Source organism: Bemisia tabaci, chromosome 10, assembly GCF_918797505.1.
Source record: "Bemisia tabaci chromosome 10, PGI_BMITA_v3".
NCBI classification, from domain to species: domain Eukaryota; kingdom Metazoa; phylum Arthropoda; class Insecta; order Hemiptera; family Aleyrodidae; genus Bemisia; species Bemisia tabaci.
Window position 1 is genome coordinate 18,123,675 of NC_092802.1, and position 576,716 is coordinate 18,700,390.

Sequence of the window (576,716 nt, forward strand, 5' to 3'; positions counted from 1 at the left end):
TTTACCAGAATAATTAAAAATTCAGAAGCAGGAATATTTTAACTAAATAATAAAAGGAACTCAAATCTACAATATTATGCAAAAAAAATTGAAAAATCTCGTCATGTAAATACAGAAGATTCGAGTACGCCTTCCATTGAGGCGTGATACCTCACGCGTTCCGAGGAGTTCAAATAGTTGTATCCCTGCGCCTTAGCAAGGCGATGGAAGCTTAATATTGAAGTAGCGTCCCCGCTTGGTTTTTTGGCTTTCCTGTGCCGCTACTGCAGTTTCGATCGTTACGGCCGTAGTTTAAGGGCGCCAAAAGCATTTGTGATGAAGGGACCCTCGATGAATCCTGAGAATGGGTTATTTTGAAGTTCAAGTACGGTAGAATCCAACTCCAATAATGCCTACGGGTTTAAAAAAAGTGAAATTTACCGGGGGAGGGCCCCCGGACCTTTTTAGAGGGCCCCCGAACGACAGGAGGGGCCCTTACATTTAGGTCTCCTCCTAACTTTTCGACTACCAGTCCGCCCCTGGAAAGAACCGAATGTATTTTGAGATTTATATTTGAGACATGTGCTCATTAAGGTGTGTCGGAAAAACAATTTCCATCGGAATTGTTTGCGGGTAGAGGGGATAGTATTCTTTTAAGATAAAACATTCGATTTTGACAGTTAGTCCGTGAACCTTCTTTCGATTTTTTTCTATCAAACGGGATTTTTCTCGATGTTTCCGTCCAAACGGGGAGAAAAATTTCTAGATTAGTGTCAAATCCTCCGTAGTTTAATGCGTGGATTCGATTGAGCCCAGTCTCGAGACTCGCCGCACGGTGGATCGGGTCAACGGGAGAGGTCGGACAAAATTTGGAGACTTTAAACGCTTATAACTCCGACCATACAAAACTTCGGGGCTCTGAGGGTGGTTCCATTGGTTTCCTCGAAGAATTTTCTTCCAGTAGCACCCCTAGAATGTTGTGAAATAAACATCAAAATTTGCAGTTTTAGTCAAAAATTTTATATCCGACCTCTTTGATTGACTCGATCCACTGTGCGCCGGCCACTCTGAGCCGAGAAACCAGTGCTCCTGACAGTGTTTCACCGCTTCCGAGGATTCACTCGATTGTGACATTGCAAATCGCCCTTTTATTTTTTACTTTTTACTTTTTTCGCTCTTTTACTTTTTTTTTAAAGTATATTTCTTTAATTTTCTGCTTTTTTGAAAGTCGATAGTACCACACAACGTTTTTTCTTGAAATGTTCTTTGAATGTTTTTCAGTCATTCAAATAAATTGACAAAAAGTTGGAGGTATATTTAAGATAGCTTATTCCCAAAAAATAGACCATAATCGGAGATTTTAAAACTTAGGCAGGCCTTTTTTTTGCTTGTTTTAGCCAATATCTCGAGTGGGGTGAATTGATTTTAGAAAAACAAGTCAACTTCATGGTCTGAAAGTTTTACAAAATATTTGTCAAGCAGAGGAGAATGTCATGGATATTGTCAGCAAATTACGTTGATTACTTTTCTACGTGAAAGTTAAGTCTGAGAAGAAATCTGTGACGTCGCAAATTCGAAATACATGATTCCCGAGTTTATCCATCGAGTGCTCAGCGCGTCAATCTACAGGACGACGCGACGGATGTGATGAAACGTTCAGCGTAACTTTTTGATACAACTATTAATGCTCGACGGATGTCGGTGTTGCATATAAAAAAAAATGAAGGCGTTGTTCCTTTCTTAACATTTGTCACGATGAATGCTTACTTGACGTAAATCTGAGCTCATTCGTTGTTCTATCCTCCTCAAGGAGCAATCTACAATTCAGGTCTTGTCTATGATGTCGTACTAAGGAACGCCGTATAAACTTTCAGGCGTTGCCAAATTTCCTTCGATAAAACACAAATTTCCTGGTATAAACTTACGAATATATTTCCTCTAATTTTTCAGATAAATTTTTTCGCAATTTTACCTAAAGCTCCTGTAACTTTCAAAGCAAAATGTTCATAACTTTCCCACAAAATGAACATTTCATCGAAGGAAATTCGGCAATTCTCAAATGCTCATACGGCATTCTTCCTTAGCACGGCAGTGCTATAATGCTAATGTGCTATAATGAGCTATTCCAAAATTCTGATTAAGGTTTTGACTCGTGGTTTAAATTAGAATGAGCCGAATAAAGGGGCTTATTGAAATAAATTTGCTGAAATTTTGTGAGAACCTCTACTGAAAATACAAATAAATCGTAAAATTTGATGAGTGAACTTCCAATACCTAGCCACGAAGCCATGGCACACACTTTTTTGGACTGTTCCTATCAGTGGCGAGGCCTGAATGATCGACTACCGATATTTTCCCATTTGAAGCTATGGTAAATAATCGATTATCAAGGTCTTCGCTGCGAACATACCTGTCTATCGATCATTTACCATATGTTTAAATGGCAGATCAATCGATGTATCGCAAAGCACGCCATGCCACTGGTTCCTATGATACACGACGAATTGGACAATATGACACCACGAGGGAATGTGAACTGAACATTGATGAAAAAGAAAAGACAGTGCATTACAAATTAAATAGTTTATTTAGAATTTATTTGTATAAATTTTTAAAAACACAACCAATTTTCATATTTAATTTAAACGTATCAAGTAAAATTTCCTAAAGTTCTAACGGTTTGTGATTCCTTCTCCCTTATCGATAGCACGAGAAAATGACTACGTTCGGGCCCTCAATTCACTCCCAATATTGCCAATTTGTGGAAAATAAGTTCACAGAAATGAATTTACATTGGCGAATTTTCACGTGTATATTAGCTTAGTGTCACCATGAGCCGATGAAGCCAGAACCGTGCTGTTTCGCAAAAATTGTCGAGAAGAGTATAACCTCATTTCCTGGTGCTAATTAATGAAAAGTTGAAGAGTCGATTAAAAACACGAGAGAGCAAAATAGAAGGGTTTTAAAAATTCGATTGGACCACATTTTGCAATCAGGAACTGAAATTTCAGGCTCATTTTGGAGACAAAATATGTGCCATTAGTTTCCCTACGCAGATGGGTGTTTTCATCTATAAGCCAGAAATCGTAGTTCCTTAGGGCAAAATGCTGTTTAATTATAGTAGCAGGAGCTCATGAGCAGACTCCTTGGCGGATCATATCCTGTATTGCTTAAATTTGGCGCACAAATCGCTTCATTTCAATTGGAGGTGATATTATGGTGCAAAAATAGGCTTGCAAATTTCCAAAGAGTCAAAACACTTAGAGACATCACATTGATCCGTCCTGAGATCTAATTGTGGTCGAGCTGCCGTTCGAGCATTCAAATCGTTCAGGTCAAAGATCGAGGGAATAATTCTGTATTAAGCTTAAAAAAAGACGACAGCATTTATATCAGACATGCGTCTGAAAACTCGTTTGCATCAAAATAGTTGGAGAACAACTAGAAATAATACTAGAACTAAATACTATAGAACTTGTCAAAAATAGAAAGATCGAATCAGATACAATTTTTCAGTACCGTGGCAAACGCGATACCTTTTGAACACACAAAAATCTGCAGAATTTTAATTATTACATGTTTTTATTTTAATCATTTGAATTCAGCGATTTTTTGTCGCAAACGTCATGTTAGATTCGTCAACATCGTCTTCTCACGGTTTATTACTCAAATTTTGCTCCAGTTTTAACTTAATCGATACGATATATCGAGGGCAAAATACATCGAAACTAGACTCAGGACGAATCACCTTCGGATACTCTTTGGTGCAGGGGAATTTTTTACTTAAAAAAAAAAACTACTTTTGGAATGAAAATTGTATAATGTACTAAGTAGTAAACAAGGTACGGATCTATGGAGTCTGCTTCATGTCTATGAACCAAAATTTTACGCAGAACACGATTCGCGCGATAAAACCAATCACTGATATAAACTCCGAATCGAAATTTTTAATGTTTTGTGACGCGTAAATTTAAATTTCCCGCTCGTGAAAAAAGAAGTTAACGTGGATGACTTCGCGCCAGTGGCGTGGCGTGCTTTGCGATTAATCTATATTTCCTCATTTGAAGCCATGGTGAAGAATCGATTATTAAGGTGTTCGCTGCGAACACACTGTTTATCGATACTTTTCCATAGGTTTACTTAAATGGCATAACAATCGATTTATCGCAAAGCACGCCACGCCACTGCTTCGGGCACCAATCGAAACAGTTTCTATGGTATATGAAAATATGGCAAACTCAATCTAGGTGCTATAGCTCGGCTGTAGGATGTTGTTAACACTTCGATCAACAGAAGGCAGTAAGAGAAGATTGCTCGATTAAGACGCCTGCCAAGACCGTTGTAGTGCGCGATTTGATTCAATAAACTATTGATTTTCTTGTGAGCTGGAAATCAAATTTCTCGTAACCAATGTAAACTAAAAATGTTCTCAGCTAGTGCCTAGTTGATTTGAGTAATTTTCTTGGTACGAATCGTGCTCTAAGTGAAATTTTGGTTACGAATAATGTATCAGAATTTTTAAATCCGTGCCTTGTCTACTGACCCATTACTTCTGCACCCATACTCTAATGGTATAAGCACGAAGGAGCAAGAAAGCCCATTTTTTCCTTCGTGCAACACAAACTAGTGGCGAACTTCTCGAGTTGGCAACACTATAGTTTTCCGTCATTTAAATGCACTATAAATAATCGATTTTAGGCGAGGCAGTCTGCCTTAAAATTATCGATTCTACTCGATACATTTGAATGGACGAAATCCAATGTTGCCAAATCGCCCTGTCGGAAGCGTGAAAATTGCCTGAAATTAACACCAGTGAGAGAAATTAAAACTATCTGCTATTTGGTACATATCGATTTTTCATCTAATCCCAACCAATTTACAAACTTACAGTTTAGTTTTTGCGTTACGGTTTTAGGATTGATCGATTTTAATTTGAAAACAGCACTTCATACGGCAATTTTTTACTTTCATCAGCTAGGTTTTTTCCTCGGACTATCACTGTATGCAAATTCTATTTACGTTCCGGTCAACACTTTTAACCGTGATTTTACTTTAATACGTGACGATCATATGTTAAACGAGTTGAGATATTTTTTGCCGTGCAGTTGAAAAACTGGGACGTTAGGCGTTTATTTAAAAGAAATCGCCGTTCTAAATGAACCGATTTCTAAAAGGAGGAAAAAACGGCTCAAAACTCCTGCGATGCAGTGGCGTGGCGTGCTTTGCGATATATCGATTGTTATGCCATTTAAACATACGGAAAAAGATCGACAAACAGGGTGTTCGCAGCGAACACCTTAATAATCGATTCTTTACTATAGGTTTAAATGGCATAACAATCGATACATCGCAAATCACGCCACGCTACTGCTGCGATGCGACAAGAAAATAAAAATGTTCAAGTGTATAAACATTTAGGAACTTTGCAATGTTCGTGGACTATTTACAGAGTGAGGGGGCGAGTTATTTCTCAAATATTCTTGGTTAAAAATTGAACAATTTTTCTGGAAGAAAGGAAAATCACAGAGACTGCAAGGGAACCTTCGTATAGCCGACACTTCGAGGAAATCAAATATTTTGAGAGTTCGTCTCAGGAAGGGATTTTTGCCGTGGACTGATCCACAGCATTTTTCGGTCAAGACAGAATCCACATGTGTTTAACGAAGATCAGACAAATCGTTTGTATATTTTCGTTCCACGAAAAATATTATTGGGGGGGGGGGGGTTGTTAAATATTTTCCCTCGCTGGAGTTTTACTTGCTCTAACAAAGAGAAACTACGGACAGCACCTGTAACTTGTGCAATTCCATGCACATTATCAGAAAACTCAACATTTAACGTCTACCTAATTTAGAATAAGGAAGAACATAATAATAACTATTAATAAAATCTTTCCAGCTGGATGGCTGAGAAGTGGGTTACCACAGAAAAAAATACTGAGTCCATTCGATTCCATTGCAAGAGAGTCCGATCTTTAGATGTATAGAGGTTGCACTGTACGGTTAGATATTACATTCACACATTCTTCGCACGAAGCGCGTTTTATTTGCTATTTACTATATTCGACCGGTCAAAATTAAAATATTCTGTCTAAGACCAAGTGTTTCAAATTACCCAGACTTGCCGGACCAACCAAATAGCTAAGCTCTGATTTAATATTTCTTTGATTTAATGAAATGGAGACATACAAAGAGTGGATCACGTTAAGCTGATCCATTAATTTCATAGTTAAAATCCAGATTTCAGTCCATCTTGGATTTCAAATCTAGTTTCCAAGTGTTACATAAACCTAGCTCATGAATACTTACTCCTATCTTACCTAGCTGTTGGCGGATCCAGCAAATTGACAACATTGTCTTTTCTCCATTTAGACCTATGGAAATGTATCGATTCTTCGAGGGGCCAGGTGCTCCGACAAGAATCGATTATTTTGCATAGGTTTAAAAGGAGGGAATCCGGTGTTGCCAGATTGCTGGGTCCGCCTCTCTTACCTCTGTCAGACTCTCTGGCAACAGATCCTTTAAGGACTCAAAATAAAAACAGGAAATTTTTCCTTCAAATAACAATCAAACCTTTTTCAGGTTTCACAACGTATGAAACGATCATCTAAATTGCAACAGAGTTAACAGAACAAATAAACGTAAACTTAAATAAAGACAAAACAAAACAACGGAACAGTAAAAAAAAATACCTTTGACACCTCGGGCATGAAACTAGTCGCGAGGGCTCTATAGGAATTTAAACTCTGTTGTTTCCAGCTACAATATGCTTAACAACTACACACGTGCACCTACCAAATGAAATCCTTCTTGCGTTCCAGCTTTCCGATCAGGAGTCTCGCAGAAAATAGGCAACACAAGGTTTTATCATTATAAATGATTGTGGAACAATCGCAATTTATCGAGGCAGACAATCTCACGCATGATCGATTATCGATAATTCCCCATTTGAAGCTATGGTAAAGAATCGATTATTAAGGTGTTCGTTCCGAGCACTCTGTTTATCGATCCTTTTCCATGGGTTTGAATGGGAGATTAATCGATATATCGTAAAAAACGTCGCGAACCCTCGGATAATCGAGACTCCATTGTTTTTACGATGGATAAAAATGGAGAAACCCCAGTTTCGCCAACTCCTAAGAATTCTCGCTGCTCGGAAACGGATTACAATTTTTTGTTCAGCCTTTGAAACATAAAAGTCTTAGTACTGGGACATTCATTTGCCAAAACAGCACTGAGAAAAAGAGAGTGATTAGCAGAGCCAAAAATTCTGGTCCTATGCTGGAGCTAGCTTTTTCTTGTGACTAAAATAAAGTTACGATTGACATAACTAGAATCATGATCGACTTATTCAGAGTTTTGATCGACTAAGCCAATAAAATGATTATTACGACCAGATAAGGACTTGACTTGACTCGTATCACAGCTGAGTCCAGTGGGGTGGCGTGCTTTGCGATATATCGATTGATCTGCCTAAATCATTGGGAAAGTATCGATTAAGAGGGTGTTCGCAACGAACACTTTAATAATCGATTCTTTGCGACAGCTTCAAATGGGAAAATATCGATAATCGATTATTCACGCCTCGCAACTGGACTCAATTAGATAACATTGGCAGATCTAGCAAATTGGCAACATTGTTTTTCTCCATCTAAACCTTTGGAAATGTATCGATTCTTAGAGGGGCCAATTGCTCCGACGGGAATCGATTATTTAACATAGATTTAAATGGAGAAAATCCGGTGTTGCCAAATTTCTGGATCCGTCTCTGCTAGATAACGACAAATCTCGAATCTAGTTCCGAAATGAAACCAAAATGTTGGGCTCTGGTTTTTCTCAGCGAGTGCAATGATATATTTAAGGAACAAGAGCTTTTTTCACGTTTATTGATAATAAAATCATCGGCCGGAGATAGTGAAAAAAATGATTTTTCGTGTGCATGATTCACTCACAATCTGTAAAACACAAAGAACTAAAGGAGGAGGTAGACAGCGGGAGGCCACACAGAAGAGAACTGGAGATACAGAGAAACAAAAAGATGGAAAGAGATAGGAGACAAAACTGGTTCGCCTCTCACATCAATTTTGTGCCATCATACCACCAATGGAAGAAAACAATTATGGTAAAAGCATCTTTCAAAGACATAGTCCCTATTCATTACTGAACATTTAGTGACCTCCGTAACACATCCATCCTGTATTAAAGAGGAGGTGTAAAGAATCTAAGAGGAGTGACAAGTCCTTAGAACATTTTAATTGGATAACCTATCCAATTTAGTGACATAGTTCCTCTCCTTCATTCTGTACATTTCATCTGTTGGTCTCATTTAAAAAATAATTCTCAAATACCTACTAGGGGTGTTTTCATTTTTGTGCAAGCAATGCGGAGGAGTTTTCATTGAGCAGGCATAGTATCATCCAGACATTTCCATTAAGTAATTTAGAACGCCTTTATGTTTAGAGGAAATGCAATAGGTCAATCCTTGCATGGGCTATTTTTGATTGCAGGGAAAATCATGTTTATATTTAAGACAAAAAGAAAATCGATACAATTAGGGTGCATTCTATTAGTTAGGGGCATTCCTACCTATAATAATTTCAAACCTGACAAATTAACAAAACCTTCCGAACTACATTAGGATCGTTTAAAATTTACTCAGTTTTAGGTTGTGGTTTTTAATGTAAGAAGTGGAAACAATATGATGAGTTTATTTACAATACATACATGGTATTTATACTCGTGTAAAAATGTATATACAAAATTAAAAAAATTTATTCTCCGTTACAATTAAGAGGCAAATATTTATACTCCTATCGTAAATTTTCTGTCTGTTATAATGGATTAAAAAACAAAACAAAAAAAGAAATGAAAAAAAAGAGGGAGGGGATCGAAAAGATAAGGTTTCTAAGCTAACAGTAATACTTATCTAACACATGATGCCTGTCCTTTGTGATACATGATTTTTTTTTTGTTTTTTTAAAATTTTAGTACAAAAATTTGAAAGGTTTCGAGAATTTTATTTGTGCCAGAGCACGTTTGAGCAATGCAAATTCTTACAGAAAGCGTGACGCACAAACTTACTTCTTGCCAAAAACAGGGTGTCAAATATTACTTCAACCTCTGTCGGTTGCGCGCATATGAAGGATGCCTGAAAATTCGATCACCCTGTCATTGAATTTCTCTCAATACCTCGTTAAAATTATTTCCACTCTACATATCCACCAAGAATGTGTTTGAATAGACCAGAACCGCCCCATCACGAAACAGATATTTTACCCCTATCATTGGGTGTAACGTAAGATATATTACCGAGGATACTCGTCACAGTAAAATACTGCGATGGTGCGAGTAATTTTTTTTTTTTATTTTTATTTTAAACGATCACAAGTAGGGACTTTTCTCTTTCCAAAGTTGTGCCTGATAATGTTTTGCGGCACTGATAACGTTTTGCAGCATTGATTATGTTCCTCATTTGGAAAGGATTTTGCTAAGCAGAAATAAGAATGACTTGTATTCGCGCGTTCAAGTCACTGTCTGCAGACAAAATCATATGTATTAGGAAAACTCGACACACTTTGGATGCAAGTTGCTGCTTTCGTGATGGAACTCGTCGTTGATGTCAAACTTGAAATTCGAAAAATTGTTCAAGTCTATTCAAATTTCTTGAAATTGTGGTGTTCTTCAAGTTGGCTCTTCCGTTTCATATTAACCAATAACGCACTAAAAACTCATTTCTTATGTTATCTTTCTCAACAAACCTTTTTGTCCATATAATCTGATTCCTCAGTTCTATCTCTTCATTGAATTCCGCCAACAAACAGAGACTATTTGAATTACATCGATGTTACTATCGGTTACCATATAATATCATACTCATAGGTTGTACAGTAACATTCAACCATAAGAAAAAGGTACCTATATTACACAGTTAATTGGACCTAAATCAAACATCGTTTAAACTAAGTACTTTTTACGTTTACTCCTTACGAACATTTTTTTTAGTTATAAAAAAATTTATATTCATAATAAAAGATTTTGTGCAATGTCATGACGTAAAACTTAGTGAATCAGTTTAGTTATATAAATACATTAATATAATCTACTTATTTATAGGTACTAAAACATATTTGAATGCTATCACTTTTTTAAAATAATTGAACATTTAGCCTTGTGTAAAATCAGCACAACGCTTTTTGCTTTGAATATAAAAAGAAACAAAAATATATTTACACATTTCACTTTGTCTTATAAATAATGTTTGAATTTATAAACGTTCAAGTAAGAAAAAAAGAAAGTTTTGATTCTCCGTGCAGAGCGCAGCCTCTTAGTGCATGCGTAATTGTTGCGTGTCTAAATTCCCATGAATGATGGCTTGAGTCTTGAACAAGTATATATTCTTGCAGATATATTGTGGAGCATATTCGTTAGCTCTAATTTGCAGGGAGCGTGTTTATATTTACTTCAGAAAATGTGCGGTAGGCTATTTTTCCAGCACTTAAATAATCCACAACGTGATCAATCATTAAAACAAGAGAAATTTCCCGGTTAGTCGTGCTTCGTTGTTTTCAATTCATTTTTCATTCCTTTTTTTGTATACAAAATTAGAGTGGGCAGGTGTTTTCAACGATCGAAATCTCCAAAAAGTCTGCCGTGGAACCGAGTGGTAGGAAAAGTAATATGTAAAATACTTTTGTTGAGCCATTAAGCCAGGGAATCAAATGTCAAGAGAAATTTTGAATTTATTTTCTCTCTGACTTCACGGCTGAGGATGGTCGCTTTCGACAAAAAGTATCAGATTACGGGAAACTTTCAATCTCTTTCTTATCATTTTCGAATCATTAAAACAAGAGAAATTTCCCGGTTAGTCGTGCTTCGTTGTTTTCAATTCATTTTTCATTCCTTTTTTTGTATACAAAATTAGAGTGGGCAGGTGTTTTCAACGATCGAAATCTCCAAAAAGTCTGCCGTGGAACCGAGTGGTAGGAAAAGTAATATGTAAAATACTTTTGTTGAGCCATTAAGCCAGGGAATCAAATGTCAAGAGAAATTTTGAATTTATTTTCTCTCTGACTTCACGGCTGAGGATGGTCGCTTTCGACAAAAAGTATCAGATTACGGGAAACTTTCAATCTCTTTCTTATCATTTTCGATGCCTATAAATGTTAGGCGTCAGGAGTTCTCATTTCAGACCGTGGCCCTTTTTGCTGATTAGCTGGCGATCAAAAGAGAAATAAAAGTACTACGGTGTATACTTTCTTATCAAAATGTTAAGCATAGCTGATGATTAGTCCCTTGGGACTGGTGCTCTCGAAAACCATATATTAATTTGACGTAAAATGTGAGAGAAATTAATCACATTAGACAACATGCATTTAAGAATTAATTTTTATCAATTCATCAGTGCTTTTACTTACGTAATTAATTAGGTAACTGATGAAAAATTCGATTTCATCGAAAGTCAAAACTCCAAGACTCGTTCGAAGAAAATCTAAATTTTTTTCAACTAGCATAAAGCAACGAATGAAAAGCCCTCTTAACGATGCAGTTCTGCAGCTGTCTCGAAAACAGAAATTACTGAGTTTCATGTTTTGAGACTTTTGTCGTCTAAAAATAAATTCAGTGCTCCACAGAGCACCTTCTCTAAACTATTGACGTTATCATCATTTAATTCACGTATAATTCTGATGCGTAGTGCCAAATTTGCAGCTGCAATTCTTTAACTTGGAAGGGAGAACGTGTGGATTGTGGTGCGATTGAGTTTTCGTAAAGTTTTAGAATTCCAAAATTCAGGAAACCGCAAATCATTTGATTGTATATTAAAATTGAGGTAGGTATTAGGACCAAAGTCTGCTAAGAGTGAAGATAATTCCTAATGAAAACTCACCAAATTGGAGACGTCGACTACGAGAGCCGCGCTCGTGCAGGAAAATCAAAGCGAAAAAACTAACCTCAAAAGAAAAGAAATTATCAGTTAAGTATAAAAAATGAGACACTTGCAAAAGAAAAAATATATTCAGGTCTTTTGTGGGTTTGAATATATTTTTTGTGTTGTCGGAATGTCGGAAGAGACGAACGGGTGCAGGGATCATGGGAATGCTCGCGGATCGAAAGTTGGCAGCATTGAGTTTCGCCCATTTAAATGTATATCAGACAATCGATATCCATCAAAGTACGTTACCTCGCTTAGAATCGATTATTAACGATGGATATTGATAACAGTGGCGTGGCGTGAAGTGCGATGTATTGATTGTGATGCCATTTAAACCTACGGTAAAGAATCGATTATTAAGGTGTTCGCTGCGAACACCCTGTTTATCGATCTTTTTCCATATGTTTAAATGGCATAACAATCGATGTATCGCAAAGCAATGAAAATGAAACAGTGTTGCCAACTTCCAAGAACCGCCACTGCGCTGTATTAAAAGGGACGCGTGCTAATAATTAGAGGGCACCTTTTATTACTAAAAACGAAATTTAGAATAAGATCGCTCCCTGGCAGAAAAGAGCCTTTCTCTCGTTGTATTATCTGCTTTCAAACATCGAATTCTGTCTTTAACTTACTAGCAAACTATTAAGATAGTTCCGTTGAAAGAGGTCTGTGCAAAAACGGCAAAATCCGCCCACCCTCAGATTTCAACCAAACTTCGGATTTTGATAGGCCTATATGCCAATAGTAATCCCTGAAAATTTCAGCCCCCAAAAATAATTACAAGAGGGGGGGCGGGGGGTCAAAGTTGGAAAATCGTGCAAAATTCAAACTGCTATATCTCGGCAACGGTTACAGCTTTTTGAATGCGGTTTGGACCAAAAAACGCAGAATTGTATGTAGTTTCTATTTCATGTATCGTTTGTTACAAAATTTCAACGCAACGTTGCCATTTTTGCAATTTTTTCAATTCTTATCAAATTTTGACCCCTTAAATTTGGCAACATTGTAAATAGCAAAAAACGTCATCTCGCGATTTTGACCAAAATAAGATATGTTGTTCTCAATGCAATTCCCTACAAAACAGCACAAGTCGCATACTGGGGAAACGATTGGTTCGCAAGTTACAGCTTCTCAAAGTTGCGCACCTCGAGGTTGTTGCGCGCTGCGCATGGTATTAGCGCGCCTTGCCTCGAACTACAGCGACTTATTCACGGTTTAAAAACGCTTAGACGCTTTCATATGTTCTATTCTACTGTATTTTTCATTAGAAAACGAGAAAAGGTCCACGGGTACCAAAAGAAGGGGGGGGGGAGCCGTAAATGATAGCCTTTTTTTACGCTTTTCGCAATATTTTTAACTCAAACGAGCGGAATTAGGGCTCCTTGCACCCCCCCCCCCCTTTTTAACTCACGCGTTCTCTTTTCTCAGTTTTCTAAGGCAAAAATGATGTATAATTAAATGCAACATCTGAAAATAGAAAGGTGTACCCGCTTGGCGACCGAACCCAGCACCAAAAATAACAAATACACAACCAAAAATTGATGGTAATTGTTCCATGACGAAACGAAATAACATAACTATGTTTATAGTTTGGCTTACCTAAACATCTTACTCGTCATCTTCTTCCTCATCAGTTTCTACAGATGATGGTTTTCCTAGAGGGAAACATCTATTCAGAAAATCCGATGGGCCTTTAAAATTCTGTTGATATCTGCCGTATCCAAGATACCAAATGATAGCGATGATATGAGCGCATGTACCAATAGTGCGAGCACCGTTTTTGCACGTACAGTAGTTACCGATAATCGATTCTGACGAACGTTTTTTTAAATCAATTAAAATAAATATAGAATAAACTTTATTCGATTTATGGCGAGACAGCAGTTTACACTTCAAAAATTGTGATTTTTTCACTGTAAATCCGTAATTAGAAAAACTAGGCATGTAAGAGTCTTTGCACACTTGAAATTCATATTTTCCCGAGTATAAATGATCCCCGATGTAAGAGCGTGCTAATGAAAGCTGATAAGTTCCACAGAATGGTTTAAAGTCACTGCTTTCCCAGATCGGAAAATCTTGAAGATGGGCCTCTGATAATTTCTCGAAGTTCTTGTACTTCCTCACCAATGATTCACATTCGACGACCTTTTGGAGAATATTTTCTTTTTCCAAATTCGCTAACATGCAAGTGGCTACTTGCATGCACAGAAGAATCATCTTCGTCGCTGTAAAGCCTTTGGAAAAAATTATTGTGGATAGCTGCTGCGATTCGAACATCCGTGTATAGATATGGATATGATTGAGAGGGAATCACCGAACGCAAGTACTTAAACCGCTTTAAACTACTATTTACAACCTCTACAACCCACCGCTGCTTTGTACAAACTCGACTCTGGTTAGCTTCTAAAGTAGTGAGCTGAGAATTATCCCTTTTTAGGCAAGGGATCGTTACTTTGAATCCTAGTGCTTCAAGGTCATCTTTTACTCGCTCAAAACCACGATCTAAAATAAAGATATCACCTGGCTTGAAGAGTTTCTTAAAAAAGTCAGTCTTTATAATGTTTTTCAAAATATCTGCATCGGAGACATTTCCTGCATACAATTCATCAGGACCTAGTACTTCAAGAATCAACCCATTTGTTGTTGTCACTATCATGGGTTTTACATAATTTCTCTTTTTTTGGCCCCCGAAAGTCTGACGCTGAAACCTAAAGTTTAAACTTTTATGTAAAAACAAATAAGTACCGTCCCAAATAGTGATTAAAGTGTCATCTCCTTCCTTCACACAATTTAAAACACGAGATATATTAGATTGTTCGGCTCGAATTTGTTCGCGCAAAAAATTCCCTAAGTACACCGGTACAAAACTATCGTTTAAATGTTGCCTGCATTCAGTAATTTTACGGCTAACTGTGCTTCGTGATATGTTTAAAATTGTTGCTATTTGCTCTTGAGTAATTCCAGCGTACAAGTACATCAAATAAGCACCCAAAACACAGTCATCTTTTTCAGGTATATACTCGAGTAGAGTCTCGAACTGCAATTTATTTAGGCCGGTCCATACCTGAATGTCATGGTCGGAAAGTTTTAAAAAAAACCCTGTCGCACTATCACTTGACTTTCCGGAGGATGAATTGTGGTATTTGCACGTTATTGACAATAACTCCTCAATTTCACCTGCACTAAAAGAAGAAGACTCAGAGCATTTATCAATGAAACCGGATAGAAATAAAGGATCCAAAACACCGTTTGTGAAATGATGAGCACAACACCGACTGCCCTCTCGTATAATGAACTTATACTCAAAAAAAATTGCACTTCTCAGCTGTTTGTTCAAAAAAATTAAATTACCTGAATCTAATGAATCTGAGCAATCAAAAATACATTTACGGTGAGTTTTAACGGAGGGAGACTTAAAGCCAATTGTCACTTTTTCAGGGGGTTTTTCCGCGACTTCCGACGATTTCCTGAGAAATTCCGCACTACATTTTAAACAAAACCACTGTCCACTTCGGCAAACTTTGTCTTTACGACTTTTTTTCTCTAACGAGACTTTACACTCAACGCATGTTTGTACATTACCACTCATCGTAAAAGAAAAATGACAGGATTTAAGAAAATAACCCGGCTCGATCGAAAGATAGAGGTCAACTAATTGATCAGTTTAAACAGGTGTTATTACAATTTGCAATGTGCATGTTATCATCGGTGTTGTGCTAATCTATCTTCACGATTGATTAAAATAATACCCATAGATCAGATAAGGATTCGCAATCTCCTAACTCCGCGGTCCATCAATGATCGCGCGCCCTATGCAGTGTAAGGTAGCCAATCCTACCAAATCGTTCAGTGTTCACAGAAAAATACAATACTGCGATATTGTCGAAAATCGATGAATCGATATAGTTTAAAAATTTTAAAAATACTTCAGAAATAGCTCCTGAAGAAAATAAGAATTTCAAGTGTGTCCATTCATGCAAATTCTACTGTTTGTGCAGGGTTCGGTCGCCAAGCGGGTACACCTTTCTATTTTCAGATGTTGCATTTAATTATACATCATTTTTGCCTTAGAAAACTGAGAAAAGAGAACGCGTGAGTTAAAAAGGGGGGGGGTGCAAGGAGCCCTAATTCCGCTCGTTTGAGTTAAAAATATTGCGAAAAGCGTAAAAAAAGGCTATCATTTACGGCTCCCTCCCCCCTTCTTTTGGTACCCGTGGACCTTTTCTCGTTTTCTAATGAAAAATACAGTAGAATAGAACATATGAAAGCGTCTAAGCGTTTTTAAACCGTGAATAAGTCGCTGTAGTTCGAGGCAAGGCGCGCTAATACCATGCGCAGCGCGCAACAACCTCGAGGTGCGCAACTTTGAGAAGCTGTAACTTGCGAACCAATCGTTTCCCCAGTATGCGACTTGTGCTGTTTTGTAGGGAATTGCATTGAGAACAACATATCTAATTTTGGTCAAAATCGCGAGATGACGTTTTTTGCTATTTACAATGTTGCCAAATTTAAGGGGTCAAAATTTAATAAGAATTGAAAAAATTGCAAAAATGGCAACGTTGCGTTGAAATTTTGTAACAAACGATACATGAAATAGAAACTACATACAATTCTGCGTTTTTTGGTCCAAACCGCATTCAAAAAGCTGTAACCGTTGCCGAAATATAGCAGTTTGAATTTTGCACGATTTTCCAACTTTGACCCCCCGCCCCCCCTCTTGTAATTATTTTTGGGGGCTGAAATTTTCAGGGATTACTATTGGCATATAGGCCTATCAAAATCCGAAGTTTGGTTGAAATCTGAGGGTGGGCGGATTTTGCCGTTTTTGCACAGACCTCTTTGCCAGCTAAGAATGCTTGAAGCAACTTTGATTGGTCTCGTTACATATGACATATAAATATTTGACTTACGATTCATGCCAGTTAACTTCAATTTTACTCCTAAAAACGGTTGACCTACAGTATTTTACTCACTTTGTCCTTGGCCCTAAATAGTTTTTTTCCTTTTAGGCCATTTGATCTTATCTGAATATTTTACGGGAAGAAATTAGTAAGGATGGAAAAAACTTTCCTATAAAGTTCGCTCTGTCCATTTCTGACTTTACATTAACCTTAAAAATCCAATTGTTGAAAGCGAAAAAAGCAAATTGTTTTCCACGACCCAAAATTTTTAGATAGTATGTAAATGTCTTTCAAGAGTTTTCTACTTTTTCGCTTTTAGACTAATAATTCAATAAATTTTGTATCTTATGGGCGTATGTATAAGTCCTCACTTTATTTTCGGGACTTTAACAGCTTCTAAATGTATATAGTTCAAAGATATCAAGCAAAAGGTAAAAATGAAATTTCAACAAATTTCTTGAGATTTTCGGTTTTTTTCCGTTTGTTTTTGTTTCTGGAAAAACAGTTTTTTTTTTTCAACTTTTACCAGCTATCCCAGTTTTTCAGCCTTGAAGACATCCTGCGTATTTTCAAGAAATTACTTAGATACGTTTTGAGAGGCTATGACATGCAGAAACATTTGTCCTGGCTAAACTTTAAAATGTTTTAATTTTTTTCATAGTTCATTGATTGGTGCGGACTTGAACGACCCAAGCCTTTGCACTGTAACGATACAAGAGACTCCCTTCTGCCTGGGAAAGAAAAACACCGCATTTCACACCGCCGTCAACTGTTGAATGATAATAGTCTGAATTGCCACTATGAAATCGATTGATTTCAGCCGGTTGGTTCATCGATTTGATTTAGAATGGTCGAAATACGTCAACGCTTCGCAATCGATCGATAACTCGTTGAATAACTTACTCGATCTTGCGATTTAAAATCAATCGATGGGTTTAAGCGATCAATAGACTTAAACGATCGAGCAACCGGTCATAAGATATTTTGAGGCGGAAGAAAAGGTGGTTCGACAAAGTGATGAAAATGTTGTACTTTGATAAATTTGACAGCATATAAAAAAGGGGCGGGCTCTGGAAATTGGGGCAGTGGCGCCTTTCGAAAAGCGTATTTTCACTCCTTACCTTACAGTCGTAATGAGTAACAATAAATGATGATCAATCAATTCACCATTACTAATTGCAGGGCGCTCTCTGTAATGGGCCTGTTACATACGATTGATACGGTGCAGCCAATTCGATAAAATTGCGCAAAAATCACGCTTGTGTATCAGAAATACACTTCAAAACCCTTAATTTGCTCAGTCCTTATGACACATTTACAGATTCATCGTCAAAGCGTGCAATTTTTTTAAGTCGCCTAGAATCATATTTTTCGATAATACTTCCGATATAGAAAATCATACTTGAGGTTCATACGACCAAACTTTTTTTCTCAGTGTAGATTTGAAAGCGTGTGAAAAGGAATTAGCAAATGCGTTCATGAGTGCATTACAGATATTTCTGATGAGCTTACAGCGTGATTTCTGCGAGTTTTACAGAGCGGTAGTCCGCCGGGCTGCGGTGAAACGCCGTATGAGCCTTCAGGCGTTGAATTCGCTTCAATGAAATATGAATTGTCAGGGAAACTACTGTACATTTTTCTCCCAAATTGTCAAAGAATTCCATTCAAAATTTAATCTATAGCTTATGAAAATTTAAGGAGAAAATTCATACATACGTATACATTTCCTGTTAAATGAATGTGTCATAGGGGGAAATGAGGCAATATCCGGAGCAGTAGGAAGGTGTTAATGATCGATTATCGATATCTCTCCATTTGAAAGTGTAGTAAAGAATCGATTACTAAAGTGTTCGTTGCGAACACCTGTTTTGTCTATCGATCTTTTTCCATTAGTTTAAATGGCAGATCAATCGAAATATCGCAAAGCACGCCTCGCCACTGCTCTGGAAGTTCGCACAGCGTTTTCCTTCGGCACGGCAGTAGAATTGGACGTATTTCTGTCAAACGGAACTATGTGCATTAAGACATGAGCCCTGAGACCCATAAGAATACGTGCATAACAGGGCTCACGTCATAATGCACATAGTTCCGTTTCATAGAAATACGTCCAATTCTCTCTCAGTTACCATACATGAATGCAACAGGCGCCGTTACGTTGAGCACAGCGTTGAGAACCCGGTAGAGAATCAAAAACGAATTTCGGTTCGCGCTGGACTAAACTGAGATGGAGGAATAGAAAGTACGGAACGTTCAAAGAGGGAGTGAGAATGGGTATCAGAATGAGTGTATGAGCGTGAGTTAAACAGTCGCGAACTCTCACCTGCGGGGCGATTGTTGAATCGTCAGCGAATGAACTCTATCGGTAAAACCCTATCTTGGCAATGTTCTTTATCGATCAAGGTAATTCGATAAAGATTCGATATCTCTATCGGTAAAACCCTATCTTGGCAATGCTTTATATCGATCAAGGTCATTCGATAACGATTCAACGATCGACCCGCTGAGTATCCTCAGATTTCACGCGGCCTTCACGAGGCGGTAAAAAATATTGTGGTCGAATCGCCCGCAAGTATACATAGCAATTCAAGTTTTCATTTTTCCCGTCGACAGTGGTCAAATTTTCACAAAAAAAGTGTTCGCTCCCGCAAAATTAGCTTGACCTGGCGCACACATTAATTCACTGCAGAGACTACCATTGCCCGTAACACCAATATAATCTTAGCTTAGCAATATAATCTTAGCTCTAGAGCTTCTTTGGGCTACGGGGCCACTTCAGCGTAAATGCTTTTTCGCCGAATGTATCTCTCACCGAGCTTAGAGAGGCTCTGAAGTTAAATGAACGATTAAGGATGTGACCCGATAAGCCCGAACGACTCCGAATCGTACTAAATTTTGCAATTAAGACCTACAATTTCTGGCTCAGTTTAGAAACAACATATGTGCCATTAGTTCCCCTATACACATAAGTGTTTTTTCGGATGAGCCAGAGATTGCAGTTCCTAAAAATTGCAAAATGTAGTCAAATTATAAAGCTGCTAAGCCAGAAAGGTGTCAAAGATCAATGTTCGATATTTCCCCATTTGAAGCTGTGGCAAAGAATCGATTATTAAGGTGTTCGTTGCGAGCACCCTGTTGATCGATCCTTTCCCATAGGTTTAAATGGCAGATCAATCGATACATCGCGATATATCGATACATCGTAAAAATATCGATAAGACAAAACACCCCCTACAAAGGTAATGCAGGAATGGCCATCACTTATGAGCACTGCCGCGGGACGATCCGGACGACGATCTGCGGGGCTTCAGGCGGGGCCGAGGCGGAGGCCGGCGAGGAGGCTGAGGAGGAGGCGGGCGAAGAAGGCGGCGGAGGCGGGGGGCGAGGCCTATTTGTCCTCCTCGAGGAGGACAAGGTCGTCGGCGACGACGTCGGAGATGTGCAGGTAGATGATCCAGTACATGAGGTTGAAGCAGACGAAGCAGACGGGGAAGACGATGCGCGAGTACTTGTCGATGTCGCTCGGCGTGATCCCGTAGAGCTTGTTGATGTCCTTGTTCGGGTGGATGAGGTGCTGCGGGGCCGGGGTCGCCGCCTCCTCGTCCGCCCGCCCGTTGATCGTGTTCTCCAGCGTCCCGCCCTTGAAGTGCGCCTTCGGGTCGTGCACCTTGTACCGCACCTCCTGCAACACACGCCCAAGTTACCATCAACACAATGTGTGTGTGAGCAAGCGCGACCAAGAATGCCTATTGGGGAGAGCACGGACAGCGGGTTGTGTTGAAATCGATAGACAAAGCGATAGACAGTGAAGACATAGTTGTATCATCAGAAGAATACTGCCGTGCTAAGGAAGAACGCCGTATGAGCATTCGATAATTACCAAATTTCCTTCGATAAAATGTTTATTTTTGAGGAAAATTATACAGTTTTTCCTTTGAAAATTGCAGACACTTTAGATCAAATTACAAACAAAATTATCTGAGAAATTGGTAGAAAAATATTCAAAAATGTTCCTATAAATTAGTGATTTGCCTGAGGAAATTTAACAACGCCTGAGGGCTCATACGGCGTTTTTCCTTAGTACGGCAGAATAGGTTCTGTTTCGGTCGAAATGGACGTATTTCTGCCAAACGAAACTATGAGCATTAAGGCATGAGCCCTGAAACCCTTAAGAATATGAGCATAACAAGGCTCACGCCATGATGCACATAGTTCTGTTTGATAGAAATACGTCCAAATATCGTTTGGTTAGGTTAGGCACGGTTAGGTTCGGTTAGGTTAGATTAGGTTAGGTAAGGCTAGGCTAGGTTTATAACAACACACAAATCCGGCGGCCCCACAACTATTGTCATACAGGACGGTGTGAGGGTGTGTGTACGAGTGTGCGTGACCTAGAATGCCTATATGGGGAAGAGTACGGGCAGCCGGTTGATTGTTGAAATTGGTAGACAAAGCTATAGACAGACAAAAAGGATATGGAGGGATCCTATTGGTTGAAGCGGGTGGTTGCGATGGACAAAAAATCATTTGATCAATTTGAATTCATAGGGTGGCTGCTCTTTTGGGACCTAAAAACAGCATGTCGTCTATGACCTACTCTCAAAATTACCGACATGTCCGTACTCTCCCTATTTAGGTACTCTAGGTTGGGCCGACGATATTTGAAAGGCAACAGCCGACACAATCACTCCAATGAGTCTCTTTAAGGTGAATCTTCAGCTGTAGTTCCGAAAAAATCCACCACGTCGCGCTGCTAAAATCCGACTCCGAAATCAGTGAATATTTAAATATCATGATAGATTTTTTAAATTCTAAGACTCATAAGTTCTAGCAGCATACGTCTGGAATCCTTTGAAACAAACGCAAACTTTGAAAGTTTAATAATAAAAGCTATAACTTGATCCCAGTTTCTCTAGGGGGATTTCTGTAAGGGCGAGAGAGACAGCTCACGGTGGGAGAGAGATATCTACAACTGCTGAGAGCAATCAATCACGATTGGTTGTATCAAGGTCATCATGCTTAACACTAATTTTTTCTGAGATCAAGTTTCAGAGTTTCAGAAATGACTTTTCACGTCGTTTTTAGTGTCAATAGGAGGAAGAATGGGTTTCAGGACATTCCGTCAACGATTTTTTGTCTGCGCACCTGTCTTGTCCAGTAGTTTACGTCCACGCGTGAAATAAGCAGCAGTGACTTCGACATCTTTTCAAATTGTCATTGGTGAATATTTGGTTTTATTTCTATCGTTAAAATTTTCAATATAAAACATATCTGGTATATGCCTTTTTTCTTTCTATTTTTAACAAAAATATTACTTCATTTTAAAAATATTTACATTTTTAAAACGTGGCAAACATTTGTAAAACCTTTTGCAAGCGATTTTCAACCCATCTCAATGAGCCGTAGTTTTGTTGAAGGAAACTATACAAAAATGAATAAAAGAAGGGAAAAAACCAAGAAGCACACAATCTTTGGTTTTAACCTATTCGTACATCGATATTTTAGAATAAAATACGTCCAATGTTAAGCGTTTGGTTTCGCGTACACCACCTTACACCACAGAAGAAGCACAAAATATAAAGAAAAAAATTAAAAGTGCTTTGGAAACCATTAAATTTGACATAAAATCACCTTAATAATTACGAAAAACACAAAAAATTTATTTTACATTAATACATATGTTTCCCCCTTCAATTTAAAGAGAATAAGCCGCGCAGAGTGAGCAAACATTTCAAAATCATGAGTTGAAAAACGCTGACTCCACGAGCTGCCAGTGCGACACGCGCATTTGCGCCTACAAACCTAACCGGGATACCTCAAGCATTGCGCAATGCGTGAAGTATCCCTGTTAGGTTTGTAGGCGCCAATGCGTGTGTCACGCTGGTCGCCCTCGCCCGCCGCGGCGCGGCGCTTCAAGCAACTATTTTACAACAGAGGTGTTGCACAGTATCATACATATTGAAGGCGCTCCAACGTATGAAGAATGACAGGCATCCTTCAAGAGTTCGGAGCTTTCCTCGAAAAATAAATCAAGATACTTCAGCACAAAAAGAGAGCAGTAGTCTAAAAACTCACCTAGTCCTAGCATCCGTATTTAATAACGTTTAGCATAATTTTTGTGATTCATTAGAGAAAGAAGTGACTCAATTTAACCAGAAACATTCTTGAGTATGCCGTCAAGAAGATTTTATTTTGAATCACGAATAAAATAGCTGAATGAAAGCGGGTTCCTACTGGATGTAAGTGATTTTTCTTTTAATGTAAGCAGCTTTTCTTTTAAACAAGCATTATTTTCTTTGTTGATTCATAAGAAAATCTTCTCGGCGGTAAATTTGAGCATATGTCTGCTTGAATCAAGTCACTTTTTCCTCCGATGAAGTTCAAAAATCACGCTGAACATTATGAAATACAGACACTAGGACTTAGTAAGTTTTTCAACTATGGCTCTCTTTTTGAGACCGTCGTCACTCGATTTAATTTGCGGGGGAATTACATGCTTTTGGAAGATACCATCAATAATGATACAATGGGATGCCTTCAATCTCTTGGACATTGTGCAGCACCTCCGTGGCGAAATAGTATACTCGAAGCAGTCAAAGCGCCACCGAGGCACGCCGGCGCCGTCGCAAAGTTATCATAGTTATCGTACACAGGAAATCTAAGAGCCTTTAGCTGAGGTGAATCAAAAGGTTTATCCGATTCAGGTATAACAAGATGAGACTTTCTTGAAATATATTTAAGTCCTGTTATACCAGAGAGGTGTAGAGAGCTTTAGTGAATTTTCCCTCGTGGGATTGACGCTCCCCCATTTTTACCAAAAATCTTAAGAATATATTTTTCTCTGTTGGACCAAATAAACAAACAAACAAAACTAGCAAATCCTCATTCTCCTAAAAGACATTTTACATTTTCATCGAAAATATTGTAAGCAATTGTCATTTATATTTACATGTGAACCAATTAACTTTGGGTCTCAATTGGTGGGTGGCCCAAAGCTCCCCTGCCGAAAAAACGCGAGGACGTAAACTACTAGAAAAAATAAGTGCGCGGAAAAGAAATCGTTGACGAAATGTCCTATAACCAGAAGAATGTTATGACTAGAACTCATGACTCTTCGATTTAAACAGAAATTCCTTCAACTTTCATAAAAGCTCAAGGACTCACGTGGAGCTGTACGGACTCTAATAGCGTGGACCAAAAAATCAAAACACAGCGGTGGCGCCCCCTGCGCGGAGAAATTTCTTACTTCACGGAGCTGTAGATAAACCTTAAAGCCTCCAGTTTTAATGTGGAGAGGAGTAATTAGATTATTAGTGTAGGGCATTGAAAATATATTCTTTCTGGTGGCCATTCATGGGAAAAGGCACTCAAGGTGTTCATGGCTGCTTCTTGACCGGAGAAATTATATTTTAGAAACCCCGCACTGCTATCTTCGGGGTGGAGTCAAAGTTACTTTCGGGGGTCAACACTCAGATTTGCCTGATGATCATAATCAATGATGACTTGAGAGTTGAGCAATTTGTTGAACAATCCTAACCTACATTTCAAAAACTCAGTGGTGCTTAAAATATCTACAATTTGGTGATTTCTAAGAGAAAATGATTTTTGAGAGGGAAGAAAAGCAGAGTAAAGTTTGTAATGAGGCTGAAAATCCAAAGAAATATGAGGTTGCGTCGGAAACACGAAACGCGCTAGGTCGAGACGCATTTCCAAAAATCTCCTGCGTCCCACATTATAGGGACCGTTCAAGTATAACGTAACGCACTTAAGGGGAAAGGGGGAGGGGGGGCCAAGCCCATTGTTACGTAACAAATATGAGCCGGAGGGGAATAAAACGTGCAAAAAATTGAAAATCTCGCCCTTCCCGAATGAATTTTTTGAAAATGGGGGAGGGGCTCAGGCCAGCGTTACGTAATTCAAAAGGGAGGGGGGAAAAGGGATAAAAAAAATCGGAAAAAGTGCGTTACGTAACATTTGAATCTCCCCTTATTTGCCGACTCAGGGCGAAGGCCAAAAGACCCAAGAGGAGGCAGAGACGCATTAAAGATCATGACAGATCATGACAGAAACTAATTTGCAGGCATGCAAAATGTAAAAGAGACAAGCTAACCCTGACTATCAGCATGCATTTTGTTAAATAGTAAATCTCCGACCAGATCGTTCTTTCCTTACTATAGGTCACGAATGTTGTGCTGAGGAAAACCCAAGTAAAAATCCATGCGTTTCTCGGAAAATTGACAATGTCGCGATGAAAGTTGGTAAAAGTGTACTCCATCGGTACGATAGGCAATGCTGGCATTAAGTCAGTGGCGTGGCGTGAATTGCGATGTATCGATTGTTACGCCATTTAAACCTATGGTAAACAATCGATTAGTAAGGTGTTCGCTGCGAACACCCTGTTTATCGATCCTTATCCATAGGTTCAAATGGCCAATCAATCGATATATCGCAAAGCACGCCACGCCACTGCATTAAGTTAGGGTGCAAATGAAACAAGCAAAGCAACGTCAGTTAGTGTCAAATGCGGCGAGCATTGAACGAATATTATTATAACGCCTGGGTGCAACTATTCGGGCTGTATGGATGTCCGTGTTGCATAAGCACGGGAGTGAAGGCGTTTGATTCTTCAGGCACTCGCAATGCGGAGACGGTCTCTACTGTGAGGACACATTTGACAGAGCTCCTTCAGTGGCGTGGCGTGAATTGCGATGTATCGATTGTTATGCCGTTTAAACCTAAGGAGAAGGGTCGATAAAGAGGGTATTCGGAGCGATCGCCTTAATAATCGATTTTTTACCATATGTTTAAATGGCATAACAATCGATACATCACAATTCACGCCACGCCACTGAGCTCCTTCAATTCTCCGTTTAAGCTACAAAGACATCTCCTAGGCATGAATAGTTGCTCTACACATTTACAACTAAATATGTCGCAGGCTGATGTGATTTAGTTCCTTCCTGCTTAACTTGGATGTGGTAACACTGCAGTCATTAGGTGTTCCCTATCATGCTTTCGCAACAGTCCATGAATTACATACGAGGTTTTACCCGATTTCGTTTATTATCTTTTCCCCTTTACTTAGCGACTGTAGCCATTCCCTAAGATTTGGCTAAAACGACACCCTGAAAGATACCTCCAGACTCTCCCTCCTCCTTCCCAAATTTCTTGATTTTATACCTAATAGCACAATGACGCTTTAAAGATGTTTTTAAAATATCTCTAAAAACAGACTTAACTTGCTTCACAGCTGTTTTTCTTTAAACAGAGGAAATTTAAATATTTTAAAAACGACTTTGAAAACTTTTAAGGATATAAAGTGGGGTGACATGTTTACGTTTCCAATATGTTTTAATCATTTCAAAAACAGCAACTAGAGTGCTACGCTCCCTAACCGCTTCGCGGCCCAACCCGCGTATATTATCGAGTAAGATTTTAAAATGTTTAAAGGTCACTAAAATGCATTGCTAGTTTTACAAATTTTTTTTAAAAGAATTTTGGAAACATTCCTGAAAAGTTGTAAGAAAATACTCAGGAATTTAATAAAGACATAATATTTAAATACGTTTTTTAAACTTCAAAAATGGATTTTTCTCTTCTTTTATTTTTTTTCAAAAAAAAATCATGTTTGAAATATTATTATTCATCATTTTGAGAGCGAAACAGAACAAATTTACCAAAGCCAAAGTTGTTTTCTAAAATTGCTTGAAATTTACTTTTAAATTATTTCCTACAAATCGACAGTGAAAATACCAGATCACAGGTCTCGGTTTGCGACGCTGCAGACTTCCTTTCATACTTTATTTTTTAGATGGAAAACTACTCAAAGACAATCCTTGAAAACTTCGGAGATTTTTCTTCTCTCTGCGAATACAACCCTGTGAAAGTTCCATGAAATTATATTGATTAATTCTCTTTCAAAAAAATAAAATGGGAGCGGAGATTTTAAAACATCGCAAACGAGATCCGTGGTAGGGGCGGATCTAGCAATATCAAAAATTCTTACAAATTCATACGAAGCAGTGTGTTGGGGACTTAATTCAAAATACGCAAATTTTAATTACGCCGATCAGAAGAAATTTGGCAACACTAAATTATCCATAAGCTGATTATTTTGCCAGCATGACAGCATATAGTGTACTCATAGAGAGCCTAGAAAGTTCTTTGATCGAAGTTGTAGAAACAGTGTGTACAACCTCATCAGGATTGGAGCGCCTTCAATTCGAGTGATACTTCTAGCTTTGCCGGAGAGTTAGTTTAGTTGCGTGACCTAACTTAACCCAACCTGACTCTGTTGCGATCGGTTTCCGAGCTTCAGAGGCGGATCCAGCCATTTGGCAACTCAGGATTTCCTCCATTTAAACCTCCGTTAAATAATCGATCTTGTCGGATCACCTGGCCCCTTCAAGAATCGATACATTTCCATAGGTTTAGATTGAGAAGAAACTATGTTGCCAAATTGCTGGATTCGCCGATGACGGTCTGGTAGTTTCATCGTCGATATGTGTTTCTTACGGACTGAATGAGACTTTATTAACGAAATAATTTTTTTTGTGTGCTATCAGGGATGAAAAGCTCCTCTCTAAATGAGAACGGCAGAGTGGAAAACCTGAGGAAAGAAAAATAGGAAAGATGCGACACGGGTAAACAGAGCTCACGTAAAATAAAACTTAAACGAAACAGAAACTGAAACCAATGGAAAGAAAATCGAAACTGTAAAAAATGAAAATACGAAGCTGAAATAGATGATAATGAAAAACGAGACGACACAAAAAGAAACGACAACATGGAAAAATAATGAGATGCTTGCATTATCTGAGTTTCGCGGCCTCGTGTACTGTTGCATATGGCTGCTACATTGACTGCTAACTTTTTCCTTCGGTTGGTATATCAAAAAATTTTTGAGCCCCTGCACCTGCAATAAAAACAAGAAACCAACGTTGTCATCAGTGGCGTGGCGTGCTTTGCGATATATCGATTGATCTGCCATTTAAACCTATGTAAAAAGGTCGATAAACAGGGTGTTCGCAGCGAACACCTTAATAATCGATTCTTTACCGTATCTATAAATAGGGCATATCGATAAATCAATCATTCACGCCACGCCTCTGGTTGTCATGCACGTTTACCATTTTGGGCTTTCTAGCGTGCTGCTGTAGAGACACTAAAAAGAGGAGAACCTGTTGAATCCTATTTTAAACTGTGTGATTTTGTAACTGTGTGATTTTGCAATCGTGTGTATTTTGTCTGAAAAAGTGAAATTTTTCAGTCCTCCCTTAAATTAGATACACCCAAAAAGAGGTATACTATTGTTAAGTACTAAAATTGAATTTTATTGATCTTTAAATTTCAAAACACTGTCTTTAGATTAGAGACGAATCACCACATGTGCGAATTGGAGAATTTCTTATAGTGTTACTTTTATGCTTCAGATCAATAAAGTCCTTTGCTGTCAAGAATTTCAATTTAGTTTGCAATAAGATTGCCAACATTTAAAGCCTGACACGATGTATTTGTACAGAGAACAAGAACAACCAATCCACAGAATTTACATTGCGTTGAATAAAATCAGAGGCGGATCCAGCAATTTGGCAACACCGGATTTTCTCCATTTAAAGCTATTTTAAATAATCGATTCTTGTCGGAGCACTTGCCCCCTCTAAGAATCGATACATTTCCAGAGGTTTAAATGGAGAAAAGCAACGTTGCCAATTTTCTAGATCCGCCAATGAATAAAATGCAGCCCAAATACTACCTCTGGCGCTGTGGATACTGATTGATATCGAAAATCTCGAGAAACCGCTATTAATGATCGAGCAAACTTTGCTGCGGGAATATGGATGCGTTAGACTAAAAGAAACTACGGTGCGCTCAAGATGACAAAATAGTGCATCTAATGATGAGAAATCAGAGATGAATGAGGCAGTGGCGTGGCGTGTTTTGCGATATATCGATTGATCTGCCATTTAAACCTACAGAAAATGATCGATCAACAGGGTATTCGCAACGAACTCCTTAATATTCGATTCTTTGCCGTAGCTTCAAATGGAGAAAAATCGATAATCGATCATTTACGTCTAGCCACCGGAATGAAGGGAACTAATGAGTTCATGCCGAGCTATAAATTCTGAGCAAGCACTCATTCTAATTTTTAGATGACTCGATGGATGGTGAAAGTCACTGATTCTAACAAATTGTCGCCCCTATGACGTAAAGGCGTCTCTCAGGTTTTACATGATCCACGAAAAGCACAGAGTTATACAGCCAGCAGGGCTCATGATGGATTTGAGATGCGTCCTTGCGTCAGAGAGACGACAAAATAAGTCAGTGAAGCACTGTCGCTGTCGCTGGTTGCATGACAAACCCATTTTCTTTTCAGAGCCATTTTGGGTTAATTTGAGTGCGGGTAAGTACTATTCAAACTTCAATACGAGCACGGTTTTACTTCCCGATTTCGTTTAATCGAAAGTTATGATAAAAAACTCATTGACCAGCATTTTCAGGCGTAGAAGCCAAAACTCCTGGTCTCATGAACCGAATTTGTGCCGAGGTCACTTCGTTAGGGCAAAAAAGTCGCGCTTTATGAATCATAAGCTCCTTTCTTCGTCGCTTGCTTGTATTTCATCTTTAGCGGATCAAGCAAATTGGAAACATCGTTTTCCTCCATTTAAAGCTATGGAAATGTATCGAATCTTGGAGGAGCCAAATGCTCTGACAGAATCGATTATTTAATGTAGGTTTAAACGGAGGGAATCCGGTGTTGCCAAATTGCTGGATCCGCCTCTGTACTTTATTTGCCTCTAAGTGAACCCTTTCTTGACTTTCTTCATAGTTACTAATAAATTAGGCCAGTATTCATATTTATCTACAAAACTGCTCCTTCCCTAAATGAGAATCATAAGTTTTTAAATTGTGATTTTACTCCTCAGGAGGATTTCATAACATCATAAGAAAAATGACAACTTTTACGAGCCTCTGGCAAAATTCCACAGAATTATTTTGAAAACGGTTCATTTGAAGATTTTGGACTCGGAAATTTTAAGATTTCTCATCAGATACTGTTGGATTTGTTAAAATCATAGAATTTTCACAAAATCAATCCAAAGCCCTGTAAAGGTTAGCGAATAAAATTGATATAAACCACCACGTAATCTACTCACCTGGTACTTTCAGAAAGCTTTTCTGGTACTCTCCAGAATGTCAAATAAAAAACACATGCTTTAGTGACCCAAAGTGTGACGCGTCATTCTGCTGTACTAAGGAAAAACGCCGTATGAGGCTTCAGGCGTTGTCATATTGCCTTCAATAAAAAAATTTACGATAAAAAGGTTCAATAATATTCCTCCAATTTTTCAGACATTTTCGTTCGCAATAATATCGTAAACATCAGGAAATTCCAAGGGAAAATATGCATAACTTTCCGCAAAAATAAACATTTAACGGAAGGAAATTTGGCAACTCTGAATGTTCATACGGCGTTTTTCCTTAACACGATTGATACGATGCCAATTAAGTCTCTCTGTGGATTGGAGCAGTTTAGGCGACAGCTACGAAACCGACCTTAAATGTAATTTGTTGGTAGACTTACTTGTATGTGTCTTTGATTAAGGCTGGCGACACTTGTGTGTTTGGTTGCCTGGTGGTCGTCTCCACCAACCCCTGAGACATGAGCCTCGACTCCTTTCTTCTGATCCGCTTGTAACTTCTGGATCGCCATAAATCTATTCTTTCGCATTTGTATCCTCTTTGCCATATAACCTACCGTCGCATACTCTGCAACACAAAACCGAAGTCTCGATTATCAGCTCCAAAAATACTGGAACCAGTGGCGTGGCATGCTTTGCGATGTATCGATTGATCTGTCATATAAACTCATGGAAAAGGATCGATAAACAGGGTGTCCGCAACGAACACCTGAATAATCGATTCTTTACCATAGCTTCAAATGGGTAAATATCGATAATCGATTATTCACGCCTCTCCACTGACTGAAACACTAGCGACACGAGAGGAAATCGATGGGAGAACAGCGGAATACCACGTAGGGTGATTCGATGGACGCTATATTGTGTGTCAGAACGATATGCAATATATCGCATCGATTAGTTTCATTTTTTCACCTTTTCGCCATATCGTTCTCTAATTTTGAGGTCCCAATTCTATTGTCAGGAGACTAAAGAATTCACTTACCAATTTTGACCAAAAAATTTAACATAATAAAGGCGTCGTTTTTTAGAGGAAAAATATAGCATTCGATAATGATATCGAAATTGCATTCGAATGCCATATCTTTCCGCTTAAAAAACCACGCCTTTATTACGTTGAATTTATGTGTCAAAATTGGTGAGTGAATTCTTTAGTCTCCTGACAACAGAATTGCGATCTCCAAATTCGAGAAAATGACGAGTAGCTCAAAAAATGGAGCCGATCGATGCGATATATCGCACGTCGTTCTGACGTAAAATATAGCATCCATCGAATCAAGTTAACTTCACTCCAAGGTTGCAACACTGACTCAAACAATTTGATTTTTTTCCAGGCAACCTAGGCAACTTTCGTCCGAATTTTTTGTTGATTTTTGCATGGGATCAGGAAAAATTGGGAAAAATTGGTGACATTTTCAGTGGGATACGCCCGAGACTTTCCTCGTAAGAATTTAATATGTGGGGTAGAGTTTGGCAACACTGAAATAAAGTTACGTTCTTTCGTTAGAGGAACGACGAATTTTGTAAAACCGCGTATGAGCCAGGTGCGCTGGTTACAGAAAAGGTCGTCAATTTCCCCAGCAGTAATTTTACAGTCAGCCCTGTTCTTCCACCGAAATCCTAATGAAGTCAAGATTTCTTCAATTGCAATAAATCAATGATAGACGTTAGTGAAGATTTTTAATGAATTTTCTCCACTTTACGAGCTGCACAATTCAAAATTATCACGCATCAAAATTTCAAATTTTTCTTGAGCAATTTCATTCTCTCGCCCTCCTGTGCGTTTCAGTCTTCAATTTACATTAAAAAAATCAAGGAAAGTCGTTTTAAGAAAAGAATAGTCTATTTCAGAAGAATCAAGATTTTCTCAAATAATTACTTTTTAAAAACCTGCTTATCAATTACCGACTTATCTCAATTTTAAATCAAAAAGAAAAATGGAAAAACCTTGTTTTTTCCTTGTTAAGCATTATCTGATTTGAAATACATGTAATATTACAATGTTTCCTGAAAGAAAGAATACAATATGGTGACACTAAATTTTATCTGGAAAAAGAGTGGGGCTACGAGGAGTTAAAAGATGGAAATTTGGGAAATACGGGGGAAATTCAATGGAAGAGGCGTCGAATGGGTATTGAGCGATCCAGCAGGAACATGCATGAATATTAAGATGTCAATAAAGGAAGGGAATCACGTATGACATAATTCGAGGTAAAAGCAGTGGCTTGGCGCGCATTGCAATATATCGATTGTTATGCCATTTAAACCTATGGAAAACGATCGATTAAGAGGGTGTTCGCAGCGAACACCTTAATAATCGATTCTTTAGCATAGGTTTAAATGGCATAGCAATCGATATATCGCAATTCACGGCACGCCACTGGGTAAAAGCACTCATTGCCGACTGTGCATTTTGTTGGTTGCGCACTAAATTTTCAAGCTAGCGGTAAAACTACAGGCGTGACAAAGCAATGCATAAGTAACGTTAGTTTTTTTTTTTTTTTTTTTTTTTTCGACACTGGCACTTGCTCTCTCTTGATTGCCATTTAATCTGAGTCTGATGAGAAGACCAAAGTTAGTGGTAAATAATACATTTAATATGTGGCGGCGAAAGATGAGCGGCACCGATGCGCACACTTTACTTTTGAATTAGCTTAAACATCGAAAATACTTTCCCGAATTAAAAGAGGCCACGATTAGTTTCAAGCGAAAGTGTAATTAAAAATTATAGTCTGAAAAAAGGCTGGGTTTTGTTCGTTCGTGAAATAAACAGTTCCTGGGACCTTGGTATAATTACAATGCATTTATGTCTTTACTTTAATCACATTCCATCTAATCAGGGACTGACTCATTTGAAGTGTACGCAGTAGAGTTATAAAAAATGCTGCGTTGCATTAAAAATAAAAAGAGAGAAAATTTCGAGGCAAAAACTTTAGACACACTTACATTCGAAGTTCAGGAATTTTAAAACTCACGGAAAAAATAACAGATCGGAAATGAAGAACGAAAAAAATATCCCAACATTGGCGGGACGTTTGATATTTCTTTAACCGGATTTGGACGAATTTCTTGCTAAAGCGATGCTATTGTACAAAAGCGAGTGTTGAGATTAATGACCCTGATTGTAAGCTTCAGGCAGATATTTTGCTTTGCTTTAATTTTATACCTTTCACAAATAAAGCTTGAGAGTAAAATTATTTGTAGTCAGAGGCAAAGTGCGTAATGGCTAAACCAAAATGTTCAAGAACGCTAGTTCACAAATTCCTAAAAATCCAGATAAGTTACCGGTTTCATCTGCGGCGTGGCGTGCTTTGCGATTTATCGATTGATCTGCCATTTAAACCTATAAAAAAAATCGATAGAAAGGGTGTTTGCATAGGACACCTTGACGATCGATTTCGTACCACAGCTTTAAATGGGGAAATATCGATAATCGATCATTCACGCCTAGCCGCTGGGTTTTTATCAAGCAAGAAGCTTAAAGCTGTCCAATTATTAATGATGAAGTACAGAAAAACTGTGTAACACAAAACATGACACACACCACACTTAAGTATTGTATAAAATGGAATGTGACTTCGTAGGTTTGACGACTTAAAGGTGAATCTACCCCGCTAGGTCCAGTAACAAACTCCTGTTAGGTGCTGCGCTGCTGTGATCCAAGGTTGGTTTTGTGACAAAATTTGCATAATAAGCACTGAACTCCAAGGGAAGAACTGACGCTTATCAATGCAACATGGCAACTATTCTAGGATCCAAATCCGAAGTGAGGGATCATTTTATTATTTTGAAAAATTCATATCATATTTGCACTAAAGAGTGTTCTAGTAGCGCAGCAGGATACCTCAAGGTGTGTAAAATAAAAAGCGAGCTAAAAAAATACATACGAAAAACTGGAAATCGAACACGACCTTTGTTTGTCCGGTGACGACTCTCTCAAGTTGGCAGCTTTGAGTTTCCCCCATTTCAATCTATGTAAAACAATCGATGCCTCTCGCAGCAAGCTGCTTCGCCTGAAATCGATTATTTATATCGGACTCATATTCAGAGAAAAAAGCGTTACCAACTTTCGAGATTCGCCATGAGCCTACGGGACTCCATGTATGCAATGAGGTAGCTTCAACTGTTGAGAGAGGTTGCACATGATTGGTCGGTTCAAGTCATTCCGTACGACCCTAAGTCTTCTCTTCGTCTTTTTTTAACTTAATTTTTAAATTACATTATTTTTGAATTCGATTTCTGGAACTTCGGAAATAACTGTTACACTTCATCTCCTCGCTAGTAAAAATGCTTGCGTGGTACGATCTTCAAGGAAAAATAATTATCCTCTATTAATCCCTATTATCTCGAAAACGACGAGCCGTAGCAAAAAAACGCTAGATACATTTTCTTAATATTATTCAACGCTAAATCTAGTGGTTTCGTCAAAAATCAATTTTTGTCGCCAGAAACATTAATTTTGGCCGATTTTACGTTCGATAACCCCCCTTTCCAAAGCCTCCCTTAAAATGAGTTTTTCCTTTTTTGGAGGTCAAAAATGAAAAGAAAGCTAAACATGAACCCCAGTTACCAAGTTTCATGAATATTGGTGGATAGACATTGTCACAGTGTTAAAAAGACGATTTTTTGTCTCCAGCTTTGGGGGCCGTGGCCCCAAGGAAATCGTTTTTGGAAACGAAGTTCTACCACAAAAACGTCTTTTTTTGACCCAAAGAATTGACTCCTTCAATATTCGTACTAGGACCTGGGACACCCTGTGTATCGTTACAGAAAAGTCGAACACTGAAAAAATAAAATGCTGTTTTAGCACCTCGAATGTCAAAAATGTGTCTGGTGTTCCCAAGATGCTGCCTTCACTGCCCTTTCAGTAAACTTTACATCCTATGAATGCAAATTCAACTGCGTGGGCAATCAAGGCAGCATTTTAGGATCACCAGACACATTTTTGACGTCCTAGATGCTAAAACGGCATGCCATTTTTTTCAGTGAAAAAAAAAACCTTAGCGATGGCGCGCCCTATGCGGAAATTTTTGAACAACGACCCGCGGTAGATACATACATATACATATGAGTCGCTTTTACAGCGCTCTTTGGCGCTTTACGACGCCTAATCGCCACAAAGCTCGGTCTTCCCACAGGTCATCAGGGAGTTGACACTCCCTCATCTCACTCAACATCCCCTGTCGCCAACCTCTCACTGGGCGTCCCCTACGTCTACACCCAGGAGGAACCCAATCAAGCATCTTTTTTGGCAGCCTCTCTTCAGTCATCCTATTGACATGACCATACCAAGCAAGTTGTTTGGTCATGACGTCGAACACGATGTCATTTTCGACTTCCATTATCTGACGCACTCTATCATTACGGACCCGCGGTAGATTCACCTTAAAAAGGCATGTATGATTGTGTGGATTGTGGGGAGTGGGAGCGGGTGAGGGTGTGGCGGTCGAGGTGGAGAGACGGGTGTGGTAGCATGCAGAGATCGGAGTCGGGCGGGACATACCTAGGAGCGAGGCAAAGACCATGACGAAGCAGGTGCCGAGGTAAACGTCGATGGACTTGACGTAGGAGATCTTGGGGAGGGCGGCGTTGGTGGAGGACATGAGCGTGGTCATGGTGAGCACGGTGGTGACGCCGAGGGATACCCGGGCCGGCGTCGCGTTCCGGTTGAGCCAGAAACTCACCCACGAAATGATGACGATGAGCCCCGAGGGGATGTAAATTTGAATGAGGTAGTAGCCCATGGAGCGCACGAACTGGATCTCGCACGCCAGTCTCGAGTAGTTGCCTAGAAAAGGGCCACCGGCCGTCAACGATTAGCCATTGCAGAAGGGACGCATCGCGTCGTCGCGCAGCGATAGTGCCACAGCAGAGACACTATCGCAGACTCTGTCTTTGAGACAACTGCTCGGCGGAGGCGCTGTTTCAGAGACTCTACTAGAGTCCCTTTATACCGAGAGTCGAGACAATGTGAATCCATTTCTGATCGGTTCCCGTATTTTAGGCCTTCACAGTGTCACAAACGGGAATAAAGATTCATTTTTGCCGATTGCAAAGATTATAATCTGGAATGGACCAGGGAATTATGGGTTCGGCAAGGAGCAAACGGAATGAGAGAAGGAACGGAGAGAGGAATTTGAGAATGGGCCGATCAAAGTATACGAAAAACGTTCAATTTCTGTAATCTTTATTCCCGTTTTCGATTCCATGAGGGGGTGTTGTCTTGACTCTCAGTATAAAGGGGCTCTAGACTCTACCAAAGAGACATGCCACACCAGTAACTCTGTAACTCTGAAGACACTGCAACGCTGGTAATACTGCTGAATCTTTGTCGTATTTGAGGCGTTGCAGTGAAGCCATTGTTGCAGAGATACCACCGCAGCAAAAGAGACTCCATCAGAGTGACATGCCACACCAGTAACTCTGTAACTTCATAGACACTGCAACGCAGGTAATGTTGCAGAATCTTCATCGTACTCAGAGACAAGAGACCCTCTACTGGCCTCTTCGGGGCAGGTGGAAGCTTTTAATTTCGGGGATTCGGCAATTCCTTATGGACGATTTTAAGGGAGCAACAGTCATCACTCTTATTTCGGCTATTGACCTACCTACATGGTGGATGATGAGCCACGGGTGACATCTTGAGCCAAACAAGTTTCCCAAACTTTGGTAAGTTTGCAAAACGAAACTGCCGACTCGTTGTTGAACATCAACCATGTAGGTAAGTTAGCAGTGGAATGCTGAAGTCCCGAAAATAAAAGCTTCCACCATTGCTAAGATACCAGTGAAGGGTTTCTTGTCGCTGGTCGTATTTGAGACGTTGCAGTGAAGTCAATGTTGCGGAGATACTGCCGCAGCAAAGGCAGTGTCGTGGGCAGAATATAATTAGACGCAGCGCCGCTGACATAAAGCACACAATCAACCACACTTGCAGCACACAGTCATCGACACATCCCGACCAATACAAAATACCCCTTAGAGTCCACGCCAAATATGTTTACGCAATTTTGACTGCGACAGAAGATCCTTCATCTTACTTTTTGCATTTACTTTACATGTATAAATGACGTCAGACTATGTTCTGTCGCAGTCTATAAATGCGTAAACTTACATGGAGAGGACTCTCGTGAAATGCAGTTATGTTTTTTTGAGAGCGACTGAGCGAAATCGAGGAGGGTAGAGATCAGGTGGAAAATTTGAGCAAAGACGAGGAATCGGAGTTTTAATCATTTGTCAATTTTCTCTCGTCAAGGCCCGATTTTGGCCATTGGCGGATCCAGCAAACTGGCAACACTGTTTTTCTCCATTTAAACCTATAGAAATGTATCGATTCTTGGAGGGGCCAAGTGCCCCGATAAGAATCGATTATTTAGCATAGATTTAAATGGAAGGAATCCGTTGTTGCCAAATTGCTGGATCCGCCCCTGATTTTGGCTGCCTCGATTATCTTCAATTGCTCTAAGAAAACAATTTTTCACAAAACTATCAAACATTTCAAAAACTCAGACCTCTGCCACTTCATTGAGCGGTATTAATTAGGCAACAACAGCTGATCTCGTAAATTCGACTTAACCTTGCGCACAACAACACGTACCTTCGCCTAATGATGGCTGACCGATGGAGGCTGGAAGAGAAGATATGTATTCTTGGAGTTTAAACAAATAACAGAGCAAAATACCTCTTCTAACATCCATCAATCATCAAAAGGTGAAGTAAATAAAAACGCAAGGAAAAGCTAAATTTTTGGAAGGGACCTTTGTGTCATCTGTTTACGAGGCTTGGATAACCAGTGAGAGGTTATCAAGATATTTTGATCGTGACTGTAAATCTAGTGCCACAATTAAGGCGATAATATAAAGCTCAATGACTTCTTTGACATCCTCATGAGCCTCGTCTATCCGGAAGAAAGCCTCAAAGGTTTCTGACGCGGGATCAGTGAAATGATTACCCAGTTTCCCTCTGATTCAAATCTGAGGCAAATGTGTGCAAGAGAATGGTTTCACGATGATTTTTTATCTGGCAATAAGCGATTAGTCTGAGAACAATATCCAATCCAAAAGATGACCGAGCGATTCTCGAGAACAGGCTTCTCCCCATGTCGATACCTACACATGATACATGGTTCACGTGATGCATCGATGGAGGATTAGAATATTTCTAAAATAGACCGAGCAACGAGATTTTTTTATAAAGAAAAATCAGAAAAATAATAAAATTCACACTGATCCATTTTTGTGTTACCTACTAACATCCATTTGCCAAGATTTTGCTTGCTGCCGCAAATTATGTAAGAAACATTGGGCACTTAAAATGATTTGCGACAAAAACCTGCCTCTAGGCCACACTTCAAAAATGAAAGAGACCTAGCTTACGCGCCAGAAGAATTTATAGAACAGAATTTGATTGACGGTGATAAATTACGATATCTTTTTAGTATTTTCGCCACCAATTTGGCTACCATGAATTGTCCATCACGAAAAATCAAATTTTTCGGTCACTAGAAGTATGTTCCGTAGTCTTTGATAACACTTTTTAACGTTCAAATTTGCGTTTAAGAAGGATGGTAAAATTAACCGAACTTAGGAAAATTTCAAAGATGGTAGAAGAAGTTGCTTGATATGCAATGCTGTTGACAAGTCTTCAAGACATGTCTATGGACACCAAGAAAAATATGAATCCGAAACATCAGGCCATGTACCTAATTGTATCTCGCACATTATGGCTGCTTATCTGGAACTATAAACATTTTTTAAAAGTCTGCATGTAAAAAAAAAGTTTGCTGGTACTCCGTTGTTTTTGTAGAGAAACATTCATGGAGAAAATATAAGTTTTTATTCATTTGAAGGGTTTTCTTCAGGTTTACGACTTAGTAATACTTTATTCCCTTTGAAAACAACAAGGAATCGTAAAATAAAACAATTCATCTATGGATTCAATGCAAGGACTAAAAAAGAAAAAAACTAGTCAAAATTTGATTTCAGAAACGGGGGAAAAATGCAATTTTAAATGTTTTTACAAGTAACAGTAAAGAGGAGTTCCACCATCCGTCTGGGGAGTTTGTCAGGCGGACTCCAACATCAACACCCAGATTCAAACAAAAAACACAGCCACAATAATATTGCACATAATGCACATAGAACTCAATCGCCACAAGACACACGGAGACGAATGAAAATGGAACCTGAGATGAAAACTGAGCGACCAGACTTAGTTGAAAATAGAATCACGCCGGCGATCACAGTGTTTCTATGACAGCTGAAGTCTCGGTAGAACTTTTCACGTTAATTAAGCACGTGTACAAGGAGAAGAAAAAAGTAAGAGGAACAGAAAGGTTAAGAAGTAAAGATTTGAATGGAGCAGGGAAGATGAACAATATTTTAAATGAGGTAGGGGGATAACCCTCTCCGTTAGAAATGAAATTCAGACATTGACAGTTCCACGTTTGTGATAAGTATATAAAATTATTATTATATGAATAACGAGAATCTTTTACAATACCTGAATTTTGAAAAAAACGGGTTAGTAAATTAAGCATTCATTAAAAAGAGGATATATCTTTTGGAGTAAAATTATTCAAATTAAGGTACACTGAGGTCTTGGTATGGAGAAGAAATCTAATTTTTGTTTGGAATGTCTTGAGCTGATCATAGTTTTTTTTTAATGTGTCTAATGTTACTTATTAGTAACTTGAACTTATTAATTCTACTGATCTGGGTAAAATTGATAGTACAAAGTCGCGGACTTTTGGTAAAAGCTAAATGAATTTCAATTTGTTAGGTATCAATAAAGATGATCGATCAGTGGGCACTTTTCTTTGTTTCTTTCATTCCAAACTTCCGGGAGGCTGATATTTGGGACTTAATTCACGGTGATAATTTTGACGGTTGAGGAAGAACTGTTGAAAGAGATGGAGACATTTTGGCGGGAATGACCGAGAAATTTCCTCCTTTCAATGAATATATTTAGAGGAGACAGCGTCTAACTTTTTGCTTGCTATGCGGCTAATATGACCAATAAACAAATTCATACATTTTTGGGGCACAAAAAAAGTTCAGTATAATTAATTTTCTTAAGCTTAGTATTTCCCTACAGCTTTCATCATGCAAAAAAGACCGAATCTGTTCGGATCTATTAGGCAGCCAGAATTTTGAATTTTCATCCGTCGGTACCGTTGCATATTAAAATTACCTCGAAATCAAAATTAAAATCCTAGAACCTCCCGGGCGCGATCTAGTAAGAAATCAATTTTAGTTTGCATTGCCATATTTTCCCCCTTTAAAACCATTGTTTAAATTATGAAATGTTCATTTCTCACCCTTTCATTGATTTCTTATATTTGAAGCACTATCGGTAAAATTTGGCAACCCCGTACCTGCGCAAGTTGCGAGCTTTGTAGCACGTGCCGTCGTTCAATACGGGATCTCGGATTTAAGTTCCCAACTTTTAACACGTGCCCCAGCCTAATCCTGGCTTCTGTTTCCGTTCATCCTTAGTAGCTCCAACTTTGAACTTTCAATCCTGTAAGCTTGGGCACAGTGGCATGGCTTGCTTTGCGATATATCGATTGGTCTGCCATTTGAACCTAGGGAGAGGGATCGATAAACAGGGTGTTCGCAACGAATACCTTAGTAATCGATTCTTTACCATAGCTTCAAATGGAGAAATATCGATAGTATAATCGACTATCCACGCCTCGCTACTGTTTGAGCATGCGCGAAACCAATCGATTGAGCCGTGATCGTTATGAACTTTTCGAGGTACACGAATTGCGGATGTTCGTCTTTTTGACCTCCTGGGCGTTAAATAAATTTTCAAGCTTCTTCTTTCAACGGGATAAAGTCTTGAATGAAACAAGCATGATTTTAGTTAAAAAATGTATGATCTGATCACTATGTGAGATGTGAAAAGAAACTCTTAAAAGGACGAGGGTTGACTTCAGTTATATTTTGAATGAATTATTTTTATTGGTGTTCTTTTTCTTAAAAAAAAAAAAAACAAAAAAAAAAACTTTCCACTCGATTGTCGAATATGATCAATTAAACATCCAAATAGCGGTCACTTAAGTTTTTTTTTTTTTTTTTTTTTTTTTTTTTTTTTTTTTTTAGCAAGGTGGATAGTCTAGTTATGTTCTTCACATATGGAGAGAGTTTGAAATTCAAGCAATTAATTACTTCAAGATCCCCTAAAAAGCAAAGAGACAAGAAGTAAACGGAGAGAGCTGATTGGGCGATCTTGTCCGCATGAAAATGCTTCATTGTGAGACCAGTTTTGATTACTCATTGAATCTTGAAAGGTTTTTTAAAAATAATTCTCAATATTATTAAATTGTAATGTATTTTAACGTTTTATTGAATTAGGTCGGAAAATAGGTTTTTAAAATTTTGGTCAAAAACTAAATTAATGGTCTCCTGAGGAATAAAGTTGCAAGTTGTGAGCGGTTTAGTTCAATTTTGTGCCGGGAGAGGGCGTATAAGCAGCTGGCGTGGTACGCTTTGTAATAAATTAATCGATTGATCTATCATCTAAACCTGTGGACATAGATCGATCTTCAGAAAGTTCGTAACGAACACCTCAATAATCATTTATTTGCCATTGCCGTTGTACCGTTGTGTACAAGACCTGTAAAATCGTGCCCTAAACTTGGCAAATTAGAATTTTACATACATTTTCCTTGAGACTACTAATTTCATTGCAAATTTCAACTCAGCACAGCTCCAGTTTGGTTTGATACTAACTTGTTTTTTTGCTCCAAAATGTTTTCAAAGCTTTCCGCTGTGCTCTGATATAATGATTCAATTTTAAGTTTTTGTGGACTGAGATCCTTTACTCCTTTTTCTTAGGAGCGGCTACATATAGGCAAAAAGGCTCGAATATAAATTCCTATGCATCAACCTAAAACTTCATTTTATTAGTAAAAATGAAATAAAATGCCATGATCAAAAAATTACGTAGACGATGAAATAAGCACATTTTCGTCTTTGTTATTTTACCTTTTTTTTAGAGTCTGCCTTGAGGAACATTATTTTTACCCTGATCAATCATTCTCTCGACGACGATTGAGCGGTTCTTTATCTTAGTAAAACTGCTCTTAAAAACTTGGATGAAGTTTGGCTACAAATGACTCTGAATTTTAATGCCTTTTTGAACGAGCAAGCGTAATTTACTACGAAAATAGGGCGTTCTTTAAGCTGCTGTATTACAATTCAAATGCTGTAAAATATCAAAAATGTGCTTACCTCACAGTCCATTTTTTGGTATAGACACAGGTCACTTGTTACGCATCGTAAAAACTCAAAGGGACAGATCTGAAGACCGAAGGCGAGGCGTGAATGATCGATAATCGGTATTTGCTCATTTGAAGCTATGGTAAAGAATCGATTATTAAGATTTTCATTGCGAACACCCTGTACATCGATCCTTTTCCATAGCTTCAAATGGCAGATCAATCGATACATCGCAAAGCCACGCCACTGCTGAATACTAGAATCAATATATATTTTTACCTTGCAATTCATTTACAAAAATAAATAATGGTAATTGAAGGAATTGTTTGCATCAATTGAAGTAGAAAGTTGAATTTTTTCTCGTACTGTTCAACAATTAAAATGTAAACTAAAAACAAGTATTCGCACAGAGGAGAAAATGCGACAAGTTTAGGTTGAAAAAATTAATAAATAAAAGATACCTTGAAGGTTGAGTGTACCTCTTTAGTCATCTGCAATTTGGCAAAGGTTAATATTTTTTGAAAAATCTCGTTTGGTTTTTGTTTCAGGAATAAGAGACATAATTCGTAATTCGTGAAGTTTGATATTTTTTTCGACAGATCTAGTCGAGTTTTTTGGGGATAAGAGAGTTAGGGGAAAGTCTCAGGAAAAAAGAGAATACTTTGAAGTATGATAAAGTTATGAAGAAGACAGAGGAAAGAAGGTCAGTGGCGTGGCGTGCTTTGCGATATATCGATTGATATACCATTTAAACCTATGGAAAAAGATCGATTATCAGGGTGTTCGCAGCGAACACCTTACTAATCGATTCTTTAGCATGGGTTTAAATGGCAGATCATTCGATATATCGCAAAGCACGCCACGCCACTGAAGAAGGTGTGGACTTTCAAAGTCGTGAGAGACACACTGCTATGAAAACAAAAACAAAAAGTGACTGATCAGCTCGACTGAACGCACACTTGTACCAACACAAACACACCGACACACACAACTAGTGGAAAAGTCAACACAAGAAAAGGCGTGCGAGAATAGTTCTGTACAAACCGAATGAAGATTATGAGGATGGGTGAGTTTCTGGCCAGGTTCACCATCGACGACGTCATCGCGGACCTATGAAACTTGAAGCTGGCGACGCCTAGTGAGATGCTGTGGATTTTTGTCGATTCCGAGGTCCTTTTGCAAAACGATGCACGGAAAAATTGGGTAGAAGGGATGGAAGAGCAACGCAGGTAGGAGGGAAAAGTTGAACTCGATGAGTGGTTTTGTTGCGATGATAAAAAAATAATAAATATAATTAAGTGTAAGTAAACCTGCGAATCATTAGCGATGATACTTTCCATACAGAGCTGAACTTTAATTTAAAATAACTCGCCGGGTCTCAGAGTAACACGTACAAGTACGTAATTTATACCCACAGATTATAAGAATGCCCATTATGTAGGTTAAGACGCTAGTAGATTCCAGATTTAGGAGGCATTATCCAGCCACTGAACCAGGAGGTGGTGTGTCTTGTTTTGAGATCAATCGATCTATCTACCATTTAAACCCATGGAAAATAATCGATTTTCCAGGTGTCCGCAAAGAATACTTTAATGGTCGATTCTTTACCATAATTTCAAGTGGGAAAATTCGATGGTTTGCGCCTCGAACACGGACGGTTTGCTTAATCCTAGAAATTGCCCACATTGAGAATGCAACTGACAGTTTTTCATTTGATGTACGCGAAGGAAAGTAACCGATTCAACTTTTCTTTCATTCTACCATAATTCATCTACAATGAAAGTTATTGAGTCGTTTGCGGTTTCATACCTGAAATTTCGATTTAAGAAGATTGGAAGATTTTGGCGGTTTATTGAAGTACCATTGGTCAGCGATCAATCATAAAACTATTTGATTCTAATTTTGTGTTAATTGCTAGTCTCTTAAAGATCTATTAACTCGAGAAAAATTGTAAAGGCTCAACCAAATATTGAAATTATAAACTGTATGCTATTCTTATCCTGGACCTTTTTAAGACATGTCGAGGTTAGTATTATTACTTCAGCAACGTAATATTAGTATACTAGTAATACTGGTATACTAGTAATTAGTATACTAGTATATTAGTATACTAATACTAGTATATTAGTATACTGGTATTAATATTATTGACGAGCCGCCGCCGAAACAGTCCTTGCAATAATTACATCATGTTTTTGGCGAGTTTCGAGTCTACTATTTATCTATGATTTGCATGCAAGCAAGTGCCTTCACACTAAGATATTACCGAGCCTAAAACTAAGTTTTGATTATTTAAGCTCACGAGTTTATTGTAGTAAGCTTGACTCATGTGAAGTATACATATGAGCCATTGTGAGGCTACGGAAGCTATGAGTGTAAAGTTACAAGGTGCAAACGAATGAATTGTATTAACTAGTATTAGTTAGGACAAATAACTGATTGAATCATTTTCAAAGTTATGCTAATTTTTCACCCTGAAATTATTCGCGTAAGACATGGCTAAAATGTGTCTTCGTCTTTGGCCCATCTTTGGTACTGCGACAATGTGATAATGAGAAGAAGGAAGTTTATCATCAGTTTTAAGGAAGTTTATCCATTTATCATCTACGTTTTCTTGTTTCATTCCTTGCATTGTGATTTTAGTTCTATTTACATGAATCAACTATATTAGAAAATATGGTTTAGGATTATTGTTACTTCTTGAAAAAGATTGACATAAGTGTCGGAAGATAAAATATACTGCGCATGAAACACGTTTGATCAAAAATCCAATGTTAACCAGACTTTTAGCCACAAAGGACAATAAAAAAAAAACAGTTTCTTTATTTAACGAGTGGATGATGTTTATAAGCTTCATTTTATGAATCAGGATTCAAGGAATATGGGACCTGAAAGGATATTCTTGATCGGTATGTGCTAACAAACTAGGATTTACTTAAATTTAATGCCTTTAACGGAAGTAAGAACGTTCAAGTTACGCATACATTGTCCAACTGGAGAAAAAAAAGTGCCTTGATGTGATTTTTTAAAATTCCGCTCGTATTTGAATTAAAGTTACTCAAATTGTGTGTATTATTCACAGAAAACAATAAATAAATCCCGGAATTCCTTGCAATTACAATCATTGGTCATTCGCGAAAGAGGAAAATATAGGACAGATGATCCGCCGCCTCGCAAAAGAAAGCTTCATCTCAGATATGTAAGGAGAGAAATATGAGGTTAAGACGAGGAAATTCCGGCGCAAAGGTAGTCCACTTCATAGCCATTTCCCTGCGGTAATTTTGATCTACTCGTTATTGAATTGAACCATATAAGCGAGGTGGCTATTTTTCATACGAGGTGGAATCGAGAAATGATGCTTCAGGGGTATACTTGGGATCGACACTGACGGATGACACGATGAGATGAGATGAGATGAGACGAGACGTTTGGTAGGAGGGTGATGCGGTGTGGTGGTGGAACTAGAAACGTTGGACTTACCTACGAGGGCAGCAAACACCAAGAAGAAAGAGGTGCCTAAGAAAACGTCGATGGACTTGATGTAGGAGACTTTAGGCAGCGCCGCGTTGGTGGAGGACATGAGCGTGGTCATGGTGAGCACGGTGACCACACCTAGGTTGACCCGGGCCGGGGTGGCCCCCCGGTTGAGCCAGAAACTCACCCACGATATGCACACGATCAAACTAGCCGGCACGTATATTTGTATTAAATAGTAGCCCATCGAGCGGATGAACTGAATCTCACACGAGAGCCGAGAATAATTACCTATAGGCAGAATAAACAGAGTTATACCCACTCTGTGCCATTACTCATTCACTTCATGGTCATGGCAATGCAACCATCACTACAGATATGTGCCAAGCATTTCAATAGCTGTCAACATATAAAGTAATAGCCTCCTCGAGAAGAGTCGAGAATATTTGCCTATGGGTGAAACAAACATGACTATACCTACTCTGTGCGACGCACCACTCATTCACTGAATAGCCATTGCTAGAGTCCCTTTATACTGAGAGTAAAGACGATATGAATCCATTTCTGATTGGATCCGTGGTCTAGGCCTCCGCAATGTCACAAACGGGAATGAAGATTACATTTTTAAAACAATTGCAAAGATTATAAACTAGGATGAACCAGGAAATCGGGGGCACGGCAAGGCACATACGGAATGATAGAGGGAACCGAGACAGGAATTTGGGAATGATTAAAGATTATGAAAAACGTTCAATTTATGTAATCTTTATCCCCGTTTGTGACATCCGTGGGCCGCGTTGTCTCGACTCTCAGTATGAAGTTATTGCTTTGCGACCATCACTACATTTATGCACCAGGCTTTGCAGCATCTATCTCGAAAGAGAGTCGAGAATATTTACCTACAAGAAGAGTTGATAAAAGAGTTACACCTTCTTCGTGCCATGAAACGCACATTCATTTCATAGCCATAAACATGCAACATTCACTACAGAAACCCTTTTAAATGAACTGAACTAACCGTACAAGATGCCCCGTCCAACCGTCAAGTTTACAGCCAACAGTACAAGACACCCCTTCGAAGTGATGCAGTACGCATTGTTCGACCAAAATTCATTTTAATGTATGCAACAGACTCTTTGATAACAGCCTACGTACATATTATCATCAAACAGTAGCCCATTACGCAAATGAGCTAAATTTCATACAAAAGCTGAGAATATCTGCATGGATAATAAAGCTTTTGGGAAGTTCTCACCCTTTTGCTCTGTGAACATTTCTCCCTCTCCCAGCTGAGAAGGAAGGCTAAACTAGCTGTGCTGTTTGGTGGCAGTTCTAGGTACTAATTTTAAAAAAATAGCTGAGGAGAGAGGAATTTCAAGAGATCATTCCATGGGCGCACTGATCTCCTTTCAAGAGCCTCAAGCAGCTATCAAGGTGCAGAGACTGAGAAAACCAAGTCCGAATGTGATATTTTTGTCCATCCTGAATACCAAAAGGCAGAACACACAGTAATAACTCCTCTGCACCGACCATCACTTACTCGGGTCATGGGTAAGCGACCAAAAAGGCATGATACCCCTTTCAAGAACCAGTAATCCAACTGAATCCTCTTGATTATCCACCAACCTTTTTAGTGATCTTCAGCACTTATCATTAATCATTCATAATTAAATCATTTTCTAATACTACTATTTGACATCTATGCGCGGTCCTTGTTAGAGCACACCTATTTAGTACCTCCCTGCATTCAAACATCACTACCCAAATTCATTCTCACCACTTAATCTCAATTGGGACCTTCGTCGTAACCATGTGCTTGCTATTCAAATTTCTATTTGTATCAGCTTCATGCGGTGAGGTACCAAGAGGTCAAACCGAGGTTCATTTATCTCCGATTCGCAGTTTTGGTTGCTACTTGCCTACTAATCCTCGATTCCACCATCCACTCGAGTTCCTGCCTCGTGCATCGTAGAACGAGTTATATCTCCACGACATCCGCCACTACTTTCGCTATAGTACGGAACATTCACTCACGCAACTTGTTCATGAATCGTATCACATAACATGCAGTATGTTATTTACTAGTGATAGACATTGACAATTAACTACACCACAGTAATATTGACGACGATCTATCATCCATGCAACAAACTCACATTTTCCGCCGATATCAACATTTAGCCCTGGCTAGGAATACCTCGACTTCTGCGTGTACATTATGTAAAAATGTTGCATATTATATGAATTGGAAGGCGTTAGTGAGCACCAATCTAGAAGTTTAAGCTATATATTTAGTGATAGGCTGAGCTTAGACTTTCTATTCCTGAACAGGATTTAATTCTTAAATCCTGCCATGTGGATGTGAAATGAGCTAAATGCAGCCAATACATAAGGAACCCCCGAGAACCGAACCGTTCTTTCCCTTCGGTTGATTTTGCAGAAACAACGGTGAAAATTTATATGGACGACATTATCTTCATTTGATGGCAATGGACTACTAGACAAGGTACGAATTTCAGCATTCTGATACATGCTTCGTAACTAAAATTTCATGTAGAACACGATGCGCGAAACGAAAATTACCGCAATTAACTCCTTGCGAAGATATTAAATGATTCTTGATGCGTGAATTCAAACTACCCGCTCATGAAAACTCAATGCTCTGCGTGATTCACATCGCGCGCCAAACGTTATCATGAACGTCTCTGTGACAAAAAAATCTGGCAACCTCGATCTTGACGCTTTGGCTCAGCTATAGCAAATTACTTATAGTTTGAAAAACACATGGTGGGAAATGAACATTGCTCGATTGAGAAGCTTGCTGAAACCGTTGTAGTGCGCGATTTGATTCACGTAGAGCTTTGAGTTTCTTGTGAGCGGGCTGTTCAAATTCCTCGTAACCAATGTGAAATAAAAACGTTAATATCTTCATTAGGAGTTGGTTTCAGTAATTTTCGTTATGTAAATCGTGTTCTACGTGAAATTCTGATAAGAAACATGGATCAGATTGCTTAAATTCGTACCTTATCTAGTGGTCCATTGACTACTAAATGACTTTATGCTTCGTAAAAAACTCGAGAACCTACATTATTAACATTCATATCATGCTTAAAAGTTACACGTATAGTTCTCATAATAAAGACGTGAATTGTCGTCAGTCGTTTCGAAATGGACGATAAATTAACTTCACGATAAAAATGAGGGAATAACGGAGAGAAGGACGTGTAAAAATTGCAAGTGTGTGCGCTCTAAGAAAAGGCGTAAATTCACTATTATTTTGAGGAAGATAAAGGGGAAGACTTTCCTCTCCATTCAATAGAAAAAAAAATGAACTTTTGTTCCTTCAACTCATTGACTTTCCTGTTACATATTTCAGTTTTTGCATCTAGGGTTTGTCAGTTTTTTTGGCCGGTCACTGGTTTGGAAAGACGGATACAGTTATCACTCTCAACATCAATTGCAAACAATGTTGGCATAGTTTTTTAAGTAATCGGAACGTTCACAGTTGAATTTGGTGTTACTAAATCACGCCGAACATACGTTTGTGCACGGTTGAATTGATCAAAATATAAAATTAATTTAAAGCTGCGGATTACACCCCTTCAGTAATTGTTTAAAAAAATACGTAAAAATGTTTCTAAGAGAAATTTGTCAGGGGATTTTTATTTTTTGAATCTACCTACACTTGAGTCTTTCCTAGCACAGCATACGAGATTCCATTTGTCGGAAAAGTATTCTAAGGTGCCAAAACTGAGAAAAAGTGAGTAAGTATGAACACTTATACAAATATACGAACCTTGTGGTGCATCGCTAAGTGAGTTTCTGGCATGAATTTGATGACAAAATTACGCCCTGGAGCAATGCAGGATTAGAGGAGTATCCTCGCATAAACTTTTGACGATAGGATGCAAATAATTGAATCAGCTGATAGAAAAATTGCTCTTTCCATACCGCTGAATAAAAAAATAATCGTCGAAAAGTCACACTCTACTATCCGTGGGTTTAGATTATGAACTAAAATCAACTGTAATTGGTTCCCGGTCGTCATAAAGAAAATATCCCCGAGGAAACATTACAATGGAGCAGGGGGCAAGACGAAACATTTACGAGAGAAGTCGCGTCGGGCTGACGCTGATTTAAGAGGAATAAGAGAGCCGTTTTAGATCCAGTCATACTGTCTCTGAAACTAATTTAATGCAGCATATCACTTGCGGAGGACCGCTCTAAACGAATTTCTGAGCCTCGGATAGGGAGTTTGGTTGACCGTTATGTAATTTGATTGAAATCAACTGTTGCAGGTAGATTTGCCGCTCTGAAAATGCTTTCAAAGTGATTTCCCTCTTTGGGCCGCGCTAGCGTAAACATCGAGTGGTCTAATTTCACGCCGTCATGGCGTATCCTTCGGATGAGAGGCCACAGAGTTTGACAAAATATTCAAATTGATTTTTAATTTAACTAATAAGGAAAATCTCAGAATTGTAGCACAACACGATAGACTTTACCGAACCTCTTTCACTGAGGGCCAGTGGTGATTCTCGAAAGTCGGCAACGCTGTTTGGCCTCCATTAAATTCATGTAAAATAATCGATTCATGGTGAGACAGCTTGCCTTACCTAAAATCGATATTTTTAATGGATTTAAAAGGAGTCAATACAGAGTTGCCAACTTGCAAAATCGCCTCTTCTGAGGGCCATATTCATAGTCCTTCCATAGACAGGTCTTTTCCTTAGGAAGCTCCAGCGGGCTGATAGTTGAAATTGGTAGACAAAGCTATATACAAAGACGGCAAAAAGTATATCGAGAGATCATATAAGTGGAAGCGGGTGGTTGCGACGGACAAAGAAGGTAGAGTCCCTCACGGCAACCCATGTCTATAGTTAGTCCATCATTTTCTCCCATGGTCTAGAAGAACCACCCATTTCAACCAATAGGATCGCTCCATAATCCCTACGTCTTCTTTGTCTATCGCTATGTGCATCAATTTCAACAATCAGTCCGTAGGTGGTTTACCCTGTGATTAAGAGAGGCTGCATGGAAGTCATGAACAAAGCATCATAAAATACGTATTTTCGCATACCTCGGGCGAAATTCAGTATCATAACTCTAGAAATGGATCCTTGCTCTCTAGAAATGCCACAATGATCCACCGCCGCAAAAATTACAGAACACATAAAAAAATATTATGCAAGTTTTGTAAACTTTAAGGTCACAGCTACCTTGAAGGTTCGTAAAAGCTTTTCTTCTGTACTTTGCACTATTTGCGTTGACAAATCATTGCGTTCCCTTGAGAGACTCCATTTTCAGGGTTATAATACTGACCTTCAACCTTACGTATATTCACATAGGAGACAAAAAATATGCTAGCAGGGACAAAGCTATTGAAGACGAATAAAACCGCGAAATGCTTCATCGATCGACGCGATTGGAGTTTCTTCACATTCTGATTAATTTGGCTGGTGTGTATCTTTGTTCTACACTCTGTACTTACTTACCTCCTTAATCTAAATGTATAAGGAGTTACTCTTCTTATAGAGCAAGGTAATTAATCTTTGAATTTTTCCGTTTTCACGTTGTCCTCAGTATTTTTATCATAATCTCTCATGCTGTCTTGATTTTTTACGATAGTGCACGAAGAGTTTCTCCTTTTAGATTTAGATTTTTTTTTTCAAACTCATCCGTGTTCGTGAAAAGAGATTCCACGATCACGTATGAACATTTTAAAATTGAGTAAAATGGCATACAACTTTTTAATTGAAATAGTCTTTCTTCTCTTTTGTTTAAAATAATTTCTTTATTACCAAAAGTTTTATAGTGAAACGGAATATTTAGCATAAGTCCTTTTTCAAAAAAAAAATCTGTATTTTTCTATTCCTTTCTTTTCTTTTCTTTTTTTCTTCTATCCTTACTAGCACTGACATATTTATTCTAGCTATTATGTGCACTTACAATACAAATACAAACATATTATTATTATATTATTAAGTTTAGAGAAAAGTTGGTCTTTGCTCAAAATATTCTATAGATGCATTAAAACAAATCAGGTTCGCGTGAACAACTTTTTGGGGAATTCAATTTTATGTAAATGACACGAATTTACTCTTTTTAATAAAAAAAGGCTTTCACAAAAAACGAATTTTTCTTTAAAAAATAGACATATTTTACTATGGACAATTTTTTTTTCAAAATTAAAGAAAAATAAGGGAGAAAAAAATTCAATAATCAAATACTCATGAATACATTTTCTCTATTCTGAAATTGTATATCTCGATATGTAATGGGCCTTGAACGCAAGCCAAATACTATGATAAGATTCATTGTTTGTTCTTGTAGTCCGTAAAAAAGTAGCTAGGCAAAAGCAGTTGTAGAATTAGTAAGCATATTTCAAGCCGTAAATTCAACGGAGTCAGGTTTAGGTTTCATTTAAAGCATTTTAGGTTCTGTTATAGCGAGCAAGGCAACTTAACTATTCAACAAAGATGGTAGGAAAAAGGAAAGGGTGCGACATTGGAATATTACTGCATGATAAACTGAGGGAGAATCTAATTGATTCGATCAGATTGCAACTAAAAAAAAGAAGAAAAAAAATTCGGAGGATGTCAATGTGGCTCCAAAATATTTTCAATGAGAGCATACTATTAGTTCAAAAGTAATTTCTGAAAAGATACCAGTTTAACAATATCTTTTTTGTAGCCACAACAACTATCCTTTGTATTGCAAAAGAGCGGGGAAAGACGGGAATAGAAAAAAGGATGAAAACTGCGATTGCTGTATTAAACAATACGATCGAATGCAGGATAGTACGTAGGAAAAAATAAATTAATAGAGATTTTATAGGGATTTCTGTTCATTTAAGATAATTTTTTAGATCTTTGCAGCTTAAGAATATTACATTCATCCTGAAATTCGGTTAGCTTGCAATCGCTTTGTAAAATTTTTATGGTCTATAGCCAGAAGTAGCAGCAGAAAAAAAACGAACATAAATTCTAACTTTTTTGTGGCGACTAAAAGTGAATTTCGGCAAAAACAGGTAAGAATTGAGTCTTTTCTCGGCATAAAATTATGATTTTTATTGATAAACCACTGGTCTCACATTAGGTGTACTTTTAGAGTGTTCAAAATTAATCTGAAAATTCCGCGCTCACTGGGCCACTAGACAAGATTTAAATTTTAGTATTAAGACCAAAAATAATGCCCATCGAAAATTCTCACAGGGAAAAATCACTTGATGAACAATAGAAACAGCTCCAAAATTTACTCTGCGTTAGTATATCAAAGTTTACCGCGTCCGCGAATTGAAACGTCGTTAGGGAGTTGTTGGTTCGCACACTAAAGAACGTTAGCCTGTTTAATGATCGTAATCTCTCAATAACAAATTACACGTAAATTACACAGAAGGAAGGGAATCTTGATAAATATTACTGGACACATGAATATCAGTCTAAGATGAAAATCAAATAGAAGAATCTCTGAGGTAAGTTGTCTCACATCAGTCTAACGTTACGCCGGAGGAAAATCCCCGCTCATGCGAACTAATGGATCGTATTCGATTGTGGTTCGACGTATCGTTCGGTTCAAAACAATAGAACATAACCTCAAACCACAATTTTAGGATATAAGGCAGAAAAGCTGAGAATGAGAAATTCACTACTCTCGGCCAATCAGTACTCATACGAATCGAAAATGTATCTAAAAAAACCCGCTCCGTCAGATTACTCGATTGACTTTTGAGGCTATGTTAATGTTTTGAACCAATCGATATCGATACAATCTCACCCGTTTGATGTATCGAATACGATACAGATATATATATAATATAGATATATAATAGATTTAAAAGGCGTTTTTAGTTCAGGGACTGAGCCCTCAGTTATGCATACGCCGGTATCACCTTACATTAATGAACCTAATCTCAGTTCAATGGACTAAAAAACTTGAGTTCAAATTCCATATTGACCGAAATTTTAGGTCTGATGAACTAAGCTTTCGGCTCGCTCGACTGAGGGCTAAGTGTCTGTACCGGAAAGCGCCTACTAAACTTATCGATTCGTACTGGAAAAAAGTCCCTTGGATCTAGAGTCCAGATTCATAAAACATTTAACAAGAAAAATACTCTTGATTCGATCAGATTTTTGCTAAAATTGAGTGCTAAGACTTAATTTAAGTGGACTTCCTTTTGATTCGAGCAAACATCCTCTTAAATCAAAGGTACTCTATCTTATCAAATTTTTTGAGGGCCTGGACTCAGGATCCAAGAGACGTTTTTGAAATTGTTGGAAAGTTTTCTTCTTTAGTGCGTATATTTAGCCGAGGCTTTTCTCTTTGTGCAGTCTTGTCAGAATAGCACCCGAGGAATTCGTCTTTGAGAGGCAGTCTAATGTCAGCCTGACACACTTTAGAATGAATCTCTATTTTAGCAGATGTTAACTGGTATGGCTAGGGAGAAGTCTATGACAGGCATCGGGGCCTGGATGAAGGCACGAGGTGGAGCCTACTACTGATGAAGGCGATACACTACCCGGGAGTCAAAGGTCAGCGGAAGGCAACGTGGACGGGGAGGGTTGAAACCTCTACGGGTGGAGGGTGGGGCGGGGTCGGAAACTTGCTGGTACTGGACTTACCAAGGAGGGAGGCAAAAACCATAACGAAAGAAGTTCCTAGGAAAACGTCAATGGACTTGACGTAAGATACTTTTGGCAAGGCCGCGTTGGTGGAGGACATGAGGGTGGTCATGGTGAGCACGGTGGTGACCCCGAGGCTGACCCGGGCTGGGGTGGCCCCCCGGTTGAGCCAGAAACTCACCCACGATATGACCACTATCAGGCTCGAGGGGATATATATCTGGATCAGATAGTAGCCCATCGACCGCACGAATTGGATCTCGCAGGCAAGCCGCGAGTAGTTACCTGCACACAGACACTGCTGTTAACATATACACACACACACATGACAACATCGAGATGCGACCGCCGGTTGCACGGCACCCGAACAGAAAGCAGAGGCTCAGTTACACTAGAGTCCGTTTATGGAGGGAGTTGAGACAACGCGGCTTATGGATGTCACAAACGGGAATAAAGATTACACAAAGCGAACTTTTTCTGTAACCTTCGATCAACCCATTCCCAAATTCCTATATCCATTCCTTACCGCATTCCATTTTTTCCTTGCCGTACCCCCGATTCCCCGGTCCATTCCAGTTTATAATCTTTGAAATTGGTGAAAATGTAATCTTTATTCCCGTTTGTGACACTGTGAGGGCCTAAAATTCACAGTATAAAGGGACTCAAAGTTACACTGATCACAAAATTCTGTTTTCATGGCTGAAACATGCAGATCAGTATTCGTGTCAGTGGCGTGGCGTGAATTGCGATGTATCGATTGTTCTGCATTTTAAACATATGGCAAAGAATCGATTACTAAGGTGTTCACTACGAACACCCTATTTATCGATCTTTTTCCATGGGTTTAAATGGCATAACAATCGATTTATCGCAAAGCACGCCATGCCACTGATTCGTGTATATGTATTGCAATAATGCATACCATGGGTTCATCACGTGTGCACTTGCAAGAAATCATTCCCAGAATGCGCACTCATGCTTAGTAAATCGAAGATGAATAAAATCATGGCAAGCACTATTACGGTACTTGCTAGTTCTTGTTTATCAACAAGTTTCATCCACCAAAACAAGATTCAATGATTCAAAAAACCGACTGAATGGGACTTAGAGAAAAATCGCTTTGCTGAAATTTCGAGGGAAGTTTTTTTAAGATGACGAAGTTATTCAGTAATTTAACTTACTTCGTGACTTACAGATGAAGTTACAGCATTTGTATCAAAATTAATTATATCCAACCATACACTATAAAGACACTGTAATCTTTCGAATGGGACTTTTGAAAGTGGTGTAATTTTCGTTTAGTACCCGAAAAATATTTATAACAATTAGGTCGATGGCTCACTTACTAAAAACTCTGACTTTTCTAAAGCGTTGTCTGTATAATATTACGCAATCTGAGAAAACAACCAGAGCAGTTTGGTCACTGATATTATCAGACATTTTTTTTACAAAACTCCCCTTGAAGCTTCAGCATGGGAGAATATGTTTTAAAGTTACAGCTCCCCTATTTTTAGAGAGGAAATTCAATTGTAATAAAAAGAAAAAGAGTAGTAAAGTAATTTCAAATGCAGTCGAACTTGGTCGCAATTTATACCTCGAAATTGAGAACGAAGAAAACTAGATGTTAGGCTGTGTATGATTACACGAAAAATTTTAAGAATCTCGACTTAAAAATTCACCTCACTCCTCATCTATTTCAGCCTCTAAAACCTTTCTACCTAGTTAAATCCATTTTACAGCGCTCCTATCCAACGCGTTGGATAAAGTCGCAGGAAAATTGGCTGCGTAGAGTTTAACAGAATTTCTTCTCGTGTTGTCACCATCACAAAGCAGTCTACTATTTATGGTAAAAACAGCATAAATATTAACTAATGATTAATCGAACCATTACTTTAGTACTCCTTTTTCTAAGTATCACATTAATACTATTCGTGCACTGCTAATTTTTAATTGACAATATACCTCCACCCTACTTATAAAATCGTTAAGTATGGAGAAAATGCATCAATTACTCGTAAAATATTTATGGGCTCTTAGTGCGTATAATTGATTGTTTTTAAACAGTGACGATGCATAGGTGTTACTTATTTATTCTGTCTTTCTCAATTTAAATTCATTGCATCATGTAGTTTTAATTTTTACGTACACAAAAAAAGGGTCTACAAAAAAATTATTCGAGGAACATCGCCATTCTCTCCATAAAATTATATAAAAATGACCACAGAGTTCTTGTTAGAAGATCGAGGGCATTTGTTATATGAATTTGAAGTTGATATCTCTTTGACCATGCTTAAATAAACATGCAAAATGTATGATTCCGCACGGAAATCATTAATGGACCACTAGACAGACAATGTGCGAATTAAGCATTATGATATGTATTTACTCATTAGAATTTCATGTAGAATACTATTTGTGCGACTAAAATTATTGACAGTAATTCCGAGCCAAAATATAATAGTTTTTTCGATGTATGAATTCAAACTTCTCACTCACAAAAACCTTAATCTGAGTTAAATTGCACACTAAACGTGACCGTGACAGGCTCTGTGGTATGATAACCTCAATTTCGGATTTTTTTTTTTTTTTTTTTTTTTTTTTTTTTTTTTTTTTTTTTTTTTTTTTTTTTTTAAAAAAAGAAACGAGAGGTTAAAATCTTTTTGCTCCAGAGCAAGATGAAAACATTGATGATCTTGGTTATGAGTTAATGTCGATAATTTTTGTTGCGCGAGTCGTGTCTTATATGAAATTTGGAGAAGACAACATATCAGAATTCTAGAGTCGTACTCTGTCAAGTGAGCCATTGCAGCTTCATTGATTTCCACTTAGGATAGTTACAAGTCAAGACAAAGAGACGTCAAACCACACAGACATATCAGGTGTGGATAAGCAGACATAGTCATGGTTTGAGGAGGAGAGCATGAAATATTAGGAAAATGGGAACACGAAACAGTAAAGGAAGCCACAGAGAAGAAAATAGACAAAGAGAGAGGAAAGGATTACGAGAGATCACACAGGTTTCTAGCTAAATTAATACAAACTTCCACACATAGGTGACAAAAATATACAGTAGTCCTTCTTGTAGCAGACAAAAACTTAGCACCAAATGACGATAATCTTTACGCAGACTGAACAGATACTGAAAGCTTCTAACTATGATAAAATATGTTTGTATATTAAAGTAACATTAAATTAGACGTGAATCATTTGAATGAAACAAAGTTTTAAAAGTGATTAATCATTTTTATAACTCATAGCTGTGATGAAATACCCTTCTGTTCCTACACACCAGATCGAAAAATACAACGTTATAATGCTGATTGAATCCTCTCGAAGAATAAATTATGAAAAAAACCACAAACAGAAATAGTTCTAGATAAAAAAATCAAAGGATTTTCTCCTGTGCGCGTTCAGCTACTCAGAGCTGTTTTTTTTACGAGGAAACACACATTAAAAAATGTGTCTGTGTGTGTTTTCTTCCCTCTTTTCTTCATTCAGTGCGCGAGTCAAAGAGTCATGTTTTGATGGTTGATTTTCATAGGTCCAAAAAAAGTCTACCAAAACGCGAAATTTTTCCGAAAATTTAATGAGACCAGAATCCTAGATTTTACTATGTTTTTAAAGGTCAATACACTGGAAAAAAGTCTTGTGGATTCAGAGTCCGAACTCCTAAAAAAATTTACTTGAAAAAGCGCTCTTGATTCAATTGGATTTTTGCTTACATCAAAAACAAAAAATCTGCTTCAATTAAGAGATTTGGCTCTCGATTCAATAAAAAATACAATTGAATCACTACTGTTTCTTCTTGTCAAATTTTCTGAGAGTCTGGACTCTGGACCAGTGGACAATCGAGTATCGATATTTCCCCATTTGAAGCTAAAGTAAAGAATCGATTATTAAGGTGTTCGTTATGAACACCCTGTCTATCGATTCTTTTCCATAGGTTTAAATGGCAGATCAATCGATACATCGCAAAGCACGCCACGACATTGCTTTGGACCCAAGATAATTTTTTTTTTCAGTTTGCCTCATATGAAATTTGGCGTACAAACTCGGTGTTTGGCTCATCTTGCCATTTTTCGGCGATCCCTAGGATTCAACCATCAGAACACGATTTTGTAATTGACCCATTCTGCCGTGCTAAGGAAGAACGCCATGAACATTCGAGAGTTGCCAAATTTCCCTCGATAAAACACGTAATTAGACGCAATTCAAGCATATTTCCCCTTGAAATTTTCAGATATTTTAGCTTAAATGTCGTACAAAATTGTCTGAAAATTTCGGAAAATAATATTTACAATTTTCCCAGTAAATTCGGTTTTTATCGAAAGAAATTCGGCAACATCTGAAGGCTCATACGGCGTTCTTCCTTCGCACGGCAGCATTCTCAACTCGATTTTTGTTTTACTTTTCCAATGCGCGAATGAAATCCGGCAACGTAGTCTATACCTCACGCCCACTTTCATTCTCACTCGCTCATCACTTTCACTCTCGCACCGCCTTTTTCTCACCCCCCTCCCGTCTTCCGCACCAGTGGCGTGGCATGCTTCGCGATATATCGATTGATCTGCCATTTAAACCTATGGAAAAGTATCGATAAACAGGGAACCCCTTAATAATCGATTATTTACCACAGCTTAAAATGGGGAAATATCGATGGATCGCAAACACGCCTCGCCACTGTTCCGTATCCACCCCATCGTCATTCCGACACGCCTTACCCCGAACTAATCCCTCCGTAAAAAATGCTCCGTCGTGTCTCGCCCGGGTAGAAAAAATCCCGCGAAATGACCCACGTTGAATCAACCCCAATCCATCATCGGAGAAATCATAATCCTGTGACGTAATTAAGGGTAGTAGGAGGCCGCGTCCTACGTGCGCCGAGGACACTCATCAGATCGCTGTCCGTTTCGGATCGAGTTTATTTTTAACGCACGCCGTACAGTGGATCGAGTCAATGGGAGAGGTCGGACAACATTTGGAAGCTTTAATCGCTTATAACTCCAATCATACCAAACTTTGAAGTCTTAGAAGTGGCTCCATTGGTTTCGTTGTGACATTTTATTTCAGAAACATCCCTTAATATTTAAAATGTGACAAAGTAAACATCGAAACTTTCAGTTTTCGTTAGAAATTTCATGTCCGATTTCTTTGATTGACTTGGTCCACTGTGCACCGCGCACTGGAGGAGGGAAAACAATATAAGGAAACTGTGCGTTGCGTGAAAAACACCAAAATCTGATTAAAAAATTGAATTTTTAACTTACATAGCATGAATGTCGGTTCGTGAAACTTGAGGATCCCCCCTCCCTCCCCATCCCCTAATTTTTTAATTGCAAAGTTGGCAAAAAGACTTCGAATCATTGAAACTGAAAATTCGTCGTCTCCCGGACGAAGGGGCTTAACTCCATTCCAAGGTTAGCTGAACTCATTACCCACATCACTCAACATCATCATTGAACTCATTTATTTTACGAAAATGTACCCGTGTACTTTTTATCAAAAATCCTGATTTTTGAATGACATCTGAAGAAGAGTCAGTGAAATTTTTAGTTAAAAATGTCGAGGATTCTCCTGATTAGTATGCGATTTGCGAGGAGAAATTTGGCAACATTGAAATTGAGTTACGATCATTCGTGCGAGGAAAATGACGAACTGTGTGTTAAGTCCCATTTTTCAGCAACAAACTTCAGCAAATCGATGTATGTTGAGCACTACTCATCGAAATTTCCATATCATGTTCCGAATTGGTAGCGAGTTTGCCCTTTTATACCAAACATTCACACTTACGAGAATTCTATTTTGCTGGGTCAAAATTCGATCATTCGATTTATAATATTCCGTTTGTCCCCATCAAGGCACAGTTAAAATCACAACTTCAAGAAAAAAGAAAGAAAGAGAGAAAAAAAACGAATCATTCACAGTCATGAACACAAGTATGCGTAAAAAAGGCAAGCATAATACACAGATTCATTCCTCTGGAGCTACTGTCTACTTAATTGAATTGTTTTTCAAAAAATTAATATTTCATCTTGAAGTTGCCGAGAGCTGAAACGCAAATTGATTTAAAGAGAAACATAATCGAGAAATCTAAACATTAAAGCACATTGTTGTGAAATAAGTTGCGCAGTTCAATCGATGCAATACAATCTTGGCAAATGGACGTACAACGCTGCTGTTGGCTCGGTATTTCAATTTAAAAAAAAACAACGTTTAATTATACAAAGAAACACCCCCCCTCCCCCCAACTGATATAGCAATGATTTAAGAGATTGGTTTCAAATTATAAGAGTTATACGGACTTTGAAATGCTGCGGATATAATACGACTGATATTTGATTTTTGGCCAAGCACGGTAGATAATGTGAAGGAGACAATTTTTATAAGGCAGGTTTTTCTCACAGGTATAAATCTGAATGATTCCGATGTTTGTAACGAGTACAATAATTAACTGATACTTTCAAAAAATGACTTGAGTCAATGCTGTTGTTAGTTCTGAGGATCAATTCTCTGTAACGCGGTAGCGGTCACTGTATACACTAAAGAACTCATAGATTTAACCTAGCAGATGTTGATTTATCCAAGATGTATGGTTGAATGGGTCTGTTGCAACTAATTATGAGGACATCCGACGGATCAATCGCAAGAAAGTCACGTTGAGCACATTAAAAGTGTTTAAAATCCACTCCTTGAAGTGTGTATGTGTCCTTGATTTGTGTATCTCATACTACGCATTTTCCATTTTACCAAGTTCGCGGACACTTCCTTTAAAGTCGTCTCCACTTGTGTAACGGATTTATTGAAAATTTTGTTGGTGGAAGGAACAATAATCTCACACCGTATTCACTACAGAAAACATCAGCTTCAAATAGAGCGCATCATTCACGCTTGCCAATGATACCCCCATCTCGATGCCTTGCGCAACAGAGCTAGTTAGGTTTGAACCGGACTGAGCAACTAAACCAGCACGGGGGATGTTTTGTTGCATACTTCGTCTGATTGAGGGCGCACTGCCGTAGTGATGTTCTTTGCCGCGATAAATTATTGTCTTACATCTTTGATGACTTGCTTCCTGAGAGTAGGTTGCGGTAATGTAGGTTCCCCCGTTTAAAAACAATGGATTTTCAATGTCTTTCGAATGAATCATCCCTTATTTTGATAAGTAGGACCTTCTTAACTATAGAAAAAATCAACTTCAAATAGAGCGAATTTTTCACGCTTGTCAATGATATCCCCGTCACTTTGTCTAGCGCAACAGAGCTAGTTAGGTTTAAACCCAACTGAGCAACTAAACCAGCACGGGGGATGTTTTGTTGCATACCTCGTCTAATTGAAGGCGCACTGCCGTAGTGATGTCTTTTGCCGCGATGCATTATTGTATTAAACCTTTGCTGACTTACTTACTGAGAGCAAGTTGCGGCAAAGATGGGATCGGGAGACATCCGTTCGGGGGCCGTGGCTGGGTGATGCATCCCTGAATCCCTGATCCCTTTCCCTCCTGGACCGTGAATAATTATTTCGGACAAAAACTCCCGCGTTTCGGTCTGTATCGGAGCAACGTCTCCAATTTATCAGGAAATACATGAATTACCCGCTGGGAAGTGTGTTAGGTATTCTGTTCTTGCTTACATTCCGCAACGCTGTTGACTCGCGTTTAATTAAGCCACTACAACGAACTTTAAATCGACTCGCCTCACGACGACAGGCGAATCAATCTCCGAACCTGCTTCGGGTGCGACGGCACTGTCAGGCTTATTCTGCTTCCTAAAATTGTGGTCCAGCGCGCAATTTTGGAGATAGCAGCCCTTATTTTGACGGATCTAGTGGCTTTCTTTGGAAAAGTTGAAAAGTTTATTGGGCCGAATGACTCCGCTAAAATGGCGAAATTGGCCGCACTTTGAAAATAATAGGGTTGTCGGAGACCGGTGAGTAGTTGATTCTAGTTGATGGCATCAAATCGGTTTATTGAATATACTATGATCATGGTTAACACTACCCGATTTATGCTCGTCATTGTTTGTTCTTAAGTATACCTTTATGGGAGAGTTTAGGCACGTCAAAAAGGAGGTTAGGTTTGATCAGGGCACGTAGCTCTTGGGGCCCAAAAGAGCAGCTAACCTATGAACTCGAATTATCCAGTGGTACTAATTTTCACAATTCTTATTAAGACACACACAATAGTAAACTGCGAGTGTAGGTAGACTGATCAGAAATGATAAAAGCACGTATATAAAACATTGATTTCGCACGCATTTTCTCAGTTTCAAAGTCATGATCCTTAAATACGCTTGTATACAATGCGCTGTCGGCAATATTAATTAATCTTTCAAATGCATAGGTTGGCAGCGGCACTTTTCTAGCGATTTTCGGTTTACTCGTTGTCGCCCTTTTGGGTTATAAGAGCTCACTGGAAAAAAAACAGACATTGGATCTAGAGTCCAGACTCTTGAAAACATTGACAAGAAAAAGGACTCTTGATTCAATCAGATTTAAGCTCAAATCAAAAGGAAATCCGCTCAAATTAAGAGGCTTGGTTCTTGATTTAAGCAAAAATCCGATTGAATCAAGAGTATTTTTTCTTGTCGATGTTTTAAAAAGTCTGGACTCTAGATCCAATGTGTTTTTTTTCCCAGTGCCACATAAATCGAGGTGTCCATAAGGTACTTTAGTTTGTCCCGACAAAACAGTGAGGCATGTGCGCAGCGGCAATTTCCGAATGATAGAGTTGCTTTTCTTTCATTTGAACGTATGTAAAGCAATCGATCCGAGACGAGACAGCCTGCATCAAGAAAGGATGCAACTATTTCTGCTTGATGAGAGTGCGGGTTGCCGATCCAGAAAACGAAGGCGCTTTTCACGGCCCTAGATCTGGCATCGGAGGCTGCGAGCGCCCGTTCATGTGCCGTTACGGCATTACGTCACGGCCCTCTAATTACGTTTGTCCGATAAGCGGGACGTCCCTCGGGACCGACCCGGGACCCGCACCGCTTTACAGCCGACCCCGATGTCGGCCGGATAAATCCCGAAATTCCCCGTCCGCAACTGATATGTCGGCCGCGAATCTCGGGCAGCTGAGCGAATCTTCCTTCTCTCCTCTCGCCGCTGCATAATATCTGATTCCAGGACTCAGAGCAATGGGCCTGTTGCAAACTTCTGCTAGAGCATAAATAAGAGTTGTTTCTTATAGATAATGCCTCAAAAATCACGATGAGCGCATCGGCAAAGTCTGAAATGCACTCATAACTTCACAGTCTGCGTAAGGCCATGTCTCCACGGAACGTTTTCATGGGATTTTTCCCAAGTTCGAATCGCAGGAATGAAACTTCTGGGATTTTTCCCAGTTACCGTCTCCACGGGACGGGGCTGACTCTTTGTAGTCCTGCGACTAATTTGCGCGGGAAGATAAATTAGTTAAAGTCGAGTATTTGACCGGGATTAAAATAATAATTGCACTCAACTGAAAATTAGACACATTTTTTAACTAAACAAACATGAACAATGTAGTAATGAATAAAATATAGCACAATTCGTTTTCACTTCTTCTTCTTCTCTCAGTGGGTCCTAGGGGTACAAGTACCATACTTGGTACTGGGAAAAATATTGATTAACTCAATATTTTTCCCAACTTCGTAAGTGGGATTTTTCCCCGGGACAAATCTCGCGAAACGGCTCGTGGAGACAAGGCCTGAAGAAATTTGCGGTTTTTTGAGCTTCCCGCTTCAAAAACGATACCACGGCACAGGTGAACATTTTGTTAGAGGAGTCGTTCCATCGTCGGCAATAATCATCATGGCCGACGCCAATCCGCCAAAACACGTTTGATGAGACGAGATAACACCTGAGCTGGATTAGACCAGATAACAATCGGTGTGTTAACGTTCATATTTTCCACGCTCGAATTGATTGACCTTGAACTCTCCTCGAATTACGCGCGGAACTGCGCGCAAGCGTCGGCCATGATGAATATCGCCGACGATGGAGCGACTCCTCTAACAAAATTTTCACCTGTGCCGTAGTATCGTTTTTGAAGCGGGAAGCTTAAAAAAACGCAAATTTCTTACGCAGATTGTGAAGTTATGAGTGCATTTCAGACTTTGCCGATGCGCTCATCATGATTTTTGAGGCATCATCTACAAGAAACAACTCTTATTTTTGCTCTAGCAAAAGTTTGCAACAGGCCCATTGTATAGAATTTTATAGCGAACCAGCGTGTGCGGTCTCGGGCAACTATGCGGCTCAACCCTAAACGGGGTACGCAACACGTATATTCAAACTCGCGGGGGCAGGGACTTTTTTTTGACCGCCGATAATAGGTAAGTTGCGCTGGTCACAGAATGGTGTTCGATGGTTGATTCTTGTAAATTGGCTCGAATTTAGCAAAGTGAGCTTCATAGAGATGGAAGGAGGGTATGGATTCGATCGACATGAATCGATCGAAAAATGAAAACGTGAATCCATCGACATCGATTCGATCGGAACATTTTTAAAAAACCGGTGTCGATTCGATCGACAAATAAAAACGTGAATCGATCGACATAAACCGATCGACACCGGTTTTTTGATAATTTGTTGATTGAATCGGTGTCGATCGATTCACGTTTTCATTTTTCGATCGATTCATGTCGATCGAATCCATACCCTCCGAATGGAATGGAAAAGAATTCTCTATCAGGCCATTTTATATTATTCGTATTACGTTGGATGTTTACTGTCGCAGATGAAATAGATGTGCACTTGCATACTTCAATGGGCGGTCACTTTTTTCCTTTCACATGAAATGATTAAACTTAAGTTAGGTTCCAGGGGGAAAACACATCCGGAGATAGAGATGAGTAAAAAGTTGAAAAAAATTATGAAGACTTGCGTTATCCTCTAGCCTTTGTTCAGTTTTTCCTTCTTTCCATCTAAGATTTTACGTTTTCAACCATTTATTACTTTATGCATTCGTGATTTAGTGCTTCGTCATGCAAAATGGCTCCCTCGTATATGTGGCCCGCATGTTTATGCAAAGGAATCATGAATGTATAGCTATTCAGAATTACAAAATTTATGGAGAGGAATTCTAAGTCATAGGATACAAAGGCTCCACTTAAAGGAACGTTTGAAAACACGTAACAACTAGATCACAAAGACGCGCTTAACGTTGGCTCTTGAAGCTTATTCTTTAAAAGGGTCTTTTCTGCCTATAATAATGTCCACCTGAATTGATTTACCTCAAAAACGTTTGAATTTCAAAAGTGAAAAAAATTAAATTAACACAGAAAAACAAAGAAAACTGTTTTAGTCAACCCGTTCTGAATCTCGGAGTTTGGAATTCTGAATGTACTAAAGGAGGGCAATCATTGAGATTAAAATTTTTGGTATCTCAGAGATCTTTCTATATTTTTAATCAAAGAAGAGAAAGAAGAAGAAGAGCATTTTAGAGAAAGACCAGACGAATTTCAAATATTTTTCCCATTTAAAATCACGTTCGTAGTGTTATGAGCTTTTAATGAGCACAGAAACATTATCTTACACTTAAGCGATTACACAGTCAGTGGCGTGGCGTGAATGATCGAGTATCGATATTTCCCCATTTGAAGCTATGATGAAGAATCGATTATTAAAGTGTTCGTTGCGAACGCCCTGTTTATCGATATTTTCCATGGGTTCAAATGGCAGATCAATCGATATCGCAAAGCACGCCACGCCACTGTAAAAAAATCCGCAGCATTCCAAAGTCGACGAAGTTTCATCTTATACTTAGGTTTCGCAAATGTAATAATAATCCTCATTTTTTCATATCAGTTCATGAATTGATGTAAAATTACATGCAATAACCTCGAATTAATGTATCACCAAAGTTTGAAAGATTGCTATAAACCATTCTTGTGCAGCACATTACACCTCAGATTGACTTTAAATATTTTTGGTGATTGGATTCAAAGATAAGTTAATATATTAGTACAGACAACCAAGTGAACAGGTATTATAAAGTAAGTCAATTATTTGTTTCTGAAAAGATTACGAAAAACAACAACAAATTTTTTGCCAAGTAAACAGATTTCAAAGAGGGGATATTTTTGATTGAATTATGTAGGATTCCCTCATTTTCAATTCAATCAATTTAAATCGGAGATCACCTTTCATTGAAATGAAAGTTGTTTTCAAGGATCGACACTATCTCTTGCCTAATGACGACTGTTAAACGTCAAGTTGGGGAGTGTGGGTCTTGCTTGCTGGACAAGCAAAACAATTCCCTAACATTGACTTAATCAGTCATCATTTGGACAGCATTTTGCAATTAGGAACTATAAATTCCGGCTCAGTTTAAAACAAAAACGTATGTGCCATTAGTTTCCCTATGCACATAAGTGTTTTTTCAGATGAGCCAGAATTTACAGTTCCAAATTGCAAAGCCAGAATTTACAGTTCCAAATTGCAAAATACAGTCCATTTAGAGGTCAATCCTGCCGTGTTAAAGAAGAATGTCGTAAAAGCCTCTGGCTGTTGCCAAATTTCGTTTGATAAAACAAAAATTTTCGGAGAATTTTACTCGCGATTTGATTTTCAATGTCTGAAAATTTCAATACAAAATGTTTATCACTTCCCTCAAGAATAAATATTTTACGGTCGAAAATTTGGCAACACTCAAACGTTCAAACGGCATTTTGCCTCAGCACGGCAGAGCAATATAAAGACCACGTTAAGCAGAAAGCAACCAAGCCATGCTGAAGCCAAATTTAATTGGTCAATTTAATTTTTCACATAAAATTGGTTGAGCGGATTTTTGAGCAAATTTCAATGAATTGTCTACACAGTACGCTGCACAAACTTTCTCTTAAAAGAAATTAAATTGCCCAGTTAAATTTGGACTGCATTTTGCAATTTGGAACTATAAATTCTGGCTCATCTGAAAAAAACACTTATGTGCATAGGGAAACTAATGGCACATACGTTGTTTTTAAACTGGGCCGGAATTTATAGCTCCTGATTGCAAAATGCTGTCCATTTGGCATTAGCTGATGTGGCTTGGCTCCTTTCTGCTAAACACGGTTTATGCAGTAATCTCCGAAACTGATTTTAACACCATCAATGGCTTTTAGATCTTAGAGATTCTTAGATTCGAGAGGTTAGGAATGTATACTACCTGTGGTTAGACTAATTTCCATGGCCCGCTGTCGGTGGCCGAGGACCTTGAACTGCGGCAGCGACACTTCGTTCGACACGCCGACCGAGTTGGGACCCTCGTTCCATTTATATCGGATATCGCGCATCGTATATCCAACTGTATAACACACAATCCGAAACCTTCACTCATCGCTTCCAATCACAGTACACGTGCAGTGCCTTAGCATGATTTGCCATGAATCGATCGATTTGCCATTTAATCTTATGGGAAAGGATCGATTATCAGGGTTTCCCTAATAATCTATTCTTTACCGTTCCTTCAAATAGCAAAATATCGATACTTGATGATTCATGCTTCGCCACTGTGTACGTGTCGTCCCGACAACAACCGAACCATCGCTGCACCTCCGTCTACCTACCCCACCAGAAGCCGGGCAGCTGGAGCCCATGGACCGGACTTACAGAGTTTCGCTGAGGAGTTTATACCAAAGATCAATACATAACTAACCTTGAGAAAAAATTAGGAATTTAAACAAAAGCATTGGATTGTCAGACGGATAGTGCAGGCATTATGCAACGATAAACGATTCAATCGTTTCAGCGCAGTTATACCGTGCTGTATAATCGTTATGGACCAAGGAATCCATTAATTATTTAATTTTATAAAAAACCCCTCTGAAAAAATTACAGATTATGGAGAGCTTTCCGAATCTTCAAATATTTCCAACTCTGATTTAAGTGTAAAATAAATAATAAATAATTCGTTTAATTGAAAAAAAAAAAAAAAAAACTCTGATTTAAGAAAAATTTTGGGCGAATAGCACTTTAAATCAGTCTGAAAGTTTTATTGAGGTTATGCTGGACGGTATGGATTAGATTAGGATATAGCGGCAGGGAACTTCAAAACAGAACGAACAATTGGTAAATGTATTCAAGAATTCAGTACCTCCTTTAAGCGAAACTCTGTCAAAGCATGAACCCCGCAAAACAATCACGATAATGGAGGTTAATGGATACGTCAACTTAGCGACGATTAAAACAAAATCATGTTTTTTCACCAAAAAATCCGATTGCAAAACTTCAATAAAAAATACAAGTGAAATGATACGGCCAATTTGTTGTTCAATTTGTTGACACCCAGACATTCAGCAGAATTCACTCAGAATCACACAGCTGGAACTTGAAATACTATTAACGTAAACGCTATCGGCTCTTGTCAGCCCTGCCTCTCACTGTTAGCATTCGAACATAAGACAGCGATAGAAGATTCTATGCTCGTGTTGTTGACGTGTTACGTAGCCCATCGAAACGCCTTCATTTTGAAAATATGCAATCAGCATATCCTGAACCATTAAAATAGTTGCCCGCAAGACGCCTTCCAGGTGTCCGAGTTGATACAATGGATTTGGTGATTTCAAAAAGACACACTTAGTACAAGACTAATACTTTGTAAGACACGGGCAATATTTTTTTTTTTTTTTTGAGGGGCAATTTATCTCCTTTTACTGAGCGTATGCAAACCGACATATTTCACATTTCCTGATCTATAACATCCCATCATTAAAACAGGCGGACTCTGTTGCTATTTCTCCACACCCATTTTCCTCGTTTTCGAGTGATCTGAAAAGGAGCTACTCTTTCACGAAGATGGGGCACAGTGGTGACGTCAGAACTAGAAGAGTATATTACGTCACGAAGTGCCGTCTCCACTCTTCGATTATCAAGACGATCAATCGAGCTGCAGTGTGGGTAATCAAAAGTTCCCGAAACTTCACGTTAACTAACGTTGAAGAGAGGAGGAGGGGGGTGCGGTTATAGCGCGGTTGCCGCCACTTTCTTGAAGGTTTCAAACAGTGGCGAGGCGCGAATACCACCTTAGGCCATGTTTGCTATCTTGGATTCTAACATTTTGAAAATTTGACCAGAGATTTGAGTTTCTCGTCAAAAAATATCTCCAGATTCCGAGTTTCAAGAAAATCGATCGCACAGGAGCTTATATAGCATTTTGGGCCCCGTCCGTCATTTTGGAATTTAAAATTTTGAAAATGTCTCTAAAAATTCGAGATTCCCGTAAAAAAATACCCTGAGTTGCTTAAAAATTACTTGAGCAGAAGCCAAGATTGCATTCATTTACTAAACCTATGCAGTAACAACGATTCACGGAGAACTTCGAGAAATGTAATTTGATGAGTTTCCTACAAATTGTAATACATAAATAGTAATTCCGGATCTTAGGAACAAATTTTGACTTTGCAATAATCGGACATACCCGAGTCTTAATGACCCTCATTAGTCACAAAGCTCGGAAACCGATCGCAATAGAGTCAGGTTGTTTTAAGTTAGGTCACGCAACTAAACTAACTCTCCGGCAAAGCTAGAAGTATCACTCGATTTGAAGGCGCTCCAATCCTGAAGTTGTGCACACTGTTTCTACAACTTCGATCAAATAACTTTCTAGGCGCTCTATGAGTACACTACATGCTGTCATGCTGGCAAAATAATCAGCTTATGGATAATTTAGTGTTGCCAAATTTCATCTGATCGGCGAAATTAAAATTTGCGTATTTTGAATTAACACAAATATTACTATTACATCGCATCTACATATATTAATTCAACATAACACAAATTTTAATTACATCGATCAGATGAAATTTGGCAACACTAAATTATCCATAAGCTGATTATTTTGCCAGCATGACAGCATGTAGTGTACTCATAGAGCGCCTAGAAAGTTATTTGATCGAAGTTGTAGAAACAGTGTGCACAACTTCAGGATTGGAGCGCCTTCAAATCGAGTGATACTTCTAGCTTTGCTGGAGAGTTAGTTTAGTTGCGTGACCTAACTTAAAACAACCTGACTCTATTGCGATCGGTTTCCGAGCTTTGTGACTAATGAGGGTCATTAAGACTCGGGTATGTCCGATTATTGCAAAGTCAAAATTTGTTCCTAAGATCCGGAATTACTATTTATGTATTACAATTTGTAGGAAACTCATCAAATTACATTTCTCGAAGTTCTCCGTGAATCGTTGTTACTGCATAGGTTTAGTAAATGAATGCAATCTCGGCTTCTGCTCAAGTAATTTTTAAGCAACTCAGGGTATTTTTTTACGGGAATCTCGAATTTTTAGAGACATTTTCAAAATTTTAAATTCCAAAATGACGGACGGGGCCCAAAATGCTATATAAGCTCCTGTGCGATCGATTTTCTTGAAACTCGGAATCTGGAGATATTTTTAGACGAGGAACTCAAATTTTTAAAATTCCAGAATCCAAGATAGCAAACGTGGCCTAGAGTAGTATTTTGGCTTTTACAAAAGTATCTATGCTTACATTCAAGATGTGTGTTTATTTTGCATTCATTTTCAAAATCAATTTGCCCTCAGCTAATATACACCTTGATATGGGCGCTCTTCAACAAAGATGATTATGTTGAATCTCTCCTGTTCCTGATTATTTCTAGCAGTTCATGACGTCATAAGCACACAACTGTTGACGTCATCGGAAAACCCGTTGATGATTTTATCGGAGCACCCGACTCGATGTTGACGTCATTATGGAACTCGTTGATGCTGTCTCCATGTCTTAAATATCATAATCTTCATGTTTAAGAGTAACGTTTTCATTTTATATAAATAACTGCTTAATAAACTATATAATGTGCTACATAACTTTGCTTCTTGTTTACATCTTATCAGTCCTAATTTCCGTCTGGGCTGATCACACGCGCTTTAAAGTAGTGGTTTTTTAGCCTTGGTTTTAATTTTTTATTTGTGTTGAGCGGTTGCTAAAGGCTCGGGTGTCCAGCCGAAACGTCCTGCATATTGTGTTTATTATTTTTAGTCTTCTTTCCCACTGATTTTTTGTGTCTTTTTGTCGTATATATAATAAACTTAGATAGATACAATGTATCGACTTGTGCGAGAGTATCATTATTTATTTAGTTTCGACGAGGCATGGCAAACACGTTCGACAGGGCAGAGATGACAGAGCCGATAAAGCTGTCAAAAGTTAATAATTTTCGGCGAAGACGAGAAACTGGAATCAGAAGGACAAAAAGGGGGGGGGGAGATGAGTTATAGGGAAGGGGAGAGGAGATTGGGGGGGGGGGGGAGCGGAGAAAACGCCACAACCAAGCAACGTTACGGAGCCGCTACGTCACAAACGCTGACACGCTGCCGTTTCCGAAACTCACCGCCCGGTCGCCAAACTGGGCGTTATTTCGTATCGAATTTCGATGTCTCAATCGTTATCGGTTGACTTTGATCGATAGATAGCACCGGTATGATAGGGGTCTATCGATTGACGTCACTCGATGACAGTGGCGTGGCGTGCTTTGCGATGTATCGATTGTTCTGCCATTTAAACCTATGGTGAAGAATCGATTATTAAGATGTTCACTGCGAACACCCTGATTATCGATCCTTTCCCATACGTTTAAACGGCATAACAATCGATATATCGCAAGACACGCCACGCCACTGCTAGATGACGACTCGGCAATCGATTCGCGGGGCAGCGAAGCGGTTTTGAGCGTGGGGACGTGACAACAGGCACCTATCGACGGAAGTGATCTTTGCCGGTGGTTGGGGATGAATGGGCGGGGGCGGGCGGAGGGTGACTGCCGACGATTTTATTTCACCCGACGACGGTCGACTTCCGTGTTGCGGAAAAGAGACGTAAGTGGATTTCCGGATGAGGCTCGAGACATAAAGAAGCATGCTCTAACTGTGGCTCATGCAGAGCTGCGCTCATGGCTCTCTTACGCGACACGCAGTCGAGGTGTGCACTGCCATGCTGCCGAGCAAAGGAAGAACGCCGTATGAGCCTTCAGACGTTGCCAAGTTTCCTTCGATAAAAACCGAATTTGTTAGAAAAATTGTGTACATTATTGTCCAAAATTTTCAGACAATTTTGCGCGCAATTTAATCTAGAATATCTGAAAATTTCAAGGAAAAATATGCATGCATGTTGCGAAAAGTACACGTTTCATCAAGGGAAATTTGGCAACTCCCGAATGTTCATACGACATTTTTCCTCAGCACGGCAGCATGCTAAAGAAAAACGTCGTATGAACCATCAGGCGTTGCCTAATTTCCTTTGATAAAACGCAAATTCCCTGGTGAACTTATGAATATTTTTCTTCCAATTTTTAAGATAATTTGTTCGGAATGTCACCTGAAGTCCCTGAGAATTTCGAGGAAAAATATTCATACCTTTCTTTCAAATTGAAAATTTTATTGATGGAAATTTGGCAACTCTCGAATGTTCAGACGGCGTTCTTCCTTAACACGGCCGAGCAGGTCTCCGGGATGTGCGGCCAATTTCATCATGGCGATGGTGCCAAAAGTTGAGTTCATCGGTTTAATGAGTCTGTTACACACGGCATATCAAGGGCTAAGGAACAGTACCGCCTAGTTGGACGTATTTCTGCCAAACGGAGCTATGTGCATTATGACGTGAGCCCTGTTATACACATATTCCTATGGGTCTCAGGGCTCATGACTTAATGCACATAGTTCCGTTTGGCAGAAATACGTCCAATTGACAATTTTGGCGAAAATGAGTCAGTGACTTTGCCGCGTTCTTCAGTATTAGATATGTAAGCTGATGTTTTTAGTTTTTACCAATTCCGCGTGAGAGCGTTGCAAAGACGCTGTAATGGATAGATAAATTGCAAGTTTAACCTAAAAATTACAAATAAGGCGGAATGCCCTCTATGTTAATCGCCAGTTTGCAGATAGAAGGTATCGCTCCTTAGACAATGATATGCAGCTAACTGAAGCTAGCTTCAAACAACTTATGTGTTCCACCGCGATTTAGTGGCGTGTTGCCTTGCTGAGGAAAACTATTCGAGAGTTGAGAAAATTTTATCCGATAAAACACTCATTTTTGAGGAAAAATACGAATATTTTTATTTGAAATGTTCAGCTATTCTTTGATTCGACTTGCGAGTAAATGTTCTGAAAAACATGTGAAAGTTTTCCTCAAATGTGTATTTTCTCAACGAAAATTTGGTTACGTTCGAATAGACATTCGGCGTTTTTCCTTAGCACGGCAGGGCGGCAAAAAATGTTTAAAGGGGAGGGGGAGGCTGACATCAGAAAATTCTAATGGAGGGTATTCAAAGGTTTATAAAGGAGAATAATTGCCAAGATTTACCGTATTGGGGCAGTAGTAGTAATTGCAGAGCATGGCGAGGTTGTGACTTACGGACGTTCTTCATCAACTACACCTATGAAGTCAATGCACTACTTCGCACTTTTTACATTTTGCAATGGGTCAGTTGCGTTGGTTACATAATCGTTTTTTGATGCTTGTGTCTTGTAGATTAACTGAATGTAATAAGAGTTGTCCCAACAGCAACTTTCTACGTTCAATATTAACCATGGTATGCACTACCGCGGTGGATGACGTCATAAATCAAGTTTTTCAAGGCGCGATATCAAACGGTTAACATTCAACGAAGAAAGTTGCTGTTTGCAGAAATCTTATTATTTTAAGCTGATCAACAAGAATCAAGCACCAAAAACACGATTTTGTGACCAGCGCAAATGACAGACTAAGAAAACTATTTTCTGCTCATCTCACTGGAAAAAAAATAAAACACATTGGATCTAGAGTCCAGACTCTTGAAAACATTGACAAGAAAAAATACTCTTGATTCAATCAGATTTAAGCTTAAATCAAAAGGAAATCCGCTCAAATTAAGAGGCTTGGTTCTTGATTTAAGCTTAAGTCTGATTGTATCAAGAGTATTTTTTCTAGTCGATGTTTTTAAGAGTCTGGACTCTAGATCCAATGTGGTTTTTTTTCCAGTGCCATAAAGAAACGTAAGTTTTAGTCAATAGCGGAATATATATCGTCTATAACGGCCAGAGATAGAAGTTCCTTTTAGCAAAATTTAGTTCGAATAATATCGAAACTGTGAGGGCACGTTGATGAAATAGAGGCTCCCATCACTGGTTGTGGCGCGTGGGGTTAATTCGCGTCGCATTGCGTTTTGGCGCTCTACGATGATTAGCCGGCACTACAATGGGATGAGGGCGAGCTTGAGTGCAATGAAAACAAGGCAAGAGCAGAAAGGAACAAAGGCACGAGGAATGCGCCGGAAACGGAAATCACCTCGAGTGGTTTGGATCCAGCTCCCACATAGCATAATCGTGGTGTAATCTCCTTACTCGCAGATGAAAGAAACTGTGCAATTGAAAACTCTGCAGCCGCTCTGTAAAATCGTCAGCGGGCCGATTATTGAAATTTTAAAGCAGCCCGATAAGACATCGAATGGAGATGTTCCATGTGCAAGGAATTTGCGATTTGATTATTGATTCTTATGTAAAAGTTTGCGAGAAACACGATGGTGCCACTGGTATTCTCTGAAATCAACTCCCAAGTCAAAAAAAGCTCCCAAGTTGAGGCCAAAATGGAGGGGATATCCCACGCTATCCTGAGAGTCCACCTCTACATCATGACAAACTCTCCATGCGAAGATAGGGAGCAAATACATTAGCAGTAATGCCACTTTATTTGGGGACTCCAAAACTGAAAACACGGCAACCTTGCTTATGTTTTTGCTCCCTATCTTTGCATGGAGAGTTTGTCTTGATGTAGACATGGACTCTCAGGATAGCGTGGGATATCCCCTCCATTTTGGCCTCAACTTGAGAGCTTTTTTAGAGCTAGGGAGTCGATTTCAGAGAAAACAAAAGGCACCATCGTGTTTCTCGCAAACCTTTACGCGAGAATCAATAGTCAAATCGCAAATTCCTCAAATATGCAACATCTCCATTGCCGCAAGGTGACGATTAATTGATTTATTGAAAATTTGGCGGCGTCTGATGGCTCATACGGAGTTTTCCCTTCTCACGGGAGGAGCGGCCTAGCGCCGGAGCTGGAAATCCACGCGAATGCCACTCCGACCGGGCCGGGGGAACGTATCCGGGGGCGGCGGCGCGGGGCGGTTTCCGTTTCCGGTGGCGCGCGCGCTCTGGCGGCGGCCGGGGGAGGCGTACCTGTGGAGAGCTTGATCTCGGTTTCCCGCTGGCGGTGCCCGAGGACGAGGAACTGGGGCAGCTGTACCTCGTTGCTGATGCTCACCGACGTGGAGCCGTTGTTCCACTTGTACCTGATGTCCCGCATCGTGTAGCCGACTGCTCTTGACATAAAAACAACGGCCCGCCAAAAACACACACAATACAGGTTTAGTATCCTCTGGAATCCAGTTGCGGGAGTCGCTATCACTCCACAAGGCAAAACCATTTTTTCCCCTTTTGAGAAGAGCGCGAAGATTTTGGGATCACTCACTCGCACAATCAAATTAGAATAATACCTTAAGGTCCAGTTACACGATCAAATTGAGCCATCAAACTGAAGCTCTGATTGGTGGAAAAATACTTAAGGTGGGGATGAGACCAATGAGAGGCCCAATTTGATGGTTCGATATGATCGTGTAGTCAGGCTTTTAAAGAATAGGGTATGACTAGAGTAACTTTAAACTTAGAATATCTGTATAGAGAAAGTTAAGACAACGCAGCTCATGGGTGTCACACACGGGAATAGAGATTACACAAATTGAACGTTTCTCGTAATCTTTGATCAATCCATTCCCGAATTCCTATCTCCGTTCCCTCTCTCATTCCATTTGTTCCTTGCCGTACCCATCATTCTCCAGTCCATTCCAGTTGATAATCCTTGCAATTGGTGAAAATGTAATCTTTATTCCCGTTTGTGACTCTGTGGAGGTCTAAAATACGGGAACCGATCAGAAATGGATTCGCACTGTCTTCACTCTAAGTGAATATAAAAGGACTCCATTTATACTGAGAGTAAAGACAATGCGAATCCATTTCTGATCGGTTCCCGTATTTTGGGCCTTCACAGTGTCACAAACGGGAATAAAGGGTATATTTTCACCAATTGTAAAGATTATAAACTGGAATGGGACGGGAATATGGGGTACGAAAAGGAACAAATGGAATGAGCGAGGGAACGGAGAGAGGAATTCGGGAATGGATTGATCAAAGATTACAAAAACGTCCGATTTGTGTAATCTTCATTTCTGTTAGTGACATCCATAAGCCGCGTTGTATCAACTCTCTCTATAAAGGGATTCTATTAGTTTCATCGTCGATATACATTATTGACGATTTGACAATCGATCATTTTTATCAATTGAAGTTATTAAATTTGACGTGGAAGTGAATGTTTCCCAAAATCTTCACTTTTTTTTAAAAAAAATAGGGGGAAAAAATCCTCTGTCAGGCATTTGTTAAGTACTTGAAGGAGGAGGTCAATGGATGATCGTCACTGTAAGTTGGCACTGAGAAAAAGTAAATTCATTTTTGCGTGTTGAAATTCAACATTTCTACATGATACTTGAGAATTCAATGTCTTCAAGGCGATGCTTAAGACTCTGGTTTGGTTTAGTTATTGTCTTAAAGGGCGGATATTCACAGGCTAAGTTTCAGGACAATTTTCTACGAATCCCTCAAACTCAAATTATTCCATGATACGTTAGAGAGTCGTACCTTCCTTTCCCAGACGAAGGCATGTAACTCGATTCCAAGGTTGCAAAATCGATTCGAACGATTCAATCTTTAAGAGCATATACGAACGCACCTTTTGTTGAAAATTTGAATGATTTTTACATGAGATCAGAGGAAAGTTCATTAAAATTTTCAGCTAGAAATTCCCAAGATTCTCCTGGTAAAAACACAATTTACATGCACGGGGATATTTGGCAACGCTGCAGTGTAATTACGATCTTAAGTGAATTTCATTTTTTACTATTCCTGATTTTCATTTGGTCCTCAACTTACAGTGTAGATCAAAGAGCGAATGATATAGTCACATGAAACATGAAGAATGACAGTGATTCGAATGAGACCGGTGAGTTAAGTCGATGCATTTGTAGTTCTAAAAGTCTCTGTTTCTAATACACAGAGCATCCAATACGTTTTCCCCTAAATCTATTCCTGAAGCGAGAGAGAGAGAGAGTCTATTTTAGGTAATAAAAAAAAACCAGTGTCCAATACTGGCATTGAATTATAATCTTAGCTGTGGATACAGGGATCCCTCTATTCTGGAGTAACGTCGATGCCCTCAATATCATGAAGGAGACATAATAACAAACCATTCAGGAACCATCAAAAATGTTTCTCTGATTTTATATTTCGAAATTATTTGCAGTGGAATTTTAAAATGAGTGTAGTTAATTCAATCACGAATTGCTCTCTTCGAAACTGAGAACTCGATCTTTTTCAAGATCGAATGAAGGAGAGTTCCTCTTTGTTTGAAGCTGTGATTGATAGCATGAAGATCAGTTAAGAATTATTCTGAAAAAAAAGTTGAAATGTGGGAATGACTAGATATCATCGTGAGGATTTACCTAGTTCATGCATAGCAAAGCAAAACTATTACGCGCAAATGCTACAGCTTACGGAAAATTGAAGTAGCTATGGGAAGAAAATGAAAAGAAAATATGAAAAACAGCTGTACAATTAGTATCGACAATATAGCAGTTGCTCGAGTCGGTCATACCTAAATTTTTCCGATTTTTGCAATGTGAAGTGTTGCCCCCCCCCCCCCTCCTTAAGTTTTGTCAGTTTTGCAACGCGCGTCGGACACATGATGTAATAACTAAGTGCAAAATGTCGTGACAAATAATTCTGAAAAAGAAAAAAATCGATTTATTTGCATTCCTTATGACGAGGTGGGGTTCTATATGTGAGAGAAATTATATATGATATCTATCGCCAGACGTAGGATGCAAAGAATCAAAAATTACTGAGTGCCAGGGCCGGATTAAGGGGATGGCCACATGGGCCGCGGCTCATGGTGGCAAATCTATAGGAGGCGGCAAATTTTGCAATTTTTTTAAATGTAGGTATAAAAAAAACGGATTTAGAAGAAAAAATTACAAAAAAGAGAAGGCGACAAAATCTCTCATTTCCTGAGAGTATAATAATTTCTAATTTTGTCTTCTTTCAGAGATACAAGAGACAGCACCTTTAATTATTCAAGTTAAGAGAGAAACCAAATTAATAAAACACGCAATTTGGCCCGGAACTTAGAGAGAAATGATGACGAGGACTTGAGATGAAAAGAAGTTGCCCTCGGCGCAGCGATCGGCATGTAACACATATTAGCGCCTACAAGACTGCACGAATACTTCACGCATTGCATCAAACAGAGTGCGGTCATTGCGGTCAGCGTAAAACGGATAGCGCCTACAAGACTGCGTGAATACTTCACGCAATGCGTCAAACAAAGTGCGTTCAGCAGCGGTCGGCGTGAAACTCACAGCGCCTACAAGACTGTTGGAATACTTCACGCATTGCGCCAAACACGATGCGGTCAGCGCGGCGCGGCGGCGGAAGTTAAAATCATTAATTCACATTTATGTTTGTTCTTTCATAATTTTTTCGTTCATTTCTTATGAATGGAAGGCCTTGTCCACACAGAGATAGGTTTACGAAACTTAACTTTCGCACAAAGTTCCGTGAACTTTTGCTAGTAGTGTTGACACGGCTTTCGCAAAAAATGTGTCCAACACGAGTAAACGCATCTTATGCACCCCTCCCCCGCTGGCACGTTCATTTGATGGTTTTTATCGATGTTTCAAAACGAATGAGAAGAAGGCGGCAAAATACAGGCGGCCCATGGGCGGCAAGTAGGTAAATCCGGCCCTGCTGAGTGCGTCGGAACAGTGGCGTGGCGTGCTTTGCGATATATCGATTGTTATGCCATTTAAACCTATGGTAAAGAATCGATTATCAAGGTGTTCGCCGCGAACACCCTGTTTATCGATCCTTTTCCATAGGTTTAAATGGCATAACAATCGATATATCGCAAAGCACGCCACGCCACTGCGTCGGAAGCATTGGGGTCGACGCGCAGTTTTTTGACTGAAAGAAGTGGTTGCGACTCTTCCACTCCGAGTTATTACGTCACTACTCTTTTTAAGTGTCCAACCATGATGCACATATCTTGTAGTCATCTCAGGTATGCAAAACTGTGAACTCCATGCTACCGTGGGTGGTGAGGAAGAACGCCATATAAACCTTTAGGCGTTGCCAAATTTCCTTAGGAAAATCACGAATTTTCGGGAAAATTTGAAAATATTTTTCTCCCAATTTTTCAGATAATTTTGTTGGCAATTTTACCTGAGGTTCTTGAAAATTTCTCGGAAACACAATCATAATTTCCCTCAGAAATGAACAATTCATCGAAGGAAATTTGGCAACTCTCGAATGTTCATACGGCGTTTTCCCTTAGCACGGCAGCATAAGGTGATGAGGACTAATCAAATTGTAGAGGGCGCTTCTAGCCCTCGAAAAGGGACGATATTTTTCCACCGAGCCACGTTACGGTCTTCCCCTGACTGCATCCATGGTTGCAACTTTTCATGAAAAATAAAAACCTGGAAATTTTACGTACATAGTGAAAAATTCATGAAAGCTATTGAAAAATATGTTGCAAATACATATTTTTGACTCCGACAATGAAAAAATAATCAAATAAGGTATTATCAGTACTATAGCGATTGTTTCAGATTTGCTTTTCATGTTCCACAAATACAAAAATCGTTCCTTCCTTGCATTAGCTGTTTTTTAACGGCGAGATGCATACTCCTGCCCCTGCAAATTATGAAATATTTCACTGCCTCATGAAATTTTTCACGGAATTTTCCAATCTCTCATGCACATATCATTTCACTGGTGCAGCCCCGACTGCATCCTTTGACCCGAGTGCGGCGCGACCCGCGAAAGAACCCGGAGCTCAAAGTTGGAAAAAAAAAAAAAAAAAAAAAAAAAAAAAAAAAAAAAAAAAAAAAAAAAATGAGCGACTGGGTCGCGCCTCGGGGAGTTTTTCGCACAAAGGCCCCGACCCGGGCGCGATGCGTCGGTCGAAGTTGCCAAGTTGTGCGACAAAATGCGGATATTTTGTATGCGTTCGAACGGGGAGGAATATATGATCTTCCAGCATTATCTAGCAACAATGGCGTCGGCTCATTAAAAGCTCGTCCCGCCTTTGCATAATGCAATAATTGTACATTCATGGAGCGTCCACGGCTCGCCCTAGCCCCCCCCCCCCCCCCCATTAACTTGTTTATGTCCCCGGCCCCGGACTCGTATCTCGCTCCGAAATCCTTTTAAGCACTCCGCCAAGCGCGCCGACTTAATTTTTCTTCACCAAGACGGCTCCTCTAAGCGTCGCTGACATATTTTAATGGTTATGGCTTCCTATTATGTCCCGCCGAGGGGGCTACTTATGGTGCGTGCCACTGTCGTGTAAACGAGCGCTGGTGTCGCACGGTTAGAGTGGAGTGCTCCACTCGTTATGGAAGTGGGATCCTACAGTGACTGTCCTGGAAGGCACGCTATCGAAAAACCCGGGTCGAATTTTGCAGGCTCTTTCACATGGAGATGCAACATTCATCGATGAGTCCAAACCATACTGTCATCCGATCAGAAGCTCTGAGTTGGGACTCGTCCATAGATAAGTGAGGTAGAGGGACCTAGAGTCCTTACTGACCCCTTACCGAGTCCCTTTATACTGACAGTCAAGACAATGTGAATCCATTTCTGATTGGTTCCCGCATTTTAGGCCTCCACAGTGTCACAAACTGGAATAAAGATTACATTTTCACCGATTATCGCAAAGATTATAATGTAGAATGGACCGGGGAATAACGGGTTTGACAAGGAAGAAACGGAATAAGAGAAGGAACGGAGAAAGGAATCTGAGAATGAGCCGATAAAAGATTACGAAAAACTGCCGATTTGTGTAATCTTTATTCCCGTTTTTTTCCAGTTAATTAATTCTTCAGGCGCGCTCTTGGATTTTACTGCTTGTTTTAATAATATCCTACGTAAGGTCATATGTTGAGGTTCTGCTTTTAAACCTCTCTACATCACAATGTACACCAGGACCTTCTGGGTAAAGGAGCTGTTCAAGTTACAACTATGAATAAGGCCTTACCTTCGGTAACTTGCTCTCCGTGGAAGCAATAATCTGTTATCGGAGAAATCTCATGAAAGTAAAGTCAAACTATAATATCTTTGTTCCTCGTTGGCACGGAGACTAGTCTCAGCCTGTACATAATATTTCAGTTTTCTAGCTCTGTACTGGTGATTACCCAGCGCGAACATTCAAAGTTGTCGCAAGTGTAGGGCGATTCAGGGATATGAGGGAGTTGTTCGCAAGTCTCGCGTCGTAAAAGTTTTCAGATAAAGTTCTGAGTAGTAATTTTGTACGCGCAGTCCGTGCGAAATTATGAGATCAACGATAAATAGACTTTCTGATCTATGGGTTTATTTCTGAAGTGGGTTATCTCGACTCTGTCGAAGATGGTGTCATGGTGGAGTTTATTTAAAATATTCTGGAGCTACACCCGAGAATTTTTTCTAGTTCGCCCAAGCTTTCCGAAAAGGGGGAAAGCGGAGGAGCTTTCCTTGAGGAAATCATAACTTTTTACTCTTCCTTTTTTGGTATGAGCTTCAAGATTACTTCCTATCCAGAAAACAAAGACTTCAATCTGTTTGAGAGTGCCTCTTAATAAATTTATTTTTAGGGATAAGCAATACAATTGTTTACCAGGCGAAAGGAGGTAACTAAATTTCAACCTCGCAAAATTTCCAATAGAAACTTTATTTTAAGAAGAAAACTTTTAGGTTTCTATGGGTGGAGAGCACGATATTTCTTCTGATTGCCCACGCAGATCAGCAAAAGTTTGAATGGAAACTGCGCGATAATATTCTGATACAAATTTGAAGTTTTTGAGCCAATTTAGCAATTTTGAAATGGAGTTACAATCTTCGCCTTGAAAACGATGATATTTGAGAATGGAGTTACACTATTATTTTGGATCCTGATTCTCTTGATTATTTTGAATGTTTTGATTTTTCGACGTACTTACTCTCGAGCTTCACACCTTTGTCTGAAATTCATCGGAACTTCAAAAAATTCAAAAACCCAACGAGTCCCAGCTGATTGCACTACGTCTACGAGAGGATTTTAGCAGCCAGAGTATCAGTTGGGAGAGATGCAACTAAATCAGCATAACAGCGAGTGGTACGGTATCATTTTAAATTGAAGGCGATTGATAAAGTTGACCTTCCGCTCTGGCGAAAGTAGAGTTATTTCTTACGGAAAATGTCTCGAAAATCACGATGAGGAATGTCTGAAACACACTCCTAACATCAAAATCTGCGTAAAAATATGCGTTTTTTAAGCTTCCCGCTTCAAAAATGATACAACGGCACAGGTGATCATTACATAAGAGGAGTCGTCTCATCCAACCCTTGCGCACTTCCTCGAATGCTTCCTCGCGATTTGCCCGCGGAAGCGGCAGCCATGTTGAATATTGCGTAGCATTCTAGTGCGCAGGGGTTGGATGGAATGAATCCTCTTACAAAGTGCTCACCTGTGCCGTAGTATGGTTTTGGAATCGGGAAGCTTAAAAAACCGCATATTTTTTTCGCAGAGTGTGAAGTTAGGAATGTATTTCAGACATTTCCGATGCACTTAACATGATTTTCGAGCCATTTCCTACACAGAATAGCTCCTCTCTCTGTTTTGATTAAAAATTACAACAGACCCGTTGAAGACAATTAATAAATGTCTCTTTCCCTGGCAAAAGTTTCTAATACATATACATCCATTTTGAAACGCTACAATGGGCCTGTTGTAAACTTTTGCTAGAGCAGAATGAAGAGTTGTTTCCTACAGATAATGCCTCAAAAATCACGATGAGCGCATCGGCAAAGTCTGAAATGCACTCATAAATTCACAATCTGCGTACGAAATTTGCGTTATTTTGAGCTTCCCGCTTCAAAAACGATACTACTGCACAGGTGAACATTTTGTTAGAGGAGTCGCTCCATCGTCGGCAATATTCATCATGGCCGACGCTTGCGCAGTTCCTCGCGTAATTCGAGGAGAGTTCAAGGTCAATTAAGGCGGGCGAGGAAAATATGAACGTAAACACGCCGATTGTTATATGGTTTAATCCTGTTCAAAATTTGGGCCCAGGTGTTATCTCGTCCCATCACACGTGTTTTGGCGGACTGGCGTCGGCCATGATGAGTATTGTCGCCAATGGAACGACTCCTCTAACAAAATGTTCACCTGTGCCGTAGTATCGTTTTCGAAGCGGGAAGCTCAAAAAACCGCAAATTTCTTACGCAGATTGTGAAGCTATGAGTGCATTTCAGACTTTGCCGATGCGCTCATCGTGATTTTCGGAAACAACTCTTAGTTTTGCTCTAGCAAAAGTTTGCAACAGGCCCAATGGGAGGGAGGAAATGAGCGAACCTGAACGAACTTGAACTTGGTCGTGCGAGAGCAGAGGTGGATCCAGCAATTTGGCAACACCGGGTTTTCTCCATTCAAACCAGTGCTAATTAATCGATTCATGTTGGTGTCGGAGCACCAGCGGGCTGATTATTGAAATTGATAGACAAAGCTATAGACAAATATGACAAAAGCGATATGGAGGGAACCTATTGGTGGAAGCTGATTATTGCAATGGACAAAGGCAGTAGGTAATAGACTAACTAACGGCAATCCAAGAGAAACCCGCCAGTTATAAGTCCATCATTTTCTCCCTTAGTCTGTAAGAACCACACATTTCAACCAAGAGGATCGCTCCATACCCCCTGTGCCTTCTTTGTCTATCGCTTTGTCTATCAACTTCTATAATCAGCCCGCTGGCCCCTCCGAGAGTCGATACATTTCCATAGGTATAAATGGAGGAAATCCGGTGTTGCTAAATTGCTGGATCCGCCAATGTGCGGGCGAGCACGGAGCCGGGAGATTTCGGGCGGACAACGAAAACGGACGTGATTCGACGTTAATTCGCCACAAAATGAGTTAATGAAATAAGCGGGGGCAATTCTAAACGCAGCAAATCCAATTTCCCGTCGGACGTTTGAGCTTCGTTATCAACGGCAGTCTTCGTCCGAATGACCCGAGCTCCTCGCCAGGAGTTGTCGAACTTCCATCGCGTAACATTTATTCACTTTGATAGATAAAGCGGTAGACAAAAGAGACGGAGGGAAAATAAAGTGATCCTATTCGTTGAAACGGGTGGTTTTTATAGAATAAAAGGGAAAACAGTAGACTGACTACCGAGTCCCCCGTGAGTTGCAGTTCGTAAGTCTATTACTTACCTCCCTCGTCCGTTGCAACTACTCACTTGCACCAACGCAATAACTTTGCTCCATCCCGAATAGCACAGTGCAACGAAAATATTGAAGTTAAATTGCGATTTGATTTCAATACTATTGTAATTTTTTTGCCATTTAATTGCGATATTTTTACATCATTAAGTCAAGTTATGCCGATTTTAAACAATCAACAAAATGAGCTCCATGTGTCAGAAAGATAGGCAATATGCAATGCGATGGAAAATTGCAACTTATTTCAATTTTATCGCAATAAGTTTTAATAAATAGGGCCTCTTCAAATATGAGCTAGGCAACATACACAACATTCAGTTGAATTGCAATATTTTTACTATGTAATTACTACTTATTGCAATCTGTGCTACTTGGGTTTTGTCCATCTCCTTGTCTGTCACTTCATCTACCAATTGGACTGCATTTTGAAATTTGGAACTATAGATTCTGGCTCTTCTGGAAAAATACTTATGTGCACAGGGAAACTAATGGCACATACGTTGTTTTTAAACCGGGCTAGAATGTATAGTTCCAAATTGCAAAATGAGGTCCAATGCAAATAATTAGTCTGCTGGAAAAGGAAAATAAAGTTTTTCAGGGGGTCTATAAACTCGAATTAAAATGGTTTGCCTTTTCCTGGTTTTCCTGGACCTAAATATTCTAGTTCCCTTTGTCTTTTTACATCGAAAATTTGCACACTTAAAACTGTTCAACAGTCTCTGGCGCTAATTTCACAGAAAAAATGGCAGGAACTTGCGAACTATTTTTCTCCAAGTATCAATCGTTGAATTCACCGAAATTGCAATCACTTATCGAGACTAATTCTTCTGTTCACTTTTCAGAGTGTAACCAGACCCGACTGTCTCCGTTTGATAGTGTAAACAGCGCTGAGTTTTTCAGGTTTCAATATTTTTCAAATTTCGTGTTCTTACCATACAATTCTCCGACTTGATGAAATTTCCTTACAATTCCGGGTTTTTCGGGCACCCTGCTTCTGTACAGGAAGAGTTAATAAGACATCTTGCGGGTCTTGCGGATGGCGGGGGGAGAGGGATTAGAAAATGTATGACTTTTTCCACAATCTCTAAGTGATTCATACCCAAATTTCTTTCTAATCATTTTGTCATCTGGCTTGCCCTAGCTCCTGGTCAATTCAAGATTATAATTTTTTCAACCAGTGAAAGTGTAATGTTTGTGACTGCTTGTGCAACCATGCACGGGGGCCTTTATTCAATGGGCTACATTTTAATGGGCCTCTTGCAAGCTCCAGCTACAGCAAAAAAAAATAGTGATTTCTTGTAGAAAATGGCTTGAAAATCACGACGAGCGCATCGGGAAAGTCCAAAACACTCCCAACTTCACAATCTGCAAAAAAAATGTGCGTTTTTTTAACTACCCGCTTCAAAAACGATACAACGGTACAGGTGATCATTCCGCATGAGAGGAGTCGTCCCATCTAACCCCTGCGCACTAGGATGATACACAATATTCAACATGGCTGACGGATCCGCGCCAAAATCGTGAGGAAACACCATGGTCTTTATCAGGCAGGGAACATCTAAATATGAACACGCTTGTTGAAAAAATCCCGTCTCGTTACATGTATTTCAACGGGTTGGCTTCGGCCATATTGAATATTGGGTAGCATCCTAGTGCGCAAGGGTTGGATGGAACAGTGGCGTGGCGTGCTTTGCGATGTATCGATTGTTATGCCATTTAGACCTATGGAAAAGGATCGATAAACAGGGTGTTCGCAGCAGTGGCGTGGCGTGAATTGCAATATATCGATTCTTATGCCATTTAAACCTATGGAAAAGGATCCATAAACAGGGTGTTAGCAGCGAACACCTTAATAATCGATTCTTTACCATACGTTTAAATGACAAAACAATCGATACATCGCAATTCACGCCACGCCATTGGGATGGAACGACTCCTCTTCCGAGTTCCTCAGGTGTGCTGCAGTATCGTTTTGAAAACAGGAATCTTTTTTTAAAAAGCCCATATTTTTACGCAGATTTTGCGGTTAGAAGTTTATTTCAGACGTATCCGCTTTGCTCACCATAATTTTTGAGCCATTTATATAGGAAAAAACTTTTGCGACAGGCCCATTCCCACCCTGTCCGGCGGGACATTCCCCAACACTCTTGAGTCTTCCTCACCAATACACGCGAAGAAAAAAACCTTGTGCGTGGGACCCGAAGTTTAGGTCATATGGATCTCTGAAGTTTTCGGATTGAGCATCTGAACATTTTGGGTCCAACTGCTGAGGATTGGATCACACATCTGAAACTTCGGTTCTTACATCTGAAGAACTTCGGTTCTCACATCCGAACAACTTCGGTTCTCACATCCGAACAACTTCGGTTCTCACATCTGAAGTACTTCAGATGTAAGAACTGGAGTTTCAGGCGTGTGATCCGAACCTCGACAGCTAGACCTAAAGTGTTCAGATGCTCAATCCGAAAACTTCAGAGATCCATATGACCTAAACTTCGGGTCCCACGCACGAGGTTTTTTTCTCCGTGTACAACTTCAGCCTACACTTCTCACGTTTTCCATGAAATGCATGGATTTTTGACAATCTGGCGCCTGCGTAAAGGAGTGCGTGCCCGGGGGACATTAGACAATATTAGATCAATCAGAAGTCATAAACGTATGGGCACTGTGTGCCGGTTTATGAGCACGGTGGCCGACCGATCTAATCGCGGAGGATTTTAATTGGTTATAACCGTCAGACGGTGTTGCCAGACGGTGCTGAAAAACCAGTACTTTCCCTTATTTAAACTCATATAAAATATCCCAATTCCATCACAAAACTCGGAAACCTCGCCGTCAGACGTTACGGCACGCACATAAATGCCGCTCGCTCGTATATCGTCAAATGGTGCCAAAAAATCAATTTTAATCGCTCCGAGTGGTACAATTTTGCGATCAACTTGACAACGAATTACTGCGGGGTAGTCGAATCGAGAGGAATTCGAAAAATTGTACAGTATTAAAATTGGTATTCGAAAGAGTTTAATGGGGCGTGTGACAACGGTGCAGAGGTTTGGTCCCGTCACTGTTTAAAATCTAATCTAGCATGCTGCGCCTCTCACTATTGAGTAAGGGGGGTTATCTCGTTCCATGGGTGTAATGTAACTAGTGATGACCCCTTTTTCCCTCTTTTTCTTCTGTGAGGGTACAACGTTCGATACCTCTGTTTAACGGTTCCTGATTCGTCAATAAACGACGTTGTATTGTGGCAGGTGCATTATTGGGTCATCGATAAAACCACGATTTCTCTTACTACGTCACCAGTTATCATAAGCGTAATTATTGTCACGTCTAAGATTTTCCATCAATGATGTCTTCGATGAAATCATGATACTGCTAATCCCTGATCCTGACCTTAACAGAATCGGATCTTTTAGAAACAAAATACGGCGAGAGGGAGAAGAAAAAGTGAAAAAAGGAGGAAAAGAGAATAGAAAAGGAGAAAAAAGGGAAATAAATAGGAGGAAAAGGGGGAAAACAAGGGAAAGAAGAAAAATATAAATTTTGTCTTTCTTTCCTTCGTCTTCGTCCTCATTTTCTCCATTCTCTTCTTTCCTCTTAAAATGATTCGTCATTGCCACTAATGTGGTCGAACTGGCATGCGATACATCGCATTGATGATGTCAAAAATCTTGCCAGATTTGGAATTCTTTGCCAAAAAAAGGACGATGGCCCCTGCACATGTGTCTAAAGAAAAATTCTGAACTAAACAATTGATAAAAATTTAGAGAAACAAAAGCAAAATTTGGGTTGGAAAAAACCTCGCATTCGATACAGACATTGATAACTGTATCGAATGCGAAACTTTTTTCCAAACAGGAGTCTGCTTTCATTTCTCTGGTTTTCACCAATTTTTTGGTTTAGAATGATTCTTGAGGCTCATGCGCAGGGGTTTTCGACCTATTTTGGCCTAAAAAACAGGAACCGGACGAATCATCTTAACTTTTTTCTTACTAATGTTCTTCCCCTCCCTTTTCTTCTCATTACATTCCTCTTCTTCTCCTTCTTTTGGCATCCTTTTTTCCCTTCTTGTCCCTCTTTCTCTCATTTCTTTCTATGCTTTTTCCTTCTCCCCTTTCTTCCAATTTCTAGTACGCCTCGCGTAGATAAAGTTAAGAGTCGTGAGACCCGAGTCAGTCAGACCGGCATTATAAAGTCATCATTCATCACAAAGTTGATTCTAATATGACGTCATATGCACCCCGCAGCTTCAGTGACGTCACCACTGCAATCAAGAACCCGACGTCGCGCCACGCTATGCGGATTCGGGCGGAGAAAACTGGATCCGCATTATGACCGAAAACTGTCCGCTAGTAGTCACACGACCGTAATCAACCCGCGGTACTCAGTAGGGGGGGGGGGGGGGGTGTCAAAGTAGCGAATTAACCGTGTGAGGGGCGGTGGCCAGGGACAAGAGGAATTAATTGCCGCGCGCGGTGTTTTTTAACCGCAGTGTTTTTTCCGTGACCGATGCTCGATGCAGCAAGCATAAAACACTCGGGAGCGTAATCGCCCGTCGCACTGGGGGTCGCCATTCAAGCTTTTAAAACTGCGGTTTTTGAACTGCGAATTTCCGGTTTGGCTAAATATTCTCGTCTCAGAATCAATTTTCATTTTGTAAAATTGTAATTTTTCGCTGCCCTCTGTGCTTAAGAACTCTCTGTCTACAGGTATGCGTAAAGCTGCTGTGAAAGATAGCCAGAAATCAAAAAAAGGTTTGATTTTTTAAAAAAGGAAAAAGTTGTTATAAAAAGCGGAAGAAAAGCAGATGCATAAATGTGCTAAACCGAGACAAATTGTAGTGAAGGTCTACCTCCATCTCAGTATTTCTAATGGAGGTAAACGAAACTTTAAAATCCTGGTAAAATAACAAAATCTAAAATTATCAAGTGAACTTTCAAGTCATTCAAATATTTGGATGCTTTCCAAAAATAAATTTTGAATTCGCTCTAATATTAATAAAAATATTCCAATATTTAAGCAATTTTGTCTTGCCAAATTGTCAAAGCATGACGGACTGAAGTTACTTCGCTGTTTAAGTAAATAGTTTTTTTGCAAAGTTTACCTTAGAGGTAACATGAATGCAGTTTCAGGCCAGAGGGTTCTGAAATTCCCTCCAGTAAAATGGTTAGTTATAAACCAATTCATGAAAAATTGTTCTTGATTTGCTGTCGAACAACCCCTCCGGTTTTCCAATTTTTTAGGCAAAACACGAATGATTTTTTTCTGACCAGTCGCAACATTTTAAGGTCTACCGATGTTTTGCGTAGAACTGGAAGGTTCAAAATCCAGAAATACTATTTTGCAGCTGCTCATTTTCTTCAAAAATGCTGAAAATTATCAGATATATTTTAAGACATTCCCTTCTTCCCCGCAAAAATTCAAGGGGTTGCTCAGCAGTACTGTAAAAACTCATACGGGGAGATGTACTGAAAAGTAACAAATTAGCGAAAAATAACGATTCTAATAATACCCTGTTTGTGACCTATGAATCATAGCAAAAATTAGATAGTTCAAAGACTCCTGAAAGTGAAAAGATAACTCCCATCTTTTAGGCCAGAAAAAAACCAAGGGGTTCTTCGAATGGGATGCGAAAATTCGAACATGTATTAGATAAAAAAAAAACACTCTGTAAATATTTTGAAAGATAACTTTGAAAAAAAACCCTCCCTATAACTGCTCGTGAATTTCTATTTCTACGCAATAACTACGCATTGATTCCTTTATGTCCCAGGATAATTGACTAAAATCATTTAAGCTACCTCAATTCGCTCTATGGAAGCATTCATTAAAAAAAAATATACTTAACGGAATTTATTGCAAATCTGACGGTAATTGTTTTTAAAAAAATAACTGTGTGTATAATATGAATTGAATGTCGAAATCTTATTTACACAATAAAAGCAGACTATGAAAATGACTGTAGATGAGTGAAGTAATGGATGAGAAAAGAAATGGGTGATAAAATGGAAGTAGAGAAAAAGGAAGAAGTTCAAGTAATAATAAACGCCTTGACATAGTGAGGGTTTCCAGAAAATTTTGGTACCAACTTTAGAGTCTGTGTTTTTGGCGGAGCGTTGGCTGTGCAGTCGGTCGGAAGTTGATAGCTCGTTTGCAAGGGCGCGGCTTGCTTTGCAATGTATCGATTGATATGCCATAAAAACCTATGACAAAAGATCGATTATCAAGGCGTTTGCAACGAACACCAAAACAACCGATTGTTTATCACAGCTTCAAATGGAATAATATCGATACTCAGAAGTCCAGGTAACCGTAATTTTGGTCAGTATAACCGCACTTACGCCCGTACGAGATTGAGCTTGGTTACACGAACCAAAACTATAGTTTGAAAAAACGAATAGTACGGCCGTTATGGAAAAACATGCCCTTTGTTTTGTATCACTGGACACTTCAAGTAAAATGAATGATGCGCTCTTGCAGGAAAATATTCGACGGAACCCTTGAAAACAAGCCGTCAACTGCCGATTGATTTTTTACCTCTAGTTTGGTTCCAGGAGAAACAACCTTTAGATTCAATTCACGAATAATCGTGCAAGGTCTCTTCATTTCGGATGAATATTAATATAAGCAACCTCAATAGCGATTCTTGAAAGTTAACAACATTGTTCTTCTTCCATTAAAATGTATGTAAAAGAATCGATTCTTGGTGAGGCGGCTTACCACATCTAAAATTGGTATTTTCGATGGATATAAATGAAGGGTAAACAGTGTTGCCAACATGCAAAATCGCCACTGAGTCACCATGGCCAAAGTGGCTGTGAAGAGAGAGGGTGGGGAGATCGTTAGATCGAAATTATCTGAGAATTTCAGGAGAACTCTTTTCAAAAATTAACATTTTAAGTTTGGTAACTTTCGAATGTTCACACGATGTTTTCTTTAGCACAGCAGTATGAAACCACCTTTTGAACTTCAAGGGCCGTATCCATAGTCGTCGGTGGCGTGGCGTGCTTTGCGATATATCGATTTATCTGTCATTTAAACATATGGAAAAGGATCGATTAACAGGGTGTCGATTTAATAGCGAACACCTAAATAATCGATTCTTTACCATAGGTTTAAATGGCATAACAATCCATACATCGCAATTCACGCCACGCCACTGATAGTCGTTCTTTAAACAGAACCTTTCCTTGGGGGGCCTCATTTGGTTAACGTTGTGATCAGTGACGATTCTTGAAAGTTGACGACACTATTTTTCCTCCGTTTAAATCCATTAAAAATATCGATTTAAGGGGAGGCCCACCAAGTATAGATTGTTTTATATACATCTAAATGTAGAATAAACAGTGATGCCAACTTTCAAGAATCGCCACTGGTTGTGATTAAGAAGGACTTAAGGATACCCTCAAAATAACATCATAAAATCGGAAATCTGTGTCATCTTCGCTTAAAATCCAGCAGTGCTATTTCAAAAATGGATCCTTGCAAAGAATTACAACGATTTTTCGCTATACAACTTTCAAGGAACGGAAGAAAAAGCTTTATGAATTTGAAAAGCTTTTAGGTAAAAGCGAACCTGCCTTAAAATTTACAAAATTTGCTTAGTATTCTCTTTCGCATTTCGTATGTTTTGTTGTGATAAATAATTGTAATTCATTTTCAAATTCATACTGTTGAATTGTAAGCGAGATTTGCAAAAAATGTTCTTTTTATGACGCTATGTTAACCAAATTGTTGGGTATGGTTCAAAGGGCCTCCTTAAACCTCTCCTAATCACAATCAGTGACGAGTCTTACAGACTGGCTTCCTTGGTTTCCCTTCATTTTAATGCATGTTGAACAATCGATTCTAAGTGAAGCAGCCTGTGTCACATAGAATTGATACATCCAATGGATTTAAATGGAGTATTAAAAGTGTTGCCAATCGCCATTTGCGGTATACAATGTGCGCCATGTGGACCGCGTTAAGCAGAAGGGAACCAAGCCAAATCGGCTAATGCCAAAGTTAATTGGGTAATTTAAATTTTTACATGAAAACGGTTGGCGTTCTCTTGTAAAAAATTAAAATGCCCAGTTGAAGGCACTTGCTGATGTGGCATGGTTCCTTTCTGCTAAACGCAGTACATATGGAGAGGGAGCTCCTAAAAGAACTACTATGAATACAGCTTTGAGTCTTTTAAAGGATGTGTCCCATTAAGGAGGGTATTTTGGCCCCAACTTTGGTCGAAAATTGAAACAGCTTAGAATAATGTTACGTACGGTCAAATCGACTCTTTATCATCTACCTTGTGAGAACTTGTCCTTATTTGAGGTGTTTTTGAAAGGTTTTTTTTCTGATTTACCAGCGCAAAGTAGTGAAGTTTTGCAGTTTTCTCGAATAATTCCTCATTTTTGGTCCTAAATTAGATTGTTTATGTATGAGCGCAAGGGGCTAACACTTTCATATTCGAATATGTTAATTTTTAGTACACCCATTACAACATATTTAAAGGAGAAAGTGGTAGTCGCTTGCACTCGTACATAAACAATCTAATTTAGGACCGAAAATGCGGAATTATTCGAGAAAAGTGCAAAACTTCACTACTTTGCGCTGGTAAATTGGGGTAAACCTTTCAAAAACACCTCAAATAAGGGCAAGTTCTCACACACTGGAAAAAAACACATTGGATCTAGAGTCCAGACTCTTGAAAACATTGACAAGAAAAAATACTCTCGATTCAATTGGATTTTTGGCTGAATCAAAACGAAATCCGCTTAAATTAAGAGGCTTGGTTTTTGATTTAAGCTAGATTCTGATCGAGTCAAGAGTACTTTTTCTTGTCGATATTTTTAAGAGTCTGGACTCTAGATACAATGTGGTTTTTTTTCAGTGCAGGGTAGATGATTAAGAGTCGATTTGACCATACATGACATTATTCTAAGCTGTTTCAACTTTCGATCAAAGTTAGGGCCAAAACGCCCTCCTTAATGGGACACATCTTTTGAACTTGGAACTCCACACCGAGGCTGGAGCTCGTGTCGTGAACCAAAGGTTGTTCTCCCGGAGATGCTCTATCTAGGATAAAGTTAGTGTGTCGCAAAACACTTTGACCTGTGGTCCGGCTCGGTGCGCCGACGGCTCAGGGAGTCAGGCATTGAGGCGGTAAGGCGTAAGGCAAAGGCACAAGGCAAAACGGTCCTTGGTGGTTGCGGCCCCTTCCTCGACACGCCGAGGGTGCGGTGGCGGAAGAAGGAAACCAAGATCCGGTCGATGGTGCAGCCTAGAAAGCTTCGGGAACCCGGAAGTAGATTCATGGAAACATCAAGACATAGTGGTGAAAAAACAAGTTTGGTAACATGATAAATGCGCCCGATGGTATTGGCGCGATGGTTCGGTTGTTGAAGCGACGTTAGACAGAAAAGTATGAATAGCACACATTCATAAGAGTAAACAAGAGTCATTGATTTGTATACGAGGTGGTGACCAATTTGGTATTCATGACCTTCGACGGCGACTGAGATCCAGACACAAGATATCCTCCACAGCGGGCCAACTATTGGAATTGATCGACAAAGCTATAGACAAAGAAGACACAGGGAGTATGGAGCGATCCTATCGATTGAAATGGGTGGTTCCTACAGACTAAAGGAGAAATTGATTGACTAACTATAGGATCTCTTGTAGGTTGCCGTTAGTTAGTCTATTACCTACCTCCTTTGTCCATTGCAACCACCCGCTTCCACCAATAGGATCTCTCCATATAGCTTTTGTCTCCTTTGTCTATAGCTTGAATATCAATTTCAATAATCGGCCCGCAGCGGACAGACAGCGGCAGTAGTTGCAACGGACAAAGGAGGTAGGTAATAGACTAACTAACGGTAACCTACAAAAGATCCTGTGGTTGGTCAATCAATTTCTCCTTTAGTCTATAGGAACCACCCATTTCAATGAATAGGATCGCTCCATACTCCCCATGTCTTCTTTGTCTATCAATTTCAATTATCAGCCCGCTGGCATCTTGGCGACAGGTGGAAATTTCTACTTTCGAGGATTCGGCACTTCTTTGGGGACGATTAGGTGAATGACGAGCTTCGGATGACGTAATGAGCCAAACAAGTTTCCCAAACTTCGGTATGGTTTGCGAAACGAAATAACCGACACGTTGTTCAACATCCACCTAATAAGTGGATCAATAGTTGAATGTTGGAGTCCCGATACTATAAGATTCCACCATTGCCAAGATACCAATAGGGAGGTCTCTTGTCTCTGCTGAGCGACCGCAAGTTTAAGCTGATCCGTCCAGCGGCCTGGTTATTGAAACTGATAGACAAAGCTATAGACAAAGACGGCAAAACGGATTTGGAGGGATCCTATTGGTGGAAGCGGGTGGTGGCAATGGACATAGGAGGTAGGTAATGGACTAACTAACGGCAACTCGCGAGAAACCTGACAGTTAGTCCATCATTTACTTCTTTAGTCTATAAGAACCGATCATGTCAACCAATAGGATCGCTCTATACTTCCTATGTCTTCTTTGTCTATCGCTTTGTCCATCAGTTTCAATAATCGCCCCGCAGCGGCCTGATTATCGAAATGTATGTCAGCAAAACAAGACATCGGAAATTGATGCATTACATGCCACAGATGCCAAAGATGGCTATGTCTCGTCTCATCGTGCCGACAAAGCCATTTCATTAAAAGAATAATTGGTTCTTCTCTGCTTAACGCGATCCCATTTTAGTACATCGTAACTTTGCGCAAAATCTGGCACTTGAGGATTGCAGTTTCACTTCAGTTTGGTAGGTCATATAAATTGCTTTTTAAAAATTGGAAATGAAATCATATTGTGTCAGCTGCTCTCATTAAATGATACACAAAATTGCAGCAAAGACCAATGGCGTGGCGTGCTTTGTGATACATCGATCAATCTGCCATTTTAAGTTATGAAAAAGGATCGATAAACAAGGTTGGGCGAAACGAACACCTTGATAATAGATCCTTTACCACAGCTTCAAATAGAGATATATCGATAATCGATTACTTACGCATCACCACTGGCAGAGACCAAATAGGCCACCACCTCCCATCGCTAGAAATAAATGTATTCGAGGTACCGAAGTCTCATGATTAAGTGATTCAGCAAACCTGAGATATGTGAACACGGTAGGGAGTCGGGGGCTTCCATCCGTAAAATCCAGAAATTAAAAAAAATGGAATGAAAGAAGTAATAAGAGAAAAACACAGTTTAAAATGTTTTGCAAGTTTAAGGGCTAAAGTTTTACAAGTATCGATCTTAGTATCATACTAACCACTATGATATAATTTAAGATTTTTCCAGTTCTGAAAAAAAAAACGGTTGAGAATGATACTGGTTGCAACGGTAGTGAATGTCAACTTTTGAAAATGGTCGAAAAACTGGAAATTCAAACATCCAACGAGTTTTACCAAATCTTTCAATATTGCATAAAAATCATAAACAAAAAAATTAATTAATGGTCATTTCTTCCCCAAAAATTTCTTAAATGATCAGCATGACCTTAATAATCCCGAGTCTAAATGGTGCCCCCTTTCAGTCTAAAATATTTCGATCTGACAGCTATTTTGATCATGAGACTTCAGCTTCCCGGCAGTGACGCGGCGTGCTTTGCGATGTATCGATTGATCTGCCATTCAAACCTATGGAAAAGGATCGATTATCAGGGCGTTCGCAACAACCATCAAAATAATCGATCCTTCACCACAGCTTCAAATGGGAAAATATCGATAGTCGATTACTACGCCTCGCCACTTATTCGCGGACAAAAAGAATCTTCGAACACAAACACAGGAGGAGGAAAATTGATCACAATCTGACACAACACAATGGCAAGAACAAAGAGAGTGAAAAGTTTAGAGGAAAAGCATTCGACGATCAATCAAATGCAGGAGTTCCAAATAAAAATCGGTGAGTCTGCGGAAATTTTTCTCCTCATTTCGTTCATTCGAAAGTGTCTTTTATCTTAATGATACATCTCTTCGTTACCGACTAGGCGCCAACTGTCGGTAAATTAGAATTTATCATTTTATCGGCCCTCGCAGCCAGCGTCTACGGCTCGCGCAAAGAACAACGGAGGGTGGTTAATAAAATTTATGGTCAGCTTGGTTCGTGCCTCACACTCAATTTACTTTTTTATCGCTCCGGCACTTGTTGAGTGTGCACTGCCGTTTTGAGGGAAAACGTCATACTTGCATTTTATTGTTAGCAAATTTTCTGAGAAGATCGGAAAATTTGTCCATAAAATTTAAAACAAAATTGGGTCGAATTGCACGAAAAATAATTAAACATTTGAAAGAATGCCACATCCAAAAAAGTAGAATTTTGAATTAACATCCTTGGCTATGAAAGCAGTATACTGTCGTGCTAAGAAAAAACGCCGTATGTACATTCGAGAGTTGCAAAATTTCTTCTGATAAAACGTTTATTTTGGGAGGAAGTTATGCATGTTTTTCCTCGATATTGTCAGATATTTTAGATTAAAGAGCGAACAATATTGTCGGAAAGTTGGAAGAATAATATTCACAACATTCGCAGTAAGTTATTATTTTATCAAAGGAAATTTGGCAACATCAGAAGCTTCATACGGCTTTTATTTTTACCATGGCAGTATAGGAGGACCTTTGTCAACATCATTGTCTCAATGGCCCGGTGCCCCAGCATTTAACTTAACATCCTCATGACGAAATATTAAAACGGCAGGGCCAACTAAGACTAACGTTTTGAGGTCGTAGCACATTTTTTAACCACCGGGTTATCAATTCAATATCCTAACTTTTTGCGGTATATTTAGAGGTTTTCTTAAGAATCCATACTTCAATAGAAGTTGGAAAACATTAAAAGAGACCTACGACGTTTTATCCTCGGCAGCAGTGGCGTGGCGTGCTTTGCGATGTATCGACTGATCTGCTATTTAAACCTATGGAAAAATATCGATGAACAGGGATGTTCGCAACGAACAACTTACTAATTGATTCTTTACTATTTGTATCAATGAGGAAATATCGATAATCGATCATTTACGCCACGCCACTGCTCGGCAGAACCAAACTGAAAGTTATATTTTTCTGACCAGTCTTGAAAAAAGGCTTAATGTCATGTTCATGAAATTAACGGTCGCCTTTTTCGCGTCTCGCCAATTCAGTGGTGCCTGCAAGAAGGGGTAATTCTAAAACATGTATTTCTATTGGAGGTAATAAACTAGTAAGAAGAAAAAGATTATATGCGCATAGACATTAGCTGTTGGATACTATCTTCCGCCCTGCGCTATGTATGAGGAGATTAAGGTGACGGGTCTACTGACTTCAGTTCAGGGTTTTGCGACTTTTTCAATACCCTGAAAATTCCTAACTTCATATAAGGTACTTACATTTTACGACACATTTTTAAAATAATCTGTAAATTTTGTTGGTATGGGGTAGGTCCAATTTTACCACAAAAAAAAAATTGATCATGAAGTAAAGTTTCTGCTGTGATAGAAAAACACACATCAAAAATGATAAAATAGAGATACAGTTGTAAGCATGCGTTTCGAATCACCATGAAAGTTCTTCAGCTGACATTTGTATGATTGTATGACGTAACTGCAAAATTTTGCTTATCTTGTACAAATTCCCTGACTTCTTAGATAGCACATAGTAAAACTTAAAATATTCAAAACTTTTGATCCAGTTGGATGATACTGAAGTTTTCATCCGTGACACTTAAAAATTCGATACTTTCGTAAACTCAATGCCTCCTTTCTGACTTTTAAGGACTTCCTTTCTGTTTTCTGACTATTCCCAGTTTTCCTTAACTTTCCACGGTGCTCCAGGCTTTTGTTCACTGAGATCACCCAACTTAAGGAACTTTTCTGTTCAGAACAGAACTTCGGTCGTGAGCACAGAGTCCTCATAACGGAAGCTTCTGTAGCTGTAACAAAGAAAGTGCAAAAACCCTATGAACAGAGCTGGTTTTTCAGTGAGGTAGGTTCCTACTTGCACACTTATGACGAAATTTTACGAAAGAAGTCTCTTCGAATACTCCTTTTAAAAATCTAGAACATCTGCCAAATTTTTAGACATCGCAATAAGGAGATTGGAAGCTCTGATACTAGACGCCTCTATTTAAATGTTTCAATTTCTTCTTTCTTAAAATGCTTTATCGCAAGATAACCAGTGATCATTTATCCTTAATGTTTTTATAGAATGACTATGTCATGGTATCATGAACAACGTTTAGCAAAAAGGAACCAACTCACATCCGCTATTGCCGAATTTAACTTTTTTACATGAAAACAGTTGCGCGGATTTTAGTGCAAATTTCAGTGACATTTTTGCATAGTGTGAAGCATGTCCTTTAAATTTTCAAAAAATTCCCATAAACTTTCTTGTAAAAAATTGAAATATCAGTTAAATTTGGCAATAGCTGATGTGGCTTGGTTCCTTCCTACTAAACGCGGTCCAATTATAAGCAAATTTCTTCTGATATGATCACCTTTCCTTCCCGACTCGTAAGGAATTTCTTTTGGGCGGCAAATTCAAACATATTTGACGTTTTTTCAAGTGCTGTTTCGTGCAGCAACAGGAGGGCCCTCACCTAAAACACATCGAAATAACACGCGTTTTTGGAGCCTAATTCAAATTGAGGCCAATTCAATTATCGATATTTCCTCATTTGAAGCTGTGAAAAAGAATCGATTATTAAGGTGTTCGTCGCGAACACCCTGTTTATCGATCCTTTTCCATAACTTTAAATGGCAGATCAATCGATACATCGCAAAGCACGCCACGCCACTGCCAAAGGAATCCAGTCCAATAATTTCACTTCTAAAGCAAATGCGAGGGGCCAAAACTACCGTGCCAAGGAAGAAAGCCGCATGAACATTCGAGGGTTGCCAAATTTTCTTCGATAAAATATTTATATTTGAGGAAAGTTATGGATATTTTCCCTTGAAATTTTCAGGAACTTCAGGTAATATTGTGAACGAATTATCTGAAAAATTGGAAGGAAAATATTCATAAGTTTACCAGGAAATTCGTGTTGTGTCCGAGGAAATTTGGCAACACCTGAAGGTTCATACGGCTTTTTTCCTCAGCACGGCAGAAAATACCTTAAGCTTTCCTCCCCGCGTCTTTAAATTTCTGAACGACTGGTACACATTGAACCTTGAAAATTCCTGAAAAACTTTTCGAGGGATTCAATGCGCTCCACTCACATTTTCTCCGAACGGATAAACCTTTTCTCAAACTTTCTTCGCGGCTCGCTCTTATTTCCAGTGGCGTGGCGTGCTTTGCGATGTATCGATTAAACTGCCATTTAAACCTATGAAAAAGGATCGATAAGCAGGGTATTTGCACGGAACGCCTGAATAATCGATTCTTTACCATAGTTTCAAATGGGGAGATATCGATAATCGACCATTCACGCCTCGCTCCTGCTTATTTCCCCGAAGCGCCACGTAATTTCTTCAGAACGAGCTCCACTTTCACGAGTTAGAAATGAGAATTCCCCTTGAATGCATCATTCGCATTAAAAAGCAAGCTTGCCATATCACCCTGAAATCACTCAATGTGCATTGAAATGACTAAAAAGTATTTTAGGTTAGAGTCCCTTTATACCCAGAGTTAAGACAACTCACTTTTGGTTGAGCTGGAAGTGGCCTAAAAAAAAATCCAATTCTGATTGGTTCTCGCTCATGGAGGCCGAAACGAGTGCACCAAGATGGCGGTACCTTCAGTGTGAACAAGAATAATGAAAATATTACCTAATTGTGGTTCATCTAGAGTAAGTTGTTATTTCCATCGGTCCAAAATGAAAATAGATTAAGAAATTATTCACAAACCAATCTCATTCTCATTTTAATTGATCAATTGGTTGATGTTGTTGTTTTCGTGTGACAGACATCGCAGGATTCCTGATCCTTATCCCTCAATATCGTTCGTTAAGGTGCACTCGTGTCGGCCTCCATAGCCAGCCAAGGCCGGCTGCCAGTCAGCTGATAATCGAGTTGTCTTAACTCTGGGTATAAAGGGACTCTATTTTAGGTCAATGTTCTACCTTCAGTGCTCGGAACCTTCCTTTTTAGCGCTCAGTTAATAGCGAGCGTCTTTTTGCTCATAATTAGGGTCTAGTAAACAAGAAACCTCGTTCTGCAGAAATCCAGTGGTCATTGGCGGATCTAGCAAATTGGCAACATTGTCTTTTCTCCATTTAAACCTATGGAAATATATCGATCTTTGGAAGGGCCAGGTGCTCCGATAAGAATCGATTATTTAGCATAGGTTTAAATGGAGGAAATACGGTGTTGCCAAATTTCTGGATCCATCTCTATCAGTGGTGTGTTAACCAGTGCCCCCGTTTCCCGGAGCTAGTTCCGGAATCCGGAACTTTAGAGATTTTCCTGATTTATTCCAGAACTTTTGAAATTCCCGAAATGTTCCGGATCTTTTGCATTTTCCGGAATTTTCTCGGAACTTTTGGACAGATCTGAAAGGAATCGTAGAACTTTTGACGGTCATGGAGTGGGAGAAATTTGAGAAAAAAAGTTCTCAATTCTGGAATTTTTGACGGACATGGAATGGGCGCACTGGTGTTAACAAGACGGAGGAAATAGGCTCCACATTTTAGAAGATGATTATAATTCTTTACAAGAAATATTAACGCCTCTGATGAAAAATCAAGCTCGGTGACATACCACAATCTACATTATTTTTAATCTGATATTTCTATAGTTCGATAAGACCATCTGTTCCCCCTGTATTAAACCTACGCCACGAGCGAACGCAATGGCAGGAGGGGCGTATATGCTGCCCTGCTGAGGAAAATCGCCTTATGAACCTTCAGGCGTTGCCAAATTTCCTTGGCTAAAACACGGATTTCCTGGTAAACTTATGAATATTTTCCATCTAATTTTTCAGATAATTTTGTTCGCAATTTATTCACCTGAAGTTCCTGAAAATTTCAAGCAAAAATATTCATGACTTTCCTCAAATATAAACATTTTATCGAAGAAAATGTAGCAACTCTCGAATGTTTATACGGCGTTCTTCCTTCGCGCGGCAGTATGGTCGGATGACAGGAAACAAATTGAATTCAAGTTCGGAGACGCGAAGAGAAACTTAACCGATTTCCCGGTAAAAATCGACAATGCTCCTTGCGAGAAAAGAGCGGCTCTCATTTCGTTTGCTCCGAGCGCACGCTCACCAGCCTTCTCTCTTGAAACTCGAAGTGAAGCACGGACATCTTGTCAGAATACGTGGCAACCTCTTTGGACTGACTGAAAAATGTAATTCCTCTCCTTCATGGTTGCCAGAAAGTGCTCAAAAATCGGGACACTTCCTCATTTAAACCCGTATAAAATATACCACGAGAATCGCACAATCTGGCAATCTTGCTCCACTCTTTTGGGAGAAAACTCGCGATCGGGTGATAACCCGAAGAAACTGATAAGACACGAGGAGTTGGTTATTAGCGGTGTGAATGATCGATTATCGATATTTCCCCATTTGAAGCTATGGTAAAGAATCGATTATTGGGGTGTTTGTTGCGAATACCCTGTTTATCGATCCTTTTACATACGGTTCAATGGCAGATCAATCGATACATCGGAAAACCCGCCACGCCACTGGTTATTAGCGTTGAGTGAGGATGAATTAGGATGTCACGACACGGGGAACGCGGCTCCGCTAAAAACGTCTACGGTGTTGTTGGACTCCCGAGGAGTCTTAAAATGGAATTTAGAGCCGAATTCAGTGCGAGTGGCAATCGACCTACATTTGTGAGGTAACTGAGTTCACAGGAAATAGACTGGTTTAGTAACTACGTCTTCAGATACATCGCCATTAACTGTACCGCCCTCAAAAAGCGCGGCAAAGCGGTTGATTTCAAAACACTCCATTTGCTCTGGATGGAACCATCGAGTATATTGAATATCGACTTATCGAGTAACGCCGTCACTAAATCCGTCAATGCTGATGACCTTTTTTAGTGGAGTTTCCCGATCGACAAAATTCCAATACCTATGAAAAGTAAACTTCATCTGAAAGGCAAGGAGTTGTATCTAAAGCCTAGGCGTTGGCGGTGAGAAATTCGGCGCGCCTTCAATTTTTGCGTATGCAACACACACATTCAATGAGCTCGAATAGTTGCATCGAAGTGTAGTCCACAACATCACATTCTTACCATGTACCGAAAAAATAAGAGATGAATTTCTGAGAGAATGGACCTATCCATCATTTTGGGCGCTTCTGGGTACCAGATGCGCCCTTTCCAGCCGTTCGACTCCCCCGATGTAACATGTACTATACTACATAACCTTTTGCCTTATGGGTAATGACGCCATTCTGGTACACCCGGGAAAATTTGGAGATTGTTCTGCTCTTGGTATTCGTAAACATTTTCGTGAAATGTTTTGCTTTTGACATAAGAATCTCGCACGGACGTATTACCTGGTTAAATTATTTTAGGGCCTCCTTATGCTTTAAATGCTTATATCCGAGGCAGTACTTTCAGATCGATTTGAAAATTTTACGAACAGTCACGTGGTCTCTTCATTTTAGTGACGTATTACTGTGCTACTTTGTGATTGGTTCATTTTCTTAGCGCAGCATCGACACGTCAGCTGTTTGCGGCATTGAGCTGAAGGTTAAAGGTTATGTCATGGACCAACCAAGAGAATGAATAAGGACCCCCAACTCCAGTTAGCGGAGACATCAGCGCTGCCTGGCAGATTGTTCACGCCGTGAATATGGGTCCAGCGCCGATGTCGCCGCTGGCCGGGACCCGCGCTTCCCCTCCCCGCCGCTGCGCTCCTCTTCACGCCCCCCCCCCCCCCCCCCTATGCGCCCTACCTCGCGGCGGCGTCGCGACGCCGCTGTCCGCTAGATCGCGTTGACGCACCAGCTTTAGACGTTCCGCCGCTCTTTCCCGTCGTCTGATTTACAGTGCATCCTTTATGTTTCCTTGCACCAGGTGTCTTAATTCATCACAAAGTGCTTGTTCAAATTTTCAGATCTTCGCGGTCGACCTGAGGATTTGAAGGGTTTATTGGTTATAGATTCCCACTTTAATTTCAATCTTTGTCAGTCTTCGGGTGTATAAACTGGTAATAATATGATTTGTCAAAGAAGCGCCCTCCAACGCTTTGGCGTTGGAACTGCTTGTTTCTCTTTGTCTATATGAATCACTCGTTTTGACCATTAGTAGGATCACTCAATTTTCTCTTTGCTTCTGTGTCCATCAATGTCAATAATCAGCCTGCGCCTTTGGATGGTGAAGAGATAAAGTTCGTTTGAGCCCCTGGATCGAAACGGGGAAGGGAAAAGAACTCAACTTTCCCCCCAGGTGACTCTCTCTATCCTGGCGAGGAGAGCTCCAATCTTTATAGGAAACTTGGAGGTAGGCAAACGCAACTTGGAACTTTCATAAGCAGCGCCAATGTTGACGAGGCTGCGTGCCGAGTCGTGAGGGGAATTAGGGTGACTTAAATTCCTTCGCGATGCTGCGACATTTACCGGGAATACGTCGTGCGCTGAGAAATAAGTCGCGTTGAAAAAAATTTGACTCGTTACGAAACGAAAGGCTTTTTGCTCCCTCCTTGCGAAAAGAAAGCGCCTAACAAGCAGAATTAACATTTTAAATGCGTCGACAATTTTGTCGGATCGGTAAAAAATGTGTATATTTTCATTAGTGACGTCTGTCCGTTAGGATGAAAACTATTTTTGATCAATTGTATCGATGTTCATCAACTTTGTACGCGCCTGACACAGTAGGACAAACGGAGCTAGCGCCTTAGTCAAAGGAAGGACAAAAATAAGAAGAACAAGGAGAAGAAGGAGAAGAACAAAGAGAAGAGAAGGAGAAGAAGAGGAAGGAGGAGATGAAGAAGGAGATGAAGAAGGAAGAAAAAGAAGAAGGAGAAGAAGGAGGAGGAGGAGAAGAAAGAGAAGGATAAGAAGAAGGAGAAGAAGAAGGAAAAGAGAAGGAGAAGAAGAGGAAGGAGGAAGAAGAAGAAGAATGAGAAGAAGGCGGAGAAGAAGAAGAAATAGAAGAAGAAGAAGAAGAAGGAGGAGAAGGGGGAGAAGAAGAAGGAGAAGAAGGAGGAGAAGAAGAAGGAGGAGGAGGAGAAGGAGAAGAAAAAGAAGAAGGAGGAGGAGAAGAAGAAGAAGAGTTTTAAAACGAGAGCTATGATAAAGCCGCAAGGACGCAAAAATTTACAGCATTTCAGTCGAGGCTTCTGTAAGTCAACATGTCATTTCCACAATTTCTACATTGCACCTCCTCGCGGAATTTCCGCACTTTTTCAGTTCTTCCTGACTGCCCTTAAAAAATCAGTACTTTTTCCGGACTTCCCGGATTTGTAGACACCCTGGTTAAGTCAGCATCCTTTTTTTTCGGCGAATCATTGAAAGAGGTTATGTCATTGTTATTGTTTGGATCCAATGTAATATAATTGAGAACCCCTATGGTGACGTCACCACTGATAGCGTCTAAAACGGCAATCTAAATCCGGCAACGGGCGGCTTTTCCAGTGACGTCACCGCGTATCGTCCGATGTTCTCGCGTTGATGAACTCGGCGCTGGGCTTAAGCTTCGGCGCTATTCGAAGAAACTTCGCTCCCGCGCGCCGGGCGGGCGGGGGGCGGGCGGGGGGGGGGGGGGGGCGGGGGGGGGGTGTTGAGGGTCCTCGAATCGAGTTCGTGTCCGAGATCCGCGGAAGTTATCAACGAGTGTCCGGAGTTTTGTTGGGCCCCAGAAAGAAACTCCGCGCCTCCCCCGAGTCGCTTAAAAAACCAAGTCAATATTTGAATGCCTTTATCGGTTGTCATGCGAATCAGGGATCTCTGTGTGCGTGCGATCGTGCCGGGTTGCGTTCTTAAATCCCTTAAAAGCAGGCCTCCCGCAAGTCAAAAATAAATTATCCGGGAAATGTCCGAAATCTTCCGGACTATTCTTCTAAATCTTCTGGAAAAATTCTCGATTTGCAAATCTTCCGGAATAATTCTCGATTTACAAATCTTCCGGTAGAATATCCGGAAAGGGAGAAATCTCCCGATTCCGGATAATTATCCGGCAAACGGGAGGAAAATCCCTTAAAATCAGGCCTCCCGGTAGTCATAACTAAATTATCCGGGAAAAGTCCGAAATCTTCCGGACTATTCTTCTAAATCTTCTGGAAAAATTCTCGATTTGCAAATCTTCCGGAATGATTCTCGATTTACAAATCTTCCGGTAGAATATCCGGAAAGTTAGAAATCTCCCGATTCTGGATAATTATCTGGAAAACTACGGGAGGCTTCCGTGAAATGCTACCGTGGTAGCGAAGAGAGCCGTAAGGGCAAAAATTGGGTATTGAGGAAACGGGCTCAGACAGTGGCGTGGCGTGCTTTGCGATACATCGATTGTTATGCCATTTAAACTCATGGAAAATGATCGATAAACAGGGTGTTCGCAGCGGACACCTTAATAATCGATTCATTATCATATGTTTAAATGACAGAACATCGATACATCGCGATTCACGCCGCGCCACTGGCTCAGACGCGTCTGAGCGGATGATGGGCCTGTTGCAAACTTCAGCTACGGGAAAGAGAAGAGTTATTTCTTATAGAAATGGCTCAAAAATGTCGTTGAGCGCATAGGGAAAGTCTGACTTCCACTCGTAACTTCACGATCTCCGTAAGAAATAAACATTTTCCAAAGCATCTCCCTTGTTAAACGATACTCACGCATAGGTATACATTTCGTAAGTAAAGTCGCTCCATCCAACCCTTGCGTGCTAAGAAACTACACAGTATTCCATATGGTTGACGCTTCCGCATGCAAATCCTGAGGAGGCACTATGGTTTTTATCAACCCAACGAAAATGTAAATACAAACACGCCGGTCTCGTCACGTATATTTTGGCGGGTTGGCGTCGGCTATGTTGAATAGTGCGTAGCATCATAGTGCGCAAAGGTTGGAAGGAGCGACTCCTCTTATTACGGCCATACCTGTGCGTACGCCTGTGCGTGCGGCCTTATGTGTGTTACGGCTGTGTCTTACCTGTGCCGTAGTATCGTTTTTGAAGCGGAAAGCTCTATAAAAAACGCACATTTTTTACGCAGGTCGTGAAGTTAGGAGTGTATTTCAGACTTCTTCGGTGTGCTCATCGTAATTTTTAGGCCATTTTCTATACGGAACAACACTTCTTTCTGCTCTAGCTAAAGTTTGCGACGGCCCATTGTATTGAAAGAAGCATCCGCCCTTTTTCAAATTGCTACAAATCATCCGAAAGACTCTCAGACTCTCATTTTGTGTCAGCGTTCTGAACGCACAACAAACACATTTTAAGGTGATTCGATGGACGCCATATTTTGTGTCAGAACGGCATGCGGTATATCGGATCAATTGGTTCCATTTTTTCACCTACTCGTCATTTTTCTCCAATTTTGAGAACGCAATTCTGTTTTCAGGAGACTAAAGCGCTCACTTATCAATTTTAACAAAGAAATTCAACGTAATAAGGTTTTTTTAGAGAGAAAACATCGCATTCGAGTGCAGTTTCAATATCAGTATCGAATGCTATGTTTTCTCTCTAAAAAAACCACGCCTTTATTGCGTTGAATTTCTTTGTTTCTTTGGAAAAATGGAACCAATTGATGCGATTTATCGCATGCCATTCTGAAACAAAATATGGTGTCCATCGAATCACCTTAAGGTTAGAAATTGCCAGAAATAGGCTTTACTTAAAAGTGCAGTTTTTACTGACTTCCGGCTGGAATAATAGAGATATAATAAAGTTCCAGCACTTGGCAACGCACCGTTTACTGTTCTTCAAACATAAGCTCCGAGAAAATTAATAAGCAATATGAATAACTGTGCAGGAGCTCAGATCTTCTACTTGATCGAAATGCGAGGAGAAATCGGAGAAATTTATCTTATTAATGTAAAAAACAGGAGAGGCGGATAAAAGAAATCATTTCAGTCGAGTTTGTGAGAATAAAAGGAGAGCTTCTTTTTTCACAGAGGGGGCATTAAAAGCTTTTTGAGAATGTTGAAGGGAAGAAAAATGAAAAAAAAAAAGTCACCCAGATCCTGTCTTTTGTTTCTTATGAAGCCCCGTCCCTCTCATGACATTTAGGTCGTTTACTCCGATTTCGTGTTCCCCTTTCTAAGGTGCAACGCGAAAGTTTCTTCTTTTTTTTCGTCTTCTTCTTCTTCTCTTTTTTTTCACGTGTAGTCAGCGTTTAACGAAAAGAAACACTCTTTGTAGGAAAATATGATGTCCGTCGGTTGCAAATATCGGCAAAAGGGACTACCTATGTGTATACTAGGGAGATATGCCCCCTGGCCGCTACGCGGCCCAACCCCTTGATCGCGCTTCGCGCTCTCTTGAGCCCGCGTCCGCAAAAGAACGACCAAAAAAATGGAAAAATTTTCATACCCGACTCTCATTTATCCAATTTTCCTCTGGCCGGGAGCAATTGGACCAATAAGAATCGAATGAAAAAATCGGCATTTATTTCAAACTTCAAGCCAAGACTGAAACGAAACGGAACGGAACGTTTCGTCGCTTTTGGATAGTCTGTAGCAAAGGAGTATACCTACCTTCGATTCACTAACCCTACTAACGGACCAAGATTCAACATTTCCCGCTTACATCATTTTCCGCTAAATTTGAAATTCCCGCCATTTTTCATTGGCGGGAATTTCAAATTTTCAGTGTAATTCTTCTGAGGAACCAGCGACTTTTTCCCATCGTTCCGGCAATCCCGTCAAAGGTAGAAATCGGTACAACATAAGAGATAAATCTGCGGAGCAATCGTCGTGTTTTCATCTCTCTAAATAAATCCTTGCGAAAGGGGGAAAAAAAGGAAAAAATCGAGGCATAAAAACTCCCGTTTAGTTTCGAAAGCCCGGATGCGCTTGTGCCAGGCGAGTCCCTTCATTAGAGGGTTTAATTTTAATCGAGAGATAACTCATTAGGAACACGCTCGCTCATTAGTGATTGAGCTGTCTCGCCCCTTGAATAAAAACCACGCAACTCGCATTTAAAATTGAACGTAAATATGTCGTGTTTGCTCGGCCCACCGCTGATTTAATTTCAGGGATTTTCAGGTTGTGTTGCGTTTTCCTTACACGTTTGTAAATGCACCTATCCGCGCAGCGGAATGAACGACAGTGACGTCGTTTCTGAAATAATCCGACGAAGTTGGTTGCTTTCTGCTGAACTCGGTCGAAATGATCACCATTTGGACGTGTTTCTGTCAAACAAACTAAGTACATTACGACGTGAGCCCTGTTATGCGTATATTCTTATGGGTCTCGGGGCTCATGTCTTGATACACGTAGTTCCGTTTGACAGAGATACGTCCATTTACGCTTGCTGCGGACTCTTTCCTAATGATCCAACTTGCGCCGAGACCTTTGAAATTTAGGAAGTTTGGGAATTCATCAGAAAAACCTGAGGTTTAACGAGTTCGTGTGATCCGAAGTGATGCCCCAGAAAAGAGTAATTAAATTCACCTTTGTTACGCGAGTCCCCGGTTTTAGAATTATTATTGAGAAAAATCTCAAATTGACAAGTATTCAATATTGACACGGAGTAAAAGAGGAAGGATACGAATTTAGTGGGAAAAATTGCGCGTTTCTAAGACGTTTCTTGGATGGCCTAAATTTTTCTTGAAATGAAACTAATATGTGCTTATGAAGATGTCGCAGGTAAATGGTAAAATCAGGCATTTTTTCAAATGCCTAGGCAAATAAACTATTTGAACTGAGATTGAAATTCTGATTCTTTTCCTCATTATAGACAAAATAACTCATTGCTCCGGTAAGGAAACATTTTAGTAAAAATTTGCATCGCACAAACGTATTTTAAACAATTTTCAGCTCCTGAACAGACACTTATCTCGAAATTTTCAGTATGTCATAAAATACAGAAGTTTTAGAATTTCAATATTTAAAAATATGAGAAGAATTTGAAAAGAAAGAGACCAAAAGAGTTCGTGTGTTTGATGAGTTATTTTCCCCAAAATATGGAAAACTCGTTAGCTCTTCGCCATAAATTCACAAAATTTTGTAGACCGTCAAAATTTACCTATCTGCCTAGGCATTTGACAAAATGCCTGATTTCACTATTTGCCTGCGACAGATGTTTGATTAACCAGGTTATAAGATCAATAAACTCTCATCATTGTTGCGGTGTAATTAACTGATGGAATTCTTTTAGAATTCTTCCCTGCTGAAGGGCTTTGGGAGAATGTAGGATTTTGACGGCTGAGTGTTGCAGAGCGCCGAGGAGTGCTATAAAAGTGGCTTTTTTAAGTATAAATTCTTCTTGAACTCAGAACTTTCATTGGTGATTCGAAAGACGCACGAAGCGCATATACAACTATCCTTTTTTCTTGATATAGGCGAGATTTTATCATTTCGGATAATAATTTTTTACGGAATGGATCTCTGCCACCGATGAATTTTCAACGATAAAATTCACTCATCACCGAGCTGTTCTTAGTGGCATATTGTTTTAGAGAATTTTTTTAAGTATCAAGAAAAAAGCAAAGTTGTTACCTGAAATATGTGATGAAGCCTCATTAGGATTAGTAAAAAGTTGAAATAATTTTATAGTGATTACTCACAGCTTTCTATTTCAATATGACATAATTGCCTATCCATTGGAAAATATTGTAAATTCATAGGGCAGGATGCCGTAATAGTCAGTCTGAAACAGAAACATAAAGAAACGGATTATAATCACATTCATAAGATTTTAAGCTTAACGAAACACAGACCACTTTTAACAGCGGAAAAAACAGAAAAAAATATTCCTAGTTGGTGCAATGGGCCCTAAAGCCATACTTGCAAGACGGAGCAGGCCCACCAATCCCAGGTTTCCGACAGTTTAATCTGCTGTTTTTGAGACAAAATCAAGATGTCATGCAAACACCGATAACTCATAAATTATTAAAACAACGAAAAAACTTAAGGAGCAAGAGAAAGAAATGTTGCGTAAACCTTACGGTTCAAAAAATTACAATGTACATGGAAATAATTTTTTCCGTCATTTTCAAGCTTCAATCTGTAACACACTGGAAAAAAAAAACACATTGGATCTAGAGTCCAGACTCTTGAAAACATTGACAAGGAAAAGGACTCTTGATTCAAGCAGATTTAAGCTTAAATCAAAAGAAAATCCGCTCAAATTAAGAGGCTAGGTTTTTGATTTAAGCTTAAATCTGATTGAATCAAGAGTATTTTTTCTTGTCGATGTTTTTAAGAGTCTGGACTCTAGATCCAATGTGTATTTTTTTCTTGTGCACTGGAAACTTGGGGGGAGGAGGAGGGGGAAGGCAGAGTGTTAAAGCTTATTTTTGGAATTTTAAGGGGGGGAGGTTAGAGGTTGTCTTACGGGTACCCCACAAGGAAGGAGGGGGACCCCAAAAGTTGGCAAAAATGACTTCCGTAAAACTTGGATGGCCCCCAAAAATCTAAATTCTCTTCAATCTAAACTTTCCTTAAATTCTCTTCTGTAAAGGCATTGATAGCCATTCCAGCAATGGAAAAGAATAGTAACGACTGAGAAACTACTTATGAGGCATCGAGGATATCATCGTGATCTAAACTTTCCTTAAATTCTCGTCTGTGAAGACATTGATAGCCATTACAGCTTTGGACACAAATAGTGATGACTAAGTACGTTTTTTCGAGGCATCACGGTTGATGGAATTATCGCGTATTCCTCAACAAGGAAGACATTTCACGTGAAATTTCATTCAGCGTTAGTCAAGTTTTAATCACTCCTTCGAAACATTTCCTCAGTGCGATACCGCCATGCTGTCATTTTGCACGCGCCTCTCATTCAGTGGCGAGGCTTGAATGATCGATTATCGATATTTCCCCATTTAAATCTATGGTAAAGAATCGATTAGTAAGGTGTTCGCTGCGAACACCCTACAAATCGATCCTTTTCCATGGGTTTAAATGGCAGATCAATCGATGTATCGCAACACACGCCACGCCACTGCTCTCTTTCTCAAGGCGGCAGTATGGGAGCCTGTGTTTGACGAGAAAATTGCGTGATGTCATGTTTTCCGAAGTCGCTTACCCGAACTGATTTCAAAAGCCGCCGAGAGTAGGCCGTTACGAAGGGATATGGCTCTAAACTCCGAGAGCCGCGGGGGGCGGGGGGGGGGGGGGGGGGGGGTCCGCAAACTTTACCCTACTCGGCAGATTCTTGGATCTCGCCTTCCTCCTGGCTGCTCCAGTCGACGCGCGCTACGGTGACGTTTCATTTAGAATCAATTACTGACGTCACACGGTGGGCCAATTTCGGGATGCCTCTGTTCCCACTTATAACTCTTAACGGAATGGAGGTGTTGCATGTGTGAGGAATTTGCGATTTGATTATTGGTGCTTATGTAAAAGTTCGCGAGAAACACGATGGTGCCACTGGTTTTCTCTGAAATAAACTCCCAAGCTCAAAAAAAGCTCTCAAGTTGAGGCCAAAATGGAGGGGATATCCCACGCTATGCTGAGAGTCCACCTCTACATCAAGACGAACTCTCCATGCAAAGATAGGGAGCAAAGATATTAGCAGGGTTGCCGTGTTTTCAGTTGTGGAGTCACCTACTAGGTAAGATAACTGTTACTCCTTTATAATGGAGATGTTGCATGTGTAAGGAATTTGCGATTTGACCATTGATTCTCATGTAAAAGTTCGCGAGAAACACGATGGTGCCACTAGATTTCTCTGAAATCATCTCCCAAGCTCAAAAAAAGCTCTCAAAATGAAGCCAAAATGGAGGGGATATCCCACCCACGCTATCCTGAGAGTCCGCACCTCTACATCAAGACAAACTTTCCATGCGAAGATAGGGAGCAAATTCATTGAAAGGGCTGCCACTTTATTTGGGGACTCTAAAATTGAAATCACGGCAACCCTGTCAATGTATTTCCTCCCTATCTTTGCAAGGAGAGTTTGTCTTGATGTAGAGGTGGACTCTCAGGATAGCGTGGGATATCCCCTCCATTTTGGCCTCAACTGGAGAGTTTTTTTTAGCTTGAGAGTTGATTTCAGAGAAAACCAGTGGCACCATCGTGTTTCTCGCGAACTTTGACATAAGAATCAACGGTCAAATCGCAAATTCATCGCACATGCAACATCTCCATTCACTGAACTACTGGCGGTTGATTGATTTATTGACAATTTTTTTACCTCAGTGATTATTCATTCATTAATATAAAATTTTAAGAGCTGACAGAAGGTCACCCTCCGGCCAAATCATCGCAAGCGACATGCGACGTTTCAAAATTTCCGGCGCCATTTTATTTTTTAAAGATAAATTGCTCAACGAAACTGTCCGAAAATTTCACCGAATTTTCTTTGAGCTGCCAATAAAATTCAGTGAAATTTTCAAACAGATTCAACAAACCAGTTTTTCTGTAGGAAATTAAATAGAAAAATTTAAAGAAATTTTGAAACGTCACATGTCGCTTGTGCTTTGTCCGAAAGGTGAGAGGTGTGGTCTATTGACATATTATGTAAGTGAGAAATAGGGTATCCCAATAGCAGTGATCGGAAATCGAAAAAATCGTCGGGAAAAGCGCGACTACCTGTGGCGGTGAACGCTCAAAACAGCTAAGTGCCTCTCTAATACGAATTTATTAGAGCTTTCCCGATTGTTTTCTCTGTCTAGCTGTCTTTCGTTTTCCACCGAGTAAAATGGTTTTCATTTTGCGATAAGGGACCACTGTTTCTGGTCCATTTTAGAAACAACATACACACCATTGGTTTCCCTATGTAGATGTATGCTTTTATGGAAGAGTCAGAGATAGTGGTTCCTTATTGCAAAATGTATATTCCCCCTGTTTCAGAGGCGAGGCCGATTTCGTCCACTGAGCGCCACCTTGACAAGGTGGTTTTGTAAATCAAACCCGATAACCTAATTAAATTACTCCCCGCGCCCTCACCTCTCACCCCGCGCCCCCGCCCCCACTCCCGCCCATTTCAGCCCCTACAACCCCTATCACTCTAGATTTTCCGTTTGTTCACGGAACAACGGCTCCGTCTACGATCAGTTGCCGCGCTGCAGACGATTCAAGCCTTCCGGTCGGTGAATGATCGATTTTCGATACATCCCTATTATAGGCTATGGTAAAGAATCGATTTTTAAGGTGTTCGTTGCGAACACCCTGTTTATCGATCCTTTTCCATGGGTTTAATTGCAGATCAATCGATATATCGCAAAGCACGCCGCGCCACCGGTTTCGATCGATTAATTTTGACTGTTCCCGTGAAATTTAGCATCCACGTGCCAGTCTGTATATTTTCTGGTGCTGATACGATACTGCTCTCTGTGCAGATGCGCTCCTCGAGTATTTACTCTTCGGTGAACCTTCCGACAAACACTGCCCTGCTCAGTAAGAGCGGCGCCATAAGGACATAAGGCTTTCACCAAACACGGCAGCACAGGATATGTATCCTGCTGTGCAAGTTGCCGTCGTTGCGATTGAAGGAGAGGCGGGTGGCGTTGTATTGCACGTTGCATGTTGTCGCGAATCGGGGAGAAATGAAGTTTGTTTTAAGCGCTTAGCCAAAAGGAGACGCCTATGGATTTCAACCTGCCTCTAGAATTATATACTTGTGGCAATGTCATCAAATGGATTGTATTTTGCAAAAAGGAACCAAGATCGTTCTAACGTCGCTAAAACTGCACAACTTCTTTTACCTTGCAAATATAAACTTCGCGCCATCAATTAATAAAAAAATGTATTTTGCACTTAGAACGCAGCCTGACAGCTGAGCGATTCTCTAATATGAACGTATTAGAACTTTTCCGGTTTTTTTTTTTAAATTATTTATTTTCTTTTTGACAGCCTTTGGTATAAAGTCTTGAACTCATGCCGCAATCACACGCTGAATATGGGAGCTGAATGTGACTTGAATGTGGAAGTCATCGGCTCTATGCCTGAATTTTGCGCGTCATTCAGCAACGATTCTCAGCAACCATCGAACTGATGTTGGATTTGTCTGAGCTATTCGAGTGGATTTGATACACATCTGGATGAAAATAATTTGAATTTGCGAAATTTCAGCCGTTGGGCGATGACTGTTGACTTCCACATTGAGCTGCTAAATTCAGTGTGTGATTGCGGCGTTAGAAGAAGAAGGAGCTTGGTTTGTTTCTGGAGTGCACAAAAGAGAGCAGCACCTGTTGCCTGGCGTGTGAGCGTGTCTTACGCTCCTGTTTGCCTAATCTCGGGGAGTGGCAGTCCGGCGAGCAAATATTGAACGAGTGTGTGATTACAATCGGCGGCGCCGTTTCGGCAGCGATTAATCGATTCCAGACGTGGAAACGATGAGGGCGGGATGGTCATCCAATGCCCAGAGTTAGTGAGACGTGTACTCCGCTTTGGCGGATCCAGCAATTTGGCAACCCTGTCTTTTCTCCATTTAAACCTTTGAAAATGTATCGATTCTTGAGGGGCACGTGCTCCAACAAGAATCGATTATTTAGCATAGGTTTAAATGGAGGAAATCCGATGTTGCCAAATTGCTGGATCCACCTAGTCTGAAGCTCGGAAACCGATCGCAACAGAGTCAGGTTGGGTTAAGTTAGGTCACGCAACTAAACTAACTCTCCGGCAAAGCTGGAGGTATCACTCGAATTGAAGGCGCTCCAATCCTGAAGTTGTACACACTGTTTCTATAAGTTCGATCAAAGAACTTTCTAGGCTCTTTATGAGCACACTATATGGTGTCATGCTGGCAAAATAATCAGCTTATGGATATTTAGTGTTGCCAAATTTCTTCTGATCGGCGTAATTAAAATTTGCGTTTTTTGAATGAAGTCCCCAACAAACTGCTTCGTATGAATTTGTAAGAATTTTTGATGATTAGATTGAGATGGAGCTTTTTTGGGGGAGAAAATAGGGAAGGAGACGGAAAGGGTCAAACCGGGCTTCAAAAGAAAGTTAGGTTATGGGTGGCTTTGAGGGGTTAGGGGACTCAAAAATTAGTTAAAAATAAGAGTAACGTAAAACTCGAACGGCACCGGATTTCAAGAGTTAATCAATCGGACTACCAAGCGCTTTTTTGTAATTCACACGAGCACTTGCAGGTTTACATTGACAAATATCGTTGTGAATGGAGGATTTGCAGGTTTCTCAAATTTGAAAAATTTCGTGTTTAAATGGACGATACCGAGTGAGTTGAACACGGGGATACCCTTGGTACATGAATTGAACAATTATTGGAGGAGATGTGACGAAATAATCTAATCTGCTAAAATACATGCGTTTAAATGCACTGGAAAAAAAGTCGCTTGGATCTATAGTCCAGACTCTTGAAAACATTGACAAGAAAAAATACTCTTGATTTAATCGGATTTTCGCTTAAATCAAGAACCTAGCCTCTTAATTTAAGCGGATTTCCTTTTGATTTAAGCAAAAATCGATTGAATCAAGAGTATTTTTTCATGTCATTGTTTTCAAGAGTCTGGACTTTAGATCCAAGCGACTTTTTTTCCAGTGTGGGAACCGCCAGATGACGTCACTATGCGGCGCATCTTCTCACTTTTAAATCTGTTTTTAAAATATTTCCCGTAGCCGAAAAAAATCATAAAAAATACTGCAAAATCAGCTCTTTAGGCACATTCAGATGAAGCAATAAAAATTTTGCGTACAAATTCTCCATTTTACATTCTCCAAGTTCCGAAATAAATGGAGTTCTAAAGTCGAATCGCGACACGACTTCCTGAAAAAAAAAAAAAAACGACTCGGCGGAATCAAAATTATGACACGTCCTTCCCTTAAGCTCCCATCAGCATACAGAACAACCATCCATGGAATGCTCATTTACTTCCCAGCTTCCACACACACATTACTATTCAAACGCTGTGCGTGGCCGTGCATCACGCTATGCAGTGTTGCCAAACTACGTTATCTCAACGCTGGATCCCTTTGAGAAACTCTCGAAAAACCAGAGCATTTGACACGTGAGTCTGAATCCTGACGCTAAGTACGTTATCGTTTATGCAGTTTTATAGGATGCGGTTGTACGGCAGTGCGGACAAAAGGTTTGGGTGGGTTTTGACGTGAGCCATCGGTCACGTTTGCTGAGAAGGATACTGAGGACCACGGAGAAATTAGGGTTGAGCTCTTCAACGTAATGTATCCAGTTAATGTACTCGTAAACCTTCCCGAGTACGACGTTCCTGAAAGTTTGGTCGTTTGCAGATCTTTGTAAGCTCCATTCGAGGCGGTATTCTGGTAGCTTTTTAAACAGCTCTTTTAAGAAGGCCCAGATGATTTCCATTACGATTAGAAAAAGTTTAAGGAGCTTGTCACATAGAGAGAGGAAAACGTTTACAAGCTTCGCGTTTAATTCAACAAAGCAACTCTGTAAATACTACATCGATAAGAACAACCGAATTCTCTTTTGAAAGAAAACTGCTTCCTTCCGGTTTCTCCTCCTGCAAATAATGCAAATTACGTCGAGGAAGTGACCCGTTGGGCCAAATAAAATGTTATTACCGTTAAAGCAACTGAGGTTCACTAAGCGTGATGGAATTTTACTGAGTGCAGTTGAATCCTTTGATTCCGTAATATTACGATGAGTATACAGTATACTCATATTATAAGAGACATATATTACAGTAGTTTTCCTTTTGGCGGAGATACACTGAAGCGCTTGTTCTGGCAAGTGTCAAGACAAAAAAACTAAATTCACCCGAAGAAAATGAGAGAATGTTTTTGGCGTATATCATCATTCAGTTTCCGATAAGAGCCAAGTAATCGAAAATATTAAAATTCTCGGAGCTTTAATAGCGCAGTTCGAACGTTTTTGAGCTTTGAGGTTGGGCATATTTCGAAAAAATCGGCCGACTAGGTTGGCCTGGTAATTAGCACGTCTGACTCTACGTCAATAGGTCCCGGATTCGAATCCTATTAGTGGCGTAAAATTTTCACGAAACTGACGAGTAGATCTGCAGGAACAGATTCTACTTGGCCTTAATCCTTGAAAATTAGAAAAGCCTGGAGCATTGAAGTGCCAGTCCCTTTATGTCAACGAGTGATGCCCATATTGCCGCTAGCTGAAATTGAAGGCGCGCCAAAACGCTGTGCTAGCTGCGACCGTAACAGTTTCTCTTTTTTTTGATTGGAATGACTCATCACTAAAATAGAAAAATACTGCTATTATGTGGACATAGATATGAAAATTTGCTACAAACATTATAATTTATCCTTTAAGACATTTTAATTGGACAGTGATGAGTTAAGTGCAAGCCTTTTAAATGATCCATTCACGACGTGGTTAGGTTGAATTTCATGAATTTGGTTTCTAATCTCATCCTTATTCTGAATCCGTATTGAATACCTAATTACGGTCCATTGTTGCCAGTTAATGCTAAAAACACGATTTTCCTTCCATTTAAACCCAGTTTAAATAACCTTATTTCATCGCACAACCTGCTCACCCCGAATTGGACCCCCTTAGATAAATCTTGGATCCATGATATGGATATAGATCGGGGCCCCCTAGGGATAAGAAGATGTTCGAGGGACGGCCATGAATAGCGCCCTTAATGATTTTCTTTATTAGCTCAACTGCGGAGCGGTGGACAAGTAAGGGTAAATCTTAGCGAAAACCGTCTTCTGTTAAGTTACGAATCCCGGGTAATAAAGGCGAGCAAGACAAAAATAGAAGGGTCATCAGTCGAGCAGGGGGGGGGGGGGCTTGAGGGGGAGGAGGGTGCCGAGGGGCTCCGAACCCCAACCGCGGCCGGTTACTGCTGTCGTGCTGAGCAAAAACGTTGTATATACATTCAGGTGTTGTCAAATTGCTCCTAATAAGATATTTGTTCTTGAGGAGTGTTGTGAGAATTTTTCTTTGAACTTTAAAGGTATAATAGATTATAAAATATGGAGAAATCGTAAATCGTATAATCTCTGCAAACTTCAAAGGGATGAACTCGAAAGTTTTCCATAAAATTTAGTTTTTATTGAAAGGAATTTGGCAACCTCAATTGTCCATACTACGTTCTTCCTCAGCACGGCAGCTGTGGTTCTTCACGGCGGGAGCCCGAGATTTAAACGAACGAGAAGGAAAAGAGTGGAGCCGACTACAATTTCAAAATTCGTTTTATCTCGCTTTGAAGAATATTGTTCGTACTAAACTTGACGGAAAGTATTGGCGGCAAAATTACGCCTTTTCCTCAATATTCGTGATAAAACGGGAGGTTGAAGCAAGTGCTGATTTAGTTCCTTTTCCATGTCAAGGACGGTTACGATTGTTACGGCAACCTGGGTACGATTTAACTAAACTAGATTACGGGTTTTTTTCATGAGCAGGAAGCTTAAATTTATGTATCAAAAAATATTAGGCGTTGGTATAAAAAATTTCATGCGCGATTGTGCTTGACGAGTTTCAATGAGAAAACATTGAAGTTGTAGGAATAGTGTGTACCAATTAAGGATTAGGGCGCCTTCAATTCGAGTGATACTTCAAGCTTTACCGGAGGGTTAGTTTAGTTGCGTGACCTAACTTAACCCAATCTGACTACTTTGATCGAAGTTGTAGAAACAGTGTGCGCAGATTCAGAATTGGAGCGCCTTCAATTCGAGTGATGCTTCCAGCTTTACCGGAGAGTTAGTTTAGTTGCGTGACCTAACTTAACCCAACCTGACTCTTTTGGTCTGTTGCGACTCGTTTCCGAATGTTGTGACCGATTAAAGTCATTAAGCTCGGGCATGTACAATTACTGCAAGGACAAAATTTATTTCTAAGATATTATTTATTTATGTAGATAATTTATTGGAAACTCATCAAATTTTTTTCTTGACGTTGTCCGTGAAGTTTTGTCACTACGTAGGTTTGGTAGGTGAATGCAATCTCGGCTTCCACTTAATGAATTTTTGTGAAACTCGATACCGGAGAGTATTTTTTAACGGAAACTCGAATTGACATTCAAAGGTTCAAAATTTGAAAATACTATCGGGGCTCCTATTCAATCGATTTTTGTGAAACGCGCATTAGAGCGTATTTTTTGCAGCTTGTCTGGTGGTCCATTCCCGGCTTTCCAGGCACTCAGATACCCTTAAAATATACTTAGGGTGATTTTTAAATACTTTTTTTTTTTTTTTTTTTTTTTTTTTGTAAAGGCAAACGTGCTTTCGACTTCGGTAAAAGTTTGGAACAACCCTCCCTCGCGAGAAATACCCTCCGAACCTCCATTTCATCATAAAACGAGGCACCGTCGATAATGATTACAGAGAGGCGCGAGGCGATGTTTCACCAATTTCCTCGTTTCGCGATCGCATCCCGCCTGTGTGCGGTTCTCCGGAAGAACCGTCTGCTGAGTGCTGACTTCCTTTCCTCCACGACACGAAATGACGTCTTCCGGGGTAGTTTTCGCGGAAATCTCCCTCGTAATCGCTGAGGAAACGCACTCTGGCGGAAAAAATATCATGCCTTGGTACTCTTTCCGAAGAGAGCCGAACGCAGTAACGACCTTCTTTGAGCTGGTCAAGGGTGTCTTTTTAGAGGCTTGTTGCAAACTTCAGCTAGAGCGAGCAAAAAGAAGAGTCGCTTCTAATAAGAAATCAACAAGAAAAAATAAGAAATCATTGATCCGAGCAATGCAATCGAATGTGGCAGTAATTAGGCTCAAAATTCAAATTCTTTTGTCGCCTAAAAATGGTTGATAATTCTTATCAATTATGATAAGATAATTTTAATTTCAGATTCAAATGTATGACTACATTTCTGTGACCTAAATAATTTTAACGACCGAATTTTGCTAAAGATAATCTTCGACCAAATTTTTTGACCAATTAGATTTTAAGTACCATAATGGTAAGATCTTGTAATTGAATTCTTGAGGGATGTTATGTCAGAGGACGGTGCCCCCCTTCTGTAATTTATTTTACATTAAAGATTTTTTAAAATTCGAGTTTCCCGTAAAAAACTACTCTCCGATATCGAGTTTCACAAAAATTCATCAAGTGGAAGCCGAGATCTTATTCACCTACCAAACCTACCTAGTGACAAAAATTCACGGACAACGTCAAGAAAAAAAAATTGATGAGTTCCCAATAAATTATCTACATAAATAAATCATATCTTAGAAATATAAATGTTGTCCCTGCAGTAATTGTACATGCCCGAGCTTAATGACCTTAATCAGTAACAAAATTCGGAAACGAGCCGCAACAGACCAACAGAGTCAGGTTGGATTGAGTTAGGTCACGCAACTAAACTAACTCTCCGGGAAAGCTGGAAGCATCACGCGAATTGAAGGCGCTCCAATCTTGAATCTGTACACACTGTTTCTACAACTTCGATCAAAGGAGTCAGATTGGGTTAAGTTAGGTCACGCAACTAAACTAACTCTCCGGCAAAGCTGGAAGTATCACTCGAATTGAAGGCGCCCTAATCCTTAATTGGTATACACTATTCCTACAACTTTGATCAGAGAAAAAAAAATAATGGTTGATGAGCAACTTGCTGAGCAAAAGATCAAATACAATTCTGTGAAAGAAAAATTTGGCGACATCCGGTCGCTCACACAGCGTTTTTCCTCAGCACGGTAGGAAGCGATAACGTCGTGGCGCCAGTACCGCGGCGAACCGCACCAGAAAGCCGCCGACAATGAAAACGACGAAAACCAACAGTATTTCTCAGGAACGGACCCCCCTCGCGACCCCCCTTCCAGACCGTGCCAGCCTTCCGCGCCAGCTCCTGAACCGTAGGCAACCATGTTTACAGGAGAGCGAACCTCATTTTACACTCGAGTGACTCTCCCCAAAGAGACCGGCCGAGCTAAACTAAAATCACGGATCTTCGAACGGTCTCGACTTCACTTACGCGGTTCTTTCTCGGCAAGGTAAGGGAAAGGGGTAGACATTGTTGCCAGATCGTACGTAATGATGAATTCCCCTCCAGCTCGATACGTCGGATGCAAACTTACATTGAAGAGAAAAAAAACGATTGTTTCTTGAGGGAAATTGCTCTAAAATCACTATGAGCCGTTGGGAAAAGTCTGAAACTCACACGGAAAAAATTAAATTGCTGATTCAACAATACTTTCCCATGGTGTACTTTTTCAGCGAAAACTTGAACACTCCTTTCGCAGATCAAAATCGCACCCTCCAACCAAAGTATCTCCTTTTCTGGGGTGTTGATGACTTTGTATTGTTAAGGGACCTGTGATGTGATGCAATAAATGTATTCACCAATCAACCATTTGAGCTTAGGCTCTACGTTGCCCATTGGCGGATCCAGCAATTTGGCAACACCGGATTTCCTCCATGTATACCTATGGAAATGTATCGATTCTTGAAATAAGCCAGGTGCTGCGATTATAATCGATTATTTAGCATAGGTTTAAATGGAGGAAGTCCGGTGTTGCCAAATTGCTGGATCCGCCTCTGACGCTGCCAAATTGATCAAACTTGTCCGTTTTTTGCGCAAAAACTAACGAAGGGAATCACTTGAAAATTTGACCTGGTATTTCTTTTGTTATCAAATTTAATACCTGAAATTTTCATGGAAGTTATGGATACGAGTTGTGGAGAAAAAATTAAAACTGCATTGAGAAGTCCGGCAACATAGCGTCTAAGTGTGAATGACGCTTATGATACTTTAGCCGGAAGGTGACGATATGCTCATCTTGGTTTTTTAGCCAAGTCGTCTTTTTTCAGACGAGCAAACGTAACAACATTTCCACGTTGGAGAGTTTTTACTCACAAATTATTTTTTTCCTTTGACCTACTGGGAAATTTTGACCAAAAATTTGAGTAATTTTTCCTCTAACCACACGTAAAAATTAGAAAAGTTTTGGATAAAAATTGCATTGTTATTATTCTGTTGACAGTTCCACTGTTTGAGTCGCAACCTGAGAGCGGAGTTAAGACTTTTCATCCAGAAAAACACGGATAGTTAGTGAAAACTTTCCTTTTCACATTAGCAAAAGTTTGCAAGAGACCAAACTTAGCAAGTTATTCAAAATATTTTGTTACTTAATAATAAGGATGTAATAAATAAAATTATTTCTCTTGTCTTTTGATTTTTACTCTCTCTCTCTCTCCCTCCCCCTCCCTCCCTCCTCTCTCTCCCTTTATTTTTATAATGAAAGTATAAATGAGTAGTTATTATTATTTTCAGAGAGTATATAGTAGTTGTTATTATTAATGTATTAACGATCTAACCTATTATTATGTTAATTAACTTAACTTAAATTGCAGGTGTCTGAAATTTGATGAATTTTGCGTTTAAGCGGAAACTACTGAGTGAACTGAACACAAGGATACTCTTGGTTCATGAATTGAACAATTATCGGAGAGGATATGACAAAATGATCTAATCTGCTAGAATACATGAGCTTAAATGGGACATGCCGCCAGATGACATCACTTGGCGGTGCATTTCCTCACTTTTATATCTATTTTTTACTGTTTCCCATTTCAGAAAAAAATTATAAAAAATACTGTGAAATCAGCTCTTTAAGCACTTTCAGATAAAACAATAAAAAATTTGCATGCAAATTCTCCATTATTTCTAAAATAATTTCTTTGGAATAAAACCTCATAAAACATCGATTTTATCGTGGGATTAGGCAACCTCGAGGGTAGAAGACAAAGAATTACAGTCTCGCCGCTGTCGCGTTTCACGCTTCCGCGACCGGAACTCGGGTTCTTTGTTTTTATTCCTTTTTATTCCGTTTTTATTCTGTATTAGTTCCGAGCTATCGCAACGTCACCCCCCGCACCGCCGACGCCCTGTTCGTCGACGCCCGTTCGTCCGCGAGCGGTTCGCGCGATTAACGACAAGCTCGCGCCAGCGCAAAGAAAGAAGAAAGCTCTCCTGCTGAGAAAAAACACAGTATGAACATTTTAATGTTGTCAAATTGCTAATAATGAATTTAGTCAGGCGGATATTATGAAATAATAATAATTTAGGAGGAGGGTGGAAGGGTAATTGGGGGTTGGGAAGGGGTTGAAGAAGTTTTTATTTATTTATTTATTTATTTATTTATTTATTTATTTATTTATTTATTTATTTACTTATTTATTTATTTATTTACTTATTTATTTATTTATTTATTTATTTCTTCTTTTTCTTTCTTTTTTTCCTTTTTCTTTCTTCCATTCTCTCATTTTCAAATGATTATGAAACATTTCAGTTTATCGATTAACAAGACCCCATCCGACCCAAGGTCTAACCTTAGCGGGAGGTTTTATTGCGCTACTTTTATTTTTCGTTTAGGCACAACTTATTTTAAGAATCCTTGAATCATTTTGTTAAATTGTATGAAAATTTTGTCATTTAGGAGGAGGGTGAAAGGGTAAATGGGTAAAAAAAGTTATGAAATACAATTGCCATCAAAATCCTATTAAAATTTAAGAATCGCTCATATTGACGCTAAAAACACTATCAACTGCAAAATACAAAACATAAGAAAAGGATAATGTCATGGAAAGTCTAAAATGTTAAACTTCGGTTAAAATTTACTGAAATGAAGAGATGTATGCTTCAAAACTGCAAGATGTTATGCCTACGTAACAAATGACAAGAAAAGGTTCGAAAGTCGGATATTTTAATCGCGGTTTTTAAACATTTTTCTGGTGAAAATTTACGATTTTTTTAAATTTCTTCTTTTAAGGGCTAATGCTCCTAAAGAGAAGCTTTCATCATATTCTCATCCGAAATTCTCATCAGTATTGCGTGGTGAGCTTTGCGATGTATCGATTGATCTGTCATTTAAAGCTATGGAAAAGGATCGATACACAGGGTGAACGAACACCTTAATAATCGATTCTTTACCATAGTTTCAAATGGTAAGTATCGTAAATCGATCATTAACGCCACTGATTCTCATCCAAACGAGGCCCCGAACTTGCATACTAATTTGACAAACTCTTGGTTACGATCTATGTGACCTCCATCGGAAGATGGAACCGATCTGCCTTATGGGCGTGATCGATATCTAGGTCAAGATCTAATAAAAAGAGCTTCTGTTTTAGTGGTGGACGTAAATTTCGCATTTAATGTAGTTGCCGTCATAGAATTTATGTAGGGGAGCACAACAATAATACCCCCCTGGGCCGTAGTATCTCTTCCAGACAAATAATTTCCCCACAAATTCGCGGTATGTCATTCGCGGGAGATGCATGGGTTTTTACGTTTTTACATGTTGTAACAGTGTTGCCGAATGTCCCTCACTCAGGAAAAATACAATGGAGATGTTAGATGTGTGAGGAATTTACGATTTGACTGTTGATTCATATGTAAAAGTTCGCGAGAAACACGGTGGTGCTACTGGTTTTTTCTAAAATCAACTCCCAAGCTCAAAAAAAGCTCTCAACTTGAGAGCTTTTTTTGAGCTTGGGAGTTGATTTTAGAATAAACCAGTAGCACCACCGTGTTTCTCATGAACTTTTACATTATAATCAACAATCAAATCGCAAATTAATCTTACATGCAACATCTCTATTGGGGAGGGAAGTGGGGAGGGGTTCTTCTGATTATTTGCACACATTTAATCGAAATTTGCCTAATTCTCTGTCATTTCTATTTTTTAGACACAGAACTCAGCAACTCGAAAGTTGGGTCCCTCATGGGAAGAGACGAAGGGGACGCCCAGTAAAAGGATGACGACGGGGTTTTATATGAATCGAGGGAGTGCCGACTCCTCAAAAAGCTGTGAGAACGTAGGACACTGGGACACTTAGGGATCACAGAACGCCAGAAAACGTTGTAAAAGTGGCTCATGTACGTATACAGGGTTGTTCAAAAGTCACGCACCAGTGGCCCTAACTTTAGTTCTAATTAAGATATCGATTTGCGGTTTGTGACATTTTTCTTCACATTGATCTGGAAACTTTTTTAGGTGCTTTCCAGTTTTAGACCCCCTCAGGTGGAGGGAGGGTGGGGTGCAACTCAAAAATTTCAAATGGCCACCCCCCTCATGGCCAGTGGTGCGTGACTTTTGAATAACCCTGTATAATAAAGGAAATAAACATGAGAGAAAATTAAGTCGTATGAACCTGCGGGTCAGATATTGAAACTACGTTAGAGCGACAAGACAAGACATTGTATCTTCACCATGCAATATTTCATTTCGATGTCTTATCGGGCTGCTTTAAACTTTCAATAATCGGCCAGCTGATCGATTCATAACAGTGGCATGGTGTACTTTGCGATATCTCGAATAATCTACCATTCACTGGAAAAAAAACACATTGGATCTGGAGTCCAGACTCTTGAAAACATTGACAAGAAAAAAGGCTCTTGATTCAATCAGATTTAAGCTTAAATCAAAAGGGAATCCGCTCAAATTAAGAGGATTGGTTCTTGATTTAAGCTTAAATCTGATTGAATCAAGAGTATTTTTTCTTGTCGATGTTTTCAAGAGTCTGGACTCTAGATCCAATGTATTTTTTTTCCAGTGTATCATTATTTTAAACCCATGGAAAAATATCGATAAACAGGGTGTTCGCAAGTAACGCCTTAAGAATCGATTCTTTACCATTGGTATAAATGGGGGAAATATCGATAATCGATCATTTACGCCACGCCGCTGGTTCATAACATGTTTCACGTGGCTGAAATCGAGGGAATTCGGCAACATACCAATGGAGCAGTGTAAATAGGTAAATTCGCGGAGCTGCCAAAGAAACTAATCTCGATTAGGACGCTCGCATTGGGCGTTGCGCGTTTGAGGTTTGGCGGAGCGATGCTGGTTGCATAATCTATTCTACGTAGGCACTCGTAAATCATCGGCGAGAAAAAATTGGATGGTTTCCTCTTTTATTCGGCTCCCTCGTCGCTGCGCCATGACACCGCGATAAATTGGAATCGCGCCCCACCCTGTTGTCGCTCTGCCGCCAATGACGTCACAGAGTTCTGGGGGACCAATCGCGAGCAGAGGCGCACATGATCAAAAAGGCATGAAAGCGACTCCTAACGAAACTATCAGCACCAATGAATTTGATGGCTGGCAAACTTCAACTCAAATTCGCAAGATTTCGTCTGCTAGAGTACATGTATACGGGAGAGTATTGTCATCACAATCCTTTTACTACAGAGAAAGTGTTCCGCTCTCTGATTGGTCGGCTATCATGGAGCGCCAAAGTTGGCCCAATGTGAACAAACCCAGCCCCTCCGCTCCTAGTTCGGCCCAATGTGATGACGACAAAGTTCTACAAAGTTCTAGACGTGATTTTGGATGTGATAGAAATTTTTGTTTTTCCAACTTCTGAATTGAGTTCGAATCGAACTTTGATGGGTATTTTTGCCCAAAATCACCCTTTAAGGGTGATTATCATTAATTTCTCAGTCGATAACACTTGTTCCTCTAGGCCTGGTTTTTTAACATTGGGCCAACCTTTGAGCTCCATAATAGCCTAAAACTGATGAGCCAATCAGAGAGCGGCACATAGATGGCAATACCCTTCCGTATATATAGATACTCTATCGTTTGCAGGACTCCATAAACTATAAATTTACGGTTTTAGAAACGGCAACAAAGGATCCGGGATCTGGGAAGTGGTGAGCCGCACGGTCTGGGAACCAATTTATTTGTCTTGCATACACGTTGCCGACCATGATTTGTGTCAGGCGAGAACAGGCGTGGATTCCGTTTGAATTGCAAAATTCCCACCCCCGATGCTATTTTCTTGCGGGCGCTATGATCTATGACTGACTTTCGGGGCCCATGAACGCCCTTTCAGCTTACGGAGGGTTTAAACGATACCTTAACCTCATCTGCTTTGTTACCGAAGAGAGCAGCAACTGCAAAATTGAAATTTAAGAAAATATACCATGTAGCACCCGAACGAACACTGGAAAAAAAACACATTGGATCTAGAGTCCAGACTCTTAAAAACATCGACAAGAAAAAGTACTCTTGATTCAATCAGAATCTAGCTTAAGGTGATTCGATGGACGCCATATTTTGTGTCAGAACGGCATGCGATAAATCGCATCAATTTGTTCCATATTTTCAGCTACTCGTCATTTTTCTCCTATTTTGAGATCGCACTTCTGTTGTCAGGAGTCTAAAGCACTCCCTTACAAATTTTAATAAAGAAATTCAACTTAATAAAGGCGTGGTTTTTTCAGAGAGAAAACATCGCATTCGATACTGATATCGAAACTGCACTCGAATGCGATATTTTCTCTCTGAAAAAACCACGCCTTTATTACGTTGAATTTCTTTGTTAAAATTGGTAAGTGAGTGCTTTAGACTCCTGACAACAGAAGTGCGATCTCAAAATAGGAGAAAAATGACGAGGAGCTGAAAATATGGAACTAATTGATGCGATATATCGCATGCCGTTCTGACACAAAATATGGCGTCCATCGAATCACCTTAAATCAAGAACCAAGCCTCTTAGTTTAAGCGGATTTCGTATTGATTCAAGCAAAAATCCAATTTATTCAAGAGTATTTTTCATGTCAATATTTTCAAGAGTCTGGACTCTAGATCCAATTTGTTTTTTTTCCAGCGAACATTTTTACAGAACGAATTCTCAGTTCGTAGAAAAATTGTCCATCATCATCCAAAATACTCTCAGAAACAGTGGCGTGGCGTGATATGCGATATATCTATTGATCTGCCATTTAAACGTAGGGATTAGGATCGATGAAAAGGGTATTCGCAGCGAACACCTTAATAATAGATTCTTTACCAGGGATTCAAATGGGGAAATATCGATAGTCGATCATTTACGCCACGCCACTGCTGAGAAACATCGACGGTGAAACTACCAGACCACGAATCTCGTTTGCAAAACAATTGTTTTCGTTTGTAATTGCGAATTTAGGTTGAATTAGCTAATTATTTTGTATTTTATTATTTGTATAAACTTGAAGATGTAATAATGTAGTTCGCTTGGCTTCTCGCTTTTGGGCGCTTCTGGGTACCAGATGCGCCCTTTCCAGCCGTTCGACTCCCCCGATGTAACATGTACTATACTACATACCGTTTTGCCTTATGGGTAATGACGCCATTCTGGTACACCCGGGAAAATGTGATTTTCTTCTGCATCTGGTATTCGTAAAAGTTTTCGTGAAATGTTTTGCTTTTAAGCATTACAATCTCGCACGGACGTATTACCTGGTTAAACTATTTTGGGGCTTCGTTATGCTTAAATGCCTCATATTCGAGGTTGTAGTTTCAGATTGATTCGAAAAAATCACGAACAGTCACGTGATCTCTTCATTTTAGTGACGTATTACTGTGCTATTTTGTGATTGGTTCATTTTCTCGGCGCAGCATCGTCAAGCGTCAGCTGTTTGCGGCTCTGGGTTGAAGGTTTAAGGTTATGTCGGAGAGAATAGAAGGTTAGAGGCCCGACCAGAGACAAGAGACCCTCCACTGGCCTCTTAGCGACAGGTGGAAGCTTTTACTTTCGGGGTTTCAACAATTCCTTATGGACAATTATTAGCGAGCAACAGTCATCACCCTATTTTCGGCTGTTGACTTACCTACATGGTCGATGATGAGCTTCGGATGACGTCATGAGCCAAACAACTTTCCCAAACGACGGCCATTTTCGGCTTGTTTGCAAAACGAAACTGCCAACACGTTGTTAAACATCAACCATGTAGGTAAGTCAACAGTAGAATGCTGAAGTCCCGAAAGTAAAAGCTTCCACCACGGCCAAGATACTAATGGAGGGTCTCTTGTCTCTGGGCCCGACTCAATGCTAGGTAATTGAAACAGATGCGCTCGCAGCGCGCTCGCTGGCAACGTACGCAACTACTATTTTCTATTGTTTTCCAGAGACTAGCGGCGGCTATGTTGCTGCCGGACCACCTTCACGTAGGCAATTTGTTATACATCGTCCGTCCGCAATACTCTCGCTTGGCCGTATGAAAACGTTCCTCGCATGCGCAGTGTTAAAGAAGCGCCCTCCAACGCTTTGGCGTTGGCACTGCTTGTTTTGTGTTTGTATCTTTGTTGTCCGTATGCTTTGATTGCTGTAGATAATTGTAGTTAATTAGTTAACATATTTTAAGACATTCAGCGTCACAGGCTATTAACGTCTTGACAGAGAATTTTGAAAATGGGAGTATATGCGAAAATTTAGATTTTTAAATTAAGAGAGGTGAAGAGTTTCAGAATTTTGGTAGTAACATTGGGTTCATCGCATGTAAGTGGGTTTGTATTTCTGTTGATTGTAGGGGAGTAGATCTGTGATTGGAGATATCTGAGGGCAGAGCAGTCCATAATTACGTGTTTGACGGTTGTGTGGTAAAAATTTGTGTGTAAATATATACTTGTAGTGTGTTCCCTCTGATTATGGCGCAAGTCTGAAAGGCCTCTGGGATGAAATAAATAATGAAAAATTCGCACCGTAATGGTCAGAAATTCAATTCTTTTCATTACTTTCAATTTTATTTTTATATTTGCTGCTTCTGCAAACATGTTTAAATAATTTCAATTTAGTTAAATTAAATGTCAATTATTTTCCTATCTTGGTTGATATACAAATTCCGTCGACGCCGCGCTCAAATTTTTACGCCCCTCCTATGAGGGTGTCTCGGCTGTTCAAACGACATGCACCACACCTTCTATCCGAAAGGAATTTATTGACCACTTGTAGTTAACAAAGCGATCACCATAAAACTCGAAACGATAAAAAGAGGTTCAAACGTTTAGTGCTCCGTAAAACTGAACGTGCAAAGTTCGCTCGCATTCTGCACTCGGAGTTGGCGTGTCGGGCTCTCTGTCATGCTAAGGTAAAACGCCGTATGTACCTTCAGGCGTTGTCAAATTTCCTTTGATAAAACACGAATTTCCTGGTAAACTTGCGGATGTTTTCCTTTCAATTTTTCAGATAATTTTGTTCGCGATTTCATCTGAAGTTCCTGAGAATTTCAAGGAAAAATATTCACAAATTTCTAGAAAATAAACATTTTATCAAAGGAAATTTGGCAATTCTCGAAAGTTCTTACGGCGTTCTTCCTTATAGAACGGCAGCTCTCGCCTCGACAGTTGGTCAAATTCTCACTAGAAATGCACGGTTCATTCACAAAGTAGAAGGAGCAATCGTGGAATCATCGTTTAAATGTGTGTTTGCTTCGGTGTGTCTTTTATTTCTCACGCTCCTCCTATTCTCGGTGATGGAATTTCAACTGGACTACATTTTGCAATTCGGAACTACCATTCCTGGCTTGTCCATAAAACTCCTATGTGCATGCAGAAACTAATGGTACATACGTTGTTTTTAAACCGAGCCGGAAATTGTAGTTCCGAATTGCAAAATGAAGTCCAACTCTACAATATCGTCACTCCTCTGAAGTAAGGACGAATCCTAATTTCCACGTGAGCTCTGCTCTCTGTATAAATCTATGCTTGCCAAAGTTCATGCAGGAGTGAAGATACGCTCTTACGTCAGAGCCTTACGCCATTAGTCGTCGTTCCCTGGACGAAAGACCGCAAGCAAATTTTAATCAGTGAGTTCGAAAACACACAAACTCGGTTTTTTTTCGATTTTCACTTTTTTACAGTTTAGTAACACTTATGGATCGCAAAAAGCAAAAAAATCGCGTGCATCTGCACGCAAAAGGAAATTTCGAAATTGCAATCGGAAGTGCTCAAAACAGCGACGGGGAAAGGGAAAAATCGAAGTATTTCATTGGAAATACCCATTTCTGGCCATTTCAAGGGAAACGGTTGATTTTGCGGTTTTCTTTTTTCGGTTCAGTATACCTCGTACCAACAAGTTATATAAATATTTAAGCGTTATCGAGGTCGAAAAATATAAATTTTTCAGGGCAAACTATGAAAAATCAGTATCTGAAAGTCGGCGAGAACGAAAACACACCAACTCGGAAATTTTTATACGCTTAATTCTCTGTCATCAAACATGGTGTATCGATTTCAACTTGGTGCTTTACAAAGTCTCTAGGTACTTGTCCTTTGGCACCGAAAAGGTTTTTCTTAAACTAACTTCTTCGCCCGCTGCGCAGTCTTGGGTGTTTCCTGAACAATTTTTTTTCCAAGTTGGTGTCTTTCCGAACTCACTGATTCAATTTTTTCCGCTATTCGCATGATTTTGATCCCCCGCATCTGGACTGATAGTCGATAGTTGACGCCTTATAGATAGAGAAAGGAAGGACTCACCGAATACTTCTTGTAATGCTTCCGGAATGGTGAATCCGGATGAACTCGTTGCTGGTGGTAGCGATGTGGAAGTAAGATTGCTTCTCGTTTACGAAGAACGTGTCTGGCACCCAAATGTTTTTTATAAACTCCGACCCGACGGACAGCGTTTCGACCCCAGGTCTCTTCTGGAACGCTAACCGTGGATCCGTCCAGAATTGACGAAAATAAAAATCTAAGGTGAAGTCCTGCAAAGAGAAAAACAAAGCAAACGTCAGACGAGACCGGAATGTTGACGAGTTTAAAGTTCCTTGAGCTTAGGAAAAGTCTCCAAATGAGTTACACACTCGAGAAAATATCCCGTTTAGCCGAGTAGAGGGCCCATTCAATAATTTGTATTTCAGAACAATTCCATTCGAAAACATTTTCAGGCAATGCATTTACAAAATTATTCCATTTGAGAATTCGAATTTTTATGCTGGACGAATTATTGAATGAGCACTCCAATCGAAATAAATGAGGGTTGTGAGTAAAGAGTGGTACTGGAAGCTAGGGTCATCATTTTTGTATCAGCAGAGAGCTCTTCTAACTAAAAATTGAATTCTTAAATCAGCTCCAGATGGACAAGAGTAATGGCCTATTCTAAGCTTAGTTTTTGTTCTTAAATTAAGGTTTATCTTACTGGTAGAATGTCTCTTAAAAATGCTACAGTATATTTTTTCTGATGTTTCCTAATCATATATACACTTATTATACTTACCAACGCCGACTCTTCTGGTGAGACTACTTAAAATGAACTACACTTTGCAATGAGGCTGGCTATATTTCTGGCTCATTTTAAAAAAAAACAATAGGTTATCAATTGACCTACGCAGATGGGTAGCTTTTTGGATGAGTCAGATATAACAGTTCTCAATTGCAATATACAATCCAGCAATTGATTATAATAATATTTAGCACGCGAATTTAAGGAAATATTGAGAATACAATGGATTAGATCATATCCATTCGTGAATAAGTGCACAGGGAAATTCTCATTATCGATACGTCTTATCGAAAAGATTTAGGTGCATGTAGAGTTCCGAAAGGCAAAATAAACAAAATCATCCACGACCAATGAACAAACCACGGAGTTGAAGCGAATATTTTTATTCGAAGAGTTGAAAGGCGCAACAGAAACCATGATATGCATTAACACAACGATGACGTTTGATATCGTTTGAAAGGCCCTTCCTCATGAACAGAGTATCCTCAAAAATTAGATCAAACATATATTTATGGACTAAATTGTAAAATTCTTGCGTCTATTTGGAGCCGTAAATGAGCTCGAATTTTGGGGCAGTGACAATACTCCCGCTGACAGCACTGATTTTTGTCGATCAGAGAAAACTATTAAAAATCGACGTTTTTGGCCCCTTGAGGAAATGATCTAGGACTAGTTTCTTAGCCTAGAAGGTTTATTTTTAGGAAAAACGACTTTTGTGGTCCCAACAACTGTGTGCCGAAGCCCAGGGTCAAAGTTGTAAAAAAAAATACTACAACTCGGTAAGATGCCAACATTTTTCCAACTTCAACCACTCAGTATATTTTACGTTACATCTGACAAAACACATACAATAACAATAGCTTCTACCGTTCGGAAGCTATGAGCAATGAACAATTTTGACCGTGACCCCCTATTCCCCTTGTTCCCCTCGGCTTTGGGCAAAAAACCGACCATTTTGGGCACATCCGATGACCTCGTGTTACCTCTTAAAACATTGCACGAAATCCTCGGGGAGGGGGGGGGGAGGGGGCAAAGACGCCGGATTTGAATAGTGTCCTTTACAATGCGATAAAATGAACATCAAAATTTGCAGATACAATCTAAATTTTATGTCCGACCTCCTCCATTGTGCGACGGATTAAAAGGACTAGGCGCGTTTCGGGTCTCGAGAGCTTTCGGCGAGCCGAAGAACCACACGCTCATTTCGGGGAACAATGCCCCCACACCGTGTGAAACACACGCCCACAGATAAAAGGAGACCCTCCGTTTCTGCGGGACGGCATTAGCCCTCAGCCCTCGCCGCACAGTGGATCGAGTCTGTAGAGAATTTGCAGGTGTCTGAAATTTTGTTAATGGACCACTAGACAAGGTACGAATTTAAGCAATCTTATACATGTTATTTAACCAAAATTTCACATAAAACACGGCTCGCACAACGAAAATTACTAAATCCAACTCTTAACAAAGATATTAACGTGTTTATTACACATTGGTTACGAGGAATTTGAACTGCCCGCTCACAAGAAACTCAAAGCTCTACGTGAGTCAAATCCCGCACTACAACGGTTTCAGCAAGCTTCTCAATCGAGCGATGTTCATTTCCCACCATGTGTTTTTCAAACTATAAGTAATTTGCTATAACTGAGTCAATGCGTCAAGCTTGAGGTTGCCAGATTTTTACATCGCAGAGACGTTCATGATAACGTTTACCGCGCGATATGAATCACGTAGAGCATTGAGTTTTGATGAGCGCTAGGTTTCAATTCACGCACCAAGAATCATTAAATATCTTCGTAAGGAGTTGATTTCGGTAATTTTGCTGTGCGCATTGCATTTTACGTAAAATTTTGGTTAAGAAACATGTATCAGAATGCTGAAATTCGTACCTTGTCTAGTGGTCCATTATTGGAGAAAATATATGACCAAATGACCTAATCTGCTAAAATCCATGTATTTAAATGGACAATGCCATCAAATGACGTCACAAGGCAGCAAATTTTCTCACTTTTAAATAAATTTTTCTCCAATTTCTCATGTCAGAAAAAAATTATGAACAATACTGCGAACTCAGCTCATTATGCACTCTCAGGTGAAGCAATACAAGTGTGTGCAAATTCTCCATTAGAGAGGTAGGACATGACATTTTTGATTACAACTACAACTTTTGATGTTTATATCGTCACATTTTAAAAATCGAGGGGTGCTTCCGGAAGAAAAATTCCACGAGTGAACCAATGGAACCACTTATAGAACCTCAAAGTCTTGTATAAACAAAGTTATAAGCGTTTAAAGTTTTTAACTTTTGTCCGACCACTCCTATTGACTCGGCCCACTGTGCGACGCGACAAAAGAACTCAACCGATCGCGATGTCGGGGGTGGAGGAAAGGGGTGCTTTCTTTCGAACTCGGCGCGCGGCTGATGAGTTGATTTTTATTTCCCGCTCAACGCTAACCCAGCCGTGAAATTAGATATTCCGCATCGAACTGTAATTTCTCCGAAGGAAAGCTCCTCCGTTTTGTTTCTCACCGAGTGACGCGCTCTCAGAAGCTACCGCCCTGCAAGGGACTCGATATATCGATTGATCTGTCAACGGAGATGTTGCATTTGTGAGAAATTTGCGATCTGACTGTTGATTTTTATGTAAAAGTCCGCGAGAAACACGACGGTGCCACTGGTGTTCTCTGAAATCAACTCCCAAGCTCAAAAAAAGCTCTCAAGGTGAGGCCAAAATGGAGGGGATATCCCACGCTATCGTGAGAGTCCACCTCTACATCAAGACGAACTCTCCATGCAAAGATAGGGAGCAAATACATTAGCAGGGTTGCCGTGTTTTCAGTTTTGGAGTCCCCAAATAAAGTGGCAGCCCTGTCAATGTATTTGCTCCCTATCTTTGCATGGAGAGTTCGTCCTGATGTAGAGGTGGACTCTCAGAATAGCGTGGGATATCCTCTCCATTTTGGCCTCAACTTGAGAGCTTTTTTTGACTTGAGAGTTGATTTCAGAGAAAACCAGTGGCATCATCGTGTTTCTCGCGAACTTTTACATAAGAATCAATAGTTAAATCGCAAATTCATCACACATGCAAAATCTCCATCAAACCTATGGAAGAGGGATCGATAAACAGGATTTTCGCAATTAATACCATAACACTCGATTCTTTACCATAGCTTCAAATGGATAAATATCGATCACGTCTCGCCACTGGTGTCTCATTTTGATCACCCCCTTCGGTCTGTTCGATCTTAGCGACAATGAAAGCAATAATTTTCTATCACGTGAAGTGGGTCTCTGGACTCTGAAGTTGATCATTGCGATGACTTTCCGAATATCTCGCACTTAAGTGCTGACGTTCGATGAGTGAGTGAATGTTTATCTCTAACTCTCATTTCTGGCGCTCAAGTCTGTCAGTGGGCTGATTGTTGGAATGGATAGACAAAGCTCTAGACAAAGAAGACAAAAAGGATATGGAGGGATGCTTTTGGTAGAAGCGGATTGCAATGGACAAAGAAGGTGGAAAATACACTAACTAACGGCAACCCACGAGAGACCCTATAGTTAGTCCATCATTTACCCCTTTAGTCTATAAGAACCAGCCGTTTCAACCAATAGGATTCCTCCATATCCCTCTTGTCTTTTATGTACTTAGCTTTATGATAGATGGTAGATAAAGAAGACCTAAAGAATAAAGAGCGATCCTATTGGTTGAGATGGGTGCGGTTCTCATAGACTAAGGAAAAACGTGATAGACTAACTAAAGGGTCTCTCGAGGGTTGATGTTAGTTAGTCTATTACCTACCTTCTTTGTCCATTGCAATCCGCTTTTACCAAAAGTATCCCTCCATATCCCTTTCGTCTTCTCTGTCTAGAGCTTCGTCTATCCATTCCAACAATCAGCCCCCTGACAGACTTGAGCGCCAGAAATGAGAGTTAGGTTAGGTTAACTAGCGGCAACCCACGAGAGACCCTATAGTTAGTCAGTTTCTCCCTTAGTCTATAGGACCAACTATTTTAACCGAAAGATATTTTCTGTCTTCTTTGTCTATCACTTCGTCTATCAATTACAACAATCAGCCCGCTGGAAATGATCAATTCACCCACTTGATTCTGTAATTGAAAAATCCACCCCGTTGGCTGAACCTCCAAGTGGAAGATCGATTATCGATATTTCTCCAATTGAAGCTGTGGTAAAGAATCGATTAATAAGGTTTTCGTTGAGAACATTCTATTTATCGACCCTTTTCCATTAGTTTAAACGGTGGATCAATCGAAGTTCGCAAAGCACGCCAGACCCATTATTCCAACGAGGAAGTTTCAGACCGGCCTTGTCTGGCGGCCGACGCGACGCTCACCGGACCGCAACGATGACGGAATGGCTAATTAGGGCTCCGAAGACCATCGTGACGTCACCCGCGAAGAGTGACGAGCTGTGACGTCACGGGGATACGAGCCTGACACCGCTCATAAATCTAAAAGATTGATTATCACCGGACCCCGCGCCGTTGCCGGACTGGCACAGAAATGAGATATTTTTCTTTGCGCTCCGCGGGATACAACTTTGTGCGATGAAACGAGAGAATTACAGCAAATAATCAGATTTATCCGAATGTCGAGTTTTAATGTTCGGTGTTAGCGAACTTTAGCATCTGGTAAAATCCATATCGCATTTATCACATCGTAGGAGGGAGTCATAGGGTGGAACGATTCCGACTTTTTAAGGAATTCTTTTGACGGGTAGGGAAAAAAAGTTGGGAAAAGGGCTGAATTTAAAGTAGAGAACATTTCAGGCCGAAATTGCGATTTCTTCCTGGCGCGCCTAAGCCTAAAATGCCTCCCGGAGCCATCTGAGAAAAAAGGAGCACTGGAAAGAAAATCACATTGGACCTAGAGTCCAGACTCTTAACAACATTGACAAGAAAAAATGCTCTTGATTCAATCGGATTTTTGCTTGAATCAAAACGAAATCCGCTTAAATGAAGAGGCTTGGTTCTTGATTTAAGCTAGATTCTGATTGAATCAAGAGTACTTTTTCTTGTCGATGTTTTTAAAAGTCTGGACTCTAGATCCAATGTGTTTTTTTCCAGTGAGGGAACCACCTTAATTACAGTTTTCAAAATCGAGCTTCTTCGTCTTTGTTTTTAAAAATAATAAAAAATGTAAAATGATTTACAAAGTAATGTGCGGTATTGTGCAATCGTTTTCCTTTAAAATTAACAAGTTTTGGTGGAAAAAAAGCAACTTGAGATTCTTGGAATTTTTTGAAACAAAGTTGAAGATACAAGATTTGTAAAACACTGTAATCTACCGTAACTTTCAGCAAAACGTTCGGCCTCTTGTCTCCTGCTGTAAAAGTACGTATACTAACTGATGCTCCCTAAATTTTTCCGTTGATTTTCAATTTGCGATTCGACAACCTTGCAGTGTCCCTGAATTAAACTCCCATTCACTCCCTCTATCCGTGAGACATCCTCTTAATATTCTCGACTCCCAAATTGAAACCGTTTTCTTCAAAATGCCGGCCGGCCGACCCGCCGACCCACTCTGCAGGCTGTCAACTCCTCCGTTGAATCTGCAAATTGCACTCGATACGAAACGGAATCAACTAAAGTACGATACAGTTTGGCAACACCGGATAAAGCTCACTCTTTTGAATCCGTCCGTTTCAAAACCCAATACGTCTAATTTCTTACGGACCCGGAATTTCATAAGTGCGCACGCAGTCCAAGGCTCATAAGATAACCGATTTACTGGGTTTTAACAGCGACCAATTCAGTTAACTTCAGTGCCCCGAGAAGCCCTCTTAAAACAGTCTTAGATTAATGACCTCTCACAATATTTATTCCTCTCAACACTTGGCCCCTTTCGCGGGTCTCCACGCCGCACAGTGGATCGAGCCTGTTGAAGAGGTCGAACATGAATTTTTTGGCTAAAATTTCAAATTTTGATGTTTACATAGTCACAAATTCAATTTCAAGGCGTGTTTCTGTAAGGTTATTTCACGAGAAACCCAATAGGGCCGCTTTTGAACTTTTTTGTTTTTCATTTTCGAAAATATAAGCTTTCAAAGTTTTCACATTTTGTCCGACTTCTGGCATTGACTCGATCCACTGTGTGGCGTCATGTCACGCTAGCGAATTTATTCGAGGGTGTTGCCCTTCGATTACGAGTAAGATGACGTCACCCATCGTGTTAAGGCATGCCATGTTTCTTTCACCTTCAATTTGATAAAAATTTGCGACATACGACGTTTCGTACAATTAAATGAGGATAAACCTTGAATTTTTGCGTAACGTGGTAGAATTTTAGTGAAAGGATATTTTAGTTGGTATTTCTCATATGATGACACCAGATTCCGTGTTAATAGGTTTGACTTAGTTTCGTTTGCCTTTAATTAAATAATGCTTTTTGCCAAAATTTGAGCCTGGTGTGTCTTTTAAAAAAGAAAACGGATAAACCGTAACTTTTTGCGGGCCCACGCTTATAGTTTTGAAGGATTACAGTTATTTCGTTACAACGCTAAACAAATGAGTTATTTTAGAATCAATTTTTTCGATACATGAAATAACTAAAGCAAAAGTAGAGCAGTCGAAAAAGAGAAGAAAGTAGTCCCAGAAGAGTCGATGTTGATTGAAAACAAGTGTAAACGATTGGGATCGAAGCTTAGCAAAACAACTATTTCAGCTTCTGAACGTGTTTTCAAAGATTTATACATTGTAACTTGATACGGTACAATTTATAAGAAGATACATCCTTAAAAAGAGAGTAAAAATTGCACGAGAACTTTTTATAATGTTTTGAAAAAGGTTCAAATATTTTGTGCAAAATCTACAAAAGACTCTACATTGCATTCATAACAGAACTAAGATGCGAAAATTATCACGAACATGGCCGGATGATCAATATCTATACAAAAAATATCATCTTGAAATGTTACAGGTAGACAAGACTTAGGCAAGAATATATTTAGATATGAAAAATGGATAAATATACACATAATCGATCTACAATACAAATAAAAGTTAATACCAAGCTCAAACAATCTCAAGCAAACATTGCCATGCAGACAAGATACAATTCAAAAGATAGAATTTTTTGGAAGCAAAAAGAGAGTAACTAATGTTTTGACCAATTCAGACATTTAATTATCATTTCCCAATGTGCATGTATTGCAAAAAAGCTTCAAGAAATCATTCGCGAGGTTTTTAAATATTACATATGAAGTATACAAATAAACCGGCTGAGAAAACAATTTTCATGCATGTAGAGAGCTCTTAATACTGGTCATCACTAAGCATAAGAGACCTACCGACAGATGAGGTAGTTTCGAAAAAGTACTTAAAATGTCACTGCACTTTAATGGACTATGCGTTGTTTTTTTTTTGTAAAATTTCCTTTGTACATGGACACGTTTTGCTTCCTGACGTTCAATAAGACGTAATTTTGCAGGAAGGAGCCACTATTTCTAATTCAATTCAGAAGAAAATAAGTGCCATAGGTTTTTATATGTGGCTAAGTAATTTTCTGAATGAGTCAGTTATAGTGGTTCCTTATCGGACCTACACTAAGAGAAAGAACAGTGTAATCTTCAGGAAAATCCGAGGCACATATTAATCTTTGCTCATCGAAATATGTACATGCCATAAGTGATACACATGGGTTACCTTACGCATTTTGAAGAACAGTTGGTGTGAAAATCTGAATGCAGGTATGGCGGTCGGCAGAACATCATTGGAAGAAATCTAGAGGTACCAAAATCATTTTAAAAACAAAATTCATTCATCAGGAAGTTCGCTCAAAATCCCGATTGACCAGGAGGGATTTAAATCGGCGAGCTCTTTAAGAACGTTTAGTAGAAATGTATGAGATAATGCATAATTTTACAATTATTAGATGATTATTTTAAACGACGATAAAGCCCTATACAACTTTGCAGTCTGAATTTTAAGTAACGGGAATCGGCCTGTTCGTTAAATCGGAGCTATTTAAGAACGTTTAGTAGAAATGTAGGAGATAATGCATAGCTTTAAAATTATCATATGATTATTTTAAACGACGATAAAGCCTTATACAACTTTGGAGTCTGAATTTTAAGTAACGGGCACCGGCCTGTTCGACGTGCTGGTTACCCTACAAATGCATTGTAGAGGCTGGAGTGTCCGTTTGGAGCGATACAACTAAATCAGCACGAGAGTAGGTCGTGCGGTATCATTCTGAATTGAAGGCGATTTATAAAGTTAGCAAACAGAGGTGATTACACCCGCCGGTCAAAAGATCCATTTTGGTGCGTAACTTAAGTACATGACGCACATACTTGAGTGATTTATGAGGTACTCGTACGTATTTTTTGCTTTGCTATGAAAAAGCGTCATATGATCGATCGGACATTGCCAAAACTCACCCGTAAAAAATGTATTTTCGAGAAAAGTAAGAATATTTTTATGGAAATTTTCCGGAACATAAAATCAAAGCTTGAGTGAAATTTTCTGGAGCGTCCGAAATTATTTCCTTTTAAAAAACTTTCGAGAAAGTTCATTTTGTTTCGGAAGGAATTTGACAACATCAAGAGGCTCTTTCGACGTTTTCCCTCAATTGTACTGAAATAGGTTATGTATATAAGTCCGCAAACAGCCGAAATGTAGTTCATACAAGAACAAAGAAGAGTGACCTACGAACATTTTGGGATGGAATCTACTCAAAAGGGTCAAATAAAACCGGGCTTATAGCGATTTGAAGTTTGCAGTTCGAAAAATATAAACTTTAGAGAGACAAAGTGTTCAAAATTCAAATCTGCCATACTCAGTACAAAATGTTCCGGATCATGATGCAAATCTACGCCTTCTTGGGCCACAAAAATGAACCCAAACCGCTCGAAACTAATTTTTAAGTACTCAATACATAGTTCTCCATCAAAATCTCTGAGACCAACCTTTCAACACAACTGAGAAGACATGTTTCTACTGGAAATTTTGCCTCCATGGAGTAAGCTTCCTTTCCCCGTGGAAGGTTAACTTATCTTCATTCTTAATGAAACTATGGCAGATCTAGCTATTTGGAAACACCGGATTTCCTCTATTTAAACATATCTTGAACAATCGATTCTTGTCGGAGCACCTAGCCCCCACAAGAATCGATATATTTCTATAGATTTAAATGGGGGAAAACAATGTTGCCAATTTGATGGATACGCTAATGAATGATGACGTAGATTGATTGGACTACATTTTGCAATTAGGAGCTATAAAGTCCGGCCCTGTTTAGAAAACAACTTATATTCTATTGGTTTCCCAACGCTCATAGGTGTTTTTCCAGATGAAGCAGAATTTATAGCTCCAAATTGCAAAATGCAGTCCGATTATAGAATAACGCTCATCTAAAGGCTATTAATTATTAGTAAATCGATGCGTTGATCTAAAATTTTATCGATAATTTTTTTCCGGCAAATTCCGAGCATAATCGATCCAAAATCAGCAGAAATTTAGGGAATTCCTTTAAGGATGCGAAATATTCATTATTCACCGACGGTGTAAGGGATTGTTCTCAGCACTACTTTTTACAGACTAAGTACTGCTGTGACACTGACTAGCTAGGGATATTTTTCTTTAGGACGGTCATGTATGCTTGACAACATTTTAGAGAGCAACGTTAGAATAAAGTTCATCTTTGCTATGGTTCATTATAGTTGCTTTGAGAGGGTGGGGATTAACGCTGTGTATTCCGTCAAAGAATACATATAGTTATGGTCTAGAGAAGCGATATAATCCCTGAGTGAAATATACACAAACAGCAACGCAAATGAGCCAAAAGCTGGTTTATTTCCCTTTAAGTAATTTAGGAGAGGGGGTGGTTGTACCAGTGATGAGAGCGAGAAAAGAGGACAAGAAACCCAGAGTGACTTCAGTCCAGCTCAGAGAGGAAGGGAAACCATGTTTGTTCCACCCCTCTTACCGTTTCCGCAATTCCAGTTGCGCAAGATTGTCAAACTTCTTTTAAATTCAAGAATGATGTTCAATAATTTGTCACGCTCTACAAGGCAGGATCTTAGAATCGGGAAAAGCAAAATTGAGATATTGCCACCACTGAAGAGAAAAATGTATTCAAAATATTTTGATCATTTCACAAAAATGCGGAAAACTTTCAACCAAATTAGAAGTGCGGCGGTTTGAAGTTTGGGATTGAAGACTCTAAATTCCGAGGATAGGGGACGTACTTGTAGACGTTCCTTAAATATCTCTTGTCCTGGGAAGCTTCATACGGTTTTCATGGTGATTAAGGGATGTATCGAATACGGGAACCTTGAGGGCAATTTTGATGAGTCTCGAATAAAGTTCAACGGCATATCTTTGGAAATAGACTCTTGTATAAGGGATTACAATGATTTGCCACTGCCAAAAATAAAACATGTGGAGGAAAAATTGATTTTGACAAACTTTCAGATTACCTTAGAAATTTTAAAATTGGTTTTTTCTTTCGTATTTTTATCTTTTCAGAGAGGCAAATCAAAATTCTCTTGTAAGGGTTTATTTCCATTTGACTGCCGGTTTGGGATATCACACTGAAGAAAAAAGAATCACAATATCACAATCTCAACTATACTCCTGGCTGATTTTGGCGTCAGTTGTAAGAGAAGTTACACCAGACAGAGGTATGGTTGATCTAACCACACCTTCGGCTGACTCAACCGTACTTCTGGCTGGTGTAACTACTCTTATAGCTTGCACCAAAACCAGCCAAAAGTATAGTTCGGATTGTGTTACTTTCTCCCGAGCAGAGCGGATTCTTCGCCTGAAAATTTTCCTCCAAGCAAAGGATTTCATATCCAAAGACGGCCACACTATCAAAACATCTCTTCATTGTAGACAAACTGTAGAGAAATTACAAGATATTACGTTGGGATTGGCAATTATATTTAGAGGTCTCAATGGATCAGAGGTTCATTGATCTATAAGAGGGATCCTGTCAAACCTCACAAATACTACAGAGATTGCCTGACCTCTACAATTCTCCATTTGCTTTGAATTTTTCATGAGAGCCACCGTAAATTGAACGTTTTTACATCGAGATCAGTAATAATTCTTATTTTCTATCACGATTTGACAGTACTGAATAACCATAAAGCAACGTAAAGCTTTTGGCTTGGCGCCAAAACCCACTGGTTGGCCAATAAGGACCAGGGGAAGGGGGGGGGGGGGTCGAGAACAGTAGGGCGCAACTGAGGTCTGGAACCCGAATATAAAAATCGGTGTCCTGCTATTCGAAGCCGGGCGAAGATGTCGGTTTAGTCCGTAAATGCACACATTGAAAAGAAGAAAAAACAAGCGGGAAAGCTTTGATACGTTCGCATTAGAGGAGCGCTCAGCTATTTTCTATGTAGGTATGTTTTTAAGTTCTCCCACGAAGATTAGCGACCTTGAGATGGAAGGACTCGCTCACCAAAATTTCAACTATCAATTTTCAGAAACTACTCTACCGCTAAAAAATAATTTATGGAAAAACAATTATTGTCCTCCGTGTTTTGACATCAGAGGTAGTAAATAAAGGTATGACAGATTTATCTATTCTAAATATGTTAGGCCTCTCTCCGTCCTCTTGTTGTTGAGCTAGTGCGCTATTTGAACGCATTGCCAATAATGTGCTAGAATGGAGATGTTGCATGTGTGAGGGATTTGCGATTTGACCATTGATTCATATGTAAAAGTTCGCGAGAAACACGATGGTGCCACTGGTTTTCCCTGAAGTCACCTCCCAAGCTCAAAAAAAGCTCTCAAGTTGAGGCCAAAATGGAGAGGATATCCCACGCTATTCTGAGAGTCCACCTCTGCATCAAAACAAACTCTCCATGCAAAGATAGGGAGCAAATGCATTGACAAAGCTGCCACTTTATATGGGGACTCCAAAACTGAAAACACGGCAACCTTGCTAATGAATTTGTTCCTTATCTTTGCATGGAGAGTTTGTCTTGGTGCAGAGGTGGACTCTCAGGAAAGCGTGGGATATTCCCTCCATTTTGGCCTCAACTTGAGAGCTTGTTTTCAGCTTCGGAGATGATTTCAGAGAAAACCAGTGGCACCATCTCTTTTCTGGCGCTCTGCAACACCTAGCCGCCAAAGTCCCCTATCCTCGTAGGAACGGATTCTAAATGTCTTTAATTCTCAGTATTTGGGGGCTCTAGCTAGAATGAAACCCATGCAGACGTGAAAGAACAGCACTATCTGGCACAAACTTTTCGATACATTAATTCCCACACCGATTGTATACTTGTTTTGGCCCCTAGTCCCAGCGCTCCTATTTGCTCCGCCCGCCATCCACTCCTTTTTTCCTCCGGTCGTTGTAACGTCGTTCCGTTGTAAACGGTCCCGAACTTATTTACGACGCGCAGCAGAGAAGCGTTAATCATCGGCTATCGACGTTTTCCCATTTGAATCCACGGTAAAGAATCGATTATTAAGGTCCTCGTTGAAAACACCGAGATAATCGATCCTTTCCCATAGGTTTAAACGGCAGATAAATCGATACATCGCAAAACACGACATGTCACCGTTCCAACCGTTCGGATTCTTATCTTTATTTGGGGCCCTCCGGATCGGATCTTGCTTCGTACGAACGGTTGATCTCTAAAAGGGAACGAGTCGATTTTCTAGATGAGCCCCACAACGCTGGAATTCTTACGTCGCCCAGGGCTCATGTAACAAAAGACTTGAGACCTTTTAGAGACACCACGCTCACGTGCCCCCATCCCGACTTATGCCTGAATTATGAAAGCTATAGCCCGCGTTTTTAACGTCGCTTCGATTTTCCCCGTTGCGAAAACTTACGAACCATAAATCAGCCCGCGGATTCCTCCTTTCGCCCTTTTTCCAGCGGCGAAATTTATTGCAAGACCGGTTTCGACCCGGTTCCATCTTGGTTCCTCCTCCTCTCCTTCTTAATTTAATTATTTATTTGCTTATTGGGTAATTTTTATACCGTTGTGATGGGTCTCGTGTTGGCGTTTCCGAACTGTGTTTTGAGCGCTGAATCTTATGGATCGGATGAAAATAATATGATCCGCAAAAATGTTACCGGGTTGTGCTTCAGTACCTTTATAGGGAGAGTATGGACAATTCGAAAATTTGGAGGTTAGGTTTGATCAGATCATGTAGCTCTCGGGGCCCAAAAGGGCAGCCAACCTATGAAATCGAATTATCCAATGGTACTAATTTTCACATTTCAACTATTCACACTGATCAAAAATTATGAAAGCACGTATATAAAAGTTTGATTTCGGTTACATTTTCTCAATTTCAAAGTTTTAATCTTTGAAGACGTTTGCTTACAATGCGCTGTCGACCATATTGATGAATCTTTCAAATGCACAGGTTAGCAGCGTCACCTTTCTAGTGAGTTTCGTTTTTCACGTTGTCGCTACAAGAGCTACATAAATCGAGTTGTCCATACTCTCCCTATAAAGGTACTCTAGGACAATATTCATACGTATACCAGGAAATTTGTGTTTTATGAAAGGAGCTTTGGTAACGCCAGAAGGTTCATACGGCGTTTTTCCTTGGCACGGCAGTTTTTTTCGATTAATAATCGTAATCTTTCGACTGAACCTTCAATTTTGGTAACTGCAGTTTGCGCAGGGCTCTTTTACAGTTCCATGCGCGGTTGTAACAATAAAAAAAAATAATGAATAAGTTAAACGAGAGAAGATAGGAGGCAACGTGAAATGCACTTCGACTGATTTTGGCCAACTGCGTCCATTTTTTAAGCAAAGAATCAGGAGGGCTTAAGGGGATCGGACGAAGATAAGACTTTTATCGACAAGCGTGGCTCCGATTGGGTGACCAGATTCCGTGCCAAAGAGAGAGAAAAAAAGAGAGAGGAAAAAACCCATCCACCGGGTCAATTTCGTCGTTTCGCGAGTCGTTTTCGGGTCGTTTGGCGAGGCGTGAATGGTCGATTATCGATATTTCCCCATTTGAAACAATGGTAAAAACTCGATTTTTGAGGTGTCCGTTGCGAACACCCTTTTCGTCGATCCTTTTCCATACGTTTAAGTAGCAATCGATCGATACATCGCAAAGCACGCCACGCCACTGAATTTCGTCAAGAGAATGGCGAGTCAGCTGAAGAAATGCTCGTAAGGAGGTATCAATGTTCCCGTAAAAGCGTCTCCTTCTATCTTTACATCTGAACTCGAGTCCGCCCGATCGTCCCTGCCTTACGACTTTATCGCGTCTCGCCCGGCGGGAAAAAGGACCTAACTGCAGTCGAAGATAAGCATAGTGCAAAATGCTGAGCAAAAGCGGTGTTGCGTTATTCTGGTCGAAAAACGGCGAGTCCTCGTCTCATTTTCCATTCCCTTTCCCGTTTCCCTCAACCTGTTAAATAATGCTTACGATGTGAAGTACCCAACGAAAATACCCCTCTGGAAAGGCATCACGTTAATCCAACGGAAACCTTCCTCGGAGATCCGCGGTTTTGTTTCGCGCGGCGCAAAGTGGATCGAGTCGATTGGAGAGGTCGGATATGAAATTTTTCACTGAAGCCCATAGAGAAAAAAAGGAGGGGTTTGCATCTTGAGGTTTGTTTACCCTGTGACGTAGGTCGGTACAACCTGGCCAGCGAAATCCGGAATTCGAGATATGAAAAACGGACCATAAAGTCCGATTTTTTTTACTTAAATCAACTCATAATATAATTTCAAGCACTTTTTATAGAATGGATTTTTTTCCATAAATCACACCATTTCCAAGAAAAGCGATGATAAAAGTCGCTGTACCGACCTACGTCATCAAACAAATTCCAAGATGCCCGAAATGCAAACACCTTCTTTTTTTTCTCTATGACTGGAGCCGCAAATCTTAAAGTGTATTTCGTCACATTTTAAATTTCAAGGGGTGCTTTCGGAAGAAACTTTTTCAAGCAAATCAATGAAACCACCTTTAGAACCGCACAAAACCCCTCAGTTGTGAAATAGTTGCTTGAGGCGCCGTGGCACGCTGCGGCGCGGCAGGCGAGATCGACCAGCACGACACGCACATTGGCGCCTACAAACCTAACAGAGATACTTCACGCATTGCGCAATGCGTGAAGTATCCCTGTTAGGTTTGTAGGCGCCGATGCGCGTTTTCCGCCGGCGCAACACGTCGCACAGTGGATGGAGACAATTAGAGAGACCGGATATGAAATTTTTGACTGAAACCGCAAAGCTTAAAGTGTATTTTGTCACATTTTAAAATTCAAGGGGTGCTTTCAGAGGACAATTTTAAAAGCAAATCAATGAAACCACTTTCAGAACGACTAGAGTTTGTATAAACGGTGTAGTTTTTAAAGTTTCCAAATTTTGTTCGAAATCTCCAATAGACTCGATCCACTGTGCGGCGATTCTGCGCTGCGTCAGCGACGGATCGGGATACCTCCCTCTCCCGTAACTTGCCGAATTTACGTCTGTCCGGCGCGATGAAGGCGGAATTGTTCCAGATTTTCGGAGCGTTTGCATGCAAGTTGTTTTTACGGACTTGGCGGGGGCGTAGGATGAGAATTCAAAATTCAAGGAGTGTCAACCAAGAGCGAGGTATTTTACAGGACCCACATTCTAAGCTTCCTTTATTGCCGTCCTCGTTTTATAAGGTGCACGGGGACGATTTTTACCAGGAGCAGCCTATTTACATCTGGAGCGCATCTAGCAAACAGGAACCAGCGCGATTACAGTGTTGTAAAAATGTTGCTTTTCGTAATCATGAACAAAATCTCCCGGAATGGCAAATAGCTTTGGCTTCCCACCGAAAAATTGTTAATTTTAAAGGAAAGTAGTTGTGAAACTTTTGGTGTTGTACATTTATGAAGTATTTTTTAAAGAGAGGGAGAAGTTGCACGATTTTGAAAACACTGTAATCACGCTGGTTTCTTTTTGCTAAATGCGATCCATTGATGTTTCCATATTCATGGCGCTTCCTTAAACCTAATGGGACCGGGAAAGCGTTTTAGGAAAAATAGTTATACCCAAAAAACATCATTTTTGACCTCCAAAAACTGATTTTGAGGGGGATTTAGGGGGGTATCAAACGTAAAAGTGGCAAAAATTAATGTTTCTGGCGACAAAACTTTATTTTTGACGGCACCACTTGAGGTAACGTTGGAAAATATTGACAAAATGTATCTTGCGTTTTTTTTTGCTATGACTCATCGTTTTCGAGATAATAACGACTATTAGAGAATAATAATAGGGGCCCCCAAGGAAAGCGTTTTCGGTAAAAAAAAGTTATACCACAAAAAGGGCTTTTATGACCCAAATAATCGACTTCTTCAATATTCGTACTTAATCCTGGGACACCCTGTATAAATGATAAAAATCAGAATATTGTCCTAATTTACGGAAATATGACACCACCATCAGACTCCGCAGAGCAACTGGACTCTTATTTTCTTTGAAACTGAGATATTATGAATTATGCACCAGGTGTCTTTTATTCTCCATCTCGCCATCTTTGCATTTTTATCTACCCAGTGTCCCCGTCCATTTTCTTCTCCATAATTTAAAGCTCGCTCATTGTTCCGGCTCGGCATTTGTTCCTTAACCTTCGGCCGTATCCTTTTATTTTTATTATTATTCTCACGGAGACCCTCTTTATTTGCTATCTACATCCTCATCAACAAAATTAACACTTATTCTTTATTTATCTCGCCCCGGGCGGCACTGGATGGGAGTCCTACTTGGGCTCAGTAATGACGTCATCGGACGTCTCATCTGCATTCGGTTCTTAGGGGATGAGCAACACTGCTTTGCCGTGCTAAGGGAAAACGCCGAATAAACCTGCAGGCTTTGCCAAATATCCTTTCATAAAACGCGAATGTTCAGGCGAATTTATGAATATTTTCCTCCCGATTTTTCAGATAATTTTGTTCGAAATTTCACATAAAGATTTTGAAAATTTAAAGGGAAAATATTCGTAACTTTCCTTGAAAATAAACATTTTATCGAAGTAAATTTGGCAACTCTCGAATGTTCATAGGGCGTTCTTCCTCAGCACGGCAAAGCTGTGCCGAAGAAGAATGTCCTATGAGTATTCGAATGTTGCCACTTGTTCTCCAATGTATAAATTTGTGTGTACGTTTTTACCATCATAAATTAAATATATAATAATTTTTGAACAAAGTTATAAGTTATCTTTCTCAAAATTTCGTGAGAAGGGAAAATAATCGTAGTCACCAGTCAAAAGTATGTAACTAAAATGTAAATTAGTTATTCTGAAAAAGTATGTAAATTATTGTGATTCCTGGTAAGGATCTAGTTTTAGGACCATTGGATCGAAACTTACTCGAGGCTGAAAGAAATGTGCTTTTCCCGATGCTACGTTTGAGGTGTCCTTACAACTCCCTTATAACCTAAATGCAAACTCCCCGGAGCTTTCATTAATGAACGACTCGGAATACAGATAATTATCCGATTTTCCAAATTTTGAAAACTCGCAAAACCTCAAAATTTTGTCGTTTCACAGACAAAAGAACGTAACTCCATTGCAAGGTTGCAAATTTGATCCAAAGACTTAAATTTTTACTGAGAATATGAATATGCAATTTTCCCCCCAAAAATTCAGTTGATTCTTGCGTGTAATCAGAGAACAAAATGGTAAAATGCTGAGTTCAAACTACATGGCAGCCTCTTGGCGAAAAAACAAGATGCTGATGGAAATATTTTGTCGGTTAAATGCAGTTACGTTCTTTCGTTTGGGCAACGACGGTTTGCAAACGGTTTCCGCTTAGCGGCGACACTGAGATTTGAGGCAATTTAGTGTGGAGCATCGTTATTACTCAGGGACGTAATTTCGTGTCAGGGAGCGAATTTCCCTGCTGCACAATGCACATTTCCTCGTGGCCTAGAGCAGGGTTGCCATACCTAGAAGGGAGAATGGACCACTAGACAAGGTACGAATTTAAACAATCTGATACATGTATCTTAACAAGAACTTTACGTAGAACACGATTCGCTCAAAAAACTTACTGAAACCAACTCCTAACGAAGATATTAACGTTTTTATTTCACATTGGTTACGAGGAATTTTGACTGCCCGCTCACAAGAAACTCAAAGCTCTACATGAGTCAAATCGCGTACCACAACGGTTTCAGCAAGCCTCTCAATGGAGCAATATACATTTTCCACCATGTGTTGTTTAAACAATAAGCAATTTGCTCTAGCTGAGCTAAAGTGTCAAGATTGAGGTTGCTAGATTTTTATATCGGAGAGACTGACATGATAACGTTTACAGCGCTCGATGTGAATCACGTGGAGCATTGAGTTTTCATGAGCGGGTGGTTTGAATTCCCGCATCAAGAATCATTGAATAGCTTCGTAAGGAGTTGATTTTAGTAATTTTCGTTGTGCGCATTGTGTTTTACGTGAAATTTTGGTTGAGAAACATGTATCAGAATGCTGAGATTCGTACCTTGTCTAGTGGTCCATTATCCGCTTTTATGATACGAAACTCTGATGACCAAAGTAGCCATATTTTGTAAGAACTACGCCTATTACTGATTGTCCAGAAAGGTAATTCAATCAAAAGTTGACTTAAGATCCCTAAAATGTTAAACTTCGTGTCATCACCAAGGTGTCTTATTAGTGGTCATTCTTGCAATTTTGGCAACACTGTTTTTTCCCTTTTAAATCCATTACGAAAATCTTACTTAGGCAGACAGCCTGCCTCATTCAGCAATTCAGCAAATTCAGCTCATTCAGCAAAACACCTCATTCAGAATCGATTGTTTTACCTACGTTTAAATTGACGAAAACCATTGTTGCCAACTCCCGAAAACCACCACTGGTTATTCTTGCACTCAATTTTTTTGTTTGACAACAGCTATTTTTTTTTTTTTTTTTTTTTTTAAAAAAAAATAAGGATTTAAATTTTAGAAAACAATGCATTCCTAGGCCTCTTACCGAGTGAGTTACGATATAATATCGAACTCTTGATACAAACCAAAACAAACTAACATAACATCATGTACGAATGCTTCATGAGTTAACTGTGTTAATTCATTGGAATTTAGTCATTGACCAACCATAAATCAAGTAAGGACTTATTAAACACGAGAAATTTTAGACGCAATTTGCCACCATGGCGAAAAGGGCGCGGATCAGAAACAGGGTTATATGTTTGTTTACATTTGAACCATGGCGTTGCCACTAAATCAGTTTATTAACCAGTGGTGCCAAAATCTCATTTTGGACTTCTATAGAGAGAGTCGGGACTAAGAAATTTTTGGTGACGACCACTTGGATGCTTCTCATTCGGCCAGCGTTTTCCATGACCGAAATTCCGATTTTTCCCTCCATCCGACAACGTCCACCGAACAGACAGCGGGAATGCGAGGGCATGTAAATGAGCGGGAAAAGTGTGTGCGAGAACCGGGAGCCGGTGGGGTCATTTATCCTCCCCGGCCCCCAGGGGACTGCTGGTGGGGGGGGGGGGGGGGCGTGGGTGGAGAGAGCCGGGCTTCGTGTCCGTTTGTATGTCGCAGTGCACACTTGGACCGCGGCCAAACGGCGGGGAAGGAAAAAACCCGCGTATATATATACATAAACACCGAGTTGTGTGTGACATATATATATATAAATATATATACATATCCGTGCGATATGTTTTCGTGCCCGTTTTTTCGACTCCTCCCCCAGCGCCCGGGGCCCAGCGACGTAGGTCTGTCACGGACTAATTGAAAAATATGTCCGGTACTCGAGGTGTCGCGGAAGGGGTGGGGAGTAGGGTGGGGGCGGGGGTTGAAAATGACTTTTCTTGCCCGGTCCCGGCGGGGGCGGGGATTATCAACTCGCTTTTTCATCTTCAGCGGCCCCTGTCTCACAGTGGATCTACCCCTTGGTCAAGAGTGGACATTTGCTTATGAACAAAATCGTGATTTGGGACTGTTCATGTAGTACGAGAGGCATTTCGACTGACCTTTGTACTTCACCCCTCATTTATAAGGCAACCGCAATGCATCCTCTCAACCGTCTATAGATTAAGACTGGCATAGCTCCGCCACTCTCCCCCCCCCCCCACAAAAAAAAAAATTCAGAAAATAACGGAGGAAGACTAAAATACCTATATCAGATTAATTTTATTTTCACCGGAAAATATAATATTCCTAGTCAAAAGAAAGAGCGTATTAAAGACACCCCCCTCTCGGAAGACCCGGCAAGGCAAGTTCAGACCCTCCGCTTATAAGAGAGTTACATATTACTTGAACTACCCCTTTTTTAGATTTTTTTTTTAAAAAAATGCGCTACTCTTATATGCTACCAGGATACCGGAGGGTAAAATGTTAATTGAAAATTAAATTAATACGAAATTGCAAAGGGCAGTCAGAGAATTTTTTGGATCCTAACTGTCAGAATCGCAGCGTGTGGTTGTCTGTATGTCTGTCGTGGTATTTTTTCTCCAGAATATCAACTACCTTCATAGAAAATCCAGTGAAGCAGCGAGATTTTAGGCAATCGAGACATTGTGTGTAGGAAGGGCATTTCTTGGTTGCGGTGTCTCAAAATCTTCACTTCTAATTCATGTTTTAAAGAGAAAACTAATCAGTGAATTTTCTGAAATTTTTAGTTTTCAGCATCGTAGAACCATGAAGAAAATTCAGTCGAAGTCTCAACGAGTGTCAAACAATTTGCTTCAGTAATAACGTATGAAGCGTTAGCGGAGATTCTGAGACACCGCAACTAGTGGCGTGGCGTGCTTTGCGATATATCGATTGTTATGCCATTTAAACCTATGGAAAAGGATCGATAATCAGGGTGTTCGCAGCGAACACCTCGGTAATCGATTCTTTACCATAGATTTAAATTACAGAACATCGATATATCGCAAAGCACGCCACGCCACTGACCGCAACCAAGAAATGCCCTCTCTGCACCCAGCGTGCAAAATCAGTCTACGCAATAATTTTCTTTCCTCGGCAAAAATGGGGTAGATCCGGGTCAACTTTGAAAACAGAGAAGATTTTTATCATAATCAGAGCATTTGTTTGCCTACCATTTACGAATCCATCATGACGCTAAAATACCCGGTTGTTCCCTATCACCATCCACTGTGCGACGTAGAAAATTATCAACTCACTTTCCCATCCTCAGTGTCCCCTGTCTTTCTACGCCGTCGCTTTTGGCACAACTACAACCACCTATCTGCATGTCCACGTGATGAGGAGTATGGATTCATGAACGATTTGAGGTTCACGTATGGGTGACGATGGGTCGTTTCAGCTTAAGTACGTTTGACTCTACTGATGGCAAGCTATAGTTCCGCAGGTGGACGGTTTAATCACCGTTGCAAGTCCAAGCGGGGATTGCGGAGGGTTGATTTAGTTGCCCGTCGAACAAACAATCACTTCGTTTCAGAGGGTTGAGAGGAAAAAACTACTGTTCCGTCGAGCTGAGGGAAAACATCCCATGAGCATTTAGACGTTGTCGGGTTCTTGCCTACTGAGTGCGAATTTTCGAGAAAATCTGTGAATGCATTCCTCTGAATTTTTTTTGGAGAATTATACGGAGTGATCCAGGGCAAAACGGCCAGACTGCAGGAGCCGAAACACCCCCAGACCCTCTCTTTAAACTGAGATTGAGATTTTTTTTAGATTATTCATGAATTCAGAGCATAAAAGTACAGGAGAGTACACATTTTCTTGAAATTTGGTTCACGACCGCTGCCAAAATTCAGGAAAAACGATTTACTTTCCGAAATTTTGGGGAGCCCCGTAGATCCGATTGAGGGCACTTTTGGAAACAACTTTATACAACAAAAAAGTCCTATTTTCACCAGTAGAACACGGTCCTGTAGTCTGGCGGTTTAATTCTGGATTACCCTGGATTCCAGTTCATAGTTCCCAGTTCCCAGGTGGATACACATAACAAAAGAGGTAAGAGTTGTTGGATGATATGGACATCATCTCCAATGAATTGTATTAATAATTTTATTCATAATTTGATAGATCCTTACTTTCAGAGGATTGGATATCTGAAAACAAGTTTTTGTGACGAGGCAAACGAACAGAATTTTAAGTGGCTTTCAATTCGTCAAGATAGTTCCCTACCTACTTCGGAGCTGAAATTGTCACATCACTCAAAACAGACACTCTAGGTTACCTGGGCGCCAAGCTTTTGAACCTACATTTCATATTTACTTTGTCTCAGGGTCGGACTGACCGTAAGGCCAATCTGCCATTGGCAGATGCGCCCCCCTCAGTGCGCTAAAGGCGCGCCCCTCTTCCGGCCGCTAGAATAATAATAAAGAAAATGAAGAAAAGAAGCAAAGAAAAAAAAGAAAAAAAGAAGAAACATAGGAAAAAAGAAGAGGAAAAAGGAAAGAATAATAAATAAAAAGCAAGGAGAAAAGAAAATAAGTAAAGAAAAAATGCCTAAAAATTATAAGTAAACGGGAGAAGCTTTAATACTTAGGAGTTAATTACTGAAGAGCCCCATTTCCCCAAAAGAAGCCGTGTATTTTTGGAGGAAATAAGGGGCGAAAAAAAATTGAAGCAAACGCCATACGCCATACCAATTCTACGTAACTTTTTTTTCGTAGAATCTATATCTGAAGTCAAGACGTACCACCCTTGCCATTTGAAATTCAATCAAATTCCAAAATTTTCCTCTGTAAGATTAATCGACTTTGAACCTGAAAATATCGTCGTCAAAATTCTACTTAGAAGAGTTTGTTTTTTAAAAAATTCCGGCCCCTCCGAGAGAGGGGGGATTGTTCCTGCATTCTCCTGAGCAAAATATCACATTGCGCCCCCTTCGCCAGCTAAGGGTCTGCGCCCTCAGAGGTGCGTCAGTCCGACCCTGCTTTGTCTTGTATCATAAAAAACGGAATGAATTCCAAATCGCCTTCAACTCAGGATGATACTTCATCACCTACCTCGGAGTTGAAATAGTCGCATCACTCGAGACGGAGCTACCTGGGCTTCAAGTGTTAGAGCGGCTACTTTACATGTATAGGTTGGTCACGTCCCGCCCTGCACGACATGTTCGGCGAACATGTTCGCCGCGACGTCACAACTCGCGAAAGCGTAGCGCTCCCCGTTCGTAATCGAGCGAAGCTCACACACGGGTAGATAGCGAAAGACAAATCCGAGTTGTGACTAATCACCCAGAACACCGTTCGGCTAACGGAGGGGAAACCTAACAAATTAATGGAAAGCTGAGAGCTATAAAACACCAAGTTGACAGCTTTGAAAACAAAGACCGAACGGAGAGTCAAGTCAACAACGGGAAAAAAAATTAGCAGCGATATCCTGCGTTGCCAGGATTCCGGAAAAAATTGAATGTATTGATAGTGTTGGCAAATAGATAAAGAAACAAAAGCCTCCAGATGCACGTTTCTTCATCGAAATAAAGTCCATAAAAAACACGTTTTGAAAATTTTCTAGGTCATCTCAAAAAGTGAGAAATTGGAGTTAAGTGTTGACTTCATCATAGGTCAATTAACAGGAAAAAAGTCCAAAACACCAAATCAGGCACTAGAAATAAAAATACTTTATGATAAAAACTGGAGTCGGGTATTACATTTTCTTCCCTCTTCAAATGCTGGTGTTTGCTGACTGTCGAGAATATTCAGCTCATTAAAAACGTATTCAATTGTAAAGTACCACTAAAAAAATGGTGGTGAATTAGCAAAGGCATGATGATTCTTGAATTTGCTGCCAATAATTATTTATAACTTGATTCAAGCTAGATTTCTCTAAAAACAAGAGAAACATACTTGGACTAAGCAAAAAATATGACTTAAATCAGCATTATAGTGTAAATTAGCTTTTAGTAGTCATCAATCTTGATTCAGAAAAAAATACTTTTTGGCCGAAAATTAAAGAATGTACCTTCCAGTGCATTACAACTTGTCAAGTGGCGCATTGGATATAGTAGCTATTAGACTTAGTTAATTTGATGACCGGGAAGTTTAGATCAGCAAAAACAAAGATTCCTGATTCCTCATTCCTATAAGATATTTTTCGATACATGCCCAACGTCTACACCAAATTTTGATGAAAACATTTGTGTGGTAGTGCTTGAATGTTGAATTTTAAACTGAGCCCGGTAATCTATTGGGATTGAGGATGACAAAAGTTAGTTATTTTTCAGGAAATCCGGCAACGATGGCGCTTCTGGAGTGGGAAACTCAGACTCCGAGGCACCAAACGTGAAGTGATGCGCGTCTGAAATCAAAGATATGTATATCGTTTTATGTATACATACAGTTCGTTCGGTTGTCGGTTTGGGGCTTATTCTCGTCGAGGTCCGCAAATTAATCGCACTTTCATTCGATGTTTGGCAACAAGGCGAGATTTTTTGCTAATTCCCGACAGCGTTCGACAGTGTTTTTTTCCAGAATGCGCTGTATTTTGTCATAAAGTTGCGGTTCCGAGCGGTTATGGTTTTCTGGAGTGCCATAGATTTAGGTCCCGATTATCGAAGGATTTAGGATCACGGACGAATCGGCCGTGAAATAAACATCCATGCTGAATATACAAGCAATGAAAATGGAGGGATTGGACTTTGTTTTTGGGTCGGCGTTTTCCAGTTAGAATTTTGCAAGTTGGCAACAGTGTTTTTCCTCCATTTGAATCCATCAAAACCATCGATTTTAGCCTCGAAAGCTGCCTCGACATGGATCGATTGTTTTGCATACATTTAAATGGAGAAAAACCAGTGTTGCCAACTTTCAAGAATTGTCACCGGAGTTTTCTCATTAAAGGAAACATTTCCCATTTTCTTGCCGTTCTTTTCAAGAGAATGATTTTTAAAGATATTGATTGGACATTTGCTAGTTGCCAGTAAGTTTGCTTCTTTGCTGACGTTAAAATTAGAGGAAAAGCGAATCTTCGTTTCAATGGTCAAAAGTGAAAAAGAGCAACAAAAAAATTAAATTTATACCGAAAATGAAAGAGATGAGCCTTATTTTAATTATAAACAGGTCGAGGTACTTTAATATTCATGGGTTTTTAATTTGAAAGTTTTACTCACCGTCCACTCTATCACGAACCAATGATGTTTGCCGACCGCTCACGGTGTAATCTAATTCAATGAACAAACTTGAAACATATTTAAAATTAATTCCGTCTTTGAAATAGCTTCAACTGAAGCTATTACTACACAACTGCGTGGGACGATGTTTCAATTTCTTTCAAAAATGCTGAAGAAGAGGTGGTGGAAATTGTAAAAAGTAATTTAGTTGATTCCTTAACGGAACAATTTTAGAACAGTTGACGAAGTGACATTTTTTAAGACACTCATCTGAAAGGAAATTTTACAAATGATTACATTCACGAATATGATTCAAATTTCAAAGCCTCAGAAATCGAGGGGACATTTAACGTGCAAGGGAAACTTATTTTTGCTAACGCTTTTGGTAGAATTTTCAATGCAAAATGCACTCGAGAATACAAATAAGTTGCTGTAATATTAAAAAAACATGAATCATCGTAACAAATCAAATGATGATAAAAATATGCAAGTATCAATATTTACACACTCAGTAGAAGCAGATACATAGCTTAACACGAAGAGTTCAAGTCGAAACGAATTTGTTGTCAGACTTCATGCTTTTTTCAAAAATAAAAAGAAGCTGCATGCTCAGGAAAAAATGTATTATCACCCACTGGCATTACATGCGGATGTGGACATTCAAACATATTTTAAGACATGTTTACATTCGGCACAATTAAAATATAGTGGTTAGAAGAATGGGGAGTAATGTTTTTTGTGTCTGAAAAGGTAAAAATGTCCAAAAAGCGGAGGTCGAATCCTCGTAAGGACCCCACTTTTTGGTGATCTACCTGGTACGCAGGTCTTAATTAAATATGCATGCCTTTTAAAAATATGTTGAAATGATGTGAAAAATGATTATGTGTGAGCGTTGGTTATCAGTAATATTCCTACGCGTACTGAAATCGAATTCTAAAAACTTTGACTAGGTGTATTAAAATGAAATAGAAATGTTTTCGAAAATTTCGAGTGAAAACTAATAAAAACATTTACAATCTGAAAGTAGTTTTCAATTTGAATTTAACCATTTCTTATCACTAAATGAGATAACTACTTGAGAAAGCAATGGGTCTGATAATCGACGGAAGAAGCTCTTGGAAATCAACGACTATATTCTCAGCTACGAGCGTTAAGTCGAGCTAACTTCAAGTTCTCTCCCAAATATTTAATAATTTGTTCAAGATTGTAATTCGAATGGAACAAACAGGAGTAATTGATGAGCCGTCACAAATCGGCACACTACAGAAAACACCTCCGAGAATCAAATAAGCCGATCGTTGAGAAGATGTTACACAATATTCTAAAATTTGAATCCAATTAGTCAAAAATCAACATCTTCCGGTGTCACACCAATTTTTCATCGAAAAAATAGTTGAAAAACGAAGTTGGTTTGATTTAAGCGACAAGTTAATTTTTTGGGGAAGATCGGTTCTTGGAGTTGGGGACGCTTTACACGTCATAGAGAGAAAAAAGGGGATTCGAACAGTGGGGTGGCGTTCTTCGCGATTTATCGATTAATCTGCCATTTAAACCTATGGAATAGGATCGATAAGGAGGGTGTCCGCAACGAACACCTCAATAATCGATTCTTTTCCATACCTTCAAACGGGGAAATATCGATAGATCGCAAAGGACGCCTCGCCATTGGATTAGAACAACAAAGACTTGTAGATCGAAGAATTCTATACTGGTCGGGCGTTCAATCTTGACTTGATTGAGAAACAGTTTTCCAAAAAGGGTGCCTTAATCACACACTATCTGGACTCTGAGTCTTTCATTAGAGGTCTCATTATTATTTGTATTGCATGCTAAAGAAAATCGAAGTCTGAGCATTCAAAAATTGCCTTTCCTGTAGTGAAATATTGATTTTTGACAAAACTCACGACTATTTTTCCTAAAATTTCCTATGGGACAATACCATAATTATCAAACAAAATCTTGGTAAAAATCACTTTTTTTTTTCTTGTTTAAGCGTTTTTTTTATAAGAAAAAATGAAGCAACGGTTGTATTTTCTTCTTCGATTTTCCCCCTCCTTTTTTTCAGTGGTATTTTATGAGAAGAGATGAAGCAATGGTCGTATTTTCATACGACAGTTTCCTTTTACTTGGCATGAAAAAGGACCTCGTTTTAAACAAAATTTTAATAAAAAAAACAGCAACAGGATGAATAATCTCCCCGATTCCAAAGTAAAATGGTCTACCTATCAAAAAGTCATCGTGAATTACTTTCACGTCCAGTTTTTCTCCCCTGGCTCCTGGCGCTGAAGTATCTTCATAATTTTAACCCGCTTGCATTTTCCGTTAGTTTCCTTCTGGTATTCCTAAAAAAGGATTATATCATAAGAGGGCTGGACTGAAAAACTTGCGCCGAAAGTATACGTCCTTGTCAGCAGGAAAAACGATTTGTGATTGAACTCAAAATGGTTTTACCGGTGTAAACTTTAACAACGAAGTGGTTAGTTGGATAAAAATTTCACGATAAATATGATGGTACGGGTCGATAAAATTGGGCGGATTTTACTAGAATCAGCCTATCTACATCAGCTGTTCCTTAATTTCCTTTCACATTACATGTTTTCTGACAGAAAATCTAACTGGATTTTGTGAGTGTAATATTTATAAGCCAGGAAATATGAACCAGATGTTTCAACATTTGGTTCTCTATTTTAAAAAAATCGAATTAAAGCAACATGAAGTATAGTTGGGCTGATTTCAGTGGCGAGGCGTGATTGATCGATTATCGATATTCCCCTACTTGAAGCTATGGTAAAAAATCGATTATTATGGTGTTCGTTGCGAACACCCCGTTTATGGATCCTTTTTCACGGGTTTAAATGGCAGATCAATCGATAAACCGCAAGGCACGCCACGCCACTGGCTGACTTTGTTTAGATCTGCCGATTTCCTCAAAGATTTTCAACCTGGAAAACCCCAAAAAGAGCTCCACTGTTTCATAAGAAGATCCACTTCCTTAGTAAACAGGGCGTATCACCAAGGGATGAAACTTAAATTTTTAAGAATGAATGTCTCCATACGAAATTTAAAATCCCGTTAATGTAAGCTTCATCTATACATATGGATAATTTTATCGCAGGTTCAAGAGGACTTTCCTTATTTAAGATGAGCTTTTTTGGGCGTTTGAGTTGAGTTTAAACCAAACAGATGGCACATCTGTGTTTCTCAGAAAATTCCCTTTAGGAATAGAGGGCCAAATCCGGAATTTTCAACAAATATCGGAACCCTAAATTCTCATATCTGGCAACTATTTCCCAGACAATTTAAATGTCTCAACGGACATTCCTCCCCCTAAGACTCCTTCTTTAAGCTTAGGAGGAGTTCATAAACCACAGCTCGGCTCCTCTCCCTCATAATATTTTTTATTCATTTTAAAGGAAAATTAAAAATTGATTACGCAATCAATTCTACAGAAAAAACCTTGTTTACCCGTTTATTTGATGACTTTTCCCCCACGGGAAGCCGGTCGTTTTTTATTCCTTCAATTTTATTTTTGCTCGTCTTCATTTATCACTTTTTTAAACCATCGTTTGGAACTGTAAGCTTGCCTCCGACGACCTTATGAGCTCAATTGTTTCGCCCCGCTTTACGGCCTTCTTTATTACTTTGGCGAGCCTAAATTTATGGCTCGCTCGTCAGACAGGCTGTGGACTTTTTTCTCTCTGTTCAGAGGTGAGCATTTTTCCTGCTGGCAATTCGACGCACAAATTGAAGCGGAGACACCGCCTCGATCGGAATCAGCTTTACTGAACTCGAGGTTGCCATATTTCCTCACGTTTCATTTTAATCGCAGAAAGCTATCCCTGGTAAAAATAAATATGGCCATAATGGATCATCCAAGTCACGAAAAGACCTTTAATGACATCACGACGGTGTTGCCAGGTAGTGTTAAGGTTAGTTTTTGTTTCTTTTATACCTGCGAACTCACGGGTCAGATTCACGAGTTTCCAGGTAAGGAAACTACGTCACAATCCGACGATGCTGTGATGATCACTAAGATCTTTTCGTACTTCTGTAGATTATTTGAACACCATGATGTTGTTTTATTTTTATCAGGCAAAGAACAAAACTTTGATTGGTTTGTTTTCATGGAAGAAAAACGTGAATTCAGAAGAATTTTTAAGGTATTACACTAGATAAAAAGATCAGTTACAGCTATTGATCTTTGGCGCTAGTCAATCGCCAAAGTTATCCGGCTCAGTAACCGAACTTTTCGGTTATAGGAACCGAAAAAACTTTGCAGTCCGATATAAGAACGGAACTTCCTTCTATCATATATAAGCTTTAGTTATTTCTGAAAAATATAAAAATACGTGAGGAAATTTTTCAACTTCAAATTCAATTATGCAACTTTGCGTTTTCCTTAATCAATGTCACAGAATTGACACAATCGGACAAAAATTATTAAAAAAAAAAATATGAAACCAGCTCAAGAATTGAAGTAGAGTTGAGCCCGTAAAACTGTTAGCCATTCTGCGAACTCAACCATCAAAAGCGGAGGGAGAAAATAATACGGTCACTCAGGAAAGTTAGGAGAGAATCGTTAATGAGTAAGAAAAGAACAAAAACAGACACACAGACAGAATTAAAAGTCACGCATGAAGTAGACAGACGATTGAAGAAATCAAATGAAAGGTCACTGGCTAAGAGAATTCGTAATGATCCTATTTTTACTTTCTCGTTTTTACTTCAACGAGTTTTGTGAAAGCCTTTGAAAGATAAATGGTCGATTGAATAGTGGACCTACCTTCCTCCACTATTAGAAGATCTATTCGGCTGCGCCACTTAAAATTGAATCCCTTTAATTCTTTAAAGCCACTCCTATTGTCTAAAGTCTGAAAGCAGTTATAGTATATAACCACTCGTACGGTAAAAATATAGAATTAAACAATTTACATGAATTAAAGGCTGATTCATAGACTTTTTTAAAGCAGTTCCTTTCCTTAGGCAGACCCTTCATGGTTTATATATGTACTAAGGTTGATAGCAAGATACAAGGAGGACTCTAAAAAGACATCCTAGAAAGGAACATTTTTAAAAGCTTTGAGTTAATTTCAGCAGCACAACTTTTTAAATAGATCCTTGCAAGGGATCATACCGATTTGCTATGGCAAAAAAAACAAAAAATACTCTAGGATTGAATCTTTAAGGCTGGTATTAGTCACTTTGAAATTAACAAGGCCTGTAATATTTTTGTTCGCTTTATATTTTGTATTTTTCAAAGTGGCATGGCAGTGTAGCCCCTTGCAAGGATCTATTTCTGAAGTTTTAGTGTCGAACGTCACTCGAGGCTGGTGGAAATTCAGTGACGTGGCGTGAATTGCGATATATCGATTGTTAACCCATTTAAACCTATGGTAAAGAATCAATTATTAAGGTGTTCGCTGCGAACACCCTGTTTATCGATCCTTTTCCATAGGTTTAAATGGTATAACAAACGATATATCGCAATTCACGCCGCGCTACTGTGGAAATTGTCAAGTAATTTAGCAAGTCAGAGGCCCCCATGAACCTCCCTTCATCTAAATATAAACTATACGTGGCTTCCCTGCGGAGAAAAGCTGCCAAGGAACGACTATGAAATACAAATTAAATCGAGTCCTTATATGAGAACTTAGACATGATTACCTCAGATCGATCGGTTCCCGCAAAACACATCATTCTGTCAGAGTAAAAACTTGAGCCTCTTAGGGTCATATTTTCAGTCGTTTATTGAACTGATCCTTTCCTTAGGAGACCCCACATTGTTTACGATAATGAGGAATGTTCCAGGATATCTTCAGCACAACATCATAAAAAAAGATGACGTTCATGAGTCTCGAGTGATGTTCAACAGAATCGCATCGGAAATAGATCATTGCAATGAATTGCCACCGTAAAAAAATAAGAATCCTAAAAACAAAATTTTGCAGGTTTTGTAAGTCTACAGTAAGTTTGTACCTACTTTATGGTTTGTCAAATTCATAGAAATTGTTCCTCCATATTTTTGATTTTTTGCGGTAGCAACGCACTGTAAGACATTGTGACAATCTACTTCCAAAGTTGTACTGTCAAATTTTCTTCAAGGTTTGTTAAATGTATCCTCTTCATGATACTTTGTCAGTGATGCTCTTAAACCTTTCTCAATGTTGGAATTCGTTTGCACGAAAAAAAGAGTAACTGGGCCCATAACTTATTGTTATTATTATAATTTGTTACATTAATGACAAGTGAGAACACCGAAAGTTGGGCTTGGACTAATCCGTACTTTTTTTATTTATTAAACACGCAGTTGCAGCTCACAGACTGCTTGATCAGCACATTACGATACATACGACACATAGTTGTCAGATTTACTGCTTATTCTAGACTAGACCTTAATTCCAACACCCAATCGCAACGTAAGCACGCACTGAAAAAAAATTCACGGCATTTTTACCAAGGTCCGTTCGTACCTTTACCATCTCACTTTTTTTTACCAATCACTGATAATTTTACCAAGACAGACTGGTAAGCTTACCTAAAAACCGGTATTTTTACTGTTTTTTTCAGGTAAGAATACCACTTTTATTGATAATCAATTCCCGGTAACTTTGCCATTTTATCTCGGCAATTCTACCACAGTTGATAAAAAATATTGGCGCTTTTACCAAGGTCCAGTAAAATTACCGAGAAAGTTCAATAATTTTACAGAGATTTCTCGGTAAAATTACTAATTCCATAAATGGTAATTTTACCAAGAAAAAACTGGGATCCAATAGAACCTTGAATTCTTGGTCATTTTATCCTTTTCTTAGTAAATACACCGAGATTTTTTTTTTTAGTGCAACACTCAATCACAACGTAAGCAATGTAAGGCCTCCTACAGGAAGAAACTGCTCAAGGAAGGGTTATGAATGCGCTCTTGATTGAGGAATAATCTTGATGAAATTTTGAAAGCCAGTGACCCCCCGTAAAAAGGCAAAAGGAAAAGGAGGACAGATGAGCAAAACAAGAATACAAAAATCGAAGCAAAGATTCGTCCCGCACGTCCAGTCGTGAGTTAGGACCCGCTCTCGACCGTCACCTGGCGAAATTTGGAGCACATTCAGTTCCAGGTCATCATGCAGGGTTCATTTCTTCATGAATGTCATTATGAAAATATTACGATAATTTCAATAGCCTCCTCTTTTCGTAATAGCCTCTCCATAGGAATCGTCGGAATCAAGTTCGCAAATTCAGTAAAATTTCAAATTTCTTTAATATTCCCTGACTATACCAACCAAATTCCTGACTACTATAGTTAGTTAGTTAGTTAGTATAATTTTAAGAATTCAGCGTTTCAGGCTATTAACGTCTTTACAGATAATCTTGAAAATGGGAGTATATACGAAAATTTAGATTTTTAAATTAAGAGAGGTGAAGAGTTTCAGAATTTTGGTAGCAATATTGGGTTCATCGCATGTAAGAGGGTTTGTATTTCTGTTGACCGTAGGGGCTAATGACAGAATACTATAAAAAATACATAAATTAAAAAAAAAAAAAAAAAAATCATAATCGAAAGATGTTAATATCGAGCATGTTCAAGTAGCTTTCGTAAAAAAAAAAAACAAAAAAAAAAAACAAAAAAAAAAAAAAAACAAACAAGTTTAACATATATTATAAAACGTATTATGTAATTATTATGTAATTAATTGGTTTTGTTTTTATAAACTTTTTTTGAGTTAAACAATTTATTTATCTCCTTTTCTTTTTAAGCATTTATTTTATTTTTTTCATTATACATTAAAAAGTTGGGGAAAGATTCTAGTTTTAGTTTTTTTTTTTGGCAAAATCCCAACTCAAAGATTCAAAAACTTAATGATACACTATTAAAGAACCGAAGAGTTCCGTATTCTAGTTTCTGGGCTCTTTTTGGGAAGTAAATAATGTGAGCACCAAAACACCTTCCATTCACAGAGAATTATCAGTTGAATGTTGTTTTTATAATTTTCTGAGTTTACTTTGTTCTTTCACAGAAGTCAGACATTTCCCGAAAGCTGTTAAAAGAAGTTTCAGCAGAGTCTAATATGTTGAAAGATACTCATTCTGATTCCACCGAGAGAACATCGACCACCTTATTCCTGCTAACCCCGCTAACCACTCTCACACCCCCACGGTTGGTAACAGTGTCGAACACGGCTGATTCCTTAGACATACCATGCGCTTTCGCTACTTTCGCCTATGATATTACTAAGCGCACTGCATCGCGTAATCTGTCGTGTTCGGAGGAAAAGCCTATTACACTCTCGCCAGCCGGCATTATTTAATTAGCCTCAAGTGTGATATTGTAAGTTTTTTACGAGAAAATTGGCAACGATGGAATGCCGTGAGTGACTCTTAGTCGGTTTCATGTTTATGCTCGCGTACGCACTGGCTGAAGTCACGCGATCAAAGGCTCCTTTCATAGTTGCTCACTTGTTGACAGGTGTAAACATGGCCAGATCGCCATCAACTTTTGCGTGGCTTTTGAGTTGCAGGTGTGCTACGGGTGCCGATCGGGCGGCTCACGTGCTTGCTAAGCCACCGGGAAGGTTGGACGAGAGATTTCTGCATGTATGGAATGGACCACTAGACAAGGTACGAATTTAAGCGATCTGATGCATGTTTCTTAACCAGAATTTCACGTAGAAAACGATTCACACAACGAAAATTACGGAAACCAACTCCTAACGAAGATATTAACGTTTTTATTTCACATTGGTTACGAGGAATTTGAACTGCCCGCTCACAAGAAACTCAAAACTCTACGTGAGTCAAATCGCCCACTACAACGGTTTCAGCAAGCTTCTCAATCGAGCAATGTTCATTTCCCATCATGTGTTGTTCAAAGTATTAGGAATTTGCTATAACTGAGCCAAAGCGTCAAGATTGAGGTTGCCAGATTTTTATATATCAGAGATTGTCATGATAACGCTTAGCGCGCGATGTGAATCACGTAGAGCATTGAGTTTTCATGAGCGGGTGGTTTGAATTCACGCATTAAGAATCATTAAATATCTTCGTAAGGAGTTAATTTCGGTAATTTTCGTTGTGTGCATCGTGTTTTACGTAAAATTTTGGTTAAGAAACATGTATCAGAATGCTGAAATTCGTACCTTATCTAGTGGTCCATTGCACAAAGGGTGCGTTGCACACGAGAGATGTATAGCCAACTGAATAAGAACATTATTTGGATAAAATCTTGCAGGAATCAAGTTGGGTACAATGGAAATGTATAAAATACATTATTTAACGTACAGTTTGTGAGGTTCAAATTAGAGTACTTGTGAAGAAAAATTAGGGAAATGTCAAAATGTGGAGCTCTAAGGGCCCAAAAAGGCAGTGAGCCTTTTATCACAAAAAACTGCCAATCAAACTGTCATGTCATTGCCAATCTTCAAACTTTAATATCAAACCAAGATGGTCGGGAATTTCATTCATGAGCGTTCTTCCGCAAAAATGAGTACATTTATGCGAAAGCTAAGTCAAATACGTGCTTTATACGAACAGCGTGCCGTTTCAATTGTAATGATAAATCACTCTGAATAATCTGAATTTATAGGTTGGGGGCCGATATTGTCATTGTTAGAAATGCATGATGTTAGGTACGCAAATAATTTCAACGGTGAAACTACTAGACCACTTATCTCGTTTGCGGTGTTTAAAAGTCTCCACTTCTATTTTATTTTAGTGAAGGAGAAAAAGTCGATACGATTCCTTGAAGTTTTCACAGATTTTCTTTCACGCAGATGAGAAAAATCAGGGAAATTTTCAAGAATTGACGTTGAATAATTTTCAATCTACAAAATAAAGTATGACAGGAAGTCTGCGACTTCGCAAGCCGAGAAACGTGGTCTGATAGTTTCACCATTGATTTCTGATATTCTTAACATGGGTTTCGTGTAATTTTACCTGTGAGCAGTCTTCCTAGTTGGCTTTGTCTCTCAAGTGCAACAAACTCATAATTGGAAATCTACTAAGTCGAGATGCGTGTTTTTGCCAAATTTTGGTCGTAAATATGACATTTCTGCTGACACATATCCAATCTTCACTCCCTCTATTACTGCACCTAATTCTGGAATACCATTTGTCTGAAATCTGTGTTTGAGTTCTCTCGTACGTTGGTTGGCGTGCCTTTGTGATTGCCATTAGTCAATGATTGCTTTCAAGGCGAGAATTACACAAGAGGTGAAGCATTGAGCACTCAATCATTTTCACTCCTACTTACCTGCAAATTCCTGGAACTCACGCTGTTCCGATCTCGGCATTTCTCTCTTTAGTAATAAGAGCGCATCCTTTGGAATAAATAATTTTACGTTTCGACTTAGTTGTTTCTGTAATCCAATATTTTTAGACTAGTCTCATTTCGCAGTAAAATGTATGTTTCAGGGAATTTAACTTGGATGCTAGGGGGATGAAAGAATAGAGTCAGCGAGCATCAAGATCCGAAGACTTAAAAAAGATTTTTAGGTTTTTAGATTTTTAAAAAAAAATTGATTAAAAATTTCACCTCTTGCTGGGAAAAAATTACTTTAGAAAATTGTTTGATATTGATCAAAAATTATCTACTAAAATAAAAAATGATTGCGATTCCCGACTCTGTACACGCAATTTTCGACTCCCCTTAGTTCTGAGCAGAAATTCCGAAAATCGAACGACTGTTCGATATCCTTGGAGAGGGCGCATAGAATGAGGCTTCAAACGTCTTGAAGTTTGAATTAGCACAGGGTGAGAGGGAATGTGTTCCATTACGACCAGCGAGGTTTTGAGAGGTTACCGGGTGAGGTCAGCCCATCGGTCCGGCAGGACAACATGAAACTGAATGTTTCCACAACAATGATACAATATTAATAAACAACCAACACAACTACGATTGGACTCCGGCTCTTAAGAAGATTCAAGCCTAACTCAGACTCACGAATTAGAACAATTAATTGATTTGGTTTACGAAATCCATATCTGAAAAGATACTATGAAAATAGTATCTAAAAACTTTCAATTTTTTGAATCCCTCATTGATGGCAACATTGATTTGCTCGTAAAACTTCGTCTTTTCGCAGCCTTCAATTTTTTGAGTAGCGATTCACTCACGACACCATATCTTTCGGTCAGTCCAAAGAAATCAAGTCACCATTGGACACTGGTTCTACGAACTTCAAGGAATTTTAATTAATCAATCAATCAATCAATTAAATAATTACTTTAATTCTTGATTTTTTCAAAAGAGCCGAAGTCCTAGGCACACAATTAGGCTGAACACAGTTGATGTGGATCAGTACACATGGTTGCGAAGAGTGCTTGGTCATTTGTCAAGATATAGGGACTAAACGAAAAATTCTTCGGTCATTCACACCTCTGCAATTAAAATACAGAATTTGTTGGTTAAACAAAAAAAGGAAAAATAATAAAATGTACATACACGCGGTAAAGTAGGAAGAAATAAAGGAGTAAGAGGAATATGATAGTGAATTCGTCCTGAAAATAAAGGGACTGACGAAAAATAATAAGAAAAATAATATATGACAAACATACCAAATGGAGGATCCTTTCTAGGCTTCATTTAAGAAATTGATTTTTTTGGCCAGACTTTGGCACTGAATAGGACTGACCACCTTTAAAATGGATCTACATAAGGAAAGCAAACAGAAAAAAAATATAAGAAATAAATAGGAAAAAGTAAGGAAAAATTAAAAAAGCAAAAATGAACACACAAACAAAAACATAACGATGTAAACTAACTGATGTGAAAAAAATGAACGAAATAAAAAAAAAAACAGCGAAAAAAACTATTAATGATGATCATCATGCGAGTGGAATCATTGTCGTGACGGCGTCATCTGGGCCTCGTATAATTTTTATCGGGGAAAGATGACATGAGCGAGAAAAAAATTATCACATAGCGACTTTTTAGAAAAAAAAAGGGTCTGTTGCACTTACAAGGAGTTGCAGAGGTGAGAAATGAAATAATATAATTAAAAGTAAAATGAAATGATACGAGATAATAATAATTATGGGTAAACAAAATGACCAAGCACCCAGTCATCTGTCATGCAGACAGTCATTCAGGGAACGCCTCACGGTTCCTTTCTATAACATTGAGATACGAGCTGAAAATATACAAACATCATTAGTAACAATTGAGACTATGACCAGTTACACAATCATGGTACAATCATGGTACAGCTTCGCAAGAATTCGACGACTACAAACACAGTGGAATCGAATGATTTCGGCTCATTAGGATGGGAAAGATGCGTAAGGGGTGGGGGCGACGGGTGCGTCAAAGATCTGTTCTCAAGTTTAGATACTTAAAATCGATTGTGTAAACAGCTCTGTTGAGCGGCTGTGACACTCAAAATCGTGTATACATAGTTGAATATGACAAAATAATGGCTGAAGTTGGAAAAATCGTTGTTACCCAGACAAGAGTACGGAACTCCATTTCGAGGTTGCAAAATCGAAGAAAAAATTAATTTTTTCCAATTAAAATGCTTGCGCAATTTCTATCCAATATTTTGTTGATTCTTGCACCTATCAGGGAAAAAATGGTGAAATTTTCAGTTAGAAAAGCCCGGCAGTTCCTCAATATCAAAAGGAATTTGCTGGGGGGAATTTTGCAATTAAGTCTCGGTCTCAGGGAAACTACGAGGTATCTACTTTGTAACGCTGCAAATCAGCGCTCGTATTATATTTTTTTAAAGGATGTCAACTGATTGTTTTTCTCAATTTTCCTCTAAAATTCCTTTACTTCTTACAAAAAATTCAGAGATAATTTAAAAAGAGTATTTCTGGTTAGTTCCTCTCACTCACAAACAATAATCGAACATTTTAAGTCGTTGCAATAGGGATACGAATTTTCCAACCTTAACCACCGATGTAGTATGAGTTTCTAGATTTTAGTATCAACACTAACAATCAATTCTACATACCGCACTTTGAACTCACTTTAAACTCAAGATGGAAAAGAGGTGAAGACATCAACCGAAATCACTCGTTGTTATTTGGGCGTTGGCTGTCATTTTTCTCGTTTCGATTCAGAACGGAAGGAGTTAAGGTGAGGGGCTGGGAAGGATAAATGGAAGATTCAGAGGATCAATCACCAGTATATCTCAATCGATGATTTATCGATTGACTTTAATCGATAATTTATCTTTGACTTCAATCGATAATCAACGTTGCGACTTCGATCACAATCATTCAGTAAAAAATCGAATCAAATAATCGATTAAAGCATCTTTTCGTTTCTCTCATGGTGTGATAAACCCTTTACAGTAAAGAAAAAACACGGCGTATTGAGTGAGTTTGGAAGCTTGTTCTGAACGCGCTGATGGCTCTATGTGACGTCACTGAACAAACTGCACTAGTATATAATTGCTCAATTTAAATTACCACCTCGCACAGTTAGGTTTAAATTGGCTCTGCAGAGGCTTTGATGTCACTGCTGGACCGTCTTCCACTCCTCTGTCAGCCGTTTTTCGCGGTCAGTATCGATTCTTGAAAGGTGGCGAAACCGTGCTGAGCCCACATAAATGTAGGGAAAATAATCGATGTTAATCGATTATTCCAGCAGGTCGATTATTAAGAATCGATAGTTCATGATGGAGTCAAATGGAGGCAAACAGTATTGTCAACTTGCATGACTCGACACCATTGGCGGATCCAGCAAACTGGCAACATTGTCTTTGCTCCATTTGAACCTATGGAAATGTATCGATTCTTAGAGGGACCAGTTGCCCCGACAATAATCGATTTTTAGCATAGGTTTAAATGGAGGAAATCCAATGTTGACAATTTGCTGAATCCGCCAATGCTCGACACACTGGTCTGGGTGGCCGTAGAAATCCAGGAATAGAATTTCCACACTTTTCCTCCCCAAAGAATTTTTCAACGGATAAATCGCCGTCGATAAAATCGCAATTTTATCGCAAATTTACGCGATGAAATCGCAATATGTCGCAATTTCATATCCGATAGTATTGCTATAAATCAACGCCAATAAAATCGCGATAGATTCTCCGATCAATCGCAAATTATCGCGATCACTGCTACTTGTGCTTTTCCCACTTGTCAGCGGTCACATGTTACGTACGTTACGGTTGTAACGTACATGGATGTGATGGTTGCACGAGTTCAAGTTTTTCGATTCGTTAGACTGAGCCTACGGTTCGAAGAACTGAACATCCGGTTCACTGAACCGAGGTTCGATTCTGTCAACTGAAGGGATCGGTTCGCGTGGCTGAGGGCTCAGACATCTGAACCGGAAAGCGCCTCTTCGATTGATCGGTTGGCGGGTTTTCTCCCTCCGAGCCCCACCGCGGCCTCAACTTCAGAGGGGTTTTCGCGAGTCTGGGAATTGATTTCAGACGGAGCGCCCTCCCTCGCGCTCTTCGCGGAATTTTACGTGGGGATACTTTGTTACATCGCAAATTCCAAATTCCCCGTTTCCGTTTCCGCAGAAATTCAGAACAGTCTCAAATCAGTGCGTGGGGAATGGACGCACAGTGGATCAAGACAACGGTAGGGGTCGGACATGAAATTTTTGACGACAACTGCAAATTTTGATTTTTAATGGAGATGTTGCATGTGTGAGGAATTTGCGATTTGGCCATTGATTCTCAAGTAAAAGTTCGCGAGGAACACGATGGTGCCACTGGATTTCTCTGAAATCATCTCCCAAGCTCAAAAAAAGCTCTCAAGTTGAGGCCAAAATGGAGGGGATATCTCACCCTACCCTCAGAGTCCACTTCTACATCAAAACAAACTCTCCATGCAAAGATAGGGAGCAAATACATTGACAGGGCTGCCACCTTATTTGGGGACTCCAAAACTGAAACCACGGCAACCCTGCTAATGTATTTGCTCCCTATCTTTGCATGGAGAGTTTGTTTTGATGTAGAGGTGGACTCTCAGGATAGCGTGGGATATCCCCTCCATTTTGGCCTCACTTTGAGAGCTTTTTTTGAGCTTGGGAGATAATTTCAGAAAAAACCCGTGGCACCATCGTGTGTCTCGCGAACTTTTACGTAAGAATCAACAGTCAAATCGCAAATTCCTCACACATGCAACATCTTCATTCGTCATATTTTAAATTTTGAGGGGTGTTATCGGAGGAAAATTTCACGAGGAAACCAATGGAACCATTTTTAAAATCTCAAAAATTTGATTTAACGGGGTTACGAGCTTTTAAAGTTTCCAAATTTTGTTCAACATCTCTCATTGACTCGACCCACTGTGTGACGGAGGCCCGAAACGCGAGGGAGTGATCTGGGGCGAATAAAAAACGGAACTCGATTCACTCGTTCTATTCTAGAAACAAGGGAAACGACGTCTCAGACGTAAGCTTCAGTTTCGCGTGAGCCCCAAAAAGTATGGATTTCTATATAAAGCGGGGCTCATGTGCGAGATACGCCTTACGCCGGAGGTAGAACGACGAGGATAGAAGCCGCGTTACAAGATGAGCCTTTTCGTCCGTATACGAACACGTTTTTCAGGGCTCATCTAAAAATGAAGTTGGGTCTTCCCAGTGCGGCGTTCTGAGAAAAGAGTTAAAAAAGAAGTTCAGTAGAAAGAGGAAATTGAAAATAAACTACGCTCGCAGCGAACAGGTCTCGCAATTCAGCCGTTTGACACTTGAGAAAAAATGAAATCAAATTAAATGTATTTTACTCGATGGCCAATTTATGCTCCGACGATATGCTTATCGATGCGCTTTCAAAATTAAATGATACCATCTCAGGCGCCAAAGAGTTAAAAAGGATATTACTCCTCCATTGATGCGCCTTCGACATTGGCGGATCCAGCTAATTTTCAACATTGTCTTTTCTCCATTTAAATCTATGAAAATGTATCGATTCTGGCAGGGCCAGAGCTCTTACAAGAATCGATTATTTAGCATAGGTTTAAAAGGAGGAAATCCGGTGTTGCCAAATTACTGGCTCCGCCTTCGAAATTAGATGTTACCGTGTTAGACACTGGGATGTTAAAATGGTCATCTACTCGTCCTTACCTCTTCTCTGCTCGTTCTTCGTTTCTGCATTTTTGTTTGTTTGCGTAACATGTCTTTTTGATCACGGTAAAATTAACCTAACCAAGAGAAAGGTAGTCATTTATGGAATCAGCGCTAAAAATCTACTTAGAATGAACTATCACATTGCAGGCAGATCGAGGGTCGACCAATGTGATCTGCTTGTTCAAGTAAATAATAGTAATAATCTGTAAAAACAAAATGCTTTTCGAATGCATATTCAAGTAATTAATTATAAATAATCCTTCTTTCACTACAGTGCTACCAAACACATCGTGCAGAGCGCTGTTTTCATGGCCAGTCAAATTCTCAGAAAAATTCAAGGAAATCCATACACAAGTTTCCGGTGAATTGGTATTTCATCAGGAAAAACCGAATGTTCATAGAGCGTTTTTTTTTTTCATGTTTTCTTTTCTTTTTTTCTCCTTCTTTCAGCATGGACACGGCAGTTCCGTTCCCTTTTATCTTTTTTACGCGTGAAACGGTTCCGCGTAGGTTGCCCGGCAGCGAAAAGGCATTTTTAATTAAGACCAGTTCGATTGCATTTTTAATTGGAGCGGCGACACGCTTGTCAGACCGAACCTACGCGGGTGCAATTCTTAAAACCGGCGCGGGTAATGTAGGCGCAGCATGGCAACGTCGCCTTTCGCGCGCGCGTAATATCCTTTTGAGATGAATTTTCAGTCCGGGAATTTCATGCTCGGCTGAAGTGAGATTAAATATTGTTCGAGACGGATTCACTGTTTTGGCCTTGATAAAAATGAGGCGTAATTGAGTAACAAAGCGATAGCGAGAATTGATGTTTAAAATAGAATGGAGCTGGACACCCTATCCCAGAGCGCATTGCATCACCAGTCGGTTCATTCGGTTCATTTCATCGGTGGCTCCACGGAAAAAAAGTGGTAGGGTAAAATTGTGGTACTACCCCAATTTGTTGGATTATATGGACATTTCCAATTAATTTTCGTAGTACCGCGACTCGAGTTAGGGTAGTACCGCACCATTTGGGTTAGTAACCTTATTTACTAGGATACTACCCAGAATGATTGGAAATTTTCACGCTGAAACTTAACTGCTACCTCTTTTTTTCCGTGTCGAGGTGATGTTATATTAGTCGTGCGAGCTAACTTCTTTGGTTGACGAAACCAAAAGTTTCCTCAAGAGAACCGAGATCTAAGTTCATCGAACCGGAAATTTTCGGTTGATGTGAAGCACGCACGATATGAGCCAAAGGTTTACGATTCGTCAAGTTCGCCTTCTGTCAACTATACAGCTGTTGATGCACCCGACTAAGAATTTAGTCCTCTCAACCAAGAAATGCGTACTGATTTTATCGGTTCGTTTTTTCCTCCACGTACGCATCGGATTCTTCATGATTGAAAAAGGCGATTTTTCAGTGGGTACACATTTAGGGTTTCAAGGTGAGGCCGAGGATCTAGGATTGATTTGAGGTGGCGAAACGTATATCAGCAGCCATCGATGCATAGTCCCATTTGGAACTATGGTAAAGAATCATAGTATAATCGATCCTTTTCCATAGATTTAAATGGAGGACAATCGATGCATTGCAATGCGCGCCAAGCCATACCGCCGCACAGTGGATCGAGTTCATCAGAGAGATCGGTCATGAAATTTTTGACTAAAACTATGAATTTTGATGTTTATTTCGTCAGATTTTAAACTAAAAGGGGTGCTTCTAGAAGAAAATTTCACGAGAAAACTAATGGAGCCACTTTTGAAACCCCAAAGTTTTATACAAACGGAGTTATAAGCGTTTAAAGTTTCCAAATTTTGTCCGACTTCTCCTATTAACTCGCTCCACTGTGCGCTGTTATGGATGGGAGGATTGACGAGACGAATGACAGCCAGCAGCAGGGACTTGGGTATCCGAGCTTACGTTAAGGGAAGCGAAACCTAATTATGATCCGTTGAAAGCAACTGGAAGAAACACTGAAGCAACCGAGAGATACCAAATTAGGACTTGTCACCAAAGTTGAGTACTGAAAGTCAATGCTGGGGGAAACATCCCTAATTGTCGACACCCTAGCCAAAAAAATTTGCACTTCGATGAATTTTATGAAAATTGTCTCTCTACCGGCAACGATTGTCCATTCTCTTTTCCTGACACACATTATCATGCAAAATTCTTACAGCCACCCCTTGCCAAGTAACTATATACTAATTTTATTTTTCAAATTTTTAATACTGTAAGATGCAAAAATGTCATTGCTTTTGATGGCACACTGCAGTTACTGTTTAGTCAGAGCAGAAGGATGGTGTCTATAACTATTCTCGAGACTAAATTATCACTCACTCGCTGAAATGGTAGCTTTCTCATTGCTCGGAAGAAGATAGAGGAAACTATCGACCCTCCCGGTGGTAATTTATCATAGGGCATTTCCGATGATCTCACCGGATATTTTGATAAAAACAGGAAAATTTCCGGAAACATGTTAAAATAAAAAACTATGAGAAAAACAGGCGAATTCACCATCCGGAAAATAATGCTGCTTTATGTGTCATGTTTGTGTTCCCTCCAGAAAGCATTTTTTTACGGTATCAACCATGGTGGAAAGGACTCCATTTCGGTAAAAGGTAGTTGCTCAGCGACGATCTTCACAAGAGATACGTGATTCTTCAGCTCCTTTCAAAAAATCATAAATACGCCAATCTACGGAAGACAGTGATAAGATCCATTTCAAAGTATAAGCTTACACTACCAGGCTAAGGAAGGACAAAATATGAGCCTTCGGACGTCGCCAATTTCTTCGATAAAACACAACAAAATATTGAAACTTGTATTTTTACGTGAAATTTTGCCACTTGGATTCAATCCGTCCAAATTACGCGAATTCAGTTACAAGTTTTTGTAAATCCTCAAGTAGATTTTTTCAGCATTTTGGCCAATGTTCGAATGCTCATAGGTATGTGATTCCTTGAGTACGGCAGTGCTGCGCCTAAATTGATGGACTGTTATCGAATAAGCCTGATCAATAAAATTCATCGATGTTCTTAAATAACATTTCTGAGCTGCAGGCTGATTATTGAGATCGATAGACAAAGCAATAGACAAAAAAGACAAAAGGGATATGGAGGGATCCTACTGGTGGAAGCGGGTGGTTGCAACGGTCATAGTAGGTAGGTAATAGACTAACTAACGACAACCCACAAGAGACCATGCATGTAGTTAGTCCATCATTTATCCCTTTAGTCTATAAGAACCAGCCGTTTCAACCAAGTATTCCTCCATACCCCTCTTGTCTTTTATGTTTTCAGCTTTGTCTAAATTGATAGAAAAAATGATAGACAAAGAAGACATAAGGAGTAAAGAGCGATCCTATTTGTTGAAACGGCTGGTTCTTATAGACTAGAGGGGTAAATGATGGACTAACTAAAGGGTCTCTCGAGGCTTGCTGTTAGTAAGTCTATTACCTACCTCCTTTGTCTATTGCAACCACCCGCTTCCACCAGTAGGGTCCCTCCATATCCCTTTTGTCTTCTTTGTCTATTGCTTTGTCTACCAATCTCAACAATCAGCCCGCTGGGGTTTTATCGATCAAGATCATTCGATACGGATTGCTGTCTTCGGTAGGGCGGTTCGCTGCCCTCGCGTCGGGAGCGGGGAGAGAACAAGACAACACAGAGTATAAGGGGTGCTTATAAAATATTTAGGTTATTCGAACGGGAAAGGGCGAAGTGAGTGAGCAGTACCATGAGGACTTCCGATACGGAACTGATGCTGAGCACGTACATGGTGACGCCCACTTCCACCGGCGGACCTGTAAAACACCCGGATAAAACTGTACTTTCTTCCGCTACGTTAATCAACTACATGTCTCTAAATCAATTACACACAAATCAACTCCTGCGCGCCACGCAACGCAACCCGGCGCACTTCTACGCACCGCTCGGTTGCCGAACCAAACCACCAATAAACGCTCCAGCCTTCACTTGAGTAATTGGTCGTGTTTCATACAACAAACAGGTGAGATTGTATCGATATCGATTGGTTCAGCAATTAGACATAGCCTTAGAAGTCAATTGAGTAATCTGAGGGAACAGGTTTTTGTGATAAATTATTGATACTTGTGCGTACAAAATGCCTACGAAGAGTGGAATTGTTCGGAATTTTCTCATTATGGGCTTACAATAAATAATTTTAATAAATATTTTCCATATTTTATTCTCCCTGGAACTTAGAGCTGGCACCTCGGTTGATTTAAAATGAATCATAATGAATTAAAATAATTTTCCTTAGACCAAAAAGTCAACATTGGCTATATTCAAATCAAAGACTCTTCAAATTTTGTTGATTTTGTTCAACAACTGCTTTTAAAACGAAAGCGGACCAATCAATAGTATATTTCCCTGAAATCTTATTTTATAAGCCTTTCTCTGTTTTCCTTTCCATACTTGGCAACAATCTTCTTCCCATCATTTTCCCACGGCCTTGTGAACACACACACACAGACACGGATATACACAATCACACGCTCTCACACTAACGCAATTCGTTTAGCTGGTCATCGTCCTTCGGGGCAATATTTCTTTTACCCCAGCTCTGAATTCTCCTCGCCAAGCTGGGCTTAGCAATTTCTCTCGTTTCTATCTCTGACAAAACAGAGCTGCTTTTATTTTGAGCGTGGCATTTATCGCCGCTTGAAAAAGGATTTTGATCATGGTGGGTCTTAGTATAATCGAGAAATGCGGTGGTTGGAAAAATTATGCGCTTAGACAACTCGGGAAAAATAATTTTAAAAAAATATGAGGAGAGAGAAATTGAATTTTTAGCGAAACTTGCCTGATAACTATAATAGTGTAAATTTTTAAAATTTAAGGAAGAGGAACATCTTCTGACACACAAAAATGTCCAGGCAAAAGTAGGATTGTTTATAAAAGAAAAATAAGAGGCCATGATGACCCCTCACAAGTATCACACCAATTCCAAACAATTTGGGGAAAATCTCTTTTTCATTAAATTATTCACTTTCGAAGCTATTGAACTCGCAAGTTATTCAGCTTCATCAAAGGGGTCATTTTACTGCAGTCCGCTCATTTTAAATCCACTCAATTGATTTGCACTGGAGTTTTTATGACGTTGAAAAATAGACAAAAATAAAACAAAGCGCATAAAAACGTTTTTAATTACATCGAAATTTTCGACGGTAAGTGCCCATCTGATCACATCACTATCAAAGATTCACTCACTCCATCATCAATTTTTTAAATTTCATCTCCAAATATCATATGCGTGATGGTTCCGAGTCATCTCTATCAATAAAAGTGAAAAAAAAGATAAAAATAATCAAATGGCTTTCAGCAGAGCTTTAGTTATTGACTCGATCTGTTGCACCCGATGAACACAATAATATTCACTCATTCATTCAGGTCTATTCCTCCAACCAGTGGCGCGGCGCGAATTGCGATATATCGATTGTTATGCCACTTACAACTATGGGAATGGATCGATAAACAGAGTGTTCGCAGCGAACACCTTCATAATCGATTCTTTACCATAGTTTTAAATGGCATAAAAATCGATACATTGCAATTCACGCCACGCCACTGCCTCCAACCAGCCGAAACCCGCATTTTGTTCAGACCATGGGGCATGAAATAGGTTTATTTCCATGAATTGGACAGTGGTTATTAAAAGGAATCAACTTGTTCGGTTTTTATCGCACACGGCATACCTGCTGTAAACTGGCCAATACACATAAGCGCTTTTAAGAGCACGTTTATGTGCTAGGTTCTTTTTTGCCTACCACTGTCCAATTAATTGGAGCGCTTCGTTGAATGAAAACCCTCGTATCTCTGCTTTCCGTTGCGCCTCTTGGTTCAGGGAAACCGCCGTTTTTGCTTTTTAATGAATCGGCTCTATCACGTTAAAAATGTATCAGCTAAGCTATTTATGGAATCGTATTTCGATGGTTGAATCCAAAGGATTGACAGGAGATGAAAATTGTTACCAATTAAGAGATGAGAAATGTTCCCAAAAATGCGGGTTGCATTGAAAATGAATCAAATGATACCGAACAAAAATAGCCCAAAGAGAACTACGTAGAGAATACAGAATTCATCTTGAACAGGTTGTAGAAATGAAATGCGTTGACAGGTCGTATAAACATCGGGGTATCAGTGGCGTGGCGTGAATTGCGATATATCGATTGTTATGTCATTTAAATCTATGGTAAAGAATCGATTATTAAGGTGTTCGCTGCGAACACCCTATTTATCGATCCTTTTCCATAGGTTTAAATGACATAACAATCGATATGTCACAATTCACGCCTCGCCACTGCGGGGTATTTGATTCGAGTCTCATGAAATCACTTTAAAGGCAGGTAGTTTTGAGATAAAAAATTTATTTAGCTCAATTTCTGATCGTTAAGGGTCAAACTGAAGGATAAAAGACGGAAATTTGGAGCAAAACCTAATTATTATTTTTTTAATCATAAAAAACAGAGATACCAGACTAAATAGCTAGACGTAGCTAAACTCAAAGTGAGATTAGTTTGACTAGAAAAACGAAATCCTGAATATAATAGGACCATATAGTCAACTAAATTTGTCTAGTTCTGCACATGTTTAAGGAGCGGAATGGCTGAAAAAATGTGTGTATAATTCCATGCACAGATGATGAAAAGAGCACAACAATTAAGTCAAGAGTTTCTTATTCATAGAATAGTCAATAGAATCAGGCCAGTTCTTTACGAAATAATTAATAATTAGGATTTTGAAAAGAGTAAAATCGGGGTACGTGTGCATGTGAGCGTCGTAAAATTTCTTACAGAATTTGTGCGGAACTGTTGTCCATATAGGTATTAAATAACAGTTGCGTGGCGAGTAGAATCAAATAAGTTTTGCTCTACCCTGTCTGCCAACTTTTTAGCCCTTCAAAATGGAAAAATCTGACATTTTTTTTTTTTAAATTTGTTCAAAATTTTACGCTTAATCAGGTCCCAACATCGCTTTAGGCAGTTTTTGCCATTTAATATCAGAATTTTGGCCCTAAACAGCTGAAATGTCCTGTACCGTAGCCTGTCTGCGACTCAAGTGCGCAACTTTAACGCTTCATAACCATCATCTTGCATCTAAATACTTCCACTTCTGCTGTAAATTCACACTCAATTTGTACCTAACTTATTATTTTCAGTTATATTCATCCAAATAAGTGAAAATATTGACAGTCTTTGCGTCATGAAGCCTTGTCTGCGGAATTCGCGTCCTGTACCGTAGCCCCCTTTTTTCAGCATCATTTCGTCCGTTACAGTGCAGCACTTATGAACTTTGTTTACTTTTTTTGTGTTATCGTGACTATCACACGCTGATGTCGAGCAGAGGAAAAAAAACCGCAATGAAACAGTAAATTTTGACCGTTTTTTATGAGTTTCTAGGTTTAACGACCATCTAGGATGTCCTTACCGTATACCTACCTTTTTAATGCATAAATCACTTCAAACTCTTGAATTTTGGTATTTTTTGATACGCTCTGATATCTTAACCTCAAATCCAGAATTTCAACCACATGCGTGAATATGCCCGAGCACCGTTGCCAATAATCACACGATTTGTCCGCACCGTAGCCGTCCGTACCGTAGCCCGTAGCCGTCCGGTACCGTAGCCCGTAGCTGACGCGCGATGCGGCCGGGTCTACGGTAAGTACGGACAAAATGCGAAAGTCATCCAAAAATCGGTGCGCTGTTTGATAGATCATCCCACTTTACTTTATTTTATCTATCACCAAAATTTGGAATTTAAAAAAAAAAGAGAGACGTATTTTTTTTTAGTACGACGCGACTTAGAAGAAGGAGGCTTTTTTTTCGATGATTGCATTAGGATCGCCATCTTTTTATTTTTTTCATTTTTTCTTTTAGAACTTTGAGTCCTCTTTTTCGTCTGAAGTTCATAGCAATTTATTCGTTTAATATTTATTCGTTAATATCTAACTTATTTTTTTCTTATTGTCCTTTAAATATTTATTTAAGGTGATTTGTGACCACATTTTCGATAAATTTACCTTTTTGTTTTCTTTCTTATTTTGTAAAAGTGCACCTGAAACGTTCTAACGTTGTCAAGCTTGTTTTAAGAACTCAGCTTCTAAGATTTGTCCCTAATTATTTAATGCGTTTACTTTAAAATAAAAGCAGTTCATTATTTTTGAAAAACTGATTTACTTACTCTTTTTACCTTTATTGCCTGTAATTATTTATAAAAGTGGCACTTATAAGCTATGCTATAACTTAGCAGTTTATTCCCCAATGAATTCCAGTTCTTTATAATTCGGCCCTTGCATACAGTAATATTTACGAATGCCTCTTCGTCCTTACCGCAGCCCGTTTGTCCGTACCGTAACGTTATTGTCCTGTACCGTAGACCAGTAAAAAATTGTACAATTTGTAGCTTTAAAAAGAGCAAACCTGTAGAAATTCTTTAAAAAAGTTGTCTACCACAGCTTCTAAGTTAGTTCTAAAGAAATTAATTAAAATGAATCGTATAATTACATTTACCGGTTTTTATGGGAGAAAAATGATGGCGCAAAATTCTATAAATCGGACTTTAGAGCAATTTGGGTGCTAAATTTTGGAAGTAAAAACTTTGAAGGAAATTTTTTTTTATTCTTCTACAAGAATATATCTCATTGAGGGCAAAAATACTTAAAACGGTATTATTATCGCACGTATTGATAGAAAAACAAGCCTGTTTAATTGGTCTACGGTACGGACAAAAAAACTTAACTTCCAGCGATAAAAGAGGCCAAAAAAATTTTTCTGTTGAAAAAGAAGATTGACCACTATTAAAATCGACTTTCCAAGAGTATGAGGACTTCAGAAAACATCCTGAAGTCTTGAAATAACTAAAGTCACTTTTTTACAAAACGATGGCTCCAAGAGCAAAACTTATTTGATTCTACTCTGGCGTGCTTTGCGATATATCGATTGTTGTGCCATTTAAACCTATGGAAAAGGATCGATAGTCAGGGTGTTCGCAGCGAACACCTTAGTAATCGATTCTTTACCATAGGTTTAAATGGCACAACAATCGATACATCGCAAAACACGCCACGCCACTGTTAAACAAAATTGACGCAGAGCGAAAAGCTGTCTCCTAATTTGACGATAAAATCGTACTCGTGACTCTTATAAAGAACTGACTCGATTTCGAATGGTGCAAAGTACATAAATAAAGTCCTGAAAGGCATGCAAAAAATAAATCAGGTTATTATTGCACTAGTTGATCAGCTGTGCGGCGTCATGTGATGAAACCTTGTTGTTGTAACGATGATTGTCAAAAAGTATTCTCTAAGAAATAAATTGTTTTTCAAAATGATGAGATTTGGATCTGATGGTCTCCTTTTCCGACCTCAATCGAAGGTTCGACACCGTCTTTCCTCCACTTCAATCCGCAGTAAAATAATAATCGATTCCAGGTGTATGTACATTTAAATGCATTAGACCCGGTGTTATATCAACTACGAGATCTCTATCAATCTAAGTAATTTGATGACCGGAGCGTTAATATTACAGCAGTCGTCTCAATTAAATTATAGCAACAGGACGTGTGTAGTTGGACAGCATGTTACTGTGAAAGCATGAAACATTGTACTTTTATAGCATAAGATGCGTCGCGTCGAGGCCGGGGGCATATATACAAATATCTCGACTTGTCGAATCGCGTATTGCATACTCGCTTAAAAAGAAGGTGACTGAGAGTTGAGAGGAAAACACTCATACTACGGATCAAACTAGGATGTTTAACGTACTGTCATTAAAATTCACCGAATGAGTAACACCACAGTGTTTACTTTTGAGTTTTTTTTTCTTTTTTTCTTTTTTTCAGGAAAGTAGGCATGAGAGTGATTTTTAAAGTTGTAATATTTTTGAAGGTTTAGGGTCGTATTCATAATTATTCCTAAACCTTCAGATGTCCAAGCTGCGTCAAATTGACCCGAAGCTTGTTAAAAGCACAAGCTCCATCGGTTGCAAAAGACCGGTACTAGCACATGCGAGCTTTAGGTACATCCTAAAAAAATAATCAAACGTCAAATTGAAAAAAAATCCAGTGTCAACATAGCTGAAGATAGGAGGACGTACTCAGGCCGCGTTTTTCAACCTCTCTCTCGAATCCGAGCGATACCTCATTGGCAGCAAGGAGCAGAGCAGTGCGAGTTCACGACTCGAGCCATCGCGCCTTCAATTTTGCAGACGCAACACGGACATCCGTCAAGTACGAATAGCTGTATCCCTGCGCCGTTAACACCCGCGCGGCGCGTCTATTCTTTTGCTCTATTTCCATCTTGCGTTTGTTTTCGTCGGTCTTATTTGTATTGGTGCTTCGAAGGGTACGTGAATTTGAATACGGGCCAATAGGGCCCGTCTTTGGACTCTGCGTGTATGAAGAGAGTCTTCGGCATCTGAGGGTTAAACAGCTCCTTTTCTTAGGAATTCTCGAATGGTTCAAACTGTGATTTAGGGGAGCTCCAAGGAGATCCTTAATGTGGCATCATAAAAAAACAATTTTTGGGGACTTGGAGTAAAATTGAGCAGCGTAATTTTTGAAATGAATCCTTGCAAGGGATTAAAATGATATGCTACTAAAAAAAATTAGGAAAAACATTTTTTGGAATTTTGACAAATTCAAAGGTAGGTTCGAACTTACACGGGAAAAAATGGATTGTTGGTTTAACAAATAAATTGTTAAAAAAAGTAACATAGACATGTTTCATATGTACATTTTACAATAGTAGATAGCTAATCCAACCATGGGCGTGGTTAAATTTGCTATTTTTATCGTAAAATCTACATTGAAACATGTCTGTCACTTTTTTCTAACTGTACAACATTTTTAAATCAGCAATTTCATTTTTTCCGTGAATTATTATAATTCCAATGTTACGTTGCTGAATTTTACTCAAAGTTGGTAAATATTTCTCTTTTTACACTGCGATTTTGAGAGCTTCCTTAAACCTCTTTTAATACGAGCGTGAACTACGTGGGACTTCTCAACGAGGGAAATGTTTCAGGAACGACTATGAATACAACCCTGAAGGGTTCTAAAACGAACCAGGGATATTTCTCATTGCAAAAAGTAGTCTAATTTTGATAAGGTTCGTATCCACTTAAGCTCCTTGGCCCGCTGAGCCCTTCACACAAAAGTGGCGCGAGTTCAAGGATCGACGATGAGGATGAAAGTATCCCTTAATTTTACGTCCGTCTAATTCTGCTCGTGAAAAGAAGTTGGAATTTTCTGGAACTTGACGGTCTCATAATTTTAAGTGCCGCAACTATTTTCATTATTCGCGGAAAGATGACCCTCGCATCGCGTTTAATCAGGCTTCAATAAAGAACTCTGTGTAAGTCGTAATCTCGAGAGAGCGAACAATGACACTGAAGCGAGCAGAGCGCGGTGTGCCAGATCGTAAATGGTTGAAAGGTTCTTACTCGCAAGTGGTTCTGGTTTTACTTGATAACCTCCGCGAACGGTTGAGGGTAGTTATTTTAAGTTTCATGGTCATTTTCACAAGGGGGTTTTGAGAAAAACGCATAGGTGAAAAAGCTTAGGACGTCCAACATTATATCAGCTGGGGACACATTGGATATTGAAGGAAGGAAAGGTGGCAGAAAGAAATGAAGAAGAAGAAGATTTATAGAAGGAAAGGAGAAGAAGAGAAGAAAAGAAAGAAAAAAAGAAAAAAAGGAAAATAGGAAAAGAAGGAAAGAAGAAGAAGAAGAGAGAAAGAAAAGAACAAGAGGAAAAGAAGGAAAGAAAAAGAACAAGAGGAAAAGAAGTAAAGAAAAAGAACAAGAGGAAAAAAGGAAAGAAGAAGAAGAAGAAAAGGAAGACTAGGAGGTAGCGGAGGAGGAGAAGTGGGAATAGAAAGAGGGGGAAAAGGAGGCGGAGGAACAGGAAGAAGAGAAAGAAGAGAGAGAAGAGGAAGAAGAGGAAGAAGAGGAAGAAGAGGAAGAAGAAGGAAGGAGAAAAGCGCGAGATAAAGAAGAACAATAAAACGGAGAGAAAGAAAAAGAAAGAGAACAAAGAAATGAGTAAAAGAAAATCAAATTCTTATTCGTCTATCTCTTCATATTCCTCATCCTTTTCCTCTTCCTCTTCTTCCTGCGGTTCCGCTTCTCTTTTCTCTCCTTCTTTTTGCTCCTTCTTTTTATCTCCTTTTACTTATTCCTGTTTTCCTTTTTATCCTTATTTATTTCACCCTCTTCCTTTTTTCTTTCGCTTCCTCCCATTGAATTCTAATTTGTTCCACATTACGAGCCATGAGCTCTTGCACATGAGAATTTTATCAAAACTTCCCACGTGAGTGTGATTGTACTACTTAATTGCACCAAATTATAGCAAAGCGTGGATCTAAAACCCCAAGTCTGTCAAACTAGGTTTAAGAATGCCTACGTTGTAGAGCTTATCAGATAGTGCACGTATTTGCTTATAGCATCGACCGATTCGAATATTATTGTGTCCGGCGCTGTCGTGTGACCAGCGATGGAGTTCCATTAGAAGCTCAACTTTCATTCAAAGTAATCTCCACCCTAGAATTCAATTCCAGACGCAACCATTATACCGTCACTCCTACAATGTAACAGCGTAACTGCAGCTCGAGATGCAGCCCTACCGTTCGTATAGGTCAATGCTTCCCGGAGCTCAAGTGGCAAGTCAGGTACGCCTTTACGCCGAAAGGACGAACGACTGAATAAACCGTCGTTCCTACGCTAGAGCCCATTCCAACAATGACGTCATTAAAATGGGCGATTCAACCGGTGTTTTTGTAACGCACGCGGAATTGGGGTTCGAACGCTCGGGAGTAGCCGATAATAGTGGCGTGGCGTGAATTGCGATATATCGATTGTTATGTAATTTAAACCTATGGTAAAGAATCGATTATTAAGGTGTTCGCTACAAACACCCTATTTATCGATCCTTTTCCATAGGTTTAAATGGCATAACAATCGATCCATCGCAATTCACGCCACGTCACTGGCCGATAACTGCTGTGCCAAGGAAGAACGTTGTATGAACCTTCAGGCGTTGCCAAAACTCCTTTCATAAAGTATCAGTTTTCAGGAAAATTTGTGAGTGCTATTCTTCTATTTTTTCCAAAAAATTTAATCGCAATTAAATGCGAAGTATCTGAAAATTCCGGGGGTAAAAATTCACAAATTGTCTTAAAAATAAATCTTTCTTCGGAGGCAATTTGGCAACAGTTGAATGGTAATACGGTGTTTTTCCCTAGCACGGCAGATAAGGGGTAAGCGGAAAATAATGCGGACTCGACAGTACGGATGACGATTTCCCGGCAACATTGCTGGCTACTTTTGAGCGGAAACTTTTGTTGCGACTTATCCCTCCCCTCCTCCCGGTTGCCCCACCAACCGCCAATACCACCGTAAAGCGTTAATGACCGACAAATCTGTCGCAAGCCTTTAATTGAAGCACTTAACCTCCGACGGTTGCCGTTCGCTCTGTTTTATTCCACGAGAAGGGAGGGTTCGCAATCTGATCAACGGTTCGTAAATCGTCGGTCCTCTGACGTAAAATGTATTTCTATTACTACGTGAGCCTTGGAAAGCATGAGATTACATGGATAATAGGGCTCAACTCAAAGAACAGTTACGCTCTTGTCGAAGGGGCGATGAAATGTAAAATTTTTTGAGAGATATGGCCGCTATACAGCTTTTGTTTAAAACCAATGGACGAGCTGGCGAAGAGCTCTCCAAGTTAAGTCGGCGGTGGTAGGGATCTAAGAGGGAACCCTCCAGAAATTCTCGGCTAAAATCAACTTTGGGGAACTTTGATTGAAAAAAAAACACACACACAGACACCCCCTAGCATACACAGTACTCACTGACATGTGGACCGCGTTAAGCAGAAAAATGTCCATCCTTTGTAATCATTGTCTTACGTGCTTTGATTTTGCTGCACTGTGCCGAGTCTGTGTACCTGGTAATCAGTCTCGGTCTCGCAATAACAGCATAGCGACGGCTCGTTATTATTTTTAATTTATTTTCCAGTTGAAAATGAAACTGTAACTATTTTGAAACGTTCCGGGTTTTGTTTATCCTTTGTTCTTTTTTTGCAACCTTTTCCCCAAATTAAGTTGTTCTTTTGTTAAGCAAAAAGGAACCGAGCCACATCCGCTACTGCCAAATTCTATTGGACAATTCAATGTTTCACAAGAGAACGTGCGAATTCCTTTGAGAATTTAAAGGAATTCGCTTCGTACTATGTCGGAAAATTCACTGAGATTTGCACGAAAATCCGCACAACCGTTTTCATTTAAAAATTGAACTGCCCAATTAAATGTGGCAATGGGCCTGTTGCATGCAAGAAATACAGCCGCGCGAATAGACTTTATAGAGGTTAAATGACACGAAAATTACGATGGTCACATTAAAAAAGTCTGAAATACACTCCTTACTGCGCAATTTGCATTGTTAGGAACGCGCTTTTTCAAATTTCCCGCGTCTGGGGGCAGTTTTCTAATCACCGGAAACGAGCAAACGGTGGGCTCAGTGATTTCCGGAAGATGTCGAGTCGTTGTTGTTGTTGTTATTTTTTCCTTCAGTTTGTTTACAAACCCAACGTGATCTCTTATAGTGGTCCACATACGCTTTATGCGGTAACCAAATCGATCAACTTTTAAATATCCAACACAATCCTTCTACATTTCATTTCACGATATCACGAGCTCCGATTTTTAGGTTATGTTGTCAGTTTTAGTTGACCGGAAATAGCAGCGAGTTGCCGTTAATTGTTTCCGTTAGAAAACTGCCCCCAGACGCGGGAAATTTGAAAAAACGCGTTCCTATCAACGCAAATTGCGCAGTAAGGAGTGTATTTCAGACTTTTTCAATGTGACCATCGTAATTTTCGTGTCATTTAACCTCTAAAAAGTCTATTCGCATGGCTGTATCTCTTGCATGCAACAGGCCCATTGCTGGTATGCCTTGGTTCCTTTCTGCTGAATGCGGTTCATTTTAAAGAGCTACCGGAGAACATTTCCGAGAATGTCTCTGATAACTCTCCTGTTCCCATTTATGGCACTAGACTTTTCTCGGGAAACTTTGATCCTTCCTTAGACGGTGGTAAGATTTTCTAAATCGGGGAAAAGTTCCTTTGTCCAATGGAAATTTGAACTTCACCAGTAGAAATTCTGCAACAGTCAAGTTAAGGTTGAAAAGACTGACACAAAATCTGACATTTAAGTCCACGACAGGGCTCCACCGGCGTAGTTATTGCTTGAAGTCCAAACAGACCATCAAATCTTTCGTAACAGATGTCATAAAACATACGTTATTGAAAGCTCTGACCTTGAGCCGTGGTGAAGGATTAAAGCTCGTTTGCGGTCCCAGTAATTTGGCGACATTGTTTTCCCCCATTTCAACCTATGGAAATATATCGATTATCGAAGGGGCCAGGTGCTCCGACAAAAATCGATTATTCAACACGATTTTAAATGGAGGAAAGCCAATGTTGCCAAATTGTTGGACCCGCCTCTGATTGAAGCTGTGCATTGAAACGTCAAATCTATCATTTTCATTGTTTTTTCCATATTGATCTCAGTCTCTACAAAAAAAAAAATGTTTCCTCATTCTTTACTTGGAAAGAGGGAGACAAAAATCTTTTACAGACCCTTTTATTAGCCGGAATACCCGAAAAAAAGTGAACGTATCAAACCTAACTTAGCTTATTCAGGTGCAGTGTATTTTAGAGACTCCGCACTGCTAGCTTCCCTACAGTGTAAACGTTACTTTTGGAAATCAACCCAGTCAGTTTAATTTGTTTAATTTGTTTTATTTTTCTCAACAAGTTGTTTATCAATCATCATTAGGTGACCAATGGCATATATCCATGTCCTTTTTGTCCTCTATGTCTATAGCATTGTCTATCAATTTCAATAATCGACCCGCAGGTGCGGGAGCAACATTCAGGGTGTCTACTAAAACAGGGTGGCCAAAAATTAGTACTTTTACAGTACTTCTTCAGTAAAGTCCCAAGAACTTCAGCACTTCCACAACAGAAAAATTCAGCACTTTTTCAGTACCCGCATTTGACGAAATTCAAAAAATTTCAAAACTTTTCTTCGCTCAGATTTCGACAAAAATGACAAAAAAAATGAAAACATTCTGGACCGCCTTGCAAAATTACCGCACTTTTTCAGTACTTCCGGACTGCCCTTGGAAAATCATTACTATTTCCGGACTTTCTGAAAAATCCGGATTCGTAGACACCCTCGTGGCATGTTGCTAGATAATGCTGAAATACCAGCATTTTCCCCTATTTAAAACCATGAGAATTATCCACTTTTGATTGCACAATCTGGAAACCTTGGGCGGCGGTGTAGGTTGGCAACCTTAGGCGCAATAAAAGCTAACGGTTATGGTGCTGACGATCAGACTTATAAAACTTGATTGGCGCTTGATACCGAAAACTTGAGAGGTCGAGCTTGAGCGGAAATTGGTTATCTATCCGGCTAGTTTCGCTTTAGAGTCCGCCGGCGGACAGTGGATCGTCGAGTCAATAGGAGAGGTCGGACAAAATTAGGAAAATTTAAACGCTTATAACTCCGTTCATTCAAAGCTTTATCGTTCTGAAAGTGGTTTCATTGGTTTTCTCGTGAAATTTTCTTTAGAGAGCACCCCTTCAAATTTCAAATTTGACGACATTTACATTAAAATTGGCTGTTCCAGTCAAAAATTGCATGCCCGACCTCTCTAATTGACGCGATCCACTGTGCGGCGGGGAGGTCGCAGGTTTCCCGCCCCCGCCAAGTTGCCGCACGTCTGGAAACATTTGAGTCCGGCGCCCGGTGTTTCTGCAAACTCTACAGATGGCAGATTTACAACTCCTGTGCTACTAAAAAGCACAAGAAAATGGGTAACCACGGCAAGGTTTGTCCTCCGAGCCCTCAATTAATTGGAAATGCCATATCGTCCAACTACCCCTTCCTCTTTTGTTTTGTGTGTGTCTCACAAGGGTCTGAGAGGTGGAATTGTACCATTTTCGTAAATTTGGTTTTTACCCTCCTCGTGAATTTGAGACGGCAACAGCAGACAATCCACGAGCCAGAGTGAGGAGACTCGTCGCACAGTCGGAGAGGTCGGACGAAATTTGGAAACTTTCAACGCTTGTAACTCCGTTTATACAAAATTTTTCGGTTCTAAGAGTGGCTCCATTGGTTTTCTCGTGAAATTTTCTCTGGAAAGCACCCCTTGAAATTTAAAATGTGCCGAAATAAACATCAAAATTTGCAGTTTTAGTCAAAAATTTCATGTCCGACCTCTCTAATCAACTCGATCCACTGTGCGTCGAGGGAACGACCGGTAGTTAGCGGTTATAGGGCACCCTAGCCGTGATTAGGGACCTGAGAATTCCGTGCAGTCACACCAAATGGACCCGGAACCGACGGATAGCCACTCCTCTGATATAAGGGCGTAGCTCTATTTCTCATGAGCCCCGGAAAGCTTTAAGTTAGCCGGAGAACAGGGCTCACGTAGAAATTGAGTAGCGAGGAGATGAACAACTGGCAAGATGGCAGTGTAGTCTAGTTGTAGTGACTGGATAAGTTCCGTTTCTGATTTACACCGGTGGCGTGGCGTGCTTAGCGATGAACATTGGCGGATCCAGCAAATTGGCAACACTGTTTTTCTCCATTTAAACCTATGGAAATGTATCGATTCTTAGAGGGGGCAAGTACTCCAACAAGAATCGATTATTTAACATAGCTTTAAATGTAGAAAATCCGGTGTTGCCAAATTGCTGGATCCGCCTCTGGCTTAGCGATGAATCGATTGATCCGCGCCGTTTAAACCAATGGAAAAGGATCGATTATCGGGGCGTCCTTGATAATTGATTCTTCACCATACTTTCACATGGGAACACCTCGATATTTCACAGATCACGCGTGTCGTGCTTTACGATGAATCGATTGATGCCATTTAAAACAATGGAAAAGGATCGATTATTAGGGTATACCTTAAAAATCGATTCTTTACCATTCTTTCAAATTGGAAAAGATCGATAACCGATGATTCGCAAGTGGAGCGAATGGATCGTCCGCAATAAACGGAACAGTCGCTTTGTCACATCGTTCTACAGTATCGGAAAAAAAGGGAGGAAGTCAGTGTGTGAAGATTATGCAACTTGAGTAATTTGTAAGTTTTAATTATTATTGCATCACGGACTGTGAGGAAGATTCATAAAAGCGGATGATGCTATACAGCAAGAGACTGAGCGCTCCTTAAATTAAGTAGTTATGCAACTTGAGCTATTTAGAAGTCGAAATTATTGTATCACAAACCCCGCGGAAAAGTCGTAAAATCGCGCTATACTCCGGCACGAAACTGGATGCTCGCTCAATTTGGTGGTTATGCAACTCGAGTAATTCAGACGTCGAAGTTAGTGTATCACGAAGTCTGCCGAGGAGTCGTTAAAGCGCTCGGTGGTAGACTAAGGAGCTGCATGCTCCTTCAAATTAGTGGCTATGCAGCTCGATCTACTTGGATGTTGAAATAATTGTCTCACAGATTGTAAGGGGGATTTGTACAACCACGCCATGGTAGACTGTACCGTAAGAAAGTGTGGTAAACTTACATAAGTCTACTTGATTTTTGACACGGTGATAATATTCGTCGAAAATATCCAGACTCCGTGCCAAAATCGACCATTTTTTCTAATATGGTGAAACACCAGGCCTCTTGTCTCTCGGGTAATTATCCCAAATCGGGAGATTTCTACCGCCCCTGATATTCTACCGGAAGATTTGCAAATCGACAATTTTCCGGCAGATTTCAAAGTCAAGAATTTTTCCGGAAGCTTTGCGAATCGAGAATTTTTCCGGAAGATTTGCAAATCGATAATTCTTCCGGAAGATTTGCAAAACGAGAATTTTTCCGGAAGATTTGCAAATCGACAATTTTTCCGGAAGATTTGCAAATCGATAATTTTTCCGGAAGACTTGGAACATTTTCCCGGATAATTCAGTTTTGACTTACGAGAGACCTGTTTGAAACCAGCAATAAATTAAGTCTCTCAGCCTAGCGGTTATATAACTTGAATTATTTGGACGCGAACGGTTCCGACGGTTTCTGAAATCAGGGCTCGAGATGCCTTAACTCTCCCTGCATGAGAATTCCGGAAGTCGCGGCAACGTGAATGACCTTCCCGACGCTGAGAATCTCCATCCCTCGCCGAAAAAGGTTGAATCGAAACCATCGCTTGCTTCATCGACGGGCGTGGAAGAGGCGAGGGAGTGGCGGCGGAGAGGGATGTAGGGGTGGGAGCGGGGGCGGGGAAGCGGGCCCGGAAGTGAATCAAAATTAAAGGTCACTCAACTTGACCCAATTCCGCGGCGTGCGAGTCTCGCGACCTGTGCAACGGAGGCGGATCAAAGGAAAAGCCGACGCCGATGGAGGTCAGACCAGACAATGACCCGTTTGAGAACGGCCGTTGACGGGATTCGAACCCGCTAAGACGGGCCTCCCGTTTTCCGGCTGCTGATCCGGAATTGGGAGATTTCTCCTATCCCGGATTTTCTACCGAAAGATTTCCAAATCGAGAATTTTTCCGGAAGATTTACAAATCGAGAATTTTTCCGGAAGATGTGCAAATTGATAATTTTCCCGGAAGATTTGAAAATCGAGAATTTTTCCGGAAGATTTGAAAATCGATCATTTTTCCGGAAGATGTGCAAATTGATAATTTTTTCGGAAGACGTGCAAATCGAGAATTTTTCCGGAAGATTTGAAAATCGATCATTTTTCCGGGAGATTTGCAAATCGAGATTTCAAATTTTGTGAAATTATTTGGGCCCTTTGAAATTTCATTTTCCATCTGCGGGTAAGACCGCTATACGTTACGGTAGAGAGCATTAACTCGAGGAGTAAAGTTTTGAGAAAACTGATCGAAAGGCTTTTGAGCGGAAAATATTCGGATTCAGTCCTCCTTGAAATGTACTCGCTGATAAAAAAAAAAAAAAAAAAAAAAAAAAAAAAAAAAAAAAAATTTAAAATTTGGCATTTCACGAATTTTCATGCAGCATTTTTCTTAACACGGCAGTTCCAACAGATTAAAGATGCTTTGCTCTTGTCGCTCTTCCAGTTGCACTGACTGTCGAGAGGCGGGTGCGCGGCAAACAAACGCCTTCGAAACGAAAAATATGCAACTATGTCTACAGCTGCAGCTCCGTGGATTTTATTTCACACCTTGAACCTGTTGATTATGAGGAGGGTGGTGAAAGAAACTATCAGTGTTACGTCATCAGTTGTGCGGATACAATACCTTCTTGGAATGGGTATTGACCAAAAATATTCTTAAAATTTTGTCTCTCTTTTTTTGTAGAAGTCCTTGCATATACGTGTCCCTGCTGTTTGAAAAGTTCGTGAGCGAAATGAGAATGTGTTTAATGCAGTCTGTCCAACACACACACACCAAGGCCAGTTGCGATCCTAATTTATGTTTTGTTTTTCTCAGCCCTACTACATCTGGAATATAACATCCTCAACATTTTGTTGAAAGCATGTCATAATATTGCTTCAGTGCATCAAAACAGAGAGCCCCGTATATTTACTGACTTTTTTTAATCCATTTTTTCACAAAAGGCGGAAAATATAATATATTAAAAAACAAATTAAATTGGTATTAATGATTTTGAATTGCTTGACATTTTAAAATGGTAAAAAATGGAAATATTTGAAAAGCGAAAGGTACACATGACGCAATGATTACTCCAAGAAACTTAGACGAGGAAACGGTGATTTCTTAATTTTCTTGTAATCTCGTCAACCATCAGATCCAAATCAGCACTTTAATGATATTTCTTAGTCAACGCAATTTAAAAATCTCGATTTTGTGCGTTAATTTTTCAGCTTTATTTCTAAAAATGAATTTGGGATTAAAAAGTACACAGAAGATAGCCCCTGAAAAACATTAGTAAACATGCAATATGATTCAACATGTGAGTGCGGCTTTCGCCCATGAAATGCAAATTCGGGGTTCGTAGAATGAAAATCAAGGAGAAATTACAATTAATTAAATTATCAAAGGATATTAATTAGTACGAACATGCATAGGGACCCTTGAATTTGAAGAAAAATGGAAAGTGAGATTAAAAATGAGTTTGACACGAATAAAAAAGAATGGCCGCCATGATAATACTCAGCAGACGTCTAGTGGACCGATTATTGAAATTGATAGACAAAGCTATATATAAAGAAGACAAAAGGGGTGTGAAGGGATCCTATTGGTGGAAGCGGGTGGTTGCAACTGACAAAGGAGGTAGGTAATAGACTAACTAAAAGCAACCCACGAGAGGACCTATAGTTAGTCCACAATTTTTTCCTGGGCATGTAAGAACTACCTTTTACAACCAATAGGATCACGCCATACTCCCTATGTCTTCTTTGTCTATCAATTTCAACCATCAGCCTGCAGTTGGCACTGATAGGAATTTAGTATTCCGTGCTAGATTTCCTGGCAATCTTATGTCACGTATCAGACTGGTACTCACTACCATTCTTTTTTTCCGCAGAGAGGATCGTAGGTCAGAACATATGATAGTGTAAAATGTGGGTATAACTAACCAAGAAAAATCTGAGGCTGAGTTATCCGGATGAAACATAAGATGAAAAACAAAAAAAGGAACACGATGATAGGAGTGAATCTCCTGCATCAACGCCAAAAACATCCATAATTGGAAGATACATGATATAATATTGTGACTACGGAGTAATTTCAATGTGTTGCGGCTAATATTTAACACGTATGTGACTAAGTGCGCAAAACGTGATCGTCATTGCGAATATCGACGACTTAAATGTTTTTGATGTTATTAGAGTCCCAAAGCTTAAGTGTAAACTAGCTTAGCACATTTTCACACAACTTGATACTGTAAAAGTGAGTACTTATGCTTTACGGTGCATTTTATTTGCAAATTGTTCAAATTGGTGATCTTCACAATTATGAAGAGTAAAAAGCAACGACTATTTGATGATGTTGCCGACATAATTAAGTGCTTGTGTGATTCCCTAACGATTTTCTCTTGCGTGTAGGGCAAAATTGCGTAGATATTTTGGGAAACTATCGGTAAAATTGCGGGGTTTTGCACAATAAGAATTTTCATCTGATCGCTACTTCAAGAATTTCCTATAAGGCTTTAATGTGAGCGAAAACCAAACAATTTTACATGTTTGATAACCCGTTTCTGGCAGACAACAAACTTTGATTCAACATTATTAATGCTCCAAAAATGGAAAAACTTTTTTGATAATTTTTAGCTACAAAGGTTGAACCTCCAGTTCAAAAGACAAAGTCTCCGGACCAAGTGAACAAGAGTTTGGGCTGTTTGTATCGACACTGTTCTCGGTTTGGTTTTGGTAATTCATTGTACCGGATACCGGGTATTTAACGTCAGTGGCGGGGCGAAATAATCGACTTTCGATATTTTCTAATTTGAAGCTATGGTAAAGTATCGATTTCTATGATGTCCGTGGCGCACGTCCTGATAATCGATCCTTCCCCATCGGTTTATATGGCAGATTGCACTGAGTGCGCAACGCCATCGAATAACATCTTCATAGATTGTGCGACCAAGAGCACGAAAGTTCAATTTCATGTACTATGGCGACGAAATATTAAAAATCCGATCGTATGAACGTGAAGCTCAATTACACGAACTGAAAGTAGTTTTTTATCACAAGAAAATCTGGCTAAATGAACTGAAGCTCCGTTTGACGACCGAAGTAAAACACCGTGCGTACGATACATACTGCCGTGCTAAGGAAGAACGCCATATGAACATTCGAGGGTTGCCAAATTTTTCTTGACAAAACATGTACATTTGACGACATTCGTGCATATTTTTCTTTGAACTTTTCAGATATTTTAGATTAAATTGCGTACAAAATTGTTTAAACATTTTGGAAAAAAACATTCACAAGTTTCCCAGTAAATTCGGTTTTTATTGAAGGGAATTTGGCAAGATCTGAAGGCTCATACGGCGTTCTTTCTTAGCACGGCAGCATATTTTTATAACCTAACTCTTTTTTTATTTTTTTGAGTGAGTACGTCCAGTTATTGACTAAGGCTCTCCTGGCACTCGCCGACGTCGGGCGGACGTGGGGTTTGAAAGGGATGAAAGGAGGGAGCAAAATCTGGCCAAGAAGGTTGAAAGTTGAAAGCAAAAAGCGACCCGCTATCTTATCCCTCGCCGTCTTATTTCATCCCTTTGTGTGTGCGCTTCAGTGAATTTGCGAGTTTGCTTCGCTCGTAAGTCAAATCCGAGTTTTGATGCCGCGCCGGCGTTGCCAACGCGCGAACGAACTTTGCGGAGAGGGGTTGTTGCAAAATCCTGTTTCAGGGTGGTCTCTTTTCAGGGTGTCTACTAAAACAGGCCGGCCAAAAATCAGTTCCTTTACAGTACTTTTTCAGTGCATTCCCAAAAAATTCAGTACCTACTTGACAGAAAAATTCCGTACTTTTTCAGTACATTCAACTGACAAAATTTCAAAAATTTGAATTTCCCGCTCAAATTGCGACAAAAATAAAAAAATTCCGAACTTTCCGCAAATTCTGGACTTGTGGACACCCTGCTTTTGAAAATTCCTCAAAAATCCTATTGAGCGAACTTGAAGAGCTTGAAATTTTATCTCTGCCTTGTTTTCAAAATAGGAATCAAAGGATTCTTGAGTTAAAACTCACACGTACTAGATGCTACGGAAGAAATCCAATTTTGAAAGAATTTAAAAAAAATTGAATCTTTAACTTTGGAACGATTTTTCTCACGGAGAGGACTTATCTTTCAGCTCCGGAAATGACTTGCAACGGCGAATATTGGGGGTGAAACTCAGAATTTATTGGAGTTTGGCAACGCTGCGCCGAGCCCGTTTCAACACTGAAAAAGAAACTTTCGTCTCTAGCCTCCGCTCGGCGAAAATCGGGTGGAAGTTAACCTTTATCTCCCCAACATGTTTTGTGATGTGGATTCTCAATATGACGTCAAAGTGACCTCAACAAAAATTGCTTTGCATCGACTTGGGTTTTATCCCGCGCTTCGCGGTTCATTAAACACGCCCGTTGGGTCGCCGTAATTATCAGCAAGCATCTGGGATAATTTTGGGGAGTCTCTTGGGTCTATGTTAGGCAGCAGCGTGGCGTGCTTTGCGATAAATCGATTGATACGCCATTTAAACCTATGGTAAATGATCGATAAACAGGGTGTTTTTGACAATAGATTCCTTACCGTAGAAATTAGCGCAAAAATTACAATCAGCGAGTAGGGAGCGCCTGAAAATCTTCAAAATCTGCGAGAGGAGCGCGCCAATTTTCCAGCTTTCCGCCTTTAAACTATACTACTGCAAAGACGTTGGTGCTTTGATACAGCTGAGCCACCGAGTCACCTCTGTTTTCATCACAACGCAACGCGAAAGTTATTATTGTGGAATATGCGTTAAAAGCGTGGAAATCATTAAATTAGACACGGAACCACCTTAATATTTTCAAAACACACGTTATATTTTCCTTTGATACATTTTTTTGTTCATCAATTGAAATAAGAATAATCCGTGCAGAGTGTGCAAACATTTCAAAATCATGAGTTGAAAAACGCTGACTCCGCGAGTTTGAATATTATAGCCTAACACAGAGCGGAATGCGCACTGGCGCCTACAAACCTAACTGGATACTTCACGCGTTGCGCAATGCGTGAAGTATCCCTGTTAGGTTTGAAGGCGCCTATGCGCGTGTCACGCTGGTCGCCTGTCGCGCCGCGGAGTGCTACGGCGTTTCAAGAAACTGTTTCGCGACATGGGTGCTGCACAGTATCATACGAGATTGAAGGTGCTCCAACGTATCAAGAATGACAAGCTTCCTTTAAGGGTACAGAGCTTTCCTTGCAAAATAAATCAAGATACTACGTTACAAGAAGAAAGCGGTAATCTAAAAAACTCACTGAGTTCTAGCATCCGTATTTAAGAACTTTTAGCATAATTTATGAATTTCATTAGTGAAAAATGTGACTCGACTTAGGCAGAAACATTCTTAAGTATGCCGTCAAGATTTTATTTTGAATCAAGAATAAAATAGCTGAATGAAAGCTGGTTTCTGCTTGATCTAAGTGACTTTCCTTTTTATTTAAGCATCTTTTTTTCTCTAAACAGGCATTATTTTCTTTATTGATTCATAAGGAAATATTCTCGGCGGTAATTTGAGCATATTTCTGCTTGAATCAAGCCACTTTTTCCTCTAATTACGTTCAAAAACGCTAAACGTTACTGGATCCGGATACTAGGACTTAGCAAGTTTTTCGACTACAGCTCTCTCTTTTTCGTCGTCACTCGATTTAATTTGCGAGGGAACTTCGTGCTTTTGAAAGATGCCATCAATCATGATACGATTGGGATGCCTTCAATCTTGTATGATACTGTGCAACACTTTCATGGCGAAATAGTAGTTTGAAGCGCCGCGGCACGCCGGCGCCGTCGCGAAGTTATCGTACACAGGAACAATCTAAGAGCCTTCAGCTGAGGAAAATCAAAAGGTTCATCCGGTTATGGTATAAGAAGATGGGATTTTCTTAAAAGATAATTAAATCCTGTTGCACCAAAGAGGTGTGGAGAGTTTTAGTGATTTTTCCCTCATGGAATTGACGCCAAAATTCTCAATTATATATTTTTTTCCGTTTGACCAACCAAACAAACAAAAAACGAGCAAACCCTCATTCTTCCAAGACACTATACATTTCATCCAAAAACACCGTGTGCAAATGTTGTTTGTATTTACATTTTGACCAATTAACTTTGGGTCTCAATAATTGGGATGTGGACCAAAATTCCCCTGCCGAAAAAACGCGTGGACTTAAACTACTGGAAAAAACCAGTGCTTGGACAAAAAATCGTTGACGAAATTTCCTAAAACCGTTTGACATACATTCAAATGGAGGAAAAACGATGATGCCAACTTTCAAAGAACGCCATCGGTTTGGCAACGACCACGACTGCAGGCTGGACCTGAAATCCACTAAGAGCAGTTTTTTTTTGTGCACCAGAACTCTTTCCTCTCACGTTTTGCCCCTCTAGAGTGGTGAGCTCTGCCTCACCCGCTCTCTCCCCCTCTCCCCCTCTCCGTCGTTCTGTGTCGACGGGTCATGAAGGGTACGAGTAAGGGGGGGGGGGAGAAAAAGAAGCGAGAGAAGGTAATCCACCCAGTTACTTAACAAATTAATCGATTAATCAGCAATAATTCATTAATAATGGACCGCCTCGCGCGGATAAGGGCAAACCACTCTACCGTTGCCAATCGCGTTCGAAAACTGGCAGTCATCGTTTTTCTATCATTTCATCTCATCAAACTCTAGATACATTTGTCATTTTTTTTTTAAATTTTTCAATATGCTTATTTGGATTGCATTTTGCAAAAAGGAACCAGGTGCATTGCAATGTTGCTAAGATTGTGCAACCTCACCAATTGCGGTATAACGATTTACATTCTGAAAATATGTGTAATTCACACGGTAATTTTTGTCCTAAATTTACAGATTTTAGCGAGTAAAATAGAAACTGTTTAGAGATAGTTAGGTGTTCCTTCCAAGACAAAAGGAGCTGCACAATCTTAGCAATATTGTAGGTTCCATTTTGCAAAATGCAATCCATTTCTCGTTAATCCTTTCACTATTCGAATTACGTTTTGCAAAAAGGAACCACTATTTCTAGCCTGTTTTTAAAACAAAATACATACTATTGGTTTCCCTATGCGTATATGTGCTTTTATGGGAGTGCCAGAGATAGTGGTTCCTCATTGCAAAATGGAGTTCATATATGCCAGTATGGTATATTAGTTTCCATACGTTTTCGTGCTCTCGTGGATGAGACAGAATTGGATTGTATTTTGCGAAAAGGAACCAGGAGCATTACAATATTGCTAAGATTGTGAAGCTCCTTTTGTCTTGGAAGGAACACTTAATTGTCTCTAGACAGCTTCTATTTTACTCGCTAAAAACGGTAAATTTAGGACAAAAATTACCCTGTAAATTTCATATTTTTTCAGCATGTAAATCGTTATACCGCAATAGGTGAAGTTGCACAATCTTAGCAACATTGCAACGCACCTGGCTCCTTTATGCAAAATGTAATCCAATTAGTGGTTCCTGACTGAAAAGTGTATTCCTAATAGACCGTATTCGATAACGGTTCGATGTATCGTTTGGCTCAAAACAACATGACATAACCTCAAACCAAACTATAAGGATTTAAGTTGGAAAAGCTGAAAATGAGAAATTTCCTGACAATTTCACTTTGCATTGGCATTTGGCACTCAAAAGAATAAAAAATCTGTTACAAAAGACCCGTTCTCTCAGATTTCTGATTTTCTTTTTGAGGCTATGTTTATGTTTTGAACCGATCGATATCGATACAATCTCACCCGTTTGATGTATCGAATACGATCTGTGTGAACCCCGAAATTCCGCTAAATTCGTCAGAGAAGACGCCGTATGTTCTCCGGAATTGTTTTTCCTGCGTCACTCTTGTTCAATGCTACGCCTTAAATTTCTAGTTCACAGTTTAATCATGGAGTCGCTCCAGGCTTCCCGTAAGTTTCAAACTTAAAATCCGCGGTTCCGCGAACCGAGTAAATCCGCTCCGTTTCCATCTATTGAATTTCTATTGAATTTTGACTAATGAAATCGCTCTTCCTGGATTCCTGCGGTTTTCGACGGAGCGGCCTCGCCTGGAAACTTCTTCCCGAGCAGATGGGTTAAGGTCGTTGAAATCGCGGTTTCGTCGAATCGGTCTTTGCTCGGTTGAAACTACACGTGCCGCGGATAAATTAGCTTATCCTCAAACAAGCCAAGGTTGAGCTAATTACATACGCCAGGATTGATTGCATGAAATCAGAGTGGTCAATCAATGGAGATGTTGCATGTGTGAGGGATTTGCGATTTAGCTGTTGATTACTATGTAAAAGTTTGCGAGAAACACGATGGTGCCACTGGTTTTTTCTGAAATCAACTCCCCAGCTCAAAAAAAGCTCTCAAGTTGAGGCCAAAATGGAGGGGATATCCCCCGCTATCCTGAGAGTCCACCTCTACATCAAAACAAACTCTCCATGCAAAGATAGGGAGCAAATAAATTAGCAGGGCTGCCATGATTTCAGTTTTAGTGTCTCCAAATCGGGTGGCAGCCCTGTCAATGTATTTGCTCCCTATCTTTGCATGGACAGTTTGTCTTGATGTAGAGGTGGACTCTCAGGATAGCGGGGGATATCCCCTCCATTTTGGCCTCAACTTGAGAGCTTTTTTTGAGCTGGGGAGTTAATTTCAGAAAAAACCAGTGGCACCATCGTGTTTCTCGCAAACTTTTACATAGTAATCAACAGCTAAATCGCAAATCCCTTACACTTGCAACATCTCCATTGGTGAAAATATAATCTTTGTTCCCGTTTGGTACACAGTGAGGGCCTATAATACGGGAACCGATCAGAAATAGATTCGCATTGTTTTCACTCGCGGTATAAAGGGACTCTTCAGTCAATCAGAGGGAATATTTTCTTTGCCGTTAGGAGGTGGTTGCCAAATCGTTAAAACCACGACTCCATCCCTTCGGATCCGCCCTGAGCGACAACAAGGGTCACTTGGGTCCTCGCTCCCAGGCCCCGGGCCATCGATTCTGGTCGGCTGCCCATCCCTGTTGGGGGGGGGGGGCGGCGGCGGCAGAGGTGCGGTGGAGGGGCGGGGGCGGGGGCAGAGGTGCGGGGGAGGGGAGTGCAAAGTTTGTATTTTCATCGTTGCAATGTTGCCTCAGCGTTGCAATCGTCCCGTAAGACCGCGCGCAAAGCGGGCGAGTTCTCTCATCCACCGGTCAACAGCGTCGGTAATTGATGCAATTCATAACTTGGACAGGCGTCTTGCTTTTGAGCCGTGTTCTGAGATTACAGCAGCTGCCGCGTTGCCGACGAGGGCCGTTGAAAACTTCGCCAGAGACGAAAAGAAGAACTGTTTCTCCTCTAAAAACTAGAGTCCCTTTGTACTGAGAGTCAAGACAACACCCGCTTATGGAGTCACGAACGGGAATAAAGATTATAGGAACTGAACGTTTTTTGTAATCTTTGATCGGCCCACTCTCAAATTCCTTTCTCCGTTCCTTCTCTCATTCCGTTTGTTCCTTGCCGAACCCGTAATTCCCTGGTCCATTCCAGATTATAATCTTTGCAATCGGTGAAAATGTAATCTTTATTCCCGTTTGTACCACCGTGAAGGCCTAAAAGATACTAAAAGATACCATCTTTTGGAAAATCTCTACCTTGACAGATTCTAGAGGCGGTAGCGTAGCGTAAAAAGCCCTACAGCTCTACAAACGTGACAAAGACATACATATGTATATGCATGCATAGATATGTTTTGTAAATGATTAAGACGTTTTTTAAAACATTGTAACGTCGATCTTTTGATGAATTTTAAAATCATTAAAACGTTTTCAAACGAGTTTCACGATACTTTATCCCTCTCAATGTTCCAACGCCACTTTTGAAATATTTTAGTTGTTCCCTGTTTTGAAGAGAGGTCTCGGTAGCATTTTATTATTTTCAGAGCTATTTTAATAAAATCTTTCAAGGTTCATGGTGCTTTTGGGAAGTAGCACTGTCCACTGGGTTATTGCTGAGCAAAATTCTTATAGAGCACCCTGAGCTGACCTACTATCTCATTCCTTCGGCAATTTCCTCTAGCGTTAGTTCGAACGGACCCTGGCCCCTTTGCCCATCCCTTCTGATAGCTGACCTGATGGAAGTTTTCGCTGAGTTTCACCACCGGCAGGCTCTCGACCGTTGCGGTCTCGTCAAAAATTTATGACTGGCTTAAAGTTTATTCGCCTCCTTGTCAATTAATCGCTTGGTGTTCGGCCGATAGAGCCTGGTCCTGAGTTCCTACGTCATCGGAAGACCGCAGATTCATGAGATTGAGCGCCGCACAGTGGATCGAGTCACTTCAAAAGGTCGGCCATGAAATTTTTGACCACAACTTCAAATTTCGATGTTTACTTTGTCACATTTTAAATTGCTTTCGAAGAAAACTTCACGAGGATGTCAAATAAATCATTTTCTGAACATCACTGTTTTGCGTGAACCGAGTTATAAGCTTGTAAATTCTCCAAATTTTGTCCGATCTCTTCCATTGACTCGATCCACCGTGCGCCGAGATAAAATAACTTGTGACCTACCTCGGACGGCCAAAATGAAAGCTGATCATAGGGCCATCGTCAACAGAGACGGTATATTTCAGGGACCTCGCGTTACTATCCTCTCTAAAGTATAAAAGTTACTATCGGAAGTAAACCACAGAGAGACAGACAGCCCTCATTGAATAACAGAAGTGCGTGGCCGTCTGATCTGCCAGCGTTTGCTTCTCAGCCAATCAGATCCGCATGGAAAGTAACATGGGAAATCGAAACCATATATTTCTTCCGAATTCAGCCGATTTTTCGGGGAGAAGATGTCCATGACTGACTTCTCGAGGATTTGGCGTTTCTTTTGATGTATGATACATTCCACATTTTCCAAGAAAACCAAAGATCTTGATTTTTGAAATTTCAATTTTCTTTCGCTTGAGTCAACGGGAAAGTCAAAAGCTAAAATTTAAAAAAAAAAAAAAAAAAAAAAAAAAAAAAAAAAAAAAAAAAAAAAAAAAAAAAAATCTATGGTGTTATTTTGGAGAAAAGGGAATGTATTATACATCAATGGAAACGCCGAATCCTCGGGCAGTCAGTCAAGGACACAATTTTTCCCGAAAAATATATGGTTTCAATTTTATCATGTTTTTTACAACGACAGAAGACTAGGAATTCAAAAGTGGTTGTCGGGTGTCTGATTGGCTGAATAGCAAACTCGGGAAGATCAGGCGGTCTCGCACTTCTGCTATTCAATGCGGACTCGTATTTTTTCATTGGGATTTCACCAGAAGCGGATCCAGCAATTTGGCAACACCGGGTTTCCTCCATTTAAACATATGTTAAATAATCGAATCTTGTTGGAGCACCTGCCCCACCAAGAGTCGATACATTTTCATCAGTTTAAATAGGGAAAAAAAAATGTTGCCAATTTGCTGGATCCACCAATGCGAGGAAGGGCCAACTCCCTGAGACGCTGTGGAGGGACAGGATACTTGTGGTGATTATGTGTCGCAGAGCACGAGAGAGCGCATTAAACGCGCTCTTATTTACGCGCGTGCTTGCAAAGTAAGCATAGGGAAGATTAAACAAGACTGATGAAGGGAAGTCTTTATAGGAATCAACTAAAATGTCGGCCTTTAAATCTGCGACGTGCATAAAAGAAGAATGCGAATGCATGCTTTCCTCCATTGTACAAAGCGGGTGTGCATAATGCTCCATTTTCTCAGGATTCCTCTATTCATTACTCCGGCATCCGAGCGGCGCGCTCCGCCACACACAGGATCGGGTCAAAAGGAGAGGTCGAACAAAATTTATAAACTTTAAAAGTCCATTTATACAAAGCTTTGAGATTTTGAAAGTAGTTCCATTTGTTCTCTTGTGAAATTTTCTTCGAAAAAAACTCCTAAAACTTTAAAATATGACGAACTGAACAAGAAAATATGCAGTTTTAGTCAAAAATTTCATGTCCGACCTCTCTTATTGACTCGATCCACTGTGCGTCGGCGAGTCGGTGCCCCAAACACTATAGATTCATCTTAAGCGAATCATTCTTCGTTCCTTGCTCCTCAACAAAGACCTGCTTCATCCCGGCTCCCTCGCCGGGGAAGAACCCCGCAAATCCGATGGGATCCCGACGCAGATTTGCGATTTTTATTAAATCCGAGTTATTCCGCGGGTTCTCGCAGCAATAATACAGGCGGTCTAGTCCAAAGCAATTTCGCGCGCTCGAACGGTGCGAATATTGAATTATGCTCACCCTTGCCACTTCCTCGTAAAAATCTGCTTTAAAAATACGCGAATGGAGATGTTGCATGTGTGAGGAATTTGGGATTTGACTATTGATACGTATGTAATAGTTGGCGAGAAACACGATGGTACCACTGGTTTTCTCTGAAATCAACTCCCAAGCTCAAAAAAAGTTCCCAAGTTGAGGCCAAAATTGAAGGGATATCCCGCGCTATCCTGAGAGTCCACCTCTACATCAAGACAAACTCTCCATGCAAAGATAGGGAGAAATACATTAGCAGTGTTGCCGTGTTTTCAGTTTTGGAGTCCCCAAATAAAGTGGCAGCCCTGGCGACTGGCTCAGCTTATAATGGAGATGTTGCATGTGTGAGAGATTTGCGATTTGACCGTTGATCCTTTTGTAAAAGTTTGTAAAAGTTCGCGAGAAACACGATGGTGCCACTGGTTTTCTCTGAAATCAACTCCCAAGCTCAAAAAAGCTCTCAAGTTGAGGCCAAAATGGAGGGGATATCCCACGCTATCATGAGAGTCCACTTCTACATCAAGACAAACTCTCCATACGAAGATAGGGAGCAAATACATTGACAGGGCTGCCACTTTATTTGGGGACTCTAAAACTGAAAACACGGCAACCCTGCTAATGTATTTCCTCCCTATCTTTGCATGGAGAGTTTATCTTGATGTAGAGGTGGACTCTCAGGGTAGCGTGGGATATCCCGTCCATTTTGGCCTCAACTTGAGAGCTTTTTTTGAGCGTGGGAGTTGATTTCAGAGAAAATCAGTGGCCCCATCTTGTTTCTCGCAAATTTTTGCATAAGAATCAACAGTCAAATCGCAAATTCTTCACACGTGCAACATCTCCATTGCGGGTTATGCAGACCTTTATTGGAGTACCCACATAAGGAGACTATGGACCTCGATACTTCGAGCATGATCCGACAGGTGACCATTCTTCACCATAGCTTCAAATGGGGAAATATCGATCATCAAATTCACGCCTCGCCATTGTTCTGTAAAAGATATTGTTTCTGATCGACACTGTCCTGTTTCCCGCAAAATTTTAAACAGAAACGGGTGGGTTAAACCGCAATTTTTCCACTCCTAGAGGGACTCAGCAATTTTCAGCCTGGCTTGGCGTCTCTACTCGCGATCCAAATTGCCGCGTTCTTTTTTCCCCCCGCCAATTTTGAATATTTCTGCGCTCGATGCACATGCATACCCGGACGCGCTATTATCCGCTGCTGCGGTGCTATAAGGATAAACGCCGTATGAACCTTTAGACGTTGCCAAATTTCCTTCATGGTAAATCACGAATTTGCGCGGAAATGTGTGAATATTTTTCCTCCAATTTTTCAGATAATTTTGTTCGCCATTTTCTCTGAAGTTCCTGAAAAATTCAAGGAATAATATTCATAGCTTTCCTCAAAAATAAACATTGTACCGAAGGAAATTTGGCAACTCTCGAATGTTCATACGACGTTTTCTCTTAGCGCGACAGCGCTCTGGTCCGCTTTCCTTGCATGCAGTCATGGCGAGGGGGCTGCAGGGGGTGAAAAAGGGGATATGAGGAGTATGCGGGAATAATGTGAATAGTGGGAATGCGTGAGTGTTCAATCAATACCATTAACGGAGGCTGCATGGACCGAGGGGGTAGGGGGTGGGTGGCGGCAGCTTTTATGGTATTTTCGCACGCTAATTACTGAAAACATTACTCATGCATTCCCCTGCTGTTCTGCGAGGTTGTCGGCAGGGGTGCCGAAAATCTTACTAGTGGCGTGGCGTGCTTTGCGATATGTCGATTGCTTTGCCATTTAAACCCATGAGAAAGTATCGATAGATAGGGTGTTCGCAGCGAACACCTTAATAATCGATTATTTACCATAGCTTCAAATGGCGAGATATCGACAATCGATCATTCACGCCACGCCACTGAATCTTACCTCCATTGCCGAATGGGATTTGTTTCACACTAAAGTTAAGCAAATTTACTAGATCTGGACTGTACATAGGAATATATTTTGAAATGAAAATGTACTATTTCTACTAGCCGATTTATAAAAGTATATAAAAGTGCAACGTTATAAAACTAACGGCACAAGTATTGTCTCGTTGCTAAAATAAGCCAGAAAAAGTAGTCCCCCATTGCAAAATGTAGTCGATTAAGTTTGGGTAAAACCGCAGGGAAATCTTGTTGCGAACAAAGGAAACGTCAAAAATACACCCCTTATCAATGCGCAATTTGCGTGGTTGGTATCGCGCATTTTCAAAATTTGGACTTACATTAGTCTCCGGAAATCAAGGTTTCCCACTGAAAAACGGGAGAAAACCTGACCCGGATAAACATACCATCTTGCAAATTGTTTTCAACGTGTGTTCTCAAGCGTTTGTTGTGTCCTTAATTCTACGTGTTGCGAAAAATGCTTTAAAACTGTTTAAATTTTATGTGCGATTGATGTGAAACAGTTTGTGACATATCGTTCAATTGTTCTCCTGACTTAAATTTAGTGTGAAAATGTATTAGAAGCGACATAGATGTTGAATCAAAGTTTGATGCCAAAAAAACGTTTATTCCTGTTGTTCTTTACGTTCAAGCCTCGTTTCAGAAGACTCATCCTGTTTCAAATCACAACGCAATAGCGAGAGAATGAAATGACGAGACAAATAATTTTATTTTTAGCGAAATTCATTGTTTTGTTTCGATCGAATGGCATGTGTGAGACACAAGGTTTCATAAAAAGCTACAGATATAAATTAATCAATTAATTTAAATCTCTTACTCAGCTCTTAGGTGGTGCAGTCGTGAGGTTCAACTTAATACTATCCTTGTTACGGACATATTAATAAGGTGCCTATACACTTTTATTGTGAACGAGACGACTTTATAATTGAATACATTTTGGATCGAATAATTCTCTTAGAATTTTTATTTCAAATAAAAATGCACTGGACTGATTAGTATTGGGAGTAAACTTGGGGGAAAATATTTGTAAAAAATAAGAGGAATCTATCAAATTCAGCTACAATCTGAAAAACAAACTAAACTGGACGCGTTTTTACCAAACGGAACTTTGTGCATTATGACGTGAGCCCTGTTATGCATACATTCTTATGGGTCTCGAGGCTCACGCCTTAATGCACATAGTTCCGTACGGCAGAACTACGTCCAACTATAATACATCACGCGCGAGACTAATATATTACCGACTTCGGAGGAAAAAAGATTCTCAAAAAAGTTACGTCTAAACGAAAGCTGCATGGAGAAAAAAAAGCTTGGTGGAATCCCAAAAAATTGTGTTGTTCAAAAATGAGAAAACAAGCCGGGGTGAAAAACGAGAGGGTACGAGAAACGTAGACATGCCCTCTGCGGGCAAGGAAACTATAAGAACGAACGAGAATCAGTACCTCGGTTCTATATCTACACATATTGGTTCTTAGACAGCTCTTATCCTGTATACTGTTTTGTTATGGAAACGATAGTTTTGTCTCGATGACAAGGATTCTTGTCATGTTGACAACACCCTGGTACCCTAAACAATATGTACTTTGGTGTGGATAACAAGGATCTTTATGGATCAAATATAGCAAGAGTCCTTTCAACAGTAACGAAGTGTTTGTTCAGTGAAGGCATTTTTCAATATTCTCATTTGGTCAGATTGGGAATCATGTGGAGTCCTCAATTGGCGCAGAGCTGTTTAAGAAACGATTACTTAGAGAAAACTTTTCCAGTTCATAATGGCCGGACTAGATTCCTCTTTGAGTCGATCAGAAATGTCTCTACAGAGAAAGGACATCTCTTTGAAATGACAGGAACACCGTTTAAAACAAGAAGATTTCCCGTTGACTTAAGGAGCATTCTTGTCCGAGAATTATCGATTGGAATTTCTATTGATCCAAAATAAAATTTTTCTCCCTGTAGGAATAGAAATTCAGCCTCGAAGGAGCACGCCTACGTTTGACTTACCCCAGGAAAAATTTTCTCGACAAAAAGGTAAACGAAACTAAATGAAGTCGATGCAATTGCCGGTGAAAATGAATGCGAATAAGATTGGATAAAGAGATAAAAATGATAGAATACAACGGGGTGCAGGATGCGGTATCTCTATGAACTACGCTTGTTTGAAAGAAACGGAGGGTCAAGTACCATTTTGACTTCGGACAGAGAGCTGATGGAGAGCACATACATCGTTACGCCGACCTCCACAGGGGGCCCTGCAGTCCGAAAAACAGTCCGAATCACTAACAAATCTCCATAAAGGGGACAGTTTATTAACAGTGTCATTTTTAGTTGGTTGCTTTGACATGAAAATTGGGTCAAACTTAGTATTTTAATGATTCTCAAGAAGGTGAAAATTTCTTCAGAATACGCTGATGGACCAAGTCCGAAAAAAAAAAGAAAGTATTGCAGAGAATATTTGTGAGATTATTTGAAACTTCTAAAGAAGACTGACGAAAAATTTTATAGAACTCGAAAAAAAATCACTTAAGCTCGTTACGTAGCGCTTTTTCCTTAGAGAGATTTGTAATTGGGGACGGCCCCCAAGTGAAAGGAGTAAATAATGATTGATTTTGACCATTGGCGAGGCGTGAATGATCGATTATCGATATTTCTCCATTTGAAGCTACGAGAAAGAGTCGATTATTAAGGCGTTCGTTCCGAACACCCTGATTATCGATCCTTTTCCATAGGTATAAATGGAAGATCAATCGATGAATCACAAAGCACGCCACGCCACTGATTGTGACCACCTTGCCCCGTTATCATTGAATTAATGAGCTGATTTAATTCTGCACAAGTCAAATTTCCGCATATCACAGACCTACTAGAAAGACGATTCCCCTTTGAAAATCACATACGTACAATTTTCAGAATGTTTACATAAACTCAAATATCCTGAGACCTTGCAACCTGCCGTAAAATCTGGTGATTTTTTTCTCTCCTTTTTTTTTGGGGGGGGGGGGGGGGCAAAACTGAGACTCGACGAAAGCGAGGATCTCGTCCTTATCGGAGTTTAAAATTCAGAGCACGAAAAATTGTTTAATTTTGATCACCGCTGAACATGATCCCCGATTCCCCGCTGCCCCGGTAAAAATAAGTTTTCCTTTTTTCCAGGGAAGGGGGAGGGGGGGTGGAGACAAACGTTCTCAGCAGTGGAGCAGGGATCCCGATGATAAAAGACGCGGCCACGTTGCTAAATTTCCGAAATATTCTGTGATATATCCGTTCACCCGGTTCTCATTTTCAGTGGCCGTTTATGCTGCCGTGCCAGGGGAAAAACGCCGTAAGAACATTCGAGGGTTGGCAAATATCTCCGGATACAACATGTATTTTTTTTAGGAAATTTATGCCTATTTTTCCTTTAAATTTTCAGATACTTTAGATTAAATTGCAAGCAAAATTGTCTGACAGATTTAAATAAAAATGTTCATAATTTTCCCGGTTATTTCGTTATTTATTGAAGGAGATATGGCAACGTCTGAGGGCTCATACGGCGTTCTTAGAACGGCAGTATAATACTTGACGTTTTAGGAGTGAGAGAGGGAGGTCTGAGCCTGCGTAAGGGAGGGGGCTACACGGTACACAGCCGCATTAAGCAACGCAGAAAGGATTTCTCTTCATTTGTAGTTTTTCTATTTTATTTAATTTTAATGCATTGTTTCAAAAATTGTAGAATTCTCTCTTTTGCTCCGATTTCCTCTTTTTTTCTTTGAATTTTCCAACTTGATAATGTTTGGATCAACATTATGTCGTTATTATTTTATTTAATTTTATCTCAATTATTTTCCCCGTCTACAAAGGGAAGCGAAAAACAGAGGTTCATTAGTAGTATTATTACTTTTTAGTGAGATGGGACAAGGGAGTCGTTAAAAATCTTTACGTAAAAATCGTGACGTAGTATGCGATTTTTTTTTTTTTTTGGGGGGGGGGGAGCATATATATCAGCACGCATTACAAGTGTATTGGGGGGAGCAGGGGGAATGAGGGGGTAAAGAAATCCTATTTGTAACGTAACGTATTTTATGGAGGGCTGCTGAGCAGTAGTGTGATATTTGATATTTTAGATTACCACTCTTTATTTGTGACATGGTTTCTTTCGCGGTGTTTTTTTCGGGAACTTGGCGGCCTGCCTCACCTCGTTTTCCACCCCCTTTCTGCCCCGTGGCACGAATTACGAAATTCGTCGGTCTCCAAACGAAGTAACGTAACTCCATTCCAAGGTTGCACAATTGACAAAAATATTCAAATGCTTACAAGAATATGATCAACCAATTTCTGTTCGAAAATGTCCTGTTTAATGCGTGTAATCAGAGGGCGAATTAGTGACATTTTCGGTCAGAGATGCACTGAAAAAAAAAACCTCGGTGTATTTACTAAGAAAAAGGTAAAATTTCCAAGAATTCAGGGTTCTATTTGATCCCAGTTTTTTCTTGGTAAAATTACCATATATAGAATTGGTAATTTTACCGAGAAATCTCGGTAAAATTATTGAACTTTCTCGGTAATTTTACTGGACCTTGGTAAAAACGCCAATATTTTTTATCGACTGTGGTAGAATTACCGAGATAAAATGGCAAAGTTACCGGGAATTGATTACCAATAAAAGTGGTATTCTTACCTGAAAAAAAAAAAAAAACAGTAAAAATACCGGTTTTTAGGTAAGCTTACCAGTCTGTCTTGGTAAAATTACCAATAATTGGTAAAAAAAGTGAGATGGTAAAGGTACCAATGGACCTTGGTAAAAACGCTGAGAATTTTTTTTCAAAGTGCTGTCTGGCACCCTCGCGAGAGCACGATCTACGAGTGAAAATTCCACAGCCGTGTAAGAGAGTTACGTTCTTTCGTCAGTGGAGCGACGAATTAAGACTCCGTTTTCAGAGGAAACGGAAAACCGCAGGCACCGCGACCGACCGGGGGGGTGGGGGGTGGCGGTGGGGGTGAAGGGGGGGGGGGCGAGAAAAATGATCTAAGGTGAGGACGGAGGGCTCCGGTGGAGGAATTAAAAAAGGAGGAAAAGAATAAAGCGAGAAATTTTTCTGGAAATGAAGTCGTTTACATGATTTATCGCGCTTTGCCGGATTCGCGTCTTCCTCCGGGGGAGCCCTCCTTTCTTTCCCTCTCCAGCTCTTTTTTTACGAGGGAAAAATGTAAATGTGTCCCTAACGTCTATCGTTGTTGCCGCGCGCCTCCTCTCCGGCGCACGGTGGATCGGGTCAATCGGAGAGGTCGGACAAAATTCGGAAACTTTAAACGCTTGTAACTCCGTTTATACGAAACTTTGGGGTTCTGAAGGTGGTTTCATGGGTTTTTGCGTAAAATTTTCTTCCAAAAACACCCCTTGAAATTTAAAATGTGGTGAAATAAACATCAAAATTTGCAGTTTTAGTCGAAATTGTCGAGGCTGACCTCTCTAATTGACTCGAACCACTGTGCGGCGACCCCGTATGCCGTTCACAGGAAAAACGCAGTAACTTCATCCGGATTTTTTTCGATTTCACTACCAAAATACTCCATTACAGGATGACCAGTGATAATGGGCCATTAGGTCGTTACTTGGACGAAGGAGCGTAACTCCATTGCAAGGTTGCGAGATTGACTCGAATAATTCAATTTTTTTATGAAATGAATCAGTGCAATTTTCGTCGGAAATTTGTCTGATTTTTGCTGGAGATCAGAGGGAAAATCGATAAAATTTTCATTTGGAAAGCAGGATGGTCACTAAAAAGCCAAATTTCATGGGCTTATTAAACATAGAGAACACTGGAAAAAAAAAAAAACACATTGGATCTAGAGTCCAGACTCTTAAAAACATCGACAAGAAAAAGTACTCTTGATTCAATCAGAATTTAGCTTAAATCAAGAACCAAGCCTCTTAATTTAAGCGGGTTTCGTTTTGATTCAAGCAAAGATCCGATTGAATCAAGAGTATTTTTTCTTATGTTAATGTTTTCAAGAGTCTGGACTCTAGATCCAATGTGTTTTTTTTTTTTCCAGTGCATATTGCTAGGAAACAAACTGGAAAATCTAGAATGGAGTTACGGATTTCTTACTATGTGCGGCAGTTTTCCGTAGTTTTACGGAAGAGAGCAGTAACTTCGAATGAAGTCATTGCTGTCTTCCGCATAGCGGCGGTTATAGGTGGCAAAAATCAAGCGGACTTGTTGGTTCGCGAAACGTGCTGATTTTTGGGCGCTATTTGTCTCAATTTGGTATACAAAGTACGAACTGTAATTACCTTTAAGGAATAAATTATCATTTCACGAATTGTCAGGATTCATTCAAACTCTTGATTGAACTTAAAATTATTCTAACAAATGAAAAGAACATGACTGAAATGTTCATGCTGAAACTAAAAATTAGTCCACAAATCGCATGGTAAAAATGGCAATATTTACATCAACGGTTGGATTTAAAGAGTGAGTCTGCACAGTAATGGGGGAAAAAATGACAAACAAATGACAACACCGCCAAACCTGAAACTAAAAATTGTCATTATACACGAAATTTAGGACAGTAAAACAATTCACATGATATACATATACAAAAGATACATTTGCGCGATTCCCTGAAAAACATTTTAATAAATATGTTTTCATGTTGCAACAATAAAGCATGAGCAAATAATTACAAGTTTCAACTCATTACAGTAAAAAAAGAAATTAGTATATTGACATTTTAAATCATGGAGAAAAAGTGTGAATCCTTCATTCAATAACTAATATAGAAATGTGATCAAGATAATTGCAATTATAATTGTATCTTTGATTGTAATTCTTACGAGAGACATACAAACAGCATTAGAAATTTATGACCTGTAAACAAACACTCATTTTTATAACACTCGCAACTAGACCCGTGAGTCGGATTTTTTGTTGAAAAATGCGTAAGATATCATAATCAACCGTCCCCTCGACGGATATATGAACTGGACTAGAATTCATTCATAAAACCGTATTAAATGTGAACAGAAGAAATAATTGGTCCGTTACGCTGGTCATGAAATCAAGTTTTGAAGGTTTGAGAAGATAAGCAGAAAATACTAATGAATATATATGCCAAAACCCAAAGACAGAACTATTTGGGAAATGTGAACATTATCGTCATATATACACCGCGACAGCATATACCATTCCTGCCACCGTATAGACCCATCCGATGCACTGGCTACTCCTTATATGTCTTTTGAGTGAATAAACACGCCTAACTATTTTCCGCAAATTTAAAATAACAAAATAAGAACAAAATAAGATTCCGTGACTAACGTATCATCGTCAAGTTTTACGTAAAGAAATCCTGAAAATAAAAATGAGTGTATACTGGTGAATTAATGAGTTGTCCGATAAGGACGCATGATAGTGTGATTTGTCTGTGGGTTTGTGGGTTTATTTTGTTGTGGGTTTATTTCAGGAATCTGGGTAATACATGCATACATTTCAAGCTTGTACCGACTGAGTCGAAACTCAAATTGATCGTTTAAGAGTGAGGAAGGAGGAGTTGGAAGAAACAAACATGATGTTGAGCAAATATAATCAATTTAACAGACGGTTACTAAAGTTTCGAGAAGGAACAAGGCTGAAGAAGATTAAACGGACAAATATTACAAATTTTCGTCCTATAAGCCTTCATGCGTTGGTAAATTTCCTTCGACGTATCACGAATGTTCAGGAAAACGCGTTAGTATCTTCCCTCCAATTTTTCAGAGAATTTTAAGGGTTATTTGACCAAAGTGAGTGGAAATATCATTGAGAAATATTCATGACTTTCCTAAAAAATAAGTTTATTTCACAGAGTAAATTAAGCAACATTGAATGTTTATGCGACGTTTCTTCTTAACATGGCAGCGTAACTGCCGCGCTAAGGAAAAACGCCGTGTGAACATTCGAGAGTTGCAAAATTTCCTTCCATAAAATGCTTATTTTTTAGGGAAGCTAGGAATATTTTTCCTTGAAATTTTCAGGAACTTTAGGTGAAATTGCGAACAAAATTATCTGAAAAATTGGAGGAAAAATATTTAAAAATTTTCCCGGAAATTCGTGATTTGCCAAAGGAAATTTGGCGACGCCTGAAGGTTCATACGGCGTTTTTCTTTAGCACGGTAGTGTAGGTCTCGAACTTTGAGGTTTGAGTATCAAAGCGGGGGAAAGCGGGCGAAGTCGAACATATTTTTGAGTTTGGGCGCCTTTTTGTCTTCTTGCCAGAAGTTCGGTTTAACAAGCACCGAAAACGGGTTCGAGCGTGGAACATTTATCAAAAATATAAAAAGCGAAGGGAAGAGAAACATCTCGCCGCTCAGTGGACGGCAGTCCAAATTTTGGTGACCGAAAAAATATGCTCTGAGCCCTGTGACTTTGGAAGGAATAATCTTACATTTGAGCCAGGATTTAAAAACCGGCGCTCTTTGAATTGTAACTGGTATGCTAAGTAATGATACTGTTTGTTAATTCTGACTATTTAAGGGGAAAAAAATCTTAGTCGAGAAAAGAAAATTTTTAAATTGACTTACGTAAGAAAATCGGATTCTGCGATTTTGACGGAAAAATTGAAGCGGAATTGGGAGCCATTTTGTTAGTTTGCATGCCGATAGAGCTTAAAGTTGTACTTTCATGCGAAGATTTCGCTACGAATTTGGAACACGGCAGCTTAGGATTTTAAGTAGCTTTTTCCAAAACTACAATTTTTTGAGCTAGAAACTCAAAATAATCATGGCTCTCTATTCCTTTCAGCAATTTTTGGCGTATTCGATCATGAGTTTCGCTGGGCTAATGTGGCGTTTTCCGCGGATGGTCACAAAGTTGTCCGATAAACGAGAAACGAAAATTTTCCCTATTAACTTTAAAGTTCCTCAGGCAAAAACGAACAAGGAACATTTTTCTGATGTGCTTATCGATCTTTTTAGACCTCATCTCGTACAGAAGAAAATTCCTTTTACACTGACAAACGTTTGCAAACTGATTTTAATTAGATTCAGTATTAAAAGTCGGATGGTAAATAATAGGCTTAACGGCGAGGATTCATGTAAAAAATTTGAGTGACAAGAGTCGGTCTGATCGAGATTGGAAGCACCCTAGAGTAGCGACCGGAGTATCGGTTTGGAGTGATACAACTAAATCAGCACGAGAGTGAGTCGTACGGTATCATCCAGAATTGAAGGCGTTTTGTGAAGTTCGCGTAGTATAAGTTGTACACGGACCCGTTTTCGACCATCCGTCGCCCACTGAGCGTTGAGGCGGGTGAGAAATCTCGTCCTTTCCCTTCTCTGACAATTATGAAAAGGCTTCCTTTTCGGCAAAGTGCGTCGCCGCAATTAAAGTAGAAGGTGAGAAACTCCAGTCCCTGTGCTGGGGGCGCCGAGGCCTGACCCACAATCCTAATTTACGTTTAATCACATTTCAGGAGGAACGTGTGCGGGGAATTTTTCTCCACGGTCGGAGAGGACCGCCGTGCTGAGTAAAAAAGCCGTATGAGCATTCGGATGTTGCCAAATTTCCTCTCAGAGTGCATTTATTCATGAAGGAGGTATGGATTATTTTCTTTGAAATTTTTGAACTTTGTAGACCACATTACGAACGAAATCCGTTAAAAATCGAAACGGATGTATCCAAAAGTTTCCCTGAAAATTCGTGATTAGTCGAGGGAAATTTGGCAACGCCTGGTGACTTTTACGGCGTTTCTACTTAGCGTGGCGGAGGAGTGTGTGGGTTGTGAGTGCGTCGGGGTAGGGGAGGGAAAGTGAGAACTAAAATGGAATTATGATCGCGGAGGGCCAGTCATTCCACCACGACCTCCGTCGGTGCATTTCATTATTTCATTACGATTTGTTAAACCCGGGAACAGAGGTGCAGCGGGACACGTGGAAAAATAAGTATGACAGCTTGTGTTTCCTTCTCCTTCGTTTTAAATGGAGACAAACAAAAGTATGCTTTCATCCAGATGAGTTCACACTCTTCATCTGCTTAGGCTCCTGTTCTGTCTACCGTGACTGCCATAATGCCGTACTAAGGAAGAACGCTGTACGTCTATCCGAACGCTGCCAAATGTATCCCTATAAGTATAATATATATATTTTATTATTATATTTAGAGCAATAGTCTTGTATATGTTTCTTTGAAAGTTGCAGACACTTCATTGAACTGAATTAAACAAATTAAGTTCTCTGCGAAATTCGAGGAAAAAAGTGAAAATTTATGAAAGAAATTGACAACGTCTGAACACTCTTGCGGCGTGATTCCTTAGCAAGGCAATGCGAAAATTATGTCCTCGATTTTAAAGTTTTATCGATCACAGTAAAATGTGTTTATAAATCTACTTGGTATTGAGCTTCATTCGAATTTTGGGAAAAGGTAAATCGCCTGAATTCTATAATTTAACATGCTTTCGGCTTTCGGTAAAAATCTACCAGCATGTTGGATGCTACCAGGAATCTGATTACCTTGATTATTTCCACACGTGGTTCTGACGTCTACCAAAAAATATCTTTAATAATGATTTACAGTGCCAATACGTAGCAAACAATAAGTTTGGCTCACAAAAAAGAAGGGGTTAGCACTCTGTGAGCGGAATGACTGCCTTTGGCGCAGAGCGGTCAAGCTCTGAATAAATTCCTGACTTTTTCTTTGAGCTTGCACTCTGCAAAATTCTGGAATTTCCTCAAAACTTGGCAACCCTTTGATGGATGCATGATTCTCAACGAGACAAAACGGAGCGTTTTAGAGACGCTCACCTGCGATGGTACAGCAGTCTACTAAATATACAATAACTGACACTCGTGTGTCGATAATTCATGTGATGTTCATTTGTGTGTAATGCTGAATACAGAGATACTTACAGAATAGATAATAAAATTATATTTTAAATTGAAAATGTATTAGTGATTGAAAAATCATTCATCATCAAGAATAATGCTTAAATCAATATCCTGATAAAATTGTGGAAGGCAAAAAGCCTCTCTCTGAAACGCTCCGCGATGATATAACACCAACACAAAAGTCTAAAGAAACACTCATAGGCAGGAGAACACGTCTAGTACTAAATCTAATCGATAGATGGCGTCTAAATACACAGCGCTCGGTCAGCATTCTCGAGGGTCCAGCTACAATTGTATATATATGTATACTCAAGTGCAAGATAAACTATTGAGGAGACAAGGGATGAGTACCATTTGCACTTCCGAGAGGGAACTGATGCTGAGGACATACATGGTCACCCCGACCTCGACTGGAGGGCCTGAAAATAATATTTTCGTTAAAGTCGCACACTAACAAAAATCACCACTGAATTGTAAGACACGAAAGGCATGGAATGCGACATAGCTCTTTGCTATAGGGAGCAAATAAAATAAAATATACGTTCCAAATGAATATACACCAGACAGATATTTCGTGTATAAGAATAAAATAAAAGATGTCCAAGACGATTCTTGAAAGTTGGCAACACTGTTTTTTCTGCACTTAAGCTACGTAAAAAAAATCGATTCTTGGTCGGGCAGTTTGCCTCACTAAAATAGATATTTTTTAATTAATTTAAATTGAGTAAAAGAGTGTTGCCAACTGGTAAAATCGTCACTGAATGATATACATTACACACGTGAGAATTGCTTTTCTGGATAATGACTTGTGAGCGGCTAGCCCTGGATAAGAACCAGTGGCGTTGCGTGCTTTGCGATACATCGATTGATCTGCCATTTAAAACTATGAAAAAGGATCGATATGTAGGGTGTTCGCAGCGAACACTTAATAATCGAGTCTTTACCATAGCTTCGTATGGGGAAAAATCGATAATCGATCATTCAAACCTCGCCACTGATAAGAAAAAGTGATTTTATCTTATATAAAGCTGATGATTTGTTATTGTACGAAAACACATCGGAATAAAATTTTAAAAGTGACAGTCTGATTTTTTTTTTTTTTTCTTCTTAAAAAAAACCAACAATTCTTCATGCGTAGTGTAAATTCAAAATTTTATCTCCGCAGATCAATTTTAGAGTATCAGACAATAAGTAAGTATATTTTCAGCACTACAATCTGAATTGACACTATGCATGGAACACTTTTGATTACACAGAGTAACAGTTTAAAAATAGCTTCAGACATTGATTTTTTTCATGAGATTATCATGACGATACTCTTGATTTACATCTCGGACCTGGGTAGACAGCCTTAAGCGTTTATCATCAGTTTCAGATAATCTTTTCAGACGACACTATTCTGAACCATGTTCTCTCAGTTTTCCGTAACGTCAAGGGTATTCAAAACAAACCACTAATTATTCTGAATTTTTGCTGGAAATTTTCCTGATTTTAGCGCACCCCAAAATTGTTTGACGTGGATAATAGATCGTATTCGATACATCAAACGGCTGAGATTATATCGATATCGATTGGTTCAAAACATAAACATAGCCTCAAAAGTAAATTCAGAAATCTGAGAGAACGGGTCTTTTGTAACAGATTTTTATTCTTTTGAGTACCAAATGCCAATTCAAAGGGAAATTGTCAGGAAATTTCTCATTTTCAGCTTTTCCAACTTAAATCCTTACAGTTTGGTTTGCGGTTATGTTCTATTGTTTTGAACCAAACGATACATCAAACCGTTATCAAATACGGTCTATGAGACCGTAGATGTGGTGTTCTTCGCAAATTTTGAATGAAATGGAACAGATAGATTCTGAGATATCGCTGTACACAGATTTGGGGGCCGCCTGACGGACGGACACACATTTTTCAAGAATGGTTATTTTGACTCCTGGGACCTTAAAACGTTTATAAATGATGAAACTTCAACTTTTTTTTCCCTTGCAGGATGACAATACTTCCTCTTAGGGGAGCGAGAAAGTAAAAAGAAAAAAAATCGGATCTCTTCAACCCGGAGTTCCTACAGAGTCCGTATCCTCACTAATCGATACCGCTTTGACGGTAGGCAACATGCGCCCGGATATTCGGTAACGGCATTCAATAAGTCGAGCAAACCCGGATTTCCGGTTATGGCGCAGAATTTTAGAACCGCTACCGTAGCCTCTTTTCACCCCGGGTCCAAACTGGGCCAGGGCTATAAATATTTCAAACGGAACCTGGACCGGCGGTGGCGCCGACACTCAACGGTCCGCAGGGTTCACCGCTCCCCGAAAATCACACGTCTCGAACGGATTGGCAGCGTCGGAGCACATCTACATTTATTGAGACCATTGAAAAGCTCTCCGTGCCCGAGATCCGTGTGAAAAGATCCCACTTCCCGCATCGTTGACAAATTAATGGGCGAAAATCGTTTGCGTTTAGCGAGTGACGTCATCCGCTCCCTACTTGATCGATAGTAAGGGCCATTATCGGAACGCTGAGGGCGCGTATCGCGGTGTCAAGGATCTGGTCTATAGCTCCTGAGATAACAGATCATTGTATCTTCTCTCCGATACGAAGTTAGTTTGACCCGAATAAATTAGGAAAAATGGATTGCATTTTGCAAAAAGGACAAGAGCATTTTAATGCCGCTAAGATTGTGCAACTTTTTTTACCTTACAAATAAACTGATGATCTGAACACGTTTTATCTTTACTCCCAACTAACGACAAAAAGACGAAAATTACCTTCGTAAAAATTTTGTGCATGATTTCAGTAATTTTTTGCAAAGAATGTAAGTTGCACAACCCTGGCAACATTGGAATGTTCCTGGTTCCTTTTTGCAAAATGCAATCCAAATAATCGTATTGTCTTTCACTGACAATAAGTTGTGGGCCTAACGTAATCTGTACTTAATTTCTACTCAAAGGATATGAGCTGAAGTGAACCAAAAATCTAAGTAAATTAAGTTGCGTGGTTAGGTTAGGTGCGACTCGCTTCATGAAAACCGCGTGAATCGCGTCCGAATCCGCGGTTCGGCTCTATTCTGCCGTGCTAAGGAAAAACGCCGTATGAGCCCTCAGACGTTGCCAAATTTCCTTCGATAAAACACGAATTTCCTGGTATACTTATGAATACACTCCTTCCGGTTTTTCAGATGATTTTGTTCGCAATTTCACCTCGAGTTCCTGAAAATGTCAAAGAAAAATATGCATATCTTCACTCAGAAATAAACATTGTATCGGAGGAAATTTGGCAACCCTCGAATGTTCATACGGCGGTCTTCCTTAGCACGGCAGTTACACTGCCATGTTAAGAAGAAACGTCGCATAAACATTCAATGTTGCTTAATTTGCTCCGATAAAAAGGTTAATTTTTGAGTAAAGATATGAATGTTTGTCTTTGACATTTTCAGGAGCTCAAGGTGAAATTGCGAACAAAATTATCTGAATAATTGGAAGGATAGTACTCATAAGTTTACCAGGAAATTCGTGTTTTATCAAAGGAAATTTGGCAACGTCTGAAGGCTCATACGGCGTTTTTCCTTAGCACGGCAGAATAGAGCCGAACCGCGGATTCGGACGCGATTCACGCGGTTTTCGTGAAGCGAGTCGCACCTAACCTAACCACGCAACTTAATTTACTTAGATTTTTGGTTCACTTCAGCTCATATCCTTTGAGTAGAAATTAAGTACAGATTACGTTAGGCCCACAACTTATTGTCAGTGAAAGACAATACGATTATTCGGATTGCATTGGCAACTTGGCAACTCTCGAATGTTCATACGGCGTTCTCCCTGAGCGCGGCAGTATTCGCGGCCGATGCCTTATTCCGAATCGCCGAGCCGAAAAAAGGCCCGCGCTGAAGGGGCGGGCGGATGAGTTACATATTATTCCGAACTCCTCTGACGTAAGGACATAACTCTATTTCGGGACGAGTCCTTTCATCCGCATCGTTATACAGCTTCCGAGGACTCCCGGAAAACGCAGATGCGCTGTTTCGTGGGAGGCTCTGCGATTTATGCGCATCGCTCCCGCGATTTTCCGCTCGGGAAGCGGGTCGTGTTAATTTTTCTCGCTCTCGCGCCCGTGACGTCATGCATTTTCATGAGCGGCTTCGGAAAAACCCCGGCCCAGGTGCGCGGGCCGCCGGTGATTCGAAACCGATCCCTCCGGGTGTTGGCTCGTTCGACGTGACGGAAAAAGGGATCCCCGGTTAAGCTATCAAAGAGGGAGTTTCGAAAGAGGCGCCGATGGAGGTTGCTGGCCCAACTGCCGTGATAGCGAAGAGAGCAGTAAGTGTCGAATTTCCGAAGTCGAGTCGAGTTCCCTTCGAAATGCGTCTAAACTCTTTTAGATGAAATTAAAGTCCCTTTATACTGAGAGTCAAGACAATACCCCTCATGGAGTCACAAACGGGAATAAAGATTACAGAAATTAAACGTTTTTTGTAATCTTTGATCGGCCCATTCTCAAATTCCTTTCGGCGTTCCTTCTCTCATTCCGTTTGTTCCTTGTCGAACCCGAAATTCCTCGGTCCAGATTATAATCTTTGCAATTGGTGAAAATGTAATCTTTATTCCCGTTTGTGACACTGTGAAGGCCTAAAATCCGGTTAACCAATCAGAAATGGATTCGCATTGTCTTGACTCTCAGTATAAAGGGACTCTAGATGAAATCACTGACATAGCTAAAACACCAAAACGCATCTTAATGGAGATGTTGCATATGAGTGGAATTTGTGATTTGACTGTTGATTCTGATGTAAAAGTTCCCGAGAAACACGATGTGGCCACTGGTTTTCTCTGAAATCGAAATCATCTCCCAAGCTCAAAAAAAGCTCTCAAGTTGAGGCCAAAATGGAGGGGATATCCCACGCTATTCTAAGAGTCCACCTCTACACCAAGACAAACTCTCCATGCAAAGATAGGGAGGAAATACATTGACAGGGTTGCCGTGATTTCAGTTTAAGAGTCCCCAAATAAGATGGCAGCCCTGTCGATGTATTTGCTCCCTATCTTTGCATGGAGAGTTTATCTTGATGTAGAGGTGGACTCTCAGGATAGCGTGGGATATCCCCTACATTTTGGCCTCAACTTAAGAGCTTTTTTTAGCGGCTCTGGTGCTTGCACTAGAGCTGCTATTCCGGACGGTCCCAGCTGGGGAGTATCAATGCAGCATGTTACATTGTAGAGACCGCGCGTTGGTTGATGGGAATCGGCGCCATTTTCGGCTATGTTCCTTGTCATGACTTTATTTTATTGCATACTGTTTTATTGTTAGTCAATGCTATGTTTTGTATTGTATTTTTGGAATCATGGTGATACAGTCAACAATTCAAAACTTGTTTGTGCTTTTATCTCGTGATGGAAAAAATGTACTTTACGTTCAAAATTTGAAAATTTGAATTTTAAAGTTTTCGCGGTTAAGGAAGCTTTAACCACTGGGTTGGAGCTTCCTAGTCATTTACTCGATATCAGCTGATAGCAAACAAAGGTTACCAGGGAAACCGTAAACGTCTAACAACTATCGTGGCCATTGGGGCGATTATTGAAATGATATCGACTGTATGTCGCCGCTTACGACAGGACATAGCCCTATCTTAACTGTGTAATATATCGCCATTCGATATTGTTTTGATTTTTTGCAACCAATACCTACACTTTCAGATATAAAAATGCAAATTTTTTGCAGCCTCGCTAAATGACTTATCAACCAGAGATTTTTTAGGAAGCGGACCTCCAAAGAGCTTTCAAAATTAAAAGTATACAACAAGTGATAATGCCATGTATTCGCCATATCAAAGCCCAATACACATTTATACACCGGCTACGTAAATCTGCTAAGTTACAAAACATGAATCGACAGTTGTCGGATTGTACATCAATGACAAAATGTGTCTAGACCCTCATTCTTGACTACAACTACTGCCCCCAGAGCCGCTCTCCGACGCCAATGCGTTGGAGCTTCCTGCTTGTTCGAGCTTGGGAGTTGATTTCAGAGAAAACCAGTGGTCATCATACTTCCGTGCTAAGGAGGAACGCCATATGAGCCTTCAGGCGTTACCATATTTCCTTTTGTAGCGCAAAAATTTACTTGAAAAATTATAAACATTTTTCTTCAAGTTTTACGAATTCGGTTTACAATTTTTCTAAAATATTTGAAAATTTCAAGGAAAAATATGCATAATTTTCCTCAAACATACTTATTGTATCCGAGAAAATTTGGCAGCTCTCGAATGTTCATACGTTGTTTTTCCTTAGGACGGCAATATAGTTAGGCAGTTCCCAAATGGAAGGAGCCTCCTGTGCCCCGAAATTCGAGCACTGGATGAAAATTAACACAAGATTGATGGCTCTCCGGGCGGAATCAAGGAGTTTGCCGAATATTTTCTTTCGGCGAGTTTAACGAAGTCTTATAAACGAGACTTGAAAGTTCCAGCAGCCTCAAGTCGGTCCGAACTCCAAACTTTCGGGGAATCAAAACTCGACGAATCGAAATCAAGGGCCGGCTTCATTGAGACCGAGGCGGATCCGAATGCAATCGGATCGAGGGACCTGATTTCCGGGCGCCGAAATTTCCTCCCTGAATTCCTCAAGTGTCGTTCGAGGCGGGAAAACGGGGCGAAAGGTCGCGAGGGTCGCAGGGGGGCCTTTGGAGGCGCACAAAGGATCGAGTCAATTCGAGAAGTCGGACAAAATATAGTGACTTTACACGAGTGACTTTACTATGTGAAGAGAATATTTAATAATCATTATAGTAAGAGAGGAGAAGAGATAGTATATATAATATATACAGTAATCAATAGTAAGAGAGGAGAAGAGATAGAAAAATACAGTTAATAATATTTAACTGTTCTACTAATAAAACATCACTTGAATACATTAAATTGATGAGTGTAAAGAAAATTTTTTAATAATCATTAGTAAGAGAGGAGAAGAGATAGAAAAATACAGTTAATAATATTTTACTGCTGTACTAATAAAACATCGATTGAATAAATTAAATTGATAAGTGAAAAGAAAATATTTAATGATATTAGTAAGAGAGGAGAAGAGATAGAATAATATAGTTAATAATATTTAAGTGCTTTATTAATGAAACAGCACTTAAATATATTAAATTGATAAATGTAAAGAGAATATTTAATAATCATTATTAAGAGAGGAGAAGAGACAGTTTCCTGAAAGGATTATCAGTAGATGGCCCGACATTATAATAGACATCAGACGAATTCTTAAAGATCAGGACCGGATTAATCCTCTAATAGTTTCAATAACTACTACTACTGATGTTTGTTGTTTATTTTATTTGGTTTAGTAACATATACCACACAAGCTCACTTTTGGCATATGGAGCTGTTTTATTGTACTTGCGTAAATTTAAATTTTTGAAATAAATAAATCTTACATCTTAAGATTGAATAATATTTAAATGCTGTACTAATAAAACAGCACTTAAGGCTCATAGCTCCATTTATACAAAACATAGAGGTTTTGAAAATGGCTGCACTGGTTTCCTCGTAAAATTTTCTTCTCTAAGCACACCTTAAAATTTCAAAAGTGACGAAATAAACATCAAAATTAGAAGTTTTAGTCAAACATTTCATGTCCGATCTTCCTGATTGACTCGATCCACTGTGCGGCGAGGAGGGGACGAAATGGGGGCGAGGGGTAGGAAGCCTCTCGGAAGAGGGAAATATCTTTTAGTGCCTCTTATTTTAAACCGCTCAACGAGAAATGATGTTGCCACGCTTCTGCCCCTAATAATAGCACATCACCGGAAAACAAGCTTGTTTTTGAAACGTTTTTTTTTTTATCTTCCAGACAAAAATGCTCAACAAATAGTGGAAAAAGGTTTTCCTGCAATTGTAGAAGATAATTTAAGGATTTTTTGCTCTGATAAAGTCGCAGGTGAACAGTCAAATCCAATTTACTTTTAACAATACCACAGTGTAGCCGCTTGTTAGCAGGCAATACACCACTAGACAAGGTACGAATTTAAGCATGCTGATACATGTTTCTGAACCAGAATTTCACGTAAAAATGACGATTAAAGTGCGCACCATGCTGTGCACGCAAATGCCTTAAGTATTACAACAGTCTTGTATGAGCTAATATGCGGTTCACGCCAATTGACCGACTAAAATGTGTTTGGCGCAATGCGAGAGGTATTCATGGAGTCTTGCAGGCGCTAATATGCGTTTAACGCCGCGGCCGGCCGCGCTGTGTTCTGTGTTTAGCGCGATTATTCGAACTCGCGTTAGAATAATCGCGGCATCGAATAATGGGCCTTAAAAGATCCGTGTTGTGTTTCGATTCCGTATGAAAATTCCAAAGTTGCCTCATTTCTCCTGATAAAATGTTTGTTCCGAGGAACGTTAGGAAAGTTCCCTACGTACGCTTTTATAGATTGAATGGACCATCAAACAAGGTACGGATTTAAACACTCTGATACAAAATTCTTCTCCGGAGTTTCACGTAGAACACGATTATTGCACTCCTAACTCCTAACTAAGATATTAACGTTCTTATTTTTTTATATTGGTTACGGAAAACTTGAATTTCCCGAGAATTGCACAAGAAACGCAGTACTCTACGTGAGTCAAATTTCGCGTATTAAAACGGTTTTGGCAGGCTTCTCAAGTGAACATAGTTCTTTCCCCACCCTTTATTGTTCAAAGCGTAAACAATTCGCTAGAGCTGAGCCAAAGCGTCGAGATTGAGGTTGCCATATTTTTGAATCGCGGAAACTGCTATGGTAACGTTTAATGTGCGATTTGACTCATGCACGTAGACCATTGCGTTTTCATGAGCAGGAGGTTTGATCTCACGAGTCAAGAAACATTAAATATCTCGGTTACAAGTTAATTTCAGTAATTTTATTTTGCGCGAATCGTACTTTTGGTAAAGAAACATCTGCCGGAATGCTCAACTCCGTAACTTTGCGTTTGCGTTTAGTGGGTCATTGCGCAAGTGAGATCTTAAGGTCTAATTCTTCCCGAGATAACAGTTTCACAGGCGCATGCTGTAGCACAGAAGTTTAGTGTTTTACGAGACTTTAATGGTTTACAGGAGCATTACGCATTAATTACATAGTTAGTGCCAACAACTTTACTTGCTAGAATTTAGGATATCCACACTGTCTCAGGCTCTTCTAAGAGCGAAGGCTCCAGGATTAGAATAAAAGGACGCGATATCAGTATCTTTGGATACTTTTTGATGTTCCAGGGGAGCGCATTGATATGCTCTACAAGGAATTGATGTTTCTTCGCCAATATGTTTCAATTTCTTATGCCATTTTAGATTGTCTTGTAGAGCGCTGCTTTTCTTCCGAGAATCTCAGGTGTGGAGAGTTTGAGGTGGGCAAAGAAATCAGGACCGTCGACAAATTCCCATTGGTTTCGCACAATTGATATTCCATTTTGATGCACTTATTTCATCTCATATTGGTCTTGGAATTATTCTTAACTACAAGTAGCCTAGTAATTACGATTAAATTATTTTTATTGTTCATATTACATAACAAGGGAGGCTTTCTGATACCACTTGTGTTATCTAGAGCCACAATGTTTCAGTATCAATTTAAACTACATGGTGGACTTGCGAGACAAACGCAAACTTTAGCATGTATGTTACGTTTGACTCAAGATTTTGTATGATGTCATGCGTGCGGTTTAACGAAACAATTTTCAATAGAATCGCTCGAATTAAGTTCAGAAGCCCATGCTCATATAACTATTTTTAAATGTCTCGAAAGTCTAGCCGAATGAAAAAGAAAATCGAAGCGCTCGCCCTAAAAACTGCAACGCTGTCAGAGTCTCCGACACCCCCCCCCCCCTCCTTGAGGGACGCTGCGCGTCGAATTTCTCTCACGCGTCCTTTCGGTGGCGCTGTGCAAATACGTTTTGTTTTCCCCACTTATTCCTGTCGCCACTTAACCCCCCGCGAAAACAAACTCTACTTCCGGGCGCGTCTAAATTCGGAGCAAAACTGTCGGAACCAACTCGGAAAGCCGAAAAAACCGTTGAGGTCCTAATGCAAAGACAAATGCAAATTTTTCAACCGCACTTTCGTTCCCCGGCGCACAATGGATCGCGTCAATGGGGGAAGTCTGACAAACTTTGGAAACTTTAAAAGCTCATAACTCCATTCATCCAAAACTTGGAGGTTTTTAAAGTGGTCCCATCTGTTTTCTCGTGAAATTTTCTTCCAGATCCACACCTTAAATTTAAATTGCGGCGAATTAAACATCATAATTTGAAGTTTTAATCACAAATTTCATGTCCGATCTCTCTGCTTGACTCGATCCACTGTGCGGTGACCGATCGCCAGGCAAATCCGCCGATGACGTCATTGGTGACTCGAGTGTTCTAGAGTCCCTGTTTAGAGAGAGTTGAGACAACGCGGCTTATGGATGTCGCAAACAGGAATAAAGATTATACAGATCGGACGTTTTTCGTTTTTCCTTCTCTCATTCCGTTTGTTCCTTGTCAAACCTGTTATTCCCCGGTCCATTCTACATTATAATCTTTGCAATCGGTGAAAATGGAATCTTTATTCCCGTTTGTGACACTGTGGAGGCCTAAAATACGGGAACCGATCAGAAATGGATTCGCGTTGTCTTTACTCTCGGTATACGGGGACTCTAGAGTGTTCTAGAGTCCCTTTATACTGAGAGTCAAGACAAAACCCCCTCATGGAGTCACAAACGGGAATAAAGATTACAAAAATTGAACGTTTCTCGTAATCTTTGATCGGCCCATTCTCAAATTCCTCTCTCCGTGCCCTCTATCTCATTCCGTTTGTTCCTTGTCGAACCCGTAATCCCTCGGTCCATTCCAGATTATAATCTTTGCAATCGGTGGAAATGTAATCTTTATTCCTGTTTGTGACACTGTGAAGGCCTAAAACACGGGAACCGATCAGAAATGGATACACATTGTCTTGACTCTCAGTATAAAGGGACTCTAGAGTGTTCGAGCTTCGGGTGTATCGCACCCCGGATTCGAGGGATTGAGGTTATGTTTCCTCGGCTCCCATCTCGAAACGATGACTCCGTGGAGATCTCTTCTGGCGCGGTCGGGAGCGCAGTAAGAGCAGTAACCCGCGACCACGTGTTTACAGAATACTCGAAATTGACTTCCCGAACACGGGCGGTTGCGGTTGTTTCTTGAGAGGACCATTATCGTTCGGGAGTGGATCCTGAAGTCGAAAATAAAGGAAAACAAGCAGAATGAAGATTATTACATCCAGAGGAAATGGACCGGTGCGCAGTTAGCGTTGAAACAGGATTCAGTCAGAGTGGATGCGGCGCAAGGAGGTCCCCGTGGCCGCCCCATCAAGAATGAGCTCCCGCTTAAAAACTGTAAATTTTATTTCTCCAAAATTCACACTGGGGAAAAAAACACATTGGATCTAGAGTCCAGACTCTTGATGAATTGACAAGAAAAAATGCTCTTGATTCAATCAGATTTAAGCTTAAATCAAAAGGAAATCCGCTCAAATTAAGAAACTTGGTTCTTGATTTAAGCAAAATCCGATTGAATCAAGAGTATTGTTTCTTGTCGATGTTTTTAAGAGTCTGGACTCTAGATCCAATGTGTTTTTTTTCCAGTGCATGTTAAGTACACGAACACGGTTTTGTCGCACAATGGATCGAGTCGGTAGGAGAAGTCAGACAATATTTGGAAACTTTGAAAGCTTATATTTTTGGAAAATACAAAACAAAAAAGTTTAAGTGTGGTTTCATTGGTTTATTCGTGAAATTTCCTCTCAGAGACACCCCTTGAAATAGAATTTGTGACGAAATGACATGAAAATTTGAAATTTCAGCCAAAAATTTCATGTCCGACCGAGAACGCCGCTTGAGTCTTCAGACGTTACCAAATAACCTTTGAAAAATCACGAATTTCGAGAGAGTTCGGAAGTATCTACCCTCGAATTTTTTAGAGAATCTCGTTTGTAATTTCATAAAAATGTCTGAAAATTTCAAAGATAAAAACGCTCAATTTTTTTTATAAAAATATAATTTAACCGGGGCAATTTGGCAACATGCGAATGTTCATACGGCGTTTTTCCTATAAGCGACGGAGGCGCGCTCGGTCGATCGATCCACGGCGGCAGTCGTCTGGAGGTAAACGATAGTTCCAGCGCTCTACCGGGGGTGGAAGGAGTTCGGGGGGGGGAGGGGAGGGTTAAAGAGGCTGCGGCCAAGACGGGGTCGGTGGCGGGGGCCGTGACTGAAACTGTAAATATTAATACGATGCTACATATTTAAGTTGTCCCAGAGGAGGGGGGATGCAACTGCAATGGCTTGAAATTAATCCTCGCTTTAGTCTGTCGCCTTCGCCCCCCCCCCCCCCTCCAGACTCCTATCGCTCAGCGCGTCGCCCCCGTCGCGACGCGTTGCCCAAGATTTAAAACTCGCTCCTGCGAGTCGACGGGACGCAACCCGCACGGCGAGGTCCGCATCGTCGATGGAAAGTTAGACGTGAGTTGGACAGCACTTTGCAATTTGGAACTGGAATTTCTGGCCGGGTTTAAAAACAACGTGTGTACCATTAGGCTCCCTGTAGACGTATTTGTCAGCGGCATGGCGTGAATTGCGATAAATCGATTGTTATGTCATTTAAACCTATGCTAAAGAATCGATTATTAAGGTGTTCGCTGCGAACACCCTGTTTATCGATCCTTTTCTATAGGTTTGTATGGCATAACAATCGATATATCGCAATTTACGCCACGCCACTGGTATTTGTTTTTTTGGATGAGCCACAAATTGCATTTCTTACTTGCAAATGTAGTCTGCTTGGCGCTTTGGTAAACGAGTTTTCACATAGATTAGGATATGATTGCCGAACCAAACGCTCAAAGCTTGGGTTCCAGAGGCGGATCCAGCATTTGGCAACACCGGATTCCCACCATTCAAACCTATGTAAAATAATCGATTCTTGTCGGGGCACTTGGCCCCTTCAAGAATCGATACATTTCCATAGGTTTGAATGGAGAAAAACAGTGTTGCCAGTTTGCTGGATCCGCCAGTGTTGTGTTCTCAGTCATCATTAGGCGAACCTATGCGGCATCATCCGGAAGTAATTTCCACATTTTATTAGGGCGTCAAAAAGTGAAAGAGCTAAAATGTAACCTCATCTTCCGGGAGAAAATTTTTCAGATGCGCGAGGGAAAAACTAAGTGGACATTTTGGCGCAAGTTCGACCTCGAAATCCTAAAAAATTGAAGGAGGTATGAAACCTAAAGACAATAATTCTCAGGTTATATAAAGGCGCGGTTTCAGCTTTGGCAAAAAGTTGAGGAAAATTTTCCCCCGGAAGATAAGGTGCACGGTGGCGTGGCGTGCTTTGCGATACATCGATTGATCTGCCATTCAAATCCATGGAAAATGATCGATAAGTAGGGTGTTCGCAACGAACACTATAACAATCCGAATCGATTCTTTACCGTACCTCTGTACGGGCAAATATCGATAATCGATCATTCACGTCTCGCCACTAAAGGCCCTTTTTCTTCTCATGGATCCGGTCCCGCATATCGCCTCCTGACTCGAGCGTCAAAACACAATTCTACGATTGACGTGACCAACCCACATACATGAGCTTTGGCATCCCCACCACAGATGGCAACATCCTCGCTTACAGAACAGTCACAGTAACCCCTCCCCCCATAGGCTTCGCAAATTCATTTTTCATAAAAAAATTCAGGTTAACGTCGAGGAAGGGGGAGGGAAGGCGCTAAAAATAGCGAAGCGAAGAGGCGACCGTGGATGAAAAGTTAAATAAGCCTAACTCAACTGTCCTTTGAGCCCTGAGAAGTACGGAGTCATACGCGTGTCTGGGCGAACATGAAAAGGTACTTACGTCGTTTCGTCCGAGGAACGTCGGAAAGAAGCGACAGACAGTTGTCAGTCAACAAAGTCGAGGAGATGCAATTCACCCGAAATAAAAAAAAGATGCAGGAACAGCGTAACTGGATTACGTATTTAAATTAGATGGGCGGATCGGGACGGAGGCAGTAACGAGTGGGGGGGGGGGGGTGGCCGATCGTCATTCGGGGGTGGGCGGGTTCCGGCGGCACAGAGCGAAGAGTCGTTTCTGCGGTCAGGGAATTTCAGGGAAGGGGGGGGGGGGTACGGACACCGAATAACTCCTTTATTTCAAGCTGGGCTCTTGAAAGGAGCCATTAGACCGTGGAACAGTGGCGTAGCGTACTTTGCGATATATCGATTGATCTGCGATTTAAACCTATGGAAAAGGATCGATAGACAGGACGTTCGCAACGAACACCTCAATAATCGATTCTTTACCATAGCTTCAAATATGGGGAAATATCGATAATCGATCATTCACGCCTCGCCACGGCCGAGGAACATTATCATATTCAGGATTTGCGATTTTAGTAATTTTTCTTGCGCAAAATTTCGAAAAAACCACGACGGTGCCGTTACTTTTCTCTTAAATGAACTCCAAAGCTCAAAAAGATCTCTCAAAGTTGAGACCGTAATGGAGGGGATATCCCACGCTATCCTGAGAGTCCACTTCTACATCTAGTCAAACTCTCCATGCAAAGACAAACACATTTCCAGGGTTACCACTTTCTTTTTGGGACTCGAAAATTGAAAACACGGTAACCCTGCTAATATATTTGCTCTCTAATTTTGCATAGAGAGGTTGTCTTGATATAGAGGTGGAGTCTCAGGGTGGCGTGGGATATTCCTTCCATTATGGCCTTCGATGAACAGCGTCTTAAGTTCAGCAAACCATCTTTGATGAAAATTAGGAGATCCACCCCTATGGTTAGGATTTAACTATGCGATCCATGGACGAAAATTGCCACTATACTCACGCAAGATCCATTCATTATCAATATGCTTCGATACCTGATGTCTATGCCTTGAAGTAAAAAAGATTCTGCCTTGAAGTTAATTTTAGAGCAAACCCTCGGCCAAAAACCATGGTTAATTTAAGCGAAGAACGGCGTTTACTCCCAAATTTCGGTGGCGAGGCGTGAATTGCAATGTATCGATTGTTATGCCATTTGAACCTTTAGTAGAGAATCGATTATTAAGGTGTTCGCTGTGAACACCGTGTTTAACGATCCTTTTCCATAGATATGAATGACATCTATCGATATATCGCAAAGCATGCCACGCCACTGCTCGCTGTTTGTAGCAACTTCATTATTTTTCAACGACTTTTAAGACAAACTATCAAAATGCATTCAGCGCCGCGTGCACCTGACCCATTATGATTCTTTATGCATGCATAAAGTAAAGACAGGGCAGGAAGATGCGACGCGCGGGCGGAGGTGGGTGTTGGCGATGGTGGCGCTCCACATGGCGGTGGTGGAACCAAGATGCGACAAACTTCACGATAATGTAAAAAGTTGGAGCTCCCGTGTTCAACTCATGCTGGTATCACCCCGGTCCCGGAAGGAATCGAGGGACTAACGACCCCAACATGCCGACGTGTTGCGGGGCGGCAATGCCACGATGCACTTTAGAGTGCCTGTATACGGGAGAGTATTGCCATCTCAATCCTTTTACCACAGAAAAAGTCTGCTGCTCTCTCATTGGTCGGCTATCATGGAGCCCCAAAGTTGGCCCAATGTAAACAAACCCCACCCCCTCCGCTCCTAGTTTGGCCCAATGTGATGGCGACAAAGCTCTACAAAGTTCTAGACGTGATTTTGGGTGCGGTAGAAATTATTTTATGATCAACTTCTGAATTGAGTTCGGATCGACCTTTGATGGATATTTTTGCCGAAAATTAAGTTTTGAGTGTGATTATCATTCATTTCCCAGCCGATAATACGTATTCCTCTGGGTCGGGTTTGTTTACATTGGTCCAACTTTAAAGCTCTATGATGACCTAAACCTTATGAACCAATCAGAGAGTGGCGCAGAGATGGCAATACTCTTATGTATACAGGAGGTACTCTAATGCACTCCACTCTCTACGTTGGTGATCTACGACTCGAAATCGGTGCTTTTCACATGGTTCCCATGGGTCTATGTCCCACCAGGAAGAACGCAATTGTGCATTTCCTTAGGAAAATACACTAAAAAGCCAAATTCAACTCAGAAAAGGGACCAAGCGTACAGTGTTGGTTCCCCCTTCATTTTCTTTCAACATGGAATAAATTCACAGCATACCTCTTGTTTGCCAAGAAAACTTGATTCCTCTATATATGTTAAAGTTGAACAGTTAAACGCAAACAAATGAACAGCGTTCTAAAGTTCACCAAACCATCTTTGATGAAAATTAGGAGATCCACCTCTATTCTTAGGATTTATTTATGCGATCCATGGACGAAAATTGTCACTATACTCACGCAAGATCCTTTCATTGTCAATATACCTTGATACCTGATGTCTACTTTCGAATGGCACATGGGAAAAACGCCTCGGCAAATAGATAAAGACGCACCACCACGTGACAACTAGTCTCGTATCGGGAGAAAGGTGGTATTCAGAACTAGGGAGGGCCTGAAATGGAGAGGGAGTGGTGTGTAAACTTTAGAGATTCGTTGATGCTCGCTCTGTTTCTTTCATGAAATAATTTATGCTGAAACGGCCCCGAGATGCTTCGCCTCTCGAGTCAAGGAGATACTTATCCACTAGCGCACTCTCTCGGCAAAACCACCGAGCCACAATGAAACAAACTTTGTTTCCTCCTTCGGAAAGTTCGGAGTTCGTGTCTCCGAAATAGAGACGCGTTACCGAATTCAACTCAGCGTCAACGCTGATCTAATCATCGGTTCACCGTTGAGGAAAAGATGACTATCTATTTGTGCATTCGAAACAGACGGACCTAGAACATCGTGAGGTCTCTTATTTATGGAGTTATGTCTTCGGTTTGGTGAGAAAACATCAGAGGAAATATAGTAGCAAGTTTCCCCGAAAATTCGTATTTTATCACAATTAATTTGGCAACGTTCAAGGCTCTTACATAGTTATTCCATAGCACAACATTGCGGTTCATAATTAAATCGCTTTTAGATCAAATTTTCTCCTTATATTTCGGATCTTGTCGTCGGAGCGAGTTTCCGACAAAGGCGGATTAGAGCGAGAGTGGAGTCCTTCATCAGACTACTAACTTGGTTCATAGGACTATGTTTTCTTCTCAGAAAACGTGGACTGTATTTACGGTGTCGCATCTTGATTAGTTCCTTTTCTTAAATGGGCCCCACTAATTTTACATTCTCATTTAAGAAGATATATATTTCTGTCGTGCTAAGGAATCACACCGTACAAACATTCGAAAGTTGCCAAATTTCCCCCGATAAAACGTCTATTTTTGTGAAAAGTTATGCAAAGCTTTCCTTGAAATTTTTGGACATTTTAGATTAAATTGCGAATGAAATTGTCTGAAAAATCTGAGGGAAAAATCTTCAATATGCACAGGAGGCCAAACTTTTCCTTCAGAACCTCACACGGATTCTCTCTCACACTGAATCCAAATTCTCGGCATTTTTACCACGGTCCGTCGGAACCTTTACCATCTCACTTTTTTTTACCAATTATTGGTAATTTTACCAAGACAGACTGGTAAGCTTACCTAAAAACCGGTATTTTAACTGTTTTTTTCAGGTAAGAACACCACTTTTATTGGTAATCAATTCCCGGTAACTTTGCCATTTAATCTCGGTAATTCTACCACAGTCGATAAAAGATATCGGCGTTTTTACCTAGGTCCGGTAAAATTACCGAGAGAGCTCAATAATTTTACCGAGATTTCTCGGTAAAATTACCAATTCCATAAATGGTAATTTTACCAAGATAAAACTGCGATTAAATAGAACCCTGAATTCTTGGTAATTTTACCCTTATCTTAGTAAATACACCGAGATTTTTTTTTTTTCAGTGCGGTTCGGTGACACCCGTCTGGCAACCCTGTTCGCGGCTTCGCGTGGGCCCGAAACGGAGGCGTCCGTCTCGGCTCGGGTTCGAGCATCCCTCGTCGGGGCCGGGGCCTTTCACCCGGGATAAATTTAGCGGGAGATGGGGGGCGAGGGGAGGAGGGCGGGCGGGGGGCGCGTCCGACCGGGAACAAAAGCGAGACGCGAAGCGAGGCGACGCGCTTTTGTCAGCGGGGAAGCGAGGAGGTGGCGTCAGGTTAGGTGCCCTCGGGAGCGGTAGCAGAAGGCCGGGGGGGGGGCGGAAGGCGGGGGGGGGGGGCGCTCGCACGAGTCGCAATTCACGACGCGCGCGGGGTCGGGAGCCACGCAGTGGCGATTCTTGAAGGTTGGTGACACTGTTTTTTTTTACTTTCTCGCTCCCTAGTTTTCCGTTTGGATCTATTGAAATAGTCGATTCGAAAATTTTGAAAAACATTTTTATCGGTGACTGAAAATCATAACAAGTCAATAGTAGAGTCCCTTTATACTGAGAGTCAAGACAACAACCCTCATGGAATCACAAACGGGAATAAAGATTACACAAATTAGACGTTTATCGCAGTTTTTCGTAATCTTTGATCGGCCCATTCTCTAATTCCTTTCTCCGTTCCTTCTCTCATTCCGTTTGTTCCTTGTCGAACCTGAAATTCCTCGGTCCATTCCAGATTATAATCTTTGCAATTGGTGAAAATGTAATCTCCATTCCCGTTTGTGACACTGTGAAGGCCTAAAATATGGTTAACCAATCAGAAATGGATTCGCATTGTCTTGACTCTCAGTATAAAGGGACTCTAGTCAATAGAAGAGGACACCAAAAAAGTGGGGCTGCTATACTGCCGTGCTAAGGAAAAACGCCGTATAAACATTCGAGAGTTGCCAAATTTCCTCTCTGAAAATAGTTGTTTTTGAAAGAAGTTATGAATATTTTTCCTTGAAATTTTCAGGATCTTTAGGTGAAATTGTGAACAAATTTATCTGAATAATTGGAGGAAAAATATTAACAAATTCTCCAGAAAATTCGTGATTAACCAAAAGAAATTTGGCAACGCCTAAAGGTTCATACGGCGTTCTTCCTTAGCACGGCAGTATAAAGCTCCTATGGTATTATAGCATACACTCAAAAGTGCTCGAAAAATGCGGAGGAAAAAGTTGAGATGGAGTCTAGAAGAAAAATTGGCCGTAGAAATAGGTTCGGAAGTAGGTGTAGAAATCGGTAGAATGGAAAATCATAACAGTTCGATAGAGGAAGACAAAAAAAAAACCGGCGCTCCGCTTCGCTCCGCGCCGGTTTTTGGGGGGGCTTCGCCCCCCCAAGCCCCCCCAGGACGCGCGCTTCGCGCGCGTTTTTTAGTTTGAGTGTCCGGCCTCAGTTGTTCTGTCTTTAAGTGACCCGCGCGTCCACCGCGGGAAGAGTGTATTTTCCGAAGGGAGGGGAGGGGGTGGGGAGCTATCAATCTTTGGAGGTTGGATCTACGTTTACACTGTTGGAGGCATTGATTATTCGAATAAGGACTTCATGTCGCCAGATTGTAACAACAATCCTCATGTAATGTCTGATATGAAAAAATGTCAACAAACGCTGTGGCAAGCTTGAATGACGATGGATGAATCTCCATAACCCACTGTGCGACAACATTGCTGTTTTGTCCACCAATTATCAGTCTTTAACCCACTGTGCGGCAATATAGCCATCAGTTCATCAGTTCGTGACCCATTGTACGACAACATTGCCGTCTTGTCCACCAATTTTCAGTTCGTGACCCACTGTGTGACAACATTGCCGTCTTGTCCACCAATTTTCAGTTCGTGACCCACTGTGCGACAACGTTGCCGTCTTGTCCACCAATTTTCAGTTCGTGACCCACTGTGCGACAACATTGCCGTCTTGTCCACCAATTTTCAGTTCGTGACCCACTGTGTGACAACATTGCCGTCTTGTCCACCAATTTTCAGTTCGTGACCCACTGTGCGGCTTCCCTCCTTTTGCCGCACACCCCCCGCCTAAAACTTTCAAAGCTCGCCATTTTTAAACGGCTCGACCGATTTCGCTCAGATTCAATACCAGCCTAGAACTAAGTAAGATCTTCCTTCTGTAAAAATTTCGGGGGGAAAGCTTTTAATTTGCGCGAGTTATCGCGCCCACAAAATTGAACCTCCTGTTTCTCTTCTTTACATCGCAAAAAGTTTCATTCGGAAATGTTTTAAAATGAGGGAAATATAACCAAGCAAAAATCGGAAAAACCACGATGAGTCGGAAATACATACATAAATAAACAGATATATACATAAATATATATATATATATATATAAACATGAATTCAAACGGCATGCATATTCGTAATCTACGACCCATGATCGATGCTCATTACATGGTCTTTGGTCCAGATCTGACATCAGGGGAGAACGCAATAGTGTATTTCCTTCGGAAAATACACTAAAAGGGGGGGGGGGGGCGTGCTATTAATGTTCCTATGGTATTACAGCACACACTCAAAAGTGCTCGAGAAAAGCGGAGAAAAAAATCGAGATGAAGTCTACAAGAAATATGGGTGGTAGAAATAGGAGACACGAAAAGAAGGAAGACAAACAATAAAACCAAAAAGGATAAGGAGAGGAGATGGGGCAACAATGGAGGAAAAAAGTAAAAAGAAAGGATAAGGAGAGCGAAATACCCTAATGACCTATAATACCGTTTTCTACTTCCTTATTTTGTATCGTTATTGCAGTATCAAGACGTAACTGTGCTGAACTGCTCGGAATTAAAAACGCCTTCAAACAGGTGCATAGGCAGCACCGCCTCCGCAGAGTTAAAATAGTTACATATCTTGCCCCTGAACACTCAGCTTATTGTTATCTACACATTGAGGCCACCGTCGCGCGTCGCCTCACGATTGTTCCGTTATCGCGCACTGAGAAAAACCCCGATTGTTCTCAAATATAAGTTATGTAAATCAAGTGTAAGGTGACGGAAACTCAATACGTTATTCTAATTTAAATCTCATGCTCTGTATTAGAATTGCATTGTGAACGGCGAACGCAACATTTTCAAAGAGCAAGGTTGGGTAAAATTTTCCGCATATTCTTGGAGGCAGAATTTCAGATGTTTTCACTGGCGGTAATATTTTCAAACGAAAATTTCATTGAGAAAATAAGAATGCTGTACAAATTAAAAAGCCCTGTGAGAAGTCCGTCAAGCAAAATCCAAAGGGAAAAGAGAAATATTTACGAATCAGACCGAAGGTTGGCGAGAATGAATTTCTCGCTGCAGCCTTCCTTGTTAGAAAATTGCGTCGTTTCCTGGACGAAGAAGCATAACTCTATTTCAAGGTTGCAAAACTTACTTAGAAAGGTAAAGTTCTTACAAAAACATAGCCGCGTCATTAAGATTGACATTTTTACTAATTTTTGCGTCCAATCAGAAGATACTCGACGACTTATATGCAGTAAGGAAAACTCGGTGGTTTTCAAGTGCAAATATTATCTGTGAGCGAAAATTTTGCAGCGTTGAAAAGTAGTTGTGCTCTTTTAATTGGACGTATTTCTATCAAACAGAACTATGTGCATTGTGACGTGAGCCCTGTAGCGCATATATTCTTATGGGTCTCATGGCTCATGTCTTAATGCACATAGTTCCGTTTGGCAGAGATACGTCCATTGGAAAACGACGTTTTACGTTTCAGAAACTTCTAAGTACCCGTTTGCCCATGTTTTACGTCGGAAGGAATTCAGAAAAATTAGATCAGACTTAATGACTTTCACTGGTTCTCTAGAATTTCTTTTTAGTTTTTGGCTTCCTAATGAAACCCTCTGAAGTTTATGAGGATGAGATATTAACTATGAAAACTATACACACGGATCCCATTCAGTTTTCCCGGATCTACGACAGTTGGACGCGTTTATCCTAGAAGGTACTAAGTGCTCAGGGGTTTGCAAGCTACGTAGTTCCTTTTAACATAAATACATCCAGTTCAAAGTTGCTTTGATGCGAATCTTTGAAGGTACCTGAGTTTTTATCATCTATTCATCCAACGAGGCAGTCTTATTCAGGCCGGGTCAGCTCTCGAGCGAAAGTCTTAATTAAAATCCCTTTCGACCTGTTCATCGAAGGATTTTCCGGCATCATTGATTAAAATCGCCGGAACACTCGTTTTCATCACTAAAGTACTAAAAGCCTCCCTTTCAAGTTGGGATAATTTGGATTCATATTTTCTTAGAGGGCAATAAGTTCGTTCTCAGAGGTATAGCTTAAATCCTCATTGGTAAATCATGGGCAATGGCGATTCTCGGAATTCGATAACGTTGTCTTTCCGCCATCTAAATCCATCGAAAAGAATCGATTCCTGTCTGCCTCGATCGTTTCACATTTCGATCGTCTCACATGCATTCAAATGGATCGACATCAGTCCTACCAACATCCGAGATTTGCTAGGGCGTGAGGCTCTTTTGAGAATTGACGATGTAAATATACACTCACTTCTAAGAAGGGACTTTTCACTTTAACGAAAGCTCACAATTATAATATTTCTATCGTTTGCAGTGAGTCAGTAGCCAATTTCTCGCAGATAACTTCTTTTCCCGCGCAATCCTCCACATTCCATGGGGAAACAATTCACTCAAAATAAAAATTGACAGAGATGCTCTTAATTAACGTTGTTAAATTGGAAACCATGAAAAAGTGAGTCGGAGTGATAGGCAAAATGTGCCTTTAGAATGGTCGATTTTCGATATTTCCCCGTTTGAAGCTGTGGAAAATAATCGATTATAAAGGTGCTTATCGGTTTTTAACCCCGTTTATCGATCCTTTTCCATAGGTTCAAATAGGTTAAGTTCCAACTGTTGGATGATATGGACATTCCCGATTAGTTGTAACAATACCCCGATAAATTGTGGTATCATCCCAATTAATTGTGATAGTATCCCGATAAATTAAATCACTAACCCAAATGTTGCGGTACTACCGCAACGTGAGTTGCAGTGCTACCGAAATTAATTGGAAATGTCCATATCATCCGACAAATTTGGGTAGTAGTACAATTTTTGGGGAGGGGGGGGGACCCCTGACATTTTTTCTTCCGTGAGAAGATAAATCGATTTCGCAAAGCAGGCCACGCCACTGTTTAAATGAGGGAGGCACACCGACACCGTTCACAACTTTCAAAAAACACGACCGGACCGTTCGTAGCAGTGTTCGCAACTCACCTTTGAGTTTTAGGAGCCATGTGGCGCATGAAGCTTGATTTTTAGGGGCCATTGGAGATTTCTTAGGGGTCAAATTGATATTCTGCCATTATTACGGCGCATTTAGTGAAAAGTTAGACGCAAGATGTTTTAGTTACAAAACTAGTAGCTGTAATTTAAAGGAGATTTCGAAAAATCACCAAACAGAAAAATTAGGATTTTTTGAGAAGAGGGGGGGGGGGCGGGGGTAATTTTTAGGGGCCACGTGAACAGAAAAATTGGAATTTTTTTTTTTTTGAGAAAGAGGGGGGGACGGGGGTGATTTTTAGGGGCCACGTTGGCGCAGAGCCTTCATTTTATAGGCACCATGACCGATTTCTCAGGCGCATTTTGCACGTTGGCGCCTGTGAGTTTCGAACACCGGTTCGTAGCCAATCCGACAGGAGAGAATCCGCGGAGTGACGTCACTATTTGACATCGATGTCTGCCGGTACTTAGCCGCGAATAAATTAATTTCGGGGTGCGATTAGGCAGCGCTGCGGGGGGCGCGAAGGTGTCGGAGATTTTGCGCTCTTTTTGGGATCGATCGACACCGCCTCTCGGCTCGGAGCTCCTGCGCGTTGCCGGCTCTCGGACGTTTATCGTGATTTCCGCCCTGGAACCCGTTTTAAATCGCCGGGTTTTATGGAGGAATTGGCAACGCGGCGCTCGCTCTGGGGGGATGCTGGCCTCCGTTGCCAACGCCCGCTTGGGGGACCGCCGGACCGCCTCCACGCTCGTTTTTTGCGCATTCATTCACGTTCGCCTAAACTTCGGGGTCCACCCAGGCTCCCGAATAACGTAAGGAATGTACGAGTGATTCAGTGTAGCATTTGAACCGCATTTTGTGATAGACGCATTGAGTGTGCACTGAAAAAAATGGTATGCTGTTTTAGCACCCAGGATGTCAAAAATGTGTCTGGTGATCCTAGGATGCTGCCTTGATTGCCTACGCAGTTAAATTTGCATTCACAGGATGTAAAGTTAACTGCGAAGGCAGTAAAGGCATCTTTGGATCACCAGACACATTTTTGACATCCTAGTTGCTAAAACAGCATATCATTTTTTTTCAGTGTGACGTCATATTTCGATATCGTTAGCAGTGTTCCAAACTCACAGGCGTCAACGCGCCAAATGCGCCTAAAAAACCGGCCATGGCGCCTAAAAAATGAGAGCTCTGCGCCAACGTGGCCCCTAAAAATTGCCCCTTGAAAATCTGAATTTTCATATTAGGTGGTTATTCGAAATTTTCAGCGCTACGAGTGAAAGCTTTTTCTATTCTTCACGATTTCATCCATAGTGCTTTTGTCTTCCCCAAGTTACAGCTACTTACTAGTTCTGTTACGAAAACATCTTGCGTCTAACTTTTCACTAAATGGGTCGTAATATACGTGTATAGGCAAAAAGTTAATTTGGCCCCTAAAAAATCTCCAATGGCGTCTAAAAATCAGGCTTGATGCGTCACATGGCTCCTAAAACTCTAAGGTGAGTTTCGAACACTGATCGTTAGAGTCCTTTTGTACTGAGAGTCAAGACAACACCCCCTCATGGAGTCACAAACGGGAATAAAGATTACACAAATTGACAGTTTTTCGTAATCTTTGATCGGTTCATTCTCAAATTCCTTTCTCCGTTCCTTCTCTCATTCCGTGTGTTCCTTGTCGAACCCGTTATTACCCGGTCCATTCCACTCTTTGCAATAGGTGAAAATGTAATCTTTATTCCCGTTTGCGACACTGTGAAGGCCTAAAATACGGGAACCAATCAGAAATGGATTCACATTGTCTTGACCAGTATAAAGGGACTCTACGCAACGTAGACCTTAATAATCGAGTCTTCACCATAGCTTCATAGCGTGAAATCTTGCTTACTTATTAATGTCATGGGAAGAAGAAAACCCAATAAAATTTTCAAGTAGTGGTGTCCTACAATTTCCTAGTAAATATACACTCTCTTGGTGGAAATTTGCGTTCCTTCATCTTGGGAACTACATATTTTGGGGCTAAATTAGTCAAACCAAACCAAAATATGGCAAAATACGTACAATAACATGGATGAATATTCTACAAATATTTTGAGATAAAAACACTAAAGATGTCAAACCAGGCCAAAGTTCCGGTGATTTGAGGTTTGCAGTTGTACTTCCGAGGAGAAGCAATTTGAAATTCCAATATGCTGTCTCCAGGGTAGGAAAATCCCAGACTATTTTGCATTTATGCCCTTTGCTGGTAGGAAATGATCTGTTTCGTTTGCAACCAAATTTTCCGGATACTGGATGGCTTTTCCTGTGAAAAACTCAAAATCTGATTTCTCGATCCCATCCAACAAAAATCGCTCCACTAAAAATATGGCCTTCGGAAATTAAAGTATTTTATCCCGTAGGCTGCCATATCTCGTGATATGTATAAAAAACACGGGACATTCATTTTTTGAGTTGGATATGCAACCGGTAATAAAAACCGCTTGACCGCGCCGACAATTTTATTTTTTGCATTCAGAATCAAAACCAGATTTATATTATTTTTTTCTCTCATACGAGAAAAAAAAGTCATAAAAATGAATGAGATGCTGCTTCAAAACGATATTTGCAGAGGTTTCAACGGTTATTTAGCAGTTGGTTGTTAATAGATTCGACAGTTAGAAACATATTCTTTTAGATTTTATAAAAGTCCAAAATTTTAAGAAATAATTCACGTGAAAGTTTTTCGCCGTAACTCTCCCTTGGTATTCTAATTTCAATGAGTACCACTTTTTGTCGAGACAGAGTTGAACGGCCAAATTATTCAAAAAAATACAAATTCGACATTGCAATGAGAGGCAACAACTGTGTGTCTAAAAGGTAATTTTACCGGTAAAATTTCCTCTACGAAATCGAATTTCCTGGTATTTGGGCCAGTTTATGACCTTGATTTGTAATTGTAAATTGTATTAAGAGAGTTACCTGTCGTGTGTCAGACTTATTTCTTGGTGTTACAATTTTGAGTTTTTGATAAGGTGACTAATCTTGATTTCTTTACTTTCAGTTCATTTGCAGTCATAACGATACGCTTTTATTGTCAGCAATGCAAACAAAAGTGGTCCGTAAAAAAAGGAGGAAGGAACACAAGAAGGAGAGAAAAATAAAAGAATACGAAAAAGAAAATGAAACAAGAAGAGGACGACAAGAAGGAGAAAAGAGAAAGAAAAAGAATCAAAATAATGAGAAAATAAAACAGAAGAAGATAGAAAAAGATACTGAAAAGGAAGAAAAAAAGAGGAAGGAACACAAGAAGGAGAGAAAAATAAGGGAATACGAAGAAGAAAATGAAACAAGAAGAGGACGACAAGACAGAGAAAGGAAAAAGATTAAAAAGAATGAGAAAATAAAAAAAGAAGAAAGAAAAAGGTAGTGAAAAGGAAGAAGAAAAAAGAGGAAGGAACACAAGAAGGAGAGAAAAATTAAGGAATATTAATGAAACAAGAAGAGGACGAAAAGAGAGAGAAAAAAAACAGAAAAAGAATCACAAGAAGAATGAGAAAATAAAAACAATGAGATGGAAAAATAGATTAATAAAAAAAAGAGGAAGGATCACAAGAAGGAGAGAAAAATAAAAAAAATACAGAGAAGAAAATTAATCAAGAAAAGGATGAAAAGAGAGAGAAAAGAAACAGAAAATGAATCACAAGAATGAGAAAATAAAAAAGAGGAAGAAAGAAAAAGATACTGAAAAGGAAGACAGATAACACGATGAGAAGGAAAAATAGATGAGGATAAAAAGAAACAGAAAAGAGCCATCGATGCTCCCTCCAAAATTAAGTACGCAATAAGAAGCGAGAAATGCTACCCACGGGAGTGCGTATTTTTTGTGGACCCCTCGATTTTCGGGGGAACCCGGCAACGCGGCCCGGTGGCCGTTACTCTTGTCGTAGCGCGACTCCACCCTGAAACACGGAGCAGTTTTTCAAACAAACCGCCCCCCCCCCCTCGGTCCCGGCCCCCACAACTTTCGCCCCCCGCCCTTAATTCGGTCGTCTTGAGCCGCTCGAGGATCTTGGCGTTCCCGCCTCGGCCTCGCCCGCGTCGCGGAATTCGAATGCCGCCGCGAAAACCCGAGACAATACGGCGGCGACGTTAATTTTTAAATCGAGTTTCGCTTTAATTCGATTATGATTTGAGTGTTTTGATTGGATTATCCAGGATTATCTGGTCGCGGCTCTGAGTAGGCGACGACGCACAGTGAGGAAAGCCGTTGGGAAAGGCTACGAGTTTCTCGACCGAAACTCCGAATGGGTCTGTTGCAACTTCGGCTGGAGCAAAAAGAGAAGTTCCACCGTCCACCGTTTGAGGTCGGCCTGGCCTGACCGAGATTAGGTGGCAAAATTGTAGAAAGTTCAAGCCCACCGTTTTAGACGAGCTCCCTGCAAGACGGGGCCTGCAGGCCGAGTTTTGAATGTTTAAAATAGCACGATAAGACATCGAAATGCGATATATTGAATGGTTAAGATAGGGTCTCGGTGTTGCACTGGAAAAAAAACACATTGGATCTAGAGTTCAGACTCTTAAAAATATAGACAAGAAAAAATAATTTTGATTCAATCAGATTTGAGCTTAAATCAAGAACCAAGCCTCTTAATTTGAGCGGATTTCCTTTTGATTTAAGCTTAAATCTGATAGAATCAAGAGTCCTTTTTCTTGTCAATGTTTTCAACAGTCTGGACTCTAGGTCCAATGTGTTTTTCTTTTCCAATGTGTCGTAAACTGAGGAAAAATTATGGTTATAATTACCATATTAGTGGTGTTCAATATGAACTCTTAATTAGTAGTCACCATAACCAACGATAGAGATATTTTTACCATTAAAAGGTAATTTCACTACCGCACACTTGTAAAATTACGATTGCTCCAATAAAAATATCACTGTTATTGGATTGACAAAGATAGGTTTAAGCAAGAAATTCATTCTCTCCTTCCTTCAGCCTAATACCTGCACAATTACTTTTCCCCTGTGGATTTTGTTTTGACGGACTTCTCACGGGTTTTTTTTTTAAATCTGTACAGTAATACAGTAATATATCACTGTAACTTTTTGGTTGAAAATAGTATTTCTAGTGAAAATGTCTAAAATCCTACCTCAGAGGATTTGCGGACAATTTTACACAACATTGCTCCTTACGAAAATGTTATATTAGCCGTTCGCAATGCGCTCATAATATAGAGTATGAGATTTAACGCATTGATTTTTTCATGACCTTGCACCTGGTTTACATAATTCTCCGAAACAATTGGCTTTTACTCAGTGCGCGATAACAGAACAATAGGTAGGCGACGCGACGCCTCCAGTGGAGATAACAACTTGCTGAGTGTAAGAAGGCGAAGGGGCAGGATATGTAACTATTTTAACTCTGCGGAGGCGGTGCTGCCTATGCGCCTGATTGAAGGAGTTTCAAATTCCGAGCCGCTCTCGGTAATTGCATTTTAATGCTGCACCAGCGATACAAACTACGAGAGTGAACACTGTGCGTGGGTCATCGCTTACTCTTTGGGTGTTTCTCAAGCGCTTCGTCTTTTACGCAAAAATAAACATTTACGACATCAACTGCACGCTTATTTTTAGGTAAAAAATTTGATTTTTTGTGTAGGTTATGTAATTTTGCAATGAAGTTTCGTTTCTTTCTTGGAGAGACGGTAAATTGTGATGTGCATACCGTCACGCTATGAATTCTATAGGGAGTGTTTCTTGGAGGAAATTTTACGAGGAAACCGATTCCGCGTACATTCAAAACAACATTTCAAATTAAATTAAGAAAGCTAAATCATTTCGATAGTTAAATCTAACCGGTAATTTCACAATCGCATTCTACATCATATTTGAAAGATTGTTTGCTCTGAAGTTAGATGGCGATTTCGCAAGTTGGGTTTGGATTCAAATAATATTGATTTAAAATGGGGTGAATTTAAAAGGAGAAAAACAATACTCACTCAGCTAGGTGCTAACTCTATTATTCGTCAGTCATAATCAGACACATTTTATTTTATCTTGTGTTTAACAAGTTGCCGCTCAACCATCATTACATAAAAAATAGCGTTGATCTTGAACTTAACTTTTGCCTTATACCCGAGTTCATTACTCATTGGCGGATCTATCAAATTGGCAACTTTCTTTTTCTCCCTTTAGACCTATAGAAATGTATCGATTTTTGGTGCCAAGTGCTCCGACAATAATCGATTATTTAACATAGGTTTGAATGGAGGAAATCCGGTGTTGCCAAATTGCTAGATCTTCCTGTGTCATTATTAAGATTGTTAGTGTCGAGTCTTGTAATAATATTGTTTTCTCGCGACAGTAGCTTGTATTTATTTTTGAGACACTCCAAAAACACGCACAGCGTGGTCAAATCTGTTACAATGTCTCTCACTATCAAACGTGTCCACATCACATTTTAAGAAGGCATCCGTCGTGGCATTATCAGATGATTCGGTTGCATTTGCCGTCACGTACATCGTTGTAGTCGCAGCTGTCACCACCGCGGGAACTGTAGTCTTGGTAGAGGGAATAATAGACACATCTCCTTTCGTGACCGATGGCAAAGAGGGTGTTGCGGTGTAGGAGAAGCAAATTTTAGGCGTAACGGTGAAGGACATATGCGTGTCCGGTGTTGTGGTGTAGGTTATGTTCTGTTTCGTTGGAACTGGGACTGGTGCTTCCTTCGGTTTTGGTTCGGGTTCGTTTTTTTCTTGTGCACCGATTTGTGTTGATAATATCACAGAGATTATGACGATTGCTAGAGTCGTTGGTCGGAATAGGGTCATAGTTTCATCAGGCGGCAGTGCGTACGTAACTGAAAAGTAAGTCGATGAGTCCGTCAATATTCGGCATAATATCTGGCGTTTTCATACATCTCACAATGTTTAGGGAGCGGTAATATAAGTGACAAAACCAATGTTTTCAGGATGCAACTACCCGTGTGTACATTAATTTTGAACAAAATCGAGCCAAAATTTTCTAAAAGCGTTTTAGTAACTAAACGTACACGGGAAAAACAAGTTAGCATCGAAGACACAAGCTAGATAGGGCAATTGGCGTTACCTAACTTTATTGCGTCCCACGCCTAACAGTTAGGGGACGACTTGTAAACCGGGGTGCGTTGCGGCCCTGAGCCGGCAGGTGGGGGAAAAATGTCGGTAACGCCAATTCGTCGCTTCGCTGACAAAAGGGCGTAATTACACATTGAGATGAGCCCGGAAAAGCATTAAATTGTATGGAAGACAGGGTTCATTGCAAAGTGTAGTTACGTCCTTATGTCAGGTAGGCGACGAATTGACCTACCTGTCTTGTGTATCCGCGGCAAACCGTTTTTTTATATCGTGTATCTATACTGGAAAGTAATAATTATTATTGTTCCACTATGAAATGGAAATTATTGAGTGACCAGAATACGATTAATATTAATTTTATTTATTGATCAATTTTTGCATGGATTATGCTACGAGATGAAATCTCCCGAGTTACACGCGTTTTGGTATTAAATAAATTTTATTAAAATTAAATGTTTCAATTAGATTATTTTATTTAAATACACATTATTAAATTTGGATCTTTTATATATGATAACCAGGAGACATTATTACACGAAAATTTCTTCATATCAATGCATCTTAATTTTCTCCGGCAAAAAACATTAGAAAATACCTTCTGAACTCACCTCATACGAAACACTTTCAAACGAAAAATAAAATTCTAATGCGTATTAACAGTTATCACTGTATTGGATCAACAATCAAGGAAGAATAAAATGGGCACAAATGCCTCATTAAATTGGAAAAAAATACTTCTGAACGTATTAAAACTATTTTCACAATCTCGTTTTACATTTTTGCTTGGCGGCCTAGCGACTTGGTCGAACACGGACGCTAAAATGGGAAACGGTTTCATCCGCATTTTCCTACTTGCTGGTTTTCCTCCTCGCTTTCCATCCAATGCTCGATTATCAGTATTTCTCCATTTGAAGCCGTGGTAAAGAATCGATTGTGGTGATGTTCGCTGCGAGCACCCTGTTCATCGATCTTTCCCCATAGGTTCAAATAACAGATAGATCGATGTATCGCAAAACACGTCACGCCATTGTTCCATTTGTAACTCTCGAAGTTGCTCTCATTGTGTTCGTCTTAAACGCCAAGTTCCTAATCTTATCGGAGCTCATGACGAAACCTCATTCACTACCTCAAAATGTCGAACTTCAAGGAAACTCGGGTCTAATGTGAACTCGAACTCGTGCTTTGCGATACATCGATTGATCTTCCATTTAAACCTATGGTAAGAATCGCTGCGAACGCCCTATGTTTATCGATCCTTTTCCATAGATTCAAGTGACAGATAAATCGATATATCGCGAAGCATGCCACGCCACTGATCTTCTGCTTCTATATTGTCTTCTTCTTCTAATAATTATTATTAGTTTCTTTAATTTCTTCTTCTTCCTTCTTATCATCCGCTTCTTTTTCCTCCTCACTTTTCCTTTTCTTTCACTTTTCTTCTCATTTCGAATCACATGTTCAAGTCGACAAATATCAAGAGCCCTAAGACCCGAGTCTGTCAGACTGAAAACTGAGACTAACACGCGTTTCAATCTCATAATAAGCGGGGTAACACACTTCGATGGACTGATGGGCATCCGATATCGGAGACTCCCAGTGGTGTGGCTAGTTTTGCGATATATCGACTGATCTACTATTTAAACCTACGGAAAAGGATCGATTAACAGGGAGTTCGCGACTGACATCTGAATAATCGATTCTTTACCGTAGCTTCAAATGGGGGAAAATCGATAATCGATCATGAGAGCCTCCGCTGCGGCAACACATAAAACTCCTTCGAGTGAAAGCCCGATAATTGGAGCTTTCAAGCCATGATTGAAGGCTTCAATTTCACAACGGCGCACAGTGGGTCGAGTTAATAGGAGAGGTCGGACAAAATTTGGAAACTTCAAAAGTTTAAAGCTCCATCTGCACTGTTAAAAATTATTCTGGCCTGAGTGGCCTGAGTGAAATATTGTGGAGCTATCCTGCCTGGAGCATCGAGTGACAAAATTGTGCGGTGAGTTAGATAGCTCGCTCAGGCATGGGAAGCTCCTTGTAGCATGCTACAAGGAGCTTCCCATGCCAGAGCGAGCTATCTAACTCACCGCAAAATTTTGTCACTCGATGCTCCAGGCAGGATAGCTCCAGGAAAGACAGCTGTATGCTCGGGACAGATACTTTCCACTCAGATTTTTGATACTTAAGAAGAAACAGAGCTATAATTTTCTGCGCATCATCAACGCGCATTGACCGTTACAATCTCATTCTGGAATTCACGACTGCGACGGCGTCAGTCTCCAGCCAGTGGCTTTTGCGTGAACAGTGATTAGTTGCGACTCGTGAAGGTGTACAGCAAATTAAATATTGTTTGAAGGCTTTCCAGGATAATACCCCATGGATCCCATACCAAAGTGTTCGCTGAGTTCCTAACACGACGGAAAATAAAAATTCGTCCTAGTAGAATAGCCTACCTCCAGGAATTTTGAAAACGCCGGTAAGGGCAGCAGTTTTATGAAACTAGGTTTAAGAGGAAAAATACATATTTCGTACCATTATACTGCAAAATTGTATCTCTTTCTCTTTTATCGCTTCATTCCTTATCGCTTGTTGATTTGCATGTGCATGGTAGTTTATTTAGATTATTCCCTATTTAAAACCATCATGTTGCTCCCATTAATGTATTATTTGCTTTTAGTTGTACTTCCTTGTCAAGTATCTGTAGTTTCCTTGGTGAAGGTTCGTTATGCGTCTGGAGATGGCACTGTATGCCGAAAAACCTCAGGTGTATTGAATAAAATTTTGCAGTATAATTCTACGAAATTGTCATTTATTCTTTTTAGCTCGTATGATACTTTTGGGCATCAAAGCCTGATTATACGGGTATGGCGTGGCGTCCAGTAAAGTTAGAATTCTGTTATCGTGTATATTTGTTTTTTAAGCTTACACTGAATTTATGTTCACAAAATACTTAATATCTACAAAACTTTTCTTTGTCTAAAAGCGTTTTCGAAATTACTGGAGACAGCTGTTCAGCTATGACAAATATTGATTTTCCGTAGCGTGTTTGCAACTCAAAAAACACTTTGGCTCCGAATTTGTGGGATATTGGCCCGAAAGTTCCTCAAACATGATTTGATTTGCAGTACAACTTCACATCTTTTCAAAAAAAAAAAGAACATACATTGCAGTTACAGGTGGAAGGGAAAGGCAGAAGAGGGAGGGAGGAGAGGGAGGGAGGAGAGGGAGGGAGGAGAAGGAGGGGAGGAGAGGGAGGGGAGGAGAGGGAGGGGAGGAGAGGGAGGGGAGGAGAGGGAGGGGAGGAGAGGGAGGGGAGGAGAGGGGGGAACGGATCGGGGTATGAGACGGATGCCAGGGGTAAGGGGAGGGCAGTCGCCAGCGACGCAGCCCGTCCTTATGCCTGAGTTACTTTAGCTCAGCATTTCCGTACTTACGTCGGAGATTTTCAACTCCGTGGAAATTGGCCCTGAGCGATGAGTGACTTCCGAGCGACTTCCTTATATAGGTCGTGCTCTGAGCTAATTTTTTTTAACAGTGTGCACGAAATTTTGAAGTTCTATAAGTGAGTCCAATGGTTTCCTCGTGAGATTTTCTTCTTGAAACAACCCTCAAAAATGTGAAGTGTGGCAAAAGAAACGTCTGAATTTGCAATTTTAGTGAGTAATGCCATGTCCGACCTCTCTAATTGTCTCGGTCCACTGCGCGACGGCGGCCGACGCCCGGGAGGGGAGACGGAGGGGAATTTATTGCATTTCAATGTCCGTCATAACTTACAAAAAAAGGAAAGCGACCTTGCTCATTAAGGAATCACTTTCGATTTCCGGACAGGTCCGCCGCGAGGTTGTAAAACTGCGTGCGGAAATCGGGAAGCACACTGGAAAAAAAACACATTGGATCCAGAGTCCAGACTCTTGAAAACATTGACAAGAAAAAGGACTCTTGATTCAATCAGATTTAAGCTTAAATCAAAACGAAATCCGCTTAAATTAAGAGGCTTGGTTGATTTAAGCTTAAATTTGATTGAATCAAGAGTATTGTTTCTTGTCGATGTTTTCAAGAGTCTGGACTCTAGATCCAATGTGTTTTTTTTTTCCAGCGGAATCGCAAAACGGTGAAAAAAAAAAGATCCAACGTTTGGACTGCGGGCTACCTGACAACGCCTACTTTAAGACCAGGGGAAGTGGTCGCCTTTGATTGGTTGACAGAACCTGCTTTTTCTGACAATTGACGACACTGAGATTTTTGAGAATAGAGGATGGGCAAAAATAGCGCACTAATCGATCTCCTCAGAAAATTCTTCGAAATCTCATTGAAGTTGCCGACAGGAAAGTTTAAAAATGTTTCCGAGGTCTTTCTCACTATAAACAGAAAATATCCCACGAGAGTTGAAGATTACGACTTCCAGTGGCGTGGCGTGCTTTGCGATATATCGATTTATCGGCCATTTAAACCTATGGAAAAGTATCGATAAACAGGGCGTTCGCAGCGAACACCTTAATAATCGATTATTTACCACAGCTTCAAATGGGGAAGTATCGATAAATCGCAAAGCACGCCACGCCACTGACGACTTCAGCCGTTGAACATATCCCGGCTGTTTCGAAATCCATTGATACGATTGGCTGATGCAGGCGCGCACTTGCGAGACCCGTCCATCCCATTGGTTGACGCTCCAATTCCCACCGAAACTCGTCTGCACCAGCAGACAACGACTCGTCTCTTCGCCTCTTCCTTTCACACCCGATCGAGCAGCGGGGTGGGGGCGTGCGGAACCGGGGGGGGGGGGTTGCCCCGGTTTAAGATCCGCCTTCAACTTGGGCTTTTCTCGCTTGGGGGTGGGAGAGAGGGTGGGGGGATGAGCGACGAGCGGCATTTTTCCGGCTCAAGCTGTGGTGAAGGGTTGCCAAAAGGCGCCTGAATTAGGAGATTTCCCGTTGTTTTTGACGGTTTGCGCGGGAAAATATGATTGTCGCATTTCGTTCTCCAAAGTCCGAGTCGAAAAGGCTCAATGGGAGTGTTGGACTAATACGGAACGATTATTTCTGGATCATGTGAGAAACAACACATGGTGTCACCAATTTACCTATGCAGAAATATGCTTTTATGTATGAGCTAGAAATAGTAGTTCCTTGGCGTGAAATGTAGGCCGATTGTGCTCAAAAGTTATAGTTACACTTAGCGAATATTCATTCACTCAAAGGCAGGTATAATTTTTTCCCCCTCCAAATTTCTTAAGGATTTTCATTATTATTTAACCCGAGGCTTGCCATAATTACACGAGTTTAAGCAATAAAGCCATACCTACGTCGGCCATTTCGAGTAGTACCCCTTCAACGTACCCCTTCACTAATGACCCCTATATTTTACTCTATGAAGACAAGTCATTTTTTATATAGATGTATGTTTCCTAGGTTACGCTCCACGTTTAGTTCAACATCGTCTTGAAGCGCTCTCTTCCGTCCGCGCAAAACCACTTTTACATATATTGACGAGGTGCTACGGTGAACGCTCTCCAACGTCTTAACGTTGGAACCGTCGTCTTGTTTTTCATTGGGAAAATATGGCAACGTCTGAAGGTTCATACGACGTTTTTCCTCGGCATGGCAGCGCGCGTGGTCCACTGGGTCTTTCAAGGGGCGGAAGTGGGATGCGCTGAGACGCATGGGTGGAAAATTCACTCCCGGATGGAGCCGCGGTGGGGAAGCGTGGGCTTTTCCGGGAAGGCGCGGCAACGGTCGGTGGCCTCTATCTGGCTCCTACTTTCTCTTTTCATCGATAAAAGTCGCGCGTTGCGTTCATTCATCAGCCGGGTTGCGGCCCTGCCTGACGCTGGATCCTAGAATTTTCACGACGCGCCGCACAATGGATCCAGTCAATGGATGGGTCGGACGAAATGGAGATGTTGCATGTGTGAGGAATTTGCGATTTGACTGTTGATTCTTTTGTAAAAGTTCGCAAGAAACACGATGGTGCTACTGGTTTTCTCTGAAATCAACTCCCAAGCTCAAAAAAGCTCTCAAGTTGAGGCCAAAATGGAGGGGATATCCCACGCTATCCTGAGAGTCCACTTCCCCATCAAGACAAACTCTCCATGCAAAGATAGGGAACAAATATATTGACAGGGTTGCCGTGTTTTCAGTTTTGGAGTCCCCAAATAGAGTGGCAGCCCTGTCAATGTATTTGCTCCCTATCTTTGCATGGAGAGTTTGTCCTGATGTAGAGGTGGACTCTCAGGATAGCGTGGGATATCCACTCCATTTTGGCCTCAATTTGAGAGCTTTTTTTGAGCTTAGGAGTTGATTTCAGAGAAAACCAGTGGCACCATCTTGTTTCTCGCAAACTTTTACATAAGAATCAACAGTCAAATCGCAAATTCCTTACACATGCAACATCTCCATTCAGCTGACATTTCAGCAACTTTAAACGCTCATAACTCCCTTCATACGAAACGTTGAACTTCTGAAAGTGGCTCCATCTGTTTCTTCGTGAAATTTTCTTACAGAAGCACTCCTTAAAGTTTAAAATGTGACAAAGTAAACATTAACATTTGCAGTTTTAGTCAAAACTTTCATATCCGATCTCTCTGATCCACTGTGCGCCGCAGCTTTGCTGACTTCGATGACTGGATTTATAAGCTCGTTGTCAGAAACAATCGGGAATATTCCCAGAATCGTCCTAAACTATCAGTGGCGTGGCGTGCTTTGCGATATATCGATTGTTCTGCCATTTAAACCTATGGAAAAGGATCGCTAAACAGGATATTCGCAACGAACACCTTAATAATCGATTCTCCACCACAGATTCAAATGGGAAAATATCGATACATCGCAAGAACTATCCTGCGCGGTTCTCGATATTTAACGTGATAGACCCGCGGAAAAGTCGCTGGTATCGCAGCTAGGAGGAGACCTAATGAAGGTCAACATCGCGTTACTTTCCCGGTGGTGATTGAGGAAGAGTTTGATTTGAAACTCCCTGCCTTTCTCTAGTCCTCTGAGAAATGAATCTCCTGTGGGAATGTGAAGTTGGAGATTTGAGATTTAATGAATTACTCCTTGGTTACATTTCATAGAAACAGGATGGTGGTACTTAGCCGGTCTAAAATTGAATCGGTTTCTGTTATACGGGCGTAAGTCCAAAAATTTCAAAATCGTTTCTTTTGCATTTTCAGCCTCCTTTAGGGTACATACACATTTTCTGAAAAGATGGCGGAAGTCCTATGTATAGAAGCCTGTGGAATAGGGGGGGCGAGTTCTCAAACTCGCGCATTTCTAAAGTTTCTGTAACTTTTTTCATAATAAATGAAGAACATTTGTATTGAATTTGCATCTTGACCTAGCTGTTAGGTGATATAACTTCTTATTGTGCATTGATCACAAAAATACATGATTGAAATTTGAAAACTTGGTTTCAACAATTTTTTAAATGAAAATATCCCATGTCACCTTCATTAATTTTGGAAAAATTGGAGTAATTCTAGGAAATTTAGGCCTTTAAATAAATTTAAAAACATATAATAACTCCCTATGCTATATAAAAGAAAAAAACTATGTGCTACATTTTTCTAACTTACTTTAATATTAGTTTTTTGGCTTGAAACTGTCTCAGTCATCCTTCGTTTTCTGGTATAAGGGCGTAAGTCCAAAACTTAAAATTAGCCTAAAAGGGTACTAAAATTTTTCTGAGCCAAAAAAACATTTCAGAACTTTTAAACGGGTGTTTATACAACCTTTGAACTCTTTTTTGAAATTTAGTGGTGTCCTGCATAACGAGAAAATCAGTTTTTTGCCTCTCCTGAAAAATTTGGATTTGTGGACTTACGCCCGTTTAACAGAAACCGATTCAATTAAGTCCGAGACCCACAAGTCCTCTCGAAGTATGTAGGTAACGGCAATCCATGATCTTAAGATTTTCCACTCATGTACATATGAAACCACCATCTCACTCTCAACTCGATGCAGAAATAGAACTGAATACCTGGAAGTTTCAACCCTGTGTGGGCTAAGTGGTGCGTATTTTTTATCCTGCTTTCATGACAACCCTGCTCATGTGCTGCCGTCTTAGAGACGAACGCCATATGAGCCCTCAGGCGTTGTCATATTTCCTTCTACATAAAACGAATTTACTTGGAAAATTGTGAATATTCTTCTCCAAAAATTTCAGACAGTTGTGTTCGCGATTTGATCTGAAATATCTGGAAATTTCAAAGAAAAATATGCCGAACTTTCCTCGAAAACACATATTCCAGAGAAATTTGGCGACTCTCGAATTTCCATACGGCGTTTTTCCTTAGCACTATAGTGTGAATGTTTAGCTTTATCATTGGAGACTCGGGGACTCAGTTCCGGATGTCACCATTTTATTCTGAGGGATTGCGTGACTCGCAACACCAGATAAAATTTCGACTTGTATGTATTTGTATTTTCGGGGAAAATTCTGCGTATTCATCCTAAAAAATATCAGACATTTCAGATAAAATTGCCGACGAAATTGTCTAAGAAAATTGAAGGAAAACATTCCCAATTTTCCCAGTAAATTAGGTTTTTATTGAAAGAAATTATATGACAACGTTTGAGAACTCATGCGGCGTTCTTCCTTAGCATTGCAGTACTGCCGTGCTAAGGAAGAGCGCCGTATGAGCCTTCAGACGTTGCCAAGTTTCCTCCGATAAAAATCAAATTTACTGGGAAAATTGCGAATAATATTTTCCAAATTTTTCAGACAATTTTGTACGCAATTTAATCTAAAATATCTGAAAATTTAAAGGAGAGATATGCATGAATGTTCCAAAAATACATTTTTTATCAAGAGAAATTTGGAAACTCTCGAATGTTCATACGGCGTCCTTCCTTAACACGGCAGAATATAGGTACTCTACCCTGAATGCAATAAAAGTCTCCCCTTCATTCTTAGCGAGTGTGCAACCCGCAGCGCACATTGCCCCTTCAATCCCAAATGCCGCAACCCGGCATGGCAACGTATCAGCGGCTACTGGGGACGGAAGCTGGTCGGATCAGGATAGCGGCATGATTGAAAACGTCTTTAATATCGGTGCGATAGCGTTTGAATTTAGATTCGGCCGGGGCCACGGGAGCCGTATCGGTGAATTTGAGTGACGCGACCGCGGCCCTTTCCCCCGATTTACATAATTCCCCGTCGCGGTCCGCGGAAATCCCGCCTCGATAGCCCCCTATTGATTCCGCCGATGCCCGAACACGAAGAACAACCCTAATTTTATCCGACTCGGTGAAGTGTTGTATCAGGGATTTTTGGGGCGAGTCTGACAACACTGCTTGATTCAATTCGTCCCTTGAGATAGACGGGAGCGATATAAATAAAAAAAATATTTACCCAGAATCGGCCTAACTGCAATTTATGTTGCCTGATTTCCTCTCTTCTTCTCCTTCACTGGAAAAAAAACGAAACACATTAGATCTAGAGTCCAGACTCTTGAAAACATTGACAAGAAAAAATACTCTTGATTCAATCAGATTTAAGCTTAAATCAAAAGAAGATCCGCTCAAATTAAGAGGCTTGGTTCTTGATCTAAGCAAAAATCCGATTAAATCAAGAGTAATTTTTCTTGTCGATGTTTTTAAGAGTCTGGACTCTAGATCCAATGTGGTTTTTTTTCCAGTGTTCTTCTTTTCCTTTTTCTTCTTCTTCTCGTAACTTTCGACTGTAGTGTCAAGGCGCTGTTATTATATTGAGATGCTTGACGCTGGGATTATTCGTGAAAATATACAGTAAACAAGAATAATTGTTCCCTACTTTTGTCGCGTTACCTCGAAAAATGAGAGAACATGGTATAGTGAAGTGCAATTAGCGTTACGTGCTAATTGCTCGATGAAAAAATGGCGTGCATATGCAAACCCAGAGGCATTTTTGTGGAGTATTTTGCCACTTCTGTTAAAGATTCGATTCGAATGTAAAGTAAGTGGTGTATGACAATGCTGCCAATATGTTGAGTATTCCTAAAATGAAACCGTTAAAATGTATGTACAATTTTCAAAATTCAGTGCAAAAGGTTGCTGAAAGATTCGTTTGTAACGTCACTTGACAGGCAATAAATCGGCAGCAAAAAATTCATTATTAATTCCAGGGCAACTCCAATTTGAGATATGCCCACAATTCAGAGAACATAAGTGCATGAAAAAAAAAAAAAAACGAAGTGCAAGCTCAATTGCTGGCTTCCATCAGGATAGAAAATAAAAAACAGCATACTTTTTCAGCTTGAAGTTTATCGAGATGCACCAATTTAAGCACTTGGATTTTTTTATAATTTTTCAATTTTTTTTTTCAATTCATTTGTATTTTTGGAGGTGATGTGAGATCCTATTGTAGCCCCGAGCAAGTGACGTCACTAACCAATCTAATGACTTATTATAGTCGTCCGTCATGTAATTCAACCGATACGGTTAATGACTGCATCACTGGCAATCAGAGTGATTTCGAAGAGACCTTCCATGCTTCCAAGTCTCGCTTGCACTCACTTGACCTCTGCATGTAGCTATCTCTCTCTGATAACCAATTTTTGGCACCGATCCGTATTTTGGCAGACATTCTTGTTGATATCCACGTGTAACTACACAAAAGGTTCATGCTTGCAAAGAAATTGAGAGGAAATCGTTTAACCAACGACTTTCGGAATTCGAGTGGAATAAAAACGTATAAGTTCAAATGAGAGCCAGAGACATAGGTTATCTTAAAGCAGTTTAGAATCAAAAGTGACTTGGTCAAATGAAACGATTCTATCATGATGTAACGACTAAATGAGTCCATTAGTTTGTGATGGTCAAAGAGTGTGCATCTTAGTCACGAGTAAATACCGCAATAATGTCTGCTGCTCTCTTTCAACTACAGCGGAAAATGAATTTTCCGTCAATGATCAGGGTGGCAACGATTATTGCTGCCATACTTAAGGAGTAAGAACTCAAAACCGTTATTTCATCGATCAAGGTGTAAAACTCAAGGTACCAATGATTTTAGTAGCACGAGAAGTTCCCGTCTATTTCATTGAGTTCTCTTACTCTCTAATAACTATTTTCTCCTAGCTGTCCAGTTTTCTGTACAGTCCTTGATGTCAAACTGCCATCAATATGATAATAATTTATGACCAACAATTTTAACTCAGATGTGAAGGAGGGGAAATACAGAGTATCTGTATCATAATCTGAAGAGATGAGATCATAAACTACTTAAAAAACAAGGGCTCCAAGAACCTCCCGTTAATGCGATTCCCTCTGTTATCTTTCTCATTATTGTATCAGGGTGCGATTTTTTTATTTTAGTAATTCTAATATTTAGTAATTTTTGTGCAAATAATTTTAGTAGTAGCGTGTGACGGTTAAATTATCAAAATACTGACATGATGTACACTTTTTGACCGACATTAAAACTTAACATTGAACAATAGACTAGGTACTGTGATAATTATTTGGGGGATATGATAATCCAAACAATTGAACCCAAAACGATAATTCGAAGTCAGTGAGCAGAATGCAGGTATCTACATCAAGAGGTTTGAAAGTCACGTGTCTCAGAATTATTCAAATTTGGGGATACAATGTTTTCCAAATTTCAACAGGCATTTTACGACGAATTTTGGAAAATTGCTCTCCGCAATGCTGAAACTACTTTTGGAATGTGAAGGTCCGCTTAAATTAGTTAGCAAAGGAAAAAACAAACATTTCTGCCTGCACAAAATTCTGTGATTCAAACCGCAGATTACTTTTGAGTATTTTTTCTAGCATGGTACATGAGACTATGAGTGCTCCGTAAAAAGAACAAAGCACAATAGGTATTGTCATTAATGTTTACATAAAATTTTGAAGCATTAGTATATTAGCAAATGGAAAGTGCATCTAAATTACTTCACATTCCAGATTTTCCGATGTTGTTATTTGGTCAACCATGCAGAATGGTGCTCGAGATTCCAAAAATTAATAATTTGGGAAACAGTAATTACAATGATTTTAAAATAAACCGAAAACAATAGCAGAGATTAAAGTAACGATGCGATCGTTACTAATGATCGGCTGGAATTTTGAACCTAAAAATAAGTTAGAGAAATTTAAGTATTATACATTAATCGAACTGAAACGGAATACCAGAACAGTAAAAAAGGGACGAACAGGAGAAGTATTTAACAGGTTTTAACATCGACCTTTTGCAACAGTAATAATAAACGCTCCGATGACTTCAAAAATCAACCCCTTATGATATCGAAATATTCATGAGTATACAGAGAAACAAAGTTTCAATATGCTTTTCATGATTTTCGTTGCTTTTGAGAAAGTACAACTTTTTTCGGAAAGAAAAGGAAGTACAATCCCAAAATTTCGAAAAGTTACCTAAAGTTCACTGAAATATGCTAAAATATTAAATTTTCTGATGCATGGAGCATTATGGCATTAGCTCGATGTAAGACATCCTTCGATTTTGCTTTAACGCATATTAACTGTGAATACACAAACATCTACTAGGAGTTGATTTTCGAAATGTCCACCGGGTATGGTCTTTCGATGGTGTGATATTCGTTAATACATATGGAATATAATGTTTCGATTCTTATCCGTGTGGTTTATGTTTTTAGGATAAATTGACAAATGAAATAACATTCAATCCTGCTGAAACATCGGCAATTTTCCTTAAATAAATTGTTCTCATCCGAGATAGTGAGAACAATTACTCATCCAAGACTTAAGAGATAGTAAACAAAGCTTTGTGAAATCAATAAAGGAAAGAACAAAATACAAAGACTTTTGGTCCCCTGCTCCAACAAAAAGTCTTGAATCCACGAAATTCCACTTAAAATTCTATATTAAGCATGCATAGTTGAAGCCAATGCTGATTGTTAGTTAAGTTTTTTGGTTGAATGAGAATTCTGATACCTGGCAGGAAATCCAGTCGTTAAAAAAGAAGCTAAGCAAAACATGTGTTATACCAATTTTGATTCCATGGGTGGCGAATTAATTAAGGAGTTCTACATTAAAAAATACATCTTCCTCAACGCGAAAGTTTACGTGTGAATTGGAAGTATACGAAGATAATGTAATAAATACAGGCAGTAAAAATATGCTCAAGAGAGGAAGAATAATCTTCCCAAGAAATTCTGAGCATACTATTGAGTTTGAAATTGAGTTTATGAAACAATCTTTAACGGAGTTTTTTTTCCAAAATCATAAAGAAAAGCCTTGGCTCTTTTATACGATATACAACGCAACAAAAGTATACCGTGGCGTCAAAATACTGATGAAACCGATGACATCAAAATTGGAACAACAATAAGAACAAGGGTTAGTTCAAGAGAAAATCACACAGCTTGCTTTAAAACAAGTACGGCACGAACTGAAGTTAGGCAAAAGTTTTCCCAAAACCTGAGGGTATAAAATGCTATTAGAAGGTACAAATTAGAACACAAGACACACTGAAACGGGGAAAAGTGGGACATTTATGAATGTAAAGGACACTTACCTCCGTAATTAGGGCGCACTCTTTTGTCGTAACTAACACTAAATGAATCGAGGATGGCTGAGATATTTACATCACCGTACATGCCCCCTCCAGGAGAGCTGAAACAAGAAGACAGTTATTTGAGAAGTTGTACAGAAAAGATCAATCTCGAGTTTTTTTTGGGGTGGGGGTGGGGGAGGGCTTTCATTTTCGTTGCATCATTAATTTTTAAAGAAAATTTAAAACATGTTAAGCACTCTTGAAAGCATTGGGATATCAGTAAATCAATTTTCAGTTTTTGTTGACTAGGGCTCTTATCCGTTCCGAGCGGTCACTTTAAAAAAATTGAAAATAGTACTTGTTTAGCAACCAATAAACGGGCTTATGTCTCCCCTTTTTTTTAACGTAGTCTCCTTTTCCAACATCCTCCTTCATAGAATCTCGGTGTTTAAAACAATGAAAGTATCCTCGTTGCTGTAAGTTTTTCTTTGCAAAATTTAACAGTTTCCAAAAGCTGAGCCAACGAGAGCCAAAGCTGATTTTAAAAATAATTAATCAATTAGCGTGGTTTGCACTTTATTTTTAAAGCTTGCTTAATGTTGATATATTTCATGAAGAATCCTATATTGAAATTTTACGTAAAATACTTTTGTGAAAGTTTCAGAGATATGACACGTGCAATCAGCAGTGAATATTCCGTTGCAACTAAAGTAGTCATTTGAATTACATATCGACGGTGAAACTACCAAACCACGTATCTCGTTTGCGGTGTTTAAAAATCTACGCTCACATTTTATTTTTTTGAAGTAGACCAAATCAATATCATTCCTTGAAATTTTCACGGAATTTTCTCCGCACAAAGAGGAAAAATCACAGAAATTTTCAAGACCGGATGTCAAGTAGTTTTTCATTTAAAAAATAAAGTATGACAGGAAGTCTGCGACGTCGCAAATCGAGATACGTGGTTTGGTAGTTTCACCGTCGATATACAGCAACGCTTTCGATTGAAATCCAGCAGCAGAATATAGGTCCTGGATGGTCATATATTCCAGGAAGAACAAAAACTCACATTAAAAATGTTAAATAACAATAAGTAAAAGTACTAATCGGTTGATTTATTTTTCTTCATTAGCTTTTTGCTTCTAAAGAAGATCGAGTGCACTATAAGCCGCATCTGAACTGAGGGCGGGTTGCATACCTAGTCCATTATAATATGATTCATATTTTTGAAATAGCCCCCTGACTTTTCATACATTCCATGGAATATTTCATTCAAATTTCATAAAAAAGTTTAATGACTTTTCATGAATATTGTGAATTATGTATTTCACTGATATTCCATCGATTCTCTCTTTTTAATTAATTTAATTTTTACTTTTTAAATAATTTAATTTAGTACACATAAATCATTTAAATAGATACAATATATATTTTTGTAGTGGTTACGCCATATTTAAATAATTCTTTTTAACAAAATCCGTTCATTTCATGGAATAATTTAATTAATCTCATGAAATATTTCACTTAGATTTCATGAATTTTACGAAAAAATTATGGAAATTTAATTAGTTTCAGCGCAGATTCCACCGGGGTTTCGTAAATCTCATACAATATTCAAATTTGATTTCATAAATTTCCAACTAGAAATATTTCAGTAACCACTCGCAGGCTGAAACTATTGCGGCTAGCGGCTAAATTTGGCAAGAACGACCCAAGGCCCGGAGTTTGTTGAGGCATCATTTATTTAAGGCCAGACTTTCCAGTTTTGAGTGTTGTTCTTAAAACTCCGTCCTCTCCACCTCCCCCCTCCCCTCTTCTCCTCATTGCCGATCAGCGAGACACGTCCTGCGCTGCTCGAGGTCGAATCTCAGCCGGATATCCCCGGTTCCCCGACTCTGAGGCGAGTTGCCGCGCCAGAATCGGCAGCAGCGCCCTCTCGCGTATTTCTCGGCAACTCTTATAAACGAACTTTACGATCGCATTTCCAAGTTTTACCTTAAAATAAAAAATCGAATAAAATGGAAACATAAATTGAAGAATAAACTCCGGAGAGGCTGCGAAACCCAGCGTTGCACACTCAGCCGATTTACATTGGGCCCCGAAAGTGAACGCCTCGCACCAACAAAGAAAGCCTCGGCGCTGAGCGCTGTAATCGCGGGTTCAGAGGCCGAAAGTTCCTCGTTGCTAAAGCCATTGAACCTGGAACAGCTTGTGAACTCCTAGATTCAGAACTAGCGGCCCATAGTGGATCGAGTTAATCGGGGAGGTCGGACACAATTAGGAAACTTTAAACGCTTATATCTCCGTTTATACAAAACTTTGAGGTTCTAAAAGTGATTCCATTAATTTTCTCGTAAAATTTTCTTTTAAATGCTCCCCTTGAACTTTAAAATGTGACGAAATAAACATTAAAATTTGCAGTTTTAGTCAAACATTTCATGTCCGACCTCTCTAATTGACTTGATCCACTGTGCGGCCTCATCTGAACCCGAAGAGGATAGCATATAGGTTAGAGAGTAGACGGATTTATTGAAAAATGGAGCGCAGCCAATCATCTAGCACAAAAAATGTCACTACCGATCTTCAGATTCCAATATCAAACCTAGATGGCCAAGCACGTTCGTAAATGAGCGTTCCACCGAAAAAATGTTATGCAAAAACTAAGTCAAATACATGCTTTACAAACGACGGGTCGTGACAATTGTAAAAATAAATCACTCTGGATCATTTGAATTCATAGATTGGTTGCCTTTTTAGACCCTGAAAACTCCATAACCTAACCTAAAATTACCGATAAGTCCGTAGTTTCCCTATGTGGGTACTCCAATAAAGGTCTGCATAACCCACAATTCTGGCAGTCAGAACTGGAGCTTTTCTTCAGTGTTCTTCAGACCATAATAATACTCCTATATTCTGCTATACACTTTTTGCTTGAGTTATTTAGGGGAGGAAAGATCCCCCGACGTTTTTTATTCGGGGAGGAAATATTCGATAGTTGAGTCGTTATTAAGTAACCTTGACCAACAGATATCGTTGGGAGGATAAGAATGGGTAATTCGCAGTGGCGTGGCGTGCTTTGCGATGTATCAATTGCAAACCTATGAAAAACCCAGATCAATCATCTGGGCGTTTGTAACGGAAACCATAAGAATCGATTCTTTACCATAGCTTCAAATCGGATAGTATTATCTATAATCACGCCTCGTCAGCGGTAATTTTGAAACGATTCGACAATCAAGGCTCAGATTAAAGTCGACTGTGCAACCTGGCCCGAGCCTAAATCCACTTTGCCACGACGCCTGGAATCTTGAATCAATGTTGTCGGATTTCTTGCATTATTAACTGGTTCGTCGATCAGTGAATTTTTAACGACGGTAAAAAGGTTTCCCGGGGAAACAGTTTTATGATTGGAGGAAGCTAAAAGGGGACATAAAACTGCATGCTTTCGCCTCTAGTTGGCTTACAGTATCAACCTCTAGAAGGTGCTTCCTTCGACGCCCATCAGGGACAGCTCCGGTGCTCAAGTTGAAAGTTGCACTGGTTGGGCGGCTCCGATTATTTACACAGTTTACGATTGATCGATTATCGATATTTCCCCATTTAACGCCATGGTAAATAATCGATTATTAGAGTGTTCGTTGCGAACACCCAGACTAACAGAGGCTATAGCAGCCCCCATCCCAGTCTCAGCCCTTGTTCATTCTTCGACTTTAGTCACAGCAGGAGTTTCATCGATTCTTTGCCGTAGTCAAATGATTAAATAGTTAAGAAAGGAAATAGTTAGAATAGGTAAACTTTATAGGACTTTTTCTCCCTTCGTGGTCATGATCGATTTTCGATATTTCCCCATTTGAAGCTAAGTCAAAGAATCGATTATTACACGGAGAAAAGAAACCTCGTGTTGGGACCCCAAGTTTAGGTCATATGGATCGCTGAAGTTTTCAGATTGAGCATCAGAACACTTAAGGTCCGGCTGTCGAGGTTCGGATCACACATCTCAAACTTCAGTTCTTTCATCTTATTTGATTAACAGGAAGTGATGAAATTTTACTTTAAAGAAGTTCATGTTTTACATCAGGCTTAATGGAAGTAGAAACGTTTAGATGTCTTTTTCTGTGTTTCAGCTTAATGTCACCAAGTTTTACTCAGCTGAATGCAGCCTATTAAGCGTTGTCTTGCGAGACAGTCATTCAACCCTACTCAAGGCGCGCGAGAAAGACCGAGGCAGAACGAAGTCGACGATTCCCGCACGAAATCGTTTGTGCTCGAAAGCCAGAAACTTTAAATAAAACTCGTTTCCCCGGCTCGGGAAAGCTGAGAAAGGCGCGGCGTGCTTTGCGATGTATCGATTGCTGCCATTTAAACTTATGGAAAAGGATCGATAAACAGGGTGTCCGCGACGTAGACCTTAAAAATCGATTCTTTACCATAGCTTCATATGTGGAAATATCGAAAATCGGTCGTTCATGCCACGCCGCTGGTCGCGGGAGGCGAGACGGAAAGAACTGCAAGTTGAACGCTCCTTCAAAATAACTCAGTGCAACAATCGTTAACTTACAACTCACCCCGGCGGATAATTTCTTTCGAGGCAAACGGAAAAATGGTTAATAACCCCAGCCCGCCACCCCGCTCCTCCGCTGGGGGCGAAGTTAATCCACTCTCCGTCCACCTGAGGGCGCTTGTGGTGTGTCTAATTAGTCTCATTAATTAACGCGACTTAATGAATCCGTAATAAAGGGGTACGAAAACTCGGCTGCCAGCCGCCAACTACTCTCAAGGTTCGATTGTAATTAGTGAGCCCCCCCTCACTCCCCCCTACACCCCCTGGCTCCCCCTCCCCACTGCGGCCCGTGTGCTCCCGATGGAACGCAGGTGCTTATCGGATTAAGATTCGAAGTTGCGCGCGGAAAAATGCGACGGTGGCGCACAGGTGCCGAAAATTGCAATCTACGGGGATTTATAGGCGTCGGGATTGTAAGATCCGCAAATATTGCTCCATGGACCGTTGCACCCGACGATATTGTTGTGCCTTGTAACTCGTTTGGAGGGAAAAATGCGCAAGTTTTGTGCAAAGATTGTGGGATAAGGAGTCAATTTTAAAAATAGGAATGGAGCTCTTGTTTTGTGCGGAGATATGCGATTTAGGTGCTGTATCTGACGATAATTTGTTCCGCCGTGCAGACAATTTTGTTCGCAATTTCACCTAGAGCCCCTGAATATGTCAAGAAAAAATATTCCTATCCTTTCTCAATAATAAACATTTTACTGAAGGCAGGGTGTCTACTAAAACAGGCGGGCCAAAAATCAGTACTCTTAAAGTACTTTTTCAGTTCATTCCCAAAAAATTTAGCACCTCCTCAATAGAAAAATTCAGTACTTTTTGAGTACTCCCGTTTGACGAAATTCGAAAAATTTCAAATATTTGAATTTTTCGCTCAAATTGAGACAAAAATGACAAAAAAATTTAAAAAATTCCAGACCTTTCGCGGAATTTCCGCATTTTTGTAGTACTTCCGGACTCCCCTCAAAAAATTGGTCCGATTTCCAGAATTTCCGGACTTGTAGCCACCCTGGAAGGAAACTTGACATCTCTTGAATGTTCATACGGCGTCCTTCCTTAGCACGGCAGTGGAGAAGTCCTTCTATCCGAGCGTTCTAACCTAACTATAAGCGCTGTAGTGGTTTCACCTATGCCCGTTTTCGGTGATTTTCTTGACAATGTTATCATTTCTGTCATAATAATAACATTCCCAATTGAAAGGTACTTATCAGGTACTATTTTAGATTTTTAACCATTTTATTTTGATTTATCCAACTGAGGATGGCTGAATTTTCAGCCCGAACGTTTTGGTTTCGTGTATGTGAAATTTTAGCCTTGTTACCCGCTTTTTAAATTGTTTTTTATTGTATATCTTGTCATGGGCTGCAGAGCATCTATCATATTTCATTTCACTTCTATCCGAGTCTGTCAGACTGGGGTCAAGCAACAACTCACATGCAAGCTCCGGCCGAAATCCGCGACCGACCGATTCTGTGACATGCGCCGCCGAGCCGTTTAAATATGCAAAGCGATAGGAGTCCCCGCGGAAATGAGCGGTATAAGGATCGACTCCAAGTACGGCCCTTAGTCTTGAAATTAGTTCAGGATACGCCGCATGCAGATTATTCCCTCGCAGCGTCCCCTGACGGCCCCGAGCCCCCGCCCCCCACCCCCGTTGGCCCTCGCGCCGCGACACATGTATAACTCTAAGTCGTTATTTACCGCCCGCAAGTCGAAATTTAATTAAGGCATGGCGACCGACCGAGGACCAACAGCAAGATTAGAATGTAACCATCGAGCGCGGAGCGGAGGGCGGGATTATTGTTCGCACGAGCCGGAGTCATCCCTTTCCATCCCTTGAGTCCCCCCCCCACCCCGACTTCCCTCGTAATGACGCCCATTCTTGGGCTCATCTTTCGAAAGATGATCAATTTTACAAGTCGGAATGATCGATAGGACTGACCCGGTAGACTGATTTAGTGGCAAGGAGGAATCCCGATGGAATAATCGGAATCCGATTGGCCCGTTTGATTTTGGATTAGTTTTGCCACCCTATACTGGTAAAAAAAAAAAAAAAAAAAAAAAAAAAAAAAAAATTGCCGAGGCTGGCTGAAAACACGTTAGCCTTGAGTATTATGGGGCTGGTACATATATGTATAAGAACCTTTTTTTTATTTGATCTTTATTGTAAAAAATGTTTACACATAGGAGGTACTAAAGTAATATTGACATATCTTCCCCCAGAAACGTAATTAGAAAAAATTCTTAAGTTAGTTCATTGAAAGATGTGTCAAAAAATTTGGGTCTAAAATTAATCTTAAAATAAGATTTACTAAAAGCTTTTAGTAAGAGAGTTTAGGAATTCCTTAAATTACTGCAATGATTACCCAGCAAAAAAGTTTCAACTATAGCTCAGGGCTAAACTTATCAGGTTCTCACTACAGCTCTTTAAGGAGGTTTTACGGTAGCTCAAGGCTAAAAATTGAATCAATCATTATATAAAAACCTTAGGTATAGGTTTATAAATGCATCCTTAAAAAAGAATCAGATGTAAATTTGGAAAAAAGGTAAAAATCTAGTGTCAAAATTGCCAAAAATAGGAGGGATGTAATCGGGCCTCGTATATTAGCTTTTCTCCCGCATCTGAGCGACAAATGGACATATGTCTGTCAAACAGAGCTATGTGCATTGAGACATGAGCTCTAAGGCCCATAAGAATATATATGCATAACAGAAAAGAAAAAATTAATGTGATTTGAAAATCATTAAATACGACAAGGAAACACCTTAATATTTACAAAACATACATTAAATTTTCCTTTCATATATATTTTTTTTTATCAATTTAAATTAAAGTAATCCATGCAGAGTGTGCAAACATATAAAAATTATGAGTTGAACAACGCTGACTTCGCGAGTTTAAATAATAGGCCCTAGCATAAAGCGAAGTGATGCGACGTGCTGCCAGCACGAAACGAGCACTGGCGCCTACAAACCTAAGCAGATACTTCACGCATTGCGCAATGCTTGAGGTATCCCTTAGGTTTGTAGGCGCCAATGCGCGTTCCGTGCTGGCTGGCTGTCCGTAGCCTGCCGCGTGCCACGGCGCTTCACTATTTCACAATAGAAGTGTTGTACAGTATTTTACGAAATTGAAGGCACTCCAAAATTGTAGCAGTTGATTTGTTTTGAAAAATACAGTCCAGTTGAACGTAACATATTCTTAAGAGAACACTAAAAATAGTTTTTGTCAGTATCTCAAATCCAATTTTCCGATCCAATTGAAGAGCGCTTGTTTTACAAATGGTTTGCCTCCGTAGCCTACGACTATGACCATGAACAGTCTGAAATCAAAAATATTTTGCTTGATCGAGGAGTTTTCAGATAATTGGAATCGAGTGGATTTTTCAATCAGTCACGTTGTGTTATACCATGGAGGCCCGACACAGTGTGTCCTCCAAGTTATCATGTCTGCCTGAGTGACGAAATATTTCATCTTGAAAGAGTTCCCAAGTCGTGATGCCTCCTTTTCACGCTTGATTAAATCCCCATTGAGAGCTTACTTAATGACGATTGTAATCTCGGAAATGGAGGGATGCGGTAAAAGCTCGCCCCTAAACCCCTACCCTCTCGCCTACCTATCTCCCTTTCCTTTGTGGTTTTGTAGGTTGTCAGACTTGTTGACTTTTTCACACACACACACACCTGTAACCTCGAACCGAGAAAAACGAAGTGGTACTAGTAGTGGTGAAAATGCAATGTTCTGTAAATTTTAATGGATTGTTTTTACCTAGAATGAAATTGTACTTCAAGAATGGATTTTTTTTTTTTTTTTTTTTCAAAACAAAAATTTTACTTAAAAAAGCCATGATTCCTACAAGGGCATGTTGACTTATGGATGTCTCCATGATTTTTGAGTATGGACAAGGTAATTAGGAACTAAATCACGTTAGATTCCAAATTCAAGTATTCACTGAGGAAAAAAAAAAACACATTGGATCTAGAGTCCAGACTCTTGAAAACATTGACAAGAAAAAGGACTCTTGATTCAATCAGATTTAAGCTTAAATCAAAAGGAAATCCGCTCAAATTAAGTGGCTTGGCTCTTGATTTAAGCTTAAATCTGATTGAATCAAGAGTATTTTTTCTTGTCGATGTTTTTAAGAGTCTTGACTCTAGATCCAATGTGTTTTTTTTCCAGTGTTGTCTGAAGATAACAGGAATTATAAAATTCTCTGTCATTTTTTATATTTAAAAGGATACATGTGTAGTGAGCCGGTTTGTGTGAAAATATATATTATGTGATGATCAGAATAAAAAAAATTACGAAGCATAATATGGATGAGAATACTGTGCCTTTTCTATCCAAACATTGGCATCGTCGCTAATAATAACATAGAGTCATTCATTTATCCCCTGTTCTTTCCGGTTCAATATTCTCCTTTCTAAGGCAGCTTCAACCCGGACCCTAATTAATTACCGAACACTCACAGTCGGACCCTCATCCGCCCTTCCTCATTTCCGCACACACCCTAATCGGTTTAACTATCAAATCTTGAAAATATAATAAAAAACTTAGGGTTGTGCGTTTGAAGTGTTTCCAAGAAGCGAACGCTAGACTCCGCATCTTCCTTCAACTCCACTCCAAGCAAAGCATTATGAATCTACCTTCGTCAACTATCATTAGACTGACAACAATTGAATTTATTCATCACAATGGACGACTAGATAGGGAGCAAGTAAGTAAGTGCGGTAGCACTGCAAAACTCGTCTTCTCATCAAAGTTTCGCAGAACCAAGTGCACATATTGACAATTTTTGAAATCAACTCGGATATAAGAAATTGCAGTTGCAGTTTCCATTGTGATGTTGACGATCGCGTTTTTTCAGAATCACATCCCATCAATATTGGAGAGAGAAAGTTTGCGGTTAGACAGATCGCGTTCAATGTCGATTCCAGCAAGCTGTCAACACTGTTTTTCGTCAATTTTTATTTCCTTTGCGATCGATTCTAGGCAGGTTATCCACGTAGGATCGGTATTTCAATTGGATTTAAATGTAGAACAAGCGAGAGTCATCTAATACAAGAAAGTTATGAATATTTTTCATTGAAACTTTCAGACTTGTACATCAAAGCACGATCGAAATCCTCTGAAAAATTAGAGGAAAAATATTCAAAAATGTTCCTAGATTCGTGGTTTGTCGAAGGAAAAGCAATGCCTGATGACTCATACGGCGTTCTTGCTTAGCACGGCAGTGATGACCCTCTGATTATTTGGACTGCATTTTGCGATAAGGCACCCCTACTTCTAGCTCATTTTGAAAACAGTATATGTGCTCTTAATGCTCCTACGCAGGCATATGCCTTATTCTTTCTCATCTTCTTCTTCTCCTTATTCGTCGTCTTTTTCTCCTTATTCTTCTTCTATTTCTTCTTCCTCATCTACTTCTTTTCCTTTATCTTGTTCTTCTTCTTTCTTCTCTCCTTCCTATTCCTCTTCTTCCTCTCCTTGTTTTCTTCTTCTGAGTCTGCTTCTTCTCCTTCTTCTGCTACTTCATCTTCTTCTTGCCTCTGATCTTCCTGTTCATCCTTTTCCTCCCCCTGTTTCGGTGTTCTCTTTACAGATAGGTATTTTTATGGATAAGCCAGAAATGGAGATGTTGCATGAGTGGGAATTGGCGATTTGACTGTTGATTCTTATGTAAAAGTTCGTGAGAAACGGTGCCACTGGTTTTCTCTGAAAGCAACTCCCAAGCTCAAAAAAGCTCTCAAGTTAAGGCCAAAATGGAGGGGACATCCCACGCTATCCTGAGAGTCCACCTCTACATCACAACAAACTCTCCATGCAAAGATAGGGAGCACATACATTGACAGGGCTGCTACTTTATTTGGGGACTCCAAAACTGAAAACACGGCAACCCTGCTAATGTATTTGCTCCCTATCTTTGCACGGAGAGTTTGTCTGGAGGTGGACTCTCAGGATAGCGTGGGATATCCCCCTCCGTTTTGGCCTCAACTTGAGAGCTTTTTTTGAGCTTATGAGAGTTGATTTCAGAGAAAACCAGTGGCACCATCGTGTTTCTCGCGAACTTTTACACATGAATTAACAGTCAAATCGCAAATTCCTCACACACTCAACATCTTCACTGTGGCTCCTTTTTGCTGAATGCAATCCAATTGTCCTTTCAATAATCGCGTACATTTTAATTCGCTCGCCGGCGATACTGTGGTTAGCAACCGGCTGCGGTCTCCGAGAGAAGGCTCGAAAAAGCCATCCCCGATTCCTGCGGCGCGGCGTAACTTTGCCCGGACGTATTCCGGTCTTGCGGTTCAAGCTCAGCTGCACTTTGCGATGAGCCCCAGAAAGAATCGGAGTGTAAGGACGGTAGGGCTCACCGCGGAGTGTGCTTACGTCCTTACGTCAAGAGAACGGCAAAGTCCTGCACGGAACCTCCGACTGCGTTCTCGGGTTCCTGACACTTCTCACTTGTTGAATTAGCTCCTGCGTAATTCTCTTCTCGTCTGGTCGTGCTTCGAGTGATGAAATTATTTCTACCGCGCTGGCTTCGCGGAGAAGCCCCGCACCATTGGGAGTCGAACAAAAGAGGCTCCTATCTCTCCGACTCACTGAACTTGGAGATATGTCAGCGAGTTCGAGGAGGTAGTCTTGTGTGCAGTCGTTTCCTGGAGAGATGAACGTAACTCCATTCTAGGGGTACAAAATTCGTCGATTCCCGCACCGAGGAACGAAACTCCAAGGTTGCAAAAGTCCAGCTCCCACCTCCACACAGCTCTCTTCGACAGAAAGGAGATGTTGCATGTGTGAGGAATTTGCGATTTGACTGTTGATTCTTATGTAAAAGTTCGCGAGAAACACGATGGTGCCACTGGTTTCCTCTGAAATCAACTCCCAAGCTCAAAAAAAGCTCTCAAGTTGAGGCCAAAATGGAGGGGATATCCCACGCTATTCTGAGAGTCCACCTCTACATCAAGACGAACTCTCCATGCAAAGATAAGGAGCAAATGCATTGACAGGGCTGTTACTTTATTTGGGGACTCCAAAACTGAAAACACGGCAACACTGCTAATGTATTTCTCCCTATCTTTGCATGGAGAGTTTGTCTTGATGTAGACGTGGACTCTCAAGATAGCGAGGGATATCTCCTCCATTGTGGCCTCAACTTTAGAGCTTTTTTTGAGCTTGGAAGTTGATTTCAGAGGAAACCAGTGGCACCATCGTGTTTCTCACGAACTTTTACATAAGAATCAACAGTCAAATCGCAAATTCCTCACACATGCAACATCTCCATTAAAAAATGAAGTATGAAGCACAGACAGTCTGCAACGTCGCAAATCGAGATACGTGGTCTGCGGGCCGATTATTGAAATTGATAGACAAAGCTATAGACAAAGAAGACATAGGGAGTATGGAGCGATCCCATTGGTTGAAACTGGTGGTCTTAGCAGACTAAGGGGAAAAATGATAGACTAAATGTCGGGTCTCTTGTCGGTTGCCGTTAATTAGTCTATTACCTACTTCCTTTGTCCATTACAAGCACCCACTTCCACCAATAGGATCCCTCCATATCTCTCTTGTCTTCCTTGTCTTTAGTTTTGTCTATCAAGTTCAATAATCGGTCCGCTGGTAGTTTCACCGTCGATAAGTTATAAATGGTTAGGGCTCTGTCTCTCCTTGGGGCGTAGCCCGATTCCGTCCCCCGATTCCGTCCCGAGTCCGATTCCGTCCCGAAATTAAAACCAGATTCCGATTCCGTCCCGGAAAAATAATTTCTAAATACAAGCGGCAACATCGCAGCAATTTAAATGGTAGCACAATAGAAGAATTAGGAAGTGATAAAAGAAACTCATTATGCGATTACGTTGAGAACCAGCTTCTGAGCAAAAATGTTGAGAAGTGTAAACTGATCGGGTGTAAAGAGCCCGATGCGTCAAACGGTAAAAAAAATAAATAAATAAAAATTGAAATATTACAGAAACATGTTAGGCGTATTTTTATGGGAAACAGCGTAAATAAATTTGAATAGAGAATCTTCACTGCTATCACCGAAGAGTTTGGTGATGCTCACTTGTATGGCCTTCATTTTTTTCAAAGTTTTAGATTGCAGAGTGGCCTCAGATTTATTCGCAGAGTTGATTAACATTTTGGAATTTTTAAAAACTTGTTTCAGCACACCGACGAAACTGTACAGATCTGGATGGGTTTTATAAAAAGTGGAGTTATAACGGGAGTGGAAACTCTCACATGCGTTGTTGGTTTTTGTTGGCGCTGCACTTTTCTCCAAAATTCTGTTAGTTCGTCACACTGTGGCTGAACCGACGTAAAAAAATCTACGAAAGCATCCCCTACTTCCGACGGGTCCAGGAACGGTAACCCGAAAATACGACGCAAAAAAGTACCGATTTCTGAAGAAGGGTCTCGGAAAAAAGGAGTTAAATGCTACCATTCAAATTGCTTCGATGTTGCCGCTTGTATTTAGAAATTATTTTTCCGGGACGGAATCGGAATCTGGTTTTAATTTCGGGACGGAATCGAACTCGGGACGGAATCGGGGGACGGAATCGGGCGATCCCGTCTCCTTGTCGTACAACTTAGTACCAAAAATCGGCCGGCTGGATCGTCATCGGGTGATTCCGATCGAATGATCGATAGAAAGCAAGGCTTCAAGGGGTTAATCGACAGAGGTCCTTCGAGATATCGATTCGACAGTCGACCAAATTACCGGTCCCATCGCGCGGCGGAAGCGAAAAAATGAGGATAGAATTGGACGACACTTACGTCTGTGTCGAGTGTCGCTTGTTTTGAAAAATATCCAGCGACACGCACGCGGATGATCGCGAGAAGCATTAGCCACGCACGCGAACTGCCCCCTTCCTCAAACCACTGAAGTCCGACAGGGAGCTTCAGGAGGTTATGCGGTTTTGCGCGTCACGAAAGTGCCCCCGCGCCGTAGCCGCGGCGTCTTGAGCGGGTCCCGCTCACTATAATGAGCCACTCTTGACACCTCGACTTGCCACCTTCCTCCCCCAAGAAGGCAGGACACGCGATCGAATGACCAAATTAGTTCATTAATCGCCATGGATTGATCGAGCCCCGGCGGTAGTGCTGCCGTGCTAAGGAAAAACGCCGCATGAACCTTCAGGCGTTGCCAAATTTCCTTTCATAAAACGCTAATTTTCTGGTAAACTCATGAATATTTTCTTTCCAATTTTTCGGATAATTTTGTTCCCAATTTCACCTAAAAATTCTGAAAATTTCAAGGAAAAATATTCATAATTTTTCTCAAAAATAAACAATTGGTCGCAGTAAATTTGGCAACTCTTGAATGTTCATACGGCGTTCTTCCTTAGCACAGCAGAGTGGCGTGGCAAGCTTTGCGACATCGATTGATCTGCCATTTAAACCCATGGAAAAGAACCTATAAATAGGGTGTTCGCACCTCAATAATCGATTACTTCTTCTATAGATCGTATTTGCTTCATCAAACAGGTAAAATTGTATCGATACCGATTGGTTTTTTGTGTAAACAAAGACTCATGAGTCAATGGACCACTAGACAAGGTACGAATTCAAGCGATCTGATACATGTTTCTTGACCAGAATTTTACGTAAAACACGATTCTTACGACGAAAGTTACTGAAGCCAACTCCTAACGAAGATATTAACTTTTTTATTACACATTGGTTACAAGGAATTTGAACTGCCCTCTCACAAGAAACTCAAAGCTCTACGTGAGTCCAATCGCGCACTACAACGGTTTCAGCAAGCTTCTCAAACGAGCAATGTTCATTTCCCACAATGTGTTGCTCAAACTATTAGCAATTTGCTATGGCTGAGCTGAAGCGTCAAGATCGAGGTTGCCAGATTTTTATATCGCGGAGACTGACATGATAACTTTTAGCGCTCGATGCGAATCACGTAGAGCATTTAGCTTTCATGAGCGGATGGTTTGAATTCACGCATTTTTTTTGTTTTTTAAAATATCAAGATATTTTTATTGTGTTTATTTACAAGGAGGAACTGTGGTAGACAGGCCACAGCCCGAAGGCCTGTGTTACATGCTAAGTGAAACCTACATATTTAATTTATTTACAATATATTATTTGTTTCCCCCTGAATTCACGCATTAAGAATCATTAAATATCTTCGTAAGGTATTGATTTTGGTAATTTTCGTTGAGTGCATCGTGTTCTACGTGAAATTTTGGTTAAGAAACATGTATCAGAATGTTGAAATTCATACCTTGTCTAGTGGTCCATTAAGAAACCTAATGTAAAGTCATTGTTAGAAATTTTCTCTTTTTCAGATTTTCCATTTGATATCCTTAAATTTTTGTTTGAGGTTGTGTCCTATTGTTTTGAACCAAACGATACATCGAGCCACTATCGAATACAGTCTTTATGGATTCAAATAGGGAAATATCGATAATCGATCATTCACACTTCGCCATTGCCCGGCGGAGAACCCGTCTTAATTCTGCCGCACCAAGGAAAAACGCCGTATGAACATTCAAGAGGTGCCAGATTTCCTTCGATAAATTTCAATTTTAAAGAAAGTTAAGGATATTTTTCCTTGACATGTTCAGAAACTTGAAGTGATGCTGTTGCCATCTAACACTGATCTCCACTGGTAACAAAAATGATCCCAATTCATTCTTCGTGAATACTTGGCAACGTTGGAGGGCTCCTAAAATAGTGCGTCCGATGTTGCACGGACTCTTAAATTTCGTTAACTTTAGTACCCTGCGTGAAGAAATTACGACTTGTTGACAGAATAATAATTAATCACTGGGCACAATAAAACTAGCACGACATGGTATCTCAAATCACAGGACAATAATTTTATTACGCTGCATGAGATAGTAAACGTTGATTATTCAACAGGGAGCAGAGGCTGATCCAGCAACTTGGCAACATTGAATTCTTCCATTGAAACCTATGCTAAATAATCGATTCTTGTTGGAGCACTTGGTCCCTCTAAGAATCGATACATTTTCATAGGTTTACATGGAGGAAATCCGGTGTTACCAAATTGCTGGATCCATCAATGAGGTTAGAGGAAATTTCGTCAAAGATTTTTTGTCCGAACACTTGTTTTTTCCAGTAGTTTAAGTCCACGCATTTTTTCGGGAGGGGAGTTTTGGTCCACTTACCAATTATTGAGACCCAAAGTTAATTGGTCAACATGTAAATACAAACAACATTTCCTTACGACGTTTTTGGATGAAATGTATAATGTCTTGGAAGAATGAGGGTTTGCTCGTTTTTTCTTTGTTTGGTTGGCCAAACGGAAACAAATATATAATTGAGAATTTTGGCGTCAATTCCATGAGGGAAAATTCACTAAAACTCTCTACACCTCTTTGGTGCAACAGGACTTGACTATCATTCAAGAAAACCCCATTTTCTTATACCTGAATCGGATGAACCTTTTGATTTTCTTCAGCTGAAGGCTCTTAGATTTTTCCTGTGTGCGATAACTTCACGGCATGCCGCGGCACTTCGAACTACTATTTCGCCATGGAGGCGTTGCACAGTATCATACAAGATTGAAGGCACTCCAACGTATCATGATTGATGGCATCTTTCAAAAGCACGAAGTTCCCTCGCAAATTAAATCGAGTGACGAAGAAAAAAAGGAAGCTGTAGTCGAAAAACTTGTTAAGTCCAAGTATCTGATCCAGTAACGTTTAGCATGATTTTTGAACTTAATTAAAGGAAAAAGTGACTTGATTCAAGCAGAAATATGCTCAAATTTACCGCCGAGAAGATTTTCTTATAAATTAATAAAGAAAATAATGCCTGTTTAGAGAAAAAAGGATCCGTTAATAAAAAGAAAAGTCACTTGGACCAAGCAGAAACCCGCTTTCATTCAGCTCTTTTATTCTTGATTCAAAATAAAATCTTCTTGACGGCATACTCAATAATGTTTCTGTCTAAATGGGCCTGTTGCATGCAAGAGATACAGCCGCGCGAATAGACTTTGTAGAGGTTAAATGACACGAAAATTACGATGGTCACGTTGAAAAAGTCTGAAATACACTCCTTACTGCGCAATTTGCGATGTTAGGAACGCGCTTTTTCAAATTTCCCGTGTCTAGGGGCAGTTTTCTAATCACCGGAAACGAGCAAACGGCGGGCTCAGTGATTTCCGGAAGATGCCGAGTTATTGTTGTTGTTGTTATTTTTTCCTTCAGTTTGTTTACAAACCCAACGTGATCTCTTAGAGTGGTCCATATACGCTTTATGCGGTAACGTAATCGATCAACTTTTAAATATCCATCGCAATCCTTCTACATTTCATTTCACGAAATCACGAGCTCCGATTTTTAGGTTATGTTGTCAGTTTTAGTTGACCGGAAATAGCCGCGAGTTGCCGTTAATTGTTTCCGTTAGAAAACTGCCCCCAGACGCGGGAAATTTGAAAAAGCGCGTTCCTAACAACGCAAATTGCGCAGTAAGGAGTGAATTTCAGACTTTTTTAATGTGACCATCGTAATTTTCGTGTCATTTAACCTCTTAAAAGTCTATTCGCACGGCTGCATCTCTTGCATGCAACAGGCCCATTGAGTCACATTGTTCTCTAATGAAATTCAAAAATTATGCTAGCTAAACGTTATTAAAAACGGATGCTAGGACTAAGTGAGTTTTTTAGATTACCACTCTTTTTTTGTAACGTAGTATCTTGATTTATTTTGCAAGGAAAACTCTGTACCCTTAAAGGAAGCTTGTCATTCTTGATACGTTGGAGCGCCTATGATACTGAGGAACACTTTTGTCGCAAAATAGTTGCTTGAAACGCCGTAGCACTCCGCGACGCGGCGAGCGACCAGCGTGACACGCGTATGGGCGCCTACAAACCTAACAGGGATACTTCACGCATTGCGCAACGCGTGAAGTATCCCGTTAGGTTTGTAGGTGCCAGTGCGCATATCGCTGTGTTAGGCTCAAATATTTAAACTCGCGGAGTCAGCGTTTTTCAACTCATGATTTTAAAACATTTGAACGCTCTGCACGGATTAGTCTCATTTAAATTGATGAGAAAAAAAAAATATGTATTAAAGGAAAATATGACGTGTGTTTTGAAAATACAAATAAGGTGGTTCCGTGTATAATTTAATGCCATTTAAACCTATGGAAAAGGATTTAACAGAGGATGTTTGCAACGAACGCCCTAGTAATCGATTCTTTGCCACGGATTCAAATGGGGGAACATCGATAATCGATTATTCACGCCTCGAAACTGAGTGAGGCAATCCCAGAGAGCTTCCGTTTCAAAAGCGCTAGATAGACTAACCTTTATCAGAGATACTTTATGCCTATGGAAGTTGAATAATGATTTGTGGTTGGTCCAAGGGTGTGGAAGGGAAAAGCGAGTGTTAAAGAGGTTCTATCTTCCTCCGAAGCAATGAAGAGACGTTTCGACAATGCTGCTGCAGGAACAATGGCATTCGATTTCTAAGAGAAGCCCGACAGGCCGAAACCACAGAGATTCTGTTGTCGATTTTATCCCGAATTTTCATGTTTTAATGAGCGCTAGTGAATAATCTTCCACCGCCTAAAAATACACACGAAAAGCTCATAAAACTATAACTTAGCTTATGTGGCGCACGGGACACGCTGTAAAAACATGTAGGAAAGTATTCCGGCGTCCACAGCAAACACTTCTTTGGATATTTTGCACTTTTCTTCCATGGAGAATGCTCTACTATGAAAAAACATGTCCGTCATCATGACCCATTTTGTTGGTCTCATTTAAGTTAAGAGGAATGCGTGCGCACATCAGATACTGAAAAAAAAATCTCGGTGTATTTACTAAGAAAAGGGTAAAATTACAAAAAATTCAGGGCTCTATTTGATCCCAGTTTTTTCTTGGTAAAATTACCATTTATGGAATTGGTAATTTTACCGAGAAATCTCGGTAAAATTATTGAACTTTCTCGGTAATTTTACTGGACCTTGGATAAACGCCAATATTTTTTATCGACCGTGGTATAATTACCGAGATAAAATGGCAAAGTTACCGGGAATTGATTACCAATATAAGTGGTATTCTTACCTGAAAAAACCAGTAAAAATACCGGTTTTTAGGTAAGATTACCAGTCTGTCTTGGAAAAATTACCAATAATTGGTAAAAAAAAGTGAGATGGTAAAGGTACCAACGGACCGTGGTAAACACCGAGAATTTTTTTTCAATGGAGAATCGACTTAATCGATTACTTTAATATTTCCCTCTTCGAAGCAAACGAACACAAGACTTTTTACTTTCACTTTTCATTTGGAGGCGTTTTTTCGGCGACTTTTTCGTGAAACTATGAGGAAGAGCGTGCAACTATCTCCGTTTTGTAGTTTTCCGGAATTACAGTTCATTTGTCCGCAGACGAGGTTTTTTCATTTTTATTTTCGAAAGATACACTCTCTTTGGCTTGGTTCTGTCAAATCCTCGACATTTTAAAGCATTCATCAGCCCTATCTTTCAACAGGGGTAAAGATCAATGGGGCAGAGAAGCTGTAGATTCGGGAAGATGATAACGTGTCAACTTTTTTGCGGTGGGAAACTTTTGTTCCGGCCAGGACTTGGGACTGTGAATTGTGCCGGCGTAGAAGAGTAGACGATGTTGCCACGTCGCATCAAGATTATCCTATTTCACTCCGCATAATTGTACAAATTTTACAAAATTTGGCATCGGAATCCAGCGAGCTGTATCACTGTTGCCGAGCATCGATGGTTGAGCCAACGATCTAGAAACTAAAGATAGGGTGTAGACTTTGGGCCTGATAACGGTTTCCGTCGGAACCGCGCTTAAAACTTCGCAACGTTGATCCGGCGCTAAAAAAGGAGGATTTTCAGGACCAAATTGGCAACATGGAACCGAAGCCGATCAAAGGCCGCCAACGCCCGCGGGCGCCGCGTCTCGCCTAGCGCCCCCACGCGCCGAAAATTCGGGGCGTCAGAATTTCGGGGGGAGGATTTCACGCCGCGTGTTGTCGCACCCTCGGTTTCGATCGGGGATTGTTTGTTTTCGATGGCCCGATATGGGCGGTGCGCGCAATTCGCTCACTTTGCCACCCTCCCCCTTCCCCCTTCGTCCTCCGTCCTCCCCTCGGAGGATGCTCAACCCTCGCGCGAATTTCGATCGATGTCCAACACTGGATCGTTGGCGTGCGAATATCCACTACCGGATATGATGAAACTCCTGGGATAGCGGGATTGGGTCAGTTGCGCTGGTCACAGGATCGTTTTTTGATGCTTGATTCTTGCGCCTAGATCAGCTAAATATAATAAGATCCGTCTAAACATTGCCTTTAAACGTTTAGTATTATAACCGAGATACCTTCACCTTCCGATCAATGTATCACAAGCGCCATGCGACGTTTAGAGATTTCCGCCGCCTTTTTATTTTTTTACAGAGACATTGCAAAAGGGATTTGGAGGGATTTTATTGGTGTAAGCGGGTGGTGGCGATGGACATAGGAGGTAGGTAATGGACTGCGTGACGGCAACCCATCAAAGACCCGCCAGTTAGTCCGTCATTTTCTTCCTTAGTCTATAGGAACCAACCATGTCAACCGATAAGATCGCTCCATACTCCCTATGTCTTCTTTGTCTATCGCTTTGTCTATCAGTTTCGATAATCGGCCTGCTGGAGAGTCAAATCGCCTTAACTTCCGTGCGTATGCAACACGGACATCCGCGGAGCTTGAATGGTCGCATTCAGGTGCTAAAATGAAATTCATCACATGTGATACTGATCTGAGGGTGCTTCGATTGTTTCTCTCACGTCATAAATTAATGGACTTTCAGGGTAGCGTGGGATATCCTCTTCATTCCGGTCTAAACTTTGAGAGCTTTTTTGAGCTTTGGAGTTTATTTTAGGGAAAACCAGGGGCATCATCGTATTTCTACCGAATTTTTTTACGGGAATCGGTACTTAAATCGCAAATGCCTCACACATATAAGAGCTCCATTGTTCGCACCCAGAGGCGAGTCCAGCAATTTGGAAACACCGGATTCCCTCCCATTTAAATCTACACTAAATAATCTATTCTTGTCGAAGCATTTGGCTCCTCTAGGAATCGATACATTTCCATTGATTTAAACGGAGCAAAGGCAATGTTGCCAATTTGCTGCATCCGCCATTGTTCGCACCTACTATTCTATTCCTTAACCCGATTCTATATATTTCGATATTTCGGGCTGAGTAACCTGCCAGTGTAAATCGAAGCGAAAACGAACATTAATTGGATGGGGGATCGCTCGACAACACGTGACGTCATACGTGAAGCGGCGGAAGACGCGAAATCTCGTTTCGATGCCTCGTTGCCGGTTCGAACGGAGAAACCGGGAGATTTGGCGGGGCGAGGGGTTGATTTTCGGGGATCCGGCAAGGGTGCTCCAATTTACTCATAACTTAGTCGGGAATATAAATTACTGCTTATCGTGATAGGAAAAAGATAGGATCGAGGCGGTCTCGGGAGGCTGTCTTGGTCTTCGCGGCTTGGCTCAGAATATGAGTCTCCGACGTTGCCAGCTTAGTTAATAATTAAGTGCGGTGTTGCCGGTTAGGCAGAGTTTTTCCAAAGGAAACTAGGTACCGTTGACTTAAGAACGAAGAAAATGGGTTTGAGGTGGATCGCATTAAAAGGAGTGAAATGAAATCACGTTTTCGTAAAAAGGATATATGTTAATAGTAATGGAGATGTTGCATGTGTGAGGAATTTGCGATTTGACTGTTGATTCTTACGTAAAAGTTCGCGAGAATCACGATGGTACCACTGGTTTTCTCTAAAATCATCTCCCAAGCTCAAAAAAAGCTCTCAAGTTGAGGCCAAAATGGAGGGGATATTCCACGCTATCCTGAGAGTCCACCTCTACATCAAAACAAACTCTCCATGCAAAGATAAGGAGCAAATACATTGACAGGGCTGCCACTTTATTTGGGGACTCCACAACTGAAAACACGGCAAACCTGCTAATGTATTTGCTCACTATCTTTGTATGAGGAGTTTGTTTTGATGTAGAGGTGGACTCTCAGGATGGCATGGGATATCCCCTCCATTTTGGCCTCAACTTGAGAGCTTTTTTTGAGCTTGGGAGTTGATTTCAGAGAAAACCAGTGGCACCATCGTGTTTCTCGCGAACTGTTACATAGGAATCAGTAGTCAAATCGCAAATACCTCACACTTGCAACATCTCCATTATAAGCTGAGCCAGTCGCCTCGAATCCCTTTATTTGCCCACGTCTCTTTTTAATTAAAAAAATTTCAGTCGAGGAAAAAAGATTCTACAACTAAGAATAAGTATTTCAGTAAGGAAAATAATTTTTTTAAAAAATACTATTAAGCCAAACATGTTTTTAGTGAATCAAGGACATCAGTTTTTTTTTTGTTTTTTTTTTTTAAAAAAAAATTACGAAAAGAGTGTAATCATTATTTCTGTATCTGGTTGATTTTCAGACTTCTTATTATAAAATTATTTTACCTCGCGGTATTTTGAGGGAGGGTGTATGGATTCGATCGGCATGATTCGATCTAAAACTAAGAACGTAAATCGATCGAAGCGAACCGATCGACAGGGATTCCATCGAAAAATTATCGAAAAACGGTATCGATTCGATCGGCATAAATCGATCGAATTAGCTACGTCGATAAAATCAGTATCGATCGGTTCACGTTTTTATTTTCCGATCGATCCATTTCAATCGAATCGACACCGATATTTTTATAATTTTTCAATCGGTTCACGTCGACCGATTCACGTTACTATTTTTCAATCGATTCATGCCGATCAAATCGATCTCTCCATTTTGAAGGCGAAAAATGTTGCATGGTGCTCATTTTCGTACCTTTTCTAGAAGTTTATTCTGCCGTGCCAATGAAGAACGCCATATGAACATTCGAGAGTAATCAAATTTCCTTTGATAAAATATTTATTTTTTAGATAAATTATGAATATTTTCTCATGACACTTTCGGGAACTTTAGATCAAAATACGAACAACATTCTCTGAAAAACTGGAAGAAAAATATTCATAAGTTTACCAGGGAATTCACGTTCTATCAAAAACAATTTGGCAACGCCTGAAGGTTCATACGGCGTTTTTCCTTAACACGGCAGTATTAGGGGTACGCAGATTTTGATTTTAGCAATTGACAAGCTCGCAGAAAACGCCACTGGACTTTCCGCACCATTTCATACAGAAACTACCCTTCGGCCTGTGCCAAATGTGTAGTAACACCGAACCATTATTCGCTAAATTCATCAGCACTGCGTGAAACATTATTCCATCAATCGTTCTCTCGCATGGCGGTACGTACTGCCATGTCAAGCAAGAACGCCGTATGAGCCATCAGGCGTCGCCAAATTTCCTTCGATAAAACACGAATTTCCTGGTTAACTTGAGAACTTTTTTCTTTTAATTTTTCAAATAATATAGCTTGCAACTTGCAAGTTCCTGAAAATTTCAAGGAAAAATATTCATAACTTTCCTCGACAGTTGACGTTTTACCGAAGGAAACTTGGAAACTCTCGAATGTTCATACGGCGTTTTTCCTTAGCACGGCAGTGTAGTGATCAGAGGCGTGGCGTGAATGATCGATTATCGATTTTTCTCCATTTGAAGCTATGGTAAAGAATCGATTGTTAAGGGGTTCACTGCGAACACCCTGTTTATCGATCCTTTTCCATAGGTTAGAATGACAGATCTATCGATATATCGCAAAGCACGCCACGCCACTGGTAGTGATGGCGCAGGTCGCCCGCGGCGGAGCGTGTGTGCGGGAGGAAGGAGGTGTTTCACAGGTATCAACGGACGTAAATTCGGTGAAATTAATCAGATTTCCGTGTATCAGCGCGGATCGGCACGGAGATTAGCTGCTCTAAATTGAAATCACATTCGCAAATCGGTTTAACGGGGATTCGGTCGGGGGGAAATTTTGTCAGGTATCGTCTGAAATCAACGATATTCGCGCCGTAGGCGCAGGGGATATTCAAATCAGGCGTTCGATTTACCGACCGGTGAATAGTCCATAGTTTCCTTGATGGCAGGTTCAATTTAAAAATTCGATGAAAAAAAAAGGGAAAAAAGTGTGCTGCATGATGTCCGCTTTTACCCGAAGCTGATAGAGTTAGGTTTTAATAGAGTACCTATATAAAGAAAGTACGGACTTGTCGAAGTTAGAGTACTCTTATAATGAGAGTAATACGAATCCTTTCTGGTTGGTTCCCTTCAGTGGCGTGGCGTGCTTCGCGATATATGTCACCCTAACCCAACGAGCTACCCCTAACCCGCGAATCAGGTGGAGACTAGAGACGAAAAGTTGTCGAAACGGCACCGAGGAAAAATCGAATAAAATTCGTCGAACGATGACTGATTAATGTCGGAGTGAGTACGTTGCTAGGCGATTTTTTAGAAATGCTAACCAAAACATGGATTTTCCTCCTTTTAAACGTATGTAAAACAATCGAGTCTCGGCGAGGCAGCTTGTCTCACCTAAAATCGATATTTTTAATGGATTTAAACAGAGGAAAAACAATGCTGCCAAATTTTAAGAATCGCCACTGCCTCAGATTAGAGATGACAGATGGCCGAAGAGTTGAGAAATGAGCCTGTAGCAAACTTCAGCTAAAGGAAACGAAAGAGTTGTCCCTTTAAGGAAACGACTCAAAAATCACGATGAGCGTATCGGGGAAGTCTGAGATGCACTCCAAACTTCACAATCAACGTAGGGGAGGATAGCAGTGCAGAGTCCTTATACAAATATTACCTCCGGCTAAATAATCAATTCTCGAGAAGATATTAGGCAACGTGAAACAGTGGCGTGGCGTGCTTTGCGATAAATTGATTGTTATGCCATTTAAACACATGGTAAAGAATCGATTATTAAGGTGTTCACTGCGAACACCCTGTTTATCGATCTTTTTCCATAGGTTTAAATGGTATAACAATCGATACGTCGCAATTCACGCCACGCCACTGACGTGAAATGCAGATAGGTGGAATCAGGTGGGATTCATCCGATTGATTTTCAAATAACGGCAAAAAAGTCGCGACTCCACACCCGCGATCTGTCCGCATCCAGTGGCGTGGCGTGAATTGCGATATATCGATTGTTATGCCATTTAAACCCATGGTAAAGAATCGATTATTAAGGTGTTCGTTGCGAACACCCTGTATATCGATCTTTTTCCACGGGTTTAAATGGCAGATCAATCGATACAATGCAAAGCACGCCACGCCACTGGCCGCATCGCGAAACTCCGCGATCATTGCGGGAGCCATCGATAAACCGGCCGGGGACGGGTCACCTTAATTAAGCACCGTAAACACATCATTCATCAGCCGTCCAATAAACGCTGCAACCACCCCCAGACCGCGACAAAAATCCGCGCAGTTCTTGCTCGGCTCAACGGGTGCAAGCGAATTTCCACGACCGAATCGGCAAACTTGATGAGCGCCGTAGTGGCAGTTGCCAATTCGGATGTCTACACTTATTTTCCGAATTGAAATTCTGGGATTCGTTGCTAATGTTGGCGTATCTGGGTGGGTTCGTGGGTCACCCGGTTGCAGTTGCTACGTTATCGTGCCGCGGGTTGGTGAGCTTTGCGATAAATCGACTGATCTGCCGTTTAAACCTATGGATAAAGATCGATAGACAGCGTGTTTGTGACGAGCACCTTTTGATCGATTATTTACCATAGCTTCAAATGGGGAAATATCGATACTCGATCATTCACGTCTCGCCACTGACATCCGATAATGGATTGGTTTGAGAGTGGAGTTCAATTATAAAGCCGCTGAGAGGCGCGGCTTCTGGGAAAGTTTGCGAACAGTGATATGCTATCGATATTTTCACATTTCGACGGTGAAACTACCAAACCACGTATCTCGTTTGCGGTGTTTAAAAATCTACGCTCGCATTTTATTTTTTTGAAGTAGACCAAATCAATATCATACCTTGATATTTTCACAGAATTTTCTCCGCACGAAAAGGAAAAATCACAGACATTTTCAAGACTGGACGTTAAGTAGTTTTTCATTTAAAAAATAAAGTATGACAGGAAGTCTGCGACGTCGCAAACCGAGATACGTGGTTTGGTAGTTTCACCGCCGATTTGCAGCAATGGTGAAGAATCGATTATTAAGGTGTTCGTTGCAAACATCCTGTTGATTGATCCTTTTCCATTGGTTTAAATGGCAGATAAATCGATACATCGCAGAGTACGCCATGCCACTGGAGATGCAGCATTTCAAGACCCGCATGTGCATAAGGATAAGCAAAATGCGATTCAAGAGTCGGTGACAAGTCTTAATTGAATGTTTTTCTTTGTGTTATGCGCAGAATCCGGTCTTGCATCATTGCGCCTTCAATTTTGCAGATGCAACACGGACATCCATCAGGCACGAATAGTTGTATCTCTGCGCCGTCGTCGTCTACGTATGTCTTTTTCTTTGCTGTACTTCCATGTTGTGAGTTGTGTTGGTTCCTTTTGTTTTATTTTTAGTGAAGCTTCAAGTACTACGTGAGCAACACGGCCGAAGATAAGCGAGACATAATCCGGCCTCGTTTTTTGACTTCCCTCCCGAATCCGAGCGGAACATCGCGATTTAATTTCTCGCCAAAGCGCCTTCAATTTTGCCGATGCGACTCGGATATCCGTCAAGCACGAATAGTTGTATCCCAGCGCCATCGTCAACGCGCATCCTTTCCCTCGCTCTATTTCCGTTCTCGGATCTTATGACCGAGGTTTTTTTTTCTCCACGCAGTTCAAACGATCGGACTATTTCCTCTCGGTAGACAGTCTACCTGCGACGCAAAAAAAACACACACATCCGGAAAAAGTTCGAGCGAAAACATTTGATTTCTCGACAAAGCGCCCTCAATTTTACAGCTGCAACACGGACATCCATCAAGCACGAATAGTTGTATCCCAGCGCCGTCGTCAACGCGCATCCTTTTCCTCGCTCTATTTCCGTTTTCGGATCTTATAACCGAGGTTTTTTTCTCCACGCAGTTCAAACGATCGAACTATTTCCGCTCGGTAAGCGGTCCTCTCTACCCGCGACGCAAAAAAAAAACACACACACACACACATCCGGAAAAAATTAGATTGAAAACATTTGATCGCCAAAACGCCTTCAATTTTGCAGATGCAACTCGGATACCCATCAAGCACGAATAGTTGTATCACAGCGCCGTCGTCAACGCGCATCCTTTTCCTCGCTCTATTTCCGTTCTCGGATCTTATGACCCGAGGTTTTTTTTCTCCAAGCAGTTCAAACGATCGAACTATTTCCGCTCGGTAAACGGTCCTCTGTACCCGCGACGCAAAAAAAAGAAAAAAAAAAGAAACACACACACACACACATCCGGGAAAAATTCGAGCAAAAACATGGGAGTCAGCGAAAGGCTACGTGTCCCTGGTCGCGACCCGCGATTTATCGAAACGTGCCGCTTGAACTGGAATTCGTTTCAGGCAACCCCGATTCCGCCCTTGTTCAAACGGAAAATTCCTCCCGAAATCCCCTCCGCCTCTCCCGGTCGGATTCGGGGCGCTCCCTCCCCCCTCCCCCTCCCCCCTCCCCCTCCCCCTTCCCCCGTTCCCTCTGTCGGAGATTCATCAAAAAGCTACGTGCGACCGGGATGAAGGTTTGACAATCGAACGCGAGAGCGGGAGAGAAGTCGGGTCGAGAGGGAAATGATAAATGATGACGACAGACGCTCTGCCGCCCCGAGGCAGAACCGCGTAACTCCCGATGGGAATCCGGTGTAGATACGCGGTTTGTGTCGAGCAGGGTAGCGCCTGAGCTGGAGCCGCCGATCCGGGATCTTTCCACATCGGGATCGTCAGCTGTCGGCTCCCGGCGCACAGTGGAATACGCCATCGGGAAAAATCATGCAGGCATGACCTTTTAACTTAACTTATTATTATAAATACAAAAAAATTACCTAATGCGCAATGGGTCCAGGGTGGCATAAAACGTAAGAAAGAAATGAAGGATTGGACATTGGAGATGTTGCATGTGTGAAGAATTTGCGATTTGACTGCTGATTCTTCTGTAAAAGTTCGCGAGAAACACGATGTGGCCACTGATTTTCTCTGAAATCATCTTCCAAGCTCAAAAAAAGCTCTCAAGTTGAGGCCAAAATGGAGGGGAAATCCCACGCTATCCTGAGAGTTCACCTCTACATCAAGCCAACTCTCCATGCAAAGATAGGGAGCAAATACATTAGCAGTGATGCCGTGCTTTCAGTGTAAGAGTCCCCAAATAAAGTGGCAGCCCTGTCAATGTATTTGCTCCCTATCTTTGCATGGAGAGATTGTCTTGATGTAGAGGTGGACTCTCAGGGTAGCGTGTTATATCCCTTCCATTTTGGCCTGAACTCGAGAGCTTTTTTTGAGCTTGGGAGTTGATTTCAGAGAAAACCAGTGGCCACATCGTGTTTCTCGCGAACTTTTACATAAGAATTAACAGTCAAATCGCAAATTCCTGACACATGCAACATCTCCTTTCTGTAAAATATTTCATATTTTTAAGGGCTAGAGTATGCAGCCCGCACTCAAACACACAAAAATAGAAGAAAGTCACAATTATTTTTATATTTTGCGAAACATCACAAGGAATCGGTAATTTCGATATCTTTCATAAATTTCTAAAATTCATGAAATATTTCACGTGATATACGAGATTTTATTTCTCATGAAATTTTGCCACCCTGAATGGGCCACTCACAAAGCGGCGGAACTGATAAGCCCCAGACATAATCTAAGATACAGTTTGCAATGACTTTATATACTAGTACAGGATACAACTATTCGAACTCCGGGGACGTGCGTGAAGTATCTTACGCGCGTGAAGGCGTTTTGAAGATCGATTCGAGAAGATGACTTAGTAACTCTGGATGGATTTCAAAGATAACCCGATGCTTTCCCGTTTCCTGTGCTGTGGGGGATATGTTAAAGTATGATACCTAGATTTTTTGAATATTCTCAAAAGTTCGGTCATAGCAACTGTTTTACGATGTTTTACATTGCCGTGATGAAGAGAGGCCGCCAAAATAGCGCTGAATTTTACGGAACTTGCAAACCCAAGAAGTCGTCCAGCGATTTGACGGAAGCCTCTTTGAGTTCCAAATAGGGTATAAGAGTAAGTAACTCATCTGAATCGAATTGTATCTTCGTTGTATACTATCCTTGAGGGGCAGAAGGTTTAAAAATGCGCCACACGCAAAAAGATTTCATCTTCAAACACTTACCTGCAACAAACAAAAACGTTTACTTAGTATAACCCATGAGAATAAAAATTACAAACGAAATTCAAATGTTAATGATGATTTGATGAAATGTTAAATGTATAATTATGAATGTTAAATGGTTTAATGCTGTTCATGTTAAATGATCATGATATGAATTTGTTTCGGTATGCTTTAGTAGAAAAGAGCTCAAAATTTCGCTTCGAATCAATTATTTACGGATGAATAAAATTATCAAAAAACCTTGTTGTCAACTTTCGAGAAACCCTACCGCATGCAATAGAGGGCTTACACCGCAATAAAGATAGCGTCTTTCATCATGATCATGTCTAAACTTAGATCTACTCGTTCAAAATTGGTCTCTGCGCAAGTCGTGAGGAAATACCTTATAAATTCGATATTTCTGCGGACAATGGATAAAAGCTATGTCAAGGAAATATTCATGACCCTGCCATCAGTCGTCAGATCATTGGCGGATCCAGCAAATTGGCAACATTGTCTTTTCTCAATTTAAACCTATGGAAATGTATCGATTCTTGAAAGGGCCAGGTGCTCCAACAAAAATCGATTATTTAGCATGGGTTTAAATGAAGGAAATCCGGTGTTGTCAAAATTGCTGGATCCGCCTCTGCGTCAGATATCATTGAGGTCAAAGCTACGCGCGCATGCTAAACGTGTGCTCGGTAAATTATCATGAATGTTATAATATTTAATTCAATGTGAAGGGAAATACGAATTCAAAACGAAAAATGCCATCTGCGGAAGGTTTGGGTGCTGAAAAGTTGAGAGGCTAATGGTTTATGCTTGTAGGGTATTTATTGAAAGCAACTCTCCGCCTTGGGTCGGGATAAAGGGGTAAAAAATAGGGGCATTAAGTTTATGTCTGGTCGGGGAAAGAGAAGATATGAGATTTGGCACAGAGGTAAATAAAGAAGTCGCGTGGAATGACGTGAAATTAAAAGAGCGCTTTGGAAGTGCAAATATTTATTCGTAGAGATCAAAATATGATGTCCGGTTTCCGAAAATAAGACAATAAAGAGAGAATGGAGGAGAGATTGTATTTTCACCGTTCATATTAGTTTGTTTGACGATCTCCGGGACGTGTTTATATACACCATTCTCCAAGATCTGTTATGAGCAGCAATAAACTTCATGATGAAGGGGCTGCTTCGTCATAAAAGAAAGTGAAGGGCAACATAATTGTAGTCAGGGAGGAATTTTGTGATATAAAATTAAATTTCATGCTCATGATTATCCACGAGAAAAATGTTAGGTTCACAAAAATGCAAAATCAAGTTATTGATACTAGATCACAGAAGAATAGTTGCTCTCAAACTACATATTTTCAATTGTTAACGCCACTTAAGTTTCACATTTTTCGTCTTTGGAGAATACAAAACGCTCTTCTAAACGGTGGAGAATATACATACACACATGTTTTTCTACATGTTTTGACGCAATATTCCTTATTTGATGGACTTTCATACTTCGACGGTGCAACTACCAAACCACGTATCTCGTTTGCGGTGTTTAAAGATCTCCGCTCTTATTTTATCTTTTTGAAAGAGAGCAAATCAATATCACTCCTTGAAACCTCCACAGAGTTTTCTTTGCACGAAGAAGAAAAATCACGGAAGTTTTCAAGGATTGACATTAAGTAGTTTTCGATTTGAAAAATAAAGTAAGACAGGAAGTCTGCAACGTCGCAAACCGAAATACGTGGTCTGGTAGTTTCACCGTCGATTTGTTTCGTATTTCTAACGAGATGATATCGTTCAGTTTCAAAAAGAGCTGCGTTAATTCACAGGAGAGAACCCAATGACACTTCTTCCCTCTTCAGATTCTGAAGGAGTGGAAAATTCACAAAAAAGAACCATTTATGTACACAAAGATTCAATGCTTAAACGTCCTCAATGCGTGGTCTCAAAAATACTTGGTACCGGGGGGAGGAAGGGAGGAGGGGCTCCCTTCATAAACGTTGCGGTGATGTTTCAGATGATGAACTCGAGCACCTCTTTTGTGCTAAGGAAGAAAGCCTAACGAATATTCGAACGTCGTCAAATTTCTCCCAATAAGATATTTATTTTTCAGAAAAGAAATAATGTTTCTTTGGAAACTAAGAAGTGGCTTTGAGTGTGACGTGCGAACACAAATAAAACTAGTTACTGATTGCGAGAACCCGATTACGTAACTATTTCAACTACGGGGAGGCCTACCTAATTTTTTGAAGGCGTTTTTTAAATTAAGAATGACGCAGGAAGAGACTGACCTGGTGGTTACGTCACGGTTCAATTGGATGTATTTCTATCAAACGGAACTATGTGAATAAAGACATGAGCCCTGAGACCCATAAGAATACACGCATAACAGGGCTCACGTCATGATGCACATAGTTCTGTTTGATAGAAATACGTCCGATTGTAAGCAAACACATGGCCTTGTCTCTGATTCGCGCCTTACGCGCCATGATAATAAAACGCGTCAAAGTGTTTGTTATTGCAATCGAAATTTCTCGTGTTCAATGAGTCCTTAATTAATTTATGACCTATCGATGATTAAATTGTGATGAATTAACACAATTGTCGGAGAATTTATACACGAGGTTTGTAATTTGTTTTGGTTTGAACCACACAGTTCGATATTAACATCAACAAAAGAACATAACCTTAAACTAAAATGTTCGGACATTTGGCAGAAAAGCTGAAAATGAGAAATATCGTAGCAATTTCACTACTTTTGGCCAATTAGTTCTCATACGAATCAAAAATCTATCACAAAAAACCCGTTCCGTCAGATTACTCAATTGACTTTTGAGGCTATGTTTATAATTTGAACCAATCGATATCGATACAATCACACCCGTTTGATGTATCGAATACGACCTATACGATCTATTGAAAAAAATCGTATTTTTTCGGAGAAAATCCGGCAACGTCCCCATGTTCACAGCCTCCCTCCTCAACCCTCGAAATCGCCGCGGGCAAGCACCCCAAAATCGGAAAGTCATCGAACGCCGGGCGCGGAGGAGAAACGCGGAAAATATTTCACAGCTGTCGCGGGCAGGTATCATCCTTCCGTTTGTTTATCCGTCTCCTCTCCAATTTATCTCTTTATTTACGAATATGAGGGAGGGGGCGCGACCCCCCTCACCCAAGATGGAAAGGAAACATTTTGTCGATTCAACGGAATCCTCCCATCGAGTACCGGGAACGGAAAAGAAAAACGATCCCGCGGAGCAAGTGGGGGGGGGGGGGTGCGAACTGTCAGTCGTGACTGCGGGGGTGGGGGGGGGAGGCGAGGCGGGGGGCTCTCAAGGATGTCAAGCGCTAATGAGTGCCTCTCGACCCCCTCCCCCCCCTCCCCGCCGGTCGGTAGCTCGGTCCCTCCGGTGAGTTTTCTCCTCCGTTTGGAACTGTAAACAATCAACACGTTTCGCGGCTTCAGACTGAAGAGGGCGCCTCGTCGCGATTTCCTTCCTCCCGCTCGAGGAGGCTTGCTCCGGCTCTACTCAGGGGGCCACTCTGTTGCCGCCCGGGGACGATATACAGGGTAATCCAACACTGGAAAAAAAAAGTTCGGTCGTATGAACCGAGGGTCGGTGTTTCGTATCGTCCCGACTAAATCGGTTCGTCAAACTGCATTTTCGGTTTGCCAAACTGCAATTCCGGTTCGTAAAACAGAAATTCCGGTTGTCAAACTGAATTTTCGGTTTGTGTAAGTGAACTTGTGCTACATAGTCTACTAGCGACCAAAGTTTGGTAATGTTTGCCGAACGTTCGGTTAAAGGAACCGAAAGTTCGGTTTGACAAACCGAATATTTGGGGTGATGTGGACATCGAACGCTCCGGTTCACATGACCAATTTTTTTTTTCTGTGATGGTCTCGATTTTTGCATGGGCTCCAGAAAGCATGAATTTATATATAAACTAGGGATATCGTGGAAATTGAGATACGCCCTTACGTCCGAGGGGCAGCGAGATGCGTTTTGTCTCAGTCTGGATTCATCCGTAGAGTCGACTGAGTATAGGAGAGAAATAAACAAAGGAAGAAAAAGAAGAACAGACAAAGGAAGGAAGAAGGAGAAAAAGAGGTAAAAAAGGGAAAAAGTAAGAGTAGAGGAGGGAGAGGAGGAATAATAATGGGAGGAGGAAAAATAGAAGAAGAAAAAAATAAAGTAGACGGAAAAAACGTGTTGGGCGTTATCCCCTAAACTTGTGGTACCGCCTCAATTTGTTGGATGATATGGGCATTTCCTATTATATTGTGGTAGTAACGCAACATTTGGGTTTGTAACCTAATTTATTGGAGTACAACCACAATTTCTTTTCTTTCACAAAACCTTTTCTTGCTGTCTTTATTATTTTCCACGTTCTTCCCTGTTCGTTCTGCCTTACCTAAAATTAAAATCGATACTTTTCATGGGTTTAAACGGAGGGAAAACAATGCTACCGACTTGCGAGAGAGCAATGAGTGCAAACATAATAGAAAATCGGTAGCGTAGAGTTTGAGCGGAAAATTGTATCTAAAGAGCTCTCCATTCTTCGTAAAATTAAACTACATGAACACGGCCCTTGCACTCACACCTGCTTGAATAAACCCTGGACGAGCGAGTGTGTGAGTGGAAGGAAAGAGAGTCGGCTGCCGATCGGACCGCGTCGCAGTCGCAGTCGCGTCGCACGGTGGATCAAGTCGATGTGAGAAGTTGGACAAAATTTGGAAACTTTGGAAGCTCATAACTCCGTTTCTACAAAACTTCGAGGTTCTGAAAGTGGTTCCAATGGTTTCCTCGTTGAATTTACTTCCATAGGCACCCCTTATAATTTATAATGAGACGAGATGAACATGAAAATTTGAAGTTTTAGTCAAAAAGTTAATGTCTGACCTCTCTGATCGACTGAGTCGACTGTGCGACGCCCCCGCTACACAATTTAGTAAGCTATTGGTGAAGATTCCTCTTAAAATATTCTTCTAGAGGCACCCCTTAAAATGTAATTTTTTTTTCAACTACTTCTGATACTGCCGTGCTGAGGAAGAACGCCGTATGAACATTCGAAAGTTGCCAAATTTCCTTTGATAAGATGTTTATTTTTGAGGAAAATTATGAGTATTTTTCCTTAAAATTTCCAGGAACTTTAGATCAAAATAAAAACAATATTCTCTGATAAATTGGAAGACAAATATTAATAAGTTTACCAGGGAATTTGTGTTTTATCGGAGAAAACTTGGCAACGCCTGAGGGTTCATAAGGCGTTTCTCCTTAGCACGGCAGAATACCACACAAGTAGTAATCCTGCGCCTCCAGTAAAAGCATCGCCCCCCTCCGGCCATACTATGTACCAGCCCGAGGCAACTGATATTTGAAAACAGCAACCTCGGGTCGCCTACCCAGGAGTCGAACCCGAGACCGCCTGATCATAGAGCCAGCGCTACAACCACTACACCACAGGAGGCCAACACGTGACGTAATAAACATCAAAATTTGCGAATTTAGTAAAAACTTTCATGGCCAGGATGTCTACTAAAACAGGCTGGCCAAAAACAGTACTTATACAGTACTTTTTCAGTGCATTCCCAAGTAATTCAGTAACTCCACAACAGAGAAATTCAGTACTTTTCCAGTACCTCCGACAGACGAAATTCGAAACGTTTGAGTTTCTCGCTCAAATTGCGACAGAAATGAAAAAAATCTGGACCTCCTTGAAAAATTTCTGCACTTTTTCAGTACTTCCGGACTGCCCTTGAAAAATCGGTACTATTTCCGGACTTTCCTAACGAACTACACCTCTAAAATGGCCGCCAGATAGCAAACCTGCGTAACGCGCATGGGACGGTTTTTGAAGGCAGGAGGGGGTGGGAGCCCAAGTGTAGCTAACCTCAATCTCCATTTCTGCCGCGTCTCGCGCATAAGGATTACATGTGAAAATTTCAACTTTTGTAAACTTTAATTTTTTTGAGGTTCGCTTTCTTTCCTATGTTTGAGTAAAGAGAACCTTTTGAGGTGCGATTAGTATGCCATCTTTTCATTGCTCTCACTGTATTCAACTAATTGCCGCAAAAGGTGGGCAGTGTCTTATATTACATGGGTTTAGATGGCAGTCTGCTGTGTGAGCCCAAAAAAAACTTAACCTATATCAACTTCAAAACGTTACGGGTCTCTAACACTGGTCAGCCATTCTAGAGGTGTAGTTCGTTGGGACTTTCAGGAAATTCCGAACTTGTAGACACCCTGAAGTCCGACCCCTCTGATCGACTCTACCCACCGTGCGTCGCAGTCGCGTCGGGCGGCTGAATCCAAAGCGATACGGGAAACTCACGCCAAACCCACGCAACTCGGATATAAATCCCTCCGTCAATACGAGGTTCTTTCTCGCGGGGGCAGAGCTCAACCCAGCACAGCACGCTGAACCCAGGCCGGCACGGCAGGGAAGGAAATGCCAGGACGGGGAGGGTATCGATCCGTGGAACCCCCCCTCCGCCCCCCACGGCGGGGGGAGAGGGGGATCGGGGACCCTAGCGCCGATCCCGGCTGGCGGTCCGCGAATCCCTCGTGACCGCCGCCGGCGCGGCTGAAAATTCGCCGGAATTTCGGCCCGTTAAAAATCGCTCCGGGCGGATGAGCGTCGGACGCTGGTGGGTTCCGTCCGTCCGCTTCGATTCCGATTTATGAGCGATGGGGTGCTCCGAAATTTCACGCCGCTGAAATGGAACCGGGGTTGGATTCTACGGGATGTTTTGACCTGGATTATGTCTTTTCTCTTGGGTGTGGCGTTTTTGAGAAAAATGGTCCGGACTGGAGTCCTTTTATACTGAGAGTTAAGACAACGTGAATCCATTTTCGATTGGTTCCCGTATTTTCGGCCTCCGCAGTGTCACAAACGGGAATAAAGATTACATTTTCACCAATTGCCAAGATTGTAATCTGGAATGGACCGGGGGATTACGGGTTCGGCAAGGGACAAACGGAAAGAGAGAAGGAACGGAGAAAGGAATTGGAGAAAGGGGCGATCAAAGATAACGAAATATTTTCAATTTGTGTAATCTTTATTCCCGCTTGTGATTCCATGAGGGGGAGGGTTGTCTTAGCTCTCAGTATAAAGGGACTCTAGTCCAGACCGGATAGACTACATTTTTCCAGCTAGAATCGATATTTTATGCTCATTCTCCGTGGAGACGGTGCGGCCTATTCAAATTTCTGAAGGCACTTTTATACTCGAGTTACTCGAGACGTGTATGACCTTACATTACCAAAACAAAAGATAAAGAAACAAAAGTATTGTTTCGCTTTTTTCATTCGTAACTTTTAGATCATTATAATACATATGTCGCGGTAAGCAGAAAGAAACCAAGCCACACAAGCTATTGCCAAATTTAACTGGGCAATTTAATTTTTTTACATGAAAACGGTTGTGCGGGTTTCTGAGCAAAAGTTCAGTGAATTTTCTGCATAGTGCGAAGCGAATTCCTTAAAATTTTCAATGGAGAAAACGCTCTCTTGTAAAATATTAAATTGCCCAGTTAATTTTGGCAATAGCTGATGTGGCTTGGTTCCTTTCTGCTAAACGCGGTTCATTTAGAGCATCCGTTCAACACTTTTGCGAACCCTATTTAAATCGGGCGAAGACAACTTTAAGTCTTTCATTTAATAAAGCTAAACTATATGAAATACGAAGTCTACAAAAGACTTTCCGAGGTTTTTTTCCAAGTTTTCAAGAGATTCTCGATTGCAAGTTGCTCTCGATTGACGGGGACACCAAGGGACTTTAATAAACTTTCCAGCAAGATTTTCAAGCACTCTCAGACGACTCCAGGAAGACATCTGACTTTAAAGGTCAGGGGCTTCCAGAAAAGTCGTGGACATATTAATGGTCCCCTAAATTTCAGCTTCTCGGAAGAATTTGTTTAATAAAACAATTGTTAAGAGCACTCGGAATGAGTCCGTTGCAAACTTTAAGTGGTGGGAGAAGAAGGATTAATTGCCCCTTTATAAAAATGGCTTCAAATCATGATAAGCACATCGAGATCGTCTAAAACTCCAACCTTCGCACGTAAATAAAAGTCGCTCCTACAACGCACTCTGGAATTCTACGACACCCAAACGCAACGGTTTCAGGACATTTCGTCAACGATTTTTTGTCCGCGCACCTGTTTTGTCCAGTTAGTCTACGTCCACGCGGAAAATAAGAGTTGTGGTGAAAGAAACTATACAAAAATGAATAAAAAACGGGAGGAAAACTAAGAAGCACGCAATCATTAGTTTTAACTCGTATGACTATGTACATCGATCTTTTAGAGTCAAATACGTCCAATTTCGAGCGTTTAGTTGCGCGGACACCGCGCTTCAGCACAGTAGAAGCACAAAATATAAAAGGAAACATTAAAGTGCTTTGGAAATCATTAAATTTGACACGGAACCACCGTAATATTTACAAAACACATTTTACATTTTCCTTGAATACAATTTTTTTTTCAACAATTTAAATGAAGAAAATCCATGCAGAGTGTGCAAAAATTTCAAAATCATGAACTGAAAAACACCGAATCCTCGATTTTAAATATTATGGGCCATAACACAGAGCGGAGGGGCGCGGCGTGCTACCGGCGCAAAACGCGCACTAACGCCTACAAACCTAAGGGGATACTTCACGCATTGCGCAATGCTTGAGGTATCCCCTTAGGTTTGTAGGCGCCATTGCGCGTTGGTAGTTGGCCAGCCGCACGCCGCGCCGCAGCGTGCCACGTTAACACTCCAAAAGATTCTTTATTTGTCGCAGGAAATCTGGCAACATCTGAAGGCTCATATGGCGTTCTTTCTCAGCATGACACTGTAATTAGTCCATTATTAACTTCTTCAGTCTATAAGGACCACCCATTTCAACCAATGCAATCGCTCCATAGTCCCTACGTTTCTTTGTACATAGCTTTAACTATCAATTTCAACAATCAGCTCACTGATCCCGGAGCACCCCGCCTTGCCTTAACCCTCCCTAACAAAACTGCCGTGTTAAGAAAGAACGCCGTATGAACATTCGAGAGTTGCTAAATTTCCTTCGATAAAATGTTTATTTTTGAGGAGAGTTACGAATATTTTTCCTTTCAGAAACTTTCGGTAAAATTGCAAACAACATTATCTAAAAAATTGGAAGAAAAATATTAATGAATTTACGAGGAAATGGGTGTTTAATTCATGGAAATTTGGCAACGCCTGAAGGTTCATACGGCGTTTTTCCTTCACACGGCAGGAAAGGACTCTATTCAGGAGCAACTCGGCAACCAGCGAAGACGCTGTGCATCCTCAGTTAATCATCACAGCGATTCGTTTTTATCACTGAATTGCTCTTTGTGAGCCCTCACGCGTCAAATCAACTCATCAGCCGCACTTTTCCGAAGTGCCGCTGGCTTGGCGGAGGATAGGTACCGGGGGGGGGGGGGGGTTTCCTTCACTCGTCCTTCCCGCTAATCCCCGACGCCTTTGTCTTCCGCGTCACCTGGCGGGGGACCCGCGGGGAGGCGCTCAAGACGCCCGTTTAAGGCCGTTGTCTTCGCCTTTGATCTCGATGTCTTGACGCCAATCTAACGACGCACAGTGGATCGAGTCGATAGTAGAGTCCCTTTATACTGAGAGTCAAGACAATGTGAATCCATTTCTGATTGGTTCCCGTATTTTAGGCCTTCACAGTGTCACAAACGGGAATAAAGATTACATTTTCACCGATTGCAAAGATTATAATCTGGAATGGACCAGGGAATTACGGGTTCGGCAAGGAACAAACGGAATGAGGGAGGGAACCGAGAAAGGAATTTGAGAATGGGCCGATCAGAGATTACGAAAAACGTTCAATTTCTGTAATCTTTATTCCCGTTTGTGACTCCATGAGGGGGTGTTGTCTTGACTCTCAGTATAAAGGGACTCTAGTCGATAGGAGAGGTCGGACAAAATTTGGAAACTTCAAACGCTTATAGCTCCGTTATTACAGAACTTTGAGGTTCTGAAAGTGGTTCCTATGGTTTTCTCGTTAAATTTACTTCCAAAAGCACCCCTTATAATTTAAAATGTGACGAAATGAACATAAAAATTTGCAGTTTTAGTCAAAAAGGTCATTTCCGACCTCTCTGATCGACTTGGTCTACTGTGCGACGCCCCCGCTACACAAAATAGTAAGATATTGGTGAAGATGTAAACAGTTCAAAATTTCCGTGTTTACGGTTATTACTTCGAGTTACATTTTTTGCGGTCAGTGGGCTGATTGTTGAAATGTCTTAACCCTGGAACACCCTGTATACAAAACTCCAATGAATACGGTTCTGACGAACCTTTCAGAGGGATGAAGTAATTTCGAGAAAGACTACGAGAACAGCTCTTAGACATGTCAATATTGTGTCACATTTCCGCTTGCATTTCAAAATGTCGACGTTTGAGAATACCAACATTCTTCGGGAGGCCACATGAACTCGGAACCTACTTGCGACGCCAATCAACCGCTCAAACCCTTCGGAATACATTTAAATTATATTGACCCGTTTTCACTTTCCACTTTCCGCTACAAATCCCTGGCGACCTCAATCAAACGCCAACAACTGTGCGTGCGCTAAAGACCAATGATTGAGAGACGGAAATGCTCTAACAAGAAAGAAAAGAAAAAACGTCTCTCGTGAAATCTTACCGAGAGATCTTCATATTGCCCCTCACTCTCTATGACCGTAACTCATGCATACCGAATGCGCGGCAGTCTGCCTACCTTGCCGGGCGCGACGACCGGAGACGCATACTATCGTGCATTAGTGTGATGCGGGTTGCAGACGTAGTGCGGGGTAAGCTCTTTACCCTTTTCAGAGGCGGATCCAGCAACTTGGCAACACCGGATTCCCTCCATTTAAACCTATGTTAAAAAGTCGATTCTTGTCGGAGCACCTGGCCCCTCCAAGAATCGATACATCTCTATAGGTTTAAATGAAGAAAAACAATGTTGCCAATTTGCTGGATCTGCCAATGACCCTTTCTACAGTTTTGTGCGGCGAGGATTAAAAATAATTTCATTTGTAAACATGAACGTGGTTAAGGATATCAGTTATTATAGGAGAGGGTTTTTGCAGTCGATATTTAGGTTAAGATTGATTTTATTCTTGATTTTTTTTTCATGGAAACACTGCAACTGGGAACATCAGCTTTACGACCCTTTAAAACCGGAAAATATTGATTGTTTGGTAAAAATTTCATCAGAGTTTGAACTCAAAGCAGAAAATGACCATTTTAAAGCGAGTGTGTGGTATCTTAACTCACAATTAGATATCCAAAAGATGATTTCCTCTTTGTTCAAATTGGAATTGAATGCACGCTCATAATAGGATTGCATTTTGCAATAAGGAACCACTATCTTTGGCTCTCCCATAAAAGCCCATGTCTGCACAGGGAAACCAATGACACTTATGTTGTTTCTAAAATGGATCAGAAATAGTTGTTCCTTACTGCAAAATGTGAAGTAATATGAGGAGCGAGTAACCGGGATCCTGTCATGAGGACATCGAGTAAATCGACAACCAATTTTTCAACAGTTAGTCAAGTAATTAGAGCAGCAGTAGTTCTTATTCTGACAAGATAAGAAAAAACATCGTATGAGCATTCATAGATGTAACCAAATTACTTTTGATAAAATCAGAATTTTCGGCGAATTTGGGAATATTTTCCTCTGAAGTTTTCAGAGAGCCTTGCTCGCAATACAATATGGTGCTTCTGAAAGTCGCAATTGAAAATAGTAATAAATTTCTTTCAAATCAAATATTTTATGGAAAGAATATCGTTGAGTTTCTAATACTCATGCGGAATTTTTTTCAAAGCATGGTCGAGTGCTTCTCAGTGGCGTGGCGTGCTTTGCGATATATCGATTGCTCGGTCATTTAAACCTATAGAAAAGTATCAATAAACAGGGTGTTCGCAGCTAACACTTTAATAATCGATTATTTACCACGGCTTCAAATGGGGAAATATCGATAGGTCGCAAAGCACGCCACACCACTGGTGCCTCTCCCCTCTCTGTTACTGATTTTCCCTGCATCTGCCTTCCTTTCTTGAACAGTAAGCGAGTAGGAGGGGGAAAAATAAAAAGCAATAACCCCTGCTAAATGCTTATAGTTACGTCAGCAAATATGAAGTGCGTTGGATTTAATAAAATATTTACGACAGCGACAAAACCTCATACTCCTGGTCTCTACAATGTAAGTATCGTTTCTTTTCTCTACTTCTTTCCCCATTTTCTTCCATTTACGAACTTTATGATATATGATCGACAAGGATAAAAGTAACGCCGGAAGTCCGTTTTTTTATAATAAATCCCTTTCATTATTAAGGTCCGGAATAAAAAAAATCCTACGCTTGATCGAGTGCAAATTTTTGTCCAAGGAATTGTTTGCAGAACTGATTTGTTTTTTTTTTTCGCATTTTGGCAACGTTGATGTGCCTCTTTCCCGTTTGCTCCGCATGTCTCGTGAGGAACAAGGTCGGCACCAACATGCGACATAAGGTTCACGGCTTGGTTGTCAAAGCTCAGGTTGCGATTATAAATTTATTCTTAATTGAGAATTGACCCAAAGTCCTACAGATTTTGAAATTTTATTGGATCAACTCTTCATGTAAGGGAAATTTCGCGGAAAACTTATTAATGCATTTTAATCGATGTAGGATCAATTTCAAAATTTACGCATGGCTTTCTGGAATTAATGTGGTTTCATGGCTTCCCTTGAATTAATATTTTTGAGAAGACATTTGGCATCATTCGAATGTCCGTGCGAGAGGAAGGGGGGGGGGGCTCCGTAGCACGGCGGAGCAGTTGCGGCTTAAAAAGAGGAATCATTTAGAAACGGTCTCCGGCTTTTTATCCACACCGAAACGCGCGTGAGAGAAAAGCCAGAGGGTTCATTTGAATTGCGAGTATTTATACGCTGGGCGTCATTGCTAAGGCGTCGTTAAAATGTGACGTCACCCCACCCAGGGGGTTAAAATTCCCGTTTCCGGGCCCGCTACGGCATCAAGGGGGGATTTTAAAGGGGGCCGAGCCGCGGATGGAGGTATTTTTCCTCGGCTGGCTCGACAAGTAACTTTGACCTATTTCGCACGGTGTTGACCTCAAGTTGTCACTCATGTCACTCACTCTACCGCGCCGAGGCAAAACGCCGTATGGACCTCCAGGCGCTGCCAAATCTCCTTCGATAAACCGAGAAATTCCTGGTGAATGTATGAATATTTTCCTCCTAATTTTTCACATTGTTTTGTTCGGAATTTCACCTAGAGATTCTGAAAATTCAAAGGAAAAATATTCATAACTCTCCTCTAAAATTAACGTTCTATCGAGGGAAATTTGGCAACTCTGGAATGTTCGTTCGGCGTTTTTCCTTAGCACGGCAGCACTGCAAGGCGCGGGGCCTCTACACTTGCACTCTGCGCCCGTTTACACCTGCCAGTAAAACGGAGCCCCTACAGCGCGAGGGGGTGGGGGGGGGGGTTTCCATTAAAACCTTCGGTTATGACTAGAATATCGCGTGAAGTAAGGAATAGCGGTGCCACTGATTTTGTCTAGGGATCGTGAGTGTTCTACAAACAGCTTCAATCGTTAGGAAGCCGTAGATTGGGCCGTATTCATAGTTTTCCTTACAACTCCTTTAATTAGTAAGTCTCATACGGGCGGTGCTGACTTCCTTTCGTACTTCATTTTTTCAATGGAGAACTACTAAACTTCCATTCTTAAAAAATTCTGTAATGTTTCTGCTCTGTGCCAGGCAAATTAAAAAAAATCTCCAAAGAATGATGTTGATTTGTTTTCCTGTAAAGAAATAAAATGGGAGCGGAGATTTTTGGACATCGCAAACGAGATACGTAGTTCGGTGGTTTCACCGTCCACACTGAAAAAAAAGTGAAGTTGACGTAACATTCTGGATGTAAAAAAAGGGTGCGAGAACTTATGAAATGCTGAATTACTCGCTACAGCAGTTACTTCAGCAAATGCCAATATGTAAAACTAACTGTTGTGACGGGTAAGTCAGCATTTCATAAGTTCTTGCACACTTTTCTTACATTCAGAATGTAAAATCAACTTCACTTTTTTTCCGGTGCACACTGAAAAAAAGGTGCTTGCCTCAAGAATGATGAATTTTGAATTTGCCGCCAATAATTTTTCTTTACCTTGATTTAAGCTGAATTGCTCTTGATACAAGAAGAATAATGCTTGGAATCAGCAAGAAAGTAGTTTACATTAAGCAGCAAAAGCCTTGATTTAAGAAAAAATACTTCTTGGCGGCAAATTTAAGATTCTTTTTTTTTTCCAGTGTATATAGTTTGCACTGAGACTAGGTGAGGTTGAGGAAGCCCTTAACACAATAACATAAGGACAATTTTAAAAAAAATAAGATTAAACAGAAAAACTTTGGAAATCAAGCCTTGCAACGAACTACGATGATTTGCCACTGCAAAAAATAAAACAAGCAGTCTCAACACATCAGTGTTGCAATATCAAGGTCTGTATAAGTTGAGGATACATTGATTTCGAAAATGAACAAAAAAATAAATACATATCTTGATTCTACGGATAGATACTTTTGAAGTAGCTTAAATAGCACTCTATGCCACGTCCGCCATCTTGGATTTTGAAGTTTGAAAATTTGACTGGAGATCCTAGTATTCCGTGGTGAAATACTCCCTGATACCGTATTTCACAAAAAACGATCCAAACGAACGAGCGAACGAGCCAAAGCGTCAAGATCGACGTTGCCAGATTTTTATATCGCAAAGACTGCCATGATAAAGTTTAGCGCGCGATGTGAATCACGTAGAGCATTGAGTTTTCATGAGCGGGTGGTTTGAATTCACGCGTCAAGAATCATAAAATATCTTCGTAAGGAGTTGATTTCGGTAATTTTTGGTGTGCGCATCGAGTTCTACGTGAAATTTTGGTTAAGAAACATAAATCAGAATGCTGAAATTCGTACCTTGTCTAGAGGTCCATTATCGATTTATCGATATTTCCTCTTTTAAACCTATGGTAAAGAATCGATTATTAAGGTGTTCGTTGCGAATACCCTGTTTATCAATTATTTTCCTTCGGTTGAAAGGGAAGATCAGTCGATACATCGCAAAGCACGCCACACCTCTGCCCCATTGCCACCATTCAACGATTAGTTTCCACTGCTTCGATATCTCAAATGCCATGCCCCTATTCCGCACGAAGTTAATCTCAGCCAAGGTCGCTTTGCTCAGTCACACATCACAGTTTTATTTCTCACCCCCGCGTGTTTCCTCTATTGGAAAGTAAATAAATAGTTCTTCTCTCGAGGGAGGGGGAGATTGCTAATAAATTGCATTTTATTTCGGATGGGTATGACAGACGAAGGACATCGGCAAGAATCCCCCTCTCCGAGGGAAAATCATGTATGTTTTCTTTTGATTCTGCTAAGTTGTGAACGCGAGAAAAAGAGGGATCTAACACACGGAGAGCATCAGATTGAGCCATACCTATAAAAATTTACAATATTTAGCAAGAATCAAGAACAGCAAGCACAATATTAGCAAGAATTCGCGAGGGAATATATATTTTGTGCATTATATTCTTCAATAGTCAAAAGAATTTCTGTTGTAATAAATTTTTATTCCTACAGATATTTGTTGGTTCCGTCTCTTTTTTAAACGAATTAATCTCCAAATTTAATGTATCCTTTCCTTGTCCTAACTTTTAACTTTGTACTACCTTTTGTGACCCCTACTTTTTAAATTTTTAAATTATTTTGATCTCTCCTCTAAGGTGTTAATGGCTCAATTGTTAGAAGCACCAAATAAACTATCTACCAACCAACCTACTATTATTCATGAGAGGGACTGTAATTGTATTGACGTTTATGTGATGTATTATTATTATTATTATGTTCTCGTATCTCAATTCACAGCTCGAGGCCGGTAGATATTTAGTCCTCCCCCGGCAATTTGATGCAAAGGAGAGTCCTTAAATTTTTTATTATTATTATTGTGAGATGCTATACCCCTCCTACTCCTATACTTCCTCTTCTTTCGTGTATTCTCCTTCAAAGTTGCATCAACTCTCTTTGCTTCTCCTATTTCCTCTTCCTGTTCTTCTTTTCCCTTCACATTTTGCTTCTCTTCCTTTAATTTCGTATTCTATTTCCGATCAGAAAAGTGTTAAAGAATCCCAATCTATTGCATACATACATCTTTTTTTAACCCTCTGAATGGTAAGTAGACCAATTTGCTTCATTCGATGCTATCCATGCGAGTCGGTTCGGTGGAGTGTGGCAGTTGAATTCTTGCACGATTTTTTTCCCGCACGTTAAGTACCTAATGCAACTCGAGCAATGCCCACTTGACGTGCAAACTAAAAATCAACGAATAATTAAAACTGCAAACGACTGGGTGTCATGTTTCTCTATTTACATAGTAATTGAGGGCTCAATCTCGATTCTTAACCTCCCCAGTCGCAGAGGACTTGCCAAATGTACACATAAAATAAACGAGGACGAGTAGAATGCTCCTATTAAGGCACCGGAGACTCCTACAAGATGGCAACACTGAATTTTCTCTACTTAAAAGCTTTGTAAATAACCAATTCCAGGTGAGACAGCCTGCCTCTGCACAGAATGTCCCAGTAATAAACCGCCAGACTGCAGTGGTGAGTAATGGTCAGGATAAGACTCATTCTCTGTATGAAGCTTTTTTCAGACGTAATTCAGTCGGAGCAAAGCCCTTACCCACCTACTTTTGGAGAAATATCTTTTCAGCTGAATTTTGGCGACAATTATAGACTAAAATTCATAGAAAATGGTTACATTCCTAAATTCTAGCGATGGATTCATCAATTACATCAAAATAATCGAATCTCAAGTTTAAGGGAGGTTTCAGGGGATCTTCGGTCTCAGGATAAAAAGAAAATTGGTTTTTTGCCCCGTAAATTCCTGATAGGCATTCCTTTATAATTTGAGATGTTTAATTTTTTGAAGCAATTAATAAATTTTGCGGTAGAACTTATGGGGGTGAGCAATTTCGTTTGTCATCAAAACCGCATCAAACTAATTTAAATTCATATCAAAATTCGACACTTTGCCTTTAATAAATACGCACGAACGAATATCAATACATTGCTTGTGTCCAACGCTCACAGGCGGGTTACGAATTGGCTTTACCAATTCCAGACCCGCACAACCCGAAACTGCAAATTCCACTTCAATTTATTGCGTATGCAGCCCGGAACACACGTTTCCTGCAGATCAAACGTATCCATTCTCCGAAACGCAATACATCATTATTCAATAAACTACGGAGGCTCGACTTCATTTCAATACTTAGAGGCAGGTTGTGAGTTTGTCCCCTCATTGCATGCGACACACAGCACACAGCCTGTAAAGCCTTTTGCCCCCTCGAATGCTGATATACGCAGCCCACAACACATGTCTCCCGTAAATTTCACGATCCAAGCGTCGGTTTTCGCAAAATCTCTCCCTTTGACCGTGCTCGACTAGAACTACCTCACCAGCAGAAGCTTCTATTCCATTTCGACGTGTCCCTACTACTTAACCCCGAATCTACCCCACTTAAGTGTAATGCTTCAAGGCGGGCTCCTGGTTAGCCCCTTCAACACATGATGCATGCGACTTGCAACTCGCGGTTCTCCTTCATTCGCTAGTGTATGCAGCCCGCAACGCACGGTTCTCCTTCATTCGCTAGTGTATGCAGCTCGCAACGCACGGTCCTCCTTCGACCGCTAGTGCATGCAGCCCGCAACGCACGTCTGCCGCTGCGGCACCCCCATCCGCGCGTCGATCCATCGAAGCGCGATACTCAGGTCTTTACAAATACCCCCAATCGAATATCGATACCTTCCGGCTCGCTGGGGAGCGGGTTGCGTGTCGGCCGGAATTAAATCTCGCCGCTCGCTCGCCCCCCCCCCTTCCCGACCCCCCCCCCCCCGATCACTTGGGACTCGACGACCGGAGATAAAGGTAAGAAGTGGGCTGAGGAGGGTCCGCGGTGACCGGGGGGGGGGGGGGGGGGGGCGCAAAGTCAAAGCATGCATACAAATTAGAACAACTCCTTTCGCGCATTCGACCGTTCGGAGGAAAATAGTTTCGCGTTTTCCGATCGGACTCCTCCCCCCCCCCCTTTTTTCCCACGGCCGACGGAGCACCGCGCCGGGTCCTGAGATGCGGGAAATGAATTGAAAATGCGACAGGCACTGCTCGCTGCAAGGCGGAGGCGGCGTTGCCGCGATCAGTGGCGTAGCGTGGATTGCGATGTATCGATTGTTATGGCATTTAAACCTATGGTAAAAAATCGATTATAAAGGCGTTCGCTGCGGACACCCTGTTTATCGATCCTTTTCCGTAGGTTTAAATGGCATACCGATCGATACATCGCAAAGCACACCACGCCACTGTTGCCGTGATGAGAAAATTATGATGGTCTCCGTAACAATAGATTTAGAATTTTGATTCCTCTCAATTTGAGCAGTCCGACCCTTCGAGACAAGCAGATCCTATGTACATTTTTTTCTTCCCCCCCCCCCCCCATTTCGAAACTAATTTATTATCATTTTCCTTTTTTTTTTACTACTTCAAATACCGAACAAGTGGTAATAGATTCCCTACAGCCCCGCCCCCTCCGTCCCTACTATGTAACATCCCGAGCCAACCCTTGTTTGAGAACATCAAACTCGGGTCGCCTAGCTGGGAATCGAACCCGGGACCTCCTGATTATAGAGCCAGCGCTACAACCCCTAAACCACAGGAAGCTTCTTACAGTTTTCATTTACCTATCTTAATTTAAGCGATATTGAATGGGTAAACATACTCTCTAAATGACCCTCGTTTAATGCAGTGTTGCCACAGAATTTAGAAGATGGAATTCCCTGACATTTCCCGGATTTCCCTGACACATTTTGGCGGAATTCCCTGACAATTAAAGGTATGCCAGATGGTTACACAACATAATTACAGATAGTTTTCACGCGAATTAGTTGTTCGAAACGTCAAACCTTTCTTGGAAAGCAAAAAAAAGGTGACTAAAGGATTTTTCCCTGACATTTTCGTAATTTTTCCTGACATTTCCAGGGTTTCCCTGACTTTTAAAAATTCCCTGACATTTCCAGGTTTTCCCTGACATTTCCCGGTTTTCCCTGACATTTCCCGGTTTTCTCGGTATTCCCTGGCTGCGGCAACCCTGAAAATGGCATCGCTGCGCCTTTAACCAGGAATAAAGCGAAAATGGAGATTTCCCCCAGGGGTTGAGGGGAGCAGGGGGGTTGTGGAGGGGGAGCACTCAATGGCAAACACACTAATCCAAACTGTGGCGGGAATTGACCGAAAGGTCAAAGGTCCCGCTTGCCCAGCACTCTCACCATTGTTGCCAGATTCTAGTGAATATCGTTGATTTTCAATTGTCATAAAAATAAAGATTAGGAAAATACCCGCGCCGATCGGCCCGTTTTCACTTCGACGTTCCTGATTTCCGTTTAAAAACCTCCATCAGTGGTGTGGTGTGCTTTGCGATGTATCGATTGATCTGTCATTTTAACCTATGGGAGAAATCTATAAGCAGGGTGTTCGCAGCGAACACCTTGAAAATCGATTCTTTACCAGAGCTTCAAATGGGGAAATATCGAAAATCTATGTCGCAGGCAAATAGTAAAATTAGGCGTTTTGTCAAATGCCTAGGCAAATAGTCAAATATTCTAACTTAGATTGAAATTCTGCTTCTTTACCTAATTTTTGACAAAATAATTAATTTCTCCTGTAAGACAAAATTCTCAGTAAAAATTTGCATCGCACAGTAGTATTTTAAACCGTTTTTAGCTCCTGCACAGACACTTATCTGGAAATTTTCAGCATGTCTTAGAATACAGAATTTTTAGAATTTCATCATTTAAAAATATGAGAGGCAAATAGAGAGGAAGAGACAAGAAGAATTCGTAGGTTTGATGAGTTATTTTTCCAAAAAATATTGAAAACTCGCGAGCTCCTCGCCATAAATTCAAAAAATTGTACAGACCGTCAAAATTTAACTATCTGCCTAGGCATTTGACAAAATGCCTGATTTCACTATTTGCCTGCGACATCTATTTCATTCACGCCTCGCCACTGACCTCCATTCTGAATTACTTTGTGATAATTGAATTTTCAACATACGCGCCAAACGTTTGGCAGTTTTTCACGTGGGAAACACTGGAAAAATAAACACATTGGATCTAGAGTCCGGACTCTTGAAAACATTGACAAGAAAAAATACCCTTGATTCAATCGGATTTTCGCTTGAATCAAAACGAAACCCGCTTAAATTAAGAAGCTTTTTTCTTGATTTAACCTAAAATCCGATTGAATCGAGAGAATTTTTTCTTGTCAATGTTTTTAAGAGTCTGGACTCTAGATCCAGGCGACTTTGTTTTCCAGTGTTCTTTGAGCTTGAGAGTTGATTTCAGAGAAAAACAGCGACATGGCGGTCGCATTTCTCACGAAATTTAACTCAAGACGATATACTTAAATCGCAAATCCCTGACACATGTAAGAACTCCATTTCCATGAGCTGGATGAACTCGAACCGAAGTTTTTTCCTCTCAGCGGCACGACGGGCACCTCAAAGCTCGTCGGGAACTCCGAATCAAAGCTGAGAAAAAGTTCGACCAGGGAACTGGGAGGCGAAAACGCAACTGAGATGAATCCGCACCTAATTACGCCGAACTTATAATTTGCGGCTTGGCGAACCCAACTTCGAGACAGGGGATTCGACGAAAGTCCACAACAAAAACCGCAAATACGACGCAGCTAATCACAAACCCCGCTTAATATCCCGGTCTACCTCGTTCGTCCGTCGCACTCCTGCAGGCTGATTGCTGAAATTGGTAGATAAAGCTATAGACAAAGAAGACCAAAAGGACATGGAGAGGTCCTATTGGAGGGAGCGGGTGGTTGCAATGGATAAAGGAGGTAGGTGATTGACTAACTAACCGGCAACCTTTGAGAGCCCTATAGTTAGTCCATCATTTTCTCCTATTGCCTAAAAGAACCACCCATTATGACCAATAGGATCACTGCGTACTCATAATGTTCTCTTTGTCTATAGCTTTGTCTATCAATTTTAACAATCCGAGGCATGGACCGAGGAATTAAGGTTGCGGCAAGGAACGAATGGAATGAGAGAAAGAACGGAGATAGGAATTCGGGAAAGGGTTGCTCAAAGATTATGAAAAAAGGTCCAATTTGTGTAATCTTTATTCCCGTTTGTGACATCCATAAGCCGCGTTGTCTTAACCCTCTCTATACCTATAAAGGGACTCTAATATCATAACTTTCTCAATAAATAAATATTAAAAAAAAAATTGGCAACATTCGAATGCTTATACGGCGTTCTTCCTTAGAGCCTTAACTTAGGCGGTTTTACTTCTAGATCTTGGGTCAGCTGCACGGGGGACAAAATTATGTTTTGATGGCCGAGCGTGCCCCATCACACACAAGGAATGAAGATGGAAAAACAGGAAGGAAAAATGCTCGATCTACCCTGAGAGCAAACTAGGAGAAACATAAGCAGCACATCCGATGCCCTCGAAACAATAAAATATAACAGCCAAACACAGTCATTCGATTCCAATCTGTTTCGTCTTCTTGGAGAGGAGTGCTAGATATCCTGTCAAAATGTCTCCTCCGTAATTTCGGATCGAATTTCAATAAAATATGAAACTGAATATACCTTGCAGGGTTGCAGGATATTCGGATTTTCCCCTTTATTTTCACAGCATTAAGTAGAAGAATTTGGCTGAACTTAGTCTACGTGTATCAAACAATGCCAAATTTTAGCTCATGCTTCCTTTTTCAGCAGAAAAATAAGCAAAATACTGACTTGAAATTTTGTCAGTTCTAATTAAAGGGATATTTACATCTTAATGGTATTGAATCTTATCGGTTTCTTCGGCTTTTTTCCCATTTTATGAATCCAACAAAAAATGGACGGGGACTCTCTTATGACCTTGTGTTGCACCCGGAAATATATGCAATATATCATAGCGACTTCCAGCACTGATGTACCTTCCATTTATATAGTGTACACGTTACTTTCAAAGGTAAACGCTCAGATTCGCCTTTATGATGACTGACGACCAAAAAGTTGAGCGTCTGGTTAAGAAATTGGGCGCTGTCGGCCCAATTGATCAATCTTTCAAATGCATGGGTTGGCAGCGGCACTTTTCTAGTGATTTCCGTTCTTCACGTTGTCGCCCTTTTGGGCCCTGAAAGCTACATACATCGAGTTGTCTACACTGCCGTGCTAGGGGAAAACGCTGTATGAACCATCAGGCGTTGCCAAATTTTCTTGGGTAAAACACGACTTTCTCGGTAAACTTATGAATATTTTTCTTCCAATTTTTCAGATAATTTTGTTCGCGATTTCACCCAAAGTTTCTGAGAATTTTAGGGAATAATATCCATAAATTTCCTTAAAAATAAACATTTTAGTGAAGGAAGTTTAGCAACTTCCGAATGTTCATACGGCGTGTTCCCGTATCACGGTAGTATACTCTCCATATAAAGGTACTCTATTGTCGGTTACAATAAAAACACACTAAAATACGAAAAACAAATGGGTAGACAATGCTAGAGGAGACATGAAACAATCAGGATGTTTCGGGCCAATTACATGCCCGTTCTCAACTGGAACAGAAGCTAAAAAATGTAAAAATTAAGAGTTTTGCACTGATTCCTACCTCGGTCAGTTGCATGCTCATTTTCTCGTTTTAATTTTTACATTTTTTAGCTTCTGTTCCAGTTGAGAATGGGCATGTAATTGGCCCGAAACGTCCTGGTTGTTTTATGTCTCCTCTGGCCGTGTAATACCCATTTGTTTTTTTTTTGTATTTTAGGGTGTTTTTATTGTTGCCTGCATTCGGGCTATTGTGTGTGTCTCTCTCTCTTATCGATTACATTGCTAACATTGTTAAGGCGAGGTATCTGATCACGGTTCTCCCTAAATTTTAAGGAGGGGCGTTCGGTTGGATCACAAATCCTCCGCTCTTGCATGAACTCAATTCCTGACGAAAATGGCATTTTCAGTTCTGAGAACCCACTCGCGGGCGGGTAAATTTTGCTACAAGCACGGGGTGGATTTAAGTGCTCCAACGCTTCATGCGAGTAATGAAGTGGGTGAGCCGAGTTTACGTAACTCGGTTCGCTTCGATGTCGGACCCTTTTCTGTTTACGTCATCACGGTTTCGCGAATCGGCGGAGGTGGTTCGTGCGGGAGGACACACTCCCATGCCGTGCTAAGGAAAAACGACGCATGAACCTTCAGGCGTTGCCAAATTTCCATTGATAAAACACGATTATCCTGGTAAACTTGAGAATATTTTTCTTCCGATTTTCCAGATAATGTTGTTCGCAATTTCACTTGAAATTCCTGAGAATTTCGAGGAAAAATATTCGTAACTTTCCTCAAAAATAAACATGTTACTGAGAGAACTTCGGCAACTCTGGAATGTTCGTAGAGCGTTTTTCCTCAGCACGGCAGCACTGCCGTGCTAGGGAAGAACGCCGTATGAACATTCGAAAGTTGCCAAATTTCCTTCAAGAAAATGTTTATTTTTGGGGAAAGTTATGAATATTTTTCCTTGAAATTTTCAGGAACTTCAGGTGAAATTGCGAACAATAATATCTGAAAAATTTGAAGAAAATTATTCATAAGTCTACCAGAAAATTTGTGTTTTATCGAATGAAATTTGGCAACGCCTGAAGGTTCATACGGCGTTTTTCCTTAGCACGGCAACACACTTCCCTCGATTTGGAGCTTACGAATTCCCAGAATACGCGTTTAATATGTCGAAAGTAGAGTGGGACAATAGGAAGCGCTCGCTGGAAAATTCCTCGGAGATTAACAACTGTAATTACAAGATGTGCGGGTAGGGCTGCAAGCTCAATAGACTTTCAAAATTCGCTTTCCCGAAAACTAAAAAGAAAAGCCCTCTGACGCACAATGGATCGAGTCAATGGGGAAGATCGGACAAAATTTGGAAACTTCAAAAGCTCAAAATTCCGTTCATATAAAACTTTGAGGTTTTAGAAGTTCTTCTATTGGTTTTCTCGTGAAATTTTCGTTTGAAAGCGTTCCTTAAAATTAAAATGCGACGAATTAAACAACAAAATTCGCAGTTTAAGTTAAAGATTTTATGCCCGACTTCTCTGCTTGACTCGATCCACTGTGTGACCGTCAGTTTAGCACGTGACTTATTTGCTAACGTGAGATCACTGTTCAAATATTTACATAAGATTTCCTCTCAAATAGCCGGACATAGAAATACCAATGTTTCTGTACTTGGATATAAGAAAAAAATAAAAATAAAAAAAGGTGTGTGTTCGGCTATTCTCGCAAAAATAGGCGAGGTAAAATCTTAATAGGTACATGATATAAAGTTAAACGATTTTTAAGTTCTAGGCCCATTGATACATCGATGATCGATCGATACTATTGACCCATCGGTATTCGATTCACTCATTTTCGAGAGAATGTCATCCTTTTAAAAAAACATATCCGATAGACGCACATTCGCAGCCATGCGTCAAAAGGAAAGATACATTTACACAGTCTGAAAGCGTTGGGTAGTAGGGTTTCAAAGGCATCAATTTTAGTGAGTCGTTAAACATGTGAGATAAGGATGTTCAATTGCTAAACTACTACTTACTAAGGTAACTACTACTAATTGTTACAGCTACTTTAACGCGTACGCTCCGACTTCCATCACCGCAAGGGCTCTTTGCTGGCGTTGATGTTAACGCTTAATTTTAATTTTAACGCTGATGATAATTTTATGTGAATCAAACAAAAGCTCAACGGTGTATACGTAAATTAACGCGCACGGTACGTTTTATGAACTGTGTAGACTGTGAAAACTTATGATTATGGCAAGATGAATGCAAATGTACAATTTAACGTCAATTCGTGAATTTAGTGTCTTCAACGCTCGCCGCAGCTGTTCAACTTTTATTTACCATCGAATGTAGGTTTGTTTGATTTTCCGTGACCCACTCACCGCAGGGATGTACTTCCCTAACTTCAGCAAGAAGGCTGCCAAACGTATTACCCTGGCTGATAAACCCTCAGAATATAAACTTAACACGAGAGGAGAGTAGAAAATTCGAATTTTACTTCGATTCGTGAATTCGTACTTTCATTTTCAGTCGTCTCCCGGTCGAAAGAACTGTAACTAGATTCAACGTTGCCACTTTTCCACTGGCAAATTTCATTTTTTCAATGAGACTGTAGGGTGTTCCCAACTGAAAATTACACTCAATCCTCCTTCTGACTACAGGCAAGATTTTTTATAGAAGTTGCACAGTCATATTTTTGTGAATTTTTCATGCGAGTCAATTTTGTAATCTCAAAATGGATTTACGTTATTCTTCGTCTGAGGAGCAACGTTTAAATGCAGCCATTCATTTGTGATGTATCATTGATTCATTGGGTTTATCTGATACTCGGTGACTCACTGAAAAAATGTTCAAGTTTTAATTGTTTGTATCTTTTCATTTCTATTTAATTCTGACTTATATTCCGTTTGGACCTGGTAGAAATTTGGCACCGTATCTAGTAATGCCATTTGACGGATTAAACATGTATAAAATACCAATAGGCAACAGGGATTCTTCCTTCACAACAACATTTCCAGCCGAGCTACAGTATACCCTATCTAGGGAGATTACAGACGGGTCGGTAATTTTGAGGTTAGGTCATGGAGCTTTTAGGGCCCAAAAAGGCAGCCAAACTATTAGTACTACTTGATACTTTGAATTATTCAAAGTATCCAGAGCGATTTATTATTACAATTTTTACGACCTGTAGTTTGTAAAGCAAGTATTTGACTTAGTTTTTGGCATAAATTCACTCATTTTTGCGGAAAAACACTTATTTACGAGCATTCTCGGCCATTTTGGTTTGATATTGGAATCTGAAGATCGGCAGTGACTCTTTCGTGTCAGAAGGTTGGCTGTCCTTTTGAGCCCTAAAAACTCCACATCCCGACATGTCCGCACTCGTACTCTAAGTCGGACAGGTTGTCCTCGAGGTCAACGAGGTCGGGTTCAAATCTGGACAGGGTAATCACTCTCAAAAACCGACGGTACTGTCTCGTAAGGTGGCTGTGAGCGATCCAGGAACGAGATTCGCCACTTTGTGACGTTGTTATACGGTTTGCATCTTTGAAAAGCAATAATTATCGTCATGTGCAAGCTAATGCAAGAAACTAACTTATAGCGTACAGCAGCATTAATACAGAATAGAATGACATGAAATTTGTGACGATTTGCTGAAAATGTTTATCTAAATCAACCATAAGGGACGCCACCCATTGACGCGATTTGTAAGAAAGAGATAACGTCTTGATAGCTCTCTCTTACATATTGACTCAAAGGGCGACGTCTGTTATCATAAGTTCCGATAAAAAATTTCAATGAGTTTTCTTATATTTTATGTCATTCTTCTCAGTTTTGAGTACTACGCGACGCTTGTGCATGAAGCCCTGAAGGTGTGAATATTTACGACCTTATAGTTTTTTTTTTATGGATATATTCTGTTGACTGTAGGCCCTTCCATGGTTTAGAATTTTTCAGAAAGGGTCCAAAGCTCAACATTTTCTTTAACGTCTGGAAACTGGCTGCAGCAATGATCTGCTCGAAGAAGGACCAGCCCTTCGGTTGGTTTTAATCCGCATATTTCAGAGGACTGATCGTGAGCTGTTATTTGTATTTCAATTAGATTGACGTTCCTCACGCCTTCGATTAGGAAAGTAAGTCTACCAGGTCTCAATTTCCTCTAAATTAAAAGCTTTCCTTTTCGAGGAATTCAGAATCCCTGAAACCTCTCTGGCCCTCCTCCTTGACTTGTCATCTAACCGTGGATATAAACGGTATAAATCAGAAAAAAGAGGAAAAATAAACAAAGCTTCTATCGGTTTGACATTAGAGGCAAGATGTTGCCGGTACTGGATTCACCAAATTAACACTAATCCAACCATCAGGTCTAACGGAGCACAGAGATCCTGCCGTTCAAGCATCCGTAACGCCCGTGCGTTACGTGATACGTGACGCAAACGAGCTTGCGGCGATCGGAGTCGAGAACTACAGGCGGGAACTAACAGGCAGAACTAATTTTATTCCGGGATCGGATTGATCGGAGCGGTCGGGTTTCACCAAACCGATGGTTGGTGTGGTTCAAGGTAAACGTTGGCACTTTACAGAGCCCCGCAGAACACATGAAGAGTGGAAATCCAAAACATCTTGAGCACCGCATGTATTGTTACGTTTTCCTCAGTACACGGGAATCTACTATTCGTCTTAAAATTATGTAAAAAGTACCGAGGAACTACATTACGATAAGAAGTGCATGAGACATACACTGATTGTGAGAAAAATCTTTGTTTTTTCGTGCTACCTATCCTTAGCATAGGAGATAAAGCACACAGTAGCACACACTTTGCGCTGGTTTCAGCACATCAGGCGTAATAGGTCATAGGGTCATTTCCCGCCCATACACATGTATTTTTGTCAAATTAGATCACTGTCATAGCGCCTTAAATAATTGTTGAGTTTCCAGGATCAGGGTTCTCCTGCTCAATTCACTGAGAAGTTTCCATTTAAGCATATTTATGCTGAGAGAAACCATGTAAAAATAAATCAAAAGGAACTGCGCTCTTAATTCGTAGTTCTAGGCTAAGTAGTTCCTTGGGATTTCATTCATTTGTACCTAATTCCTCTTGGTATAAATACGTCAATTTTCGAAAAATATTTCCCAAATTGTTTTCATTTTTTATTCCCTAAGCATCCCTGACTTCGTTTTGCTTTAACCTGACTCCCAAATGCTCACACCCTCCCACTTATTCCGACTACTGACAAAACCCCCACATAGATATTTTCCCTTTTGATTACACGGACTTCTGTTGATCCCTGCTCAAAAAATCCCCTGACTTTTCCTGGGTCTTGTCTCCTCGGGATTTTTTCATGGGATTTGTCCCAAAATCGAAGCGCAGGAATGAAACTCCTGAGCTTTTCCCCCGTTCAACAAAACAACAAAATTTCTTCTCCTTCTCTCCGAGGCGCTCTCTGGGCTCTACAAGGCCTCAGCTTTGTACTGTGATTATCATTGACTGACTTAATATTTTCCCCAACTTTGCAAGTGAGATTTTTCCTGGAACAAATCCTAGGAAACGCCCCGTCGAGACAAGACCCTGTGCATACCATAACATTTCTAGGTCACCGTGAATGGGCCTCTAAGTAGGGTATGAATTGAAGCAGCGTGTAAAATGTTTTCATTTCAAAATTTCCCGTGGAAAACGAATCACGCAAAGGGAATTCTAAAAATCAACTCCTAAATAAGAAGTTAATGTTACGATTAACATTGGCTCGGTGGAAAAAATACACATGACGTCATTTGCATAATCTAACTTCCTTTCGATCCGTGTTCAAAATTTGTGGTTATTTTACGTTTGGAATCTGATCTCCGAACTTTCCGTTGCGGGAATCATCTTCTACGTCAAAATTTGAGGAGAAAATCAGGTTTGAACAAGATGTTATTGTTCACGATTCACATTGGTTCGATGGAAAAAATACGTATGACGTCATTTGTATGATCTAACTTTCTTTTGACCTGTGTTGAAAAATTGTGGTTATTTTAAGTTTAGGATCTGATATCCGAACTTCCCGTTGCGGGAATCGTCTTCTACGTAAAAGCGTGAATCCCAAGTAAAAGTGAGCCAGCCTGACACAACGCTACGTTTCATAAGCTACCCTGAGGCAGGCTGACACCAGTCGGGCTCAGGATAGTTCATGGAACATAGCCTGACGTCAGGCTGGTTCACTTTTACTAGGGATTCACGATTTTACGTGGAAGACGATTCCCGCAACGACAAGTTCGAATATCAGATCCTAAACGTCGAATAACCGCAATTTTTTAACACAGGTCGAAAGGAAGTTAGATCGAACGAATGACGTCATACGTATTTTTTCCATCGAGCCAACGTTAATTGTAAACAATAACATCTTGTTCAAACCTGATTTTCTTTCCAAATCGTCTTCCGAACTTAGTTCGGATATCAGATCCTAAACGAAAAATATCCACAACTTTTCAACACAGGTCAAGAGGAAATTGGATCAAACAAATGACGCCATACGTACTTTTTCCATCGAGCCAATATTAATTGTGAACAATAACATCTTGTTCAAACCTGATTTCTCGTCTAGGTTCATCCCCAGGGTCCCCTAGGGTCTCTCATCTAGTTTAGACGTTTCCTAGTGGTTTATCCCCTGATTTGCCATGTTTCCCAGACCATGCACGAAATTCATCAAATCCAGACACAAAGTGTGCTCCACGTCGGCCACATCTCGACGCGTCGACTTCCACTTTTCACACGGGGCTCTGGGGTCCTCCCGGACGCGTGCGGCACTCCGACACACCGACACCCACGTCCGACGACCGATCAATCCGACGCCCGGTGCTCGGGCGAGCGGGTAGGGCTGGGGGGTGCACTTACGCGGCAAACACGGTCGTCAACCATCCGTTGTGAATGTGCAAGACGCTTATACAGCCGAGCCATACGTAGGTGTGCGCGAGAGCGGCGCCGGCTCTCATGATCGCCGAGCGCGGGGCTGGGGGCCGATCGGGGAGCGGAACTCGGGACTCGCTACGCCATGCCCGGGCGGTGGAGCGGTCGGGACGCGCGCTTCGACTGCACTGACACGGCCGACGACGCCGAAGCGAGAGGGCGCAGGGAGTGCCGACTCCCCCGCGCCCCGGCCCCCCGGCCCCCCCACCCCCCGCGGTTGCTCTATTGATCGTTGGCCGGGGACACCCGAGCATCCCCCCACCCGGCGGTAAGACGCAGCGCCCGGCGCGGACTCGGGGCGCGGGATTCGGACGCGGACGCGAACGCTCCGAAAGGGAAATCAGGGAGTGGTTAACCTCCCCACGGCCGAGCTCCGCGGCCCGACGATGTTTTTCGTCCGTTTGGATGCGTGGAAAACTATCGGTTCGAGGTGAGGCATGCCTCATCGAGAATCGATATTTATAACGGGTTAAAATGGAGGAAAAACGGTGTTGCCTATATTAGATAATTGTCACTGATCTGGCCGTCATAGTGTTTTTCCTCCGTTTAAATTCATGTAAACAATGGATTCGAGGTGAGGCATGCCTCATCAAGAATTGATATTTAAAACAGGTTGAAATGGAGAGAATTCGGACGTGAACGCTCCGAAAGGGAAATCAGGGAGTGGTTAACCTCCCCACGGCCGAGCTCCGCGGCCCGACGATGTTTTTCGTCCGTTTGGATGCGTGGAAAACTATCGGTTCGGGGTGAGGCATGCCTCATCGAGAATCGATATTTATAACGGGTTAAAATGGAGGAAAAACGGTGTTGCCTATATTAGATAATTGTCACTGATCTGGCCGTCATAGTGTTTTTCCTCCGTTTAAATTCATGTAAACAATGGATTCGAGGTGAGGCATGCCTCATCAAGAATTGATATTTAAAACAGGTTGAAATGGAGAGAATTCGGACGTGAACGCTCCGAAAGGGAAATCAGGGAGTGGTTAACCTCCCCACGGCCGAGCTCCGCGGCCCGACGATGTTTTTCGTCCGTTTGGATGCGTGGAAAACTATCGGTTCGGGGTGAGGCATGCCTCATCGAGAATCGATGTTTGCGAAGGGTTGGAATAGAGGAAACGCAGTGTAGCCTATATTGGATGATTAGCTAAACTGACATTGCCGTTATGGTGTTTTTTCGCCGTTTAAATTCATGTAAACAATGGATTCGAGGTGAGGCATGCCTCATCGAGAATCGATTTTTACAAGGGGATGAAATGGAGGGAAAACAGTGTTGCCAATGTTAGATAATAAGGAGGAAAAACAGTGTTACCTACATTATAGATAATCGCCATTGACCTTACCATCTAAGTGTTTTCCCTCTATTTAATTGTATGTAATGAAACACCTGATTCGAGGTGAGGCACGCCTCGTCAAAGATCGATACATACAACGGGTTGAAATAGAGGAAAAACGGTGTTGCTCATATTAGATAATCGCCACTGACCTCGCCTGTCCTCCGTTTAAATTGTATAAAAATGATCGATTCGAGGTGAGGCATGCCTCATCAAGAATCAATATTTAGAACGGGTTGAAATGGAGAGAATTCGGATGCGGACGCTCCAAGAGGGAAATCAGGGAGTGGTTAACCTCCCCACGGCCGAGCTCCACGGGCCGACATTGTTTTTCTTCCGTTTGAATGCGTGGAAAACTATCGATTCGAGGTGAGGCATGCCTCATCAAGAATCGATATGTATTTACAAGGGGTTGAAATGGAGGGAAAACAGTGTTGCCTAAAACTCCTAAGCTCAAAAAAAGCTCTCAAGTTGAGGCCAAAATGAAGGGGATATACCACGCTCTCCTGAGAGTCCACCTCTACATCAAGACGAACTCTCCATGCAAAGATGGGGAGCAAATACATTAGCAGGGATGCCGTGTTTTCAGTTTCAGAGTCCCCAAGTAAAGTGGCAGCCCTGTCAATGAATTTGCTCCCTATCTTTGCACGGAGAGTTTGTCTTGATGTAGAGGTGGACCCTCAGGATAGCGTGGGATATCCCCTCCATTCTGGCCTCAACTTGAGAGCTTTTTCTGAGCTTGGGAGTTGATTTCAGAGAAAACCAGTGGCACCATTGTGTTTCTCGCGAACTTTTACGAAAGAAGCAATTGTTAAATCGCAAATGCCTCACACATGTAACATCTCCGTTTTGCCAATTTGCTGGATCCGCCAATGCACGTTTTCCGTCCTGATGCGGAGCGCCACTTCTTTCAGTTTCTTGAGCGCCCTTCTCTGATATATTTCAGCACTTGATAGTGCTACACTTTCGCACATAGATCCTTTTTCAAACCCTCTAATACAGATATCAATGGTTTGCTTAAAGCTACCTAAATGGGAAGCTACCTTCAACGGGAAAAATAATAGTAGTCAACAAAAATTAAAACTTTCGTAGTTGATACCGGGACATTGGGGATTCTTCTCTAAACTTTTAGAGACAATAAACGCTCATAGATGCCAAACGAAATCCACATTATTGCGGTTTGTATTTCGCAGTTGCATTTCTTCACAACAGATACTGTGCGCCCGAGGAAAAAATAAGCCGCGCTCTCGCGCAGAATGAATTTCCTTCAAATAGGCGAGTAGGCAATTTGACCGCAACGCTGCTCGAATAGTTGCGTCGCCCGTCAGACCTTTCTAAGCCTGGAGTTTTTGAAGGGGCGAGGCGCGTGTGCCTTTGTCATTAGTGCAAGACGAGGGAGGCTTCGCTAAATTTAAGGTAGATACATTTGACTGGTCGATTGTCTCATATAATTTCTGTACTTGAATTTCTGTTAAGCACAATGATCGGAATTAGAAACAGATTTTTCTCAAAACAACATTTTTTGCCCCCAAGGTCAAGGTTCTCAGGACGTACTGGATGGATTTTTAAAAACATATTTTTTAAGTTTTTGAACATTCCTCTCCAACATCGTAAAATGATTGAAAAAATAATCAAGCTGTAGCCAAAAATAAATTAAAAAAATAATATTTCAAACTACAAAGAGATGAGAAATAATAAAAACATACAGGAAACAAATTATGTTTATTATTTCTCATCTCTACGTAGTTTGAAATATTATTTATTTAATTTATTTTTGGCTTGTAGCTCGATAATTTTTTCCATCATTTTACCATGTTCTATGAAAGCCAGCCAAATTGGCATTAAAATGTATTCCTCTCTAACTACGGACAAAAGATTTTACTCTATTAATTACAAGTAAGTAAAAAAAAAGAAATCATCTGAAGGGCCCTTTAGCCTAGATTTTTAAAACAATTTAAAACTCGTGAAAGTTTCGATTTTCTAAACTGTCAACAATCCTCTCGTCCAAAACCAGAAGAAAGCCTAAAGGAATCGCACAATAAAAGTTTTTGAAAATCCATCCGGTAAAGTTTGAAAAAGGCTTGCATCAGCTGATTCTAAAATTTACATACACGTAGATTTTACATTTTGAGGACGGGAACACGACATGACTCCTCTTAAACATGATGAAATCACTCTGAGGTGCGCGCCTGGAGCGACGCTTGCATTTCATCGCGGTTGAATCCGTCTTATGTGAAATGTAAACATCCATGAATTTTCGAGGTGAAGAAAAATATTTGACGTATACGTACTCATTCTGAAGAACTCGGTTGCATTAATTCTTAAAGCACATGGGGTTATTTCAGTGCGACAACTCATCTGTATCAAATTAGATCATGGCTTTATTAGATTTTGTGAAGCGGAAATCTCATACATGTGCAAACTGGAAGTCAATCTGAGATTTTGTTATGCTTATGTTTTGCTTTTCTTGATCTTTCACTGAATTTATTTGGGAAAATAACGATACCACCTCCAACGTTCGCAAATTTAAAACAGAATCATGGAAGATTTTTATTCGGGTTGGAGAGGAAGAAAGACAAGTGAGACACAAGGAAGAGGGGAAAAAGAAGAAGACAAAGAGAAAAAGGAAAGGAGAAGTAAATAAGAGAAAATGTGGGGTAAAGAAGATAAAAACAAATACCAACGACAAGGAAGAAGAAGAGAAACAAGGAAGGGATGGAGGTGGTCGATAAGAGAAGGCAGAAGGAAAAGAGACACCGGCGGGCTGTTTATTGAAATCTGTAAACAAAGCTATAGACTAAGAATTTAAAGGGGAAATGGAACGATCTTATCGGTTGAAATGGATGGTACTATAGACTAAGGGGGAAAATGATGAACTGTCCATAAGAACCCTCGTGGGCCACCGTTCGTTCGTCTAGTCTGCCGTGCTAAGGAAGAACGCCGTAAGAGCCATTAGGCGTTGCCAAATTTCCTCTCAGAAAATACTTATTTTTGAAGAAAGTTATTTCTATTTTTCCTTGAAATTTTCAGCTTTTGGAGATCAAACCACGAACGAAATCCTCTAAAAAATATAAGGAGAAACATTCCCAAATTCTCTTGGAAATGCGTAATTTGTAGAAGAAAATTAGGCAAAGCCTGATGGCTCTTACGCAGGGGCGGATCTAGCAATTTGGCAACAACGGATTCCTTCCATTTAAACCTATGTTCAATAATCGATTCTTGTCGGGGTACCTGGCCCCTCCAAGAATCGATACTTTTCAATAGGTTTAAACGGAGAAAAACAGTGTTGCCAATTTGCTGGATCCGCCAATGCTCTTACGGCGTTCTTCCTCAGCACGGCGGTAGTACTCACCTTTTTCGTCCATTGCAACCAACAGCTTCCACCATTAGGATCGCTACATTCTTCCTTTGTCTATAGCTTCGTGTATCAATTTCAAAAATTAGCCCGCTGCCAGCATGACCATATCAACTGCACACACGGTGTTTCTAAAATAAGCTAAAATTCTCGGTTCCTTCCTGCAAAATCTGATCTATTTTGAGAGGCGCTGAAAACGTGGGGGAGGGGGGGGGGGTGAGACTCGCCCTCAGAATAAAAGCTCAGGAACGACGAACCCTCAAACCCCTCCATCATTCACGTCCGACCCCATAAAAACCACTTACACTCACAAATCAAACATCTCGATAACACGCGGCCAGTCATTACCGCCGCGATCGGCGAAAACGACACAACTCAAGCGGAAAACTCCGCGCCGATACGCTGTTTCAACTCCGCGCGGCGGATTGAGGGTTCAAGCTTCAATAAGTACGAATCCACCCCTACCGGTCAGGCCCGAATCAGTCAGGGCACGAACTTTTCAGGGGGACGGCGAGGGTGGGGGGGGGGGGGTTGCGAAAAAAGCGGGCGCGGTAAACAAAAAGTTGAGGAAAAGGGCGGGCCTGTCCTGCCCGCCGGGGCAAGGGAAGAGAACACCCCCTCCCCTCCCGGTGGACCGTGAAGCGCACGGAGTTTAAAGCAAGTGTATTAGGGTATATAATTAAGCGAGATTTGCGCTTCGGACCGTCCATCGTCGACGTTGCCGTCCCGGCGAGAAAAATCGTCATTTTGAGCGTTGGATAGTGGAGATTTTAGGACGATCCGGCAAGCGGGGTCCACTGCGGCTCGCTGGCGAGTCAAGTTGATTAATAGATATAAAGATGTTTGAAAATTAAGGAGCAGCGCTGTCCGCTCTCTGGATTTTCGCACTGCTCGACGAAGCCGCGTATCTCCCGTGGGGGTCGGGTTGGAGTTACGTTGTTCTTCCTGTGCGTGGCGCATTTCTACATTCGATAGTTCGGGTGCCGGCCGCGGGATGGCAGCACGGTCGTGGAGTGACGGGCGCGCACGGGGGACACGGGACGAGCGACGGGAGGGGGGGGGGGCGCCGATGACGTATGGAGGGCTGAACTTTTTCCTCCCCGCCTCGCCGTTTGCCGCCCGCCTTTTTTTGTGGAATCAAAAAGAAGGAGTATTTATTTGACAAGTCGCGGGAATCGGATAAAAAGCGTACAAGTGCCGCCCCGCATAGCGGGGAGGGCGGGAGGGAGGGGGTGACGGCGTCGCTTCTAGCCCCCGTAATCAGTACACGATCGAAATGAGCTGGCCTAAAATTGAGTTAAGCGTGGAGGGCTTGTCGTCTTCGATAGATCGTATTCGATACGGATTCGATGTATCGTTTGGTTCAAAACAATAGAACATAACCTCAGATAAAAATTTTATGATTTAGGTAGGAAAACCTAAACATAAGAAAATTCCTAAAAATTTTACTTTCCACTATTAGACACTCATAAAAAAGAAAGAAAAATAAAAACAAAAAAAAAAGGGTCTCTAAAAACTCGTTCCCTCAGATGACTCAATTGACTTTTGAGGCTATGTCTACATGTTGAACCAATCGATATTGATACAATCTCACCTGTTTGATGTATCGAATACGATCCATTGTCTATGACAACTAAAGAAAGTTTATTTTCAAATTGGAAGTTCCATTGTATGCAATGAAAATGCGGTTACATAAACCAAATGTACTGGCTTAGTAGTTGTCTGAGGTTCTCAATGCCTATGCAGTTTTCACGAGTATTTATCGTAAGAACACGGCTTTGGACGTTGCATTCAATAAAGTTAAAAAGAAAAAGAAAAAGAAAAGAAAAAGCAAAGAAAAAGAAAATACACGCCAAAGCCGTTTCAATGTATGACCTTTCTTTTGTAAGCTGGGAGCGGACTCTTCTTGTGAGTAATGCTTTTGAGTTTTTCCTGAACAGTGCTAACCGATAAAATGAATATTGAAATTGAAATGATTTTTACACCTAGAAATTAATTCTACATAATAAGTTCACGAGCAGCATGATGCATGAACTTAGCTCGTGTCCAGTGGTCCGTTTGTTAAAAGGCTTGAGGCTGCAGTTGCATAATCCATGCTATGCTCTGCTGCCGCGCAGCATAAAAATCCTTCAATCCGTCGGGTAGGCAATATGACCGCACAGAGGCAGGTTTAGATGCATCATCCAAAATGCCAGATGCTCGCTCTAAGACAGATCAATCTGCTCGTGCGGAACTGTCTGATGTCCCGTCTGATGTCTCGACATGCTAAGGAAAAGCGACGTATGAGCTTTTTTTGAGGTTTTTACTTTTATCTCATCACATTTATATAATTTCAGAAGGTGCTTTTCATAGAAAATTTTACAAGAAAACCAATAAGATAACATTTAAACCATCAAAATTTCATATTAATGAAGATATATGATTTTAAAGATTTTAAAGCATGTCCGACCTCTCCAATTGACTCGATCCACCGTGCGCCGCCCGGCTGTTTAAGCCCAGTTCCACGATCAGCCGTTGCCTTGTTTTTTCAACCGAATCAAGAGTATTTTTTCTTTCCAATGTTATTAAAAGTCTGGACTCTATATCCGAGCGGCTTTTTTTCCAGTGTTTTGTGCGAAAGATCATGTCCAACTTCTTCCAAAGACTCGTTCAGTGTGTCTAATAAAACAGGCTGGCCAAAAATCAGTGCCTTTACAGTACTTTTTTAGTGCATTCCCAAGAAAGTCAGTACCTCCTCAGCGGAAAAATTCAGTACACTGGAAAAAAAACACATTGAATCTAGAGTCCAAACTCTTAAAAACATCCACAAGAAAATATACTCTTGATTCAATCGGATTTTTGCTTAAATCAAGAACCAAGCCTCTTAATTTGAGCGGATTTCCTTTTGATTTAAGCTTAGATCTGATTGAATCAAGAGTATTTTTTCTTGTCGATGTTTTTAAGAGTCTGGACTCAAGATCCAATGTGTTTTTTTTTCCAGTGTGTCTACTAAAACAGGCTGGCCAAAAATCAGTACTTTTACAGTACTTTTTCAGTACATTCCCAAGAAATTCAGTACCTCCTCAGCGGGAGAGTTCAGTACTATTTCAGTAACTTCAATTGACGAAATTCGAAACATTTCAAAAATTTGAATTTTCCGCTCCGATTGCGATAAAAATTACAAAAAATGAAAAGAATTCCGGGCCTTTTTGTGGAATTTCCGCACTTTTTCAGTACTTCCGGACCGCCTTTTAAAAATCAGTACTATTTCCGGACTTTACGGAAATTCCGGACTTGTAAACACCCTACTCGTTCCACCGAGCGGCGGGCGGTGGGGTTGTAAAGTAACATTTCAAAAATTTGAATTTTCCGCTCCAATTGCGATAAAAATTACAAAAAAATGAAAAGAATTCCGGGCCTTTTAGCGGAATTCCTGCACTTTTTTAGTACTTCCGGACCGCCCTTTAAAAATCAGTACTATTTCCGGACTTGCAGACACCCTGCTCGTTCCACCGAGCGGCGGGCGGTGGGGTTGTAAAGTAACATTTCAAAAATTTGAATTTTCCGCTCCAATTGCGATAAAAATTACAAAAAAATGAAAAGAATTCCGGGCCTTTTAGCGGAATTCCTGCACTTTTTTAGTACTTCCGGACCGCCCTTTAAAAATCAGTACTATTTCCGGACTTGCAGACACCCTGCTCGTTCCACCGTGCGGCGGGCGGTGGGGTTGTAAAGTAACGTCTAATAGAAGCCGGGAGCCCGTTATCTAAGTTTCTCACCGGAGAAGCACTCACGCGGTGAGTGGTTTTATAAAGAGGCGTCACTTGTATTCGAGCATCATTTCCCACTCGAACGGCTAATTAAAGGCCTCCGATCACCTTCGCCTCGAGCAATAAATGTCAACACGCCGCCGCTGCCGCCACCGCCGGAGCTGTTGATCTCGCCGCTCGCCCTCGTCACTGCAATCAAGCCTCGCATCATAATGAGCCGCCACCCAAGTCCCCACTTAAAAACCTTTCAGTGCTTTGCGATCTATCGATTGATCCGCCCTTTGAACCTATGGAAAAGGATCGATAAGCAGGGTGCTCGCTACAAACACCTAGATAATCGATTACAGTGGAAAATCAAGGATTAAAAAACGGGAAACAAGGCTAAAAATACACAAATAACGAAACCCGAGACATTTCGACTCGAAACTGAGTCCTTTTTAGTCGGAAACAATAAAAATTTAAAAGAGAAAACGATAAAAAACCTGAGCTTTACACGGTGGTGGCCGGGATCTAAGAGAAAGAGAAAATTGATAACAAACAAGGCACATCGATGACCCCCGATGACCTGACTGAAAATGACTCAGTTTTGAGTCGAAACGTCTCAGGTTCATTATTTGTGTATTTTTAGCCTTGTTTTCCGTTTTTTAATCCTTGATTTTCCACTGTTATCATTGTCTTGGGCTGCTCTTAAAAATTTTTATCTACGACAATCGATTATTTACCACGGTTTCAAATGGGAAAATATCGATAGTCGATCATCATAATGAGCCAGCATCCAAGTCCCCGAGTCCCGCTTCACTTAAAAACCTTTCAGTGCTTTGCGATCTATTGCCGCAATCAGACGCTGAATTTAGCACCTGAATGTGGAAGTCAACAGTCATCGCCCAACGGCTGAAATTTAGCAAATTCGAGTTATTTTCATCCAGATGTGTATCAAATCTACTCGAATAGTTCAGACAAATTCAAAATTGGTCCGATGGTTGCTGAGAATCGTTACTGAATTTTGCGCGTCACGCGCAAAATTCAGGCATTGGGCCGATGACTTCCACATTCAAGCCACATTCAGCTCCCACATTCAGCGTGTGATTGCGGTGTCACGATTGATCTGCCCTTTGAACCTGTGGAAAAGGGTCGATAAGCAGGGTGTTCCCTGCGAACACCTGGATAATCGATTATTTACCACGGTTTCAAATGGGAAAATATCGATAGTCGATTATCATAATGAGCCGGCACCCAAATCCCGGAGTCCCGTTTCACTTTAAAACCTTTCAGTGCTTTGCGATATATCGATTGATCTGCCCTTTAAACCTACGGAAAAGGATCGATAAGCAGGGTGTTCGCTACAAACACCTGGATAATCGATTATTTACCACGGTTTCAAATGGGAAAATATCGACAGTCGATCATTCACGCCTCGCCACTGTTGAAAACCTTTCTGTGTCACTCCGCAGTTGAGAGGCAACGTCTCGTCAAAAGGCGATGTGCTAGGCTGCCGTGCTAAAGAAAAACGCCGTATGAACCTTTAGGCGTTGCTAAATTTCCTTTGATAAAACGCACATTTCCAGGTAAACTTATGAATATTTTTCTTCCGATTTTCTGGACAACTTTGCTCGCAATTCCGCCGAAAAGTCCTGAAAATTTCAAGGAAAAATATTCATAACTTTCCTGAAAAATAATCATAATATCGAAGGAAATTTGGCAACTCTCGAATGTTCATACGGCGTTCTCCCTCAGCACGGCAGTATTATTGCAGATGCTCCGAGTTGAGTGAGACGTAAACTCGTTCAAAAGATCAGTTGCGCTCGTCTCAGAATAGTGTTTTGATCCTTGCTCCAGGTAAAAGAAATATGCGCTTTGACGACGGCGCGGAGATACAACTATTCGTACCTGATGGATGTCCGTATTGCGTCTGCAAAATTGAAGGCGCTACGGCGCGAGGCGTGAACTCTCAATGCTCCGATCTACATATTCTGCCTAGGCGGCTCCGCTTCGATTAAAGAGAAAAGTTGAAAACTAAAGCCCGATTACGGATTACGTCTCGCCTATCCTTGGCTGTGTTGTTACAGTAGCCTTTGAAGTACCACAGCAAATAAATACAAACGGAACCAACACAACATGGAAATAGTACTTCGAGAGCCACACGATGTATAGTGACAAAATCGTGAAACAAGTTTTGACCACTTAAATCTGCACGAACATGGAAAATGGTTGTCTGCCACGTATAGTAATGGCACACGCTACAATATTGGCAGACGACCGTTTTCCGTGTTAGTGCAGATTTAAGTGGTCATAACTGTTTTCACGATTTTGTCACTGTATATTGTGTGGCTCTCGAAGTACTACTTCCATGTTATGTTGATTCCGTTTGTCTTCTTTGCTGTGGTACTTCAAAGGCTACAGGAGCAACACAGCCGAAGATAGGAAAGACGTGGTCCGTAATCGAGCTTTAGTTTTCAACCTTCCTCTTCAATCTGAGAGGTGCCTCATAGGCAGAATATGTAGATCGGAGCATTGCGAGTTCACGCCTCGCGCCGTAGCGCCTTCAATTTTGCAGACGCAATACGGACATCCATCAAGTACGAATAGTTGTATCTCTGCGCCGTCGTAACGCGCATCTTTTTAACGCAGCCGAAGATACGCCTCGCGCCATCGCTCCTTTCTTTTTGTAGATCCTAAATCGATTCTTCTACGCATTTAAACGTGATGCGATAAAAAATATGGATGTATTTCTATCAAATAAAACTATGTGCATTAAGACATGAGCCCTGAGACCCCTTAGAATATGTGCAAAACGTAAAAAGTTTTCTTCCGATTTTCCAGAGAATTTTTTTGTAATTTCATCTGAAGTGTCTGAAAATTTCGAGCAAAAATACTCATAACTTTCTTCAACAATAAATAGTTTTCAAATAAGAAATTTTGCAACATTTGGAAGCTCGTACGGCGTTTTTTCTTGCCACGGCAGCATGATCGTTGCTACGCCGAGTTTATAGAGCGGCGGGGTTGTTTTTTTTTTTTTTAATCTAACATAGAGAATATCTCTAGAGACCTTAATCCTCCGCTTCTAAGGGGGCACCTTGGCGAACCCGCACTATCCCAATCCACAAAGCGCATTCCATTCGTAACCTTTAGACCTTTGGAGCTCAAAATGAGGAGTAACTACGTCTATTCTTCAAAGGGCGCAAAATTCCGCATAAAAAAATCTGCAACGGGTCGTGGGAAATTATTCAACCGCGTGGTTGTCGAATTCCGGAATTGTTCAAAACTGCCCTACTACGGAGAAACTGCGTAGCATTATTGAAAGTCTTATAAGTGTACGTGGTTTTCTCCTGGTTCATGGAGAATTCAGAAATTAGGCTGATTATTAAAATCGATAAACAAAGCGATAGACAAGGGAGACAATGACAAAATGAAGTAACCCTATTAATTGGACTAAGGAGGTAAGTAGTAGACTAACTAACGGCAACTCATGAGAGACTCTAGAGTTAGTCCAACATTTTCCCTCTGTGTTTACGACAACCACCCTTTTCAACAAATAGGATCGCTTCTATTTCCCTTTGCCTTCTTTGTCTATCGGTTCGTCTATCGATTTCAATAATCAGCCCGCTGATGAGCAAGAACTACGTAGCTCCAATTAAAACTTTGCGTGGATGTAGACTACATTTTACAATGAAGAAGTAGTATATGAATTGCATTTTGCAAAAAGGAACCACAAGAATTCCAATGTTGCTAAGACTGTGCAACTTTTTAACCTTGCAACTATGCATCTTCTGCATTTGAAAGATTAATCAATATTGCAGACAGCGCGTTGTACACAAGCGTCATCAAGGAGCAAGACTTCGAAACTGAGAAAATGTATGCGAAATTTAAGTTTTATACGTGCTTTTATAATATTTGATCGGTGTACCTACTCTTGCAGTTTATTATTACTACAATTAGCACGTAGAGAAATGAAATGTTGATTTAGCATTTATACTGTTAAAAAGATGTCCGACAAGTTTCAAATGCTGATTTTACATTTTAACAAATGCTAACGTAACTACGCCCACTGCAAAACGTACAAATTAAAATGTTATGTTAGCATTTTCGTATGGTTAAATCAGCATTTGAAATTTGTCGGACATCTTTTTAACAGTATAAATGCTAAATCAACATTTAATTTTTTTCCGTGAGTACCACTGGATAATCCGAGTTCATGGGTTGGCTGCCCTTCTGGGCCCCGAGAGGTACATGGCCTGATCAAACCTAACCTCCAAATTTTCGACGTGTCCAAACACTCCCCATAAAGTTACTCTGGCCGGACTCTGGACTTTTTGGCTCAGCAGGGAGATTTCCGCATTTATTCCTATAAATATGGCACCACTGTCGCCGAATAAACTAGCGAGCGAAAGCCGAGGAGCCCAACTGCAACTTAATGAAATTATAATTCAACTCGAAACGGACAACTAATTGTAATTGACGGGAAGCGAGAGGCCGAGTGGTCGAGCGGATTGCCCCCTGGGGGCACGTGGGGGGCTCCTGGGGGTGGGGGGGGGGGAGCGCCGGACAAGAATAAAAACGGAGAGCACTGTCGGGATGAGGTGAAATTGAGGGAGAGAAAGGAGAAAAAAGCCCGGGGGTCCGCGGGCGACGACCGCGAATGATCGATTATCGATATTTCTCCATTTGAAGCTATGGTAAAGAATCGATTATTAAGGAGCACCCTGTATATCGATCCTTTCCCATAGGTTTAAATGGTAAACAATCGATATATCGCAAAGCACGCCCGGGCGACGACCGGGGGGTCACTGAACACGGAGCCGGATTTTGATGTTTTTGCTTGTCGGATTACTCGGAAATTCGTCCGCCATGAAAAAATTATAATGAATGAGGAATGAGTCGGATAAAACAACACGAAGTTGTTGCATGAGCGTGTTGATGGGAAATTCGGCGGATGAAAAAGAATTGGACCGAGTGAATCGGAAAGGAGCTAACCCGCATTTTCGAAAAAATTGAGTTAAGGATGCTTTTGAGTTTCTTTTGCCAAAAACTCCAAGTCGAAACGGAAAATCAGTTTGTGAAAAGAGGGGTTAAAGTTTATTTTCTGCATTGAGTCTTATGGAGGAATAAAACTTCAAACCTCTTTTTCTCAGCTTCAACTTTGGTCCCTTTCTGATAAACTCGGTTGTGGTGTATAATTGTAAGTTGGTAAATTGCGACAGAGAACTCAGCATTGTTGCAGGAGGAGCCCAGTAAAATGTAAAAGACTACTAGAGTTTCTTCAGTATAAAACTTTTAAAGAACTCGTTTCAAAAACTCTTAGAAAACTGTTAAAAAATTATATCCTACCTAGGAAACACTTTTACGGTTTTTTATTGAAGTAAAATTTGTTTTTTTTTTTAAAAATTTTTTTTACACAAGGTTAACTGATTGACATGTCTTATTTAGTAGAGCAGTGTACACGAGTTAGGTTCAAACCCAAGAATACAACTATTTCGACTTCGGTGTGTTGCACAGTATCACTCGCAATTGAAGGCGTTTTATATCGGTTCGATCGCGACCTACGGAGAGTAGAGTTTTGATGTTTTGACTTCGAGAGCTGTTTGCACTGCACACGTATAATGCAAAACGATGAGTAATTTTTTTATATTAGTACTTTGAACAGCCTGAAATGATATTTCAGTTTAAAATAAAATATTCAACTTCGTTCTATACTAATGCTGAAAGCCTAAATTTTTAATGCCGAGAAGTTTTTTTTCCATGTCGACAACAGTTCCAGTCAAAATATACCCTTAAATATAGAGTTTCACAGAATGCCGTCTGCTCGGATTTTTTTTTTCCCTTCATTATTATCCATAAGAAATACAATATAATTACTGACGATGAGTCTATACATATTTATAAGAACACTGTAATACTGTAATTAACCAGAGATTAATTAATTAATTGATAAAATCTACATTTGTCCTATTTGTTTCCTATGACACCGGGACAACCGGGACCGGCCGTGGCCGCTACGTCGGTGAATTAATATGATTGACCTTCGAAGATTTTTTAAGCCCTCATTTCTACTTAAATTTTACCTCTTGTTAGTTTCGGTAACCTATAAAATACCAAAAGAACCCGAGCTATGATACCTAGTGAGGAATAGAAATTAGCCACCGAACAAAAGCAGGACACACATTGGAGAGGTGAAACATGCGAATAGGAAAAGGAGGGGGGTGGGGGGTTACAGGTAGTTTTAAGTCTATTGGTGATAACTTGGAAAGTGGATCTCCTTAAAAATGTGTGGAATTGAGAATGCTGAGAGTAACCGAAGCCAAAACAAAATAAAAAATTTAAGTATGGGAGTGCTTAAAAGACGGTCAAACTGATCTTCTGATACAGTAATTTGTGCTTTAATTATCTCAGATTTTTAATAGACCAAACAGAAAATAGGACATTACGCTCTCTTGGTAATTCCATTCCTCATGGCAAACATCATATTAAAGACAGCTTTATTTTGCAATTTAGTCATGATACAAAGGCGTATTTGTTAACAAGTAACAAGGTGTAAGAATAGTGATAGCACTAATCTAAAAGTTCAATTAGAAAAAAAAAATTAAGCGCTGCTGAGTGCGCAAGACTGAGCAAGGGGAGAGTGTGCAGCTCAAACAGAGGCATCGAATTGCTCAGCTAAGTAAGGTCAAGCCAAGAGGTCTGTCAGGTTTTGAGGTCCTTTAGCCCTTGTCAATTTTTGACTCTAATTACTTTTCCTGCAGAACAGTGTGGACCCAGCACTACTCTAACACTACGTCACTTACAGTTTGGGCCACATTTTTAATATTGTTTACTGGTTTGGTTACAGGCGTACATGCCTATTCAATTGAGTGTAGCCATACACAGGGATAAAATGTTCAGAGAATTTGGTCTGATAAGTACAACTGTTAGCATGGGAGCAATAATTTATGTATTAATCGGACTGGCTGATTGATGGTGCAACAGGTTTGTTGATAACTTGTTCTAGCCTTGACTGAAGCACACTCATTGAATGGTGACAGAAGTCAATCTTCTTTCTTAGGTAATATGAACTATCACCGATTGACCTATTTTAATGCATGTATTTACTTATTGAGCCGTGCTGATTCTGGACAAATCAGTCTCAAGATGCGAGTCAACTAAAATTGCCGGAAGTAGATACTCATCAAGGTGGCCCGTCTCAAAAATACTGAGCTAAAGAAGGCATTATTAGACACATCAATATGAATACAATGCCTTACAGCTGAGTACACAAAACTTTCTTGAGCGGTGTATGTCGAGGTAGCCCTCGGATACACCTCAATGGCTGCAACCCAGACGATCATGGGAAGTTTGCAAGAACGTCAAAAGGGGTGGTCCTAAATCTTACATGATCTTTAAGTGACAATAATGACAGTCATTTGACAGGGACTGTTTGAATTTATTGAAGATAGCCGGTCACTTATGATTGAATGATTCATTCCATAATAAAATGTTAACACTCACCAAGAAGCCTGGGGAGCATCTGATCGTAAACCTCTGCGACAACAATGCACAAGTTTAGTAAACTTTGAAACAAGTCGAATTTTGATCGAAACACTTCTAAACCATTGAAATATGCTTGTTATTTCTGACAAACACTCAAATTTGCTCGACAAAACACGGTATCCACGAGAAAAAGAGGTGACACATCGAACCGAATTAACTCCGAAACGAAAACCGATCACTCGCGAATTGATTGCGAGACAGCTTCACGGACGAAGCAAGCTGTTTTAAAATTGAAAGGATACACGAATTTCATTTTCATGAGGGGAAACTGGAAAATATAATAACCGAGACCTTGTTTGTGGTCAAAATTCTCCGCCGCGGAACTTATCACTGATAACCTCAAAACTTTCTTATGTTTTTGTTTACATGATCTTCGCGCCAAAGTGCTGAGGCGCGATATTTAAAATAACGCGGCAAAATTCAAAATGACGCTCCTGTGACAAAAGTCCGCTCAGCGCTTAGCGCCATTTGTATGTTACATACATGTATTCCGTGGTTTTCAATATATTGCTTACCTGTTTATCTATTAGTTCCGCTTCATATGCAGCATTCCATCTCTAAAATTATATCCAGTCGTGAAATTTTTTCGGGGGAAAAAAAAAATTGATGAACTCGAGGGACATTATCGCATGCAGTTCTGTCGCGAAGAAACGAAAACATGCGTTTTAAAAGATAAATTCTCATCTTTAAATTTTTTTCCAAAAAGTGCCAATAGCCTAGAGCTGTAGTCTCCAAATTTTTAGGAAAGTCATCTTTTTTTCTGAATTTTGGCAACGGCTATGAGCCAAAACCCATTGAAGTTGCTATTCTTTGAAACTTTTACCTCTGAATTCAACCAAAGCGCTACAAAAATCTTAAATTAAATGAGGATGTTAAGGTGTCTCGGATCTTTCGGGGTAATAAGCTTATAGTCTCCTTCCACTTTAGATCCTTTATTTGATATCCCCTGAATTCAGCGCTAACAACTATTTGGGATGACCATTTTCCATAAGTTTTGGTCCATAGCCGTTGCCGCGATTCAGAAGAAATTACGATCATTCCAACAATTTTGGGGGCGTCGGCCTGACGAGGGGCACTTTCGGGAAAAACTTGATGGAAGAAAATATACTTATTATGACTCATAAGACACCCTCCTGCAGTCGGTCGGTTTTACTCGGGGACACCATGCATTACACAAATACACACCCCATGCCTTGATTCAGAGGACACTCAAGAATACGACACTGGCGCCCTCCATCGAGCGCAGCCGGAACTACAGCACTCAGCAGGCCTGGCGCATAACGCCAATTCTCGGAAGCTTGTTTTCTTCAATTGCTTACAATGTATCCCTGAAAGCGCCCCTGTCAACTCTAACGAAAACAAGTCAAATACGCTGTGGACTTCTCGGAGACTCGAAATTATCTTGGGTCAACGTGACAACGATGCTTGGTACTCTCCAGCAAGCTGAGCTCTTTCACTGGCCTCCATTTTTTTTCGAAAGAACATAAATTTTTAAAAAGAACTTTTACGTATCAGTTTTTGCTCGTTAACGTTGAACACTGACGACTGACTTGGCGAGGACTTCCTTGCCACTTCTCCGCCGAAAATAACATTTTTATGCGCGCACTCAAGCTGGTGGACGCGTTTTAAAAACATCGGTGAGTTCACGATGAGCCATCGGTATTTTGCCGGTCTACACAACGATTACGTTAGATGATTCTCGGTGCGTAATAGAACACAGTTGAAACTCGGTAGCTCAAAGTTGGAAGGCAAAGAAAACAGTTCGAGATATCAACGTGCTCTGCTGCTATCCGGTGAACGCGCGCAGTGGCGTAGCGTACACTGCGATCTATCGATTTATCTGTCATTTAAACCTATGGAAAAGGCTCGATTAAGAGGGTGTTCGCAACGAACGCCTTAATAATCGATTCTCTATACCAAAGCTTCAAATGGGAAAATATCGATAATCGACTATTCACGCCTCATACTACTGAACGCGAGTATAGATCCTCATTTTGTGCTTGATACTTCTCGTTGCGTTATTTACAAATCACAACCAAAAATCTGATCATGGAGTTCCTCAATTTTGCAAGAGTGAAGAAGGCGGCGTCCTGAGTGCCGGACAATTTTCTTGGATCTAGTATGGACATTAATATCGGACTCCTTTAGCTCCTAGGAATCGAAAAAAAAAAACCGGTTTGGTTCATGGGACAGAACCTTTGTTGAACGGTACTATCAATAAATAATTGAATGCCTTTGAGATGCAGCATTTTTACATTTCAAATGCTTTTTTTAAAGCAGGTGTTCAGATGTACGCCATTCGAATAAAATATATTTCAAAGATCACGCATTGCTATCCTTACTTTCGGTAGTTCATGCTTCCATTTGCCTGATGATGACTGCTGACCAGACAGCTGAGCAATATCTGTTCCACAATCCTAAACTAATTTACAAAAACTTTCCCAGCAAAGTGCTCACCCCGACATTCATCGACCATCATTTGATGAAATTTTATTTGATGTTCTGCTCGACAAATTGCTCATCAACCATCACTAGGTTAAAAGTAGAGTTGACATCCTAACTTAACTCTTGCGGTTTGCCTCACCCAGTTACTTTGCTTAGATTAATTGGAGAATACGGAGAGGACGGATGGATCAGTAAGGTTGAGGATACGGGTAATGGAGCTAAATTTTAAGGCCCAGAAGGGCAGACAAACTATGAATTCAAATTATCCAGAATGATCTAGTTTTAAAATTATATTATAAAAACTCGCAGTTTGTAAAACATGTTTAAAAATGTTATTTAGTTTTTGCAGAAATGTACTCATTTTCGCGGAAGAAAGCTCATTTATGAACATTCTTGGCCACCTTGGTTTGAAATTGGGATCTGCAGATGGCAGAGACATTTTTTGTGTCAGAAAGTTGGCTGCCCTTTTTGGTCGTAAGAGCTGCATATTTCGACATGTCCATACTCTCCCTATATAGGTACTCTTATTGTTAGCATAGAGTCGTAATGTAAATGGGAGAGCTGGCGCCATGTTCTGCTCGACGAGTTCCGAGCCCGGTGTGCGCCGAGTTCGGGTCACTTTTTCGATACATTTTCGATCCAAAATGGCGGTGTGGAATACATGGTGATTCCTATCTCCTTCGTTGTTGTTGTTGTTGTCATCGGATTGCCGGGTACCCGTGTATCGCAAACAATCGATTATGTATCGAAAAAGTGACCCGGCGTCACACAGGAGTCTCGGAATTCGGGACATGGAAAATGCTTAAAAGTGGCGCCAGCTCTCCCAATTACATTACGACTCTATGTACTCTATGATTGTTAGTATGGGGCCTCTAAAATATATTGCCTCTGATGCCATTTCATCGAAAAATGTTCCTATTTTTCAAGGATCAGTTCGTTTTATTTTTCAGATCCGACATCTCCGCTGAAAAAAACTACCAGAGATGGGGGCGTAAAGTTGTCCCGTGTATAAATAATACAACACGGAATAAAGTGAAATGCACATCGCAACGAATGCATCCATGTTCGCCTTCCGTGGTGTCGCTCGCCGGGTTAAGGCACGCTTCCACAGGATGACAAAGAGCGGGCGATGTGAAGCTAACTGCGCGACCTGTCCGCGAAACCGGGTGCAATAATTTTAAATCTGCATGTTGCCACTGATAAGGTGATTCGCGTCGTCAGCGGCAATGCCAAAAGGCAGATTTAAGACCATACCAACTGGTTGCGCGGCGCAGCCTGCTTTGCGTCGCGCGCTGCGTGTGGAACCGTGGCTCTTCTAGCCAAAGTCCGGGGTGGTATCTTAAAGTTAAGCAGTCTCGTTGAATTTCTTCACAGAGCACAGAGAACTAAAACTAATTTTTGTGATCGAATAAGATATGTCTCGTTTTTTTAAACTCAAACTCGAATTTTCGAGGATCTTCGAAAACACCGAATTCCAATAATGACAGAACCATGAACGAATTTACATTGGACATTGGACCAACTTTTGGGCTTAATAATAAGCCGACCAATCAGAGAGCGGCACACTTTTATGTAGTAAAAGGATTGAGTGACAATACTCTCCTGTATGCAGGTACTCTAGTTGAGTGTTCACCACGTTAGTAATGTACGCTCTTTCCCGTCATTTTGCATCGGGTATGTTACTAATGTATTCATTGGTAAAGGCCCGCACTGCTCCATGGGAATCGGCGCCATTTTTCGTGGCGGGAGGCAATACCTATTTTCTCAATTTTTTTTATGTACCATTTCTACCTTTTTTCTCCTATTTTGTCCACTTTATGTAATGCCTATAGGCTTGTCTTCGAGAAATTAATATCTTTACGTTTTAAAACTCTGCAACGTACTTTTATTTAATGACTCTTTCAAGGACCGTTCAAATTTTTAGTCGTCGGAGATCTAAAAAAATTGTTGGGTGCAAAGCACCCCTTCATTAATGACCCCTATATTTTACTCTATGATGACAACACATTTCTTGTATATATGTATGTTTCCTAGATTACGGTTCACGTTCAGTTCAACAGCGTCTTGCAGCGCTCTCTTCCGTCTACGCAAAACCACTTTTACATATTGACAAGGTGCTACGGTGAACGCTCTCCAACGTCTTAACGTTGGAACCGTCGACTTGTTTTTACTTCTAGCACGGCAGTACGGTAATACGCTAGAGTGGCTCTCAACTGTTATTCCTTGGACAGACGGCGCGGATAGCACACTCTGTATCCGATTTGAAAAACTAGGATAAGCCGGGCGCACCAATGCAAAAGAAACGTCTTTATCTTGTTGTTTAAGCTCTACCATGCAAGCATACTTCCGAGCATCTGTACTTGTTCCGGAATATAGACACGTCCTTCTATAACATAAAACTCCCGGGGCATAGCTCGCCGATTAGTTTGAGCTCACGTTTAACATTTTATGATTCGATGCTTCAACAGTCGAAACTTTTCTCATGAGAACTTTTATACCGCGCGATTGGGGTCGAATTGGAGGATATCTAAGAGCGCAAAGCAAAGACCGTATATTTTAGAGACCCCACACTCCCAATCTATGTCATGAAATCGGGGGTGGACGAAAATTTAGCTCCGAGTTCAACGCTATTTATCGATAATAATGATGAGAAACGACTTTTTGAGCTTATTTGCCCGATTGATGATTGATGCAGTGGCGCTTTTACAAGTTGGCAACACCGTTTTTCCTCAATTTTAACCCATTAAAAATATCGATTAAAATATTGAATATTTAGATAAAGGTCTATAAATGGAGTAGAAAAGGTACAAAAAAGTCAACTCAGAGAGTTTGTTTATCGAGCAAAAGAAAATACTCAGAATCTTGTTTAATCTCCCTTTCAACTAACCCTGTAAAGAAGTCTTCAATCAAAATAAACTATTTACGCTCCCATCCCTGTACATCTACGAAACTTTAAAGTATGCTATATTTAACAAAGTAATTTGATCTTAATGAGTTATTCCCCTCACATAGCCGCGACGCCAGGCATAATTTCAGTGGCGTGGCGTGCTTTGCGATATATCGATATTTCCCCATTTGCAGCTATGGTAAAAGATCGATTATTAAAGTGTTCGCTGCGAACACCCTGTTTATCGATTCTTTTTCATAATTTTAAATGGCTGGTCAATCGATACATCGCACAGCACGCCACGCTACTGCATAATTTCTTAACTCCAGAAAAGTTCACCTACTCTATTTCAAAAACAAATATAAGACCAGCATCAATTCAACTACGTAATGCCCTTCCCTCTGAGTTGAGAAAAACACTCAAAAGGGGTGAAATAAACGGTTTTTTTCCTCAAACGTAGGGCTTTTGTCTTGGAGAATGCATTCTACCATGTTGACGACCTCTCAAATCTTTAGCCTTTATCTATCGCTTCTTAGTCATTTTCTTATTTTGCTCTTTGTCATTTTCTTATTTTGCTCTTAGTCATTTTCTTATTTTGTACTTACATTGCCTAATTTGAATTATTTCTACTATCTGCATCTGATTCATTTGTACGACTTGTGCGATCCCTTAAGGAGAGTTTATGTACCAACTATAAAAAAAAATAAAATAAAATAAAATACATCTTGAACAAGAGAGTCAGACATCATATTGAAAAAAAGGGAGAAAAATCGAGTGTCAACAAAGCCTAAGTTAAGGGAGACGTACTCGGGCCTCGTTTTTAAACTTCCCTTCCGAATCTGGGCGATATTTCATTAGTGGCATAGATTGGAGCAGCGCGAGGTCTAGCCTCGCTCCATCGCGCCTTCAATTTTGCGGATGCAACACCAACATCCATCAAGCACGAATAGTTGTATCTCCACGCCGTCGTCAACGCGAGAAAACTCAAGGTTGAGTTTACCCAAAGTATGCTGTAAGATATGTCCAAATCAATAATTATAAAAACAATATATCGACGGCGTGAGTCACAATCTCGTGTATCAATCACTACACGTGTTTAAACGGGAAATTCCACCAGATGACGACAAGACATGACAAGACGGCACTTTTTCTATTTTTAAAATCCATTATTCCTCAATTTCTAATTTCAGAAAAAGAATTTGAAAAATACTAAGAACTCAGCTCATTCGGACTATCAGATAAAGCAATACAAAAATGTCGTGATAATTTACCATTAAAACTATTAGAGGTTTAATTTGATTACATTTTGCAATGAGAAACCACAGTCTCTGGCTCTTGCTCTTCCAAAAAGAGCAGGTATCTGCATTTGGAAATCAATAATATTTTGTTTTTAAAATGAGCCAGAAATAGTGATTCCTTATTGCAAAAAATAAGACAATTCGTCAGTGATCTTTAGGTTCGACTTACATAGGGTAATTTCTGGTTACTTATCAATGAGTTTATTCGGTGATAGTCTTTGCTGCGTTGTTCTCATTCAGTTAAGACTGTTTATCTTTGAATTCGTTATATTCTTCCCGAGAGGATACAATCGGACGTATCTCTGACAAACGGAACTATGTGCATTAAGACATGAGCCCTGAGACCCACGACAATGCACGAATAAAAGGGCTCACTTCATAATGCACAAAGTTCCATTCGGCATAAAAAACGTCCGATTTTGAGTGGCTTCAACCCCATCGTGCGACAGAACTTAGAAATGGTGTCAGCGTCTCGTGGATTTGAAAAGTTCCGTTTCATCCGTAATGGATTGTTCTAAGTCGCGTTTTATTAGTCTTAACTGTTTTTGTTGTCGTTTCGGGTGCTGACGTCAAGCCCCGAGTCAAAATCCGTCGGGTGAAACTTGAGCAATTTTTTACGCGAGATATACCGTGGGCGTTGACGTGCTTCGTACGAGACCTTCATCCAGCGGGATTACTACTCCACGACCGTGTGATTTTTATTTCATAGAATTATTAACTATTCTGATACATGTGTGGCTCATAAAATTTGAAAAGAAAAAAAGAGTCATTAGACAGAGCACTGCTGTGCTAAGGAGGAACGCCGTATGAACATTCGAGAGTTGCTAAATTTCCTTCACTAAAATGTTTATTTTTGAAGTAATTTATCAATATATTTTCTTGAAAATTTCAGGAGCTTCAGTTGAAATTGCAAACAAAATTATCTGAAAAATTGTGAGAAAATATCCATAAGTTTGCCAGGAAATGTGCGTTTTATCAAAGGAAATTTGGCAACGCCTGAAGGCTCATACGGCGTTCTTCCACAGCACGGCAGTCTGACGTGCTAAGGAAGAACGCCGTATGAGCCTTCAGGCGTTGCCACATTTTCGTCAATAAATCACGAATTTTCGGAAAAAATTGTAAATATTTTTCCTCCGATTTTTCAGATAATTTTGTTCGCAATTTCATTTAGATTTCCTGAAAATTTCAAGGAAAAATTTCCATGGCTTTCTTAAAAAAAAAAAAAAATTTCATAGAGGGAAATTTGGCAACTCTCGGATGTTCATACGGCGTTCTTCCTTGGCACGGCAGAGTAAGGACAGGAACATCACAAGGCAAATAGTATGATCAAAATATTGTATGCGACAACGATAAATCTGCACGATGACTCTCTTTGACTCAAGAAAATCTAAAGATTCCCCCACATTCTTGTTATGAAATGGCACAGATTAATTCTAGTGGAAGTTATCAATCAAATGAAATGAAATTCGGTATCCCGCGGCAAGTTTATGCTTTTGCAAGGACGTCTCTTTTTGGCCACACTATTAACCTATAGACCTCTGCCCACAGTCCATGTGTCAAACATAAAAAAAAAAACGAAACAAAGAAACGGCATTCCATCATACATGTCCATAGCCTCGATGAAGGAACATAACTTCATTCCAAGTTTTCAAAATCGATTCAAACAATCCAAATTTTTATGAAAATATGACTAAAATTTTTTCCAAGTTATTACTATTTTGGGGGCGTAATCAGAAGAAATATTCCTGAATTTTAAGAGCGAAAGGCTGAACATTTTTTTTAGCGAAACTACAATTTACGAGGGAAAATTCTGCAATGCTGAAATGTAGTTACATGATCTCGTCTCGAAAATTGCGAATATGCTGAATCAGATACTAGGACGCTAACGCCCACAGACCGCATAGGGGGATACAGACAGATACCTCAGATGGGCGGGGAGTCAGGGGGTCCTAGGGGCCTCTTTTCGCATGTTTTTTGAATTTTTGAAGCATATTTTAGTTAAGTTAGCGCATTTATAGTTAAAGTCAATTTCACCATGAATTATTACAAAATGTAGGATTCTTTCCTTCTTTTTTCCCTCTCTTTTTCTTCCTCCTTCTTTAACCCCCCCCCCCTTCCCCACCCCCTGGATCCGACTATGCCTGACCGTCTTGCGGTCTTAATTACCATCTGAAGCGCTGCGTACCTACCTTAAGTGATAAGTTACGAGTTATTTCTATAGTTTTATAAGATAAGAGTGAGATTCATAAATATAGTATTTCATATATTCGTAGTGTCAACTTATTATTACGTTTTCGTACTCTTTAAACTTAAACCATCCAATCCCAATTGGCTGAACCGCCGATGATATTTTCCAAAATTGTACTTATATGAAACGCTTCGATGGCTTCCAGTTCGAGCCACGTGGGAGAGCGGGGCCCGCAGTAAGCGACCTATTTCGAGGCGGAGGCTGCCTGAGAAAATATTAATCACTCGTTTTTCTTCTTATCCCTCCTTTTTCGTCTTGTTCCTTCTTTCCGCCGAACCGGACTCGCAGGAACGTGGCAATGGATGGCGGTCAGCAGGGTCTATCGCAAGGGTGCCGAGTCATTCCGAAAATCACGCAAAAATGAACGTTCCTGTGGAAGAAGTGAGTCGCTTTAAGCGAACGATACAATGGATCGTATTCAATAGTGGTTCGATGTATCGTTTGGTTCAAAACAGTAGAACATAACCTCAAACAAAAATTCTAGGATTTAAGTTGGAAAAACTGATAATGGGAAAATTCCTAACAATTTCACTATTCATTGCCGTATGGAACTCATAAGAATACAAAATCTATCACAAAAAAAACTCGCTCCCACAGATTACTCAGTTAACTTTTGAGGCTATGTTTACACGTTGAACCCAGAGACAAGAGACCCTCCACTAGTATCTTGGCCATGGTGGAAGCTTTTACTTTCGAAACTTCAGCATTCTACTGTTGACTTACCTACATGGTTGATGTTCAACAACGTGTTGGCAGTTTCGTTTTGCAAACAAGCCGAAAATGGCCGACGTTTGGGAAAGTTGTTTGGCTCATGACGTCATCCGAAGCTCATCATCGACCATGTAGGTAAGTCAACAGCCGAAACTAGGGTGATGACTGTTGCTCCCTAATAATTGTCCATAAGGAATTGTTGAGACCCCGAAAGTAAAAGCTTCCACCTGTCGCTAGGAGGCCAGTGGAGGGTCTCTTGTCTCTGGTTGAACCAATCGAAATTGATACAATCTCGCACTTGTTTGATGTATCGAATACAATCGACCGCGTCTAAAAAACACGATTGCGGAAAGCGTAAAACGCGGCTCATTGTCAATTTTTCATTAATATGACGTCATTTTTTTAAAGGCGTGACTGACTTTTGATCAGATCCCTCACGTCTCTTTCTGATTTGAGGAAGAGCAACACATGAGCCACGATTGTTGCCAATTATCCTTTGATAGAGTGGAAATTTGGGGGGAAATTATGAGTGTTTTTATTTCATGTTTTGTTTCAGAGAATTTCTTTCGCACTTTATCTCAAAGTAACTGTGTATTCTAAGCAAAAGACTCAAAATTTCCGTCAAAATAAATCTTTCATCGGCAGAAATTTGGCAGCATTCAAATTTTCACACGACGTACGTGTCAAACCAACAACAAACACATTTTGACGTTAGAAGTAGGGAGAAGAAGGTACCAACATTTGCACAAGATAGCAACAGATACCTATAATTGACATGATTATGTGAATTTACCATAATCTCCATCAGGTCATTTCTAAACCCTACTTTTTGTGGAATTATATTTTACACCAACCGATTGCGCTGAACGCATGGGTCGTAAGACGAGATGTTGGGGGTTTTTTTTAGCCAACGTGCATAAAAACTTCAGCTTAAAGCTGAAATCTCATAGAGAGGGAGAAGGCTCACACATAAGCCCAATTTTCCCTCAAAGACGGTTTGGTGGGTTTGATCTTGGTTTTCACGACCTCTCGAGCTTGGTGGCAGGAAATTCAGGAGGCTGCACTGCACTGAGAATTGGCCCAACAAGGCCGAAACGCGTCTGCAGTTGCCTTCCTGGATGGACGTAACTAGTGTTGCTCCAAAAATCATATCTCTTTGAGGGAAAATTGTGCCTCATGTGTGAGCTTTTTCCCTCTCTATCGGATTTCAGCTTTAAGCTGAACTTTTTACGCGCGTTGGCTAAAAAAACTCCAACATCTCAATTATATTTTGGCTCCAACGTTTGCAAGAATTTCACCCTCTATCCGTCTGGTGAGTCCCGATGTTGTTCCGAAATAGTATGATCGCGTCAAAACAAAACTGCCGTGATAGCGAAGAGAGCCCTAAGAGCATGGAAGTTCTGAGAAAACGGGCTCAGAAGCTTCTGACCGGAACGTTTTATTGAAAGAAGCCTCCATTTTTTGTCAAATTGCCACTAATCGTCTGGAAGACTCCTAGAAATCGTTTGAATGATTAAAAATCGACTGATTTTATTTCCATTACATAAAAAAGGTATTTTTCATTTTCATGCTAGGTTATTCTTAGGAGGCAAGATAGCCGAAAGTGCTATCTTCTGCATGCATTCGTGGTTGCGTTTTGGACGCCCAAAAAACACATTTTCAGGTTAGAAATTGGCAGAAGAGGGCGGCACTTTACTGGAAAGCACTGTTTTCATTGGCTCTTATGCACCTGCGGCTGTCTTGAAAAAAACTATGTCATTTTTTGTGCACTTACGGCTTTCTCATACGTCTTGTTTTCATTAAATTAGGATGAATTTTGCAGTTTTAGCTGTCTCAGTAATTTCATCTAAAAGAGTTCAGACGAATTTTGAAGAAAACTCGATTCCGAAAATTTTGCACTTGCGGCTCTCTTCGCTATCACGGCAGAAAATACGAAACTGATAAGATCCACCCATTTTGGTTCGACCGATCATCAACGAAAATACGCCTCCTGTAAAGGCACTCTATGTTGACCTACACCCCGGTGGCTCGTAACGCGAGCTCAACAAGGGGTTCGGGGTCGGTTTGGCGGCGTGGGCGGTGGCGGTGTCCGGTAAGCGGTGAGCGGTGCAAATCGATGTGGTCCGAACTCGCATCGTTTATTTCAATCAATGCCACGTTTCATTTTATTTAGCCCGTCCGCTTCATCCACACTCCCCGCGTTGCCGACCAACAGCCGCAATCTCTCTCAGCTAACAGTGAAACCCCGACGTTCCCAGTCCGAAACACCCTGCCGTCCTAAGGAAGAAGGCCGTATGACCCTTCAAACGTTGCCAAATTCCCTGTCAGCAAATATCTATTCATTAAAAAATTCATGCAATTTTTCCTTAAAATTTTCAGAAATTTCAGATCGAATTACAAACAAAATTCTCGCAGCTAACAGTGAAACCCCGACGTTTCGAGTCCAAAATATCCTGCCGTCCCAAGGAAGAAGGCCGTATGAGCATTCAGACGTTGCAAAATTTCCTCTCAAAAAACATCTATTCTTAAAGAAATTCATGCAATTTTTCCTTAAAATTTTAAGAAATTTCAGATCAAATTACAAACAAAATTCTCGCAGCTTACAGTGAAACCCCGACGTTTCGAGTCCAAAATATCCTGCCGTCCTAAGGAAGAAGGCCGTATGACCCTTCAAACGTTGCCAAATTCCCTGTCAGCAAATATCTATTCTTTAAGAAATTCATGCAATTTTTCCTTAAAATTTTAAGAAATTTCAGATCAAATTACAAACAAAATTCTCGCAGCTTACAGTGAAACCCCGACGTTCCGAGTCCGAAGTACCCTGCCGTCCTAGAGAAGAAAGGTCATATGAGCCTTCAGACGTTGCCAAATTTCCTCTCAGAAAATATCTATTCTTTAAGAAATTCATGCAATTTTTCCTTAAAATTTTCAGAAATTTCAGATCAAATTACAAACCAAATTCACTGAAAATCGTACGTAACCGAAGTACTCTGCCGTCCTGAGGAAGAAAGACCGTATGAGCCTTCAGACGTTGCCAAATTTCCTCTCAAAAAACATCTATTCTTTAAAAAATTCATGCAGTTTTTCCTTAAAATTTTCAGAAATTTCCGATCGAATTACAAACAAAATTATCTGAAAATCGTAAGTAACCGAAGTACTCTGCCGTCCTAAGGAAGAAGGCCGTATGAGCCTTCAGACGTTGCCAAATTTCCTCTCAGAAAATATCTATTCTTTAAGAAATTCATGCAATTTTTCCTTAAAATTTTCAGAAATAACTTCAGTGTAAATATCAGTGTTGGTTTCGTACCTAAAATCGGAAATTCCCGACTCTCGTAGAACCTCGATATTTTGTGACCATCAGAGGCTATATTCATTTATTATATCACATTGTAAGTGAATAAACATACATTAATTAACTATCACAATGCCTTGGCTGTGCTATCTCAATATAATAATAATTGGTATTGCTATTTTTTCATTTCGAAACTTGATCTGTCATCTTACCTGGACGACCGCCTAAGAGATGGGCACATAGCTGGCTGTTTTCTCTTGAGGATGATTGAAGATTTTATGCTGTTTTAATAGATTTGACGAGTCCTTTATTTTTAGTGATTTTTAGATTTTTAATATTTATATAGTTTCTTGTGCTCGACACTGGATGGCCTGACTAACAGGTCTAAGCCCTAGTCGTTAATGGAAGAAGAGGAAGAAGATTACTATTTTTACAACCATGTTCAAAAATATTCATTTCTTGGCCGATTGTGCTAGCCGAAGAGAGCGTTGTAAAAATTTCATAAACTCGGCATCGTTGCGAAAGGATCCCGCGGTTGGATTGATTGATTCATTAGTCAATGACGTAGTCGATTTGGTTCCTTTTCAACCGACGCATCCCTTCACGAAACAAGTCTTCGGCCCTTCAACCCTGCCCGCCTTGGAGTTCTCGGCCAGCTGCTCCTTGGAAAATGTTCGACTTTTAATCCCTCTTACCCGCTCGTATGGAACTCATTCAGTGGCGAGGCGTGAATGATCGATTATCGATCTTTCCCTATTTGAGCTATGGTAAAGAATCGATTATTAGGGTATTCACTGCGAACACCGTAATAATCGCTCCTTTTCCATAGATTTAAATGGTAGAACAATCGATATATCTCGAAGCACGCTACGCCACTGGACTCGTGCATCCTTACGCTAGGGATGGCAATTTTTAATCGATTTTTTGCGCCGAAAAGTCGATTCAATCGAGTCGATTTTTCAAGGTCGATTAAAAATCGGAATCAATTTTTCGAGCCAAAATCAAATTATTGAAAAAAAATCCGGAATTTCTGCCGTTGATGTGTTACGTGAGGCCTAAGTTCTGTGCAACCCGAGTTTCATTTCAAGTTCAATTTTAGTGGTAGTTATGTTTTTAGCGCCGAACTTGGATTTTTAAGTGCTTTAAAATTGATTTTGTCTGAAATTGATTTTTCCATTCGATTTTAAAATCATATCGATTTATTCGAGAAACTCGCCATCCCTACCTTGCGAAATCGTTAAGATCATACTCCTTAAAACCGGTAATATTTTGCATGCATTTCTTTTATTTATCCGTCTGTATAAATTGGACGTATTTCTATCAAACAGACCTATGTGGAGGTGAGAAATATGGGGTGTGCTCGTTAGTTCTCTTGCGGTAAGAGTGAATGAGAGTAATAAAGCGCCAGTGACGTCAGTGGCAATGATCGAACTGTGGCGCGATAGGGAGATCGTCGTTGGGGCGCTTTAACTCATGAGCCCTGTCCACGACGCTCTCGTCCCATGCCCGCGGCTCATGAATCCCGCATTCAGTTGGCACATAGTTCTGTTTGCTGAATTTAAAATCCCGCTTTCCCAATGGAGATGTTGCATGTGTGAGGAATTTGCGATTTAACTGTTGATTCTTATGTAAAAGTTCGCCAGAATCACGATGTGGCCAATGGTTTTCTCTGACATTAACTCCCAAGCTCAATGAAAGCTCTCAAGTTGAGGCCAAAATGGAGGGGATATCCCAAGCAATTCTGAGAGTCTACCTCTACATCAAAACAAACTCTCTATGCAAAGATAGGGAGCAAATACATTCACAGGACTGCCACTTTATTTGGGGACACTAAAACTGAAGACACGGAATCACTGCTAATGTATTTATTTGCTCCCTATATTTGCATGGAGAGTTTGTCTTGATGTAGAGGCGGACTCTCAGGATAGCGTGGGATATCCCCTGCATTTTGACCTCAACTTGAGAGCTTTTTTTGATGAGCTTGGGAGATGATTTCAGAGAAAACCAGTGGCACCATCGTGATTCTCGCAAACTTTTACATAGAAATCAACAGTCAAATTGTAAATTCCTCACACATGCAACATCTCCATTCTTCAAAAGGAATCACGCCCACTTTTACATTGTTTCTTATGCAGCTTTCCAGAACACACCTCATGTTTCACCTGCACATAGTTCTGTTTGATAGAAATACGTCCAATTTTTGGACTTACGGCTCTCTTCGCTAATACGCTCAGACCCGTTCGGAAACCAGAGCACCCTCCGAATCCATTCCGCCGGGCCACAGCGAGTGACCAATCAAAATTTCGACCGCTTACAGCGACCCAGCCTCGCACGGAGGCTGATAGAGAGAACACGCCAAGCCCCATAGCGCCACTCCCCTGCAATAAAACGTAACTGCATTTTCCCGTGAGCCTGGAAAACCCGGAGTGGTACGGACAATGGGGTTTACATCAAAGTGCAGATACGCCCTCATGATGATAGTTCGATCCTCCCGTCATTACCAAAACAATCCACTTTAGCTCAAAGCTTCATCGTAACTGCATTCGGGCACAGAACAGAACAGATAGGTAAACTGCGCCAGTCTGCTAAGCAGCGAACATGAAACTCATTATCATACGGCGTCAACGGAGGGGATGGGGAGGGGGTGAGTGGGGGAGGGGAAGCGCGAGGGGAAGGGGGGTATTTTCGGGAGGGATAGGGGTGTGGGATAGTGCGAGCAGATATCAATTCGGGCACGAATCAGAATATTGTTGCCAGGGTCGGATATGGTGTTGTCGGGTTGGCACTGTAGGAAAGGGCGTGAATATTCCCCCGGTAAAATATGAGGGACTCCGGGAATTTTGTAATTTTTCCGGCAATAAGCGGTGGTCGAATTCAGGTTTGAATGATGACTCGTGGGGGCTCGAAGTTCTGGGAAATTAAATTATGACGATGAGGAAGCAAATGAGGAGTATACAGTGTCATCAGGTCAAGATTGATGTCTCGCGATCTGTCGTCAAAGCGAGGTGAAGCATTGATGCACATTACTGTGCCAATTCTGAAACCATTTTCAGGGAGATTTTCGACAGGCTCTGTGCATATCCAAGAACTTTTGCAAGAACCTTTAGTTTTTCACGATACTCTGGGACGTTACACGTCAATTACTCTCGAAAAGGAAAATTTTAATTGGAAACAAAGTTGTAATATCACGTATTGGCGGTCTTGGAATATTTTCTGGGGGTTTAACCTCACTCACCGTATTTAACACGTATTTAACTTAGTTTTTGCATACAATTCACTCACTTTTGCGAGAGAACGCTCATTTATGAATATTTTCGGCCATCTTGGTTTGATATTGGAACCTGGAGATTAGGAGTGCCATTTTTTGTGTTAGGAGGCTGGCTGCCCCTCTGGGCCCTGAGTGCTTTATTTCGACGTGTTCGTACTCTCCCTATACAGGTTTCCGAATTTTGATAGTGCTTTTGGTATTGATTATCCTAATGAAAACCGGAAACGCGATGATAAAATCCAGTGCTCCTATTCCATGTCCATCAAAGTTCCGGGATTCGGAAATTTTTTGTTCCAGTTTCTCCCACTCCATGACCGCCAAATGTTCCGGGATTCTTTTCAGATTTTTTCGAAAGTTCAAAGAAAGTTCCAGAAAATGCGAAAGATCCGGAACATTCCGGGAATTTCAAAACGTCCGAGAAAAATTTAGGCAAATCCCAAAAGTTCCGGAATTTTTCAACTAGTTCCGGTAAATGGGATCACTGAGAGATACCTGCATACTTGCAAAAGTTCCGGGATTCTCCTCAGATTTTTTCGAAAGTTCCAGTAAATGCGAAAAATCACATTTTGGGAATTTCAAAAGTTCCGGAAAAAATCCTGGAAAATCTCAAAAGTTCTAAAATTTGCGACTAGTTCCGGGAAATGGGATCACCGAGAGATACTTGCAAAAGTTCCGGGATTTTCTTCAGATTTTTTCGAACGTTCCGGTAAATGCAAAAGATCCGGAACATTTCAAAAATTTCAAAAGTTCCGGGATTTCTTTTGGATTTTTTCAATAGTTCCGAGAAAGTTCCGGAAAACGCAAAAGATCCGGAACGTTTTGGGAATTTCAAAACGTCCGAGAAAAATTCAGGAAAATCCCAAAAGCTTCGGAATTTGCAACTAGTTCCGGGAAATGGGATCACTGAGAGATACTTGCATACTTGCAAAAGTTCCGGGATTCTCTTCAGATATTTTCGAAAGTTACGGTAAATGCGAATGATCCGGAACATTTCGAGAAATTCATAACGCCTGGGAATAATTCAGGAAAATCCCAAAAGTTCCGGAATACGCGACTAGTTCCGGGATATGGGATCACCGAGAGATACTTGCATGCATATTTGCACTGATAAAATCTCTCAAGCCGCAAGACTTGGCAGCGCCGCATCGGAGCAGTGCGGCCGGGACCCGGGCGGCGTTCACACCAGGTGTAACTCATTGATAAAATGCACGGCTCATTCATTGATTGATTTATTAGTTTTGCGCGGGCTCCCGGGTTCCTTGCGTGCCAAATTCGGTTCTGACCGCTAATCAGGAGCCCCGGCCGGACATCGGAACATTGATTAATGCTCCGTTTTTGAGCCCCGCGGGACCTGCTCCGGAGGAACCGCAACTCCTGACTCCGGAACGGGGGCCCCGCTGTTGTCAGGAACGGCCGAGCTTCCACGGAACGTTCCGAAACCGCCGATACGTGATAGTACTACTTTGTTCTGACGATTCTCAGGGCTTAGAAAAGGTCGAGTGTTTTCCAAGGAACAGGCTGAGAGTGGTTTACGCAAAAGTAAGAGAGCCTAATGGGTCAGTTAAACCAGCACTGAAAAAAATTCTCGGCGTTTTTACGAAGGTCCGTTGGTACCTTTACCATCTCACTTTTTTTTACCAATTATTGGTAATTTTACCAAGACAGACTGGTAAACTTACCTAAAAACCGGTATTTTTACTGTTTTTTTTCATGTAAGAATACCACTTTAATTGGTAATCAATTCCCGGTAACTTGGCCATTTTATCTCGGTAATTCTACCACAGTCGATAAAAAATATTGGCGTTTTTACCAAGGTCCAATAAAATTACCGAGAAAGTTCAATTATTTTACCGAGATTTCTCTGTAAAATTACCAATTCAATGAATGGTAATTTTACCAAGAAAAAACTGGGATCAAATAGAACCCTGAATTTTTGGTCATTTTACCCTTTTCTTAGTGAATACACCGTGATTTTTTTTTCCATGACAGGCTGAGAGCGGGTTACGCAAAAGTTAGAGAGCCAAATGGATCATTTGAATCAGTGAGAACGAAAACACACCAACTCGAAAAAATGAAAATAATCAAGACACACGAAACTGCACAATAGGCGAAGAAGTTAATCTAAGAAAAAGATTTTTGGTGCCGAAAGACAAGTACTAAAAGACGCTCTTTAAAGATCCAATTTGTAACAGATGCGCTAACTTCAATTACCTTCAGGGAAATTGACTGTCTTCAATGAAAATTGAGCATTTTCGAGGTACCGAGTTGGTGTGATTTCGTTCTCCTTGTTTCAGTTGTGCTGGTCACAGAATATTGTGTTTCGATGCTCGATTCTTGTAGATTAGCTAAGTATAATAAGTTCTATCCAAACAGCAACAATCTACGTTCAATATTAACCGAGATATCGCCCGTTTGAAAAGTCGGGTTTTTGACGTCATCCACCGCGGTGGTGATCACCCTTGGTTTCTTCCCTTTTGCTTTTACCCAAGTTTCACGTTGAGTAACTAGTGCAAATGTGCGTAACACCGACTGAGCTCTAAGTCTTGTAGGCGCTAGTATGTGTTTTACGTCAACTGACCGCTGCACTGCTTTTGACGCAATGCGAGAAGTATTCATGCGGTCTTGTAGGCGCTAATATGTGGTTCCCTCCGACAGCACTGTTTGGCGCAATGCGTGTAGTATTTCCACAGTCTCGCAGGCGCAAATATCATTCATCCGAGTTTCACGTTGAGTAACGCACATTTGCAATGGTTGTTTAACATGAAACTCGGATGAAAGCAAGGAGGAAGAAACCAAGGGTGTCACCACCGCAGTGGATGACGTCAAAAACTCGACTTTTCAAAGGGCCAAATCTCAGTTAATATTGGACGTAGAAAGTTGATGTTTGGACAGATTTTATTATTTAAAACTGGTCTACAAGAATCAAGTATCAAAAAACGATTCTAAGACCAGCACAGCTGACCCACTCACACGCTGAAAATGGGAGCTGAAAATTGAGGTCACCGATGCGTCGTTGAGTGGTGCCCTGAAAATTTGGCCGCAACACGCAATTTTCTGCAATTGGTGAGATCGGGGTTAATCAGCAATCAGCCGTCATTTCACCTCTGTTCATAAAATGGCGGCCTGAGTTTCAAAGTTACTCGTAATGTTGTAAAAAGTTGTACATTTGTACAAACTCGTAATATTCACTGGAAAAAAACACATTGGATCTAGAGTCCAGACTCTTGGAATAACATTGACAAGAAAGAGGACTCTTGATTCAATCAGATTTAAGCTTAAATCAAGAAGAAATCCGCTCAAATTAAGAGGCTTGGTTCTTGATTTAAGCTTAAATCTGATTGAATTAAGAGTATTTTTTCTTGTTGATGTTTTTAAGAGTCTGGACTCTAGATCCAATGTTTTTCCCCAGTGTTTTTGTATTAAGTGAACAATAGCTGGAAATGGGTTTCGAGGCTCAGCATTTTCAACGGCGACACCGATGATCCATTTTTATGACTCCATTATCAGCGTGTAAAGCAGTGGCTTAAGTGGACGTATTTCTACCAAACAGACCTATGTGGAGGTGAGAAATATGGGGTGTGCTCGTTAGTTCTCTGGCCGTAAGAGTGAATGAGAATAATAAAGCGCCAGTGACGTCAGCGGCGACGATGGAGACTCCGAGCCGCGGATTCGCATCTTTAACTCATGAGCCCTGTCCAGAAGGCTCTCTTGCCATGCCCGCGGCTCATGAGTTCCGCATTCAGTTGGCACATAGGTCTGTTTGATAGAATGTAATATCCCGCTTTTCCAATTCTTCAAAAGGAACCACGCCCACTTTTACATTGCTTCTTATGCAGCTTCGACGAGCACACCCCATATTTCTCACCTCCACATAGGTCTGTTTGGTAGAAATACGTCCAAGTAGAATTCTGGTTAAATACTAAATAGAATATCCGTGTTTTGAGAGCACGGGCAAGTCGAGAGATGGCGCTTAGTGGTCGGGCCATAAGAATGAATGGGAATTATAAAGCGCCAGTGACGTCAGCGGCAACGACAAGAGAAACGACGATCGGGAAGGTGGTCTTTAACTCATGGGCCCCGTCTACAAGGCTCTTGTCACATGCCCACGGCTCATGAGTTAGCGCTGAGTTTCTGTAGATTTAATTGATAATCCCACTCTTCAATTTTCTCAAAAGGAACTATCCACTTTTAGATTATCCGGCTTCCACGAGCCCACCCCCATCTCTCCACCTCCACATTGTTCCTTTTAGCATAAAAAAGTCCAATGGAGATGTTGCGCGTTTGAGGAATTTGCAATTTGACTTTTGATTCTTATGTAAAAGTTCGCGAGAAACACGATGGTGCCACTGGTTTTCTCTGAGATCAACTCCCAAGCTCAAAAAAAGTTCTCAAGTTGAGGCCAAAATGGAGGGGATATCCCACGCTATCCTGAGAGTCCACCTCTACATCAAGACAAACTCTCCATGCAAAGATAGGGAGACAAGGTTGCCGTGTTTTCAGTTTTAGAGTTCCCAAAATAAAGTGGCAGCCCTGTCAATGTATTTGCTCCCTATCTTTGCATCGAGAGTTTGTCTTGATGTAGAGATGGACTCTCAGGATAGCGTGGGATATCCCCTCCATTTTGGCCTCAACTTGAGAGCTTTTTTTGAGCTTGGGAGTTGAATGCAGAGAAAACCAGTGACACCATCGTGTTCCTCGCGAACTTTTACGTAAAAATCAGTAGTCAAATCGCAAATTCCTCACACATGCAACATCTCCATTAACTGTTTAAAATTTAAACCGCGAGAATTTATTTCTTACTTGCGAGTTACTATGAAAACTTCCGATATGTTCAGCGTGTTCGGCGTGAAATTTTGAGGAGGGCACCTGTGTTTCACAGTTCTGATTCTTAGCTAGTCTTGCGGTCCATTGAGCTCTCCGGCAACAGCGAGGCGAGACCGGGCGTGACTCAGGTCATGGTTAACGCGGCAGTCTCCGCGCGAGAACACTTTATTTTAAACGCTTAGCGGCCGCGATATGGGGGCGGCAGGTACCTTAATTCGAGTCTGGGGATCCGCGCCCCTCCCGCGATACGGATAGGGCCAGTATGAAATTTTAGAGAATGGATCTACCTCTGCCTCCAGATCGCGCCGACCGTCTATGCAACCCTAATGCATCGCGCCCTCCGTCTAAGTTCAACCCAGCGTCGATGTGGATGAACTGTGTTGCCGCGCTAAATGTATCAAGGAACTGCACTGAAAAAATATTCTCGGCGTTTTTACCACGGTCCGTTGGTACCTTTATCATCTCACTTTTTTTTACCAATTATTGCTAATTTTACCAAGACAGACTGGTAAGCTTACCTAAAAACCGGTATTTTTACTGTTTTTTTCAGGTAAGAATACCACTTTTATTGGTAATCAATTCCCGGTAACTTTGCCATTTAATCTCGGTAATTCTACCACAGTCGATAAAAAATATTGGCGTTTTTACCAAGGTCCAGTAAAAGTACCGAGGAAGTTCAATAATTTTACCGAGATTTCTCAGTAAAATTACCAATTCCATAAATGGTAATTTTACCAAGAAAAAACTGGGATCAAATAGAACCCTGAATTCTCGGTAATTTTACCCTTTTCTTAGTAAATACACCGAGATTTTTTTTTTCAGTAAGGAGTATCTCTATTGAAAAAGATTGAGGAACAACTTAATCAGCCAAAACACACAGTAAAATAACAACATATCGCCTGCGTATGCGTAAGTCCGCAATCACATATCTCGTTTGCGATGTCTGAAAATCTCCGCCTCTATGCTATTTTTTTAAAGGAGAGCAAATTGACATCATTCCTTGAAGTTTATGCAGAATTTTCTTCGCACGGGGAAGAAAAATCCCGGCGGTTTTAAAGAATTGCCGTTGTGTAGGGATTTGCAGTTGTGGAAGGTGGGTGAGTAGTGGATGAAAGTAAACGGTTTCACCAGAAACCTCGAAAAGCAACCAATTTTTCCAAAATGTCGGTGTTCGAAAACAACAACAACCTGAGTCAATGGTGATGACGTAATGAGTAAAAAGTGCACATATTTTTGTATATTTGAATATAATTCGCACGAAAGTTTATATCATGGATCAAGTCGTGTTGCATCGGCCAATTGGCGGGCTTTTTTAGACCTGATCGAGGATTTAACTCGTTTTCCTCAGGATTTTGTTGAAGATAAGATACCCGATTCTGATTTGGTCCAAATTTCAACGGTGATACAACAATCATCCATTCAAAAAGTGAACCGAATCCTGTCGCAAAAATCCACCTTTTGGTCCAAATTCCAACGGCGATACAACAATCATCTATCCAAAAAATTAACCAAATCCAGTCGTAAAAATTCGTCTTTCGGTCCAAATTCCAACGGTGATCCAACTATCATCAATCCGAATAATTAACCGGATCCAAATTGTGAAAATTCGTATTTTCGTCCAAATTCCAACGGTGATACAACAATCATCCATCCAAAAAATTGACCTAATCCAGTCGCAAAAATTCGCCTTTTGGTCCAAATTTCAAAGGTGATACAACTGCCATCCATAAAAAAAATTAACCTAATCCAGTCGCAAAAATTCGTCTTTTGGTCCAAATTTCAACGGCGATACAACAATCATCTATCCAAAAAATTAACCAAATCCAGTCGTAAAAATTCGTCTTTTGGTCCGAATTCCAACAGTGATCCAACTATCATCTATCCAAATAATTAACCAGAGCTCCGTTTTTCCGCCATGAACACGTCAATATGTCTATCGACAAGGAAGCGGAGCAGGTTGTCTATCGAAAGCTACACCGCGCGGCAACAGGGTGGCGGGGGAGGGGGGGAGGAGCGGGGTCAGCTTTTAAGCGCAATATCTTGGCGGATGCTACAGGCGGTGGCGGGGGCTCCCCCGGTTAAAAGTTGGCACACCTGAGCATTGATCCCGAGCGCAGAATGACGTCATTAACCCGCCCGACTGCCCCGGCTCCGCGCCACCGCCGCACAGTGGATCCAGTCAACGGGAGAGGTCGGACAAAATTTCGAAACTTCAAACGCTTAGAACTCCGCTCATACAAAACTTTGAGGTTTTAAAAATGGTTTCGTTGGTTTTATCATGGAATTTACTTCCGGATGCATCTCTTGCAATTCAAAATACGACGAAAATAAACATCAAATCTAGTCGAACATTTCATGTCCGACCTTTCTAATTGACTCGATCCACTGTGCACCGCCGCATCCCTACGTGTTTCGCTGCCCTCGCCGCCACCCTTTCGCCCGAACCGGATGTTTCGGTGGTCTCTCCTCCTCCTCCTCCCCCCCCCCCCCCCGACCGGGGTGAAATCAACGCGTTAGAGCAAACCGAAAGCATTAGCGTCGGGAGAAAAATCAACCGTTTGTTTTATATTTATTGTGAGATTGTTTCTTCCTGTTCATTAGAGACTGATCCCCTCGAGTCTGGCCTTCGGATTTAATGTTTTAATGGCGATGAGCCGCTTTGTAGCAGTACTTAGCCGTACACTAGAAAAATAAAACTTCGGCCGTGGAAGCCGTACTTACGGGTTATATAGACATACTGTCCTTGTTCCGTGCTCAGAGGCCGAAAGTTCCGGGCGTAGCACCAGGTGATGAGGGTTCAAAATGATATCAAGCACACTCGAAAAAAAAAAAAAAAACACATTGGATCCAGAGTCCAGACTCTTGAACACATTGACAAGAAAAAATACTCTTGATTCAATCAGATCTAAGCTTAAATCAAAAGGAAATCCGCTCAAATTAAGAGGCTGGGTTCTTGATTTAAGCTTAAATCCGAATGAATCAAGAGTATTTTTTCTTGTCGATGTTTTTAAGAGTCTGGACTCTAGATCCAACGTGTTTTTTTGTTTTTTTTTCCAGTGCGACGTCATGCCGCTTATCTGTATTTCCTCATTTGAAGCTATAGTAAATAATCGATTATGAGGGTGTTTGTTTCGAACACTCCGTCAATCGATCCTTTTCTATGGGTTTAAAAGGCAGATCAATCGATATATCGCAAAGCACGCCACGCCACCGTCCTAGTTGTGCATGGATGCTTCTATGTCAGAAAAATGTGTTCCTCGCTGCAAAATGTAGTCAAATTTAAAAAAAAGCTTTAAAATAAATTTTAATAAAATGTATACGATTCATGGACAATGATCGGTTTCAGATAAATCGAGGAATTGGGTGCAGAAAGGGCATTTCTTGGTTGCGGTGTCTTCACTGCTAATTTATTTATATTTCAGGGAGGAAGCTATTCCGTGAATTTTCTGAAAGTCGGTTTCAGCATCGTAAGTAAAATCATGAAGAACATTCAGTACTTAAAAGTTTTGACGAATTCCATTCAGTTGCTTGTTTTGTAATAGTGGAAAGTTAGAGAAGATTCTAGGACTCCGCAACCAAGAAATGCCCTTTCTGCTCCCAGCGTTTCAATAATTGTGAAAAGGCCTCCGCACAAAAAATAAAAAATTAAAAAAAAAAAAAAAAATATTTTTGGACGTAAAACAAAGGAATGACCTCTACGATTTGTACAGAGACAATTTTGTCCTTGGATCGAAGAAACACCATACTCGTTTGGGTGAAAGTAAAGTGTTTTTTGTGTAATTTTAGTTGGTAAAATTAAGCATGAACTTCATATTGGGATTCTATTGGTAAATATTTTTGAAAAAATACCAAAGTCAAACCATTTTGACGAATTTTGACTTTGTCAGGAATTCTCCGAATCGGTCAGCACAGCAGTTAAAAATGTAATAAAATTATTCAATGTTGGTTTTCATAAACATTTCTCTTCAGAAATACATTCTGAAATTCACCCAAGGTGAGATCGAGGATAATATTCTGAGTACGTTCAAAAAGTTCAGTGCTCATCAAAAAAAAACCAAAATCCTTCGTAGTATCGGTTCTTCGGCCAAGGCCCAGCGGTGCTCTGTTATCTTCCTTACATCGTAAAAGTTTCATTCGGAAAGTTAACATTCAAATCCGCCGGATGCCAATTGATGAACAAACAGTTGAGTAAATTATTTTAGCAATACTAACCGAATCTGTAAAAACTCAACTGGTGAAGTGCTTACAGTTGCCGACATTAATTTGTCATCACTAGGCGAATTCTAATTGATTTTTTGCTCAACAATTTGTTCATCAATTATGATTCGGCGAATTATAGCGTTGACCTACGACTTTAACCTTCAATCGCTCTACCTATAAAATTGCTTTGATAGTCAGTGCGGGGTCTGTAAAATGTATCGTCTCTTGTTGTCGTTGTCGCCTTGCGCAGAAATTGTAAAGTAAACAAGGGACGCTCTGAATTATTATTTTTTTTTATTGTTAAAAAAAAATTGATTGATATTGATTCGTCATTGTTTCTAGCGTGGTCAAACTAGCGTGCGATATATTACATCGATTGTGTGAAAAATCTCTACAGATTTTGAATTTTCAGCCCAAAAAAAGGACGCAAGCACCTGCGCATGAGACTAAAGAGTCGTTCGAAACCAAAAAATTGGCGAAATCTAGAGAAATGAAAGCAGAAACCTGTTCAGGGAAAAACCTCGCATTCGATATAGAAATCGAGATCAGAATTTTGCTTTCATTTCTCAAGATTCTGCCAATTTTTGGGTTTAGATTGATTCTCAAGGCTCATGCGCAGGGGCTCTTATTGGGCTAAAGATTCAAAATCTGCCGAGATTTTTCACATTATCGATTCGATATATTGCATGCCAGTTTAACCGTGCCAGAAACCTTACCGACTCACCTATACTTATAGCAAAAGGTTAACTTTGGTATTTTTTTGTTTCTATCCCTGAAACGAAACAGAGTATAAGTTTCACCATTGAAACACAGCGTTCCAAACACTAAACCGATCTTCGGAACTTCGGCCCACAAACGAGGAAACTCGACACAGAAACCCCCTTGTAGGAGGGCAGAGAACGGAGGGAGAAGGGGGACGGGGGGAGGAGTGAAGTCGAGGGGGAACCCAACGAGGAGGCAGGTATCAAGATCCGGCAATTTCTCGACGGATTAAACACGAATTGTAAAATTATTGAAAGAGCGAGTCACTTATCCGACGGGACGGAAGATCGCAAGATGAGCCCGTGTCATCAACATCGTACCGGCTTTTACGACTCACTGCAAGCTCCGTGGGGGACGGGGGGGGGGGGGTGAGAAGGGGGTAGGGGGAAGATCCATTGCTAGCTCTGAAGCCCTCGTTTTCTTAACTCTGTTCTAAAAGGGACGGCAGCTGTGTGGTGGGGCTTCGAAAAGGGATTTTAGAGTTCGGCTCTGTCTAAACTAATTTCTTGATTGTCGCAAGCAGACGGGTGGAGGAGGGAGGGGTGTTCGTCCATTACTGGGTTTGAAGTGTTTCGTACCCGGCAGATACGAGGCGAGAGACGGTACCGTGGGTGTTAAATCTCGTTCCTATGATATTTCTGACAATTCAAATTTTCTTCTTTTGTGACACATGTCGTAGAATCGAATAGAGTTTAAATACACTTTATTTCACCCTTTTCAGGCAAAGGCGACTAAAAATCCTCCGTTCACAAAGCAACACCAATAGTGGTTACGGCACACCGTGGGAGTCACCTTTAAGTTTCGGCCTTGCTGCATTGGACAATACAAAACATTCGACTATTTTAACTTCATGAATATGCGTGAGGTATTCTGAGAAATATGAGGGCATTTCATAAAACGGTTCGTGCCTCTGAAAGTTATTTTTTGCCAACTAGGTGTTGGTCGTTGGTGCTGTCTTGAAATCAGCACGTTGCTCAATGCTCATCAGGAAGTTTGAAGATAGGCTGGTTGGATGATTGCAGACGCTAGCAGCCCGCCTAGCACGATGCAGACTACGATGCTGTCCGGTTTGTAGATACGGTTTATCTACATCATAGTCCAGTACCACATGTGCATCCGTGTGCAGTTTCGTGGGTAAAATTGTTGTGATATGTCATTCTCTTCTTTAGGATGTCTAGAATCAGAATTTCGATGGTGTCAAGTTCAAAAATTGAACCGACGCCCAGAATTCAAGATGGCGTCCAAGATGGCCGCCGCCATGGTGAAAGTTTTAAATTTTGCGGATAGCGTCGAGTCAGATGTCGATTCCTATGTAAAATGACACGAGGAATCCGAATATCACATTTAAAAACACCCCCGACCCAAAGGAGGGCTCCAAATCCAAGATGGCGGCCAAAAATACCACTCAGGGGTACTAGTTTGCCTATACGGGTCCAAGTGCATAGTGAGGTATCAATTATTAGGTTTTCGGGGTCGTAGAGTCCGAAAATGAGGTCCATTTTTCGCTGCGGCCCTCCAGAGACCCTAAAATCAAATATGGCGCCCAAAATGGCCACCGGTTTTACGGCTGAAACACCAATTTAGCGCAGCTATGATAAGCAATACGTTCAAAATTTAGTTTTGTGGGGCAAAGAGTTCGAATAGGAGATCAAATGTTTATTCCTACAAAAAATTAAGCCTCCGAATCGAAAATGGCTACCGACATGGTTGCCAGTTAGAGGCGCAGGCCGGTAAATGACTATTGATATTAAGGGGATTTGCCAAAGGAGCTAGGGGTTTCGATAAGGGCCGTTTTTTCGGCCCATACCCTGAAATTCTTCAATTTTACGATTTTTTTTGCTTCTTGGGAGTCTAAATTTTACGGAATGTGTCATGCTTTTGTCATTTTCGGCCTATTTAGGGGTCTAATGCTGGCCTAAACATGAGTCTGAAGGCTAATTTTTGCGGAAAATTCGGGTCTCTTGGCATTCGACGCGCTGCGCCCGCTGTTTCATAACGATCAAATATCATCGGAGGAGCAAATTTTCCTTCAAGTATGTTCATTGAGGGTGTAAGATATAGTCACTCTGGCCAACTTTCGTCGATGGCAACCCTTGCGCTCAGTGTTCGAAACTCACAGGCGCCAACGCGCCAAATGCGCCTAAAACATCGGTCATTGCTCCTAAAAAAGAAGGCTCTGCGCCAACGTGGCCCTTAAAAATTGCCCCTTTAAAATCTGAATTTTCATATTAGGTGATCATTCGAAATTTTCAGCATTACAGTTAGTGAGAGCTTTTTCTATTCTTCACGATTTCATCCTTAGTGCTTTTGTCTTCACCAAGTCACAGCTACCTACTAGTTCTGTTACGAAAACATCTAAATTTGCGTCTAATTTTTCACTAAATATGCCGTAATATATAGGCAAAAAGTCAATCTGGCCCCTAAAAAATCTTAAATGGCGCCTAACATTCAGGCTTGATGCGCCCCATGGCTTCTAAAACTCAAAGGTGAGTTTGGAACACTGCTTGCGCTCATAGTGAAAACGAAATTTTTAGACTTTACTTGTTTTTCATCATTATTTAGATGGCGTCTGATTAGATCACAAATCTTAAAAATGTGTAATCTTATTAGGCGCAGTTCGAGGCTTTCATAGCGCAAATTTATCATAAAATGCAGAAAAATGACGCATTCGTACCTTTAACACAACATACTTTCGAATTGTTGCATTTAACAAATCTGAAATTTGTTTGAAATTTTAACTCTGTTTGGACGCATTTCGAGGCTACCGTAACACAGATCTTCATGAATTTCCGCAGAAAAACTTTTTTTTTACCTTAACACGAAATACTTTCGAATTGTTGCAATCAACAAATCTGGAAATTGTTTGAAATTTAAACTCTATTTAGACGCATTTTTTGACGAAAATTTTATAAAATACTAATCAAATGAACACTGTGGTTTCATTTAAGACTCTACATCAAAAGAGATAAATATCTTCGAAGGCCTCAAACTTTTTCTTTTCTCGTCTTTCCTCATCATCTTCTGTCTCCTCTTTCCTTCACTCTTTCCCCCTGTTTTTTGCTTTCGGCGGGGGGGGGGGGGGGGGCTTGAGCCCCGTACCTGAAAGTGACATAGATTCCTGTGGGCATGTCCGGGTGGTATTACCAACGGCGGTGGACGGTAGAGTCGTGGACTGCCCAGCGCATATTGCATCTGTCATCTAGTACCTCGCTCATTACAGATATGAGGCTGAACTAGAAAAACTAAGCGTTTGCTAGATGAATACGCGTCATTTCTCCAAAATTCTACAATGGTAGCTCCAAATGAGTTGTCTGATGGGAGGAACCTGATGAGGAGGCAACAGATGAGGAAGCGGTAAGGAGGCTAGGCAGGAGTGAACCGGGAAAACCAGAGTTTCCAATTATTTTTGGGAAGTAGAATTCTGATCGATCGCAGGCAATAAAAGTGACGGAGGGCAGGGCATGTCAGGGTGGGTAAAAAATCAGCATTGAGAACTCGTGATTCTGACACATGGCTTACTTTTTATTCGGATCCCAGATCACGGTCAATGTTTCAAAGTTGCATCTTCGTGCGTAAATATCACGTCAAAAATTCGTAAGATAATGGGTCGCCTGCAAGCCCAAGATCATAAAAAAAAACTTTACCTGCAAAAAATATGATCTATTTGCATCCCTGAATACAGTAATTTGAGTCCTACGTATTTATTTAATGCGCATAATGCGAAATAATGGCTCAAATCTTGGGCCAACTCGGAATAATTTTCTCGATTTTTACCGATGATATGTGGCAATGCCGCGCCGCGATGGGAGTCTCTTTAGATAAATACATGTAATGAACAAAATAATAATAGATAAATGCATGTGCATATTCACTAGTCATGTGATCGTTACGTATGAAAAATCAAGGGTTTTGAACTTTGCTGAATGAGCTCGACGAAGAACAGCCTCCAAATACTGAAATAATCACAAATAGTTTTCTGTGATTTTAGGCAACAAAATATGGCAACACCGGCTTTTTCTTTGGAGGAGGGGGGGGGGGCTTTTAATTCTATAAAGTTTTTTGGAGGGCTACGTACAATTTCCGCCAAGGAATCTATTTCTGGTTTAAGATGAGTAGCCCTTTTTTATGCCATTTTAATAATAATGATGAAAAACAGGAAAATTCTAAAAAGTTCGTTTGAACACTGAGCGCAAGGGTTGCCATCGACGAAAGTTGGCCAGAGTGACTATATCTTACACCCTCAATGAACATACTTGAAGGAAAATTTGCTCCTCCGATGATATTTGATCGTTATGAAACAGCGGGCGCAGCGCGTCGAATGCCAAGAGACCCGAATTTTCCGCAAAAATTAGCCTTCAGACTCATGTTTAGGCCAGCATTAGACCCCTAAATAGGCCGAAAATGACAAAAGCATGACACATTCCGTAAAATTTAGACTCCCAAGAAGCAAAAAAAATCGTAAAATTGAAGAATTTCAGGGTATGGGCCGAAAAACGGCCCTTATCGAAACCCCTAGCTCCTTTGGCAAATCCCCTTAATATCAATAGTCATTTACCGGCCTGCGCCTCTAACTGGCAACCATGTCGGTAGCCATTTTCGATTCGGAGGCTTAATTTTTTGTAGGAATAAACATTTGATCTCCTATTCGAACTCTTTGCCCCACAAAACTAAATTTTGAACGTATTGCTTATCATAGCTGCGCTAAATTGGTGTTTCAGCCGTAAAACCGGTGGCCATTTTGGGCGCCATATTTGATTTTAGGGTCTCTGGAGGGCCGCAGCGAAAAATGGACCTCATTTTCGGACTCTACGACCCCGAAAACCTAATAATTGATACCTCACTATGCACTTGGACCCGTATAGGCAAACTAGTACCCCTGAGTGGTATTTTTGGCCGCCATCTTGGATTTGGAGCCCTCCTTTGGGTCGGGGGTGTTTTTAAATGTGATATTCGGATTCCTCGTGTCATTTTACATAGGAATCGACATCTGACTCGACGCTATCCGCAAAATTTAAAACTTTCACCATGGCGGCGGCCATCTTGGACGCCATCTTGAATTCTGGGCGTCGGTTCAATTTTTGAACTTGACACCATCGAAATTCTGATTCTAGACATCCTAAAGAAGAGAATGACATATCACAACAATTTTACCCACGAAGCTGCACACGGGACCTCTTATTTGTACATGTGGTACTGGACTATCAGTAATCTAATCTGATTCCTCTGCTAATTTTGTGCAAAATCATTTTTTGCCTCTATGGATAGGAATTATTTTAAAAAAATGTCTTTATCTTATGGTTGCTGTAATATTTCTAGCTCAGAAATATAGATTTATTTCTACAGATAAAGAGTTGACTTAAAATACGGAGTTTTTACAATTTTAACCGTTAAAAGTATATGAAGAACATTTTGAAAGGGAATTACGATAGCTCGTAGTTTGCGCGATCACGCTCTGAATATTGAAATTTTGAGACCTTGAAATTTTTAGAAAATGAAATTGAAATTTTGCGATATTGAAATTTTGACCCTTTGTAGAAATATATTGACGGTGAAACTGCAGAAATGTATACCTCGGATTATTGCCTTGCAGACTTCCTGTCATTTCCTTTCTTTCCTACATGGCAAACGATCAAAAATGTCAGTGCTTATACTGCTTTTTATGAAAAGTACTCTGTGAAAACTTCGAGTCATGATGTCGGTTCCGTCTCCGTCAAAAAAATAAAATAAGAGCGAAGATTTCGAAACACCGCAACCGTGGTACGCACTTTTGCAGTTCCACCGTCGAACGTGGCGAGGATAGCCCAAGGGAGCTGATGAAGGTAATACTGCCGTGCTAAGGAAGAACGCCGTATGAGCCTTCAGACGTTGCCAAGTTCCTTCGATAAAAACCGAACTGACTGAGTTAATTGCGAATATATTTTTCTATCATTTTCGCAAAATTTTGTCCATACTTTTGTCTAAAATGTCTGAAAAGTTAATGGAAAAATGCGCCTAATCGTTCTCAATAATGCATGTTTTATCTAGGACAGTTTGGCAACTCTCGAATGTTCATACGGCGTTCTTCCTAAGCACGGCAGCGTATCCGGAGCCACGCTTTCGAAAACGCCCGCAATTGCCCGTGTAGGCAAAACGACTGCAGCGGAGCTCGAACAGTTGCTCGATCGAGTCTCGCCCCGCAAACTTCGGCTATTTGCCCGGGACACATAAAACAACATTAATCTCCTGCAAAATGCAACATTTTCGGTTGCGCGGCGGCATGAGCCGCGGTTAAGTGAACGAGCACCGTCAAAAGTAAATATTTTATCAGAGCAAATTCGGCAAAGTTTCAATGGCCGCGCGCTCGCATCTCACACATCCACTACGAGGATTCGCGGAATCCGCAAGGTGTGAAGACGAGCACTTACCTGGGTGACGGCGACGTCTCAGGTGGGCTCGAGGAAGGGCGCCTCCAAAACGGGAGGGGGAGGGGGGGTTCGCCGCTCCCCACCCTCCCCCTCCCCCCCCGCCGCCCCCCCGGTTGCCATGGGAACGACCGAGCCCAGCTTCCGAACGAGTCGCAACGCTCAAATGCCGAGTGCGGGAATCGTATTCATAACATTCATAACCTTTCATCAAAATCATGTCGTCCTATTATACTTTGATGAGCGCCCCTTCGCGAGGCCCCCCTCCGCCTCCGCGCGACGCCGCGCCTCGCTGCCGATACAACATTCGCGGGTCGGGCTCCGGATGTCGAATCCTGGGTCCCGAGTTGTCCGTCCTGGAGCACCTATATAGGGAGAGCAGTGGTCCCGTTCCATGTCCGTCAAAAGTTCCGGGGCTTGGAACTATTTTGTTCCGATTTCTCTCAGGCCATGACCGTTAAAAGTTCCAGGATTCCATTTCGATTGTTTCAAAAGTTCCGAGAAACAATCCGTAAAAGTTCCGGAAAAGGCAAAGGATCCGGAGCATTTCGGGAATTTCAATAGTTCCGTAAGTAATTCAGGAAAATCTCAAGAGTTCCAGATAATGGGAAGACTGGTCATGGAGCAAATATAGGGAGAGAAAGGATATATCGAAATATGGAGCTCTTACGGCCAAAGGCGGCACCAACCTTCTCATACAATAAATGTCACTGCCAATCTCCAGCTCTCAAGATCAAACCAAGATGGACAGAAATGTTCATGTATGAGCGTTCTTCTGCAAAAATGAGTAAATTTATGTGAAGACTTTAAATTAAATACGTGTTTTATAAACGACGAGTTGTAACAATTGTAAGAATAATAAATTGCTCCGAATGATTTTACTTCATGGGTTGGCTGCCCTTTGAGATCCTAAAAACTCAAACCTCAAAATAGACCACTAGAAAAGGTACGAATTTCAGCATTCTGATACATGTTTCTTCACAAAAATTTTACGTAGAATACGATGCGCACAACCAAAATTACCGAAATCAACCTTTTACGAAGATATTTAATGATTCTTAATGCGTGAATTCAAACCACCCGATCATAAAAACTCAATGCTCTACGTGATTCACGTCGCGCGGTAAAACGTTATCACTACAGTCTCTGCGATATAAATATCTAGCAACCTCGATCTTGATGCTTTGGCTTAGCTATGGCAAATTGCTCATAGTTTGAACAACACATGGTGGGAAACGAACATTGTTCGATTGAGAAGCTTGCTAAAACCGTTATAGTGCTCGATTTGACTCACGTAGAGCTTCGAGTTTCTTGTGAGCGGGCTGTTCAAATTCCTCGTGACCGATGTGTAATAAAAACATTAATATCTTCGTTAAGAGTTGGTTTCAGTAATTTTCGTTGCGTGAATCGTGTTTTACGTGAAATTCTGGTTAAGAAACATAAATCAGATTGCTTAAATTCGTACCCTGTCTAGTGGTCCATTACGAGCATGTCCATACTTTCCCTATATGGAAATCTAGGCCGTCAGGAGCGGTGACGATATTCTCGGGGAGAGCAAAGCGATCCAATTTTCAAAATCGAGTTTTCCTCAAAATTCTACTGATTTAATGTAAACAAACTGACAGTTTCACCTGAGCCAGCATGATGGAGAATTTGCAAGCGTCTGAAATGTTGTGAATTTCATGTTTAATATGACACTACCGAGTTTACTGAGCAAGAGAGTATTTTTGGCTTCTAGAATGAACAATTATTAAAGGAGGTACGACAAAATGACCTAATTTTCTATGTGTTTTCATTTTGTTTTCATATGTGTTTTCATATTTTCAACATATTTTATGTTTAAATGGAGAATGCCGCCTGATGACGTCACAAGACGATAGATTTTCTTAATTTTAAATCTATGCTCATAAAATTACCAATATCAGGAAAAAATGATGAAAAGTTTTGTGATCACAGCTTATCAAGAACTCTCAGATGCAGCATTAAAAAATTGTCGAGCATATTCTATATGTTTTGGAAAGCATTTTTTTCAAAGGAATGTTTCCATACATCCTTACACAATATGATGATCCGCCCAAAGAAGGTTCAAGTTGCAAATTTTGAGGTCCTTTTTTAAAAGCGCATCTCTGGGAAAGCAAATATGGCATCCGAAAACGCACCACGGCAAATAAAACAAACGACACCAACAAAACACAGCAATAGAGCGAGGGAATGGGCGCGCGTTGATGACGGCGCAGACATACAACTATTCGTACTCGATGGATGTCCGTGTTGCGTCCTCAAAATTGAAGGCGTTTTGGCGAGAGGCGTGAACTCGCAATGATCCGCTCTATACTGTCGATGAGGTATTGCTTCGATTAGAAGAGATACTAGGGTCAATTTTACCTCACTTTAGGATTTTTGGGGGTAGATGTCAGAAAAAAAGGCTCTCGATTTTTTTCTTTTTCTTTAATTTTATTTCTTTATTTACTTAATTTTTTTCTCGATGTATTCGTAGACCCATTCCTAACGTTGGTATATGCCGGTCCCATACAACCCGCGAGACACGTGTTTTCAGCAAAGTCTCGGGCCAATTTGTCCTTGCTTGGGCTTTTCATGGTTAAAATGAAGAAAATCTTATTTTTTTGCTGAGTGCCGGAATAATCATCCACCCTCCTCGTAAGTGCAACAATCATGTTGGAAACGATCAGACCGCATAACAGACTTGATACAGTTTTGAGAATCATCTGTAGTTTGATGATATTTGATGATTTGAAGTATACATTTTATACATTTTCGAAAATGTTTCATGCGGAATTTCACGCTTTTTTCGTGAGATATTACTACCCTGCCCCGCAGCCCCTGAATTTGATTCATGTACCTAATTTTTATTTCAGTGAATGAAGCTTTAAATAGTCGATGGTATACCGTCAAACGGTAATTCCGGCATGTTTCCTCCCCCTGTGTCTGATTTTTCTTTTTTCTACTTTTAATTTTGGTTTTCCTCTTGAATTCAAAATTCATCTCATTTTATTCTCAAAATTTCTTTATGTCCTCTGTAATTTTCTTTTTTCTTGTACTGACCTTCCTATGTATTGTTATTTTTTCATTAAAATAAAAAACAGATTTATATATTAAAAAATTAAAAAAAAATGAAGCCTTAAAAGTACGCTGAAAAAAAAATTGATAGAATTTACCATTCCTTCACGCTATATTTCACACAGCGTGAAGGAATGGTATATTTTCAGGTCGATTCTGCCAGAGGGATGGGTGCCTGTACCAAATATACACAGTAACGTTTACCTTTCTTTTGGCAGAATTGACTCTGAATTGACTCTCTGTGAAATACAGCGTGAAGGAATAGTAAATTCTACCGATCTTTTTTTTCAGTGTACTATTTAGTGCTTTTCTACACTGAAAAAAAAAAAAAAAATGGTATGCTGTTTTAGCCCTTGGGATGTCAAAAATGTGTCTAGTGATCCTAAGATGCTGTCTTGATTGCCCATGCAGTTGAATTTGCATTCACAGGATGTAAAATTAACAGTGGGGGCAGTAAATGCAGCATCTTGGGATTACCAGACACATTTTTGACATCCCAGGTGCTAAAACAACATATTTTTTTTTTCAGTGTAATAGCTAAGTTTCGTCAGAAAGTGCCGTTTTATCCCTACATGCTCCCTAAAGATCACAAAGGGTGTGACCGAAACCCCCTTTGTCCCTTCTGCGAGCGCTCTAGTCAACGATCCGGAGAAAATTCGGAAACAAAGCCAGCGGGACGAGAACTAAGAATTAGAGCGGGGATAAAATAAATTACAGGAGTGCCGATAGCGGGGCCAACTATAGGTGTGGACCGACACAGAAGCAGGGCGAGGGTGCTAGCAATCCGGGGAGAAAACGAAACAGAGGGAAGCTGAGAACAGGAGTCGTTGGAGGGGGGTCGCGGGGGGCGGGGGGGCGGGAGAGGGAGGGGCAGAAATGAACCAAGATGAAAGTTGACATTCGCTCAGCGGTTGAACTCCGAAAACTCCAATTGAGCAAGCTTAAACCCGGCTCTGACGTAATTCGCGCCCCCCGCGAGCCTCGGCGCGTCCCCGCCAGAGCGCGGCACCTGCCTCGCCTTGCTCCACTAACCAGAATAATGACGCAACTGTTTACGTCATCGAACACAAAAGCGGAGCGGAGCGGACTCGCCGATACACAATATAAATTTATATTGCATGCATCCGAGCTCCCCGTTGCCAGCGCGGCGCCATGCCGGGTCCTAGCCCGGGGTTTTCGGGGCCTCTGATTTTCGCGCCGGTTTTATCGAAAATGGAGTTGTTGCATGTGTGAGAAATTTTCGATTTGACTGTTGATGCACATGTAAAAGTTCGCGAGAAACACGATGGTGCTACTGATTTTTTAATTTCCCGCTCAAATTGCGACAAAAATGAAAAAATTCCGGACTTTCTTGCAAAATTTCCGCTTTTTTTGAGCACTTCCGGGCCGCCCTTGAAAAATCAGTGCTTTTTCCTTACTTTCCGGAAATGGAGATGTTGCATGTGTGAGGAATTTGCGATTTGACTATTGATACATATCGACGGTGCAAGTCGGCAATCACATAACTCGGTTTGCGACGTCGCAGACTTCTTGTCATACTTTATTTTTTAAATGGAAAACTACTCAACGGCAATTCTTTAAAACTGTCATGATTTTTCTTCTCAATGCGAAGAAAATTCTGCAAAAACTTCAAGAAATAATGTCAATTTGCTCTCCTTTAAAAAAATGACGTAGAGGCGGAGATTTTCAGACACCGCAAACGAGTTATGTGATTGCCGACTTTCACCGTCGATATGTAAAAGTTCACAGTGGATTAGAGACGTTGGATATGAAAGTTTTGACTAAAACTGCAAATTTTAATGTTTATTTTGTCACATTTTGAACTTTAAGGAGTGCATCAATAAGAAAATTTCACGAGGAAACCGATGGAGCCACTTTCAGAACTTCAAAGTTTCGTATGAACGGAGTTATGAGCGTTTAAAGTTTCTGAATGGAGATGTTGCATGTATGAGGAATTTGCGATTTGATTGTTGATTCTTATGTTAAAGTCCGCGAGAAACACGATGGTGCCACTGGTTTTCTCTGAAATCAACTCCCAAGCTTAAAAAAAACTCTCAAGTTGAGGCCAAAATGGAGGGAATATCCCACGCTATTCTGAGAGTCCACCTCTACATCAAGACAAACTCTCCATGCAAAGAATAGGGAGCAAATACATTGACAGGGCTGCCACTTTAATTGGGGACTCCAAAACTGAAAACACGGCAACCCTGCTAATGTATTTGCTTCCTATCTTTGCATGGAGAGATTGTTTTGATGTAGAGGTGGACTCTAAGGATAGTGTGGGATATCCCTTCCATTTTGGCCCCAATTTGAGAGCTTTTTTTGAGCTTGGGAGTCGATTTCAGAGAAAACCAGTGGCACCATCATGTTTCTCGCAAACTTTTACATGTGTATTAAAAGTCAAATTGCAAATTCCTCACACATGCAACATCTTTATTGAGGTGCACTTTTGAATTACCACATGTAATGAAAATCCAAGTATATCTAGTTAAGCAACAGCCACCCGTCGTTTTTAACTTCTTTTTTTTTTTTTTTTTTTTTTTTTTTTTTTTTGGTCGTCAACTTTTAGGGGAAGTTTTTTAGGATAGGGCCGGGGTGACTATAGCCATCTAGAATGACATGTGTGAGAAAAACGCAAATGAAAGATCCACATGCGTGCAGTATTGACAAAAATTGATAAATTCTTATAGGTGAAAACTAGTGTTGAAAGACATACTCTCCTTGATCAATCGGCCTAAAGACGAAACTTTCAAAGTTATTTGGCTTAATATAGTGGTGAAAGCTGCAAGTTCAGATATACGCGGTATTTACGGAAAACCACCGTAGCGCCTTAAAAAAATCAATTAGATCTTTGTTTTTAGCACAGAATTGACCAGAAATACACAAGAAAGTGCACTTTAGTGGAGAAACACTTTCAAAAATTACTTAAGGGGCAAAAAAAAATGATAGTCTAAAATGCAACACCTAAAAAAGAGACTAACTTTCTCTCACACTGATCGAACTTTTTTTTGCACAAATTGAGCTCGAAAGATGTCCTTCCAACCAGACTGGTTCCTTTCTTTCAACATTTATTTTTATTAACTTGGCAATACAGTAGGCAGAGGACAACATAGAACAAGGTTTCAATGACCTTGAGTCATGATGAGCAGGGAGAGATGGAGAGATTTTGAAATGCTGTCCATATTTTTCTTTATTCTGCGTAATGTTTAAATATTTCCCCTGGATTCTCGGCTATATACGTTACATTTTAAGCATTTCACTGTTGGACGAAATGTTCTAAAATGTTGAAAAATTCTCAGGAATTTTGAAAACCGGAAAAGTCTCGGGAGGGAACGCCCTCCCAAGATCATTCAGAAGACAGTTTTTGATGGCTCCACGACTCATTTTTTCATGAACCGGCAACACTGCTTTCAAAATTACTGAGAATTTTTCAATATTTTAGAAAATTTTGTCCAACAGTGAAAAGCTTAAAATGTAACGTATATAAGTTATAAGCTTTTAAAGTTTCCAAATTTTGTCCGCCCTCTCTCATTGACTCGATCCACTGTGCGCCACCTTCCCACATAAAGTAGGATGAAAACAAAAGTAGGGTTGTCACTTTGTGGAAGGGGTCAGTGGGTCAACTGGACGTATTTCTGCCAATCGGAACTATGTGCAATAAAACATGAGCCCTGAGTTCCCTAAGAATATATGCATAACAGGGATCACGTCATAATGCACATAGTGCCGTTTGGCAGAAATACATCCAATTGTCGAATCTTTATCGAATGATCTTGGTCGATACATCCCTATCTTAACAGGGTTGATTGGACGTATTTATGCTAAAAGGAACTATGTGCATAGAGTTTGCGTGAGAAATAGTTCCTTTTGGCTTAAATACGTTCAATTATCGATTAATGTTATTCAATATTGATCAAAAATGCAAGTGGAGGGTACCAAGGTGGTCGATTTAAAAAATACGCCCATACAAATCTCGCTAAGGTAAAGTACTTTACTATATACATAAATACGGAGGTGGACTTTCTTATGCTACCGTGCCAAGGAAAAACAAGGTATGAACACACAGATGTTGCCAAATTTCTGCCGACATACAATGCTTGAGATGGTTCTCTTATACAAATAAACGACGCATAAGAAACGTTTTCATTGTAAAAAGATACTTAATTTTAATCTCGACCGCAGAGATAGAGTAGTTGAATCACTCAGAATTGTAACCAGCAGTGCGTGTAGCAACTCCTCTTAAAGTTAAGACCACATGGAAAAACGCCCCACTCCTTTACTGTCGCACTAAAGGAAAACGTCGTTTGGACAATCGAATTTTGGCAAATTTCCTATGATATAATATTAATCTTTGAGGAAACGTATGGATAATTTTCTTGAAATTTTCAGTTACTTACTCTAGATGAAATTGCGAGTGCGATTCAACAAAAATTTCAAAGGGAAATATACCTTGAGTCCCAAGTATGCTACATTTTCATAAGTTCCTACACCGTTGACCGGGCTTTTAACAGTGGCGTGGCGTGATTTGCGATGTATCGATTGATCTGCCATTTAATTCTATGGAAAGGATCGATTAACAGAGTGTTCGCAGCGTACACCTTAATAATCGATTCTTCACCTTAGCTTCAAATGGAGATATGATCGATGATCGATCATTCACGCCACGCCACTGCCTCTTGTTTTTACTTCTCTCCCGAATGTGAGTGATACCTCATTGGCAGTGTAGAGCGGATCGTCGCGAGTTCACGCCTCTCGCTAAAACGCCTTCAATTTTGAAGACGCAACACGGACATCCATCGAGTACGAATAGTTGTATCTCTGCGCCGTCCTCAACACGCGTCCATTCCCTTGCTCTAACTTCATATTGTGAATGTTTCCGTTTGTCCTATTTGTAGTAGTGCTTCAAAGGCTACGTGAGCAACACAACCGAGGGTTAGAGAGTCTTAATCGGGTCTCTTTCTTCAACTTCTCTTCCGAAGTCGAGCGACATCTCACTAGCAGCATAGAGCGGAGCGTTGCGAGTTCACGCAATTTCAGTACGCTTTAAAATGGTTGAATGAATGAATATTCTTTTTGGGCTGAATTTTTATTGGCGAGTAGACAAACGATAATTAACAGGATGTTCGCAGTGAACACCTTCATAATCGATTCTTTACCATAGCTCCAAATGGGGAATTATGATAATCGATCATTCACGCCTCGCCTTTGGTTTTTAAATGATGCAAGATAGAACCGTAACCGGCCTTTGAGGCTTCGGTGGGAAGTAACGCCTTCATCATGAAAATATTTTCATGATGAAGGCGTTACTTATGTGTCGTCGGCACTCTTCATCAAAAAATCATCCGAAGTAATCGCATTTTCCTCACTGATTTAAGTTGCTACACGCACTGCTGGTTAGAATTCTGAATGATTCAACTACTATATCTCTGCGGTCGAGATTAAAATCAAGTATCTTTTACAATGAAAACGTTTCTTATGCGTCGTTTATTTGTATAAGAGAACTATCTCAAGCATTGTATGTCGGCAGAAATTTGGCAACATCTGTGTGTTCATACCTTGTTTTTCCTTGGCACGGTAGCATAAGAACGTCCACCTCCGTATTCATATATATAGTAAAGTACTTTACCTTAGCGAGATTTGTATGGGCGTATTTTTTAAATCGACCACCTTGGTACCCTGGTAAGCTTACCTAAAAACCGGTATTTTTACTGTTTTTTTCAGGTAAGAATACCACTTTTATTGGTAATCAATTCCCGGTAACTTCGCCATTTTATCTCGGTACTTCTACCACAGTCGATAAAAAATATTGGCGTTTTTACCAAGGTCCAGTAAAATTACCGAGAAAGTTCAATAATTTTACCGAGATTTCTCGGTAAAATTACCAATGCCATAAATGGTAATTTTACCAAGAAAAAACTGGGATCAAATAGAATCCTGAATTCTTGGTAATTTTACCCTTGCCTTAGTTAGTACACCGACATTTTTTTTTCAGTGTGGGTGTTACTGCCCTCCCCGGTACCATGGCAGGAGTATTCTATGAACCATGACGTCATCAGTGCTTCCTGTGTCTTCGATGTGGCAACTCAGGTCACACCGAAGGCGGCTTTTATTCCGCTATCTCCCTGCTGCTGAGACGCTCCCCCCCCCCTCCACGTAGGTCTGCTCGCGCATATTTCACCGTTGTACATATTTAAACAAAAGAGCAGCCCCTCCCCCCTCCCTCCACGAAAGCATCCCCCACCCCCCTCGCGTCGCCTCTACCACCTCCCCGCTTTCTGCCCCATTGATAAAACATAACCCCCTTTCACCTTTATTAATCACTGTTTTATCGCGAGTCCGGTTTTTATTTTTAATTACAATTGGACCGTTTGTTTCAGAAAGGCCCAAAGGGTCGCTTTACGAGGGCCGGCCAGTGACGTCACGGAGGCTGAGTCGTCAAATTTTCTCGCTCCGTTTTGAAATGGAGGAATTCAACTGGAATTGGATAGAGTCCCTTTGTACTGAGAGTCAAGACAACACCCCCTCATGGAGTCACGAACGGGAATAAAGATTATAGAAATTGACCGTTTTTCGTAATCTTTGATCGGCCCATTCTCAAATTCTTTTCTCCGTTCCTTCTCTCATTCCGTTTGTTCCTTACCGAACCCGTAATTCCCTGGTTCATTCCAGAATATAATATTTGCAGTCGGTGAAAATGTAATCTTTATTCCCGTTTGTGACACTGTGAAGGCCTAAAATACGGGAATCAATTAGAAATGGATTCACATTGTCTTGATTCTCAGTATAAAGGGACTCTAGAATTTGAGTGCTTCGAGAGAGAAAGAGAGAGGATTTATATTGTGAGACCCGTTAAGGATTGGTTTTCCTAACGAGAGTTGTAACTTCATGAAGTTGAATGATATAAGTGAATCTTTCCATGAATATGATTGTGCAATTACGGACCGGCGGTCCTCTTGATTTTGCGTGGAATTAAAAGAAAAGTCGGTGAGATTTTCAGGTGGATATGTCTAACAGCATTCTAGTATATATGTAAATAAAAAGTGCGGGTGGAAAGTTTGCAACGTTGAGAGTCAATTGCTTTCTTTTTCCGAAGAACGATGGTATGGGACCCAAAATTGATGGATGAATCAAGAAGATGGGCGTAAACAAAGACATAAAGACGGAGCGCTCGTATCTAAAAGCACGGGGAAAAAGTGAAGCTAGGTTCGGCGCTGCGCGCTTGTGTGAGTGTGTAAATGAGCGCGGGAATCCATGGCGGCAAACGGAAATTCGATTTGAACTTGTCCTCTTGATTTTTCCACATTTCTTCTTCGAAACGTATTTTAAATTCCTAAAACGAATATACTAAGAAAGTTCGGTCTGCGTCCTAACAGAATACACCTACTTTTGCTCGGTAACAGGCAATAATCTCAGATAAAGTTAGTTTTTCTTCTGCTCATGGTGGTTCTGCAGGTTCAAACAGGCCGTTACAGTTCTAGATGACCGTCACTCCCAAATGAAATTAATCGGTCGACGACGGACCAAAGCTAACCTAAAGTTAAGGAAATATGAGTGGGTAAGTGAATTTGGGCAAAAATCAACCTAGAATACTTTGTTTCCGCAATTATTTTATTCAGTTCCCGCCCTACATTTGAATTCAAACTTGTCCCAATTTCGCCGCCAATCCTCTAGCCAATAGTAGAGGTGGTTGAAAAGAAGCTTCATTTTTTGCTTTTAGCCCTCCGTCTTTATGTCTTTGGGCGTAAATGAGTATGGACAACTCGAAAATTTGGAGGTTAGGTTCGATCAGGTTGTGCAGTTCTCGGGGCCCGAAAAGGCAGCCAACCTATTAACTCAGATTATCCAGTGGTGCTTATTTAAACTCCAAGAGTACACTGATCAAAATTTATAACAGTACGTATAAAACTTAGATTTTGCATAAATTTTCTCAGTTTCAAAGTCTTAATCCTTAAAAACGATTGTTTACAATGCGCTGTTGGCCCTATTGATTAATCTTTCAAATGCATAGGTTGGCAGCGGCACTTTTCTAGTGCGATTATCGTTTTTCACGTTGCTGCCCTTTTGGGGCTTAAGAGCTACATAAATTGAGTTGTCCATACTCTCCCTGTAAAGGTACTCCAGCGTAAATATGATTTAAAATTCGTTTTCATTGATTTATAACGCCGCGGATTTTAACCAGATGACGTAATGTAACATGCAAATACAAATGAAGCATACAAACGTATAACACATAATCTACGAACCAATTCTGAGAATCCATGACTGCGAACACCTTTTTTGTCGAAATGTTGCCAACGAGTGCTGAAGGTGATATCTGTCAAAATTTGGCAACGACGCATCCTTTCCATCCAAAGTGGTTGCCATTTTTGGACCTGTTCATTCAGCCTCAATGGGGTTAATTGTAAGTGCACACTTCATACTCTCCTGATGAAGGTAAGATAGTGGAACCAAGATCAGCCTAGCTGCATCTCTTGTTGCCTAATTTCGACTTAATCTATGTTTTTAAACTGAAAAATAGACAATGTTCCGACTTGAACTTTGCGTAATGTACCTCGAGGTTACAAATAATATATCCACAAGATTGAAAGTTCAAATATTGCTCATTTTGATGTCAAAATAATTCTGTACAAATCCGTGCAATCGGTGGATTACAGAACATGGCGAGGGTCGGAAAATTAATCGAAAAGCTTCTTTCCTCATCAAATGTTCGAGTAAGGTACGGAGAGTTTTCAAAATCAACTCATGAGTTAGGGATCGGCGTTCGTGTTTTTATTTTAAAATAAAGAATCAAAACCAGAAAAAATACACGGAAAAAGAGGGAGGGGTTAAGTCCCGAGTGTTAGATGATATGGACATTCCCAATTAATTGTGGTAATACCCCGATTAATTGTAGTGGTATCCCAATTAATTGTAGTGATATCCCGATAAATTAGGTTACTAGCCCAAATGTTGAGGTACTACCCCAACTTGAGTTGCGGTGCTACCAAAATTAATTGGAAATGTCCATATCATCCAAAAACTTTGGGTAGTAGAACAGTTTTGGGGGATAACCCCTGACACTTTTTTCCGCGATCAGAAAAAAAAACAGAGTCAACGTGGCGTCAAATCAGCTTTTGAAAAAAAATTCTTAGTTCGCCAAATAGCAAAAGCAATGGGTTTCACAAAAACTTCCATCTTCTTCTGGTGCATATCGTTTGTCTACTCGCCAATAAAAATTCAGCCCAAAAAGAATATTCATTCATTCAACCATTTTAAAGCGTACTGAAATTGCGTGAACTCGCAACGCTCCGCTTTATGCTGCTAGTGAGATGTCGCTCGACTTCGGAAGAGAAGTTGAAGAAAGAGACCCGATTACGACTCTCTAACCCTCGGTTGTGTTGCTCACGTAGCCTTTGAAGCACCACTACAAATAGGACAAACGGAAACATTCACAATATAAGTTTAGAGCAAGGGAATGGACGCGCGTTGATGACGGCGCAGAGATACAACTATTCGTACTTGATGGATGTCCGTGTTGCGTCTACAAAATTGAAGGCGTTATGGCGAGAGGCGTGAACTCGCAATGATCCGCTCTATACTGCCGATGAGGTATCGCTTCGATTCGGGAGAAAGGTTAACAAAGAAAGCCCTATTCCGTCACTCCTGTCTTCGGTTGTGTTACTCAAGTAGCCCTTTGGGCACCAATACCAATAAGACAAAACGCAACCAACACAGTACTGCCGTGCCAAGCAAGAACGTCGCAATGGGATAAAAAACACATTGGATCTACAGTCCAGACTCTTGAAAACATTGACAAGAAAAAATACTCTTGATTCAATCGGATTTTGGCTTAAATCAAAACGAAATCCGCTTAAATTCAGAGGCTTGGTTCTTGATTTAAGCTAGATTCTAATTGAACCAAGAGTACTTTTTCTTGTCGATGTTTTTGAGAGTCTGGACTCTAGATCAAATGTGTTTTTTTTTTTTTTCAGTGCGTAAATCCGTCAAGATTTTCCCTCAATTTTTGGAACTTAACGCTTCATAAAATAAAAACTGTTTCACCAACGCACCTCAAATTTTCAGGTCAAGCTCTTCATAGTATTTGCGAAAGAATTCTGTAAAAACATTGTCTTAAGGTACACGAGGTTTTCTGCTATGATACATTGTTTCCAAGAAATGTAACATGGGGTTTATGTACGGCGGTCTCGCGTTGCACAGCAGAATGTGAAGAGAGAGGAAGGGAATGGACGCGCATTGATGACGGCGCAGAGATACAACTATTCGTGCTCGATGGATGACCGCGTTGCGTTATCAAAATTGAAGGCGTTTTGCAGAGAGGCTTGAACTGGAACTCGCAATGGTCCGCTCCATACTGCCAAGGAGGTATCACTCACATTCGGGAGAGAAGTAAAAACAAGACGACGGTTCTAAATGTTTTATAAAGCACATATATCTTATCATTTGACTGATCTTATTATTTTTTATACCTAAGACACTTAAACACTATGTTAAATAGACTTTTTGAAAATCATAATCCACATACTTCCTTTCTTTTGAAGTCTTTTTTTTTTACTACTTCAAATGGCCCACAAGGGCGAATCCTGCGCTTTAGTCCCGTCCCCCCTCCGTCCCTAACAACCAGCCCCAGGCAAACATTGATGTTTAAGATCATCAAACTCGGGTCACCTGGCCGGGAATCGAACCCGGGACCTCCCAATTATGGAGCTGGCGCTACAACCACTACACCATACTGCCGTGCTACGGAAGAACGCCGTATGAACATTCGAGAGTTGCCAAATTTCCTCCGATAAAATGTTTGTTTTTGAAGGAGGTTATGCATATTACCCCTCGAAATTTTCAGAATTTTTAGATAAAATTACGAACAAAATCCTCTTAAAAATTGGAGGAAAAATATTCAAGAATTTTCCTGAAAACTCGTGATTTGTTGAAGAAAATTTGGCAACGCCCGAAGGTTCATACGGCGTTTTTTCTTAGCACGGCAGCATAGGAGGCCGATAAGTTGCTCAATTTTGGTGCTTCAATTCTTTCCTTACTTAATCTTTATATTCTTATTTATTGCAGCTGTTAACCACTGTTATTGTCCCCCATGTCAAAATGTCAAGTGAAACGAGGTGTATGAAGTTAAATATTGAATAGGCCGATTCATGTGCGAAAATTATCGTTTCCTGCGATTTTACATTTTTTATCAGTTGCAATTTCAAAGTTCCTTGTTAACTGAAACTTAACGTTTCTTATAAGTTGAAACGTCTTGTGAACGCGTAAGTCTATTCAGCAACTTTATCGAACAAATTTAACTGACAGAGCTGCAGCCTCTTTTGTCCGATTGATAAATTAGCCTATTTATTTGTGCTTGTGTGATGCAATTTGGTTTCGGTCGAATCTTGTTGAATCTTATCATATCATTCACGACATTGAACACTTTCCACTCCGAAACGCCTTCAAAAAGTTGCTCAAGCCACTAAACGTATTTGTTAAACTCTAAAATTGTATACACCAAGAATTGAAGGAGCTATAGACTTTTATGGGTCTTATAACGTGATGCAGAGTTCTGAAAATCTCATTTTTCTTGCTTCTTTCCGTTTTCTTCTCGCCTAATTCATGAAGAAATTGAAATGATAAATTTTAATGAATAACAGCTTAAAACGCACAAAAAATTCAAAGAAACCACTTTATCTTTTCACATTATTTTAACCCGTGATCTCCTGCCGCACGCTTTTAGCCGATTTTGTCGTATGAAGATACGAAATTAAAAACTGAGAACTCAAGTGATCGACACTAGCCATGATATTGAGCTTGCATAATATGTGTATGATGCTGGAGTCGCATAAAGTCACTTCAGTTCTTTGTTATTTTCCTTCCGTCTGATAAATTTAGCCTATTTTTTTCCGTGCGTTTCAGTCTATTTCGCATATTAACCAATTTATTCTAAAGATGTAGTGATGGATTCAAAATCAAACTTGTTTAATGTCGCCTTGATATTTTAGATTTGCAATAAGATTTCAGTTGAGCTTTTCCCCTTCAAGGAGGCCTACCAAAAAGAAAACAATTCTGTTAAGCTTTTGGAAAACAAGTTGATTTAAAGGTATTTCGGGGCTAACATGCAAATTACCGGTATAAAGGGAAAATCAGCAAAATCGCACGATGTGGCCTCTTTGAAGGGGAAAAAAGGGCATTTTAAAATAGACGAGATAAATGTTATTATTTGTCTCGTAAAGTACTCTAAAAAAGTGTGTTACGTCCAAAAATGTCAAAGCCGTAGCAACATTTTAAAGGGAGGGAAAAAATTCGCGAAATGAGGGAAAAATGCGTGTTCGCGCGCCACGCTCGCAAGCTGCTCGCTACTTTCGGCTATTTGAGAGGCGTTTTAAAATATTTTTTCCCCATTTTCATTTTTTCCCTGATATTTTCCCATCAAATGGAACCATTTGCAGGGTTCCGCACTCTAAATTTCCGTAAAGTCAAAAATAAGGGCTGCCCTACGCGAGTAACCTCTTCTGCAATAGCAATGTTGACCATTTTAACGCCAAAATCCGGTACTTTACGATGGGCGCAAGGACTCGATTGACTTGAAACCTTTTCTGACGATACAAGGGCATGCTTCTTGAAACATTGGAACCCAAATTAGTGATATTATTGTTTTTATCTTGATAGCGTGCGAGTGAACCGTTGCCAAAATAGCCATTTTGACCGTTTTGGCGCCAAAAAAAAAAACGATTTTTTCGGTGGGAGTCACCATGCGTGAAGGCTTGAATTTTTTGGGGGGAACAACTGGGTATATTACCTACATTTTAGGGCAAAAACAAAAAATGTATGTGCTCTCATTTTTTTTTAAAATCGGTAAAATCTGGAAAAAATCGAAAATTTACGATTTTTACGAATTTTTTTAGGGGCCTAAATATGGTGCGATCAATTTGATTTTTTTAGGGGCATTTTGGTGTCCTAACCCAGGGATACCCTTTGGAAAGTCTCGTAATGTAAATACAGAAGATTCGAAAACGCCTTCAATTGAGACGTGACACCTCACGCGTTCCGGGGAGTTCAAATAGTTGTATTCCTGCGCCTTAGCAAGGCGATTGAAGTTTAAAATTGAAGTAGCGTCCCGGTTTGGTTTTTTGGCATTCCTGTGCTGCTACTGCAGTTTCGACCGTTAAGGCCGGATTTTAAGGGCGCTAAAGCTGGGAATGTACTTCGCAAAAAGAAAATTGTTGCAGTATATTTAAAAATCAAAGATCAGGATTAATATAACCATATAATAAAAGGATCTCAAATCGACAATTTAATGCAAAAAAATTTGGAAAGCCTCGTCAAGAAAACACAGAAGATTCGAAAACGCCTTCAATTGAGGCGTGTTACCTCACGCGTTCCGGGGAGTAAAGCCAGGATTGTATTTCGCAAAAAGATAATTTTTGCAGAATAATTAAAAATTAAGAAGCAGGAATAATTTACCTAAGTAACAAAAGGAACTAAAATTTACAATAAAAAGCAAAAAACTAACGTAGTTTGAGGGCGCTAAAGCCAGGGTTGTATTTCGCAAATTGAAATTGGTTGCAGAATAATTAAAAATTAAGTAGCCGGAGTAATTTAACTAAATAATGAAAGGAACTCAAATCTACAATATTATGCAAAAAAAATTGGAAAATCTCGTCATGTAAATACATAAGATTCGTAAACGCCTTCAATTGAAGCGTGATACCTTACGCGGTCGGGGGAGTTCAAATAGTTGTATCCCTGCGCCTTAGCAAGGCGATGGAAGTTTAATATTGAAGTAGCGTCCCCGCTTGGTTTTCGGTTTTCCTGTACCGCTCCTGCAGTTTCAACCGTTAAGGCCGTTGTTTAAGGGCGCTAAAGCCAGGATTTTATTTCGCGAAAATATAATTTTCGCATAATAATTATAATTAAGAAGCAGGAATAATTTAACTAAATAATAAAACTAACTCAAATCTACAAAAAAATGCAAAAAACTAACGTAGTTTATGGGCGCTAAAGCCAGGGTTGTATTTCGCAAATGGATAATGTTTGCAGAATAATTAAAAATTAAGGAGGAGGAGGACTAAATAATAAAAGGAACTCAAATCTGTAACATAAAGAAAACAAGTCTCGTCATGTAAATACAGAAGATTCGAAAACGCCTTCAATTGAGGCGTGATACCTCACGCGTTCCGGGGAGTTCAAATAGTTGTATCCCTGAGCCTTAGCAAGTCGATGGAAGTTTAAAATTGAAGCAGCGTCCCCGCGTTGTTTTTCGGTTTTCCTATGCCGCCACTGTAGTTTCGACCGTTAAGGCCGTAGTTTAAGGGCGCTAAAGCCAGGGTTCTATTTCGCAAATGGATAGTGTTTGCAGAATAATTAGAAATTAAGGAGCAGAAGTAATTTAACTGAGTAATAAAAGGAACTCAAATCTACAATATAATGCAAACAAATTTGGAAAGTCTCGACATGTAAATACAGAAGATTCGAAAACGCCTTCAATTGAGGCGTGATACCTCACGCGTTCCGGGGAGTTCAAATAGTTGTATCCCTGCGCCTTAGCAAGGCGATGGAAGTTTAATATTGAAGTAGCGTCCTCGTTTGGTTTTTCGGCTTTCCTGTACTGCTCCTGCAGTTTCGACCATTAAGGCCGGAGTTTAAGGGAGCTAAAGCTGGGAATGTACTTCGCAAAAAGAAAATTGTTGCAGTATAATTAAAAATTAAGAAGCAGGATTAATTTAACTAAATAATAAAAGGATCTCAAATCGACAATATAATGCAAATAAATTTGGAAAGTCTCGACATGTAAATACAGAAGATTCGAAAACGCCTTCAATTGAGGCGTGATACCTCACGCGTTCCGGGGAGTTCAAATAGTTGAATCCCTGCGTCTTAGCAAGGCGATGAAAGTTTAATATTGAAGTAGCGTCCTCGTTTGGTTTTTCGGCTTTCCTGTACCGCTCCTGCAGTTTCGACCATTAAGGCCGGAGTTTAAGGGCGCTAAAGCTGGGAATGTACTTCGCAAAAAGAAAATTGTTGCAGTATAATTAAAAATTAAGAAGCAGGATTAATTTAACTAAATAATAAAAGGATCTCAAATCGACAAGTTCGACAAGAAGTTTAAAATTGAAGTAGCGTCCTCGTTTGGTTTTTCGGCTTTCCTGTACCGCTCCTGCAGTTTCGACCATTAAGGCCGGAGTTTAAGGGCGCTAAAGCTGGGAATGTACTTCGCAAAAAGAAAATTGTTGCAGTATAATTAAAAATTAAGAAGTAGGATTAATTTAACTAAATAATAAAAGGATCTCAAATCGACAATATAATGCAAACAAATTTGGAAAGTCTCGACATGTAAATACAGAAGATTCGAAAACGCCTTCAATTGAGGCGTGATACCTCACGCGTTCCGGGGAGTTCAAATAGTTGTATCCCTGCGCCTTAGCAAGGCGATGGAAGTTTAATATTGAGATAGCGTCCCCGCTTGGTTTTTGTTCTCCCAGTGATCAACTGGAGAGAACTTTCCTTTCACCCTGGGCCGTTTAATCAATGTAAAATGTCGAAAAATCTCGATCGCTAGTGAGATTTTCCTCAGTTCTCTTGTAAAAAATCGCTTGAAAGAGCGATTTTTTGTATGTGTGAGTGCGCTCCCATAAGATCTGATGTAACCGCTTATCGTATTAGTGTGTATTTTACAGGGGTTTTTCGAGACTACCGATAGTCGCTGTTCGATACGTCGATACGTCGATTCAATTCTAAACCTACCAACCCTTTCCTACAAAATACCCTGTTCCTTCTGAGTTTCCTTAACTTTGCCTTCTTTAACTCCGTTTCTAAATAAACTGTATTAATTATCTGAAGTTCTTTATATCTTAAAGCTTCAATTTCCAATATGAATTTCCTAACTTTTTCACCATTTTCCTTATAAAACAAAATCAATTTACGTATGTACTTTTTACCCTTGTGTTTATAGCGCTTGTTTCATTTGTGCGTCAGCTTTGATACAATGGCGGATTGTTTACGTTCATCTTATAGTTGAGCATTTTCCAATTTTTTCCTTTAAATCTCTTCGAAAAAGTCCCAAAATGACTTAGCACTCTTTAAATAAGTAATTCGCCCCTTCAACTTAACATTGATGGTACTTTGGATGGTTCCACCTTTTGCAGTGAGAGAAACTGTATTGCCGAGTTTCTGAGCTGGCTATGGCTGGCTCCCTGGTTTGTCCGTGTCCTTCGGTTTGATTTGTGATTTGTGCAACTTCCTTAATGGATAATCTTACTTATCAAAATACTCTTTGACTGTGCGTGGAGTGTAATTTTGTCTTGAGTCTTGACAGCATTAGCACCATGTGAATCAAAATTTCAATCAACTCCATTTTTGCCGCAGGGTAGGAATCCTTTAGCTATCCTACCGCATGGAGAAAAAAAAGGAGGTGTTTGCATTTCGGGCATCTTGGAATTTTTCATAGAGTATCTATAGCTTTGATGACGTCATTGGGTACAGCGACGTTTTTATCCTGTCGATTTTCTTGGAAATGGTGTAATTTAAGGGAAAAAGTCATTCTATAAAAAGTGCTTGAAATTAAAGAAAGAGTTGATTTAAGTAAAAAAATCGGACATTATGGTCCGTTTTTACAGCGTCAACATAACCCTCAACGAGCGTCTTGTTTACATTGATGACGTAGGTGGGTACAAATCCTCAAGATGCAAACACCTCCTTTTTTTTCTCTATGATCCTACCGCTATCAGAGTGCTGTCGAGAAACTAATCACAACTGTCGGTATGTTCTGTTGAGCAGTTATGTAAATATAAAACGGTTGTATTTGTTAGTCAATTTCTTTTGTATGTGAACAATAACTGAATGTCCAGAATTCCAAACATCTGACTGTATCTCAAGTATATGTCGGAAATATTTATCAAGGTCAGAGTTTGTGAATCCTTGGCAGCAGTTAATGAATTTCCCCTAAGTAACAACTTCGCTCAACAAAGTTTGGTAAGTAAGTACAGCTCAGATCCACCATCGTACACATATAATTACATATTAGTTTAAAATCAGTGCGAGTAATGTTTTGAGGGTAAAGTGTTCTCTATTCTCCAACATTTATTAGCAGGGGTGCGAATTGCGCGGAGGCTGAGAGGTACTTGTTATTTTTCTAGATTTTTCAGATTTGCAATTTTTGTGGAATACTTACTGTGACTTTGGCACACATTCTAAAATTAACAAGAAATTCCACAAAAGTTTGATCAGCGCGTTGTGCTGACCTTCTTGCGAGAACCTAGCCCGAAGCTGAAAATTGCAGAGGCATGAAACAATGTTCACTTTGGTTTGTGAGATTTTCTTATAAACTTGGCATCCTCATATTTGTCCGACTTTTACCAAAATAATCTTGAAATTATCTCTCCCATCACCACATAGCAACAAAATTAGCATAAACATTCTTGATAAGAGGTGGCATAGTATCCAGAGACCCCTGAGAGTTTTGTATTAAATACTAATGATGCTCCTCTGGCAGAATTAAAAATTGACCATTCTAAACTACATACTCATATCAACAGCTCTTGCTGACAACAACCTGCTACCTTCATCAACTTAATCTAAAGTTTAGAATAATAGATAAGCCGCCAACTAATGTACTATCATTTCCATGCAAACAGTCAACCTTTGTATTTATTGAGGAATGATAAATACAGTTTTTACTATGCCTTAGAGTTCTTACCATAATTCTTACCATTTGGAGTCAGGAAATAAAAATAATTGCTTCATTGTTTGCATTTTTATTGGCCAACTAAGTTCACAGTGGAACTTTCGTCTACTTGGTGTTAATGAAGGTAAATATTTATTCTTCTCTTATTTGGATGAGAATTACCTAGGTACATCAGATAGGTATGACATACTGTGACACTGGGTGCCGCTACTAGGTACTCTACTTATATTTCAACGATACTGGAAAAATTCATAACTCAGGTAAGGGCGTTATCTTGTAAGCTACAGAGCTAGTAATTAGTCATATTTCGATCCTTTGAGATTCTTTCATCATTCAGAAATAAAAAACTAAATTCAGCTGGAACAGGCACATTTCTAGGAAGGAATGTGACGGATCATTTATATCTAATTTATATCTCATCGTCATCTCACTTATCAAACAATGCTTCTCGTCCTCATCTTGTTCTAATCTTGTTGAGAGCAGGCGAAGATTTGAAATGCGCGCTACAGATTCGGTAGTCGCCTGGCAAAAGTGGTACCCGCCTGACGTCACAAAACTTCAAGATGGCAACAAAAATCAAACTGGGACAATAATCAAAGAAAAGGACTGTGGTGGTTACAAAGGAATACCTAAATGATCATTCATTTTTTCGAACCCTTATAATTTAAAAAAATTAATTTGAAGTGAAGTACGTATTTGGAGACTTTACACTTTACTGGGAGAACATCCAATGCCCAGCATGAGCATTGGAAACGTCATTCGTGAACTCAAAATGACCGACTTGTTCGGCTTTCCTGTGCCGCCAGGGGCGGACTGGCCATGGGGGCGGTGAGGCCCCCTAACAATTTGCCGCGGAGGTCCCGAAGGGGCGAATTTTTTTCGAGTCATCGTTTTTTTCCCGTTATGTTGTAATTTGTTTATCCTTTTCAATCACTAAAAGGCCCCGAATTCCTAGAAAATTTGTCTCTATGGAAGGTCACCAAAAGCATTTGTGATGAGGGGACCCCCGATGAATCCTGAGAATGGGTTATTTTGAAGTTCAAGTACGGTAGAGTCCAACTCCAATAATGCGTACGTGTTTAAAAAATGTGAAATTTTCAAAATTTGCTGGGGGAGGGCCCCCGGACCTTCCTAGAGGGGCCCCCGAACGACAGAAGGGGCAACAAGAAAAGGTGACAAAATCTCTCATTTCCTGAGAGTTCATTGATTTCTAATTTTGCCGTATTTCGGTGATACAAAAGACTGCGCACCTTTAATTAGTTGAGATAAGAGAGAAACCAAACACGCAATTTGGCCTGGAGCGGCGCAAAGAGAAATGATGACGAGGACTTGAGATGAAAAGGAGAAGCCCTCGACGCGGCGCGGCGGTCGGCATGTAACACATATTAGCGCCTACAAGACTGCATGAATACTTCACGCATTGCGCGTCAAACACAGTACGGCAGTACGGTCAACAGCGGTCAGCGCGGCGTGAAACGCACAGTGCCTACAAGACTACATGAATACTTCACGCATTGCGCCGAACACAGTGTGGTCAGCGCGGCACGGCGGCGGAAGTTAAAATTATTAAACCACATTTATGTTTGTTCTGTTTTTAGTTTATCTCTTACAAATGAAAGGCCTTGTCCCCACAGAGATAGGTTTACGGAACTGAACTTTCGCGCGAAGTTCCGTGAACTTTTGCTGGTAGTGTTGACAGTGGGCTTGCGCAAAAAATGTGTCCAACACGAGTGAACGCATCTTATGCACCCTTCTCCCTCCGGCACGTTCACTTGATGGTTTGTTTCAAAATGAATGAGAAGTCAGAGCGGCAAAATTCAGGCGGCCCATGGGCGGCAAGTAGGTAAATCCGGCCATGTGCAGATCCCTCTTGAATGCGCTATCCACACACTCTGTGCGAGCGTGCATTGTTGTTGAAGTTTTCAATATTTCTATCATATAGTCTTTGCTTTTTCAAATGCTGGTTCTTTATCTGTTGTATTTATGATTATGATTTTACTCTTTAAAATGCGAATACGGTCCATACAGAGTCACTCTCATTGCAAATCGAGTTTTCCGCTGATCGATAGAAAAAGCACAAATGTGTGCCACTGAAGATCTAGAAAGCTCTGGTGCGTAGTTCAGCATAAGCAAATGTTTCAATGATGAGGTCTCCGTGTGTCAAGAAAGTTGCACGTGTCGGCACAGATACTTTTTTTTTTCCCCTGCTGGTTTAATGGCTTCGTGTCTAGCACCTTCAGCCAACTATGGACAATGTTTAGTGTCCGCAGACATCGTGGGATCTCCATGCTCCAGGCTTTTCCAATTTTCAGGAATTAGGGCCGAGAAGAAAGCTCCATGCTCCAGGCTTTTCCAATTTTCAGGAATTAGGGCCGAGAAGAATCTGTTTCAGCAGATCTACTCGTTAATTCCGTGAAAATTAGACGCCACCACCGGGATTCGAACCCGGGGGGACCTATTTACCCAGAGTCAGACGCGCTGACCACTAGGCCAACCTGGCCGGCCTCAGTTAATTTTTTGCGCTGCGTTTAAGTCTCTGGAGTCATGAACCTATGGAAAAGGATCGATAAACAGGACGTTCCGCAACGAACAACTTAATAATCGCGGCTTTACCATAGCTTCAAATGGGGAAAAATCGATAATCGATCCTCGCCAATTTTCTGCATGATGAAATTTTTAAATGAGAATATATTCCAATGCGTCAAGCAACCCCTATTGATCACTATCACTAAGTATCGATTTCAAAAGATCATTAAAAGATTCATGCCTCTAAGAGATTGGCAATTTGCAAAGTGTAGAAAAATTGCAACTCATTTAATTTTATTTAAGCAAGTTTTACACGACCTTTTGGAAAAAAATCTTTCATAAATTTGAATAAATTTTGTAAATTTGAAAAATTAAATTGTTTTATACCTACATTTAAAAATTTAAAATTTCTTAATATAAATTCAAAAATTTAAAATTTCTTAATATAAATTCAAAAATTTTAAATTTCTTCATATAAATTCAAAAATTTTAAATTTCTTCATACAAATTCAAAAATTTTAAATTTCTTCATATCAATTCAAAAATTTTAAATTTCTTTGATCAATTTAGAAATTCTAAAATGTAAGTAAATTCATTAAATCCAAAATTAAAAAATGTATTTATAAATTGTATAAGATGAGAAATCAATCTTATTGAAATAAATGGTGATGAGAGCGTGGTTCAATTGGTGGATAGGCAACAAACGTAACCCTCCGATTCAGTTGCAATAATTTTACTAGGTGATTGAAGTTCATTGCAAACCGTGCCACATGAAATTGTAGTACCTAGATCTTGATTAAAATATTTTTGAGCTGTCTTTATCTTCGCAAATCAATAGCTGCCAAGTTAGTGTGACTCAACAAATCAGCAATATGGTAAAACGATAAATTATTATTCGGGTTTTTGAAAAAGCACCAAGAAAAAAACTGGAATAATAAAACATGAGTATTGTACCTATATGGAAAGTTTATTTTACAATTCATACTTAGAGTCTTACAGATGAGAAGCAGCATCAAAAAAATGCAGAAGATTAACTATCAGATATTGCCTCAGTTTAACTCACGCCTATTGCAGCAAATTAAATTACTCGCACAAACTTTAAGATTTTCCTGTTGATTCGGTATGGAAACTGATGCAACATTTAACATGAGACGAGAAATTTCCCTCTGAATAATAATGATGATTACAATTCAAAAAAATTAAGAGCAGAAATATGAAAATCAATTTAGAAACATAAAAATCCAGGAGTTCGATGTCTAAGATGATTTGTCATGTCAAAGTCAGCACTAAGTAGGTATCTGTCTATCTCGCAAACCCACTTAGGGGTAAAAATATGATACAAAGGCGATAAAAGCAAGAAACCTATCGACTCCTTAGAGTGAACATTAATTACTAATTAAAATTTTTGTGAGAGAAACGAGAGGTAGCAGTCAAATGTGTATTTCAATGTTAAATAGTGCGCCTACAAATGCCAGTCTTGAGCTTTTCAGGGTTTACTTATTTCAAAAAATCTTTAAGATTTCTGTCCTGACTTTAGCATATCAGCCTTGTAATAAGATAAAAGACAAATAAAAATATCTCTAAGTCCGACAATTGGCGAGAAAAGGGATCTCAGTTTCCAAAAATTCAAAATCACATTATTGATACCAGTGCACGGAGAAATTCGCTATGAACATTTAGAGACCAAAAACACCTTAAAAAAGTTTAACCAAATCAGAGTTATGGCGAATTGAAGTTCGAAAAACAAGGTTTTGAGAAAACGCTATTTGAAGTTCCAATTGACCTTGTCCAGGATACAGAATCACCGGATTTGAGTAAAATTTCTCACTAAACCGGGACACTAATACTAACTAGACAGCTCGCAATATGATCTGAAAAACGCCTCAAAGAGTTTTCCGTTGGAATCTCAAAATCCAATTTTTCAACCTGAATGGACTGAGGCCCCTTTTCCTGAAGATGGTCACGAATACTCAGAGAAAACAGGTTGCTTTCATCTGCTGTTTTCATAATATCATATGATTAAGATTTCTTTCCTCCTTAGTTATGCAATTTACATTGGACTGGGCAATTTTCCATGGCGGAAAATAAAAAATAAATAAATTAAAACTGCGCTTAATTCTGTTTCAGAAGGCAAGATAAGGACAAAGTAATAAACACTAGTTCCTTTGACCTAACTAGGTACATGCAATCTAACCCAGGAAGACATCAAACGATCCAAACAACTCTACTTGATTCACTCCATACAATAAGAGGATGAAGGGAAAAAAAAATTATTGCATTGGTAGTATAAGTTTCATGAATGCACTTAAAAAGGTATTTTCAGTTCTGACTATCTCTTTGGAAACGAGGCACGGCGGCAAAATGCAATAAACAGAGACAGCTGAATGACAACAATTGTGAAAGAGTCAAGAGGGAAGGACTAGGACTGGAGCTGAAAGTTCACATTTCTCTGTGCAGCAAAAAACACGACTTGAGCTGAAATTGGACCATTTCTTATCTCTGATTACTTTCAGAGCCACTATCAAAAATTACCTGAAAACGATTGAGAGAAACAGTATTGTGATTCTCTGTTGATCTTTTAATTATGATGAGAGTAAACTCCTTCTACATAGGGACGGAGTAAGTTCGCAACCATGTTTCTCGTTTCGCGACATTGCAGACTTCCTGGTGTCATACTGAGGCTTTCTTGATGACTTTTTTTAACTACTCGGCGGCAACTTTTAATAACTGCCATGATTTTTCTTCTCAGTGCAAAGAAAATTCTGCGGGAACTTCAAGGAATGATGTCGATTTGTTCTCCTTTGAAAAATGAAATATCTGAGATTTTCAAACACCGCAAACGAGATACGTAGTTGCGGACCAACACCATGGATATTAAACGAAAATGTGAAGATTGGTGGCAGACTGAGTGAAGCTTTTTTCCTTACACGTTTTGCAACTATCAAAATGTATTGTGCTTGTGCAAATTGAGACATAATTAGTTGTGTTATCGGTTTTATATTTCTTATAATAGTTATAGTATAAAGTACCTCCAAGAACACTTCTTCAAAATATGACCCCTCGAAAATTAACATTAATAAAAAGACATTGAAAGTGTTTTTTTCTTTGATTATATATTTCTCCATGAAACGGTCTCAAAACTTGAAATGGAACGAGTTTGTAAATTATTGTGCTGAAACCTTGAAATTTGTTTAGTCAATTTTAGAATGTTTCTTTGTGCCATATGCTGTACATGTAATCGACCATTTTAGGTATGCAGTACATGTCTTGGGTACATTCAATCTCTTTCACTTATCCCACAAGTCCCTTTTCCTCGACTCTATCACGATTGCTGCAAAGAAAATTTGAGGGAAAATTTTACAAAAAGTCCGACAAACAACACGAACCTAACAAGTAATATAGAGTTATCTTCATGAATAAAAACGCAAAAGAAAAAGAAAAAAAAGGAACATTCAAAGATACTTCTAATACTTTACAGGGCAGCAATTCGCTGAGACTGAAGCTGATCAGGTACAAGAAAAATCTTGGCTGAACCAAAAATAAAAACAAGCGACGAGTGACTCGACTACAGTTCTGAGTGCTAGGGTTCCCATCGTTTCTAGGTACAGAGCAAAATGCCTTCTTCAGAGGCATTCAAATAATATGTAAAAGACCCCTACTGGAACCACCTTGGTGTGCTGACAGAAAAATAAGACACGAAAAGTAGTGTAATTCAATCCTCTCTCTGAATCGCACCGATTTGAACGGTGTGTGCTTTAAGAAAAGGAAAAAGAATTTGTTAAGCCGCCAAGATTGACAGCCAATGGAATTTAAGTTTTATTCTGATTTTTTTTTTTAAATGATGGGGAAAAAACCCTTATTCGATTGTCACAAATTCTACTACATACTAAATGCGGCCTAAAACTTTTTGCCCCACCCCCCCCTCCCTCATGAAAAACAAAAATAAATCCAGACCAATTTGAAACAATGTTTTTGGATAGCTGTTACGACATAAGCAGGCAAAGTAGTCCGCACTTGCTGATTGGCTCAAGCCCAACTGAAGACTTGACCTACATGCATTATCACGACTAGTCCCTGATTGGTCAGGCTTTAATCAGCTTCGTCTTCCCTTTGAAGTGTTTATTTCTCATATATCTTCCTGGTTCTTTTGTCCAGTTTTTTGAGTTAGTAGACACCCTGACATGAGTATAATTTTTATCTCTTTCAACGATGCACTGTTAGGCAAGTCTGAAGCTCCTACCCTCTGAGACAATTACATAGTATTTGAAAGCTCTCTTTTCGACAAAGAATCGACATGGGTTGTCATTTAATACGAACAAAAGTTTTATTTATTTTCCATTAAGTCAGTAAAATAAAGATGTCAGAACATACAAAATTATGCAAAGATTTATTGATTCCAGCGACGAAAAATATCCTTTCTAAAAAAAAAATAATACACTTTTTTCCACAAGAATAATACTTCCTTGACAAAGAAAAAAATTTGTGGGGTGAAAGTTCGAGATTGATAGGTGCGATGATTGTAAAGAACGGATACAGTGGGTAAATATAACAACAGAGTCATGGATTGATTACAACGTAATTATGCATTTTTTAATGTTGGCTAAACCTAATCATGCGGACTAGGGAAAAGTTTTAAGAGAAAAAAACGGAAATTTCACGATTTGAAAGCATCAAAGGAAAAAGAAAAAATTTACAGTATTTAAATACAAAATAAATATTCTCTGGGACTTGATCAGATTTGACCCATAAAAAGCGTTTAAATTCATACAATCAAAAGGAGAAAAGGGGGGGGGGGGTATGCTGCCAAAAGATCATTGGAGTATTGGAAAATTCTTTCTGATAGTATTTGAATTTTGAGAAAATTACTCTTTTTTTAACTCAAAGAATTTGATTCATGCAATATATCAGAAAATTTCAAGGCAAATGTTTACTAGTTTTTTTCAAAAATAAATACATTATTGGGAGACATTTCGCAACACTTGAAAGTTCATATAGCGTACTTCTTCGGCATGACAGTGCGGCTCATAAGGTAAGAGAAAATGTACTAAACTAAAAAAAGCATCTGGCATAACAGGGCACAAAAAGGAACATAGGGTGATGATTAATTGATTTGTCTGTTTCGGCACACTTTCAGCAAAAGCGGACTAGCTGCTCTCCTCCGAAATTTGACGGTAAAATCTCTTCGAGGATGGAACTCACAAGGTTCAATTTTAATAGACTATGTAACGATAGAAGCAGGGACGATTCACTGGTTGTTGAGTACTTAACACTAAAATAAAATGAGTATTGAATTATTAGCGACAGAATTAGGATTTAAGGGCAATAATTCTGATGCAATGGCTCACCGGCTGCAAGCGTGACGAGAGAAAACAGTGGTCTCCTGCCTAGTGTCCTGGTTTTGGCCTAATAAATGGACATTCCCCCTTTATTTCTTTGTCAAGGAAATGGAAAGAACCGCTCTCATTTTTGCCCATCAAGTAAGGCGAATAAGTAATTACATTTGAATCAGTGAGAACGAAAACACACCAACTAGAAAAAATGAAAATAATCAAGACACACACAAAACTGCACAGTAGGTGAAGAAGCTAGTCCGAAAAAAATATATTTGGTGCCGAGAAACTAGTACTTGAGGGCACTTCAAAGGTCCGAACAATAACAGATGCGTTAACTTCAGTGACCTTTATGAAAATTGACTGTTTTTAATGAAAATTGAGCATTTTTGAGTTGCCAAGTTGGTGTGTTTTCATTCTCACTGATTCAATTAAGATAATTAAGAGACCACTGCTTCCTCATTTAAATTGGGCTTGCACAAAAAATTACAAAGTTTGAGGTTAGGTAGATCCAAGTGAAAACACGCCAAAAAAGCTTACAGTAATTCTTCGTCATGTTGCATCTTGCAGCTCTACTCAAGCTGTGCATAGAAGGCTTTAAATCTATATAATAGACAAGAAACACAGAGGGAAATAAATAAATAAAAAAAATATAAATGTATTAAGTATGAATGTTTGCATGTAGTAAAATATATATGTACATTTGTTTTGGAACAAGGGTTGCGAGCCTCCGCTTCAGTGATGCAGGAGTATGTACAAAAAGCAGTGCATGAGTGAGACATGAGACGAGGTGTTTTGCAAAGTATGAGTCGCTCTCGTGGATCAGGAAATTGCTAAACTCAAATCAGTAATTCTACAGGATCAGTCAATTAGGTAACTATCAGAACGAATCAGGCAAGGCTCTAGCTGATTGCCTGATCAAACCCAGGATGTCTTAAGTCTTGATAAGAACACTATCATTTAAAAATGCAAGATAAAAATCGAAACAACTTAATGAAAAAAAAAAAAGAAAAAAGTCTGTCGTACATTGTACTTAATTTTTTTCGCACTGTCTATGAAAAGTTGATTCATAAAAATACTTTGCAGAGATGACAGTTGCTTGCAGTGAAATAGACAATAATTCATTGATACCGTATTTACTCGCGCGTAATACACATAATAAACAAGTAAGTGCGGTATCGATTTTGATATTATCTGAGAAGAGAGAAATCGACCTTTCTTAAGTGCTTTTTTAAATTTTCAGGAAGAATCATCAATATTTCAACAGAGTTAGGACTAGCTGTTCAAAAATCTAAACAGTCATAATTATAAAAAAGCGGTCTAACTCTATTATAAATGATGTAGATAGACTACTTTGTATAAATATGTCCATGTAACTTTGATTTACAAGTTGTCAGTTAGACGGATGGTCTATTTTTGGTACTCAAGGGCAAGCACACTGGAATGCAATATTCTCAGAGTGTCTACAGGCTTAGGTGTGCAAATTCCTATGCTTTGAAAGCTGAACAATGTTACTATTACTTACATAGACAACTCAAAGGACTCCCCTTTAAATTAATCAACGTCTGATAACTTTTTCATTCCAACAGACAAATAAATTTGAAAAATGGAGAAAAATCAAGCAGAGGAAAATATTTCTGTCCCCAAAAAGAGATTCCTCTATTTCGACCGATATTTTCCAATAAAATTACTCTCCCTGATATTTCTCCCGACCCTGTTGACACCCTGAAAATATTTTTATGCAAAAATATTGAGCACTGTTTGCGACAAATCAACTTTTTCCTATTCATAAGGAAATATTTAATTATAAAATTAGAAAAAGATAGAACTTTCAGCAAAGTAGACGAGAGTTTCTGTTTTTTTCCACTCTACTCCTAAACCAAAACTAAGGATATGTGCAGTTCAGATGCAGTTGGAATATACTATACAGACCTAAGCATAGTTTAAAAAAGGCTACGATAAAATAATTAATTAATTAATAATTAATTAAATGTACAGACTGACGAGCATCAGACATTGATCTACTAGTGGGGTGCTATTTACAGAATTAAAATACATTACTTTTTGAGGGGGGAGAAAAAAAAAAACCACAATACTGACACGCCAGCTTCCATACTTCCTAACGATATAACAAGCATAAAATGGACAATGTGGCCCGGCAACTAAAAATTACCAGATGAAAAAAAAAGAAGAAAAAAAAAATCAGGAAATCTTCATTTGCCTTGGCACAAACTATGATTACAAATAAATAGTTTTCTTCATTTGCTAAACTTAACAATACGAAGTAGTTATTATGTCCGAGGGTTCTGTTTTACAGATTTCATCTTGACTTAGCAACAATTTTTTAAACTAGACACCATCACACCATCAAACTATACCTTCCTCAGCTACTGAGCTGTATAATACAATGGTTATATTTTTCAATACAATATGCTGCAGAGTTCCAGAGGGCTGCTGCTTCAAATAAAAGCAGATAACGAGACTTAGATGTTCAATTTTCAAAATTGGTTAAAAGCCGCATATTGATGGAGCTTGCTGCAGCTATCAAATCAAAGGAAATGAAAGCTACCGACTAAACTGAGATAAAACATCTGAGTTATGGTAAGTCTTCAAGAAAATTTGATGGTGCAAATGATGCAACTTAGCATAAAGAACACACATTCAGATTGAGATTTCGCAACGGCATTTATTTCTAATCTTTTCAACTGCGGATGTTCAATCATTTTCAGGGAGATCAAACGAATTTTGAAAAGAAATTTATATTAACTTTGACTAAAAACTTAAAAGCTTAAATAGAAGAAAAAAATTGCACTTTTCTGAATTGCAGGCCTCTAACCTCCATTTATGTCTAAATAAATAAAACCTTCTCTGTAATAAAAAAAAAAAAATCTACGGTCAGTTTTTACAATCTCTTGAAATTTTGATCAATTGTTCATTGTTTGAGGAATTTTACAACAACTGAACTTGTCCAAATACAAATTATTTCCTACATCATCACGAGAAAAATTATCTCGACAGTATCTACTTAGCAAATGATTGAAACTACATCAGGCAAGTTAGAAATCATTGTCCAAGAATATGAAAGATTCAGTGAAGGAAATCAGTGATGTAAAGCCATTGATAAAATTGATATAATTGATAAAATTGATAAAAACTATAAAAAGAAAAAAAAAAATAAACCACGATGATTGAGTTTCAGTCCTCACATTAAAAAAGCTGAGTGAATTTTAAAGTTTTTTTAATAAGGCGTAAACCAGGATTTTTGAAAATTGAACTTTTGATGGGACAACCAATTCATGAGAGAAAGTGCTTCTAAATATAAGAGAACGTTAACTTTCAAAAAGCTTGCTGCTGGCACTTCGATGCAATGGGGCAGTGGCAAGAAATTTTTGTAGGGGTGCAGGGTTGTAGAATGGTTTCTCCCGTGTTAAATTTTGTGAAAAACCCAAAGGAATCATTGAAAATTCAAAAAATCATTTCTATGGAGAGAAGAAGCTGATCAAAATCTGACTAATTTGAATCCATGTTGACGTAGTAAGGCGGTGCCTGAAGCCGAGTTTAGCCAATCAGCAAACCCCGTTTCCCCGCCTGGCTAAGTCATCAGAGCCCGCTTAAATTATCATTTCAAAAAGGTCCCAATTTTGGCATTTTTGAAACAGGGTTTCTTTGCCATTTAAATTTTAAAAAATCCTAGAGGCTTGATTCACCTCGTACTTTCAGAAAATGAATTTTTTAAAAAAAATGGGGCCACTGAGCCAATTAAAATATAATTGTTATGAACCATTGGAAAAAGTAAGCAATTCATAGGTTACTCCTTTAAGATTTTAAAGGCTTCGGAGAAATTTTTTCTGAGTGAAGGTAGCCTTACATCTCTTCCCAAAAATGACTGACAACCAAAATAAAATGTTTTCTTGCAACAGTTACAGTAATCAATTTACAAAACTCTCGTGTTTTCATAAAATAAAAGAAAAAGCACTTCCTATAAACTTACGAGTGATAAGTGCATGCGTAAATGTGTACAAAGTAACTAGTTAAAATCTTTTAGATTCAAAAAGATACACAAAAGCAAATAGTCTAAACTTCTCTAACTACAATTGTCTTTTTAAGGCAATTGAAAAGTCATTTCATTTCAAAGAACAGAAGAACCAAGGTAAAAAGAAAACACAGGACCCCAGACCAAAGATATTTTAGCAAAACCACATTTTCCCAGAATCTGCGCAAATCAGAGATAGCTGCTCCATGAACCTCTTGAAGAACTTGGTCTCTACAAGTGTTGCTCGTTCACCAGGGCCCTGGAGGTTTTCAGGCGAAAGTCTCTGAGTTTGTTACGCCAGGCGGCGATTATTCAAAACTAGGAAAATGCAGCTCGCAGCAGAAGAAACGACTCAAGACTCGAGTCAGAGTACTGATTTAATCAGTCAATAATTACAAGAGTAAGGATAATCTGAACTTTGGTGATATCAGCGGGTGGAATCCATTGAGAGGAAAAGTCACGGTTCAGTTTCTTAAGAACTAAAGGAGTAAAATACACTGAAAACACAAAATGTCATTTCTCCGTGAACAAAAAAAAAATAAATAAAATAAAACAAGTTTGGTGGTTTGAATTTGCACTTAATTTGAAAGTAAATAGTTTTTGGTAAACGTTCACAATTCCTCTAGGACGCTAGGAAATAAAAACATATTCTTTATCTGATGCAGGGTTCATTTAAAAATAAATGGAAAAACTTCAAGGGTGCACTTTTGTAAGACCAGTCAACAAGTTTTCAGACAACAAATAAAAAATATCACCTCTTCCTTCACTAATAAACGATAAGGAATTGCCTCCGCTTACTCTGTTGAGGCAATAAAACAGTTTTACCTATGAAGTTTTGTGATGTTAAGCAGCCTTTTTTATTTGACCCGAAATGCTTTTTGATCACTGATGAAGGACATCGACCAATGAAAGGATAAGAAAGTAGCTACACACGTGCAAATAATTAATGGGAACAGACACCTGGGGTAATTCAAAGAAACAAAAATATGAGAGAAGAGGGTGCCAGGAAATGTATGATTCTTCGTTCCACATAGATGGTAAAAATTATTTTTGGAACCAATTTAAATTTTTTTTTCCTGCTTCATTTTATCATATCAAGACATTGCAATATTAGAGCAGGATTGAATATTTTTTTGTCTTTCAACAGACAAAATATGTTGATTTGGAGGGCTTAAACAATTATGTTTTTGAATAATAAAATTAAAGCTCCCTTGTTTTTGGACGTTACTGGCATTTGACAAGAAGTTCATCTGAGACACAGTACATCATTCCAACAAAACTTGCTTGAAAGGTTGGTGTTCCCATTTTCTGGAGCGGCTTGAAGTTTTGCCACGAAAAGATTCTTTTGATTTTTGGAAAAATCTACATCGTGCTAGAGCTAGGTACTTCTATTGGCTCTGTTGAAAAATCTTTCAAAAAAATCTGAGTTGTCTCAAAAGTTTTGGTCATTCCTGATTCTCAGAGCTTCTGCCTCCTACTTTAATGGAAGGACTGAGGAAGCCAGCATATTTCAAAAGGTTGAAGTCAAAATTGCACAAAACTTGATACGAGTTGAGCTAATTAGCCTAGCCGCCTCAGATTTGCTTCCTGTGAGCTAGCGTCTCACCCAATCAAAGTGATTCCATCATAGTGCAATAATTGAAACTAGGCCCTGTCTATTGGTGTATCTTTGGAGAAGATTGCTGATGCCACCTCAGAGGGCAAAACAGCAGCTATTGGGCTTCACAGTTAACGACGGCGGACGGGAGCAGCACTACCTCCGAAAAAGCGACTTAACCAGCCACCGCCGTCGGGCCAATTTTCAGTGCTCTGCCCCAGTGCCATTAGAGAGGATGAGGAGATCGGAGCTGTGAAGCTCTTGCCGTGAGTCTGCTATCCGGTCATCATAGGCTTCTTCCTCCAGGTCAGGCTGCACCTCGCCAGATGGGCGCAGCGTAGATAAGTAGTTGGCCAGTGTCGTCACAGTCACATTCAGCATCTCCGCCGCTCGGAACAGTGTGATCTCCTTGCGTTGCAATTTTGCTAACACCTCCGCAGGACCCTGCTCAGCCCAGAATTCTCTAACTCTGTAAAAACAAAGCATAAATTGGTGAAAATGTTTGTCCGAAGTTGCAGCACCTTTTATGACCCTTTTAAAAATGTGTCTTATAGTGAAAATACAAGTCTTCACTTGATTTGTTATTGCATTTTCTTAGAGTTAAGAATTTAGTTTTCAATTTGTTTTTCATTTTTTCTAAATCATAGGTACGTCAATGCAGCGGACTAATTGTTGAGATTGATAGACAAAGCTGGAGACAAATAAGACATAGGGAGTATGGAGTGATCCTAATGGTTGAAATGGGTGCTTCTTATAGACTAAGGGCATAATTGATGGGTCAACTATGGGGTCTCTCGTGGGTTGCCGTCAGTTAATCTATTATCTACCTTCTTTGACCATTGCAACCACTCACTTCCAACAAAAGGATCCCTTCATATCCCTTTGATCTTTTTTATCTATAGTTTTGTCTATCAATTTCAATAATCAGCCTGCAGCTGTTTTAGAGGAAAGCAAGATTTACAGGGTATCTATAATTTCATGAGTTTGTGATTCACTGACTTTCCAGACTTCTTATGTTTTTCCCTGACTATAAAACGTTCGAATTCTCTGACCTTTGAACAAAACTTCCATGTGGATTTGTTTCATTTTATTTACGCTGACTTATGCTGAGCAATGTTCTCAAAATTCCTTGACTTTCCCATACTTTTCCAGGTTGCATGAATTCCCTGAGTTTCCAGGTTTTTTTGACTCCTGGAAACCCTGAATTTAGCATTGCTGACTATTTAAGCTTCTAATAATACATGGTACATAAATATTTCCTTCGGTGACAAATGAAAGTCTAGACATTATTTCATCGATAATTCTTGAATGAGAACAGACATTTAATTCCGTTCAAAATTTAGAGGATATTTGAGCAAAGGCCATTTTTGGACGATCCTGGAGTAAACTTTTCTCATTGAAATTATCTACAATTTGCAAATCTACATTCGTTCATTCGTGATTTCCTGTCCTCAAACTATCAAATCTTCCAAGAAATTGACTTAAATGGGAACTATGCAATAACTGTACAAAGAGCAATGATAAAGATACTCATTTAATTTTCTTTTGCTTCTTCATCTACAGTTAAAATTTCTTTTTCAATGGCTCAGTCACATATTTATTTGCATTTCATTTTGAATTTCAGAATCATGTAACGACACCAAAAAATTCAAGAGATTACAACAGAAAGTATTGAATAAAAGGGAAAGTAGCAGAAACTAAGGTGGGAGAGGGCGCTACAGGATATGATAGATATTGAAACCAAAAATGTTGCCCCATTTCTGAGACGATAAGTGGAGTATGGTGATAATAAAGGGTAAGGTCAACACTGAACCTTTTTTCTTCAGTAACAATTTACAAGATTATTATTCCAATTTAACTAAGGTAGCTTCTAATTAAACCACCCGATTGACTTGACTTTAACCTATTTTCATCGTTTATGAAGTGTGCTAAGTTTGAAAATACTATTTTTCTATGAATCTGTTTTATATGTTTTATTTTGAACTCAAAACTTGAACATTGAAAATTCCTCTGCATGAATTATGGATGCAAATTTTGCTCATCTAAGAAAAAGTTGAATCGATTTTTGGCAGGAAAATGTTAGTCGACAAGACTACATTTTACAGTAGCGGCAAAAAACTAATTTTCTTGTCTAGCAGGATGACTACATTTTTTTAAAGTATTGGAAGGATTCGTTAATATTTGTTTGTAAGTTCTGAAGTAATTTTTTCCGCAGGAAAATGTTTGTTGCCCTCTTAGGCAAATTTAAAATTTTGATCTAAAGTACGCCTTGTTTTTAAGAAAATGGGGGAAAACCTTCACACACTTTCGTTATGGAAGTAAAGAGCCTTTACAATAAGACAAAAATTTAGAGACGTTCCTTTTTCCCCCTACCTCCCCAAAAATAAGAAGAATTTTTTAGAAAATACGTAAGTACCCTTCCAAAGGCCAAAAATTGCACACAAAAAATGGAAATTTTCTACTGACACCCATTTACAAGCTACTGATTTAATTATGATGTGCATACCCAGACAACAACTTAAAGTGAGATCTCGAGGGATTTTTGTTTTAGGGAAAAGTATGCACATTGGTTGTATTAAACTAGTTCCAAACACTGCCTGCCTCGGGCGCCATGAGCCAAATGTGCCTAGAAATTGGACTAAGGCGCCCAAAAATGGGGGGGGGGGGAGAACATGGCTACTGGGGCATCTAGTTGTCACACCCTGCCAATTTTTTCAATCTCAATATCGCAGAGCAGCAGTCAACAGACTGTTTCCAGCATGGCGGCACAGCCTGAGAATGAGAGGATTCGAGAACAGGACAGAGACGTGGATCAAACTAGCATACAGCATGCAAAAAGTTGATTTGGCTCCTAAAAATTGGACTTTCCCGCCCAGGTAGCTTTCGGGACTTTACAGCATGGTGTCTGAAATTCTTGACTATGCTTGTTCCCTGATTTTCAGGAGCTTATTCCTTCGTGAGAAACAGAAGTTTTCTCCCAATTCTACGAGGATTTTCTTGGAGAAAACTATATAATGCTACGGATTTCTAGATATGAATATTGAGTTTGTTTCATCTTTCAACCAATACTGTGGCACACATTCAAATTTTTAACTCTAAAAGCGTTCCTGATGTTTACATTCCTTGGTCAATGAATGCCTCTTTAATAGTATGATGATTTGAAGGTTCAAATATGTCATTCAAGAGGACGATAATAGTGGCTGAGGTGCGATAAACATAAACTGTATTGAAGAGGTACTTAAAATTTCTCCAAAATTTGAAAACGAAATGGTCTCCAAGCGATAGAACAAGAAATTCCCAGATTTTCCCTTAAATATTTCATTCCCGGATAAATCCTAGTTTTAGAAACCATGTTTTACACGAGAAGGTAGAACGCTGCAGCTCAATCGCAGAGCCTCAGCAATCATGAGTGAACGGATATGGCGGCAAAACACTGACAACTGAACTAAAGCATATGGATCCACCATGAGGAAGTTAGTGATTTAATTTGACACGGGACTCACCTAGGGAAACTGCCGTACAACAGACGGGAGGGTGGTTCTTTCCCTGACAGGACCTCTAGCCTATTGTGTGTCAGAAAAAGGGAAGTAAATGGAGATTAAATAAAGGTACTGAATTCTCGCAAAAAAACATCCCCATGAACCAAATGAAGCCTCCGTAAGTGCATGCAGTTGTTAGAAACGAAAGATGTGGTAGAGGTTAGAAATAGGGGGATGTAGGGTTATAGCAAAGGTAGAGGAGGATGTGGTATTACAGGATGGATGGGGGACAATATATTCTGGTAGGTAATTCTTCTAAATTTTCACTAAATCACCTTTAAAAAACCTATGAAAATTGAGTGATTACAACAGAGATTATTTTTTAAAATTACCAGCAGAGGAAACTGCGGTAAAACAGATTTATTGAAACAGGAGCAAGAGCGAGTGATATCTTCCGTCTTGCTCACTTTCCAGCCTAAGGATGTGCAGCTACTTCTCATTTCTTGGTCTCAAGGATCATTACACTCAAGTATAAAATAGAATACAATTTTTTTGAACCAAATTGTATGATTGAATTCTAAAAACCAATTATTGATTCAATTTTTCAAAAACTTTTGAAGTAAATCACAAAAACTGTCGTGGCAAGCAGGATAACAAAACAACAAAAAAAAAGCTGGACAAAAGCTGGTGTCCATAGAAGCTCAAAAAATTGAAACATTACTTGTGTTCACTCTAAGTGAATATTTACAAAAACCTCATACTTCTATGGTGCTTGGAATGAGAGCTACTGTGACACCATGAGCAAGTGTTCTAGATTTCATTTTACATGATCTTTTAGTTTTCTTTTTCTTCAAATGTTACTTTCAATGAAAGAGGAAAAAAATGAGAAAAAAAAACAATCTAGATCTTTTTCCAACGATCTTCTAATCTCTGCCTTAATTAACTTGGTTGCAAATAGACTAATTAAAACTATGTTATAAATATTCATGTGAATTGGCTCAACATAATCTCAAAATTTTGATAGAAACTGAGAGAATAATATGCTAAAACTAGGCTGCTTGTGGGAGGAGTTTTTTTTCAAGGCAAGCTGGACCCATTCACGGGGATTGATTGGAATCCGTGAATGTACTTTCAGATGTTTTAAAATGAAAGTTTAAACGTTGAAAACCCACTTACACTACCTCTTCATACCAAATATCGCGCAATCTTGGGGCATAGATGTCACTAACAGCCAGGCAGATTATACAGTTTGTAGCGTTTATTGTAATCTTCGATCAATTCATTCCTGGATTCCTTACCTACATCCCTCTCTCATTACGTTTGTTCCCTGCTGTACATTTAGTTCTCTAATCTATTTCCGGTTATAATCTTTAAAATTGGCGAAGGTGGAATCTTTTCGCCGTTCATGACATTCATGAAGCCTAACAACAGAAGCCTATCAGAAATGGATTCTGCATTGCGGTACTCTCAGCATAAAGCGACTGTAATTTGTACATAATTTGAGGTAAGTTTGGATGTTTTGACAAGAGAAAAAAAGTATTGATTGCTCAACTGACTAACCTGTAAGGATGTTTAAGGCAGCCATAGGCATCTCGATATCTTCCATAAAGTGTACCGTAGGAGACTCCCATGAGCTCTGCGGCAACTTTCATTTCTAATTCCTTGTTCTTTATTGCTTCCATTACTCTCTTGGTCCAAGGCTCCTCCCAGAAGTGAGGCCGCCTTCCTCCGGATTCGATATAGTCGTTCATCTTAATTACATCTGAGTATCCGCTAAGATCTGTAACAGAACTCCTCTCCGTTTAAGACCAGAAAATGTGCACAGGATTCATGATACCATAAGTAAAAGGGACTTTAACATATTATTTGGCACTATCCACAGGAGAAGGGACCTTGGTCCTAGAAGGAAAAATTTCTGGTAGGTACAGTGATTCTTGTTGAGTTGGATCGAAAAATTGGATTTTGATATTTCAACGGAAAACTTTTAAAAATATTTTCGAGACCATATTGTGAGCAGTTCATTCAGTTTCAGTGTCAAAATTGAGTGAGAGATTGCATTAAAATCTGGCAAATCTGTGCCCTGAACATAATGGATACAATTTTTTTATCACATTGTGCCCGAACTAGGTTTTTTGTTCAGCAAACTGCGAACCGCCATGACTCCTATTTGGTTAGATATCTTCAGGCACTTTTTGTCTTCAAATGTTTGTAGAATCTTCTTCTATACTATGGTATCAATAACACAATTTACAGTTTTTGTGGACTCTGGTACCTTTTACTGAGGACCGTCACACATACACAAAAATTTTGTTTTAGATGACCAATTGAATCATACAACCTTAACTATTTTGAATTTGTGGCTGATTTTTAAATAAAGAATTTGGCTTTGTAGAAAAGCAAAGTGAAAGCTTTTTATAGGCAGTTATAGATGGTTTCTGCTGGAGTACCTACGTAGGGAGAGTATGGATGTATCGGTAATTTTGAGGTTAGGTCATGGGGCTTTTAGGGCCCAAAAGAGCGGCCAACATGTGAATTCAAATTATTTAGAGTGATTTAATACTACAATTGTTATGACCGGTTGTTTTTAAAGCATGTATTTGACTTGTTTTTGCGTAAACTTGCTCTTTTTGGCGGATGAACGCTCCTACTAGAACTTCTTGGCCATCTCAGTTTAATATCGGAATCCGAAGGTTGGCAGACATTTTATATGTCAGAAGTTTGGCTGGCCTTTTGGGCCCCATGAGCTCCTTATTTTGACTAGTTCCTCCATAGACAGAGTTGAGACAACATAGCTCAGGGATATCACAAACACAACTTGAATGTTTTTTGTAATTTTTGATCAACTCATTCCCGAATTCCTATCTCCATTCCTTTTCTCATTCCGTTTGTTCCTTGCCATATCCCTAATTCCCTGGTCCATTTCACTTTGTAATCTTTGCAATTGGTGAATATTTTTAATCTTCATTCCCGTTTGTGACACTATGGAGGCCTAAAATAAGGGAACCAGTCAAAAATGGATTCATATTGTCTTTACTCTCAGTATAAAGGTACTCTAATTTCTACATGTCCGTACTCTCCTTGTATAAGTTCTCTATTAAGACCCAACTTTGTCAGCTTCACGTAGAAGCGGTTTTTGGTGTTAGAAGGTTGGCTGCCTTTATCGGCCCTTAGAGCTCCATATCTTGACACGTCCATACTCTCTCTGAGTACTCAAGTTTTTGCTGGACCATTCATGCAAAAGACTACTTCAATTTTCAAGGATATTACAGGAGTTTTATGGATACTCAGAGATTTGCCATATTACTGTTTTTCACCAAAATAATTAAAAATTTTAGGATCGCAGAGATAAAAATTATCAATATCAATAAGCCTGCATGTTCAATAAAACTACAGATCTGATAAGATCTGGCTAACCTGGTGCTACTGAGGACTGGTGCGTTGATTCTCCGCCAGGTGGATCCTCTTCTGCTAGACTTGAGTACGATTCCATGTGAGGCAAGTGACTTGACTGCAAAATAGTATAAGAATGAAATCATGAGACAAAACTTCATAAACAAGTTTTAATGTTGATCACAGATAGCTGATGAATTTATCCATAAAGCCATCAGACATGTTTTATTTTATTCAAGTCTGATCAAAAACGAACGAAAATAATTCATTTCACGGTTTGTGATCATCACATGACAAATTCATGATTTGCCGGTTGACCAGTAGATTTCCAGGGTGTCTATTAAAATTAAATGCTTGGATTTTCATGATAGTTTAGACGAGATTTTCTGATTGTTTGTACAAGTAAATTGAAGCTTCACATGCTTAGAAAGTCAACATATTTGATTGATTGAATCAAATGTTCGAAAAATGTTTTAAGCACTCAGACTTTCCTGATCCATGCCCGATTTTCCTGACATTTTCTGATAACATCAAATTTCCTTGGATTTTCCAGTTTATACTGATAGAAGACACCCTGATTTAAAGTGCAGTCTAGTTTGAAAACTGTATAGATTTGTTCATTCTATCATAATTGAATCAGTGAGTTCGAAAACACACCAACTCGATAACTCGAAAAAACTCAATTTTTATTGAAGACAGTCAATTTTTAAGATGGGTATGAAGTTAGTACATTTGTTCCAGCTTGGACCTTTAACATGTTCTTAAGTACTTGTCTTTCGGCACCAAAAGTCTTTTTTTTTGGAGTAACTTTTTTACCTACTGTGCAGTTTTGTGTCTGCCTTCATTATTTTCATTTTTTCGAGTTGATGTGTTTTCGATCTCACTGATTCAAATAAAGTTTTTAATTCAAAATTTAAGATATTTCAATTATATCTAATGGAAAATTATTTTTCAAACAAGATATATGAAAAAATCCGTTTTGAATCAATGAATGTGAAAAAGACCCACGGGCAAGCTTACTTCATCTAAATCCATTTCAGGTTCATGTGGCAAATGTTCGTCATCATCTCCGTAATGGTCTTCTCCTTTCGGATTTGATTCCCAGTTTTGCGACTCTGATTCTGAGTCTCCGTCACCATTTTCATCTTTATTAGGTTCAGTCTGAAATTGAAACAAACAGAAAATTCCTATGAACGACTTGATAAGTTTAGTGATTTATTTGAGAGACTAAATTCCTTTGATACATAATCATTCATTATGCATCATTCAATTTTGACAGGGTGCTGATGGTTGATTGCACATCGGAAAGGGACTTCAAAAGGCAAATTGCTTTGAAGGGGGATTTTCCTCCGGTTAAAAATTTAATATTTAAGTTTTCAACAAAAAACTTGCATTAGTGTCCCATTGGATGATTTGTGAGCGGATAAGTTCATTATGATGCTAATGGGTGACTACATGAGGTCTGAAATAGAAAAAAAGTCCCATGTTTTCTCTGTAAAATCTTACGTAGAAAACGATTTACAAGACAGGAAATCTGGAGATCAACACCTGGATGAGATGGTAACAAGTATTTTTAACACAGTTCAAATGAAGATTCGCTCATACAAATGGCATCATTCGTTTTTTTGCCATTAAACAAATGTTAATTCTAAACAAACGCTAGTTTGGAGAGTCGATCTCTACACTGTCTGTTGTGTGATTATTTTCCTTATGAAATTTTGTCAAAAAAATAAGTATAATTATACTTCGTCTAACGACCCATGTTAAGCCTCAAAAAGTGGAACACAAAACCCAAAACCTCTTCAACTCCAAAATGTTTTTTTTTTTTTTGAACTTCAACTTATGAATTCTGGTTTGATGATTGTGCAGCTTTGTGCCAAACTGTTCGTGTAAGACTCCTTTTAACCGTTTTGCCAGATGATAGTGTTGTCCTATTTTAAGGAATAATTCAATTTTGTTACAGTAAGAGAGAAAAAACATACAAAGATATATGTATTTTTTTCTCTCCCTTTTATTCCATCACCAATGAATGTGCTCCCTGCTAAATACATTTGCAAAGTAGAAGCTGCATTCAGTTCTAAAAGCCTTGATGTTCTCAAAGCTTTCAAAATTCTACAGAAGTCTTAGACGTGCGAAGGGCTGTCTAGAGGACTCTTGAGTTGCAAAGCAAAAGCAAAAGTCTGATTTATCGCAGATCAAGTCTTTTAAAATTCTTTGACTATCAGACGTTTTGGGAGAAGACGATACAGTTTTCCACAATAAGGTGGCAGGAGAAATGGACTGCATTTTGGAACTATGAATTCTGGCTCTTCTGGAAAAACACTTATGTGCTTAGGGAAACAAAAGGCACATACGTTGTTTTTAAACCAGGCTAGAATTTATAGTTCCAAATTGCAAAATGTAGTCCAAATGTAGCATTGAGAACAGTGAAGAAGATGCATCGGATGGATATAAAAGGAATCAGCCTAGCAGTATTTTACATTGCAATATTCATTCTCAAGTTTTATTTTTTCGGTAAAAACCAAACAATGTCTGATGATGCCTAGAAACTTCAGGTGCATTTCCGCATGCTTAAAACGAATATACTAGCACCATTTCAAGTCAGAATGATCTTTACATTTTTATTGAAAAAATAAATCATGGAAGGAAATCAGACAACATCTAATTTAGTAAGGCTAATTTTTGTTGAATCCTTGCCAATTTAAGGTTATCCACATGAACAAGTGTGAATTTGTGAGAACAAAAGACGTTAAAAGTCAGCCAAGTTGCGAGCAACTCGTAAGTAAAATGGACCACTAAACGAGGTATGAAATTAAGCATTATGGTACGCGTTATTTTTCCCTCAAAAGTAACGTAGCACACGATTCTACGCACAGATTAATGAAATAAACTCTTGACCAAGATATTAACATTTTTATTCAGCACTGGTTATGAAAAATTTGAATCTCTCATTCATATCACGAGAAAAACCTGAGTCTACATGAATCAAATGACGCACTGCAGCTATTTGGGCAGGTTTCTTAATAAACAGTTGCACTCTTGCCCTGTGTTGTCCAAAGTGGCAACAACAATCGACAGCTGAGCCGGAGCGTCAAGATTGAGGTTGCCTTATGTTCATCCCCCATAGACTATTACGGAAATGTTTAGTGCGCGATTCACCTGAGGTAGATTATGGTTTTTTTACATGCAGAAAGTTTGAATTTGTGCACAGAAAAACTTTAATATCTTGAATGGTAGTTACTCGCAGAAATTTTTGTTGCACTGTTCGTGTTTGACGTAAAATTTTGATAGAGAAAAATATCTCATGATGCTTAAATTCAAACCTTTTCGAGCAGTCTATTAAGAAATAGAACTTTCTTCCAAAGCAGGTTAAGGCTTGATATTAGGTATACCTTTGGACTTTCTTGGACAATAGACTTAGTGAGAAAATGTACAAAGGCAAGATTATTGTTTCCCCTCAACCAAAGGTGCAAGGTTTTCAACGTTAAAAAGCTTTAATGGCCCTGAAATCTAAGGATGGATACTCTTGTGAGTGGAAAAATTTTTCATGCAATCCTCACAAAATCTCAGCCCTTAGTAAAGATGTTAACTCTATCCATTCATTAAAATTTTGCATACCATTCCCTTAAGTTGCAATGAAAAGTTCATGATATGACCATGAATTCATAAAAACAACTCTGTTTCTCCTTTTAAATGTTATCAAGTTTCATTCTTTATCCAATTTTTTTCTTAAAAGGAGGTTCGTCAAGGTATTTTTTCATGAATTAATTAGATGATATTTCTATCCCATGTCCGCCTTTTCACTACGGTAGTTCTTTGTTTCTCTTTTCTCATTATTCTCTGTTTTTAAGTCTTTTCCTTTTTATTAGTTAGTAATGGAGAATTTGCACGCAATTTTTTTATTGCTTCATGTGAAAGTGCCTAATGAGCTGAGTTCGCAATATTTTTCATAATTTTTTTCTGACATGGGAAATTGGAGAAAAATTGATTTAAAAGTGAGAAAATGTGCCGCCTTGTGACGTCATCTGGCGGCATTTCCCATTTAAACACATGTATTTTAGCGGAATCGGTTATTTTGTCATATCTCCTCTAATAATTGCTCAATTTATGAATCAAGGGTATCTTCGTGTTCAGTATACTCAGAGGATTCCACTTAAACAGGAAATTCATCAAATTTCAGACCCTTGCAAATTCTCCATTGCATTGTAAATTTGGATTAAAATTAGATCAATAAATAATTGAATAAACAAAATGAAGATTTTTGCCAATAAAGCCCAGTTTGAATGAACGAAAGGACATGAACTTAGCGTTTCGATTCCTTAACAAGTCATGAGCCTTCGATTTTCCTCAGTTAGTTAAAGCAGGGTGCGGTTAGTAAAGCTACCTTAAAGTCGGTCACATTGCCCGAAACGGATGTTACTTTGGGACTAAAATGTGATGATTGCCGTCCTGATCCTTGCTCCTGTTGTTGACTTGACTGTTGTGATGATTGGTGCTGCGCCTGTGAGTTCTCTGTCCTTTCGACTCTCGGTTTTTTCGTTGCTGGCTCGTCTTCCGACATTTCTCGCCACGAAACCTCGGCTAGACCTTTGATACGCAGCTCTTCTGCAGTTTTGAGTAATGATGATAGATTAGACTGGAAAATCAAACAGACAGGTTACTGAGAAGCACAAAAAACTAAATTCTTAACTGTAGAATAACCTCGAAAGATGCGCTCATTTTAAAATCTAACAGCATTATTTGTATCATTTGCAAAATGCACGATTCCACTTCCAATGGTTTTGTAAGCGGTTTTTTTAAAAAGTTCAAGTAAAACTGAAGAACAGTAGTAACCAATTAAGGTATCAATGCATCAATGATAAAACTGAAATTGTTATTGATGCCTCCTGAAATTTTTTACTTATTTAAGGGACGACTGATCATTGTCAAGTATTGCATAGTTCTTGGCATTTTTTTTCTTATATTTTCAAATATATTTCCTGAAAAATTTGGTAAAAAAATGTCTGGTGATACTCTTCTTACAAAATTAACAAAGAAACAGATGTACAGAGACGATGCATGTAAAACAGGATATTTTTGGTCCATCATAATTCACTGGAGCTCAGTTTCAAGAGAATATAAATAAAAATCTAAGCTAAAAGCAGGAAACAAGTTTAAAAAAGGTGAAAAGCGCCTGAAACGTTACTGCAAATTACACAGCTGTTATCGATCAGACAAAAACAAAAAAAAAACTTTAAAATACCTATGAGAATAGAACAAAACTAGTATGTCCGGAGAAAAGAAATTTCTAATAACTGGAGTCCATTTCAGATTACTATTCCACTTTTGTTGTATGTATGTAATTCCCTATCCCGCACAAACAGCAAAAGAGGAAAAGTAATCTGAAATGGACTATAATAATTCAATACTGACCTAACATAATCTTTATAAGTAATCAGTAATTTATTTCCTCAAGCCATACAGGTTTTGATTGACTTTTATAGTTTTCAATTTGTTTTAGTTACATCTGATTGATAAGGATTAAGGGATCAGCCGAAACATTTCAGGTTTTATTGTTATTCTTATAATTGTTTCCCACATTTATGCAATGTTTATCTTTTTAAATGTGTCAAGGACTATTACAGTTTTCTTTGCACTCATTTTGTTGGCTGAGTAATTTTTGAGAGAATCCTTAGGGGGAAGGGTTGTGTACATACATTCTGAGTCACAATAGGAAAGAGAGATTAAGATAACATACCTTAGAGAATGTATTACATCTTATTCAAAAAGCCTTATGATTAATATGATGATTACTCACATTTTCGACATTGATTTCTCCTTTATACATGAAATGCACCAAAGCTTTGATATCAGCAAACTTAACGTCTTTCAAAATTACAATAGGGTTGTTCTCTTCGTGTTGTGAGAATATGTGATCAAAGTACGTGCTGCAAGCAGATAACATGACCTGCAAACAAAAATGGAAAAAATAAGATGCAGGTATCAGAAAAAAATTCAGATAAGCCATGCAAGAAAAATTCTGATTGTGCTTCACAAAAATAAATTTTCAAAGAAATTTTCCCCTAATCACTATTCAGATTGAAACTTAGAGTATTGAGCCCCTAACCAAACTTGATTGTGTGAATGACGCTGATGTTTTTTCTGATTTTAAATCTTATCATTTTTCAGGTTTCCGGTGTTTTACGTGAAGTTTCCCTGATTTCCCTAACCTCATAAAATTCCCTGGCAAGTCCTGCTATTCCCGTTCTCCAGACCTGTAGACATCCTCTCATTAATTTAAACCTAAGGTCTAAATAATTTTCATAATTTTCTAAAAGGTCTGCACAACCTTTCTTTCTATGAAACTTTTGTTCCCTTTTATTAATTCCTGCATGATCCAGCCAGCATTCCATTTCCTCCGTTGATTATTTCATATAAAAATGTGAAGCCATACCACTGTGCTGGGAAATACTTTGCAATTGAAAATTTAATTTCAATCATGTCAAGCTAGATCATGCTACTCAGTCAAATTTATCAAAGAATGCTGGCAGAGCTGGAGAGATTGTGTGAAAGAATCTTGAGCCATATTTTTAGGGTGAGTTGTATAGTGTCCTAGACATTTATCCTGTCTAATACTCATCTTCAAGAGGAAAAGAGCATTAACTGTCAGATACGCTAAGTTGATGACCAAATTTAATAAGGGAGAAAGTAAAATGAGAGAAATAGAGACATTTTAATGCAAGCAGGCAACGTTGCCTTAGGAGGAAAAAGCCATGAGGAAAGAGTGACAGCAGTTCTAATGTTTGCATCATAATTAACAGTAAGCTCATTTCATCCATTCTGCCTATTTTTAAGAGAGCGCAAAAAAGGAGATGTTATGTAAATATAGTATGATTTGCTTTCACCAGGTCAAAGTTTTGTTTACTGAAATGATGTTGGGTCTTGCAAATTTTCAGCGGGGAGTTCTGGCAAGACAACAAAAAAATAATTTAAAAGTTAAAAGTAAAATTCAGGGGCAAAATATTGATATTACTTTTGACATTTCATACCAGATTTTTCAAGGCTGTCATAACCTGACATAGAGCAGATGATGCAGGTTTTTTTGAGGGGAGGGGGAGAAGTGAAAGGATCTAAAAAACCAAATCGAAACATATGGGATAAAAAAAAAAATATAAGATTTTAACTTTTCATGAAAACAGAGCTTAATGGAAAAAATGTGAAAAAAAAAGTCAAATTTAGAAGTTCCCCAACTTATCACTGGTTTTTTGAGACTTAATAAGTCATAATATCCTAACTTTTGACTGAAAGGTATCCTTTTTACTGCATCACAAAAATTGATGAGTTCTTATCCTGAAACCTCATAAATCTCTGACTTTTTCAAATTTTTCCTGGCCGTGGTAATTTTGGTAAACTTCACTGCACATATGATAGGATAATTGAATTCTCAAATTTTTCCTAGGGGAGAAGGCCATGAAACAATTAGAACTTTCAACACATTAACGAGCAGATTTCAAAAATCTTGAAAGACAGCCAAAAACTATCTCAACTATGGAGATGGTGATTTTTCCACTGTGTGTTTGATTCAGTGTAAAATTGTTCATTCATTGCTGTTGAAAGCAGTGCCCCTCCTTCCCTATCCAAAATTTTCTTCAGGCAACTTCTATTTAAACTGCTACTAAAAATGGGAGGAAATTTTAAAGCAGAAAATGTACGTGAAACGAGAGATCAACTCTTTCCACGTGGAGTGCTTGAGATATAATTTGAACTGTTATCTCCATTTTCTATTTTGAAACACTTAAGTAATATTCATGATTCATGAAATGTGATAGAAGTTAGCTCTCTTCTTCCTGATTCTCTCCTCTCTTTCTATGCCCCCCTTCGATTTCAAAATGAAAAAAGAAAAAAAAAAGGAATATTTTCCAGAAACAATAAACTGGCAGATGAGAGCAAGAAGAGGGGATGAGTGGGGCCTGAGGTGGATGGGGGAAAAGAAAAAAAATTAGACAAGAGTGCTTGAACTTTCAACTTTCTGATAATTTTTTAATCTCATCCAATGCTTGGGTACTTGTTCGAGTTGATCTTTGAAAATCGAACGCAAAAAAATAACTTTTGAAGAGCATTTTGAGGAGAAACTGACACGCATATTCTTTTCCTGAAATTCCTGGAATTCATCCAATAAATATTTGACAGCCGACCTGTTTACTCAAATTAGTGACGGAGATGTTTTCCTCTTGAAAAAGATTAAAATTTGTTTTTTTGATAAAACCCGACACTTTTGACTTTCCACACGTGCACAAGGAGGCGAGATAATCCAATAAATCTTGGCTCATTTCGAAGGAGATAATCTGTGACTCAATGTAATTTCGATTTAGAAAATTTTCCACTCCGATTGCTTTTTTCTTTGAGAGGGGATTTGAACACAGGAAAACATTGAGAGTACATGCCTACAAATATCAAAATCAATTTTTGGTATGTTGTTGAAGATTTCAGTACATGATGTCATAAATTTAATGACAGAGACTTTGGAGATCGATTTCTTAGACTGAAATAAGGCTATTTTGGTCTGACAAATTTTTCATTTTGACTATTTAAAGAGGGATATATTTTCAGAGGGGCCCTCTGAAGCCTCCATGTTTTCAATTTTAACTTTTTGCCATCCATGGCTGCAACAGAGATGAAAGATTTTGAATGGAAGACAACCTATATTTTTCTTAACCAACAATCAGATATTATATCTTTTGAAGCCGATTAAGTTTATTAAGTCGTTTTAAGGTGGCTCCTCAGCACTTACTTAGGAGAACCTTTCGATAGTCGATCATCAATTGATAATTTTCGGACACTTTTCTTTCAAAATCTCTCAGCATCAAATGACTTAACAGAGCGTATTCTTTGTATAAACCTTATGAAAATATAGAGTTGTGCTGAAACAATGCCATTACTTAACATTAATTATTTAAAGAACCTAGGCAATGTATGATGTACTGATTGCTTCATTTACCACTTGTGTAATCAGTAATTAATATAATGCCTTGGTTCTTTTTAAATAATTAATATTATAAAAATGGTAAGGTACCAAGATAAAATAATAAAAAACGATCCAGCCTGGTAAGGAGGCTTCGGGACAACTTTTCTCCTAAGACCACCTGCATCTGATAGGATCAAATGCAAAGGCAAGTTGAAAGTGCAGAATAGGAGAAAATTTACCTTATGCGCTCGCAATGTTTTCCCTTCGCAGGCCAGTGTAACATCGCAGAAACTCTCACGCTCAAGCAGCTGTGAAAACATGGTCTGGAGATTCGAGTGGTGGTACTTCCAGCGCAGACAGTAGAGCTCCAGGCCCGCCATTGCGCTGCCTTGGTTTTGCTCACCACCACCGGCTCCTGGAGAGCGGCTCTGTTCTGGTTCACTTTTCGACCAGCTTTTATTGCTACGTTCCTCCGTTGGAGAGTCTCCCACTAATTCTATTTCCTTCGAACTTCTCTGAAAGTAGAGAATAAAGAAGTTAGCACAGGGAAGAGAGCTAGGTAATACCAGAGATTCAACTTCTTTTAATTTTTGGCAGTGACAAAAAATGCACACTGACAATCAAATGGACCGCACAAAGCAGAGGGGAACTTAGTCACATCAGCTATTGCCAAATTTAATAGGGAAATTATTTTTCATGTAAAAACGATTGTGTGGATTTTTTGAGTAAATTTCAGTTAATTTTCTGCATAGTATGAAGCAAACTCATTAACAATTTCAAAGGAATCCGCACGATTGTTCTATTGTAAAAAATTAAATTGCCCAGTTGATATCTGGCAATAGCTGATGTGGCTTGGTTCTTTTCTGCTTAAAACGAATTAAATTTGGCAAGAAGTTGGAGCACGATTGACTTGGATGCAACCATTCGTAGAAAATGAGATTCTTCAAGATTTTTTTTTTTTTGCACTCTGAAAACACCTTCAAGAACTGCTTACAAAAATATGATTGGTTATTATTGCTGTAATATTTGAGCCATCCAGCACAAACACATGCAAATAATGAAACCGCAAATCTCAATTGCAACGATCCAAAATGTCTGCGCTTATTTCTTTTTGAGAGAGAACAAATCAATATTACTTCAGGCTTTAAATTTCATTTGAGTATTTTCATCATTTCATTGTCATCCTTTGAGAATTTAAGCCGATGATATGCATTTAGTTGCCTTCTAAAATTGAAGTGGGCGTGGAAATATGGAAATGCTGCCACTGAGATGCACGTATTAGAGGTGAGGTTGAATCATTACATTACTGCATCATCTGCATCAATAAGATGAGTAAGCTGTTGGGTATAAAATTACTGAAGTATGTAAACAGGAATAACCAAGCTGTTATGACAATTGAAAAATGTTAGGGACAAATTAAGTACTTAGGGGACGTCTAGTTGGCTGCATGGATTTCGGATTGAACGAGCCCTAAGTACAAGCAACAATCCAAATGTGATTCTGAGGCTTAAGGTTGGCCAATGAATACCAATTTTCGACAAATGCAAATACAGAAGTCTATCCGCCATATCCACTATTACATAATCCAAAACAATACAAATCAGGCATGCCAGAAAGTTCTAGTTATCCAGTTTAAGAGGAGCGTTTCAGTGAAATTTTAGAGTCTGTGTCAAACTTAATGTACCTATCGAAACCTTCATACTGCCATTAATCAATTGTGGGATTCTATGAAAAAGTGATTCTGTCAATCTTTTCCAAGTAAATTAAGCTCTACCAATATACTTGAAAATTACCTCTACAATTTCAGCTGCCCATCAAGGCAGGTGACTCAGACAAGTTCTAAGAATGCAGGGGAAAATCGGAACCTGCCCCAACTAGTAAAAAATACTTCTATCTTGCTCGAGGAGCTTGCAGTTCAAGCAAGAATTTTTGGAATTGAGTGACTCTTAACGATGGCTTATTCACTGAGTCAGAAGGAAATGGAAGTTCTTAGTTGTAAGGACACGGAAAAATGGCACGACTGTCGTTTGAATTTATTTTCGTGATCAGTATCACACTGAGTCACAAACAACTGATAAGTTGGAGTGAATTGTAATTGCCTACTGAAGAACCAAACTGGCTCCTAAGTAAATTCAACAAGCTGTGGCAGCTAAGTACTGGTGAAATTACTTGATGCCAACTGGTACCACACCATAATAAGACTAAACATTTTTATCACTTAATAATCAGCTATTTGATCTGTGAGCCTGGTACTTAGAGCTTTCCAACTTCCGAAAATTATATGATGGATAAGAACCGCCTTCAGTGAAAACAACTACATAGAGAATCGCTCAGGAAATCACCCTACGCAGGAGACCGTTCAACAGAGTAGGTAAAAATATTTCCTCATGGTTACCTCATCATTTTGAATTTGATGGGTTCCAACTGGAAAAATGGAAGCTCTTAGAACATTCTTTTGATCAGAACTGAAACATCAATGAGCATGACTGTATGACATCAAATTCTGTGCATAATTGGAGGGCTCCTCACTGAGCATTCACCTCCAAAGGAACAAATTGCAATGGAACGTAAAAATAACAGAGAACTGTATCCCTAGAAAGTGATAGGGTGGAAGTTGAAAAACTACTTAAAAAATTGCTTATTTTAAAAATAACCTTCAAATCAATACAAAAATGTGACGGCAAAGAAGATGATACTAGACCACGAATTCACCAGCTCAGAGTGATGAGTGAATCTTACTGAAATGCCGATTGTCAAAAATAAAGAGTAATAACAAGGACTGATGCAACGGTCAAATTGGTGTATTCTCTTCTGGTGATGAATTATCAAATGGATTCAGACAGAAATTATGCCCATTGTCACAGATAGTACCCCAACGATGGTCGCATACTACACTCACTACCGAAGCATAACCTGATTCAGAGAAAATCTTCCTCAAAGTTTCATACAATATTATGTTGATAATTTATTTCACTTCCAGTAATTAAAATGAGAAGCATCCTGAGACTTATCAAAAGCGAACAAAAATTTCATACCTGATTGGAGCGCGACAGCAAATGCAGAAAAGGTTAAAACTTGAAAATTTCAAAATGGATTGATAATGGGCTTGGGGTAAAATAGACAAGAACCTTTAGGGTTGATGATTAGGATTCTACAAAAATAAAATGAGTAGATAAAGAACCACACCGACTCCAGAGCACAAGAAGAAATATCGACATTGATAATATTCAATGGGAAGAAATTCGACACTAAGATAAGTTAAAATCGAAGAAATTCCACGCACTACACACGAAAAATTATCCAAAACGATAGGGTGGGTGAGTAAAACTACCCTTGGCCATAATAAAAACAATCCAAGGGAGTCACAGACTTCAGACAAAATGGCATAGCCTCCAATTCACGAATCCAGCCGCTCGTTGCACAATAAAAGCACACTTGATAAAATTAAACGATAAATTTCACACAAAAATAACCACAATTGCAGCTTACGGTAATATTTCGTCCCAGAAAGACGACAGTCACAAGGAAAACACTCAGAAAGAACCCATGTTACCGAACGAAGACTTTCACCCGATCGAATAGGCAGTAAGAGGTCATTAACTCAACAGCGAGAAGCGCAACGGATTCGAAATACAGGACGACCGAATTCAAAATGAGAAAATAATTCCAAAATTTCGGAGGACACGACGTACCTCGGTGCACAAATTCGAAAATGGTGTGATATCGATAAAATTCGGGCGATCCAGTTTGAGTTGTGATTGTTGGTGTTGCTGTTGTAGTATAATGTGCCGTTTCCCCTTAGCATGGGCTTTTACGTCATGGAGACCGCCATGGCTCACAGGAAATAACTTTTTACACAAAAGACAATAAGCCTTATGTTTATCATAGTCCACGGAAATGAGCCAGGATGAAAATTCCTCTCTAGACATCCATTCGGGTATGAATTTGCAGCTGCGGCGTTTTTCCTTTTCGGCCTGCGCCATATTAGTTAATAGGGGGAGGACCAATAAAATTTCCTCTCCAATGTGAACACGAAATTTGAACTTAATTGAGTGAGCGTCCGAGGCCCGCGTTTATCTTTCATCGTTTTTCGCGCGATTACGTCATTATTTTCCCGAAAAGCCGCGTGAAAAATGAAAACAGCGCGGAGCACGATACAAGGCGATAAGTAACGTTTCACGTTAAAGCGCGCATTGTCCACACGTCACCAAAATTTAGGCTCGCAACTAAATAATACAGACGCGAAAAGAAACCACTCAAGTTACGAGATTTTTATTCGCTGTCCATAATTGGAACAAAATGGGGAAAAAGAGAACAAAACGAGAGAGACAAAAAAACATAACGCGAAGAAAGAGACAAAAAATATCTTGCAACATCACACGTTCGGATTCTCGCTGCTCCAGTTAAAAGAGTTATAGCCTGTTTACAGATACGTGGATTTTTTCCGTCGTCCGCCGTGATGAGTTATCACAAAAAATCAATAATCAATAATACGTTCTCCCTGCATAATTACCAGTGCGTCTCGAGCTCTATTAGTTGTGCGTAGATAAGCCTTTGACCCCCAACCCGACACTACGTCAAAACCCCGTCCCGAGAAATTCAATCCCGGCACGATACGCCTCCCTCTCTTTTTCACGCCCGCGTTTTTTTAAGCGCTACCTACTTTTCATCACACACAAACATCAGTGAAAATGGAGAGGAAGCAAACACGAGATAAAATTTTCAAATCAGAACTACGTAAAAACAACCGTCGGACCGCCAACCGGAAGTCATGAAGTCCCGGAGTTCCCGCGTTTCCTGTGACGACGCGTCAGGGAGGGAGGGGGGGCTGCAATCTCATTTATGGGGCGAAATTCGCGATCGGGATAGGCGGAGGGGGGGGGGCTATGTATCTCTGTTTCGACGGCGAAACTGAAATTACGCATTTTGGATTGCGACGTTGCAGACATCAGGTCTAATTTTACTAATTTTGTCGTTTCTCATGCGAAGGAATGTAACCGCATTCCAAGGTTGCAAAATTGATCCAAGCAATTCAGTTTTTTCCAAGGAACGTACTGCCCTGCAAAATTTTTGTCGAAAATTTGTCTGATTCCTACGAGATTGGAAGAAAAATTGGTGAAATTTTCAGGTAAAAATTCCCAGGAATCTCCTGGTTAAAATGCAATTTGCAAGTGGAAATTTGGCAACATTAACATTTAGTTACGTTCTTTCGTGGAGGGGGGGGGGGGGGCGATTAGTCGTGTTACCACCACCACCACAGTTTTTGCATGCGAAATTTTGCCCGGCGTATTTTGAGAAAATTGGTTAAAAAATTCGTGCGAAAATGTGAAGTGATAAAATGAAAATATAAAGAAACCAATAGGGAGTGAAATCTCGAAACTCTAGAAACTTGTCATAATGCACTAGTCATCTAATGGATATTGAAATTTTGGTGATGAAGGGGGGGGGGGGAGGTGGCAGAGCACATTTTTCCTCGACTTTGTTCAAGAATTGATAGAAATCAGGGTCGGACTGGCTCGCATCTGAGGGCGTAGACCCTTGGCTGGTTAAAGGGGCGTAATGTGATATTTCCTGGTAGGGCATTCCCTACGTGGAGAGGGGTCCAGAAAATTTTGGCAAATCAGCACAAGTTTACGCTATTTTCAGGTTCAAAGTGTATTGATAGCACGGAGTAAAAATTGCAGAATTGAACGTGAAGCACAGCATTGAGAGCTCACGCATCACGTCATCGCGCCTTCAATTTTTCAGATGCAGCACGGACGTCCATCAAGTACGAATAGTTGTATCTCTGCGCCGTCGTAAACACGCATCCTTTCCCTCCCTCTTTTTCCATACTGTGTTTGTTTCCGTTTGTCTTATTCGTAATGGTGCTTCAAGCACTACGTGAGTAACACAGCCGAAAGTAGGAGAGATGTCTTCAGGCCTTTTTTAAACTTTTCTCCCGAATCAGAGCGACGCTTCATTGACAGCATAAAGCAGAGCATTGAGAGCTCACGGTTCGCGTCATCGCGCCTTCAATTATTCAGATGCAGCACGGTCGTCCATCAAGTACGAATAGTTGTATCTCTGCGCCGTCGTCAACGCGCATCCTTTAGCTCGCTTTATTTCCATATAAAATTTCAACTTTTTTTTTTTCTTGGAGGATGACAATACTTCCTCTCTACCCTAGGGGAGCGAGAAAGTAAAAATGGAAAGAGGGAGAGGAAAATTATCGCATCGGAATAATGGGGAAAACCCTTCCGAATAATATACTGAAAAGGGGAGCATTTTACGTGAAAGCTACGTAGAATATTTGTTAAAAATTGGCTTAAACAGTTAGTTTATCACTAAAATTGATACATTCATTATCAATGCGAGATTCGAAATACTTGTTTCAAATATTCAACAGACACGACTGAAAACGTATTTGAGCATTTCGCAAATCAAAATAACTGGGGCTAAAAGTAAACATATTTCCTCATTTGTGTTCGTCAAAAGTTTTTTACGAGTCAACTCCAAAAAATCCCGACAGTTTTTTATGAGTTTTTAAACTCGTTACTGGTAGGGGAGGGGGGGGGGGTTTCAAGTGGATATTTGGAGCTTCTGGGGGGCCAGCTAGTGGGCGTGGCCTCCCGCAGCTACGCCCAAGATACCCTTTCCGTTTGCGAATTTTGAACTACTCGGTTTTGGATCTGGAGCGGTTTTGTGTGATAAAGCTGGGCGACTGAGGCCGGGCCTTCAAGAAGCCCGTCCATGCGAATCGATGCACCGAGAATGCATGGAACACGCCGATACGGGGACTAATCCGTTTACCGGTTCCGGCCCACGAAGAAAAGGAACGAAGGAGCCCAAAGCGAACGCCGATAGGGACGGGGAAAAACGAACTTTCGCGAGTAAGCTGTAAACTGTAAGCCGGCCCGCTCCGCGCTGCAAGTCTGAATTTAAAGCGCCTTAAAATTGGACTATTTTCAATGGGCCGTTACTGCCATGATAGAGAAGAGAGCAGTAAGTGCAAAAATGAGGTTTTGAGAAAGCGCCCTCAGAGGCATCTGACCGGAAAATTTTATGAAAGAAACCTCCGTTCTTTTTCAAATTACCACTAACCGTCCAAAGGACTCCTAGGAATCGTTTGGATTATTAAAAATCGACTTATTTTGTGGCAGTTCTGCGGTCCAACCCCGGAGAATTGTGTCACTGCCAGCTTTATGTGGATTATCGAGAAAGTTTGAAGAAATGCAATTCTGCAAAAAAAAAATAAATAAATAAAAATAATAAAATAAAATAATACAATAAAAATAGATAAATAAATAAATAAATAAAAACATCGAAAGCACAATGCCAGGATTATGAGGAGAGAATTGAACCATTGAACTACATTTTCCGATAAGAAACTAATATTTTAGGCTCTCGTCATATCCAAGTGAAGCGGAATAAATAATATTCCAGTCTATCAAAAATTAATTTAAGTAACACGATCTTCTGTTTCAATTCATTTCGTCATTTTGCCTTAACTACTTTTGAATTGGAGTCATCAAGAACGTCCCCTAATGCCTTTTCGGCATTCGAATAATGTGCAGAGCGCAAAAATGGAAGAATATTCAAAGTTAGGTTCGAACCTAACATGCGACCATTTTAACTCCGCGGTGAGCCGGGTGGCATAAGTTCGATTTTGCGGGCGAAATCTGAGATCTGTCCATGGGTTTCGCACGGGGTGCGCGTACAAGCAGTCTTTTCCCCTGGCGTGACGTCTATTTCTATCAACTATTTTGACACCTCTGTCGCACAGATCTGTAACGCGATATTACCAAACTAAGATGCTTTCCGAAAGACGAACTCGGCATTTTGATAATGCACTGAGCGTAAAACAATGGAAGATTATACTCGCAAGTGCGCGTTGGCCGTGGGCGAATCTCATGATCCGCCCACGAAATCTAGAGTATGCAACCCGGCTCTCCGGAGAGTTAAAATAGTTGCATGTTGGGTTTGAACCCAACTTCATTCACTCTTCCATTGTTCTTCGCGTTGTTTTGAGTTAAAAGAGCGTTCCATTGTCTATGAAATTAAAAAGGCTTAAATTTTAACGAAATGCCAACAATAAGCATTCTTAGTTCATTCACCTGAACCGCAAATTGATAGAAGTTCACGTGACGTAAAGCAAATGCAAACTCGCAATTCGGATGTGGAATTTAAATGAAATCAATGAGTATTTGTGGTGGATTAAGATTTACTATAACGCACGTTACACTTTCCGTAAATTAACTAAAGCCCATTCAACGTGAGGGGTGCGAGTTTTAAATGCATAGGCAAAAAAAGAAAACGTATTTAAAATAAACTTTAACAATCTAATGGTGGTGATTTCAATTCTGTACAGCTCTTATTTTCGGAGAATGAAATGCCGATAAGATTGCTCTGGGAAATATCGTCTGTGATGCAGCTTCTTGCGTTTGATTATCCTTCATTTAAGAGGATATGCAATATGGGCTCTCAAGAGTTTGAATAGTGGTATCAAAATCTTCGGTCTTGTTTAAACGTGTTACCACTGCTTTTACCCTTCCTACTACAATAAGTGAACAGAAAAATAAGTGCTCATACGGATCGAAAACCTATCACAAAAAAACCCGACCTGGTAAAAATTGGCAGTAGAATCTGTGTTCCAAAATACCATAGACCTACAGCCGGCTGTAAGATTTCCAATAGCTTCTATAGTTGACAACACAATTTCTTATAGTCTTTTATAGCCGATGGCGACTAAGCAACAGCCTGGCGATAAAGTGTATGCTAAACGTTACTAATTACGGATGCTAGGACTTAGTGAGTTTTTGGACTACCGCTCTCTTTTTGGTCCGTAGTATCTTGATTTATTTTGCGAGGAAAGCTCCGTACTTTTGAAGGATACCTGCCATTCCTAATATGTTGGAGCGCCTTCAGTTTCGTATGATACTGTGCAATACCTCTGGTGTGAAATAGTTGCTTCAAGCGCCGTGGCACGCTGCGGCGCGGCGCGGCGGGCGGGCAGCCAGCGCGAGACGCGCATTGGCGCCTACAAACCTAACAGGGATACTTCACGCATTGCGCAATGCGTGAAGTATCCCTGTTAGGTTTGTAGGCGCCAGTGCGCCGCCGCTCCGCTTTGTGTTAGGCTCTAATCTTTAATCTCGCGGAGTCAGCGTTGTTCAACTCATGACTTTGAAATGTTTGCACACTTTGTATGGATTATTCTCATTTTAATTGATGAAAAAAATAATGTGCGTTTTGTAAATATTAAGGTGATTCCGTACAAACTCAAGGATTTACAAAGCACACGAATTTCTACACAATTTCTTATAGCCTTTTATAGCCGATGGCGAAAAAGCAACAGCCAGGCGATAAAGTGTAAAGCCCGACGATAGGAACTATAGCCGGCTGTATAATTTTTTATCGCTTCGTGTTGCCCGGTCGTATGATTTTTTCCACTTTCTACAGCCAACTATATGATTTTCTATCGCCTTCTTCAGTCGGCTATAAGAACTCCTATGGTGTTTTGAAACGCAGCTCGTATCGCCAATTTTTACCAGGGCGTTCCGTCAGATTACTCAATTGACTTTTGAGGCTTTGGTTATATTTGGAACCAAATCAATATCGGTACTATCTCACCCGTTTGATGTATCGAATACGATCTGTAGATTATTTAACACACGTTTAAATGGAGGAAAGCCGGTGTTGCCAAATTGCTGGCCTCTCCTCTGTTTGTACATACGGCTCTTTTCGAGAGGACGATAAGTCCGTAAGTCTATTTGTGTACAGTATATATTATATATATTGTTTATATATTATATATTGTTGTAAGTATATTTGTGACATTATTTTAATTTTTCCAAAAAGTGCCCTTATGACTTTAACATCCAGTACTTGTTTGTATCATATATAGATCATTTTCGATAGTGGTTCGATGTATCGTTTGGTTCGAAACTATAGAACATAGCCTCAAACAAAACTTTCAGGATTTCAGTCGGAAAAGCTGAAAATTAGAAAATTCCTGACTGTTTCACCTTGCGATGCCATTAAGCACTCATAAGAATCAAAAATCCATCAGAAAAACCCCGTTTCCTCAGATTACTCGATTGACTTTTGAGGCTATGGTTATATTTGGAACCAAATCGATATCGGTACAATCTCACCCGTTTGATGTATCGAATACGATCTGTGATTCTTTAACACACGTTTAAATGGAGGAAAGCCAGTGTTGCCATATTGCTGGCCCCTCCTCTTTTTGTACACAGGGGCGGATTCAGCAATTTGGCAACACAGGATTACCTCCATTCAAACCTATGTTAAATAATCGATTCTTCTCGGAGCACCTGGCCCCTTCAAGAATCGATACATTTTCATAGGTTTATATGGAGAAAATACAATGTTGCCAATTTGCTGAATCCGCCAGTGTTTGTACATACTGCTCTTTTCGAGAGGACGATAAGTCCGTAAGTCGCGCGTGAAGCACCGGCGAGGCGACGAAACCGGAGGACACCGCAGGACAGTCATAAGCGGATGATTGAGTAACCGAGCCGATGGATTGCTGCGCGTCTTAACGGAACTTTCCGTCTAATCGGGCCTCTCTTTTTTCCCGTTTCCCTTTTTCCTCCTTTTTCGAGCGCGGAAAAAATGGGGGAAATCAATAGCGAACACAACAAAACATTTAGTGCCCGCGGCTCCTGGGCAATTTTTTACTCGTCAAACTCCACTTTCTCCCGCACCGCGAGTTTTGAGCTTTTAGCGCGCGTCGCGCCGCGCCGGTGAAACTTTCGACCCTTTTTCGCCCGCCCGGCCCTTTAGCCTTTTGCGGCCCTAGGGCTGGGGCAATACTCGACTTTCGGAGATCTCGCGTCCGGGCTTGGGGGCAGAGGCAATTCTTGTAAGTTGGCAGCACCGTTTTCCTCCGTTTAAATCCGTTAAAAATATCGATTTTAGGTGAGGCAAGCTGTCTCACTAGGAATCGATTGTTTTGTAGGCATTTAAATGGAGGAAAAACAGTGTTGCCAAATTTCAATAATCGCCACTGGTCTGGACTCGAGGATGGATGTGGATGATGTCTCTAGTCCTGAACGTGGAGCACAGCGTTGGTTGCATTCATGATAGTCATAGTGGCTCTTAAAACCGACTGTGGAAGAAGGAGAGGAAGAAGAAGAAGAAGAAGAAGAAGAAAGAGAAAAAATTTGAGGAAAGAAGGAGTAGGAGAATGAAGAAGGAGAGGAGGAAGTAGAAAATTTACATCAAACATAAAAAAGTAAAAAAAAAAAATCAAATTAAAAATAAATTCACGACAAAAACATTCAATTTTAAAAAATACAATTTAGAAGGACTAAATTTCAAACAAAATACTATAAAAATTAAATTATAAAAATACAGTAAGAAAATGTGATTAAAAATACAATTAACAAAATTATGGCGTTATTCCTCGGATCGTACCGTCGAAGGAAACATTCCTCTTCGGTGCCATTTCCTTACTAGCAGTGGCGTGGGGTGAATAGCGATGTATCGATTGTTATGCCATTTGAACCTGTGGTAAAGAATCGATTATCAAGGTGTTCGCTGAAAACACCCTGTTTATTGATCCTAATCAATAGGTTTAATTGGCATAACAATCGATATATCGCAAAACACGCCACGCCACTGTTTACTAGAAAATCCTCTTAGCGCTATTGAAGCAACCTCATCGTATAATATAAACGTCATTTAAATGGCGATCTTTTTTGTTATCTGGAGGAATAGGTAAACAGAAATCTTGGACGCATAGTAATGTAGCCATCCATTTCCATTAAACATTGCATTAGTGGACTACAATCAACTGCGCGTCGTTGCGCGGCCGTTCTAACCAGTTCGCCTTCAAAACTAAAGTGGGCAATGTGAGCGACTTTGGAGCTGTCATAGTTGCTTGCTATAATGTGGCCACGTTCATTTATTTTAAAATAAAAAATCATGATAATCCGATTTATGGAAGTTGTCCTGTGGGTGCCCATGAAAAACCACGCATTTAATCTACGTTCACTGAGTTTTCTATAAATTTGAACTGTAGTGTACCTTGAAATGTACGTATGTTAGTTTGACATTGTTGAAGTATAACTTTGTAAGAATAACGTGTTATTGACGGTGCAATACCATCAAATAACCCTTTTTTAAACTTTTTTTAAAAAGAAAAAATTAAAAAAACAAAAAGTATAATTTACAAAGAAAATCAAGGGGAGAATATAAATCGAAAAATTATATTTAGGAGAACATCAATATTGCAAAACTGCGGCAAAATTTGTAAGAATGAGGATTTTCTTTCATCCTTTTTTTAACTAAAATATTGGCCCAGTGTTACGTGTATTTTCCTCGCAACCTCTCAGCATCATGTTGTCTGTGACTAAAAATTTCTTACCACATCCCACCATATTTCTCTGGGAAAATCAAGGGGAAAATATCAATCGAAAAATTATATTTAGGAGAACATTAATAATGCAAAACTGCGGCAAAATTTGTAAGAATGAGGATAATCCTTCATCCTTTTTTTAACTAAAATATTGGCCCAGTGTTACGTGTTTTATCCTCGCAACCTCTGAGCATCATGCTGTTTGTGACTAAATATTTCTTACCGCATCCCATCACATTTCTAGAAAACTGAGGGAACTCGGTTTTTGCACGAACTCCCTCCCTCCACAGCACGGCGAAGCCTACTTTTCGCTAATATCCCGGGCCGGGACGACATCAATACTCCCGTGAGCTATTTCATTTTTCAATTCCTTTTCAATGGAGTAATGCTTTTTCCAAAGCGGAGAAAATGCGGAGGTGATTTCAAAAACTTTCCGAACACGACAGGTCTCCGTGGAGCTATAAACGATTTGGACGATTATTGCGATGGGACGGAGCGCATGCCAAATTGCCCGGAATTTTGAAAATTAAGCCACGAAGCGAGTATTGATCCCCTCGTGGAGTCATCTTATCCTGCGGGAGGAGAGCAGATTTCGTCCGACAGCGGTGGCGGAAAACCCGCATTTTGATATTTTTTTTTAAAATCCATAATACTGACGGGAGCCCTGATAACCGATTTATCGCTCGGCGAGAGGAACTGGCAGCTAGGGAGAATAAGCGCTCACGCGATATCCATTACACTGTTGCCGTGATTGACAGGTATTTATGATAAATAATTATTTTCGTTGTTGCCGAACCGTGCCTTGTTTTTGGGAATTTTTCGAGAGTGGACGGTGCCTAAGATTATATGATACAAACAAGTACCGGATCACTGGAAAAAAACACAGTGGATCTAGAGTCCAGACTCTTGAAAACATCGACAAGAAAAAATACTCTTGATTCAATCGGATTTTTGCTTAAATCAAGAACCAAGCCTCTTTATTTGAGCGGATTTCCTTTTGATTTAAGCTTTAATCTGATTGAATCATGAGTATTTTTTCTTGTCAATGTTTTCAAGAGTCTGGACTCTAGATTCAATGTGGTTTTTTTCCAGTGATGTTAAAGTCTTTTTTTGAAAAAATTAAGATAATGACAAATATTTCTTTTAAAGCCACATCCAAAGCAAAAATTTGACAAGATTGGCGACAAAAAATGAATCTTTGGCAAATATTATTAGTAGTATAAACAGATTCAATTTTGGGGGCCTTGGAAAGGAAAGTAGCCCCCTCTTCCAAAATTTTGATAATTTTCAAATAATTGAATTAAATGGGGAAAATGAATTCACTCAATAGTCGTGATTTACATTTTTTCATCCTGGCGGCCGCTCATAAAATACACAGGGCCGGATTTACCTACTTGCCGCCCATGGGCCGCTAGTATTTGGCCGCCCCCTTCTCAATCGTTTTGAAACATCAATGAAGACCATCAAATGATCGTGCCAGCGGGGGAGGGGTGCATAAGACGCGTTTCCTGGTGTTGAACACATTCTTTTGGGAAAGCTCTGTCAACACTACTATCAAAAGTTCACGGAACTTTGCGCGAAGGTTAAGTTTCGTAAACATATCTCTGTGTGTACAAAGCCTTCCATTCATAAGAAATGAACGAAACAATTATGAAAGAACAAACATAAATGTGGATTAATTATTTTAACTTCCGCCGCCGCGCCTCGCAGACCGCACTGGGTTTGACGCAATGCGTGAAGTATTCACGCAGTCTTGTAGGCGCTATGCGTCTCACGCTGATCGCACTGTGTTTGCCGCAATGCGTGAGGTATTCATGCATTCTGGTAGGCGGTATCCGTTTCACGTTGTCCGCAATGACCGCACTGTGTTTGGTGCAATGCGTGAAGTATTCGTGCAGTCTTGTAGGCGCTAATATATGTTACATGCCGATCGCCGCGCCGAAGGCTTCTCCTTTTCATCTCAAGTCCTCGTAATCATTTCTCTCTATGTAAGTCGCGCCGTGCCAGGCCAAATTGCGTGTTTGGTTTCTCTCTTGACGACAAAAGTAGAAATTACTTTACTCTCAGAAAACTAGAGATTTTGTCGCCTTTCCTCGTTTGTAATTTTTTTTTCTAAATCCGAATTTTTTTTATACCTACATTTAAAAAAATTGCAAAATTTGCCGCCCCCTATAGATTTGCCGCCATGGGCCGCGGCCCATGTGGCCACCCCCTTAATCCGGCCCTGAACATACATAATGTTTTTTTTAGGAGGGAGGATAGGGGATGGTCGAGGAGCGCATTATGTCACTTTGTTTGTACATATCGAAGGACCTTCGTCACCGCATAGGGCAGCATTAACTCAAGTGTGGCGGCATAGGAGGATTGTAAAATCCACCTTTAACATTCCGTACTTTATGAACAGCCCCCTTCCACATTGACCGTGCCCCCAAAAAAATGTCTCAAGTTACACTATTAAAGTGTTAGGATTACAATAGTATAATTATAAATAGGATACCTAATGGCGAAAAACATTTAGGATTAGAAAAGCCCTGATCTGTTCTTAGTTCAAGAAAATCCATTTAGTTATAAGTAGTTTTAATCTTTAAAGCAGGTCTAATCTCCTTGGTCCTGAGCTGTAATTTAAGCCTCAGCCTCAAAAAATCTATCACTTCAAAAGAAGTTACCGTTTTTTGCAGCACTCCGTAACTTGGAAAACAATGGCTTAGTCCTCTTTTAATCCTACTCGACTCTTACACATAGTGGGGCGTCTTAAAGCAACGAACAAGACTTATCTGCTTCTGCTTGATGCTAAAAGTCTATTAATTGTGGCGGAGTGAGAAAAATGAGACTGAAGGTGAATGAAAACATGAGTTAACTATACCACAGCTTAGCGGGGTTATAATTCTGCACCAGTTTGCGCAAAGAACACCCATAAATTCCAAAAAAACTAATCCTTTGGCAGCAGTCCAAATTTTGGGGACAAAACATGAGGGATTCGGGATGACCGCTGTACAGTGTTCCGGCCCTGTTGCCAGCATGGGAATGATTCACTTCAAGCGCGTATAAAATTACCAATAATACCAAATTATGGCTTTACATTTTATTCAAATTTTCTTGGGAGTATTGAAAAAGGCTTGGGGTCGAAAACTTAAGATTGATAATATTTTTGACCTCGATTGGTTGTTTTGATACACTATGAAAATTGTGAATTCCCACATGCTGTCGGCTGATTATTGAAATTGATTGACTAAGCGATAGACATAAAAGTCAGAGGGAGAATGGGGCGATCCTATCGGTGGTAATATAGGTGGCTGCAATAGACAAGAGAGGTAAACGATAGACTAACTAACGGCAACCGATAAGGAGCCTCATAGTCGGACTGCATTTTGCAATTTGGAACTATAAATTCTGGCTCTTCTGGAAAAGCACTTATGTGCATAGAGAAACTAATGGCATACACACGTTGTTTTTAATCCGTGCCCGAATTTATAGTTCATCAGAACCACCCATTTCAACCAATAGGATCCTTCCCTAACCCTTTTGTCCTCTTATTTGTATATAGCTTTGTCTATAATTTCAACGATCAGCCCGCTGGAAGCACACTTTGCCTAACTCCTTCATGCACAAAATGGCGTATCTTGAGGCCGATTCTTCCCCCTCTGGTCGACCACCTCATGAGAGCGAAACATTACAGTTTTATTCTCTTTTTTTGGGGGGGGGGGAAGGGGGGATTTTGGAGCTTTTATAATAAATTTTGGCCCGAAGTAGGGTATGATCGGTTTGCTCAGCGGTATCCTCTCATTTCAGCTCCAATCACATCAACGGTTATTTTTCGGTGAACTCCATTTATGACCACACATTCAAGTATCGCGCATGTAAATTGACCAAACTCACGGTCAGAGTGCAGTAGGGTTTAGCTTGAGCGCAACCTGGCCCGGGTCTTCTTTCTCCAGTCGTGTGGAAACGCCAGGAACGTGTTTTTTCTTGAGGTTTTTTACTCCTTCCGTTTTTGTCCGCGCTCTTCCACCCCCCCCCCCACCCCCCTCCATCTTTCAGGGACAATCTCCTTCCAGGCGCACCCCCACTCTGTCTATGTGCCCGGCCTTGTTGCCGGAGGACCGATTTGAGACGCTTTCAAATTTGAAAATGTGGAAACGGGTCGGGATCATTTTGTTATATCTGGTATGCCGGGTTTGGGACGAGATGATTCGAAACCGAGCTGCACTAAGACGAGAGGTCATTCTCGAACCAGAAATCGGACTGCATTTTGCAATTTGGAACTATAAATTTTGGCTCTTCTGGAAAAACACTTATGTGCATGGGAAAACTAATGGCACATGCGTTGTTTTTAAACCGGGCTAGAATCTATAGGTCCAAATTGCAAAATGTAGTCCAGTTTATACTTCTACCTAGTCAGATTTCAAAAACCCTTTGGAGTCCTCGAGATTTGCCGCATTTTGATCATGTTATTGCATCTTGTAATTTTATCAGCATTTCCTTCCAAACTAAATATAAACATTTTTTTGAAATATACATGTTTACGTATAAAAATATTTTTGAGTAGTCGGGGCAATATGATTTCCAGCAATTCCCAGTGACTCATAACTGCCAAAAAAATGTAAAATTGCTTTCCTTGGTATTCGAATTTTTGTAACTGTTCTTGGCGTAGACCTTCGATGGTTCCCTCTTAAACGATTACACCGAGAAAGAAAGAAAAAATCCCGGCAGTTCCCAATCACCAGAAAATTCCCAGGAATTGAATTTTATCGTGTATTTTCACATTGGAAATCCCGTTTTCCCCATTTTTTCTTACTTTGGTTGGAAACACCAAGAGCCAAAGCTATCATTTAATCGACTTTTTACTGCATAACAAAAGTTGATGAAATCACCAAACGCACAATATTACACTGCCCGAAAGCGGTATGGGTAGTTACCAAAATTTTCCCACAATTTCACCGGGAAAATTGGTAATTTTAAAGATTCTTCCCCCTCTTAGATAAAAATACAACAGGAGAGAAACGAGTTCAGTTTCACTGCCTTTTTTAATCTTACCGATGAAATTACCGGGTTTCGAAGGGAACCATTCGATAAAATTACCGGTAACGCAGTTACCTTGCTAGAAGGGAGTTCCAAAGGGAATCGTTTGATAAAATTACCGGTAACTCAGTTGCTAGGGGGGAGTTTCAAAGGAAACCATTCGATAAAATTACCGGTAACTCAGTTGCTAGGGGGAAGTTTCAAAGGGAACCATTCGATAAAATTACCGGTAACACCTGTTTTCGAATTTTGAACTCCAAGAAATTTGAAATTTCACTAGTGCCTAATTTTTTTCTTTATTTTACTTCGTGCAGGTATAATCACTCAGAGCCAAAGCTGCAAAAGGGAGTTTCAAAGGGAACCAATCGATCAAATTACCGGTAACACAGTTACCTTGCTTGTAGGCTGAGAGTGGAGGTTTGAATTCCAAGAAATTTGAAATTTCACCGGTAATCTTTCCTCTCTATTTTTTACCGCACTGGAAAAAAAAAACACATTGGATCTAGAGTCCAGACTCTTAAAATCATCGACAAGAAAAAATACTCTTGATTCAATCAGATTTAAGCTCAAATCAAGAACCAAGCCTCTTAACTTGAGCGGATTTCCTTTTGATTTAAGCTTAAATCTGATTGAATCAAGAGTATTTTTTCTTGTCAATGTTTTCAAGAGTCTGGACTCTAGATCCAATGTGTTTTTTTTCCGGTGTGTATGTAAAATACAACCACGCAGAGCCAAAGCTGCGAGGAGGGGACATAAAGCTGCGGCCAAGGAAGACGGTACAGCGAAGCAGGCGGGCTTCCTTCCTCCAGCCGCGGCGGCTCAAGTTTCCTACCCCCGGGGGGGGAAGAGGCAGTGGGGGGCCGGCGCGGAGGAGGGGGGAGGGCGTCCGCTGACCGCCGCCCGCGCGGAGGAATCGCGAAGGAGGAAGACTCGCAGAAAATGCACTTGCACTCTCGCTCACGGGCCGAGTGCAGTTCTGTCTGGCGTTCCGCGGCCCGAGCGGCGGCGGCGAGTGCAGCGGCCCCGCGGCGCCGCCGCTGATTGGTCCGCCCGGCCCGGGTTGTTGCCTGGGCTCCGGCTGTTCCCAGGCTGATCGCCGCTGATTCGACTCATTGGCGCGCCGCACACCGGGCCCGCGACCGCCGGTTTTCGGCCCCGGCCTTGATTCTCGAACCGTCCTTGGGATATTGGTCGCTGTGCTTATTCTTTAAGGCCTGCGGACTGATTGTTGAAATTAATAGACAAAGCGATGGACAAAGATGACACAGGGAGTATTAAGCGATCATAGACTAAGAGGGTAAATGATGGACCAAATATAGTCCGCCGGTTTCCAGCCCTAGCCTTGATTCTTGAACCGTCCTTGGGATATTGGTCTCTGTGCTTATCCTTTGAGGCCTGCGGACTAACTGTTGAAATGTATACACAAAGCGTTAGACAAAGAAGACTAAAGGGATATGGAGGGATACTATTGGTGGAAGTAGATAGTTATAATGGACAAAGTAGGTAGGTAATAGGCTCACTAACGGCCGCCCACGAGACACCCTATGGTTTGCCCATCATTTTCTCTCTTAGTGTGTGTGTCTCTACTCTCTGTGTCTTCTTTGTCTATAGATTTTCCTATCAATTTCAACAATCCACCAGCAGCGGACTGATTCTTGAAATTGATAGGAAAAGCTACAGACAGAGGAGACAGCAGGAATATGGAGGGATACTGCTGGTGGAAGCGGATGGTTGCAATGGACAAATGAGGTAAGTAATGAACTAAGTAACGGCATCCCACGAGAAACCCTATAGTTAGTCCATCATTTACCCCCTTAGTCTATAAGAACCAGTCATTTCAACCGATAGGATCCCTCCATACTCCTCATGTCTTCTTTGTCTATGGCTTTGTCTATCTATTTCAATAATCAGCCCGTAGGGCCAATTGTTGAAATCGATAAACAAAGCTTTAGATATAAAAGAGAAGAGGGATATGGAGGGATCCTATTGGTTGAAATGGCTGGTTCTTATAGACTAAGGGAGTGAATGATGGACTAACTATAGGGTCTCTCGTGAGTTGCCAATAATTAGTATGTTGCCTACCTCTTATGTCCATTGCAATCCTCCGCTTCTACCAATAGAATCCCTCCATATTCCTTTTGTCTTCCTTGTCTATAGCTTTTTCTATCAATTTCAAGAATCAGTCCACTGCTGGTGGATTGTTGAAATTGACCGGAAAATCGATAGACAAAGAAGACACAGAGAGTATTAAACGATCATATTGGTTGAAATGGGTGGCTCCTATAGACTAAGAGAGAAAATGATGGGCAAACTATAGGGTCTCTCGTGGGCTGCTGTTAGTTAGCCTATTACCTACCTACTTTGTCCATTGCAACTACTTCCACCAATATGATTCCTCCATATCCCTTTTACCTTCCTTGTCTATAGCTTTGTCTAAAAATTTCAAAAATCACCCCGTCGCTGGCGGATTGTTGAAATCGATAGACAAAGGAGTGGAGTATTAAGCTATCATAATGGTCGAAATGGGTGGTTTTTAGAGTCTGAGGGGGTCATCTGAGGGGGTCATCATAGGATCTCTCATGGGTTGCCGATAGTTAGTCTATCGCCTACCACCTATGTCCATTTCAACCACCCGGTTCCATCCATAGGATCCCTCTATATCTTTTGTCTTCTTTGTCTATAGCTTCGTCTATCAATTTCAAAAATCAGCCCGCAGGTCTAGAGTACCTATACAGTAAGAGTGTGGACATGTCGGCAATTTTAAAGGTAGGTCATGGAGCTTTTAGGGCCCAAAAAGGCGAAAAAGAAAAATATCAAGGGAAACGGACGTGCGTTGATGACGGGGCAGACATACAACTATTCGTGCTTGATGGATGTGTGTGTTGCATTTGCAAAATTGAAGGCGCGATGGCGCGAGGCGTAAACTAACAATAATACACTTTATGCTGCCAATGAGATGTCGTTCCGATTCGGGAGAAACGTTGGAAAACGAGGTCCAAATACCTACGTCTTTCCTATCTTTGGCCGTTTTGCCCACGTAGTTCCAGAATCACCACTACAAATGAGAAAAACGGAAACTAACTCAAAATAGAAAAATAGAGCGAGGGAAAGGATGCGCGTTGCTAACGGCGCAGAGATACAACTATTCGTACTCGATGGATGTCCGTGTTGCGTCCTCAAAATTGAAGGCGCGATGTCGCGAGGCGTGAACTAACAATAATCCACTTCATGCTGCCAATGAGATGTCGTCCCGATTCGAGAGAAACGTTTGAAAACGAGGCCCATATATACGTCTCTCCTACCTTTGACCGTGTTGCTCATGTAGTTCCAGGAGCACTACTACAAATGAGAAAAACGGAAACTAACTCAAAATAGAAAAATAGAGCGAGGGAAAGGATGCGCGTTGCTAACGGCGCAGAGATACAACTATTCATACTCGATGGATGTCCGTGTTGCGTCTTCAAAATTGAAGGCGCTATGTCGCCAAGGCGTGAACTCACAATGCTCCGCTCTATCCTACTGTTGAGATGTTGCTCAGATTCGGGGAAAACGTTAAGAAACAAGGCCCGATTATGTCTCGCCCATCTTCAGCTGTGTTAACACTATTTTTTTCTCTTTTTTTCAATTTGACGTCTGATTCTTTTTAGACGATGTAGTCGTAGACCAATGTCTAAAATTTGGATGTGCCGGCGCCATGCAACCCGCGGAGCATATATTTTTAGCAAGCCTAGCGCCACTATTACCCGGCCTTGGGCATTATTTTAAGTGTTCAGTTTCATTGTATTCAATACACGTAGTAATACACGTAAGTAAATTTTTAAAAACGTTTAACTTCGAAGTCATTTTGCGCTACAAAAATTTTCCAATGTTGCGTTTTTCCTTCCTATTTCTTCATAATAAACTGCGCCTTGATGCCCTCATAGGGGCCCTCCATAAATTGTGTATGGCACTTTTTCCACATTTTAGCTCCTCGCTTTTTTCCCCTCCTCTTGTTCGCTTCCTCCTTCTTTTCTTTTTGTCTTCTCGGCCCCCAATTTTGTCGGCGCCTGAGGCAACTGCTCTTCTTGATCATAGGACGCCATAACTAGAGGACCTATAGCTACATAGAGAGAGTACGGGCATGTCTGTAATTTTGAGGTTACACCATGGAGTTTTTAGAGCCCAAGAGGGCAGCCAAACTATAAATTCAAGTTATCTAGAATAATTTATTATTATATGATTGTTACGGGCCGTCGTTTTTAGAACACGTATTAAACTTGGTTTTTGGATAAATTCACTCATTTTTGCGAAGAATGCTCATTTATGAATATTCTTGGCCAAATTGGTTTGATAATGGAGTCTGAATATTGGCCGTGACATTTTTTGTTTTAGAAGTTTGGCTGCCCTTTTGGGCCCTAAGAGCTCCATATTTCGACCTGTTCGCACTGTTCCTATATAGGCACTCCAGTCACGACCCTACTTTAAACTCATTAAAACCACTTTCGACTCATTTTTTTTTGGAATGTGATTTTGTTCCTTTCTGTATAATCGAGACTACTGTACGGCTCAGCGGGCGATGATCCTATGCGCATCCCATTCAAAGACTGCACCGCCTCGCGCCGCCGCCGCTCCAGCGAGTCGAGACTCAACTCTACGTCAGTTGCGTTCGCACGGGGAAAATGTCAGGTTTCCAGCCAGATGTAAAACTTTATCGTGATCCCAACCCAGCAGCAAGTCCAGAGCTTGCCTTGCCGAGGTGAGCCGCAGCACTGCACTGCGGCGCGCAGGAAGAACGCCGTATGAACCATCAGGCGTTGCCAAATTTATTTTGATAAAACACGAATTTTCGAGAAAACTTATGATTATTTTTCTTCCAATTTTTCAGATTATTTTGTCCGCAATTTCACCTAAAGTTCCCGAAAATTTCAAGGAAAAATATTAATAAATCTCCTTAAAAATACACATTTTATAGGAGGAACTTTAGCAACTGTCGAATGCTCATACGGCGTCTTAGCACGGCAGTACACCAGTGAGAGACTGACAAATAGTGTTCATCCGTGCAGTAACGAGTCTTGAAAGTTGGCAGCACTCTTTACCTCCATCTAAATGCATGTAAAAGAGTCGATTCTTGGTGAGCACCTATATTATACACCAGATCACATTCTCTGAAAAATTCAAGGGAAAATAGCGATGCATTTGGAAAATTTGTTTTACAAGGAAAGATTTAGAAAATCCTGAATTTTCATGTGGTATTCTTCCTTGCAACAGCTGTATAGAGAGTGCCAGAGATTCTCACGGATGCAGTGGCGATTTTGCAAGTTGGCAACACTGTTTTTTCTTCAATTGAATCCATGTAAAATATTGATTTTAGGTGCGCACCAAGAATCGACTCTTTGCATTAAATGACCCATGCTTTTAAATGGAGGAAAAATAGTGTTGCCAACTTGCAAAATCGCCACTGCGTCAGTGGGATTTTCTGGTACTCGCAACTCTTATTAAAAAACGAGGAGAAGATCCTTGAACTTTCAAAAAGTGACGGGGCACGTGGCTGCAAAAGGAAACGGGAGAGTGAATTTTCTGATGTCGAAGAGTGCCTGGTTGTGTGGATTAAGCAGTGCCGGGACAAGAACGTGAACATAAGATGACGAGCCTCTTGTCCCAAAACCAGTGGTGCCAAATAAGCAGGCAAAGAGCATACTTACTACACTCCGAGATTTTGTGGAGCAACTGCCTAATGTTAGTGATGATGTTTTTTCTGCTTTGGTAACACTTGAAAATGAGGTAGATAGACACCGTTTGCGACACTTGCAGCAGAGCAGAATAACTCAGTTTTTTAAAATTTAATTCTTGATCTTTGTGTACATATTTTTTCCAATAATAAACCATTGTCCTACCCCGATCGGACGTGGGGTTAAATATTAGTTCCTACTTTCATTCCCCAATATTCCCTTATTATGATAACGTAAAACAAATAACGGTTTTTTTTTTTCTGAATTGACCTAGCACCAACCTCGAACCTCCAACCTCGATAACTCGAATTTTTCATCTCCAAACCTCGTTAACTCGAAACCTCGATAATCTCGAAACCTCATGTAGTTGCAAGGAAAAATACCACACGAAAATTCAGGATTTCCTACGTCTTTCCCTACAAAACATACATTCTCTGATAAATTCATCGCTATTTTCCTTGAATTATTCAGAGAATATGATCTGGTGTACGGCGGAAAAACACGCTTGACTTTCCTCAAAATAAACATCATATCTGCAGGCATTTGACAACTAAATCTTCAAACGGTGTTCTCCTTTCAGAACGATACACCGATGTTATTCGATTAAAGTAACCGAAGTTATGTGTTTCAGAAACCGAACATCGATTTAGCTAACCGAATTTTGGTTAGCTGAATCAAATGATCAAAATTCAAGGGAAAATAGCCATAAAAAAATATGTGTTTTACGAGGACAGATTTAGCAAACACTGAATTTTCATACAGTATTTTTCCTTGCAACGACAGAAAGCCCCGGTTATTTGAACCAAAGAAGTTCGGTGTTCATAATGCGAACTGAAGCTCATTATCTGTAGCTGAACTTTTTTTTCTCTGTGCAGAATACTGCTGTGCTGGTTTTTTCGCAAAAAATGGCGTATGAACTTTCGGCCGTTCCGTTACTTTATCTAAAAAGTAGCACACTATTACAAAATATAACTTTTTCGCATTTTTCACTTATTTTCCGTCAGTGTAGGAGCTCCTAGATATTTTTTGAGACGAATACAATACAGATCGTCCACAAGAAAGAGACCCTAATGCGAGGAATATAATTCAAAAGTGAGAACAAAAACCATTCCGGCAATAAACACTAAAATATTGTTTAGCAGATCCTGTCAGCATACGATTTCACGAGAGTGGATTAATTTAGAAATATTCGATTGGGTAAAACTTACTTTTTAATCTTCGACCCTAATGTTTTTATAATATTATGAAGATGGTCATTTCGGACCCGTACGCTGATCATCGTCATAATTTTATAAAAACATCAGGACCGAATATTAAAAAGTAATACCCGATCATTAATCAGTCACCTGATAAAGTAACACTATGCACTATTTCAACTGAAATATATTCATCACTTCTGCCGTGCTAAGGAAGAACGTCTTATGAACCTTCAGGTTTTCCCAAATTTTCTTTCATAAAAATCGAATTTCCTGGTAATCTTATGAATATTTTTCTTCCAGTTTTTCAGATAATTTTGCTCGCAATTCCACCGAAAAGTCTTGATAATTTCAAGGGAAAGTATTCACAACTTTCCTCAAAAATAAACATTTTATCGAAGGAAATTCGGCAACTCTCAAATGTTCATACGGCGTTCTTCCTTAGCACGACAGAATTTCTGCTTTATTGTATCCTAGACTGAAGGAGGAAAGAAAGTAGTTAAAAGGGAAACGTTACTTGAATAAAAGGAAAAGACTCTAATTTTACCGAAACATTTTAATGGGTACGGAAGGTGTGTAACATATCTTAATTCAGAGATAATTCGGAGGGGGGGGGGGGGGGTGATACAGACCGGGCCGAGAGCCGGCGCACGTTAAACCTTTCCTCAAACTCGAAATGTGTCCCATTTTTCAACTCGAGAAAAAAATGCGTTGATAGAATATCTCCAGAAGATTAGGTCTTATCCGTTATCTGACTTCTTGGAATAAGTCTCACGCCCCTTATACCTAACTACCGGCTTACGAAAGTCACAAAAAAAAAAAAAAAAAAAAAAAAAAAAAAATCAAAATCCGACGCTATCTTACCTCTGATAATGCCTCGCTCTACAGCGAGGATAGAGGAGATTGTCTGTAATAGCCCCTCAAACTTTCAATAGTTTTTCTTGGTTCGTGAGTTTCACTCTTCAGCCTTTTAGTACGAAATCCAAAATTTCAATCAGGTAATGGGATTCTTATGAATTGTTTAACTGGTGTCGAAACTCGACAAACAAGCAGAAAAAAAATATCCATAAAAATATGTGACCTTTGAAGGCTCACTAATACACTTCTACAAAATAAATTCACAAATTGAGTTCCAGTGATTTAGAGGAAGTTTCCATTCGATCATCATTTTTTCCAAACAGTTTCACCACGAGCTCGATACTGCCACCAGCATAATTGACGGCATGCAAACCAGGTTGTAGGTAGACTGTATTGCATTCCGAGGAAGAGAAGATGCGACACGCTATTAGTTCCTACGCCTTGATACAACTATTCGTATTAGAAAGATGTCCATGTTGCATATCAAAACATTTAAGGCGCTTACGCTTTCTAATGGAATCACAGTTTGAGGACGTAAAGATACGCCGTTAGTCCAAACGCTTTGATACAACTATTCGTGCTTGACGGATGTCCATGTTGCGTGCACAAAAATTGAAGAAGCTTACGCTTTCTAATTGAATCACAGTTTGAGGACGCAAAGATACGCCGTTAGCTCAAACGCCTTGATACAACTATTCGTGCTTGACGGATGTCCATGTTGCGTGCACAAAAATTGAAGGCGCTTACGTTTCCTTCATGTCGACAGCCTTCTAACGGTAAATTTTGCACTTAAATCTTAATTCATATTCTCGCAGAATTGTAGGTAAGGCAAAGCCCCTCGACAGAACTTTTCGATGAAACGGTCTCTTAAAAGAAATGTGCACTGCAAAGCGAAATGCGAAGCATCACAAGTTGAGCGAGACTAAAGGTCTAATTATTTGATTTCAAGCTGGTGACTTCGACAGCAGGTATAGCTTCTAAATACTCATTTATAGGCCAATTTAATTCAGGATTTATGTGATGTAATACCTCTGAATGAATAATACCTCTTTTAGAGAAATTTTATTTTCCTACATGACCTATTAATTCCTGCAATATTGAATAACCTTCGGTTTAGTAAACTTGGTTAAATACTTCTGAATTTCTGTCTTCACACCATTTCCTTCCTTCCCCTTTTCTCCTTTCTTCCTTTACTTCGTTCTCCCCTTTTTTTTTTGGATCGAGAGGGGGTGCCATGCCGAATAATACCTCTTTTAGAGAAATTTTATTTTCCTACATGGCCTATTAATTCCCGCAATATTGAATAACCTTTGGTTCAGTAAACTTGGTTAAATACTTCTGAATTTCTGTCTTCACACCATTCCCTCCCTTCCCCTTTTCTCCTTTCTTCCTTCTTTCTCCCCTTTTTTTTTGATCGAGAGGGGGTGCCATGCCACCATGCCCCCCTCCTGAATCCGCCACTGGCCTCAAGATCCCTTCACCCGCTAACGATCAAAAATTGGAAAACGAAAACCACGGGGATTTTTGACCCTCGGCGACGGCAAAATTCCCATGAAGGCGGAGGTTGTTCTGCCTCGTCTATTTTTGGCGGAAATCATAATTTCCAGGCAGCGCATCCTGCCGAAGACACAGGCGGGGCGGGGGGGGGGGCGGGGGGGGGGGGGGCGGCCCCTGAACCCGCGGACCCGCTCAAAAAGCTCCGTCGTCGCCGCGTCCCAAAATAAAAAACCAAAACAAAACGAAATTCGAGATTTTCCCGCCGCGGCCGGCCCCCGGTCCCGAGGCGCGTTCGACCGCACCGCTCCAGTCGTTCAACTTTCAAGGTTCTATAAAACTATGACATTATAATTTGTCACACTCGTCCGATACCCTGTTGCCATGGCTACGCAGATATTCCGCGTTTTAGGCACTTTAAGCTGATTTGATGGACGTCATATTTTGTGTCAGAACGGCATGCGATATATCGCATCAATTGGTTCCATTTTTTCAGCTACTCGTCATTTTTCTCCAATTTTGAAGACTAAAGCACTCACTTACCAATTTTAACAAAGAAATTCATCGAAATAAAGGCGTGGTTTTTTTAGAGAGAAAACATCGCATTCGATACTGATATCGAAACTGCACTCGAATGCAATATTTTCTCTCTAAAGAAACCACGCCTTTATTACGTTGAATTTCTTTGTTAAAATTGGTTAGTGAGTGTTTTAGTCTCCTGACAACAAAATTGCGATCTCAAAATTGGAGGAAAATGACGAGTAGCTGAAAAAATGGAACCAATTGATGCGATATATCACATGCCGTTCTGCCACAAAATATGGCGTCCATCGAATCACCTTAACTGTGCCGCAGCCCTGCCGTGATAGCGGATCACAATGGAAATAAGTCGTTTCGCACTTTGGTCATCCATATCGCACTTGGAGCAATCGTTTAAGGGTAGTCGTGAGCTCCCATTCTCACTGTCTAAAATTTACTGATGCTGAGGTACACTTTTTCCAAGTTCTACTACGAGGATTTTTGAAAACTTTCTCTACTTTGCCTCCCTAGACATCCTTACGGCTTGAGACAAGAGGATGTTTGAAAGTTCCCAAAATTGCAATTTTTTGGGGTCTTGAAAGAGAGATTAAATCAATTTCAGCGCTTACGTGAAGTGCTATGATACCATCAACAGCAGTAAGTCCAAAAATAATAAGTTTTGAAATGCGGACCCAGTAGATAGCACCAAAGCGAAACATTTTATGAATGAATCCTTCGTTTCTCATAAAAAAGTCTGTAATCATTCTAAAAGACCTGAGACATTGTTCGGCTGGTTAGAAATTTACGAATTTCATCTTCGACTTTTATGGAAACGATCTCAGGCATCTCATTTCCGGAAAAACAGAAGTGCGTGCATTGTGAAGCGTGCTTGCGTGTTGTAAATTTTTGAACTTACAACAAACAAATTTTATGCTTGAAAATCGGCAGAAAAGGATGGGATGCATTACACAGCAGGAAATATGGCTCTCGTGAAATCTATGTGAGCTTCCTGCTGTTTTGTCTCAAATGACGTCACTTTTCCGCACTTACTGCTTTTCAGAACTCTCGTTCATTACAAATTCGGTGATATTAACTATTTTAGCCTGAATGATCAGTTCGTTCAAATTAGATTGGTCAAATTACTAAGGACTTGAGTGGTAGTGAATCAACGAAATTGACCTTTGACCATAAGTTAAGGGAATTACTTATGTTTGATGAAATTACCTTTCTCCCGATCACTTTTTGCACTTTTTGGAATTCCTCATGTTTTGTTAGGCAAGCCGACAGTATGTGCAATTGTGTGAATGCTTTCCTGATTGCGTTTTGTGCGTCAGGTCAGCAAAAAAACAAAAACAAAAATACAGAAGCAGAGCCAAACGAAATTTTGCGGTGAATTAATAATTATAATTATATCGACAGCAAATTGACAACATTTCGTGTAAACCATGCTCCCCCACCTCTCTGTCCCAGAGGCCTGCCTCCTGGGCTCCAAGGTACTTTAAGCGTTTCCAATACGTGAAATTCCGAGTTGTGGAAATTGAACGAAGCCATTTTTATTTTGTAGCTTGGAGTCCAGATTTCTCACATAATAGACGACTTGATAAGGTGAGCGGAATACCTATCGTCACAAAACACATTATTTTCCTCTCCAAAGTTTTACGTGGAATGGAGACGGATTGAATATGATCGTGCCTAGGTATATGAGAAAGAAATCCACATTTCCAGCCCTCATCAATTCGAACACCTCGCTTACAAAAACGCCGTAACAATATCAGTGGCGTGGCGTGCTTTGCGATATATCGATTGTTATGCCATTTAAACCTATGGAAAAGGATCAATAAACAGGGTGTTCGCAGCGAACGGTGGGGAACAAAGATGGGGTGTGCTCGTTAGTTGAGGGCCATAAGAATGAATGGGAATTAAAAAGCGCCAGTGACGTCAGCGGAAACCAAGGGGACCGGGCACGACGGGGAGGTCGATGGCGGGACTCTTCAACTCATGAGCCCTGTCCACAACGCTCTTGTCACATGCCCACGGCTCACGAGTTAGCGCTCAGTTCCTTTTAGTTTTCTGTAAAATCCCACTTTTCCATTTCCTCCAAAGGAACTATATCCACTTTTACATTGTTTCTTATCCAGCGTCCACGAGCACACCCCATCTTTCCACTTGCACATAGTTCCTTTTAGCATGCGTCCAATAGAGAATTTGTACACAAAAATTTTAATGCTTCATCTGATAGTAACTAAGGAGCTGAGTTCATAGTATTTTTCACAATTTTTTTCTGACATAGGAAATTGGAAAAAAATAGATTTAAAAGTGAGAAAATGTGCCGCCTTATGACGTCATCGGGCGGAATTTTCCATTTCAACGCATGTATCTTAGCAGGTTATTAGATGTCTGTGAAGTTAGCACCCCCACTTTTAAAATTTGCAATTTTCTCTTTTGCTCATCATTGCTCATCATTTGCTCACCTCAAAAATCGCTTTCATTTTTTTTGCTCAGGCTTGTACTCCCCACAAATCGAACTTGAACTTTCAGAGAGGTCATTGACCCTAGCACCCCCACTTTGTCCGATCAACCTGAAAATGGTCTCAAACGACGCAGAATCATTTGCTCACCTTTGCTCAGCCCTTAGTTTTTGTTGTTCACCCCTCCATCCCCCCCAAAATGAAAGGCGGCATTTTGGGGAAGATCAAAGCCAGCACCCCCACTTGGTCCGATCGAGCTGAAATTGGTGTCAAACGACGCAGAATCATTTGCTCACCTTTGCTCAGGCCTTAGTTTTCGTTGCTCACCTCCCCCCTCCCCCCCAAAACGAAAGGCGGCATTTTGGGGAGATCAAAGCCAGCACCCCCACTTGGTCCGATCGAGCTGAAATTGGTGTCAAACGACGCAGAATCATTTGCTCACCTTTGCTCAGGCCTTAGTTTTCGTTGCTCACCTCCCCCCTCCCCCCCAAAACGAAAGGCGGCATTTTGGGGAGATCAAAGCCAGCACCCCCACTTGGTCCGATCGAGCTGAAATTGGTGTCAAACGACGCAGAATCATTTGCTCACCTTTGCTCAGGCCTTAGTTTTCGTTGCTCACCTCCCCCCTCCCCCCCAAAACGAAAGGCGGCATTTTGGGGAGATCAAAGCCAGCACCCCCACTTGGTCCGATCGAGCTGAAATTGGTGTCAAACGACGCAGAATCATTTGCTCACCTTTGCTCAGGCCTTAGTTTTCGTTGCTCACCTCCCCCCTCCCCCCCAAAACGAAAGGCGGCATTTTGGGGAGATCAAAGCCAGCACCCCCACTTGGTCCGATCGAGCTGAAATTGGTGTCAAACGACGCAGAATCATTTGCTCACCTTTGCTCAGGCCTTAGTTTTCGTTGCTCACCTCCCCCCTCCCCCCCAAAACGAATGGCGGCATTTTGGGGAGATCAAAGCCAGCACCCCCACTTGGTCCGATCGAGCTGAAATTGGTGTCAAACGACGCAGAATCATTTGCTCACCTTTGCTCAGGCCTTAGTTTTCGTTGCTCACCTCCCCCCTCCCCCCCAAAACGAAAGGCGGCATTTTGGGGAGATCAAAGCCAGCACCCCCACTTGGTCCGATCGAGCTGAAATTGGTGTCAAACGACGCAGAATCATTTGCTCACCTTTGCTCAGGCCTTAGTTTTCGTTGCTCACCTCCCCCCTCCCCCCCAAAACGAATGGCGGCATTTTGGGGAGATCAAAGCCAGCACCCCCACTTGGTCCGATCGAGCTGAAATTGGTGTCAAACGACGCAGAATCATTTGCTCACCTTTGCTCAGCCCTTAGTTTTCGTTGTTCACCTCCCCCCTCCCCCCCAAAATGAAAGGCGGCATTTTGGGGAGATCAAAGCCAGCACCCCCACTTGGTCCGATCGAGCTGAAATTGGTGTCAAACGACGCAGAATCATTTGCTTACCTTTGCTCAGCCCTTAATTATTTTCGCTGACCCCTCCCCCCCCCCCCACCCAACAATGCCAGCATTCGGCGGGAAAGCGAAGGTAACACCCGTAAGCACGGATTGAGCTGAAATTCGGCACGACAAGCAAATGGCACCAAAAGGTGTATTTATGGGATGATAATATTTATTAATGTCGTGAAGATTGGTTGTAAAATGTGAAAAATCTATGGAAAACACTGAGGGTATCGACTTTTTCAGTGGGAAAGATGAAAACTAGAAAGTTTCCAAGCTGGGGAGGATTCATAGAGTGAAAAAAGTATTACGGAACGGTTGATATTTCTTTATCTTCTTTTACTTTCACAGACTCCAACAGTTTTTCTAAATTAAAATGTACAAGTTTACTGAAATATAATGACTGCTTACTTAATTATTCTGGAAACATTAGTGGACGGTGACGATATAGGGAAATCCTTTACAACTAAAATAAGCATTCATTATTGAACTTAATTTTGTGATGAAGAAGTATTATTTTTGGTCCATTTTAAACAATGTCCCTGTGACGTTAAATTCCCAAGCAGAATTGTGCTATAATGTATGAGCTAAAAATGATTGTTCTGTAGGTATTGCAAAATTTAGTCCAACTGTTATGCTGTATGTGAAGAATTATACTTTGCTTTTCTTACAGGAAAATTATACACATAAGACATAAAAGTTACAAGACGTTTCATGAAAGCCATTATGATGTCGATGAGGTGACTCACTCGTATGTCACAGAGAGAGTATCCCTTTAGGCAACTAAATAAATTGAGATGATAAACAATAAATGATCTTAACTGTCTCAGCCTTATACCTACATAGTTAGAGAACAAACCCAAATTCGACCAAAAAATTCATTAAAAAGATATCATATTTACAAAAAGTTATACAAGTAAATATAACGCTCTTCGTATCATAAAAATGATCAAATTTCACCTTATAGTTGTAGATTTGTTCCAAGATAACCGTATCTAGAATTTAAATTTAGCCCGCAGACAAAATACAGTACGGAAAAGCTAAAAATTAACACAACAGCAAACTCGAAACATATCAAAATGTTTCACAAGAAGATAGGCATTAAATAAAGTGTATCTATTAGAAATATTATGAGTGTTAATATTGCCACTCTTCTCAATGTTCAACCTTTCATAAGTCAGCATTGGGTGGGGAAACCTATGACACTATTTGTAAACGCAGCACTTGCTTACAAACACACGAACTACCGTGATACATTCTAAAAACTGAAATGAAAGATTTTATCGTACATTTATTTTTTATTTATTTATTTATTTTAAATTTTCTGAACCCCTCTCCTCGTAGGAAATGCCCTACCATGAAATATCACATTACGCCCCTTGAACCAGCCAAGAGTCTACGCCCTCAGATGCGAGCTAGTCCGACCCTGGTTACCGGTGACGATTTTAATGAAACACAAATAAACACAAAAAGTCAATGAACAAGAGGTTTTAGAGCCAAAAAAATGGGAACCTCGCAATCTTTTCAACTTCTTTTTTAATTTAAAAGTGTTCTCGCTTTTGCTGCGCCATCCTCAATCATAGTGTTTCTCCGTGTTCAGCTGTTAGCGCTCCGTTTTCATATCGCGCGATAGATTTTCCGTCTTTTTCCGATGACAATCAGATGAGCAAAATGTAAAAATTAATCTCTCATCATAAAAAATAACAACTGATAAGTTTCTTGAGCACTTAGAAAATACGATGTTCCGGCGCTGCGCGCTTACTTTTTTCGGCGAGACTGTTAGACCGCTTTTGTGAGGACGCCTCATCTGCTGCCTTTGGTATTCCGTCCTTTTTTTGGGAGGAGGGGGGGCAAGCGAGGAATGAGCAACGAAAACCAAGGGCTGAGGTAGCAAGGTAAGCAGAGGTAAGCAAATGATTCTGCGTCGTTTGACACCATTTTCAGCTCCATCGGACCATGTGGGGGTACTGGCTTTGATCTCCCCAAAATGCCATCCTTCATTTTGGGGGGGAGGGGAGAGGTGCGCAACAAAAACTAAGGCCTGAGCAAAGGTGAGCAAATGATTCTGCGTCGTTTGAAACCAATTTCAGCATGATCGGACCAAGTGGGGGTGCTGGTTTGATCTCCCCAAAATGCCGCCTTTCATTTTGGGGGGGATGGAGGGGTGAACAACAAAAACTAAGGGCTGAGCAAAGGTGAGCAAATGATTCTGCGTCGTTTGAGACCAATTTCAGCTCGATCGGACCAAGTGGGGGTGCTGGCTTTGATCTCCCCAAAATGCCGCCTTTCGTTTTGGGGGGGATGAGGGGTGAACAACAAAAACTAAGGGCTGAGCAAAGGTGAGCAAATGATTCTGCGTCGTTTGAGACCAATTTCAGCTTGATCGGACCAAGTGGGGGTGCTGGTTTGATCTCCCCAAAATGCCGCCTTTCGTTTTGGGGGGGAGGGGGGAGGTGAACAACAAAAACTAAGGGCTGAGCAAAGGTGAGCAAATGATTCTGCGTCGTTTGAGACCAATTTCAGCTCGATCGGACCAAGTGGGGGTGCTGGCTTTGATCTCCCCAAAATGCCGCCATTCGTTTTGGGGGGGAGGGGGGAGGTGAGCAACGAAAACTAAGGCCTGAGCAAAGGTGAGCAAATGATTCTGCGTCGTTTGAGACCAATTTCAGCTCGATCGGACCAAGTCGGGGTGCTGGCTTTGATCTCCCCAAAATGCCGCCTTTCGTTTTGGGGGGGAGGGGGGAGGTGAGCAACGAAAACTAAGGCCTGAGCAAAGGTGAGCAAATGATTCTGCGTCGTTTGACACCAATTTCAGCTCGATCGGACCAAGTGGGGGTGCTGGCTTTGATCTCCCCAAAATGCCGCCTTTCGTTTTGGGGGGGAGGGGGGAGGTGAGCAACGAAAACTAAGGCCTGAGCAAAGGTGAGCAAATGATTCTGCGTCGTTTGAGACCAATTTCAGCTTGATCGGACCAAGTGGGGGTGCTGGCTTTGATCTCCCCAAAATGCCGCCTTTCGTTTTGGGGGGGAGGGGGGAGGTGAGCAACGAAAACTAAGGCCTGAGCAAAGGTGAGCAAATGATTCTGCGTCGTTTGAGACCAATTTCAGCTTGATCGGACCAAGTGGGGGTGCTGGCTTTGATCTCCCCAAAATGCCGCCTTTCGTTTTGGGGGGGAGGGGGGAGGTGAGCAACGAAAACTAAGGCCTGAGCAAAGGTGAGCAAATGATTCTGCGTCGTTTGACACCAATTTCAGCTCGATCGGACCAAGTGGGGGTGCTGGCTTTGATCTCCCCAAAATGCCGCCTTTCGTTTTGGGGGGGAGGGGGGAGGTGAGCAACGAAAACTAAAGCCTGAGCAAAGGTGAGCAAATGATTCTGCGTCGTTTGAGACCAATTTCAGCTCGATCGGACCAAGTGGGGGTGCTGGCTTTGATCTCCCCAAAATGCCGCCTTTCGTTTTGGGGGGGAGGGGGGAGGTGAGCAACGAAAACTATGGCCTGAGCAAAGGTGAGCAAATGATTCTGCGTCGTTTGAGACCATTTTCAGGTTGATCGGACGAAGTGGGGGTGCTAGGGTCAATGACCTCTCTGAAAGTTCAAGTTCGATTTGTGGGGAGTACAAGCCTGAGCAAAAAAAATGAAAGCGATTTTTGAGGTGAGCAAATGGTGAGCAATGATGAGCAAAAGAGAAAATTGCAAATTTTAAAAGTGGGGGTGCTAACTTCACAGACATGGTTATTAGGCTTAGCAGTAGGTTATTTTGTCATATTTTCTCCAATAATTATTCAATTCTGAAACCAAGGGAATCCTCATACTCAGTTTTCATAACGGTGTCATTTTAAAGATGAAATTTACATTTGATGGCCTGGGACACCTGGAGCTACTAATTTTAAAATCCTCAATAGGGTTGTAACCAACCCACCAGTTATTACTCCTTAGCTTTCGTATAAATTAAATTGTAAATTTCTTAATACCTTTGTAGTAGGCGAAATCTTGAATAAAACTAAAACTAAAAAAAAAAAAAATTGAAACACCTGCAAATTCTTTATTGAAAACATGTCTCAACAATTTTTTCAGGGTTTTTTTGTTTTTTTCACTGTACGATTTCGCAACTGGACGCGCAAAATCTCAAAGTCAACAATGGCAGCGGCGAAAGAAGGAGCGGGCTTATTCTTGCCTCCGAAAGCGACGTAATCCATGGCCGCCGGCCAGGATTCGCATGGGTCGGGAGACCTCGAGTTTCGCTTTGAAAAACTTTTACCGATTTCGACGGTTTTCCTTGTTCCGCGCATCGCATAGCTTGCACGCGCCGTTTTGCGCGGCCCAATGGCGGCGACCCAAAAAGCCCCGCTCTGAAAAAATTAAAAAGTCTTTCCCGCGTCCCGCGCCTCGCGGGGCCATCGTCTGGCTCCCTGACAAGTGATAAATGCCGCAAATTGCGCGTGCATTAATGAGCCTGAAAGTGCAAGTTTTCACTGTACGAGCTCTGCCGTGCTAAGGAAGAACGCCCTATGAACAATCGAGAGTTGCCAAATTTCCTCCGATAAAATGATCATTCTTGAGGGAAGTTATGAACGTTATTCCTTGAAATTTGCAGGAACTTCAGGTAAAATTGTTGAAAAAATCCTCTAAAAAATTGAAAGGAAAATAACCATATATTCACTTGGAAATTTGAGTTTTATCAGAGGAAATGTGGCAACGCCTGAAGGTTCATACGGCGTTCTTCCTCAGCACGGCAGTATACCAGGGTATGCTAAGGAAGAACGCCGTATGAACAATCGAGAATTGCCAAACTTCCCTTGATAAGACATGTATTTTTGGCGACAGTCATGCATATTTGTCTTTGAAATTTTCAGATATTTTGGATTAAATGGTGTACAAAATTGTCTATAAATTTTGGAAAATGATATTCGCAATTTTCCCAGTAAATTCGGTTTTTATCGGAGGAAACTTGTCAACGTCAGAAAGCTCATACGGCGTTTCTCCTTAGCACGGTAGTGCTGTCCTGCCGTGCTAATATCCAAAAAACGTAACAAATTAAAACACATTTTGTTGTAAATAATATAAGACGGTGGACCTCAGGATTGCTTCCCGCTGTATTTATGTTATAAAATAATATTTATGGACAGCTCTCATGGAGGAGTATAACCGGCAAAATACGGTATTTTGCCGGAAAAGTGGCAGCACTGGGATGTTCACCTTATATCCGCTAGAGCAGAACGATCGCGGCAATTTCTGTCATTTTTCCTGAATGACGATTTTTGACTGGAATACTTCAATATGAAAGATTTAAGCCAAAAGTTCAAGACGCCTCTTAAGATCGCAGTAACGAGGAGCCTGGAATATTTTTGAAAGTATACCTCAAGCAGAGGCAGAATGATGCCATTTGGTATACTGCCGTGCTGAGGAAGAACGCCGTATGAACCTTCAGGCGTTGCCACATTTCCTCTGATAAAACTCAAATCTCAAAGTATATGGTTATTTTCCTTTCAATTTGTTAGAGAATTTTTTTCGCAATTTTACCTAAAGTTCCTGAAAATTTCAAGGAATAACGTTCATAACCTCCCTCAAAAATGATAATTTTACCGGAGGAAATTTGGCAACTCGTGAATGTTCATACGGCGTTCTTCCTCAGCACAGCAATATAAAGGAAGGCTTTCTTCAAGACGTTAATTCTCTACCGTCGGAGAGGAATGTTTTCCTTCTAATTTTAAGGAAAAGACTTCTCGTAATGAAAACCATCCTCATTTTACATCAAAATAATTTTTGAGGATCGTAGTGATCAAACCTAAACAGGAGGATTGTTGCCACGTTTATGTTACACTTTGATTGGTTCATCAATGTCAAGCCTTTTATAAAGCTCTCTGACGTGAACTGCGGTCTCAAACAAATCTGAAATAGACAAATTCTTACTTTCCACAGAAAAATGAATGGTACCTGTACTGCCGTGCTAAGGAACAACTCCGTATGAACATTCGAGAGTTGCTAAATTTCCTCGGATAAATGTTTATTTTTGAAGAAAATTTTATTTTATTTATTTGCACTGAAAACTCAACGTGAAACTCGGATGAATAATATTAGCGCCTGCCAGACTGTGGGAATACTTCACGCATTGCGCCAAACAGTGCGGTCGGCTTGAACCGCATATTAGCGCCTTCAAGACTGCATGAATACTTCTCGCATTGCGCCAAAAGCAGTGCAGTCGGCCAGATGGCGTAAAACGCATATTGGCGCCTGCAAGACTTCAAGCTCAGTCGGTGTTGCACACACTTGCACTGGTTGTTCAACGTGAAACTCGGATGAAAGTATAGAGGAAGAAACCAAAGGTGCCATTACCACGGTGGATGACGTTAAACACCTGACTTTTCAGCGATATCTCGGTTAATACTGACGTGCCAAGGAATAACGCCGTATGAACATTCGAGAGTTGCTATAACTTTCTCCGTATTAAAAATGCATTTTTGAGGGAAGTTTGAAGAGGAGGAGGATGAAAAGAAGAGAAGGTGATGAAGAAGTAGACGAAGAAGAGGACAAAAGAGACAAGAAAGAGGAGGAAGAAAAGTAAGGAGAGGAGGAATGTAATAATCGTAAGAAAGAGGACATGAGGAAGAAGAAGATGAAGAAGATTATGAAGATAGGGAGGAAAGAGGAGAATAAAAGTAAGAAGAGCAAAATGAAGGAGGAGAGGAAGAAGGATAAATAGAAGAAAAGGAAGAAAAAAGAGCAGGAAGATGAAAAATGAAGAGAGAGGAAAAGAAAGGACTATCTAATTTCCTTATACTTGTACTCTTATTCTTCTACCTCTTTTTCTCCCTTCTCCATTTCCTTCTGCCTCTTTTTCTCCCTTCTGCATTTCCTTCTGCCTCTTTTTCTCCCTCCTCCATTTCCTTCTTCTCCATTTCTTCCTCCTCTCTTTCTCCCTCCTCCATTTCCTTCTTCTCCATTTCTTCCTCCTCTCTTTCTCCCTCCTCCATATCTTCCTCCTTTATTTCTTTCTCCTCCATTTCTACCTCGTCTCTCTTTCTTCCTAATCTCTTTCTTTCTCCTTGATTTCCTCCTCTCTTCCTTATCCTCCTCTTTTCCTTCCTCTTGGAACACTTCTTCCTCTTTTACTCTTCTACCTCTCCTTGTTCTTCTTCCTGTTCTTACTCCTCCTCGTCCTTCTCTCCACTTTTTCTCTCTATATGTCTTTTACTTTCTCTTCGTCTGTTTCCCCCTCCTCCGATAAATGAACCAATCAGGGAGCGGCATGGACAATGGACATGGAAACACTCTCCCTACACAGGTATTCAACGCGGGGGTCCGGGGGTCCTGCACACTGCACTACCGACTACCCGCGCGGCGCGGCGGACCACGCCTGCACGTGTCGTCCGAGCTATCGTTGCCCAAGTTCAAAGCCCTGGCGCCGGCCGGCCGGCGAGGAAATTTCCTTTGCAGCAGTTCACGACTCCCAGGTCGCAGGTTTCCGGGAATATTTTTGGCGAAACCGAAAAGCGGCGCTTGCCCGTATCGCGCATCGCGGCTAATTAAATCATAAAACGCGAAGACGCGCTCTTTTACGGCCCGAACTGAGAGTGAGATGAAGAAAAAGAAAAAGGAAACGTAAACGGAAAACGGCCGAAAACCGAAATTCGCGCCCGAGTTCGCCCGCTCAAATTGGGGTTATTCAACCGATGGGTCCCACGCGTCATCCTGCCAGGTATATGGACGTCTAAAATCCGAAACCACGTATCTCCATTCCGGTATTTTACAGTGGCGCGGCGTGAATTGCGATATATCGATTGTTATGACATTTAAACGCATGGTAAAGAATCGATTATTAAGGTGTTTGCTACGAACAATCCGTTTATCGATCCTTTTCCATAGGTTTAAATGGCCGATCAATCGATATATCGCAAAGCACAGCACGCCACGTCACTGTTATTTTAAAATCTCTGCTCTTTCTCATCGACCTTTTCACCAGGCAACTTTTCAGAGGAGCATGTTTTGAAACTTTTTTTGATCTGCTCCTCAACATCCTGAGAGAAGTGAGAAATACGAAGACGTTTAACGCTGTTTGTTACATGATTATACTTTGGAGATTTCAATACCCATTAGCAGTCATATACCTCTCAGCGTCACAAATTGGCAACTGCGCCAATGCAAGTGCGTGATTTTTCATGTAAGCCTTGGTATTTCCCGTTGATTGAAAAAAAAAAAAATCAGCGAACAAGGTTGCACATAGAAAGTGAACGGTCAAAAAACGTATCAGAATCTCAAAATTTCCGGACAAATTGTATTCTTTACTATTCAGAGGCGATCTTCGCATTGAAAAAATACTGTTTTTTCTTCATCTGATTTCATTGTAATCAATTGCTTCCCGACGAGGCAGACTTCTCACCTAAAATTATTTTACATTAAAATATAATTATACAGCAACAAGGGGACATTCATGGGGATCTATAGCCCACAAGCTGTGTCAAGAGCTTTCTCCTCTACCACGCTAAAATTTTCGGTGAGATTTTTTACCACCATACTAAAGTGGCGTATGACATTGCGGGTTCCAGCATTATGCTGTGCAGGTGGTACACCTTTTGCGAGTCAAGCTCCCAGTTTGCGGTGTGGCAAAAAGTATGACCGAGAGTAAAATGAAGGAATGGTCTAGGTCTAGGTAAAAGGCATCATATAAGTCCTGACAAAACTGTCGAACTTAAGAATATACATGACTTATCCTAATAAAGTACAGATTAAGTTGTCATCGAGAGGCAGACTGCAACTGCATTATTTGGCTTTTCCGAGAAGATCCAGAGTGCAATGAGTGCGATATGGAAAAGGAAATGGCCACCGACGAGTCTATAAATGTGGAAGAAAAGCGGTTTGACATTTCTGATCAAACTGTCGTGGATGCAGAGGACTCCTAAGACGACCTAGGGATAGCAGTACACACGTCAGAACTGACCACTGACCAGGAACCTAGTACTACAATGATTCTTTTGGGTTATGAGAAGATACAATAGGTCTTTCCATGCCTAGTGTCTTTTCCGAGCTTCAAAATAAACCTTTCATTTTAGAAAAGGAGGAAAAATAAAAAAATCGGATTTTGGAAAAAAATTACAAACGAGAAAAGGCGACAAAATCTCTCATTTCCTGAGAGTATAGTAATTTCTAATTTTGTCGTCTTTCAGTGATACAAGAGACAGCACCTTTAATTAGTCGAGCTAAGAGAGAAACCAAACACGCATTTGGCCTGGAACGGCGCGACTTAGAGAGAAATGATGACGAGGACTTGAGATGAAAAGGAGAAGTCCTCGGAGGTCGGCATGTGATACATATGAGCGCCTACAATACTGCACGAATACTTCACGCATTGCATCAAACGCAGTGCGGTCACTGTGGTTAGCGTGAAACGCTTAGCGCCTACAAGACTGTCGGAATACTTCACGCATAGCGCCAAACACAGTGCAGTCTGCACGGCGCGGTGGCGGAAGTTAAAATCATTAAACTACATTTATGGATTTTCTTTCATAATCTGTTCGTTCTGAATGGAAGGCCTTGCCCACACAGAGATAGGTTTACGGAACTTAATTTTCGCGCAATGTTCCGTGAACTTTTGCTAGTAGTGTTAACAGGGCTTTCCCAAAAAATGTGTCCAACACGAGTAAACGCGTCTTATGCACCCCTCCCCCGCGATTGATGTTTCAAAACGAATGAGTTGATATCCACGAGAAAATTAACCTCAGTCTACGTAGGCCAAATTTTTGGGAGCGTCAATTCGGTCGAGTTGGCTCGAAAAATTTCACCAACAATCGCTCTTAAAAGCCCTGAAAAGTAGGTCACGAGCAACTTGGTTACTTTTTGCCCTTCCAGAGGACGTAATTGCTGCATAAGTTGGTAGTTTCGTGCCTGGCAATTACAGATAAGAACTTTAGACAGTTTCTTCTCCAAACTACGTTATTTGATAGTGTAGCTTTGGTTTAGTTAAATATTTTCGGCGTTTTTCAAAATCTTCGCAGAGACTCATCTATGCTCACCATTGACAATACCATATCAGTGACTCAATTTTGGATTTTCGTGGACGGATTTTCTTTTTAGCGTGGACGGTCGCGATAGGACAATGGAGATGTTGCATGTGTGAGGAATTTAAGATTTGACTGTTGATTCTTACGTAAAAAATCGCGAGAAACACGACGGTGCCACTGGTTTTCTCTAAAATCAACTTCCAAGCTCAAAAAAAAGCTCTCAAGTTGAGGCCAAAATGTAGGGGATATCCCACTTTATCCTGAAAGTCCACCTCTACATCAAGACGAACTCTCCATGCAAAGATAGGGAGGAAATACATTGACAGGGCTGCCATTTTATTTGGGGACTCTAAAACTAAAAACACAGCAACACTGCTAATGTATTTGCTCCCTATCTTTGCATGGAGAGTTTGTCTTGATGTAGAGGTGGACTCTCAGGATAGCGTGGGATATCCCCTCCATTTTGGCCTCAACTTGAGAGCTTTTTTTGAGCTTGAGGGTTGATTTAAGAGAAAAGCAGTGGCACCATCGTGTTTTTCGCCAACTTTTACATAAGAATCAATAGTCATATCGCAAATTCCTCTCACATGCAACATCTCCATTGTCCAATCGTGACCGTCCACGCCAAAAAGAAAATCCGTCCACGAAAATCCAAAATTGAGTCACTGATATGGTATGGTCACTGGTGAGCATATCTGTGATCGTGTTTCCCGCGAACTTTTACTTATGAATCGATAGTCAAATCGCAAATTCCTCACACATGCAACATCTCCATCGAGAATGATGAACGAAAGATGCCGATGTTAGACGAGTCCGCCATGATCTTAAGATTTCCCAACAGAGGCTTAACATTGGTTGGGCAACAACAGCAAATTCATCGCTAGAGTGAGAATCCTCGCTCACAATTCTGGGAAAAGAAAAAACCGTGAATATAATAAAAATAATTCGACGCATGCACCACCGCGGAACCCGCTCGCTACGCGCGATAAAATCAGCGCCATGTTGTCGGAGCCCCCCAAAATACCCCCTTTCTTTACTTTTGCAAAAATCATTGTGGAGTTGCCCAGCCATTATTTGGATTGCATTTTGCAAAAAGGAACCACTAGCATTGCAATGATGCTAAGATTGTGCGACTTCATCCTTTGCAATAAAATTGCGGAAATTGTGAAAAACCATGAAATTTTGATGGTAATTTTCGTCTTAAATTTACAATTTTTAGCGAGTAAAATAGAAACTATAAAGGGATAATCGGGTTTTTCCTCCAAGACAAAAGAAGTTGCACAATCTTAGGAACATTGCAATGCTAGTGGTTCCTTTTTGCGAAATGCAATCCATTTGGATGCCTACAAAAAAAGAGTTTGAACATGTTAATTCATGGAGGCTTTCGGATTCAAAAGGGCCGTAAAACCTTCCCACACAAATTATCCAAAGCTGACATATTGCCAATTTTCACGTTTAGACCGAGAACTCAAAGGTTCGCCGTTGTTGAACTTTTGAATTGGATGATGACAAATGGCAATTCATTCGGCAAAATCGCGTTCAAACTATTCTTGATTGCTTTAAAATGTGCATCAACAGATAAAAAACAGTTAGACATCGCAGGTATACCTGCGAGCTTGTTATTGAGCGGCATCAAAGAAAAAATGGAGCAATCCTATTGGTGGAAGCGGGTGGGCGCAGTGGACAAAGGAGATAAGTAATAGACTAACTAACGACAACCAATGTGAAACCCTATAGCTATAATCCATAATTTTCCCCTTAAGTCTACAACCACCTATTTACCCAATAGTAGGGGGAGGGGGACAATTATGAACTAACTATATGGGATCTCTCTTGGGTTGCCGTTAGTTAGGGTCCACTTAGTTTTTGAACTGTATGCGAACTCTATGCTAATACTGTCGTGCTAAGGAAAAACGCCGTATGAACCTTTGGGCGTTGCCAAATTTCTTTTGATAAAACACAAATTTCCTGGTGAACTTATGAATATTTTCCTTCCAATTTTTCAGATAATTTTGCGCGCAATTTTACCTAAAGCTCCCGAAAAAATTCAAGGAAAAATACTCGTAACTTTCCTTAAAATGAACATTTTATCGAGGGAAATTTGGCAACTCTCGAATGTTCATACGGCGTTCTTCCTTAGCACGGCAGAATAGAGCGCTCGGTGTAATATCTCAAGTTATGAAAAAGTAGGGAGATTCTTGTGCTACAGTGCAACGCCGCTGCGAAGATAAGTCTTCAAAATTGGCCATAAAAACAGCTCCTCGATTCGAGAAAGTTCAATTATTGGAAGTACGTGAGTGAATAACTACACGAAGGCTGAAATATTGTCCAATATAAATCCACAGGACAAGAGAGAAGGGATTTGGCAGTCTTTTTCGAAGGATTAGCAATTTAAATTCTTTTTTTTCTCAAAGAGGTTCATATTAGTTTGATTCGAATCCTGGCGATAATTGCCCCATTGTTATATGCAAGTGGCTGATAACGAAAAAAGAAGTTTTAAAAATCGGTTCTTTGAGTCAAAATACGAATTTTTTACGGTACTTTGTTCCCAAAACAGATTCACTTACAAGTTAAGGGATCCTCAAGTTTGTGACAGGAATACGTACTATTATAAAGTAACGTTTTGACATCATGGAACCCCCCTCCCCCCTTGACCAATTTTTTTTTTAAAAATAAAGGTCAGTTCTTGCAATTTTTAAAACTACGACATACCTTTGAGCCCTCCCCTTCTGCTCACTCCTCTAAATTTTTGGCCACGGGCTCGACTATGAAACAATCTGCTACACCCTTTTATGATTTTAGAATGTGGAAGTAGAATTCATTAACGCGTGATATCATTGTTATTTGAAAGATGCTATCTCTGTTTTTCAGGATTTCTACCCTCGGACCATTTCTGTCATAATTTTTTGGGACTACCTCCTACGCTATGCTCTTTCCTCTCCTTTACTTGTCCTTTTTTGCAATTGACTTACCTCTTCTCTCCTCTCCCTGTTTTTCGTCGACTAAAAAACAAGCAGTGCGTAGTGTTGTATGTGTCTTTCTTATTCTGTTTTTCGGTACAAAATGGTTCGTTGATATCTTTTCAATAGAGGTATATGTGCTGAAAGTAACCATATGAACAAATGAATTCATTCAATAGGAACTGAGAGGCATCAGTGGCGTAGCGTGAATTGCGATATATCGATTGTTATGCCATTTAAACCTATGGTAACGAATCGATTATTAAGGTGTTCGCTGCAGACACCCTGTTTATCGATCCTTTCCCACAGGTTTAAAAGGCATAACAATCGATGTATCGCAATTCACGCTACGCCACTGATGCAAATCCTGAGCAAGTTTGTTTTGATTTAGTATTTTGACGGTAACTAAGCACTGAGTTCATACATTCGATTTGACTTCATTTTGAAATAATTTTAAACTACCATTTTTGACTCATCTTAGGAACAACTTATATAGGTCGTCTTCAGCCGATGCCCACGGGAATGGACGATAGTAGGCAACGATTTAACTGTACAGTCTGTACATATTTACTGTTAGCATGAATAGTCCAAATACTTATAGGAACAAAGGGGGAAAATAAATACTGCTCAAAAAAATAATTTATGACAAACGATAGCACTTAGGCTCATCTAGGTAATTCTTTTTCCCTGTGGTCATCAATCATACATACTTCCGTTTGCCTTTTCCCTTCCTTTTGGAGACCTTTTGATATACTTGCGGTACATTCTTTTCGGGCAACATCCTGCGCATTCACAAAAAATCCTAAATATATTGGTTGGCTGCTCCATACCAGAGCGTAAAATGCGCTCGTTTCCTTAAAACTTTCATCTCAGAAATTCAAACCAGCTGCTTGGAGTGCTTCGTTTAAACTAAATTTATAACTGACTTGTGTATTGAATCAAAAATTCCAAAGAAAGGTCAACTCAATATATTCAGGTAACAACCATTAGGAAAATCAACGTACTTTATTAGCTTTTTTTCCGCCACCATGTGGACATTTTGAAAATTTCTGTAACAACTCAAGACATTAGACATTTCCCGATACCTACTTCTCACGTAAAACGTCTTGATTCAAAATCACAAACGTAGCCAGGTTTAGATCAGTGGCGTGGCGAGAATTGTTATGCCATTTAAACCTATGGAAAAGGATCGATAAACAGTGTGTTCGCAGCGAACGCCTTAATAATCGATTCTTTACCATAGGTTTAAATGGCATAACAATCGATAAATCACAATTCACGCCACGCCACTGGTTTAGATTTCAACAGGTTAGATTAGCAAGGATATTAATACAACACATTGGGACGCAGTATTCAGTCCGCAGTAGAAATTCAGTGTTTTCCCAACTTGTGACGATATTTAATTTTCAATCTAAACTCGTAAACGAAGCAAAGTGTATGCTAACTATTGGTGTAACATTGAGATAGTATTCAATTCCAATCTTGAGGAAATAGAGAAATTTCTTACATAGATCGGTGATTTTTAGGGATGAGCTAGGAATATTGGTCCCTTTTTCCAAAAGCGTAGTCTAATCGATCAAAAGGACACAAAGTCACTGTTTATAATTCTCAGAGAACCACATAAAACTGGATTTTTTTTTCAAACTTAAATTTATAGCTCGGGGTCAGGTGGGTTACATGACATGAATCAATCAAAAAATAAAAACGTTAATCGATCGACAAATTATTGAAAAACCGGTATCGATACGATTAAGAGATAAAAACGTAAATCGATCGACAAAATTCGATCGATTCACGGAGTTTTGTCGATCTACTCACGGGTTTTGTCGATGGATCCACGGGTTTGTCGATCGACTCACGGAGTCAATCGAATCACATCGATCAGTTCACGTTTTTAATTATCGATCGATTTATTTCGATCGAATCGACACCGGTCTCGTAATAATTTGTCGATTGAACCACATTTTTATTTTTTGATCGATTCATGTCGAATGAATGCATATCCTCCCATCTCCGAGACCATCACAGATTTCGTGAACTAAGCATCCAACGATACATCATTCACGAGATCACCGGAGACTCGAACCAACGCGTCTCCCGCAGCTCAAAATCCGTCCCACACGGGTGGATTTTTTGCATTATGACAAATCCGAGCATAATTGGTTCGTATTTGATTCACTATACGCGGTTCGCCTCACTCGCGATATGCTTTATTTTTCGAAGAGAAAGGTCTGCAATTTGGCCTCAGAACCGGTTTCATAGTTGGATAGTTCAGCGGATTGTCCTTACGCTGGTGCCAGCTCATAATCAGTCCTCGGATAGCTCAGGAACTAGATCAGTCCAATCTGGTGCAATACTCCTTTTAAACTGGGCTGCGCTTTGACTTGTATTATACTCTAGGAGGAAAAACGCCTAAAATAATTTTACTTAGCCGGGGTTCGAGCCGCTTTATGCTTAGAGGCAGACCACCGATTGGGTACAAATTGATCAAGTTTGGATGGAAAAACAATTTTTGTTTTGAAAATGAGGAGTTTACTCGTTGGAGAACCATAAGACAAACACTAAAAACACGACACCGATTAAGCACAAATTGATCAAGTTTGGATGGGATTTTTTTCTTCTTTTTTTTTTGAAAATGAGGAGTTTACTCGTTGTAGAACCGAGAAAAAAACACCAAAAAATGGCCCAAATTGCATGTAACAAGGTGGAGGAATGGTGCTGGGCCCACACCAATTGCGCGGGGAAAACAAAGCCGAAAAATTCTAAAAAATGTTTAATTAGAGGCAAAAGTCTTTTTGAGGACTATAAAGAAGACTATCTTCATTAAAGTCTCGTTGTAGTGTTGCTCGTTACTCCTTTATTTTTGACTGGAAGAAGGTTCAAAATCTGGTAAATTTTAATTTTATTTAAATGTAGGAGCTTCATTTGTTTATTTTTGAGCAAGAAAGTCGATTTTATTGTACACGGAAAAAACAACCTAGCGCCGAGCCCTAACACTTTAGACAAAATAGCGTCAACTACAGGCAGTAGTGCTGAGATCTACAGCTTTAGGGTCCAGTTCTACGTCTGTAGGACTCGGCCCTAATGTCTATAGTTGGCGTCATTTTACCCAAAGTGTTAGGGCTCAGCGCCAAGTTGGATTTTCCGTGGCAGAGATCGCAATTTAAGAGGCATTATAGACAGTGGGCATTGGATCTCTTATGGTGAAACCTGCCCCCTTTGACCTCCAGAAATTCCCATTTAACTAGAGATCCTGGTATTTTTGAAGCCAATAATGAATTCAGCGTTGAAAATTGTGAGGAAGAGAGGGAGAGGTAGCCATTTTTAATGAGCACCGATCAATAGAGACAATTATCATTTGCCCAAAAACTTGATGGCTCTGACTGAGGTACAGTTAGGTAGGTAAATATTTATAGCGGAAAGAAGACTTATTTTGACACATTGAACACGTTCTTGTGGTCTAGTTATCTAGCTCTGAAACTTTTCTCTATCAGAACCGCAATCTCGTTGGAATTAAGGCGATTCCAGTGGGTCCCCCTAGGGATTTTATAGAGGTCAATGGGGATTTTATGAAGACACATTGGAATCCATGGGTCCTCATGGGATGAGTGAAGAGATCAGCAGCGAGCCACAGGACAGGCAAACCATGAGGTAACCCTCAGGGGCAGGGTGGCATGAAACGTAAGATAGAATTGAAGATTGGAAATTTCAGTGGAATATTTCATGAAATTTCAAGAGGTTATGAGATATTTCATATTTTTCAGGGAGTAGAGTATGCGACCTGCACTCAAACACACAAAAATAGAAGAAATGCACTAATTTTACATTTTGCGAAACATGAAAAGGAACAGGTATTTTTCAATATCTTTCATAAATTTATGAAATTTCATGAAATATTTCACGTGAAATTTCAAGATTTGATTTTTCATGAAATTTTGTGACCCTGCTCAGGGTTCCAATAATGGTTCCCTATTGCTCCTCCAAGATACCCGTGGGAACCCGTGCAATATTCCTGTGGGACAGCTCGGACAGTGTTTGTATACTTGACAGGGCACCATCCCCATCCCTTCTCCTCCTTGTCGCACGATAAAGTGACCCCACTCCCTCTCCTTATCCTAAATAAAATAACTGATGGTCGGTCAGGTTGGCCTAGTGGTCAGAGCGACTGACTCTAGAGCAATAGCTCCCCGGTTCGAATCCCGGTGTTGGCGACAAATTTTCATGGAGCTGCAAGTGGATCTGCAGAAATTGATTCCATTTGGCCTTAATCCCGAAAAATTTGAAAGCCTGGAGCATGGATGTGCACTAACCCTGACCCGATGTTCATTCAAGGTTGCAGAATCCTGGAATGGATTAAGACCTCAAATAACTTTAAAAAAAAAAAAAAAAAAAAAAAAAAAAAAAAAACGATTGACAAACACGACAAAATTAAAATGGAGACCGACGACCAAATTCGGCAACGTGAATTCTCCGCGGAGTTTGAGACCTCGCGTTCACCGGCTCGATAAATCGGGGTCAGTTTTATAAAATCACGGACCGCGGTTTTTTATTTATTTTTTTATCTTTTTCACAGTGTCCCCGATATTCATTTTTTCCCCCGCCGATCCATATTTGCAATCGTGCACCTCCGTGCCGGGCCGCCCGGACGGATCTTCGATGGCTAATTGAACGTATTTGAATCAGTGAATTCGAAAACACACCAACTCGGAAAAAAAATTGTTCAGAAACTTCTAAAACTGCGCAGCGAGCGAAGAGTCTAAGAAAAACCTTTTTGGTGCCAAAGGACAAGTACTTAGAGACTTTGTAAAGCACCAAGTTTAAATGGATACACCATGTTTGATGACAGAGAATTAAGCGTTTACAAATTTCCGAGTTGGTGTGTTTTCGTTCTCACCGACTTTCAGATACTGATTTTTCATAGTCTGCCTAGAAAAATTTATATTTTTCGACCTAAATAACGCTTGTATATTTATATAACTTGTCGGTACAAGGTATACTGAACCGAAAAAAGGAAACCGCAAAATCGGATGGTCACCCGTTTCCCTTGAAATGGCCAAAAATTGGTATTTCCAGTGAAATACTTCAATTTTTCCCTTTTCCAGTCGCTGTTTCGAGCACTTTCCGATGGCAATTTCGAAATTTCCTTTTGCGTGCAGATGCTTCTATCCATAAGTGGACCACGTTTACCAGTAAGAAACCAAGCCACATAAGCTATTGCCAATTTTAACAGGGTAATTTAATTTTTTTACGAGAAAACATCTGTGCGGATCCCTTTGAAAATGTTAAGGAATTTGCTTCGTTCTATGGAGAAAATTCACTGAAATTTGCACGAAAATGCGCACAACTGTTTTCAAGTAAAAAATTTAATTAGCCGAATAAATTTGGTAATAGCTGATGTGGCTTTGGTCCCTTTCTGTTTAACGCGGTCCAAGTGTTACTAAACCTTAAAAAAGTGAAAATCGAAAAAAACCCGAGTTGGTGTGTTTTCGAACTCACTGATTCATTTATGCTAAAAGGAACTATGCGCATTGGGTTTGTGTGCAACATAGTTCCTTTTAGCATAAACACGTCCGATTGCGACTCGCTTTTCGAAGGTTCCGTCGGATTTTCGACTGGGCGGGCCGCGGCTTTTTCGCCGCGATTCTCGGAAACCATAAAATCCTCAGGTGAGCGAACGTGGGGGGGGGGGGGGGGGGGGTTTCCGCGGGCGATTGATGCCCAGACGAAAATAGATCAGCGAGGTGAGCGTGGAAATTGTAAAAAGTCTAAAAATAGACTGAGTAGCCGAGTAGACGTTGGAGGCCTCTTTGCATTGTAACTCGCTGCTCCCGCTTTTGATGATTTTTGAATATTTTGACCGCTTCCCGCCGGCGGCGTCGGCCACGCGCCATCGGGGCCGGGTCGTTACTCCGGGTCAAAACGTGTGTCTTCAATGCCGGTCTCCTTCTTTTTCTTCTTACCTTCCGGTTTTTTCCCTTTTTCCTGAAATGCGTGCCGAACCTTGCGCTCTGTACAGTGTAGATCTTAAATTAGGTATAATTTAAAAGTGGCGAACGATTTTTTTCCACTGGAATTTTGGACAATTTCTTCTTTTTTTCTTCCCTTTCCTCCTTTCCTTTCCTCCTTTCCTTTCCTCCTCATTTTTTATACTTTTTCCACCTCTTCTTTTTGTCCTCTTTTTCCTATATTTTTCTTTTCCTTTCCCTTTTTCCAACTATTTCCCTTCCTCTTCTTTTTAGAATACCTCTACTTCTTCTTTTCCTTCTCCGTTTACTGCTTCCTCTTCTTCTTCCCATTTTCCACTAATGATTTCTCTCAATCCACTTCTCTCACCTCCTTTTCTTATTTGTTTCTTCTTCTTCCGTCTCTTCTTTTCTTTCCTTTATACTATGATCTGTATTTGTTGCCTCTCCTCTTCCTGCTTATCACTATGGGCTCATATTCCTACTCCTCTCCTCGTTTTTCTTCATGTGTTCTTCTTATTTGTTTTCCTTCTTTGCAGTTTCTTCTTATTCTACTCCTCTCCTCATTTTTCCTCATGTGTTCTTCTTTGTCATCTTCCTCTCTTCCTATATTTCCTTTATCCCCTTTCTTTCTCTTTACATTTCTCCTCACTGGTCCATCCTTTCCTTGGTAAAAATTGGCAGTAGAATCTGTGTTCCAAAATACCATAGACCTACAGCCGGTTGTAAGATTTCCAATAGCTTCTATAGCCGGCTACACAATTTCTTATTGCTTTTTATAGCCGATGGCGACTAAGCAACAGCCAGGCGATAAAGTGTATGGTAAACGTTACTAATTACGGATGTTAGGACTTAGTAAGATTTTGGACGACTGCTCTCTTTTTGGGCCGTAGTATCTTGATTTATTTTGCGAGGAAAGCTCCGTATGTTTTAATGAATGCCTGTCATTCCTAATATATTAGAGCGCGTTTAGTTTCGTATGATACTGTGCAATACCTCTGGTGTGAAATAGTTGCTTCAAGCGCCGTGGCACGCTGCGGCGCGACAGGCGGGAAGCCAGCGCGAAACGCGCATTGGCGCCTACAAACCTAACAGGGATACTTCACGCGTTGCGCAATGCGTGAAGTATCCCTGTTAGGTTTGTAGGCGCCAGTGCGTCGCCTCGCCGCTCCGCTTTGTGTTAGGCTCTAATATTTAATCCGGCGGAGTCAGCGTTATTCAACTCATGATTTTGAAATGTTTGCACATCCTGTATGGATTATTCTCATTTTAATTGATGAAAAAAGATATGTATTAGCGGAAAATATAATGTGTGTTATGTAAATATTAAGGTGGTTCCGTATCAAACTTAATGATTTCCAAAGCACACGAATTTCTACACAATTTCTTATAGCCTTTTATAATCGATGGCGAATAAGCAACAACCAGGCGATAAAGTGTAAAGCCCGGTGATAGGAACTATAGCCCGGCTGCATAATTTTTTATCGCTTCGTATAGCCCGGCCGTATGATTTTCTCCGCACTCTACAGCCAGCTATATGATTTTCTGTAGCCTTTTTTAGCCGGCTATAAGAATTCCGATGGTATTTTGAAACGCAGCTCTTATCGCCAATTTTTACCAGGGTTTCCACTACATCTTCCTGCCCCTCATTATATTCTTCCTTCTCCTTTGTTTTCTCTCGAATTATAATAAGTATCTCAAAAATCCATTTTACACCTTCGCTGCATTCTAAACGAGATTTCCTAAAATATTGTTCTCTATCCCTTGCCTGAATTATGTTGAAATCCCATTATGTTTAATCTGAGAGAGAGCTGAATTCATTCCTCTCAAAATATTTAGTCTTACGATTGCGAATTCTGCGAAAAAGTGTTCTCAGAGAATTTTTTATGGAGAATTGTCCCAATATTTACAGGTAAAGAAGGAAAATATCTCGTTTTTTTTTTAAAAAAAAATTCAACACATCTTTTATTAAATGCCAGCATGGTTACCTATCGAGGAGGGAAACAAAATCTATCATGAAGAAATGTTAGTGGGCTTGTACATTTGACCTTACGTACTCGCAACTTGCCCCCTAACGAATTGCGATGTATCGATTGTAATGCCATTTAAACCTTTGGTGAAGAATCGATTATTAATGTGTTCGCCGCGAACATCCTGTTTATCGATCCTTTTCTATAGGTTTAAATGGAATAACAACCAATATATCGCAAAGCACGCCACGCCACTGCTGTTTCTTGACACGTAGTTGTCCTGCGTTTGACCATCTAATAACGGTGATTCTGGGGCGTTAAGATCACGAATCTACCAAGTACTTATGAAAGTCGTGACAAAAAAGTAGCAGATGTGATATCTTGCTGAAATATCTTCATTTTAAAATGATGTTGAAGCAACCTCTATCGTGAGAATATAAACATGGAACTGATAAAAGAACGTAAGAAAAACTTTACACACGGAACATAGGATTGTATTTTTCGAAGGCAAGCACATTATTTGATTTTTTATTTGGACAGGTGCCATAACGTCTACGGCTATTTGCACCACTTAATAGGACGGAGAGGGGAGGCAGTAATTAAAAGTGAGTGTAGATATTATTATTATCAATAAACTCCGAAATTTCAAAAGGCCAATAACTTTAAGATTTTGGAGATCAACTCTTGAGCGAGGTATTAATGAAGTGTGTACCTCAGATTTTTTTACCCCGCCAGTTTAGATTCCAGACTTTTTTGATGTGCTCGCCGATATTTTTAATTTTAAATATTTAATTAATTTTTAATTTTTAAATTTTACTCTTGGGAAATGATTTAGTTGGCTGTATCTCTTTCGTGCAACAGACCCATAGAATCGGCAATTTTCAAACACCTTGACCAAGTCACGTGTTTTTCCGAGAAATATCGGTTGCCACGGGCCAGAACTGTGTTTTTTTTCTAGGAATTGGCGAGAATCCGTATTACGAATCCACTTAAATATTCGTATACAGCATATTCCTTCTTGACATGCGACTGATTTAATTTCACCGCCTACTTTGACGATGATTGACCCCGAATGACCTAATACCATCTCAAATAACCCCCACCGATGATTTCCTAAGATATACCCTGTCCTCAAACCTCAGCAGACCATTTAGGTAATGGGTAACCACTTATCAAGTATCGCTGTCCGGGTAAACTGTCTACATTGATTTTATTTCGAAGGGTGATGGTGCTAAAGCTCTGAAATCTATAGCACTGATAAGGGAACAAAAAAAAAAAAAACAAACTTCGCTAATACACTGTTGCATTTTAAATATCTGTTAAAAACGGATGAAAAGAGGCACATTTTATAAGGAGTATATTCGCCCTAAAAATCTATTTTTAAATACCAAATTCACGGCGTTGATAAAGGATAGACAATGATGCGGTCCTCAAGAAGAGAACAAATTAATGCAAATCTACCAGTGCGGCTAGGTGTGGATGAACGATTATCGATATTTCCCCATTTAAATCTGTGTTAAAGAATCGATTATTAATGTGTCCCTTGGGGACACTCTGTTTTTCGATCCTTCTCAATAGATTAAAATGGCAGATCAATCGATATATCTTAAAAGCACGCCACGCTTCTAAAATCTACGCTGGAAAAAAAACACATTGGATATAGAGTCCAGACTCTTAAAAACATCGACAAGAAAAAATACTCTTGATTCGATCGGATTTTTGCTTAAATCAAGAACAAAGCCTCTTAATTTGAGCGGATTTCCTTTTGATTTAAGCTTGAATCTGATTGAATCAAGAGTATTTTTTCTTGTCAATGTTTTCAAGAGTCTGGACTCTAGATCCAATGTGTTTTTTTTCCAGTGTACCTGTATTAACTTGGAGACGTGATCTGAATCGTACTTGTAAATGGAAGGCAGAAACGAATCCTATGATAAAAAAAATCGAAGCTTTTCACGTTGGACCGTATAAATCCGTCACTTGGAAATGGATCTATCCGAGCGACAGCGTTGTCCAGGTCAAGGTTACATCTATTTTATGGGAATTCCGAATCAGTCACACTTTGCCGCGCTGGCGCTGCGCTGCGCTGTTCGATGGAGAGCTTCCATCATCGGCGCAATGACGCACAAAGTCAATAAGTCGGATAAAATTTAGAATCTTCAAACGCTTGTAACTTCGTTTATACAAAACTTTGAGGTTCTAAAAGTGGTTCTATTGGTTTCCTAGTGATATTTTCCTCTTATAGCACCTCTTAAGGTGATTCGATGGACGCCATATTTTGCGTCAGAACGGCATGCGATATATCGCATCAATTGGTTCCATTTTCTCAGCTACTCGTCATTTTTCTCCAATTTTGAGATCGCAATTCTGTTTTCAGGAGACTAAAGCACTCACTTACCAATTTTTATAAAAAAAATTCAACGGAGGAAAGGCGTGGCTTTTTTAGAGAGAAAACATCGCATTCGATAGTGATATCGAAACTGCACTCGAATGCGATATATTCTCTCTAAAAGAACCACGCCTTTATTACGTTGAATTTCTTTGTTAAAATTGGTAAGTGAGTGCTTTAGTCTCCTGACAACAGAACCAAAAAAACCTCAGAACCTCAAAATTGGAGAAAAATGACGAGTAGCTGAGAAAATGGAACCAATTGATGCGATATGTCGCATGCCGTTCTGACACAAAATATGGCGTCCATCGAATCACCTTAAAATTTAAAATATGTACGACGAAATAAACATAGAAATTTGCAGTTTAAGTCAAAAATTTCTTGTCCGACCTCTCTAATTGACTCGATCCACTGTGCGGTGGAATCAGCTCGAAGCTCGTCGAATAGTCATCCTCAAATGGATAGTAGGAACCAGAATCCTGCCCTGTTACTGAAGAGAGCAGTAAGTCCAAAAATGGAATTTTGAGAAATGGACTTGGCACTGTTGGAGCGGAAAATTTCATTGAATAAATCTGCCTTGTTCGTATAATTTTTGATGATTACTGGACGTACTATTATTGATCGTTAGAGCGGTAAAGAGTCAAGGAATTTTACCTGCGGTTTTTTTTTTAAAAAAGACTTTTCGTGTTAGGCAAGAAAATCGGATGTGCAATCTTTTGAATGCTTGCTGGTTTATGTTTTCTAACAAAAACGCATTTTGTGGTTCGAAGTCAACAAAAAATGGTAAGAATTTACACAAGATGGAAATGAATTCAGCGCCTTTGCTTATTTTTTTGAAGGATTGCCAATAATCATCTAAACTACAATTGCTATTTTTTGGAGTCGCTAAGATCTGACAAGTATCTTTGACTTGAGAAAAAAGGACTTATTCTTAGTCAATTTATGTCCGTTTATGTTAGGTATGACAGCCGTAAAAGCAATCCTCTAAGTGCTTGATGGATCATGTTTTCAGCAAATAACCAACGAATTACAAACTCAGAAGTCAGCAGAAAAGGAATCATTTTCTGCAATACAGCAACAATTTTAGATCTCTTTTCTCGTAGGATATTGTGAGTTTACCGCTGTGTTTTGGCGAAAATGCTATCATTTGTAAGAAACTTTTGGGCACTTACTACCCACCGACAACCCTGATATTTATCAAATAGGGCAAATTTGGTCGTTTCAGTTATGGAAAAATGTTTTCCACTCCAAGGAAAATACTTGAGAAGGTCCAAAAAGTCTTGTTGCTTACTTTTCTGTGAAAAAATAAAACATGGAAGGAAATTAGGCAACATAAAACGCAGTCAGGCTGATTGTAATTAAATCCATCCAAGTCTTAGCTGTGATTAAATAGTTGAAGTCATCCTCTCATTTAAGTTAATCTTGCGTAGCATGATTCTCAAAACTGTCGCGGAAAATGCGTCGGTGGAATTCCCGGAAAAGTGGCGGTTTCCAGTCTGAAGAGGACTTTCCTGCAATAAAAGTATGCAATAAACATGATAGTGCCACTGCCACAGGTTTTTTTTTTTTTCTTTCTTTTTTTTTCCATTGTTATTAAGAGGAATTTTAGTTGAGCTAAGATTTTGACAGAAGACGCTCCTCAGTGTCTTTAAGAATAATTCACGAACATGCTGTTACAATGTTCCGTAAATAGAGAGCGTAAAGTTACATTGTAATCCGATGATTACTGAACGACAAGAGGTGATTCCAGCGCATTGGCAGTTCGCCTGCAATGTTCAGTGTAGGAAACCCGAGCTCCCCCGTGGTCGAATAGTTGTATCACCCTACATGTCTGTCTCACTCATTCAGGATCTATAGAAATATCCTTTCACCGAACTAAGAGAGAGGATTCTAACGCACTTGCAGTTCGCCTACAATTTTCGGTGTAGGCAATATGAGCTTCGCCGTGGTCGAATAGTGGTATCACCGCGAAACACACACAGACTTGAAGGAGTGACTTGAACGCTTTATTCGCTTTCCTGTGATTTTAATTCTAGGCAATAGGAATTGTCACACAACCGAATGGTTGAATAAGTAATATACACATTTAAAAAGAGAGTACCAGAAAAGAAATGTTGTGAAACATACAAGTTGAAAAAATGAATACCGATGACACTGACATGAAATTTACAAAATTGCAGACACCTGCAAATAGTACATTTTTGAAACCCCTGAGTTTATTGCAGAATTAAAATTTTAATAAAATTCCATTTCATGAAGTTTCATGATGGTAGTTTTTTCATGGTGTTCGTCTCTGATGAACACGAACACCATATTTGAAGCGCTGGGTGCAAAAAGGGCATTTCTTGGTTACAGTGTCTCAAAATCTCAGGTGACGTTTCACCCATTATAATTGAAGTAAATGTATGTAATTTGTTGCAACTTTTACTGAATCTTCTTTGATTTCACTATGCTGAAAACTAAAAATTTCAGAAAATTCAACCAATGGTTTCTTTTATTCTAAAATAAGAATTAGCACTGGAAATTCTAAACCACTGCAATAAAGAAATGCCCTTTTTGCACCAACCAACGCCTCAATTTCAATTGGACCGCGTATACCAGAATGGAACCAACCCACATCAGCTATTGCCAAATTTAACTGGCCAGTTTTATATTTTAAAAAAAATAAGTTTGAGCGGACTCCTTTAAAAATTTTTGAGGAATTATTTGCCTCGTACCATGCGGAAAATTAACTGACATTTTTACAAAAATCCGCACCAACATTTTCATGTAAAAAATTAAATTGCCCAATTAAATTGGCAATAGCTGACGCGGCTTGGTTCCTTCCTGCTAAACGCGGGAAATTTTTCCTCTGGTTGTACACGACCAACTACAAATCCTGATATGTCTCAACGGAGCGGCAATAGCGCGCGCGAGATACCAGAGTGGCGGCGATATGAGTTATGCCTCCCTCTGCACTGCGCGTTGAGTCGAGTCTACGGCTGCCACTGACCTACCTTTACCTGAGTCTGGCGTTCGTCTACCCAGAGCGGCGATCCGGCCCTCGCCTCAAACCCGCCGGATCGCATCGGCCCGGAGCCAGACGGAGGCAATTAGGTGGGGGCGGAATGGGGCATTTCTCCCCCCTCCCCGGTCCCCTCATTCGCAGGCTCCAGACCTGGCGATGGATGTTGCGTCGCTCAAAATTCCAGGATTTTTGAGGACGGTGGATCCCGCTTTTAAGGGCCGTTCGCGCACGAGCACTCTCCTTCTTCCTCTTCCTTTGACTAGGGCTGGAAACCCTCCCTGGGGCGCGCCAGATTTGGAGGGGGGCGGGGGCTTCGTGTTGCTCTCTTGTACCCTAGGCGCGTGTAAGCAGATTCCACATCCTTAAACAAATTATAAAAATAATAAAAAAAAATAAAAAAAAAAAAAAATATTTTGTTTGTCCAGCCATCACCGCACACAGGAATAAAATTGATACAATTTGCAATTTAAACTTGAAAATTTTATGAAAATTTCACTGAAAATAGTCTGTTTTGGTTTCGGTGGAGGGGATTCTTACCGTTGAATCGGCAATACTTTCCGTTGGATTTAGATATGGTCTATAGTATGGTCTAGATATCTGCCGTGCTAAGGAAGAACGCCGTATAAGCTTTTAGACGCTGCCAAATTTCCTCCGATAAAATACGAATTTCAAGGAATCTATTGGATGTTATTCTTCAACATTTTCGGAGAATTTTTTACGCAATTTAATCTGAAATATCTGAAAATTTCAAGGAAAAACATGCATGAATGTCGTCGAAAATACATGTTTAATCAAGGGAAATTTGGCAACACTCAAATGTTCATACGGCGTTTTCCCTTAGCACGGCAGATATGGTCAATTAGTTGGAGAGAAACAAAGAAAAATCATAAAATCAATATCATAACCTACGAGGCGTTGTGCATAAATTACGCACTTAATGGGGTGGGCGGGTATTCTTGCGACGAAGCGTGACGAGGGTCAGTGGCGATTTTGCAAATTGGCAACACTGTTGTTCCCCCATTAAAATCCATTAAAATATCGATTTTAGGTGAGACAAGCAGCCTAACGAAGAATCGATTGTTTTAAAATCATTTAAATGGAGTAAAAACAGTGTTGCCATCTGTCAAGAATCGCCACTGATAAAAGATAAAGGAGTTTCAAGCTAAAAACAGCTCGTAACAGGAAGTATACCAGATTTCGGTTTTTTTTTCATTCATATTTTATTTAATTTTTTCATTCGGCCCTTGAATAGTTTTTCCCGTTCAATTTCTCCTTACCTCGAAATCTATTATATTTTCATTACCATTTTTATTGTCCTCAGTGCTAATTTTTAAGGCGAACTGAAATGGGGGTGAAGTCACCTCCTCGTGTCCGGTAAAAGGATAATTTTTGTGGGTTCTGAGGAAGCGCGACGTTTGCAGTGATACCACTATTCGAACACGAGGTAGTTCGTGTTGCCTACACTTAAAATTGCAGGCGAACTGCAAATGTGGTAATTGAATATTTTTGTGAGAATTACGTAAGCGAGATATTTACGAAGATACCACTCTTCCCCCACGCGGGAGCCCATGTTGCCCACACTAAAAATTGAAGGCAAACTGGCACCGTGTTAAAGGCACATCTTCCCGTTTGTTGAAAAACTATTTTTTGTGTGTGCTCCGAGAGATGATCCCACCACTTGAATTCAGGGGAGCTCGGAGCTCGTTTTGCCCACCTCACTCCATCGCGTATTTTGACACGTTGTTTTTCTTTTTCGTTTCGAGGAGATGGACATTTCACGTTAGAAAACCAAATTGTATGCGCTTTTACGCAGATTTCGCTCTGATACTTCGACATCCGTGCATTTCATTACCCTCGAAACGGTGGGGATTCTTACAAGTTGGTTACACCGTATTTCCCCCTTTTGAGTATACACATAAGTACGTAAAACAATGGATTCTCGATGAGGCTATCTGCCTCACTTGGTCTCGAAAGCAGAGATAAAAGAGGTTTAAATGAAGAAAAAAACCTTGCACACCACTTTTAAGAATCGCAACTGTTGCGAGGACAGTAAAGTTGCCCACGATTGCAGTGTTTATTCGGAAGTCATTGGGACATTTATAATTTTAAAAAAAATATCATTAACTGCGACCCCTGACGTATTATTTCCTTTCAAATCGAGCATGGAGATAATTTGATTGCGACCTTTTAAAACACTCAAACTTTTCTTTTTAATTTCTTTTTTGTTTCAATTTTTTTTTAAAAAAAAGGATGAGAAGAGCCCTACCATACCGCAGCAAGCCTTAATCGATTTATCGGTCCGCCGCCCGGTGAAAGAGAAGGAAAAAAGAGGGCATCCTAAAACATCTGTAATTAAGGCACATCATTACCGACGAGGTATGAGAGCTCTCTCATCACTTTTCCTCATGATGTAATAATAAACCACTGATCGAACATAAAACAGCAATACTGTTATGAATTCTGGGTACGTCCGTGCATTACAATCATCCGTTTTTACCCTGTTCGTCATCTCTCTTAGTAGTTTGTTAACTTTACACTAATGTGAGAAAATATTTCGAGAGCCATCGACTATTCATCTCTCACTGCACCTTACCCAAATTGTGCAAAATTCGCTCGTTTTACAAGATTACTTTTCAATTTAAAAAATTCGATCACATAAGACCCATAACCTCAGATTTCTAAATGGACTTTTGAGGCAGTGGTTACATATTGAACCAATCGATATCAATATAATCTCACCTGTGTGATCTGTCGAATACGATCTATAAAAACCATCAAGTGAACGCCGGTGGAGGAGGAGTGTATAAGACGCGTTTACACTTGTTTGGCACATTTTTTGTAAAAGCCCTGTCAACACTAACAAAAGTTCAGTTCCGTAAACCCATCCCTGTTTGGACCATGCCTTCCATTAATAAAAAAGAACGAAACAATTATGAAAGAACAAACATAAATGTAGTTAAAAATTTTAACTTCTACCGCCGCGCCGACCGCACTGTGTTGGCGCAATGCGTGAGGTATTCATGCAGTCTTGTAGGCGCTATGCGTTTCAAGCCGACTGCTGCTGACCTCAGTGTGTTTGACGCAATGCGTGAAGTATTCATGCAGTCTTGTAGGCGCTCCGTGTTTCATGCCGACCGCCGCGCCGTTCCGTTCCAGGTCAAATTGCGTGTTTAGTTTCTCTCTTAACTGGAATAATTAAAGGTGTTGTCTCTTGTTTCACCGAAAGACAACAAAACTAGAAAGCACTATACTTTTACTCTCAGGAAATGAGAGATTTTGTCGCCTTTTCTCGTTTGTAATTTATTTTCTGAATCCGATTGTTTCTCTCATTTTTTGATACCTACATTAAAAAAAATTGCAAAATTTGCTGCCCCCTAAATTTTGCCGCCATGGGCCGCGGCCCATGTGGCCACCCCCTTAATCCAGCCCTGAGGGGAAGGTGATGAAATTACTATACCTGAGCTTCAGAAAGCTCAAATCATTCGCTTTAAGCTTAAATTATTCATCATTTGGAGCATCAACCAAATTCCTGAATTTGACTTTTTCAAAACTATTCAGATCGAACGCTCATGACAGCATTTTTATGCGTACGTATGTACAAGACGCTATTACGGCACGCTAGGGCGCTCTGCGGCGTAACAACATTAATGATATGAACAGAGAATTCGCAGGTGTCTGAAAATTGATGAATTTCGTGTTTAAGCAGAAACTATACTGGGTGAACTGAACACGAGGATACCCTTGGTTCGTGCATTGATCAATCATTGGAGAAGATATGACAAAATGATCCAATCTGCTGAAATACGTGTTTTTAAATGGGAAATGCCGCCAGATGACGTCACCAGGCGGTGCATTTTCCCACTTTTAAATCTATTTTTATACTATTTCCCGTTGCAGAAAAAAATTATAAAAAATACTGTGAAATCAGCTCTTTAAGCACTTTCAGATGAAGCAATAAAAAATTTGCACGCGAATTCTCCATTGTGGCTCGAAAGTCTGACCCAATGTTCTGGAGAGTATTACAAATTTTCAGCATCGAGAACTGAGGCTCAATTTTTGTTAAATAAAACCGGTTTTCTCGCTCAATCTGTAAGATTTGAGTTTCCACTTCAAGGCACCTTTTGCGTGACTCCATCTCAAATAAGCAGCGATTCTCAAAAAAAAAAAAAACCTGAATCGATTCTGAACACCTGGATCCCAGACTTAAGAGTCGAGAATCGAGACTGTTTTACGAGCTAATTGTGATGCTCAAGCGGCAACGCCCGTGCGTACCTGGCTCTGACCGGGAGTGAATGAAACCCGGGGGACCGCGCCGGGGCGGAGGGGGGCCCAGTGGCGCGGGGGGGGGGGGGGGTCTTTTCGAAGCGTACACAAAAAATGCAGCTGTTGAATGCCGGCCGGCCGGAGACACGGCTAGACAGCTGTTACGTATGTCGAGACCCTGCTCGTCATCAACGAACTTTTCGTGCCCCTCCCCCCTCCCCCCCTCGCAGGCCCCTGGCCCCCGCCCCCGCCCCTAGCTTGACCCCTACCACCATCCCGGAGGCGATCCGGAGACATGATTCCTTTCCCTTTCACTCTTGTCCTCTCGCGATATTTGACTCTCTCTCTTTAGGACACGCACCCCCCCCCCCCCCCGAATTCAACCCCTTTCGCTTCGATCTCCCCCTCATCTTGCCTGCCCCCGTAACACCTATCGCTCACGGGGTGAAAAAAAACGGGGTCGCAGTAGCTGGCAGGTGAAACCATACCGAATTGTTCGTTTTTGTTTGAGTTAATTCGTTTTTTCAGGCTACTTTTAGTTTTCTGTAGCGTCTTGGAATTTCTGGATACAGCAGCGCTCCTGCAGTGGTGTGGCGTGAATGATCGATTATCGATATTTCCCCATTTGAGTCCGTGGTAAAGAATCGATTATTAAGGTGTTCGTTGCGGATACCCTGGTAATCGATCCTTTTCCATGGGTTTATACGGCAGACCAATCGATATATCGCAAAGCACGCCACACCACTGCGCTCAGTGGCGTGGCGTGCTTTGCGATGTATCGATTGATACGCCACTCAAACCTATGAAAAAAGATCGATTATTAGGGCGTTTGCAGCGAACACCTTATTAATAGATTCTTTACCATAGCTTCAAATGGCGATATATCGATAATCGATCATTCACGCCACGCCACTGACTGCGCTCCACCAACGCAACAAGGAAGAATACGTAGCTATACATTGTCGTGCTAAGGAAGAACACCGTATAAGCATTTAGATATTGCCGAAGTTCCTCAGATGCAACGTTTATGTTTGTGGAAAGTTACGCATTTCTATCCTTCAAATTTTCAAATGCGTCCGATTGAATTACTCGTAAGTCTCTGTATATTTCCGAAGAAAAATACTCATAACAGGTTTCTCTAAAAATTTGCATTTTTCGAAGAAAATTTGACAACGTCTGAAGTCTCATTCGGCGGTTTTCCATAGTATGACAGCTCAATCAGGATCAGGTTATCTTCACTTTACGCTGCCGAATATCCTCTCAGTTTTATTTTTTTGATAGGAGTCTAAAGAACATATAGTGCGGGGGCATACGTAACAAAACATATGTCCCGTGTGCAGGTTTGTGAAGGCATATTGTGTGATACGTCAATCTCTTCGTTTTGATGTCTAGAAAAAGAAAATCGATGATGGCCATCTCAAATTTCATACAAACCCCCCCAAAATCAAGATGGCGGCCAAAATGGCGGTTTTGGGGTAAAAAAATTTAAAGTTTGCAAATACGTCGTGTCGGGTATCGATTCTTATGTATTTTTGATCGTAGAGTCCGAATTTTCAGTCAAAAGTTAGCTCAAAGGTCATTTTCAGGCCAAAATCCAAGATGGCGTCCAAAAATACCTCTTACGGGTGATAATTTGCCTATTCGGGTCTACATGCATTGTGAGGTATCAATTATTAGGTTTTCAGGGTCGTAGAGTCCGAAAATGAGGTCCATTTTCCACTACGGCCCTCAAGAAGCCCTAAAATCAAAGATGGCGCCCAAAATGGCCGCCGGTCTTGCGGATGAAACTGCCATTTAGGGCAGCTATAACAAACAATACGTTCAAAATTAAGTTTCTTGGGTCAAGAAGTTCAAATAGGAGATCAGATGTTTACTCCTACAAAAAATTAAGCCTCCTAATCGAAAATGGCTGCCGACATTGTTGCCAGTTAAAGGCGCAGACCGGTAAATGACTGATATTAAGGGATTTGCCGAAGGAGGGGTTTCGATAAGGGCCGTTGTTGGGCCCATACCCTGAAATTCTTCAATTTTACGATTGTTTGCTCATTTAAAGACTAAAGTTTGCGGAATGTATCATGATTTTGTCATTTCCGGTCTATTTAGGGGTCTAATACCGGCCTAAACATGAGACTAAAGGCCGATTTTGGCGAAAAATGCGGGGTTTTTTACATTCGACGTGACGCTGTTTCATAACGATCCCATCATCGGAGGAGATTGTTGTCCTTAAAGTACGTTCATTAAGGATGTAAGATAGTCACTTTGCCCAATTTTCGTTGATGGCAAACCTTGCGCTCAGAGTTAAAACGATCTTCTTATAATTTTCTTGTTTTTCATCGTTATTTAAAATGGCATAGAAAGGGCGACTCATCTTAAACCAGAAATAGATTCCTTGGTGGAAAATGTACGCAGCTTGCCATAACTGTCCTCCAAAAAATTAATGGATTAAAGTCTCCCCCCCCCCAAAAAAGGAAAACCTGTGTTGCCATATTTTATTGCCTAACATCACAGAAAACCGCGTGATTATATCAGTATTTGGAGGCTGTTCTTCGTAGAGCACATTATTAGCAAAGCTCAAAACCCTTGATTTTTCATACGTTACGATCGCATGATTAGTGATTATATAAATGCAATTATCCATTATTATTTTGTTTATTACATGTATGTATCTATAGAGACTCTTATCGTGGCGCGGTATTCCCACATATCATCGGTAAAAATCGAGAAAAATGCAACATTGAAACCAAAATGAGAATCCTACTATCATCGCGCTGAGAATGCTAGCCTTATCCAAAACTAAAAATTCATTGCAATAAAATGTGTAATATTGGTTAAAAGGCAATACGACATAGAACATGGTCTTATCCGGGTGGTATTACCTGTGCAAAGTGGGCGATAGAGTCGTCAACTGCTGAGCTCATATTGCATCTCTCATTTGGTGCCTCACTCATTACAGACATAAGTCTGAGCCAGAAAAACTAAGCGTTACTGCTAGATTAACATGCATGCGTCATTTCTCTAAAATTATGACATGGCAGCTCCAAACAAGAGGTTTGATGCAGGAGACAGGGAACCTGATGAAAAAGTAACTGATGAGGAAGCTGTTAGGTGGCTGGGCAGAAGTGAGGGAAACCAGGGTTTCAAAATATTTTTAGGAAGCAGAATTCTGATCGATCGCAGGCAATAAGAATGGCGGGGGGCAGGGATTGTCAGGGTGGTGAAAAATCAGCATTAAGCACTCGTGATTCTGACACATGGCTTACTTTTTTTTCGGATCTCAGATCACGGTCAATGATTCAAAGTTGCACCTTCGTTTGTAAATATCGTGTACTAAATTCGTAAGATAATGGGCCACCTACAAGCCCAAAATTTTAAAGCAATTATCACTAACACAAAATATAATCTACTTGCATCTCTGAATACTGCAATTCGAGTCTCACATATTTATTTCAAAATGCTTATATTCCGAGAAAGTGGCTGAAATCCTCGGCCAACTAGGATTTTTCTCGATTTTTACCGATGATATGTACGAATGCCGCGCCACGATGGGAGTCTCTACAGATACTTACATATAATAAACAAAATAATGATGGATTATGGAGATTTCGCATATATGAGGAATTTGCGCTTTGATTGTTGATTCTTACGTAAAAGTTCGGGAGAAACACGATGGTGCCACTGGTTTTCTCTGAAATCAACTCCCAAGCTCAAAAAAAGATCTCAAATTGAGCCGGAAATGGAGGGGATATCCCACGCTATCCTGAGAGTCCACCTCTAAATCAAGACAAACTCTCTATGCAAAGATAAGGAGCAAGTACATTCACAGGGCTACCACTTTATTTGGGGACTCCACAACAGAAAACGCAGCAACCTTGCTAATGTATTTGCTCCCTATCTTTGCATGGAGAGTTTGTCTTGATGTACAGGTGGACTCTCAGGATAGCGCGGGATATCCCCTCCATTTTGGTCTCAACTTAAGAGCTTTTTTTGAGCTTGGAAGTTGATTTCAGAGAAAGCCATTGGCACCATCGTGTTTCTCGCGAACTTCTACATAAGAATCCATAGTCAAATTGCAAATTCCTCACACATGCAACATCTCCATTGCATTTACATAATCACTAATCATGCGATCGTAACGTATGAAAAATCAAGGGTTTTGAGCTTTGCTAATAATGTGCTCTACGAAGAACAGCCTCCAAATACTGATATAATCACGCGGTTTTCTGTGATGTTAGGCAATAAAATATGGCAACACAGGTTTTCCTTTTTTTTTGGGGGGGGGGGAGGCTTTAATCCATTAATTTTTTGGAGGACAGTTATGGCAAGCTGCGTACATTTTCCACCAAGGAATCTATTTCTGGTTTAAGATGAGTCGCCCTTTCTATGCCATTTTAAATAACGATGAAAAACAAGAAAATTATAAGAAGATCGTTTTAACTCTGAGCGCAAGGTTTGCCATCAACGAAAATTGGGCAAAGTGACTATCTTACATCCTTAATGAACGTACTTTAAGGACAACAATCTCCTCCGATGATGGGATCGTTATGAAACAGCGTCACGTCGAATGTAAAAAACCCCGCATTTTTCGCCAAAATCGGCCTTTAGTCTCATGTTTAGGCCGGTATTAGACCCCTAAATAGACCGGAAATGACAAAATCATGATACATTCCGCAAACTTTAGTCTTTAAATGAGCAAACAATCGTAAAATTGAAGAATTTCAGGGTATGGGCCCAACAACGGCCCTTATCGAAACCCCTCCTTCGGCAAATCCCTTAATATCAGTCATTTACCGGTCTGCGCCTTTAACTGGCAACAATGTCGGCAGCCATTTTCGATTAGGAGGCTTAATTTTTTGTAGGAGTAAACATCTGATCTCCTATTTGAACTTCTTGACCCAAGAAACTTAATTTTGAACGTATTGTTTGTTATAGCTGCCCTAAATGGCAGTTTCATCCGCAAGACCGGCGGCCATTTTGGGCGCCATCTTTGATTTTAGGGCTTCTTGAGGGCCGTAGTGGAAAATGGACCTCATTTTCGGACTCTACGACCCTGAAAACCTAATAATTGATACCTCACAATGCATGTAGACCCGAATAGGCAAATTATCACCCGTAAGAGGTATTTTTGGACGCCATCTTGGATTTTGGCCTGAAAATGACCTTTGAGCTAACTTTTGACTGAAAATTCGGACTCTACGATCAAAAATACATAAGAATCGATACCCGACACGACGTATTTGCAAACTTTAAATTTTTTTACCCCAAAACCGCCATTTTGGCCGCCATCTTGATTTTGGGGGGGTTTGTATGAAATTTGAGATGGCCATCATCGATTTTCTTTTTCTAGACATCAAAACGAAGAGATTGACGTATCACACAATATGCCTTCACAAACCTGCACACGGGATCACGTATGCCCCCGGACTAATAACGCCAGAATCATAATGAAAATTTTCTTTTAATTATAAAGAGATATGTATATTTACAGAAATAAAGCTATGAATGTTCCTTCGCATATTTTTTTAAATAATCAAACATAAAAAAAAAGAAATAATGCATCATTAGGTTGTTTGAGAGTTTGAGTTCATTTTGTTTGTTTTTTCAACATGTTTTCAACGGAATTTCGTGTGATTGTGTGCACCAAAGGTGTACTCAATAATCCAAATTTCCCTCGAAAATTCGTTAATATTGGTGACAACTCTATCAATTATCTTGTTACAACTCTACAAAAAAAATGAAAGTCTTTTTTCTGGGCAACTTCTGTAAGGCATAATCAATTACTTAATCTTACCAAAAATAAAAAAGTGGGCGCATGTCATACCGGTACGATACGAAATCGGGCTGAGCGACGATTCCCGAGCATTTCCCGTCGTGTAGTGACAAACAAATGTTTCTGTTGTGATTTTGTTGTGTTTTGGTCGTGAGCATTAAGTACTGTGTTCACACGCTGTTCTATGTTTAAACATTCTTGAACAGTCTTTGAAAAAAAACTTCGGAGCCCTAGAGACAGTGTTCTGTGACGAATTTAGATTATATTTTCATGTTTAAAGAGGAATTATCTACTTTTGGAAATGATTAGCATACCTGCTCATCGACGGAGACGGAACTGAAGTGAACACTTGAAAAATTTCTAACGCCCAATAGAGGTTTTAATTTGAGCATGCTTTAATAATCCAACGAAGAAAATTTCTCATAACCAGAAGTATGACATACTTCCATCATTTTGTACGGTTGAAAGAAATTATTGTAATTTCACAACTATGAGGATTAATAGCACCGAGTTTATCAGAAAGAAACAAACCCACATTTTCAAACAAATTGAGTTAAGAGTATTTTTGAGTTTCACTACCCGAATATTTTCTCCAGTCAAAAACTGGGAGTCTAAAAACAGAAAATTTTTTGTGAAAAGAGGGGTTAAAGTTTATTTTTTACATTGAGCCTTATGCAGGAATAAAACTTCAAACCTCTTATTTTTCAGTTTCAACTATGGGTTGGTTCCTCTCTGATGAACTCGGCTAGAGTTGACAAAAGTTAAATTCTAAATCAATTATAATTTCGAGAAAAGAGTTCTTTACTTTAAAGAAAATTCACTTTGATTCAAACGAAAGAGTTGTTTTTTCTATTACGAGGATTCTGTGTAGAAACGTATAATTTTGTCATCGATAAGAATTTAATTCCAAAATGAAGAATAAGGAATTATGAATTTAATTAATAATCAAGATTTTCCTTCAATCAAAAGTTTTACTTAAAGTGAGATAAAACCCTCAAGAAATAAAAACAGTTTAAGCTTAAATAAACTTCAATCCAACCTGAAAAATTTAAACACTTTCTCAAGAATATGTTTTTTCATGTGGCACCGCAAAAAGGAAATTTTCAACGTTGCGTCACGTCTTGTCCCGGAAAATTTTCTCACCGTCGATTTTTGCTTCCGTCGTGACGTCAAGACGCCGGAATGCAACGGGAAAATCCAAGCAACGCGACGGCCACTTGAGAAAAGCTATTTAGCAAGATCAAACGGCTAATCACGTTGGCTGCCAGCAGTTGTGCAAATAGGGAGCCACAGATAAAATAAAATTTAAAAAAAAAAAAAGATAAAAAAAATCAACGCGGAGTTTTTTAATGACTCAAAATTACGCGCAGTTCACGGAAACATCTCAGGCGGGAATAAACAGGAAAGAAAACTGCGCGCGATATTTTTCAGCGAAAAAAAAAAATCTTTTTCAAAATCGACATCGCAATAATTAGACTTCAACACTATCTTGCGTAACCTCACGCAACGAAAGGTTTCAAGGTATGTTTGTTTACTCCGTTTTGGTTTTCGGGATTTTTTTTTATCCAGCGACGGTTTTTTTCGGTCTTTGTTGACACGGTTTCGGCTGGAGGTCCCAGAAAAAAGTCGAGATTAAAATGTGAGTCACAAATTGAGCGACCGCCGTCAATCGAATTCGGATTTAACATTCTCGGATCGCTCACGCCGGGAGCGAGTGAAAAAAAATTGATGATAATTTTATTACCGCTCGCCTCGCAGCGCGTTGAGTTGAAAGCCACAATTGGAAATATTCAAATCAAAAAGAACTCTCTCCATTTTGATACGAGCCCTGAGACCCATCAGAATACATGCAAGACGGGGCCAATGTCATTGAGGATAGTTCCTTTTGATTTAAATTTGTTCAATTCTCTCAATATTAATTCATTTCTGTGGTCAGATGAAAGATCATGGGTTTTCAGTATTGTAGAGCTTTTAAATTGTAAACTGGCAACATTTTTCCACACGTGCCATTTAAACTCCCAATAAAAATCGATTCTAGGCGTAAAAGCTTGTCTATGAATCGATTGCTCAACATAGAAGTAAATGGACGAAGCCCCGTGTTACAGACTTTAGTCTCGGAAAGCCTTTGGCGTAGAGGAAGTAAGTGATACAATACAGTGCCAAAATGGCTTACAATTAATTGTATCGCTAAGTTGCAAAAGTTCACTCGAAACCTTTTCTTTGGTTTTATTCATCGTCGGTTGCATGATTTACATTTATAATTTTGGGGATTGTCCGTTGAGCTGTATACAGAGAAAATTTACACTACAATAAATTAAAAAGATAATTTGCAACTGCTCTTGAATATAAACAAGAGTCTTCATTGGTAATCTTAAAGTCTTGAAACTTTGTAGAGAGCAAACTTTGTTTCAAATTTTATTTCCTTGGCTCAATGCAAAAAGAAAAAGAAAAAATAATTAAAAATTTTAGGTAAAATTTTTGCATGCTAATTTTTTGCTCAGATTCATCCTTAAAGCTAGCTTTAACTCAATTTAACTTTATTGATTTCTCTCATATTTTTTTAATTTCTTAATTGGTGCCTTTTTTTGTACTTAGCATCAGATACATGAAATATAAACACCGCTCTGGCCAGGAAATAGCATCAGACACAGGAATATGCACTAAACATACGCAGCAGTTACTCGAAAAATAGCAGTGGTTTTATTGTTAGACGTAGACATAAAAATACAGTTATACACATCGTTTATGATATTGCTATAGTCCATCATTTCAATTGTTTGAGGAAATAGCTATTAACATAGCTACAGATACAGAATTTGACGTTACTATAGGTATAGTTTTTGATGTATGTACCTATACGAACAGCGGTTGCCGTAGGGACGGTAAGATTTTCTAGATCATCCTCAATTTTCATGTTCTTAAACCCGTAGTTTTGTAGGCGGGTCGGCCTTAAACTTTCATTCAGCAAAAAGCGTTTTTAACTAAATCAGAAAAAAGGCACTTTTTATGCAGTGCGTTTAACAGCTCTCCGAAATTCGTGGGACCCAAAAAAATGGAGTTCCAAATCGGTGTTGGACTTGGGACTTCTCCGAATCCTTCACTTCCGATTACTTAGTTGGTTAATTAGAGAAACATTTTTACGATCCATTCCGAAAAATTTCCACTCGCCACGACCAGCTTCCTACGAAGGTGCTAAACCCGTGGGCGTTGCCAAAACTATTTCAAAAATAACTGTCTATACCAAATTCTTTACTACCTCGATGATTTATGTCTCGCTCATAAATTGATTTCATCGGTTTCGATAAACTTATGACTCATTCCTTACCCCCGACCCCCAAAATTGGTCATTTTTTTGTCACGGTTCGCTCTGCCGACGGACTGCTTGGTCGGTTTCCATGATTTTTGCTGTTATCAACTTGGTACTCTATTATCGACAGGTGATGGTTTCTGAATGAGCCAGTTCTCCTTAGATTTTGAAAATATGACCCAGGTTTTTTTTTTTTTTTTTTTTTTTTTTACATCACGGAACGTTTATCATCGTTTGTTCCCCTTTATTTGATAGAATTGCCAGCCATTTTATGCTATGTTTGATAGCATTGCCAGGAATACCTATGGGGCATCAAAAAAAAAAAAAAAAAAAAAAAAAAAAACCGCACGAAATTTTGTACTGAATTGAAGACTACCCAACCCAGAACTACTAAAATATGACAGAAAATACGCAACGGTGCAAACGGTTCGTAACTTATTATCAAGGCCCATGAGGTGAGTTCTTCGTTGAGATTTCATGATCCGACTTTTCAGTTCCGTTCAATAAAAATTACGCCTTTGAAAACATTGCCTCATTCGTGAGCTAGAGTCCCTTCTTGGACGACACGTCCTTCTCTCGCAAGTATAAATGTGGAATGACGGGAGAACAAAAATAAAATACTGATTTAGTCGGAAATCTGTCAACAATGGACCAGACAAAAGGACAGGGTCCTCGTGGTGGCTCATGGTCTGAGCACACAGAATTCCCATGTATCCTCCGTATTCCCCCGTGCTAGGTCATAAACCCGAGCTTACTGTAAAACTAATGATTTTATCGTGACTAACAGCGAAGGAAATCTTTTCAAGATCCCCACAGCAAACATAAAAAAGAAGAAAAACCACCCAGATGGCTCCAATTAATGTTTTGAAGGGTCATACTTTGAGAGACAAGCATAAAAAAAAATTCAGGGATCATGCATACGGTAAAAATCACTTTGCCTTTCCCCTAATATCCTTACTTTTCACTCAACTAAAACATACCTAGACCTGAGATCATTAACCCAGTGTATAATTTGGTTGCACCAACGATGGAATAGCGTTTTGATGGTAGAATCTCATAGATTAGCGAGATAAAAGTAAGAGCCAAGCGTTACAACCAAAAATCCAACATTCAAAATCCAAGAGACCATTCCTTAAAAACACGGCAGATTACGTCAACACAATGTACACTGCTGTGCTAAGGAAAAACGCCGTATGAACACTCGAGAGTTGCCAAATCTCCTCTCAGGAAAGATTAATTTTTGGAGAGAGTTGTGAATAGTATCCTTTGAAATTTGCAGGCACTTTAGATCAAATTACGATCGAAATTTCCTGAAAATTCGGAGGAAAAATATTCAAAAATTTTCCCGGAAATTCTTAATTTGTTAAAGAAAATTTGGCAACGTCTGAAGGACTATACAGTGTTTTTCCTTTAGACGCAATACATAGCTCGTTTGATTCCTCTTTTCCATGTCTCATACATGTCAAGCAGTTCTGTGGAAAAATGGAAAATTACAATACAGAAACTAATCAACTTTACATAATAATTATTAAAAAAAAAAAAAAAAAAAAAACCCAGCGTTAAGCAAGGTGCGGAACAAAGGGAAAGCACTATATAAGCATTCGCGCGAGTTACCAAAATTCCCCTCTTAAAAATCAATTGGACACTATTTTGCAATTAGGAACTACAATTTCTGGCTTATCCGTAAAAACACCCATGTCCATAGGGAAAATATAGTATATACATTATTTCCAAACCGAACCAGGAATTTTACTTCCTAATTGCGATTCCAATAGTGGATGTTTTCCTACTGAAATTTTTAGACACTTTAGACTACATTGCGACGGAGATTTTCTAACTAATAGGACGAGAAATATTCACAAGTTTTTCGTGGAAATTCGTGTTTCATCAAAGGTTACTTGGCAACGTACAAAGGCTCTTACGTCGCTCTTCCTTAGCAGAGCATTACGTAACGTAGTCCTCGTCTGCCGTGCAACGCAAAAACACCGTAAACGCCATTTTAAACATTATGGAAATAATGTATCATAGCAGAAAAGCCTGTGTACTTAGGGACAAAATTTTCACAGAATTCGCTCTTAAATACTATCGAGAACTCAACCTGAAAATTTGAGGTGCATAAGTAAAACAGTTTTTATTTTATAAAACGTTAAGTTCAAAAAAACGCGGGAAAATCTTGATGGATTTACGGCGTTCTTGCGTAGCACGGCACCAGGTGCCCCTTTCACCTCCCGTAACGCACCCGTAACGCAGGCTTAGCCCCCCCCCCCCTTTTTTTTACATCGCATTTTTGTTTTGTTTTTTTTTGTTTTGGCGTACACATTTTTTCAACGACTCCTCGATATGTTTCAGATTTAGTTCATATTCACAATGTTTAAACATTGGATTTATGATTTCTTTGTATGGTAGGACGACCTCATAGCCAAAGGCAACCCGGACGACCGCCCAAGAGATGGGCACAGAGCTGCCTTTCATCCCCGGAGAATTAACCCTCTCTCATCGCCATCATATGTTATTTGTCATATTTATTTTTAATTATTCATATTTAATAAATTATTTATTTATTATCATATTTGTCATTTATTTATTAATTTAGAGGCTAGACAAACAGGGTCACGGCCCTAGTCAAAAGGTAGAAGAAGAAGAAGATTTAAGATTTCATTTCTAGGATTCCATTTTATTTACGGTCTCAGTTGCTTTCAAGATTCAAATGACAGGCGGCCGATCCGTGATCAGCCCTCAAAAAAGGAGAATATGACTGAGCGACGCACAGTGGATCGAGTCAGTTAGAGAGGTCGGGCATGAATTTGTTGACTAAAATTGCAAATTTTGATGTTTATTTTGTCACATTTGAAATTTCAAGGGGTACTTGAAGACGAAAATTTTACGAGGAAACCAATGGAACCACTTCCTAAACAATTTGTGAAAACGGAGTTACAAGCGTTTGAAGTTTCCAAATTTCGTCCGACCTCTCGAATTGACTCGATCCACCGTGCGACGCCTCGCGAGCTTCTGCTCTCCAAACGACGTTCACCTCCAAAATTCGACGGCAAAACACGAAAAAATTTGAGGCCGTCTCGTCGCGTCGTCGTCGGAGTCGAAAAAAAACCGAGAAAAAAAGCGCGGCTCGCACAAAAAAAAAAAAACCGGGAGTTAGAAATAATTTTTAAAATCGGGCGAACCGAGAGAAAATCACTTTTTTCACCGGATGCGGGTGAACCCGTGAAGGCAATCAGGTGGCGACAGCTTAAAATCATTTTTTTTTTTCGCCGCTCGCTTGTGGCTCTACGTAGGCAGGTATACGACGCACAGTGGGTCGAGTCAGTTAGAGATGTCGGACTTGAAATTTTTGGCTAAAACGCCTAATTTTGATGTTTATTTCGTCACATTTTAAATTTTCAGGGGCGCCTCCAGAAGAAAATTTCACGAGGAAACCAATGGAACCATTTTTAGAACCTCGAAGTTTTATATGAAAGGAGCTATAAGCGTTTAAAGTTTCCAAATGTTGTCTAACCTGCCCTATTGATTCGAGCCACTGTGCGACGGAATGGTCGCGTCTCGTGGGGAACAGGTTAAAAAATTTAATTGGTTCACTTTTTGACTCCGTGCTAGACTCGCTGCGCGGTCGACTATTCGCTGTCGCGATCTATCGGAGGTCCCGATACCTGTGACCTGTGATACTACTACACTACTATCAAGCTAATCAATCGGTTGTTGTCACATTTCCTAGTTAATTATTTATTTTTGAGGGGAGTTATGAAACGTCACCTTCCGGCCAAAGTATCATAGGCGCCATGCGACATTAAATTTCCGCCGCCATTTTATTTTTTTACAGATAAAAATTGTTCAACGAAGCTGAACAAAAATTTCACTGCATTTCCTTTGTGCTGCTGATAAAATTCAGTGAAATGTTCAAACAGATCAACCACAATTTCTCTCTACAAAAATTAAAATGACGGCGGAAATTTTTAAACGTCGCATAGCGCTTGTGATACTTTGGTCGGAAGGTGACGGAACATTCCACCAAAAAGGAGATAATAACGACGGTTAAAAAATACGTTATTGGGGGTCGCCGGAGGTGGAGGTGCGAAGAGCCAAACAACGAATAACGAAAATGAGAGATGGACACAAATATATGTGACAAAACGGAACAGCACTGAAAGTGGTGGCGACTATAAGACAAGAGGATGGATGCGAGAGTGGCGCTGGGGGCTGGTGCACCCCTGGACCAGAGCCAGCTCCAGCAAAGTCGTAAAACGAGGAATGCTACCTTTTGGCAAGACAAAGGGATGGACAAACGGTGCTCGTCAGTGGCGTGGCGTGAATAATCGACTATCGATATCTCGTCATTTGAAGCTATGGTAAAGAATCGATTACTAAGGTGTTCGCTGCGAACACCCTGATAATCGATCTTTTTTCATAGGTTTAAATGGCATAACAATCGATTTATCGCAATTCACGCCGCGCCACTGGTGCTCGTGAGATGAGCTGGCGCTGTCCAAGGTTGTGGGACACAACAACGTGGACAACCGCATAAAACGAAAAAGTAATCAACATGATGTGCTTCCATAGCATGTAGAACACAAAGTAACCAGAACACACGGGAATTATTTTTGGTAGTTTTAGTTTGAGTTACATGAACCAAATCTTTTGGTTGAAAGTTGCAAACCGGTTAAAAATCAGCCGCAGCGCATTGGTGACAGTCCAATGGGCTGGCCCCTTTCAAGGGACTGTCCCTACATTACGTAAATCGGGGGGGGGGGGGGGGAGTGCGAGGAGAGCGTAAGGCCATTTTTTTTAAGTGCTAAAGGGTAGGGACCTTCGTCACAGAGGCGTTACAGGGAAGAAGGGGTCAAAAATGCCGAAAAAGTTCGTTACATAATTTAGGAACGGCCTCCAAGTTGCAACCTCTTAAAGATATCCAGAGAAATAGAGAAAATTAGTTCGAGTGTGTTAGTATATTACATTTAGTCACTTGCTCCAACCTCAGAGTGCGTATAGTGGCCTGCGGTTTAGATCGATTTAACCAAAAATTTGGTCAATCTACCCTTAAGTTGATCTGGTAGAAAAAGAGTAGATCGAAGTAATCGAAATAACTATAAACACGCGAATTTTTAACTGTGTGTACGATGGTAGACGGTTTTGTTCAACAACTATCACAGTATAGCTTTCAGTTTTTCATAGAAACTGTCGTGGTAGTTTTTGTGACCATCGAAGTATGGCATGCAACGTGAGATTGACATGACACATTAGAAATTTCCGGATTTTTTACATTTTTTAAACTTATTTTTCAGGGGCTAGGTATGCAATCCGCACTGACCTCTTACATACGAAGCCGGGTCAAATCGACTGGAATCTTGCTAGAAACACTTGGCCGTATGGGCCCGGTACGTACGAGCTATAGATCAACAACCATTAACTATGGATAAGACTATTGATTATAATCTACGAATACATCGTAAATAAATTCCGACAACAAATTGAAAAAGAAAAGAAGGAAAAAACGAGTGTCAACACTCAACACATCCGAAGGGAGCCGTATTCGTGTATTCTTTAACTTTTCTCAAATATATAAGCAACAGATTTGGCAGCAAGAGTGTGTAAAGCGAAGCGTTGCGATTTCACGCCTCACCCCATCGCGCCTTCAATTTTGCAGATGCAAAACGGACATCCATCAAGCACGTATAGTTGTATCTCACCGCCGTCATTAACCCTCGTGTTTTCCTTTGCTCTTTTTCCGTTTCGTGTTTGCGCTAGTGTTTGCTTCCGTTTGTCTTATTTCAAGTGGTACTTTAAGGGCTACGTGAGCTACACAGCCGAAGATAGGCAAGATGTAATTGGGCCTCGTTTTTTTTAACTTGTCCCTCGAATCTGAGAAACAGCATAGTATTACATGTGCTCGGAGGGAGAATTCACTGAGTGTCTGTCGCAAGGCGTATAATCTTACTTAATTTTTAGTCATAAATAGGTTTAGTTAATAAATTAAGAGTGACAATTAGGCAACAGAAAGTGCAGTTCTACCACAATTGGATATATTAGTCAAAAAATGTTACGGATTTCTATGAAATTCCGCGTGATATCTGGGATTTTTTGTATTTCTCCGAATTTCCTCCACGCAAAGCACGGGAATTTGGTTACTGACGTATTGCATTTTTAGCAGAGTTCCTTGTGGGATCTTGGAATTTGCCATTTCACAGCTCCATACCTGGCGAAATTCCAAAAGAATCATAATAATACTTCCAGTTGTGTTCAAAATCCGCTGCCAAGCTTAGATCGTTTTGCTCGCGGACAATAATACTGCCATGTTATGAAAAAGAACCGTACGTGTACTCTAGGATGAGCCTGGAGGCATATAAGACATGTGCTACCTTTGGCTCGTATAGAATTTCACTTACGCTGCCGTGCTAACGAAAAATGCCATTTAAACATTGCCAAATTTCCTTCGATAAAATGTTTATTTTGGAGGAAAGTTCTGAATATTTTTCTCTAATATTTTCAAGAACTGCAGGTGAAATTAGGAGCAAAATTATCTGAAAAATTTGGAAGAAAAAAAACTCATAAGTTTACTAGGAAAGTCGTGTTTTACCAAACAGAATTTGGCAACGCTTGGAGGTTCATACAGCGTTTTTCCGTAACACGGCAGAATAGTAGAGGGGGTATTACGTCGCGCTCTCTGTACACAATCTTGCATGGAAAAGGTACAGAATATTGCGGGAAAATGGGTATTCTTTGTAAGTTAGTTTACTTTAAAATGTCATGCTACAGTCATTCAAAAGAAGAAAATTATCCACACATAGTTACTGAAATTGAAACGTTTAACGTTTCAAAACGAAGAAAAATAAGAGCATGGTTCAAAAGACTCCTCTTAATCGAGTTTATTTTAAGTTTATTTTCTCTAACAGCTTATTCTACATTGGCACAGTCATTTTCCTTGTAACATATTTAGTAAGCATTTAGTATAACATCTCTTCTAGCAGAGTGTCGCGTCATATCCTGGGTGAAAAAGCGTAACTAACGTTTCAACGTTACGTTATCACCAGAGCAGGGCCGGATTAAGGGGGTGGCCACATGGGCCGCGGCCCATGGCGGCAAAATGTAGGGGGCGGCGAATTTTGCAATAGTTTTGAATTTACTGAGGTATCAAAAAAAGAGAGGAAAAAATCGGATTCAGAAAACAAATTACAAACGAGAAAAAGCGACAAAATTTCTCAATTCCTGAGAGTAAAAGTATAATAATTTCTACTTTTGTCGTCTTTCGATGATATAAGAGACAACAACAACACCTTTAAATAGTCGAGTTAAGAGAGAAACCAAACACGCGATTTGACCTGGAATGGAGCGGAGCGGCGGCGGTTGGCATTAAACGCATACTGCCTGCAAGACTGCATGACTATACTTCACGCATTGCGTCAAACACATACTGCGGTCAGCAGCAGCGGTCGGCTTGAAACGCATAGCGCCTACACGACTGCATGAATACTTCACGCATTGCGCCAAACAGTGTGGTCAGCAGCGGTTTGCGTGAAACTCATAGCGCCTACAAGACTGCGTGAATACTTCACGCATTGCGCCAACACAGTGCGGTCGGCGCGGCGGTGGAAGTTAAACTTTTTAATCACATTCATGTTTGTTCTTTCATTATTTTTTCGTTCGCTTTTTATAAATGGAAGGCCTTGTCCATACAGGGATGGGTTTACGGAACCGAACTTCTGTTAAAGTTGACAGGGTTTTCACAAAAAATGTGCCCACACGAGTAAACGCGTCTTATACATATACACCCCTCCCCCACCGGCACGTTCACTTGATGGTTTTTATAGATCGTATTCGACATAGCACACAGGTGAGATTACATTGATATCGATTGGTTCAATATGTAACCACAGCCTCAAAAGTCAATTTAGAAATCTGAGGTAACGGGTCTTATGTGATCGAAGTTTTATTCTCTCGAGTACCAAATGGCAATGAAAACTGAAATTGTTGGGAATTTTCTCATTTTTAGCTTTTCCAAATTAAATCCTAAAATTTTTGTTCGAGGTTATGTTCTATTGTTTTGAACCAAACGTTACATCGAACCACTGTCAAATATGATCTATTGATGTTTCAAAACAAATGAGAAGGGGGCGGAAAAATACAGGCGGCCCATGGGCGGCAAGTAGGTAAATCCAGCCCTGCACCAGAGGCTTGGCGTGATTTGCGATACATCGATTGATCTGCCATTTAAACCTATGGAAAAGGATCGATAGACAGGGCATTCGTAACGAATCCCTTAATAATCGATTCTATTTATGGCTTCAAATAGGGAAATATCGATAATCGATCATTCATGCCTCGCCACTGGTTATCACCCGCACCCACAAAGTATATTTTTACCAGTATCTACCTATAAGGTATTTCTGGTCGAATATTTCAATTATCTCTCCAAAAAAAAATTCAGATAAAAATACTAGGGTCATATCCTTGTGAAAAATGGAAGCGTATTGAGTAAATTTCGCAACATTGAAATCGAGTTACGTTCCTTCGTATGGGAAACAATGTTGTGGGTTAGGTTGCTGCGAATGATTTGAAAAAAAAGAAAGAAAAAAAAATATACATTTATAGTGCCATCTTAGCTCTTCTATTGGGAAACTATAAACTTGACAGTCAGTAATAATTCTTGGATTGAATATGAGTGAAATTAGTAGATTCGTCATGTTTTGCAAAATTCAGGGAGTATAATCAGGAGTATGAAATCGAAATCTCGGACGATGGCAGAATCTATATGTGCATGTTTATGTTGTCAATACGTGTTTGCCATATTCCTGCATGTGCGTCACAAGTCTAGTTTTTGTGCACTGGCTCAGTGAGTATTCGATCCAAATTTAGAATCGAAATCTTAATCGCATCTGTCATTTACCCAGTCTCTCAATCTGGTAGACTTTAAACTATGACTCAAGTTCATATCTAATTTTGGTTCTCTCTCTACACCTGGACTCTTGGCGGATCCAGCAATTTGACAACACCGGATTTCCTCCATTTAAACCAATGGAAATGTATCGATTCTTGGAGGGGCCGGGTGCTCCGACAAAAATCGATTATTTCGCGAAGGTTAAAATGGAGGAAATCCAGTGTTGCTGGATCCGCCTCTGGGGCTCAAACTCGTATTATAAATATGCATTTGAATTCAAGCTTGAGTGGGACGAGTGCAACAGAAAGAAGGGTTACGTCAAGGTAGAGGCCGAAAAGAAGAAGTTTCAATTTTCAATTCTCGAATACAAATCAATAAGAGCTTCCACACCCCTTTTTTACATTTAAACATTTTTTTAAAACTATGAATGTTTTAAAGGCGAAAATGTGCGTACATATAGTTAACTTAAAAACTAAATTCCTGACTTATTTAATTCCAAACTAAATTCCAAACTTTGTTGTTTTAATGTTGTTAAAAAAAATGTTTATGCAAAGTACCGTTTACAAATAATCCTGAAAACTTCCGAAGTGTCGAGCAAATTCCGATTATTCTAAAAATACATTTTTTATCAGACAGTGAGTCACGTTAATTATCGCTACGACGCACAGTGGATCGAGTTAATTGGAGAGGTCGGACAAAATTAAGAAACTTTAAAAGCTTATAACTCCGTTTATGCAAACTTTTAAGGTCCTAAAAATGGGTCTATTGGTTTCCTACTGAAATTTTCTTCTAGAGGCACCCCTTAAAATTTAAAATGTGATGAATTAAATATCAAAATTTGCAGGTTTAGTAGAACATTTCATATCTGACCTCTCTAATTGACTTGATCCACTGTGCGTCGATGGGGAATGGGAGTCAACAAGCCATGAGTGTAGTGGTGGTATTTTGCAGCATCGATATTTCTTCAAAATCACTTAGAAAATATGACTACAATCGATGCGATTTAAGAGAATACAGTTACCTGCAACTACGCTCATCATAGAGGAACTGTTTAACTTAAAGAGCCTGTAGGCTCGAGGCGATAACCATATCAACATGGTCATCGTGAAGTTGCATATTCATATGTTGAAGGCGATTATTTCTGCACAGCTTAAGGGTCGTGCTGTATGCTGTACGTAAACATTTTCGTTTTTAGGGCCTCTAAGAGTAAGTCACATGGACTACATTTTGCAATTTGGAATTATAAATTCTAGCCCGGTTTGAAAACAACGTATGTGCCAGTAGTTTACCTAAGCACATATGTGTTTTTCCAGTAGAGCCAGAATTTATAGTTCGAAATTGCAAAATGTCGTTCATATATTGCAGACTTCAAAAAGTCGGATAGTCTGTATCATCATTGAAACGTTTAAAAACTCCTCTTACGCTTTTAATTTTTTTAAAGTAAACCAATAAAATATTCCGCTAAAATACCCTGCGAATATTCATGGACGAGGGAAGAACCTGCAAGGATTTTTCTTCCTGGCAAACTGGTTTTCTTTTTAAAAAATTTAGCTGCTGGTGAGTCATACATTTCTACTCCTTCTTATTTCGAAATTACGTCTGTAGATAAATCCGTACTGCTTCCGTAGTGCTGGGGTTTTTCTTTCTTCTTTTCTTCCGGTCCCACGGGATTGTAATAAAATTTCTAAGGAAACATCTGAGTCTGCAAAAAAAGTTGTGTTGGTCACCGAAACCATACGAGTAGAAAATTCGATGAGGAACACGATGGTGCTACTGGTTTTCTCTGAAAGCATCTCCCAAGCTCAAAAACAGCTCTCAAGTTCAGGCCAAAATGGAGGGGATATCCCACGCTATCCTGAGAGTCCACTTCTGCATCAAAACGAACTCTCCATGCAAAGATAGGGGGCAAATACATTAGCAGTGATGCCGTGTTTTCAGTTTTAGAGTCCGCAAATAAAGTGGAAGCCCTGTCAATGTATTTGCTCCCTATCTTTGCATGGAGAGTTCGTCTTCATGTAGAGGTGGACTCTCAGGATAGCGTGGGATATCCCCTCCATTTTGGCCTCAACTTGAGAGCTTTTTATGAGCTTGGGAGTTGATTTCAGAGAAAACCAGTGGCACCATCGTGTTTCTCGCGAACTTTTACATAGGAATCAACAGTCAAATCGCAAATCCCTCACACATGCAACATCTCCATTCACCTCTTCATAGGAATTTCGGCAACACGGCGGAACCGCGCGAAAGCACTACTTCGACTCCGGGATTTAAATTATTTTCCTTAAAGTCTAAGCTTTAAATTTGCATCCTCTCAGCGATTAGCAAAGTGCGCTCCGCGCGGCGCACTCGTAAACACCGAACGGCGAAAAAACCAGGTCGAGGACACCCAGTCCCCACCCTTACCCCGTTTTCGGACGGACCCCCCGACGGCCGAAATCGGTGACCGTCCGGTCGGGTCCGATTGGGCGGACCGGAACCAGCTCGCTCGAAATTCGTGGTCCGCCCATCCTCGACGCCGGCGAATTGGGACCCGGGGTCCCGCCCGCCGAGGTCTGTTTCGCGCAAATGATCGCCGCGCCGGCTAAAATTCTGACCTCAAAAGTCGCCATCGCTAGCGCACGTGGTCGGGTCGCTCGCCTTGCGCCGCGTCTGGATATGCGTTATGATGACTTTTTTTTCGCAAAAAATTCGCATGTTGATAAACAACCGAGACGATAAGGTCGTACTCATGTTTTGACCGAGTTTGCTGATACATAAGCATTCTCGAGTCCATTGGAAAAATATTTTTAGAGACCCAGAATTAGAGTGCCTTTATAGGAAGAGTATGGGCAACTCGAAAATTTGGAGGTTAGGTTTGATCAGGTGCATTACATTTTGCAATAAGGAACCACAATCTCTGGCTCTGCCATAAAGGCACCTTGCTACATAGGGAAACCGATGATGTATATGTTGTTTCTAAAATGAGCCAGAAATAGTGGTCCCTTACTGCAAAATAAGGTCCAGGTGATGTACCTTTTGGGGTCCAAAAGGGCAGCCAACATATGAGCTCGAATTATCCAGTGATACTACTTTAAACCGCGAGAGTAGGTACACTGAGCAATAAGCGTGAAAGCACGTATAAAACTTTGATTTTGCATATATTTTCTTAGTTTCAAAGCCTTAATCCTTTAAGACGCTTGTTTACAATGCTCTGTCGGCCCTATTGATTAATATTTCAAATGCATAGGTTGGCACCGGTACTTTTCTAGTGATTTTCGTTTTTCACGTTGTCGCCCTTTTGGGCCCTAATAGCTACGTAAATCGAGTTGTCCATACTCTTCCTATAAAGGTACTCTATTCAGAATTAGAGTACCCAAACAGGGAGATTACGGGCATGTTGGTAATTTTGAGGCTGAGCCATCGAGCTTTTAGGGCCCAAGAAGAAGGCAGCCCACCTACGAGTTCAAATTGTCCAGAGTGATTTAAAATTACAATGTCTACGACCCATCGTTTGTGAAGGACGTAGGTAACTTAGTTTTTGCTTAAATTTACTCATTTCTGCGGAGACCCGCTCATTTATGAACATTTTTGGCCATTCTGGTTTGATATTGGAATCTTAAGATTGGCAGTGACATTTTTTGTGTTCGAAGGTTGGCTGTTCTTTTGGGCCCCAGGAGCTCCATATTTCAAAATTTCTGCACTATCCCGAACTGATGTCTTTCCTACAGGGTGATTCAAAAGTTCCACACCACCGGCACCAGACATCACTTCTGTGACTTTTGAATAAATTGAGATAGAAACTTACATTTGTTTGGGTGCTTCTATGCCAAAGGGAAAGACTTTTGAGAACCCCTAAAATTTGAGAGGGACCGTTCAGCGATGGAAAATTTCATAAAATTTATTTCCTTGAAATTTTTTTAAACTTTTTGGGATGCATTTAGGAGGCCAAGAAACGCTTAGACACACCGACTCTCGATTTTGACATTTTTCATCCCGAGCCTAAAACATTTACGTGTTGCAAATGTTTTCGTTTAGTTTAGGGGTCAGGTTGGGGCTAAATTTTCTCTCTGAATTCCCCTATGTGCCACCCTTTATGTGTAGCACCCAGTATATAGTTGCTAGATTTTGCCAAAAATCAACATTATTCCCATTAGGCTCGATGTAAAAAGTGCTGCTTTTCAGCACAATTTAGCAATCATGACCCAGTAGGGTAGCATAAACTGCAGCAACAGCAAAAAGACCATCTGAAACGCTTCTGGACTTCCGACGGATACATTAATAATTCCGAGAAAAATTAACAAATACGAATTTTTTTGAAATTTCACGAAATTTTAAATCGTGAAATTCCACTTTCCATCGCTGGTGACATTCATGCGTCTAGGGAACTCATGAAAATCATTTGCTGTTTTTAAAACGCTCCAAAAACTTGGACTGTAGGTGTTTTTTTGTTTTCTTTTTTCTTTTTTTTCATATGGAGACATTTTGCGACCAGAGATTTCTTCCTAAAATCAAGTTTAGGGCAAATTTTGTCTTGCAAGTTTGCGTGTCTTACCGCATTGTATCGAGTACGCCTTCAATAACCGTGATGGCAATATGCGTGGCTTCGGAACACGAATACTTGCAGCTGAACTTCCTACATCTTCCACGCACAGTTTTCAAGTAATAGAGACATGAAAATATTTAAAAAATCTTACATACGTTTCACACCATTTCATTCATCAAATGGGGGAAAATCATTTTTTTAAACTGCGATTTCTCCGCGGGTTTCGCGCCCTCAGAAATAAAGTTTCTTAGCTGCCGTATAAAAAACGAACTCCAATTTGGCGCGAAAATTCAATCCTTCACGATCAGCTGACTGTAACGGAGATAGAGTAATTATGCGATCAGTCAACTTAACTTGTATCCATAGAGTGAGATATATCAGTAGCAGATAGTCTGGTGTAATTGAACTGAATGGATCTATCTACAATCTTAGTTTTAACAAAAGCGTAGCCATTTAAGCAATGTCATTAATCATACGTTGTTTTTAAAATCCACATCGTAGAAATCTGTATGCAACTGGTCTGCATTAAGGCAAAGAGGACTGACTTAATTTCTCTTATCGAATTTAATCAAGCTAAGACCTTGCGATTTAATAAATTGAAAACTTGGGGAGTAGAAATGGCCTCCGCACAGAAATATACCTTTCTTAATCGTAAAAGTTGGTTCTTTATCATGTCCCCTACCCATGTCAACTCTTGATTAGTTCGTACTTTTCTTATGCACACCGCAATCAACTTTCCTGTGTCAGGTAGAAGAAAAGTATCAGGTGAAAATATAGTACACGCAGCAGAACTTGAAATTCTACAGTTCACGTACTTTATTCCGCATATTTTCACAGACATCTGTTTTCTGTAAACTTTAATCTCTTGGGATATCAAAATCGATGGTAAAACTGCTAGACCTCGTATCTCGTTTGCGGTGTTTAAAAATCTCCACTCTCATTTTATTTTTTGAAGGAGAACAACTCAATATCATTCCTTGAAGTTTTCACTTGTGTTTCTTTGCGGTGAGCAGAAAAACCACGGAAGTTTTCAAAAATTGACGTTGAGCAGTTTTCCATGCAAAAATTAAAGTATGGTAGGAAGTCTGCAACGTCGCAATCCGAGACTCGTGATCTGGTAGTTTCACCGTAGATATGTTATTACACTTACTCCATCACTTACTATTCAAAACAAAATTGATTTCCACCAAATTAAAACGACTATAATTGGAATAACGAAGGTTACATGAAGTAAGTCGATACATTAAGAATAAAAATTCCAAGAAAACTCAAGAATATAAGTCCAACAATACGCTGTAAAAAAGGAGAAGAACCGTGCCATAATCCATATTTTAAGTTCATGAACAGAAAGAAAGAGAAAGAAGAGAAAAGAGAAAAACTATGAGGATGAGAAAAATTGAATGACGATAAAGTAAAAAATACCCTTTTGAAGCCAAACCGGAACTTCTTGCCTATTGACAATTCAAAATGGCAGCATGATAAGTTTGATATTTTCTAAAAGTATATTCCGCTGCCGCGGTTTTAAAATGGCGATTGATAATGACTTCCGGGTTTTTTTTTGGCGAGAATGAATTGTGAAATGTAGATTGGGGTATACGTGTAAGTAATTTTTGGGCTGGACTTTTCCTCATTGCCCAGAAACCCCGCCCTGAATTTCTAATGTTCTAAAAAGTTGGTCGATCTCATTAGCCTGCGAATATCTTCAATGTGTCGATTTTTTAGGCGCGGCCTTTAAAAGTTGGGAAGAAGGGAATCAGGCTATTGAAAGTTCCTATGGATCAGGTAATGAACGCTATCTATAAAAGGGCTTGCTCAATTCAAGAACTGCATTCAAGGGCACTTCTTTTGATTATAATTTTTTATTCATTTTAAAGGATGTTCAGAGAACAAAAATCATGTCTATTAATGCATGGATTCTAACAAGAAAACTCATTTTTTTTTTCAGAACAGAAATTTACATGGTAATTTGGCAAATTTTTATTCAGCCTCGTCATGCTTTCATTTCGATAAATTGCTCATCATTACTGAAAGTGGATCAGTTAAGAAGTTGCAGGAAAACCTCTTTTTATAACAAGACATCGTCAAAAAGTGTTTAATGGTAATCAGTTTGTATGTTTTCCTCTTAAGAATTTTTCACAGATAGTTAAGTCTCGTACTTTAAAGTAGACAAGTTTATTGACCCAAATAATTGAGAAATGTCAAAATCGTTGTATGAAAATCATCAAACCCCTTTAAACTTTGGTTTTCAAATTGTGTTGTTAAATCATGCATCCTTCATATTTTAGGGTGAATTTGTGTAACACAATCAACACATCAACTCAGAATTTGTAGGGGTAAAATTTTCTTGCCACGTGGAACAAAAGTTGAATGGGAATGAATTTGCATATTTTTTTTTCTTTCTCCTCGTGTGTAGAGTAAAAATTTAAAATGGGGAAAACATCAGGGCTTTTGGTCGTATTTTTTTCTATTTGCGCCTAGATGAGGAAAAAAGTAACTATCTCTAGACAAGGAAAGAAGAATACTATCAAATTACGCGTTTCCTCAACAAAATTTAACCTAGAAGAAGGTGTTTAAGTTGAGGCTTCAAAGTCATCTCGCAATTAAGGAGTCTTCTTTTTCCGTGTTCATCAGTTCATTCGATCCGCTCACAGGTATAATTAATGATTGTATGGATCACTAGACAATTTACGAATTTAAGCAATCTGATACATGTTTCTTAGCCGGAATTTCACGTAGAACACCATTCACACAACGAAAATTACTGAAACCAACTCCTAACGAAGATATTAACGTTTATATTTCACATTGGTTACGAGGAATTTGAACTGCCCGCTCACAAGAAACCCAAAGCTCTACGTGAGTCAAATCGCGCACTACAACGGTTTTAACAAGCTTCTCAATCGAGCTATGTTCACTTCCCACCATGTGTTGTTCAAATTAAAAGAAATTTGCTATAGCTGAGCCAAAGCGTCAAAACTGAGGTTGCCAGATTTTTATTTCGCAGAGACTGTCATGATAAGCGTTTAGCGCGCGATGCGAATCACGTAGAGCATTGAGTTTTCATGAGCGGGTGGTTTGAATTCACGTATTAAGAATCATTAAATATCTTCGTAAGGAGTTAATTGCGGTAATTTTTGCTGTGCGTATCGTGTTCTACGTGAAATTTTAGTTACGAAACATGTATCAAAATTCTGAAATTCGTACCTTGTCTAGTGGTCCATTATAGTATAAGCAAGTGTGAGCTTGACTATGTCAAAAAGCTACTGTTCTTAGCGGGTCTCCGAACGATAGAAACATTGACATTGCGCCCTTTCGATCCAGCATGATTAAATGAACATCCAACACATGTGCCTATGTAGTGCGTTACTGAGAATTGTGCAAAACGGTGGATCCGGGTTTTTTTTTTTTCAGAGCTGCCCGATTTTTGAATGAATGATAGCGGTTTCAAAATTCAGTATTCAATAAAGCCGGCTCATTATTCAAAGTGTTTTGAGGATGAAAGGGCAATATAAAAGATTCTATAGAACTTCTTCGCAGCTAAGTATAAAAGTAAGTATTTCGGTTCGTAAAGTATGAAATTCATGAAACAAAAATTGATGAGGAAGCTTTCGACTGAACTCTGAACTCATTGACTGAATAAAATTCAAGCATTAGATGAATCTGTCACAATCCAGAGTAAATTTTTCTCGCTTTAATTCTCATCCTAATGAGAACACAAATGGGAAAAATCAAGGTCTTGCGGAATGAAGCATATATGTCTTGCCTCATTCTATTTCGCAGGGTTTTAAAAAGTGAGTTAAACTTAATTTATGCAGAATGTATTTGTCTATAGTTAATTTTTTGATGATGAATGGATACCAATGAAATATGCCCCATTTAAAAATCGCCAACGTTGATTTCATCATAATCGGTTTCAAAGTTTATCAACAGGTATTGAATTCAGGCGGAATAATGAAAAATAGAATAGGAAAAGCAATAAATAAATCAAACAATTGACTCACAAATATGGAAAAATGTTTAAAAATATAAAATAAGGGAAATCATGGACGTATTGAAGATCTATATGTTGCCCTCTTTGGTCTCTACATTCGATGATTTTTAAGATTAATCAGTGAACGTCTCGTTCGCTCTTTGAGAAAATTTTGAAACTATACACCATAATTGTGTCGAAGACGGTATGCAATTTAGTCTATTTTGGATACATTTTACAATGAACTTTCACGAGGCACCTCTCCTCAAAATCACGCCACAAGCACTTCAAAGTCTAGAAATTTAGAGAAAAATTGGAAAATTCGAAACTTACTTCTTCTATAGAGAAACCCATTTCAATCAAATTTAGCATTGCTTTAGTAGAACCACTTATAGATACACTGAACAGCACATCAATGAAAGTTTAATTGCATTGTCTTGCTGGAGATAATATTGTTCGGAGACTTTTCAGTCACTACCGCTGAGTTCACTTTTATGATGCAGCTCTAAACGTGTTAAAAATGTACTTTTTTAAGTCTAATAACTGTACAACAATATCAGGGATGACATACCTGTTTATATAGAATTATTTCATTTGGAACAAAATTACCCATTTGCACGATACGTGCATGATAGAATAGAAAATTAGACTCAGTCATAATTAAAACCGTACCTAATGATAGCGACCAATTTTGAAAAACTGCTCCTCACTTTTTTGACAAATCTCTTAGAGGAGAAATAATATTTAAATAGGATGAAAAAAATATTAACTCCTAGTTTTTAATGCTGAAATATGGGTCCGTAAAATTAAAATGTCTCTTGAAGTTTGATCATTAAATTGGCGTAATATTATTTTCTTTTGACAACTTAGGAGTGGTAAAGGATAGACTTCACAAAACTTTGAAAGCTTCAAACTTGTTTCCTAAGAACTTCAATTTGCTTGGAGCTTTTAAATCGTCGATTCAAGAAAATAAATAAATAATCAAAGAAAAAATCTCCCTTAAGTTTCCAGACGCTGTTAGTGACAACGGAAACGTAGAAGCATACCGCATAACGCAAGGACCACAGCACCAAGTCAGATTGTATTGATGCTGAAAGGAACTTCGCGCCAAAGCTTATGACTTTACTTTGCAGCATTTTTTTAACCAGTGCAGGGCCGGATTTACCTACTTGCCGCCCAAGGGCCGCCTGTATTTTTCCGCCCCCTTCTCATTCGTTTTGAAACATCAACAGATCGTATTCGACAGTGGTTCGATGTATCGTTTGGTTCAAATTCAAAACAATAGAACATAACCTCAAAAAAAAATTTTAGGATTTAATTTGGAAAAGCTGAAACTGAGAAAATTCATATCAATTTCACTTTTCATTGCCATCTGGTACTCGAGAGAATAAAAATTCGATCACATAAGACCCGCTACCTCAGATTTCTAAATTGACTTTTGAGGCTGTGGTTACATATTGAATCCATCGATATCAATATAATCTCACCTGTGTGATATGTCGAATACGATCTATAAAAACCATCAAGTGAACGTGCCGGTGGGGGAGGGGGAGGGGTGCACGAAACGCGTTTACTTGTGTTCGGCACATTTTTTGTGAAAGCCCTGTCAACACTGACAAAAGTTCAGTTCCGTAAAACCATCCCTGTTTGGACAAGGCCTTCCATTTAAAAAAAAACGAACGAACAAATTGTGAAAGAACAAACATAAATGTGGTTAAAAATTTTACCCTCCGCCGCCGCCGCGCCGACCGTACTGTGTTGGAGCAAGTGTGTAGTAGTACTGTGAAGTATTCATTCAGTCTTGTGGGCGCTATGCGTTTCACGCCGACCGCTGCTGACCACACTGTTTGGCGCAATGCGTGAAGTATTCATGTAGTCTTGTAGGCGCTATGCGTTTCAAGCCGACTGCTGCTGACCGCAGTATATTTGACGCAATGCGTGAAGTATTCATGCAGTCTTGTAGGCGCTATGTGTTTCATGCCGACCGCCGCGCCGCTCCGTTCCCGGTCAAACTGCGTGTTTGGTTTCTTTCTTAATTCGACTAATTAAAGGCGTTGTCTCTTGTATCACCGAAAGACGACAAAATTAGAAATTACTATACTTTTACTCTCAGGAAATGAGAGATTTTGTCGTCTCTTCTCGTTTGTAATTTATTTTCTGAATCCGATTTTTCCTCTCTTTTTTTGATACCTACATTCAAAAAGATTGCAAAATTTGCCGCCCCCTACATTTTTCCGCCATGGGCCGCGGCCCATGTGGCCACCCCCTTAATCCGGCCCTGAACCAGTGCGGGGGATATATAGTTCATTGATTAACGAACAGTTCGCCGTACGTAACTAACAAAACTCCACTTTTCATTTACTCACAAATCATTTGATTTTTATGGCTATTCTGAATGTAGCTAACAATATTTACGTGTTTGTGCGGTGAAACTCATGTTTTTGTACTTAGAGCGTGGCTTTAAAATGGTTGTCTATTGTTAATTCATAGATTTTCTTAGGCTTAATATACAGTGTAACGGATTATTGCGGGTTTTTTTTCTGGGTATTTTTCCTGTTTCAGCAATGATACCAGTGGTGACGTGCTTTGCGATATATCGATTAATCTGCCCTTTAAACCTATGAAGAAGGATCGATAAACAAGGTGTTCAGAACGAACACCTTGATGATCGATTTCTTACCACAGCTTAAAATGGGGAAATATCGATAATCGATCATTCCCAACACTCGACTGAGTGTTACATTCGAATTGGAGTGTATCCTCGATACTTTGAGGCTCCTTTAAAGAATGAAATGTAAGACATTCTAGCACTAATTGGACTGAATTTTTCAATTCGGAACCATAATGTCTGGCTCATTTACAAAAACACTTATGTGCACAGGGATACTAATGGTAAATACGTTCCTCCTAAACTGAGTTGATATAAATTAAGGTTTTCCCTTGATATTTTGAAGCCGCTTTATACTCGCATGAGATTTAAGACCGCCTAGTATCAATTATTAGACTACATTTTGCAATTTCGAACTGCAATGTCTGGCTTACCTGTAAAAATAGTTATAAGCCTAGGGAAACTAATGGTGCATGCGTTCTTTCTAAATTGAGCCGCAAATTGTAGTTCCTAATCGAAAAAGGTATCTTAATTTAAGTTCGCTTTCTAGACGAAAGGACGTAACTATATTTCATAGTTGAAAAAGTTCGATTGAAAAGTTGCATTATCATTAGGACACTTTCGGACGATTTTGACCGAAAATTTTTCTGATTCTTCATTTGACTACTTACTAAAAACGGCAAAAATTTTGTCAAAATTCGCACAGGCATATTCCTCCAAAACTTGCATTGTGTCAGTAAATTCTGCAGCGCTGGAATGCAGTTACGATTTTTTGTCTTGGATGTCCTCAAGATTTTTAAAAAATACGCTAATGTATCGAGTATACGAAACGGTCTTCCGTCTTTAATTTTTTAACATCGTCTATATCCTTCTGCTTTTAATATTTTTTCTCTCATACTCTCTCTTTTTCATCTTTTTTGCGTTCTTCCCCCAGCTCTCGACTGTCGAGGTCAGTATGTGCAAAAATTTAAGGACATAGCAGTGTAAGACTTACAAAAAACAAAACAAAAACTATCGGCTATCTCAGACAGGAAGTAATTTGAACTGCATTACAGCTGGATTACATTTTACAACTGGAAATTACTATTTCGAATTCAGTTCAGAAACAACAGTTTCCATACGGAAATAGTATTGCTTTTAAAGGTGAGATAGAAATAGGAGTTCCCTATTGAAAAATGAGGTTTTTATGCATTACGGAGATCGAATATTGCAGATTTTATCCTAATTTTTGTTAAAAATCCACCGGTTTTTTCGATCTTTTGCAAAACAGAATGCTTTTGCTCTATAAATTGGTTTATAAAGAGTTTTGCCCCAAAAAGTACGTATATTTTTCTAAAGAGTCAAATTGAATCGTAAAGTTCGAAAACACGCCGTTATCAACTTTTATAAGAAGCGACCTTATTGGCAAATTCCATTTAATGCCTAATATTTTCATTTCCTAATTTAAACAGAAGAGACTCATTTTGAGCCTGGAGTTACTTTTACATCGGAGAAAAGCAATTAGAGTGTTAAGCTTGGTCGAGAAGGGTCGAGAAACGAGTTTCAGAAAATAGGCGTGGGTTTGTTTTTAAAATATACAATTGAATTGTAATTCAATATAAAAATAAAATCAAAATGAGACCGGAAATAGGGAGGCAGCTGCTCCAGAGGAAGTTAAGTACTTAAGTTATACATGAACTACTTATTTCTAGCATGCTAAAAATCTTAAAATTTTATCTGAATGAAAAACAATTTTAAAAAATGATTTTGTTATTATTTTAACTTTTATAATCGGTTTTGGAGGGGAAATAACAAGGAGGTAATTGGTTCATTGCTATATTCTTGTGTCTACGAATGAAAAATTAAGGATTGAGCTTGATTCGCGCAAATTATTCGACGGAGGTTTTTTTCTTTTTTTGCTTTGCTCTCCTTTCTTGTGATCCTGCTTGTATTTCTCTTCAGGCTCATATTGTCATTAATAAGCGATCAAATATGCAATCAAACATTGAGGACACAGCACAAGTAGGGCCCTATACTGAGTGCCAAAGAAAAGAGCCGTATGAACCTTTTGACGTTGCCAAGTTTCCTTAAATAAAATACTAGTTTACCATGAAAATTGCAAATATTTTCCTCCACATATTCCGAACAATTTTATTCGTAATTTGATCTAAAATATCTGTATATTTCAGAGAGAAGTATGCATGACATTTCTCAAAAACACTTATTCTATCCGCGGAAAGTTGGAAATTCAAATGTTCATACGGCATTCTTTCTTAGCACGACAGTATGCCCGGATAGCTCATTGTAAGGAAACGATTCATACAGTTTTGTTTATGATATACTACGTTGACCTGTGCTTGCAGGTACCCGGTTTTCGTTTCTCTGACCTGACCCTTTCATTGACGGATGCCAGGTACATATTTCAATACAATTTCGGTTTTAGATAGATTTAATTTAAAAATCAGGACACGGACCCTTATTGTGCTCAGCCATTTTGGTTGAAAAATAAAGTGAAAATCATGATATTCACGCAAGATTAATTCAAAATAAAACAAAATCGATGCTGACTGAACCAAATGATGCCAGTTTTATATGAAAAAATAACACAGACATCCCAAGTATCATTTTCAACGTGAGAATCGCGATATTTTGAAGTTAAGTAGAAATTTTTTTGTAATTTTTTGCCGATAAAATCGCTAATATCATCAACATTTGAGGGATTAACTTCAATTTTTTGCAATTTTATCTCCATAAAATTATGTCCGATAAAATCGAAATTTTACATCAATTTATCCCGATCTTTTGTTTGATAATGCTGTAAGTAATTGCCGTTGATAAAATCGCGATTTTATTGCAAATTTATGCGATGAAACCGCAAATATTCACAATTTTTTATCCGACAATATTGCAATGAATCTACGGCGCAGTGGGGAGGCGTGAATGATCGATTTTCGATAATTCACCAATTGAAGCTATGGTAAAAGATTGATAAACAGGGTATTCGTTGCGAACACCCCGTTCATCGATCATTTTCCATAGGTTTAAATGGTGGATCAATCGATTCATCGCAAAGCACGCCACGCCACTGATCAAACCCGGCGAAAATGGGAAAAATTCTTTATGGGAAAAATTGCTACCAGTGAACTGCGCCACCTCGTCTCAGCAGGTCATATCATTAGGTAGCTAGACACTTCACCCCATATTTTTTACCCGGTGCCTAGTTTGGCCAACAAATGCAGTTCAAGTTCAACTTTGACAGTGTTGCTCACTCAGCCTTTTAAACACCGCTACACATAAGACACACGGAACCAACACAACATGGAAATAGAGTAAGAGAAAGGACTCGTTTTGATGACGGCGCAATGATACAACTATTCGTGCTTGATGGATGTCCGTATTGCATCTGAAAAATTGAAGGGGCTACGGCGCGAGACGTGAGCTCGCGATGCTCCGCTTTACGCCGTCAATGAGACATCGTTTGGATTCGAGAGAAAAGGTGAGAAAAAGGTCCGATTTCATCTTTCCTATCTTCGGCTGTTTTGTTAACGTAGCCCTTGAAGCACCACTACAAAAAGACAGACGGAACCAACACAACACGGGAACAGAGCAAGGGAAATGTCGCGCGTTGATGACGGCGCAGGGATACAACTATTCGTACTTGATGGATGTCCGTACTGCATCTGAAAAATTGAAGGGGCTACGGCGCGAGACGTGAGCTCACGATGCTCCACTCTAAGCTGCCAATGAACTGTCACTCTGGTTCGGGAGAAAAGTTTTAAGATAAGCAGACCCAAAACGTATCGCCTATCTTCGGCTGTGTTGATGTTTATGTGATTTTTTTCAATTTGACATCTTATCATTTTTTCAAGTTGTATTTGTAGACTTGCATCTTAAGTTCGGATGCACCGGCCCCATAAAACCTGCGGAGCACGTGTTGCCATGCCAACGAAGTGTGGGTCAGTTTGACCCGGTCTGAACATCCAAGGGTTAAATTTCATTATTTGGCGGGATCTCAACACCTATGTCGTTGCTTGTAACTGGACTAAGTAAACTCATTTTAATCAATTACCAAGCACTAAGTAAACTGTTGGTTCAAATAACATTGCACAAATAAACTATCAGACAAACTTAAAAATGGACTGAATAAGCAGAAAGGAACCAACCCACATTTTGGAAAAAACTGAGTTATGAGTGGTTTTGAACTCAACCACTGCTCTACTATCTATCGCCAAAAATTCAAAGTTTTTGTTGGAGCAAGCTTTGCAGAAATTGAACTTGAAGTTTATCTTTTACATTGAGTCTTGTGCAGGAGCTGAACTTTAAACCTCTTTTTCTCGGTTTGATCCCGATGTGGCTTGGTTCCGTTCTGTTTAACTCCGTCTAAATGGACCACAAAAACTTTGGACCATACAAAATTGGATAAAGAATATGGCCACCTATTATTATACCACTGAACATTTAGCAAATCTTTGCGATCAAATATGTTTCAAAATTTTGCGTAATATTCGACTATTAAGGTAAAAAAACTGATAGAATTCACTCCTTTTAACTTTGTAACGAGATGCAGATCAATGGCAAAGTGTCAATGATCGATTATCGGTATTTTCCTGTTTGAAGCTATAATAAAGAATCGATTATTAAGGCGTTCGTTGCAAACCTCCCGTTTATCGATCCTTTTCCGTCATTTTAAGCGGCAAATCAAGCGATATATTGCGAACTCCGCCTCGCTTCTGCTGCAGATAAATATGTATACTCGCCATTTCACAACAAAAAGATGAATAATTGCTCTATTTAGAAGCGTTCACTCAAAGACGGATCCAGCGATTTGGCACCGCTGACTTTCCTCCATTTAAACCTGTGTTGGATAATCGATTCTTGTCAGAGCAACTGCCCCCTCCGAAAATCGATACATATCCATAGGTTAAAATGGAGGAAAAGCAATGTTGCCAATTTGCTAAATCCGCCAATGCGTTCACTTGGAATGCATTGTAAAGACAGATCCATTCTTCAAGTGGTACAGCATCAGTGGAATTTCTTCGAGTGCGGTATAGGGCGAAAGCTAATTAAGGATTCAAGCGGAAAGCAAGGGCTGACACCTCAATTAAATCCAGGTCAGATGCACTATTAAAGTGAACTTTATCATTTCTGCAATATTTTAACAATTAAATTTGTTCTACTATGTTTTCTATGAATTTCAACCCTGGAATATCCTTAAGTCACTTTTTTCTATGCGGATGAAGCATCGGGACATTCTACACCCTTTTAAAATTTACTTTCCTAGGGTTCTTAACCAAATCTTACTTTCTGTGGCTCGTTAAAAGCGGATGGAAATTTCTTACAGGTGTTTCCCAGCGATTTTTTGCATCTTTAATTACTTAGAAAATAAAAATAATTTATACTTACTTTCAGGATTCTCCTTTTAAAATTTTGAAATAAGTTCTAGGAAACGCCGTCTACCATAAGATAAAGTTACCTAGGGCACATCTTCCTTGATCACACGGTTACTCAGCTGTTTTCTAGTCACAGAAACGTAACTCCAGATTGCAAAATCGACTCAGTCGATTAGATTTTTTACAGTAATACTATATACAATTTTTCCCCAAAATGTTGCAGATTTTTGCGAGAAAGCACTGATATTTTCAGTTTGAAATGCTAATAAGTTTACTAGTGAGAAAACAATTTGCGAGTGGAAACTTTGTAGTGCTGAAATGTGGTTACTTTTTTTGCAAGGAAAACGACGATCTGTAAAGATTTTTTTTCCATGGAAATTCCACAGAAAAATGTTCTAAAATGAGAAGGGGGTACAAATTCAAAGCAATTTACTAAAAATCACTAAAATTTACCTAATTTAGGAGGGGGCGGGGCTTTTGGGTCGTGATAGTGCAAGACCCTCTGGACCCTCACTCTTACCTATGGACACGCACTTTGTTTCACTATCAACGCCTTGCTGATAACTGCACGAAGAAACGGGTTAATCTTAGACCAACCATCCGACAGGTGTAATATTTACCGAACTTCCTCAAATCCATTGGAATTCTTCTGCCAGGAAAAAGCACTATGATGATACCTCCAAACTAAACTCAACCATTTAAACTTTTTTGTTTAATGTTTTCCTTGTATAATTTCTATCCTCCTCTACGAATTAAAGTCTTTCCTCTTGTAGGCACCAGTCACTCCGTCATGCTTTTACCTCGCATAAAAGTAATAAAGATTTGTGTGAAACTCTACATTTTAATACGAACAATTTTGAGACATGGAGACAAATGACGGTGTTTTTTCGTGAGAGAATATTGATCTGGGAACTTTATTAATTACATGTAAATCAGCTTTACTTATTAATTTATTTTTTTTTCATAGATTTTTAAAAATGTCACTCACATTTTAGTAAATTGTGTGTCAAAGATAGTAAAAGAGCTGATAATAATTGCCCCCTCTTTACGATTATCGGAGGGCCCAATGAATTATCTTGCTCAGTGATATTTTTGGAAACAAGGGGCTCTAAAGATGTAAGAAGTAGAATGTCCGCACTAGGTTTTGATATTTGCAACACCAGTTACTAATTTTCCTTGCCATGCGCGGCCCAAAGAAATTTTGAATGTACAACCTGTTTTTCTGGAATCTAAAAGGTCTTTACTGAGTAACCCGATACAACGGACCATTTAATTTTGTTTTCAACTAAAAATATAGAAATACATAAGCAAACTCAGAGTATTTCGAAAGGAATATAGTACGGAAAACTTGTTTGGAGGTACAACTCCTCTTTTATCTGAGTTTCACAAGATCTACGAGGGTGTTAAATTTTTGTAATCCACGGTAATTCGTTAAAAAACTGAGGAAGACTCAGATCTCTACAATTAAAACGGATAATAAAACGTTGAATTAAACGGTTTATGTTTAAGATCAAGGAACTCTACACGAACTTCTTGAAATCAAAACGAACCATCTTCATTGTGACATGGGCTCTGATACCCATAAGAATACCTTCATGTCAGGACCGTTTCATAATATGGAGATATTTCATTGTGATTTGAGTACGTCCAAATTCCGGTGAATCATAAGGCGGCTTTTAGTTCGCTGAATTATGATGAGCTGCGATTCACACTGGGCCAAATATGATTTAGTCGATTTTTTCCTCAGAGGGAGAAATTTTAATTTCATAACTTTAATTTTTTCCTCGCTGCCGTCAAATGAGAAGAATTAAAAAAGCAGGAAATCCGTCCAAAACTCAGAGAAGAAAGCAATCATCTCAAAACATCGAAAGGTGTGCTTTAACCGGTAGTCTCCAGCCCACGCTACCGCCTGATCCTGAATCGTAATCAAATTCGACGTTGATCGATAAACATTATTGTAAAGGTAGGGATTTATCGATTAAGCTGATTCGATAACTGTTCAAAAATCGATTCGGGGGACCGCTCACGAGGCAATCAAAATAACCATGTCCCATCTCTGCCGTGCTAAGCAAGAACGCCGTAAATCCGTCAAAATTTTCCCGCGGTTTTTGGAATTTAACACTTTATAAAGTATAAACTGTTTTACCTATGCACCTCAAATTTTTAAGGTAAGTTCTTGATAGCATTTGAGAAAGAATTCTGCAAAAACATTGGCCCCACGCACACATTTTGTTTTCTCTGGTACGCATTGTTTCCAAAAAATTTAAAATGGCGTTTGCGGCATTTTTGCGTTGCACGACAGATATCTTGTCTCGTGTTATGTAGTGAGTGCCTTTGCAAGGGTTTGACGTTTCACAAAAGTTGACAACATTTTTTCCCCCTCTAATTAAATTTATTGAAAATATCTACGGGATTCTAGGCGAGGCAGCCTGAATCGAATCGATTATTTTACGTACATTTAAATCGAGAAGCGCAATGTTGCCAACTTGAAAGAATCCCTTGAAAAATCAACTTGAAAAAATTCCCATTAGAAACCTCCAGACTACATGATCATGTAGTCTGCAGGTTTCTTCTTGGAATTTTCACATTTTATTCTTATTCTTCCGACTGAAAATAGCGCGGTTTTGGGCCGAAACGTCTCAGGGTTCTTATGTGCAATTTTTAGCTTTGTTTCCCCTTTTTCCTCCTATGTTTTTGACATTGGATCAAAGAGGCTTTTAATCTAGTGTACGAGAAATTTAGAAGCACTTTTTCTCAAAGTCAGTTTTCAAAACTTAAAATCCATAAAATACTTTTTTTTAAAAAGTCCACAAGGAAAACGACGCAAACCAAGGAATTCGATGATCCCGGTAAATCGGTGCGAGAGAGCGAAGATACATCTCAATTTAGTATCCTGATATTGGCGATCTGCATTGGAAAACTACCAATCAAGAACTTTTCTTTAAGCGTGCATTACAGCAAGACGTTAGAAAATAGGAATAATTGGCTTTAATCGATCTTTTTTTAAGAAGCCTTTGGAAAGTCTTCAATATTTGCAGAATGCCCTCTTCTAATAAAAAATCTCACGTCAAATCTAGAAGCACTTTTTTCTCAAAGTCACTTTGCAAAACTTAAAATCTATAAAATACGTTTTTTTAAAAAGTCCACGAGGAAAACGACGCCAACGAAGGAATTCGATGATCCCGGTAAATCGGCGCGATAGAGCGAAGATCCATCTCAATTTAGTATCCTGATTGGTGGTCTGCATTGGAAAACTACCAATCAAGAACTTTTTTTAAGCGTGCATTACAGCAAGACATTAGAAAATAAGAATAATCGGCTTTAATCGATCTTTTTTTAAAAAGCCTCTGGAAAGCGTTCAATATTTGCAGAATGCTCTCTTCTAATAAGAAATCTCTCGTCAAATTTAGAGGTACTTTCTTCTAAAAGTCAGATTCCAAAACTTAAAATCTGTAAAATACTTTTTTTAAAAAGTCCTTTGGAGAGTGTTCAATATTTGCAGAATGCCCTCTTCTAAGAAAAAATCTCTCGTCAAATTTAGAGGCACTTTTTTCTGAAAGTCAGTTTTCAAAACTGAAAATCTATAAAATACCTACGTTTTTTTAAAAAGTCTACGAGGAAAACGCCGCCGACCGAGGAATTCGATGATCCCGGTAAATCGGCGCGATAGAGCGAAGGAGTGGCTGAGAAAACTCCTTTCGCAGCGCGATCACTTTCCTCGTGCGCGTAGGATTTTACGATTTTCGCCGGTGAGTTTACACGTGCCGATCCCAAAGGTCATCAAACCGCCAGACACACTTCCGCGCACCTTTACCGCGAGAGACCGCTTTTCCAACGCAGGAACCGGATTCGCACGCACCGGTTATGCCATAACCGCGTAACAGCCGATTAACATCGTGCGTAGATAAGCGGGTTTTTATTTAGCGCGGACACACGTGTCGTCGGGAATAAAAGGCGAAACTTGGCAACGTTTCGGGCGGGAATCGGGTCATCTCCTGGGCGATTTTTCGCGGATTTTTTAGTACAGGTTCGCTCCTCGATCCCAGTGACCCGGATCACCGATTCTGAATCGATTGATTTTGGACTTTTCTCCAGGATTTTCCGCGGATTTTCGGGTTTCGGACCGGGCCGGTTTCGCATGGTTTTTGGAGATTCTTAGAATGCCAAGACGCGATATTTTTACTTTTTCGAGGTGAGTGAATCTAATATCGCGAAAAGCTTTAACCATGATTTAGTCGTTTTTCGTGTTTTTTCTTCTTCTTTTTTTCTCTTTCGTAGTAAAAGTTTGCTCCTTGCTCCCAGTGACCGGGCTCCAGGATTTCTTGTGGTTTTTCGAGTTTCGGATCCGGCCAGTTTCGCATGGTTTTTGGAGATTCTTAGAATGCCAAGACGCGATATTTTTACTTTTTCGAGGTTAGTGAATCTAACATCGCGAAGAGTTTAAACCAGGATTTAGAGTTTTTTGTTGTTTTTCGTGTTTTTTCTTTTTTTTTCTGTTTCGTAGTAAAAGTTTTCTCCTTGCTCCCAGTGACCGGGCTCCGGAATTTCTCGCGGTTTTTCGAGTTTTGGATGGGCCGGTTTTGTGCGGTTTTTTGGAGATTCTTAGAACGTGAAGACGCAATGTTCTTACGATTTCGACGTGAATGAATCAAATTATGCGCATAACTTTGACCATGGAAATTTAGTGTTTTTTCTGTTGTCTCCAGGGTTTTTTTCTTCTTTTTTTCTCATCCTCAGTGTTGCTAGGTAAGGTTTCTAAATTTCTAAGAAGCTACCCAAAGATCCGCAAATAACGTTTCAGTGTAACAAAACTGCACAGGAAACCGTTTAGAATAGATAGCAGAATATATTACTCAATGACCCATTTCGTGTCCTTCAACGATCTTGTGTCTCAGCATAAAACCGGAACATCGTTTAGAAATTTTTTTTTCTGATTTTTGGAACTTTAACTGATTTAATTTTGCGTCATTTTACTTTATAAAGTGAAGGTTAAACGATTTCGTGATCTTGCTCGAAAATTGGGATGCTGCTCGAGAATTTTCACTGATTTTTGGAACGTGAGTCGACGTTACGTTTTCGTCATTTTCCGAATAATTTCTGATTCAATTTCATTTTTTTTCTGCTTAATATGTTAGCAACTTGCAGCGATTAAACGCCAAGACCTAGACGAGATATGGGAATTAAAATTTGTTGATGGTTGGCTATAATTTGGGTGGAATGAAATCTAATAAACATAGTCCGCTTGTCATTTGATAGACAGCAGTAGCGGAGCGTGCTTTGCAATGTATCGATTGATCTGCCATTTAAACCTATGGAAAATGATCGATAAACAGGGTGTTCGCAACAAACACCTTAACAATCGATCTTTTACCATAGCTTTAAATGGGGGAATAATCGATAATCGATCATTCACGCCTCGCGCCACTGCTATACAGGATTTTTATTTCAATGCTGAGATAGATGCTTTATACTCTCCTGTTAAAGAAAATGTCGATTTCAATTAATCAGTGGTTTTACTTAACGCAACGAATAGGCTCTCTTGAATTTTAATTAATCCATGAAATTCTTTTGGATAATTCCTGATGTTTTATTGTAGCTTGAGCGAGGTTTTTATTTAAAATAATGTACACCATGGTGCAACACACTTTTGAATATGTTGTAATTTTAGGAATTTCTAAACTTTCTAAGCTTTTGAATCGCTCAGAGCTATTTTTTACATTTAACTCAAGATTGATTCTCAGAATTTTTGCGAAGAAGATGGCACAAAAGTGATTTCAATTGCGAGGTGAACCAGCTTGTTGACCAAAAATTTGATTTGTTGACTTAATTATACAATTTTTCGAGGATGTTTGATGTTTGCGCCTGCTTATTTTGCATTCTTTTTGCAAGATTTTTGGATCAGTGTTGTAACTTTAATCCAAAAGAATGAGCACGGTAGCAGCATATTAATACTTGCACTACTGCATAAGTGTGCAATACAACAGGCATATTGTGGGGATTTTTTGGGACATATTTGGAAGGTGGTTAGGTTACTTTTTAGTGACTTTTTTGGAGTATTTTTACGGGACAGACTGAAGAAGTGTCTGTGTAAAAAGATTTTACTGCGTATCGTGTGTAAATGGTTTGACCTTTCTTTGAAGACTTTTGTCGAGATTTATGATAATAGAAGCGGATCATTTTCTGATGTTTCATTCAAGAAGCTTTTGAGTACTCTGTCGTGCTAAGGAAAAACGCCTTATGAACCCTCAGGCGGTGCCAAATTTCCATTTCTGAAACGCAAATTTCCTGCTGAACCTATGAATATTTTTCTTCCAGTTTTTCAGATAATGTTGTTGGAAATTTTACCTAAAGTTCCTGAAAATTTCAAGGAAAAATCTCCATAACTTTCCTCCAAATTTAATGTTTAACAGAAGGAAATTTGGCAACTCTCGAATGTTCATACGACGTTTTTCCTTTGCACGGCAGTACTGCACAATCTCAATCGAGGAAGAATGGATCGATTGTGGTGGATCTCATCTCGCATGTATTAGACATTTTGCAAAAATAAGTTCTCTTTGTAGGCTTAATGGAGATTTTTTATTTTTGACTGGCACGAGGTCAGATGATTCGACGTAACCAAGCAAAACGGATCCATCTACAAGTGGAATAATGTTATTCTTACGCATTCTTTTTTTTTAAAAAAAAAATGTCCTCGGTAACTTCCAATTGTGCAAGGCATAGTGAAGTTAAACAATTTAATCGATCTTATCCTGATTGGCGGTCTGCATTGGAAAACCACCAATCAAGAACTTTTCTTTAAGCGTGGGTTACAGCAAGACGTTAGAAAATAAGAATGATTGGCTTTGCCTGGTTATTCATTGGTTGATCTTTTTTAAACTACCTTTGGAAAGTGTTTAATATTTGCAGAATGCCCTTTTCCAATAAAAAATTTCTCGTGAAAATTCTTAGAAGTAGTAATATTCAGTTTCCTCTTGATGGATAGGTATTGAGGATGAGATTGACCCAACTTTAATGACTATATTTTCGAGTCAATTTTTACTGTATTTACATTAATTTAAAATTAGTTGACTACAGAGAAGACTCTATTGAACCTTAAATTTCTTAAATCGCATGTAAGTTGGAATCGATCACAATCGACTCAGCTTTGACACCAATGTGTGAACAGAATATTATCATGTTTGAGAGTTTAAATGGGTGACAAAATGGGTGTATCCTATGACTCAACCCGCGACGATTAACTAAATTGAAAGTGTTTAAATATTCTTTTTTCAAAATACCAGAGTGAAAACACGGGGAACAACTTTTTTCAAAATTCGCTCTCAAATATTCGATTCTGGGTAAAAATTTACCGACTCTGAACAGAAGGAAGTGCTCTCCAAAATTGAGGCCAGCAGTTATTGAGAATATTTTTCGGCCTCGCGCGACCAAAATGCTGTTAGGGCTTGGGTCTGAAAGTTTCAAAATTTGACCTTCACGATACAGGGGCTTAAGATTCGAGCACTTTCCCGTATTGCCAAATTAGCCTAGTAAATTAAAGTGCATCTCTTGATAAGGAACTGACTCTTTTGGCTCATTTTAGGATCATCACATCTCCCATTGATTTGTCCCTGCAAATAGGTGCAGTCACAGAATAGGCAGAGAAGTTAGTTCCTTTTTGTGTGAAGTATTCAAATTTTTTCCCGAGAAAAGCAGATTTACCATAGAAACGGGAGATTTTGGATCCAATAAACCATTCCTGAGCGAGGCTTTGTAAATAACAAGAGAGTGTTACTGGTTTTGTCTGGAGTAAACTCCTAAGCTCGAGAATACTCGTAAATTTGAGAAAAATTCTTAAACTATTTAGGTCTGTTATTTATTTATTGTATATATAATATATTTTTTTCTTTTTTAAAAAAAATTATGAAAACTGTATCAAACTTTTACATTCACTAGCTCAAAACGCGCAGAAAATTATATGAAATAATTCGAAATTATAAAATTCCACTAAATTTCAGAAAAATTTATTTAATCGGAAGAGATTCGGCAACGTCTAAATGTTTTATTTTACGTATTCACTCAATGCAAAGGCGAACTCTTGAATCATGTCTTGCGTCATTATTATGGATCAACTTTAAACGCTTTTGAGAAGCTTAGGATTTAATGTTTCTAAAAACCATGTAACAAAATCTCGTCTCGCGCAAAAGATAGCATTATAAAGTCAATGGATCACTAGGCAACGTAAGAATGGTAAAAAAAAAGAATGAACGACCACAAAACATATTTTCTCGCCGAAAGCTCAAGCAAGGTTTGTCGAGCATTTTAAAAATGTAATAAAAAACCTTCATACGTGAGAATATAGCGTTTTCGGTTAACATTAAATGATCATACAGTCCAAACTTCTCGACGTAGAAAGAGTCATAAGCAGCGTAACTCAAATCGATCGCTGAAATGTGTCAAATCGGCCATATGGTAAATTTAAGGAGTTAAATTCCCTGTAAAATTTCACCTCCTTCTGATTCACGGTACTCTCAATTTGTCAAAACAATTAAGCAATCTTAGAAAATCATTCCATTTTTGGCACATATTAAGATTAGTTTAGTGCCGAAATTCGCTCGGTAGACTTGGGTTTTTTGGCCAAAAGTGAGGTTTGAATTGTCAAATACAGCAAACACTCTCCGCCTTTCAGAGACTTTATGATTACTTATCAATTGGAAATTAATATACATACTCCTGATGGCTGAACACAATGGAACTCATATTAATATTGTTAGGCTCTAAAAACTCGTATCTGGACCTGCGTCCATGCAGACTTCATGTCACATTTTTCCCATTATGGATTCCTGATGAACCATATCCTTTTTTAAACGTTATAGATTTTTATCACTGCCTTTTAAAAAATAGTGGGTGGGGGTTGAGAACGATAGTTTTCAGTTGTTTTTCTATAGAAGATTAACAACTAAAGAACTGTCGCAATTTAGAACCGTGTATGTTCCTCGACTTCCGACATTGTATTAATTTTTGCAGGAAGTAAGAATATCGTGTTCAAATGTTCCAAACCCAACCTAAACTACTCATATCCTTGAGGTTGTATCATTTCAGCCATGACTTTTATGAAAATATTTCGCATAAGGATTTCAATCAGACTTACACCTGGAAGAGGACATTTTTCAATCATTGTCAGTATAATTCAACGGTAAAGTGTATGTAGATTTGCTGCAAGATTTTCTTAAGAATTTAGAATTTCATTATAGAATACATTTTTAGATATACTTAGCTATCGCTCTCTTTAGCTATCATCTTTATAATCATATGATAAATAGATTTGGGAAAATAAACAAATGCATATTTTGAAATAGAATTAGGGATGATATGAAGGAAAAACAGCATTTTAGAGAGAAACGAGGGAAAATTTTTATGAAAGGAAACTTTCAGAACTTTTCCTTTGAAATTTTCATGCAAACAATTCCTGGTGGGTGACTATTTGCGATAAGGATCAGAATACTCTTAACAACCCAATTTTTTCTTAAAATGCAGCTTTATGGCATTTCCATGGTACTATTTTGAGATAACGAGGTATTCCCGTTTCGTTATCTTCCAGAGAATGACAAAGATTAAAGGAAGTTAGTTGAATACTTCGGAAAAAATGTTGTTTTTTGATAAAAATTAAATTTCACAATCGTCTGGTCACTTTCACGCCCGGAACACACAGTATAGTGGGCACACGTCAAAAGCGGTTTGTAAAAAAAAAGATTTAGTGCTGTTCCCATTTCGACAATTTTGAACTGTAAGACTTTCTCCAAATCCCCTCTAACTTTCCTGTCCGAATACACACCCTAAAAAATGTTTGCCAAATTTGAAGCATTTCAATCACCAATTCTAAAACGCAAAATATATATCGATGATGCAATCCTACGAACACGCATCTCGATTTACGACGTTGTTATTTTCTTCACGATTAATTTTTTTTCTTTAAAAAAAAAAAATCCAATAAGCCCTACAAAATTGGAAGTTTCACCGTTCCTCCTCATTTTACATAGCTTTTGAATCAACTTGAAATCATCAATCAACTTTGAATCATCCCATCATTTTCATAAATTCCTCTTTGCCCATTAGCAGTTATAGTACCTCTTTGCAATAGTGTTGATAATTTATTTTTCAATTTTATTGTCGACAGGAAAATAACTATCCATCTTATAACTGTCTATCCTCAAGGAAAAATCTTCTATCTTTCTATTTGAAACATTTTGTTATTTATTTATATAGTTTTTTATTCTTATCGAGGCTGTCTCTCTAATCCCAGGATGATAGGAAGCTAAGTAATTTAGGGCTCATTTAATAGTGAAAGATTTTATTTCTTGAACATATAAGGTTTACAAGTCTGATTTTGGACATTTCCATTGAGATTACACTTATTGTAAAATTGAACGCATTTACGTAAAACAATTGTTGAAAGACAATCTGAATAGGTAGATAGGCTATGGCTTCCTTTTCCAAGAATATGTTTTACATTTTTTAAATGCCATGGTGCCTCAAAGCATCGAAAGTTCTGTCCAGTTACTGCGGGGCCCTATTAAAATTGACTTGTTGAAACCAAAGAAACAAAAGTTTTAGGATATTTGGTGGAACTATGCATTTGCACTTAATTTTGTAAGGAGAAACCACTATTTCTCACTCATACATGAAATTGCGCGTGCCTATCTATTATGGAATCGAATGGTGTATCCTTATACGTTGTTTCTAACATAAGACATTTTTCAGTGAAAATATGGTTGTATATTGAAAAATTTAGTCCAATCGTTTATTTTCTTCTATGTTTAAAGTCCTTTTAAAGATATACTTAAAATGTAAATTTAAGTCAAGAACTGCCTACTTCAATAATCTTTAAACGATGAAAGTTTCTGAAGGAAAAACGTAGTCCCTTATTCGTCAGAGCACGGTCGCTCTAACAGAGAGATCAAGTTTTTTGCTTTTTCGGAAAGTAAGTTTGTCGCTCCTTTGAAGAAGGGGCTCAGCTCCATCTCACACAAGTCTTGCAATGCATGGAGTTACACTGACGATAGAGCTCATTTCAGTGGCGTGGCGTGAAGGATCGATTATCGATATTTCTACATTTGAATCTGTGGTTAAGAATCGATTATCAAGGTGTTCGTTGCGAACACCCTTGATAATCGATCCTTTTCCATAGATTTAAATGACATATCAATCGATATATCGCAAAACACGCCACGCCATTGGCTCATTACAATATGGAGTTACGTTCGTGCGTCAGGGGAGCGACGATTTTTCTTCAAGTTAGCGTTTTGCAAAAGGCATGTATACTCTGATTCCAAAGTATCCGCTGAAAATCTTTCACACAATCTTTAGGGCATCGAGGCTTCTCGGCATTTTATCGAAAAGTTGAGCATCTATGGAAGTCCCGAGGATGTGTGTAGACCTTCAAATTCCAATCCAAAGCGATTCATTCATTAAAAAAAAAAAAAAAAAAAAAGCCCTCCTAATTTGACAAAGCTGTAGGTGGGCCTTTTATAGGCAAAAGCGCGTCCAATCGACCTATCTTCCTCAGTCTGCGATTGAACTATGTGGGTGACTTTCTACGAAAGGCTGCTTGAATACATGAGTCTAGATGGGAAATGTCGCCAGCTGAAGTCACAAGGCGGTACATTTTCTCAATTTCAAATCTACTTTTTTACAAGAAAGTCTACCTAGATATTCATTTTTCATAGTTTTAGTCCATTCATAAAAAAACGTTCAAATTTTTGGGGGATAATTTGCTCTTGAGCTCCCAAAACTAACAAGTTATGGACTAACAATAACATTGAATAGCAAGCTAATTTTTTTTCAGTTTTTTCCAATTCCGCGCCAAGGCGTTGTAAAGACGCTGTAATTCATATCAAAATCGAATCAAAATTACGAAAATAGCGAAGCTTTTTCTTCGCCCTGCAAAATCGTCAGTTTGCTGATAGGCGGTATTGTCCCTTAGCCATCGATATGCAAGGGTTGTCCCCTGCGGGCTGATTGTTGAACATGATAGACAAAGCAGTAGACAAAGGAGACAAAAAGGATATTGAGGGATCCTATTGGTGGAAGCGGGTAGTTCCAATGGATAAACGACGCAGGTAATAGACAAACTAACGGCAACCCACTAGAGACCCGATAGTTAGTCCATAATTTACCCCCTTAGTCTACAAGAACCACCCATTTCAACCAATAGGATCGCACCACACTCCTCATGTCTTCTTTGTCTATAGCTTTGTCTATCAGTTCCAATAATCAGCCCGCAGGGCTGATTTATGAAATCGATAGACAAAGCTTTAGACATAAAAGAGAGGAGGGATATGGAGGGATCCTATAAGTTGAAATGGCTGGTTCTTATAGGTTAAGGGGGTGAATGATGGACTAACTATAGGGTCTCTCGTGGGTTGCCGTTAGTTAGTCAATTACCTACCTCCTATGTCCATTGCAACTACCCGCTTCCACCAGAAGTATCCCTCCATATTCCTTTTGTCTTCTCTGTCAATCGCTTTGTCTATCAATTCCAACAATCACCCGGCTGGGCCGTTGCAGGGGGTGGCATTACCAGCAGATAACACCGGCCGAGCGCAGCGGTTGCATAGGAGTTTCCGAAATTTGTCACGGCAATTTCAAAATTTGTCACGCCCCCGGGCCGTTCGAGGTGCGGTTCTCGGAAATGGCCCCGTCCAAAATTCTTTCTCGCGTCTCGGCCGCATGTAAATGGAGCGTCCGGGCCGCGGTTGGCGATTCCGCTCAAGTTTCACTCGAATTTCAGCCGCGTTTTCCTCCTTCTCGTTCTCGCGGCACGTGACGCTTGTAAACCCGATGGATCGCCGACGATCGATACTTACTTTACAATGATTTTCGGATGAGCTCGGGACATGGTTCCGACCACGCACACCGGATCGAGTCAATTAGAGAGGTCGGACATGAAATTTTTGACTAAAACTGCAAATTTCAATGTTTGTTTCGTCATATTTTAAATTTTAAGGAGTGCTTAAAGAAGAAAATTTTACGAGAAAACAAATGGAGCCACTTTTCGACCTCAAAGTTTTGTACAAACGGAGTTATATGCGTTTAAAGTTTCCAAATTTTTGTCCGAATTTTCCATTACCTCGATCCACACTAAATCGAGTCAATAGGAGAGGTCGGACAAAATTTGGAAACTTTAAACGCTTATAACTCCATTTATACACAAAACTGTGAGATTCTTTCTAAAAACAGTGCCATTGATTTTCTCGTGAAATTTTCATCAAGAAACACCCCTTGAACTTTAAAGTGTGACGAAATAAACATCAAAATTCGCAATTTTTGTCATTAAGTTCATGTCCGGCCTTTCTAATTGACTCGATCCTCTGTGCGACGTGTCCGACTCATTAAGTTGCAAGAAAAATTGAATAGAGCTATTCATGTCCGTTTTAGCGCAATAGCGCTTAAAAGATGTTTTTTTTTTTCAAAAAAATATCCGTGAAAACAATAAAATGGTTCAGACACGTTTTTCAAGAACTAGGGAAAATTTCAAATATCTTAAAAACATCTTTGAACCGTTCAAGGAGCCAAGCTTAGTATGACGTTCGTGCGTTTACAAAATATTTTTAAAATTCACATTTTTTACTTTTTTTAAAAAAAATATTTAAAACTTTGAAAGTCATTAAAGGTTGTAAAGTTATTATTTTAATCATTTTATTCGTAGAGCATTTCTAGACAATTTTATGAACATTTTTTGAAATATTTAGGCAAGTGTATTCGTCTGGTTATCTTAATGACAAATGGGTAAATATCTTCGTGAAAAGAAACTAGGCACATATAAATTATTTCAAAGGGAACTTTGAACATCAGATTAGCATGTTTCATAGTTCTCTCGTATTTAATTTATTTGCACATGGTTCTTTTAAGCATTTATACGTCAAATGAAAGTAGACCGATCACTGGTTCGTGATTAGTCACCATGAATTGTGAGCAAGAGGAAAACAAGAAAAGAAAACAATTTAAAAACTTATCGGTATTTATTGAATATTTTGTCAAAAAAACTTGCTTAAAACATTAGCACAATCTGAAAACCATGTGATGGACCTTAGCAGGTTTACATAAAGCTCGCTCAAATTATCCTTGCAAAACTTCCAGTGACCTCTAAATGTCGAAATCGTGTCCGAATTCAACTGAAACCTTCGTAAAGTATCGACCGAAGGCGATTCAGTGACTGAATCCATCCCATTGTTTTCAGATTGTGCATATGTTCTTTTCTACTTTTTTGAAAGGAAACTCTACTCGTAAGCATCATTCTTCTCATAATGTTTCTCTAGAACTAAAAACCATACCTTATAATCGATTGTCATAGGTTTAGTTTCCCGAAGAAAAGTGCGGGATGAAACATTTTCACACACTGAAAACAACACGATGCACTACAGCAGGGGTTACAATTTTACAAAATTATACTGAGGAAGTCCCTCATGAATGAACTACGACATGAATTATCGTTAAATCAACCGAAATCCTCTTTAATGCGACGGTATATTTCTTTACAATTTTTTTTTTTTAGGATTGACATTGAGCTTGGTACATTTTTAAAATAGAAGTTCCTAACGCTAGTGTACATTGGACATTCAAAGAGGATATGTTCTAGTTTTTCCAGACGGCATAGATTGCAGATAGGGCACTGTTCTTTAATGTTTACTTTGTACCAACACTGATTTATTCCAATTTTGAGATACTTTTCATTGTGCGTTCTCAGCTGGCTAAAAACTCTTTTCTGTTTGAAATTTATACGATAATTCAAGTAGTTAACTTGTTGTTCGGCATGACTATTTGAAGTATTTATCAAAATCAGCAAAAATTGAGCACATTTCTGCACTATATATGTTTTTGTCATCAGCAATGAAAATTAGATCTTTTATCCTAAACGAGTAGAAAGAGTAGACGAGTAGACCCTAAATTTTTACACTTTTACACTTTTATACTTTTATACCTGGCTTATGATGCTTTTGCTTTTGTTTTTTTTTTTTAATGAACCTCATATAATTGTCAAGAACCTCTTTTTATAAACCCGTTATTTTGGGTAAATAAAATACTATTCTATTCTATTCTATTCTATTCTATTCTTCTATTTCTTTACAATTGTAACACCGTCAAGAACAAGGAGATCTCATGTTGTTTTGACGAGAAATTCCTGTCGCACCACATCGTCGCTCCTTTGACGTAAAGGCGTATCTCACTTTCAAGGTGGGCCCTGTTTAACATATAAACCCATACTTTCTGGGACCCAGGCGAAAATCGAGTTTAGCCCTCACGTCAGAGGAGCGATGATATGCAGGTAACTGGAATATTGTAGATAAACGGAAAATTTTTCTCAGCGTGCAGACCCCTCAATCTAACGACTTCAATCAGTACTTTCAATAGGTCTCTATTTTTTGAACTAACAACTACAGAGCATTTCGTTTCAAAAGTTTTAGAATATGTACTTTTCACAACCGAGAAAATTTTTTAGAAAGTTGCAATCTGATACTTGGCTTCATTTTGGAGTAAGTAAATACAACATGTAATGAGACTTGGAAATGCGAAATGCAGTTAGGCGAGTTTACCTGGGACTATAACGGTAGAAGCAGTAACCTCAATGTAGATGCGTTGATCAGTGCGATTTTGTCGCGTCTAGGGTGAAATATTTCACATAGGGCTCTGTTAAGGGCTCAGATGAAGACCACATTTCTTCCTCTGCGTATTTTATCTTTCGTTCCTGATTCATACATTTCCTTCTTATTTGCACCCAAAAACGCTTTTCTGGGGTCCAAGGAAGGATGTTTAGCCAACAATCTATTTACCCTTTCGAAACCTCTCCTGGGGTGAGCGAAAGAAACGCTCAAAACGTGTGTCACATGTGAACGTATATCTGCCGAAAGGAACTACATATACGTCTAAAAATGGGGTGCGCTCTAGAAAGCTGCATTAGAAACAATGTGAAAGTGGGCGTTGTTCCCTTTAGAGAAATGAAAAGCGAGATTTTACATTAAATCAAACGGAATTACGGGCCAACTGAATGCGGCAGTCATGAGCCATGGGCAAGTGACAAAAGCTTTGTGGACATGGCTCATGAGTTAAAAACTCCAGACGTCGACCCTGATAGCGAATCTGTCACCGCTGACGTCACTGGCGCTTTATAATTCCCATTCATGGTTACGGCCCTTGACTAACGAGCACACCCCTCCTTTCCGTTTGGCAGAAGTACGTCCAAGTGGGGAGTCCTGTTAAGAAAATTTTGATATTTTTCCCTCCTCCCTGGCCCCTCCTGGGAGGGCGGGGGTCGTGGCTCCACGACTTCCAAAGTTTCCCCCCTCCATAATAAGAAAAACAGTCCTAATCAGAACACGGTACTCCAAGAATTGAAAAAAAAATATATGGTTTATCAAGCATTCCTGGTATACAAAGATGTACGGAAATCTGAAAATGAGCCATTTTAGTCCTGAAAGCAGGATATCTTCTTGACTACACATCTCTTGTCTCCTCGGCTTCATGATCAAATCAGTCGTATAACACTTTTTCGAAAAATGAGCGGAATCCATGAGTACACACAGGGAGGTATTTGACGTGGAAGTCTTGATCGCGGCATTTTTGAAGCTCGAGGTGGGATTTTTCTCTCGAGATTCCCAGGCCAAGTAGTTCTGCGAAATGAATTGCGCTGCTTTTCTCCCGAAGTCAAGTAAATAGAAAAGCAATGGTTGCAACTCTGCAATAACATAAAAGTAAATTTAAAGAATAATAAAAAAATCTGCCGTCTTCATACTGTCGAAATGAAAGGTAACGCTTAAAAAAAAAAAAAATTAAAAAATAATGAAGATAATTGACAGAAAAATTTGAGTGTATCATAATATCTTCCGAACTATTTGGTTGGTAGAAACCGACACTTTGATTTACGAGTATTATAGTGGATATAACGTATTTGTAACCGAATTTTCAGCTCATAATAACCAAGCTCTTGATTCATGTAGTCAAACTTCCAACGAGGATTCTGCTGATTGTCTTTTTCCTTCTCGACATCTCCCAAGGCAAGCTCTATACATCCTTAAGGAAAATGAATGGCTTTTTATTTTATTAGTATTTCGAAAATTATCAGCCGTTATGACTGGAATAGATAAATAGAGGTAGCAATGCCATCTAATACCATGACACTGTTATATCAGAGTTTTACGACATCACTCACTGTGAGGCTTTTGAAGACGAAAGAAGATACAAATCTTTAAATGGGTGCCTATTACCGTACGTGGGATAATTTCTGGCCTATATTGTTAATTGAAGGCGAAATGTCATTGTGCGTAACCTCTATCGTCTTCCGTGTCACTTTTTCTTCGTCTAAATTCAGTTAGAAAACGTCATCGATGGTTACTAGATGGCTATCTTGATGGCTATCTAGGTACTTAGAGTGCCAAAAAGTACGAGGGGGGACCCAAAAAAAAACCGGAATTTTTCTGTAACTTGGCAACAATGGAAAATATTCCTTTTCCACCGCTAGGAGGTGTAACTAGGAGCTATGAGGGGTCACTAGGCCAAATTTCAACATCGTAGCACATTTTCTTTCCATTTTGGCGAGACTTGGCTTCAGGGGTGTTTGGCGACTTCGTAGTTTTTGAAGATAGGTGATTTTCATAGGCTATGTGTGGCTAAACTCTGACAATTTTTGGAGTGAATGTTGCCGGGAACATGATTTACCTATAACATATGTGAAAAAATGTTTTTCTTCGTTTTAAAGTGTGATTTATTGTTCGAACGTAGGCTGAACGCCAGGCGGCCGTCACCGGCTAGCGCGCAAAATAGGGGATCAATTCGGCAACAACGCGTTTTATGCCAAAATTTTTCACAGCAAATGTTCTGAATATTTCCGTAATACATCCAAGTGATATCTGCTAGTAGACAAAACGATATTTAACCATGTTCATTCACAAAAACGCGATTTATTTCATGTTTTCATCGGTTCTAGCCGATGGCGATAGCGGTTTAGAGCCGTACAGGGGTTTCGGGCGATACAGACCATTTTGAAACTGAAAAACCGTACTTACACTGAACTTTTTGATAAGGCTTATCCTTCAGAAGCAGCACTTTAAAATATTAACGGAGAAAGCCGTATTTTTATCGAGCAAGAGAGAAAAATTTGAGCTCTAAGTGTTGTTACTGAAATTGACCCATCTTCAAAAACTACGAAGTCGCCAAACACCCCTGAAGCCAAGTCTCGCCAAAATGGAAGAAAAATGTACTACGATGTTGAAATTTGATCTAGTGACTCTTCATAGCTCCTAGTTACACCTCCTAGCGGTGGAACAGGAATATTTTCCATTGTTGCCAAGTTACAGCAAAATTCCGGGTTTTTTTGGGTCCCCCCTCGTACCTGCTACTTATTTGTTTATATTTTCAAAAAAATTTCCGAAGACGTAAATAAATAACTTGCAAATACACGATTCGTGGAGGGGCGTGCTAATTTGACTTTTATTTGTTCCTTTGTTGATTTCCGACTGGTCTAAGAATCATGTGACATAAATCATGTATTTTTAAGTTTGTCTTATCTTAATTGCTCTTTGTAACAGCTATTTTCGCAATCTTTTTACGTTTAAGCAAAGAAAGTATCATTTTTTTTGCGCATTGCAGATTCCTTGAATGATCTTGCAATTATAACTTTGATCACATCCCTTTTAACATCCTTATTTCGAGACGATCTCATGCTGACAACGGGATGTAGATGTAAATGAAACTGCGTGACCCGTATGAGGAGAATCCTTTTCCCCGGATAGTTATTTTGTTAGACTTTTTCACGTGCCCTTAGGTCAATCAGTGGTTTTAAATTTTTCTCATGATTTAAATTAAATGACTGGCAACAGTTAGCAATTTCTTTGAATTAAAGAGGTTAAATTAAGTGGTTAAAAAATGAACGATTCTCTGTTACATCATGAGACAGATTACGTTCCTTTTAAATTTGTGATTGTAAAGGAACTTGACCCGGATCCCGGATGCATTATTCTGTTTTCACACCTCGCCGATGAATCCAATGTTCGTCGAAATTAAAACATTTGACAGTTTTCTTTTCGTAGAAAACCTAAAAATTATTCGCGGAGTCAAGTCCGTTCGTCTGAACTTGTTTTTCATGAATACTGACCATTATACGATTAGTGTAGCTACTGCGTTACGCGAGGTTTCTTGAATTTTTTTCATAAATCAACTCGAGAGAATTAAATTTTCTGTTATTTTTTTCTTTTCTTTTCTTTTTTTTTGTGACTTACAATATTGGAGTCCTGAGAGCATTACAAGGAGGAAGACGAAAATATCTTTTAAGAAATCGCGGAAATGTGTGAGTAATGTAGTAACTTTTTGGTTGCATTCAACTTTTTTTTGTTTCGTTTTTTTTGTGCTCATTTCGTTTTGCAAGAAGATAACGCTGATTCTGAAAAGAGCGTGGCTGAAACTGACAACAATGACGCCCCTCCTCTATCGCGTAGACAGCGAATGAGTCTCACATGCGCAATAACGCAAGGTCGATGAGCAAATTGTATTTGCAAATCTTGTCAACTTTGAAAAAAAATGTCAGTTTTTGGATGAAGCTTTGTGAGTTCTTAAAATCAGTTCTGAATGGAAGTCTCTTTGAATCAACTCTACGTATGCTCGGCTGATGCTGAAACGGGATAGGGGATGAGGGTGCAACTTATATCGTAAAAACCGCTAGTTTTGAGTTTCTCTGCAATCGGATAATATACTTTAAAATTCTTTGAGGTTATCAGAATGAAAGTAATTTATATGAAATTCGTAAAAGTAGTGATCTAAATATTAGTAATAGTAGTATTAGCAGTGTAGCAATCGATCAGTAGTTTTTCTATTTGCAAAACTCATCTAATTTGTAGGAAAACGAGAGTTATGAGAGAACAGCCAGTGCTCAAAATTGACATTATTTTAAGCGGAACTGTAATAGCATTATTATCAGGGAGAACAGGTATTGGTGCCCTACAACACAATCACAAAGCTTTGAAAGAGGTAGCACTACGTAAAGAATAAAGCCCTTTCTACGCGGTTGAAAGTGAAAGTCGTCAATTTTCAATATAATGCGACGATTTTAACGACTCGTTTGGACGAGCGTTGAAATAATTTTTGTGAAAAGCACAGAATTCCGATGAAAATGTCCACTCAACTTAACTTAAAGCCCATTTTCTCAAAACTTCAATTTTGAATCACTACTGCTTTCGGTTGCACAGCAGGATATAACTGGACGAAGTATGTCGTCTTGCCTATCTCGTAAATTGAAGGCTGAACAGCAATGTGTGTAACCTCCATTTGGACGTATTTCTGCCAAACGGAACTCTGTGCATTGAGCCATGATTCCTAAGACCCATAAGATTATTTGCATAACAGGGCTCATGTCATAATGCATATGGTGCCGTTTGGCAGAAATGCGTCCATTTCAGAGTTTCACGAGAGGCCTTAAACCGATGAGCCAATCACTGAGCGGCACAGACATAGCAATACTTTCTAGCAAGCCAATCATTCGTTATTTTCATAGCACTAGAATGAAAATAGATTAAGAAATTATTCACGAATCAATCTCATTTTATTTTATTGCAATATCTTTGTTTAGGTTTTGATCAATTTTGTTGATGTTGTTGTTTTTGGATGACAGACATCGCGTTCGTTTGGGTGCACACTTTTGTGACACCATGGCCAACCAGAATTGAGTTGTCTTAACTCTATGGGTATGAAGGGACTCTAACCAAATCCACTCGCTGAAATTAGAATATGGGTACTCTAATTCTCTGAGGACCCAGAAAACAGAGGCTTCTCGTCAATGTGGCAACAGATCAGGGATCAAAAGTCTCCGGTCTAGACAAGCTCAAGCCAGACAAGGGCCCAAAGCGACTCTCTTGGATGTCCCCTATTTTGTGACGAGAATTTGACTGTATTTACTGATATTTGATACCATGCTCACTTGTAAGATCGCAGGCGGCAAGTTCACTTGCAGGTAGGCATAATAAAATGAGGGGCTAATAGAGGACACGGCGCATAAATGCAGTTTTTGCTATTTCGAGAAATACGTGTTTGAAATTTCGAAATTTCATGAATCCTTATGGTGGAAACAAAGTTCAAACTGACTTTTTGATGCATAAAAATTGGAATTTGGGAGAGCATTTTTCACAGAAAATGCATTAAACTAGTTTTACTTAATACCATCAATATCTCAATTTTTTGAAAAAAAACTGCACTTGTGCGTCTTGTCCTCCAAGCCCCTCAAATAGTTCGTTTTTCCACATGGAGGTCCGTATAAGTAGTGTACATTTTGAAGAATGGATGCGTAAGGACGTCTTGAAAGTAGCATCATAAAATGGACAATTTTTTAGAAAGGACAATTCATCAGGGTTGTATTGCAGAAATAGATTCTCTGGAGAGATTATAATGATTTCTTACCGCAAATATATAAGATACAAGAGGAGACTCTATCTGTCATGGAAACTCTCAAACTTTAAATATGAAAAATCTGCGGGATATATTTTCTTTCATATCTTATATTTCTTGCAGTGACAAATCATTGTAAGTCCTGGTGAAGATTTACTTAAAAAAATCGATGAATTTTGTTCAGCAAAAATTTTACATTTTATGACGATATACGTTGAAGGCGCCCTTTATAGCGTCCCTCAATCAGGAAGTAAACCATGTACTGCCGTGCTGAGGAAGAACGAACATTCGTGAATTGCGAAATTTCCTTCAATAAAATGTTTATTTATGAGGAGACTCATGAATATTTTTCCTTGAAATTTCCAGACTTTTTGAATTAAATTACGAACAAAATTATCCCAGAAATTGGAAGAAAAACATTCCCAAATTTTCCTGAAAATTAGTAATTTGTCGAAGGACATTTGGCAACGCCTGAAGGTTCATACGGCGTTTTTCCTATGTACAGCAGTGTAGGCCTCCCTGGGGGACAGAGTTGTTTGAGGGACAAGTATACGACCCTAAACATGTGCGAATAAAGATGAATGTAAGTGGTTTCTGGATTATCCTGCGATTCGTGAAATTTTTCGAATTTTTATTTTCAGGTCTCCTGAGATCTCTCATGTATCCTATGTGCAGTCAAGTCTCCAGATTGACTCTCCTAGGAATCAAATCCAAGTCTCCTGTATCAAGTTTTCTTAAAAGTCTTCTGGCATCAAGTCTCCTGCATCGAGTCTCCTGCATCAAGTCTCCTGTGTCAAGTCTATTGTACGGACTGTAATTACCGTAAGGATTTTGGTATTTCTTGTTTTAATTATTTTTTGCCGCGTATTGTTTGTAAGAAAAGGAAAAGAAGACAAAAGGAAAAAGGAAAACGAAGAAAGAATAAAAAAGAAAACTTCATTGAAACATTGTCATCTTTCTGACCATCCCCCAATTTTTCTTGATCTGTCTAGGTTTATCTTTATGTCTCTACCATTTCCCCCCGTTTCATTTTTACGGGGGAGATAGAATTTCTTCATAATCTTAGTGCTTTTGCTGGAAGATTCCTTCCACTAATTGAAAAGCAAGGTGTTTGTATCTTGAAGCTCGATTTTTTACTCTCGTTTAACTCGAATTCCCTCACATATATTCACTGGAGAGTCAAGAAGAGCCGCTGGAGTCACTGGAGTCGTTTGCTTGCAGAATATTTTCATACAATCAGCGATCAGGAAAAAAGAGGAAGCAATTGGAATATGTTTACAATCAGAATTACTAAATGATACCCTCTTATTATTTGATTATCGGAAGTTTTGTAATCAATTTGATGATACCAAATCGAAGAATGCCCGGTATTATGTTTTGAACAACATTTTTGGGGGTGTACTTAGTTATCATAGTTGGTCTTATCAATTTGGTTTGCATTGTACTTGCATGTAAATTGATTTTTAGAAGAATCACACTGAACTGTCGCACATATTTTGTGAGCGTTAAACGTGAAAATATTGTGAACGCATGGAAATCAAATCAGAACGCAAGCATAGTCCGTTAAAAATTTTGAATGAGGGTGTGTTTGTATGCGTGTGTTGTTATATTTTTCTTTCCAATAATCTCTCAATTTCTGAATTTTGTGAAATTTGTAAAACGTCTATCATAAAAACAAATTTCAGACTGAATCCAATTGAACACATAATAAATATAATTAAGTTACTTTATTTGTTGTTTGAATTATTTTTTCTTGAATCCAAAATTCATATAGATTAAAATTTTTACCGAAAAAATTGAAATCTTAATGCTTAAAGATTTAGAAAAACTTTCCATTGTTTAATGATGTATGTATATGACCTTTGAAAGCACTATTAATATGATATCATCACACCAAAGCTTTGTGTCGAGATAGTGGGAATGTTTCCATGCATATTATGCCTTAAAATACCAAACTGGACCTCAAATAACGAAATTTTTTAAATTCGTCCGTTACTTTAAAAAAACGCTCAAACGCCAATTCTTCGCCAAAATTTTCTTTCAGTCTTTCATCGTAATAATATATCAGGGGTTGATAGTGGCGTGGCGTGAATGATCGATTATCGATATTTCTCCATTTGAAGCCATGGTAAAGAATCGATTATCAAGGTGTTCGCTGCGAACACCTCGTTAATCGAAATAGCTTCAAATGGGGAAATATCGATAATCGATTGGTCACGCCTCGCCACTGGGGCGCACCGGTTACCAAATTGATCTCCTTGGTAAAATTGAAGCACAAATCACATTTCTGATCTCTGAACAGATCATTAAGCTTACTCGCTGAATTTAGACCTCAAAAAAGTAGAGAGTACCTTGTGTGGAACTTGATGATTCTGAAAATCAACATAAGCGCCCGCATTTCTGCGATTAGTTAATTTGTGTGGCACCGTCTGATCGAGCGCGTTACACGGAGACGCGAGTAACGCCAATTGCCCACATCGTTGTTCTAAGGCGCAGCATCTGTCTTCGCCTGGGCATCAGTGGCGAGGCGTGAATGGTCGATTAATGATAATCCTCCATTTAAAGGAGTAGTAAAGAATCGATTATTAAGGTGCTCGTTGCAAACACCCTGTTTATCGATCCTTTTCGTTAGATTTAAATTGCAGATCAATCGATATATCACAAAGCACGCCACGCCACTGCTGGGCGTCTTAAATCGTGAGGCTTTCAAATTACTTGTTTTTGGTCTGCGCATTCAGCTTTCCTGGCTGCTTACTTCTAATCATTAGCGGATCCAGCAAATTGGCAACGTTGCTTTTCTCCATTTAAACCTCTGGAAATGTATCGATTCTTAGAGGGGGCAAGTGCTCCGACAAGAATCGAGTATTTAACATAGCTTTAAATGGAGAAAATCCGGTGTTGCCAAAGTGCTGGATCCGCCTCTGGTTCTAATAAGTTAAAATTATCCGCTCCTGCCGTAAAAAGTTGTGATGCCAGATATCTTGAGAAAATCTGTCAATTTAGGTAAAGTTTGTTCAAAAGAAGCATAATGTGATGTTCGATATTCATGAAAATGGGATTTATGAAAAAGTAAAATAAAAAATCGACGATAATGAGTTGAACGTGATGAAGATGAGCTTATTTCTATTATCCATTTATTCTTATCTTTAGAACCTCCGTTCTTCTCCTTTTATTTTTTTGAAAGTTCGAAAGAATATTGGGAAAAAGGAAAAACATTAAAACATGAACTTCGTGCAAGACGAAGTGAACAAAGCATGGAAATTAAAAAATTAAAATAATAGGTGAAATATAAAGTAATAATCAGCAAGATAAGTGGAAAAAGAAAAAAAATTTAAAATCAGAGGATAAAAAATATAAGGTTTAATTAAAAAAAGGAAATAAAGTGAAATGAAAGTAGAAAAACGATTCAATCAAAGAAAAATGTAAGGTTGGATAATTATTTATTAAAAAAAAAATCAAAGGTAAATGAAAAAAGATTTTTTTTTAAAAAAAAAATCAAAGGTAAATGAAAAAAGATTTTTTTTAAAAAAAAAAATCAAAGGTAAATGAAAAAAGATTTTTTTTTTTAAAAAAAAAAGCAAAGGTGAATGAAAAAAGATTTTTTTTAAAAAAAGCTCAAAGGTAAATAAAAAAAATATTTTTTTTTAAAAAAAGAATAAAAATAAGAGGTTCAAATAAAAATAAGTATTAACAAGATAAAAAAACGACACAAATTGTGCACGGAGCGAGCGAACGAAATAAACCCGACCCAAAATGTATTCCGTCCCCAGAGAACCGCAACCTCAGCTGGCATTCACTCGGCGCGACGCTGGGACGGGCTCAGCGCTACACCGCGAGGGAAGCCGTCGAAATCGTCGACAAAAAGTGTCCTTTTTCCAAAAACGACGAAAAAAATATCGACCGCGCGCGGAAGACGGCGTAACATAAAACGCAGACCAGGGCGAGACGAGTTGTCCGCGTGACGCAACGCGAGCGAGGACGGGTGAGGGGGTGATGACGAAGCAGAAGGGACTGACGGAAAGGTTAACGGATCATAAAAAATCGTTACATAACTCGCTACCCGCTTTTCGGTTTCAAAAAAGGAGCTAGAACGCGAGGGAAAAACCTCTAAGCGGCGTCGCCGATTTTGGCGATGGCTCGTGATGTTGTGTTATCAATTTAGGGGATGTTTTCGGGGGTGAGGCAACCCTGTGATGATGATAACGGCCAGCAGCGGGCACGCGGGGCGGAGGGCGGTCCCGTCCCGTCGGTGCACGAAAGTTTTCGCCCCGCGGGGGATAATGCCACGTTGCCAAGTGGGAAGAGTCGAAATTTTGGGGACGTGGATATTTCGGTGGCGTTTTGAAATTTGTGGTCTGGGGGTGAATTAACGACGAGTCGATTTTTTTCAAAATTCATTGTTTCAAAAATTAATGTTTTTTTTTAAATTTTGTTTTTATTTACCTCTATTTTTCTTTGATTTATTAATCTGAACCATCCAATAACGAAAAAGCACCAGGAGCAAGGGAGAAAGGATGAATTTTAATGGAGTATTTGTTTTTCGATGTGATTATCTAACGTTACTTTATATATTTAATGAAATTGATTTAGTTTTTTTTTAAATCATGTAGATGGGTACAAGATATATTCTTATAGTAGTTTCGTTTTACTTAAATACAATTTCTTTTCTTAAAAAAAAGAAAAAAAAGAAAAAGAAATTGTCTTACTTATACTAATCAGTAAACGCACACAATTTTGACTTTTTTCAGTGCACATTAAAATTTACAGTGGCTCTACTGTAACTTAAGTCAAATAATGTAATCAAACAGTGTAAATTATCGTATATTTTTGTAACATGCTGTGCCTTTGGAGTATAACCATTCAGTAATTTTAATAATACGCGTTTGTACATCAAACCTCTTCTTGTTCTTTCTTTCTTAACTTTCTCAATCAATATTCTTTTTCCTCTCATTCCTAGGTGTCTTCACAAATATCTTATTACTTTTAAATTTATTATTTTTTACCACGGTTCTTGTGCAGTTTATCCGTCGAGTAGTCTCTCTAAAATTTATCGGGTAAACCCTACAGCTCAGCAATATCTGCGGTGGCTGAACATATGGTAAATATCCACTACATGAGATCACGAACTGACGAAGGGAAAATTTTCACCCCCATTTTACTTCTCAGCACACACCCATATCTCTGGGTGTAAAATTATGACTCATGCTGGCTCAAAATGGGGGAGCGATTTAATGGCACAGGAAGCTGGATTCGGTTTTATTAAAGTTTAGCTTTGAAAGATGACGCATCGAGCGTATGAGGTACGATTCCTATACGTCAGTTACTTTTCAAACTTTTTTTTTAATAATCAGAAAACTCAAAATGGATCCAAATGATTTTCTTATTTATACATTTTTAAATTATACAAATCATTAAGTCTGAATTTCAATTGAAATAACAGGTAGATATATTCAAACAATGTCTGAGGTATGAACTTGCTGCACGGAAAAACATTTTCCAAAGCGCTATCAGAACGTCTTGATACCAGTGGTGTGGCGTGCTTTGCTATAGATCGATTGATCTGCCATTTAGCCCCGTGGAAAAGGATTGATAGACAGGGTGTTCGCAAAAAAAAAAAACCTCAATAGTCGATTCTTTACAATAGCTTCAAATGGGGATACATCGTATCGACACATCGCAGAGCACGCCACGCCGCTGCATTGATAATAGCTTCCTTTCTGGGTTTCTTCTTGAGACAACCAAAATTTCCATTTCCCGATGAGATTCTGGCTATCGTAACAAGAATCCCAATGGAAAAACTGGAATTTTGGGTGTCTAAAATTGAAAACCGATAAACCAATTACTAGGATAGAAATTTTTTTCCTCCGTGCTGCTTCTAATTCTTGGAAGGGAACCATAATTTCTATGGAAATCATTGGTCTAACAAATACAGATCTGCACTCTTCATTTTCATATTGTAGTTTTTTTCTGAAATCCTGTTTCACATGAAATTCTCATCAAGTTACGCTCGATGTTCACCTTTGAAGGAAATATTGGACAATTGAAAATTTTCTTTTCAACGTTTGATATAGTTCGGTCACTACAAAACAGCAACATATACCCAAAATATTGCGGAGGTTAAGCATGATTACAGTCGAAGTTGGTTTCAATGGTCAAACTTTTTTCAAATGAACGGAAACGAAATGATTTTTTTGTGTGAGGAGAGTCATATTTAAAATCGGCTGTAGAACTACATGAAAAAACAAAGGGGAAAAAATGAGAAAAAAGGCTAAAAATATATTCTGTTTTGCGCTTGTTTCCCGTTTCTCCCCTTGTTTTTCATGTTACCACTGTCACAGGCTGCTGTGTAAAAATTTGTAATATAAAGAGGACTGATAAAGGAACCTTGATGCTCATACTTGTTTTATTTTAGTTGCATATAGTACATGCAGAGGTGATAGGAGCCGAAGCTTTTCGAACGTCTATTATTCATCATCAGGGGCTAGTGCATACAAATTTGTATCTGTAAAACTACGAGGTCATATATGTATCCTGTTTAATTGTACTGGTGAGTTATACTAGCGACTTTTATATGATGTTTCTTGAACCCAATGTCCGTGTCTTTGTAGTAAACCTGAGGAGGACAGTATAAGCAAAACAGACAGTTGAATACTCAACCCCTGTCATACGAGGTTGGATCGAGAAAACTTTCAGGAATGACCAACTGTACACTCGAAAAAGCCATTCAAACTATAATGTCCCTACATACTTTCAGAGTTTTGCCACTGGAGCAGTTCTGATATCATGCCAAAATGTTCCTCGTGATTTCGCAAAGAAAATTAAAATAAATCCCGCATTCAGAGCACAATTAGGCTTTGTCTTTTAATATTTGGCGCTTTTGTTTAGAGCCAAATATTTGATCAATGATCAGTTGAACCATTAATTGGGGCGAGTGAAACCAATGTTTGCATTTCGGTAGTCCAACTTATACAAAACTGCTTGCGTTCTTTGTTCGCTCACCTCGGACCATTCAAAAATTTTACAGGTCGAAATATTTAATAAAAAGTCATTTTCCAATCAATCGTCGTAGTCTACGATGAGAATAGTCATTAATTTTAAACAGAGGAAAGAGGGTACAGTCAATTAATATAATTGAGGCATTTTCTTTGGTGTGTTACTGAGAAAACGTTGTATAACCTTTAAAAAAGAAGAGGAAAAATAGGATAAAGAAAAATGAAATAGACAGATTCATTGCCGAATTTGCTAGACTTGTTTGAAACTAAGAAAAATTAAAAATTAAGAAATCGTTTGTCAACTTCATTCTTATCATGTCTTTGACCTTCATCAATAGCGTAACATTCGATTATCACATGTAAACAGATATTTGGAGTGCAACATGCCTTCGACACTTGATCAACTTTAGATTTTCAGCATTGTTTGTCTCGGAAAATTTTTTAGTCGTATGCCATATGTATACGAATATGAAAACAAATCTGTAAATTCTATTGTTCTATGATTTCATTCAGAAACCAGCATTTCTCTTTATTAAAATATAAATTTAATATACATCAAAAGAACTTAATAAAAGTAGAAAAACTAACAGTCAGCTTAAAGGAGGATTATGGAAGGATTGAAAAAGTTTCAGCAGGTGGATGAAAGCACATCTTTGCACTGATCAGCGATTTTTTTTCAATTTTCTTTCTTTTTTTTATTTTACATTCGCCAAATAATGTGAAAATGGAATCTATATAGATTTTTAAGGGTGGTTGTTATAATGAGCGTTGTTTTTATCGATCAGGTCTTTATAATAATTGGAATCCCCCTCTCCTCCTCGCAAAATCAAGTTTATCTGGGGATTTTTCTATTTTCCGAAAAATCGACAAATAATAGAGAAAAATTTTGTGAAAAGGAAGGTATCCTCTCTAAAATGCTTTTTATATTTTTGGTCATTTTTGGAATTCAACAGCTAAAAATACCGAGGGTATGCCTGAAAATACTCTTTACTCTAGTGAAGATGATATAATGGAAATGAGACTAAAAAACAAGAAAAATACGCTCAAATTAAAAAAAATAAAATAAATAAAATCGTCAAAATTTAAAAAACTTAAAACTTTCCTTAGTTAATTTTTGTCACGGAGCAGTCGTACTATCATCGCTGAAGAGGGAGGGCAGCGGACCTCTAAAACGTCGTCCGGGACAAAAATTAAGTATTGAAAGTTTTGAGATTTTTTAATTTTAGCGATTTTATGCTTAACTCATTACATTACTCTTTCTGATAACGAAATTTTTCTGGTTGAAAGCATTAATCTGTAATCTGAGTACCAGCATGTAAAGTTTTTTTTTATGAAACGTCATTTCGGGAAAAATGATTTTTCGAAGGTGCTGCGAAGAAATTATGTTGGTCATTTCCAACTTCTTACGCAAAAACTAGGCGGAAATAGCTCCATTAGACACCTGAGATAAAATGGACGTATTTATGCGAAAAGGAGATATGTGGAAGTGGAAAGATGGGGTGTGCTCGTTAGTGGTCGGGCCATAAGAATGAATGGGGAATATAAAGCGCCAGTGACGTCAGCGGCGACGATGGAGACTCCGAGCCGCGGATCCGTGTCTTTAACTCATGAGCCCTGTCCACAACGCTTTCTTGCCATGCCCGCGGCTCATGAGTTAGCATATTTTGCCGCTTAGCTCCTTTTGATTTAATAGAAAATCCCGCTTTTCAATTTTCTCAAAAGGAGCTATATCCACTTTTACATTGTTTCTTATGACCCAACTAACGAGCACACCCCATATTTCCACTTGCACATATCTCCTTTTAGCATAAATACGTCCAAATATGCCCCATCCTCTTTGATGTAAAGCAACCGGGTAAGTACCACATTGTGGTGGTATATAGGGGAACCAAGGCATTCGACCGGGGAATAAAACTCATTAACAAAAACATTAGTATTGCGGTTTAATGTGTTTGAAGGCCAATTGGACGTATTTCTACCAAACAGACCTATGTGCGGGTGAGAAATATGGGGTGTGCTCTAGGAAGCTGCATAAGAAGCAATGTAAAAGTGGGCGTGATTCCTTTTGGAGAATTGGAAAAGCGGGATTCTACATTCTATCAAACAGACCTATGTGCCAACTGAATGCGGAACTCATGAGCCGCGGGCATGGCAAGAGAGCCTTGTGCACAGGGCTCATGAGTTAAGGGCTCACTCCAACGATCTCCCCGTCGTTAGAGTGCGCACTATCATTGCCGATGACGTCACTGGCGCACAATTATTCCCATTCACTCTTACGCAAAGAGAACTAACGAGCACACCCCACATTTCTCACCTCCACATAGGTCTGTTTGGTAGAATTACGTCCAATTAATACTAGATTTAAAAAAAAAAAAAAAAAAAAAAAAAAAAAAAAACTGTCAGAAAATATTCTGTACGAGCTTGCATGCTTTGTTTTTCCCCACCATGCACAAATTCCCCGGGTAAGTTCCATTCTTTGGGGAAATTTTTGACTTTTTCTGACAGAATCAACCTGATCCAAGAAGACGGGCATGATAATTGTTTGCATCAGACGTAAATATACCTGTTGTATGTACCTAAAAATGTACCTGAAATCAGTTCTCAACTTTTTAGTAAACTGATCCATACTGCTCATTTCGTTATTTGCTTGCTCCACCAGCGTGAGGAACGACAGTTGCATCACGCAGTAATGCAGGCGCAACCGAGGCACGTTTTTCACCCATTTTGAGGACCTCAGGTAATACCTAACGTCAAAGCCGTGGGGTATCAAGGAACAGCTCCGGGACGAAAGAATAGCTCCTTAATCTAAATTATTACGGAATTTTCTGCTAACCTGGGTATTTTATGATCTTTCTGAATTATCAGTGGGTGTATGAAATTTTTGCAATGAGCATACTTGTTTTTACTCTAACCGTCGCAGGCAAACAGTCAAAACAGGCATTTTGTCAAATGCCTAGGCAATAAGTCGAACATTTCTGCTTAGATTGAACTTCTGCTTATTTTTCTAATATCAAAAAAAATAGTTCATTGCGCATGTTAGAAAGGATTCTTTGTAAAGTCAACAATTGACAAAATTTCATAAACTGTCAAAATCTGATCATCTGACTGTAGGTTTATTTATTGACTAATTGCCTGCGACATAACTAAATGTGTCGAGCACGGGGGACTATTGACATGCACTGGAAAAAAAACACATTGGATCTAGAGTCCAGACTCTTGAAAACATTGACAAGAAAAAATACTCTTGATTCAATCAGATTTTTTGCTTAAATCAAAAGGAAATCCGCTCAAATTAAGAGGCTTCGTTCTTGATTTAAGCAAAAATCCGATTGAATCAAGAGTATTTTTTCTTGTCGATGTTTTTAAGAGTCTGGACTCTAGATCCAATGTGTTTTTTTTCCAGTGTGTACTACAGCCCCAATTACAGGTCTCTTCTTGAACGAGTGATTGTAAATAAACAAAATAAAATAAATAAAATAACAGTGTTTTTTTTTTCGAAAATAGTGTAAATTTGGGTTCTTAGAAGCGGCAACGCTCGATGGAAACCTTTTTCAGTTACCCCTGGCATAATAACTTGATTTTTCTTCCACTCTCCATTTGAGCAGACTCCTTCCCCTCTTTTGAATCCGTCCAATTTGCCAATGTCTCGCCGCGACTCCCCTCAAACTTTTTCGTTTTCCGACGCTCCGACTACGCCCATAAACTTCCATCAAAGAAGACTTTTTCCTTACGAGGATAAAATGTAGAATGCAATCATTGGCGGATCCAGCAAATTGGCAACATTGTCTTTTCTCCATTTAAACCTACGGAAATGTATCGATTCTTGAAGGGGCCAGGTGCTCCGACAAGAATCGATTATTTAACGTAAGTTTAAATTGAGGAAATCCTGTGTTGCCAAATTTTTGGATCCGCCCCTGAGTGCAATCGAATGGTTGCAACTCAACTCAATGGTCAGATTTAAGAAGAAAAAAAACCGGATCGCATTTAGCAGAAAGCAACCAGCGCGATTACAGTGTTTTCAACATTTTGCAACTTCTTCTTCCTTTTTAAAAATACTCAATTTATGCACAGTGTTAAAATTCACACAACTATTCTCCACTAAAATCAACAAGTTTTTGGTGAGAAGCAAAAGATATTTGCTAATCTGAGAGATTTTTTAGATAACTATTGTGAATCATTGGCACCAGAATTAGCATTTGGCGGAATTTTGACCGTGACCAGGTGGAACTTTGAAGGCAAATACTTTGGTTACCATCAAAAGAAACATAAAAGGACTGGTTCCATTGAATGAGAAGTATCGATGACTGAAGTGAAAAAGTAGGAGGTCGAGTGCATGTAACGTTGCAAATTTCTTGTTTCATTTATTTTTCAAGACGTCTTGCCGTTAGTTTTCCCTTAACTCATTTTTGCGGATAAATGTAAGCTATTATTTCCTTATTAAACACATTTTATCTCGATTTTGAATTTTTGGGGGGCAAAAGTATACAATCTAGGTTTTTTCCAACAAGTCTTCATATTAAAAGTCAGTAGAGAACGAACTCTCGCTAGCGATTATTTTGTCAACAACGTATCATACTAAATTACAAAAGTACACAGATATAACGATCAAAAAAACAAGTGTTTACATTTTTCACAGAAAATTCACTTTTAGTCTTAGCTTTAATTGGAATGAATCAATGATGTTAGACAGCAGGAAGGAAGTAGATCACGTATAAAAAGATTTCTTCCCGGCCAGGTAGTGAGAAAGAACAAGGCCGACCGGAGTACGAAATTAAATTACAATTATGTATAATTTTACAGCGTAGAAATTAAATATATATCATGTTTTGGAAGAAATTATTCTCTAATAAGGTAGACTACTCTCCACATACTGCATCCTCTAGGCTGGCGCTGGGTTTACTTACCCAATCCCGGAGTGACGAAGCAAGCAGCTTTCAAAACGCCTTCAATTATAGCTGCTACAATTTGTGCGGCAGCTTTGAAAGCCCTCCGAATTGTATAGGTAGGTGCAGGTGTGACGTATTCCACGACTTAAGTTTGAACGGTAAAAATAGAATCGTAACATGTTGAATTATACTTTACGTTAACGAAGAAATCCTGGTGAAAAGGTTTCTCTTCAAAAGTATAACAGATAGAGCAATTTAGTGACTGGCCTCTCGCTAAATGTCACGAAATCATCTGTTTGCCTCACATTGTAGATCTGATTTCCAGATGATACTTTTACTCATGCTTTAGTTGCGCTTGTGATGTAATCGTACAATTGTACAGATCGAGGAAAATAGTAATATGATCAGTCCAAAAACCATGTTCCTCAGGACGATGATGTAATAAAATTACCAACGAAATTGTTAAATTATTAGCGATAATAGGAAAAAACTACGAATGTTCGAAACAGCCATCATGTTTTGTTTTAAATCAATTTGTTTTTAAAAAAAAGCTATACACGGTTTTTTAGAAGCTTTTGAGAAATTCCCGGACTGATTTAAAATAAAATCACGAAAAATTTAGACGCGATACTTTCGTTCGTTCTTTTTATGAAACCATAATTAATTTCACGCGAATCAAGTTTCAGAATCGCTGCATCGTTTTAACATCGTCCGAGTTTTTTAATCGTTGCATCAAGATACATATTTACCCTTTGAATGTGGTAAAAACCGGGTAGGGACCGTCAAAAAAAATGACACGTGGTCCTAGTTTTGCGGCGATTTCATCGTCGCGCAAGCTAGGGAAAGGGAGTGCGGTCGAGTGTCGAGTCATCTTCACAGTGTGATTAGCCTTCAATCCAACCAGTGGCAATGTGCCCATACCCGTAGTCGAATAGTTATCGCAAATAACTCTCGCATTGCGTTTGGTGCAATGCGAGAAGTATTCATGCAGGCTTGTAGGCGTTAATATGCGTCCGACGCCGACCGCACCATCTGGCGCAATGTGTGAAGTATGCCTGCAGTCTTGCAGGCGCTGATATGAGCTTGACGTTGACCGCACCGTGTTTGGCGCGATTATTCGAACTCGCGTTAGGAGAATCGCAGCATCGACCAATGGGGCTTAAAAGGTCCATGTTGTGTTTCGACGCCGTATGAGCATTCCAACGTTGCCTCATTTCTCCCGATAAAATATTTTTTCTGAGAAAAGCTAAGAAAGTTCTGTTCTCTGTGTTTGCTTTTTTAAGATTGAATTGACCATTCAACAAGGTACGCATTTAAGCAATCTGATACATGATTCTTTACCACAATTTCATGTAGAACACGGTTCGCGTAACGAAAGCTACTGAAATCAACTTCTATAGCTACTATCAATAGGTCAGTTGCGCTGATCAAAGAATCGTGTTGCGATGCCCGAATCTCGTAGATCAGCTAAATATAAGAGAATCCGTCCAAAAAGCAATTCTCTATGCTCAATATTAAATGACATATCGCGCTTTGAAAAATTCGGTTTATGACGTCATCCACCGCGAAAGTGACACCCTTCGTTTCTTCCACCTTGGTTTCATCAATCAGTGAGGTAAACATTTGCGACGTGAAACTCGGATGAGAGCAAGGAGGGAGAAACCAGGGGTGTCACTACCGCAGTGGATGATATCATTAAACGAATTTTCCAAAGCACGGTATCTCGGTAAATATACAACGAAGAGTGCCCATCTGGATGGATCATAATTATTTTTAGCTGAGCCACAATTATCAAACATCAAACACGATTCTGTGACCCATTCAAATTCAATTAAATTGAAAACCATAATTAGGTAATGGGTCAGTTGCTCTGGTCACAGAATTGTGTTTTGATATTTGATTCTAGTAGATCAGTTAAAATTAATAAGATCCGTCCAAACATCAACCCTCTACGTCCAATATTAACCGAAATATCGCCCTTTGAAAATATGGGTTTTTGACACCATCCACCGCGGTAGTGACACCCTTGGTCTCCTCCACCTTGTTTCCATTAGTGGCGCACACTTTCACTGGTTTTTCAACCTGAAACTCGGATATTAGCGCCTCCCAGACTGTGGGAATTCTTCACGCATTGCGCCAAACAGTGCGGTCGGCGTGAGCCGCATATTAGCGCCTGCAAGACTGCATGGATACTTCTCGCATTGCGCCAAAAGCAGTGCAGTCAGTCGGGTTGGCGTAAAACGCATATTAGCGCCTACAAGACTTTGAGCTCAGTCGATTTCATACACATTTGCACTGGTTACTCAACGTGAAACTCGGATGAAAGCAAAAGGGAAGAAATCAATAGTGTCATTACCGCGGTGGATAACGTCAAAAACCTAGCTTTTCAAACGGCGATATCTCGGTTAATACTGCCGTGCTAAGGAAAAACGCCGTATGAACATTCTAGAGTTGCCAACTTTCTCCAAATAAACATGTTTTTGAGGAAAGTTATGCATATTTTTCCTTGAAATTTTAAGATATTTTAGATTGAATTCTGTACAAAATTGTCTAAAAAATTTGACGAAAAATATCCAGCAGTTTCCTTGAAAATTCGTATTTTGTCGGAGGAAATTTGGCAACACCTGAGGGCTCATACGGCGTTTTCCCTTAGCTCGTCAGAATATTGAACGTAGACAGTTGCTCTTTGGACAGATCATATTATTCCTAGCTGATCTACAAGAGTCAAATATCGAAACAAGATTCAATGACCAGCGCAACTGACCCATTTCAATCATAGTTGGCCTCTCGGTGCGTCAGCTCCTTTACGCCCGACTCTTTAATATCATACATATCATTTTATATCATGTATTATAATATATACATGAAGTAATATAGTTAGTAATATTTAAGTGCTGACATAAAATAGCACTTAAATATGTTAAATTAATAGACGAAGAGAAGATATATATTAATCATTAGCAATAGAGAAGGAGAGGCAGAATGAATAGGCATGAGGTATGTTAGAATAGGCAACGGGGCAAAACTCAGTAGCGAAAATTTCAAAGGCCAATTTTGATCCGACGTCAACAGGTTTGAACTTGCTGAGAGAATTTAAAATGTCCAATATCTACGACTCTCGTTTTTTTATGGTAGGTCAACTGACCGACTGCACTGCTTTTGGCGCAATGCGAGAAGTAATCATGCAGTCTTGTAGGCGCTAATATGCGGTTCAAGCCGACCGCACTATTTGCGCAATGCGTGAAGAATTCCCACAGTCTCGCGGGCGCTAATATCATTCATCCGAGTTTCACGTTGAGTAACCGGTGCAAATGTGCGTCACTACTGAAAATAAGGTAGAAGAGACCAAGGATGTCACTACGGTGCGTGGTGGATGACGTCGAAACCCCGACTTTTCAAATTGCGATATATCGGTTAACATTGAAGATAGGGAGTTGATGTTCGGACAGAGCTTATTACTTTAAACTGATCTACTAGAACCAAGTTTCAAAACACGATTCAATGACCAGCGCAGTTGACCCATTTGAATCATGGTTTTCTCTCAGTGCGTCAGCTCCTGAAAGCCCTGGATAGACGATCAAATTCTGGACCAATTCCGATCAAAGTAGACATGCTGATGACTGAACGTCACCATCTACCATCAAATTTTGACGGGCCGCACTATTTTGTTCAAAGTAAGATCAGAATGGAGTGCCATCATTCATCATTTCCCGCCTCAGGAAACATGTCTGCCAAGTTTTCATTTTAAAATTAAGCAAATTAATGAGTTTAAGACTGATGACTCCCGACACTTTGATGGTAATTGGTTCGGGAATTTAATCGTCCATCGAGACCTTTACGCCCGACCCTTCAATATAGAGTAGACAACGGGGCAAAACTCAGCAGCGAAAATTTCAAAGGCCAATTTGGATCCGACGTCAACGGATTTGTTCTTGCTAAGGGACTTCAAAATGTCCAATATCTGCGACTCTCGTTTGCTCGGCTCCTCTTTGTCGGCTTGATCGGCATTTTCATCCGAGTTCCGTGAAATGTTCTCCCGCGAGGGTGGAAGTTCCGGGGCAGGATAAACTGTGAAATTCATGCACTTCTCGGGAGTCATTCTTCGAATCTGAAAGAAAAAGGCGGGAAAATGGTTTAATGGGCCTGTAGTAAAATTCAGCTACAACAAATAGAAGAGTTGTATCTTGTAGAATATCCCTATAGGCATTGATTGCAATTAATTACTCGTATGCTGATCGTTGAAATCGATGGACAAAGCTATAGAAAAAGAAGACAAAAGGGATACATGGAGGGATCTTATTGAAGGAAGCGGATGGTTACAATGGACATCGGTAATTGACTAACTATTGGTACTCCACAAGAGACCCTATAGTTTAAGTTCATTATTAACACCCTTAGTCTATAATAACCATCCGTTTCAACCAATAAGATCGCTCTATACTCTCTATGTATTCTTTGTCTATACCTTTGTCCATCAATTTCAACAATACAGTTGAAAAATCCTAATCATGTTGTCCTATTTCGGTTGTTTACAGTGTTCGAAACTCACCTTTGAGTTTTAGGAGCCATGTGGCGCATAAAGCCCGGTTTTTAGGTGCCATTGAAGATTTTTTTAGGGGCCAATTCGACTTTGTGCCTATATATTACAGCGCATTTAGTGGAAAGTTAGACGCAAGATGTTTTCGGAACAGAACTAGTAAGTAGCTGTAACTTGGGGAAGACAAAAGCACTGAGAATGAAATCGGGAAGAATAGAAAAAGCTTTCACTTGTAGTGCTGAAAATTTTGAGTTTTTAAATTCAAATTGATTTGTTTTTCTTTCTGTATGCAACTTCCTATGAAAATCCGGATTTTTAGGGGGCATTTTTTAGGGGCAACGTTGGCGCAGAGCCTTCATTTTTCAAGCGCCATGGCCGATTTTTTAGGCGCATTTGGCGCATTGGCGCCTGTGAGTTTCGAACACTGCTTTAGTGGCATAGATTGCACTTAATTACTTATAGGCTGATCGTTGAAATCTATGGACAAAGCTGTAGACAAAGAAGACAAAAGGGATATATGGAGGGATCTTATTGGAGGAAGCGAATGGTTACAATGGACATAGGTGGTAGGTAATTGACTAACTAATGGTACCCCACAAGAGACCCTATAGTTTAAGTTCATCATTAACAACCTAAGTCTATAATAACCACCCGTTTCAACCAATAGGATCGCTCGATCTATACTCTCTTTGTCTTTTTTGTCTTTAGCTTTGTCCATCAATTTCAACAATAAAGTTAGAAAATCCTAATCGTGTTGTCCCATTTCGGTTGTTCATTTCATCGACATGAAGATCTAAGGGGCTACCAATGCTACCATGACAGCCTAATATTCGCCGACCAATTTTCTGATCTCCATGGACAGCAGCACAATCTTCCTGTGTAGTGAAAGGTTTCAGATGTTAATGCTTTCCCAAAGAAGGAACGCCAGGGATGATTTATGAATTTCTGAATTATTTTTAAGTGATTTAAGGGCTGTTAGATGCAGGCATTTGAGGCGCCTCATGAGGTTATGCTGTACAGCATCGAATCGTAGCTTCAGCATTAATGCCGTATGCCCAGGTAGCGGCCGTGCGAGCATGCGGCGCCGCGCCTCATGCGCGCAACCTGCCGGCGCCGGCTTCGGGCATTGAAGCCCGATGCTGGAGAGCCGACCGAGCCAGCTTTAAGCGCTGATGCTGCAGAGGTTTGATGCTGGCTCAGGGACCAACATGGGCTTCAACTTCTGAGGCCAGACCCTCGGCTTGCGGCCCGATACGATGGACGCCGAGGAAGGGTTGAAAACACTGCCCGGTGCAATTAGCCGACTGGCAGCCGGGCCCGGGGCGCTGGCGTCCGACGTGTCTGCTAATTGAAGCCGCCTCAATTTTGATGCTGGACTCAGCATCAAAACTGATGCAGCATCAGAAAATCAGCCGGGTGTCGGCTTCACCAGGTTAAGCCGCCTCAACGGCAAATGCGCTCCCCCGGCGCACTCTCGACGCGGCATGAAAGTCCGCGCCGGGCCTCCGCCTTGCGCGCCGATGCGGCTCCGTTTATGATGCTCCCTCAAACCTCAGATCTAAATCCCTGGTTAGATGCGACTGAAGTGCAAGTCACCATCCATCGGGCTTGAAACCGGTGGTTGGAATGGATAGAGGAGATAAGTAATAGACTGACCAACTAACGAGAACCCACGAGGGACTCTATAGTTTCATATGCAGTCCATCATTTCCTCTTTAGTCTATATAAGAACCACTCGTTTCAACAAATCGGATCAATCCAATTTCTCCTCGTCTTCTTTGACTATCGGTTTGTCCAACGAGTTCAACTTGAACCAACTTACGAGTATGAAGAACCGATAGAAAAGTTGGACATTTCAATAGGTATTAACCTAACCTCTGTTTCATTGCAGATCCTGTTGAATAAGCGCGTGACCACTTTGGGTCCATCGGTTCGCCCCTCCAAGTCGTATTGATCCTTGAATTCCTCCAGTAACTCATCGATCACCTGTTTCCCGTTCTCCGAGCTGATGTTAATGTTTAGGACGGCGTTGTTCAGCGAGATCTCGTCAGCCGCAGCGACGTAGTTCACAGTCGAGTTCAGCGGTCTAGACAGGGATTATTCGTTAGTTTTCCGAGAAAAAATAATGTAAATCAAAATTCAAATAAAAATTAAATCAAAATAATCACAAATAATAAATAAATCAAATCATAAATTATGTATATCATCAAAAATAATGAGTGGAAGTGCAGTGAAAGAGAGGATTTAGGGACCAAGTAGTAGAGCAAATGAGGGGTGAAGCTGAATGGTCATTTCCCGGTGTAGACTAAGGGTGTTAATTATGATTGACTTAAACTATAGGGTCTCTCGTGGGTTGCCATTTGTTAGATCTACCACCCATGTCCATTGCAACCACCCCTTTCCCCCGATAAGATCCCTCTAAATCAGAGGCGGATCCAGCAATTTGGCAACACCGGATCTCCTCCATTTAAACCTATGCTAAATAATCGATGCTTGCCGGAGCACCTGGCCCCTCCAAGAATCGATACATTTCCATAGGTTTAAATGGACGAAATCCGGTGTTGCCAAGTTGCTGGATCCGCCTCTGCTCTAAATCCCTTTTGTGTCCTTGTCTGTAACTTTGTCCATCAATTTCTACGATCAGTCCGCAGACCCATTGGACTTTAATGCAATCTATACTACAAGGGATGCCAAGATATTTCAGGTTGACTCACTCCATGACGATGAACTCCGAGTCCAAATAAGTGCCGCCATACTTCCACAAGGTGATGAGCCTGAGCAGATCGGAGGCGTGGGCCACGGAGCGCGGGTTGTGGTGCGGGCGCGCCAGGAAGTCGAAGTGCTCGAACGGCGTGTCCAAGACGAAGCGCTCGACGTTCATCCGGAGGAGGCGGAGGTTGGGGTAGGCGGACATCTCGAGGCGGAGCGAGGGTTGGTCCTCCAGGGAGATGGGCGAGGGGAAGAGGAGGAGGATCTCCGTGTCCGGGTGGGCCTTGGCCGCCGACTCGTAGGTGCACGCCTGGCGGATCGTCAGGTTCAGGCCGGTCCCGTTCCGGCAGGAGGTCTCCAGGAAGAAGATGCTGTTCGGCTGCACGCGGTAGTCCGAGACGTCCGGGATTCTTCGTCCGGGTACACGAAGACATCATTGAAAAAGACTGATTTAGTGACTACGTCATTCGATATAAAATATCGAGCTATTGGTTGGCGAGAGACAAGAGACCCTCCCTCCACTGACCTCTTGGCGACACGTGGAAGCTTTTACTTTCGGATATTCAACAATTCCTTATAGACAATGGAGATGTTGCATGTGTGAGGAATTAGCGATTTGACTATTGATTTTTATGTAAAAGTTCACGAGAGACACGATGGTGCCACTGGTTTTCTCTGAAATCAACTCCCAAGCTCAAAAAAAGCTCCCAAGTTGAGGCCAAAATGGAGGGGATATCCTACGCCATCCTGAGAGTCCACCTCTACATCAAGACGAACTCTCCATGCAAAGATGGGGAGCAAATACATTAGCAGGGATGCCGTGTTTTCAGTTTTAGAGTCTCCAAATAAAGTGGCAGCCCTGTCAATGTATTTGCTCCCTATCTTTGCATGGAGAGTTTGTCTTGGTGTAGAGATGGACTCTCAGGGTTGCGTGGGATATCCCCTACATTTTGGCCTTAACTTGAGAGCTTTTTTTGAGCTTGGGAGTTGATTTCAGAGAAAATCGGTAGCACCATCGTGTTTCTCGCGAACTTTTACAATCAATCATCGAATCGCAAATTCCTCACACATGTAACATTTCCAATATAAGGGAGCAACAGTCATCACCCTAATTTCGGCTGTTGATCTACCTACATCGTGGATGATGAGCTTATGGTGACGTCATAAGCCAAACAAGTTTCCCAAACTTCGGCCAATTTCGGCTTGTTTGCAAAACGAAACTACCAACACGTTGTTGAACATCAACCATGTAGGTAAGACAACAGTAGAATGCTGACGTCCCGAAAGTTAAAGCTTCTATCATGGCCAAGATACAAGTGGAGGGTCTCTTGGTATGGACAACTTGAAAATTTGGAGGGCAGGTTTGATTAGGTCATGGAGCTCTTAGGGCCCAAAAGAGCAGCCACGCAGTTAACCTATGAACTCGAATTATCTGGTGGTACTAATGTTAACTGCAAAAGTAAGTACACTGATCAAAAATTATAAAAACACGTATAAGACTTTGATTTTGCATACATTTTCTCAGTTATAAAGTCTTAATCATTAAAATCACTTGTTTACCATGCGCAGTCGGCCCTATTGATTCATATTTCAAATGTATACAGGTTGGCAGCTGCACTATTTTAGTGATTTTCGTTTCTCACGTTGTTGCCCTCTTGGGCTCTACATAAGAGCTACATAAATCCGACGTAAAGTTGTCCGTACGCTTCTTATAAAAGTACTCTAATCCCTACTTCATGGAAGAGCCCACTTTTTTTATCCAGCCAAACTTTTCATGCACAGACAGGGAGCAAATACATTAGCAGGGTTGCCGCCTTGTGTGTCGACTCCAATATGGTGCAGCCACGACAACCCTGCAAATATATTCACTCCCTGGTCTCTATATATACATAGAGAGTTTGAATGCATGTAGTGGTAGACTCTCTTGTAATGTGCGCCCACTTCATCCCTGCCCCTTTACGGCCTCAACTTTGAAAGCATATTTTCAGCTGGAGGATTCACATCAGAGACAACCAGTGGCACTGTGATTGCCAACATACATCGTCGATAAATGTATACATGTTAACATCGCTTAGATTATAAGCAACTTTTTTTTTTTTTTTTTTTTTTTTTTTTTTTTTTTTTTTTTTTTTTTTTTGTATCCGAAATTATCCGGATTGCGCATTTCTCTGCAGAAAAATAGAGAGAATTTGAAGCGAATTTCAGAACAGAGCTTACAGCACCAACTACCACCTAAACAGTTGAATGCATGCACAATCTTAGCAGGGTTTACATGGCTATTTGCTGCTTGGTCGGGAAGGTCCTCAAATCCCCATGGATTGCAAGAGCCCTATTACTGCTGATAGTCCCGCAATGATTTTAACTGTATTTGCGTAAGACAGGGCGGATTTTGGAAATACCTTTCATCATCTTGCGGCAGTTTGTAACAGACTGGAACCCGAGGCTCCTCCGTATTCGTATCAATTCCATCGAGCCAGTAACTTTTGAAAGAAGTCAACTGCTGGCGATCCACGAAAAAGTAGACGAAAAATAAAGCGACGATCAACAGTAGGAATGCGAGTTTGCACAAGTGATGAGTTACTATGCGATAAAACATTTTTCAGGCCACCGAGGAAGGCCTCATAGTTAACGGAACGAATTGGGAACACTTTATCTCGACCGCGTTGAACGGAACAAAATAGAAGGGAACGACTCCAAAATGAATACGGCACTGCACATTGTTACGCAAGGAGGAAAGATAAAATTACTGCACGGAGACAAAATGAACTGTGGGCAGCCGAAAAAAATCGGGTTAAATTTTACGAAGAATGTTGGGTCACAGGCATACATGAATAAAGGCAAAAATAGAAGAAGAGAGTAACGGCAAAACCGAACATTTTTACTAGGAATTTCAAGGAAAAACAAGATACTCGGCATAGACACCCTTTCCAGATAAGAACTCCCCCCCCTCCTTCGATAATTTTCCGAATTTGATGTTTCCTCACATTCTGCACTCAATTTGTTGTAACCACTTTTGTACCAAACCTTATAACAACAAATACAAAATCAGCGATGAATTGCTATAATACCACGGTAACGCAGAACGTCAACCCGAAATTCACCTGTATAAATTTTATCAATCAAATAATTGAATAAAATATCTTAGAGTAAATAAATAAATAAAATGAAATATCTAAAATAAAATCAACAGATTAATTATGTTAACACTTGTATAAATGAATAAAATAAAAATAAGAAAATTATATCGTAACGTAAATATATAAAATAATAATAGTAGTAGTAGTAGTAGTAGTAGTAGTAGTAGTAGTAGTAGTAGTAGTAGTAATACATAGGATTTATTTGGTTCGAACTCAACTATTGGCTATGATAAGGCACCTGAAGTGAGGAATAAAATAAAAATACTTATAATATTTTTAATTAAATTATTAAAAATAATATTTAAATAATACATGAATAAGTAAATCGTCATAGTATAGTAAAATGAATAAATAAAATAAGGTAGCAATGGAGTGCAAGAAGAAAATGGCAAATAGACTTCACACGGTATTCCTTTCTTAACTGTGCTTAAATGAATGAAAAGGTTGTCAGTCTGAGAATGTTTAACTTAAGAAACCAGCAGAACTCTCACATTAACACCAAATGTGGACGTTTGGTTCAAGAAGTCCAACAACACAGTATTAGCCTTTTAAGCCATTATTCGAGCCATTATTATTGGCCCATTATTCGATGCCGCGATTAGCCCAACGCGAGTTCGAATAGTCGCGCCAAACACAGTGCGGCCGGCGTTAAACGCTTATTAGCGCCTGCAAGACTGTAGAAATACTTCACGCATTGCGCCTAACAGTACGCTCGGTGCGACACACAGAGAGCGCCTACAAGACTACACGGATACTTCTCGCATTGCGCCAAACGGTCAGTTGGCGTGAAATGCGTATTATACTGTGGAAACACTTTACGCATTGCTCGCATAGCACGGTGTGCGCTTCAATCGTTGTAATTCTGTGTCAGATCCACCACCCGTGGTGTAGTGGACTCTTAAGACCCGCCTCTAGATTCAAGAGTTTTTTCTCTTGCGTTAAGCTCCAATTACGCTTTTTTTAAGGGTCTAAGTTTCTTAAGTTCAGAAGACGGGCTCTGACATCTGAATCTAAGAGTTAATTTGCTTAGGTTGAATGTCCTTCCTCTTGGATCAGACTGCAGAATTCCGCTTGGACCGAGGGTAAAAAATTTAAGCGTCCAAGGTTTCTTGAATCAAGATTGCTCTTTTTTTTTCATTGAGGTCACTGTGGCGGATGGGTGTCGTAGAGCGACAAGGAGCACTGTGAAAACGGTTTTTATGCATGTGTGTGCACAAGGAAATTGTCAAAAATATTTTCCCATGAATATTGTCATCAAGAGTACATTGACAATTTCCGCAGTATTTTTCCAAAAATTGCTGATATAATTGCTGAAAAACAGACTTTTTTGGACTGGTATCCAATCAGAGACAAGTAGAGACCCTCCACTAGTATCTTGGCCATGGTAGAAGCTTTTACTTTCGGGACTTCAGAATTCTACTGTTGACTTACCTACATGGTTGATGTTTACCAATATGTTGGCAGTTTCGCTTTGAAAACAAACCGAAAATGGCCGAAGTTCGGGATACTCGTTTGGCTCATGACGTCGCCCGAAGCTCATCATCCACCATGTAGGTAGGTCAACAGCCGAAATAAGGGTGATGACTGTTGCTCCCTTATAATTATCCATAAGGAATTGTTAAATTCCCGAAAGTGAAAGCTTCCACCTGTTGCCAAGAGGCCAGTGGAGGGTCTCATGTCTGTATATGAACACGTGTTGGGTACTCAATAGCAGTGATCCGATGTCTAAGGATAAATCCCTAGATATAGGGATTTCCCGGAATTTCTATGGATCTAGGGATTTTTTTTTGATAGGGTAAAGTAAGCAAAAATCAACTTTTTAACCTCAATTTTAGCTTCGACTATCAAAATATTTTTTCATCTATATTTTGCGGGCCTTATTGGCAACACTATTTTCCCCGTAAATAGGCCGGAACTTAAAACGATTGCGTCCAGCCAATCAGGTTTAAATATTGCAAATCGATTTAATGAATGACGTCATGAAATTTCGATTTTTTTTGCAAAAGCTAGGGATTTTTAGGGGATATTTGAGCAAATCTGGGGATTTTCTTTCTCCCCGGGAAGGATTTAATATCAGATCACTGCTCAATAGTAGTCCTTGACGGTAGACCGGACCAAGGGACAAAACTCGGCTGCGAGGTCCCCGTAAAAAACATTGCTGCCGACCTTAATGCTAGTCTTTACAGACTCACGACCGAGCATATGCACCGCCCATGCATCCTTTCTGATTCTTTCGAAGCGTTTTTTATCCTGATTTTCTCTGGTGAAGAATTCCCACTCCAACCCTGTCGGGTACAATGGAGACTCTGGGGGAGCCGGCAGCACATGGAATCCACCGCATTTGTCATCGGTCATGTTGGAGGCCTGGAGCAAAAAAAAATAGAATAATGGGTAAGCACATAAAAACGCCTTTTTCCAATAAAAATTAAAAAAAATTTCAAAACCCGATTATACTTAAATGACCTATATTTTATTCTTCCGATAAAGTGCCCATAAAATGTTAGAAAAATTGTGCAGTATGCTATAACATAGATATAAAGAAGCGTCTCCAGCTATTTGGCTACACCGGGTTTCCTCCCTTCAACCTATGTTACATTATCGATTCTTGTCGGAGCACTTGGCCCCTCAAAGAATCTATACATTTCCATAGGTTTAATTGGAGAACAAATGGATTGCATTTTGCAAAAAGGAACCACTAGTATTGCAATGTTGCTAAGATTGTGCAACTTCTTTTGTCTTGGAGGAAAAACCCGATTATCCATTAATAGTTTCTATTTTACTCGCTAAAAACTGTAAATTTAAGACAAAAATTATCATCTAAATTTCATAGTTTTTCACGATTTCCGCAATTTTATTGCAACATATGAAGTTGCACAATTTTAGCATCATTGCAATGCTAGTGGTTCCTTTCTGCAAAATGCAATCCAAATAATGTTGTCAATTTGCTTTTTTGAGTGGAGCATAATGACCTCGTCATTGTGACACCACGCACTGCTTTATGGAAGAAATCTTTAAAATGTCAGTCTGACATCACTCTGACTTCACTCATGCACCACTCTGAACATTCAAACGCCAATATGATGTCACTATGATGGCAGAGTGTTCAGCGAACATCACAGTGACATCACACTACTGCATCTAAAACAAATAGTAGATGTCACAATGCCCCACTTTTACTTTGGTTTTATTCTATAAAGTAACACATCTCATGTTCGCAATTGTTCTCAAAGAGAAATTGATGAAAGCAAGGGTGAAGGGATTTTGTGAACTCACGTGCTCTGATTTGCATATCTTCCGAAGAACTCGTGTCGCTATTTCAGTCCCCATCTGATCCCCATATTTCATAGCGAAGTCGGGATTAGCCTGGACATCTTTTAACATTTCCTCGATTACGAGTTTCCCAATCCCTGTGTTTTTGTCAATATTTAGAGCTGCAGTGCTGAACCTGTCCTTGGTTTCTTGGCCGATATAGTTACGCTTCGTATATAGAGACCTGAAAGAATATTGTTGATCTTGCTGTAATCAATTTAGTATTGCGTTGAGTAAGAATAAAACCAACGCAAAACAACTTCTACATTCCACATGCCGATAGCTCAGCTCTGAGGACACGTATCTCGAACTGCAGTGTTGCTTTCCCTGGTAAAAATTGGCAGTAGAATCTGTGTTCCAAAATACCATAGACCTACGGCCGGCTGTAAGATTTCCAATAGCTTCTAAAGCCGACTACATAAGTTCTAATAGCCTTTTACAGCCGATGGCGATTAAGCAACTCACAGCCAGGCGATAAAGTGTATGCTAAACGTCACTAATTACCGATGCTAGGACTTAGTGAGTTTTTGGACCACTGCTCTCTTTTTGGGCCGTAGTATCTTGACTTATTTTGCGAGGAAAGCTCCGCACTTTTGATGGATGCCTGCCATTCCTAATATATTAGAGCGCCTTCAGTTTTGTATGATAATGTGCAATACCTCTGGTGTGAAATAGTTGCTTCAAGCGCCGCGCCGTGGCACTCAGCGGTGCGGCAGGCGGGCAGCTAGCGCGAAACCCGCATTGGCGCCTATAAACCTGACAGGGATACTTCACGCGTTGCGCAATGCGTGAAGTATGCCTGTTAGGTTTGTAGGCGCCAGTGCGTTGCCGCTACGCTTAGTGTTAGGCTCTAATATTTAATCTCGAGGAGTCAGCGTTATTCAACTCATGATTTTGAAATGTTTGCACATCCTGTATGGATTATTCTCATTTTAATTGATGAAAAAAAATATGTATTAAAGGAAAATATAATGTGTGTCCTGTAAATATTAAGGTGGTTCCGTATCAAACCTAATGATTTCCAAAGCACACGAATTTCTACACAATTTCTTATAGTCTTTTATAATCGATGGCGAAAAAGTGTAAAGCCCGACTATAGGAACTGTAGCCCGGCTGCATAATTTTTTATCGCTTCGTATAGCCCGGCCGTTTAATTTTCTCCGCATTCTACAGCCAGCTATATGATTTCTGTAGCCTTCTTTAGCCGGCTATAAGAATTTCTATGGTATTTTGAAACGCAGCTCTTATCGCCAATTTTTACCAGGGTTGCTTTGAATTTTATTTTTACAACGACTGAATATTGATTCTTCACTTTTTCTTTGACTTTTCTGTATGCTATCACTATAGTTCCGTAAAAATCTTAAACCGTAACACTCAAGAGTGTTTCTTTGAGGAAAAAAGAAAAAAAAGGAATGCAGAGCGGATATTTTGAAACGATATAATGCAATTCGACATTTAAACAGCCTTTAACCATTGATTTTCCTTAATTTACGATGGACGCTCCGAAAATGTGAAAAAATCTACCCCTACTCGGGTGTAACTGTTAAAAGTCTGGGGATATTCTATCAAGAATCAAGTAAATAAAAATAAAGTAGAGCCATGAAGTGCTACTGAGCCATCTCAACCGTGTTTCTCCTCTTCATCTCATTTTTCATCGTTTTGTCTGAGGGTGAGTTTCTGAATGTGTGAAAGGGTGTGTGTATTATTTTTCACATTTTTTTAACGTAGATACCTACAACTATTTGAGAAATTAGGAATGATTCATGATTCAGTTTCTGATAAAAATTCTGTTTGAGATACTCTACCAGGGGCCGAATTTTGTCGGTCCTTCTACCGCACTTAAATATACTTAGTACGGGTCTCGACTGCACTTAAGTCCGGCTTAGCGCTTCTGATTGGCCGGTGGTGCGGTTTGAACTCATCGATGGATGTTGCACTCCGTGTGAAAAAGCCGACAAACTTCGGCCCCAGGGCAGCAGTTGGACGCGCACTTACTTTAAGACGACGAAATCCGAGTCTAGAGCGGCACCACCGTACTTCCACAAGGCGGCCAACCGCAGAATATCAGATGCCTGAGAGGGTGCGAACGCACTTTTATTCATCATCTCCATAAAATCGGTACTTTTGATCGGCGTGCCTTGAAAAAATCTCCCGACGTCCACATGCAAAAATTTTAAGTTGGCAAATTTCAGCAACATCTTGACGTGCGGCGGTGGGCTTTTCATCGAAACAGGGGCCGGAAACAACACCAGAATTTCCGTATCCGGATGCGCTTTGGCCGCCGATTCGAAGGCACACGATTGGCGGACGGTCAGACTCACCCCGCCGGCATGACGGCAAGACGTCTCCAGAAAAAAAGTAGTATTCGGCCGGACCGAGTAGTCGGATATATCGGGCAGCTGGCTCTTGTCGTGGGGCAGTAAGTAGCAAGAAGGAACTGTCGGAGATTCGTTATTTTTTCTTTTGTACTTCCCAAGCATGCTGGAATGTGGACGTCCCCGATACGACATAAAATACAACAGACAAGCAAAGCCAGCAAGAGCAATAAGTTTATTTTTCATGGATGGAATCATGACTAGGACAAATTTACCGTCAAGAACGAATGGCTGACATGCAAAGTTTTGGCACAAGGTCTTTGAGGTTATTTTACCGAGTTGAAAAGCGTTAAAGGGCCGTCATAGCTGCGAAGATTTGATGGTAAAACATGGTCGAGACAGTTTAAAAAAACACCGATACTATTTTGGAGTGTTCTATTTCATGGAATTAGATAAACTCTCTTCTACTTTCCTTATTCGTCTTAAATTTAAGCAAACTCGGAAGGGTATCTCCTCATATTAAAAAGATTGAAAAAAATTAATTAGTAATTTCAATAGTTAATGAAATTTTACACGTCAAGCCGCGCATAGCAGATGACCAGAAAAAAAAATGAGAACAAAAATTCACAATAGTAGGTGACATAATTACTAAACAAATCCAGCGATGTGGTTCTCTTTCTTGTTGTAAACTAAAATTGAATAATCCACAGTATGAGAGGAACAAGATAAAAAGTGATTCAGAATGTTGAGTGCAAACAGTGGTCAAAATTCTTATTGCTTGCACTTGCACTCACCAAAAGAAGAAGAAAAAAATATGACGAGACGCAAAAAATATACAAAGGGAAAAATTGACGTGACTTGCTGCTTTCTATGGAAAAGTTACGGCACACCTTATTAGGATGCGGAAAGATAAGAGAAAGACGCACCAGATAAAAGAAACAAAAAATAACCAAAATACGAGAGCTTTGGAAAATGAGGTTACCTTTATCTTAGTCTAAGCTTTGTGAAAAGTGACTTACATATATTTAGTGGAGGTGTTGAAATGAAAATAGTACTCTTAGATTCGTGCTCTCAGTTGTATTCATTGCCAAATTGGCAACATTGTCTTTTCTCCATTTAAACCTATGGCAATGTATCGATTCTTGGAGGGGTCAGGTGCTCCAAAAAGAATCGATTATTTAGCATAGGTTTAAATGGAGGAAATCCGGTGTTGCCAAATTTATGGATTCGCCTCTGGTTGTATTCTTGAATGTTAGTAACAGAGGACTTCGCCCTCTTATGCATGTGAATCAATAGATGGACGAAGAACCTGTTACTTATAACAATTAGGGGGTTAGGTTTTTTGGGCGAGAACAAAGTGAGTTCATCTAGGGACTACTTCCTATCAATAACCGTAAAAATCATAAAAATCGGCGTGGCACATCATTAGAATGCACTGTGACAAAAATGAAAATTTACATTGTTTAAATGGGAGAATTCACAATTTTATCGCGTAATATACAAAGTCTAAGTCAAACTTCCAATATCTGAACAAATCAACCTCATCTAGAGACTATCACCAATGCCAAGAGCAGCAAAAATCATAAAAATCAAAAGAAAAGTTTGTGGTGGATTACTACATGCGGAAGACTGTTCATTCCCTATTCATTTCCGGGCGTATCTCTCTTCGATGGATAGCCTTCGCAGCACGGATGGCCCAGAGAGCTATTGTAGACATTTAAAAAGTGAACTAGGGGCGTACGGCCACCAACCACTGAAGAGAAACCACACGTAAAAAATCGTAGAGCAGCCATGTTCAAGTTTTTTAAGAGATGGATGGATTCAAAACACGACGGGCCCACCGGAATGAAAGCGTATTTTTATTTTTGATTGTAACGTTATGCACCACTTACACGTTATATTTTTAATATATAGTTTAAAAAGCTACACACAGTTTTTCTGAAAAAAATATCTGCGAATTTACCTAAATGATCTCAAATAAAAGTATCGAAAATTTTGACGCAATGTTTTCGTTCGTTTGTTCTATCTTATTTTAATGTAACCAAAACAAAATTGAATCGTTACAACGAGGATACATATTTCCCCTTTAACTATGGTAAAAACTTGAGCAAAAAGTCAAAAATGATGACTCGCAGTCCAACGGCAATCCTATACATTCTTGTAGGCGCTGATATGCGTTTCAGGCCAACTGACCGACTGCACTGTGTTTGGCGCAATGCAAGAAGTATTCATGCAGTCTTGTAGGCGCTGTGCGCCGCCCGCACTGTTTGGCGCAATGCGTGAAGTATTCCTACAGGCTTGCAGGCGCTAATATATGTTTAACGCCGGCTGCATTGTTTGGCGCGATTATCCGAACTCCCGTTACGATAATCGAATTGAGTAATAGAACTTAAAAGGCCCATGTATCCATGCCCATGTTGTACTTTGACGCCGTATAAGCATTTCAACGTTGCCTCGTTTCTCCCGAGTAAATATTTTTTTCCGAGAAAAGTTAGGTAAGTCTACCCTCGACCAATATTCAATCATATAACTCCATTTATCATCAGAGGGTAAGACATCGATGATTTCTCAACAAACTAACCTAAACTAGCGTAACATAATAATGCGTTTGTTTTCTAATTGTTTCCTGCTTTGCCAAACTTCTACCTTAAATTATTTAAAATTCGCGAATTCCTTTAGCAGATGTTAAGGTTTCTATTTGCGCCATCCTTGTGCCTTTTTTGCACAATCCTTAAATATTTTCGAAGACCTTTCGCGCAATTCTGGATTATCGGAATGAAACAACCCTCTTACTCGGTTCAAAGATGGAACTTTGAACGTTTCTGTGAAATTATGTCCAATTATTATTCAATTGAATTTAGTAGATTTCTTAACACCATGATTCATAACAAATTTTTGGATTTAGCTAAGGTGTTGGATTTTGATCATTAATAAGGTACTCCTTTAGCACATAAAATTGTTTTTTTTTTATTCAGTTTATGCATTTCAACACATAGTGTCATTATCAAAGGTATTCAATTACTTGGACATTTGAAATCGTAATATTATAATCACATACAGGGTTATTCAAAAGTTACGCACCACTGGCCATAACTTTAGTTCTAATTATGATATCGATTTGCGGTTTGTGGCGTCCTTCCTTATATCGAGGGGAAACTTTTTGAGGTACTTTTCAGTTCTTCACCCCCCCCCCCCCAGGGGGAGGGGGGGCGGGGGCAACTCAAAAATTTCAAATGGCAACCCCCATCATGTGATACATCGTTAGAAAGAGCATAAAAAAAGAAAATTTTTGGCGCAAACCGGAAGTCGATCTGACCCCCCTGTCAAAAGTTAGGGGGGTCCAAAGGTTATTTAGGGGGTCCGTACCTTCATTTTTTAGAGTAGCTTCGGCGGCTCTTGGACATACCGTTTCTCTTTTCAAAGAGTCCTCGAATACTCCAAGTCTGATACCGAAGTCTTCATATTGCCCCCGGGCCACCAAAGCCCCCCCGTAGGGGGGGATGGGCCTGTTACAATGAAACATTGCATTAAAATGCGAAAAGTCACAGAAGAGCTTCAAACTTAGCATCAAATCCGAGTGGAACTTCTTGCCGATGTTAACGCAAACGCAGCCTGCGACTTTAAAGTGAGTTTTCAAAACTCTTAGCCCCCTGCTCCCCTCATTTTTGGTTGCAGAGCGGGTAAAAACCGGGAAATTCACTACAAATAATGCCCAAAACTAATGTCCAACTTGAGGAGGACCCTTGAAACGTTGCGATCAGTCGGAGCATTGAAATACAAGGACTGCCACCCTCTTGAAGTGCGGAAACATCCAAAACACCCCCGCTGCCCCCCTCATTTTTCGTTGCAGAGCGGGTAAAAACCGGGAAAATCGCCAGAAATGATGGACCGGTTCTTACCAGCTCTGCAACGAAAAATGAGGGGGGCAGCGGGGGTTTTATGGATGTTTCCGTCCTTAAAGTGGGCGGCAGTTCCTGTGTTGCAGTTCTCCGACTGAGCGCAACGTTTCAAGGGTTCTCGTCAAGTTCTACAGTGGTTTCGGGCATCATTTCTGGCGATTTTCCCGGTTTTTACTCGCTCCGCAACGAAAAATGAGGGGGGCAGCGGGGGTGTTTTGGATGTTTCCGTACTTTAAGGGGGTGGCAGTCCTTGTATTCCAATGCTCCGACTGATCGCAACGTTTCAAGGGTCCTCCTCAAGTTGGACATTAGTTTCGGGCATTATTTGTAGTGAATTTCCCGGTTTTTACCCGCTCTGCAACCAAAAATGAGGGAGGGCAGGGGGCTAAGAGTTTTGAAAACTCACTTTAAAGTCGCAGGCTGCGTTTGCGTTAACATCGGCAAGAAGTTCCACTCGGATTTGATGCTAAGTTTGAAGCTCTTCTGTGACTTTTCGCATTTTAATGCAATGTTTCATTGTAACAGGCCCATCCCCCCCTACGGGGGGGCTGTGGTGGCCCGGGGGCAATATGAAGACTTCGGTATCAGACTTGGAGTATTCGAGGACTCTTTGAAAAGAGAAACGGTATGTCCAAGAGCCGCTGAAGCTACTCTAAAAAATGAAGGTACGGACCCCCTAAATAACCTTTGGACCCCCCTAACTTTTGACAGGGGGGTCAGATCGACTTCCGGTTTGCGCCAAAAATTTTCTTTTTTTATGCTCTTTCTAACGATGTATCACATGATGGGGGTTGCCATTTGAAATTTTTTAGTTGCCCCCGCCCCCCCTCCCCCTGGGGGGGGGGGGGTGAAGAACTGAAAAGTACCTCAAAAAGTTTCCCCTCGATATAAGGAAGGACGCCACAAACCGCAAATCGATATCATAATTAGAACTAAAGTTATGGCCAGTGGTGCGTAACTTTTGAATAACCCTGTATACATAGCACTCGTTACATTCGGTTGTCGTTATCACAGCTTGTCACTCACATAATACATTTTTTTATTCAATTATAGGTCGGATAATCAATCTTTTAAACATTGGAAAACTCTTCCAACTTTATTAAAGAAAAATTGGAGCTATTTATTTCATTTACATGCGAATAAAGATAATGTAAGTTTGCATTACAATCTGTGAATGCAGTACCAGGCATGCCAGAGTAGAGTTTTAAGTAGCTTTTTCTCGACTACGTTCCTCAACTAAAAATTTTAAACCACCATAAGCCCGGTATTAATATTTTTGGACAATTTTAGTCTCCAAACGTTTGTGGTGCATCCTTTCATGCCCGGTATTAAACACGCAATTTGGAGGGGTTTTTTATTTTAGATCAAGTTTCTCTTCCCAGCGGACGGACTTAAATCGTCGTTTTCCACACAAAAGACGCAAATCAATATTCAAAGATAGCAAAATTTACTTCAATGGTTCTTTTTGACACACAATCAGTTTTTTCTCAAAATTTGCAGAAATATTCCTACAACGTGCAGGAAAATGATTAAAATCTTCAATCCAAAATTTCCAAATGTTTTCAAGTCAAAAACGAACCACGGTCGTAAGTTTTAAAACGTAGAAATAGAGTTACTTTCTTTTATCTAGAATATAATATGGCTCAGCTCTGGTCATTATTTCAGTACAGTAGCCGGTGGCGAGGCGTGAATGATCGATTATCGATATTTCCCCATTTGAGCTAAGGCAATAATCGATTGTTAGGGCGTTCGCTGCGAACACCCTGATAATCGATCCTTTTCCATAGGTTTAAATGTTGGATCAATCGATACCTCGCAAAGCACGCCACGCCACTGACAGTAGCATTGCGTCGTCAGAGATACTGGATTTCATGATTCACCTTACTGGAGGAGGACATCAAAATCAGGTGTTCTGATTGGTCCAAGTCATCGAATGAGTCATTTACAAAGGCTGACCTTGATATATTCGTCACTCTCGTACATAAGGGCAAAAGTACAATCAACAATGAAACCTGTCGTCCATACAATTTAATGCGTTTCACGGCTCATATCAATGTGTGGTTACACCCTTTTGTCAACTGGGGACGTACTAATAGCACGGTTTGATCATGTGACCCGATCTGATGCTAGTCATCTAGCAGCGTCACAGCCGAGTCAATCGTCCGCAGTTTCAGATCCTGCATTACGTCATGGATCTGGATGACGTCAATAGTACTTTTTGATGGTGGCGTAAACTTTCGGGCAGAACTCCCGGGCGAGAATGTCGTACGGCTTCCTGGCGCCCTTCTTAATGCGCTTCGTGTCCGAAAGATGACCCAACATGTGTAAGGCTATAGACTCCCGTTTGATCTTATCGAAGTATTTCCAGTCCACCCATTCGTTGAAAAAGAACCTCCACTTCAAGGCAGTCGGATAGAATGGCGACTCTGGCGGAGGTGTGTACACAGTGAAGCCCTTACACTTTTCCCGCGTCATCCTGCGAGTCTGCGAAAAATGAGAAGATAGTGCATGAGGGCAGGTGTTTTTTTTAAGGCATTTTCGTCTGCTGACAATGAAATGACGGGAGGGATAATGCATATTTGGAATGCGGTGAATTCTTTACAGCATTTTATTATACGAATATCTTGACTCTGGTGTGAGCGGTGAGGTATCGCGCGAAATTGAAGGCGTTTTCGTCTGCTGACAACAGTTTGACGTAGCTCACAATGACGCGCTATGTAAACGGATCAAGTAAACGCGCATCTTTCTTGTAATTTCTTTGTAAACTTGAGTGAATATCCTACGTGAAGCTTTCACAAATTAAGCAAACGGTTTCTTGTAAGGATTTCCCGACTAACGTGAGACAATATACTTCATGAAAGTTCGCAAAGAGGAGAATTCTGCACGCAATGTATGATACAATTATTTTAACTCTTGTGTAAGTGGTGAAGTATCGCGCGAAATTGAAGGCGTTTTCGTCTGCTGACAAAAGTTTGGCGTAGCTCACAATGACGCGTGCTACGTAAACGGATCAAGTAAACGCGCATCCCTTCTGTGATTTCTTTGCAAACCTGAGTGAAGATCCGGCATAAAACATTCACAAATTATGCAAACAGTTTCCTGCAAGGTTTTTCCGACTAACGTGAGACAATATACTCCATGAAAGTTCGAAAAAAGGAGAATTCTGCATGCAATTTATGATACAAATATTTTAACTCTGGTGTGAGCGATGAAGTATCGCGGGAAAATGAAGGCATTTTCAACTGATGACAACAGGTTGGCATAGCTCATAAAAACGTGCGCCTTGTATACGGATCGTGCAAACCTGCATCCCTCCCCTCCCGTCATTTCTTTGAAGATGAGTCAGAATCCACCAGGATACAATACATTTGGAAGAACATTCGCAAATAGGGTTGAAAATGTGTTCTGCCGTGCTAAAGAAGCACGCCGTATGAACATTCGAAAGTTGCCAAATTTCCTCCAATGAAATGTTTACTTTTAAGGAAAATTATGAATATTTCAAAAATTTGCGGACTTTTTAGATCCAATCACGAATGAAATCATCTGTAAAATTGGAAGAGAAATAATAACAACTCGACGGTGTGAGTCGGCAATCACATAACTCGGTTTGCGACGTCGCAGACTCCCTGTCATACTTTATTTTTTAGACGGAAAACTACTCAACGGCAGTTCTTTAAAACTGCCGTGATTTTTCTTCTCTGTGCGAAAAAAATTCTGCAAAAACTTCAAGGAATGATGTCAATTTGTTCTCCTTTAAAAAAATAACATAGAGGCGAAGATTTTCAGACACCGCAAACGAGATGTGTGATTGCCGACTTACGTCATCGAAATTTTCCTGTATATTCTTGTTTTGTCGGGGGAAATTTGGCAGCGCCCGATAGCTCATACGGTGTTTTTCCTTAGCACGGCAGATTTGTATCAGTGGCGTGGCGTGAATAATCGATTATCGATATCTTGTTATTTGAAGGTATGGTAAAGAATCGATTACTAAGGTGTTCGCTGCGAACACCCCGATAATCGATCTTTTCTCATAGGTTTGAGTGGCGTATCGCAAAGCACGCCACAGATTTGTATCTTGCTCTCTCGTTCATCCTGTAAATCCGATCATGTCATGTTGTATCTGATAACGAGTTCTTTCCAACTAAATTGGCACATGCCATAAACCGTTCGATTTGCGTCTGAAAGCACGGGGAAACTATTTCAAGTAGGTGTCTAAATAGGGGAAATCCTACTAACCATTTATTTATTTTTTCATGCATCACCCACCAATCATCTGAACAATCGAATTTTCCAGACAAAAAAATCTTATTTTATTGGGTGGCAGAAACTGCGTATTTTTAGATTTTTCATTTTTCTACAAGATTGGTGAGTGAATTTTACGGACAGAAGCAACTTTCGGACTTGACGTTAAACGTTTGATTGCTAATGAGCTATAAAATAACTTTCCAGTGCTCTTATCATTTTTCTTCTTTTTTTTCATTTTTTACAGATTTGTGAATCATATCGATATTTTCCAATTTTGAGCTTTGGTGAAGAATCGATTATTAAGGCTTTCGTTGCGAACACCCTATTAATCGATCCTTTCCATAGGTTTAAATGACAGACCAGTCAATATATCGTGAAGCATGCCACGCCACTGCTGGGATGTATTAATAAACTTACTCGAGTTTCTTTGCAGATTCTCTTGATGACTCTAGTCGCCGATCCAGGCCCATTCTCAGCCCATTCTCTCGGGTTGAATCTGCGGATAGATTCTTTTAAGAACTCTTCAGCAGCATATTTTCCAATTTCAGAGGAGATATTAACGTTTAAAACCGCAACGTTGACTCGGTTCTCGTCTTCCGCGGCGATGAAGTTGTCGATTGAATTCAAAGGCCTGGAACAACGCTCTGTAGTGGATAACCCCATAATTTGCATTGTGAAATAACAACATCTCAGCAGAATTTATACATACCTACCCTAATGACAAAATGACGCTTAAAACATGTTCTTAAAATATCTTTAAAACAATAAAATATTATATGTGGGTCTCTTTAAAATGGGGAAAAACTAAAATATTTGAAAATACCTTTAAGGACTCGAGCTTTGCTGCCGTACTAAGGAAGAACGCCGTATGATAATTTGAGAGTTGCTAAATTTCCGTCGCTAAAATGGTTATTTTTATAGAAAGTTATGAATATTTTTCCTTGACATTTTCACGAATTGTGGGTGAAATTACGAACAAAATTACCTGAAAAAATGGAAGAAAAATATTCGTAACTTACCCAGTAATTTGTGTTTTATCAAAGGAAATTTGGCGACGCCTGAAGGTTTATACGGCGTCTTTCCCCGGCACAGCAGTATGGTGCCATTGATGTGTTTTTAATACCTCAGTCATTTTCGAGTCATTTTAAAACATTTTTAAAATGTTTACAAGTCATCATCGTTGTTCTCGCAATGCTCATAGTTGATTCCACGATTACGTCCCAGGTTTCACCTACGTTTCCAGTTGTAGTTCTAGTTACAGTGTTACTTTCGTATTGATAATCATTCCGGTCTCAGTAACAATTCGGGTTGACTCTACTCTGTTACTGAGACCAAAGTAATCGCAACTACGACTAAAAAAAGTGATTGGGGTCTGAAATCTACAATGGGCATACCAAGAGAAACAATATTTTACCGTGTGTGCTCTGTACCTCCGTCTGGAGATTTACCATTAAGTCTTATACTGCCGTGCTAAGAAAAAACGCTGTATGAAAATTCGAGAGTCGCCAAATTTCCACCCATGAAAAATTTAATTTGGAGAAAAGTTATGAATATTTGGACGTATTTCTATCAAATGGACAGAAGCGCCATAGGATGAGGAAGGTAGAGGGGGGCTTGAATTAGCGGCGGAATCGGGCGTCCAACTTATTTGGTCCTATACTCGCAATGCTTTTCCATGGCGCTTAGGTCCCTTTGACAGAACGCGCTATCCGGGATTCTAAATTCCTCAAAAGGAACTCAAATTGGCGCTTAGTTCCGTTTGATAGAAATACGTCTATTTTTCATTGACATTTTCAGACCTTTTAGATTAAATTACGAGCAAAATCGTCTGAAATTTTCGAGGAAAAATATTCACCATTTTTACAGTAAATTTATCCTTTATTGAAGGAGATATGGCAACGTCTGGAGGCTCATACGGCGTTTCTCCTGAGCACGGCAATATAGTTAGTCTTCATTTTCACGGGATAGGTGAGAAACCCCGCCTCTTTGGAGGCTTATTAGTCATCCATATTTCGCAACCAACAGATTACGCATGAGCAAGGTAATATGCGGAGAGCTCCATGACATGATCGGATTTACCGGATGAACGAGAGAGCAAGATACAAATCTACCGTGCCTAGGAAGAGCGCCGTATGAGCCATCAGACGTTGTCAAATTTCTATAAGCAAGTCAAAGATTTTCAGGAAATTTCGTGAATATTCCTCTTCCGATTTTTCTAAGGATTTCGTTCGTAATTTGATCTACAAGTCTGAAAATTCCACGGTAAAATATGCTTAACGTTCTTAAAACATGAATGTTTCCTGAGAGGAAATTTGGTAACATTTGAATGCTCTTACAGCCTTTTTACTTAGCGCAACAGATATGGACACGATGCAGCGCGCGACGAGGACTCTCGTCCAGGATGCGCCTCAGTGGCGTGGCGTGCTTTGCGATATATCGATTGATATACCATTTAAACCTATGGAAAAGGATCGATAGACAGGGTGTTCGCAGCGAACACTTTACTAATCGATTCTTTACCATGGGTTTAAATGGTAGATCATTCGATATATCGCAAAGCACGCCACGCCACTGATGCGCCTTCTTCTTGCCGGGTAGGCAAATCAATCTCGTGCGTTGGTATGGTTGCATTTTCATTATTTCGTTTATCGTCACCTTCCGGCCAAAGTATCACAAGGGCCATGCTCCGTTTTCGCCGCCATTTTATTTTTTGGAAATTGTCGGTTGAATCTGTTTGAAAATTTCACTAAATTTTATCGGCAGCACAAAGAGAATTCAGTGACTTTTTCGGACAGCTTCGTTAAACAATTTCTCTGCACACGAAAAAAAAATGACTGTGCGCGGATAACCATCTTGGTTTTGTTAGTTAAAAGTTGGTGCCGTATACATGAAAAAATTGATAGAATAACCAACGGCATTGTATTGTCCACAACGTCTTTAGGGAAATCAATCATTTTCAATTAGTTGCTACTAGCTATTACAAATCTGTTCACCGAGACAAAATTGATGGTAAACTGCTCCTTCATGTTGACTCATTGCAACAAAGAGTGCGCTTGCGCTTCACCTATCTTGTTTTTGGTTGATGCTACTCGGTTAAGTGGGCTCATTGGACTACAGAATGCGTTAGTGAAAATTATAAACTTGTTGATTATAAAGGTCACCATCTCAGATAACTCAATTTAAGTATTTTGTTAGTAGTCTGCCCCGTCAATTTTTTACGCTTTACCAACATTGAGTCACCAAAGAAAGCAATCAGATATGGGCTGATTAGGGAAAGTATGTAGATTTTCAAGAATTCATATTCAACCCACCTTGTGTGACTGATAAGAGTGTAATAATATGTTCGTGGAGCGTACTCCTTTTCCCGTCCCTGGCTCGGGCGACGGTAAGGTCGCCGCAAAACTATATGACTTCGCGCAATTAATTATTCTTGACTCTGCTCGGTTTTAATGATAGTTAAAGGGCATTTATTACAACAATTCAGAAACTCGGACGATGTTAAACTTTTCACTGATTTAAAAAAAAACGGATTAAAACGAACTAAAATATTCATCAAAACCAAAAAGTATTTCATTCTGTAAAGTATACCTCATATCGTAATTTTTGGAGGGAAAAATAAAACTAACACTGATAGGAGGTAAAAATAGATGGCGCGGTGCGCCTTTAGGGGGTTGGACCGCGTAGCGGTCAGGGGGCACAGCCACCTAGTATTTGACTATTTGCCTAGGCATATGACAAAATGCCTAATTTTACTATTTGCCTGCGACATATATCGATTGCAGTGTTTGAAAATTTCTTTCCTCCCCCCTCCCCTTGGCACCAAGTTTTACGAAAATCCGACGAGCAGGAACCGAGATAGCGTTTTAGACCACGCCCGCCACCTTGGTTTTTCGAATTTTCGAAATTAGACTAAAAATTCGAATTTAATCGATGGTATGGGAGCCGATGTATCAATTTAGGCTACGTCCGCAGTCATAAATTTTCAAATTCAGAAAATTCAACTTGAAACGTATCATACCCAAAATCTAAGCTCAGATTCGGCTTCCTCGTGAAAAATCGATGCTATTTCATGTATCATATGTTACCAAAGCATAAAGAAAAGAGGGTAATCGTAGGCGTAAAAATTCTATCGAAGCCGGCCGATATGCGGAAGTAGGCACAGAATTCAAACGTTTGAGCTACGCCGCCAGACGCCGGCGCTTAGCATTTGGTTCGTCCGTTTCCGAGAAAACAAACTTCTTCTTACTCATCAGTTGACCCACTCCGAATCACCCATGTTGCCACGTCGGACTGATATGTTAGAATCTACACGCCTACGTTAATCTCTTTCCTTCATGATATGGTGACTTATGATACATGAAATTGCATCGATTTTTCACGAGGAAGCCGAATCTGAGCTTAGATTTTGGATATTATGCGTGTTAAGTCAAATTTTATTTTATCTATTTTAAATCACTCAGGAAAATTTGCGGAAACTCATTAGAATAAGAGTGTGTATTCTTTTAAAAACATTGATCAAAAATAAATCATTGACGCGGTATTTGAATCCATTAATCTCCGAGATAACTTGAAC

The 576,716-nt window shown here is 39.9% G+C and overlaps 5 protein-coding genes across 19 annotated transcripts in view; all 5 read right to left on the bottom strand.

Moving 5' to 3' along the window:
* Window positions 1–2,547: 2,547 nt before the first annotated feature.
* Rdl (Resistant to dieldrin) lies at window positions 2,548–336,607 on the bottom strand. Of its 9 annotated transcripts, none has more exons than XM_072305142.1 (10): window positions 336,243–336,607; window positions 261,924–262,021; window positions 209,557–209,624; window positions 131,735–131,961; window positions 110,237–110,319; window positions 67,456–67,593; window positions 35,514–35,798; window positions 30,394–30,578; window positions 27,616–27,720; window positions 2,548–20,487 (listed from the first exon to the last, which is right to left on the bottom strand). In XM_072305142.1, the coding sequence occupies exons 2-10, from the start codon at window positions 262,003–262,005 to the stop codon at window positions 20,194–20,196; spliced, it is 1,467 nt and encodes a 488-aa protein (XP_072161243.1). In that variant the 5' UTR covers window positions 262,006–262,021; window positions 336,243–336,607; the 3' UTR covers window positions 2,548–20,193. The 9 variants fall into 9 exon arrangements, with proteins under 9 accessions (XP_072161243.1, XP_072161244.1, XP_072161239.1 ...); XM_072305143.1 differs by lacking the exon at window positions 209,557–209,624 and adding an exon at window positions 218,567–218,634; XM_072305138.1 differs by lacking the exons at window positions 209,557–209,624; window positions 336,243–336,607 and adding exons at window positions 177,217–177,284; window positions 320,257–320,461.
* A 59,650-nt stretch (window positions 336,608–396,257) lies between these two features.
* LOC109033383 (uncharacterized) lies at window positions 396,258–423,072 on the bottom strand. 7 transcript variants are annotated; one of them, XM_072305136.1, is made up of 10 exons: window positions 421,698–421,788; window positions 421,058–421,127; window positions 418,902–419,177; window positions 415,516–415,665; window positions 414,103–414,354; window positions 410,739–410,879; window positions 409,743–409,836; window positions 407,889–408,108; window positions 406,353–406,412; window positions 396,258–403,318 (listed from the first exon to the last, which is right to left on the bottom strand). In XM_072305136.1, exons 3-10 carry the CDS (start codon window positions 419,040–419,042, stop codon window positions 403,054–403,056), a joined length of 1,323 nt encoding a protein of 440 aa, XP_072161237.1. In that variant the 5' UTR covers window positions 419,043–419,177; window positions 421,058–421,127; window positions 421,698–421,788; the 3' UTR covers window positions 396,258–403,053. The 7 variants fall into 7 exon arrangements, with proteins under 7 accessions (XP_072161237.1, XP_018901521.2, XP_018901520.2 ...); XM_019045976.2 differs by lacking the exons at window positions 421,058–421,127; window positions 421,698–421,788 and adding an exon at window positions 422,355–423,072 and having other exon boundaries at window positions 414,139–414,354; XM_019045975.2 differs by lacking the exons at window positions 421,058–421,127; window positions 421,698–421,788 and adding an exon at window positions 422,355–423,066.
* A 123,554-nt stretch (window positions 423,073–546,626) lies between these two features.
* On the bottom strand, window positions 546,627–558,380 carry LOC109033354 (lactosylceramide 4-alpha-galactosyltransferase-like). The gene is made up of 4 exons (XM_072305241.1): window positions 557,638–558,380; window positions 555,244–555,648; window positions 554,405–554,615; window positions 546,627–552,100 (listed from the first exon to the last, which is right to left on the bottom strand). Exons 1-4 carry the CDS (start codon window positions 557,832–557,834, stop codon window positions 551,828–551,830), a joined length of 1,086 nt encoding a protein of 361 aa, XP_072161342.1. The 5' UTR covers window positions 557,835–558,380; the 3' UTR covers window positions 546,627–551,827.
* Window positions 558,381–560,460: 2,080 nt separating this feature from the next.
* Window positions 560,461–566,308, bottom strand: LOC109033359 (lactosylceramide 4-alpha-galactosyltransferase-like). Its single transcript, XM_072305324.1, has 3 exons — window positions 563,680–566,308; window positions 561,649–561,868; window positions 560,461–560,739 (listed from the first exon to the last, which is right to left on the bottom strand). Exons 1-3 carry the CDS (start codon window positions 564,255–564,257, stop codon window positions 560,461–560,463), a joined length of 1,077 nt encoding a protein of 358 aa, XP_072161425.1. The 5' UTR covers window positions 564,258–566,308.
* Window positions 566,309–569,839: 3,531 nt separating this feature from the next.
* Window positions 569,840–576,716, bottom strand: part of LOC109033413 (lactosylceramide 4-alpha-galactosyltransferase) — a 12,319-nt gene continuing 5,442 nt past the window's right edge. The window contains exons 2-3 of the mRNA XM_019046012.2: window positions 572,561–572,774; window positions 569,840–570,382 (exon numbers count right to left, since the gene is read on the bottom strand). Of these exons, the coding sequence (XP_018901557.2) occupies window positions 570,104–570,382; window positions 572,561–572,774 (493 nt within the window). The 3' untranslated portion in view covers window positions 569,840–570,103. The remainder of the gene's footprint in view (window positions 570,383–572,560; window positions 572,775–576,716) is intronic.

What these genes read in the sequence shown, in the direction of transcription:
- Rdl (XM_072305138.1), bottom strand. Translation starts at nt 320,354, where the DNA reads ATGAGAGCCGGCGCCGCTCTCGCGCACACCTACGTATGGCTCGGCTGT. An exon ending in AGTGCGCCCTAATTACGGAG is followed by an intron (nt 177,285 to 261,923) that starts GTAAGTGTCCTT and finishes GGTGTTTTACAG; the next exon opens with GTCCGCCGGTGGAAGTGGGC. An exon ending in CCGTATCGGAAGTCCTCATG is followed by an intron (nt 131,962 to 177,216) that starts GTACTGCTCACT and finishes TTCTCTTTGCAG; the next exon opens with GACTTCACCTTAGATTTTTA.
- LOC109033383 (XM_019045975.2), bottom strand. Translation starts at nt 422,645, where the DNA reads ATGGCGCAGGCCGAAAAGGAAAAACGCCGCAGCTGCAAATTCATACCC. An exon ending in GAGAAATCAATGTCGAAAAT is followed by an intron (nt 414,355 to 415,515) that starts GTGAGTAATCAT and finishes TTGATTTTCCAG; the next exon opens with TCTAATCTATCATCATTACT. An exon ending in TTGTACGGCAGTTTCCCTAG is followed by an intron (nt 403,319 to 406,352) that starts GTGAGTCCCGTG and finishes TTGTTTTTACAG; the next exon opens with AGTTAGAGAATTCTGGGCTG.
- LOC109033354 (XM_072305241.1), bottom strand. Translation starts at nt 557,834, where the DNA reads ATGTTTTATCGCATAGTAACTCATCACTTGTGCAAACTCGCATTCCTA. An exon ending in CTGCCGCAAGATGATGAAAG is followed by an intron (nt 555,649 to 557,637) that starts GTATTTCCAAAA and finishes ACCCGGACGAAG; the next exon opens with AATCCCGGACGTCTCGGACT. An exon ending in GGATCTGCAATGAAACAGAG is followed by an intron (nt 552,101 to 554,404) that starts GTTAGGTTAATA and finishes TTTTTCTTTCAG; the next exon opens with ATTCGAAGAATGACTCCCGA.
- LOC109033359 (XM_072305324.1), bottom strand. Translation starts at nt 564,257, where the DNA reads ATGATTCCATCCATGAAAAATAAACTTATTGCTCTTGCTGGCTTTGCT. An exon ending in TCGGATTTCGTCGTCTTAAA is followed by an intron (nt 561,869 to 563,679) that starts GTAAGTGCGCGT and finishes ATATTCTTTCAG; the next exon opens with GTCTCTATATACGAAGCGTA. An exon ending in AGATATGCAAATCAGAGCAC is followed by an intron (nt 560,740 to 561,648) that starts GTGAGTTCACAA and finishes TTTTTGCTCCAG; the next exon opens with GCCTCCAACATGACCGATGA.